At 35.3% G+C, this 576,716-nt stretch overlaps 2 protein-coding genes and 2 pseudogenes across 4 annotated transcripts; 1 reads left to right on the top strand and 3 right to left on the bottom strand.

Moving 5' to 3' along the window:
* Positions 1–140,879: 140,879 nt before the first annotated feature.
* Positions 140,880–399,528, bottom strand: FER1L6 (fer-1 like family member 6). Its single transcript, XM_051971065.1, has 41 exons — positions 399,463–399,528; positions 351,804–351,886; positions 343,721–343,841; positions 339,764–339,818; positions 339,546–339,677; positions 334,331–334,393; positions 311,716–311,794; positions 309,124–309,280; positions 307,894–308,080; positions 305,730–305,922; positions 301,914–302,251; positions 289,223–289,331; positions 288,580–288,763; positions 283,063–283,183; positions 280,323–280,423; positions 272,861–272,951; positions 270,884–271,003; positions 267,636–267,788; positions 259,500–259,677; positions 256,871–256,995; positions 248,475–248,609; positions 233,703–233,852; positions 217,018–217,128; positions 213,627–213,788; positions 209,558–209,738; positions 207,871–208,103; positions 206,897–207,019; positions 205,740–205,764; positions 202,361–202,476; positions 200,628–200,759; positions 199,299–199,424; positions 195,362–195,489; positions 188,570–188,740; positions 181,595–181,755; positions 176,935–177,077; positions 175,020–175,108; positions 172,025–172,123; positions 168,288–168,529; positions 158,787–158,950; positions 142,195–142,295; positions 140,880–141,136 (listed from the first exon to the last, which is right to left on the bottom strand). The coding sequence occupies exons 1-41, from the start codon at positions 399,525–399,527 to the stop codon at positions 140,953–140,955; spliced, it is 5,631 nt and encodes a 1,876-aa protein (XP_051827025.1). The 5' UTR covers position 399,528; the 3' UTR covers positions 140,880–140,952.
* LOC127544431 (THO complex subunit 4-like) lies at positions 320,773–322,741 on the bottom strand (annotated as a pseudogene).
* Positions 399,529–436,073: 36,545 nt separating the features above from the next.
* On the top strand, positions 436,074–449,040 carry LOC127547691 (uncharacterized protein CLBA1-like; annotated as a pseudogene).
* A 48,522-nt stretch (positions 449,041–497,562) lies between these two features.
* Positions 497,563–551,309, bottom strand: FAM91A1 (family with sequence similarity 91 member A1). Of its 3 annotated transcripts, XM_051971062.1 has the most exons (24): positions 550,963–551,309; positions 541,794–541,878; positions 540,274–540,425; positions 539,133–539,190; positions 531,104–531,171; positions 529,305–529,418; positions 528,438–528,528; positions 526,495–526,557; positions 521,873–521,979; positions 520,126–520,164; positions 519,605–519,717; positions 519,078–519,193; positions 518,272–518,384; positions 517,517–517,603; positions 515,119–515,251; positions 514,590–514,738; positions 513,298–513,432; positions 513,023–513,136; positions 511,541–511,613; positions 506,759–506,911; positions 504,279–504,383; positions 503,221–503,344; positions 502,185–502,254; positions 497,563–500,630 (listed from the first exon to the last, which is right to left on the bottom strand). In XM_051971062.1, the coding sequence occupies exons 1-24, from the start codon at positions 551,032–551,034 to the stop codon at positions 500,445–500,447; spliced, it is 2,520 nt and encodes an 839-aa protein (XP_051827022.1). In that variant the 5' UTR covers positions 551,035–551,309; the 3' UTR covers positions 497,563–500,444. The 3 variants fall into 3 exon arrangements, with proteins under 3 accessions (XP_051827022.1, XP_051827023.1, XP_051827024.1); XM_051971063.1 differs by lacking the exon at positions 541,794–541,878 and having other exon boundaries at positions 550,963–551,033; XM_051971064.1 differs by lacking the exons at positions 541,794–541,878; positions 550,963–551,309 and adding an exon at positions 541,387–541,688.
* Positions 551,310–576,716: the final 25,407 nt, after the last annotated feature.

Here is a 576,716-nt window from a genome sequence, read left to right as displayed (position 1 = left end):
ACACTTAATACTTTCTAGCTGTATGACCCTGGGCAAATTACTTAACCCCAATTGCTTCAGCCAAAAAAAATACTTATTCCATTCATCCACTAAATATCTTTGAGAATGATATTTTAAACTTATGTTTCATAAAGGGTGTTTCAATGGACAGATTGGAGGAAGGAGAGAAAAGAAGGAAGTTCTTGTAAAGGGTCAAATGAATAGGTGATTATTGCTTAAATTAGGGTGATGTTCTATGAGTAGAGAGTGGTCCTAGAAAGTGATGAGTGCAAGAGATATTGTAGAGGCAGAATTGATAAGACTTAATAATTTTTGGATGTTTGGAGTGAGAGAGAGGAAGGAGTCAAGGACAACTTTGAGGCTGGAAATCTGATAAGAATAGTGGCAAGAATAGAGCAGTTTGGAAGAGGAGCAAGTTTGGTGGTGTGGAAACTACTACTAAGGTTGGACAAAAGAAACAATATTAGTACAGGTACAAAAAGGAATATGAACGTGATGTTTGTGAACCCAAGCTATCATATTCTGACTTATAAACACTAGGAGAAAAAACACAATTATATTTTTCTCAGTTGCCTGGGAAAGGGGATCACAGATTGCCTTGGGAGAAGGGGAATCAGAATGAGTGGGAGAGATTTTATGTTCACACTCTTAGAAATCTAAGCAATAAGTTGACAAAATAACCCTCTATTAAAATGCATTTAACACCGTTTGTCATTTGTAATAGGAACATTGTCAAACTGCACATTTGTTTCTTCTAAGCAGAAATAAGAATTTTTTGTGTGTGTGTTTACTGCAAGGGATTGTATTTTTTCATTTATTCTTGTTCTATCACTTTGAGGAAAATATTTTTGTATTTGTTTGAGAGATGTGGCACAGGAAGAAGAATGATGTGATGGAAAGAACTTTGGACCTGCATTCAAAAGACCTAGAACAATATAATGCTGCCTTTTTTTATTTTGGCCTTTTCTTAGTCAAACTAAAAGTCATAAAATGACTTTATCTCCAGTTTTCCTGGTCTATTATCTTGCCACTGGACCCAAATGGCTTTAAAGAAGAAAGAAAGGCTGGTGACCTTGCACAGTCCTCCTTCACTTAAATCCAATTCATTTGCATATCATGGAATTACCTCCTGAGATTTTGGTCTTCTTTGAGAATGAAGGACTAAAAACAGCTTTTTTTTTTTTTTTTTTTACTGATTCCCTTCCAACTCTAAATCATACGCTCTTATGACACATACAGGCTTTACACTTTTCAGTGGATCACCTTTTCTCTGCAGATTCAGCTTATGCTGAACTATGGGTCTATGTTAGATTCCACCTACCAGGATTTAGTTATTTGTATTGGGGTGAAACAGACTGTGTCATGACAGCAATGATAGCAGGGAGCCTTGTAACTTATGTTTCTTACCTTACTGAGAGTTAAAAAGTCCTAAATGAAATGTAGTGCTTTTTATGTTAAAATCTCTTAAAAGCTTAAAAGTAGAAAGTCTCTTCTTTAACAATTTCTAAAAAACTCTACCAAAACCAAAAGCTTGCATTATTTACAATGTACAATTAGAAACTTTCTAAATACAAAAAAGCAAAGCAAAGATGTATTCTTTCTCCAGGATTATTGGAAATATTTCTAGAGGTGCCAGCTATAGCAATATGTTAAGAAAGAAAAAGAAAATATATAGATGTCAGAAAAAGCAGACAGAATTATATCTATTTGCAGATAACATGATGGTATACTTATAAAATCTTTGAAAGTCAGAAAAGAAATTGAAATAATAATTTCAATAAAGTAATAACTGACATTTTATATAGTGCTATTTTTCCAGTGTGTTAATTACTTCACAAGTATTACCTAGTTTGATGTTCACAACAACCTTTGAAAGTCAGTGCTGTAATTATTCCCATATTATAGACAAAGAAATTAAAATAAATAGAAGTTATGTGACTTGCCCAAGGTCACACAACTAGGAAATGTCTACAATAAGATTTGAACTCAGGTCTTCCTGATTCCAGATCCCGAGTCAGCTGCTTTATCCATAGTATACCTAGATTCTTACTTCCTAACAGCAAGATGTAAGAAAAAATATGTAAAAATCATCAGTATTTCTAAGTGATATTAATAAAACCCAAGAGGAAATGAGAAGCTAATTTCCATTTAAAATAAGCTTAGTAAGTTAAAATGTCCTGAAGTTAATCTAGCAAGACATACTCTGGAGTTGTATAATTAAGACTATCAGAGAACAGTAAAATTTCTGAGTTAGAAGAACCCAAAGTGCATATTGTCTTATCCAAACTCAAACTACAAAACACTTTTTTAAAAATAAAAATAAAGGTAGACAAATAATCAAAGAAATATTTAGTACTCATGGTTGTGCCATGTGCAACCAATTGAGCATATAGAATAGATTTTTTTCCTCTCAATAGAAAAATGGAAAAACATGAAAGCATAATGTTGGATTTTTTTGTTAGATGTGGGCACTTAATTAATTTTTTGCTTAACTATTCTTCTTATTATAAGGATTATTAGAGCACTGAGTATATCCATTAATGGTGGATATAAAACCAAAAGATATCAATAAAACTAATTTTAATTAAGCAGTATAAAGTTTCTCTGGATGTCAGCAAAGTAATCTATGATGTCATTCTCTGGGATTGAGTAAGAATGATGGTAGAGCTAGCAGGGATAGACAGCAATGGTGATAAAGCCTTATTCAGTGATAGTTGAGCAGCTATGTAAAAAGCACCAACAGCTTTTGTTTTTTTGTAGTTTTGCTGCTGTTTTTCCAGCAACAATTCATAGTTGCTTTCTCTTTGTTCTCCCCAAAATTATGAAATATGATACAGGGAACTAACACTTGGAGAATTATACCAGCATCAACTCAAGCCAGCCCTCTTTTGAGCATCTTTGGAGTATGAGTTTTAGCTTTCCTTCTCATAAGGATTCTCTTCTCCTTTCTCTATTGACCTAGGAACCTGTGTAGGTAATTGTTTTCCAATTCATTTGTGAAGGGCAAAGAATGATGGTTTTGCATATCACTGCATATTTTTATGCCATCCATTTTTGGTATTATCAAATACTTTGGCACATTTGATTTTTGGTCCTTTTTTTATATTGTAAACAGAGTCCACACCCAATGGGAGCTTAAACCAAAAAACAGTTGTCCTTTCCCACATTGAATCAGATAAATAGCTGAGGAGCTCCAGGGTGGAGAAGCACACTCCTTTTGCAATTTTGTAGAGGCTCATCTAGGATTTTTACCTTTTTTTATTGTGTTTTAAAGTATAGGCTGTCAATATTAGCAGACCCCCATTACACTTGAATGCTCAAAGGGTCTTGTTATAAATTCCACTCATTGTAAGACAATATCAGAGTCCCAAACCTTGAGAACAGAGAAACTCTAGTATTACCAACTTTTGGCTATAACAAGCCTATGAAACACTTCAGTGAAGAGTTTTCCTGCCTCATTCCTTTCCCTAGCCTCATAACTTGTCTCTGAGAGTCCCTCCTACTGGGGGATTGCAAAGCAATGCAGTGTATTACATTAACATCCCATTGTCCAGAGAGGAATTAGTAGAAAGATTTAATAACAATTGAGTCTGTATTTCCTCACTTCACTAGGTCTCAGCAGCAGACAAAACAAGAATGCTTTGTCTCAAGCTGTGCAGAATGAGGGAAGAGTTTGGGCAGAGTGAGATTAATTTTATGGAAAATTAATTCCTCTCCCCCGACTCCCCTATACACTTTCTTTGCTTTTCAATGCATTTGAAATTCATCATATTAGACTCTTTCCTGTACTAATCCTTGCACATAGCTGATATGTTTCATGTGGCCTTATTTTTACTAGCATTGTGCAATCTTGCCTTAAATCTAGGGCAACCTTTGCAATCAGGAAGTCCCAGAAATGAGAAGGCAAAGAGGCTTAGAAACATCTTTTCTTTTGCTTTCTTTAATTATGTGCCACTGAAAACTGCATTTTTTTCCCCAGATTCCTCTTACAATGCAGGTGTTTGTTGAGATATTTTCAACCCTTTGGAACTGGCTATTTAGGCCTGGGATTTGCAGATATGCACGCTCTGACCCTGCTCTCCTGTTCTAGTTTTTTGGTGGGATAATTCCTTGCAAATATGAATAAGTGTAACCTTCATTAGCTCTTTCCTTGTCCTCCCCTTAGTTTTATTCCTCTCAAACAACATTCTGTAAGTTCATTTTGGTGCAGGATGCTTTGGCAAAGTTCTTAAGTTTTCTTTTCCAACTTGTACTTATTGAATACTTATCTCACAAAACCTTGTTTGTTGTTTCCTTTATTAGGTGCTGAGCCTGGAGTCAAGAAGACTCATCTTTGTAAGTACAAATCTGGTTCCAGATACTGTGAGACCCTGTACAAGTCACTTAACATTATTTGCCTTAATTTCTGCATCTGAAAAAAGAAATGGCAAATTATTCCATATCTTTGCCAAGAAAATTCCAAATGGAGATATACAAAGTCATACACAACTGAAATAACTAAACAACCACAACAATTCTTCTATATTCCTGCAGTGCAGTGTGCTTTCTAGAGCCCCAAAGTTGGGGTGCCAAAACATATCATCTGGATTAGCTCTCTGGAGGACCTCAGGGCCAGCCCGAGTCCTTGGTCTTAGTGGAGGAGTAAAGGAGGCAAGAGATCCATGAGGATGGATGGTCAAAGATGGAGTCCATTTATTTTAAGTGTCCTCAGACCTTAAATGCCTTAGTAGGATTATATCACTACAGCACACTGAGCATGTGCCAGTTGTAGAACCATTATATCACCACAGCACACTTCGCATGTGTTAACTATAAGCATCCTGCTATTGATATGTAAATTCCTCTTACTGTAAGTATCCTTTACTTCAAGTAGAACACAGGTGCTCACACCTTCCCTGACTTCTCAGGAAGGCAAGAGCCCTTAAGAGAGATGGGGAGCCAAACCAGACATTGTCAGTAGATTCCCTCTGGGCTGAAGGGTCTTATACCTTACCCAAATCTGTGGTCCTCTATATCTCCTACTTTCTTTTGTTTCAGTTGAAACAGGTATACATAAATCCATTAGCATAGGAGGTATTATACAAGCAAGTAGTAATATAACATAGGCTAGTAGTGATGTAACAAACAATATGAATCAACATGGTATTATAAAAGATTTACATAAGTCCTAGAAGTAAGGTGTAGAAAATGACTATCAATTCACAACCACACATACACTTCTTTCAACAGCCAAGAGAGAGTCCAAAATCAATCTACTGTCCGTCACAATGTCAGGAAATTCAATTATTCCTGCAGATTTTAAAGTCCTGCAACAATCTCATGAACAATTTTTGATGTTCATGAGTCAATTGCCATACACATTGGATTAACAACCATGCTCTTTCAGTGGCACACATTGTCAGAGATGGAACCACTTGATGTTTCTTGGGTCTTCTCCTTCGTTTCAAGGCTCTTCTCTATCTTCCTTTGATTGACAAGGCAATAACTGCTTGTTGGCACCCAGCTGATTCCTTCTCCATCTGTAGAGATACAAGCAAACCCTCTCCCCCAAGCAGTTAACCTATCTGGTCCCTTCCATTCACCACTTTCTGGATCTCTCCACATCATCTGACTACTATCTAAAGATAGTAGAGCTGCTCGCACTGGATACTGCTCTTCTGGTGGGTTATAAAACCTGTCTGCTGGAGCCAGTGCATGTTTGTCAAAAATTAAGAAGTTAATTGTATAAAGAGCTAAATTTAGAAGTTCTCTAAGGTTACTTGTGGCTCCCTCTTTCTTTTGTTTTTGGAGAAGTGTCTTGATGTCTCTGTTTCTCCTCTCTACTCTTGCCTGTCCTTGAAGATTAAAAGGTATGCCAATGGTGGGTGTAAAATCTTATATTGTGCACAAAAGTGTGCAAAATGTTTAGAAGTATTTGCAGGTCCATTATCTATTTTTATTGCTTGTGGCACACCCATAATTTCAAATGCTTGTGTGAGGAATTCAATGACCACTTGGGCTGTCTCTTTTGCTGCTGGTATTGCAAAAGTGAATCCTGAAAAGGTGTCTGCTACAACGTGGATTTACTACAACAAAGACCAAAAGATTTATAATGGGTCACATCCATTTGCCAAATTTCACTGGGTCTCAAACTATGAGGGTTCTTCCCTGGAGGCAGTGTAGGAGCGTGGAAAGGAAAGCAAACTGTACAGGCTTTTACTATGCTCCTAGCTTCCTCTCTTGTTATCTCAAATTGTAAACATAAAGCTCGAGCAGCCTGATGATATTTAGAATGAGATTCTTGGGCTTCCTGAAATAAAGGCGTATTGGCCAACGTGGTTAGAAGGTGATCTGCCTTTGAATTTCCATCAAAAATAGAACCTAGAAGTACACTATGAGAGTGGACATGAAAGATATAAATCTTACCTGGATGCTTTCTCACTTACTCTTGAAGTTCCTTAAAGAGCTGATATATATTGGAAGCTACAAATTTTATTTGGGCTGTGGCAATTCTTTGTACCACACCTACCGAATAGGCTGAATCAGATATTATATTTACATCTCCTGGATAATAAGTAAGAGCTAGCATGATTGCATACAACTCATTCTACTGAGTGGACTGAAAAGGAGTTCTGACTACTTTCTTTATAGTTGTCATGAGAGTATACAGCACAAATGTTATGTTTGGATGCATCTGTAAAGATAGTTGGTCCTTTAAGAGGAACCTTAGAAACCTTTTCTTCAAAAATCCATTGCCAATTGTGTAATAGCCAGGTTATCTTTAATAGAGACCCATGTGTAAAATTTGGAGTTGTGGTCAATAAAATTTGCCACTCTGGGGTGGTTTCACAGCACACGTTAATTTGTGCATTGGTATAAAAGATGTATATCTTGTCAGGTCTTATCCCAGATAATTGTACAACTTGCTTAATGGCCGTTAATAAAATTCTAGCACAAGCACATGTGGGTACCTCTTTGTAGCAAAAACTGATATTTCCAAGGGTTTTTGAGTGACTCAATCACATTGGATAAAGCCAGTTCAACATCTCTCAAAGCCTCTTAAGCTTCTTTTGTAAGTTGGCGTGGTGAGTTTAAAGCACTTCTCTCCCCTTAAAATGTCATATAATGGTTGAGATTGATAGGTAGTCAAGACTAACACTGGACACATCTATTGAATATCTCCTATCAATTTTTGAAAGTCATTTAAAGTGTTCAACTTCTCTGTTCTTAAAGTTTTTATACTATAAGCACCTTAGAATATACTTCATATCCTAAATATTAAAAAGGAGCATGCCTTTGAATTTTTTTTCTAGGACTATGTGCAATTTGTAGTTCCTTAGTGTTTCTATGGTCTTTTGTAGACATGCTTCTAACATTTCCTCCTCAGGTGCACACCCACAATATCATCCATGTAATGTACAACATTACTTTTGGAAATGTTTTTTTTTTTTTTTTCTGGAGTAAGAGCAGCAGCCACATACATTTGACACATAGTAGGGCTATTTTTCATGTCCCTGTAGCAAAACTGTACATTCATATCTCTTAAAAGACTAAGCTAAATTAACCCTGGGCATTGAAAAGGCAAATCTTTTCATATCCTCCTTATCCAGAGGAATAGAATAGAAACAATCCTTAATATCTATAACCCAAACAGGCCATTTTCTAGGCAATTGAGTAGGAGATGAAAGTTCAGACTGAAGAGTTCCCATAGTTTCCATCTGTTCATTTACTTTTCTTAAATCAGTGAGCATCTTCCATTTTCCAGATTTCTTTCTTACAACAAATACAGAGGAATTCCAAGGACTTAGAGAAGGTTGTAAGTGTCCTTGGTCAAGTTGCTCCTGTACTATATCTAATAAGGCCTGAATTTTATCACTTGATAAGGGCCATTGTTCTATCCACAATGATGTACCAGTTTTCCATTGAATAGGAACCGGTGAGAGTGCTGGCAGGCCTTCAACAGTAGCCCTGCCTAAAAAACCGAAGTACTCATTTGTAATCCTAATTATTGTAAGATGTCTCTTCCCCTCAGATTGATGGGGATCTTTTCAACTACAAAAGGAGAAAAAACTCCTGTTTTACATTCAAATGTTCATCTCAAAGGGGGTAGCACTAACTTCAGTTACTATTGATCCTCCTATGCCAGACATGGTGTCTGCCTTAATCTTTGGCCAGTGACTAGGCCAATTGGCACCTCTAATGACTGTACAAACTGCACCTGTGTCTACCAGTCCTTCTAATGGTATGCCAATTATATAGATAGTGAGCATAGGTCAGTCAGCTGTCACAGCTGCTGTCTAGTATATTCCTGGATTCTGTTGCTTGGAGTCAGAACCTGGGTGACTATCACCAGATTGCTTATTAGGAGTCTGTATTAGTAAACCTGATGCTACTACTTCTTCTAGGTGATAAGTCACACATTGTCTTCCTGTGCTTCTGGGCTGACTGATCATGTTGGAGTACTGAACTTTTAAAGACTATGGGTGTAATAGCAGCTGCCATCAAGCCCCAAGTGTTTTTTGCCTGGGGCCTTAGAGGTGGGCCCCCCCTCTTGTAATGAGGACATGGGAGGGTGGGGAAAACTGTTTCATGGGTGGTGCTGATGGCATCATTGCCCCTCCTACTCCTCCTCCTCCCCCTGCCCACAAAGGTGGAGTTGAGGGAGGAGGGTCAGGAGATTGGGAATACTCTAAGGGCTCATGATGAGCTGTAGGCAGAATTGAAACTGAGATTTCAATGTGAAAAGCACCACACCCCTTCTCATCAGCAAGGTACTTAATTCCTTTTCTGGCTAACTTACCATGGTACTTCAGATACTTAACTCTTTTCTCCACCAAATGACTGTGCTCTGCAGATCTCCTAGAGCAGTAACAAGTAAAACAAATCAGTAAAATGCTAAAAAAGACTTTCTTAGCTCTGTCCCAAAGTGTAGAGCACCTGTGCTGTACTCTCTGGGGCTTCCAGCACCAACTTTCTGCTTGCTTTTCTCCTCATATTTTCTTGTCTGGCTGCCCAAGTTAAAATGTTTCCTAGTTTTCAAACTTGTGGGATTCCTTAAAACAAATTTTAACCCATTGTATTCAGTTAGCTCTCCCAATAACTTCCAACTCTCTGGTTCTAATTTCGCTCCCTTAAAGAGCCAAGAAACATGCCCTTCTGAGCACCTGAGAACTCATTGATCTGCTTCTGAGTTACTAACAAACCTTGGTTCTCTATTAACCTAACTATGCATGCTTTATACTCCCCTAGGAAGGGATGCTTATTTCTTACTATCTGCATCATTTCGACTGAAAAACAAAAATGACTAATTTAGCCCTTACTGAATCTTCCCGCTTGCCTATTTTTATATTCACCCTATTTCCGGGTCACAAGAACTTCTCCACTGAACTTGGCCTATCACTTCAGTCGAGCTGATTTGTGCCCTGCTTTGCAAGGCCCTCCATTTCTAGGGCCCCACGTTTAAGTGCCAAAATGAAATGTGTTTTCTAGAGCTCCCAGGTTGGGGTGACAAAATGTATCATTGCTTTCTTGAGCCCCCATACCGGGTTGATTAAAATATCCTGATTTCTAGGAGTCTAGAGCCCCCAAGTTAGGGTGCCAATATATACTGCCAAGATTAGCTCTCTGGAGGACCTCTGGACCAGCACAAATCATTGGTCTTAGTAGAGGAGTAAAGGAGGCAGGAGACCCATGAGGATGGTCAAAAGTAGAATATGTCTATTTCCAGTCCTCTCAGCCCTTAAATACCTCTTATATCACTACAGACACTGAGCATGTGTCAACTGTAAAACCATTACATCACCATGCACACTGCACAAGTGCTAACTATAAGCACCCTACTATTGACATGTAAATGCCTCTCTTTACTGTGAGTATCCCTTGCTTCAAATAGAACACAGGTGATCACATACTCCCTGACTTCTCAGGAAGGGGAGAGCACCAAAGGGAGATGGGGAGCTGAATCAGACATTGTCAGCAGGTTCCCTCTGGGCTGAAGGTCTTATACCTTACCCAGAGTTCCCCTACTGTCCTGTACACTGCAGTGCTTCTGGGGAAGATTTGATTAGTGTTAATATTATTGATTGAGAAATAGCTGAGTGAATACATACAAGAAGACTTATCTGTGACCTTAGGCAAGATAAATTAGAGAGGCAAGAAAGAAATTTACTTCTTCACTTCCCCTCATTTTTTTTTGCTCTCCATATACAGGATCAACTTGAGCCTAATCTCCATTAGTAACAGGTCCTGAGGACAGCTGTGGACCCTTTGAACCTTTGGTTCAGGTTCAAGGCAATCTAAATGGAGTATACCAAAGACATAGGAAGGATTGATCCCATGAACAAAAATTCTATAGGGAGATTGTTGTTGTTGCTGCTGTTGCTGGTTCTTTGTTTTCAAAGAAGACCAATGACAATGAGTGATGTCTTGAGTTGTACATGTATTGGACTTAAGTGAGGCAGAGTTTCACAAATTATCAGCCTTACTCTCTCTTCCAGAGTCATTGAAATTCAGTTATTCACTAGGGGAAGAGAAGTTCTCTAGAAGGATAACATACACCAATCACATCTTATTTTACTTTCAAATTCAATTTAATTTCAAATTACTTTTCAAATTAAATTCAACAAACATTTATTAAGAGCTTGTCATGTGATAGGGACTTTCGCCAAGTGCTGGGATGCAAATAGGAAAAAAGACAGTACCTGACCTCTAGAAGCTTACAATGTAATGTAGACAATACACAAAATGAAACTGGAAAGAGGTATGGCACCGGGGAGTACCTGGTGCAGAGGCGTCATGTTTCCTGGAGTCTAAATTTAGCAGAGCTGCTCATGGAAAGTGGAGAATTACCTGGAAGATAAAGAAAATTGTTTCCATAATAAAGAAGACAGAACAGCTATGACTGTTAGGGTCCTGAAACCAAAGAAAAGGAGAAAAAAGTGGGGGGGGAGGGAGGGAAAAAGGAGTGGAAGGGGGAGAAAGAAAGAGAGAGGAAAAAAGAAAGGGACGAAGAGAGAAAGAGTCAGAGACAGAGAGAGAGAGAGAGAGAGAGAGAGAGAGAGAGAGAGAGAGAGAGAGAGAGAGAAGGATAGAGAGAAAAAGAGAGACAAAGAGAAACAATGCATTTGAGCTACTTGGTCCAGATGGTACCACCTGGTACCAGCCTATTTGTAAATGTTTGTACTGAGGCATTAGAAGTGAGGATTTTGAAGGATTTTTCTAGAGAACAGGAAAAAATTCTAGCTATGGAAAAGGTAAATGTCTCAGTCTTCAAAAAAGAGGGGTATCAGAAAACTGTAGGCTAGTGAACTGGCTTTTGATTCCAAGAAAAATTCTAATACATATTATTAAAGATATGGTTCTTGGATTTCTAATAGGTTTTGAGTAAATGCTTGTTGACTAACAAAAAAAGAATGTGGATCATTGAGAGTTAGGTTTCCTTTATTAAAGACAAGTCATACCAGACTTATTTCCTTTTTTTGATAGCCTTCATAAATCAGAGAATACTAAATCATATATAACTAAATCATATATATATAATTATGTTATAATACCAAACTGTCATATTAATATAAAAACACATTATTAAAGTAATATACAATTCTATTTTATCCCTCTGATTTAGTAAATAATTACATGTAATTCCCTTAATATATTATAATTTTTCTCCATAAGCTTATATATGTTTACATATATTATAGATATACATATACACTATAGTTTCATATATAGATATACATATATACTACAATACAAATACATATATATACATACACACATACATATATTACTTAGATTTTGACAAAGCACTTGATAAAGTCTTATGCATCCTCTAGGTTGAAAAAAGAGTTATAGACTAATGATTGAGTAGCTAAACATTATTCAGCACTGTTTTTTTTTTTTTTTTAATAGACACCAAGAGTTGTTAAGGTTAATGTAGATGTCCCAGGTCTCTGTACTTGATTTGTGCCACTTTATCTTATCAGTGACTACAACTGAAGCATAGATGGCATACTTATTAAATTGCTGACAAGACAAGTCTGGAAGGCACAGTTAACTATCTGAATGACAGAATCAGGATCCAAAAAGGTTGTGACAGACTAAAACAATGAGCTAAATCATAGCAGATAAAAAAAATACAGATGACTGTAAAAGACTATCCTTAATTTCAAAAAATCAAGACAAGGTTGTAGGTGACTTGGCTATTTGAAAAAGAACTTTGGGTTTTAATAGACTGCAATTTCAGTATGATCCATTCATTGACTACATGATATAATGGATATCCTACTGGACATGGGGATGAGGAAGACAAATTCTGCCAGTCATCGACTCTGGGCAAGAAACCTCATCTCTGAGTCTTAGCTTTCTTACCCATAAAATAGGTTTAGTCAGGACACATAACTCTCAAGGTGATTGTAAGATAATATATGTAAAGTACTTTGCAAGCCTTAAAGCATTCTAAAAAAAGCAAAACTATTATTGCTAATAATTTTATTAGAATGGTAGCCAAAAAATACTAATGTGATTTTCTTCTCTATTAAGTATCCATGATCAGAGACACGATAACTTTCTGTACAATGACCTAGTCAGATCACATAAAAGAATTTGTTTACTTCTCTGTGTTACATTTTAGGAAGGACATTGCTAAGCTTAAAAGTGTCGAAACTAGGTGACCAGAATAGCAAAGGATCTTTAGATCATGCCATATGAGACTCAGGTAAGGAACTAGACAGGAGAAGACTTAAGGGAGAAGACTTCCATTCAAGTATGTGAAATGAAAGGATCAGTGGACATATTCTTGGCTCTGGAGGGCAGAGCAAGAAGCAATAGGTAGAAGTTAGAGCAAGTATATTTCTTAAAGCTTAGAGCTAACAAAAGGGAATGGCTTGCATTAGAATATGATGTTCTTGTTCAGTGGAGATTTTCAGTTTTATGGCTACATGACCACTGTTGGGAAATGTTGTAGAAAGGACTTATGATCAGATAAAGAATGGATTTTGGTGCCTCAGGTACAGAGCCTGGATGATCTTGTGTTGGATATGTTGTAGTTGTGATGTTTCTGAGGTATGTTTGGGAATAAATGGCCTCTAATATCCCTTCCAATTCTAGTTTGGAAGATAGGCACAATTGCTTTCCTTAAGAATATTTTGTTATGTCATATGTATGTATACATATGCATACAATATAAATATACACATGTATATATATATATATATTTATGTGTAGGTATATATGTATATTATGTGGGTACATGTTTCCTATTATAGAATGTAAGTTCCTTGAGGGCAGGAATCATTTCTTTTTTTTTTTTTTTTTGTCTTTGTTTTTCCAGCACATGCTGCTGTGCCAAGGATATGTCATTGTTATTATATCCAATTGTTCATGTATCCAATTCTTCATGACCTCATTTGGGTTTTCTTGGCAAAGATACTGGATTAGTTTACCATTTCCTTCTCCAAGCTAGGGACATAGTAGGAACTTAATAAATGCTTTTTGTTTGATTGATTTATATCTGCCAAGAATATTTCACTTCCCCCAAAGTTTTCACGTCAATGATTTTCACAGCAGCTCTCTAAATTTGCCAGGAAGAATGCTTATTCACATCTTTCAGATGAAGAAAAACTAGGTCCCTGGCTCAAGGACATCCAAACATGTTAGACTAAAACCATAATCCCATGAATCCTGTCGTCTAGATGGTAATTCCTGCAATCTATTCAGACCAGCAGAAACCCATCTCTGTGGGATAATGCATCCCTTATTTTCTTAGCACTGAACACTGCCTTGGCTTAGCAGTGATTGCAATTAAAGGTATAGCAGCAACATCATCCCCAAACTGGGCAAAGCTTGATGATTCTGACTTCTGGTCATTATTCTATAGCAGGACCCTTCCTGGTTCCCTTGTGATTTGATGTCAAGATGTTCACAGGCACTTCTTTGCCTGCCAGTTTCCTTCTTTCACAGTTGATAAGTAAAGCAAACAAAATCTATGATAATTGCTTTATCACCTTTATCCTTTAGGATTTCAGAATCTTTGTAGAGAATTAGCTCCCTGTATGATAATTTTTTTGGAAACTAATGACTAGAGAGAGGGAAGTTTTGATCTTTCAAAAAACTCTTAAGTAGGTTCAGCCAGCTGAGAGGGAAACAAGATTGGACATTTATTTATCTGTGAGGGGAAAAGGCATTAGGTGCCCTGGATAGAGCACTGGTCCTGGAATCAGGAATTCTCATTTTCTTGAATTTAAATCTGGCCTTAGATATTTACTAGCAGTATAACTCTGTCATTTAATCTTGTTTGCCTCAGTTTCCTCATCTGTAAAATGAGCTGGAGAAGGAAAAGGCAAACCATTTATATATCTCTGCCAAGAAAATCCCAAATGGAGACATGAAGAGTCAGACATTACTATTCCCATTTGACAGATAAGGAAACTGAGGCAAACAGTTAAGTGACTTGTCCAGGCTCACATAGCAAGATTAAATTTGAATTCAGGTCCTCCTGACTCCAGGCCTAGAGTTTCAGTCACTGGATCACTCAGCTGCTGCTGAACCTTCATTTTATTCATCAGTAAAATGAATTTTGGATTACATAATCATTGAGATCCTTCTAGTACTTAAATTTATGATTCCATGAGTTTTTAAAAACTGTAACAAGAAATCTAATACAGGTATAGCACACGATTCTGAACTAAAAAATAGTCATTTGGACTAGGCTCATTCTTGCAGACACTTCAGATTTTTTTTTTTTTACTTGTACCAGTTAAGATTGAAATTTGACCTCATTTTTAGCAGAAAATGCAAAGGGCCCTCAGTTCCCATGCAAACATTCAGGCTGACAAAAAAACTGAATTTTAATGACAGGCTTTTATTTAAATCAATGAAAAACACAAAGGACTCACACATATGTTCCTAAATGTTCAAGAGAATTATTCTTTGGTGAGTCCCACTTCCCCAAAGATCTCTATAGTCCTCTTGGTATACTCTAGTACGTGGTACTATAGGTAGGTTCTGTCCCACCACTTGGATGATAGAGAGGAAAGAGGAAAGAAGGGAAGAAAAAGGAAAAGGAGGGAAAGAGAAATAAATAAATAAATAAAGAAAGAAAGAAAGAAAGAAAGAAAGAGAAAGAAAAAAAGGCAGGAAGGAAGGAAAGAGAAGGAAGGAAGGAAAGAAAGAAAGAAAGAAAGAAAGAAAGAAAGAAAGAAAGAAAGAAAGAAAGAAAGAAAGAAAGAAAAGAAAGAAAGAAAGAAAGAAAGAAAGAAAGAAAGGGAGAGACAGACAAAGAAACAGAGATAGAAAGACAGAGAAACAGGGACAGAAAGATGCACAGAGAGAGAGAGACAGATAAACAGAGACAGAGAGAGACACAGAGACAGACAAATGGACAGACAGAGAGACACAGAGACTGAGAGAGAGAGAGAGAGAGAGAGAGAGAGAGAGAGAGAGAGAGAGAGGTTTTCCTTTTTTGATCAACATAGGTCACATAATTCACACTACCAGTCTACATGAATATCTAATATACCTCTCTCCCAGGATTGTTGTGACTTATTTACTGTTATGAACTTACAACAGTACCTGACACAGAGCAGGCTCATCTATGCTTTTTCCCTTGTCCTCTTCCTTCTTCATCAAGGAGTTAAACTTGCTAAGAGAATTTCACACTCTCTTAAGAAGGCATTATCAGTGCTGGAACAAAGGCCTTCTTAGTGGAGGCAAGAAGAACTTTTATACCTTGTACATGGTGACATCATCAATGCTAGAACAAATAATTTATAAGCAGGACCAAGGAGGACTCAGCATAACATCTTGGAGTACCCACTATATAAATAATAGGGCTTTTTAAAAGCTATATTTTTCAAAACTCCATTTTAAAATTCTTTTAAAAAATCCTTTTTCTTATAACAATGCTTTCGAGTTAGCTTGTATAAATATGATCTATATTTGATAGATGGAGAAATTGAGGCATCAAGTGATTGCCCTATCATTCCATGGCTAGTAAATAGCAAATGGAATTTTGACATAAAGATTATTGCTCTTTGAACTATAACACCAGACACTGTACAGAATAGATTTGTGGCAGAATCATTACTCCCAAGAAAAAGCATTAGTGGGAAACATAATTTTATTATTTCAAAATTTCAGACTTAAGTGGCTTGGAAAGTTCTTTATTTGATGCATATCCCAATCCCTCTCTATTTCTTACACATCTTCACAAGTTTCTGTATAAAATAATCCTATATGCTTTTTTCCGGCAATAAGCCTCTAAATTAAGGTACACTTTATAGTAATAAGACTCTGAATTAAGATACATCGGGACTTGAATGGCAGGCAACTTTGTCAACTTGGTGTGGGACTTGTCTGAATTTGAACTCTTCTAGTATTGCCCTCAAGAGCCCAAGGTAATTTTCAAATGATGAAAGAGAACAGATCATAAAATTTTAAAACCATGTCCTAGATTCTTCCCTTATCCCAGTTGAACCCTTTAGAGAGCTGCCACTTAAAGGTCATCTATTTTAACAGTAAGTGATTTTATTATCCTATTATCTAACTCAGAGTAGTAGAATTTTAATGAAAAAGATGTAAATTGATTTCAAAAAGATGATGGCTATGAAGACGAGCGATGACCTTTAAAATTTAAATCAGGAAAGACAAATATCCTCCCATGGTGTGCCAATGGGACTTCTGATGTCAAAAAAAGACTGGGATTTCCCAGGAGTCTTGTTTTAGGGACCCACTGTTAAGCATTAAGTAATCCACTTTCCTTAGCTTAACTGAACACAGATAGACAGAGAAAGAAAGAGACACAGATCCATCAGTTCAATCCTCAAACATTCATGAATCAAATATTTAATAAAATGGGGGTAATAACAGCACCCAAATCCTAAGGTTGTGAGGATGAAATGAGATTATAAAGCATTTCATACAGTGTCTATCCCATAGTTGGCTCTTTAAAATGTTTGCTTCCTTCCCTTCCTCTGTGGTCAAGTTCCTTAATCTCTTTGAGCCAACTCCACTAATAAAACTTATTTACTAAGTTAGGGGACAGTTACCTGAGTTACAATTGCCAGTGATGCTAAGGGCAATGGAGAGACATATAATGAATGTAGGGTTAGATGCAGTAAATTACTAATGACGAAATTGAGTATGAATAGGAAATGGTAGAAAAATCTCATCTATGACATATATAATCAGAAAATTAAAATTAATTTAATTCAACCAGCATGAATTGAATGTCCTAGATTCAGGCACTATAGTATCTGTTCTAGGGAGTTAGGTGACACAATAGATAGAGCATTCGGCTAGAGGTAGGAAGACCTAAGTTCAAATTTGGCTTCAGACATTTAATAGCTTTGTGACCCTGGCCAAGTAACTTAACCAAGTACTTCTCTCATCTGTAAAGTGAACTGGAGAAGGAAATGACAAAACACTCTAGTATTTTTGCCAAGAAAACCCCAAATAGGGTCATAGAGTCAGACACAATTGAAATGATTAAACAACAACACCACACCATTTCCTGAGTATTCAAAGATAAAAGCAAAGTATTCCTTGTCCTCAAAGAGATTACATTTTACCAGAGATGCATGTAGTTAGGAGTCAGCTATAAAAATGAACAAATAGATATATAGAAAATATATGCAAAGTGAATAAAAGTAACTTTGGTATAATGAGGAAATTAACAATGAGAAACCTAACAACAAAAGATTTATGAGGGGAAGTGAAGAGGAAAGGAGAAATGAAGGGGGGGGGGAGAGAGAGACAGATAGATAGGTACATAAATACAGAAAGACAGAGACAGGGAGAGAAAAGGAGGAAGGGAGGAAGGGAAAAAGAGAAAGACAGAAACTTGGTTTCCTGGCAAGGCCAGTGTTCTTTCATTCTTTCTATAGAACCATCCTGCCTGACAGCTCAGAACTAAAGACTGAAGGGATGAGGAAAGGTCTTCTTTAGAAGGTGAAAATGGCGCTGTGCTTCATAGAAAATGAGGGAGAAAATTCTTGGCATGGGGGATAGACTGTGCAAAGGCCCTCTTTATTTAGTGTCTACATTTATTCTGACTCTTCTTCCTTTGCATCGCCCTGCATCTTTCCTCCTTTCCACCTAGCCAATTAAATTTGTCCCCATTGTTTAAGTTGATGATGTATATCAGGCTGCTTTTTCCTGGTGCCAAAATTCCAAGTTATGGTTCTGTGTTTCATTATCTATGAAATACTAAAAGAACTAGAAGAAAGCCTACCAAACAATGGGTAGATTTTCTTTGGAAGATCTGTGGAAGAACCACACAATATTAGGAGGCATTGTTGGGTTAAGAACTGCCCTGGTAAAAAGGAGCATTCAAAACAATAGGATCCTTGCCATAGAAGTGTCAAAATAGCAGATGCTAAGTGCTAAGTGAATTCTGAGAAAAAGACCACAGCCTGTCAGGAGGAAGACTCATTCTGAAATAGATTTTGTAGAACTATGAAGTTTGCCACAGGCAATAGTGACTTAAAAAGGAGAAAGAAAAGAATTCAAATATTGGTAATAGTGTAGACCAGGGGTCCTCAAACTTTTTAAATAGGGGGCCAGTTCACTGTCCCTCAGACTGTTGGAGGGCCGGACTATAGTAAAAACAAAAACTTCGTTTTGTGGGCCTTTAAATAAAGAAACTTCATAGCCCTGGGTGAGGGGGATAAACGTCCTCAGCTGCTGCATCTGGCCTGCGGGGCATAGTTTGAGGACCCCTGGAGCTTAGACAAAGGTGTGGAGGAGGAAAAATAGTGGTTGTATATAGAAGAAAACAAGTAGTCTAATTTGCCTGGAAGATAGAACTCAAGAAAAATAAGATTAAACCAGAAAAGTTGGATGTTCCATACAAAAGAGAAATTGAAAAGCTAAGCCAAGAAAGTTTAATTTCAACTGGGAGGCACAACAGAGTAAGGAGGGAACAAAAGCATTTATTGTCCTTACTGTGTATTAGCCTCTGTGCTGTTGTGCCACAATTTCCTTTTATTGTCCTGCCTCAGTTTCCCTAATTGTCCTGTCTCAATTTCCCTAATTGTCCTGCCTAGTTTTCCCTAAATTGTTCTGCTCAGTTTCCCCAATTGTTCTGCCTCAGTTTCCCTGAATTATTCTGCCTTAATCCCCTGGTTTACAACCCTCCTCCTGACCATTAGAACTGATATAATTTAGGGCTGGTTACTCTAAGGTTATAAATTGTAAATGTGTAAACTCAAGATAAAGGGAGAGTTCAGACTTCCTGGCTCCTAACTCCTCCTAAGTCTTCAAGAATTTATGATCCTACCCCCCAGCCTGTCAGAACTGGAAGCCGGGAGACATTTCCATATTTATCCTGTTGTACAGGAAAAATCAGGTCAAAAAGGAAAAAAACAACAAGCAAAACAAATAAAAAGGTGAAAATACTAAGCTTCAATCCAAATTCAGAAGAGTTTTGTCTCTGCATGTGGTGGCATTTTCCATCCCAAGTATATTGGAATTGCCTTGAATCAAGACATTGTTGTTTATCTTACATTCTAAAGGGAAACAAGTCATTTAAAAGGGAGCTAAAAAGCAGGGGAAAGTAAGGGGCACAAGAAGAAGGGAGATATACCCAACATCAGGGCAGAGTTTTGAAGTCCAGAAAGTAAGAAATAGTGCCAAAAAAGGAATTAAATTACTCCTACCTGGGACTCTGCACAAAATGGAGGCTTCAAGAAGTACTTCCAGTGGGAGGAGAGCAAATGTTAAGAAGGTTTTACCACAATGAGCAGATCACAGCGACAATAGTATGCTCCTGAGCAAGGAGGTTCTATGGGCTGACAAAGAGTCAACCATGGTATTTTGAAATCCAGAAAGTCAGGAACAGGACCCAGAGGGGAATGAATGTTGGTCATCAGAAGAGTGACATGATCATATCTTCAAGAGAGATTATCTTGGCAGTGGTACAGGGGATGGATTAGAGATTTGAGAACATTGTCAGTCAATCCATAAGCATTTACTAAAACTTTACTATATACTAAGCATTTAATAAGCAATGGGGATATAAATGCAAATAGAAAAGAAAGTTCTTGTCCTCAAGGAAGCTGTTTAATGAGAAAAGACAATACCTAAAAGGAAGTTAAAGAGAGCCAGTGTAGAGGGTCACAGTCAGTGGGGAAACTCTGAGTGAGGTAAAAGATCCTTCAGTCCAGAGGGAACCTGCTGAGGCTCCCCATCTCCTCTAAGGGTTTTCGGCCTTCCTGAGAAGTCAGGGGGCAGTGACAACCTGTGTTGAGGTTGAAGCAGAGTGATACCAGGTGGCAAAGATTCATGTACATACAGTAGTAAGTTGTTTATGTGGTTCCACATGCACAGTGTTATTTTTGTTGCATCATATAAAGGGGAAAGTCCTTGAAAAAAATGGACTCTGTTTTTCCACCATCCTCAAGAATCCTACTTCATCACTTCTCCACTTAGAAGCTATATCTTAATCCCCACTGTGTGTGGGCTTTAGGAAGCATGGTTCATTTTGTCACCCCAACTTGGGGGCTCTTAAAAGCAAGACCTGATATTTTAATCACCCCAGCATGAGGACTCTAGAAAGTAACCCTACGTTTTGTTACCCCAACTTGGAGGCTCTAGGAAGCAGGACACAACATTTGGCACCTAATGGGGGGCTCTAGGTGAGTCCTATACAAATCAGCTCTACTGAAGTGATTGGTTGAGTTTAGTGGAGAAATCCCCGTGACCTGGAAAGGTAAGTATAGAAATAGACAGGCGGGGAGAATCAGTAAAGGCTAGTCTAGTCACTTTTGTTTTTCAACTGAAGCGAGGCAAATACTAAATGAGCCTCCCTACTGAGGAAAGTAAGAACAGACTTAGTGATCTGCTTCCAAGTTATCAAGAAACCTTGCTTCTAACCTGAGTTCTCAGATGTGCACATCTCCGTGGCTTTGTAAGAAGGAGAATTTGGAGCTAGAGATGTAGAAGTTAGTGGGAGAACAACTAACTTAAAACAATCGAGTAAAATTGGTTTTAAGGAATCTTACAAGTTTTAAAACAAGGAAAGATTTTAATTTGGATGATCAAACTAGGAAATATGAGGAGAAAAACAAGCAGAGGGTTGGTTCCTATAGCCACGGAGGGTACAAAGTGTTGGACGAAGCTAAGGAAGGTTTTTTTTTTTTTTTTTTTTTTTTTTTTTTTTTTTTACTGATTTATATTGCTTTTTACTGCTCTAGGAGGTTTGCAGGGCATTACCAGTTGGGTGAGTCAGGGCCCCAGGCAAAAAAAGCACTCAGGGCTTGATGATAACTATTACACCCAGAGAGTCTTTAAGAAACCTGATGGGGAAAGGGGGTTGCAATTAGGGAGAATAAAGCTGTATGCCACTGGGATTACTGAACTATTACTTGGAGAGTTAAAACCTAGCCCTGTCCAGCCTATAGATCCCTTATCTTCACACACAATTGGCTTAATCATTTCACCTCCTGAGATTGCTTACAAAATGGTATCTATCCATACACTGATCTGGGAAACTGGAGATCCCAGTCACTGGCCAAAGACTACGGCATATACCTATATGTCTGGCATAGGAGGCTCAATAGCAATTGAACTTGGTGCTGCCCCTTTGGGATGGAGGTTTGGGAATGGAGCAGGGGATTTTACTCCTTTTTTAGTGAAAAAAAAGATCCCCATCAATCTATGGGGAAGAGGCATCTTACAACGGTTAGGGAACAATTAAGTACTTTGGCTTTTTAGGCAGGGCTGTTGTAGAAGGCCTGCCAGCACTTTCCCCTGTTCCCATTTAATGGAAAATAAATATACTGGTGTGGGTGGAACAATGTTCCTTAATCAGTGAAAAAATTCAGGCCTACTGATACACACTCCTGAAATGCAATTTGGTGATATTTATCCAGATTTTGATTCCCAACAATAGAATCCAGGATCAAGATGCTCCTCCAAAAATAAAAGAGAGGGGGAGCCACAGATAACCCTAGAGAACTTCTAAATTTAACTTTATGTATTAATATTTTTTAAATTGTTGATGGAGATTCACTGGCTCCAGCAGATGGGTTTTATAATCCCCTGGAAGGGCAGTGTTCAGAGTAAGCAGCTCCACTATTTTTAGATAATCACTGGTGATGTGGAGAGATTCAGAAAGTGGAATGGAAGGGACCAGATAGGTTAACTGCTTGGGGGAGAGGGTTTGCATGTATCTCTACAGATGGAGAAGGAACCCAATGGGTATCAATGAGTCATGTCCATCTTGTCCATTGGAGAGGGACAAGGTGGGGGGGAAGACCCTTGGCAAAGGGGAAGAACCAGGAGCCATTGGGTGGTTCCATCATTGCCTTTTGTGTATGGCAATTGATTTATGAACATCAAAAATAATTGTCAATGAAACTGATGCAGGACTTCACAACCTGCAGGAATCATTGGATTCCCTGAGACATAAGATTGATGCAGGACTTCAAAACCTGCAGGATTCATTAGATTCCCTGACACATGAAGTTATGGACAATAGATTGCTTTTAGACTATCTCTTGGTTGCTGAAGGAGGTGTATGTGTGTTGTAAATTGAGTTATTTTTTACACCTTCCTTCTGGGACTCATGGAAATCTTTATAGTAATTTTTTAATATTGTTTATTATGTTACTACTTGCTTGTATGATATTACAACTTGCCTGTGTGATTCCTCCCATGGTAACAGATTTAACCACTGGTATATACCTGTTTCAATTGAAACAAAAGAAAGGGTGAGATGTAGAGGGTCATAGTCAGTGGGGAAACTTTGGATAAGGTATAAGACCCTTCAGTCCAGAGAGAGCCTGCTAACAATGTCTGGTTTGGCTCCCCATCTCCCCTAAGGGCTCTTGGCCTTCCTGAGAAGTCAGAGAGCAAGGAGAGTTGTGATTGAAGCAGAATGATACCAGGTGAGAAACTACATGTAGTAGCAAGTTTTTTGTGGTCCCACGTGCACAGTGTTGTTTTTGTTACATTATATAAAGAGGAAAGTCCTTGAAATAAATGAACTCCATTTTTCCACCATCCTCAGGAGTTCCGCCTCATCACTTCTCCACTAGGAAGGTATATTTTAATCACCCTGGCATGGGGACTCTAGAAAACAATGGTATGTTTTGTCACCCTAACTTGGGGGCTCTAGAAAGCAGGACACAACAGCCAGGATGGTAGCAGATGAGGAAATAAGAAATCTGGGAATATTGGTTGAAAACAATGAGAGATGGCTGGCTAAGCTCCACAAAGAAAACTTTTAAAGAAACTATTATAAATAATCTAAGTGTGAGTGGTAGCATGGGTTGGCATCAGGGTACATCAGTTATCAAGAAGCTTTTATTAAGTGCTAGCTATGTGCCAGTCTAGGTGCCTAGGATAAAAACAAAGGCAAAAACAAAAGTTCCTGATAGTGCTAACAATGAAAATAGAGAGGAAAGGATGGAGGGTAGAAATATTACTCAGATTTTGAAGTCACAGAAACAGCATTATAGAAATAGAAAGCAAGAAAGTTCCTTAGAAATCATTTAGTTTAGTACTAACAGGTATGTGTGTGTATGGTGGGGAAGCTGCCTTCCTCTCAATTTTTTCCTTAGAGGCATAAGACATAAGAAAAGTCAATAGCTTTTGTCAGAGGATTTGCATCTGATATTTATTTCCTATGTGACCTTAAACAAGACATTTATGTTCCTGGGAGCTTTATTTCTTCACCTTTAACATAAAAGTGTCAATTGAGGTCTATTCTAGTCTATATCTTGGATCTTCAATTGTAATAATCTCTTGATCCACTTTACAGACAAAAAGGACCATAGTCTTCAGGAAGGATCTTAAATAAGTTATTGGAATACCAGCACAGAGCAGTGACCCTGAGCAATCCCAGGGTCTTACCTTGAGATAGGAAGGTACTCAAGATCAATGTCTTGCTAACTTATTCCACATTACCTATGGAATTTGTTGACCTACTCATGGAGGGCATTCAACCTTGTTAAGATACTATTGCTCATTTTTTAATCCCTTGGGATAAGTTTTCAAGGTCACAGTGAATGACTGACTGGGAGCCTTGGCATTTGTTTTTCCTTACTGCAGGGGAAAAGTTTTACTATTTACCTAATGTCATATTCTGAACAATTACCTCATAACATGTCAGTTAATTTTTATAGGGCAATACTTAGATATCATTCCCTCACTAATAACAATTGGTTTCTATCTACATGCACAATATTGAGATTCATTTTGATCTAGATTGAAACTTATTTTGGATATAAACCTTCTTTCCCCTTCCTCTCTTTTTCAGAATTGCTCTTGCTTTTAACCAGAAGCCAATAAATGATGCCCATAAAGTGGGAACTCTCAGTGATTGGAAAGACTATTGCCAGAAAATTATTTACCAGACAACTTTTCTAATTTTTATTTTCACAGATTAATTAGTTTTTCTTTTTTAATCAGTTATCTATAAATGAGGAGAATAATTACTTTTTTGCAAAATTATACATAGCCATTGGGTGACACAGCCAAGTCAGAAATCACTTGGTTGCTTGTCTAGTTTGAGAATTCAGGGGAATCTAATTTAGGAGACAAAGATGAACAGCCAAGTAAAATAGTGGTTAGAAAGAGGGATGTTTTGCTATATTTTTTATTTGACATAAAGTCACTGCATGAATACAGAGCTATTCTGTAGCAGAAAGGGTTGGAAAAAGATTGAATTTTGAACCTTAAATACATGTAGCTTTGCTGGCTACAAATTGTGTGACCTTGGGTAGGTGAATTAGTTTTTCTGGGACTTATTTACCTTTTTTTTTTTTTTTTTTTGGTAAAATGAGAGGACTGGACTAAATCAAAGATTTTTAACCTGGAATCTGAGATCTTGTTTAAAAAATTGATAACTACATTTTGATATAACTAATTGTCTTTGTAGTCCTTTGTTTTTCATTTTGTGCATTTAAACATATTTTTCTGAAAAGGGGTCCAAAAGCTTCATTAGTCTTTCCAAGAAAATCCAAGATAAAAAAAGACTTAGAACCTTTGTATTCAATAAGGATCCACACAGTTATGATACCTATAAGTCTACATTGCAAAGTAGAAAGATCAATTTTACTTTCATCACAATCAAAAGATGTGGATTCCAGATGTTTTGAGGTAAATTGAGAAGGAATTTATATAGAGTACTAGACTTAACCTTGTTTGCTTCAGTTTTTTCATCTGTAAAATGAGCTGGAGGAAAATGGCAAATCACTTTAGTATCTTTGCAAAGAAAACCTGAAAAGGGTTCTTGAAGAGTTGGAAGTAGCTGAAAATGATTAAATAACAACAAGGGAATCTAAGAAAACTATGTTAAAAGAAATCCATTCCAGGAATGGGGCCAGCCAGCCAGTATAAAGGCTCAGAGAATGTTGTGTTTTAGGAACAGTAGGGAGACGAGTTTGGTTAGATTTGTAGTATAGGAGAAAGAAGAATAAAGATGGAAAAGTCAACTAGGTTGTAAGGGACGTGTATTTAATTTTCGAGGCAACAAGGCCCCTTCAACAAGGGACAATTAGAGTTTATTGAATAGGGCAGTGACATAATATCACTTGCACTACAGAAAAACTGCTTTGATAGTTATACATAAGATGCATTGGAGAAGGGAGAGACCTTAGACAGGAAGATCAATTAGAAAACCATAGAAGTAATCTGGTAAGAGATGATAAGGGACTGAATTGGGGTAGTGACTGTGTGACTGATGAGAAGTGGAACAATACAAGAGATGCTATGCAAGTGAAAATGATAAGATTTGGCAACTCATTGGATATGAGGAGTGTAGAAGAGGGAGGAAATAAGCAAAGTATCAATGTTGAGAGCCTGGGTGACTATTAGAAGGTGGTTCTCTGGAAAGAAATAAGAAATTCAGAGAATTGTGGATGAGGGAAAAGATAATGAGTTCTGTTTTGGTTCTACTGAATCTGAAATACCTATATAGTATATTAGTATTTTTGAAAATGTCAGTATGTGACTAGATATCCAAATCTGGCAATCTTCTCTGAAAGAACAATAAATCCATAGACCTGATTAGGTCACCAAATGAGAAAATTATATAAAAAGAGTAAAACAGGATGGAATTTAGAATCTTGGAGAATATTCACAGTTAAAAGGCATGAGATGAGATTCATGATGACTCAGTAAAACTATGAGTGTCCATCTACCCTAAATCCTAGTACAGTGTTCTGCACATTACAGGTATTTGAAAAAAAAGTTTGCTCATTTGAAATGAGCTATGGATTTATAGAATTTTCAGAGCTCATCACAAGCTTAAAATTATAGAATCTAAGAATTGCAAGAGTGTTTAGAAATAATTTAATCTAATCCCTAAGGGAAGCATGGATATTATCTATAACATCCTTGTTTTATGGTTCCCTAGACTCTGCTTAAAGAACATTTTTCAACAGCTTCAATAATTAGGCTGGTACTTAACTAAAATACTGCTGCTGCTTCTATTACTACTACTACTAAAAGACTTGCCTAAAAGAATATTTTATGAAAAACTCATATAAGGCATATGTTCACATTATGACCAGAAGTAACACAAAGACACTTTCAGGGTCTCTCTAAAGAAGTCTGAAATTGATTGCATGATGGGAGATACTGGCATAAGATCACCCAGTATGTCATGTCCCCAGGTACTGTATTTTATGAGCAAAGCAGAATTGAAATAGCTTAAAAGAAATATGAGATGTGAAAATTATGAAATTTACTCTAAATGTTCATATGGACTATTTGTGCTAAATCTGTGATAGAGCCTTTCAATGGTCTGAACAGTCACAATAGGGCACAGTGTAACTTGATTAACATAGTAGTACCATTTTGGTCCTTTTCCAGAGCAAAGGAAGATAACTACTACTCTACTACTGCTTCTGCTACTACTAGCAAGCTAGCATTGTTGTAGCACTTTAAGGTTTACAAATACATATGAGTGTGTATATATGTGTCTGTGTGTGTATGTATATATGTATGTATGTATGTATAGGTACACATAAGTACAATTTGATCTTCACAACAATTCTTTGAAGCAGGTGCCAATTTATACTCATTTTTGTAAATGGAGAAACTGAAGATTGGAGGAGTGACTTTGTCAGTTACATAGTTATTAAGTATCTGAAAAAGGATTCACTTTCAGTTCGTCTAAATTTAAAATTGAGGACTCAAGATCCTATTTCTGCCCTCTGAGGCCAACCAGGATAATGTCTGATCTTTTTTCTGTATGATAACTCAATCATATTTTTTTGATTTGGGGGTAATCTTAGAGATTATTTGGATTAGTTCCCTTATCTTATTCTTCTCCATAGTTTGGTATTCAATAAAAATTTATTTTATTGAGTTGAAGTAAATATCCATTTACAGGGTTGATTTCGTCTCCTGTCTCTTTCTTCTCATGATAAATGAAACCGCATTCAATTTTTAAGAGATTTAATGATGTGGTTTTTTTTCAGCATTATATATATGCTAGGTATTGATAGTGCAGTGAAAGCCTGTATGTATTTCCTTGTTTATAACATTCCTCCATATGGAACACTGCAGCAGCCCCAGGACTCCTTTAGACACTATTTCATTCCCCTCCTGGTACAGAGATTCTGCAACAAAGACCTAGTTTTCTTTTGAAATTATCCTTCTTGAAGATTATAACTTAGGTCACCAGAAAATTAATTTGCTTTAGGTTGGTAATAAAAGATTTGGGGACTGACTTTTCTTTGCTCTGAGTTTAATTTCCTCCCAATTGCTTTCATTTTATATATATTTCATTTGAGGAAAAACTTCATATGAATTAGAATTGTCCAAAAAGGAATAGGCTACCTTAGGAGGTTCCCCTTCAATGGAGGTCCTTAAGCTTTTTCTCAGTGGCCACTTACTGAATGGATAATAGAGACTTCTTCATATATCACATTTTTTCCAGATATGAGATTTAGCAGATAGAGATAAGTAAAGAAAGAGACACAGAGAGAGGGATAGATGGGTGGATAAATGGATGGAGATCAAAGATAAAGAGATATGAAGATATAGGTAAAATGACATATATAGATATATCTCCTACATTTTTCTCATAGGAAGCAACTTCAAAGAAATCATGAATCATAAAATTGGAAGTCAATTTAGAAATCATCCAATAAACATTTCTTATAAGTCAGACACTGTGATAAGCATTTATTAAGTACCTACTATGTGACAGACATTGTACTTATAATACAGGAGTGGTTTGCCTCACAGGACTGATATAAGAAAAGTGCTTTCTAAATTATATAAATAGGTTATTATTATTGTTAATTATATATCTTATATATACCATGCTATCCTATTTATAGCTAAATTGTCAGGGATGAACAAGCATCAGGGATGAAGGAGTAAGATGGATTTATGTTCATCATAGAAATTAGTGAATGGTTGCTGAGTTCTAGTAGACAGCAGTTGTTTGTTGGACCTGAGAAGAGGAAGAAGACTAGGGTTTGTTAGGCTGAAGGTGAAAAGAATAGTTGGAAGTTCCACCAAATTTGATGGAAAGCACAGGAGGAAACCAGAGCGTTGAATATAAGGAGAAAGACCAAAAACCATAGCTAAGTCTGGATTGATAAAATTAGGAGTGCAAAGAGGTTAAAAATATTGTAGTGCTTGAGAGATGAAGATCAAAAGCCAAAGGGTCCTTGAATCTTTTTGAATTTGCCAAGGTGAACTAGAACACAGCTGAAATAACTGCACACACATACGCACACACACAAATGTACACATACAACATAGATACACATACACATGCATACCTACACATTCTTAAGAATTCAAGAATATTCAAGAATAGAGAAAATTTGGGAAGAAGTATGATAATAAATTTCCTTATCTAGGGAAGTGGAGGTACTTAATGGAGGCTAGATGACCATTTATAAGGGATAGACAGGATTCCTGTTTTAAGTGGGAAGTGTTGGAGTAAGTGTCCTCTGAGGTTCATAGATTCATAGGGAGAGGGATTGAATCTATGCTTTCTTTAGTATAGGGAACTCCCTAGAGAGAAAACTCCCTCTACTGAAACAGGTCAGAACCACCTTTGCAACTTAGAATCTTAAAAAGTTACCTAGAACACTTAGAAGTTGTGACCAGGGTCATACAGCTAGTAAGTTTCTGAGATAGAATTTGAATTCAAATTTTCCTGTCTACAAATCTTGTACCTTTTCCATTGCTTCATTCATGCTCTCTGAGAGTTTATGATCTTAGTGACTTTATAAAAATCATTTGTGGAGCATTAGTGATTATTACTTCTCTCATATAATTTACATTTTAATAACACCCTAGACCCTTTTTCATGAACTTTATTTCCTTTCCCAGTTTCATCTTGATTTTAATTACTCAGCAACAGCTCTATAAATAATACTCAAGTAGAGAATATTTGGTTCAGTTAGGGGGTAAATCTGTGGTGAGATTTGCATATTCTGCACCTGCCACATACCACAGGGAATCTACTTAGGAACTACATGAGAAATATGAGCTTTATGAGGTTTTTAAGCTTTTCTGACTATAATGACAAGAATTATATTATAAATGATTAGAAATCGTTTCCCTTAAAAACTAAATATTTATGTAGGATGATTGAATACAGGGATGATCACAAGGAATGTTTTCTACTTTCCCTTTGCTCAAAAGGATGCATGCTACTTTCCAGGATAAAATGTCCCATAGGATTCCTCCAGAGCACACCCCACTCCATCTGTGCTCCCACATCCACTCCTTCACACAGTACACTGCAGAGTATATGTTCAGTACAATGGATAGAGGAGCTTGGTGGTTATTGAGTTTAGAATTCAGACATCACAGGAAACATGTAATTCAACAACTTCATTTACTAGATGAATAAGCTAGAATTGAGAGATATTGAATTTCTTGCTGAAGACCATACACATAATACTTATTGTGTATCTAATTTATACTTTCATATATTTAACATCTACTGGTCATCCTGCCATCTCGGGGAGAGGTGGGGGGAAGGAGGGGAAAAATTGGAACAAGAGGTTTGGCAATTATCAGTGCTATAAAGTTACCCATACATATAACCCATAAATAAAAGACTATTAAAATAAAAAAAAGAAGACCACACACACATATTAATGACAAAAATGGGACCAAAAATTAAATTCCCTGATTTTAAACCTGTATTTTCCTGCCATTATTTCTTATTTTTCATGCTTCTTAAAATGTTGGTTACCCAACAATTCAGCATCATTGTTTGCTATGTTTGTGACCTTTCATCTTTCAGGATGGATTCTCAAGGGTTGATGTAAGGTTTCCCTGTCTTCCCAATCCATTTATCCAAATCATTTATTGTTATAAAATACAGGGATCAAAGGATCATAGATTTAGAATAGAAAAAAAAACATTAGCTCTAGTCTAATCTCTTTATTCATAGTGAGAAGAAGTCTTAGTTACAGAGAGATTTAGAGACAACTATAGTCACACAGGTAGCTGCAGTGGAGTCAGGATTTGAAAATTTAAGAAGTCTGTTCTGAGAGGCTAGACAATAGGACAATAGAGAGAGGAAAGTAAAAATATTGCAAACTTTCTTTCACGTTTGAATACTACAAGACTTCCTAATATCTGGAATTTATAATGTTAAGGGAGCAAGCTTCTCCCTTCTGATCAAGCCCTTTCTAAGTGGTAGGATCATTACCATAAAAAGTCTGAGCTTTATGGGGATTTAATATAATTAAAAAATAAAGTCACAAATAAATAATAAACAAGTTAATAAACAAATAGAAATGGTAATATATGATAAGGACAGAAATATCAGATATGATGTTACCTGCTAGTTTGTAAATGATTCTAGCAACATTAGAATGTCTGTAGCATTCCCAGCAACATAGTGTCAATTAGGATGAGCTGAGTTAAAACCTTAAATCCCATCCTGAAATCTTGCTTTGTGGGGAAACCCAAGTCAAACTATATCTAGGCCTTTGATGTTCTTACGCCCTTTAGTTGAAATTGATTGGAGAAAGGGCAAAATAACCAGAATGCAGTGATTCTTCTTTCTTGGATTGCCAGAAGCCTTGAAACTGTGCTGTCTCTTTCCTCTTCCCTCTTAAGAGTAAAAACTTTTCTACAGGCTTCTAGTTTGGGAAATCCACTAGACATCCTCCAGGATGTCAATTATCTTTATCTCAATTAACTTTAATTTAATTAACTATATCCTCAATGTACGGCTTTGATTTAAATTAGGATTTGACACAGATGAAGAAAACTGAGGCTCAGAGAGATGGAATAACTTGTTCAAAATCATCGTTGGTAAATATGTATATTTATTAGCTGTATTTCAAACTCTGGTCTCCTGTCTGAGTCACCACTCTATTTCATTATTTCCATTATATTGTCCAGCTCAGAAATAAAATGATCGAATGTTCTAATCAGTTGAACCTACATTTTTCACTCCCTTTTTGCTAAGCTTCCCCCCTCAGTTTTCAATGTAAAAATTATTGGTCATTACACTAAATAAATATAAGACCTTGGGCTAAGTCACATTGTTGAGCTTCTGTTTCTTCAACAGGTAAACTTAACCACTTCCTATTCTGATACTTCTACTAGAAATAGATTGGGGTGAGGTTTCCACCAACTGTCAAATTGTAAGAACCACCATTTAAAGCGATCTAAGGCAGGATCCCTGAGTAGAACTCATCTTTATGTAATATTTCTTTTTTTAAAATAGCTTTTTATTTACAAGTTATATGCATGAGTAATTTTACAGCATTGACAGTTGCCAAACCTTTTGTTCCAATTTTCTCCCTCCTTCCTCCCACCCGCTCCTCTAGATGGCAGGATGACCAATACATGTTAAATATGTTAAAGTATAAATTAAATACAAAATAAATAGACATGTTCAAACCATTATTTTGCTGTACAATATGTAATATTTCATATTACCTAAAGATTAATAAAACTTTCCTCTTGCCAACTCTGTGAGACAAGTAGTGTGCAATTATTATCTTTATTTTACACTTAAGGAAATGGAATTTTGGAGAAGTTAAATGACCAGCCAGGATCTAGTAAATAGAAAAGTTGGAAATTGAAGGTAGGTCTTCTTACTCCAGCCTCACAGTTCTTTTTATAACACTACACCCCATGCTCCAGGACTGCATTAATCTCAAAGCTATTCACAAAAGTTTTTAGGATTAGGAAGGCATATAATCATTGCTCCTATAGCTGGATTAATAATTTCCCAGTGAATCCAGTTTATAATGAAGATTAATAAAAAATCTGAGGGAGTCAATTATTTCTAAGATGGGCACTATGCAATTTGAGGGAATTTTAAATGGAGGAGGGACAGAACCCTTCTTTGCCTTGATGGTAATATTTATGGATCAATTATGTGTTTAAAGAAACTTCCAATTAAAGAAATCTCTGCCATTTCCCCTATGATTGCCTTTCTCAATCTTTTTCATTTTCCTAAAAGATGGAGTGAAATGAAGGGATAAAAGTGTTAGACCCAACTATCCCATACCTCAAAGGTGGTTCTGCTTTGCTCAATCATATATGGATGAATAGCCATCCTCAGAAAAGTCTCAATTAGCCATAATATGATTCTGATGTCTAGAAAAGACCTTCCCAGGAAGTAGGGCCATATTCACATGCAGGAGAACATGGAACAGGAGATCCCAGAATGAGGCAAAGAAACTGAAAGTTTCAATTCATAAAGGGCTTGGCAAACAATAAAGCTATTCTGGCTGAAAGCCAACGCTTTGTTCTCTGCAAGAGAGTAATTGTGGGTCTTAATTGTTTATAACACTGTTCCAATTGGCCATTTGTTCTTCCCTTGTTCTCCTAAAATTGCAGATCATCCTGGTCAATTCCCATGGTACACAGAGCAGACCTTGACATGAAATCTGACTTTTGATTGATGTTAAGTTTAATGGATTATAAGAGAGAAAAATGCTGATTTTTCTCTTTTAAAATGAATTTCAAAAAAATAACTTTTCCCAAAAGGAATCAGTCCAGGAGCCATCACAAAAGGATTTTAAGAATTATTCATTTATTCAGTAACATGACTTTGCTTTTGTTCCACACTCTGAGAACTAGGTCTGTTGCATTTAAACCTTATTTCTTCCTCCCCACTTGTATCTTGAAAGAATTGCCATTGGCTAGAAGCCCCCTAATTGTGTTGCCTCATTTTTCATTTTAAATAAATTAAATAAATTTTTTAAATTTTATTTTTTTCAATTATATATAAAAACAATTTCTAGCATTTGTTTTTCTAAAAAAATTGAGTCCTAAATTCTTTCCCTTCTTTTCCTTTCCCTTCCTTGAGAAGGTAAGAAATCTGATATAGAGTATACATGTACAATTATGAGCAACAAATAACAATAACATGAAAAATAAAATTTAAAAAAAGGTGGATATGATGAGGTCTTGAGTATTGATGGAATCACTCCCTCTCACAGGCAAGAGGGCTACTTATGGGGATCAGTTTAGCCTTGTGGTCTTATCCTCTGTGGAGATTGTGGATAACCCTACCTTGCTATGTCTGGTTAGAAATTTGAGTTCTGTTAAACCCTTGAGGTTAAATTTCCCCTATAAATCTTTCCATGGCTCATATCATCATTGCTGAATCCCTCTTGGGGTTACAGCCCATCACAACACTCTGCTTCATGGTATCTTTTCCCTCTTCCTTCCCCCATGCCATGTGGTATCTTTCCTCTCGTCCCCTACTATATCTCAGAGTATTTTTCTTCCCCTCCTCCCATCATGTCATATTAATGACATTAATTCCTGGTGGCAATGAAGTTAGTGGCAATAAGAGAATTGATAAAATCTCCTTTTAATCAGCTGCAGGTTTAAAAGTAAAAGAATTCACTTATTCCCGAATTATTAATTGCAAAATGAAAGTTTATTGTTGTATAGAAATCAGTTTGCTAAGAAACTGACTTCTATAGTAGCAAAGTTCTATTGAGGAAATGGAGTTTTACACTGAGACAATCAGTGGGCAGAGTCCTAGCAGCAGAGCAAGCTACTTTAGGCCTTCTGTAAGGAGCTAAGTCACAGGAAGCTGTTATATTGAGTATCTTGGTGGGGGGCTGGGACAGCCTGAGCTGATCAGATGAGGATTTCTCAATTGAATGAGAATTTAGAATTTCTATGGGACTTGATTTGTCTCTGAATAATATTGCTTTTTTTTATCCTGAGAGTATGGGCTCTGTCTCCTTGGAGACTGGGAGATCCTGATCTCTGAAATCAGAAAAGGGGACACAGTCTCAGAGTGATAATCTTAAAGGGAGCACAGCTTTAGTAAAGGGAACAGTTTCCCTCCTGCTTCAATATGATGTTTTTCTCCTTCTTATAGCTAAAAAATTCTTTTAGAATGCTAAATCTTTTTTCCTATTTAGCCTTCCAGTTAAGGGCATTCTCCAACATCATGGAGTGTTCCCCTTTTTCTGCTTAGTTGTGGATTATACTAAGAAACTTGTCTTTTCCATCTTTAATTGTTAAAAACTCCTTTCTTTGCCAACTTCCAACTCTACTTCATATTTACCATTTCTGATATCCGTGTATTTATTTATTTTGTTTATAATCTTGATGGGGTGCAGCTTTTGGGGAAATATAGCAGTAAACTTAAAGCTATCTAGACTTGGGAATAATGTAGTTATATATTTCTTCCCCTAGCTTTAGGGAAGATATAGCCATAATCCTGAAGCCCTTTGACTTTAGGAGTACTATAGTCCTACAAACATTGCTGACTGTCAGATAAACAATTTGTTGGTCAGTGATAAGAGTTCCTGAGACAATAGTAAATAGACCATCCCTCATACCTTCCCATATTCATGAGCTAATGAGTAACATGAAGCTCCTGGTCTCTCTTGACTTTTTCCTATAAATTTATCTTGTTCCAAAATTCTTTTGGAACTTAGCCTGCTTCAATTGACATTACAATTATATTAAACTTTGCTCCTTGACTTGGAGATGGGTTTTGTAAATTCTTTTGAAACATCTCATGACACCAGTCTGAAACCCCAACCTTTTGGAATCTTCTTCAAACCTTAACTCTTTTCCTAAATAAATATACCTTTTCCCAAAGAGAATGACCATTGTTGATTTCTTCACAAGACCAAACTCCAACATTTGTTGCCTACAACAATCTCATCATTTTGTCACCAGGAATTGTTCTCCTAGATTATATCATTTGGTTCTCATCACATCAGCTCAGATAGTATACTTTATTAGTCCTTTGGGATTGTCTTGAATCATTGTATGGTTGAGAACAGCTGTAATTCATAGTTTATCATCATATAATATTGCTTTTACTGTGTTCTATTTCCAGTCACTTCACTTTGTATAAGTTCATAAAAATCTTCCTAATTTTTAAAAACCATCCTATTCATCATTTCTTATAGCACAATTGTATTCTATCACAATCATATTACCACAACTTGTTCAGCTATTCCCCAGTTAATGGGCATCTCTGCAATTTCCAATTCTTTGTCACCACAAAAAGAGCTTCTAAAATATTTTTGTACATATAGATTCTTTTCCTCTTTTGTAAAAGAAATCCTTTTAAGATACAAACTTAGTAGTGGTATGGTTAAGTAAAAATAGTACCAGATAAAAAGGAAATAAGATAGGGAAAGCACTAGAATAAGAGGGGTTAGAAAAGACTTCCTGTAGAAGATTAAGATATTAGTTAGGGCTTGAAGAAAGTCAGGAACCAAGTAGACATATGAGGAGACAAGCATAAAGGATAGCCAGAGTAAATGCCCAGAGCCAAGAGAGATGAGTATCACCAGATTGAGTATTTATCAGAGAGTAAATCCTAAGAATACAGAATAGATAGGAGGAGATTAAATTGGGAAAGGCTTTGAATTCCAAACAGGCTTTTTTTTTTTTTTTATTTGATACTGGAGGTAATAGGGAACCACTAGGGTTTATTGAGTAGGGAAGTGATGGAGTGAGACTTGTGCTTAAGGAAAATCACTTTGGTGGCTGAACTAAGAATGAATTGGAGTGTGAAGATACCTGAGGCAGGCCAAGCTAACAGTAAGCTATTGAAAGTATGTGAGTTGATAAGGACCTGCACCATGGTAACGACAATGTCAGAGGAGAGAAGAAGGAATATTTCTATTTGTGTTTGGATGGGGCTAAATACCATTAGTTGGTTTTTGTGATAATGTAGTTGAGTTTAAACTTTGGATTCACCATAGACTAACTGTGATCTTAGGAATGCTATTTAACCTTTCTAAGCCTCAATTTTCTCATTTATATAAAGATTGTACTATCTATTTAAATGGATATAAGAATTAAAACAAGTTGACATGTTAAAAATAACATAACCATATATGGGGTATTGCTTCTAGCTCAACTCCCATGATATGGAAAAGTGGTTTCTATGGAAAAGGAACCAGCCATCCCTACCAACTGTGAAGCCATTGCCATTCATTGGGCAAGCAAGCCAGTCTGGCAAGCAGCAAGGGACCCTAAGAGAGAGACAGGAGGCAGCATGTACCAGGCAAATTAAACTACTACACTACATTATCCTGATGGAGGTAGCCCTGAGCTTTGAATCCAGGAGCCTTTGGAATAGCAAGGTTTCCAGTCCAAAGACTGCAGCTACCATACTGGAATGATGAAGTAAGTCCTGTGGAGTTGCAGCATCCTGCATTTCTTCCTGTTAACCTCTTTCCCTCTTCTGACCCTCCTTGTAACTGTTTCTATGGATGCTACATCCATATCTAGTGAAAATACAGTAAAGTTTGTTTTTGTCATTGAAGTCCTTGATCACAAGTCAAACAGTTCAACATCAGAGAGTGATAGGATTTTACCAGTGGAAATGACTTTAAAAAAGAGGAATAATCATCTGCTTTGCTGATATATCTTACAGACCATAAAAGCTTTCCACCTGACTTGAAGCTGAATTCTTCCATTTGTGTCATCTCTCCTTTTAGAATATGACTTCCTTAAGAACTCAGTATGATTTTACTTCTCTATTTGTAATCCCAGAGTTTAGCCAAGTGCTTTGCACATAATAAATGTTTAATACATGGTTTATTTGGCCATGAATCCATTAATTTATTCATGTGAGCTTTAGTAATTCTTCAATGGCTTAATGATATTATAGAGATTATATAATAATAATTTACAGAGATTTAAATAATAATATTAATTACATATTATAATAATTTAAAGATATTTAAAGTAATTTTTGCTATCCCAAAAGTTTTGTTTAGCTTTGTATTTCTGCATTTAGATAGGTTATTAAAGGTAAAAGTGAAATTTAGAATATGAATTTCATGACTTAGGAACAAGAAGGCTGAGTCACATCCCCAAGATCTAATGGTCAAGAATGGAGAAAGACAGGATTTAAGAGAAATGAGAATCAGAAAGAGTAATAATTTGATCCAGTTCAGAGGGTTTTATGGGGAAATCAGAGAAGAGTAGGTAGTTAATTGGAGATAGGTCAATTGGAAAAGACTGGAGAGCAAGTTAGGCAATTATTAGAGGAAACTTCTCCAAGTAAACAAAAAATGTCCAGCAAATGTGAAAGAAGCTGAGTAGATTCCAGAAGCTGGATTGAGGTCCGAGAGGTAGATAGGAGAGATTATCTAGGATTTGAAATTGAGGGATTTGCCTGAAACCCAGCAGGAATGGTCAAAGGTCCCAATGTATATTAGAGTTGAAATGGAGAGTGAAGAGATCAGCCTGTTTGGTGAAACAGAGAGGCCACTGTAAAAACCCGATCAGTGTATTAAATTAGGTAAGGCAGACTTAATGAATAATTGCTGTGAAGGTAAGTTACCCACTTGTATCATTTTTGCCCTGAGCTCTCTTCACACAGTATTTATGTAATCTTATAGCCACTGCAACAGTATATCTAATCTTGGAATCTCCCAGAAATGATGCTGATGATGATGATATTAGAAATAGTGATGATGATGGTAACAACATTATTTTTAATTTTAAATTATTTAAAATTTTTTTTTGGCTGAGGCAATTGGGATTAAGTGACTTACTCAGGGTCATACAGCTAGGACGTATTAAGTGTCTGAGACCAGATTTAAACTCAGGTCCTCTTGACTTTAGGGCTGGTGCTCTATCCACTGTGCCACCTATCTGCTCCTGACAACAATATAATTCAAGCACAAGTTTTTTTAACTTCCTGGGTCTCAGTTTCTTTATCTGTTAAGCCAAAGTACTGCTTAAGATTATTTTTGAGCTTTCAGCTCTAAATATATAACCCTATGAACTCATGGGAATACATTGATGATCTACTCTGATAAACTGTGAACTCCTTAAGGCAGGAGTTTTGTTGCTTTTCATTTTTTGTGTCAAAGAAAAGCTGGTTTGGTATTTAGTGATAGGTAAATTAAATAGAGTAGATATAATACTAGTAGGTTTTTAATATTAGATAATAGACACATAGTAGGCATATATATAGTAGGTATTCAATAATGTTGTATGGAAGTGACGAGAGAATAAATCTGGAGGCCAGCACATAAGTTAAAATTTCAAGAGGAAAGTCAGTCTCTGGCTGGCTAAGAAACAAATTTCTAACCTTTAGCTGTGTTCAGCTGGTGCTGGAAGTGTTCCCAGAATTCCAATGGGGGAGCAGGGAGAAAGGGGAGAGAAATGGCATTCTTTCCTCTGTGAGAGAGCACGAACTGGAATAAAGGGCACTTAAGACTTGGAATCAGAAGGCCTGTGTTCCAGGCCCAGCTCTGACACTGACTTACTGTGTATAACCTTGGGCAGCTTCCTCAACAGTTCTGCTCTTGGGTTTCTCTACCAGAAGAGAAGAAGATAATATCTGAAATGATCAAGAAATTTATAAGGATAAAAGTGAAAGAGATCTCAGAGGTCACCTAGTCCAAGTCTTTATCTGTGGCACGAATCCCCTCATAGACAATTATCTGCAAAGTCAAAGTGTTGGATAAGATTGTCTTTGAGCTTCCTGCTCTAAATACGTCACCCTATGAACTTATGGGAACACACTGAGGATCTACTCTGTAAATTGGAAACTCCTTTAAGGTGGGAGTTTTGTTGCTTTTCCTTTTTATGTTTCAAAAAGGACAGTTAGGCATTTAGTGGTAGGCAAATTAAGTATAATAGGTATAGCATTAGTAGGTTTTAAATATTATGTAGTATGCACATCTACCTAATGATTTTCGTGCCAAGGAACTCATTACCTCCCCAAATAGCTCATTCCACTTTTAGAAATCCCTAGGAGAAAGTTTTTCCTTTTATGGAGTTCAAGTTTACTTCCCTATAACTTCTTTCTGTCCTGTACAGCTGAGAAAAAGGTGTACTCTTTTTTTTTTTATTTCCACGTAATTTTCTTCAGTGATCTGCCATAAAGAACTTTTCTAAGAATCTTTTCATTTCCTTAACTTCTTTTAAAATTTATTTTATAAAGAGATTTATCTAACTCCAAGAGGGAAAAGTCGATATCCCTCACTAGTAAAAAATTTCTATTTCCTCTTGTAATTCATTTAACTTTTCCTTCAAGAGTTTGAATGCTATACCACATGGTTCATATATGTTTAGTACTGATATAATTTCATTGTCTACAATACCTTTGAACAAGATGTAGTTTCCTTGTTTATCCTTTTTAATTAGATCTATTTTTGCTTCTGTTTAAGATCAAGATTGCTACTTCAACCTTTTTTTTTACTGTAATTCCTTATTTTAACTCTGTTTGTCTCTGTTTCAGTTGTGTTTCTTATAAACAACATATTAGTAGTTTCTAATTCAATCTGTTATGCTTTATGGGTGAACTAGTTCAACCTATTCAGTTGTGATTATTAACCATGCATTGTTCTCCATTATCTTATTTTCTTCTGTTTCTTCCCCCCCTCTTTGTTTCCCTCCCCACCTCACCTCATCCCTCTCTCCCCCTCTCTCCTCTTTTTCCTTCATCTAAAGTCTGTTTTGCTTCTGAAAACTGCCTTCTTTTATTTGCCTTCCTTTTATCACCTCCTTTTTTATCCCCTTCTCCTCCTATTTCTCTGTTGGGTAGGATGAATTTGTATGCCTAATTAAATATACATACATATATACATATATGCACACAAATATAGTTTCCTTTTTTGAACAATTTTAGATGAGAATGAGGTTCAAGCATCTTCCCATCATTTTCCCCTTTCCTATAAAATCTCTTCTTCGTGTACCACTTTTAGATGAAACAACTTTGCCCATTCTTCTCTCTCTTTTTTTTTTTCTACCAGGACATCCCTCTTTCTTGCCTATCCTTTTTTTTTTTTTTAACATCATTCCAACATAACAACTCACTCCTACTTTGAGTGTCTATATAGTATCCATCTAACCTGCTCTTATAATGGTAAAGCTCTTAAAAGTTACATGTATTTTTTCCCATATAGAAATTTAACCTTATCGAATCCTTTCATGATTTCTATTTCATGCTTAACTCTCACATATGAGAGTCAAATTTGCTATATAGTTTTTTATCATTTTACCAGGAATGCTTGAAAGTCCTCTAATTAAGTATCCATATATATATATATATATATATATATATATATATATATATATATATATATACACACACACATATACATACATACATATATATATATATATTATATATATATATATATATATATATATATATATATATATATATTTAACCTGAAGGGATTATATCCAATTTTGGATATATTTGGTAGGTTTTGGATATTTGGTAGGTTAGTTATAAGTAATTTGTAATTCCAGCTCTTTTGCCTTCTAGAATATTATATTCCAAGCCTTCTGTTTCTTTAAGGAGTTGCTTTAAGGAGTCTTGTGTGATTCTGACCATAGTTCCATAATATTTGAATGCCTTCTTTCTGGTTCCTTAAAGCATTTCCCCTTTAACCTGGAAGCTTTGAATTTTGGGCTATAATATTCCCAAGAGTTCCTATATACTCAGCAAATGGGTCATTCTTTTTTGTAAATTTAAAATCTCCCTCAAATATTTGCATCCATTGCTCCTATTTCTTCCCATTGTAGCCAAGAAGAATGCATTTAATTCATTTTCCACTATGACAGCATTTCTAATACTTAAATATGTCTCTCCATAGTCTCATTTTTCCAGTCTAGAAATCCCCTTCCTTCTGTTGCTTTTTTTTTTGGCTAAGGCAATTGGGGTTAAGTCATTTGCCTAGGGTCACATTGCTGGGAAGTGTTAAGTGTCTGAGACTAGATTTGAACTTAGGTCGTCCTGATTTCAGGACTAGTGTTCTATCCACTGCACTATCTAGCTGCCCCTCTTCTGTTGCTTTTCATATGGAAGGTTTTTGTTTATTCTGTTCTTTTTTTAAATTGTGATAGGATCATTGATTTAGGTCTAGAAGGAACTATAAAGACTCTCTAATTCAACACTCCTTTTATAGATGAGGGAACTGGGACTTAGAGAAATTAAGGGACTTGGCTAATATCACATATCTAGTGTATCAAAAGCTGGCTAAGTCTTCCTGGCTCCAAAGTCAGCACTCTATTCTCTGTGTCACAGTGTCTCATTATCCTAGATAACTTCCTCTACACCTGCTCCAACTTCTCAGTGTTCTCAAATATGTGTTGACTAGAATCAAACACCATCTCCTAGGTATAATTTGACCAACAAAATGCAATGAAATAGTCACTTATATTCTAGAAATCATATTCCTATTAATGTAGCCTATATTCACTTTAACTATGTGTCTACCCTATGTGTTGACTCATATTAAATTTGTGTATGTTAAAAGCCCCAGATCTTTTCCAGACAAGCTGCTATCTTAATCATGTATCCCTCATCCTGAACTTGTGTAATTTTATGTTTGAGACTAAAGAAAGGACATTATTTTAAATACTAAATTTTAACTTATTAGATATGGCCCATTATTTCAATTCCTAGGAATCTTTAGGGATATTAGTTCTATCATCCAAAGTACCACTATCCTTCCAAGCCTAATGATAAAAGTTGATAAGCAAATTGGATTCTGTCTTCATTTAATTCATTGACTAAAGTATTGAACAGATAGATACCTAGGACATTTCACTAGAGATTTGTCTCAAGATTGACACTGATCTGTTAATTAACTCTATTTGTCTATAGTCATTAAAAAATTCTAGATCTATCTATGTATTATCATCCAGCTTTCATTCTCTACCTTGTCTATAGGGATAGCATGAAAGACTGTCGGTAATATTGTTTATACTTGAATATATTTTCTACTACCTTTTCCCCTGATTTACCATCCTCTTAACCTTATCAGTCAGGCTGATTAATTCTATAGGGGGATAATTAACAGAGAAAAAAAGCAGTGAAACCAGTTTGTTGTAAGATTTAATGCTAACATGGACTTTAAATATAATGTTGACTAATTCCCTAATTTTATAAAAGAAAATTAGATCCAAAGAGGGATAATGTTTGTCCAGAGAGAAGGAACAATCCAACACAATTCAATAAACATTTATGAAGCACCTGCTATGTGCCAAGCACTGTGTAAAACACTGGGGATACAATTATTTTTAGTAATTTTAAAAATTTTTAGTAATTTTTTTATTTTAAATTTTTTTAAATTTAAAATAATATTAAAAAAAATCTATCCTTGAAGAGCTTACAACCTAATGGTAGGAGACAAAAAATAAAAGCAATAAGGAAAGGTAAGGGAAAACTAAGGGCTGCTCAGGACTGTGACATCTAGTCCATGAGTTGAAACTAAGCAGAGAAGCAGATACAGAGTGCAATGAAGTGGAATAAGCATTTATTAAGCACCTACTATGTGTCAGGCATTATCCCAAGTATATTACAAATATTAGTTCACACAATTCAAAATTAACAGACTCAGGATTTGAACTCTCAAGTTCTCTGGCTCTGAATCTGAATTTGGCCTTTGACCAAACACATAACATGTCTTGGTAACGCATAAAATAACAGTAATATCAAAACATATAATTGTTTGACTAATGTCCCCTTTCATCCAGCTGCACTGGTGTCAAAATAAGAGTATTAATTATGATTATTTTCTATTTGGTATCTTGCTTCTTTTCCCTTTAATCAGTTTGCCTTCTTAGAGTTAAGATAATAGTATTTACGTACTTTAGGATTTACAAAGTATGATGCAGATGTAAATAAATAACGACTAGCATTTATATATCATTTAAGGTATGCAGAATATTTTACAAATGTTATCTCATTTGATCCTCACAATCCTGAGATGTAAGTGCTATAATTATCATTCTCACTTTACATGTGAGGAAACTGAAATAGATGGAAATTAAATGACTTGCTCAGAATCATACAACTATCAAGTAGTGGAGGCCAAATTTGAACTCAGGGCTTTCTGAACTAAGGTAGCTAGGTGGTACAGTGGCTAGAGTACCAGTTCTGGAGTTGGGAATTCATCTTCCTGAGTTCAAATTTGGTTTCAGACCCTTACTAGTGACATGACTCTGGGCAAGTCATTTAACTCGATCTCAATTTCTTTATTTGTAAAATGAGTTGGAGAGGGAAATGGCAAACCACTCTAATATCTTTGCCAAGAAAATCTCAAAAGGGGTCAAAAAGAATAAAGCATGACTGTAATGTTTGAACAACAGCAATTTCTTGATTTTAAATCCAGCACTGTTCACTGAACCACCTATCTAAAATCACTGGAGTCTACACACACACACACATACACACACACACACACACACACACACACACACACACAAAACGTACACACAACTAGAACCAATAGTCCCCACATTCAAGTAGAATCGTGACTGCAGTCACATGCCTTGTGATTGCCACTGATTTTTTTTTTTAATTTAAATTTTATTTTATTTAATAATAACTTTGTATTGACAGAATCCATGCCAGGGTAATTTTTTACAACATTATCCCTTGCACTCGCTTATGTTTGGATTTTTTTCCTCTCCCTCCCTCCAACCCCCACCCCCCCAAGATGGCAAGCAGTCCTATAAATGTTAAATATGTTGCAGTATATCCTAGATACAATACATATTTGGATTGCCACTGATTGACAAGTGGCAAGGGAAGAGAGTTTGCTGACTGACCAACTATGAAGAATTTCTCAACCTAGTAGAGATCAGAGAAAGCACTGTTCCAATCTGTATGTACACACATGTATTTTGTATGTACATATTTGTATTTACATATATGTATATAAGCATATGTGTGTGTATATGTTGCATGTGTGTACATATTTTGCTTCTGATACATGCCATCTGTGAGACCCTGGGCCAGTTTTTTAACCTCTAAAAAAAGGTTTTGTGGTCTAAGTAACTCTCTAGAACTATAGTTTGCAGAGAAAGTACCAGCCTGCATTGTTAGAATAAATTCTTCATCTAAGAATTTGCTATTACAGTGAAATCAGAGATCTGGTTCCTATCCCTTCATATGAATAGATGGAGGTAGTGTGGCAATTTAAGAGGAATATTTGGCTCCCTGGTTACATCTATGTAATAATTCCCTGAAGCTTTCCCTAGGAAGTTCACTCTTCTCTCATTAGTTATATTTATCTCCTCTAATGGTCTCTGTAGGACTTCTGTGTTTGTTTTTCCTTTGCTGCTCACCTCTTACTTATCTCCATTTCTATTTATAACTCTCATATTAGCCAGCTTTTTAGATCACCTTCTTACCTCATGGCTTTCCTTTCCCTCCACCTTCTTGCTCCTAAATCAGAATTCTAATTCAACAACTGATTATTAATCTATGAGAAATTTCTCTCAGAGATTAAATTAACAAGCAGTTGTTAAATTAGAAACAAGATTTCTTCAGAAGCCTGTAGACTGTTTACTTTTTTAAAGGGCTTTGCTGATGGATGTGATTATCCAAATCCCCAGTACATATCTTCCAATCCTGGATGGGAAACTCTACTCAACTAGAGAACTTACAAAGAATTGAAGCTAAGATAAATTCCTGATCATTGTGTTCCATTCAGCCAGGTATGAGCAGAGGTAGATAATTTTGTCTAGATTGCTCTAAATTGAATAGTCTGATGAAGAGGTAAGTCTCCTTTTCTTTTCTTTTTCTTATTTTTCTTTTTGCTGAGGCAATTGGGGTTAAGTGACTTGTCCAGGGTCACACAGCTAGGAAGCGTTAAGTGTCTGACCCCAGTTTTGAATTCAGGTCCTCCTGGTAAGTCTCTTTTTCTAAGATTGCCTGATCATTCATGTCCCCATCCCATCCCCTCATTAGAATCTCTTTTTATAAGTGTCATTCTTTCATTACTTGTTAACCCACCAGGATTAATTGCCATCCTCACAAATACTCACTTTTCCTAGGGCATATAAATATTGAGCAGGTTCCATGAGAGGTCTTTAGCATTTGAGCATATCACTAATCACTTATATTAGTCATTGCTAGCATGATTAACAAAATTATTAATTACTCAGAATCTATATCTCTTGAACTTTTTGGCACACCATTAAGAGGAGGCTCAGGTCTCTGTCCCCAAATATCAGGGTTTCACATAGCTCTCAGCCAATAAGAAAACAACTCACATATAGGAATGTGAATTATTTTCTCCTTGGCTCAGTGCTATAGGATATCCTGATGCCTTAATTTTCTCATGATTATCCTGTGAGGCATGTAGTATGAGTTATTTTAACCCCATTTTATGGATGAAGAAACTGAGAGGTAAAATGATTTGCTAGTAATCATTTGTGTTTGATAAAGACACATCTGCAGGATCTGAGACAGAATTCTAACTTAGGTATCCTGGATGCTTTCTATTCTGCATTACTGCCCCAATAATCTTTCAATATTTATATAATACTTTCAGGTTTGGAAACTTGTACTAGCAAGAGGGGATAAGAATATATCTGAACCTATGATTTCATTAGTATAGGGAAAGCCTAGGAGAGACAACTCCTCTATCAAGACAGGTTTAGTACCTTTTCTACAAGTTATGGTCTTAGAATCTTAGTTCTTTTAAAAAGTGTTTTCAATGTTTTTTAAATTTTTTGAAACAATTTATTTGTTTTTTTTTAATTATTTTTTAAATTTATGGAATAAAACAAGCATTTCCATAAGAGTATAATTTTTTAAAAAATGATTGCATATGAAACTGCAAACCTATTTTGTGCAATTTGTTAGTCTTTTCAAATATATAATAAAGTTATCATGCACATTTTTCCTTTTTTTTTCCTTCCCTCTGCCCTCCCCACCATGATAGACAACTATCATTAGACACAAATAGATGTGTGTGTGTGTAAAATTATTCTATATATACTTCTATTTGTCAGTTCTTTCTCTGGATACAGTCAGCATCTTTATTCATATGTCCTATATAATTAGAGTCTTACTTTTTAGAGAATTGTCCAGCACACTGAGAACTGAAGGGAATCAACTGGGGTCACATAGCTTACATGTGTCAGAAGTCAGACAAACTCACATCTGCTTGGCTTCTCTAGTATTCTCTAACTCCTACAAAATGCTGCCTATCATATCCCTGTTTTAACACAAAGACATGGCAGAGAAACCAACTAGCCTGTTTTTTTTTTTTATTTAATAATTACTTTATATTGACACTCGTTTCTGTTCCGACCAACTAGCCTGTTTTATATATGCCAGGGATACTCTGATGCAGTGTTAGGAAATCAGGGAGGTGTATTCTAAAAGTAATTATTGGTTTTGTAGTTATAGGATGAGTTCACGTCTTACTTGCCAATTATGAGATCTTGGACTTTCTGAGCCAAAGTTTTCCCATTTGAAAAATGATGAAAATACATAATTATCCTAATTGTCTCACAAGTTGGTTGCAAGTAACTTCCAGAGAGTGATACTCACCAATACCTGACACTATCCAGTAGTAAGAGCAATGCTGTCAATCAAATGTTTATCCTCAGTTGCTTTTGACACTGAACACTAGGAGGGTCTCTGGACTATAAGCCAAAACTTCTTGAACCTCTCTAAGGAATTGTGGCAGCTGCTGTAACTTACCCCTTTGGCTCAATCTCTTGTGGATGGTGGCCAAGATTCTTTTGGTAGGCTAGGGATTTGATTAGGATTTATGCAAGCAGTTTCCTGGTTCATAATACCTCTACCTACAAAGAAAAAATCCCATGTCCACTCATTGTTGAATTTTAATGGAAGTCATTCACCAAGGCACATCAGTGTGGAAATATGGCTCTAATAGGTTTACATTGGACCTTGTTATTTTTAACATCTTTATCAATGATGTGTATCAAGGCATAGGTGCTATGCTCATCGAACCTGCAGATGATAAAAAAGATAGGACAAGTGGAATGCTAATTGAGAAGATCTTGATAAGCCATATCATTGGGTCAGATCAGAAATCAGTATAATTTGAATAGAGATCAAACAAAGTTTTACTCTTGGGTTCAAAAAATCAGCTGCACAACTACAAGATGGGTTGGAGAGCAGTTCAAATTATAGTGGACTACATGCTCAGTATGAGCAGCAATGTTTTTCAGCAGCCAAAATTTTTTTTAAATGAATTTAATTTTGGACTGTCTGAAGAGAAGCAGATCATCAAGGATTGGGAATCAAGAGACCCATTATAGGATAGTCTGGGATTCCAGTTTTCCAAAAGGATATTTTCTCAATTTTATTTTTAAAATCAGTTATCACTGCAGAGTATACACTATGAAAAAGCCAGGAATGCAAATTCCTGCATATTGTTGACCTATAATTTGCAGGCCACATCACCTTCCCTTAAAAAGATAAATGGTTTCTCTGAATTTCTCCATAGTCTTTCAGATATTGCTCACAGTTGCTTAATAATTCTTTCCATGAAGTTATTGAGGGCAGCTAGGTTCTTTATTATCTCTAATTTCATCTTTACTTTAAACTTTCTGTTAAATATTTTTGTTTTATCTTTCTCAGAAAAAAACAAGTTATCATCTCTGGCAAAGAAAATGGAAAGAAAATAAGCCTTCTGTCTTCCTGCCATCCTCCATTACCATTATCCTACCCATTAGAGCAGTGCTTTTGCATTTTTTTTAATCCTCCTTTAACTTCTAAGATGACAAAGAAAAAAATTAACTGATCAAGAATAACTTTTTTTGTACTTTGCTACCTCCCTGAGATTATATAGGACTATTCTTCTCTTTTATGTTTGTCCAAAGGTACAAGATTTTTTCTTTAGTTTGATATTTACTGTGACAACAATAAAGCCTTCTGGATAATAAAATACCTCTCATTAGAGTAGCTGAATACCAATGAATGAGCTGAAAGTATTTACAGAAGAAGCCTCACCTACATGTTCTAATTGGCTGTGTCCTTGAGGATGGGGGAGAGAGGGAAGAAGAGGTCTAGGAACGAGTCAGCATCATCAGCATCATCCCCCTCTTTGTCTCCTGGATATCATCCATCTTCTTAGCTTAATTCTTCTCCCAGATTCTGTACCCAGTTCTCTTTCATTTCCACCAATCAATAAGAATTCATTCAGCTCCTGTTTTGTATTGACCGCCCTGCTAGGTGTTGGTGATTAAATCCTCTGCCCTCAAGAAGCACCCATTCATTCTATAAGACCACAGGCACACATATAAACATATGGAGAGTAATGTCCTTGGTATAATTAACTCCCAGATGAACCTTCTGTGAGCCATGATTGTCACTAGGACAAAATACAAACCTCTTATAATACAGTTCCTCTCTACTCTGTATTCCAGCCAGACTGTCCCATTAGCTAGATGTTCTGGATCTAAACATTCCATCTCCTGCTTCTATGGACTCATACAGGCTCTCCCAAGTACTTAAATAAACTTCTTTCAACTCTACCACTCAGAAAACATCTTATTTTCAGGCTCAGCTCAGGTGACACCTTCCTCCAGAAACCCCCTTTATCTCTCCATTATTAAGAGATATTTCTTTCAATTGACCTTGTATTATTTATGTACACATTGTACATAAGAAAAAGAGCTCAGACACCATTGTTTTCATCATTGTGTCCCCAAAGTCCAGGCAAGTGCCTTTGGCACATAGAATTCTTTGATAAGTACTGGGTAAATTGTGAACCTTTGTTTATGTTGTGGATCATGTTGAAATCTATAGATTCCTTCTCCGAATAATATTTTTAAACAAATAAAATTAACTACACAGGATTACAAAAGAAAAAAATTATGTTGAAGTATAGTTATCAAACCCTTGTTAAAAAAAGAATTCATGGACCTCAGGTTAAGTACCCCTGTTCCACGGAGTATTTCAGAGAATACCAAGCTCTGAGGAAGTTATAGATTTTTCAAGAAAGCAAAGGTCAGAGGTGAAGGCATTTGGGCAAAACAATCTTAAATTTAGACAAGTGGACAGACAAAAAATGGTCAGTTGCAGGTCCCAGTTTGATGTACTTGCATGGAAATGAAGCCTGGAGTCTACGAGCTGGAGAAATGAAGCTGTATATTGGAGTTTTCAGCAAGCCAAATCAAATCATGTCGTCAGCATATTCTTGTTTTGTGCCGGGCAGTTGCTCAGGGCCTGTCACGTAGAAGGCAGTCACTGCATTCCTGACAACAACCATCACAAGGGAGGAAAAAAACATCCAGCCCATTCTTCCAGATATCTATTTAGAGACCTTTCTCAAGTTACTCTGAATTGTCAGAGAGCTGAAGGAGCCCTCTCTTTGCTCCTAGAAAATTAAATTACCCCTCCCCTGAAATGAACTAACAATGTTTATATTAACACCATTGGCTTTCATTTATATATTTTCCCAGTAATATGTAGCTGGATGTCCCAGGAAGGCAGGGGAAGTTCTGAAGCCCAATCAGCAGGGATATATAATTAAGATCTGGGAGGAGCCTTAGAAATTGTGGCCCATAGATTTAAATATTTAGGCAGTTAAATTGTACATACAGATTGTGAAATAAGAGCTCTGGATTTAGGAATAACTGAATTCAAATGCTCTCTTAGACACTTATTATCTCTGATCCTGAAAAAGTTATTTAACTTCTGCCAGCCTCAGTTTCCTAATATGAAAAATGGAAATAATAATAACACCCATGTCACAGGGTTGCTGTAAGAATCATTAGAATTGATTTTTGCAAAGCCCTTTGAAAGCATGAAAGTGATAGAGGTCAACTGCTACAGATCTCTCACTTTACAGATGAGAAACTTGAGACCTAAAGAGATTAAGATATTTGCCAGAGGTCAATAGCTACTATATAGCACCACTGGAATGGATCCCAAGACTTGCTACAGTTCCTCACCCTAGACTCTGTTGAACCATTTCTATTCCATTGCTATCAAGGATTCCATCCTTATCTTCCCTTACCTCCAATAAGCGAACCTTGTACATTAGAAGAGAATTGGGCCATCATTCTAATTCTTGCAGTCTTCTCACCATGTCCCTGTATAGATACCCTTTCCCCTCTCCCAACACCCCTTTATTTATTGTGCTTTTCCATTGAAATATAAGCTCCCTGAGGGTATAGAATTGTCTTGTTTACTTTTATGTGCAGCCCCTGCCCTTACCCCAATACTTAACATTTAAAAAATGCTTAACTACCTTTTAGTTCCAACTGTATATCTATAGGACTCATAAGTCACACTTTTATCAGGTTTTAAGCTTGAAAAAATGCCCTTCCCCACCATATACACAACAATCCAAAGAATTATTTATTATTAAGTCTATTATTTGTAAATAAAGGAATTTAGGATCAGAAACGGTGCTTGTCCAAAGACAAGATCACATGGCTAGTACCAGGATTCCAACTTGAGTTGAGTCCTAATTTGAGGACTTCTGGCAAGAACCAGCACACTTTCTTCACTACCCTTCTCACCACTCTCCCAATCTAGTATTATTTGTAGATAGACAGCAGAAACCTGTGCTTTTGCTGTCTTTCTTCCCTGCCCAGTCTCCACTGCCTACCTTTGACCTAGCTACAGACAAGTTTAAAACACTGTTGTATTTTAGGGCACTAACGAATCCCTTCCTTCAAATCTAAACAACCTGCCTCAAGATCCTTCCACAATTGTGAATTCTGCAGATTTACCATCTGGAATAGGGGAAAAATTCTTTTCTGGAGGGTACACAATTGTCCAGAAGGGACAAAAGTCTTTCAATCTCAAAAACAAACAAACAAACAAAAACCAACCAAACAACAACAAAAATAAATCCTTTGAAAGAGAGAGTGTCTCCTGTTCACTGAAATTTTGTTTTGCGTTACAAAGCTGTCTGGTCATCTCAGAGTTGGAAAATACCTTAGAATCCATTCAGAGTTACCTAAACATGCATCTCTGGGTCTGCAACATCCCTTATGAGTGGTCATCCCAGCTGTAACACTCATGGCAAGTCACTTAACCCCAACTGCACCCAAAAAAGTAGTTATCCTTTCCTTGAAGATCACTGGTGATAGTGAATCACTGGTAATATAATAATAGCTAGTATTTACTTGGAGCAGCTAAGATGTTGCAGTGGATAGAGTTCTGGACTTAGAATCAGAAAGACTCAGACACTTATTAGTTGTATGACACCCTGGTCACTTACCCCCACTTTGCCTCAGTTTTCTCATCTGTAAAAGCAGCTGGAGAAGAAACTAGCACACCATTCCAGTATCTTTGTCAAGAAAACCCAAATAGCGTCATGAAGTATTAGATTTGATTGAAATGACTGAACAATAACAACAGCATTTGTATAGCACTTTTAATTTTACAAATTGCTTTATAGATACCAGCTCATTTGATCCTCACAACCAGGTGAAAAACATCATTTTTCAGATAAAACTACAGGCAGAGAAAGGTAAAGTAATTTACCCAAGGTCACACAGCTAATAGGTAAATGAGGCTAGATTTAAATCCAGGTGTTCCTGACACCAGGAGCAGCATTCTATCCACTTCACCACCAGTAACTTTGGTAGCCCATATCTTTGATGGCTTGAATTCAATTGAGTGATACCATGGATAGCATTCCTTCGTGAAAAGCTCCTTGATGCCTCTTCATGCCTTGTACATGAGCCTGGGTTCTCAAAGTCTGAGTCAGCAGAGCCTCTAAATGAAAGATTTTGCTTAGGAATCTGATAATTTGGTGTGTCTGCCCATGGAGAATCAACTTAGCTTGGTTTGACTGTGAGGGGACAGAAGCTTTTGAATGACATCAACTCACAATAAGTGTGTACTAAGAAAGGAATAAGGACTTACCATCTGTGGCAGTCAAAGGAGGTCTGCATCAATGAAACAACTTCTTGAAATAATAATGTGTATAATGAAAATGAAAGTAGTAATAGCAGTAGTAGTAGTGGTTATGAGGGTGGTAGTAGTACTAGTAGTGCAAGTGATACACTAGATATATAAATAGCATGTTAAGTTTTATAAAGCTCTGTATATGTTCTCACAACATAACGTTATGATCTTCATTATAACTCTATGAAGTAGGTTTTATTAATATATCCATTTTACAGATGAGGAAACTGAGACTAATAGAAGGTAAGTGACCTGCTCAGATTCAAACAGCTAATAAGATTTGAGCTCAAGCATTTTCTTACTTCAATTCCAATGCTCTAGCCATTGTGCTACCTTGTACTTTTCTTGCATCAATCAAGTAGGTATATAGTAGTATTAACTTACAGGTCCTTGATGAAGGACATTGATCCTTTCAATGTGGATGGAAAGATGATAGAGAAGGACTTAATAGCTATCTTCAAATATCTGTAGGTTTATTACATGCAAAAGAAATTAGGTTTGTTCTCTTTGGACCCAGAGATAGAACTTTTCTATTGAAAAGAGACAGATTTTATTTCAACATAAAAAAATTCCTCAATAATTGGGGCTGCTCAGAAGTAGAAGAAGCTGCCTTAGGCTGCTGGGTGACATGGTGCATTTAGAGTCAGTGCAAATTCGTCCTCAGACTCTTAACATTTTACCTTTCTAGGCCTATAGTTTCATCTGAAAAGTAAGGGTGACTCCTAGCTAATCTGGTTGTTATGAGGATCAAATGAGCTCAGATCTGGAAAGTACTTTGCAAATCTTAAAGTTCTAGATGAATGCTGTTATGGGGATAATAATAATAATAATAATAATAATAATATAATAATAATAATAAATGGGGATAACAATAATGCCTACTTTATAGGGTTGTTGTGAGCATATAGTAAGTGCTATATAAATTCTTATTCCCTTCCCCTCCTTTGTGTCAGACACTAAGAGTTACTGGGGGAATATGAAGATAAAAATGAAGAACACAGGGTCCATATTTACAAGGTAATTTCAGAATAACTTATTAAATATCTTCACTTTATAAAAACCCCTAAAAGCTAAGTTACTTGCCCAAAGTCCATGGAGTAAAATCAGAATTCAAATCTTTTGGTATTAGCACATTATCTTTCCACTGTTTATGCTAAGGTTCTAAGTTGTGAACAAACTAATACTGATCTTTTGTTGCCTTAGCAATTAAACTCCATTTAGATGCAGTCCAAGATGATCTTGCCTACCTAAATCGAATGATTTTCCTTATTGAATAGTATTATAGTAAGATTACAACATAGTGACAGGGTGATACATTGATTTTTTTGCTACAAAAGCACCCCCATATCTGTTATGTTCTGGGAAAATCATTAAATTCATCTCACTCTGGCACAAAGAGAAAAACTAGAACCCAAAACCTTCACAAAAAGTGACCTTGTATTAAGATACAAAACCTCACAAACAAATGCACAAAAGGAGAAAATTAAATGCACCCTTTCCATAAGGGATAATGCAATAAAATAAATTTAATAAAGGACTATGAAAGCATAGAATAATAGTTAATTGGGAACTATATAACCTAATCCTATAGAAGAGTGGATGGACAAGCACTATGTAGCAACTTAAAAAAAACTAGAAGAACAAATTTTAAAACCCCCAATGAAGAACTAAATTGGAAATTCAGAAAAAATGAAAGATTAATAATATTGAATGTAAAAAGCAACAATGACAGCAACAATAGAGAGCTAATAAATAAAATCTAGAACTGGTTTTATTTTAAAACAGTTAACAACAATATCAGCAATAAAAATAGAGAAATTGTGAATGAAAGTATCAAAAATGAAAGGAGTGAATTCACCACTGGTGAAAAGAAAATTAAAGCAATTATTGGAGTTAATTTACCCAATTATTTGCTAGTCAAACTGATAACCTAAGTGAAATGGATGAATATTTGCAAAAATATAAATTCCCCAGATTTAATCCTTAAATAACTCTTATCTCAGAAGAAAAATTGAACAAGATATCAACAAGCTCTCTAATAAAAAATCCCCATGATAAGATAGGCTTACAAATGAATTCTACCAATCATTGAAAGAATAATTAATCCCAATACTACATAAACTATTTAAAAATTGGTAAAGAAGTTTTTATCAAATTCTTTTTATGACACAAATGTGGTTTTGATGCCTAATCCAGGAAGAATAAAAACAGAGAAAAAAATTATAGACAAATTTCCACAAAATAATAGGAAGATTACAGCAATATCAAAGTGATCATATACTACAACTATAGGTGGGATTCATAGCCAGAACATGTGGCTACTTCAATATTGGGGGAAATATCTGCATAATGGTCTATCAAAAGCAATCATATTATTATTATATCAATAGATAAAAAAGTTTTTGTCAAAATACAATACTTATTCTTATTAAAAACACTAGAAAACATAGATTCAAAGGAGCCTTTCTTAAAATTATAAGTAACCTCTAAATAAAAGTGTTAACTGTGATGGGGATAGACTTAAATGATAAGGGGTGAAACAAGGATGTCCATGATTCAATTATTCAATATTGTTATTGAATCATTATTCTATTTTATTATTATTATTCAATATGATATTTATTAGAAATGCTAGCAATAGTAGTAAGATAAGATAAAGAAATTAGAGAAATAAAAATGGACAACTAGGAAAGCTATCACTGTTTGCAGATAATGTAACATTATACTTAGAGAATCACAATCAACTGGAAAACTAGTTGGAACAATGAGAAACTTTAGTAAAGTAGAGAATATAAAACAAACGCACATAAGTCATCAGCATTTTTATGTACTACTGTCAAAACCCAGCAGGCTAGAAAAAAATTCCATTAAAAAATAACTTCAGACAATATAAAATATTTTTGAGTCTACCTACCAAGACAAACTTAGGGATATGAACACAATTACAAAGTACTTTTACACAAATAAAGACATAAATAATTGGAGAAACATTAATTTTTCATGGGTAGGCCAAGTCAATATAATAAAAATTACAATTCTACCTAATTTACTTATTTAGTACCATGTTAACAAAACTACCAAATAAATTATTTTATAGAGTTAGGAAAAATAATAACAAAATATATCTGGAAGAAAAAAAAGGTCAAGAATATCAAGGGAATCAATGAAAAAAATATGTGAAGAAAGCCTAAAACTGGCCTAAAACTATCAGATAGCAAGCTATATTAGAAAGTAGTAATCACAGAAACAATCTTGCACTAGTATTAGTTATAATGGATCAATGGAACAGGTAAGGATTTCTCTTATTTTTTCCACTTGTCACTCTTTTGTGCCTGAGAAATTTTTACATGACCCAGGTACATTGGCATATAAAAGAGGTATACAAATCAAACATTTACTGTTAATAATCATAATCTCATGATCCCCACATTCAGTTATGAGATCCCATATGGGGCTGTAAACTACAGCTTAAGAAACTGTGGGAATAGATTAGATATATAACATATAGTAATAAAAGACCATAATAACCTACTCTGTGACAAACCTAAAGATCAAAGCTTTTGGGGTAAGAACTTGACTTTTGACAAAAATTGGGAAAACTAGAAAGCAGTTATCATGCTCAATGATATCATGAATATTCTAGGAGAGCATGGAAAAATGTACTGTCAGATCTATGATTAGGGGAATTACGACCAAACTGAAGAAAGAGAGGATCATGGGAAATAAAATGGATAATATTGATTACATGAAATTAAAAGTTCACACAAACAAAACTAATACCGTCAAAATTAGAAGAAAAACAAGAAATGGGGAAAAATTTTTATAGCAATTTTCTCTGGTAAAGGCCTCATTTCTCACATATATGTGGAGAATGGAATCAGATTTATAAAAATGTCATTCTTTAATTCATAAACGGTCAAACAATAGGAACAAGTAATTTTCAGAAGAAGAAACCAAAGATATCAATAGTCACATGAAAAATGCTGTAAATGTCTACTGATTAGAGAAAATACATATTAAAATGACTCTGAGATACCAAATCATGTTAGATTGTCTAACATGACAGAAAAGGAATATGACAAATGTTGGAGTGGATGTGGAAAAATTGGGACATTAATAGTTCCATATTGGTAGAGTTGTTAACTGATCCAATCATTCTGGAGAACTATCTGGAACCATATCCAAAGTGTTATAAAACTTTTCATACTCTTTGATCCAGCAATACAACTACTAGGTCTATATACCAAAAAGATAAAAGAAAAAGATAAGGAACCTATGCATATATGCACAAAAATATTTGTAGCAGCTTTTTTTGTGGTGCAAACTGAAAATCAAGGGGATGACTATCAATTGGGAAATGGCTGAAAATATTGTGGTACATGATTGTGATGGATACTGCTGTGCTATAAAAATGATGAGTAAAATAGTCTCAGATAAACCTGAGAAGATTTACATGAACTTACACAAAATGATTTGATCAGAACCAGGATAATAATCTATACAGTAACAGCAGTTTTGAAATGATAATTAACTGTTAAAAACTTAGCTAGCTTAATCAAAATAATAATCCAAGACAATTCCAGATAACCCATGATAAAAATACTAGCTATCTCTGGAGAAAGAAACTGGTGAACTCTTGAGTAAGATTAAAGCAATTAAACTTTTTTCTTGGTTGTATGTGTGTATATATGTGTGTGTATATTTTCTTTTGCAACATGGCTATTATGAAAGTATGTTTTACGTGACTTCATATATATGTAATAGATAATGTATTGTTTGCTTTTTCAAGGGATAGGGGAGGGGTAGTAGAGAGGGAAAGAATTTGGGATTCAAAATGTTAAAAAAATGAGTGTTTAAATTTTTTTATAAGTAACTGGGAAGTATTTAATGAAATAAATGGAAATATTAAAAAAAATAAGTAAAAGGAAACCATTGGAGGTTCTTGAGTAAGGAGAGTAATATATTATACTTGTGTTTTAGGAAGATAATGCTAGAAGCCATTTGGAGGCATTATTGGAGAGGAGAGAGCCTGTATCCTGACCTATAAAACAAGGAAAAGGTTGAACTAAATGATCTCTGACATCTAATTTTTTTCTAGTCATTATGATTGTCCCAATGGAACCTGATTTGACCATTGGATTGTCAGTTTCCTTTCTTGGAGCCAGCATTAACTAACTAAGGGTTTGACAGTCTCTGAAACTTTCTTTTTGTTACAGTCTATTGAAGCTCACAAATTGGAAGACATCTCCATTATACCTTTATCCAAGAGCAGGAAAAAAGCAAACACAGAGAAAAACAAAGGCAGCTAATTGGTGCAGTGGATAAAGATGTAAGCCTTAAATCAGGAAACCTGAGTTTAAATCTGGTCTTAGATATCAACTATATGATCTGCCATATTGGTAAGTGAAACTTGGTAGGAGCAAATGATTTATAGCAACTGCTTAAGTTGGAGCCCATTTTTTTGCAGGAACCTCTGAAATATAGAGGAGAATATATGCTCAACATCAATATTCTATACTGTCTCTCAGCCATCCCTGGAATATTGGCCTGGACCACCTAATATGAAACTACAAGGATACTAGGAAGAATCTTTTCTCTCAAAAGAAAAATGTCATCCTTATTTGATCATAACAAAGACTGGAGAGGAACTTCTGTTAGGTTAAAGTTCTGACCTTGGTGACAATGAAGGCATTTTGGATTTGAACTATTACATGAAACAGATAGGAAGCTTAGTGCTTAAGATCAAGAAGACCAGAGTTCAACTAGGAAACGAATGTGAACTATTTGCATTTTTGTTTTTCTTCCCGGGTTATTTTTACCTTCTGAATCCAATTCTCCTTGTGCAACAAGAGAACTGTTCGGTTCTGCTAACATATATTGTATTTAGGATATACTGCAACATATCTAACATATATAGGACTGCTTGCCATCTAGGGGAGGGGGTGGAGGGAGGGAGGGGAAAAATCGGAACAGAAACGAATGCAAGGGATAATGTTGTAAAAAAATTACCCTGGCATGGATTCTGTCAATATAAAATTATTATTAAATAAAATAAAATAAAATATTACAAAAAAAAAAGACCAGAGTTCAAATCCAGCCTCCTACACTTTCTAGCCATATGTTTGAACTAGTTATTTAAGTGCCATTTGCCTTGGTTTCCTCAACTGTAAAATTGAGTTAATAATCTCACCTATCTCCTAAGGTTGTTGTAAAGATCACATAAAATAATATTTGTCAAATCTTTGTTAGCATGGTGCCTAACACCCAATAGATGCTTAATAAATGCCTATTTTCTGTCCCCTTCACTATCAGTCATTTATACCTTAGTGTCAATTAACTAGAATTTAGTTGTTTGAAGGAACCATACACCTTGTCCAGTCCTGCGCCCTGTCAAATGTTAGAATATAATGATAATAATGGTGATAGCTAATATTTATATAATACTATGCGCCAGGCACTGTGAGCTTAACAATTAGCATATCAAGTGATCCTCACAATAATTCTGGTAGGTCAGTGTCATTATTATTCCCATTTTACAAATGAGAAACCTGAAGCCAAAAAAATTAAGTGACTTGTCCAGAGACCCACAGCTACTAAGTGTCTGCGGCTGAATCTGAACTCAGACCCAGGTCTCTATTCATTGTGCCATCTAGATCCTGATAAGTGCTCATTATTATTAGAGTTCTTGTCATTACTTACAGCTTGTTCTGGGCAATTTAGCACATATTATACATTATAGAGACAACGTAGTATGATGAATATGGAGCACTTCCCATTGTGCCACAGTGCCTTATAATTGCTTCTCACTTAACTTCTTCAGTCCACAGTTTTCTCAGAGCAGTCTAGTATTTGAGGTCATGCCCAAAGTCCACATAAACAGATTGCTTACACCTGTTCTCAAACCCTTTTTATTCCCTGCTTTAGGAAGGGAATGCTAAGGCATATGAGCCCTGAGTGTTTAGAATAAAACTCAAAGTTATTGACACTTGTCCCAGTGACCTACCAGTTCACAGAGTGTTATCCAACTGCCCATTCCTCTAAGGTGATCTCAGAGTCATATTATCCCTGAGTGCTGGAAGGGCTTAGCTCTTCTGTCCCCTCCTCTACTTAGGTCATTGGCTTTTTGATTTCTCTCAGTCCTTACTTGAACTTTTATCTGCTTCTGATTCCCCAATTCTTGGTAATTATCCCTAAATCCAAGGAGGTGTGCCTTTGGTGAAGGTTAGTAAAAAAAAAGATACATTCATAAATTCTAATAATCTGATTGAATTTAATAAGTATTTTTAAGAGCCTCCTATGGGCACTGAATGCACTGTGCTAAGGCATTGGGGATAGAAAGATAGAAATAAAATGATAATTTCCTTGATGTAGCTTTCTACTGGGGAAAGCACTGTTTAAATAAATACAAAGCAATTTCATAGTAGGGAGTGAGCACTGGCAGCTGAGGGCATCAGTCAGGAGGCTTATACTGTGTCTGCAAGGGAGTTAGAGGTTCCAAGAGACAGAGGCAAAGAGATAAAATATTCCAGGGACAGAGGGCAGCCCATACGAAGGCCAGAGATGCTGTGTACAGGGAAAATCTAACAGACCAATTTGGTTGGAAGGTAGAGGAAGAGGGGGAATAATATCAAATCAATCTAAAAAATGAAGTTGAAGCCAAATTGTGAAGAACTATAAATGCCAAACAGAGAAATTGATTTTAATCCTAGAGGCAATGGGGAATTACTGAAGCATGTTAAGTAGGGGAGTTACAGACTTTTTGAGTCTGAGAAATTCAGTGAGAAGGAACAGAAAGACCCCATTTAAAATAGCATTATTATACTCAATTGTTGCTCTAAGTTTTTAAAATTAGTACAAAACATTTGGGGACAGTAGATCAAAAACAAATTTAAAAACTGACATAATAGGAAAATTACTTACATTCAGCAGATTTAGATTTTAATCCTGGCAGTATCATTTAATATATGTGTGATTTTACACAAGTCATTTCTAATCTCTGAGCTTAAAGTTTTTCCATCAATGGAAAGGGGGAAAAATGTACCTAGAATACACTTTTGAGTTTGAATTGCATTATGAACATTTCCCCTTACCTTTTAATTATGGACAATCAAAATAATAATGCAACTGAAATAGAAACAGGAGCCATGCATAAGGATCTCTTTGGACCACATTACCTTAGAAAATCATATTTGTTTATATATTTCTTCTTTCTTTCCTTTCTTTCTTCTTTCCTACTTTCCTTCCTTCCTTCTTATTTTCCTTCCTTCTTTCTTTTTTCCTTCTTCCCTCCCTCCTTCCTTCCTACTTTTTTCTTCCCTCCCTCTTTTCTCCCCATTCCTCCCTCTTTTCTCCCCCTCCCTCCCTTTTTCCTTCCCCCTCTCTTTTCTTCCTTCCTTCCTTCCTTCCTTCCTTCCTTCCTTCCTTCCTTCCTTCCTTCCTTTCTTCTTTCCTTTCTTCCTTCCTTCTTCCTTCCTTCCTTCCTTCCTTCCTTCCTTCTTCCTTCCTTCTTTCTTCTTTCTTTCTTCCTTCCTTTCTTCTTCCTTCCTTCCTTCCTTCCTTCCTTCCTTCCTTCCTTCCTTCCTTCCTTCCTTCCTTCCTTCCTTCCTTCCTTCCTTCTTCCTTCCTTCCTTCCTTCCTTCCTTCCTTCCTTCCTTCCTTCCTTCCTTCCTTCTTCCTTCTTTCTTTCTTTTCTTTCTTTCTTTCTTTCTTTCTTTCTTTCTTTCTTCTTTCTTCTTTCTTTCTTCTTTCTTTCTTTCTTTCTTTCTTTCTACAAAACATATAAACCAGATAGGAACTGCATTTTAATCTGGTTCAGGACTCACTCATAAATGTTGTGGGCTATATGGGCCTATATTTAACATCTTTGATCTCAAATATTCCTTCTAGCACTAATATGTAGTATCTCTTGAAATATCTTTGGCATGACAATTATGATAGTATAGTACCACAGTAAAATTATCTTGGGAATCATGATGGCAGTCAGTAACTCAGGAAACCATAGAGATGGATTAATTCAGGGCAAGAAAATGGTGTTGATCCAGGATTCCATGATTTTAGAGTTGAAAGAGATGCTGGAGTTCATATAGTTCAGTTGAAGTCAGCTGAAATTGGAGCCAATTATTGACTTTTCATTTACATCTTGGAATTCAACAATCATTACAAATCAAGACTTGCATTATTATTTTGTTGATTGTTTATAATTAAAAAGTAAGGAAAATGTTCATAATGCAATTTAAACTCAAAAATGCATTCTCTTTTCTTCCTCCTTACCCCTCCTACACTGAGAACTGGTTGTTAAACATTTACCAGCACACCTCTGAGATGATTTAGCCCAAATGCCTCATTTCACAGATAAGAAAATTGAAGCCTAAATAGTGGAAGTGAGATAATCAGAGTCAGATTGGTGGAGTTGGGATTCCAACCTATGATTTCTGATCCTAAACCTATCTTTGCACTATACTTGAACTATTCCCTAAATTAACCCTCTTATCTTATAAAGGCTTATTTTATCCAATGCTTTCATTATTCTCTTTATCCTCCTCTCAAGCTAGAATACTTTGTTATGCCATTTTCCATCAAGGCTATCCTCTGTTTCTGATGATGATATCACTTTGAGCGACCACAATGCATATTTATTCAAGTTATTCAAATTTCTTTTTAACTTAAATATGTGTTATGGTCACTTAAAGCAATATCATCATCATCATTATCATCATCATCATCATCATAGCTTTTACAAAAGAATATTTACTGAAAATATGCTACACTAACTGAAATACAAAAGTCTCCCAAACTGAGAATTCTCCCTCTTTTATACTGCCATTTGGTGCCTAGGGAGGTGGTTACAAAAATGCTCCCTACCCAACCAAATTCAGTTCTAGGTATGGCAGAACCACAATCCCTCGCTTGTAAGACACAGTTTCAGTTGTTGGGTCAGTTACTCCTGAATTGAATCAAGTAGGTTGTTCCTTAGTTTGAGCTCCTTACCAAGCTCAGGAGCTATAGCTAGTAACAGGCTATGACTGGGTCCAGTTGTTGATTCTCTGTTGGTTCTTCCAATCCATCAAAGCTCACAAAGTTTTGACATGTGCATTCTATCTGCAGTACTCATTTATTTGATCAGGGCAGAAGAAACACTCTGGAGAAAAGAGAAATGGCAGCTCCATGTGTTCATGACCACATGGCACTTGAGAGGCTGCCCCCACCCAACAACTCACAGCATTTCTTACCTTGCTAGTCATTAGAAAAAAGCCACACATAGTTAACTTCTTTGAGATCTAAGTCCCCCAGCCTTCAAAATATCTTAATCGTTGGGAGGATATTTATTCAGGAGAGTCACCTCTATTTTAATATTTTTTCTATTTCTTCCTTATCCCAGAGCTGGGGGTTAAGTTTAAGGTTCATTATATAATGACCAGAAAAACTTTCATTGTTCATTTCAAGATTTGGGACTTGAACATAATGGTTACAAAGGAATAGTTTGTGCATTGGAGTCAGGAAAATGAGTTCAAACCTTATCTCAGATGTCTTATTGAGTGTGTGGCTCTGGGAAAATTACGTCTTCTCTCTTTTCCCAAGTAACTATAACTGTAAAACAATGAGGTTAGACTCTATGGTTTCTAAAAACCATTTTTAGCTTAAAGCAATAATTTTATGATCCTTCATGTTTTCTGATTGTGAGAAGCCCACAAATCAACTTCTCACTTTACCCAACATGAAGCAATTTTATAAAGATGAAAGAAAAGGTCTCTGGTTAATGAGTTCCCTTTAGAGCTACAAGTTTTGCTTAAGATTGGATATATGTTACAAATGAGTTGGAACTTATAGGAATATTTTATTATATCAACACTAAAGGCCCTGCCTCACTGACTCAATGATTCTGGGAACTGAGTAAAGAGGCCAAGATGATCAGGTGAAATTAGTCATTCTGAATTGGATAAGGGAGGGATTGGCATAAGGGTCAAGGTTCAAAATCAATAAATTTAGTTCCTTTCAGTTGTTGGAGAAATTTGACCAAAAGTCTTGGAATGAGGAGGTCAAAGAAAAGGACTATGTTGTATGGTATCCATGGAAAGTGTGGTACAGTATATACATGATAAAAATAGATAAAGCATTGAGCCTGAAATCAATAATATCAAAATTCAAATCTAACCTGAGACATTTACTAGCTATGTGATCTTTAGTCACTTAACTTTTGTCTGCTTTGGTTTCTTCAACTGTAAAATGTGTATAATAACAGCACCTACCTCTCAGGGTTGTGATGAGGAATGAATGAGACAATATTTCTCCAGTGACTACCACAGTACCTTGGACATGATAGGTATTTAATAAAAACTTATTTTCTCCCTCAAAGGGCCTGGTAATAACATAGCTAACATTTTCTGAAAGTACTGGACTGCTAGGGAGAAGCTCTGGATTCTAATTCTGTCTCTGCTGCTAACCACAGGAGTTGGTCACGTCATTTCCCCTTTTTTCCTCGAGCTTCATCTTTGTAAAAATGGGATCAATTATGCTTGAACACTTGCCAGCCAGGTTTGGAAAACTGCTTAGTAAGTTGGAAAAACCAATGGATTTGGAGGCAGAGGGCTCCATTTATGTGGGAGCTCAATTTCCCCATCTGTAAAATGAGGGGTTTGGATCTGATGGCTTCATTGGTCCCTTAGGGATTTAAATATATGATCTCATTATTGTTATGAGAATCAACTGAGATAATGGATAGGAAAACATTTTGTAAACCTTATGTGGAAAGACTATGATTACTTCTAAGGCATTATGTTTATAAAAAGAAAAGGGCCTGATATAGTTCTATATTTATCAGTGAAAGAGAAGAAATACTTGTACATATATATATATACATACATATATATATATATGTATATGTATGTATATGTATGTATGCTTTTCCCCCAATCTCCTGTTATATAATAAATCCTTATTGGCTTATTGATTACAGGAATAACTCAAGTCAATAACAGCTCTTGGAATGAAGCTGATATACCCTGGGATTTTGTGGGAAGAGGAGGTTGAGGGTGGGAAGATGACATAAATCATTCAAAGTATTGTTGAGATTTGCATGAAAGCCAAACTCCTGATAAGCTGGGCACAAATACAGTTGTAATGGACAAAAATAACTCCTTGCCCAGCATTAGCTGGTAAACAGATAGTCAAGGGAAAAGGGCCAAGCCTTGGCAAAATTGTGGACTGGAGTATGTTTATCTTTTCATTCTCCTTTGGGTGTCCTTTCCCTTCTACTGTGAAGTAAACCCACATCTCTAGCAGGTAGTAGAAAACCTACAGAACTTGGAGTCAGAAGGTTTGGATTAAAGTTCCAAATATATCATATGTTAAGTGTGTGAAATGGGGCTTGTCAAACTAACCTTAGCTTGCCTTTCTGTAAAATGGGGATTAGTGATACTTAGACTTACTATCTTACAGATTTGTTGTATAGAAAATACTTTTTAAATTTTGAATTTTTATACACATGTGAATTCTTTTACTGGAATGCAGAACCCTCCTGCTTTCTAATATTATGTCTACTTTATATATGAGGAACTAAGCAAGCACATTAAGTATTTAGGCCAGGGTAATAAAACATTTGAGATTGAATTGGAACTGAAATTTTCCTGCCTGTAGGCCCAGCATTCTATGCACTGCATCACCTAACTGCCCCTAGAATAAGGAATATTGGATCTGGCTTCAGAAACCTTGGTTCTGACTTTGGTGATCTTGAGATACTCAACTCAATTTAGCAGATATTTATTAGGTGACTACTGTTTGTAAAACACTGAATAGAAAAACAAAATAGGATGCTGTCCTGGCCCTCAATGAGTTTATATTTAATTAGGAGTGAAAATGAAAGGGTATAATACATAAATAAATAATTATTTAGATTATAAATAACAATAAAAAGCAATTTCATGAGGAAATTTACTATATGATCTTCGGCAAGACATTTTCTTGCCTAACAAAGGGGCGGAATGGGATGTGAAAAAAGATCTCATGAAGGAGTTGACCCACTAGCTCTATTTTATTTTGTTTACATTAATTTTTTTATTTTGCTACTGAAAATGGTTTAAGCGAAAAATTTTTGTAGCATTTTTTTGTGTGCTACACAGGATTCAGAGTAGTGGACAATTAGAAGAAATTGAGAAAAGGGAGAAAAGTATCATAGATTTTGATGTGGGGAAAATGAATGGGAGTATGTAATAAAATACTGTTTGTCCTTTATTCTTGAAGTAGATCATGATATCAGGGAGGTGATGCCATGACATGCAAGGGAACTGGATTTAAGTGAAAATGGGTTGTACAAAGTCATCAGCTTCACTTTTTCCTCCAGATCCATCTGGGTCTACAGTCAGTAAAATACAGCTAGTATTTTAAAGGAAGACGAAAATTCCATGAGGGAAAGTTTAAGAGGAAAGGCATTCCAGAAATGGGAGGGGATAGTAGAACTATGTAAAAATGAGAAAAATGGAGAAATGCTAGCAGGGCAGTTTGATGGGAAGAGAGGAAGGGAAGAAATATGAAATAAAATTAGAGAGGTAGGTTGGAGCCAGATTGTTAATAAGCTTAAATGTCAAACAGAAGAGATTGTAATACTGGTGGGAGTCAGTTAAAGTCAATAAGCATTTATTAAGCTTCTACTATATACCAGGCATTGTGCTAAGCACATCAGATATGAAGAAAGGTTAAAGACACTTTCTACTCTCAAGAAGGTTACAATTTAATGGGAGAATATGAAAAGAAAAAAAATAAAATTTTGTATGAAAAAATAATTTTTGATACATACACATATACAATACGCACATATGATATATACAGGATGGAGATAATAAGCAGAGGGAAATAACTATAATTAAGGGCGACCAAAAAAGCCTAACACAATATTTTTTAAGGGTCAATGTTGAAAAAATTATCCTTGCATATGTTTTGAAAATAACAAAACTTTAATAAAAAGAAACAAAACAAAACAGAAACAAAAAGTAAGCTATTAATAACCATATAAAAGATTCTTTTAAATCACTAATAAAAGAAATGTAAATTAAAATTTTTTTTAAAGCCTTCTTACACAAAATAGGATTTTAGGTGGATCTGAGAGGAACCCAGGGAAGTCAAAAGGCAGAGAAGAGGAGGGAAAGAGTCCAGGAATGAGGGGGTTAGGGAAGGGATAGACAGAGAAAATTCATGGAGTTGGAGTATCCTCTCTGAGAAACAGCAAGCTAGTGCCAATGTATCAAAGTACATAGGGTGAGGGAAGAGGAATAAGGAATAGGAAGACTGCAAAAGTTGAAGGGGGCAGGTTGTGAAGAGTTATCCATGTCAAACAGGAGATTTTATATTCATTGGATAAGGGAATGGGGAGGAAGAATGACATGGTTAAAGCCAGGTTTCAGGAAGATGACTAATTGCTGATTAGAGGAAAGAACAGAGTGAAGAGGCAGGAAGACCAAAATGTAATCTATTATAAAAAGTAATAATAACAATGAGATGATATTATAATAGTAATAATAATGGTAGATTAATAGATAATAGTCAATATTATATAACACATTATAATAATATAATATATAACAATATCTATAATAATACAATATATTAAAATCTGGTAATATATAATTATAATATAATAATTGTATATATGGTATAATAATAATGGGATATAATAATAATAGATTAGTATAGAATAATAGATATAATATAATTATGTGACATATAATAAGATATATAACAACACAATATATTACAATATAATATATAATAGTAGGTATGATATAATAATGACAATGTATAATAGTAAATATGATATAACATATAATATATAATAAGATATGTAACAACATAATGTATTGCAATATGATAATATATAATTATAATAGTAGATATGATATTATAATAGTAATAATAATAATGAAATGATAAAGGCCTGTTCCAGCATGGTCTTAACAACACTTTGGATAATGGGAGTAAGAAAGAGCAAGTTGAGGAGGACACTTGGTTGAGAATCTGGGTTACTGGGAGAATAGTGGTGTTATCCTTGACAATAACAGGGAATTTAGGAATATGGTAAAAGTTTTAGAGGAAGGATGAGTTCAGTTTTAGATATGTTCAGTTTAGAAATTATAAGGGACATTCAGGTTTTTGATATATGAAAGGCAGTTGAAGACTTAAGTCTGGAGGTAAGGAGGGGAATTAGAAGTAGATATGATATTCTTCATCGTAGGGATAATTGAATCTATGGTGGCTGATGAGATCACTAAGTGAAACATTATACAAGGAAAAGAGGAGGACTTAGGATAAACCCTTTGGAACAATAATGGCTGCAGGCATAACCTGAAAAAAGATGCAAAAAGGAAGACTGAGAAGGAGAAGTAATATTGCTAGAGAGAGAACCAAGATATAACACCACAGAAACTTGAAGAGGAAGATATCAGGAGATAAGGATATTTGGTGGTGTCAGAGGCTGCAGTCATGTTGAGAAGCATGATAATTTTTTTTTAATCATTAGGTATAGCAATTGAAATGTCATTGACAACTTTGAAGAGAGTAGTTTTCTTTAAATAATGAGGTTGGAAGTCAGACTTTAGAGAACTAAGAAGAGAGTGAAAGGAAAGGAAGTGGAAATACTTATTTTAGATGATCTCAAGTAGTTTAGACACAAAAAGAAGAGATATAGAATAATAACCAGTTTACATGGAAAGATAAAGTGAGAATTTTTTAAGGATGGGAGAGGTTGGGCACATTTGTAGGCCATAGAGAAGCTGTCAGTAAATAATGAGAGTTTGATAATAATTAAAAGATCTGGGATAATGAGGGGAACAATCTGCTGGAAAAGAGGTGATAGAATGGCATTACTTATTCAGATAAGGAGAAAGACCATCTTTTTGCATGAAACAGGGGTGAAGAATGAAATAATAGTAGAAGACATCTGGCTGATCTAAGATGAAAGAAAGGGGAGAAAAGGAAGTTCTTTGCCAATGGCTGTTTGTATGTTTCTTGTTAGTGAAAAATGAGTCTAGGTTCTCAGGTGAGACTACTGAGCAGAGAGCAATGGGAAGTAGGAGGTTATTATTGGAGGATCCTCTATGATATATGGGAAAATAAAAGGATTGCCTGACCATAGTTGAAATTGAGTTGACATAAATTTATAGTCGATCCAATTAGCATGGTTTCATAATTTTCTCTAATTTCATTCAGTCATAAGTAAGTAGGAGCAAAGGCATTGGATTATGGAAATAATGAAAGTATATGATTTGGCAGAGCAAGATCAGTGATACCAAAATGGGAGTAAGGGACTCAAGAGAAGAGGAAAGAGTAGAGTTGAACTGATTCACCAAAGTGTCAAGATGTGGAAAAGGGAAACTCTAGCTAGTACATAGATGATGGCTAGGAAAAATCTAAGAGATCAAGGCCCTGGAATTCGTGGTGCAAAGCATAGGGGAGAGATGGAATCACAGCACATTATGATCAGATACAGGACTTTCAGAGTTTATAAACATGGAAATGGGACAATTGTGGTTGAAGGGAAGATCAAGGGTATGAGTATCTCTGTGTGTCCCTGGGATGGGAGGAAAAGTACACTATGGGAAATGAGCAAGTTGAGGAAATATGGGGTTAGGGTGCTTTAAAGAGTATCAATAAGCTTATTGAAATCCACTATAAAGGTAGGAGTTGGAGAAAAGAAAAACACCATGAGCTAGGCACTGAATTTGTTGAGGAAAGAATGATAAAATTCTTAAGGTCAGTAAATAACAGCTATCAAAATTTTAACAATGTGGTCTTAATGAATTGAAGGAAAATCAAAGGAAAAAAGATTGTTGTGGTTGTTATTCAGTCAATCAGTCATATTCAAAACTGTATTTTGCTCCTGACTGTGGAGTTTTCTTGGCAAAGATACTAGAGTGATTTGCCATTCCCTTCTCCAGTGTGTACCCATTTTACGGATGAAGAACACAGGCAAATAGAGTTTAGTGATTTATCAGGATCACAGTTAGTATTTGAGGTCAAATCTGAACTCAGATCTTCCTGATTTCAGGAATGGTGATATAATTAGTATACTACCTAGATTTCTATCCCATTGAATGATGATTATATAAGGAAAAACTGGAAGTGTCAATGGCTATAAGGAATATTCCAACACTCTCTCCTTGACTTGTGTGATGAGGAAGGAGATGAGTGAAAGTTTAAGTAGTGTTAGGAAGTATTTAGGAAGGCTATTTCCTCAGGTAGAAGTCAGGTCATAGTAAGAGTCAGAAGATGGAAAAAATGGGAAAGGAAAAAAAAATTTAAGGTCAAAGAGAATTTGCTATTTATCAAGCAGGCTTTCCAGGGAGCAGAATGAAAGGTGGTGAGGAATTTTAGCATAGAACATGGTATAGATAAGAGAGGGATGGAAGGGAAGTTCAGAAGAATGAGAATAAAAGATAGGGATGAAGAATAGAGTGTGAAAGGAGACATCCAAGAATTCAGAATAACCAGATAGGGGATGATGTGACCACATGGAAGTTTATTAATCATTGTGGAATTAATTCAGGAATCATTAAAAAATTATGTCTATGTCTATGGGATACTATGAATATTAGAAATATAATTTGGTAGAAGCATGGAGAGAGGCTAGAAGGGTTCTTCACAAAGGTCTATGAATAGATTTCAGAGGGTTTGTGAAACTGTATAGGGAAAAAATTACATTCTTATTTTCACTAACTTATAGCTGAAATATAACATTTCTTTCAATTATATAAAGAGATTATTCTGAGAAGGAGTCCATAGACTGCCCTGCATTGTCAAAGAGGCCATTGATACAGAAAAGATGAAGAACTCCTGGGGTTAGAATAAAAGACAGCTAGTTGGCACAGCTGATAGATTGCTGGGCATGGAGTCAGGAGAACCTGACTTCAAATCCTACCTTAGACATGTCCTAGTTGTGTGACCCCGAGCAAGTCACTTATTTGTTTACCTCAGTTTCCTCACCTGTAAAATAAACTAGAATAGGAAATGGAAAACCATTCCAATTTCTCTAACCAGAAAATCCCAAAAGGGATCACAAAAAGACAGACACAAATGAATAATTACCATATTGATCTGAGAGCACTTCTTTTTCTTCCCCTTGAGTGATAGGAATAGTGGTGACAATAGCCTTAGCAATAAATTAGTTAACATTCGTTAAGCATCTACTATGTCCATAGTTGTTAAGATTACAGATATAAGCCTAAAAGGAGCTTCATAATCCATGCAGTCCAACCCCTTCATTTTATAGATAAGGAAACTGAGGCCCAGGGATTTTAAGTGATTTGCCCAAGGTCACACAAATAGTAAGCATAAGAGGCAGTATTTGAAAGTGAATACAGAATCCAGGGCTGATATGCTAGAAATACACTGAAAGACCTAAAAAATTTAAACTTTAAAAAATTAAAATTTTACCTCAAGCATTTAAAACTACAGGGCCCCAGGAAAGTTGCTCCTTCCCTCTGATCCCCTATTTTACAGTCTATAAAGTAGAGGGAACTGATGAGGTCCAAGGTTACAGGATTAGCATAAGTCTGAGATCAGATTTGAACTGCACCATGCAGAGACCAGTTCTACTCTTAAAGGAGACAGGGCAACTGGAGTTTTTGCACCTATTTCACAAGATTGTTATGAGAATCAAATTAAACAATGTGTTTAATTTTAAAATTTGATATAAAGTTGAATTTTAAAAAGTTATTAATGTTTTATTTAATTAGCATCACTGCTGTTGAGCATATTCCATAGTGCCTTCTCCCACCTCTAGCTGTCATCACCTGTCTCAGGGACAGGCATTTCTAGTTCAGATTCTTAAGGGAATGACCTCAGCTGAGAGTGCTGGATATGGGAGGGCACATCAGTCAATTTTATAATGAAAAGGTTTTTCGTTGTTTGTTTGGATTTCTTTATTTTTCACAGAATGAAGACATTCAACCAGTCAAGAATAAATGGCCTGATGACCCCTGGGCTTTACTTTGATGGGTACAGCTTGAGGAGAATTCTTTTCAGGAGCAGAAATTTCCCTAGGGAAGGAGCTGAGGATGAGCAATGACTTCTTCCATTACTTCCTTCATGGTTTCCCCCTCTCTGGTCCCATTTAGCTATCTATTATATTACTATATGAATTAAAACTTAGAATCATCAATGCTTAGAGTTGTAAAGGATGTGTCCTATCCAACTTGCAATGCACAAATTCCTTTCTGAGCTTTAGCTTCCTCATCTATAAAACTAGGAGATTGTAATTGATGATTTTTCCTCTTTTCCTTTAAAATCTTGTCCTATTTTATTGATATTTTTTCATCACATTTATTACTGAGCATATCCCTCTCAGAGAACTTATGATGCAAGAAAGGTTTTAAAAAACAATTCAGCAGGAAGGACCTATTAGCATATCATCCAAGTTTGAGAGGATGTGCAATAGTCCAATATTCCATACCCATATCCCCTCATTTCAGCAATGAAGAAAGAGAGGTATTCACTCTCTCAAAGGCTAAACTTACTTAATTTCTTAATGGCAGGCAGCTCACTAAGCTTCTAAGTTCAGGGGCCAACTTGCACTGTTGGAATGAGATTCCTCACCTGCCAGTTCTATGAAATCCCTAAACCAATCCTTATCCCTTATCCTTCCTGCTCTGACTTGCAGTCATTCAGTACTTCCCTTTTCTGTTTCCTGAAAGTCCACCTTTAGAAACTCATTCTTTTATATTCATGAAACATCATCTTCACTTTCAAAGAGTATCACCTCTTTGAAAATGTAAATAATTTTAGGAAGCCTAATCCACTGAGTCATTATTACTTAGTTGTGAATTAGCTTTATGAGATGACTTTCCTCCTCTCTGACAGGAAATGATTTTATGTAAAAATCTTACTGAAAAACTGAAGGAATGCCCATCAATGGAGAAATAACTAAACAAATTATGGTGTATGATGAGATGGAATATTCTTGTGCTGTAAAAATGAGGAAATAGATGGTTTCAAAAAGATATGGAAAATTGTATGAGCTGATACCAAGTGAAATGAGCAGAATCGCATGATAATTTATGCTGTCACATCAATGTCATAGAAATTTGAAGACTTACAAACTTATAAAGAATGAAATAAGAAAAATGAGAAAAGCAATTTAGACAAGAACACCATAAAAACTTTGAAAATTATAAAATTTATGACCACAAGAAAGAAATAAAATTTTAAAATGGAGCAGGTAGGTGATGATATTTACTAGTTGTGACCCTGGGAAAGTCACTTAACCCAATTGCCACACAAAAAATTAAAAAGAATTATGACCAATGCAATGACTGTTTATGATTTCAAAGAACAGATAATAAAACATTCTACTATTGACAGAAAGGTGATGGATATAGACTGTAGAATGAAGCAAACATATTTTGTATGTAGTCAAAGAGGGAATTTTCTTTGCTTGGATGCACATATCTGCTACAAGGCTTTTTTACTTCTTCTTTTTTTTTTTTTAATGATATAGGAGTGGAAGAGAGAGAAGATAAACTTCCCTTAATTTAGAAAAAAACCCTTTAAAATAATTTTTAAAATAGAAATGCTGGGAGATTGCATATAGATGTGGATTGCTGCTTTCACTTTCAGATGAGGTGACTATCATTAGTTAGGCTTAATTGTTTTGCTTTGTTTACAAAAGATCTCTCATAGAGTGAAGGCAATCTGGGAATATTTGTCATAGATTAAAAATAAAGTACATCAATAAAACTTCCAAAAATAAAAAAAATGTCTCTTCTCCAAACAAATATTTTCAGTTCCTTCTGCCACATTTTGAACAAAAGTTGAATATAGCTTGATGCCTTATACAAACCGTCAAAACCTAGACCAGAAGTAGAGAAGATGAGTAAGAATTAACAGCTCAACCTGCAGGAGTACATCACAAGAAAGATATAAAGAAAAGAGAGAAAAGTCAGTTTTATTATAGATATGTTGAGTTTATGAGGACTACTCGGCAGCTTGTTTGAGATCCAAAAGGCAAATAGAAGATAAAAAGAGAGTGGCCATAGAGATATAGGAATCCTCAGCATAATGATCATAATTGAACCCAACATTGCTTATGAGTTCATCTCTTGGGATAATATAGGTCAATGATTCTTTACTGTTGGAGTTCAAATGTTGGAGTTCTTGTTCTTCTCAAAACACAGTCGGTTTAGCTTAGAGCCCTCCGAATGTATTCAAAACCAAAGGTTCTGTCCTTTAGCCTCTGCCTCTGCTTTCTTCAGCCTCCAACCAGCACAGAGATGGAATGAATCTCTTGTATCCTTCACTTGGGGCTCGGCTAGCTTTCTGGTGAGTCTTTCAGACCAGCTTGGTCTCAGTGGGGGAAGTGCAGGAGCCCAGCCACCAACTACAGTGGTGTGAGATGAAGATGAATCTGGTTGTCCACTGAACTCTCGACTCGTAGCTTTTTCCTCTGAAAACTCTTCTTCTGCCACCAGCCAGCCAAATGGAAAATATTCTCGAATAGATCTCTCTTCACTGGCCTTATATCTGACTCTTCTGAGAGAATGGGATTATGGGTTTTCTCCCATAGTGCTCTCTGGCCCTAAGAGCTTTAAGGGAGGTGTGAATTCACAAAGTTACAAAGTTTACTTTGTGAACCTGGCAAACTTGTGAACTCCGACAAGTAAAGGTGTAAACACAAGCATTGTACTAATTAGTTCTACTTAGTACCTTTTTTCAGGTTCTGGCCCAAAACATCTTCTTGGAAGATCAGATCAACTCTAATTAGTTAGCAGTTTGTAAAGATTCCAATACTTTACCTTTTTTTTTTTTTTCAAGAGAGAACCCTTTAGCAATCTGATGAAGCCTATGGATCTCCTGTTGGAGTAACATTTTTAAATGCATAAAAGAAAATACATAGGAGTACAAATAGAAAACCAATTATATTGGAATTTAGTTATCAGTATGATAAAAAATTCACAGATCCTCTGAAATTTATTCATGAAATCAAGATGGACTCATTTGGTCCTAACTTAGATGGAAATGATAGCTTTCTTCATGTATTTAAAGGCTGTCTTGTTGAAAAGAGATTATAAATTCATAAATATTTATTAGGTACTCACTCTGTGTCAGTCATTGTGCTAAACTCCAGGAATGCAAAGCAAGGCAAAAACAATACTTGACTCAAAGATTATATTTCTTTTTCTTAACTCCATAGGGCAGAACTAGGAGGTATGGAGAGAAAGCTGACAAGAGGAAGATTTTTTTTGTTCTCAGTGTCAAAAGCAATTAAAAAAAAAAACAATTAGACACCATGCAAGGTGAAGTGGGCCACCTTGGAAGCCAGTGAAGTTTCCTAACTAAAGGTTTTCAAGTAGATATGCAATGGCAGGTAGGTGGTGCCATAATGTCTGGAGAACTGGGCTTGGAGCCAGGAAGACCCAAATTCAAATTCAGTCTTCAGCATTTACTAGCTGTATAACATGAGGCAAATCACTTAACTTCTGTTTACTTCAATTTTCTCATCTGTAAAATGGATTAATAATATAACACATACCTCCCAGGATTGTTGTGAGAATTAAATAAAATAATTATTGAAAACCCTTTAGCACAGTGTCTTGACACATAGTAAATGTTATGTAAATGTTATCTATTACTATTATATTTACAACCATTTGTGGTATGATACTGAGAAGATTGTTATTTAAGTATAGTCTGGGTTAATTATAAGTATGGGCTCATAGAGAGTCAATGAGGTCCCTTCCAACTTGGAGACTTGGAAATTTTGTCTGCCCAGATCAATATAATTGTTTGTCTCTTACAACACTGCCTAAAATTCTATTTGTGTTCATAGAAGTGTCATTGATTTCAAATGACAATGGCTTTTATTTAAGAGATAGATGCATGCATGTCCTGCAGCTTCCATCTGTAGGAGGATGTGGGAGTATGTGCAAACCATACTAATTTTCTCTCAATCTGTAAGAGTCTAATAATGTCCTATAATCCTCAACTGTGATCTTGGATAAGCATTTTTATGAATCTGAGTCTCAGGTTCCTTATTTTTAAAATCAGTCAAATAATAGTTTGTACTTCCTTTCCTGGAGGCCTTTTTGGTTGTTGTTGAAAGATGCTTTGTAGACTTCAAAATCTGACAGAATTGTGAGCTATTTTATTAGAATGGCTGCTATATAATCACTAAGGCAGAGAAAGAGATGTGAGATGAAGGTCTTATCTCCTAGAGAAAAGATAGGCTGGACTATGGTAAGGGTCTTTAAAAGCATTGATTCACATACAAACGCAGACAACAACAATAAGTCTGAGTGACAACTATTCCACTTTCAAAAAAAAAAACACTTGAGAATTTTAATAAATTCAGATGGAAGTCAAGTGACTTGCCACAAATCTTTCAAATGCTCTAAACACTAGACTATTCTAGTAGTAGCCCTAGTAAAATAGCAGCAACAGCAATAGTAGTAATAGCAATTAATAGCAGCAACATCAGTAGCAATGGTAGTAATAGCAATAAAAGTACTATTAGTAGAAAAAAAGGAGTAGCAACAACAATAGTAATAATAATAGCAATAGCAATAAATAGCAGTAGTAGTAATAGGGAGCAGCAGGAGCAGCAGCAGCAGCAGTGGCAATGAATAAAGTAGCAGTGGCTGTAGTAAAAATCATAGCAGCACCAACAGTAGCAGCAACAACAGCATTAGTGAAAGTAGTAGCAGCAGCAGTGTCAATATAAGCAACAGTAACAATAACAGTAGTAATAGTAATAATAGCAACAGCAGCAGTGGAAATAGTAATAGTAACAACAATAATAGTAGCAATAAAAATAACAGTGGCAGCAGCACTAGTAAAAGTTGTAGCAATAGCAATAATAGTAAAAGCATCAGTAGCAGCAGCAGTAATAGCAGTAGTAAAGGAGCAGTAGCTTCAACAGTAGCAGTTACAGTAGCTAGCAGCAGCAGCAATAGTAAAACTAGTAGCAGTAGCAATAGTAACAGTAATAGTAATAGTAACATCAGTAGCAGTAGTAATACTGCATCAATAGTAGTAGCAGCAACAACAGTAATAGTAGTAGCAGCAGCAACAGTAAGTAGTAGCAGCAGCAACAGTAATAGTAGTAGCAGCAATAGTAGTAACAGTAGTATTTGTGGTAGTAATAGTAGCTTCAATAGCAGCAACCCCAGCAGTAACAGAAATACTAATAGCAGTAGCAGCATCAATAACAGCAATACCATTAGCAGTAGTTATAGCAGCAGCAGCAACTGTAGTAGTAATGATAGCTAAAAGTCATGTAACACTTTAAAGTCTGCAAAGTGTTTTATAAAGGTTTCATTTGATTCTTACAACAATCCTATAAAGAAGAGTTATTATTACCATGTTTATAGATAAGGAGGCAAAAACAGACTTGTCCAAGGTCACACAACTGATGTTTAGGATGACATCCAAACCCAATGGTTCCAGATTCCACATCCAGTGCTCTTCCACTATAATCTATACATGTATGTGAGAAGACAACAAAGTATATGCAAATACCTTTATTCCTTTTGTGTTCTTTAGTGCTTTGGTCCTTTGAGGTCCCATAAAATAATAGCTTTCCCTGGTTAAATGCATTTGTGCTATCAGTCCATAGGAGAGAAGGAGCCAAACAAAAGCTGCTCTTTCATCAGAAAGAAGATTGGCTTTGGTTTCAGAAGATGTCAGAAGAGTATGTATCTTAATTAGCTCTTGACCTAAAGTTAATTATTTAGCTCTCTGGACCTCAGAATTTTTAGCTCTAAGCTGGGAATAATAATAAAACTGGCTGGCAGTTATACAGCACTTTAAGTAAGGTTTCCAAAAGAGCTTTACATGTTAACTTATTGATTCTTAAAACAATCCCGGAAGTTGATGGTATTATCATTTCTATTTTACAGATAAGGAAACTAAGGCACAGAAAGGTTATATGACTTACCTAAGGTTATAAAATCAGTAAGTTGTTTGAAGGAATATTTGAACTCAGATCTTCTTGACTTTAAGTGATGCACTCATCTATTATGCCCCCTAGTCTCCTCACAATATTTTATTAATCTCATATGGCGCTTTGAAGAAAAAACTATAATATGGTTCTGGTGGTCAAAGAGTTAACCTTAATAGACTGCTGGAATGATGGAGGTAGATCTGCCCAGGAACCAACCTCCACTCTTTTCTGACAGGGTCACTAGACTGATAGATTCAGGATTGACATAGATATAGTGTACTTAGATTTAATTAAGGTTTTTGATAAAGTCTCCTGGTTTTATTAGATAAGATGGAGAGATATGAGCCAGGTGGATTTGAAACTAGTTGAATGACTGGCCCAAAGAACAGTTATTAAGAGGTCAATGTCAACTTGGAGGCCTGTCTCTATTGAAGAATCTGTCCTCATTCTTGTACTGTTTAGCATTTTTATTAACGTTCTGGTTGAAGACATCAATGACTTTCTTGTCAGATCTTCAAGTGAATAACAAATTTTAGAGTGAATGCTAGCATATTGGTTAATAGAGACCCAAGTCAAAGGGGAAAAAAAAAGCCAGCAGGCAATTCTGGGTGGAATTGGATAAGATCAAATTTAATAAGGATTAATTATTTTTAGTCTTATAATCCACATTTGGGCTCCAAAATTCAACTTCACAAATGTCTAGGATGTGGGAGTGAATTAGGGTCATTCATAATGGTTATTTGATTGAAGACTCATTCTGAGAATCCTAAGAGTTTAAAATGAGGAAATTGGATCAGTTTCTCCTATTCATTCTAATTCCTATATTTGGTGGCTAAGACCTCTAACTAGTTGGTTAACCAGCAATTGCACCAGGAAATCAAATAGTAAAAGACTCAGCAGTTGACCAGGACCAGAAGAAGCTCTGTTATAAGAAGGTATAGATTTTCTTGTGAAAAGGACAAAAATCTGGTGATTTTTGAGATATAAGCTTAGTATTTGTCATCTATATGACATAGTAGCTCCAAAACGTCTCCTCGAGGAGACGTTATATATAGATATAGATATGTAGATATAGATATAATACATATAGATAAGCTGTCTTAGACAAACAAAAAGGGAAGTATAGTACTAACTAGGTTCTATAAAGAATAGAGCTTTGGTCTTGGAGTCAGAAAGACCTGAGTTCAAATATGTTCTCAGACATTAGCTGTGTGACTCTGGACAAGTCAGTTCACTTCTGTGTGCCTTAGTTTCCCCAATATAAAACAAGAGATAATAATAATATCTATCTTTCAGGGTTGTGAAGATATTGATAAATTGTTATATCAGAGGGCCTGACACATAGGTTGCTTAATAAGTGCTTATTCTCCTCCTTTAACAAGTCATGTTGTGAAAGTCTGCCTGAGTCACTTCCGGGTTTGAGGGGTTACAGCCAGATCTCGTTAGGTTCTGGCGTTTGTAGCCTCTGTTTTAAGCTTTAATTTCTCTGACAATTTACTGCTTTGTAGTCAAGGCAGAGCAGTTGGCCTATAGCAGAGTCGTCTCTATAACTTCTCTAGCCACAGAGATCACCCCCACCCCTGGTCTGCTCAGGACGCTAGCCTCTTGCTGCCTATGCTGGTCTGTTCCTGGCCCCTCAGGACAAACCTTTCCTGATGATCTTCTGGATTGACTTCGGCTGCCAGGGCAAAGACTCACTTCCTGACCTTGTCCTGCACACTTACATGGAGAGAAAGGACTTCAGTTCAATTTCCTGGGAATGTAGCATTGAAAGAGATCTTCAAGTAAATGATATCTGGACATTTGTCAGGGACCTGAAGAGAATCCAGACCACTTTTCTTCTCTCACAAAAAAAAAAATAAGCCATCTTCTCAACAGTGAGGTAATTTAAGCCAGTTTCAATGGTCTTGTGATGGAGAAAGCCATCTGCACTCAAAGAGAGCCATCTGCACCCAGAGAGAAATTGTGAGAATTGAGTGTGGATCACAACTTTTAATTTTCATTTTTTATTTCTTTGCTTACATTTTGTTTCCTTTATCATTTTTTCTTTTTGATCTAATTTTCCTGTGTGCCATGATAATTGCTGAAATATATACATATAGAAAAATTGCACATGTTTAATATATATTGGTGTACTTGCCACCTAGGGTAAAGGATGGAGAGAAGAAAGGGAGAAAAAAGTTGGAACACAAGGTTTTTCAAAAGTGAATGTTGAAAACTAGCTATGCACATGTTTTGAAAATAAAAAAGCTTTTAAAAAAAAAACAAAAAAAAACAATGTTGTTTGAGGAAAATAATACTATTTGAGGAAGACATATTGTACAGCTAGGAAGACCTGAATTCAAATCCAGTATTAAATACTTACTAGTTATGTAATCCTGAGCAAATCACTTAAGTTCTGCCTCAGATTTTCTATCTGCAAGATGGGAATAATGATAATATTTTCCTCATAGAGTTGTTATGAGGTTAAAATGAGATTACATTTGTAAAATGCTATGTATACTTGAAAGCTCTATATAAATACTAGTTATCATTCTTGTCATTATCATCAATATCATCACTATCAGCATCATCAACATCAGCATCACTCATTATTATTGACTCTTCTTTATTCTGCTTAGGTCAGACCACATTGGGAGTACTATGGTCACTTTTAGGCAGAACATTTTAGGAAAAAAATCAGACAAGGCAGAGTGTGTGTGTCCAAAAGAAAGATTTATTAAAAAACCTGGGGACCTTTATCATGGAGATGGAAATTCCTAGGAAGGAAATCATAGCTGTTTGTAAGTGTTTTAAATGCTATTAATGAGATCTTGGGTTGCATTAAGTGTAATGTCAAGGGCAAGGGAATGATAATCCTGCTGTACTTGGCAGTAATCAAATGGCCTCTAGAAGAGTATGTTATGTTCTGAGAGCCATATTTTAGGAAGAATATTAATAAGCAAGAGAGTCACGAGAATAGAACAACAAGGATTTTAAGGGGCCTCGGGTTCATACTCTATAAGAATATCAGTTAAGGGAATTGGCATTGGTGAGCCTGGAGGAAACTTGGAGGAAATGATAATTGTTTTTAAATATAAGAAAGCAATCTCAGGGACAAGTGGAAAAAATAATTTAGTTTGGTCATAAGGGTGGGAGTAAAAAAGGAGCAATGGATAAGAGCTGTAGAGAGCAGATTTATGTTTGATATAAGGAAGATCTTCCTAACAATCAAAGTTATTTCAAAGGAAATGGAGCTTTTACATTAGGCAACAACAACAATAAAAACAGCAGCTTGTATTTATATACTTCTTAGAAGTTGGCAAATATAATAATATAACAACCCTTCAAGGCGATTATTAACTCCATTTTACAGAGGAGGAAAAGGAAGGTAAGAATAGATAATTTACTTACCCAAAATCATAGAGTTAGTAAACATCAGAGGCAAGATTTGAATTCATATCTCCTTGAACCCACTTTAGCCACTATGTCACCTTGCTATAGTGATGGTGGGTCCTATCTCATTAGAAGGCTTCAGAGACTGGATGATGTATCTAATATATTACCAGGGATTTTTACTCATTTTTGGGTAAACTGACCCCTACAATCCTTTCTAACTTTGAAATTCTGTACTTCTGTGATTCCATGATTAACTTTTATGATAATTACTAGTCTATGATCATAACTATATAAGCATAAGTTGTCAGCCCACATCATTACAATGAATGGGATGCTGCAGTGTATACTAGTTTCTGCAGTAATATAACATAGTTGTGATGTGTTTAAGACCTGCTGATATTTTGCCCATTTAATGGCACTTGACAAAGCACTTCTTTTCCTGGCAGAATTCTCTTCTCCTACTTATTTATCTTAGGAAAAAGTAAAGTTCACATTGATTCATATAGAAATCAAGAATTGGCCCTAAATATCAATTCATCATTTTATATACATAGAAACTGAGATCCAAAGGGGAAATAACTTTGTGCAAGATTCTAGACAGAGGCAGAATCAGCATTGAGGTCTTATGACTTCCCCGAGTCAGATCCCTCTTAACCACATTTCTTCCATTATTGCCAGTGAGACCTCTAGGGAGTTCCAAAAGCAATTGCCAAGTAGACAAAATTTATCTTTCCCATTCTTTCCATCTTCCTTTCCATAAAAATAGTGCGATGCTTCTTTCAAGTATCTGCTAAAATTCTACCTACTGTAGGAAGTCTTTCCCTTGTTGTTCAGTCATGTCCAACTCTTGGTGGCCTCTCTTTGGGTTTTCTTGGCAAAATTCTGGTTTGCCATTCCTTTCTCCAGCTCAGTTTACCCCTGAGGCAAACAGGGGTAAGTCATTTGCCCAGGGTTACACAACTAGTAAGTGTCTGAGGCCAGTTTTGACCTCAGGAAGATGTGTCTTCCTGACTGCCAACCCAACACTCTTTTTACTGTCCTCTGGCTGCCCAGAGCCACCACTTTCAAGTCCACTCCAGTTTGTGCTACAACAGTCTCTTTCTACCCCTCCTCTTCCCATTTTTCTCCCTGTCAAGTTTTCTTTTCCAGTACCTGATTCTCTAAGGGTCCTCTCTAAGTAGGCGATGGCTAATCCAATAAAAGAGAACCTCTTATCTATTCCACTTTTGGATGGTTCTGACATTTAGGAGTTGTGTCCATGTACCCCCAAACTGACTCTCTTCAACTTCTATCCATTATATCCATTTTCTGCTTTCCAGGGCCAAGTCAGAACCATTCACATTATGGTTCACAGCTTTAAGTCAGATAAAACTATAAAAATTTGACCCACAGAGGCAAGTTTGATTGATTAAAAATGGAGCAGTGTTATAAAACAATTTAAAAATAATTAGGTGCCTTTAATATCTTGTTCTAAGACTTAGTTATAGGTGTGCAATGGGAAAGACATGAATATTAGCAAAAGTATTTTAGAGACTTAGTTAATCTTAAAATGAATGGAGGCATTTTCTGTGTCACATCAACTGCTCTATTGTCTCTTGGGCATATTGAGTTGTTGAGTTTCTTTAATTCTTCATGTTTTTTTCTAAACTGTTTTTGAATATATCTTGTTCTCTTAATTTCCTTTAGTCTCTTCAGGTCCTACAGATACTTCCTTTTTCATCTAATTTTATTTTCCCTTCACCAATTACATGTTAAAACAATTTAAAACATTTTTTTTGAAGTTTTGAGTTTTAAATTCTATCCCTCACACCTTCTCTGAAATGGTAAGCAAATGAAAATTGATTATACATATGCAATCATGGAAAATACTTCCATATTGGTCATTTGTTCAAAAAAGCTTGAACAAACAAAAAGAAAAGAGAATTGAAAAAAATATTTTGTTTTAGTCTATATTCATTTGTTTTGAATATTTCTGACTTCCATGTTTTTGGCTTCTAGTCTCTAGTGAGAAGATGGATGATGCCTTCAGATTCCTGAAGGAAGAATAAGATTCTGGGAAGAAGACAACATGAAAGGAGCTAGCAGTTTTCAGCTTGGTCCTAACTCTCTGCTTGTTCCTCTAGAGATTTTGAGGAGTTTATCTTTGAAAGGCTTGGGACTCTTGGTTGAGCTGAATTACCCAGCTCCCAGTGGAAGATCTCCTTCCTTCTGTATAGTCTGGTAAATATTCTTCTTGATATACTTCCTCTGGCTTGTGTTTTGTCACAATTTGGATAAATGGGTTTCTTTGCAACTTCATATGTGTATTGATTGTGGACCTGGTATTTGATGGGCATAGAGTCAAGTCTTGTCATCTTGATTCCCCTATTAATGAAAAGGAATCATAAATTTAGCCTGACAATTTTAGACTAACAAGATTTAGGGAAATAGATAGATATAATTCTAGCCCAGTAGTACTCTCTTTGAAGAAGACAGAGTTGCCATGAGTTTCTTCCCTGAAAATTTCTAACAGCAGAGAACAGAATGAGATTTCAGGTCTGGAGTGTCATATTCCAGTTACAATTCTAGGATCCAGAAAGATCATGGTCACACCATTTCAGAGTTTCCTCCTCTACATCTTGCTCCCCATTTCTGCTCACTACACAATTCCAATCACTAATCCTGTGCAATGTTTTAAACTTCCCATCTTGTAGAACACTCATCATCAATCCTACTCCATTGCCTAGACTCTTACACCACCAAGAAGATTCACTTTTTCTTCCCTCTCCCTCCCTCCCTCCTTTCCTCCCTCCCTCCCTCCCTCCCTTCCTTCCTTCCTTCCAAATTAAAGAGGCTTTATCTTAGGGCACAAATTAATCCAGTTCTATTTATTTCAATTCAGTTTGGTTTTCTGAGAAAAGTCACTCTCTGAAAGAATGAAGGTCTTTAGGCCCCAAGCACCGTCGGAAAAAAAGTTCTAGGAAAACAACTACTGCATATTTCTATAATGTTTTAAAAGCTCCTCAAAACAACCCTGTGAAGTAGATAGAGCAAATATTTCTGTCCCCATTTTATAGATTAAAAACCTGAAGTACCATGTCATAAGGGTCAACAGTGCTATTTAAAAAGGGATCTCCTAAACATCACACTGAATTTCATAGCAAGATTTTTTTCGATTGCATAGCCATCTTTTTATAGTTTTTAACTTTATTTGTGATTTCATTAATATAAGGAGCTTTCAGTGAGGAAATTCCTTCTACTAAAGCAGATGGCTACTTTCTGTGAGCTTCACAAATTTTAGAGAGTTGTCTAGGATATTGAAAGATAGGGAAACACTCTCTCTCTCTCTCTCTCTCTCTCTCTCTCTCTCTCTCTCTCTCTCTCTCTCTCTCTCTCCCTCTCTCTCTCTTTTGGTGAGGAGATTTCTCAAAGAAAATCATTCAATGTAACTTACATTCTAATAAGAGAGATAAGGCATTAGATCATAAGAAAGGACCAGAGAAGTCAATGATATTGAATCTCATTTTACATATAATGGAGGACTGGCCAATAACAATCAATTTTTTTCAATCAGGCAGATTTATTTATGAATAATTTATTCATATTATAATATGAATAATTTATGAATAATTTTCATGAAAATTAGGGACCAGCTCATTTCCACCAAAAATTACATTTAAAAATTATTTAAAATTTTTTATAATAATAGTTTTTTTATTTTCAAAATATATGCAAAGATAATTCTCAACATTGACTCTTGCAAAACTTTGTGTTCCAAATTTTTCTCCATCTTCCCCCTCCCCCTTCCTCTAGACAACAAATAATACAATATAGATTAAACATTTGCAGTTTTTCTAAACATATTTCCACATTTATTATGCTGCACAAGAAAAATAAGATGAGAAAGAAAAAAAAGCAAGCAAACAACAACAAAAAGGTGAAAATACTATGTTGTGATTCACATTTAGTCCCCATAGTCTTCTTTCTGGTTGTAGATGGCATCTTTCCATCCAATCTATTGGAATTGAAGAGCCAAATCTTAAGAGCATATATGTGAGACCTAGGTGCCAATTTGCTGAATTAGTTTCTTGAAGTGCACAATGATGTGGAATGGAGAAGGGGACCAGTATGAGAAGGAGTATATCAGAGGCAAGATTTGAATTCACATTTTCCTGACTCCAAAGACAGTTCTCTCCTTTATACCATACTTCATTTTTATACTATTATATATCTATACTCTATTTAGTGGGGCATAGGGTGTTCAAAGACTGGTCGATCCTTTTTTAGGGCTGTTCATCTACCTGTGGTGGCCTCTTGTTACTCACCTCTCATTTGTGGCTCCAAGAAGGTATAGCATGAGCAGTGACCATACCCTGGTAAACTATCCCAACAGATGGGCTAACCCAGGTTGCAAATAACCAACAAGCTTCAAATCTATTGGTGAGTTAGTTGGGTGTTTACCTCAAGCATATAAAGGCTATCCTGGTGGACTGAATGGATGAGAACATTTTGTTTCAAAGGCCATGAAGTCAGCTGAAGCAGACACTATGGAGTGCTTAGAGCTTGAGTAGACATTGAAGATGTCAAGGGAACCCACTCCATTTTGACTGGTGGTACAGTGGATAGGATGCTGAAACTGAGTAATATAAAAGGCTCCAGTGGGAAAATCCATTCTCTTCCCTTCCTCTCTCTGAGCTTCAGAAGCCTAGTGGAGGGGACTCCTTTTCCTCCTAATTGTCAGCTGATATGGACATATCTTCTAATCTGAAGTGGGGCTCTTGCCTCCTGCTTATATCTTTATTTCTTTGGTACATGGGTCCTATAAGACTTCAAAAAGGAGAATCACCAATGGGTCAGGCATGGGAGTCCATGACAGAGACTGCTGTAGCTTCCTAAGCCAAGTTGGATGAGGTGCTAACTTGATCATGATAATTGATCAGCTCAATTCATTTCAGCAGTGACTTGTTCATGTAATATGGTGCATTTGGAAGTGAACTTGGGAAGAAGAAATGTCAAGTTCTCTCTAAAATGTAATGTTCTCTGTTGAGGGTTTTCTTGGGGTCTCTCGGAGCAGCCTTTGTTTCAATTTAGTAATCACCACAAGTGCAGCCAGGTGTTAAAGTCCAAATCCTTTATTATCTCTTTCAAAGTCCTATCTCCTTCACTTGGGGCTCAGCTATTTTTCTGGAGGCCTTCCAGAGTCTTGGTTTCAGTGGAGAAGCAAAGGAGGAGAGCTTGCCACCGAGGTGATGTGAGATGGGATGAATCTGAGTCCAAGGGCTTGTGCTCCAGCCTTCAGCCTCCAGCCTTCTGTCTGCTTGTCTCTGAATCTCTCAATCTGCCTGGCTGAGGACAAGTCATATCACCTAAAGCAAAGAGGGTTAAGTGACTTGCCTAAGGTCATACAGCTAGTGTCTGAGGTATTCCATCTACTTCACCACCTAGTTGCCCCAATCATTGTTTAATGTTAGCTATTATTATTATATTGTTGTTACTGTTGTTAATATTTCACCTCTCAGAATCTCATATTAAATATTTGTGCTGTCTCTTAGGGTTTTGGTGAGGAAAATACTTTGTGTACCTTGAAGGGCTATTGAAATGTGAACTGTTCACTTCATACATACTTCACTGGATCTGAGATTGAGCACAATCAGCTGAAAGGGACTGCATTGCAGTCTAGTGGCAGCTCTCCTCTCCTGTCAGCATTTTCTGGCATTTATGAAAATAAATGGTCTTATGGTAGTTGTATTTGAAGTTTATTAAATTGTGTATTGAGCTAATTGCAGCCAGAAATAAGGATCTGTTTTGTTCTTGTTCAGTCTCTTCATGATCCCATTTGGGATTTTCTTGGAAAATATAATGGAGTGCCATTTCCTTCACTAGTTCATTTTATATATGAGGAAACTGAGGCAAGCAGGGATAAGTGATTTGACCAAGATCACCCAACTAGTAAATATCTGAAGTCAGATTTGACTGTGCACTCTACCTCAAGTACCACTTGGACTTAGCCTCAAATTTAGAAGACAAAACACAAATAAATGTTCCACCATTGAAGTTTAGTTTATGGACACTTAGTGATTAGCTCTTCAGAGTGTGTTTATCCAGAGCTTTTACTCTTGAGCTTTAGAATTTCAGGTGTTTGAGGGTTTGGTTACTTCAAAATTAAGACATCATCTAAAACAACTTAAAACCTACAGACTCTAAAACATATATTATTTGGATTGAGGAGAGCTTTGTTTGAATCCTGATTCTTCTTTTTACTAGCTGTGTAACCCTGACCAAGTGTCTTAATCTCTCTGACTGTCATCAACTATAAAATGGGAGAATGAACTAAATGATCCCTAAGATATTTTCTATTCAATTAAATTCAGCTTTTAAAAACAATTGATCATATTATACAAAATACTACAGTAGTTGCTGGAGAAAAAACAAAAATAGAAGTTGTTGCCTTCAAGGGTTTTACATTCTAAGGTGGAGAGGGAAGGACATTGATAAGCATGAGATAGAAAGGGATGAGTATAAATCAGGGCTTATGAGTTCTCTTGAGGGCTACCCTGTTCTTGCAAGACTGGAACCAGAAACTGGACCTCTGACTTCCATTATTATTGTTTAGTCATGTCATAAGGAAGTTAGGGCAAATGAACCAAATTGGAATAGTTTTGTATCCACATGCCCTATGTGAAATATTGGACAGTGTGGGTGGCCATTTATATTAGGAAGGACACTGGCTAATTAGAAAATGTTTAGGGAAGGGCAACCAAAAATGAAGGTCAGTTGATGAGACTTAGTGTTTGAATACACGGGAGAGCTGTTGGATACACAGGAGCCACCTGACAGTGGCTGCTGGAGATCCAACCCAGAATGGGTCTCCTCTTGTGAGAGGATGATGCAAAGAGATTGAGAGGCAGTTACTGTTCTCTGACCTCTCTACTCTTTTCTCTGCCTCCAATTTATCTCATTCCCAGTCCGCAACACCTGTATCAGCAAAGGCTGCCCTGCAGCTGCTTTAGTTGTTATGATCCACAGCTGTGGAGGCTATTGGAGAATTGACTTGTCCCTTAACAACTTAGGATGCTTATTGATTGATTGCTTTACTCAGTTTCAGAAGGAAGAATTAAAAACAATGGATTTCAGAAGCTACAAATAATGTTTTTAACATAAACATTTATATTCTCCTCACCATGTGACAAGCATTATCTTAAAAAAAAATTCAATTATTACCTCCTTAGGTCCCTGCAACACTCCTGGGAGATAGGTGTTATCATCAACCACATTTTATAGATGAATAAGCCAAAGATTAAGTGAATTGCCCAGGATCACATTACTACTAAGTATTTGAGTCAGGGTTTGCAATCAACTCTTCCTTATTATAGGGTCAGCACACTGTCCATTCTACCACCCAGATGCCTGGCAAATTTAGAGCTGCTGTAAGGAAAAATAGCCCAATAAAAATTGAAAGCTATCTGAAAGTGGAATGGATTGCTTTGAAAGGTAGTGGCTGGATGGTCATTTGTCAGAATGATGTAGAAATGATTCTGTTTACATTAAGAATTGGACTGATGAGCTCCCTTCTAGCTCTGAGATGACCTGTTTATGTGGTCCTTATCTCTGTAGTCTCTGTGTTTACTGAATCATCAGTAGTCTTTAGTGGTAGCAAACAAGCTATTTTTAAACCAGAATTTTATATTTTCCCTTTCCTACCTTCTCTCCTCACTATTTCCAGTTACTACTTATCTCCTGAATTTTTTTTTCAATTAGCAGATTCTTGTCAACACCCTCTGAACAAATCCAACTTCCAGCTACTTATGCTTGCTCTTTTCTCTTCTCTACTTTCACCACTGATCACTCCACAGGCGCCTCTGAGGTGTCTTGCCTCTTTGTTTATGTCACCTGATAGTTAATTATCTTTTCTTTTTGCTTCTGTGGCTGACACAGAAACTGGATCCCATGGTTTGGCATCCATTCTGCCTTCCCTGCAATACCCTTGTCTGCCATGCACTCCAGACCACAAGAATGGTTTTAACATGGCTTAATTACAAGGTAAAAGTTACTGGAGTCACAGGATTTTTAGACCCAGACGGAACTTTAAAGCATGTAATTCAGCTCCCTTCATTTTTACAGATGAGAAAACTTGAGTCCCAGAACAGTGCTTTGCTCAAGGTCATACAACACATTAGTTGCAAAATGACTAAACCTACTATACTGTAAAATGTGCAGATTTATAAATAATATACAAGGGCAGAAGTTCTTAGCTTTTTTTGTACCATTTTTGAATTCTACAGACCCTTTCTCAAAATAATGTTATTAAACACACAAGATAAAATACATAGAAATAGAAAGAAATCGAGCATATTGAAATGCAATATAATTGAAATACAAATACAATTTATCAAATGTATTTTTAAAATACACAGTTCACAGACTCCCCTAAGTTAATAACTCTGGAACTTTAAGAATTCTAGAAGTAGGGAAAAATGGTTAGTAATGTTAACAAAAAGAAACTACCTAATTCCAGACAAGGTGGCACTTAATTTCTAAGATATTCCTAACCAGAAAATCTTAGTTTGACTTATGATCTATGGCCCAAGTTCATTGATCCAGTTTACAATAACCTGACTTCCATTGTTATTGTTTAATCATGTCAATTATATCTAACTCTTGGTGACCCCATTTGATATTTTCTTGGCAAGATACTAGAATAGTTTGCCATTTTCTTCTCTGGCTCATTTTATAGATGAGGAAATTGAGGCTGTTGTTGCTGCTGCTGTTATTGGCCCTTCATTCTCAAAAGGACTAATAACATCAGAATGCTTGACTTGCAAGTGAACTGAACTTCTGTAACTTCTTTCCTCCTTTGGAGATGATCTTAGGACTTGTTTAATCTTATTTAACTGGGGTGGGGGGGGACACTGCAAGGCTGGTTGAGATGGGTGAATTGATATAGGTCAAAGGATATAGTGGAAATGTTTAACAATCAACTCTTTGGGGGTAGTAAATGTATGCAGAATACACTTTTATGTTTAATCTACATGATTAACATTTTCTTCATCACTTTTTAAAGTCTCAACTAAAGCCACAATTTGTAGCATTTGCTGATTTCAAAAATGCAAATGCTCACTGAAAATTTAACAATGTGCTGGTAAGAGCAGGCTCCAGCACATCCTTGACTGATTGTCCCACCCCTATCGTGGAACTAATCATCCTTGAATGTTTCTGATAAGCTTAGAATCTTTTATAGATTGTGTAAAAGCAAGTTTAGATATTTAGAAAAACTGTCACAGAACTTTTAGCAAGGAGTAAACCTTAAGTGATCCTTAAATACCTTCCTTTGCCTCAGTAACTGATTGGTCTTCCCTTGCTTCAGAAACAGCAGAATATTCCATTATCTCAATTCCAGAAATCCAATTGTTTGACTGATGTATAAAAAAACCCCCACAGTTCTGAAGCCCTTGGAAGTATTCTTATAGAATCTATTTTCTAGATTACTTGCTGGTTTAATAAAGACTGAACAATCCAATCTGTCAACTAGAGAATGGTCTTTTTTCATAACATTCATGAGCTTTTTGAGGACTGTTATCAGGTCACTCATTTTTGTATATTCCCCAAGGTTATATGATGCATTGCAATGGGTACTATGTAAAATATTTGCTGAATGAATATATGGAACCTTTTGGATTGGAAAGGAAAGACAATCACTAATTCACCTTAGTGAATTGAAGACATGCTATGTGAGTCTAATTGCCCTATTCTATCACCTTAGTAATATGATAGTGAACAGAAATGTGATAATTTGACATGATTTGGTCTGAGTGAATCCATGAAGTTTCTTTTATCAGTGTACACAGAAATAAATGTGTATAGAATATTTTGTTTTTCCTGGTTACACGTAAAACTTTTTTTTTTACATTTGTTTTTAAAAGTTTGAGTACCAGATTCTCTCCCTTTCTCCCTCCCTAACTGCTCTCCCAAGCCCACTGAGAAGGCACATGTGAAGTTATGCTAATCATTTCTTTAAAAGTTATTTTTTGAAAGAAAACACAGATACCCCTCCTTCAAAAAAAAAACAAGAAAAATAAGGTTGAAAAAAAGATTATGCGTCAATCTGTATTCAAATGCAATCAGTTCTTTCTCTGGGTATGACAGTATTTTTCACCATAAGTCCTTCAGAATAGTCTTGCATCATTGTATTGCTGAGAATAGCAAAGTCATTCACACTGATCATCTCACAGCATTGCCATTACTTTGTACATGGTACATTTCGTTCATGGAGGACTTTCCAGGTTTTTCAGAGAGCATCCTGTTTATCAAGAAACAATGTGTTTAATAATATGTTTTAGGATATTGCTGGATAGTAACATCAAGTTCATAATTTATCCCTTTTATCCAGTCTCTATCTTGTTTGAACATAGTTGTCTGCATGTTATCTCCTCCATTAGACTGTAACCTTTGAAATGGACAAATCCCTCCTTTCCTTTTCCCTTCAAAAACCTGTAAGATTCACACTATAGTGAATAAAAACCACGCATGTCCAGCAGAGCTGGATTTAAAGTATAACTTATGTTAACAAATAACTCAATATATTTCAGAAGGTAACAAACTGAATCAAACTAATACAGCTGTTTTAAAAAGTTTTTCTTCTACCACATTTCTTCTAACAGCTATTAGCATCTTATCTCCAGAGCTTTTTATTGCCCAGGCCAGGGTAAGCTTGAATTTTATTGCTCTTTACTCTAGTGGGCTTTTCCTTAAAAAAAAAATTTTAAATCACAAGCAAATTTTCCTTAATCATTGTTCTTAAAACTTAACAAAGCTCTTAAATCAGCAAACAGACTAGGGGCTATTTCCAAGACCTCCACCCCCAGAAAGAAGTTTGTTGAATTCCCTTTTCCCATTTCAGAATCCAAAGGGGTTTCTGTGAACTTTCAAACCCATTTAGTGCTTTTCTCTGCCTTCACAGAGAATGCCTAGATATTCCATTCAAACGTCTTTCCTTTAAAATGTTAGCACACTGCTCTTCTCTCTCTATATCTATATTAACTTTCCGAACTTTCAAATCCCTTTCAATCTATTTTTTTTTATTCATTTCCTTTTTTATTTCTTCCTTTCTCCCCCTTTTCTCCCTTTATCTCACAGGCTGCTGTAGTCAGCCAGAGACAGAGAGAGGGAGAAAGAAAGATTTTTTCAAACTTCTTGATATTTTCTAAGTCTGCAACACAGAGACTGAATTCTTATCTCTTACAAGCTTGCTAACTTCTAACACAGACACACGTGGAGCTCCAATTTACTAAGCACAATTGCACCGTTGTTTTTCCAACCAACAACATAATAGACAAACAAATCACACAGAACATAGAACACACATCACACAGACTACACAGTTATACCAAGAGGATATTTTCCAGCATAATCAGAACCAGAACCAGAACCAGATGGTACCCCAAAAGGTACTCAGACAGACTTACTCTTCTAAATGCTGAAACTAACAAAGCTTTTAGACAGAAAAATCATACAGAACACACAGAACACCAGATAAATCACACACAGAACATACAGAACATACAGACTAGTCTTCCAGAACCAGGTCAGGACTCTTAATGATGGCGTCCCATGAAGAGCCATCAGGGGGTGCTGTAAACACTGCGTCCAGCTGAGCCCCACCCGCACCGAATCAAGAGTACTCAACAGACAGGCGGCTGCAGGTTATGCAGCTGCAGGGGCCCCTCAGAATAACCAGAATTGGCTTTTAGAATGCTTTATGGCAATTTTGGACCGAATTCAAAATTTGGGTCTCACTCTCCTGGTTCGCAGAAGAGAGATTACTGGACACCAGGGGCCGAGGAAGATCTCTCGGTGGCCACCCCCTAGAATCCGTAATCCCCTTCGCCCTCCAGGGAGAGGGACTGGCCATCAGACTGAGCCAAAGGCTTATCTCAGGGGACCTCCAAATGAAATAGCCCAGGCAATAAATTCAAGACAGCCACAATGAGGAAAATTTAGAATTTATTTAGTACCGAGCTCAGGAGTTCTAATCGAATTCCGTGCTTTACAGAACTAAAAACAGCCTTATAAGCATTTCTGTTCGGCTTGTTACATTTTAATCTGTGATTCGCATTTTACAACAGGAAGATAGGAGCAGATATTTTAACATAGATAGGATCAGTTTTGAGTACCGCCAGAGTACCACCCATCTGGAACAGATATCCTTAAGGGCATTGTTGAGCTGGCCTTTTGAAATACAAAAGAAATCCCCAATCTAGCTGAGCAAACTTTCTTCTGCTGGCCCGAGGCGGAAAGGAGGGATTTGTCCATTTCACCTTCTTGAGAGTAGAAATTGTTTCTTTTTTGTTTCTTTTTATTTTTTTTTAAAATTTTTTGCATCCCCAGGGCTTATCACAGTGCCTTGTACATAGCAAGTTCTTAATAAGTGTTTTTTGCCGTGGTAAATTTTTTGTCACTTTAACAGCTATTCCTTGTTGATTTAAATGAGTATGGGAGTATTTGCAAGTAGAGATACACCTCATTTTACTCCATGACATTCAGGTTGATTTCCCTGGGACTTTTGATTTAGTGAATCTAAAAGTTTTTTAGGGAATGCTTTTATAGTAAGTATGGCTATTCTCACCTGACAATGTATGATATGATACTAGTTCATCTTAATTTTGGACTAGGTGGAGTGAATCCTATTTGCTGGGCATGCTCAGCCATTTCAAGGTTCAATGTTCACCTTATTCAGGAATGTTGAACATTGGGAAAACTATTTTTCCTCCCTTATATCTACCTGGGTAGGCATTGTTACATGTTAGAGTATCATCAGGTGGGTCGCACAGTGTTAAGAAGATTCATCTTCATGAATTTAAATCTGGCTTTGGACACTTACTAGCTGGACAAATCACTTACTCCTATTTGCTTCAGTTTCCTCATATGTAAAATGAGCAGAAGAATGAAATGGCATATCACCCTGGTAGCTTTGTCAAGAAAACTCCAAATGAGCTCACCAAGAATCAGACATGATTAAAATAACTGAATAACAACAGAGTATCTGTTCGGCCAAATCTCCTGAACATCATGAACAGAAAGTTCTTATCACCAAACTCCTTGGCACTGTTAAATGATTTTACGGAAATTCATATGTTTTTATCATAGGTACTGACATTAAAGAAGAGGCAGTATCATCTATTTTGTCACAGTACTCTTATAACCTTGTGACCTTTCTATCTGATTTGTAGCTGATCATCCCCACACTAGAATATGAGCTCCTTGAGAGCAGGATCTATCTTGCTTTTTGGTTTGAATCTCCAGCACTTAAAATAATGCCTGATGCATAGTAAGAACTTAAAGAACTTTATTTATTTGATTGATACAATCTGAAAGCCTGGAATCTTGGGAAAGGGACTTGGAAAATTCCAAGTTATGAGTTAAGGCAAGGTGAAATAATCATGAATTTTCCATCTTCAAAGGACCCAGAAATAGTGATGATTTAGTATTGGACTCTAATGATGCTAGCATTGATCCTGACTCTCTTATGCACACCAAAATTACTACAGTTCTTAGACTCTGTAAGATCAATTTGTTTATCCATGATATAAATAATCTTTGGACTAGGAGATCTCTAAAAATTTTTTCTTGCTCTATTATTCTATGATTCTGAAGATCACTCTGATAAATCCTTCTGAAGTTCATCAGAGTGAAAAGAAATACAGAAAACTCTCCTAAAAAGAGTTGGAAAACATAGGGTTGTTAGGGGTTCTGGTACACAATTAAATTCATCTTTTTGTCATTGACTCCCCCATCTTCCTTTAGCATAATTCAGAAATTCAATACAAGGGGGTTTAACCATCAGATAATACACAGCTTGGGAGACTAGACACCCTGTGGTTTAACATGTTGAAAGAATAGGAGTAGGAAGGGAGCTGTGGATGTTCTTGGAGATGCCTTAGCTTTAGTCTATTTGGGGACAACTACACACCCACTTTGTTAACTGGGTCATTGGGGCCCAAAAAGAGAGGAGTGAAAAAGGTGTGCTTCACTGTGGATCCTTCCAGAGTTAACTTCTGTCCTGCTTTCTCTGTGGGTGTTATGTACTGCTGAAATTCTCCAAGGCAGAGAAAACTACCATTAAAGGAGAGTTTAAGACAGTTGTTTTATTTCATTTTCCACACTGTCTAGATTGCAACTCACTGAAACAAGTAGTAGTGATGGGGAGGGGGAAGAACTTACTTAGTCAAGACTCCATGTTGAGACAATAGATGACACCTTTCCTATTGCTAGAGAAGCAGATAGCTGAGAAGAGCCCAAAGACTCATCTAGCACTGAGTTTTCAAACTATAGTTGTCCATGACAGAAATAATCATAGCAACTCAACTGGAAGGGATCAAGGTGAAACCCTCTTATTTTATAACATGAGACACAGAGAAGTGAGATTATTTGCTGACATTAGAGCCCAGTTCTCCTGATTCCTAAGCCTTCTCTCTGTAAGAAATACACTTTTTAAAAAATAATTATTTTTATATTAAAGCTTTTTAATTTTCAAAAGATATGCATGGATAATTTTTCAATATTAACCTTGTAAAGCGCTATGTTCCAATTTCCCCCCTTCTTCCCACTCTCTCCCCTAGATAGCAAGTAATCCAGTACACATTAAACATGGTAAAAATGTTAAGTCCAATATGTGCATTCATATTTATATAATTATCTTGATGCACAAGAAAAATCAAATCAAAAAGGAAAAAATGAGAAAGAAAATAAAATGCAAGCAAACAATGCTATGCTGTGATCCACACTCAGTTTCCACAGTTCTCTCCTCTGGGTGTAGATGGCTTTTTTTATCACAAGGTCATTAGAACTGATTTGAATCCTCTCTTTGTTGAAGAGAGCCATGTTCATCACAACTGATCATCATATAATCTTGCTGTTGTCCATGTATAATGATCTCCTGATTCTGCTTATTTCTCTTAGCATCAGTTTATGTCTCTCCAAGACTCTCTAAAATGATCTTACTGATCGTTTCTTATAGAACAATAATATTCCATAGCAGTTATACACCATAACTTATTCAGCTATTCTCTAGCTGAAGGGCATATATATTCAGTTTCTGGTTTCTTGCCACTACAAAAAGGGCTGCCACAAATAATTTTGCACATGTAGGTCCCTTCCCCTCATTTAAGATCTTTTTGGGATATAAGCCCAGTAGAAATAAGCTGGATCAAAGGGGTATGCACAGTTTGATAGTCCTTTGGGCATAGTTCCAAATTGGTCCCCAGAATGGTTGGATCAGTTCACAACACTACCAACAATGTATTAGTGCTTAAAAGACACTACTCATTCTGTTCCCTAGCCCTTGTACCACCAGGTCCCCAAGTTAAGGGATTAAGTAACTTATCCAGAATCACACAGTTAGAAAGAGTCTAAGGCAGTAAATGTACTTAAAACTTCTTGACTTTAACCTATTGTGCCATCTAGATTTCTAATGTTTTTATTTGTTCTGTTGTTTTTTTAAACTTTGGGGTGACCAGTGACACAGAGCTCTCGTTTCATCTTTGTTCCAAAGACATACACAATTCACATCCCTTTAGTAAGGTAACCAAAGTATAGTTCTTAGGGCATCTTTTTTCCCCTCCTGTTTTTCCTCTAAATGGGTCAGCATTTTCCTGTCCTTTTTCCACATTCCAAATAGAGACAGCCACCTTCAAGTACCAGAAATTTAGATTTTTATCTTAGCTTTATTCCATTTCCCTTTCTGCAGGGGATTAATCTGCATATTTTAATGCAGACAGGAAACCATCTTTCAGCTTAAAAGCTTTTGCCAAGATGTGTTCTCTGCCCTCTGGTACCTTTTTCTATCTAAACTGTCATCCATTTTAGAGCATTTATTTCATTTAAATATTGGTGAGCAGAGGATTACAGTCCAGGACAGTGGTTGAATGTGAGAGAGGTACAGGAAGTTATAGTTTATACATATTTGCTATAAGAGAGAGTTTCTCTTTCAGAGACAGGAGATTTTGTGGGTGGTAGTAGAAATGCAAAGAAAAATAAGAGCATCAATAAAACTCAAAAAATATAGAGAAGTAAATTAAAAAAAACAGAGTAGTACACAAACAAAAAAGAAACAATTTTGTTATTACCTTGTTAAGTTGAATATATTATGTCTATATAATAGTTTTTTTTTCCTTATATAGGATAACTCCCTGGATGTGAGAGGAGAACAAATACAGGGAAAAATTTAGACTATATAAAAACAAAATATATCAATGGAGTTAAATTTTTTTAGAGTGAGAGGATAGATAAATGGTTCTGGAGTTAGAAGAGCTTTAGAAATCTTAATAATTATTTATAAAGAGGCCAAGATATATAATTATACAATATTTTATGTGTGAATTTTTTGGGCAGGGATGGAGAGGGTATGGAGAGACAGGAGCAGCAGATTTCTTGTGGTTCCTTTCTGGGTAGCTTGATTTTTTATCTTGGACCTGTCATTTGACATAGTTTAGCTTGAGTTGCACTAGTAATGATAAAAGAAAATGTAACTGTCAAAGAAAGCCTGCCTGAGAGGGATGCTATGGAGATTCATGAAGAGGAAGAGGAGGGGAAGAAGAATTAGAGTAGGTAGGGGAAAGTAAAGAGGAAGGATTTCTACAGCTTCATTGAGTGATCTACTCTGTAATCCAAGTGTTATGTCTCAATTTCCCTGAATTGTTCTACCTTAATTTCCCTAAATTGTTTTGTCTCAGTTTCCCTGGTGATAACCCCCCTTCCTGGCCATTAGGGCTGAGATAATTAGGGCTGGGAGCCCTAGCTACTCTGGCATTCCAAAAAGTCATAAAACTCCAGATGGCATATCTTAAATACCTAGAGGGCACCCCCATCTCCTGGTCTATATAGCCTGTCTCTAGCTTCTTCACTTATTAGAATTTATGATCCTTCCTTCTTTACCACCAACTTGTCAGAACTGAATTTATGCTCTTTTCCTGGAAGTTCCTGCTCACCAGGACAATCCTTCTCCTCCTTCTCCCCCCACCCCCTGCCTTTTCTTCCCTAATTGCTGGAGCCCTATAGGAGCCTCTGGAATTCCTTGCTCCGCTGAATGCTTTGAGACTAGAGTCCGATTCAGCCAGCTGGCTAAGATGGCTTGGCCAGTCCTACTCTCCACAAATGAAATATTAAAAACCCTCTCTAATCTCTATCTTGCCTCAGTTTCTCTGGCATTACACAAACTGGTAATTAAAAGTGTAAAGGAAGAAAATGATTGTTATTTAGCAATGGTGTTAGTGGCCTTTACATATTGGTAAGATTAAATCTATATCATTCCAGCATTTGCCTATGCCCTGTTAGGTTTTACCTGCCTTTCTATCATTAGGCATCATTTATGTTTTATTGCAATTTTCATCAGAGCTGATATTCTTCCAAGCTAGTGGTGACATTTCCAAGGTGAGATTTTAAATAGCATCTGCCTCCCAGTCACATGAATTTGTCAAATCTGTGCTGTTATTTTGGGCATAGCTAAAGAGAGTGACCTATGGATTAATTAGGGCAACTGATTTATTTGTGTCCTTTTGGTGTTGTATATGTTTGGTCTAGAAACAGTGACATTTGAAATATCAAAGCAATGACAGTCTCAGGTCCAAATGTCAAAGTTGAAATTTTCTGTGTGTCTTCCCTCACTCACACACTTGTAATTGAATTACCAAAAAAAATCTTAAACAATGAGAGAGCTTTTAATTAGAAGAAAAAGATGAGATTAAAGGAAAATTATTTGGAAAGGCTTGTGTGGTAAGAGCAAGGAATTTAAAATAATTATGAAATTAATGTTGAAATTATTTTTACATATTGGGGATAAAAATAAAATATTAGTAAAATAAGCATGGTGGAGTGGAAAGAGTACTGAAAATCATATTCAATCAACAGGAATTGATGAAATTCCTACTAATTATCAACTCTGTGCTAAGAGTTAGAGATACAAAGAATAGGAAAAACAGGTTTTTCCCTCAAGGAATATTCTAATGGGATAGACAATATGCAAAAATTGTATATACAAGATATTGATACTGCAAATAGAAAGGAATCTCAGAGGGAAGTCACCAGAAATGGAGGAGAGATTGCATAGAATTTAAAACTTAAACAAACCTTAGCAATCATCTAACCTCACAGCTAGTGTGCTGCAAAGACAGGATTCAAATCCAGGTTCTTTGACTTTCCAGTGTTCTAAGCTAGGAAACCTGTCTTTATACATTATGGAATCATAGAATATTAGACCTAGAAAGAAATATAAAGACATTTTATAGAAGAGGAAACTTCAATCCACTGATTTATAAAGGATGTGACTTACTTCTTTACATGTGTCTTAAATTATATGGAGCTTATATTTGCCATGACATAAGCCTGCACATGAATTGAGAGAACCTCTGAATTCTTTCCTCTGAGGGTTCATTTGCTGTTATTGTTATTCTATCATTTCAGTCATGTCTAACTCTTCATTCATGTCTCTCTAGTTGGGGATCTTTTGTTAAAGATATTGGAGTGGTTTACCATTTCCTTCTCCAGCTCATTTTACAGATGAGTAATTGAGGCAGACAAAGTTACGTGACTTACCTAGGTCACATAGCTAGTCGATGGCTGAAGATAAATTTGAAGTCAGAAAGAAGACTTGGTGCTGTATCTGTATTACCACCAATGCCTAGCTGCCCCTCCATTAATTACTATTTTATGAACAAAAGAAATCTGTGAACAATTGCTCTAATGCTGATGGACCATTTTCTCTCTTTAGTGTAGTTTTTTTCTATCAAATGAAACTGTTGGACAAGATGGACAAGGCCCATTCCAAATATGACATCTAAGAGCTTAATGGACCTTCTATTTCATTATCCTGAAGGAATAAACAGTGGTAAATTCTTCCTCTGATTACATATTTGTACTGACTGTGAAAGTAAATGTAGTTAACAAAAACACATAACAATCCCTATAAATGGCCCTTCTTGATGATAACTCCCATTTCTATAGTGTGTACAAGTTTTCAAAGTACAGCCACCCACAACTATGTATGGTGTTATTGAAGATCATAGATCATCCCAATCTCCAAAGACTCAGAATTGCAGATGACCTGAGAGACCTGAGTGGAAATTTATGTGGTATGCACAAACAGAGGGAATATAAAATCAAAGATGAATTATATGCAAGAAAAGGGTAAAAAGAAATTGTCCAACTAATGCATCGTTGGTTGAGTTGTGAAGCTGACTTAACTATTCTGGAGAACAATTTGGAACTATGCCAAAGGGCTAAGAAACTGTGCATATCTTTTGATCAAGAAGTGTCTCTACTGGGTTTATATCCCCGATGAGATCATAAAAGAGTGGAAAGGAACCATATGTACAAAAATGTTCATAACAGCCCTTTCTGTAACAGCAAGGAACTGGAAATTGAGTGGATGCCCAACAATTGGAGAATGGTTGAATAAGTTATAGAGTATGTAATGCAATATTATTATTCTATAAGAAACAATCAGCAGGATGATGTCAGAAAGTCCTGGAGAGATTTATATGAACTGATGTTAAGTGGAATAGAACCAAGAGAACATTGTACACAGCAACAAGAAGATTATGTAATGATCAACTGTGATGGACTTGACTCTTTTCAACAATGAGGTGATTCAAAGCAATTCCAATAGACTTGTGATGGAAAATGCCATCCACATCCGGAAAGAAAATATGGAAATGGAATGTGGATTAAAGCACAATATTTTCACTTGTTGTTGTTGTTGTTGTTTGTTTGTTTGCTTATTTTTTTCTTTTCTTTTTCATGTTTTTTCTCCTCTTGATCTGATTCTTTTGTGCATCATGATGAATGTGGAAATATGTTTAGAAGAATTGCATATCTTTAACCTGTATTGGATTGCTTGGTGTCTTGGGGAGGGGCAGAGAGGAAGAAAAATTTAGAACTCAAGGTCTTGCAAAGGTGAATGTTGAAAACTATCTTTGCATGTATTTGAAAAAAATAAAATCTATTAAAAATTAAAAAAAAAAAAACAGGACAAACAAAAAGATATTGTCCCAGAAATGTGAAATGGAAAAAAATGAATTGGTCTTAGAACAGTCACAAATAACAGAGAAAGAATCCAAGTTCTAGACCAGTATAGAAGCAGTTTCCAACCTGTGACCTTATGTAATTATATAAGGTGTCATGACATTTTTGCAATAGGGCTGAGAAACTATTGATTTATGCAGGCCCCACTGGGCTTCCAAACTCTGAAAGCTGCATAAAAACACCAGCTGTCTCATTAAATAACTGAGTATAATAAATAAGCAAATATACCTTGTGTAGACTGAATTAATAATGTCTCACCCATGGATGAGTGATTACTTTTTGAATGCATACAGATATTTTTTGAATAATATATTATAAATTCATTTGAAAGCATTATATGGGAGTTGAGGTTCTTGTTTGTTGTGATTTTGGTGATGTATTTGAAACGGTGCTACATTTAGAGTTAGAGACATTGAGTTTCAAGCTAAGCTTTGCCATGTATGATGTCTGGAAAATCTTTTCTCTTCTGAGCCCAGAATCTTTTTTGGTAAAGATAGGAAGGAGTTGTACTGGGTGATATAAAAACCCTTCTAACTCTAGTGATCCTAAAATTATATCTCTAGTAAAACAATTATCAACACAATGCAAATGCTCAATTTTTTTTAATGTTAAAAAAGATGCTCATCCTTGTAAAGGTTAGAACTACAGATTTAGAGCTTCAAGTTTCCTAGAGGTCATGTAGTACAATATTTTCCTTTTATCGATGGGAAATTTGAAGACCAAGAAGGTCAAGGGAATTAATTGTTTAATGTTACACAAGTACTACTGAGTGGCAAACCCAAGATTTCAACCCATCTCTTCTTACTTCAAATTCAATATTCTTCCTTATGGAAACTCCTGATGAAGGACAAGGTCTTCGATGTATTGTGTAGATAATATGAAAGATTATTGGGAGAACATGGACAAAAGTTTCATAGCATAGAAAGGCAAAGGTAGGTTGTTGTTTGCATTATTGGACAGACTTTTCACAATCTTGAGATCACAGATCTATTCTGATGTATTTACTCACAACAACTATATAAAGAAGGTAGTGAAAGTATTAACATCCCCATTTTACAGATGAATACATTGAGGAATAAAGAATTTATTTATAACAATGGTTATAAAACTAGTAAATATTGAATCCAAGAGTCAAAGCTAGATCTCCTTACTCCAAATTCAACCCTCCATCTCCAAATTTCCCCTAAACATTTTAGAATTGCCCCTAAGGTACCATGATCAAATTGTTTTTTTCCCCATTTCCCATTATTTTTCTTGATATACTCTGTGTGTGTGTGTGTGTGTGTGTGTGTGTGTGTGTGTGTATGTGTACACTTGTGGTGGCAGCACAAAAGGAATTTGCAGCCATTGTAAATATATCATCATCCCCTTCCCAAGACAAAATACTCTTTTGTTGGCAATTTCTCACTTTCAAGGCCTTTGCTGGTAGTCTTTACAACCTGATGCTATCTGTACGATGGGGTTTGATAAAACAGATATTCACGTGGTTGTGCATCCCACCCAGAAGATGATTTGCCTCAATTAAAAATGGTCTGGTTTTTAGTTGTCCTTCACCTCACATTTCTAAATAAGCACAAGAGAAGAGATATATATCAACTAATGCAGTCAGCTTGTATCCTGATGCACTTCTGTCATATAGAGATAAGACAAGGAGGACAAGAACTGGGACAGTGTGGATTTGTTAACAGGGCTTCAAAATGGGTTTCACAAATCAATCCACAGTCACTTCTGAGTTCCTCCAATCCCAGTTTTCTGGAGGTAGCTCCTTGGTGTAAGTATGAATAAACAAACCAAGCTGCTCCCTTGTTTCTCAGTCTTCTAGTTTATGCCTTATTTTTTCCCTCTGAAGAGGAGCTTTAAAAACGATAATTAGCACAGCAATTATTTCTTCCTCTTTCCTTCCTTCCTCCTTTCCACCGTCCTCTTTCTCCCTCTCTCCTCCCCCTCCCTTCCCTCCCTTCCTCCCTTTACCCCTTCCTTCCATCCTTCATTTCCTCCCTCCTTCCCTCCCTCCTTCCTTCTCTCCCTTCCATTTCTCCCTCCCTCCCTTCCTTCTTTCCTTCCTTCCTTCCTTCCTTCCTTCCTTCCTTCCTTCCTTCCCTCCTTCTCCCCCTCCTTCTCTCCCTCCCTCCTTCATTGATATGAATTTTAAAAAAAACATGAAAAAAGTTACATGAAGTGATGAATAACAAGGAAAACAATTTATACAATATAAATGGGAAAAAAATAAAATTAATCTGTTCACTAATCATAATGATTAAGCATGTCTTCACCAATAAAAAGAATCGAGAAAATATATCTCCTTCTTTTCATTTCAGATGTAGGTGACTTTGGTTTTGAAACATTCATTATAAGGTCAGATATGGTTAATGCATTGTTAAATTTTACTGAATTTTTTTCTTTTATTTCTTAATTTTTGTTACAAAGAATGACTTTCTAGATAGGCAAGGATAGAGGGCTATATTCAGGAATGATCATGTAATAAAAATATTCATATAAATGAACTATGTATTTTTTGGTTTTGTTTTGTTTTGTTGTGGGGTTTGTGTGTGTGTGTGTGTGTGTGTGTGTGTGTGTGTGTGTGTATTTTTAAGAAAAAGACCTAGGGATTTTAGTGGAATTGCTTCAATGTAAACCAGCATGTGTTATGTTGAACAATGAAAGTAATTTGTGATTTTGGGCTTTAGTAAGAGAGGCATTCTTTCCAGAAATAAGGAAGCGATAGTCTCTCTGAGCTCTGTCCTTATCAAGCCACATTTGGACTATAATGCTTTTTTGGGCACCTTTTAGGTAAGGCCTTGTTTATCTGTAGATTCTACAGAATAAGGTAATGATGAAAGGATGATGAAAGGACTTACATACAAGCTCCTATAAGATCAATTGAAAGAACAAGACTTTTAGCTTAGCAAAGAAAAGAGAAACTTTAGAGGTGACATGATAATTGTCTTCAAGCATTTGAAAGCTGTCATGTGAGGGAAAAAGATTAATTTTTTTTTCTATTTGGTTCTAGTACCGGGAAAAAAAAACTATAAAGAGACAAATTTAAGCTTTATATGTGAAAAAAAAAAGTTCACAACAATCAGAACTTTCTCCAAGTGGAATAGGTTACCTAAGGAGGGAGCAGATTTCACCTCAGTAAAAGTTTCCAAGCAAAGACTGGTCTGATACGTTGTTTAGGAATCCTTTTCCTAGTATAAACTGGATTAGCTAGCCACTGATGTAACTTGCACCTGTGAAATTTTGTGATTCTTAATCTTTTCTTATTAAAATGGTTCTCTAGAATAGTGGAAGGATGATGAAAATGGAAGATCATTTCAATGGTGTGTCATTCTTCATGACCCCATTTGGGGTTTTCTTGGCAGATAATGGAGTGGTTTGCTCCTCCCTTCTCCAGCTCATTTAACAGATGAGGAAATTGAGGCAAACAGGATAAAGTGACTTGCTCAAGTAACTATCTGAAGTCAGATTTGAATTCAGGAAAATGAGTTTTCCTGACTCCAGGCTTGGTACTCTATGCATTGTTCCACATAGCTGCCTAATGGAAGGATGCTGGATTTAGAGTTAGAAGTTCTGGGTTCTAGTCCTAGCTCTGATGTTCACCAGTTGTATGCCATCTGTCTAGTTCCCTCTGTTCTCCCCTGTAAAATGAGGGGGCCATCACTAGCTGATCTCCAAGGCTATTCCATAGTCTTTCCTCTCATTTAACAAATGGCCTTCTTACTCTTTAGTGGTTTTCAGCAGGGAAGGAGGAAAAGAGAATTTTTTACCTTGGCAAAAAGGAAAAGTTGAGTTATATCCAAATAGCTACTCTGCTCCACTGAGCCCTGAGTTATGCCTACATGCTGCTAAAAGCCATCATTACAGGATGGAAGTCTTATTGCTTTGAAAAATTAAAAACCAAAACACCTGGAATAATAGGAAAATGAGCAATATGACTAGCACAAAAATATGCACAGAAAAATGTTAGGGTTAATGTCCACTTTATAGATCATTTGGTCAAATTCCTCTAATTTTCTCCCTCTGAGGTTCAGAGAGGGGTCATGTGATTTGTATAAATTTAACCGCACAACCTGGCATTGAATCCATACCCTTGGGCCAGTACTCTCTCTATTTGAACATGCAGGGGCTAAAGATCCAATATTTAGTTAATACTTAGTTATCACGAAGGGTCTAATGAACACATTTTTTAGAGAAGCTAATCATTTTTCTTCATATGTAAATGATTTGATGTGGCTAAAGAATCTGATACCTATGAAGAAATGTTAATGTATTTTAATTTCCTGTAATTGTAGGCCCATAGATAAAAAGATGAAAGAAAATAATGAGTCCAAATGTATCATTTTACAGATGAGAAAACTGGAACTGAAGAACTTAATTGACTTGCTATTGTTACATAATACTGCAGTTGTTTCCTAAAATAATTGAACAAAGTCTGATTTAAACTTCTAAATGATGGCAAACAATACTCTTATTTAGGGAATTACTTTTTGTTCTTCCTTGTTCTTACTGTTGTTGTTTGTCCTTCCTTCTCCAAAGGATCAGGATGTCAGAGAGGTGATGTCATGAGTAAAAGTGAATTGGATTTAAGTGAGGGAGGGAGGTGCAAGGTCTCCTGCCTCTCTTTCTCCTCTGGAGTCAACTAGTGGTCTAATGGTCAGATCTAGAACAAGATGACTAGAGATGGCCCTGGATACAATGGAGACCTTGATCTTTTTAAAATAAAGTCTTCCTCAGATCTCAGTATGACTAAGGCAACATCCATTAAGTGATGTAGGCTAGGTAATATATGCCAGAGTAGAAACATTGAAATGTCTAAGAATTGACTTCATGTGTTCTTTAAAGAAATAGGTCTTTTAAACTCTCAATGAATCTTGAGACAGATAGATGGTTCAGTGGATGATCTATCCTGAAGTCAGGAGGACCTGAGTTAAATTTGACTTCAGATATTTATTAGTTGTGTGACCCTGGACTAGTCACTTAACTCTGCTTTGATCCACCAGAGAAGGATATGGCAGACCACTCCAGTATCCTTGCCAAGAAAACCTCATGGACAGTGGTTCATGAAGAATTAGACACAACTGAACAATAACAATAAATCTTAGGACATAACTATTAGTGGCTCACTAGAATAATTTTGTTCAATTGTACATGATTTACCTATCTCATTAATTACCAATAGTTTATAAGTTGGGGCCTTTACTAAATGAATTTCTTGAAGAACGATAACTTTGAAGAATTAATTTTAGCAGTCTCTCCCTTCATTTTGTATCCTTGCTTTTCCTAAATCCACTTTGTGATGCAATAAGGCTGTGAAGCTGGAGAATTAATATTTAGAGGCAGCTACTTGGCACAATGGGTAATATTGGCTCTATTGTCAGGAAGATGAGTCCAGTTTTTGACTCAGATACTTATTATTTGTGTGATTCTGAACAAGTCACTTAATCTTTCTTAGATTCAATTTCTTCAGCTGTAAAACAAAAATAACAGTGGTAATCATAGTATCTATTTCATGTTATTATGATAATTCAGTGAGATAACACATGTGAAGCACTTTGAATTATCTTTAACCACTATTTAAATGCAACATATGAATCTCTATTATTATTAATCCTGATTCTGCTATTCATTAGCTATAAGAATGGGCAAACCATTTACTTTATCTGATTTTCTTTATCTACAAATTCCTTGTTTCCCTTCTATGTAAAAAGATAATACTTTTTTTTAACCTCTGTATATCTAGCATCTAGTGTAAGACTGTGAAGACAGAAGGTACTAAATAAATGACTGTTGAATCAAATTGAATAAATGACAGGTATTCTTACAGTATCAGGTTTTTAGGTCTTTGCAGAACTATGATTATAATGGTACAATAAGACTTTTATATAAGGTACTGTATGTGTATTTGGAGTCGGGGGAGATTCCTTATATGGAGAGGTATACTTCCACAGAGAGGTTCAAAAGCCACATAAGGTTACCATCAAGGACTTGCTACTCTTTTCCTTGGGACTCATTTTTCCATCCATGTTCAATGGAAGCAAAGTCTGAATTTTGAGAGGACAACATATTAGTTATTGTTTACCAAGATTTGGATTATCTTCTCACCCACAGCCATGCCCATCCCCAACTGTCTCTCTTAAAAAATCAATTTTATTGATATCTTGTATTTTTATTTCACCATAATTTCCCCCTGTATTTTGTCCTTTCCCCTTTTTAGAGAACCATTCCATACAACAAATAAAATTTTATTTTAAGAAAAAGAGGAAGAACAAAACTGCAGTAAAACCAATCAGAATATCAAAGTATATGATTATATGCATAGCATGCCACACCCATGAACCAAGGATTTGATTGGGGATGCTATTTTAATGGTTGTTTGGAGGTGAATTTGGGAGAGTTATGGTGATTTACTGCTTATTTCACCATCTTGGCTTTGGTAATTCAAATCTACTCTAAAGTTACCTTGTATAATATCTACTTTATATATATCTTGTGTACAACTATTCACACACACATTGTCTGCTCTTCTAGATTGAAAGCTCCTTTAGGGTAGAAGTCTCTTCTTCTTTTTTTGTTTTTGTACTCTCAATGCTTAGCAGCCTGCCTGGTTCTTGAAAGTAAACAGTAAATGCTTCTTGATTGATTTGAAAGTCAATCCCTGCAAGTTTGCAGACAAGACAGGGAGTAGGGAGGGAGAGACCAGTATAAGCCATTGTGTTCAAGAAGGGTTCTGGGAGAGGTGGACCTCAAGCTGGAGCCCTGGATGATGGTTCAGAGGTGAGTCAGGAGGAAAGAGATGAGTGCTTATGATGTCAAGGCTCCTGGGTTGACGGGTACCAATCATACTGTATTTTGAACTGCCTAGGCAAGTCTTTTGTCCTAGTGTTTGTATCAGTGCTTCATTGCCATAGGTACCACCACAGAAATGCTTGAATGGCTGGACTCAGAAAGTCATTTTTTTTTTTTTATGATTTGGTGTGAAAATCACAGAAGGATGTCAGTGGGGTTCCTCAGGGTACCTATTCAACCTTCCCCCTCCCCAATGAATTAGAAAAGACATATCTTCCAGGAAGAGGGAGCTGAAAACCCTATTGCCTTCTTTCTTCTTTATAAGACTGATCTTGAAGATTATGTTCCATTTTGGGAACTTCAGTTTAAGAAGAACATTGACAAGCTGTCCAGAGGATAGCAACCAGGACGGGGGAAACCTTGAAGTTGATGACATATGTGAATCAATAGAAGCAACTGGGAATATTTAGCTGGAAAAGAAAAGACTCAAAGGAAAATGTTAGCTATGTTCGAGTATTAGAAGGATTATCTTTTGGAAGAAGGATTAGACTTGTTCTATTTGGTTCCAGAGGCCAGAACCAAAAATAATTGGTGGATATTGCAAAGAAACTAAATCATCCCCCCCCATTCAAAATTTTACTATACTATTTAATGTAAAATACTCATTTAAAACCAATTTCTTTCAGACTTTTAATTTTTCTTCCAGTGGTTTTTGCCAAATAAGTATTATATTATTTATCAAATAATATATTACCATGCTACAGTCTATTATATTATATCTTTTTACTTTTTAAAATCAGCATAAAATTTTTTTGATGAATACTTTTTTGTAGTATTATCTGAGATGTACTATTGCCAGAAATTTATTCTTATCACGTTTGTCTGCATTATTTTCCTTGAAATTCTTTACATTGCATCCTTTCAGATAAATTTTGTTATTATTTTGTCTAGTTTATAAATAGTCCCCTTACAATCTGTTATAGCAATTGAATCAGTTTAAATAAGCTTAGATAGTATTGTACTGTTTAAATGTTTTAAATCTATTATCTACATGTAAAATATATACTACATATGATATACATGTTATAGTATATATATTATATTTTTATTATATTAGAGCAACCCAGAAATAATTACCTTTGACTATATCCTGATAGTTTTGGTTATATTTCCTTGGAATTTTTTTGGATAATATTATCTATTGTTTCTATGACATGTTCTCTGGACCACATATTCTTTAGTATTATGTTATTTAGTCTAGTGATACCAGATTTTAAACTATATTACAAAGTGGTGATCATGAAAACAATCTGGTAATGGTTAAAAAATTGTGTGATCTATTGGCATAATAGATTATAGTTCACATGACCATAGTAATCTAGTGTTTGATAAACTCAAAGATCCAAATTTTTGGGGAAAGAACTCATTCCTTGACAAAAATTTCTGGGAAAACTGGACAGCAGTTGGCAGAAACTAGGCCAAGATCAATAATTCACACCATATATCAAAACAAAATCAAAATTGGTACATGATTTAAACATAAAACGTGATATACGTTAATTAAATGAACATGGAAAATCATCCTTATCAGATCTATGGATAAAGAAAAAAAAATTGGTGATGAAACAAGAGATAAAGGATCATGGGAAATAAAATGGACAATTATGCTTACATTAAATTAAAAAGGTTTGCACAAAGAAAACCAATGCAGCCAAAATTAGAAGGAAAGTAAGAAATTGGGAAAATAATTTTTACAGCAAGTTTATCTGATAAAAAGCCCCCTTTGTGAAATATGTAGGGAAGTGAATAAAATTTATAAAAAAACATGAAATGTTTCCAAATTGGTAGATAGTTAAGGGATTTTAACAGGCAGTTTTCAGTAAAAGAAATCAAAGTTATGTATAATCATATAAAATGCTTTAAATGACTATTATTACAGAAATGTAAATTAAAACAATTTGGAGATGCCACCTTAAATATATCAGATTGATTAAAATGACAAAAACAGAAAATGACAAATGTTGGAGGGGATATGACAAAATTGGGACACTAATGCATTTTTGGTGGAGTTATGAACTATTTCAGTCATTCTGGAGAACAATTTGGAATTAAGACCAAAGGGCTATCAAACTATGCATAATATTTGACTTGGTAATATCACTGCTAGATCTGTATCCCAAAGTGATTTTTCTAAAAATGAAAAGGATTTTAATATACAGGAATATTTATACCAGCTATTTTTATGGTGGCAAAGACTGGAAATTGAGGGAATGCCCATCAATTGGGGAATGGATGAACAAGGTGTTGTATATGGTGGAATACTATTGTACTGTAAGAATAGTTTCAGAAAAAAAAAATTTCTACACATAAAAAGACACACTCAAGAACTTGGTATCATAGTACAATAAAATCTCTTATTTTAACAATATATGAAGATTTATATTTCAAGTGTCTTTCTGTTCATTGTTGAATACTGTTTTCTAGTACATTCTGTTAGATTTCTTATGGGTGGGCTAATCTCATTTGCTTTAATTGTGGTTATTAATTGTGTCTCCCTTCCCCCTCCCCTTTTTTTTGGGATTTACCTCTTGAAATTTCTAAATCCATAGTATTTTTCCATTGAATTCAGTGCTTTCTTCTGTTTATTTATATCTCTAACCTTATTTCCCAATTTTGGATTTTGTACCAGATCAGAGGAAATGTCCTCCTTGCTCCATTCCCTTGGGTGAGAGAGGCAGAAGTGGGGAAGAGGCAGGACCTGCTTGGTCCATTGCCTCTATGGTCTTGATGTCACTACCACTATGGTTCTAGATAGGATGGCTGGAATCAAGCCTTGCTCCACCTTAACCCTTGATTTCTACCTCTATCTTCTGATGGTTCAAAGTAGGTGCTATCCTTAGTTCTATCTGTTTTTTCCTAGCATAATATTCATCCATCAGGGAAGTTGTCTGTCTAATTGCTGTAGTCCTGACAGACCTGACAGACCATCATGTGTGATGGACATAACAATGGTCTCAGTCCCCCTAGAAGATTAGGTTCCACCTGGTCTTGTCACTCTACATAATGATCTATTTGGAGCTGGCTCTGTGCTATCTACTACTTTGGAAAGGCCAAGAATGAGAACCTGTCTGGATTTTAATCCCATTTACTAGAGTTCAGTCCCCTTCTCCATTTATGTCCTCACCCTGTGTATCTGCAAGCTTTCTGGTCATCTTGTGAAATCATGAATTGGATTTAGGAGTTCGTTCACATTTATCTTTTATCATTTTTTTCATTTTTTCCCCATCTAGTATCCTTATATATTTTTGCAGGAGGTTTTGTTAGTAACACTAGCCTTTCCTAGGTGGCTTTCATGTCACTAGCTTAACCAGAACTTCTCTCTATACCTTCAGAAACACTCCTTTAAACATTATCTCACTTGTCCTAACACTGTGTGGGAGATATTCCAAAAGTAATCGCTAACCTAGGCTCAACATTTTGAAAGAAATGAGTCAGTGGATGGGAAAAAAAGGAGAGGGAATTCTGAAATATTCAATTAGGCTGTCTTGGCAGGTCTCAGCAAAGGGATACAGGAAGGAACTGACCTTCTCTCCTTGTGATCATTAGGCATATAGTCTTAGAATGCTGACCAGAGATGGGGATGCAGTCTGTGGCTTCGCACAGCTACCTGGACTGCACAATTTCAAACTTTGTTAATATTTTGTTTTATCCAACTGAGCTCTGATAGGGATGTAAAGGTTTTTTTTTTTTTTTTTTTTTGCCTTTATATCCCCCAGGACCTTCAAGCAGTATGGATAAAGAAGGCTCTTTGCTTTCATTTTCTAAGATCATTAGGATCATGGTTCCTTCAAGTCATCAGGTACAGAAAAGACATCAACATGTAATACAGAAACTAGCTTAGATTGGGAATACAGAGGTTGCCTGCTCCCCTCATTCAGTAAGCTTAAGGAGACATAGATTTTGTTCTCAACACAACTCCAGGTCTATAGAGAAAGGCTGCATACAGCAGGAATGCTAGAGGTGTGAAAGCTTTCTTGTTGAGCATGTTTTGAATTGATAGTGGGGTCCTAAGGAGGGAGGAGAAAGTTTGAAAAGATGCTAATAACTGCATGCTAGATGAGGTTGATTAAAATACAAATATAAAGAATATGGAGACTTCAGAAGAATAATTTATAAAAAGATGGAAGGAAAGGAATGCAATGAGCAGAGAGCCAGAATACTGGGTGAGTTGAGGTCAGAAATATATGGGTTTTCTGAATTATATCTGGATAGTTCCAGCTTACACAGAGTTCAGTTTCATAAAATGAATCACTCAGTCCAGCCTCTGCCTCTACAAAGAGCTACATAGAATGCATTCGTAGGATATTCACATCATAAGGTATTGGAGATGGAAATTCATCAAATCTTTCAAAAATTTATTTTGGTGCTCAATAAGTTTCCCACAACCCTCCTATAGTTAAATTGGTGATGATGATTGATTATGGTGATAGCTAGCATTTATATAGTACTTTCTAGGTGCTACATACTATATTAACCACTTTATAAACATTTCATTTGATCTTCAAAACAAACCTGGGGGGGAGTAAATGTTATTATTATACCTATTTTATAGATGAGGAAACTGAGGCAAGCAGAGGTTATGTGAATTGCCCAATGCAATATAGCCAATAAATGTCTGAGGTTGGATTTGAATTCATTTATTCCTAATTCTGGGACCAGTGTTCTATCCACTGTGTACTCCAATCCAGAGATTTATCCTGGATTGAAACGTTGAATAGTTTGAAAACTATTGAAAAAATTGAAACATTATGAGATCCTCTACTCTTGATTATCTGTATAATGATATAAGTAACTTCAAAATTAGATAATTTCAGGAGTTCTGATCTTGAATAGATTTGGCTATACTCTCTTCCCAATTAGTGTGAACAATAAATCCCATCTGAAGTAGTAGGTTATATGAATTCTCATGGTATATTTTCTTTGGACTGGACCCAATTACCGTGTTTTATGAAATTATAACTTTGAATAAAGTGAATTCAAATACATGTGACTACTTCAAAAGATTCATTATTTTCACTAATTAACACTAGCTGCTATTGATTAGAATATTAACCAGACCCTGCTTTCTGGCCACCATCTTGTGAATTCCTGAATTAGATAAAGGAGCTCAATTGTGTTTCTTTTGGGTCTTCCTTTTCCTTTTAAACTACTTATATTTTTCAAGAGAAGAGTGTAAGCACTATATGCCCCATGTTATCCTCTATTACTTGGAGAGAGAAAAATAAAATCTGGCTCCTACATTTAAGGAGCCCTTAGAATTAGAAAGCTAAATTTACATAAATAATATAAAGGAAAAATCAAGGGATTTATCTCAGAGAACTTGGTTTCAAATGCTGGTCCTGCTGCTTATTATCTGTGTAACATTGAACAAATGTATTAATCTTATTTTCCCAATTATAAAAAACAAAGGACTCAACTAGAATCTATAAAGTATCTTTTAGCAATTAATCAATCAATCAAGAAGCATTTTTTGGCATCAACTAAATATCAGGCACTGTGCTGAGTACTGGAAAAAACAAAGGCAAAAATGAAAGCGCTCAAGTCATCAAGGAGTTTGTATGTTATCTATCCAAAGACACAATATGTTCATATAAAATGAGAGTAAAAAGAGAAGTCTCCTTGATCTGCATGACCCTGAGCCCCCTTCCAGTGGATCTCATGCACTTTGGCTCAGTGTTTAAACATTTGACTCATTGAGATAATAAAGCAAATAAAATCCCTTACTGAAAGTATCAAGGAAGAACTTGTTTCTAAACCATCTTTGAAAGAAGATACAACTTTTATTCTCACTTTCTTCTGTCTCCGGAACATGTGATATTTGCTTTTCTGAAATTTCCTCTGGGGAAGGAGTTTAGAGTGGATAAAAGCACACTTTTTACCCCACTATTCATACATTGTGATACTACTATTTGGCCTAGAAGAACGAATTTGTATCTTAGGCCTTTTGATACTCTTTTGCTCATATTTCTATCATTGAGTATAGGTGACCGAATAGCAATTCTTAGATAGAAGTTTCCAGCCTTTGAATCAACTCTGTGTTCAAGAAGTCAGGTGTGCTTGAGTCCCTCAGTTAGTTCTAAGCATCAATCACTTTTTTAAAGAGAAGATGGCAATGAAGGGATGATTAATCTAAGCCCATATCTCACTGACTGCAATTCATGAACTGAATGCATTGCATGGACTGAACAGAAAAATCAAAGTAAAGGCAAAATGCCTATTCAGTAGTGCTACATTTTAATGCTTTCATTAGGTGTTCCTATGGGTTTTTTTTTTAATGGGTTTTTATTGTTTTTTTAATGGGTTAATTATTAACCTATTGAGAGATTATAATAATAGTGGATTATTATTTATTTAATTATTACTTAAGTCTTTGTCAATGAGTATTTATGTAAGTTCTTTGGCAAATATTTTTCTTTTTTCTTTTTTTTTTTTTTAATAACTTTTTATTGATAGAACACATGCCAGGGTAATTTTTTACAGCATTATCCCTTGCATTCACTTCTGTTCCGATTTTTCCCCTCTCTCCCTCCACCCCTTCCCCCAGATGGCAAGAGTCCTTTACATGTTGAATGGGTTGCAGTATATCCTAGATACAATATATGTGTGTAGAACCAAACAGTTTTCTTGTTGCACAGGGAAAATTGAATTCAGAAGGTATAAATAACCTGGGAAGAAAAACAAAAATGCAAGCAGTTTATATTCATTTCCCAGTGTTCTTTCTTTGGGTGTAGCTGCTTCTGTCCATCTTTGATCAATTAAGGCTCTCTTTATCAAAGAGGTCCACTTCCATCAGAATACATCCTCAAACAGTATCGTTGTTGAGGTATATAATGATCTCCTGGTTCTGCTCATTTCACTCAGCATCAGTTCATGTAAGTCTCACCAGTCCTCTCTGTATTCATCCTGCTGGTCATTCCTTACAGAACAATAATATTCCATAACGTTCATATATCACAATTTACTCAACCATTCTCCAATTGATGGACATCCTTTCATTTTCCAGCTTCTAGCCACTACAAACAGGGCTGCCACAAACATTTTGTCACATACAGGTCCCTTTCCTTTCTTTAGTATCTCTTTGGGGTATAAGCCCAGTAGAAACACTGTTGGATCAAAGGGTATGCACAGTTTGATAACTTTTTGAGCATAGTTCCAAATTGCTCTCCAGAATGGCTGGATGTGTTCACAATTCCACCAACAATGTATCAGTGTCCCTGTTTTCCCACATTCCCTCCAACATTCCACATTATCTTTCCCTGTCATTCTAGCCAATCTGACAGGTGTGTAGTGGTATCTCAGAGTTGTCTTAATTTGCATTTCTCTGATTAATAATGATTTGGAGCATATTTTCATATGTCTATAAATAGTTTCAATTTCTTCGTCTGAGAATTGTCTGTTCATATCCTTTGACCATTTATCAATTGGAGAATGGTTTGAGCAAATATTTTTCTTATGAGGAAGTAATGAATAGTTGGCTTTTTTCACGATGACAACCTTTTTAATTATCTGCTGATGCTGAGCATGGTACATCTGTATATTTATACATCTGACCATCTGTACATCTGTAGTTGTTGCTACTGGGAAGGTTGAGTCTGATGGATTGCCTGAATTTAGGAGTTTTGAGTTGTAGTAGGGCTAAAGTGAATTTGATGTTCCCATTAAGTCCTATACCAATACAATGAGCCTGTAGGTTGGGTAAGAAGTGGCGAACTGGTCCTAGTTGAAAAAAGAGAACAAGTTAAACTTTCATGCTTTTAGTATTGGGACTGGACCTGTGAGTGACTGCTCCATTTTCAATTTGGGTGAGATAGGGAGACTTGGTTTCAAAAAAGTAGTCTGCTAGGCTAGAACTGAACGTATATATGCATGTATGTGTGTGTGTGTGTGAGAGAGAGAGAAAAAAACAAAGAGATGTATATATAATATGTATGTGTGTAATATAAAATACATGTAAATGTAAAATATATTCATGTGCATATATTATCATGTATTGTGTGCATGTGTGTGTGTGTGTGTGTGTGTGTGTGTGTGTGTGTGTACTGTTAACAGAATTTTAAATGTAGTCCAGACAGGAACATTGCCTAACCTGGAAAAAGCAGGAGATAAAAACAGCAGGCTAGAAATAGGAATCAAGTAGTGGTTTAATTAATTCATTTCAGAGTGAGTAAACAATCTGCAAATCTTTTCAGTTCTGAGTAGCAGACCTCATATTGGAATGAAGGTACAATTTATATACATAAATCACATCTGAGAAGGGAGGGGGAAAATAGATTACAACACAATTGTGTGCAGCTTGAGTAGTTCACCAAGACAAGACCATAAGTGCAGGACAATACAGGCATTCTGGAATTTTGTGGTAATCGTTCATAGGAGATTGGGGGTTGCTACTTGGTGGGCCAAAAGACCAGAGTTCAGTGATGGAAACAGATTTTGCAGTTTTTGATTTGCTTCACTTAATATATACAGATATAGCCATGTAATGATTGTGAAAGCAATGTCAAGAATCAATTAATAACTTCAAACTGCATTATAAGGTTTTGACTCCCAAGTCAGAATCTGTTAGGAAAATGCTCTGAAAAAAAATCTAAATTATTAGAGTATTCTAAATTATTAGTATATTTATTACACATACATCAATTGATATGAAAATAATTTATATATTTTATATACACATATTTAAATATATATGTATCTGTTTATGTATAAGAAAGGCACCAAACAAAGTTTCAAGGGAGGTATGAACTCATTGAACTCCAATGAGTAAAGGTTTGAACACAAGCCTTGTATTGATTAGTTCTACTTAGTACCTAGTTTCAGGTTCTGGCCAAAACATCTTCTTGTAAGATTAGATCAACTCTAATTAGTTAGCAGTTAGTAAGGATTCCAACATCTCCCCCTTTCTTTTGTTTTAAAACATAGGGGGTTTCTGAGGGGGTACACATAAATCCATCAATATGGGCCAGAACTTTGTAACAGATATACATGGTATACATAAATCCATCAATATGGGAGGCATTATACATAATTTACATGAGCACATAGCAATATAACACAGGCTAGTAGTAATGTAACAAATAACAAGAATCAATCTGAAAATTTACACATGTCCATAAGTCCTAGAAACAGTCCAATAGGATTCCATTGTCCATTAGTTCATGTGCCAGGAATCTAATAATTCTTATGAGCACAATCAGCAACAGAACCACCCGATATTTCTTGGGTCTTCTCCTTTGTTTCAAGGGTCTGCTCCATCTTTCTGCGATGGACAAGGCGAATGCGGCTCGTAGGCACCCATCTGATTCCTTCTCCACCTGTAGAGATGCAAGCAAATCCTCTCCCCCAAGCAGTTAGCCTATCTGGTCCCTTCCATTCACCACTTTCTGGGTCTCTCCACATCACCTGGCGATTATCTAAAGATAGTGGAGCTGCTCGCACTGGACACTGCTCTTCTGGTGGGTTATAAAACCTGTCTGCTGGAGCCAGTGCATCTTTATCAAAGATTAAAAAATTAATGGTATAGAGAACTAAATTTAGAAGTTCTCTAGGGTTACCCGTGGCTCCCCCTTTCTTTTGTTGGAGGAGTGTCTTAATGTCTCTGTTTAGTGTTGGCAGGCCTTCAACAGCAGCCCTGCTTAAAAAACTGAAGTACTCATTTTTAACCCCAATTGTTGTAAAACGTCTCTTCCCCACAGATTGATGGGGATTTTTTCAACTATAAAAGGAGTAAAAACTCCTGTTTTGCCTTCAAAAGTCCATCTCATAGGGCAGCACTAACTTCAGCTGCTATTGATCCTCCTACTCCAGACATATAGGTATCTGCTTTAATCTTTGGCCAGTGACTGGGCCAACTGGCACCTCTAATAACTGTACGATCCGCACCTGTGTCTACCAATCCTTCCAATGGTAGGCCATTTATATAGATAGTGAGCATAGGTCGGTCAGCCGTTACTGCTGCTGTCCAGTATATTCCTGGTTTTTGTGGTCTGGAGTCAGAACCTGGGTGACTATCACGAGGCTGCTTATTAGGATTCTGTATGAGTAACCCTGATGCTACTACGTCTCCTGGGTGATAAGTCACACATTGACTACCTGTATTAGTGACTGGGATATTATCTACACATTCCCCAGTTTCCCATATCAGTGTGTGGATGGACACTGTTTTGTACATACAAGAAGGTGAAATGGTCAAGCCTACTGTGCCTGGAGGTAAGGGATCCATAGCTGGAGAGGAACAGATTTCACCTCTCCAGGGGGTATCTCAGTTGTCCCAGCTGCATACAGCTCTATTCTCCCCAATTGTAATTCCCTTCTGCCATCAGGTTGCTTCCTGGCTGGTTGACTGTGTAATCCCCTTCTCCCATCATATGGCTTTCTGGTTGATTGGTCATGTCTGGGTACTGGACTTCTAGGCACTCTCTGGGTGCACCATTGGCTGCCATCATGCCCCAAGTGTTTTTTGCCTTGGGCCCTGGGGCTGGGCCCCTCATCCCGTTTCCCTGAATCTGTCTGCATTCTGAGGCCCAATGGAAGCCTCTGTTGCATTTTGGACATGGGGTTTGGGGTCTTGTTCTCCCACCTTGTCTTCCCATTCTATCTCTATACCAACATTGAGCTTTCAGATGTCCTACTTTTCCACACTGAAAGCATCTACGAGTCTCTCTGGAAGAGCACTATGGGAGAAAACCCATAATCCCTCTCTCTGGAAGGAGCATAAATAGGCCAATGGGCCAGTTGAAGAGGTTCGGGAGAGTGAAGATGCTACAAGTTGAGATTTCAGCGGAATGACATGAAGAGTTGGAGCTGGCTGGAGGCTGAAGAAAACTGAGGCAGAGGCTGAAGGACCAGACCTTTGGATTTGGTGACATTCGGAGAGAGCTCTTGGAACCAAGCAGAGAGATAGGCCTCTAAGCTAACCGGGCTATATTGGAAATAATAAAAGATCTGAACTTTTATCACCTGGCTGCTTTTTGAGAAGAAAAAGCTCACCACATTTTGGCGCCCGAACAGGGACCGATTCAGATCCATCTGAACTAGATCACCGATTCAGATCCATCTGAACTAGATCACAACATTTTGGCGCCCTGAACGTGGGACAAACAGACTCCTCAGTGGATTTCAGTGGAAAAGCTCCGATCCTGATTCAAGTGGAAAAGCTCCGATCCTGATTCAAGTGGAAAAGCCTCTGATCCTGATCCAGTGGAAAAGACTCATCAACCCAGAAATTAGGGTGAGTGCAACAAAGAAATTTTGTTAGAAGAGTTAAAGTAGAATTTCAGCTAAGATGGGACAGATATTTAGAAAACAGCCTGTTTCTGTTCAAGGAAAATGTTTAGAGAGCATTGTCAAAGTTATGGAAAGCCAAGGTTTAATTATAAGTTTACAGCAAATCACTGAATTTTTACAAACTGTAAAGGACATATGTCCTTGTTTCTCTCTTGATAAGGAATTAGATCTAAATGAATGGAAATTGGTTGGAGAGGATCTTTGTCAATTCTATGATAAAAATGGGCCTAACTCAATAATTAATACATATAATGTAATACAATTGGCTATAAGAAGTTATTTAAGTGATAGAATGATGAAAAGGAAAGTACAGGAGGAAGAAAAGCCAACTTTACTAGGTGAAAAGGAGGACGAATCAGATGAGAATGGAATTAATTACAATTCTGAGTATGATACTTCACAGCAGGAGGAATTAGGTGATTCCACATCTCATGACCCTCCCCCCGCAATTAACCCTTCATGGGTGGAACAAGGGGGAGGGAGAGAGACAGAAACACAGTCAGCTTCTCCTGTAAAGCAGAATTTGACAAGATTAGAAAAAGCATTAATTAAAGCAAAAAATGAAGGAGATCCTGTGATTGAAGAGCTCAACTCCTCAGGTCAAAAAGAGAGAAAATACACTCCTTTTAATTTGGGAAAAATTAAAGATTTGAAAAAGGGTTGCACTCTTATGGGGCTACATCATCTTATGTGAAGATGTTACTGGATAATTTGTCTTATGAAATCCTAACCCCAAATGACTGGAAATCCATAGTGGAAACTTGTCTAGAACCGGGACAAAATTTATTGTGGCTTTCGGAGTTTCATGAATTATGTAGGATTCAAGCCCAACACAATAGGCAAACAGGAGCTATTGTACAAGTTGCTTTGACCAACTAGCTGGTGAAGGTCAGTATGCAGAGAGCTCAGAACAGATTTATTATCCCATAACAGTATATGAGCAAATTTCTAAGGCTGCAATAAAAGCTTGGAATTCTCTCCCTGGACAGAAAGATGGAAATAATGCTTTCACAAAAATAGAGCAAGGTCCCAATGAACCTTTTGCAGATTTTGTGGGACGTTTACAAACAGCTGTAATAAGAACCATTGGAGACAATGCAGCAACAGAAATAATGACTAGACATTTGGCTAAGGAAAATGCCAATGAGATTTGCAAGAGAATTATATGGGGGCTAGACAAAAATGCTTCTTTAGAGGAGATCATTAGACGCTGTGCCACAGTGGGCACAAATGCTTATTATGCCCAGACTATGATGAACATGGAAAGACAAGGTCCTTCTTGGCAGAGGAATTCTAGAGAAACTCGTCGATGTTTTCATTGTGGAAAAGTTGGACATTTGAGAGCTCATTGTAGATATGGAGATAGAGTGAGAAGACAGGGTGAGAGAAAACCCAAAACCCCATGTCCAAAATGTAACCGAGGCTTTCATTGGGCCTCTAAATGTATATTGACCCAGAGGAATGAGAGGCAGGGCCCAGCTCTAAAGTATCAATCAAAGGACAGGTGGGGCATGATAGCAGCTGAGGTTACACCCAGAGAGACTTTAGAAATTCAGAACTCTGATGTCATCAACCAACAGAAAAGCAATCAGGATTACAGTTGGGAAGAATACAGGCCTTTTAAGACAACAAGACAATATCCAATGCAAACAGCTCCAATGTAATTACCAGATGATGAGGAGAAATCCCAAAAGTGGTAAACAGAAGAGAATTAGATAGGTTAACTGCTTGGGGAAGAGGATCTGCTTATATTTCCACAGGTGAAAAAGGAATCAGATGGCTAACAATGAGACTGTCAAAAGAACTTTAAAATCTTCAGCTTTCAGTTCCTGAAAAACCAGCAAGAATCACTGGATTCCCTGAGATGAAAAATTGTTGATGAGACTTTTTGCAGTACTTCAGAGCTTACAGGAATTATTAGATTCCTGGTGCATGAACTAATGGACAATGGATTCCTTATCGACTATTTCTAGGACTTATGGACATTTGTAAATTTTCAGGTCGATTTATGTTGTTACATTACTACTAGCCTGTGTTATATTACTATGGGCTTATGTATTTTAAGCAGTTGCAAGAATCACTGGATTTCTTGAGATGAAAGATTGTTGATGAGACTTTTGCAGTAGTTAAATTTTCATGTTGATTCATGTTATTTGTTACATTACCACTAGCCTGTGTTATATTGCTGTGTGCTTTTGTAAATTATGTATAATGCCTCCCATATTGATGGATTTATGTATACCATGTATATCTGTTACAAAGTTCTGGCCCATATTGCTTCAAGGGAGGTATGAACTCATTGAACTCCAATGAGTAAAGGTTTGAACACAAGCCTTGTATTGATTAGTTCTACTTAGTACCTAGTTTCAGGTTCTGGCCAAAACATCTTCTTGTAAGATTAGATCTGTAATGGGCTGAGGCTTGAGTTGATGCACTGAGGTCCCAAGCACATGAGGCTAAATAGTAATTGGACCATACTCTATTAATAGATAAGCTTGGAGAAAGAATGGCCCCCACCCACTCTTTGTGCAAGTCCTGATGTGTTGTATAGGAAATGACGATTTTGGTGGGTGGAGGCAGGGGAGTGGAATAGGAAGGGGAGGAGAGACTTTTGGGACGGCCATTGCCACGGCTGACTCCACTGTTGGCTCCACTGTTGGCTCGGCTCTCAGCTGGCTTCCTGTCGCAACTGCCTATATTTGCTATCGCAATCTTTCTTGCCTATATTTGCTATAGCAATCTTTATTCACCTCTTCACTTCAATAAATATTGAAGATTTTCCTCTTAACCTGAATTCCTGACTCCGGCTGACTTTAAATACGCGGTCATTACATTTGGCGCCCAAGCGTGGGAACCAAGGACCCTACTTTCATTGAAGAAGTCTCCAGTGACCAGGAACTTAGGTGAGTATAAGACAAACAGGGAACTTATTTTCTTAAAGACGAAAGCAGTAACTTTTTGGCTGAAATGGGACAGATCCTAGGTAAAGATTCTCCATCCCCCACCCCAAACCCCCCAACCCCTGCCCCACCCAGGAGTGGTGTTATAAAAAGCCTGCGTGACCTGATAGAAGAGGAAGGGCTAGTTGTATCTTGGGAACACGCAGCTAAACTTCTGGGTACATTAAAACGCACCTCCCCTGGGTTCTTAGAGGAAGAGCAAATCTCTCTGGGTAACTGGGCATTGGTTGGTCAACAGATCTCTGATTATAACATTGACAACCCTCAGTCGGTTCCCTTCGAGGCATTCTATTTATACAATACGATACAGATGGCCTTAAAATACCGTACTAGTTTTAGGAGAAAAGGAAAAAACTCTAAGAATGGCCAAATGCGGAAGCCTGAGGTAAAGGAGGAAGACAAAGAACAGATTAATGGCCATATCCCCACAGGGCATGAAGACTTAAGTGAGGCTCAAGGGCGGGGTGAATCTGAGGCAGCTTTAGCCCCACCTGAGGAGCAGGTAATTGACTCTCCTCCATCAACTCCACCCTCTGAGATGGAGGGAGGAGGGGTAGTGGGGGGGGCAGTGACAGCACCAGCACCTCCCCCCCAGCATCCAGCCCCTCCCCCACAGCATCCAGCCCCTCCCCCACAGCGTCCAGCTGCTCCTATGAGTAGATTGCAAAAGGGACTAATTAAGGCCAAAGAAGAAGGGAGAAATGTATTGGAAATCCAACACCACATTTTTCCAGTTATTCAACAGTTTGATTCTTCAGGTCAAGAAAGTAGAAGATACTCTCCTTTTGATATAGATATCCTCAAAGACCTGAAAAAAGCTTGCACTCTTTATGGGGCTACATCAGCTTATGTTAAGATGCTATTACAAAATTTGTCTTTTGAAGTCTTGACCCCTGATGACTGGAAATCTATAGCAAAGATATGCCTAGAACCTGGACAGAACTACTTGTGGCTTTCTGAATATAGTGAGCTCTGTAGGATACAAGCCCAACAAAATAGTCAAAGTGGAGTTCATGCTGCAATCACCTATGACCTACTTACAGGTACAGGTCCTTATGCAAATGTCGCAGCACAAATTAATTATTCTGTAGCAGCATATGAGCAAATTGCTGTTAATGCTATCAAAGCGTGGGCTTCCCTCCACAATAAAGACGACAAGAGGGGGGCCTTCACAAAAATAACACAAGGGCCAAATGAACCCTTCGCTGACTTTGTGGGACGCTTGCAGACAGCTATCACAAGAACAAATGGAGAAAATCCAATAACAGACGTTTTGATAAGGCAACTTGCTAAGGAAAATGCTAATGAGGTTTGCAGAAGAATTATACTAGGACTGCGCAGGAATGCTCCTTTAGAGGAGATCATAAGACGCTGTGCCACAGTGGGCACAGGTGCCTTTTATACCCAGGCTATGGTGCAGACTTCCCAAAATCCAAACATGGGAAGACAGAGTCCCTCTTGGCAAGGGACTTCCAGAGAGACTCGTAGATGCTTTCAGTGTGGAAAAGTAGGACATCTGAAAGCTCAATGTTGGTATAGAGATAGAATGGGAAAACAAGGTGGGAGAACAAGACCCCAAACCCCATGTCCAAAATGCAACAGAGGCTTCCATTGGGCCTCAGAATGCAGACAGATTCAGGGAAACGGGATGAGGGGCCCAGCCCCAGGGCCCAAGGCAAAAAACACTTGGGGCATGATGGCAGCCAATGGTGCACCCAGGGAGGGCCTAGAAGTCCAGTATCCAGACATGACCAATCAGCCAGAAAGCCATATGATGGGAGACGGGGATTACACAGTCAACCAGCCAGGAAGCAACCTGATGGCAGAAGGGAATTACAATTGGGGAGAATAGAGCTGTATGCAGCTGGGACAACTGAGATACCCCCTGGAGAGGTGAAATCTGTTCCTCTCCAGCCTATGGATCCCTTACCTCCAGGCACAGTAGGCTTGACCATCTCACCTCCTTTTTGTACGTACAAAACAGTGTCCATCCACACACTGATGTGGGAAACTGGGGAATGTGTAGATAATATCCCAGTCACTAATACAGGTAGTCAATGTGTGACTTATCACCCAGGAGAAGTAGTAACATCAGGTTTACTCATACAGAATCCTAATAAGCAACTTGGTGATAGTCACCCAGGTTCTGACTCCAGACCACAAAATCCAGGAATTTACTGGACAGCAGCTGTAACAGCTGACCGACCTATGCTCACGATCTATATAAATGGCCTACCATTGGAAGGATTGGTAGACACAGGTGCAGATCGTACAGTTATTAGAGGTGCCAATTGGCCCAGTCACTGGCCAAAGATTAAAGCAGACACCTATATGTCTGGAGTAGGAGGATCAATAGCAGCTGAAGTTAGTGCTGCCCCTATGAGATGGACTTTTGAAGGCAAAACAGGAGTTTTTACTCCTTTTATAGTTGAAAAACTCCCCATCAATCTGTGGGGAAGAGATGTTTTACAACAATTAGGGTTAAAAATGAGTACTTCGGTTTTTTAAGCAGGGCTGCTGTTGAAGGCCTGCCAACACTTTCACCTGTTCCTATCCAATGGAAAACTGATACACCAGTGTGGATAGAACAGTGGCCCTTGGGTAGCGATAAAATTCAGGCCTTATTAGATATAGTACAGGAACAGCTTGAACAAGGACATTTACAACCTTCTCTAAGTCCTTGGAATTCCCCAGTGTTCGTTGTAAAAAAGAAATCAGGAAAATGGAGGATGCTCACTGATTTAAGAAAAGTAAATGAACAGATGGAAACTATGGGAACTCTTCAGCCTGGACTTCCATCTCCTACTCAATTGCCTAGAGAGTGGCCTCTTTGGGTCATCGATATTAAGGATTGTTTCTATTCTATCCCTCTGGATAAGGAGGATATGAAAAGATTTGCCTTTTCAGTGCCCAGCGTTAACTTAGCTGAGCCTTATAAAAGATATGAATGGACAGTTTTGCCACAGGGAATGAAAAACAGCCCCACTATGTGTCAAATGTATGTTGCTGCTGCTCTTGCTCCAATAAGAAAAGCATTTCCAAAAGTTATGCTATTACATTATATGGATGATATATTGGGATGTGCACCTGAGGAACAAATGTTAGAAGCATGTCTACAAAAGACCATAGAAACACTAAGATACTACAAATTATACATAGCTGAAGAGAAAATTCAAAGACATGCTCCTTTTCAATATTTAGGATATGAAGTATACCCTAAGGTGCTTACAGTACAAAAACTGTCCTTAAGAACAGAGAAGCTAAACACCTTAAATGATTTTCAGAAATTGATAGGAGACATCCAATGGATGCGACCAGTGTTAGGCTTGACTACCTATCAGTTACAACCATTATATGATATTTTAAGGGGAGACAGTGCTTTAAATTCACCACGCCAGCTTACAAAAGAAGCTCAAGAGGCTTTGAGAGAAGTTGAACTGGCTTTATCCAATGTGGTTGAGAGAGTCACTCAAAAACCCTTGGAAATAACAGTTTTTGCCACACAAGAGGCACCCACAGCAGTCCTTCATCAAGGAGACAGTGTGATAGAGTGGGTGAACCTCCCCACAACCAGAACAAAGCCTTACTCCTTACCCAGTGCTTGTGGCTAGAATTTTGTTAAAGGCCATTAAGCGAGCAGTACAATTATCTGGGGCAAGACCTGATAAGATATACACCTTTTACACCAATACACAAATTAATGTGTGTTGTGAGACCATCCCAGAGTGGCAAATTTTATTAGCCATGGCTCCTAATTTTATACATGGGTCTCCATTAAAGATAACCAGACTTTTACATAATTGGCGATGGATTCTTGAAGAAAAAGTTTCTAAAGTTCCTCTTAAAGGACCAACTATCTTTACAGATGCATCCAAACACAATATTTGTGCTGTATACTCTCATGATTTAACCATAAAGAGAGTAGTCAGAACTCCTTTTCAGTCCACTCAGCAGAACGAATTGTATGCAATCATGTTAGCTCTCACTTATTACCCAGGAGACATAAATATAATATCTGATTCAGCCTATTCAGTAGGTGTGGTACAAAGAATTGCCACAGCCCAAATAAAATTTGCAGCTTCTAATATATATCAGCTCTTTAAGGAACTTCTGGAGCAAGTGAGAAAACATCCAGGTAAGATTTATATCTTGCATGTCCACTCACATAGTGGACTCCCAGGCCCTATTTTTGATGGGAATTCAAAGGCAGATAGCCTTTTAACTATGTTAGCCAGTACACCTTTATTTCAGGAGGCCCAGGAATCCCATTCTAAGTACCATCAGGCTGCTCGAGCTTTGCGTTTACAATTTGGGATTACAAAAGAGGAAGCTAGGAGCACAGTAAAAAGCTGTACAGCTTGCCTTCCTTTCCATGCTCCTACACTGCCTCCAGGGAAGAACCCTCGTGGTTTGAGACCCAATGAAATCTGGCAAATGGATGTGACCCATTATAAATCTTTCGGTCGTCTGTCTTTTATCCATGTTGTGGTAGACACCTTTTCAGGATTCACTTTTGCCATACCAGCAGCAAAAGAGACAGCCCGAGTGGTCACTGAATTCCTCATGCAAGCATTTGCCATTATGGGTGTGCCACAAGCAATAAAAACAGACAATGGTCCTGCATACACCTCCAAACATTTTGCACACTTTTGTGCACAGTATAAGATTTTACACACCACTGGCATACCCTTTAATCCTCAAGGACAGGCAATAGTAGAGAGGAGAAACAGAGATATTAAGACGCTGCTCCAAAAACAAAAGAAAGGGGGAGCCACAGGTAACCCTAGAGAGCTTCTAAATCTAGCACTTTATACTATTAACTTCTTGATTTTTGACAAAGATGCACTGGCTCCGGCAGACAGGTTTTATAACCCACCGGAAGGGCAATGTCCAGTGCGAGCAGCTCCACTATCTTTAGATAATCGCCAGGTGATGTGGAGAGACCCAGAAAGTGGTGAATGGAAGGGACCAGATAGGCTAACTGCTTGGGGGAGAGGGTTTGCTTGTATCTCTACAGGTGGAGAAGGAATCAGATGGGTGCCAACGAGCCGTATTCGCCTTGTCCACCGCAGAGAGACGGAGCAGACCCTTGAAACAAAGGAGAAGACCCAAGAAACATCGGGTGGTTCTGTTGCTGATTGTGCTCACCATTGAAAGAGTGTGGCAGTTATGGCGTTTGACTCATGGACATAGAAAATCATTGGACTTCAAAACCCTCAGAAATCATTGGATTCTCTGAGACATAAGATTGTTGTAGGACTTTAAAGCCCTCAGGAATCATTGGATTTTCTGAGAAATGATAAGACTGTTACAGGACTTCAAAATCTGCTGGAATCATTGGATTCCCTAAGACATAAAAAGACTTTTGCTGGACTTCAAAAACTTGGGGGGATCATTGGATTCCCTGATATGTGAAGCAATGGACAATAGACTGGTTTTGGACTATCTCTTGGCTGCTGAAGAGGTGTATGTGTGACTGCTGTTTACATACTCTCCTTCTAGGACTTCTGGCAATCTTTTACATCATACTGTTGATTTATATTGTTTGTTATACCGTTACTTGGGTGTATAATTCATGTTTGTTACACCACATCAAGCCTGCACTGACTGTGGGGAGAGTCATCACTAATAGTCTCTGCGTTGTTGCTATGTGCTATGTGTTCCCATGCTGATGGGTTTGTGCATAATAAGACCCTTGAGCCCAGAAACCTGCTAGCAACCCCCACTTCCCTTTGGTGCTTTTCACCTCCCTTCCTGAGAAGTCAGGGGGGTCGTGATCACTTCCTTTTCGGTGCTTTCACCTCCTTTCCTGAGAAATCAGGGAGGGTGTGATCACCTCCCCTTGGGGGCTCTGACCTCCCTGAGGAGTCAGGGATGGCATGATCATCTGTGTTCTAAAACAAAAGAAAGCGGGAGATGTAATGGGCTGAGGCTTGAGTTGATGCACTGAGGTCCCAAGCACATGAGGCTAAATAGTAATTGGACCATACTCTATTAATAGATAAGCTTGGAGAAAGAATGGCCCCCACCCACTCTTTGTGCAAGTCCTGATGTGTTGTATAGGAAATGACGATTTTGGTGGGTGGAGGCAGGGGAGTGGAATAGGAAGGGGAGGAGAGACTTTTGGGACGGCCATTGCCACGGCTGACTCCACTGTTGGCTCCACTGTTGGCTCGGCTCTCAGCTGGCTTCCTGTCGCAACTGCCTATATTTGCTATCGCAATCTTTCTTGCCTATATTTGCTATAGCAATCTTTATTCACCTCTTCACTTCAATAAATATTGAAGATTTTCCTCTTAACCTGAATTCCTGACTCCGGCTGACTTTAAATACGCGGTCATTACATAGATCAACTCTAATTAGTTAGCAGTTAGTAAGGATTCCAACAAAAGTTGATTTTTTTTTAGGAACTGGAGAATTGTTTCCTTCTCCTCCTCCTCTTTTTTCCTTTTCTTCTTCACTTGCACATGTTTTTTTTTTTTTTAATTTTCATTTGTTTTATTCTGAACTTAAGAAATAAAACAAACATTTCTATAATATAGCAGAATAGAAAAAAAGATGATTGTACATGAAACTGCAATTATTACGCATAACTCGTCATCCACTTTAAATATATGATAAATTTATGATGCAACTTTATTTCTCCCTCTTTTTTCTTCCCTTCCCCACGCTGAAAATGGCTACCATTACATACACCGCCCTCCCCCCCCAGCATACATGTGTGCTAATCACTTAAAGTTGTTCTTAAAACAATGTTGTTGCTGTATACAATGTTCTCTTAGTTCTGCTCGTTTTACTTTCATTATTTCATGCATGTCTTTTTATTTTCTGAAATGATTGAGCTCATCATTTCTGTAGAATAATAGTTTTCCATTACAATTATATACCACAACTTGTTCAATCATTCCCCAATTGATGGGAATCCCTGCAACTTCCAGTTCTTCAATGCCACAAAAAGAGCTGTTATAAATATTTTAGAACACATAGGTTCTTTTCCTTTCCCCTTAATTATCTTTGGAAATAGACCTACTAGTAGAATTGCTGGATGAAAGGAAATAGGCAATTAAAAAACTCTTTGGGCATAATTCCAGATTACTTTTCAAAATAATTAGGTAAGTTTACAATTCCACCAAAAATGTGCAATGATCAACTATGAAAGACTTGGATCTTCTAAATGGTTCATCTATCCAAGGCAATCCTGATAGACTTTAGATAGAAAATGTCATCTGTATCCAGAAAAAGGACTATGGAAATTGAATGCAAATCAACACATGCCACACTTCTTTTTTCTGTTTTTTTCCTCTTTTGTGCTTTTCCCTTTTGTTCTAATTTTTCTCTCCCAACATGATTCATAAGGCAAAGTATATTAAAAATAAATTACTATAAAAATGATTGCCTTAAGATCTATGAACTTTTTAAAATTGATAACTAGATTTCAGTATAATTAGTTTCTTTTGTATTCTTATATATTTTAATGTATTTAAAAATATTGTGCTGAGAAGGAATCTATATGTTTGAAGACGATGACAAAGGGATCCAGGAATCAAAAGAATATGAAAAATATTGCTCTAACTAGAAAGCTCACTCACTGTTATAAAAATGCAATTTACTTTTTGGAGACAAGAACATTGACTTTGGAGTCAAAGGACCTGGATTCAACTCCTGACTCTGATGGTTATTACTTGCATAATATTGGGTGAGTTACTAACTTCTCATAGCCTCAGTTTTTCTTTCTGTACAATAAAAGAATTGCATTATCTGGCTTCTAAAGTCTCTTCCAGATTTAGATCTGTGATCTTAGTGTTATGTAGAATTTATGTGCACCATATGTAGCAATATGTATGTTATGTAGCAGTTAAAATATGGTAAACTGAAGAACAAAGTCCCAGACATGTATCTCTCAGCATTCTCAGCAAAGCTAAGACCCAGAATGAGGAGGGAAAGCTCTCTTTTATAGTTTTGGGGAACAGAGAATAAAAAACAGCACTTAGGCAGGAAAACAAGTCATAATTTATTAAAAGAGCTCAGCATCGTCAATGGCAAAATCACCATAATTGATTCCTGCGCTGAGGGGGGGGGCAATGTGATTGATTGAACACTAGTAATGAGAAGCTAGCAACAGCCCTCTACCTCCCTTATGTGACTAAAAAATACTCATTGTTTGAGTGCACCTGCAAGGTCAGATATAATGGACCAGATTTCTTTGGATAGCAAATCATATATCCTTGAAGGATATGATTGGGCTCTTTCTTTACATTGAGGTTTAGGGTTCATGGCCTCACCTTCCCATCTAAAGAACAGAGGATGATAAATATGGAGAATATTAAGGCTGATGAGACCTTATAGGATGATGAGGTGATCATAGGAACATATAATTAAAAAAATCTCTTGGAGACTGTCTAGATCAACTTCTTCATTTTATACATAAGGAAACTGAGGTTCAGGGGAGTTAAGTGACTTTAGGGTCTCACAAGGTAGAATGTGGCAGAGATGGATTTGAACCCATGTTCTTTGATTCCACAATCAGTAGTCTTTCCAATGATGTTGCGAAGATTATTTTATTCTTTGTTCCTTAGGAGTTTTTTTACCCACTTAATAGTATTTTGTTTTCCCCACTTACATATAAATGTAGTTTTCAACATTCATTTTTGTAAGATTTTGAATTCCAAATTTTTCTCCCTTCTGCTCTTTGCTCCCTCTCCCCAAAACAGTAAGCAATCTGATATACATTATTCATATATAATCATGTTAAACATATTTTCATAGTCATGTTGTGAAAGAAGAATCAGAATAAAAGTGAAAATTCACAAGAGACAAAAAACAAAAAAATTGAAAATAGTATGCTTCAATTTGCATTCAGATTTCATAGTTCTTTTTCTGGATGTGGATAGCATTTTTCATCATGAGTCTTTTGAAATTGTCTTAGATCAGTGTATTGTTAAGAACAAAGTCTATCAAAGCTGATCATCACACAATGTTAGCTTTTACAAAGCACAATGTTCTCCTAGTTCTGCTCATTTCACTAAACATCAGTTCATGTAAGTGTTTTCAGGTTTTTCTGAAATATGCTTATCAGTAGGAGCTTGTTTTTTAAACCTTTTATATATGTCAATCATTGATAAACTTTTATTAGGAAGTTAATATTAATTAAGTACAAGGCATTATTCTAAGTTATGGAGATAGAAATAGTAATAATTTAAAAAAGACAGTTCCTACCTTCAAGAAGCTTATAGTCCAAAGAGGATATACAATACATAGAAGGAAGCTGAAAAGGAAGAAACACCATAGTGTATCTGTGTGTGTTTTTGGAGGGGAAGGAGGGTCATGAAGCATGATGTTCACAGAGTTTAAGCCAAGGAAAGTAGTTTATGGTAAATGAAATTAACTGGAAAAGTCAGATCCCTCTATGATGGAGTCTTTGGGAGGAGCTGTATTTGTTTGTTTGTTTGTTTTTTAACTCTGCCATCTACTTCCCTAATCAGAGAGGAGAGTGTTGAGAATTGAATATCAAAGCAAAATCAGTCTCCTGATGATGAGATTTCAGGTGCTGAGTTTATCCTAGGAGAGACAAGAGCAGCTGATGGAAAATGAAATTTAAATACAAAGAGATTACAAAGAAACGAGTTAAGCTGAAATAAAGTTGTTATTTTCCCCCCATCCAAGTTTGGGAAGAAGTCCATGGTGTCTATTAAAACCCAGGTTAAGAAATCATTAATTGTTAGTGGTGGCCCTTTGTGTAGTGTCAAGAAATTGTACATTGAGTGGATGTCCATCAATTGGAGAATGGCTAAATAAGTTATGGTATATGAGTGTTATGGAATATTATTATTCAATAAGAAATGATCAGCAGGATGATTTCAGAGATGCCTGGAGAGACTTACATGAACTGATGCTAAGTGAAATGAGCAGAACCAGAAGATCATTGTACACAGCAACAACAAGACCATACAATGATCAGTTCTGATGGACACGGCTCTTCTCAAGAATGAAATAATGCAGGCCACTTCCAATGATTTCGTGATGATGTAAGCTATTTATACCCAGATAAAGGACTGTGGGAACTGAGTATGGATCACAACATAACATTTTCACCTCGTTTGTTGCTGTTTGCTTGAATTTTATTTTCTTTCTCATTTTTTCCATTTTTATCTGATTTTTCTTGTGCAGCAAGATAGCAGTATAAATATCTATGCCTACATTGGATTTACATATATATATATATTTACCATGTTTAACATATATTGGATTACTTGCCATCTAAGGGAGGGGTTGACAAGAAGGGGGGGATTGGAGCACAAGGTTTTGCAAGAGTGAGTGGTGAAAAATTATCCTTGCATGTATTTTGAAAACAAAAAGCTTCAATGAAAAAAGAAAAAAAAACTTTTAAGGAAAACAAAAAAAATTAAAATAAAATGCCAGCTCTTTGCCTAAAAAAGAAATTATTAACTATAGGTCCATAGACCATAATAAAATCATAGATTTAGACTTAGAATGTACTTTGGAGGACATTTAGCTTAATATCCTCATTTTTACAGATGAGGAAACTGAGGCCCAGAAAGGCTAAATATTTTGACCCACCACTATTAAATACAAGAATTCAAAGTAGGTTCCTATGACAATAAATTGAATAGCCTTCACAGTGTGTCATATCGCCAGTGTCTTTTCTCTCTCTAAATCCTCTGAACTCTGAATTACTTCTATGACAAATGATTCATGGCAAATCTATGATTCTGATTTGATTAAATTCATCAAAAATTTATCACATGCTTATTATATGAAAAGCACTATGTTAGATTCTAGGGTTGCCTTTAGAAATACAAAATCAAAGGGTAATTTTGCATTCTGAATATAATCAAATATACTGATCTTTGTTTGACATCAAACCATATATGTGCAGCAAGAATTAAAAGCCCTAGATTTGAAAGAAGTTCAGGAAAAAAATGAAACTGTTAGATTTGATATAGTACAAGATAATACAGTACTCATCATGTGAGCTAATCCCTAGGGATTAATTCCAACCTATGGTCAATACCATTTAGCAAGTACACTATGTAAGTGCCTGGAGATATATAAAATTCACCTGGTGTTCCAAGGCAATAAAGCCTTCTATTCAAAAAAATTTCTTTGTAGAAACACTTTAATATTCGAAGAATAATAAAAAATGATTTGTATGTGAAACTGCAAATCTCGTTTATGTAAGGATATTATTTTAAAAGTGCATAATAAATCCAATATAGTAAAACTATCCTACTTGTCTGTTTCCCTCTAAACTTCCTTTTGTTGTCTTCTGTAAATTTTTTGAAAATTGAAGTTCTTTCTTTCTTTTTCTTTTCCTCTCCTCTTCTCTCTCCTCCTGCCTTCCCTGTCCTCTCCTTTCTCCTTTCCTCTCCTCTTCCCTCTCTTCTGCTTCTCTAACCTTTTCTTTTCCTTTTCCTTTTCTTTTTCTCTTTCCATTCCTTTCCCTTTCTGAAGAAGGTATATGTAAGATTGTTATTTATATATCCTCTTTCACCAAAATGCAATATTCAGGCTAGCTTTCTGGAGGTCCTTGGGATCAGCCTGAGTCCTTGGTCTTAGTAGAAGAGTGCAGGAGGCAGGAGAGCTGCCAGGAGGATGATCAAAAATGGAGTGTCTCATTTCCAGTCCTTCTTAGCCCTTATATGCCTTATGACAATTACATTATTACATTATAATGATTATGTATGAACTAGAGAATCATTACATCACCATGCTAAGTACTTAGTATATGTATACTAAAGAACCATCATCTCATCAATTCCACTGAGTTAACACTTTGTAAGTATCCTTGTTTCAAGTATACTTCTTCAAAGTGCCTGTCCTCTACACATCTTTCCTTTTAAATCTCTTTCTTTCCTTTTTTTCCCCACATCATTGTCACTAACCCCCCAAGAACCTCCAATTTTCCCATCCTGCTTCTCTGGAAAAAATATTCCTCCAATATAACTAACAAAAATAGTTTAGCTAAGCAAATGCATTCATTGCCCATCTCTGCAGTTGTGTGAGTGCACCTATAGGGCCATCACATTTCTGCCAAAAAATGGGTTACATGCTTCATCAACAATCTTTTGGAAGCTGGTTGGTCTTTGCAATTGTGAAAGCTCTGCAATCTTACAAAATTGTTTTGTTCTTTATTTTGTAGTCATTGTACAAATTATTCTCCTGGTTCTTCTAACTTCATGTTGTACTATTTAATATGGTTCTTGTTGGGGTTTTCTAAATTCATGCTTTTCATCATTTCTTCCAGCACAAAATTCCATTACATTTATGCATATAATAATTGTCCAGGCGTTCTTAAAGAAAAATAAATCTGGAAATGGATGCATAGAAAGAAATGCAGGATATTTTTTCATACCCAGAAATGTAAACACATCACTTCCAGCTTTAGTGAATGTTTTCATTCTTTGGTGCAGAGTGAAATGAGAATTTTCTTGAATTAACAATATCTTACTTTAAAAAAAAACTGGATCCATGATTTTATTGGTTTAAGAGAGTACCTGAAGGAAACCCCCTTTTATCAATGTAGATAAGTAATTGCTTTATAATTTCTAGCCTTGGAGATTTGCTTGGGGCATTATGAATTTGTGTCACTTATTCCATGGTCATACTATAAGTGTGTAATCAGTCAGAACTTGAATCTAAGTCTTCCTGACTTTAGTACTTTACCTATGCATGCAAGCTCTCAATATCTTTCAAATGTATGTGTATATATATATACATACATATATATACACACACACACATATATATATATATATATATACACATATATACATACATACATATACACAATATATATATACATACTCACACATATATGTATATTTAGGGGCAGCCAAATGATGCAGTGATAGAGTACCAGCCCTGAAGTCAGTAGGACCTGAGTTCAAATCCAGCCTTAGATATTTAATACTTACTAGTTGTATGACCCAGAGCAAATCATTTAGCCCCAATTGCTTTGCAAAATAAATAATGCACATATCTTTAAGCTCCTTGACTCCTTGTCATCATTTCAGTGGTGTTTAGCATGGTACCTAGAGCATAATAAATACTTAATAAAAGGTTATTGAATAATTGACTTTATATACATACACAAACACACATCTAGTTCCTTTAGGATGATAGAATTTAGAGTTGAAGGTGACTTTAGAGACCATTTAGGCTAACCGTCTCAATTTTATACCTGAGCAAATTGAGACTTGGAGAGAGGAAGTGACTTCCTCAAAAATCACACAGATAGTAACAGAAATGGGATATGATACCAGGCCCTCTGACTCCATATCCTATTGTCTTCCCCTCCAGTTAAGGGATACAGTGGAGAGAACATTGGGTGTGGAGGCAGGAAAACTAGAGTTCAAAACCATGCCCTACACATTGTGTGAGCCTGGTTATATCACTTAAATTGTGTCTGCCTCAGTTTCTGAACTGTAAAATACATATGCCATCACATTTTATAATTGCAATGGGCCTCTGAGATAGAGTTGTCATTGTAAGGACTTATTCATAACATCATAAAATTAAGATCTAGGTAAGAAGGTAGAAATCATCCTCTCCAGCAATCTTATTTCAACAGAGAAGGGGGTACTTCATACCCAGAAAGTTTAAATATCATTTTCAAAATCTCTCAAAGTAATAGGTGGCTGAGCCAGGATTGAAACTTGCTTCTGACTCCCAGGCCAATGCTTTTCCTAATCTCTCAAACTGAAAGTAATTAACATTAAGGATGAAGAGAAAATTACTTTAATAAAGAAAGTCATCAAGTGAAAATCCAGTGCTCTTTATTGTGGTTTCAGATTTACAACAGGAAAATTTCTTGCTTCAAAGCAAAGAAGATATGCAGAGTTTCGGCTCAGACTTCTTTATCCTATGTACCCCATCAACTCCCATCATTCTAGAGAAAAGAATGGGCTAGGTAATTGTACTGCCTCCATTATTCCTTGGAAGTGAAAGATGAAAAACTAAAAGGCTTCTGCAAATTATAGACCATTCTACTAAAACCATTTTGGGATTATCATTGACAATATTGAAGCAGTAATTAACACAGAATGTTGGAGCTAGAAAAATCCAGAGAGGTTGTAGAAACAAACTTAAACACCTACCTTCTTCTCTCTACTACTTCTTTTAGAATATTAAGAAAACATTTTAAAATTTATCCTGGTCTGAAACTTTTGGTCTATTCTACAAGAGAAAAGCTTGTCAGTCATTCTATTAAGTCTGAAAAAATTCTCTCTCTCTCGCTCGTGCACCTTCCTCTCTCCCTTACTTCTTTCCTTCCTTCCTCCCTCCCTCATTCAACAATACTTGCTCAGTCTCCCTCCTTCCACTCCCTACAGAAATAAAAAACAGAACTCTTCTAATAAGCAAAAAGCCAAGCACAACAAATGCATATATCGATCACACCCAAAAATACATATCTCATTTTGCACCTTGGTCCATCACCTCTCTATATTTCTGTTGTCCCCCAGAAACTTTTTTCTTTTTTCTTTTTTAAATTATCTTTGGCAATCTATTGATATAAGAAAAAAATCTCAGAGTTGTTTGAACTTAAAATTTCTCTTGTTATTAGTGATTTAGAGTATTTTAATGACTATTGATAACTTGCATTTTTTTAAGACATGCATATTTGCATCTTTCGATGAACAATTTATCAGGCAATAGATCTTATTATTATATATTAAAATTTATTCTTTATATATCTTTGAAAACAGATTTTTGTCGGAGAAACTTGTAGCAATGATTTTCACAGTTGTTTCCCTTCTCATTTTAATTGCACTGATTATATGTAGATCATATATCCATTTGGAGCTTACCCTGACATATGGTGTGAGATGCTGATCTAACTTGGCTGCATTTTTATGTATTTCTCCATTATGCCCCAGGCACCTCTGCATTCTAGAATCATTTCATCTCTGGTACTTCATCATCTAGAACCCCCTCTAAGACTAAGAAGGTGGAGAGCATCTCTCAGAACTTCTATTTAAAGAAAATGCCAAGGTCAGCATCTCCACATCCCACCAGGAAAACATACATCTTTCCACTGCACAATTCTGGACTCCTCCATTACACTCCTTAGCCAGGTACCTTCCCTCTTTTTCCCATCCTTTTTTTTAAACTTCCAATTTATATGCTGTCTCTCCCCTCCTTCCTTTTCTCCAATACTCTTAAAATGTAAACTCCCTTAAATTGCAAAATTCAAGGATTTTCTTTTATCTTTCTTTGTATTTCTAGAATTTAGCACAATACCTGTACATGAATGTTTTTTGATTGGCTAAAAGACTGCAACTTTATTTCTTCCAAGATATTTTTGTTTTCCAACAGTTTTTGTTGAATAGTAACTCTCTGCTTTTTCTGATAAGGAAACTGAGGTCAATAGTTTATTATTGTATTGCCATAGTCAGAATTTATATGCTAGTGACAAAACTTCTGGTAATAGGTATGAGCCTATGCACATACTTCTAGATCTCAGGGGTAATAGTGATAATTTTTCCAGCTTGGTAATGTAATGTCCAGGCTATATTTCTGGAGGTCCTCCAGAAGGGCCTTGGTCTCATCAGGATAGACACTACGAGAATGGACAAGAATAGAGTCCAAAGTCTTTATTGTCTCTTTCACAGTCTGTGTCTGTCATAGTCTGACCCAGTCTCAGTCTGACCCAGTCTCATCCAGCAGTGTGACAGTCTGCCAGTCTGCCAGTCTCAACCAGTCTCTCTCTTAGTTTGAGTATGACTTTGTCCTCAGTTCTTAAATACTCTATTACAATTACATCATTACAGCATACTGAATATGTGTGAACTGGAGAACTACTACATTACCATGATAAGTACTAAGTATATATGTGAACTAGAGAACCATTATCTCATCAATCACACAGAGTTAACATCTTGTTTCAAGTATAGTTCTCCAGAGTTCTGGCCCTCTACATGATAAATTCTATAAAAGCTTATATTCTTCTGGCTTGGTTTTCACGAACTTGGGGTCAGCTTCATACTAAGATCAAAAAAGCATCTTTATGTGTAAGAAATCATTAAACTCTCAGGATGTGAACTTTTCTATTTTTAGATCAAGCTTCTTTGATGCTACAGCAAAAGTGATCTCATCAATGTAGCCATTCACTCCATTGGGAGAGATTACCATCCATCTATGTCATCTCATCTTTTGAGATTTCTGTCAATGTCATCCCATAAATATATAAAAGTTATTTGATATGCTGAATAATAATAAAGGCATTTATGTTACATGTACTACATATAAAAGACTGTGCTAAGCACTTCATAAAAAGCTGAAAGTCTTCCCAAAGAACTCTTGACATTGTGTGGGTACCAGTGGAGCACCCAGATTATCCACTGCTTACGCTTCTCCTCATGTTTTGAGTAGCATGTAACTTTAATTTTTTGGAAGCTATGATATTTCATGCTTTGTAGTCATATAAAATAACTGGAACGGTTTCAATTATTAAAAAATTAGCTTTTGTTTCAAATATGAATTTGGAGGAGAAGTCATTAAAAATACTAGACAATATGTGGCTTTCATTCAGCCTATTCTTCTATTCAATTCTGAGCACAATTCATTGCACATCTTCAGTGTATGTTCAAGCCATATAAGTGTACATGTGCATATACTATATGTGTGTATTAAGTATGTATATCTATATATGTATATGTATACACACATACATGTGTATATAACAAGGTATATAATAATGGGTTAGTTCTACAGATTACTCATTCAACTTGATTTTTCCATGGGGATAGACTGAGTTCTTTCGAATGATTATAAACAATTTATGAAATAAAGTTTGGGCTATACTTAGATAAAGTAATACGCAAAAAAAGTTTAACTGGTTTTATTTATTTAATTTTTTGCATATGCTGAATAATGAAATCTATGTCTTCCTACATCAGGCATCAGGAGACACATATGATCATACAACTATACCAGTTTCTACTTTCTTTCCTTTCTCTTTATAACATAAAAATCTTAAAAACTTCCCGTTTAGGCCTTGCTGACATTTTCTTGATTTTTTTAATACCCAGTGAAGTTTGTTGTATATGCTCTCTCGCTTGTGGGAGAGCTTGACATTCTTGCTTGACTACCATTATGGATTTAAATAAAACACAATACATGTAATATTGTAAAGACATGAAATGTTATTTGCTCCTGCAGGGGCTAATAGAAAATAAAGTTAATTCACAATTCACCCTTAAGTTACATTTTTTTTCCCCTTAGAAGGTATATCCATAGTCATTATATTCTTAAAGTCCTTCATGGAATTCAGCATCATTTCAGGGTTTGTAGCTAAGTTAAAAAGTTCTTCCCTTCCCTCTTTGGTACTCTAACCAGTAAATAGCATCTCTTGATAATAATAGGAAAGAAACAATAAATGTTCTGCTCTCTGTCAGGGAATCTATATCATTGTTCTGAAGAATAGTCTTCAGTAGCTCCCTCTTGACTATGACAAGTACACTAATCTGACATTTAAAACTCTTCACAGTCTGGAACAATTTGATTCCACATCATGATATTCCTTTTTATGGATTCCACACTTCAGTCAAATATGACTTGTTCTCTGATCTAGTCACATCCTCCCTGCATCTCTCTCTGCATAGACTAAACACAGGCTCATTCCATGCCTGTAGGAGATTCCACTTCCTACCTATTTCCTTCCCTTTCTTCAAAGACCTTTGTAAACTTTAAAACTGCTTTTTCAATGTTTGTTATCATGGTACCCAAGGAAAAATGGCATCCTTAGGAGTCAGCTCATTCAGAATTTCGGATAACATAGACCAATGAAGGTTGCGGATTGAATCCTACAAATATTGACTTTTATGAGAAGTCAGTAACTTCATAGTATGTAGATGGATCTCAACAGAAGATATTTCCTAGGTCTTCTCCATGTATAAAGTACCAGGGGACCTCACAGTATATACCAGGGAAGTCTATGGAGGACCATACTCTCTGACTTAGAGGGATGAGGTATAAACTCCAAAACCTCCACTTAAGGAGAGGTCCCAGCACAGTCTTCTAACAGTTTCTCCCCATTTGCACTCTTTTTGGAGTTCTTTGGAATTTTCTATCATTCTGTCTCACTAGCTACCTTCTCTCTCCACCCTGCTTTTCATCTTTGGTTTATGTCTTATCTTTCTCCATTAAATTGTAAGCTCCTTGAGGGCAGAGATTGCCTTCATTTTTATTTACTTATATCCCAATCATTTAGCATACTTCCTGAGACTGATCAAGCAACTTTGTGAACATAGTTTCAGTTTTCTACTGTTCGAAGTTGTTGTATTGTTTTTTGAAGCTTTTTTGTGCCTTAACCCAATAATGGAAAGCCCCAATGGAAAGTGTGATAGATTTAGGATTCAAGGTTAAAATCCAACTGTGCTACAGTTACTCATTGTGCTTGTCATAAAAAATGCTTACGTTGGCGATCACTCTTGGGGCTACTGTACATCAAGGATGATGGTATTCAAGGACATTCAGGTATTTTCTAAGGGTTCTAAGCTTCAAAACTGGCAATGTGCTAACCACATTTCAGGAGTGATTTAATTCAATTCTAAGCATAACTGCATTCATGGAAAATAGCACACTTTGCCTTTGCCCAACAGAACAACAGATCTGAAGCATTAACAAGTGAGTATAACCTGCTTGTGAGAGCCCTGGTTCAACCTCTGGGATGTGACATAGCCCACTGACTTATCATATACTGGATCATGCAGTTAGAGTGTAAGCCTACATGATTAGACCACTACAACATGACTCAAAATTATTATTCAAATGTGAAAAAAGAGGCAGCAAGATATAAGAATTGGGAAGAAGGTTAAATTAGAAATCAGAAGACCTGGCCCTTCACTTACCAGATGTCCGATCTTGGCTAAGAAACTTTTTATGTACAAGTCTCAAATTTCCTCACTTGAAAAATGGTAATAATAATACCAACTGCCTTAAGTATTATAAACAATAATGAAAGCTTTTGGAAATCATTAAAAGGCTATAAAATGTACCCACAAGGTACAGAATAGGCACTAAGTTATTCACTTAGAAGTAACTCAGTTCTGTTATAATTCTAAATAGAACCAGAAAATATATTTGCATTTAAATCTTAGATGTTAACTTAAACCTCCCAAATTTGGGTAAAACAGACATTTAGTCCAAATGAAAGAAAGTCTCTACAGAGTATAATGAGAATAGTAGTCATCATTTAATCTCAACAATGGGCAAAATTTTGGAAGATAATTCATTTTGGGAAGGAGGGGTCCATGTGGCAATAGAGAACAGGAAAGGCTCTTTAGCCTTTACTAACTTTTGCTTAGTTTCCCATTAGATCATAACTTTTTCATCTCTGTATATTCTCTCCCTCAGAACAAGTGCAGGCAATAGCAAGTTTTAATAAACATTTATTGATGGTGCCGAAGTTAATGAATGAAAAAAAAAGGAAGAAATATTCGAGTTCTCTATGAGCCTACAACGATCTTGCGGCTGATGGCTCCAGGCAACGTGTAGATGAAGAGCACCAGGAAGACAATAAGGATGATCAGAATGAAACCAATGATGATGTACTTTTTGTAATTCTTCCAGATGAGGTGGTACAGGCACTTGAAGGGACTCACGAACCAGGAGAAAGAGGTATCTGGGCGGCTGGGAGGAAAGCAGCAAGGATTGTAATGAGTCAAAGAATCCCTTGATTTTGCCACTATTTCAAGTGGCACTTGATCACTAGATTAAGGCCATTTCTTAATAAGATCTTTTGGGGCCCTCACATCCAAAAGTTGTTGTTACATGAAAGAAATCCTTAAGAGTTGGGAGACTATTTTAAATGATGACCTTTGTTCCTACTGTAATGATTAGAATCTTACCTCCACAGAAGCATTTTGCTGCTGATTTTCTCCAAACACTGGAACTCAAAGTTTATAAGTTTTCCTCTAATTTAACTGATAAAGTTTTATGTAATAATATTGATAATAATAATAGTATTAAGTATAATTACCATTATAATCAGTTTAAAGATGAGCAAACAGACTGAGAGGTTAAGTAACTTTCCTAGTTAGAGAGTGTTTGAAGTAGGATTCAAATTCAGATCCTCCTAACTTCATAAATTGTGTCATGTTGCATCATAAATGAATTCATAGGTGACAGGTATACAAGAATGAATGGGAATAAACAAATACTTAGCATGTGTGTGCATCATTCTGCTAGTCTGATGACACATGCATAGTAGAATGACATAGTCTGATATAGAGATTACATAGTTCCCGATCTCAAGAAGTTTACAACCTAGCTAGAGAGATTCAATAAGTAAATGTAAAACAACAAGAAGTAAAACAAAAGGAAATATTAGACCCCAAGGTCCATGGAATAGTCCTTAGTCTTGAAAAGTTTTCCTGTTGAGGCATTCCACTAAGCCACAGTTGGAGAATAAGGCCCCAAAGGCCTTATAAATCTGGCAAAATAATTTGTTAAGATAACCACAAGCAATGAAGAGCTGAAAGCTAGGTATAGCAGTTTCTCATAGCTTGACTCGTATAAGCTGATGATTTTGTATGGTTCATGAATGATGATATAAATGTCCAAATGGTCTTTGGCAGAAAAAAAATTCTCTACTCCTGCACTAGACAAGCATGTCTGTACCTCTCTGGGAAGGGGAATAAACCTTCAGTGCACTTCCAGCTCTGATAGGAAGATGATTTTCTACTCACTTGGGCTTGTCCAGGGGTTCTGGTTCTTTCCGAGCTTTGCCAACAGGGTTTTTTTCAGCTTCATCAGCAGTAACTAAATGGAACTCAGCTTCTACTTTACCCTTTATCAGGAAGAAAATATTTTAATTCATCTTTGTTACTAAAATCTCCTAGAAGAAAACCAGCAGCATAGTGAATATCCCATAATCATGATACTTTCAAGTCTGGACATTTGCCTCCCAACATAGGGACTGCAAGTATCATTTTTCCCACTTTATTAAAAAAAACTGAGGTGGTGCAATATTTCTCTTTAAAGTCATAGAGATAATTAGGGAAATGTTTGTTTTTCCTTTAGGAATCCTGAAGATATTTTAACTTTCCTAAAGATTTACTCTACATCAATGAACATCTGGCTCTGTCTTTCCAGAAAGATGACAAGGAACAACAATGAGTCAAATCAACAAGCATTTGTTAAGCACCCACTATGCCAGGTATTGTGCTAAGTGGTAGGGATACAAAAATAAGCAAATGACAGTTCCTATTTTCAAAGGGCTCATATTCTAATGGAGGAGACATGAAAACACCTATCTACAAAAAACTACCCACAGGATACATTGGAAATAATAAGCAAAGGAAAGACACTAGTATTAAAGAATTCTAGGAAAGGCTTTATGTAGAGAATAGAATTTTACCTAGGACTTGAAGGAAATAAAGAAGTAACGAAGGAGAGTGTCTTAAAGCATAGCCAATAGCCAGTGAAAACACTTGGATTTGGGAGGTGGAGTGTCTTGTGGAAGACTAGAATAGAGGGGATGTGAGGAGTAAGGTATAAGAAGGTTAGAAAGGTAAGAAGGGACCAATTTGTGGGGGGTTTTGAACACCAAACACCAAATGGAATTTTATATTTGAACCTACAGATAAGAAAAGTTATTGAAGTTTATTGGATAAAATATTCAGACTTCTGCCTTGGAAAGATAATTTGACAACTGAGAGGATAACAGACTGGAATGGGGGCAGACTTGAGGTATGTTGATCAGCTGAAAGGCTACTTAATTCTCATAAGCATGAGGAGAGGGGGGCAGTGTTAGAGAAGGTAGTATGTTAAAAAAATAAAATCAAGACCTAGCAACAGCTTGGATATAGGAGGTGAGAGAGTGAGGAATTAAGGATGACAACTAGGGTTTAAGTCAAGGTAATTAAGAGAATGGAGTTATGCTAAGTTGTGCTAAGATGATCTTGGTGACTTGTGTGAGAGTACATATACACACACACAATTTTTAAAATTTAAAATTTAATTTTAATTCCAATGATAATGAACTTCTCAAAGGACCACATGCAGTTTAAAATTAACCAGTTTAAAAGTGGTTAAAAAGTAATGAACTATATACCCTGATATGGGCTAGGTAGGTGAAGGGAATAAACATTTATACAACCTTCCTCTGTGCCAGGCATCGTGCTTACTCCTTACAACAAGTAAGTTATGTTTTTGGCAGTACTCTGGGCATATTTGTTTCTAGCAAGTGATTGTTGTGGGGTTAGTGCTATTATTATATCTCTTTTAAATTTGAGGAAACTGAGGCAAATAGAGGATAAGTGATTTGCCCAAAGTAATATCAGAGTAATATCTGAAGCTAGATTTGAACTAGTATCTTTCTGACTCCAGGACTGGCAATCTATCAACTGATACATCTAGCTGCCTTTTAGAAATGCAAGGAAGGGAGGAAGAAAGAGAAAGAGGGAGAGGGAGAGAGGAAGGGAGAAAGAGAGGAAGAAAAAAAGAAGGAAGGAAGAAAGGATAAAAGAAAGAGAGAAAAGGAAAGAAGGAAGGAGGGAGAGATGAAAAAAGGAAAGGAAGCAGGGAGGAAAGAAAGGAAGGAAGGATGGAGAGAGGAGTAAAGGAAAGAAAGAAAGGAAAAAAGAAGGGAAGGAAGGAAAGAAAGAAGAAAAGGAAGGGAAAAGAGAAATAGGAAACAATGATTGAAGGAAGGGAGGGAGGAAGGAAAGAAGGAAAAGAAAGGAGAGATTTTAAAAAAGGAAGCATTTATTGAACAATTACTATGTGCCAGACACCAAACTAAGCCGTTTATAAATAGTATCTCATTTAATCTTCAAAATAATTCTTGGAGGCAAGTATTATTATTTCCCTATTTTATAAATAAAGAAACTGAAATTGACAGAGCTTAACTGACTTGCCCAGACTCTCTGGTCTAGAGCATCAATTACCTGCCCTTCCAAGAGTTACAAGGTGCTCTTAGCTCCCCACTATTCCTGTTGATGTCATAGTTACAAATGTACATCCTCTGGTTGTATAGGTAAGACAGCATAGAAGAACCTGTTTCTTGTCCATTTAGCACTTGCCTATACAAAAATATTCTCCAAATGAGCCATCAAGTATTTTTCTTTTTGTCAAATAGGGTAGATTGTCTCAATATACCTTGGTGTTCAATCAGTCATTGTGATTGGATTTGGGGATTTCTTTACTGTCAGAGCCTGAAACAGTAGGGTAGCATTCTTGGGAATTGACCTTTGAAGCACAGACTTGAGACCTGTCACTCAATTAGGAGTGTGTTGCACTGGCAGAAGGAGGAAAAGATTCAGGACAGAGGTATTCTGTTGCTATAGTTTCTTTTCTGTCTCTTTCCCAGGGATGAACAACAAAAGTAGTTATCTTTTAACACTTGTCTGTTCCTCGTTTTTTCCTGTTTGTTGGCAGAACTCCAATCTTTCCTAATGGTACAGGGATTGGGAGAATGATAGCTTTCCTTAGTTAGCCTCATCTTTTCCTGCCCTCTCAGCTACTTCAGGGTTTCTTAAATTTTTTCCATTCATGATCCCTTTTTGCCCAAGAAATTTTTATGCAATCCTGCTTTAGGTATATATAATGGGTAAACAAATTAAACACCTACTGATAAAGCATAATTGTGTGAGCTTCACCTTCAGTTCACCATCCCATATGAAATTGGGACCCACAATTTAAGAAGCTTTGAGCTAGTTGATCTCTCTATAGTTACAAATCTGGATCTGCTCTGATCTGGAGTTAATCAAATACCATGATCTCTTTATCTATTTCTCTCTCTGTTTCTTTGTCTCTGTCTCTCCTCCCACCTCACCACCACTACAGAAATTGGGCAGAGCCAATCCAAATAAGCTTAGGAAGGGAATTCATTGTAATCCTCTTGATAGGAAAAGAAATCAATATATTTAGAATTATTGTTAAAGTTTCTCTTCTCATTATGTAAGAATCTTTTTTTGATAGCTTTATAAACTATTTATTGAGTTAATAGTTTCTTTAATAGTCCATTTACTTGGGAGAGTGCTCATTATAGATTTAGTTTCCCTTAATTGTCTATGTGCTGCTATTATATTTCTTTCTGGAGGAAAATTGTGTAATTGGTTTTGCAGATGCTCTCTGACCAAGGTCTAAATATGCCAAAAGTTCTGTTCCCCATCAGATTTTGTGGTACTGCAGCTATAAGTGGGGAGTTTGGCCTCTTTTGTCAATCAGATTTCTATAAGGTAAAGATTATGATTCTTTTACTATCTAATTATGAGCATATCTTGTGTACCTGGCAAAGCTTGACATTTGAGAATTCAGTGAATTTAACCTCCTCTTACTCTTTGTGAGATGAGGACATAATCACTTGCTAGAAACAAATATGCCCAGAATATTGCCAAAAACAGATCCCAATGGGAATCAAATAAAAAATCCATGGAAAAGGATTGTAGATCCAAAATTGGAAAAAACTTCAGAGACCATTTAGTTTAATTCCCTCATTTTTATATGGGAAAACTGAGGCTGGGGAGGTAAAGCGCTTGCCCAAGATCACAAAGGTAATAAATTGCTGAAGCAGGATTTAAATCCAAAACCTCTGACTCCAGAGATACTGCTTTTTCCCTTGTACTTTCATGGTGGGAGGCAATCATTGCTAAATACCTCACCAGTCTTAGAGTCTAATTCTCTTCAAGCCTATCCTATATGAATGACTTATTGATTTTCTTAATGAAGTAAGTTATTTCAGCAAATTCATGTAAAGAATCAAGGAAGCAATCATAGGGATCTTTATTATAATGTCTGTTGTAAAGTTCCAGGATTTTTACTTAATATTTCGGCTAAATTCCAATTTTACATTTAGAAAGCATAGTAGGTAAAGTTCTTATTAAGAATTCAGGGTTCAAATCTTGCCTCAGACATTTATGAGTCCTGTGAGCCTAGGTAAACTGCTTAATCTCAGAGTCTCAGGGCCCCCATCAACAAAACACAGATACTTCAATAACTGATGAATAGCAGTATATACAGAATAACTATATATATGGATATGTATATATACATATAAACAGACATATACACACCTATTTGTGTCTAATGGTGGTGATTTCTAGGATAGGGGAGATAAAGAGAGGAAAAAGGGACAGGAAAAAAGGGGGAAAAGAAATTTATGATAACTTTGTTGTATATTTTAAAAAATAGCAATTTGTACATAGATTTTTTTGTTTCATGTGCAGTCATCTTTTTTATTATACTATTTTAGAAAATGCTTATTTTATTCCACAAATTAAAGACAAAATAAATTTAAAAATATTTGCCTCAGGGTATTGCTATAAGCAAAGTAATTTGTAAATTTTTGAGGTATGACATAAATGTGAGTTATTAATACTATTCATCATTTCTCTATAGAAGACTCCATGTCCTATATAGATTCAAGCTTGATTTTTAGGTTAATAGCTTTCCAAATGGAATTTAAAACACAATTATAGAATAAACAGCTTAAGTTGTTAAGGTCATCTGTTAAGCTAAGTATAAGTGAAGGAAAAATTGGGAAGAACTGGACACAGCTAGGTTTTAGATTTGTTATCTATGAAATAATAGACATTGCTATTTAAGGGCCTATTAGCATAATCCATTCACTGATAGTAGCTTCTAGGAAGCTTGAATTTCCTCTTGGAGCAAAACTAATTTCTCATTAAGACCCATCCTTTATGTTATTATTGTAACACTTTTAATATGAAATGTTCATTCATTTTCCAGTTATGCCCAAGTCTTCTTGAACCCATTTGGAGTTTTCTAGGCAAAGATATTGGAATAGTTTGCTAAGTCTTTCTAAGGAAACTGAAGCAAGCAGGGTTAAATAACTTGCCCAGGTCATGCAGCTAATAAGTATTTGAGGCCAGATTTGAACTCAGGTTTTCCTGACTCCAGGCTTAGTGCTCTATCTACATGAAAAATCATGGGATGACTCCTTTAATGAAGTAAAAAAATCACTTCATAAAGCAAATATTTACTCTCTTATTTGTTTTATAAATAGCACATTTCTTAAACTGTGTGTGTTTAGAACAAGATGCGATCATATTTGAACCAAATTTCTGAGAAAAGTAATAAGTAATAATAAAAAATAATAATATTTTCAAAGAGACAATCATAATAGCTATAACAAGAATATAGTCTATAATCGGGGAAATTTACATTCAGATACTCAGTGTGCTTGAATACAAGTAACCCTAAGGGCTATAGAAAACTGCATAGTAATATGAGCAAGCTGTAGCTTCCTGCTAAGTGTTTCATTGCACAAAAAGTGAAGAAAAATGCACCATTGGGAATGTGTATAACCAGAAGAAGAGATGGGCTGGTCATGAAAGCCTGGGTAATGAGAGAAATATTGGGAGTTAAGGGTTCTGAGATCTTTCATTCCATACTAGATATTATTATTATTATAACTAGAATAAATGTTAGGCAGTTAAATGACAGTGGATAGAACACTTGGGCTGAAGTCAAGAAAATCCCTGTTCAAATCCAGCTTCAGATGCTTAATAACTGTGTGATCTTAGGTAAATAACTTAACTTATTAGCCTTAATTCAAAGAAATGGCAAACTACTCCAGTATCTTTGCCAAGGTAATCTCATAGACATCATCAGGATGCTAGCATACCTGGCATTATTAAAGAGAGCAATAAGACTGAACAATAAAATAGAATGTTACAGCTAGAAAAGTTTTATAGATTTAATCCAAACTACTCTTTCTAGAGAAGAGGAAAATGGAGGCTTAGATTAAATGCCTCATTTACATGATGTGGTCCTTTTTTAACTCATAGGTATAATCAGTAATTTATATTATTCCTAAAAGGAGATGAGGTCATTAAAATTTGATTCAAATGAATTTTCTTCATTATTTTGATAATTCTTCCTTCCAGTGGACAAACAAAACAACTAAAAAGCCCCTATTTATGGGCACTGACACTTGCTGTGTGATGTTTTAATGTCCAGCCTGATTGGGTAGCCATACCGAGAAATTGCTTCCTCTAACAGACAAAATCTCAATAGCTGAGGCACATCAATGTCAGAGGCAGAACAATCTAAACCTATTCTTATGGAGGAAACTAGCTTGGCTTCTTCAAAACTCCAGAGTCTTGAAGAGTTTCATTAATTCTAGTACTTAAATTGATATTTATTGCATTAATTTTGTAAAATCTTATTTTATAGAATAACATCTTTCCTTGTAGCAATAGCTAGTGGCAGCTAGCAGCAGTAGTAGACCACTAGTAAAACAATGGAGAAAACTCATTTGAACAAGCTTTAATGACCTCCTCTCCTTTACTTTAGGGGTAATTGAAATTATTGAGTATACCTAGAAGGAGAAAAGGAGTCATCATACAAATAAATGAGCCACTTAACCTAAGACTCAATTTTCCTCATTTGAAAGAAGAGGAGGTTGAATTAGATTTCTGAAAGTTTTTTATTCTAGCATTTGTATAAGGTTTTGTTTGCAAAGCACATAAGTTGTCTAATTTGAACTCTGTGAGACTGATATTATTGTTCCCATTTTACACATGAGGAAATGAGGCTGAGAGATTCAATTACTTGCTCATTTACTTCTCATATGACTACTACTTTGGGACTTCTCTCCACACTCCAGGAAATTTATTAAAATAACCTCATCATTTTATAATAATATCTCATAAGCCTTGGGATTGAACTTCATCACTTCCCTTTGCCTTGCTGATTGGAGGGCAGGAGCCAAGCCTCTAATAAAAAGAGATATCTCTGTTCAGGCATTTCTTCATTTCTCAGCTGGTTGCATTTTCTTTGGGACTTCTCTGAATGACTTCTACTCCATCTCTCCCAGAATAGTACCTTCTTTCTCTACCACTACTTCCCATTTACCTTTTGCATTTTACTTTCCTCTATTAGACTGTAAGTAAGCTCCTTGAGGCTTTATCCCCAGTACTTAGCATAGTTCCTGACACATAGAAGAAGCTTAATAAATATTAATTGATTGTCAAGGGCCACACAGTTAATAAGTGTGTTAAGTTATGAATTAAGGTCTTTCTGTCTTCTAGTCCAAAAGTCTTCAAAGCACACTAGTTATAATTATAATCTCTTGTTTTGCATGATGAAATGGAAATCACATACTAATTGATGAGGGGAGCCCTGAAACATTCTCTCTCTCTCTCTCTCTCTCTCTCTCTCTCTCTCTCTCCTGACTTTTTTTTGGGGGGGGGCAGAAACTTAGGAAACTCCCTCAGAGAAGTTCTCCCCTGAGAGACCCACCCCAGGGAATCAAGATAAAAGTGGTTATATTCTGTTATCTGGGTGGGATTAGTTGAGTTCAGGACCACTCCTACTTACCCCTAGCTGGAGCTAGAGATTTCTATCCAACTCTATTGAGTTGGAGATTAGTCCAGGGACACTCATTCAAATGGAAAATTTCTTTTCAATTCTGAAAATCTTTATCTGATTCCAACTCAAACTGCCCCCCCAGCCTCCAGTCAAAGTTTCAATTATAAAAAGAGGCGACTTGGGACTCGTTGTTAGAATCCTTACAAAGTGATAAGTCAGTTGCCTAATTTAACATGGTACTTAGCAAATTCTCTAGCTCACTAATGTATTTAAGTACTCACTGGAGTTCACACTTTTGGGAGATTCACAAGTCAGTATTCAGTATGAGATTCACAAGTCAGAAACCCACAATCCCATTCTCTCAGAGGAGGAGTCAACCTTTGAGTTCACACCTCTAAAAGAGTATAAAAAGGAGCTGAGTTAGTGAAATGAGTCAGTTCAGAAGAAGCCCACTCTCGGAGGCGGAACCAGATTCATTCATCCCATCTCACACCACCGTGGTGGCAGGCTCTCCTCCTTCACTTCTCCACTGAAAGAAAAGCCTCTAAAAAAGTAACCGGGCCCAAGGAAAGAGACGGCACTTGGAAGGAGAAAATAAACATTTGGATTTTATCAGCTGGCTGCATTTGAGGTGATTATTACTCTGATCTGAAACTAAGGCTGCCTCTAGAAAACCTCCACAAGAAACCTGCTCCCAGAGAACCATTATATTTTAAAAAAGAAGAAGAACACACAGCTCATTCCTTGGAGAGGACCTAATCATGCCAAGGAATCTTTCTCTTCCCTTGGAGACCTTCTGCCCACTGAAAAGACATTCTCTTTAAGCATTACTCCCTCTATCTCTCTCACCTATTTCCCTAACAGGATCCTATTACCTCTCTGTAGGGATTTCATTGCTAGAGGATTTTTCTGCTACTCTGCCACTAAGGAAGTCAGCCTACAAAAGCTGACTTCTCAGTTCTAATAATAAACTTCTTTTTGCCAGTTTAACTATTCAGATTTGTAAATTCATTTACGAAGGACCTGTGCTGACCAAAATGGGGTTCCCACAACTTCCTGCACTGTACCGAACCTCATCATTTTTGGCTCCCTGACCAGGAATTGAGGGGAGCCAAACTTCATTAGTAATGACATTGTGTCTGTTGTCCATGGACCAGCCTACCTACATCCAGAGAAACTCATGTTTGATTGATGATTAGGAATAGAGAAACATATAAGCTCATAACTATATATGGCAAAGAGGATTCTTGATCAGCAGGATAAATATATAGCCATAATAAACATAAATCTTTGTCTTCTATGTTGTCTGAGCAAGCCCTTAGGGGGCCCCTAAAGAGGGGCTATCCTTGAATTATTGGAACAATTGAGAACCCAGCTGGAAGTCAGAAGACTCCTGTTTAAAGATCATGTTTTCCTATCATCAATTATAGGTCCTTGAATAAGACACTTAACCAACTTCTTTAGGCTTCAGTTTCCTCACCTAGAAAATGCTAGAAGTGAGCAGCTTAGCCTCTGAGATCCCTTTGAGCACTGAATCTATGATCTCAAGATTTACAAAATGGAGATAATGGTACTGATGTCACCAAATCCACTGGGGTCTTATGAAGGACAATACCCTATAGACTCTAAGGCACATTAGAGATATCGATAACTGTCATCACATTGTTCTTTTTACTACCACCAGTCATCTTCATTGTTGCCTTGATACCATATCATAGAGTAATCCTCTTTCTTAAACATTATACTAGTGAAGGACAAGCTCTGGCAGATGCTTGAATCTAGATTTCTTCAGTAGTTAGCACAGGGCCTGTCACATAGTAGGCACCTGAAAAATGCTTATAAATCAATTAAATTAGATGTTTGTAAAATTAAATTGAACAAATTTGGATAATTTCTAGTATTTAAACAATTTTTTTTCTGGTTACTCATGTACATTAAATTTTCAAATACACATTTCTTTATGAATCATATTGGGAGAAATCACCTTCTAGTATTGAAATCTTGTGCATCACACAGGAGCATAGATTCAGAGCTGGGTGCGACCTGAGAGATCATGTAGTACCATGTTCTCATTTTTCAAATGTGGATACTGAGGTCAGAGCTAATAACATCTTTCTCAAGGTCACATAGATGGTTTTTGGTGGCACAGGGATAAGAAGCCAACTCATGGGATTCTCAATTCAATCCTCTTATCTCTTCCAAAGTAAACCATATTGGCACAAATTAACTATACAAATAGAAATACTAGTAATTCTTACCCTACATTTATGTGATACTTTAGGAAATTGTCAGGGATGAAAACTAGAACCCTAAGAGGTTAAGTACTAGACCATGGTACTATAGCTAGTATGTGTCAGAGGTAAGGCTGAACTCTGGGTCTTCTTGACTCAGAGGTCAACTCTTTTACCACTACATTATACTACCTTTTATTTCTACTTTAAGGATAAGTAAACTGAAGTCAAGTGAGCTGAAGTAACTTGCTTAAGCTCTCATGGTTTACAAGTGTCAAAGCTGGGATTAAGTCTGACTTCAGGAGTGTTCGAATGTCAACCTTTCTGCAATTTGTCTAGTGCCAACATTCTGAATTCCTGAGGGCATCCTTGAGGAGCCAATAGTGGGATCCACTAACAGTCATACTGAGTGAGCTGTCCCTGAAAGTCTACCTGTCCCTGAAAATGTTATTTTGGGGAGGTGAGTGATGTGACAGGTGGAAAACCAGGCTTCCTTCCATCATTTACTTGTTATAGAAAGAGGTCACCCTGACCTTTCATTTTCCTTCCTCTCTCCCTATACTCTATCCTGGCCAGAGAAGCCCTACCACCTGACTGTACATTTGTTCCACATGAGCAGCCCTCAGTACTAATCACAGGCAAGGCAAGTCAATAGCTATTTATGAAGTGCTTACTATTTGCTGGGCAGTGTGCAAAGTGTGTATGCTTATAATGGATTCTATCCTGGATGAAGCAAGGAAAAGATTAAGTGAATATTGGCAGTCTGGAGTTAACTGTGAGGTGAGATCCAACCTACACGAGCTTTTTGTGTAAGTCAATGACCAGGGTTAGAATAATACGTTTAGATTCCTGGGTTAGGTTCAAAAGTTACATTTCATCTTTTACCCTCCCCTTCGACCTCATCACACTCCTTTCCCCCTGCCATACAAATGAATAAAATTATGTATTAGAAGGGACTTTCAAAACCTCCTGTTTCAAGCAAAAATAGAAGACCCCTTTGTAGCATCATCATCCAGCCTCCCATTTGAAGATTTTCAGTGATTGGAACTCATTATATCTCTTGAGCCAGAACATTATAGTTTAAAAAAGATAAAATGTTAGCATGTTTATGCTGACATAAAAATTGAAATCTGCTTCTCTCAAACTTACAACATTTTGTCTGTTTCTGCCTGGTGGGACCAAGCAGAACAACCCCTTTTTCACATGATAGCTCTTCTAATATGGATGCCATGCCTTTTCCCTAAGTTTTCTATCTTTTTCTAGATTAAATATCCCATTTTCTTTATCCATTGATCATCTGACATACAGCAAAGCCTTCACTCCCTTTGCGACTGTGATTACTTCTTTTGAGGGATATTCATTTGCTTCTCAATGTCCTTCCTAAAACATTGAACTTGGAAATCTCCAATGGCCTAGATATGATTTGACTAGGACAAAGAATAATATTTCTTTCATTTTGAAAAATACGAGTCTCTTATTTCCCAAATTTATATTAAATTTTAGGCTACAGTGTTCAACAATATTTGTTGAGTGTGTAGTAACTAAAGCCTATCACTCTATCTGGTACCTGACATAAGGGGATGCCCAATACCCTGCTGACCTGAGTGGCAAAGGTCACAATCTTTTAAAAGTAATACAATGGATATTTTTCTTCAATGTACTTGGAACTGAACCAAAGTATGGAGCTATTTTGGATGGTAACCAAAGTCTATTTGTGTGTGTGTGTGTGTGTGTGTGATTTGAATTTGAGATAAGTGAAAATTTCTGAGAGATGAAGTTCCTAGGTAAATTATAATAAGTTTTTATTAATTACAGCTACCAACAAATCATCAAAATTAGCTAATTTATTCTCCTCAATGAGCAGAGAGACCTAATCTGTGGAACCTTCAATACTTATAAAATCTGTGGAAAAGGGGAGTTCCCCTCTTCCCCAGGGAGGAAATCAACTCTGATTGCTTAACAAGTAATAATGAGAGGTGGGCTTATTCCAATGAGAGTCTGGGAGACATGGCTTTGATCATTCAATCTTGGTCAAAAAGACTTATTTATACCCTATCACCCCATCTAGAGTAATCTAGAAAAAAGAGTGAATCACTTCCACACAGATCTGACTTACTAAAACACAATGAGCTAGAATCAATACATTCATCTAAACTAAAATTTCTTCATCTTTTGATTAAATCTAAGTTTTCCCAACTGGATGTGTTTTACTCAATATTTCATCCCAACATTAGCCCTGTTCTTCAAAAGCTATATGAATGACTCACAGAAATAGATTTCTAAATGATAAAAAAATGATTAAAAAAAGAGGGAAATACCTTGTCCTAATCTAATAACTGGCTGTTGATATAGGAAAAAAATCATTTTTCTAAAATTGTTTTTGGGTGAGGTCAATGACCTGACCCTATAAGTACTAGTTATCATGTTCTAGACTAAGATTTTAACCAAGCTCCCATTCAGGGATAAAACAGAGATAAGGGGCAGCTGGGTGGTGCAGTGAATAGAGCACCAGCCCTGAAATCAGGAGGACCTGAGTTCAAATTTGGCTCAGACACTTAAGACTTCCTACTGTGTAATCCTGGGCAAGTCAGTTGACCTCAATTGCCTCAGCAAAAAACAACAACAAAAAAAGAATAAAACCATGAGAACATAAATAACCCAAGGAAATTTTAGCAGTATTTTATATGTTTATATTACATTTTCTTCTACTGACTGGAAATTCTATGAAAGCTTGACTCTAACATGCTCCCACAATGTCTGGTACAAGGTTTTTGCCCAGTAGTTACTTGATACATATTTGTTAAATTTTTAATTTTTAAATTTAAAATTTATGAATTAATTTTTATAGTACCAGGTTCAGAACTGGAAGGACCTTCAAAGTTATCTAGACCAAATTCCCTTATGAAAGAAATTGCATCCAAGGAGCAACCCAGGACTTCTGAACATAAATACAGTGCTTTCTATTGAAGTCCTCATATAATTTTGTTTGTTTATTCAGTAATCATTTGTGAAGCATTTACTATGGTCAGGCATGTCTTAGATGCTGGGGATACAAAGACAGAAAATGATGGCACTCTCTAAAAAACTATCCAGGACCATGTTTCTCAGGTATGAGCATCACTCTATAACAATTTTCCCAAGCTCATTTTGTTAGAGGTCAGACTTGAACTTAGGCATTCTGATTCCTTATTAAGCATTCTTTCCATTTGACTATATTATTACAAATAACATCTATTTTCTAGTTCCAGAGAGAACCAATTTATCCCCTGCAGCTAGGAAATCTTCCTGGATTAAATCCAGTCTCAGATACTTTCTAGCTACATGATCCTGAGCAACTCACTTAACCCTGTTTGCCTCAGTTTCTTCATCTGTAAAAATGATCTGGAGAAGAAAATGTTGAATGATTCCAGTGTCTTTGCCAGGAAAACCCCAAATGAGCTCATGAAGCATTAGACATAAATGAAAATAAGTTACACAATTCACACCCACATTGTTCCTTATACATCTGAAAATAATCCTTCCAATGGATTTTGGATCTCATCAATATATTTCTTCTGATGTAATAGGATTCTGAGTCCCCCTGATCTTTGGAAGGCGGAGTGGGCCTGGATTAGAAAAACAATGAATCTCAATTCCTCTGGACCTGTGGGAAAATTCTTAAATGATCCTCACCCTCCTACTTGGTTCCCATGGGAAACTCCCACCTCCAATTGATCTGGGAATCACTCTGGCCTGGGGAATAATCACCACCTTCATTGATTTGGAAATTAGCCCTTCAAATCGCTCCCTAGAAAGCTAAATAAAATCAAAACTCTGCATTCTAATCTTTGCTATCTTCCTAATCAGGAAGATGCCCACTGAGAGAAAGAGCTTCTCAGTGAAAACCCATTTTACCAAATCTTCTTTGGAGATTAGGACTGAAAATTCTTTTACAAAACCCATGACACTGGCTTGGGGACCCCCACTGCTGTTAGGGTATCTCACCCCTGAACATTTCCATCAATGGAATCACAAACTATCCATGCAGGTCATTCCTGTGGTATTCTTGCTTATGTGCTTTCATGAGTCTAACATGGGGAATCTACTCAATATTAAAGAGCAACACTTCTCAAAGTGTGGTCTCTGGGCCCACACAGGGATACTCTCAGTCAAAGCTATTGTAATAATAAAGATATGATGCAATTTGCTTATTAAAATGCTTCTCCCTTTTCCAGCAACATATCTGTGTGAGACCAGAATTTTTCATATATTTCAGCCAAAACAACAAACTGTAACAGATTGAATATAGAAGCAGATATGAGAATCCACCTGTCTTCTACTAAGTGTGACATTAAAGAAAATTTCAAAAATATATAAAAATGTCACTCTTCTCATTAAATTCACTGAAAATGTTTTTTGGAAAATATTTTTTCATTAACATGTGTTATTTTTATTAACATGTAATGTGTTTATTTTTGTTACTTTAAATTAATTAGTAGATATTTTTTAAAATTATCCAATTTTTAAATATGGTAAATTTAGATAGAAATATTATATGAACAAAAACTCTTTGGAGTCCCTCAATAATTTTTTAGGTGTACAAATGGATATAAAGCAAAAAACTTTAAGAACTACTATTTTAAGATATTTTGTTAAGTTTCAATGTTGTAAGGATACCATGGAAAACATAAGTGGGTTATCCCTTGCTTTTATTGCATGTTCTATCCATTTTATTTTTTTTAAATCATTAATTTCTTGGATGATATTTCAAATATAATTTATCTTCTAAAATTTCTTGTCTTAAATGCGTTACAGTTGACATAAATTCCCTAGAACATTGGGCTAATTACATCAAATCCTAGAACTTTGTAGAACTTCCTCAATGAGATCTATAATCATTCAAAGGACTTTAGCTCAATTATTTACACAGCAAAAAACAAAGTAAATGAAGACTGCCTATTGTCTAGATTCAAAATGAGAGCAGTACTAGTAGTAGTAATAGTAATAATTATAACTAATAATAATAGAATATTTCACCTAGTAAAATTACAAAAGAGACCTCCAAAGTCATCTAGCCCAAACTGTACTTAAATATCCTTTCTAAAACATCTTTAATGGATCATCAATCCAAATTTCACTTAAAGATCCAGTAATTATAAGCTCACTACCTTCTGGGGCAACCCAGGAGATGTATAAAGCCTTTTACATGCATTATATATTGTGAGAACTTCAAAATAGCCCTATGAAGTTGAAAGGGGAAGAATTACCACTCCTATTTTACAAGTATTGAAGCTGAAGTATATACTAATAAGTAACTTGTTCCAAGGACACAAACCTTAAGAAATGACAAAGCTGAGAGTTAAAAGCAGACCTTTAAAATTCAAAGCCAAAATTCCTTTCACTAAACCAAACTTCTACCATCCCAATAATGGATAAAGATTTTCCTGTTATAAATTACAAGTTATTACCAGCCTGGGAAATTTCTTTAAAATTGAAACTTTTTATTTTTCAAAACAGTGGACAATTCTTCAACATTAGCCCTTGCAAAACTCTGTGTTCCTATTCCACCCCTCCCCTTTCCCATGCTCTCCTCTAGATGGCAAGTAGTCCAATATATGTTAAATATGGTAGAAATACATGTTAAATCTAATATATGTGTACATATTTATATTATTATCATGCCTCAATAAAAAAAAAAAAAGAGAAGCAAAGTAAAATACAAGCAAACAACAACAAAAAGAGTGAAAAGGCTATATTTGAACCACTATTCAGTTCTCACAGTCTTCTCTCTGGGTGTCTGGGGAAAATTTTTAAAAGACATTTTTTTTTTCGTATTTTATTTTTACCCTTCCCTTAGCCCTTGTGGATAATATGATAAGCTAATTGTAGTACAATTGTACATTCAATTATTTATTCAAGGGTAAATTCAAGTATTGCCCAATAATTTTTCATTGGGTTTAAAACTAGGGGTCTTAAGGTAAACTTACACAGAGTAAAAATGGATTCAGACTGTCTCCAAGATAACTAATTGTTATGCCACAGTTCTCTTTAACTGTCCTGACTCAGTTTCCCTGTATGAGTTTCCCTTGTCTCAGTTTCCTTAACTGTTCTGTCTCAATCTCTTTAGTTGTAAATCCCCCTCTGAGCCAGTAAGACTGAGAACTATTTGTTCAAAGATTATAAATTAGCAAGATAAACAAGAGAGTAGGCCTCCTGACTCTTTTCTGTCCTCAAGGATTTACAATTTCCCTCTAAAATATTTCAAGATATCTCATTGATATCTTTACTTCTTTGTATTCAGACATCCTGTCTCTGGGTTTTCTAGGATTTATGGCCTCCCTACCCTGATAGAGGTTTTCCCTCACTTCTTACCCCTTTCTTTGTTTAGAGAACAGGTATTTAAGAAGTTAGGGTTCCTCCATTCATTGCTGGAGTCTGGCGGCTGGCAGCTGTATGCTGGACACTGGATTCTTTGGGATGATAGTCTCCTCCAGCCCTGGGACCAACATGGATTCCTTGGTCTCAGTATATCTTTATCTCTGTCTGACTGGATAATTTGAGACAAGAGTCCTGTCCAGTCAATCTTACTCTCCCATTAATAAGATATTAAAAACTCTCTAATCTCTCTCCTGCCTCAGTTTCTCCAGCATTATATAATTAACTAAAATACATTGAATTGTCAAAAAAAAAATTCTTGTCCAGACCTCTAATTTAAATAGCATGGGAATTCCCAGTATGAATGTTTCCCTCAGGGACTAAGATTTATGTAAAATTCTCCTTCATTTACTTACAGTGAGCTCTCCTGCTTTGACAAAAGGCCACCAGCCCCTCACCCGCTTCTGTTGGAATATTGATATTTTGTCTTCCTCACTCCACTTGCCAGATTTGGGAAGATCACAGGCCTTGGCAGATTTGGCTGCTCGAGGGAAGCCATTAAGGTTCATTTCTAGAGAGCCTAGAAAGGAAAAACCATATCATTTAGTCACAACAATAATAAAAATTAATGCATATAACACTTGACATGTGTGTGTTTATATATGTATGTATGCATACACACATATGTATGTATATTCATATTTTTAAAATCTCATTTGATCATTGCAAAAATTTTGGAAGATTGATGCTATGTTTCTTATTCTAATTTTACAGACGAGCAAACTGAGACTGATCATTAATGAACTGGCCAGATATATAATAGTAGCCAGACCGTGAAATGTGACCTATGACTCCACAGAAAAGTGTAAAAGTACCTTAAGTAAATGTAAAAAGCAAAAGAAGTTCCAATTTCCTTATGAGAATACTTGCATACAACCTTGGGCTATCTCTGGCACCATGCCTTCTCTGTTTTGTTTCTAATACCTAGGATGCTCTGATGTTGGTGTGGTGTGGTGATCTGCCATTCTGTTCTCCTGCTGCTAGGAGTTGCATTCATGAGCAGACAGATTCTCCTAATCAATCCAATTAATACTAATAAAACCCATTAATAACCAAGTTGGCATAGGTTTCTCTTCACTTCAATATTTTAGTATTCTTTCAGAGTCTCTGTGTCACTACAATTGGCCTATCAGGATAGAATAGACCAGGCTCCTTACATTTACCTTTATAATTAGAATAGTTGGCAAGTCAGTCTTCCCCTCTTATGAATTTTGTGTCCTATATCAAGAGAATATAGCTAATAAATATTTGATGAATGATTCAGACTCAGGTTCTACTCACTCCAAGTTCAGAATTCTAACCACCACATCACTTAGCTTAAAACAGAGGTCTTCAAATGATTTCATTCATTCAAAAAGCTCTATGTTAGGTATTGGCTTTAAGTCAGTGCTGTAAGGATAAATGTGATTGCCACCTCTACAAAACTTTGAGGAACATGATTTTCAAGTATGAATACCACTCCACAACTTCTGTAAAGTATTTCAGCTGCTTCAATTTTCTTTTCTCCTTCTAAAGAACATAAAAAATTACTCTACAGGTTCTTTAAAGAGTACAACATGGTCTAAAGGTTGTACAGGTTAAAGGAAAGTAGCCAACTTTCCCCAGTAAGATATCCCATAGTTCTATACTGTGGATCCTATTCTGGTGATCCTTCAAGATTCACTATAAATGTGTGAAAAATAATATCTTCTATTTGTATAGCCCTTTAGGTGTTAGAGGGTAGCTTACATCTGATTTGTGAGAAGTTCAAAAGAAAAGATGTTGAGCACTATAAGCCACAATAAGCTTAAGAACAAATCATTCCAGATTTGCTTCATTTCCTTTTTTGACAGAGTTACTAGACTAACAGATCATGGGAATATCATGTGGCTTTCTTCAAGGCAGTCAGCAAAGTATCTATGGTGCTCTTGTATCATGTTTGACATTCCATGGTTTTATGGAATTGGCTGACTGATAAAATAAAATGATCTTTGGATCAGTGGCAACCTGAAAGGAAGTCTCTAGTGCGGTCTCTAAGGCCTTTGTCTTTGGTCCTATTCTGCTCAATATTTCAATTTATGACTTGGAAGATTAGTAAATTTGTAACCGATGAAAAGTTTGGAGAGACAGCTAGCACACTAGATTACAGAATCCTGATCCAAAGAGACATTGGCATAAGGGATAGGAGAGCAATGAATAGGTCGAAATCGGGCAGTCAGGCAGTGTTAAACTTAGATTCACAAAATCAACTCCATTGATACAGAAGGAAATATGATTAGCAAAGTGACTACATGAAAAGAGCTAGGATTTTGGTTAAATGCAAGCTCACTGGGGCAACTAGGTAATATAATCAATAGAATTTTGGTCTTAAAGTCAGTAATAAATAAATTCACATCTTACCTCAGATAGTAGTTGTATGAGCTTGGACAAGTCACATAACTTGTTTGCCTCAATTTCCTCACTTGAAAAATTGGAATAAGAATAAGAATAGTACCTACCTCCCAGGATTATTTTGAGGAGCAAATGAGGCAACAAAATACTTTACACAGTGCCTTGCACATAGTAAGCATTAAATAAATGTTAGCTATTATTACCAGAAGTCAACAGTGTCCTGTGACTTCCTAAAACGCTACTGCAGTTTTAGGCATTACTGAAGGACATTTAGTATCTTGAGCAAGGGAGGTAATAATCCTATTTCACTGCACACTGTTCAGATCAATTTTAAGTACTAGATGTAGTTCTGGACACTGAATTTTAAAAGACACATGTTTCCAGCTGGACTGCATCCAGATAAGGGAGAACAGCCACAATTATAAAGTTGATGGCTTAAGGTTGATGCCATCTGGTGGTCAAATTACCCACAGCTGGCTAATTAATTATCTAAATATATGACAGCCCACTGCATCCTGCAGATTGGGGAATGACAGGTAAGGAGCCAGGTGCAGGTAGATCCAACAATATCAATCTTTGCCCCTCCTTCCCATACCATACCATCTGTCACATTCTGATTATCTCATTTGATCCTCATAATAACTTTGTGAAGTAGTAATGTTATTGTGTGCTTTTTACAAATAAGGAAACTGAGGGTCCCAAAGAGATATTTTTGCACAATAAGGCACAATCTGCTTAATAAATGGCAGACTCAGGTATTCTGGCTATCAGTCAGAATTGGCTTGTAAAAAGATTGTTCAATTTTATAACTATAAATACTACAAATCAGGCCTTGATTTCTTATTTTACTGATTGTCTAGAATTTTAAAAGTGATAGAGAAAATATCAAACATGCACATTAAACTTAAAAGTTTGCCCCTCATGCATTTCCCCCTAGCTGGTTATTAAACATTTACACCATGGCTCCTAGGCTAGTGGTCTTTTTTACTGCACTGCCTACCTTTTCTGAAATCCTTTCCTGTCTCTATGTTTGAAAAAATACTAATTCAGAGTAGAGGTCAAACATGAATTCACAATCACAAGTCAGCTAGGGTGGTGCAGATTTCCCTTCCTCCAAACCATTCTCTCACAGCTGTCAAAATAATGTTTCCTAAAGTACAGGTAAAACATGTCAGTCCCCTACTCAATAAACTCCATTGATTCCTCAGTATTTCTGGGAACAAATATAATCTCTGTTTGACATATACCATGTAGGAGAAGCTAAGGCACATAGTTCTGCACTTCCTATTTGGTTTTGTTTAGGTTTGGTGCAGAAGAAGGTAGTGCTTAAGAGGGAAGATAAAGGGCTTATCTGAAATGCCTATAGGACATATAAGTGAATATGTCCCATAAGAAGTTAGAAATATAGTTATTCCTTCCTTGTCACGACTTTCCATATTGTGGTTTCAATATATTATAGGTTGGCATATGACAGTAAATAGAAATTTTGGGGGAGTTTTTCAGAACCTACGTGACACAGAGCCTATGACCAAATGCTTAACACAAATTTTACAATAGGGTACTGTACACATCCCATAAATGAAAAAGAAAAATTTCAGACCTTCTCTGATAAGAAGGGAGGCCAAAATTTTTTACCTAGATTTTCCAGGTCACAAGGGTGCTATGTCTCTAACCCCCACAATATTGAAGGAATAATAATACAAGTTTAGAAGTAAAAAGAGAAATCAGGATTAGATCAATTTCAGAGAAGTGATAGTTGAGGGGAGTGAGTAAAAAAAGATGAAAGACTGTAGAGAGAGGAGAAAAGGAAGAGAAGAGGAAAGAAGGGGAATTGATGAAAAAGAAGAAAAGGAGGAATGAGAAGGGAAGAAAGAAAGAGATGATAGAGGTGGAAAAAGAAGGAGAAGGAACAAAGGAGAGGAGAGAAGAGGGCCCAAAGACAAATACCTTCCCAATGGTTTTCAGAATAACCAAAATAAGGAGAATAATAACAACAAAAGGAGTTGTTAAAAAGGTAGGAAGACCGAGGTGATCATGGTGTGTCTAAAACCAAGAGAGGAAAGAATATCCAAGAGGAAGGGGGGTAGTCAACAGTTTCAAAAGTTGTAGAGAGGTAAAGAAGATGAGGACTGAAAAAATGAAAGCCTTGGTTTGGAGTTAAGGGGTCATTGTGACTATTGAGAGAATAATTTCATTTGAAAGGTGGAGACAGAAGCCAGATCACAAGGAGTTGAGCAATGTTTGGGAAAGTACACTAGGTGTAATAGCATTTTTAAGAAGTTTAGCAATAGAAGGGACAAGAGTGAGAAGGTAGAAGCTAGATTCTATAGTATAGTCAAGGGAAGGCTTCTTTTCAAATTGTGAAGAAATGGATATTGAAATGTTTGAAATATAGGTTAAGTACCTGGGGAAAATGGTAAGTACCAGATCATATTTTGATTTAATACTAGGCTTGTAGATGATGGTAATAAAATAGTTATAATGTAATTATACATTACATAGGGACTCTCAGGTGTTAAAAGTTAAATGAAAAATTAATTCCAAGGAGTTCAGGGACAAACCACTTGAACTTCAATCTGCCTTAGAGACCATGAGGAATTATCTGGAACACATGGCATATGTTAAGATGTAGGAAAGTTCAGCACACAGTCTTGTGGCAGGATTAGGTCTCATTTTAATTAAGCAATTTTGTTAATGATTCTTAAAAAAAATTAAGACCCCTTTAATTAAGTGTGCGAGTCACAGTCAACTGAAAGATTCTGTACATTTCAGGAAAGGCAAGTAAATGCTCAGATGAGACTTGATAAAATAGTAACATTGACAGGATATTGAAACAGAAAAATGAACAGAGATGACATTGAGGAAATTATCCAGAGCAAGTGGACTGATGAGTAATGCAATGATGAATAAAGAATAGCATGAGCATCTGACATGTTGGAGGTCACAGCAGCAGCAAACAGAGGCGGATTGAAGATACCCAACAATAAGAAGGAAAATTCATAGCAAGCCTGTGGCATGTCCATGAGAAACAATTTACCCTTAACTTCCAGCCCCTGAAGGTGGTGAGGTAGCCCTAAGGAGAATTGGGCTTAGAATCCTGAGTTCAAATCTAGCCCCAAACATTAATTGGCTGTATGATTTTGGGCAAATCATTTAACTCTGTTTGCCTTAGTTCCTCATGTGTAAAATAAGATAGAGAAGGAAATAGCAAACTACTCCAATATCTTTGCCAAAAAGAAACCTAAATGGGGACACAAAGAGTTGGACATAAGTAAAAAACAATGCAGCAACAACTGGGCTCTTTGGTCTTTGGGAAATGTTGGTCAAATGGAAACATTTTGGAAAAGAGCTGCAACATTAATTAAAATTTGGAAAAATCACTTTTTAAAATCATCTTGCCACAGTTGGGAAGGCAGGGCTATTAATAAAAATAAAAATAGGAAGACAGCAGGTACTGGTAAACACCCTAATGAGGCACTAGATCCCTTTTCTTCTCAGACCAACAACTTAGAAAAGTAGCTGTGAACCAAAATTTTGCCAGCAGTTTTAAACAAATTTTTATTCTATGGAGCTATCTATGTAGTTAGAAAGAAGGGTAATAGGACAGATGAATGGGGTAATTAGGTTATACAGTGGTCAAAGCACCAACCCTTTGGTTAGTTGGAACTCAAGTCAGGAGGACGTGAGTTCAAATACAACCTTAGACATTACCATCTGTATGACACTGGGCAAGTCACTTAACCCCAATTATCTTGCACCAAAAAACAAACAAACAAACAAACAAACAACAAAAAAAAAAAACCAGATAGATTTTGACAAGACTATCAAGCAGTGGGTACTTTTTCAGTGTTGGTGTTCCCTTGTGTCATGTATACCTGGGATGAGACTTGCACAATAGACTGTAATAAAAACTGCTGGAAGACCTAAGACATAGAATACATCAGAAAACTGGGGAGTAGTGAATCTGTCACAAGATCAGTGGGTCATATGTAGTTTATCTAGGATTGGTGACCTAAACTATAGCTAAGTGCTTTCTTATGGTGTGCCTCCCAGCTTCTTGTAGGTTTTATCTCATTAGTCATTTTAGTTTAAAGGAGCATTCTCCTTGGCAGAGAGAATAGAAGCAAACTAAGAATTAGTTTTTTTTTTTTTTCTGTTGTGTAGCACCCTGTCTATCCTTTCTGCCATCACTCTCTTCTAACTTTAAAACAACAACCAACCCATCTTTCATTTTCCTTAGCTTGTTTCTTCAGTTTTAGCACTGTGGACACTAGGATACCACTGCAGAAATGTCAAAACTATAATTAGTTACCAATGAGTTTGAGTGTAAGTTTAATTTCATGATTCTTTTTTTTTAAAGAGGTCTTTGGAACAATTCTTTCAATAAAAAAAATTCAACTAATTCCTCAAATAATAATTCACAATTATATGATCCTTTAAGATGTGCAAAGTTAATTGAGATAGGTAATTCAAGTATTATTTTCTTTATTTGCTATTTTACTATTGTTAAAGTGACTTGCTCATGATTATTATTTAGTGTATGTAGCAGAATTTGAATCTGGACCATTGCCTAGGCTTTTTTCTACAATCTCATTTTACCTGTAGGGGGATTTTAGAAATAGGATCTTATGAAATGTTTGGGACAGTCTCATTTTAAAATTTTGTTTTGGATATTTTCTAGGAAAAGTCTAAATTGCTATTGATCACAAAGTTCAGCACAATTTCTCAGATCTTCCAGGGCCTTATAAATCATTTTTCCAACCTGCTAATAAGCTCTTATGCTCTTGTTTTGGAAAACCACAGTCAATGCTTCTACTCCAACCAGTTGTGGCTCATGGTTATATATGTTTGGACTAGGGTAATTGGCATTTAACCTTGGCTACCTTGGAACAGATCTGTAGATGGAAGTTGCCATATAGATCAGCTTATTCCTCCCTTCCTCTCAATTTAAAGAAGTTTTCTCTAACCACATAATCTCTTTTCCAATAGTGCTTTGCTAAGACTTCTTTATTTTTCATGAATATACATACATATATCTTTGTATACAGATATATGTATCTATGTGTATATATATTCACATACATACATATATATACACATATATATATATATACACATATATACGTATATATATGTATGTATATATATGTGTGTATATATATACATATATGTGTGTATATATATACATATATGTGTATATATATGTATGTATGTGAATATATATACACATAGATACATATATACAGATATACACACATATATACGTATATATATATACACATATATACGTATATATGTGTGTATATGTATATATGCATATATACGTATATATGTGTGTATATGTATATATGTACATATATACATATATATGTGTGTATATCTGTATATACACATATATATTTTCTTTCTTTTAGATTATTAGCTCTTAGAAATCAGGGTCAATGTCACAACAATTACTGAATCCTCAGTCCCTAGTACGGATCTTGCATGTGGAGCAAGATAAACATTGAACTAAATTAAACTTCCTTCAAAATTGCCCTCTCCCAGCAGGCAGAAAGCTCTTCAATTTTTAAAACTTTCCAAAAACGAGTACATTTAATATCTTCCATTATATATTTAGTAATTATCATTTCCATGGACTCAGGTTTCTACTAACTGATTAAATGTTCCTTAATTTCTCTGAGGCATCCTTACTAAAATGAAGGCATTGTCTTAGATGATTTCATAGTTCACCTTTTGGCTCCAACATTACATATTTTATACTTCAAAGCCCAATTTGGAGTGCAGCTGTCCCAGGGTCTGATTGTTTATTTTTTCAGACTAATTGCTTCCTCTTATGCACTCAATATTCAAGAAAAACTGGCCTATCTGCTATTCTTTATACTTGGCCTTCCATTTTTTAATCTTTTTTTTAAAGCTTTTGATTTCCCTTTAGAGTATTTTATTAAAAATCTAACTTTGATTATATATACAGACAAACTTGCTTAGGAATTATTTACATTTAAATTAATCACAACACAACTGACATAACAGAAATTCAATCCCATGTGTCCCCATTAGGATTTTTTGGTCCCGTCCTTTACTTTTTGTTTTTAAAAATAATAATAACTTTATATTTTATATACAAAGATAGTTTTCAACATTCACCCTTGCAAAACCTTGTGTTTCACTGAGTGAAGTGAGCAGAACCAGGAGAAATTTGTATATAGTAACAGCAATGTTACTATATGAAGATCAACTATCTTATTAGACTTAGCTCTTCTTAGCAATACAGTGATCCAAGACAATTGCAATAGACATATGAAAGAAAATGTCATCCATATGCAGAGAAAGACCTATGAAGACTGAGTATGGATTGAACCAAACTATTTTCATTTTTTTCCTTATGTTTTTTTCCAATTTTCTTATGATTTTTATTTCACAACATAATTAATATGTGTTTAACATGATTGTATGTGTAAAATCTACATCAGATTGCTTGCTGTTTCAGAGAGGAAAGGGAAGGAAGGAAAAAAATTGGAACTCAAAATCTTACAAAAAGCATAGTTCAATTTTTAAACTTTGCATCTCCAGCACCTGGCACAGCATTCATCACATAGTAGCTACTTAGGAAATGCTTATGAGTTGATTGATTAAAAAATCTTTGTAAACTATAATATATAAATGTGATATTTAATAAGAACATTAAATAAGAACAGCAAGATGGAAACAGTAAAATAATACATAACTAGTCAAGATAAAGGTATGATGATGAGAGAGCATTAAGCTTTGAGTCAGGAAGATTTGGATTCAAATTTTACTTCTGATAACTTCTCAGCCATATGATCTTATATAAGTGTCTTTAGCTCTATGTGCCTCAGATAACTCCTTTGGACTTTATTTAAAAAGGGTAAAAGCAAGCTGACTTCTGTCTAGGTGGAGATATCACCACTAATGAAGTTTATCATGCTGAAGAAATCAGAGATCTATATTCCATCTGCCCATATGACTAGACGTATGATATTCTAGTCAATCTGTCTTTTTTAATTTGTACTTTTTTGGTCCAAACCTGTGATTGCAAGGTACTTAGTATCTGTGTCTATCTAAGCAAGTGACAACCTTTCCAGGCCTTATTTTTCTTAATTGTAAAATGAGGGGACTGGATTTTAAAGTACTTTCTTTTCCTGTCTGTGATTCTATGATCCCTCTGCTAATACAAATAAACAATCATTCAATCGTATATAGTTTTAAGAGAGTTGCTTGGATCACTAAGGTTTAGTGACTTATTCAGAATCACAAAGTACAAATCGAAAGGTACTTGAACACAGGCTTAACACTAAAAACAGTTCTATTTTCATTATGCCATAATGATTTCCTATATATATGTCTATTACTACTACTAATTGTAAACTCTTAGAAGAGCAGGTTGAATCTTTGGAAGACAAGGGATAGCCACACTGTCTAATGACTCAGTCTGCTTCTGTGCATCAGTGAGTCTGTCAGCTTACCCAGGAAATCATCAGAGGAGAGCCTTTCAAAATCCCACACTTGGAGAACAAGCTCAGCTGGAATTTTCCGCTCTGTCTTTTCTAAGGAAAAGATGTTTTCCCTTTTGGAAATGACCAGTTGCTTCTCAGCAGGAAGATACTGAAATGGAAACAGGAACCGCCAGTTGAAGTTACCCTCTCCAGTCAGAGAGTTATAATGCACATCAGTCTCCTGCTTATCATCTTCCATACCTTTTAACCATCTGCATAAAGAGAACAAGTGACAGTAAGGGGAATACACATTTATTAAATGTTTATGAGCCAAGTACTGTGCTAAGTTCCATAAAAATATTATCTCATTTGGTCCTAAAATCAACCCTGTGAGGTAGGTGCCTCTTTTTTATGGTTGAAGAAACTGAGGCATACAGAGATTGAGTGATTTATTCAGGATCACATGGAATGAATCACAAGGATTTTGAACTCAAATTTTCCTGACTCCAGGCCCAGAATCTGCTCATTATTCTACCAAGCTGACCTCTGAACATGATCATCTCAAACCATTCTATAAAATATATAACTGAATTTTCCTTTGAAAAAAAAACATTTTATCTCCCTTACTCCAACCAAAATAAAATGGGAATTTCTACAGCCTTGACTATCCAAAGGCGCAGTGACAATTATGTCCTGTTCATATATTCAACTGAAGAGCATATTTTCTAGGGTAGGCTGGGGCTCTGGATATTTCTGTCTGCTCTTCTCTAAACCTTTTCTCTCTTTTAGGACCTGAGTTGTGATATTTATGCTGCAAAAGTTGGATGCTCATTCTGACTCTCAATGGCTTTAAGGCTTTGAGTTTTCCTTATTTTTATACTCTCTGGGCCTCAGTTTTCTCATCCACAAAAATGAGATAATAATACCTTGGCTGCTTGTGATGACCCGTATTTAAAATATGCCGGAGTCAGGAATTTAGGTTAAGGGAAAAATCTTCAATCTTTATTGAAGTGAAGAAGTGGAAAAAGGATTGCGAAAGCAATATGGGCAAGGAAGATTGCCATAGCAATATGGGCAGCTGCGACTGGAAGCCAGCTAGCAGAGAGAGACCTGAGCTGAAGGGCTGTCGCAATGCCAATACTAGCAGCTATGTCAAGACGCCAGCCAGCAGTCTCCCCTTCTGCTTCCCTTTCCACTCCCTTGCCTCCGCCCACCAAAAACATCATTTCCTATACAACACATCAGGACTTGCACAAAGAGTGGGTGGGGGGGTCATTCTTTCTCCAAGCATATATATTAATAGAGTATGGTCCAATTACTATTTAGCCTCATGGGCTTGGGACCTCGGTGCATCAACTCAAGCCTCAGCCCATTACAGCTGATGACCTTCCCGAGATGCTATGCTGATCTTAAGATCTAGAGCACTGACTCATTTACAAATGAAGAAACTGAAGTACAAAGAGGTCATTTGAGTTATCATAGAACAGACAGTTAGATATAGAGATAGGATTAGAAGCTGTTTCTAACTCCAAATGCAATGAGGAAATTTAGTTTGAAGAAGATTTGGGTTTGAATCTCTGTTGTGACATGATGAGAGACCCTGGGCAGGTCAATTAAACTTTTCAAGTATCAGTTTCCTCACCAGTAAAAGGGAAATGATATTACCTGTAGCATCCACCTCGTGTGGTTATTGTAAAGCGAAGATAATATATATAAAGGATTTTTTGCAAATTTTAGACCACTTTATACTCTTAAGATTCAAACTAAATAAAGGTCTTTTAGAACTAGAAAGTGATTGTAAATAATACCACCATCATCATCATCATTACTGCTGTCATGTTGCTTTTGTGATAAACAAATCTCATATTCTTCCAGATGCTAATGTCTTTCCTAGTAGCTATGCAACTAGATAGCAGAGTGGATAGAATGCTAGACCTGGAATGAGAAAGACCTGAGTTCAGACTTGGGCTTCAGATACTTTATGAATTCTATCACTCTGGGCAAATCACTTAATGACTCCGTTTTCTCACTTAGAAAATGAAGATAATAATAGTCCTTATTTTCCAGGGTTATTGTGATGATCACATAAGATAATTTAAAAATTTTTTTATAAAACACTTTGGTCCAAATGATAGCTATTTTTAAGGTTAGAGCAGCAATGTGGCACAGTGAATAAAATGCTGGGACTGTAATCAGGAAGATTCAACTCTTCCTGAATTCAAATCTGGCCAGACACTTATTTGCTGTATGATCCTGAGCAAGTCACTTAACCTTGTTTATCTAAGTTTCCTCATCTGTGAAATGAACCGGAGAAAGAAATGGTGAATTATTCCAGTATTTTTGCCAAGAAAACCACAAATGGAGTAGGAAGAATTGGACATAAATGAAATGATTGAAAAACAAAATTATCGTCTTTGTATGGACATATTGTATCTATATATTGTATATATTTCTGTTTCATCTGTGTATCCTCAACACCTTTTATGGAGCTTGTTACTTTAATTGATGCATAAATTGCATATTGTTGTTTGTTAATTAATGAGCTGATTTGCTGCTTCAAGTTATATCTAATTTTGGAAGTAATTTCATATTTCCATTCTGATTCTATCAGAATCTTGAAACAATGACTTACTCATAAGGTAGAATCAATCAATGTAGAAACATTTATTTTAAACATACTATATGTCAAGCAGTGTGCTAAGCACTGGGAATTCAAAGGAGGCAAAAGGTAGTCCTTGCCCTCAAGGAGCTTACAATCAACCTTTCTTTTGCCTCCTTTGATGGAAATATGAAATTACTTCCAAAATACTAATTCATTTCTTTGTAAAGGAAAGAAGCTGCTCATCTCAGTGTAGCTTGAGATAAAGATTATTTGTCTCCTTTGAACTTCCTCCCAAAGTATCAGGGAAAGTTCTATAAGCTTTCAGCTGCTACACTAAAGTGTAAAAGAATGATGAAAAAGTCTTTATTCATAAAAATGCACACAAAAGGAGACACAAAACTCAGAAAAAGACACAAACAGGTCAATTTTGTTACTATTATGTTAATAATATACACATATAAAAACAAGGTCTATGTAATAGAAATTCCTGGTTTTTTATATAATCTTCTTTATCTTTCTATGTATAATGGAATGTTTGTGTTTGTTGATGACTGCCAAGGTCAAAATTTAAAAAAAAAGAATATTACAAAACCATCTGGCTCCAATTTGAACATTATTACCTATTATAAGATACAATATTTCTTTATCAGCCATGGGACTATCTTCCTAATTTCAACAGGGTTAGGAATCTGGGGAAATTTGAATAGGGATATCTTGTTGCTGTTCAATCATTTTCAGTCATGTGTAATTCTTTGTGACCCTATTTGGGGCTTCTTCATAAAGATAATGGAGTACTTTTTCAATTCCTCCTCTAGCTCATTTTGCAGATGACAAAACAAAAACAAACATGTTTAAGTGACTTGCTCAGAGTTATATTGCTAGTAAGAATTGGAGGCAGGATTTGAACTCTTCTTCTTCACTCCAGACTTGTGCCACTTAACTGCCCTCAAACACAGCTATGCGTCTTTGTATTATCATAACTTGGAAGGATTTTCATTAGATATTTTTACCAAGTTGAAAAAATAAACATCTCACTTAGGCTTTTCAAGAAATAGGATATAGTCAGGTCTTCAAAGAGGATATTTCCTATGAGGTTCCTAGTAACTGTTTTAGCACAAAACAAAACTAAAAAAGGAAGAATAGTCATTTATTTAAATGAACTTACCCTTTAACATAAATATCACTTGATTTTTGTCCTGTGAAAATATTTTCATCCTCCAAAATGACATCTTCTGTATTCCAGATTATTACTCTCAATTCATAACTGAAATAAGGACAAGTCAGCATTAACTTATAGACAAGAGACTTTATGGTATAGGATGGAAAATGCTAGATCTGAAATTAGAAGACCTAGCTTCTTATAGGAACTCTTCCACATAGTTGAGAGAACTCAAAATGACTCAGTATTCCCACCTGTAATAATAGCTAGCAGTTATATAATGCTTCAATGGTTGCAAAATGCTTTAGATTGGTTAGCTCATTTTATCCTCACAACTCTGTCCCAGATTAATTCCCTGAAACTATAAATTGCGGGTGAATTGTCAATGTTTCAGGAGTTTTCAAACCAAAGTTTCTTGCATTGATAAACAATAATCCTGGACCCCTAAATTGCTAGTCTTTATTGATATTCTTCTTAATAAACCATTTATTATTAATAAGTGAATCACAAATATAATCATAAACCTAACAAAAATATTATCAACAAATCCTATTTTTTTTAACTATAATTTTTGTTGTTGTTTAATCATTTTGTCATGTCTGGCTCTTTATGACCCTTTTTGGAGTTTTCTTGGCAAAGATACTGGGCTAGTTTGCCATTTCCTTCTTCAGATTATTTTACAGATTAAGAAACTGAAGTAAACAAGGTGCAATGACTTGCCTAGGTCACCTAGTAAGTGTCTAAAACCAGATTTTAACTCAGGTCTTCTGGTTTTTGGGCCTAGTGCTCTATCTAATGTAATATTAATAAATGATATCATATGCAATTATGATTAGTATAGTATGTTTTAGTTAATTACTTTAATTAATAGCACAATATTTTATTACTAAAACATATTACTTCTAGCAAACCAAATTATAATTATTAATAAGCCACATTAGTTAGACTGATTAGGAATTATAGGACTTAGGATAGAAGCATGTTAGACATCATCTATTATCATGTCATTTTTTTTTAGGTGAGTAGGAGAGAAAGGTAATGTGTTTTGTCTAACATTCCATAGGAATAAAAATACAGAGCCAGAACTTTCAATCCTTATCTTTCAAATCCAAATGCAGTTCACTTGATTATTGCTTTTTAAAATTATTGGTATTTTAAAATATTCATGGAGGAGAAGTGGTTACCATATCCTTACCAATTCCCTTGCACAGTTATTGGTTGATTTTTTTCAATACATGGCCTCTGCACCTGAAATACTTGTCTTAATTTGGTTCAGGGAGTCACAGCATTCCACTATTCCTATCCCATCTATTACCACTATGAGAAGTAAGCAGATTCTGAATGAGGATTTGGCTACTATTTACTACTCTTCTGGCCACCGTGTTGCCGTCATTACAAAATATTAGTATGGTCTAATGGAAAGGATGGTGAATTTTAAGTCCAAACATGTGCATTTTAATCCTAGCTTTGCTAATTAATATCTGTAGAACTCTGGGCTTATGATATAACTTCTCAGCTTTTCTCCTCATATGTGAAAGAAGGAAATTGGAGCAGGTCATCTCTCAGTTCTTTTTAAGCTCCAAACTCTAGAATACTGCCCACTTTATGATCTAAATTCATAGCAACCTCCCTATGATTGCCATAGACCATCTGTATTACTTGAAATAAGCCACTTAATTTTTTCTGTTATGATTTTTCTTCTGAAAATGGGGAGGTTAGAAAAAGAATCAGGAATTATTAATCTTCTGGGGAGGTCATTAACTCCTTTGGCAGTTTGATGTTGCCCAACTCCTCAGAATAATGTTATTTTTAAATTCATAGACTAAAATATACAGGACTAAAAAGAAAACCATAAAATAGTGAAAATGAATAATTTTTTTCTAACTCAAATTCATGGTTCTTTTGAAATCTACCCATGGATTCTCTATCTTAAGGACCTCTGAACAAAATGGTTGCTAAGATTTCTCTTAGTCTTAATACTCTATTAGTTACAATTTGTTTTTCCAATCATTTTTCAGTCCTATCCAACTTGTCATGACACAGGGAATTTTTTGAGGACTAATTTCAGTGATGTCCAATGACCCCATTTGGGGTTTTCTTGGCAAAGATACTGGAGTAGTTTGCCATTTCCTTCTCCAGCTCATTTTATATTTGAGGAAACTGAGGCAAACAGGGTTATGTGGTTTGCCCAGGATTATACAGCCAGTATCTGAGAACAGATTTGAAATCATGAAGGTAAGTCTTCCTGATTCCAGGTGTAGTGCTCTATTCACTGTCCCAGCTAGCTACTTCTGCTAGGAATTTAGAATCCATCAGTGGAATAACATCTCACAGTGAATCAAATGGTAGAGCCTGCCTTTTTTCATGGTACTAGAAATAACAAAGCAAATCTTTCTATGCTGATACTCTTCAATAGTAGTAATAAAAATCAAGTAGGGTTATGCCAAGGGTAAGTAAAATTTCTTTAAGAATATGAGGTTAAAGGAGGGGGAAGTTAAATCATTGGCAGTTTTAATCCTATTTATCATTGCTATTCTAAAACTATAGATCCTTAAAGCGGGAATGGAATTTGGAAGCATGGAATAATTGGAAGGGACCTTAGAGACAATCTAGTCTTAAAATCATAGTGCTGGAAGAGATCTTGGAGTCTGACTCTCTCATTTTACAGTTGAACAAATTGAAATAGATAAGTTGCTTACCCAAGACATGTAGTTACTGAGCATTATGGGTAAAATTTGAAGTGAACTCCTCTTTCTCCATATCCAGGGCCTTTCCCACTATATCATACTGCATTTTACAAGTCCCTAATTTTATGGTTGAGAACTTAAAATCCAAAATCTTATTGCTACATATTGGCTGATAATCTCATTTTTCTTGGTCAATAGCTTTTAACAGTTTAATTAGCAATTCATAGAAACCCATCTGATCTACCAATCCATCCACAATGTTTGTAGCATGATATTATGATTTCTTCCTAGTGGTAGGATCTATGTTTCTTTACCCTTTTGGCTTCCTTGGGGAGATGTCAACAGGTGGTCCAGGCTGAGGCATATCTTTGGGAAACATGTCTACCCACATCTGCAGGCGACCCTTTCAGAAGAAAGAACAGAGACCATTTACATTCTATTAAGTTTAATACTTCTCAGGCACTTACAAATCAGCATTTTCCAAATGATTATATTAAACTCCAAATGTTCAATGAGAATTAGAGAGTAAATGGAAAGAGCCATTGTCTTGTATTATTTTAGTTTTCTGTGAAATTTCTTTATAAAAGCATTGTTAGGGGACAATATGAATCTCTCCCCTTGTATTTTTATATTAGACTTTTGCTCTAGAGAGAGATTTTGGGAAGACAAAGTATTAACCACAAAATAGCTGAATCCCATAGAGTAAAAGTCATACGAGAAAGGGAATATACTACATTGTAGTAGGCATACTTCCCCTAATATCTAATTTTTTCCCTAGAGGTAATTTAATCAGGAAAATAAGAAGTTTCAGGAACACATTCACATTCTTATAGCATGAGAAGACTCTTCAATATGGTGCTACACTACATTTATCCATCAAATTGGATCTCTACCCACAATTTTGACAGGTATCAATCGATAAATAAGTTAAGTTTTTAATCAGTTAATAATTCTCCAGACACCATGCGAGGCATTGAGATACAAAGATAAAAAATTAAACAGTCTCTTTACTTAAGGAGATACAAAAATAAAAATTAAAGAGTCTCTTCTTTTAAGGAGAAAAAGGTGCTGCAAAGAATAAAAGCACAAAACAATATATCCTACCCTCAAGAAGTTTATCATCTCTATGGGGAAATGAAAGTAATACACATGAAACCTAAATGAAAAATACAGACCAGAAAATAAAGAAGTGCTATTAGTGTGTAATGGGTGACTAAGAATTCATACAAGATGGAACTCAATAAGGGCCAGGATAATCAGGGAAAGCTTCATGGAAGAAGTAGGATTGATGTAAGCTTTGACAGATGCATAGGATTTGGGAGATGAGAAGGAGCACTGTTCAATGCCAGAATACTGATGGAACTTGGGAGACATGAGTTACTCCACTCTCCTTCATCTCTTTTCTTCAGGATTATCATGATCAGGAAAGTTATGGCACAGACCTGGGACAGTTTGATATTAACTTTGCTCCCAAGTTGATTGAATTGGTTCCGAGTTGGGACCCAGGTGCAAGCCCTTTGTGCAAGAACAGATAAAAATCAGGGTTTGGAATTTTAGCAGAGAGTTCTCGAGACCCCAGTAAATATTCTTGAGAACTATTTTTAACCTTATTGCTAGTGGTTTTTTAGCTGTTTTAATATTTCTGAACTACTTTTAACTGCTTTGAGACTACTTTTACTTGGCAGTTATTGCATTTAGTTTTAAAAGAAGACTATTTGAACCCTTAAGTGATCTTAAGGGATCTATTTCTGTAGAATTCAGATTGACAAGTTGGCTAAATACTAAATCCTGGTTTGATATAGTCTATAAGCTAAGAAAAATTTTGCATTAACAACAACCTTTTATATAACTTATACAACTCTTAAATAAAATTGTACTTTGAAATATAAAAACTATTGTTAACTAGTGAGTTCTCAGATAGTAGCTATATGATTCTAGACAAGTCACTTAACCTCCACACACACAAAAAGAATATTCTGGAGCAACTCTAGGTAAAGCCTCTGGGTCATCTTACTGAATATTTTGAGACTGGATTCATTAACAAATAAGTCCATCAGTTAAATTTATGCAGAGACAAACTTGTTCCCAAAGAGTGTAAACGTTCATAACACAAAAGAGAATAATACATGCAGCTTAAAGGTGACTGAAGGGAAAACAATGACAAGCTTTAAAGGAAAATTTCAACTAAGAAACTCAGTTTCACTGGCCTACTCGGGGTCATTTTCCTACCTGTTCCATTCCTGGCTTATCCTTGTGATACAGAGGTCGGGTTTCTATGTGCTCTGGAACAAGTTTACATCCCACCTCTGGGATTTCATCCCAGGAAAGTAAAACTTTAAGTGCCAAGTGCTCATAAGATTCAACTGCCTCCTCTAGATGAAAACAGAGAAAAGACCTTGAGTTCAGTGCATTCTTACATGAGGACACTGAAAGAACTATTCTGGATATTTAAAGATAATTTAAATTAATAGTTTAACGATTGATTTTAATACAATGAGGTTGGCCTAGCAAGAGGAGGGAAAGTGAAAGGAATGGAGAAAGAAAAAGAAAGCAGGGGAGGAGTGACTCTCCCCAAAGCCAAAGGTACAGAACTATTTTTCCTCTACAAGATAAATTTCTCAATACTACAAGGAGTTCTAGGGTAATAATTAGACCTCGCTAATAATTAGAGAGAAGCCATATATAATCTGTCTGACTCTGGGAATTCTATTAATCCCTGCTTTAATCATCAGATAAAACAAGAATTTGTCATTTGCCCTTCTGCAGTATATAAAGTTCTTTCTTTTGTTCAGGGAAAGAATCAAACTGATGCAACCACTGCTACTTTGAAAGATATGATAACCTACTATCCCTATAGCTATTCCAAACTCCTTTGCCTAGTATCCATTCTTTACTTTGTCCATCCATGTCATATCTATCCTTCCCGGGAACCTCTCTAACCTTGTTCTACCCTTGTACTGTGCCCTCTGTAACCTCATTCCACTGTTAATAAGTTCTCCTTATATAAAAACTATGCCATCAGCCTTTAAATTATGTTGTATATATTTTGTATTTAATTTTTAAAATATAACATGCAATTTCCATTGAAAACAATGCAAGCTCCTTGGGAGTAGGGATTATTTTGTTTTTGTCTTCTGGTCCCAACACCAAGCAAAGTAGCTGGCCTATAGATTTTGCTTAGGTAATGCCTATTGAATTGAAAATAGAAAAGAAGAAGAAAAGAAAGAATAGGGGAAAAAGAAAAGAAGATGAAGTGGAGAAAGGAAAAGAAAACAGGTAAAAAGGAGCTTAGCTTAGTTTGGCAAATGATGTAGTACTAAAGGCATTCATGAGTAATAATGACCAAAAATATAAAACGTGATCTTTATCTTAAGCAGGAGGGCTGGTGGGGATTATTGAAAACCTCGAGTAGCTTTTAATAAGACCATCCAGATGTTTGAGAACTAACTGAGGAAAAATTAGGGATCTCTATAGGATCTCAAATAAATGAGGAGTGATGTTCAGTGTTGAAAACACCAATCTCAAGTGGCAGAGAGGAAAGGGACATCTAGATCTGTGCATAGCCTATCTGAATCTGGATCTTAATATGGAAATTCAAGTGAAAATAGAACCTAAAAGCACAAGAAATCCAGCTTTTCAGCTAATCAGTGCTGTGTTTTAGAAAGCTGATGTTAAAAATGTCTTCCCCAACTCTCTATTTTCATGGTGCCCTCTCTTCTTTCACCATTAAAATTCTCAGGGCCTTCTCCTGCCTAAATCTGATCTCAGGAAAAGGATCCAGTATTTAACATTTCCAAGATTTATGATTTCATGTTGGGATTACTGTCTCAACAGATGCAGATCACAACCCATACTCCTGCCTCCCCTTAAATTTAGCAATCTTTTAAGAGTTGCAATGACCATAATTTTAACTAGGATAGGGCAACTGGGGCTTTGTCCAAAATACATTAATATTAAGAGTGTGCTAAAAACACTTAGGAGCAAATGAGTTGGTACTTACTGATCATAAATGATTAGTTAAAAATAGAAATACTTGTAGCTCTATTATTATCCTATTTCAGGTGAATTCTTGTCTTGTCTGTCCCCATAGCTTTTTTCCTTCTTAAACAGACCCCAAAGCAGCTGCCTCATGGTATGCCAGAGATTGCTTCCTCTCTTGGAAAATGATATCTTAGGTGAATTAATCTCCACTCCACACTTGTGCCATACATAAAATGTCTAATTATGATTCTGATTGTGGCCAAAAAATTCATTTCATTGTGTCTAACCTATTAATGAATCTCTCTACATTTAGCTAGGCTAATCCTCAGATAATAGATATATGGCCCACCTCTGATTTTGTACTCAAGTCTTTTTAGCCTAATAGGATCTACCTATCAGTTGTGTAGAACTATGTCCCCTCTATCTCAGTCTCTAATCCCCAAGGGCATTTCAATAGAAGTTGATTCATAGAAGGGGATTTTTAGTGGAAGGTCCTAATAATCATCATCTGTACTTTGGTATGAGTTAAAGTCACTGTGAACTTAGGGGTTGGGGATATTTATATCTTAAGACTTATCTTGAATTGAGTAATTACAGGCTTTTTCTCTAGTGAAAGTAAAAAGAATTCCAAATGTCAATAAGTACATGGGGAAGACATATTTTAGGCAGACACTCTTCTTGGTATGATCACCTATCATGTAGTAATTGCTAGCATTTATATATGTCTTTAAGGCAGCAAGGAGATAAATTGGATAGAGTATTAACCTTAGAGACAGGAGGTCATAAGTTCAAATCTGATTCTGGATATTTATTAGCCTGGGCAAGTTTGCCTCAGTTTCCTCATCTATAAAATGAGCTGAAGCTAAGAAAACCCAAATGGAGTCATAGAGAATTGAACATAGCTGAAACAACTCAACAGCAAAGAATTAATCCTTTTTTGTTTAAATCTGTCCTTTAAAAAAATTAAAGCTTTTCATTCTCAAAACATGAATAGATAAACCTTGCAAAATCTTGTGTTCCAAATATTTTTCTTTCTCCCTTCCTCCCCACTCCCTCCTCTACATGGCAAGTGATCCAATATAAGTTAAATGTGCATTCTTCTACATGCATTTCCACAATTATCATGCCACATAAAAAAAATCAGATCAAAAAAAAAAAAAAGAAAAAGAAAAAGAAAACAAAATGTAAGTAAACAACAACAAAAAAATGAAAATACTATGTTGTGATCCACACTTAATCCCCACATCCTCTCTCTGGGTGCAGATGGCTTCATCATCATAGGACCATTGGAACTGGCCTGAATCACCTCACTGTTGAAAAGAGCCATGTCCATCAGAATTGATTATTGTATAATCTTGCTATTTCTGTATACAATTTTTTCCTGGTTTTACTCACATCATGCAGCATTAGTTCATATAAGTTTCTCCAGGCCTCTCTGAACTCAACCTGATAATTGTTTCATATAGAACAATAGTATTACATAACATTCATATACCATAACTTAATCAGCCATTCTGCAACTGATGGGCATCCACTCAGTTTCCAGTTCCTTGAGACTACAACTACAAACATTTTTGCACATGTGGGTCCTTTTCCATTTTTTAATGATCTTTTTGGGATACAGGCTCCAGTAGTGACACTGCTGAAGTCAAAGAGTATGCAGCTTGCTAGTCCTTTGGGAATAGTTCCATATTGCACTCCAGAATGGTTGTTTCAGTTCACAACTCCACGAACAATGTATTAGTCAGTTTTCCCACCTCTCCTCCAACATTCATCTTTTCCTGTCATCTTAGACAATCTAAGAAGTGTGTAGTGGCATCTCAGAATTGTCTTAATTTGCAATTCTCTGATCAATAGTGATTTAGAACATTTTTCATGTGACTAGAAATGTTTTAATTTCTTCATCTGAAAATTGTCTATTCATATCAATTAACCATTTATCAGCTGGAGAATTGCTTGTATTCTTATAAATTTAGGTCAATTCTCAATATTTTAGAAATGAGGTCTTTATGGATTTAAAATTCCCCCCTCCCCCCACTTACTGCTTCTCTTCTAATCTTGTCTGCATTGCTTTTGTTTGTATAAAAACTTTTAAACTTAATATAATCAAAATTATCCATTTTACATTCCATAATGTTCTATAGTTCTTCTTTGGCCATAAATTCCTTCTTTCTCCACACATCTGAGGGGTAGACTATCTTTTTTTTCTTCTAGTTTGCTTATAGTATCACTCTTTATGTCTAAATCATGAACCCATTTCAATCTTATCTTGGTCCTGGGTGTTAGATGTGAGGCAATGCCTAGTTTCTGTCACATTAATTTCCAATTTTTCCCCTCAAAATCTGTCAAATAGTGAGTTCTTATCCCATAAACTGGGGTCTTTGGGTTTATAAAACACTACATCAGTATAGTCATTGACTATTATGTCTTGCAAAGTATTTATCCTTAAGGTTTGCAAAGTACCTTATATATGTTATTTCATTTGGTCTTTTCAACAAACCCTTTGGCTGCTATTATTCTCATTTTAGAATAATTCTCATTATTCTTATTTATGAGAAAACTGAGGCTGAGAGAAATTATATGATTTGCCTAGGAACCCAAAAGACACAAGTCAGACCCAGGCCTTTCTACGTCCAAGTTCAACACTCTATTTTCTCACTTAAAAACCTTAATATCCCTAACTTAGCACTTTATTGACATGTAAGGCAAATCCAAAAAATGTTGATAAAGCATGCTATAAGCCAGGCATTACACAAAACACTGTACTCATGGATATTTCTGACAATATTCTACCTCATGGTCCCATTCGTGATATTAAAATGGCAGCTTTTCCCCCAATCTCGAATTTTCCTGAGTGATTCAAAGGAAAAGTAAATAACACAAGCAGAAGATACTGTAAAATATTTACCAGTGCCTTCCTCGATGAAGACTGTTTTCCCAGAGAAGACTTGGTTTCCAACCTGGATCTCTCCAGGTCGAAAGTAAGGCCCAATCAGCTTGTTGTCTTTGCAGAGCTTGCTAAGTATTTCAGTGGGTTTGGATGTGTCCCTCCAGGCATTGTAACCTTCTCTGCAAGTGGGTGGAAAAGAGACATAAAGAGTGAGATCAGGCATCTTAGTTGATTATGACCGCTTGGAATTATTAGTTACTCCTAGAGTCTGTGCTATCTGCCATCTTTATAGATTTCAGTTATGTTTTTCCTTGTTAGTATGATATAAAATACCTTTGGGTTGTGTGTATGCATGATTCTCTCATCACTCTAGTATTGGATCAACTTTAGGATCAAAGTCAATACAGATTTCTTGCTATGACTTTTTTTTTTCCCTTTCCAGGACAGTAATTTATGCTTGCTGGAAAACTCTTCACTTGTCCTTCTCATTTTACTTTTTCTTCTTTCTCCTAATCTAATAGAGTGGCAAAATGTTGCCAATGGTTTGAATAAAAAACTCTTATCAGTATATTTTAAAGTAGTGGTTTCTCTAGCAGCTAAGTTTTAAGTCTCACAATTCTTTCCCAGCCTTGCTGGACATTTATGGATTAGTTGACATCTAATAGCCAACTATCAATTAGATTTCTTTAATAGACAATGGTGTTCAGTGCAGTTATCAGATACTTTTGTTTCATCATAACACTTTCTAGTAAAGATATTTAAAATTTTAAAATATGTCACATTACATCAGAACTTAAGTTGAAGGGGGAATAATTACATAGAATATAAAATAGTTTTAAGAGGAGCACAGTAATTTTTCTACTCAGGGACAAAGAGAGAAGGCTTCTTGAGAGATCTTTCTTTTTTAAATTTTTTAAAAAATTTGTTTACTTTAAAAAAAGAAAAACAAAAAACAAAAACAAAATAGAACAGAACTGAATATTCCCATATGTCCAGAAGAACATCAGGGAGGATTCAAAATATATGACAATAAATTATCAGTTCAAGAAAGGTTATATAATAGTAGAAGAAATTATATTCATGAGCATCCATCATTTCTTTGCTTACTTGTAAGTTGTTCTTTTGTTTTTTTACTGTGTACTTTTAAAAAATTTTTTAATTTTTTCCCCTTTTCATTCTCTCCCACTTTCTCCAGACTATATTTAAGCACAAATGTATTTATAAGTACTATATAGATATATACATACATATATGTACACATACCTACTATCCCTGCCCCTCCCCACATAGACATTCACACCCTTCCACTGACCAACACACATACACACACACACACACACACACACACACACACAGAACTAAACAAAAAATTAGATCTCCAAATATAGGACTCAAGAGAAACATAAAAAGTAAAAAGAAATCTTGGGAACTATATTTCTGTTATGAATTTACATAAAGAACACATGTATAATTTGGTTTTACAGTTACAATATAAAAAAGAAACTAGAGATAGAAAGGAAATTGTACCAGAAAAAGGGTAAAGTGGGGGTACTACATCTCACGAAAAGGCAAAGGAAATGTATTATGTCTGAGGAAAAGAAGGGAGGGGGATGAACATAGTGTATATCTTACTCTCATCAGAATTGGCTTAAAGAGAAAAATATTAGACATATTCAATGTACAGAGAAACTTTTCCCACCTCATTGAAAAGTAGGAGGGGAAAAGTGAAAAGGGAAGGAATAAGTTAAGCAGAAGGGATTACAGAAATTGTGAGGAAAAGGGGTAAGAAAGGGGAGGAACTTTAAGGTGGGGGGAGAGATCCTAAAAAGGAAGGGCTGTGTGAGACAAGTGGTACTCACTTGTTTAATACTGGGGAGGGGGGAAAGGAAGGAGAAAAGCATAAGCAGGGGTTAACAAAATAGCAAGAAATAAAGAATTAGTAATTTAACCAAAATGTGAATGGAGTAAACTCCCCCATAAAGCAGAAGAGGATAATAGACTGGATTAAAAGCCAGAATCTTACAATATGTTTTTACAGGAAACACACTTGAAGCAGGGTGATACATACAGAGTAAAGGTAAAAGGCTAGAGTAGAATCTACTATGTTTCAGGTGAAGTAAAAAAAAAAAACAAACAGGGGTAGCCATCCTGATCTCAGATCAAGCAAATGCAAAAAATGATCTAATTAAAAGATATAAGGAAGGGCACTCTATCTTGCTAAAAGATAGCATAGATAATGAAACAATATCAATATTAAACATATATACACCAAGTGGGGTAGCATCTAAATTCTTAAAAGAGAAATTAAAAGAGCTACAAGAAGAAATAGATAGCAAAACTATAATAGTGGGAGATCTCAACCTTGCACTCTCAGAATTAGATAAATCAAACACAAAATAAGTAAGAAAGAAGTCAAAGTGGTAAATAGAATAATAGAAAAGTTAGGTATGATAGATCTTTGGAAAAAACTAAATGGAGATAGAAAGGAGTACACTTTCTTCTCAGCAGTTCATGGAACCTATACAAAAATTGACCACATATTAGGACATAAAACCTTCAAATTCAAACACAGAAAGGCAGACATAGTAAATGTATTCTTTTCAGATCACAATGCAATGAAAATCACATTCAATAAAAAACCAGGGGAAAATAGACCAAAAAATATTAGAAACTAAATAATTTCATCCTAAAGAATGATTGGGTAAAACAGCAAATCATAGACATAATAATTTCACCTAAGAAAATGACAATAATGAGATGTCATACCAAAATGTGTGGGATGCAGCCAAGGTGGTAATAAGGAGAAATTGTATATCTTTAGAGGCTTACTTCCATAAAATACAGAAAGAGAAGGTCAATGAATTGGACTTGCAACTAAAAAAGCTAGAAAAGGAACAAATTAAAAACCCCCAGTCAAACACTAAACTTGAAATTCTAAAAATAAAGGAGAGAATAATAAAAATGAAAGTTTAAAAAAAAACTATTGAATTAATAAATAAAACTGAGTTGGTTTTTTAAAAAAACCAACAAAATAGATAAACCCTTAGTAAATTTGATTTAAAAAAGGAAAGAGGAAAATAAAATTGTTAGTCAAAAATGAAAAGGGAGAACTTTCCATCAATGAAGAGGTGGAGCAATAATTAGGAGTTATTTTGCCCAACGTTATGCCAATAAATTTGATAACTTAAATGAAATGGGTGAACACCTTGAAAAATATAGCTTGCCCACATTGACAGTGGAAGTAAATTGGTTAAACAGTCCCATTTTGGAAAAAGAAATAGAACAAACTATTAATTAACTCCCTAAGAAAAAATTCCCAGGACCAGATGGATTTATATGTGAATTCTACCAACCATTTAAAAAACAATGAACTCCAATGCTATAAAAACTATTTGAAAAAATAGGGAATGAAGGAGTCCTGCCAAATTTCTTTTATGACACAGACATGGTACTGATACCTAAATCAGGTAGGTTGAAAACAGAGAAAGAAAATTATAGATCAATCTCCCTAATGCTAAAATCTTAAATAAAATATTAGCAAAAAGATTACAGAAAATCATCCCCAGGATAATACACCATGAAGAAATAGGAGTTATACCAGGAATGCAGGGCTGGTTCAATATTAGGAAAACTATTAGCATAATTGACTATATCAATAACCAAAGTAACAAAAACCATATGATCATCTCAATAGATGCAGAAAAAGCATCTGATAAAATCCAACATCCATTCCTAATAAAAAACACTTGAGAGTATAGGAATAAACAGACTTTTCCTTAAAATAATCAGGAGCATCTATTTAAAACTGTCAGTAAACATCATATGCAATGGGGAAAAACTGGAACCATTCCCAGTAAGATCAGGAATGAAACAAGGTTGCCCACTATCACCATTACTATTTAATATTGTATTAGAAACACTAGTTTTGACAATAAGAGTTGAGAAAGAGATTAAAGGACGTAATGAGGAAACCAAATTATCACTCTTTGCAGATGATATGATGTTATACTTAGAGAACCCCAGAGATTCTACTAAAAAGCTATTAAAAATAATCCACAACTTTAGCAAAGTTGTAGGATACAAAATAAATCCGCAAAAATCCTCAGCATTTTCATACATCACCAACAAAATCCAACAGCAAGAGATACAAAGAGAAATTCCATTCAAAATAACTGTTGATAGCATAAAATATTTGGGAATCTATCTGCCAAAGGAAAGTCAGGAATTATATGAGCAAAACTACAAAACACTTTCCACACAAATAAAGTCAGATTTAAACAACTGGAAAAATATTAAGTTCTCTTGGATAGGCCGAGCAAATATAATAAAGATGACAATACTACCTAAACTGATCTGTTTCTTCAATGCTATACCAATCAGACTCCCAAGAAACTATTTTAATGACCTAGAAAAAAATAACAACAAAATTGATATGGAAGAACAAAAGGTCAAGACTTTCAAGAAAACTAATGAAAAAAAAAATCAAATGAAGAAGGCCTAACTGTACTCAATCTAAAACTATATTATAAAACAGCAGTCACCAAAACCATTTGGTATTAGCTAAGAAATAGACTAGCTGATCAGTGGAATAGGTTAGGTTCACAGGACAAAATAGTCAATAACTATAGCAATCTAGTGATTGGCAAACCCAAAGATCCCAACATTTGGGATAAGAACGCACTATTTGACAAGAACTGCTGGGAAAACTGGAAATTAATATGGTAGAAACTAGGCATGGACTCACACTTCACAGATAAGCTCAAAATGGGTTCATGATTTAGGCATAAAAAACAAGATTGTAAATAAATTACAGAAATATAGGATAGTTTATCTCTCAGAATTGTGGAGGAGGAAGGAATTTATGACTAAAGAAGAACAAGAGATCATTATTGATCACAAAAGAGAAAATTTTTATTATATCAAATTAAAAAGATTTTGTACAAACAAAACTAATGCAAACAAGATTAGAAGAAAAACGATAAACTAGGAAAACATTTTTACAGTTAAAGGTTCTGATAAAGGCCTCATTTCCAAAATATAGAGAGAATTAATTCTAATTTATAAGAAATCAAGCCCCATTCTCCAACTGATAAATGGTCAAAGGATATGAACAGACAATTTTCAGATAATGAAATTGAAACTATTTCTACTCAAATGAAAGGGTGTTCCAACTCACGACTGATCAGAGAAATGCAAATTAAGACAACTCTGAGATACCACTACATACCTCTTAGATTGGCTAAGATGACAAGAAAAGATAGTGATGAATGTTGGAGGGGATGCAGGAAAACTGGGACACTAATGCATTGTTGGTGGAGTTGTGAATGGATTCAGCCATTCTGGAGAGCAATTTAGAATTATGCTCAAAAAGTTATCAAACTGTGCATATCCTTTGATCCAGCAGTGTTACTACTGGGCTTATATCCCAAAGAGATATTAAAGAAGGAAAAGTGAACAAAATGTTTTTGGCAACCCTTTTCATAGTGGCTAGAAACTGGAAATTGAAAGGATACCCATCAAGTGGAGAATGGTTGGGTAAATTGTGGTATATGAATGTTATGGAATATTATTGTTCTGTAAGAAATGACAAGCAGGATGAATACAGAAAAGCTTGGTGAAACTTACATGAACTGATGTTAAGTGAAATGAGCAGAACCAGGAGATCATTATACACTTCAACAACAATATTGTATGAGGATCTATTCTGATGGAAGTGGATTTCTTTGACAAAGAGAAAATCCAATTCAGTTCCAATTGATCAATCATGGACAGAATCAGATACACCCAGAGAAGGAACACTGGGAAATGAATGTGGACTGCTTGCATTTTTGTTTTTCTTCCAAGATTATTTTTAACTTCTTAATTCAATTTTTCTTGTGCAACAAGAAACCTGTTTGGATCTGTACATATATATTGTATCTAAGAAATACTTTAACATGTTTAACATGTATGAGACTGCCTGCCATCTAGGGGAGGAGGAGAAGGAAGGGAAGGGAAAAGTTGGAACACAAGTGAGTGCAAGGGACAATGTCGCAAAAATTACCCATGCATATATTCTGTCAATAAAAAGCTATAATAAAAAATAAATAATATAAAATAAAATAACTGTAGACAAAATAAAATATGTGGGTGTCTAACTGCCTAGACAAACCCATGAACTATATGAACACAATTACAAAATACTTTTCACACCAATAAAGTCAGATCTAAACAATTGAAAAAATCAATTAATTATAGGCTGAGCCAAAATAATAAAAATAATAATTTTACCTAAAAAATATATCAATCACACAGAGTTCCTGCACTTTACAAGGATATAAAATTCTTTCTCCATGGTCACCTAAGCAAACAATCATCTGAATAAGTAGACATTCTCCACAGAAGTAGCCATAACTAAGGTAAAGTTTCAACCTGAACCCCAAGCTAAGCCTCTTTCTACCTCAGGAAGGTGAAACCTCCTGCTTTTAGAAGGAGCTAACCTGGTTCACTTGCTGCTAGAACAATTGCATAGTATTTGAAGTTCTGGATAGAATGGCAGAGTAGAAAGAAAAGACAAGTGAAGGTATACAGATAGTTGTTCCTCTTCAACAAGAACTCTTTCATATTTCAACCATCATCATTATTGTTGCTGAGTGCCAGCATTAGTTTATTAAAGCAAAGCTTACCTTAAAGAGACACAAGTATATTGTTTGCAGATTGGTTCACAGGCTCTGTCCATGGTGCTGAAACAAAGCTGCCAATTTCCACACCTAACTAAAAAACCTTCATTCAACTTCAAACGACCAGAATTCATTGATTCAACATCACTAATTCAAGATTTGTTAGAGAAGTCAATATCATGGGTCTTCAATTTGTTGGACTTTCCCCAAAACTGAATCATTTCATGAGCAAAACCCAAGACAACAAAAGCTATGTCATGTAAAAGCAAAAGACCTAAGATATATATGTTGGATGGGAATGGGGATATGGAATGGGAGAGGGGAAAATACTTACATCTCATACTGGCTCTGCAAGCCACAGATTGCCCGATGCTTACTGTAGAAACGGTTCTCTAGATCAATTTTGGTCTCTCCAATGAGGTCATCTGACCCAATCATGTCATGGTCATATATGGAAACTGTGAGCAAAGTCTCTTTAGGAAATGTAGCCTGAATCTCAAATGATCTACGGCCCAAGCAGAGAAAAATTCATGATCCAAATGAAATTGATGTTTGGTTAACATTTATGTAGATTCAAAAAGCACCATTAAAAAATAGCATTGTCAGGTATATATATATATATATATATATATATATATATATATATATATATATATTATATATATATATATATATATATATATATATTTACAGACAAAGAAACAGGTTTAGAGAATTTAAGTGACTTGGCTAAGATCACACAACCACCAAATGTCAGAACTGTGATTGAATCTAGGTTTCCTACATATTAGTTACAGTATTCATTCTAGTGGACCTTATCAAAACCACTTCTTAAATTAACTATTTATATCAATGGGGCAACTAGGTGGTAGGTACAATGAATAGAGGCCTGGGCCTAGAGTGAGTTCAAATCTGGCTCAAACACTTACAAGTTATTCATAAAGCTCTGAGCAAGTCACTTAACATTTTACTTCCTTAGTTTTCTCATCTGCAAAATGGATTTAATAATAGTACTTACCTTTTAGGGTTGTTTTGGGGATAAATTGAGATAACTATAAAGTATTGGCACTGAGTAAGAATTTTATAAATGTTAGTTATTATTATTTGATGATTCCTATGAATTGGACCATATAAGAGGCAATGTGGAATAATGAACAGAAAGTAGGCCTTAGAATCAAAAATATTTAGATTTCAGTCCTGACTTTGACACATATTGAGTGTGGGACTCTTAGCAAGTTAGTGCCCAAGGCAATTCTCAAAGAAAAGGGACAGGATAGTCACCAATCTTCATCGGTAAAGGGAGTTGCCTCTCCAGGAATTTCCTACCCTAATACAATCACAAACCAAGGGAAAAGGGTAAAAGGAAGGAAGGAAGGAAAGAAGAAAGAAAGAAAGAGAAGAAAGAGAAGGAAGGAAGGAAAATTGGAATGAATGAATGAAAGAAGAAAGGGAGGGAAAAGGGAAGGAAAGTTGGAGGGAAGGAGGGAAGAAGAAAGGAATGAAGGAAGAAAGAAAGGAAGGGAAGAAGAAAGAAAGAGAAGGAAGAAAGAACAAAGGAATGAATTAAAGAAAGAAGGGATGAAGGTAGGGAAGGAGGGAGAAAGAAAGAGAAAATGGGAGGAAGGGAGGGAGGAAGGAAAGAAGGGAGGGAAGAAAGGATGGAGATAAGGAGGAAGGAGGAAGAAGGAAGGAAGAAAGTAAGGAAGGAAGGGAAAAAGAATATAGAGAAGGAAGGAGGGAGGGAGAGAGGGAAGGAGGAAGAAGGAAGGAAAGAAGGAAGGGAGGGAAGGAGGGAGAAAGGAAAGGAAATGGAAGAGAAGAAAGAGAGGGAATGAAGGAACAACAGAATGAATGAATGAATGAAGAAAGGGAGGGAGGGAAAAGGGAAGGAGGGAGGAAAAAAAGAAGGAAGGAAAAAAGGAAGGAAGGAAGGGAAAGGAAGGAATGGGAGAAAAAAAGAAAAGAAGAAAAGGAGAGAAGAAAGAGAAGGAACAAAGGAATGAATCAATGACTGAAAGAAAGAAGTGATGCAGGTAGGGAAGGAGAGATAAAGAAAAGGAAAGTGTAAGGAAGGGAGGGAGAAAGGAAAGAAGGAAGAAGGGAAGAATGGAGGGAGGAAGAGAGGGAGGGAAGAGGAAGGAAGGAAGGAAGGAAAGAAAATACACAGACAATATTTTGAAAAGCATTCTGAAATTTATTTTTATAAAATCAAATAAATTTTTCCATTTTTAAAAGGAATTATCCAATGATAATTTTAAATACATGCATAGTTTTCCTTGCCATTGGGATATCTTATTAACCTTCAATGTTGTGTGCTCAGAAAATGTAAATTAATATTGCTATTTAACAAAATTGAAAATAATGAGGAAAAATAAAAACAATAAAGTCAAATAGCTTTAATACTATTTTAAGCGGACCTCTGAGATAATTTAATTCAAGCTATTTCCTTTATAAGTTTGACAGTTGAAGTAGTTTACCCAGAGTTCCACATTTGGTGTAGAGCCTAATCTATAAGATATAAGCCAAGTCACTTAAATTCTCTAAACCTGTTTCTTTGTCTATAATCTATAAGAGATATAATCTATCTAGATTTTTATTCTAAAGTTCTTTCCACAGTCAGACTGCATGCATATAATACTTTCTAATATAATGGAAATGTTTCAGGATAATCTGACTGCTTTTTCAGTATGCTGTGAGACTTGACCAGGCTGCCACATACACTTCCAGACCTGCTTAGTTCTGACATAACAATATCCACTTGGAAAGGGATTTAGAATCATAACATTCCCAAGAGGACATTACTCTTCCATTATAAATGATGAAGCAGAAAGATGGGACAGTTTCAGTGATTATATTTGACTTGAGGTGACTCTAGCAGGTCAGGGTATTGCTGAAGGAAAAACAATTTTTTCTATCCCTCCAATCTTCCTGCTATTGTCTCCCTTTGGGAATTAGGATTTAGAACTCCCCAAATAGAGAAGTTAGAATTAATATTCTATACCCAACCCTCAGAAAAATTCCTCCAGAATTTAGAGCTTACCATCATTACTTCCATCATATCATTACTATCATTATCATCACTGTAAGTGTCTTAAACTATCCAGTAGGGACTTTTATGACAGTGGGAATAATAAGGAAATTAGGGAAAGACTCAGAAGATATTGTTAAGGATGCAGTTGTAGCTGACCTTATGATACAGAATTATTGCTACTTGAACCTTTAGCTTATTCTGTAATTGAAAATCTAAGGAACGTATATTACCTGCATTATATGCATGAGCTCTCCAACAGATGTACAAATAAAGACACAAAGAAAGCTTTTCAGGTAGCCAGACTTCCTATATGTAGGTATTCCACAAGGTCCATAGCAATAGAATCCTTTAGGACTGGACTCTTTCTCCTTTAAAATACTGCTTTTAGGTATTCTCAGAGTGGAAGAAAGATTGATGTTCTCCTTAAACCTACTGGTAGTAGCTTCTGTCTTCCTTCTCTCATACTCAATTTCTTTGGATATAGATAATATTGTATTTGTAATATAATAATAATTCATGTCAACATCTGGTCTCCACACTGTCTAGATCTTTCTGAAATCCTAAGAAATATTTACAAGGGGCTTTCAACTACCCAGACTAAGTACAATTAATATAGGATTATGTGGGTAAATGATGCACCTTAGAGTTCATCTCCAGATAGATAGTAGTTTTAGGAATTATGATGTTACATTAAAAAGCAACAACAATGGTTCAGAGAGGGAAATTATAGGCAGCGAGACATAAAAAAAGACTTTATGTCAATTGAATCTTTTTTTTAATGGCATGAACTACTTTGGAAGATAATGAATTCTCCATCATTGGAGTTTGTCAGACAGAGCCCAGAAGAGTATTTATTGGGATTATTTTAGAGAAAATTCAGTTTTCAAGGTATAGTCAGATTAGATGACCTTTGAGGTCTTTTCTAAATCATGATTCTATGAATCTCTAGTTTCATTGACAATATAATAGCAAAAGGGGTACCAAAAAGTACTATAAGGCTTAGGATGAATCCCAGCCCTGCTCCCTATTACCGTTGTGACTTTGGTCAAGTTATTTCCATTCTTTGTTTCTTGCTTTCTTTATTTGTAAAGAAGAAGGATTTGGGAGTAGAATATTCTTTAAAGTCCTTTCCAATTCTATAGTTTTACAAATGCGAGTTCTAAGACTCTATAGTTCTATAGATGCAATATCAAGGACCTCCAATTTCTTGTGTAACATCCTAGAATGACCCACCAGTGATAATTTTGTGACACAGAAATCAATTTCCTGGAGCAGTAAAGGGTAAATTTGAAAACAATGAAGGGATTTCATCCCCCGCTCCTTTCCCATAAGTGGCAGGAATATGATGCTATTTACTACAATAGGACTAAAAAAATTACTGCCATTAAAACTAGTTAGAATCTACAAAACAATATTACTAAAATTGTTTGAAGGATTTGATAAGCCTGTAGATATTACCTATTATTTGTAGGTAAGCCTGAATAATATTATCTAATGAATCATAGAATTTGAAAGTTGAAAAGAGAATCTAAGTGGCCATCTAATTCAAAAGGTACAGCCAAGCAAGAAGTTTTCTGCTTGAAAACCTCCAACGAATACTATTGTAGAATATACTGCTATAAGAAGTGATGAACTCAATGATTTTAGAAAATCATGGAAAGACTTGCATGAAATAATGGAGAGTAAAATGAGAAGAAACAAAAGAACATTGCATATAATGACAATATTGTTTTAAAAATAACCTTGAGTAGTTGTTATTTTGTCTATTATAAATATTCAAATTAATTGTAAATGACATATGAAGAAAAATGCTATCTGTATCCAGAGAGTCAAAAATAGAAATATGTATAAAATAATTTTACATATGTATATATACGTATGTATGTATTTATACATATATATGTATGTCTAATGGTAGCCATCTCTAGAGTAAGAGAAAGGTAAGGGGAAAAAAAGAGAAATTTGCATGATGATTTTTGTTGTATATTTGAAAAGAATAGCAAGTTGTACATAGTAGATTTGAAGTTTTCTGTACAATCATCTTTTTTTTTAATGGAAAGGTTTATTTTATTCCATAAATTAAAAATAAAATATAAGAACAAAAAACCCTCTGAAGTAAGGGAACTTAGCATCTCTCTCTAGGCAAGCAATCATACATTTGGACAACTCTCATTATCAGGAAATTTTCCTTTCTATCAAGTTTCTATTAGCCTTTGTAACAATCTCTCCTCCGAGGTCAAATGAACTCATCAACATGAAGTCCTTCAAATATTTTAAGACAACTATTAAGTATTTAAAGGGCTATCATGTGGAGGAAAGACTGAGCTTTTTCTATTTAGAATGAGATGGCTTTGACATTCCTATAAAGAGAGAGGCATCAATGGTGAAACATGTGCTGATGTTGGCTTGCTCATTCTTACCAAGTAAGATCAATGGCAGAATCCATGACAGGATGTTTGCTATAAGGAGACTATATATACTTAAGTATTAATAAAGATGGCTCCCAAAATTACATTCCATCTTTATTGCTGAGGTACTCTGTGATATAGAAAAGTCTATTTTATTTGTTTGCTTTGTTTCCATACTGTAAAATGGAAAAAATAAAGCTGACCTAATTCATGGGACTGTGGTAGGAAAAAAGCTAACAAAAAGACTGCAGAGTACTTGTAAAATATTAAGTGCTCATTATATCAATATTAAGTAATGATAAAGGTCATTCCTTGAGGCAAAGAAACCTGACATAGTGCCCATTGTATTTTTAATCATTCTCATTAATCTGAACGGGCCAAATCATTTATTGCTTTATTTTCTCTGGAATTATGTAATATGAGGACCTGATAGGAGATCAAATGTCAGAAGGCCCAAGGCTCTAAACAACAAGGAAAGGAATTTTAATAAGAGCTGAAAATAAAAAGGAGTGTGGTCAGCGTTTTTAGTTATAAAAGAAAAAGCACTCAATGTGTCTAAAGTACATCTCTATTTACTTTTTCAATGACCCACAATTTCACTGATGAGGATATATTCTTTCCATTGTTGTACAACAAAGCCTTCTAATGGAGCCACTTCTAAATGCAACCAATTTAGTGTTAAAGCTTTCCAAACTTAATTAAGTTTATCCTTGGATGTGGGCAACATTAGGACTTGGGCAACATTAGTACAATGGAAAAAATCCTGGCTTTGGCATCTATAGGCCTGGGTTTAAATCTCATCTCTATCACTCACTGTTTGTATGATCCTGAGGACTTCAACATAAAATAAGAACAGGTTAGACTAGGGGATCTTTGATTTGAGTGCCCTTCTAGACCCAAATCTCTATTGCATTTAACATGCAACCTGTAATAAGCAAAGTGTAGAGAACTTAGAGAGAGAGAAGGGAGAGGGACAGATTTTATATATATATATATATATATATATATATAATATATATATATATATATATATATATATATATATATATACACATACACATACACACATATTTATTTTATATGTTGTGTATCTATATGTACATGCACATATATGTGTGTGTACACACACACATACATATATACACACATATGAATTTATTATATAAAAGGAGCTTAGGAAATCTTGGGAAATATTTGGTCTATAATGATGAGAGATAAAGCTTATTAAAGATCAATAAATAATCTGTCAGATTGTTTGAATATAAATTCAGTCTTTTCTAATATATATGTATACATATATGTGTATGCACACACAGAGATAAATATATATCTATTTAAAATTAATAGTTGAGTTGTGGATGACATACTTTTAACATGTTCACAAACAAATCCTAATCACTTCAAGCTCTCCAATTAAAAAAATGGAGTTAGAAGACCTATATTCTAATAGTGAGTAGTCAACAAACAAATAAACAAAAATCTAGTGTGATCTTGGGCAAATCACTTTCCTGTTCTGGACATTAGTTTTTTCTGTCAAATAAAGGAGTTACTCTAGACCTGAAAGAATATTTCTTTCAGCTCTGTTATTCCCAAGTTCCATACATACAAGTATGTCACATACTAGCAATCTGAAACCTAACAAAAACAAATTCACAATACATAGAGAAGTCAAAACAGAGTCACTGACCTTCCAAATACTGGATTAAGTTGTTTGGGAATATATTTGTCCCGATCCTTAATTTCAGTTTTGCCAAGAGTTAATACAATATAGGGATCAGATTTACCATCTGGATCAGCTGGACTGAGATTAAATGCCTGGAGAAGAAAAACATCCTTTTATTTATTTACTAATTTTCTATTAGAGTGTTTGTAGCTCCCATGTCTTTTTTATTTCTCTGGAGTCCATTTTCATCTGGATTAGTAGAAACTCCCACTCAACCATCCATCTAGTCAGACTAAAGTTTCAATTGGGAGATTCAGTAATCTTTTGTCTGTAGTTACCAAGGTAAGAGTCTAAGAGATACTGGGGAAAGCCCTGGCTGGCATGTGAGAGGCTACAAGGACTAAAACTTAGTTTGAGTGGTGGGGAATCAAATTAAAATATCAACAAGAGCATTACAAAATATTTCAATTAGTACCTGGCATTTTACCATCCTGTTTTTCATATCTGGAACCCTTTCCCCATCATCTTCCTCTTATCCAAACACCGTGCTTCAAGACTTTTCAAGAAATAGCTCTTCCTTTCAGGCTTCCCCATGCAACTATTCACAAAAATCCCTCCTGGGCCAAAGAAATGGGTAACTTTCAAAATCCCAGAATGTCAGCACCGGGAGGGGATCCATAAAGGTTATTTGTTCAACTTAAAATTGAGAAGAAATATTCTCCACAGTATATCCAACAATTTTCCCTTGAAACTGTTAGGTGGCACAGTGGAGAGTTAGACATGGAATTAAGATCGGTGTCCAAATCATGGCATATAGTAGATATTTAAATTTTTATCAACTGATACTATGTTACGTTGGACAAGCCACTAATCTCTTTTATCCTCATTTTCCTCACCTGTAAAATAGTAACAGAATATATCTTACAGATTTGTAAAGATCAAGTGAGGTTATATACAAATTACTCTAAACACTTTAAAGAGATTTATAAATGCTAGTCATTATGATAATCAGGCAATAGGATGCCCTACTGAAGAACTTGAAACCATAAACAGTTGAGTTCAGATCCTGCTTCAAATACTTATTATCTGGGAATCATGGGCAAGTCACTTAACTACAGTCTGCTTCCATTTTTCCATCTATAAAACAGGAATATTAACCAAATCTGCCTCACAGGGTTGTTGTGAGGATCAAATAAGATAATATATGTAAAATCCTTTGCAAGTCATGAATTGCTCTATAAATGTTAGCTGTAAAATAATTGTTACTGTTATCGTTAGACCTTAATTGAAGGCTCACTGTTGTATAAGGCAGTCCATCATATTTCTGGATAGCTCTAATTGTCAATTGTCTAATTCTTAATTTAAGACTAAATCTGCTCTGAAATTTTTACAATAATAGCTAACATGGTGTTTTAAGGTCTGAAAAGTGTTTTATAAATATTATCTCAGTTTATCCTCACAAAAATTCTTTGAGGTAGGTGTGATTAATATTCTATTTTACAGATGGCAAACTATAGCAAACAGTGATTAAGCAACTTGCCCAGATTTCTCAACTAGTAATTATTTGAGGCAGAACTTGAACTGAGGTTTTCATAAGTCAGGAGTCCAGTAGTCTGTTCACAGTACCACCTAACTGTATTAGGCATCTATTGCTCCCAATTTTTGCCTCTGAGGCCCAGCATAACAAGTCTAATCCCTCTTCCATTTAGGAGCCCTTTAAAAACTTGGCAATTGAAAATTGCCTTTAAATCTTCTCTTCCCCAGAATAAACATACCTAGTTTTTAAAAATAAGTCTGACAGGCAGCCTAGCCCCCAGGGGCCTCTAACTCCTCAGAATTCCTGCAGTGTCTATTATTGGAATCATTCATTTGTCATTTATAATTTGCAATTGAAGTGTTTTTGGTTATTTTTTTCTAGGTTGCTTGGCTGTTCTACTCTATTATCAGTTTAGAGGCAAGGACAGCATAGCTCTGAACATTCACATAAACAGCCATTAAGAAACAGTGATAATGATCCTAAGGTCAAAGATGCAGAAGTGGGAGGGACCTTAGGGGTCATCTATTGCAACCCCTTCCTTTTACAGATGAGGAAACTGCTGTCCTGAAGAAGATTTTGTCAAAGATACATAATAAGTAACTGTGAGAATACCTACTATCAGGCTAGCAAATGGCAGAGCTGGACCTATCTCTAATTCAGGCCCTGGGACATCCAGACACTGTTCTGCACTATATTTTATTCCACAAAACATCTACATATGTGTAATTATTCCCATTAGTGAAGAAAAATTGAGTCATATAGCAGTTTTTTTTAAAAATTACATGGACATTTTTTTTCTTTTGGAAGAAAATCCAATAAGGAACAAATCACAGCAATAATAATTTCATGAAAATAAATGACAACAAAGAGACAGCATACTAAAACTTTTAAGATGCAATCAAAAAATCCAGTCAGGATACACACAAACACACACACATATGCACACACACACAAACGTGTGTGCAAACACACACACATATGACTATTTTTAAAATCCCAGAATTTCTAAGTCGAAAGGACTATCAGAAACTATCTCATCCAACTTGTACCTGTTTAAAAACAATAGCTAAAATTTACATAGTACTTTAATGTTTGCAAAGGACCTTCCATGTATAATCTACAACCTTATAAGATAGGTGGTAATATCTTCATTTTATAGATGAGGACAGGGACTATATCTAGTACATAATATTTCCCATATCAGAGCTCAATTGCTATTTTCTATTAATTATCTGCTCAGCATATTTCCCAAAATGTGATAGTGGATGTAGGGGATAGAGAGTATTTTTTATTCTGTAAAATACTTGTTACTTCAGGTTGTTTTACAAGGACTTTTAGAGAAACTGAAAGGTAAGTGACTAGGATCATATAGCTTGTAACTACATGAGACAAGATTTGAACAAAAGTTTCCCAATTCTGGGTTCAGTCTCTATTCAATCTAGCATCAATCTCCATCATCTCTGTAAAACTGCCTATTAATAGTCACAATGGTTAAAAAAAAAAGAAATGGGATCAGTTCAATAGCAAGTTGATTTCTAATACAACAACAACAAAAGAAGAAGTGTGTCCCTAGTAGGAGTATTTTCCTGCAGAGACGGAACGTATCAAGACATGGGTCATGGTAATCATGGGGGTTGTGGTCACCATTGTATTGTGGAGGTCAGAAATGTCTGTATAAACAGACATAGTGCCTAAGATTGGACCCCTTTTTTACAGTCAGGTAGACCAAAGCTCTTGATAAAGAAATGTGTAGTAATGTGTTTTGGTTTTTTTTTTTGTTGTTGTTGTTGTTTGTTTGTTTGTTTTAGTAATGTTTTACAGGATGAAAAATACTCTCCATCCCAGACCTTCCAGATCACATTTTAGGGAATATGATGATCAGATAATTAATGGGAAAACAGCTATTGAGCTCTGCTATGGGAAATACTATGGATTAAATATAATTCCTGATCTCAGTTTCAGCAAGAAAGAACTTATAGAAGGATATTTAACACTAATAAATACAAAATGAGAGATCCTGTAAAGTGATATAAGAGGTCAGGTGAAAAAATGGAATGGGTTGGGTTGGAGTTGACAAAGGAAGCTTCCTGGAGGACATTCTTCAGCTTAGGCAGACACAGAGATTTTTCATTTTTACTCATCATCTCCTGTTCCCAGTTTCCATTCCTTCAACTCCGCATCATGTCTTCCTGCCTCTCATTCAACAATACATACTATAAAAGCCCTAGACATTTCATTGTCTTTCTCTGTTAACCAGACAGGGCACCTCAGTGGGTAGAATGCGAAGGCCAGAGAATACACTAGTGTTTCAGAATCATCCTTTGACCCTACTTTCAAAGTCAATTTTTATGGAAAGCCAGTGAGATACCAATCTTTGAAGACCCAACTCCACCATTTCAGTGGTAGTAAAGAGGATTGACTTACAGCAACAATATATACCCTGATCAGGACTTTGATAGAGTGATTGGGTGGAATACCCTGTTGGATTCGAAGCTGTCCTCCATCTTCTAGATTGAGATCTTCTGGACTTTTGTAAATACAGAAGGAACCCTATAAACAAACAATGATAGTTTAGTGAATAAATAATATTAAGTAGCATTAATAACAATATTAATAGGTAGGCATTTAGAGTTTGCAAAGTACTATCATCTCATTTGATCATCATAACAACCCTGATTTGGGTGTCATTAGTAACTCCATTTTTCAAAAAAACTAAGGCACAAGTAGAAACTATATAATTTGCCAGGAATCACATAGTAGTGCCTGAGACAAGATTTAAATTCATGTCTCCCAGACCCCAAAATGGACACTCTTTCTTACATGTCACTTTGCCCCCTAAGAAATATCTTTATACATTAAGATATTTCATATTTAAATGTTGCTTTAAGCCCTTTTCTTAACAATGACCTTGGGAGATAGGCAGTGCAAGTATTTTCAATTTCATTTTGCAGCTGAGGAAGATGAAATTATAAGTTGAGTGACTTGCTTATAACTGCCCAGCTAATCAACATCTGTGACAAGATTCAAGCCCAGGATCTCTTCTTTCCATGTCTAGTGTTCTAACTTCTATGCTACAATGGCTCCCAAATATAATAGACAACAAATATGATTAAGTGTGATAGATTGGCATACCTGACTTATTAAGAGAACTTAAGGAAGTCCTTCCAGTATTTTGAATAGATTCCTTATGGAAAATTTATGGATAAATCATAGACAAGAATTAAGATGGGACAAAACAGGATAGAAAGCTGTGGAATGATATTTGCATGAATAGAAAGAATAGCCATACTAATGAGACCATAGTTTAATAAAAGAATACTTTATATTAAAAAAAACAACAACAACAAGAGAGGCAGCTGGCCAAATTGCATAGAGCACTAGTCTTAGAAGACCTGAATTTAAACATGGCTTCAAAAACTTCCTAATTTTGCGACACTGGGCAAGTCATCTAAATATTTTGTGTCTCAGTTTCCTGAACTGAAAAATTTGGGGCTGGAGTTGATGTCATCTAAGGCCTCCTGAGCTCTAGAGCAATAAGTCTAGGAGTATATCCTACAGAACATGCTGTGGGCAAAAGTAATATTTCTAACTCATCAATCCATTGTGCTAAAATTTTTTTAAGGAAGATTGGTCCATATGGAACAATTTCGTGTCCTAGTTCTAGTGTGTTCTTTGAAAGCCGAGGGGTAAGAATAATCTGGGAAATATGTGGTTTGGAAATTGTATCCCAACAAATATAGAATTTGAACTCACCTTAAATTTTCCTATTACTCTGTCTCCATCAATATTGTGATCATCTTCCATGGACTTGCCTCTGAAAAGCTCAAATGTTTTCACCCAATCTTCAAAATTGTTAAATTCACTCTCCAGATCTCCATCGTATATCTTTAAGAAGAAAGATGAACATTCTGGTTAAGAAGAGAAGATTTAAGAACTATTCCTGTTGAACCAAGGTCATTCTCAAAGACAATATTATTCATAGTTTTTGCTAGTATAGGAAAAAGTGTAATAGTTAGCATCAATATATCTGTGTAAAATTAACAAAGTACTTTATATATATTATCTCATTTAATCCACAAAATAACCATTGAGGTAGATGCTATTAGATCCCCACTTTACAGATGAGGAAACTAAGGCTGAATGAGATTAAAAACCTGGCCCAGAACTAAACAGCTAGTAGTATATGAGCCAAGATTCTAATCCAGGTATTCCTGACTCCAAATCTAATACTATCCATGGAACCACTTGGCCAACTCTAGGATAGGTTATGGAAGAACAGAACCACATGACCAAATAGGGCATTTGGAAACACTAACCGATTTGGGTATTTCTGGGTCTCAGCTGAATCTTTTTATGATTAGCTCCACCTCAGCTTCACACACCCAGTAACTTCTAAATTGGCAAAAATCAGTACAAATCTGAACATTCAGTCATGGCCACTAAATTATTCTGTTGAGATAAAATATGGACTCTATGTTTTCAGGGTACCCTGAGCCATTTTCTTGTGTTGAATCAATAGAGGGAGAAGAAGAAAGAAAGTAGGTCCATAATTCTTTGGAATTCCTTTGCTCTGTATAAATGCCTCGCCAAGCTGTCAACAAGCAGAAGTCAGGTTGTATGTTATTGTAACCCACTAACCAGTGGCATTGGGGAGAAAGTGGCCAAGGGATTGACTTTCTCTCCTTGTGGAACCAGAACTTCTGGTTCTTCATTACTAGCAAATTTTTAGTCTAGGATTGGATATTTTAAAACAATAAAACAGTTTTAGATTTGAAGCTAATTGTTGGTTACGTTTTTTTTTTGTTGTTGTTGTTGTTTGTTTGTTTTTGGTATGGTGATATATTCTATTTTTTTCAAGATTAGACCCTCGGGGGCAGAACTATTTCATTTTTGTTTTCATATGACTTATGGTCATTGATACACGGTGATTGCTTAGTATTGCTTCAGTTGAATTGTTGACAACAGACATAAAGCTAATCTGCTGATTACTGAGGGGATTTTATGGACTATTATTCATTAGCAGCAATATTTAAGTCCAATTTAAACAAGAGATTATTCATTGAGTAACTTATAAGTGCCTAACCAGAAATATGTGGCTTTTCCTTGAATATTTCTGTTACATACAAGTTGCTCCTCAAAATCAGTACAGTTTTAATCATTTATAGTTTAAATACTTTAATATTTAATATGCCTTAGAAAAGAGAGAAATCAGCAATGTTTCAGATTGAGAATTCCTTCTATTTATGCAAATCCCAGCCAATTCCCAACTTCTCATCAGGTATTGTTCCAATACAACTCTTGCCTATTATTTTTCCATAAATTCTTCATGAAGGATCTATTTAACATATTGGAATGACTTCCTTAGATTTTTAGATTTAAGATAGATATGCAAATAGGATGTTAGTCAATGATTCTTCTCATTGGTCTCCACTATTTAACTGAAGAATATATAGATGATTATAAATGCAAATATCATACGAACATACCTTCAGAGTGGCTAGATTTGATATGTTTTCTTCCTTTGGTTTCTTCTTGAATATTTTGTCTTTCTTCTTCTTTGGCATGTCTTCTATAGTCACTACCACTTGGTCTGTTTTGGTATCTGTGAAAATTCAGTCATAACACTTAAGTCTCTATTTCCTCTGGATAAGAAAGAAGGAACCTTCATCCTCATCTATATGTTTCAGAATTCTTTTTCTTCAGGATCAATTCAGGTACTCCCTCTTATGGGAAGTGTTCTCTAATTCCTGCCAGTTGCAAATTCTCTCCCCCTCCTCAAATTATTTTTTTTAGGCTGATGGGTGAATGTTTTGTCCTCAAGAAGAATGTAAGCTTCTTGAGGACAGGAACTATTTTCAGTTTTTGGCTTTATACTTACAGCACTATCAAAAGTACTGGGAAATATGAGATGATTAAACAATGGTTGTTTAATTAAAGAATTCCTCCATTTCTCTTTTAATTTCCTCTATCTTCCATGTCCTTGAAGCTCACTTCCATATGTAATTAATCATGACCCACTTTTCCTACATGCCTTTAAAATAACAACATGGACATTTCCTATACCTCTAATTCTTAGTCCAATGCCTGGAAAATAATAAGCAATTGGTAAATGTTTTGATGATTGTTTCTGTGGTTGTTGTAGGAATGCATGAAACTGTCTTCCACAAGAATAAACTAATATAGATCCACAGAGGCTTGTATCCAGGAGAGACCTGAGACACCATTTTACCTGATACCCTCTTCATGCTCATCAGAGAGGTGAAGTAATTTTAAGGTCACATAGCTTATTACATAGCAAAGCTGAAACTAGAGCCCAGATCTTCTAATTCCCAATGCAGCATTCTTTCCACACCCCCATGATGCTGAAAGACAAGAATGACTCAGGCCACTCTACATGATGTGCCAGGCTCACTGGGTTATTCCAACTGCTGACGACCTTGATGACAGCTAGCTAATCTTAATTGTTTATTACCCATCCCTCATCCTCTCTTACCCATTTTCATTGAGATACTAGATTTAATACCTTGCTTGTTTACTTTTAGGCAACCTTGTAAATGATTGTGGAAATTTCCTAACTCACAAAAAGTCACAGGTTTGCTATTCCTTAGGGAATATACAAAAGGTAAAAATAACTTCCTGATGCCACACTCAATGCAATAATTTACTTCTAAGTTAAATGACTATTTGCAAAGAGGATTTGATATTTGATAGGAAATGGGAATGATTTCTGCCAACATCTATTGAATTTTCTTAAGGATTTGGAGAAACCAGGAAATCATAGGCACCTCTCTTCAAAATAATTATTTTGATATTTCATGATTGAATGTCATTTCTAAACCATATGAAAGTAGACACTGTCCCAGATAACATCAAGCACTAGCAAAACTGTCATTTGTACTAAGGTGAAAAAAAAAAACAAAAACAAAAGACAGAGAATTATATAATTATAAAGGTGGATGGAAACTTAAAGGTCATCAAGTTTGACTTCTTAATTTTAAAGAAGAGGAAACTGAGGCCCAAAGAGATGAACTGATTTTCCCAAAGTCAGTTCATAATTGTATAAACAACATGAGTATATAATTAACTGTATTTTTTAAAATTTCCTTTTTTATAGTGAACTTAAAAAAATTATCCACAAACAAAAACATTTCAACCTACCAGTAACAATCTTTTGACGCAAGTAGGATTGCTTCAATAATCCTGAGATCAGATCAACCACAATCTTTCAAAATACCTTTTGATGACAGAGACCTCACACTACTGATTCAGGCAATCCATTCCATTGCTGTTAAGCAATGATAATAAAAAATTCTACATAATGGCTTAAAATTTTAATTTTCTATAATTTTTTGCCTTCTGGAATCCAAAAGAACTTTTTCTACATTATAGTACTTCAAATCTTTAAGATAGCTATCATGCTGTATCCCGAACTCTAAACCTCTTCTTCAGTTCTTCAGATCTATGTCTGACTTGGTTTCCAAGATTTTCACTGCCCTTGGATTCTATGGATGCTTTTTAGTCTGTTAATGATCTATGTCAAATGTGATACCTTCTATAAGACATAAGATTACAGATGTTGACCGATTAACATAGAATATGATTGGATTATGATTTTTCATTATTTATTCATATTATTCATAATTTACATTAACATTATGTATAGTTATTTCATTTCATATGAACATAGTTTCATTGTATTAATAGGCAGACATGAATAGTGGAAAGAGAATTGGCCTACATATATTGTAGATATATATCTACATATATTGGTTGTTTGATCCTAAGTATGTCAATTTACTTCTCAATACTCTAGATAACTATCTAGGATTATAAATTGTTGAGAAATTGGTAACTTGCACTTGTGGACAGTTTCAATAATTCTCTGTAACAATGAAGAGATTCAATATCTATCCTTACGATTTTATTTTTTTTTAACAGTTGAATGTTATTGCTGCTTCACTCTAACCTCAGGTGAAATTTCCAGATCTGTATCATGAGAATGATAAATGTGCTATAAAATGCCTAGAGAACCAAATGGATTTAAGATTCCTTCTCCTAATACAGATTACAATGTATCTATATATAACTCCACTCCATGTTCTCCCAAAAGTTTGCCACAAAAGATCCATATCTGACTTGCTGGAAGCCTTCCTCAGTTTTTTTCTGACACTTTGAAGGACCAGTAGAGCTCTCTGACTCTCTTGTCCCTTGTTCTCTTCACATAATCATCCTAGTTTCTTTTCCTGTCCTACAATTCCTTAATGATGCCTTTCGTTCCTACCCTTTACCAAAATTCATCAATGGTTCTAAGCAGATTGCAACCTGATCACACACAATGTGCATTTCTCTCTTGCTCTCTGTGATATTCATCATTAGTTTATCAGAAGTAATGCCCTGAGAAATTCAGATTTACTCCACCCTACATTTGTGAAATTGAATTACTAATACTAAGATTTTTATTAAAAAAAAAAAAACACTGTGGCCAGAACTATCTAAACCTATGGCCTTAATATATTTGTTCTTTTGCATTTTGAATTTCATTTCATTATCATTTTCCTGTTCCACACTTTTTCTGATGCACAGAACAGAACACAAAGGTAGTCTTGGACATAGTCCAGTGTAAAAAGAACTGGATTTGGAATCAGGAAATTCCATTCTTCCCTTATCTTTGCCATCAGCTAGATGTGTGACTTTGGGCAGTCATTTTCTATCTCTAAGCATCAGTCTTCACTCCTTACTCTTTGGCAAATTTTTGGGGAAAATTCCTGAGATTCTTTTTGATATAACACATCATGATCCCTCCCTTTGAGGATGGTCTTATTATGTGAACAAACTGTCACAAAACATCCCATCAAGTTGCCTTACCTTTGTTGTCTTTTCTTTCTTTTTCCTAAGATGGAATGAGGGAGGAAGAGAGAGACAGAGTGAAATGAAGAGCAAAAAAAGAAGAGGGGAGAAAAGGAGAAAAGAAAGCACAAGGGGAGAGGAGAGAAAATGAGAAGGAGAATGCATTATTATCCTGATTACTCATTATCATCATCACTTGATATTTACTAATTTTTTTATTAAATAAAAGGTATACACAAAATACACTACTGACAACTAAGGGGTACAAGTCTAATGTTTTTGGCATTTATCTTCTAGGAGTTTTTGTTTAAAAAGAATGTATCCAAAAAGAAATTTGAAGTTCAAGTAAGCCAAATGAACAATACCACTACAAAGAGGTAAGAGTTAGCCACACCAAAATGGTCAAAAAAGGAGTTTTGTCACTTGTCACCAAGAAATCTTATTCACTTACTTAAAGAACCACTTAGATATACTTTTTTCCCCCTCTGGTTGGAAACCATCTTCACAGACATTGTCAAAAGAGCATAATCTCAAAGGTTTCATTTCCCAGGAGCCTTTTCCCAACCAATGTATCAGAACACCTTGATACATAATGAAGTATGTTGTAATATCTTTGGTTTCTTCACTGCTATCTGTCCATTTCAGGCCAGAATAGTAGAGAAAAGAGTTGATGATAATAACTGACATTAGTAATTCACATAGTGATAACAAATGGAGAAAGTAAAAATGATGGCTGTCTTTTGAATGTTTCTGTCTGTATATGTGGATATGGTTGTCTAATATATGGTTGAATGAGAAAGAGGGTCACATCTTTTCCTACTCTGCCCTTTTTCCATATGCCAGTTTGTCATGATCTGGAAAATCACAGAATCAAAAAATCTCAAAAATTAGAAAGATCTTGGAGGCAATTTGGTCCAACTTTACATGAAGAAGAACTTTACTTTGGTCCAGAATTTACATTTATTACATGTATAATATACCTGCACAGTTTCCATCAAATCTTTGTTTAAAAACTTCTGGTAGGGAAAAACTCAATATCGGCTGATCTAGTCTATTCTATTTTTGGGTGACTCTAGAGTTAGCAGTGAAAGAGAATATGTCTGAGTTTCATGCATATGGCAAAAGTAAAGGTCTTTCACTAAGTCAAAATATTTTTTTCATCTGAGGGCTTGTACCTTTGATACTTTATTTAGGGAGGCATAATACTTGGACCACCAATCAATAACATTTTCTGCAGACTCATCTGCTATTGTTCTCTTTCTTCTTTTGGTGGATCTCCTGGAAGGTTTCCTGGCATCCTGGAAAAGGATAAAGGGAATGTCAGTCAAGATAAGAGCAGTGACATAAATCATGGCTTCAAATCTATTTTGCATGACTTTGGGTGAGTCTGGGACAGTTATGAATGGGTACACAGCTAGACATAGCTGTAATCTAATGGGGGCTTTTAGGATGAGATGAATGACTTAGATAATTCTTGTGACTCTTACTACCAATGTGATCTGGTCAAGTCTAGTCTGACCATTTTACTCCCTTGCTCAAAGAACTTTCTTTAATGGCTCCCATTTGCCTTAGGAAAAAAAAATACATATTTCTCTTTATGACATTTAAAGCTTTTCCCAGTCATCTGGCTCCATTCTTCTTTAAACATTACTCTCCCTCATGCACTCTACTTCAGACAAATCTTTCTATTTTCTGTTTCCTGGATATGATGTTCCATTTTCCATTTCTTTGCTTTTATATAGACTGAGTTTCATGCTCAGAAGGCACTTCTTCTTCAACTCCTGCTCTTGGAAACTTTTATTCCCTTCAAAGTTCAGTCAAGTGCCACCTTTAAAAAAGATCTTTGCTTATTCTTTCTGCTAATAGTGCCCTTTCCCTCCAATCACTATGCATTTATTTTGTATATATCCTGTATTGACTCATCTGTGGAAATGCTGGACTCCCTTCCTCTTTCCCAGAAATTCCCTGAGGATAGGGGCTATCTCATTTTTTTATTTATACATAGTAAGCAGTTAATAAATGCATCTTAAATGGTTGACTGAAGTTCCTTTTCCTCTCCAGATTCCAGATTCTTTAACTATAAAGTAAAGGAATTAGAGCATATGACTCCTGATGTCTCTTCTAGATTTAGATTCTATGAAACTCTGACCTTTACTTTTTCCTCTTTTGGTAGCTCAAGAGTTGCAGATTTCATTTCTGGCCCCAGCATCGGTGAGGAGTCAGGGATATCATAGAGAGCCATGCTAGCTGTCTGAACTTGCACAGTGTCTGGTACAATAGTAGGTGGCTGCTCAACCTGAACATAGATATGATCTGGTGGAGGGTCCTGAGATGAGATAAGTAACCCAGATGATACTGGCTCTAATGCTGAATCTGGTACAGCTGAAACCCAAAACACAAGAAAGGGAGAACAAAATCAGAACTACTATCATTTACAAAACAGTTGTATATAACTACAATAATCTGGATCATTCAAGCCAAACAAATAGCTCTTGCTTAACTGATCTAGATTATTCCAGGAATCAATCAATCAACAAGCATTCATTAAACACCTACTGTGTACCAGGAATTGTTCTTGGTGCTAGGACACAGCTAAAAATGAATCAATTCTTCTCTTAAAGGAGCTTTCATTCTACTGAGAAATATGTATACAGATAAACATATATAAAATATGCCTAAAATATATTCTAGATCATTTAGATTGGAGAGGTATCAGAAGTTGGGACAGACACAGGAAAGACCTTCTATGTGAAGGACTATTTGAATTATCCTTTGTAGGAGACTAGTATTCTAAGATAGGAAAGTGAGATGGAAGATTCAGAAGGCCAGCTTAGCTAAGCAATAGAGTACATGAAAAAAAAAGTAATAAGGTCAGTGAAGAAGCAGGCTAGAATAATTCCAGAGGCCTGAAGACAAAGCTTATCCACCTCATGCAAGAGAAGTGAGGAATAAAATATAGAATGAGACATGGCCAATGTGGGAAATTTGTTTTGCTGGAATATCAATATTTATTGGAAGAGTTTATATTTTATTTTTACTGTTCAATTGGAAAGGAGAAAGTGGAAAGAAGAAAAAATAAACAAACAAATAAATGAATAAGTAAATAAATATAAGAACAGATGAATGTATAAGCAAATAGATATATGAATAGATAAATAAGTAAATATATGGTTTAAAAAAAGAAAACCCATGGGCTATGATCAAGGTAATATTTATGTTTCAAAGATGTGATTAATATCTAGTACCATTAAAATGGGGTTTTGTGATGATGAATTAAGAAGAATGTGTTTAAATATTGCAAACTCAATGCCAATTACATATAATAAAGGATCATAGCAAAATGAGGCTATATTGAATACTAAAATATTTTAATGATGCAAAATTTTTATCATATAAGTTAATAAACCTAATTTGTTTTCTTGTTTTATTTCTAAAGAAATGTCAGACTGGCGCGAGGTTGAGAAAGGCTTTAAATATAAAAAAAAAAGAACTTTTCAGTCATAGAGGTAATAGAAACACATGAAAACAAAAACCAAAGTTCTTTTTATACACTGCCTGGTTCTTTGAATAATTTTGAGGGATTTCTTTTTCCCCACTTCATGCTATGGAAACCAAAAAAGGAAAAACATAATCCATGAGTATTTCACAACATTGTACAACCCAGACCCTCAAGATGCATCCATTCTGATTACAGTGTCGTTCTTCTCTAATACTTGGGCAAATAAATGATCAGCAGAAGTAGATCTGACAGTTACTCCTCATGGAACCACTGAAGGAGGCTGACATAAAAGCAGTTCTGATGGCCTCAAGGGGTCAATACCCAGTGAAGTTCTTACCTTGAACTTGTTGGGCTGCATCTACCTCAGAGATCAGGGCTGGGGGCTCCACGGATTTGCACAGAAATTGCTTGAGGCAGTTGATGGTGTACGTGCCTACTAGGGTGCTCCTCCCAAAAGCTCTCCAGTCAACCACACAGATACTCAGAGGTGGGTGGAGAAGCTCATTCTCAGGAAGTTCCTGGTAGAAGACAAGATTGTGTGGCCATTAAGTTTGTAAGAAATACATTAAAAGAAAGCAATTGTTAGAAAATATTTATTTCGAGATCACTGAGTATGAGATATGCTCAGAATGTATTAATAGTAAAAGACAGACCCTCAGAAGGATGTGGGGTTAACATTTTTAAAAAATCAAATGTATATGATATTTCAGAGTGGCTAAGTGGCACACTGAACAGAACACTGGCCTGAGAATCAGGAAGTCATCCTTGTGAGTTCAAATCTAGCTTCAGAGATGTAATAGCTATGTGATCCTGTGCAAGTCACTTAACTCTGACTCAGTTTTCTCATCTGTAAAGTGAGCTGAAGAAGGAAATGGCAAACTGCTCAATTACTTTTACCAAGAAAACTTCAAACAAAGAGCTGGACACAACTGAAATGAACAATAACAATAATATTTTAAGTATCTGCTATTTTATCCCTTGACTGTTGTAGTTAACATCACGATTATGAGATGAATAGAGCACTGAATGTATAGTCAAGAATCAAAATCCTACTTCAAATATCTACTAGCTGTGTGAGCCTGGGCAAGGCTCCTAACTTCTGTGATACTTAATTCCTCTATTTGTAAAAAGCGAGAGTTGTGCTCACTGATCTCTAAGGTCCTTCTCAACCTTAGATTTGTGCTTCTGATTCCCTCTATGACTTAATGGAAATTTTTTTTGAGAATTTCTGCCACCTAAACATTAGTTACAAGGCCAACCTGTATTCAAAGACTTTTCTGCTGGATAAAACCTACCAGGGCTTATATTTCATTGACATAGCAATTCAATGCCATCTCCATGCCATGAAGTACTGGAAAGAGGATGTGGCATAGCATTATAGCATATCAGGAGTCAGATACAGACAGACAGACAGACAGACAGAGATACAGAGAGACACAGAGACAGAGAGACAGAGACACACACACACAAAGAGTCAGAGACAGAGAGATGGAGAAATTGAGACAGACAGGGGAGAGGGAAGAGAGAGGGAGAGAGAGAGAGAGAGAAAGAGACAAAGACAGAGAAACAGATACAAAGACACAGAGAAACAAATACAGAAACACAGAGACAGAGAAAGCGACAGAGAAACAGAGACAGAGATAGACAGATACACACACACACATACAAACAGAAAGAGAGAGAGAGACAGATAGACAGACAAGAAAGAGACAGAAACAGAGAAAGACAGAGTGAGACATAGAGAGAAGAAGGAGGAGGAGGAAGAGGAGGAAGAGAAAGAGGAGTAGGAGAAAGAGGAGGAAGAGGAGGAGGAGAAAGAGGATGAGGAGGAGGAGAAGGAGACAGAAAGACAGAGATACAGTGAGACACAGAGACAGAGTGAGAAAAAGACAGAGAGACAGAGACAGAGAGAGACACATACAGTCAGACACACAAAGAGAAAGATCTTGCTTGTACCTAATTGTACATTGTTTCTCCCATCAGACAGTGAGCTTGAGAACTTTTGCCTTTATTTGTATCTCCAGAGCTTAACACAGTATCTGGTATTGGCTGATTGACTTTGAGCTTTAAAATGCTATGACGGTATAAAACAATGTGACAAAATATATGGAAGATCAAACCTGTAATTAAGAACATTTGGGTTTAGATCTTGTCTCTGACACATACCAGCTGTGTGACTACAGGCAATGTCAGTCCAGAGGTAAGTTGGTAGACAACAATGAATAGAGTACCAGCTCTGTGGGCAAATGACTTGGATTCATAACTCCCTTCTGACTTTTACTGTCTTTGTGACTTTGGGTTTCAGCTGTCTCATTTGTACAAAGAGAGAAATGGATTCCAAAGCCTTTGAAGTCCTTTCTAGCTTTAAACCCTATGACTTCAGTGTCCCAGGAAATTTTCTCATAATGATAGTCATTTATAATTATACTGAATGACTGATATGTATTATTTGAAAAATTCTGGGTAATATATTTGCCATGTAGGCCCAATATGTCTTACTACTTTTTACTATCACCATTATTAATTATAATATTTGTATAGCATTTTACAATTTATAAAAAATGCCTATTTCAATCAAGGACCATTTATCAAGTGCTTTATTATTCACATAGCAAATCCTGTATTAAGTGTTGGGGACCTAAAAAGTGATAAAAGACAATTTCTGCCCTCAAAGAACTGGCAATCTAATTTGGGAGACAACACGCAAACAAATATATAGAAAGCATAGATATTGTTCTATATATAGGATAAGGACATGATTAACAGAGGGAAAGCATTAGAATTAAAAGGGTTTGGGAAAGGCTTCCCCTTGCTGAATCCTATTAAGTAGTAAGTATTATTATTCCTTTTTTTAAGAAAGGAAGTTAAGGGTCATAAAGGTAAAAGAACTTGATGAAGGTCATAAAACATTGACCAGTGGGATTATATTTAGAATCCACAGTTCCTTGCTCATCTAAGATGTTAGGTCAATATTTTTATCATTAATTGTGAATTAATGATAGGGATATTATATTCCCTAGAGAGTTTACCAATTTCTTGAAAACTCAAATTTTAAATTTATGATTATTGGGATGTTTGGGAGGCAAAAGAGAACAGTGGCATTCTTCAATGACAGTGCATATATTTTGTAGAGAACAAAACTGGGAGAGAAATATTTTAACCACCTGGCAAGAAAACTGCTTTCCAATACCATCAAGCCCTTGAGCCAAATTGAATGTTAGCTACAAAAATTTTCATTACAAATAGTTAATCTATTCACTAGGTAAGTTCTATAGTCTTGGCAATATTTTGTAAGTTCAATTAGTTATAATACATATGTTCTTCCTATACTATTCCACTGAGAAGCATAGAATACCACAGTCTTCAAAAGAATGAAAATTTCAGGTAATCTAAGGGACAGATGTTTAGAGGGTAGGAATAAATTGGAGAATTTTGCAAGTAAAGAATTATGCAGTAAACATGTTATATACATGTCATATAAATGTAATCAGGGAATTTGACTAGAAAAGGGTATAGTCAATCCTGTAATAGGAACAAAGGATAACCCAAATGCCATCCATGCACTCTAGTGGAAGTGTTGCTGTTCAATCATTTCAGTTATATACCAACTTGTCATGACCCCATTTGAGGTTTTCTTGGCTAAAATACTGTAGTTTTCCATTTTCTTCTCCAGCTCATTTTGCAGATGAGGAAACTGAGGCAAATAGGGTTAAGTGACTTGCCCCAAGTCATGTACTTGTTAGGTGTCTGACATCAGATTTGAATTCAGTAGGATGATCTTCTTAACTTTAGATAATGCTCTGTGCACTATGGCACCAACTACCTGCTCTTGCAGTCTAGTGGGAGGCACATACTAACAAGAGATTAAGAGAACCCAAGCATGCTTGTTGGGTGTACTGCATGTGAAGGATTTAACAATAGATGTAGACAAGAGTCTCATGGGATGAGAAGGACTGGATGCATTGTGATCTGTACCATTGGGAGAAGTACCTACACTTCTAATACTACAGATTCATTGAAGTATCAAAGTACTTTAAATTTTAAAAAAAGAAACAGAAACAATGACTTTATGGTGTAGCTTGGATTCTTCATCTCTTTAGGCTGGCCTTTCTTCTAATTAGTATGATTTATAATCAGAGATTAGTGAACTGGAAGTTAAAGGACCATCTAGTCCAATCTTCTTATTCTGCATTTGAGAAAATTGAGGCCCAGAAAAGTAAAGTGTTTTGTTCAAGGTGATAAAAGTAGTGTTATTGGTAGGATGTGGACCCAAATCCTCTGACATCAGAGCCAGTATTCTTTCCATTACAACACAAAACATACTTACATTCACTGAAAACCAAACTAAAAGTAAAAAATTCCCACACATAGGAAATAGCAATAGATGAACCATGGGAGAGACCCACCACTTCAAACCAATCCACTTGGATATTGAAATTAGGATTGTTCTTGTAACTTTGGATCACACAGGATTTAACTCCTTTGCCAGCACATTCTATGAGCACCTGAGGGCGATCCACTGAGAGGAGCTGGACTTTCTTCATTTCACGAACACCCCAGAAGAGAACCTAGAGATAAAACCAATAGAATAGGGTCTGAAAAATCCATCAATCCAAGCTTTCATTAAGCATCCATTCTGTGTAAGGCACTGTGTGAGGCATTTTGGATATAAAGATAAAATCACAAAAGAGTACCTGTCTTCAAATAGCTTATTTTTGGGGAGGAGAGGAGATATAACATATAAACATATATATATAAATAGGGTATTTGAGAAGAGAGAAGACAAGTAGGAGAATCAGGAAAAGACTTCCCTTAAGAGGTAACCCCCTTAACTAAGCCACAGGGATGTGTAGAGGCAAAGGTAAGAAATATAGATTTAGAGCCAGAAAGAGTCTTGGAGATCTTTGAGTCCAACCTCTATTCTCCTCTAAATGTAATATTCTCCTCTAAAACATATAGTTCTTCGGGAGCAGGTTTCTTCGGGGGCTTCTGGAGGCAGTCTTTCTTTCAGTTCAGTGTAATGACCCCAAATGCAGCCAGGAGTTAAAGTCCAAATTTTTTTATTGTCTCCTTCGAAGTCTTATCTCCTTCACCTGGTGCCAGTTAGCTTTCTTAGAGGCATTCTGTAGTCTTGTTTCTGAGAACTTGAGCTCTGGCTTCTGAATCTCCTGGACTCCAAAGGTTTCTGCTTCAGTCTCCAGCCAGCACAAAGGTGGAATATGGAATGAATCTGTCTCCTCCTCTGAGACCTTCTAGTGGGCTTCTGTTCTTTGGCCCTGAGAGCTCCTCCTTATATATGCTCTCTTAACGATATGAATCTTGTGGAATTATAGTAAGTACTAAGTACATGTAAATTAGAGAACCATTATCTCATCAATTCCACTGACTTGGCATCTTGTAAGAATCCTAACACCAATGTATTTTACAAATGAAGAAACTGAACTCAGCCCAAGGAGCTTAGGTCATTTGTCCAGGATCATGCAATTAGTTAGTGGATTTGAACACAGATCTTTATGACTGCAACTGCAATGCCCTACCTACTATACTCACCAGAGATAAGCAAACTCTGGCTCATGGGCCAAATTTCACATCATAGTCTGCTTTTATATGACCCAGGAATTCATGATTCTTAGCTTACAGTACATATAAAGAGGTGGCAGATCAGCTTTGACCCATAGACTATAATGGCCTTTAGACTTTCAGGCATGGAGGGACAGGCTGTCCAAAGAATGACAAAATCACAATTCTAATGTTGAAAGAAACCCTCAGAAGTTATCACTGTCTAATCTTCTCATTTTTCAGCTGAAGAAACTGATATCAATAGAGGTAAAAACCTTGTTATCTAGGTCATATATAGCAGAAGGATTTCAACTGTTGAGAAGAAAAAGAAATGCTCCCAAAAATGTTGTTGTTCAATCATTTCCATCCCCTTGTGATATACTATGCCTTCATCAGACCACATTTGGAATAATATTATGTTTAATTTTGGACACTATGATAATGTCACTGGAGGGAATTCATTAAGGCAAAGGCTGTCAGTTTTTGTCAAATGAGTACCACTTAAAGCTCCCGTGCATGTGTTAATAGTTTTGTTGTAATAGTAAGTCTTTTCATCTTAACTAGGTTAGAAGGGAAAGCTCTAGATATGAGCCCAGTCTTCTTACTGTTTAGCACAATGTCTTTGATCAATGAGTTTGGTCTTCAACTTAGGTTAGCTCGCCCCTTCTTAGGCAATCTGGGTCTGCTTCCCAGGTCATGGAAGCTTACTATATTAATACCAAATTTAGTGTGGATATCTGACAGGAATAGTCCTCTGCATCTCAGAACTTTGGAGCTCAAGCGGTCTGCCAGTCTCAGCCTTCCTAGTAACAGGGATTGCAGATATCCAACAATACAGCTTGCAGAATTGGTGTATATATGTATATATATATATATATACATATTATCATATGGAGCAAAAGATCAGACTTATTATATTTGGTTCCAGAGGTTAGAACCAGAAGCACTGGGTAGAATTGAAAAGAGGCAAATTTAGACTTGATAATATAACACAAAAAACAAAAACAAAATTCCTTCATAATAATGAGAGCTGTTCCATAATGCAAGGGACTGCCTAGAGAGGTGGTACATTCCCATCCTTAGAGGTCTTTCTTTCCCCCCAATGATATTTTATTTTTCCATATACATGTAAAGATAGTTTTCAACATTCATTTCTGTAAAATTTTGTGTTCTAAATTGTTCTCCCTCTCTTCTTTACTTCCCCCTTCCCAAAACAGCAAATAACCCCATAGAGGTTAAATATATGCAATCATTTTAAACTTATTTCCATATTTGTCATGCTGTATGAGAAAAATCAGACCAATTGGGAAAAAATCATGACAAAGAAAAAACAAACAAAAAGGGTAAACATATTAAGCTTCAATCCACATTTAGTATCCATAGTTCTCTCTCTGGATGTGATTGGCATTTTCCAACCTAAGTCTATGGAATTGCCTTGAATTACCACACTGCTGAGAAGAGCCAAGTCCATCACAGTTGATCATTGCATGATCTTGTTATTTTGTACAATATTCTATTGGTTCTACTCACTTCACTCAACATCAATTCATGTAGGTCTTTTTGGAAGTCTTTAAGCACTTGTTGAATGGCCATTGTTGAGTCCGTTATAGTGGAGATTCCTTTGATAGATGGATTAGACTAGATGGGTTGGACACTAAGATCCTTTCCAGCTCTCAGATATTTTGATTCTGTGGTCTGCTATTCAGAATCACTTGTAAAAGCTTGAGTATTTTCTATTAATTAACCTTATCTAAGATACTCTGGATACTTGGGTAGAAAGTTCTTATAAAACTTTTATATAAATGAGGAAGATAATTATAAGGAACAGTAGTCACATTGCTTTGGTGTTTTGTTTGGTTGGTTTTGGGCAATGACAAAGTATTTAATTTTTTTTTCTTTAGAGTACTTTGAGAAATAATCATATCTCATTAGCTTCATAATTGTATGTCCTCAAGCACAGGGAAAATGATGTCAACCACAATGATTCTGTGTTCCTGGGTAAGTCATTTAAATCCTCAGTGTGTCAAGAAATTGAAAGACTTTTATTTTCAGGGCAGGTGCTGATATATATTAACTGAAGGACTATCCTCATAGAGAGTTCTCTGAATCAATGAAATCACCCAAATTTCAAATTTATGGTTAATATTCAAGTGATGCCTGTCTACTTCAAAAAATTAAGGAAGATCTTAGTGCCTTTGAGTCTGTTGGAAAATTCCAGAAGCTTTTTTAAAGTCTTACCTCTATTCTATATGTACTCAGCACAGGACGAATATTGGCAGGGACTGGGTAAATCTGGGCTACATCTGATGGGTCAATGGGTGGAAGATCCCGTGGGCCTGTGGAAGGAACCTGACAAACAAAGCAAAAGCTCATTAGAAAGGGATAAGAAAACTAAGAGGATTTTGGAGAACAGGGACTTACTTCTCAATGGCATTGAACATTTATTTCCTTTGAACTTTATGTAAAATGCCTTGCAAACTTTAAAGTACTACATAAATATGAAAGACTAGTTGCAAACATTTATATAGTACTTACTATGTGTCAGGTACTAAACACTTTACAATTTTTATCTCATTTGATCTTCATAACAACTCTGGGAAGTAGAAGCAATTACAATTCTCATTTTAAGATGGAAAACTGAGAAAATGGAGATTAATGACTTGTCCTGAGTAACATAGCTAACTAATATTTGAGATGGACTTCAAACACAGGTCTTTCTGACTCCAAGCCTTGCATAGTCATATTTTAGGAAAAGTTAATTTTATCTTTATATTAATTTTTCTGATGAGAATTTGGTGTCCAAGATATAGGAACAATTAACAAATATTATATCTATATCCACTTGACCACAATACATTTTCTAACAGATAAGTGGTCAAAAAAAGACGAACAGTTCTCAAAATAAGAATTGCAAACTAGTAACTATATGAAAGAATACTCCAAATCAAAAATAATAAAAGGTATACAAATAAAAACAAACCTGAGATTTCATCTCACACCCTATATATATTGGCAAAGATGACAAAAGATAAGAATAGTCAATACTCCGTGGTTGTGGAAAGATAAAACATACTGCTTGCGTGAATTAAACATACCAATAGTTTTTGTGATAACAAGAATAGTAAAGAGAAACAAAGCAGAAGTGTATCAGTTGGGGAATGGCTAAACAAACTATGATACATAAATGTGATATTACTGTAAAAATAATGTAATGAATAGAGCATGACAATATCTATATGAATTGAAATAATATGAATAATATGATAATAATATAATGGTCATAATAATAATAGGAATTAAAATGAAGAGACTATTAGTAAGGAAAATCATATCCACAGTAACTATAATGTAAATGGAATAAACAACTATACACACACACACATACAAATCAGAAATGAATGTTGCTAATTAACAAAGAAACATAACTCAAAAGAAAAACATGAGAAGGCTCTCCCATAATACCACTTTACAGATGTGGGAAGTCCTCAAGTGGTATACTTTTCATATATTTTTAGTTATTTAAATATATTAATTGTTTATGCTGATTTGTTTTTTCTTTATTAATTAAAATATTATCTGTTATATGAGATGATTCTCTTGAAAGAGAAGGGGAATGAATAGTAAAAAAAAAAAAACTATGGTAAGATAAAAATAAAAGCTTATCTTAAAAATACCTATTTTTGCAATTTGGATTCATGCTAAAAAAAAAACCATGGCTAAATATCCATGTCTTTTGACTCAGATATTCTGCTCCTAAGGTTATAGCCAAAAGATGTCAAAGGTAGAAAGAAAAATAAAAGATAAAACAAAAATTCCTATCTGCACTTGTTGTAATTTCTAGAAACAAAGTTGAAACCAAGTACTGATTTCAGTATATCTGACTCTGGGGAATGGCTAAACAAAATGTGGTACAAGAAAGTAATGGAATATCACTGACTTATAAGAATCAATTAATATGAACAACACAGAGAAACATAGGAAGACATTTTAAATCAATGTGCATAATATACACAAGATACATAATTACTACAATAATATAAATGTGAAGAACAGCAAAAGAAGAAACAGATCTAAAATTATAGTATAATTATAACAAACAGTTCTATCCTCAAAGAAGACATGAGAAAATGTACCTTCTTCCTTCCTTTAAAGAAAAAGAACTTAATGAGCATGGAACATTGTATATCTTGTCAGGCTCAGTTAATGTGTTGGCTATTTTTAGTGAACTGCTTTTTCCTATTTCATGTTATTGTGACAAAAGGCTTTCTGGGTAGGACTGGGTGAGGGAAAGGTATAGTTAGAAATGAAGATGGTATAAAATCTAAAGATTTCAATTTAAAAATGCCTATTTCTCTCCCTTACTTTTTACATATAAAAATATTCAATATGTCTGTGACAGATGCTCAAGGAAATATTTGATTTATTTTAGAATACATAATGATGGTCAAACAATAATAATGTTTCTATAGCATTTTATTGTTTACCAAGTACCTTCCATGCATTATTTTGTTCACAATTACTCTGTAAGAGAATTACTACAGGCATGGTTATTCTCATTTTCCATAAAAAACTAACCAACATTCTAGCTATTGTGACACCACACTTTTTTCTCCTAGAGAAATAAAAATGAAATGTTTTAGACATAAATCTTTGGAACATACAAAGCTCATCTTCACAGTTTTTTGCACACATTGTATTCTACCCAAGTTTCTTGGAAAGGTCCAGTACAGTGCCCCCATCTTTTTCCATTAACCTAACAGTCCATCTCCTTTCAGATCTTCAAAACTTATTTACTTCAAAAGGGCTTCCTTAATTAAATTTATTCTCAATCTGATCACTTCTCTATCTTCTATGCAACCTTTAGTGGCCTTTATTTATTAGCCTCCTCTTGGTTCAAGATATAATTGATGTATAAATTATTACCTGTGGAAATGAAACTAAGAAATGGATCAAACCAGTATTATTGTTGTCATGATGACAAAGATGATAATGATGACAATGAGGATCACTTCTTTTTCTAAGTGCAGCTCCCATTTGTGAGAAATGATTATTTCTCTCTTGTATCAATAAGTAATTATTGAATCTGAATCAAGATTTTTCTCCTTCTCTGCTTCCTCACCCAGAAATCAAAGTGTGGGAAATCTTTCCAAAACATTTATCCAGACAGGTTGGCTGACATCTAATCACAGACAGTAAAAGAAATTTTAAGTTTAGATTAATGGATGCAATCCTATTCATTGTGTTTACTTATATCTGAAAAAAATGTTGATTGTTCCTTAAGGTAAGATAAGTGATATTGAAAATGATGCATCTCTTTGCTCAAGATTGGGGTGATCCAAGTCATATATCTCAAGCCCCTTATTGTAATATAGCCTAGTCTTCCATTATAATATTCATTTTTTCATTGTTAATCAATCAGAGTTGATTGCCATCCTCAAGAACACCTATTCTTTCAAGAGTATAACACCTTTGAGCCCTCCACCATGAGGAATCCTTGGTCTGAGAGATAAGGCTAAATGGTTATCCTTTCCTTAATAAACATGCTGGCATTATAAAAAATGATTGTTATGTCTCACCATGTCTCTTGAATTTTTTTACACACTAAATATTTTAAGATATGTTTTTACTAACTAAAAGAAGCATTTGTAAAAGGTAAGGTTGGTTGGCTTTGTGCCTGGGAGGAATTTGATTTGTGGAAGTAATTAGTCAATGAATAAACATTTATTAAGCACTTACCATGTGCCAGGCATTGTGCTAAGAGCTTGGAATACAAAGAAAGGTAAAAGATCGCCCCTACTCACAAAAGATCAAGAGGGTAATAGGGAAGATAATATACATGCAACTATATACAAATATAACATAAACAAGTTAAATTGGAAACAATCTAGTACAGGCTTTGAACGAATTTTTTATAGAATATTCAGCTATATTCTTTAATGGTTGCTTTGTGTGCCTAGATCCCAAACTCTCAAGACAGTGACTATTATATTTAAATACTTTCTCTCACTTCACCCCTTGACTCACTGCTCTGCACTCAGAAACTGCCTGATAAATATTTCTGATTGAATGACATGAGTCAGAAAAATAAAACAAAAAAGAAAAACAAACAACAAAAAAAACACATGGTAGAAAGAGTTTCTTTGAGCCAAAAGCCAGGAAAACTGGATTTCCTGTCATTCCTGACTCCCACACAACTGGTGTTTTGGCAGAAGCAGGTGCGGGTGAGCTTATTATCAGAAAGAGCCACAGGAATTTTTCTGAGTGGGTCAGACACCAGGAATGCAAAACAAGCTCAGGGTAATTAAGATTCCAAATGGATGGGGCTGTATACAGGACCTCAGGAATACTGATGATGAATCTCTGACACTGTAGTGAAGAATTAAGCAATTCAATGTCCAAAATTGTATATAATCTAGCATGCCAATAATCAATTCTCCCTGCAGAGAGTAAAGCTACAGCACAGATGCAACCCTGCTACAGTTTCTAGTTTTATCTTGAAAACAGAGCACCATATGTTTCCTCTTCCTGAGTCTGGCTGATGAGTTTGGCCAATGAAATGCTCTGGATAGGAAAACGCCCCAGTTGAATTCCTGAGAAGAGCCCTGCCAGTCAGTCCCATCAGTTATTTCTAGGATAATTCAAACCAGAGGGATCCCAAAGCACTTTACAGATTGTGCTAATTAACAGATTTGTTCCAGGCTAACATGCAGCTATTTCTTCAATGGGATAATAATGGCATCAAATAGGATGGTTTACTAAATACATCAAAACAACTGCTGCACTGAGAAATTTAGATAAGCAGATAGGGCTGGTTTAAGTGCCAGATTGGATCAAATAGCACCAGTGTAGGCCAACTCTCAAAAGATCAGCACTACGTTTTCCCTATTTAGTTCATGAAACTTAGTGACAACACACAGGAGAAAATCCAGATCTATTCCTCATGCTATCTGAATTCCATTTAAATCTCTAACCTGGCTTGACTTCTTCCTGATTCTAGAATATCTTTCTACTTTCACTCCAGCAATTTTCCTCAATGGAAATACCTCCAATCTTGTAGCCTCTCCCTTCAACTGGCAAGTTCCATTTCAGGAAGTACTCTCATCTAGCTATACTCACCTCTAGTTTGGCTCACCTCCTGATTGTTCTGACCTAGCCCTTACTTAGGCATATTTCCCCAACCTACTTTAGCCCATTTTTAATTTATTATTCCCTTATTAGAATGTGAAGGGCAGCTAGGTAGTGCAGTGGAGAGACAACTGCCATCAGGAAGACTCGTTTTCATGAGTTCAAATCTGGCCTCAGATACTAACTGTGTGATCCTAGGCAAGTCACTTTTAGCCTGTTTGCCTAATTTTCCTCATCTATTTAATGAGCTGCACAAGGAAATGGCAAGTCAGTCCCTTATCATTGCCAAGAAATTTCAAATGGGTTCATCAAGAATCAGACATGACTGAAAAAAGACTAAACAACAAAAATTAGAATATAAATTCCTGCCTTTCTCCTGTGTTTGTATATATTATCAGGGCTGGACACATTACCTTTTATATAATAATATGTAATTTAATAAATGCTTTACCTAATCTTATCTCATTTATTCCCCGTGGTAAGACATCCACAATGCAGCATGCATTTTGAAATGTTACAGTACTGAAATTTTAAAAATAGAAATGAGGTCAGTAAGATGAGACTTAGATAAATAAGATGCACAGATAATCCAACAACTTCTTTGTAGTCAGAGCAAATTTCAAGAGGAATGATTTTATTTGAAAATTTAATGAGGAATAATGTGGGCTGATGCATAGATCCTAGAATCACAACATTTTATGATGATAATATTGGAAGAAACCTTAGCCAGGGAATCCAGTAACTACATTGCCCCTTGAAAACCCTACAATTTTGAGAAATTTAATACCTCTTTATTTATTTTTATTCTATTAAAGCTATTTTATTTACAAAACATATGCATGAGTAATTTTTCAACATTGACCCTTGTAAAACCTCGTAGTCCAAATTTTTCCCTCCTCCCCCACCCTTTCCCTAGATGGCAGATAGTTTCCATTTTATGTATCTAAAATAGAAGTTATCTTCCATAAATCCCTGCACCTGTAAGTCACAACCCCAATTTCTATATTTCTGTTGAAAGCCCTACCATTCTCCTACTCACCAGGATTCACAATCTCAGTCTTCCCTGACCCTTACTGCATCTCTCTTCCATTCATTCAGATGCTAAGTTTAAGCAATTCTAAATCCCCAACATCTCTTGCTTTGGCCTTCTTTTTTCTAACTCAAATACCAGTCTAATTATATGATCCTTATCATTTCTCACTAGGACTATTGCCACAGTTTCCTAATTTATCTTGGCATTTCTACTATTTCCCACTATCTAATCCATCTTAACTGTACTTTTCAAAATACAGGATGTCTCAAAAATTTTGATACAGTTTTAAAACAATTAAAACTTTAAAATGTCTGATGGCTTTTGGGATATCCTGTATTTTTCCTAAAGTAAGAGTCTGGCTAAAAAGTAAAATAAAACAAAATCCTAAATAGATGTTTATCACTTTTAGAAAAAAATGCAAATGCTTCAGTCTGAACTGACTTGACCCGCTCTTCTCAATCTTTTTAGCTGAAGTCCCTCTGACTGGCTCACTGAAGCTCTTTTTATGCTTCTTCTCCGAGAGTGGGATTGTGGGATCCGAGAGTGGGATTATGGGTTTCCTCCCAGAGTGCTCTCTGGCCCTAAGAGTTTCTTGCTTATATGAGCTCTCTAAAGGTGTGAACAGAAGCATTGTTTCTCAGTTCCACTTAGTACCTTATTTCTTCTGGCCTATAACATCTTCTTAAAAGATCAGATCAATCATACTGAATCATGCTAAATTACATAAATATTGTCTCTATCAACTCTAATGACTTAACAGTTTGTAAGGATTCCAACATCTCCTGCTTTCTTTTGTTTTAGAACATAAGGTGGTCATGACCTCCCTGACTTCTCAAGGAAGTGAGAACCCCTAAAAGAAGGTGATCACACCTTCCCTGACTACTCAAAAAAGAAGTGAAAACACTATAAAAAGAAGGTGGTCACACCCTCCCTGACATCTCAGTAAAGGAGATGAAAACACCAAAGGAAATAGAAAATCAAACCAGATTAGCGGGTTTCTAAAAGGGCTCACTTGAAACAGGTATACATAAATCCATCAATATGGGAGGTATTACACATAGTTACATAAATTACATAGGTACATAGCAATATAACACAGGCTAATAGTAATGTAACAAATAACATGAATCAACATGAGAATTTATATATGTCCATAAGTCCTAGAAATAGTCCAAAAGAAATCCATTGTCCATTCGTTCATGTGCCAGGAATCTAATAATCCCTGTAAGCTCTGAAGTACTGCAATAGTCTCATCAACAATTTTTCATCTCAGGGAATCCAATGATCCCTGCTGGTTTTCAAGAAGTTGAAACAGTCTCATCTTGTGTTAGGGAATCCAATGATTCCTGAAGATTTCAAAGCTCCTTCAACAGTCTCTCTGTCAACCATGCTCTTTCAGTGTCAGATGTTTCTTTAATCTTCTCCTTTGTTTCCAGATTTTTCTCTTTTTCTGTTTCTCTCTGATGGACAGGGTGAACATGGCTCATTGGCACCCATCTGATTCCTTCTCCATCTATAGAAATACAAGCAAATTCTCTTCCCCAAGCAATTAACCTATCTAATTCCCTTCTATTGACCACTTTTGGGATTTCTCTTCATCATCTGACAATTACATTGAAGCTGTTTGCACTGGACACTGCCGTGTTGGGTTAAAAGGCCTGTATTCTCCCCAACTGTAATCTCTTTGTGCCATGTGATTATTTTTAGACTAATTAATCACATCAGAGTCCTGACCTTCTAAGGACTCTCGTTGTAACTTCAGCTGCTATCATGTCCCATGTGTCTTTTGATTGATACCTTGGAGCTGGGCCCTGCCTCTCATTTCTCTGGGTCACTCTACATTCAGAGGCCCAGGGAAAGCCTTGGTTACATTTTGGACATGGGGTTTTGGGTTTTATTCTCTCACCCTGTCCTCTCACTCTATCTCCATATCTACACTGAGCTCTAAGATGTCCAACTTTTCCATACTGAAAACATCTACAACTCTCTCTAGAAGTCCCTTGCCAAGAGGGATCCTATCTTCCCATGTTCATCATAGTTTGGGCATAATAATCATTTGTGCCCACTGTGGCACAGCATTTTATGATCTCCTCTAAAGGACCATCTTTGTCTAGTCCCCATATAATTCTTTTGCAAATCTCATTGGTATTTTCCTTAGCCAGATGTCTAGTCATTATTTCTGTGGCAACATTATCTCTAATGGTTCTTATTACAGCTGTTTGCAAACGTCCCACAAAATCAGCAAAAAATTCATTGGGACCTTGCTCTATTTTTGTAAAAGCTTTACATCCATCTTTCTGTCCAGGGAGATAATTCCAAGCTTTTATTGCAGCCTTAGAAATTTGCTCATTCACTGATATAGGATAATAAATCTGTTCTGAATGCTCTCCATACTGAACTTCACCAGCTAGTTGGTCAAAAGTGATTTGTCCAATAGCTCCTGTTTGCCTATTGCGTTGGGCTTGAATCCTACATAATTCATGAAACCCCGAAAGCCACAACAAATTTTGTCCAGGTTCCAAACATGACCTTGCTATGGATTTCCAATCATTCGGGGTTAAGATTTTATAAGACAAATTATCTAGTAAGAGCTTAACATAAGAGGATGTAGCCCCATAAAGAGTGCAACCCTTTTTCATATCTTTAATTTTTTCCAAATTAAAAGGAGTGTATTTTCTCTCTTTTTGACCTGAAGAATCAAGCTTTTCAATCACAGGATATGCATTTATAAAATCAGATATATCTTCTCCTACATTTTTTTGCCTTAATTAATGACTTTTATAATCTTGTCATATTCTGCTTCATAAGAGATGCCTTAATAGGTGGTTCTGATTGCATTACTTCCTATCCCTCTCTTACTTCTTCCTCCACCCATGAAGGGTTAATTGAGGAGGGAGGGTTATAAGATGTGTTATGATCTAATTTCTCCTGCTGTGAAGTATTACACTCAAAATTGTACTTAATTCCATTCTTATCTGATTCTTCCTACTTTTCACCTAGTTTAGTTGGCACCTCTCCTTCCTGCACTTTCTTCTTTTTCTTCATTCTAACACTTAAATAATTTCTTATCGCTAGTTGTATTAAATTGTATGTATAAAATATATTTTTGGAAATTGAGTTTGGATGAGAATTGTAATATTCACCTAGTTGCTCTCCTACTAATTTCCACTCCTTTGGATCCAATTCTTTTTCTGTAGAGAACCAAAGGAGATGTGTACTGTACAGTTTTTAAAAGATCAATGACAAACTCCCAGGTTATAATTAAACCTTGATTTTTTTATAAGTCTGGCAATGGTCTCTGAACATTTTCCTTGAATGCTCTCTAAACATTTTCGTTGAACAGAAACAGAAGGCTGTTTTCTAAACATCTGTTCCATCTTAGATGAAAACCTACTTTAACTATTTTAACAAAATTTCTTTGTTGTACTCACCCTAATTTCTGGGTTGAGGAGACTTTTCCACTGGATTCAGAATCAGAGGCTTTTCTACTGGATCAGGAATGGAACTTTTCCACTGGAATCAGGATTTTGCCCTATGTTCAGACGCCAAATTATGGTGTTTTTCTTCTTTAAAATATAATGGTTCTCTCTGGGAGCAGATTTCTTGGGGAGGTTTTCTGGAGGCAGCCCGTGTTTTGGTTGCTCTGCTCCATAACTTTTCCCCAAATAATCCTGAAATCCTTTACAATCTCCTTCATATTCCTGTTTTCTGTCTTCTAAATGTGTATTTTCATAATGCTGTCCAACCAAGTGCCTCGAGGTTCAGGTGTCTGGCTTTTACTATCATAATAAAGCAATAATTCACCATTTAGGTAGCCAAGGACTGAAGATAAGAGAGGTTCTCCATCCAAATTGACCATGGCAAATACAGCGTATTGAAGAACATGAGATTGGGCATTAGCCAAAGGCCGCAGTAGGAAGAGAAATAGAAGGCTGTACGTGGGTTTTTGTTTTGTTTTTCTAGTGACATTTTTTTCTTGGCCTCAAAAATCACAGACTTGCTGTGAAATTATCTGATTTGCTTTGAAGAGAATGCAGGAACTCATTGACACTTCAGCTTGAAATTTATGACTCCCTACCATTTGGATACTACCTGCCTTTCCAGACATTTCAAATTATTCCCCATTCATGCAGTCTATATTCTGTACAAACTATGATACAATTTGTTTCTTTAACTGACCATTACATAGTAAGTCAGTCAACAAGCATTTATTAAGCCCTAAGTATGTGCCAGGCATTGTGCTAAGTGCTGGTAATAAAATATAGAGCTTTTGAGAAGCTTTCATTCTAGTGTGAGGGGACACATAAAAAAAAAAAAAAAAAGAGCTAACAAGTGGGAGAGAGTTAGGGTAGAGATGATGAAGTCTGAAGAATGAAGGATAAAATGAGCTAGACTCTTCCTGAAAATAGAGCTTTTGGGAAGAACTCAGTGGGAGAAGGGCAGATATCTGATGATCTGGAATTCATTTTTTCTTCTTCTCTATCTCTTAGAACAGTGGACTTTGTTCAAAGGATAGCTAGGATTCTCCTTCCTACTCAAAGCTTTCTTGATCTTCATAGTTGCTAGCACCCTCTTTCTTCAAATTATCTTTTATTCATTTGGATGTGTGTGTGTGTGTGTGTGTGTGTGTATTCTCATCTATAAAATAGGAAGCATGATACTTAACATTTCTGCTGCACTGGTTTATTGAGATAAATGAGATAATTCAGATAAAGTATTTTATCAACTTTAAAACATCAGGTAAACATCAGCTTGGCAGATAGTGGACAGAGTGCCAGGCCTAGAGTCAGGAAGATATCTTGATGATTTCAAATATGGCCTCAGATCTTTATTGGCTTTGTGACCCTTGGCAATTGTTTGCCTCAGTTTCCTAGTCTGTAAAATGAGCTGGACCATGACATTAGAAAAGTGATGCCATGACTTGCAAGTGAATTGAAGAAAATGACAAATCACTCCAGTACTTTGATAAGAAAATCCCAAATGTAGCATAAAGAATCAGATAAGACTGAACAACAACCAGCATCAGCTACAATAATGATGGTGATTATGGTATGTACCCTCTTCTCTTTTTAATAGAACATAAACTCCCTGAGGGCTTCATTTGTGTGTTTGTAGCCCTGGAGCCTCTGATTTAATATGTGTTTCTTGAATTGTAATAAAAATAAATAGATGGTACAAATGAGAAAACAAAGGTTAAGCTATTTAACCCTGCTTGCACAGTTAAGAATGGTAGAGCCAAAAGAAACAGCACCCATGAAGGACATTGTCTCTAAAAATCATTCTTTTCCCTCCCTTTTACTGTAGTAGCTATGATTCCTACTTTACTCAAGCTATACTCACACTCCCTCAAAGAAGAAATTATTTTTACTTCCTCTAATCATACACTACATTTTGTATATACAAATCATATACTTATTTAGTTTAATTGGTATTTTAGGTTTTTAAAAATCAATTAACATTTATTAGTCATCTACTATGTGACAAGTCCTGTGCTATGTGGTAGGGATATAAGAAGAGACAAAGTATAATCACTGCGCTAAAGAAGTTTACAACCTAATGGGAGAAAACAACAAGCAAACAAATAAATACAAAACAAATTATACATAGGATAAGTAGAAAATAATTAACAGAGGGAAAGGCACTAGAATTAAGAAGGGTTTAGGGAAGTTTTCTAGTAAAATTACTTCTAGTTGGATTTAAAGGAAGCTAGGAAGATCAGTAAATGCAGCAAAGATTGACAGCATTCCAAGCATAGGGGCAGCCAGAAAATACCCAGAGCCTATAAATGGAGTGTCTTGGTCATGGAATGTCCAAGAAGCCAGTATCACTAGATCAAAGAGTATGTGGCAGATAGTAAAATATAAGTTGACTGACAAAGCAAGAGGCAGTTAAAAGATAAAAGTCTTTGAATGATATACAAAGCATTTTGTTTTTGATCGTGGGGGCAATAGAGAGGCACTGGAGTTTGCTGAGTAGGAGAGTGACATGGTCATACCTGAGCTTTAAGAAAATCTAGATGAACAGAAGATAGATGAGAGTAAGGAAAGACTTGAGGCAGGTCGATCCATCAGCAGAATATTGCCACAATACAGGTGTGAAGTGATGGGAGCCTGCAGTAAAGTGATGGTAATGTGGTAGTTGAGAAATGCTACAAATGTACTATCAACAGACCTTGGCAGCAGCTTGACTATAAGGATCAGAGATAGTGAGGAATCCAGGATAATTTCTAATTTGTAAGCCTGAGAAAGTGGGAGGATGGTGTTACTCTCTACAGCAATAAGGAAGGTAGGAGGGGTAGAAGGATTTAAGCGGGGAAAATAATGAATTATCATCTGGACTTGATGAGTTTAAGATGTCTGCTGTTCCATTCAAGAGGTCTAAAAAGCAATTGGAGAGGCAAGACTGGAAATCAGCAGACATAGTAGGGAGGATAGGTGGGTTTCAGAACTAATAGCATAGCAATGGTAATTAAATCCATGAGAACTGATATCGCCAAATAGTATAGAGAAGATAATCTGGAGGTTGTGATCTGGAAGGAAATACAGTAAAGGAGATAGAGAAGGAGTGGAGTGGTTAAATAGTTAGGAGGAAAACCAGGAGAAAGTGGCATCCTGAAAACCTAGAAACAAGAGGGTACCAAGGAAGAAAGAAGGATGAACAATGACAAAAGAAGCACTGTCTTGGAGGATGTTGCATGCTTTATTTCAAGAAGAAGAGAAGGAGAATTCCGATGTACTTTCAGATCTATGTCTTTAAGACATAGGGCAACTGGGTAGTACTGTGGATAGAGTAGCAGGCCTGAAGTCAAGAAGACCTGAATTCATATCTGGCCTTGGACACTAGTTGGAGGATCCTGGGCAAGTCACCTTAATTCTGTTTGCCTCAGTTTCCTCATCTGTAAGCTGGAGAAGGCAATGGCAAAATACTCTATTATCTTTGCCAAGAAAACAGCATATGGAGTCACAAAGAATAGGATGCAACTGAAATGACTGAATAGCAACAATATATTCAAGGAAGTAGCAAAATGAATCTTGCTACTGAGTCCATAAAAAGCAATGTGAATTATGACTTTAGACTTTAGAATACCCACAAATCAAAACAAAAGACAATAGCTATCCTGAGGGACATTTTTAATGAAAGGTGTAACCTGAATGAAATTAATTTTCAAGTATATTGATGGAATGATGGCTTGAATTAAAACACATCATTGTAACAGTGTTTTCAGAAACAGAAATGACACCATAACCAAAAGTGAATTTCTTTGTGTTTTAAAGAAAGTAATGTTTGTAGGGTAATAATGTTAAGGGGAATGTTGTTACTTAATATATTCATCTAATGACAAGTCTCCCTATGGCAACTTTGGAGAGTTGCCATACATAGAGGAAATTTCTTGCATTTCATTTCCCTCATTGTTGTTGAGTTGTACCTAACTCTTCATGTCCTCATTTGAGATTTTCTTGGCAGAGACACTAGAGTGGTCTGCCATTTCCTTCTCTAGCTCATTTTATAGATGAAGAAACTGAAGTGAAATGATTGCTGCCATATAGCTTGTAAGTATTTGAGACTGGATTTGAACTAACTCCAGGACCAGTACTTTATCCACTACCTAGGTCCCCAAAACCAAGATAGTAAAGAGATTCATCATCAAGAGGTGATGGGGTATTTTGGTCACAGTTGAATGAAGACTGACTGGAAATGCTGGGACCTATGTTGGTGAAGGGCATGGTGGTATACATTTTGTCAAACCACAGATCCTTGAATCATTATCATATATCCAGCAAAAGTTAAAAGGAACAAGGGCTATAAAATCATGAAAGATAATGGTAAGAAAGCATAAGTTATTTCACCAAACCTCAGCATAGTATTTGAAAGAGGGATGAAAAGAGACCATTATTACTTTACATAACAAATGAAAGGGTCTTTGCCTCAGAAGGAGTGCCTGAGTTAGCAGAAAGCAGATCAACCTGCCTAGAACCATATAGGGCACCTTTGGCAATCTAATATATACCTCTAAAGTAAAAAGTTTACTCTAAAGTAAAAGGTTTTGGGAAGTAGCTTGAGTTAAGATTAGCTATTCAAACTTCCTAGCTACTAGCCAGTTAAATAGTAAAAGGAACTCTGCACCTGAAGTCAGGAAGATTTGAGTTGAAATCTGGCTTCATATTTTACTAAATAAGTGACTCTAGGCAAGTCATTTAGTTCAAGTCTGCTTCAGTTTCCTCCTCTGTAAAATGGAAATAATAACCCCTAACTGCCCAGATTGTTGGAAGAATAAAATGTGTTATTTGTAAAATGTTCTGCAAATCATATTATTATTGTTGTTGTCTTGACAGCCTGGTCTTTATTGCTTTCCCAAGAATTTGCCTATAATAGTAATTGATTTGCCTATTTATCTCAGTCCACTGGATCTCAGCCCTTAAGTCTTAGTGTAAAATTTGGATTCTCCAATCCATCTATGGAAATAGTATGGTTTACCCCAACCCTTCTTTCTAACCATAGATTTTCTCTAAATACTGGCATATGCTAGTTTTACCTTTCCTCATGTACATATGTTCAGTAAATGTTAAATACATGAAAGAGAAGTTCACAATGAGTCACTAAAGAAAGCCAGGACTCTTTGCAAAGCTAAATTCCTAATCTTTTGATACTGACTTCATGGAGAGCAGCTTTTGATGCCACTGGAAAGAATCTTTGGCCAGATGGAATATGGATCTGACCCATATACATATGCTAATTATACTACACCCAATAATCCATGTTGCAATTTGTAGTGACAGTGGATAAAGTGCTAGGCTTGGAGTCAAAAGGACCTGAGTTCATATCCAGCCTCAGATACTTATTAGCTGTGTGACTCCAGGCAAGTCATTTTACATCTACCTTCCTCAATTTCCTGAATTATAAAATAGAAAAAAAAAAAAAGAGCATTTACAACTCAAGGTTGTTGTGATGATCAAATGAGATAATATTTGTGAAGAGCTTAGCACAGTGCTTGGTACACGTTGTTATTATTGCTACTATTCAATCCTTCAGTTGTGTCCAACTCTTAAACCCTCATGGAGGCCAAGTCCTTCTGTCTTCCACTATCTCTAGAAGTCTGTCCAAGTTTTATGTTTATTGTTTCCATGACACTTTCTATCCATCTCATCTTGTACCATCCCCTCTTCATTTTGCCTTTGAGCTTTCCTGTCTGTATATATATATTTATATGACTTCATGTTGAATATTCTAGCCACCATACCAGGAAAAATAAACTCAAATAGAAACAGGATCACTAAACCTTGTTTAGTAATATATTATCTTAGAAAAACATATATTGACATCATTTATGTTCTACTGCATTTTAATTTTTTAAAATTTTGTTAAATTTCCCCCCAATTGCCATTTCATCTGATTCTGTCACTCAGGAGTATTTGGACTACATGGGCTAGGTTTTTGACACTTCTATACCACCGCATGTAGCCTCTCTTTAGGAAGCTACCCAGTGCTTTTATCAATTTCAAGAGACTCCTTAGTACAAAATCCATATTTCCAACATAAAATGTTCTGGAGTTGCTATATAATTGCAAATTTTGTTTCCTTACATTCTCTTACAAACCTCTAAAGGATTCAAGTTGGAGAAATCTCAAATAGCATTGAAGAAACTCAAAGTGGGTGTCAGCAAGTGACAACCTCTACCTCCCACAATGACTTATGCTGAAAAAGAAGTATGTGATAACACCAAGGAAATGTATTGTTAGGAAAGGATGTGAACTAGTTTTGCAGTGAGACTGAGGGCTATCAAATAGACAGCTTGAGGGTTATTCTGCTACCCACAGGATGTGAAAAGAGCCAGAGGAAGCTTCCCCATCCCTTACACATACAATCTCACACATTTCAGATGGGTCCTTTGTGACTAATCCATGGAAGATGAGAATAACACAGGAGAAGGAGGCATGGCTGGTTAACTTGCTCCAATGGAGAAAATGCCTACAACATTAAGATCCTGGTTCCACTGAAATATTGGAAATAATTATTGTCATCTGAGAAGTACTATCAAACAAAGACAGCATGCCATAGTGGAAAAAAGCCAGTCTCAGAGTCAAGAAGGCTTGCATTTAGCTCCAAATCCTGATGCATATCGGGCATTTAACTTTAGACAAGTCACTTAAACTTTGAATTGGTATAAGAAACTGATAGTTCTTTAGAGCAATGAAATTAGAGATCTGTTCTCTGTTTCATTTTTATGGAATGTTATGAATTTATTATCATATATTATTAACTCTCAGGAAAGTTCCTTTTAGTCACTAATGCACTAAATAAATATGTACATGTTATAAATACATAATAAATGTTAATAATGAATGCATTGGGATATTAATACATAAAGTATATAATATATTGCTATTTACAAAATACTTTTCAGCTGAAGTATATTACATTATACATACATATTTATATAAAGATGACTGTTTATATTACTATTCTTACAACAACCCTATGAATTATAGTGTGAAAGTGCTAATGTCCTCATTTTATAGATGAGGAATTCGAAGGTCAGAAAAGATACAGTGATTTGCATATCATCATGTATCCAATAAGTTTAGGAATCAGGATTTGAACTCAAATCTCCTGACTCTATGTTTAATGTTCTTTCCATTACCACTATAGTGAGTCACTGAGACTATCTGTCTGACATTGTCCTCAGTGTTCTGTGACATTGAGAGACTGGTTGTATCATGATATCTGATGTCATCTGAAGAATAGTTACCTATATTTGACCACTTACTTGCAAAAGTTCAAACACTGCAAGGAGGTCCCCTCCATCAAGATGGCCACAAAAAATTGGATGATAGGAAAGTCTGGGCGGTTCATATTCATGGTCCACAAGCTTTACAATGGGAGCAGCCACAGTAGAGCCTAAATATTCTGGCTTCCCCTAAGGAAAAAAAAAACCAAACAAATAATATTTCCTTGACATCAGTGACATCTGCTTGGTTACCAACCTGAGCTTTAAAATTTCTTCTAAACTTGACCTTCAACATAGAAAATAATCTTTAAGATCCATGACATTTATGTTTTTATTAGCCATGTATTCCAGGGCTCTCTTCTTTTTCTGTCAGCTTTTCTTCTACTTTCCCTCCATACCCCCCAGACTCAGGAAACAGGAATTTTTTCAATGATTTCTCATAAACACAAAATGTCCAAAGAAAACTCAAAAGAATGGCCATAAAAAGGTTCAGGAACATTTTAAAGAAATTATACTCAATAAGTATATACACACACTGTGTCACAGGAAACTTTCCTAAATGATAAATTGTAGAACAATTAGCTATCTGCATAGAGAGAATTTTTTTTTTTAGTTGAAAGTTCCCTAGAGGGATAAAATCACTCCATACACCCACACTTATACCCCCACTTTAATCCAGAAAAAAGTATCCGGTCCATGCAAAGCCCTGGGGATATAGAGACAAAAATTAAACAAAAACTAAAAAGTCCTAAAAGAACTTACATTGTACTAGGGATGGCAATTAAGATGTATGATCAGATTGTGACCCTTAATTGAGTGCCTGGGGGTTATGGTCACAAAGCATAAACAGAACTATTAGTTGGGACACAAATTTAACCAAATATGTCCAATGTTTTTATACAGGATTCATTTTAGACACAAAGATAAATGCACACACAGAAATCTGCCTCCAGCACAGAATCTGTCCTACAAACACAGAACCAAAGGGAAGCAGAACTATGTATTCCTCTTTTCTCTCAAAGTGGGCTCAGCCCCAAAGATAGAATGAGGCCTTGGAAAACTAGTTAGCTCACACTGAGCAAGGTGTATTCACACTTGTACCCAACCATCGGCAATGAAGTATAGCATGAGATTCTTTCCACTACCACCCCAAAACACCACCCCCGCAGCCCCATGGAATCCTGTCCTTCTCACTTAGACAAATCCAATCCTTAATTTTATGGAGGAAAAAGCTGAAAACTCTCCAGAAATTTAAATGCAGGAGGAAAGGGGTGAGAGTAGAAGGGGACAGGGAAAAGCCACCAATATTGTCCTATAGAAAATGAATAATGCTATGGGCTAATTAATAAAATTAATTATAGCTGAATAAATATATATAATTATTTATAGCAGCTATTCAGATAATTGTATTTATGTAGTGTTTTATAAAAATTATCTCACTCTATTCTCACAAAATTTCTTGGGAGGTGGATGCCATTATTATCCCCATTTTACAGAAGAGCAAACTAAGGCAGACCAAGATTAAGTGATTTTCTCAGTGTCACACAGAGACCAGATCTGAACTCAGGATTTCCTGATTCCTATTCTAGATCTCTATCCACTTCAACCTAGCTGCCCCAAGACAATTTCTTATACTTTCTTCTAATGGCAAATTTAATTTCTTTCTAATATCTATATAAGACATAATAGATAGGAGGCTAGTCTTGAAGACAAAATAACTTGGATTCAAGTCCAACCTTTGATATATAGTGGGTATATTATCTTGGGTGAATCCTTTATTATTTTAATGCTCTAGGCAACTTTCTGACTTTAAGTTGGAGAAAATGTTGGGACTTGTCCTTGTAGAAGAAATTTCCTTCTTGAGGGTTTCCCTATATTAGTTAAGTTTCAGACCCAGTCTCTATTATAGAGTCATGGACTCTGAGTTGGAAAGCACCTCAGAGGTCATCTGTTTAGTTTAACCTTTTCTTTAACAGAAATCTTCTCCAATTATGTCACTGGAGATATGCAGGTGTGTATAGGTTATATAATGTTGCAAAGGAGATTTCTGTCTTTATTAAGGTTGGATTCTATCATTCATTAAGCTTCTGCTTAGAAACTTCAAATGTGGTCTCCAACAATTCACTTGACCTCCTGAGGCAGCCATTAAATTTTTAGATCCTTCCAATTTGTGGGTGCTTTTCAATCAATCAAGTGTGTATTAAGCACCTACCATATGCCAAACCTTCTTAAACTATGGTGAGTGACCCTATATGGGTGATATAATTGAATGTGGGGGTCACAAAATTATGATTTGTTATCAGTCAATGTTTGATTTGTATACCTACTTTATATACCTATATCCCTAGGTTGCACAAAGATTTCTCAGGCAAAAAAAGATTGTAAGTAAAAAAAATTTAAGAACTATTGTTATGTACTATGTGCCAGGATACTATATACACATAGACACACATACACCCATACATACAAAGAAAATAATTAAATGCAGGGCAGTTTCTGAAAAAGGGAACTATTGTTTGGGGGAACTAATAAAAGGTTCATGCAGAAAACAACTTGATCTTTATTTTAAAAGGAAATGTGCCTATGAGACAAGGAAGGAATACATTAAAGGCATGGGACATGGACCAATGCAAAGGTTTAGAGGTGGGAATTGAAGTGCCATGTATAAGGAAGAGAGAAAGTTTGGCTGCTTTACTGAGTATGGGAAGAAGGAGTAATGTCCCAATTTTGTTGAGAAGACACTTTAGAGATGAATTGTATGAGACCTTCAAGAGAGAAATGTATAGTTTATTCTACAAACAATAGGAAGCCAGTGGAATTTATTGAGTAAGAGAGTAAGTAAGTTCTGAACTTAAGGAAAATTACTTCAGCAGCAGTGTACTGCGTAGGAGGGAGGAAACTTGAGTCAGAGAATCCAATTAGGAGGCTGCTGCAATAATCTTTGTGAGTACTGTTGAAGGCCCCAACTAAAATGGTAGTAGTGTGAATAGACAGAAGGAGTTAGATACAAGAGAGTTTGTGAAGATAGAAATGACATTGACAACTGATTGTATATCTGACATGGTGGAAAATGGGGAGTCTAGTCTAGGAAAAGTCCTCACTATCATTTTTAACTAACTAATCAACAAATTAATTTTAAAAAATGTACTGGGAAGCTACTATGTTTTAGGAAGGAGACACAAAAGGAAAAGTCTCTATGTTCAAGGCATTCTATGAGAGGGATAGAACATATTATAGATGGGGAATATCAAATCAGTACAAATCAGTTTGTAATGAGAGTTGTACAGAAGGATGTAAAAGCAATATGCATTACTGGAAAGGAGATAGCCCTCATTTGGAGAATGGCCGAAAAAGTTGTGGGAAATTATTATAATGGAATACTATTCTGCTATAAAAATGATGAGAAACACTTACCCAGAAACATATATACTGACGTAGAGTGAACTAAGCAAAAGCAGGAGAACATTAGACTCACTAACATAAAATTGTACAATGATCAACTATAAATGACAGCTATTCTCAGCAGTATTATGATTCAAATCAATTTCAAAGTATTCATGACGAAAAATGCTATCCACATCCACTGAAAGAATTGATGGAGTCTTACTGCAGATTGAAGCATATTGTTTTTCACTTTATTTTTTTCATTGTTTTTTCTTTTATTCTATTTCTTCTTTCACAGCATGACTGATAACTGAAATAAGTATGTCTATGCTTATAACCTGCATTTTATCTTCCAGCCAACCTGTTCTGTGTACAAAACATTTTATTAGATTTTATTAGATTGTGAGTTTCTCTGGGTCCTCTTTTTATGTCTCTCATATATATAACCTAGATCAAATTGCTTACTGTCTTAGGGAGAGGAGATGAAGAAGAGAAGAAGAAAATTTGAAGAAAAGAATGTTATATAACTGCATTAAAAGATAGATTTGATAAAATAGGAAAAGAAAGCAACTCCCAGAAAAACAAAATTTGTGAAACAGAAAAAGAAAATAACCCCTTAAAAACAGAATTTATGAAAGCAGAAAAAGAAAATAGCTCCCAAAAAACAGAATTTGTGAAATGGAAAAAAAATTCCATAGAACAAAACAACTCATTTAAAAATTCAATTTGGACAAATACAAAAAGAAATTTTTAAAAAGTAAATGAAGAAAATAATTCACTAAAATTCAGAATTGAACAAATAGAAATGAATAATTCAATGAGACAACAAGAATCAGTCAAGCAAAACCAAAAAAAAAAAAAAATGAAAAAATAGAAAAAAATGTAAAATGCTTAATTGGGAAAACAACTGACCTGGAAAATAGATGTAGGAGAGGCAATCTAAGGATTATTGGATTCCCTGAAATACATGATGGAAAAAAAAAAGGCTTAGACACTATTATTAAGGAAATCATAAAAAGACAACTGCCTGGATATCATAGAATCAGAAGATAAAATGACTATTGAAAGAATTCACTGAACACTTCCTGAAAGAGACACCAAAATTAAAATCCTAAGGAATGTTGTGGCTAAATTTCAGAAAAAATATTACATGCAGCCAGAAAGAAACAATTCAAATACAAAGGAGCCACAATAAGGATTACTCAGGACCTAAAAGCTTCTACTTTAAAGAATCGAAAAGGAACTTGGAATGAAGCCAAGAACGAAATATGATAGTATACTTAGAGAATTCTAGAGAATCAACTAAAAAAACTATTAGAAATAATCCACAACTTTAGCGAAGTTGCAGGATACAAAATAAATTCACATAAATCATCAGCATTCTTATACATCACTAACAAAATCCAACAGCAAGAGATACAAAGAGAAATTCCAATTAAAATAACTGTTGATAGCATAAAATATTTGAAAATCTATCTACCAAGGGAAAGTCAGGAACTATATAAATAAAACTGCAAAACACTTTCCACACAAAGTCAGATCTAAGCAATTGGAAAAATATCAAGTGCTCTTGGATAGGTCGAGTGAATATAATAAAGATGACAATACTACCTAAACTAATTTATTTACTAAGTGCTATACCAATCAAACTCCTAAGAAACTATTTTACTGACTTAGAAAAAATAACAACAAAATTCATCTGGAAAAATAAAAGATCAAGAATTTCAAAGGAAATAATAAAGAGAAAAGCAAATGAAGATGGCCTAGCTGTACCAGAAATAAAACTATAATTGTACAGCAGTGGTCATCAAAAGCATTTGGTACTGGCTAAGAAATAGAGAAGTTGATCAGTGGAACAGGTTAGGTTCACAGAAAAAATTAGTCAATGACTATAGCAATCTATTCAACAAACCCAAAGACCCCAGCTTTGGGGATAAGAATTCACTATTTCACAAAAATTCTGGGAAAATTGGAAACTAGTATGGCAGAAAGTAGGCATAAAGAAACCCACACCTAATACCATATACCAAGATCAGGTCAAAATGGGTTTGTGACCTAGACATAAAGAATGATATTATAAACAAATTAGAAGAACATAGGATAGTTTACTTCTCACATTTGTGGAAGAGGAAGGAATGTGTGACTGAAGAAGAATTAGAGATCATTACTGATCACAAAATAGATAATTTCAATTATATTAAGTTAAAAAGTTTTTGTACAAACAAAACTAATGCAGACAACATTAGAAGGGAAGCAACAAACTGGGAAAACATTTTTACATCCAAAGGATCTGACAAAGGCCTTATTTCTAAATTATATAGAGAATTGACTCAAATTTTAATAGTTCAAACCATTCTCCAATTGATAAATGATCAAAAGATATGGACAAACAATTTTCAGATGAAGAAATTGAAACTATGTGTAGCCACATAAAAAGGTGCTCCAAATCACTATTGATCAGAGAAATGCAAATTAAGACAACTCTGAGATACCGCTACACACCTCTCAGATTGGCTAAGATGACAGGAAGCAATAATAACCAATGTTGGAGAGGATGTAGAAAAACAGGAACAGATACATTGTTTGTGGACCCATGAACAGATACAGCCATTCTGGAGAGCAGTTTGGAACTATGCTCAAAAAGTTACCAAACTATGCATACCCCTTGATCTAGCAGTGTTTCTACTGGGATTATATCCCAAAGAGATCTTAAAAGAGGTAAAGGAACCCACATGTGCAAAAATGTTTATGGTAGCCTTTTTATAGTGGCAAGAAATTGGAAATTGAGTGGATGCCCATCAATTAGAGAATGGCTAAATAAATTATGGTATATGAATGCTATGGAATATTATTGTTCTGTAAGAAATGACCAACAGGATGATTTCAGAGAGATTTGGAGAGACCTCCATGAACTGAGTGAAGTTAAGTGAAATGAGCAGAGCCCATAGATCATTATACATGGCAATAAGACTATACAATGATTAATTCTGATGGACATGGCTCTCTTCAACAATAAGATGATCCAAACCTGTTCCACTTTTTCAGTGATAAAGAGAGACATCTACACCCAGAGAGTGAACCATGGGAACAGAGTATGGAATACAACATAGCATTCTCTCTCTCTGTTTATCACTCTCTCTATTCTTATTTGCTTGCATTTTGGTTTTTTTTCTCAGTTTTTCTTTTTCTTCCTTCTTGATTTGATTTTTCTTGTGCAGCAAGATAACTGTATAAATATCTATACATATAATGGATTTAACATGTATTTTAACATATTTAACATGTATTGGACTACCTGCCAGCTAGGAGAGGGCATGGGGAGGAAGGGGGGGGGAAATTTGGAACAAAAGGTTTTTCAAGGATCAATGTTGGAAAAATTAACCATGCATATGTTTTGTAAATAAAAAGGCTTTAATAAAAAAACCAAAATATCAAATTTTTAAAAAGTAATATCCTAAGCATGAATGTGACTCTGCAGTTCTCACAATTTAAAAAGGTCCCTGTTGTCTCTAGAATAAAATACAATCGCTTCTATTTGCCATTTAAATTCCTTTATAATGTGACCCCAGCCTACTTTTCCAGCTTTATTACTCATTGGATCTCTCTACACATTCTATCTTTCAGGCAACCTATTATGTATACAAAATATTCCATTAGATTGGGAGCTCCTTCTGACTCTCTTTTTTTTGTGTCCCACATTCTTAGCATAATGTCTGGCATATAACAGGTACTTAATAAATGTTTGTTGACAACATATCATCTCCTTTCTCAGAATGTCTCTCATGCCTCCTTGTTCATTCTTCACACCCTTCACTTAGAATCCCTATTTTGGTTCAGCTAATTCCTGATACTCCAGTTGCCAGCATTTTCCCATAAAATTACCTTTGATTTATTTTGTATCTCATATATATTTGTTTTGCAGATGTGCACCTAGGTAGGTTACCTCCCAGCTTGAAGGACACTTTCATTATTGTCTCTGTATCCCTAGAATCTAGCTCAGTGCCTATTATTACAAGTAATAATAAATGCTTATTGAGTGATTAAGTGTATGAGTGTGTATGATTGAAATATTTAGCCATTCACTCCAGAAGTATTTGTGCCTATGAGCAACAGAGTTGTACTCCTTCATTTTGTAAAATCTAGTTCAAATTCTTTGTGACATCTTAGATACACGTGAAAACAAAAATCCAGCGCCCTATCCTTAAGTGGGCAGTATTTAATCACAGGTGGAGCTTCAAAAACCATCTCTTTGGATTTTTTAATTCCAATTAGAGTGATAAATTTCAGGATATAGCTTAATATAGATTATTCTTAAATCTCCACAGATGTGGGGTATTCTAGGTTCTCTGCAAAGCACTCTAATAAGGTTAATCATACACAGGACAGTTTTTATTTCACCCCACAGAAAGAAAACAATCAAAAACCACAAAGTAGTTCATATATAATTAATGTAATTCTCCTTCTCTGATGAATCCCATTTTTCTTCTGGGATTCTATACAATCTCTCAGACTCCCTTTGGAATGGGGACTTAATCCTTATATTTAAGACTTTCTTTGAAAGGCAAATTAACTTGTTGTTAGAAAGGCAAGCCCCTCCCCTTAACATTCAGATGAACCTTACCTTTTTTTTAAATAGTAGCTTTTTTTTTTTTATATACATACATACATATATATGTATATATCTTTTCATGCAACATTCACTCTTGCAAAACTTTGTGTTCCATATTTTTTTCCCTATCTCTCCCAACCTCCCCCCTTCCTCTAGACTGCAAGTAATCCAATATAGGTTAAACATATGCAATTCTTTTAAACATATTTCTACATTTGTCAGGCTGCACAAGAAAAACCAAATCAAAAAGGAAAACAAAACAAAACAAAACAAAAAACCAAGCAAGCAAACAACATCAAAAAAGAGGTGAAAACACTATGTTATAATCCACTGAACCTTATCTTTAATACAGAGCTGCATACAAGCCTACAATCTTATGGTACTACCATGTGATCCAGGAATTCCCCCAGAAGGAAATGCAATCCACTATTGTCCTAGAAAGAATTCTCTTCCATCAGACTTACTACAGCTCTGAATAATAATGGAAAGAAAATTCCAGGATTTTTGTTTCTATCATGACTCAATCCCTTATTGCTTTCCAAATGTAGGGACAGATGGAAAACTCTTTTAGCAGTCTGGTTCTGATTAGGCCCTCCTGAGGAACTTAACACTTTACCAAAGCAATGGGATTCAGGAGCTCTCAACTTTCCTCCAGAAGTCTGAGCTTCAACAACTTCATTTTTTCAGCCAGGTCGTTCCTCTCTCCAGACTTGTAGTTCTCAGTTCAAGAAGTTCTACCACTACTTCTCTGACCCTGGGGGGATAGAACTGAAGTTCCTGGAAATCATGAATCTAGGAAATCTATTCATAGAATTAGTGTCTGAAAGTATGTACAATTACAATATTTTCTTCATCACTACTGACTTTTCAAAGGATGTTGTATTTATATTCAGTCTTTTTACAGCTGTAAATCATGGATTCATAGTAATATGCCTGCTCTTTATTCTATTACTCTCTTTTCTGTTCATCTTTCTTAGGATTTCACCAAAATACAGCAAAAAAAGACTTTTTTGAAAATGATTGCTTTTTTATATGCTCAGCGAAAATAGAGAAGTTTATACTATAATAGCCAAGTCAATTAACTCATCACCAATGCCCAGCAAATGGTCTTAATGCCTCAATAAAATTATCAAGGGACATGACCAAATATTCCTTAGAGGAATGTAGTCAAAGTTCCAAATAGAAATTTATATTACCATGACCTCATTAAGTTGATGGGGAACTCCTTGGATTAACCCCCTAACATTCATTGGAAAGACAATTATTGTTATATTCAGATCCACAAACAGCTGTCTAAATACATTTCAACAGATAATCTCAAACAACTATAACCAAGTTCTTCCTCTGTCAGGATGGCACATGACACCATCTTTTATATTTTTCTCTACTTCTTTGCTTCACTAACATTTTCAATTCCAGCTATCTTTCCACTTTCCTCTGGTGAAACATAAACTAGTTGCTGGAAAGAGAGCTCTCCTTAGTTATAACCCCACTACATTTGGGAGCACATCTGTTCCCACAAACTCTGAGCTCTTGTCTCTCTCCAAGGAGGGATAATTGTTGGCTATACAGGTATCTCAAAGGAAATATCATTTAATGACAGAGGAATTCCTTGGATTAACCCATTAACGTTCATTGGGAAGATAATTATTATTTTTCCTCTATAACCATTGTTTCTTCCATTTGAATAAAAGTTTCTTGAGAACACGAACTGTCTTTACTTATGTTTTAGTATCACCAACGCCTAACATATAGTGCTTGTCATATAGTAATTGCTTATAAATTTTTTCATTTATTTATTTATCTTCAAAACATCCATCTCCTGTCTCTTTGAAAAGAAACTTACATCTCAGTCAATCAGCAATCATTTATTAAGTACCTACTAAGTACTATCCTCTGAGTGTTGCAATGGATAGAGTTTTGGGCCAAAATCAGGAAGATTTATATTCCTGAATTCAAATCTGGCCTCAGACTCTTACTAGCTGTGAGACCCCGGGCTGGTTTGCCTTTCTTTCCTCATCTTTAAATGAGTTGGATAAAGAAATGGCAATCCATTCCAGTGTCTTTGCCAAGAAAACCCCAAATGGGGTCATGAAAAGTCTGACAGGATTGAAAATCAACTCAACAATAACTTAGCAACAATATCAAGTACTATGTTAAGGAACTGGAAATAGGATACTTAAAAAGGCAAAAGACATTCAAAAGACTTTCAAAGAGATCAGAAACTAAAGGGTGAGATTTAGATTCAAGGATTGACTAAGCCTTCTATATCTTCTTCTTTCTTGGTGTTGTTTATGACATCTTTCCACTCCCCAGCTACTGGATACAGGTTGAGATTCCTTTTCTATTTCTTTTAAAAAATTATCTTTCCATTTCACCTTGAAGTGTTTCTTCCTTTTTTTTTTTTTTTTTTTGAATATTTTCTTTTCTTTTATGAACTAGAGCATGGAAATATTTTCCTTTAGCCCTTTTACCTTCTCTTCTAGAAGGGACACCGGAATTTGGCCATAGCAGAAGTACAAACATTACAAGTTTGATTAAGTCTATGTCAAATTTTCTGCTCTCCATATTTTCTGGAAGTGAGATATTTCTAGAAGCTCCCCTGGAGAAGTGCTCTAGTAAATTGTTTGCTGCTTCTTATTAGTACATCAACACCTTAACACCCAACTTCCCTTCTCTTATTTTACTATGCCAAGTTCTTTGCTCTCCATATTTGCTGGAAGTAAGATTTTTCTAGAAGTTCCTCTGGAAAACTACTCTGTTAAATTGCTTGTTGCTTCTTGTTAGTATGTTAACACCTTAACACTCAACTTCTCATCCCTTCTTCTCCTAACTTTTTTCCTTGTATTACCAACCTATTTTTCTTACAGAAATTACCTTTTTGAGTGCTTTTCCACAAATTCTTCTGTTCTCTCAGAGCAAATCACTCACTCTACATATCCAATAAGTTGTAAAGTCAACAAATCTTGAATTAAGTTAAATTGAAATTTTGTCATTTCTATCTCTGCAGTATCTTTTACAACCATTAGACCATTTCTTCCCAATGCATCTTTCTTTCACTGGATCATTTCTTCCCAATGTTACAATAGCCATTATAGCCCAAGTCCTCATTGCTTCCATGAAAAAATGCTGTTAACTCCTTTTCTTGACTTCCATTCTATCTCTACCAACTGCACAGCCTGTATTTCAGCTTTAATATATATTTTTATTTTTTAATATATTTTACTTTTATATATATTACTTTGATCATGTCATCCTACTCAGTAGCCTTCTGTAGCCCTTCAGTACTACTCCTTTGTAGCTCTGATGGTCTGTGAAGTTTATTGAATAATGCTTAAATTCATGACTCTGACACAATTTGGTTCCTATCTGCCTGTCTACATTTACATTACTAGGTTGTATTCTAGGGTCTCATTGAGTATTCTGAATTAATACAAAAGAGACTACAAATAATTCTCTATTCTCTTCTATCTTTGCATCTTTATTTATACTGCCATGTGTTTAAAATAGTCTCTCCAGGTATTGAGGACCCTCCCTTCCTTTCTCCCATATTCCTTTCCTTCCTTTTAACTTCCCTCCTTACTTACATTCATTTCCCCTTCTCTTTATTCATCTCTATTTCCTTCCTTTCATCTCTTTTTTCTTCTTCCCTTCTTCCCTCCTTTTGTCTTGTCTTTCATCATTTTTCTCTTTTTCTTCCTTTCATCCTCTTCCTCCTTCCCCACCCCCACCCCCAATTCTTTTTTTTTCCTTCCTAACCAGATTTAGATGCATTTTTCTACATAGAACCATCTCTAATATCCCTTAGGTTAAAGTGATATCTCTTCTTTAAATTTCTCATATCCTTATCCCTGGTCCTTCTTTTACCCCTCTCACATTTTGCTTTTGATCACACTTATTTATCTAGATGTTTTATCTACCTTGTATAAGATCCTTGAGGTCAGAGTATTGCTCTTTCTTCTAGGCTTTATATCTTATTTCAACAACGATAAACAATAAAAACAGCTTCTAGCTTAGTAATAAAAATCATCTCTCAGAAAGATACTGAGCTATCCCAAAAAGTCAGGCCTCAAACATCTCTCAGGATGGTGTGTTTGGTTTCATATTGAGAACAGAGAAAATCTATTTTCTAAGATTGGAGATAAGACATTAATGTGCTGTTTATAGGCTTGGCGAGATAAAATAGAGCAGATTGTAAAGGTAGATTAATGATGAGGCTTCTCTAGTGATCCAAGAACATTTAAAACCTTTGCCGTATATTTGTTCATTTTAGTGCTTGCCATAACTAAAAAGTTTTTCCTTTTTTTCACAATTCAATCTGTGCAGAAGAAGGCTAAACACAAATTGTGGACAAAATAGAAAAATATCCAATTATGTAAAAATATTGGTGTTATAAAATTTTTGTTAAAAATGTTTTTATTTAGAACTTAACAAATACCAAATAAAACAGTCATTAGATTATACTCATGGAAATGCTCATCTCTGTTGTATATAGCTTTGATTTTTTAAAGCAATAATAATTTCAAACAGCAGTTTAAAAGATAAAAAGCAATCTTAGGCACAATGAAAAAATACTGAATTTGAAGTCAAAAAACCTGCTTACTCACTTCCTGGGCAACCTTAGGCAAACTGTTTAACTTCTCTGGGGTCTGAGGTACTTTATCTCTAAAATTAGGCCATTTGCAAGTGACTTTTAAGATCTTGTCTTGCTCTAAGTCTTTGGTCTAGTCATTTTTTAATTCTTTATTTCTTTAATTTAATTTAATTCTTTAATTCTCTAGCATTAGAGAACACCTAGATAATTTAGGAGGTAATGCATCTCCTACTCCCCTTTTTGGTTTTTATTTTTGTTCAGTCGTTTAAGTCATGTTTGACTCTCCATGTACTCATTTGGAGTTTTCTTGACAAAGATATTTGGTCACACAGGGTCACACAGCTAATTAAGTGTCTGAAGTTCTTCAAGATTTGCAAAGTTCCTTACATATGTAATCTCATTTGATCCTCCAAAGCTCCCTGTGAGGTAAGTGCTATTATTCCCATTTTATAAATGAAAAAACTGAGGTTAAAGAGTTAAGTGATTTGATTTCAGTCACCCAACTATTAAGCATCTAAATAAGATTTGAATATAGAGCTTAACTTCAAGATTAGTACTCAAGCTATTGTGTCACCCAAATGGGATGAATAATAAATGTGTACATTAAAGTCCTCCTCTCATGCCTTTTCATGGATTATAGGTGACAGTATTTCATAGAAAGCTATGAACACAAAGTTCTGATTAAGCTGGGACAGCTTTAAATTCAAGGCAGGCAGTGGGTCTGCTTGAGGGCCAATAGTTTGGGAATCAGCCAAGCTATTGTCTGAGATAGTTGCCCATCACTAAAATGGCCTTTACCAAGAGATATTTCCCACTCTAATCCAAGAAGACTGATTGTTAGGGAGTAAAAGGATTGCAATTTATGTCAATAAAGAGAACTTAGATTAAAGGATCTCTGGAATAAAGACATATATGCCAGAGAAGTTTTTTGCCTTCAGATTGATTAGTATTTAGGTGAGTTCTTTTGTAAACTAAGAAAACAATCTTGCAAATGGGGAATAGCAACAACAATAATAATGAGCATATGTATATTTTAAATATATCTATATTTACATATATACATACATATACATGGATGGATGCATACATGCATGTATATATTGAATATATATATATCATCTATATATACATGTGGAGATGGGAGGAAGGGAAAGAGGAAGAGGGACAGGGAGAGAGATGATAAAGATAAGAATAGATGAGAGGAGAGAAACAGAGACAAAGAAATGGAGACACAGAGAAGCAGAGAAAAAGAAGGACGGGAGAAAGAGAGAGAAGGGAGGGAGAGGGAAAGGGAAAGAAAGAGAGAGAGAGAAAGATAGCTAGAGACAGAGACAGATGATAAAGATAAGAACAGATGATGGAGAGAGATGAGAGACAGAGAGCATGCCTTAAATTTTGCCAATCACTTTTTATATGATCTTATTGGATACTCCCAATAACCATAGGAAGTATGTATTATTATTACCCCCATTTTTATAGATGAATAAACAGTGGTTGAATGGGAGGTAAGTGATTTGCTCAGAATTATATAACTAATATGTGTGGAGATGGGATTAAAACTCAAGGCATCCTGACTCGTAGTTCAATACTCTAATCCATTGCACCAAGTACCTTCTCCTTCCTAATCAGGTTTTGTAATTTTAGATTTTCATATAATGGACTTGCTTAAAGTAGAAAGATACCTATGGTGTCTCTGAGCTGTTGGACAGTTAGAAAAAAAATACAAAGACAATTTAGCTAGTGATGTTACTATATCTATAAACTACCTTGGTACTATTATCACAACTTGGTGAAGTTGAAAGTGTGTAGGATCTTCATTTAGGAAAACTTGAGTTCAAATCCTGCCTCATACATTTATTAGCTCTGTGTGACGTTGGGCAAGCCATTTAACTTCTCTTAGCTTCACTTTTTCCATCCATAAAATGGCAATAATAATAGCATCTACCTCATAGGGTGGTTATGAGGATCAAATTAGATAATAATCAAACACTTAGTACAGTGTTTGGCATATAATAAGTATTATATAAATGTTAGCTACTATTATTATTATTATCATTATTATTATTATTATCATCATTATTTTTACTAATCTTGTTTATCTAAAATGAAAAGGTTGGGCCAGATGGCCTCTAAGGCCTCTTCTAATTCTAAAATCAAGAATGTATGTTCCTCCAATCCTGTTCCACCCTCTCTAAGGAAGGGGAGGAGCTCACACTGCTCTTACCACAGCATCACTGTCATAGAGCTCCACCACAACCAGAGGTGGGGATTCAGCCACTTCCCTCTGGTCTCCATAAAGTATAATATTGTTGAATAGCAGCATCTGGTTCCAGGTGGGGGACAGAGTCTGGGAAATAACCTAAAGGGAAAAGGAAGTGATTAGGTTCCAGTTCAACCACAAAAAGCACAATCACAACTCCATAACATCATCCACCCATTCATCCCAAACAAGCAAAATGCAGACTTGGAGTCACGAGAGGAACTGAAGTTCAAGTGTCAATTTTCTGGGATGTTGAGAAATTTTAAGTTCCATTTCTGTGGGACTTTGAACATCAGTAAGCTCATCTGTAAAATGGGAATTGGAATCACAAATGTTCGTGACTAGAGGTCGCTTCCCATAGGAATCCCTTTATGGATGCAGTTCTGTCTTATAGAATTGTTGTGTAGATCTTATTTTTAAGTACTCATAAATTTTTTTGAAGATTTTAACTGATGCAAAATGAAGCGAACAGAACCAGGGGAACATTGTACTCAGTAACAGCAAAATTATGTGATGAAGAATTGGGAATGAAATATATTGCAATTTAGTAATCCAACAAAATCTCAAAGGACTAATAATGAAGCATACTATATCCCTCCAGAATTGATATTTTTAAAATACAGAAAATAAAAATATTTTCATTTTCTTTCTTTTATTAGATACTTCTTATACAAAATGACTAATATGGAAATGTTTTACATGATTCCACATATATTACCTATATATGATTGCCTATCATCTCAGAAAGGAGACTGTGGAGAGGGAAGGATAATTAGAATTTGGAACTCAAAATATATATTTTTTAAAAGCAGTGAGTTCTAATCCCTGGAGATCTTCATCTTATTTCTTATTGGATATTTTTAGTGATGAAAAAACTATTTCCTGGGGTAGCCCATTCCATTTTCAAATTATTTAATATTTATTAGTATTTATATTAATAGTATTATTTTATAGAGAGTCAGATTCTTCATATTGCCCTTGGAAGAAGGTTTGTCTGAAGAATGCTAATTATTGAAGACTAAGTACTTTCTTAAAGAACTTGATCTTTGATGTAGTATAATTTCTTTGATTGAAAAATGGAATCAGGTCTCTTGACTCCCAGATCAGAGCATGTTCTCTCTTATAAGGTAGATATCAAATTGACCTTGAATAGTGATTGATGACAGAGTTAGTGATAACTAACTAAAACCCCTCAACAGGGCCTCTTTCCAACTTTGGGGTACTCCTCTCCAATCTCCTGATTTCTTCATTCTGACTGATTCTTGCCTATTCTCTCCCACTTTCCATCATGTTCTTCTCAATAAATGTTTCCTCAAGATATTTTTAAGCCAAAACAATGGCTAAGAATTTCAGGAACCATTTGAGCTAGACATGGGAGTGGTAGTAAGGAGCATATACGGTGGGGAGAGAGATGGGATGTACCTACAAAATAATACACCAGATGTAGTCTGACTAGATCAGAGTAGAGTGCAACTATCACCTTATTCCTGGAAACTATGTTCCTCCTAATGACATTAATTTGGAGTTTGTTTGTTTTGACTGATATCTCATACAGCTGACCAATATTGAGCTTATAATCAGTTTTGCAAAGGCCCAAATCTCTTTCAGATTAAATATTGTCATGTATTCCTTTCCTTGCTGCTTCTCTTAGAAATGAAGGGAGGAAGGAAGGAAGGAAGGGGAGGAAGGAAGGAGGGAGGAAGGAAGGAAGGAAAGAAGGTAGGAAAGAAGGAAGGAAGGAAGATAGGAAAGAAGATAGGAAGGAAGGAAGGAAGGAAGGAAGGAAGGAAGGAAGATAGGAAAGAAGATAGGAAGGAAGGAAGGAAGGAAGGAAGGAAGGAAGATAGGAAAGAAGATAGGAAGGAAGGAAGGAAGGAAGAAATAAAGGAAGGAAGGAAAACAGGAAGGAAGGAAGGAAGGAAGGAAGATAGGAAGGAAGGAAGGAAGGAAGGAAGGAAGGAGGGAGGGAAAGAGAGAGGGAGGAAGGAAGGAAGGAAGGAAGGAGAGAGGGAGGGAGGGAGGGAGGAGAAGGGAATAAAAGGAGGGAGGGAAACAAGCATTGTTCCAGACACTGTGCTAAGCACTTTATAGATATTATGTAATTTGATCCTCAGAACAACCTTAGAAGGTAAGTACTATTATAATTTTACAGTTAAGGGAAACTGAGGCAGAAGGTAAGTCACTTGCTCAAGATCAAACAACTAGTGTCCGAGACTGGATTTGACCTTGGCTCTTCTTGGCTTCATGCTCAGCATTCTATCCACTGGACTACCTATCTAATATTCTAGTTTGTCAAGAGTTAGAAACTAAGGTTTTTTTTTTAAAAAATTATTCCAATGAGACAAAGGCGGTCTCATTGGCATGCTATGCCTTCTCTGAGGGAGGAGGAGAGTAGCCTTTTAGCCTGATAGGCTCAAATCACTTCCCATCAGTTTTCATTACACAGTCCCCTTGTTCTCTGTTTGTGCTCCCAGTGGAGAGCTTCAAAAGACAAATTCAGGATGCGGAAGCTAAATTTGGGAATCATTGTTTCTATACTCAAACTTCCTTATGCCCCAGGCCCTCAGTGCTACTAAAAATTCAGCCTTTCAGATCTTGACTATCCTACTTCTGAATCTCCAGAGACCCAAACAGGAGCATCCCCAATTTGAAGTTTTCAGTCCAGATATTTCTCCAGTTGAGATCTTAAATCATTTATACTATGGTCATGAGATGGCATTTTTATAGTTTTTCTTTATGTGAGTCATAAAAATATTGTACTTAGCACATTTTTTCTCTGGTTTCAGTCTATTTTATGCTTTAGACACAATGAGGTTTATAATAATATTTCAAAAAGATCCTGATCTTTTGACAGATATTGGAATCAGTGCAGCTAACTTTAATCATTTGCTTTCAAATATTATCAGAAATGCAAAATTACTTGCTCTCAGCACACACTGCCCCACCAGACTTCAAAATCAGTGAGTCACACTATCATAAATGTCACACTTTTAAATAAAGTTTCCTTTCCCTGGTCACTAGACAGATACTATTCTAACATAATTTATATTCTCTGCAGTGTTTTCAGTCACTGAAATTATTATACCAGCCTCTGGGGCACTGTTGGCTGTGAAGCTCCATTCAGCTCAATTTAAACCAATATTTATTGAATATGTACTATAAATAAGGCCCTGGGATTGGGATATAGAGATAAATCAGACAGGTTATTCAGGCTACAAATTTCTTGTATAGAATTCTTATTGCTGATAGAGAAAAACTTTTATTTCCAAAAAATAGCAAAGTCTCGCATTATCCTTCAGCCCCCAAGAACTAAACAGCTCAAATGGTTAGTTGATTCTGCTTATGACCTTGGTTTTCAGGTATGTTTTAGAGAATGCTGGGGACAGCTATGACAATACCAAGATCTGAGTGGTAGAAAGAATATTGTATTTAGCATCAGAGGACCTAAATTCAAACCCCAGCTCTGGATGAGCTCAAATTACTTAAACTCTTTGGCCACAGTATCTTCAATGTTGCTAAAATGAGGAGTTTGAACCAGATGAAGTCACAAAGTCTCATCCAGTTCAAAATCCTATGAACCAGCGAATCTCATAATACCTATGGGGAAGTCTGTCCTGTTCAGCATTATTTTTTGAACTTGAGACTATGTTGGATTGCCAAGAAGGATAACCAAGCATTTGTCTGGTGCTCTAAAGATGAGATGCACCTTTGTGTGAATTGGGATTCAGATGGCCCACTAGGTGCATAATGGTGACTACATATATTTGCATAGTTGGCCATATCTCAGTTATGACTATATGGTCTCCGTTCAGGGAAAAAGGCTAATCTATCACCTCTATAAATTCTGACTAATGAATTGAATCATGGAAATATTCCAGAATCAAATAATCTTACACTTGAAGAGGACCATAGAGGTTGTCTAGTTCAATTTCAATTTGATGGAAGAATTATTCTTCCTAACAAAATCTGCTCAATAAAATGTTGATTTCTTTGAACATAAAGACTGAATTTTTAATCTCTGCAACCCCAGTACCTAACACATTGTAGGAGATTAATAAAATGCTTATTGGTTGATTTACTGATTGATTCATTCTCTACATGTACATCTCTAATGATAAGAAACGCCCTAACCCCTAAGATGGCCCGTTTCATTTTCAGACAGTTTTAATTCCTTATACAGAGTCAAAATCAGTCTGTTCTCAGCATTGCCCCTATGTGTAGGGAGAGCAGTATTTTTCAGAGTACTGAACAGCCTGCTGGACCAAAATATTTCCTCTGTTTTCCAAGGTGCCTAAAACACTCAGCATTAAGATTGTTCTTAAAGAGACCTTATTAAGGAAACATTTTAATCAGTTTCATATTTTATGTTATCTTGGGGAGATGGGTAGGTGGGGAAGAATGAGAGAGGAAAAGAAAAAAATATAGATTGTACTAATTAGGAAATTGAAGTACTATTTCCCCTCTCTACTCCAATCTGTGGATATCTACATATTTATCTATCATATACATATATATATATGAATATGTCTATCATATTCATATAGTACTTTAAGGTTTGGAAAATTTTTTTATAAATCTTATCTCCTTTCATAAGAACCCTGAGAAGTAGGTACTACATTATTCCAATTAAATAGGGCTTAAAAATGTTTCTTGGTTAGAAATTGAGGGAAAGCCTATCAGTTGAAAAATGGCTAAACATCTTTTGATATAGGAATGTCATGGAATACTATTGTGCCATAAGAAATGATGAAGGGGAGGTTTTCAGAAAAAAAAAACATGAGATGACTTATGAGATGCAAAGTGAAGTGAGCAAAATTAGGAAAACAGTTTACATACTGACAGCAATATTTAATGATGATCAACATGAAAAACTTAGATACTTTGACCAATACAATGATGCACAACAATTCCAAAGGACTCATGATAAAATAAAACATTATCCAAAGCAAAAGAGAGAGCTGCTGAACACCAAGAGCTGCTTGAAGCTTATTTTTTCTCTTTATTTTTTCTTATATCCCCTACTTCCCTCTTCTCTCCACCCACTCTCCATCCTGCCTTCCTGCTACACCATAGCTAATATGGAAATGTTGCATGACATCACAGGTAAAATGTATTTCTTGCCTTCTCAGTGAATAAGGGAGGGGATGAAGGCAAAAAAAGAATTTGGAACTAAGAATAAAAATTGGGAAAAAATATTTCTTGACTGACTGTTGACTATTTCCCTAGATAAAATTAATAAGCCGTTTGAGGGAAAGGGCTGCTGCATTTTTGCTTTTGTATCTATAGTGCCTGGCACATGGTAGATGTTTGAGGAATCAATTTGTTGAGTTTTTTTTTTATTATACTCCATAGTGCCTGCACGCGCACGTGCACACACACACACACACACACACACACAACCCTTAGAGGAATATTGATAATTTTAAGAAAATCTGAAAATAATTCACATCATTGCTAAAGACTGCCCTTTCTAAATTACCACGCAATTGGAGTCAGTTGCACTGGCTACTCCCAAACTTCGGAAAGGAAATGTTAATTTTTCTGTATTCCATGGAAAAATGATTTGCACTAATTATAAAAGCTTTTGTGCTTCATACCTACTAAAGAGTTTGAGATCATAAAATTCAAGAATGAAAAGGGATCCTAAATAATGTCATTCTACAGATGAGAGCCCAAGAATCAGATACCCAGGTGATAAGTGGCAATGCCAGAATATGAACCCAGATCCTCCAATCCTAAATCCAGAGCATTTCTCAGTGTGACAGGGCAAAGACAGCTGTCAGGTTGTAAACTCTATGATGGCAGAGACTTTAGCCTCCTATTAATCTTGTTTTTTTTTTCTCCTCTATTAAAAAATGTTTACTTAGGAAGGTGGATCCAAGATGTTGGAGTAAAGGTAGGAACTTATCCAAACTCTCTCCCAAACCACTCAAAATTCCTTTAAATAATGATTTTGAACAAATTTTAGAGCTTTATAACACCCTAAAAGATGGACTAGAACATTTTCCAGCCAAAAGCAATTTAGAAGGTCAGTAGGAAAGGTCTACAATACCTCAGTGGGAGTCCACATGCAATTTTGGTGCAGGCCATGCCTGCACAGCCCTGGCCCCAGCCCCAGCCCTAGCTCTGGCCCTGGCCCCAGCTCAATCTCAGCAGCTTCTAGACCACTCAGTTCTGAATCACCAAAGAGGACTTGGAAGGTCAGTGGAGAGGATCTATGGCAACAGAGTGGGATTCTGGTTTGGTGTGCAATCGCAATGTAGGTCATGCTAGCATAGCCCAAGCCCCAATTTTAGGATCCCAGCATCAGCAAAGCAGAGCTCTATTGTTTCAGCACATGAAATCTTATTGCTACAGCTGGACACTCCTAACAGCTCCAGAGCAGAAAAGGATCTCTGAAAACTACTGCACAAAATCTCTGAAGTCTGGGACAATGCATCCTCCACTCTGGAAACATAATCCTACTTTAACAAAGAGTTAAAAAGCCAAGTATTAGGTGAGGAAATTAAGCAGATAACAAAAAAGTTTCTGACCATTGAAAGTTATTATTGTGACAAGGAAGATCAAAAAACATATTCAGAGAATGATAAAAAGTCAATGCTTCTATATCCAAAACCTCCAAGAAAAACAAGAATTGGGCTCAGGGAAATAATTGAGAGAGGTGCAAAAGGAAATACAAAAAAGCTAATGAGGAAAAGAATGCTTTAAAAAGCAAAGTTGGTCAATTGGGAAAGCAGGTTCAAAAATTCACTGAGGAAAACAATTCCCTAAAAATTAAAAATGAGCAAATAGAAGCTAATGACTTTATCAGAAATCAAAATACAAAAAACAAAATAAATAAAAATAGAAAAAATGTGAAATATCTCAATGAAAAAAAAACAATTGACCTGAAAAAGAGATACAGGAGAGATAATTTAAAAATTATTGGTCTATCTGAAAGTCATACCAAAAAAAGACCCTGAACATCATTTTTCAAGAAATTATCAAACTATTCTGATATTCTAGAATCAGAGGGTAAAATAGGAATAAAAAGTCTACTGAAAAAAGTCAGTAGATCACCTCCTGAAAGAGATCCCCAAATGAAAATTCCCAGGAATATTATAGCCAAATTCCAGGATTCCCAGGTCAAGGAAAAAATATTGAAAGTATCCAGAAAGAAACAATTTAGTATAGTCAAGCCACAATCAGGATAATACAAGATTTATTAGCTTCTACATTAAAGGACCAGAGGACTTGGAATATGATCTTCCAGAGAGCAATGGTGCTAGGATTGCAATTAACAATCATCTACCTAGCAAAACTGAGTAAATTCTTTCAGAGGAAAAAGTAGTAATTCAATGAAATCTAGGATTTTCAAACATTTTTGATAAAAAGACCAGAGATGAATGGAAAATTTGATTTTCAAATACAGGATTCTAGAGAAACATAAGGAAATAATCAGAAAAGTGATATAATCAACTTAAAGTTTATCTGTCTACATTCCTACAGGTGAGAATGCTACTTGTAACTCATTAGAATTTCATCTGTTTACATTCTCTACTTGGGAGGATGATACTTTTAACTCATTAGAATTTTCCTAGCAGTTAGAAGGAGTATATATAGACAGAGGGTAAAGATCTAAGTTGAATATAAAAGGATAATCTTTCTTAAAAATGATGAAATTAAGGAATAAAAGAGGAATGTACTGGAGAAAGGGAAAGAAAGTGAAATGGTATAAATTATCTGCCATAAAAAGACACAAGAAAAAATTTTTACAGCAGAAGGGATGAGAGGGAGGAAAGGGTGAGAATATGAACTTTACTCTTATCAGAATTGACTCAAAGAGGAGGTAACACACATAATCAATGGAAATATGGAGGGCTATCCTACCCTGTAGAAAAATGGGAGGGAGATGGGCTATAGAATGTATATATTGTTGTATATATATATACACACACATATATATATATACACATATATATATAGTTCCCCAATAGAGAATTTTTATTCTAACAAGGAAAAACAAGTAAAACAAACTGATAAAGACACCATTTTTGACTATGTATATGATAGTATTTTTATCCATCTTTGTGTACCCTATAGCACCTAGCACAGATTTGTATGTGGTAGTTGTAAATGCATAGTAAATTATGAATGAAAAGAAATAATAATAATAACAATATAGTTATTGTTATATTATTCATATAGTTATATATTATATAGTTAATATAGTATAATCAGGTATTTATTATCTTCCCAGGTTGTTGCTAAGGTCAAATGATCATATTTGTAAAATGCTTTGCTAACCTTAAAACACTATATAAATTCAACTATGTAAGCATTTTTCCTGTGGGGAAAGAGGCCAGGTCCTTTTTACTTACCTTTGTGGTCTGACAGTGTGAAAGAAAGGTGACTTTGGCAAAGGGATCAGAAAGTCCAGTGCTATCTGCAGCTATGAGTCCTCTGGCCTGGTACATGTGTGCTCTTAACTGGAAGATGTGTTGGGCTGTAAGCAAATCAGAAAAAGTAAATAGTTAATATGCCTTTATTGTGTGAAAAAGATAGAGAATATATGCAACCACCAAACATCTTTGCTATTCACTGTGAGATCCCAAAGAGCAGATATTGTCTTTTACTTTTCTTTGGTTAGTGCCTGACACATAGCAAGCATTTAATACTTACTGATTCTCTCACATTTTCATTGATCTTTGGGTAGGGTTTTCTATGTTCACAAAGGATTTTAACAGAAGAAAACTAGTTTTCCATTAAAGCAGGCCATGGGTCCTGTTATACTACATTGAGATTGGAACACAGTCTCCACATCAATATCTACTCCATTCAGTCTTATAAGTATTGTCAATATTTGAAGCATTGCAAAAAGTCATAAGGATAGGGAAAATAAAATTTTATGTGTTTTATTACCACTAGTGGATTGAAAACTACTTAAGGGCAATGATCACATCTACCTCTTAGGCCCACCTTTCCCCCCCTCTACATTCTCACTTTATTCCCATAAATTCAAGAGTTATTGTTATTCATCCTTCATTTTTGAAGAGGATCAATGATATCAAGGAGTGCTGTCTTGACTTGCATGTCAATTGGATTTAAGTAACAAAGTTGCACAAAGTTGTCAGCTTCACTCTCTCTTCCTGTCATTGAATTCTGATGGCAAGACAAATGTCAAGATGACTGGTGATGGTCTGAGATGCACTGATGACTTTGGTATCTTTGATGTCTTCCCAAGCTCTAAGCATTCCATAGTACTGCTTCAGCTATTAGAACGGATTATTATTATCTGTCCATTCTTCTGGAGAAAATCTTCACATACTTGGAGTAGACACTTCCTTAACTCACAATGGGTTTGAAATATGGCAGTTATCCTCAACTTGGTTTACCTTGTCTGTTGAGATAATGTAACGGGCTATGGCCTCTGCATAGTTAAAGTTTCCTGAAGTTGCAAGTGAGCATTGTGTGCCAGATAGTGTCAAAGGTATATGAGCATCCCTGAAAAAGACTCATCAAGTCCTCACCCCAGAGGTGCTCATCCCTCCTTGAACATTCCATAAACAGATGGATTCAATTATCTCTTAAATGAATGTGATTCTCAGATGTAAATATCCAGTCCTAGGCTTTCTTCTAAGATCCAAGTCTAAGATCCACAAACTATTATATATTTTGAACTAGATGTTCTTAGACATCTAAAACTCAACATGGCCAATGTAGAAATTATTGTATTTTCCCCAAACTCACTTCCTCTTTTATACCTGTCTATTTCTATTAAAGGGTTATCATTCTGGTCTTCAAGTTTCAAAATCTTGACATTAATATCAATTTCTCATCTCATTCATTTCATATGACCAAACAGTTGTCAAATCTTGTCATTTCACCTTTGTAATACCTTTACTGCATGGCTAATTCCTCCATTCAATGTAGTGAAGTTCAGGATCTCATTACCTCTCCCCTAAAATGATGAGAAGGGGAGAGGAGGGAAGAAAGAAGAGGGAAAGTAAGGGAAGGAGAGGAGAGGAAAAGGGAGGGGAGGGAGAAAGAGAGAAAGAGAGCAGAACAGGAGGGAAAGAGAAGGAAAGAGAGGAGAGGAAGACTAAGAATGATGATCTAATTGTAAATGCCTCCATTAGCTGCCTTCCCTAAATGATAAACTATTCCTATTTTCCTCTGAAACCAAAGACCAACCAAAAAAAGAACAGGGACACTGAACAACACAGGAAGCCTATTTTTTTTTTCTTTTCCTTCATTAGCCATAAAACCTCTTCAATAGCTAACTTTACAAAAAAGCAACATAACCTTTAGTGGAACAGAAGACAAAACAGCAGCCTGTGGTTGGCAGGCTTACATTGTGACAGCATCTGGCGGGTCATTCAGATTGTTAAAAGAATTGATTCAAATATGTTGTCAATCTCTGGAAATAACTCATAACTGAGAAAAGACATGTGAAACATTCCAGCAGTTGGGGCTTATAGTAGAAGCCAATCTAGGAACTGGACAAGGAGTGTGTGTGTGTGGGCCTCTAAGGTTGACTATTTTAGTCAGATCATTACAGAGAAATATAAACTATTTCTATATATAACTCACAGTGTGGGAGATGTATTATTAGAGGATTTGCTTTATTTTCCATTCAATATGCTCTGATCAGGAAACATTTTACTTTTTATTACAAATCATCCTTTCCTTAAAATGGAAATTCAAGCTGTGTGCTGTTCTAGGAAAGAAAATCATGTTGATTTTCCTCCTATTAATATATAAGTATGAATTTTTATTCAGTGTGTGTTTAAAAATAAATTATTCCAGCAAGCTCTTTTCAGGTACATTATTGTTGAGGATGGGGAATTTGAATGGGAAAGATGTAAACAACAATATTAAGAAAGTAAAAACAAATGCCCCAGCCAGATGTGTTTGGATTACTATCCCCATATTAATCCCCATAGTTAGAAGGGCATCAGAAGTCCATTTAAGAGGGTTTAAAATCTTTTTGCCCAGTGATTTTCTTACCCTGGTATGTCAGGCTGGCAGGTGGGTGATTGGTACCATTGACTTTGGTTGATGTCTCAACTTCATATCCTATGGGCAAGTTGTCCAAAATAGCATTGGAGTACTTGACAGACCCCAGCCAGAGGTATACATCCACTTTTCCTTGTACAGTCCAACCTGCCAGGCGTCGTCCTGGAAGCTGTGGAAATATCATCAACAGCACTGTTGAAAACTTGCTCTTAGCACAGTTCTTTGGAAATGGTATCTGTCTAGGGGAAAATTCCATCCACTGAATGGAGAAACCCTCTTCCTTATAAATTATAGAGCAGAAAGAACACTAAAAATGGAATAAAGGAAGTGGACTCAAAGATGGGTTATGATATTTGATTGCAAACTCCTTAAGGGCATTTAATAAATGCTTATTGACTGAACTTCCCTGAGCCTCTGTTGCCTCATCTGTAAAATGATCTCTAAGTAATCTCTAAGTAACTATAAAGTCATTCCCACTGTGACTAACCAACTGCTTCAGAAAACAAACCAGCTCAATGAAGCAAAAAGAAATCCTTATAGTGGACAGAATGTGCCAGTTAAGTCAAAGTACTGCCATTATCTTGACCACCTTTCCCCCTCACACACAATAGAGATGATCCAGGACACTGAAACCAAGTGCTTTGAGAAGAGCAGCCATCATATTGGGAAGCAAGTCATAGGAAATGCAGCCTAGCAACTGCTTCTGTAGGCATCATAGCCACAGCTACTGAAGACCCAGAAAAAGAAAGTTCTCAACACCAAAATCCTTGAAGGCATTGTCAAATGGTTTGCCATCAGAAACTGATGATTTTATTAGTAAAAATGTCACTAGAGAAGAGTCTATTATCTACTTTGCCATTACACATTATAGACCATGGGGTCCTCTTTCTTATAAATTTATTGCTAAAATCTTCCCCTTTTTGTCTCCTGTGAGCTCTGTGAACTCCTTAAAAAGAAGGGGCATCTATCTTTTTTTTTTTCTGTTTGTATCCTTAGCACTCAGGGCAACGCACAGGCACACAGTGTTTAATAAGTACTTCACTCATTAATTCATTCTATGATGTCTTTCAGCTCTAAAGCTCTAAGACCTTTCTGAGTCTCTCTTGATTATCCATTAGATTAATGATCTCAACTGTTAATAGATTTCATTTTTCCCTGGCAATAATGATACAGATGATTGAAACCAAGCTACTTGATGTGAACATTTCACAATGCAATTCAGCATAATTCAGTGCTAATGAAGCAACTACTTTGTGCCAAGCACTGAGCTAGGCATTGAGAACACAGGAACCAATAGGAGATGGTTTTTGCTCTCAATCTGGAGAGTGCAACAAGACAAATGCTATCTGCAAATATCCTCAGCTGAGCTTTGAAAGTTTTTAATCCATAGATATGTAAAAGAATCAAGGGAATGGTGTGAGAAAAATTATAGAAGCATGTTTTGGAGGACCAGTGAGTTAAATCCCACCTGAGTACTAGTAAAAATGAGATAAGGCTGAAATATTCATTGAATTGACTTGGTTAACTCAAAATATAGGTTCGAATGAGCTTATAAAGGGCTTTGAATACTACACTAAGGAATTTAGACTTTATTCAGGTTTGGAAACATGAATTTATTAAGTGCATTGCATATACCAACCACTGTTGTAAGTGTTTTATAAGTATAATACTTGTAATATGGCATTTTGGGAAAAAGATATTTGTCTTAGAGCCAGATGACCTATCCTACCTCTGATCCATATTACCTGTGTGACCTTGGGTCAGTATTTTTCCATCCTAGGGCTCAGTTTCCTCATCTTTACTGTCCTCAGCTGAAGGATTTAAGGTAAACAATCCTGGAGTCCCCTTCCAGCTCCAGGATCATTCTGTGATCTTATAATCACATTGTCAAACTAGATAAATCCTATTAGTGGAAAATGCAACTGATTCAGGTATATATTTGTTTTGCCATTTAATTAAGCCCTGAATGATACATGTACAAATATAATACAAACCCCTCCACACATATACACATACAAACTTGGAAAGCACATGAACACACTCACATTTCCCCTGTTCAGTTATGGATCCTTTTGAGTAAGCATCTCATTACAAAATGCTGTTTAAAATCATTCACAATAGGAAGGCAATAAAACTCCCTGAGTCCTTCCTTGCTCATTAGGTTAGAATGTCATTTTTAAGCTTGGTTTTCCATCTGAATGATTTTTTATTCTAATTGACTTGATCTTTAATTTTCCTTCATAAGTTCCAAACTGAGAATTAAAGGAGTCGTTTGTCTGTAATATCTCTATCTTTGCAATTCTCTCTTATAACCCATAGATGTTCTGCCCACAGTGTCCTCTTAGCTCCAAGTATATGTATACGTGTGTGTGGGCGCACATACACACACACATACACACACACACAATGACTGATTCATCTTCTCTTTTGTTTGAACAATTAAGCTTTGGAGCTAACTTAGCTATCCTGGTCAAATGTGTTTTTTATATGTTTCTTTTGGACTCTTATAATCATTGCAAATGTTTAGCACAGTATATAGCTGAATGGTCTCAAACTGAGACCTGTTGAAGGTCTTAGCTTAAAAAGGCCAAGGTCTCCCATTTCATCCAGGGCCATCTCCAGTCCTCCTGATCTGTATCTGGCCACTGGACCCAGTTGGCTCTAGGGGGGAAAGTGAGACAGGTGATCTTGCTCAGCCCTCCTTCCCTCAAATCCAATTCACCTGCATGTTATGGCATCACCTCTCTGTTGTCATGGTCTTCTTTGAGAATGAAGGACAAATAAAAATCTCTGTAAGTAGAGCTGGCACACAGTAGGCACTAATAATAAATACTAAATAATAAAACTAAATAAATGTTTATTGACTAACTCATTGAGTAAGGGAAAAATATGGGAGAGAGATGTTCTTGGACTCTGGAAGACCTGAATTCAAATCTTGTATGCAATATATAGCAACAGCTGTATAATCCTGGGCAAATCACTTGCATTTTCAGTACCCCAGGCAGCTCTCTAAAAATCTAAGTTATACTGCTGTCTAGCTGAATGACTAAGCTCTTCTGAATAATAAGATTATTTATATAAACTTTGAAGAACTTGTGAAGGAAAATGCTATCCACCTTCAAAGAAATAACTGATATATGGAAGTTTACATTATAGAATTCCATATATGTGTGTACATATATGTGTGCATACATGTATACATACTTACATATGGACATGTATGTATGTCTAAATACCCATATATGCATATATATGTGAGTATTCATATATAATGTTAGTTTTTTTTAAATGTGAGGTTGGAAGGGAAACAAATTAGAACTCAAAATGTAACAAAAATATGTAAATGAATAAAAAAAAGAATGGAATACAAGTTACAGAGGAATTGCTGATCTGTATCAGTGGAGGAAGTTTCCACATAAAGGAATTTCTTATACCAAAGAAATCAAAAGTCCAGTATCATCTTTCTCCCCTTCTACTCAAAAACAAAAGAAAAGAAACAGAAATAGTGTCTTATCATGCTGCATGTTAGCTTCTTGCATGTTATGTGATTTACTTATTCCTTAGAACAATACATTAGAATTAATTATGGGACTTCAAGTGTCCACATCATAGTGACTTCCAGGTTTTGTTTCCCTTAAGAATGAGGATAAGTTGAGGAAATTTGATTAATGAAAATGCTAGAAACTTTTGAACCTATCCAGATTCTATGAAAGTTTGTAAAGTTTTTGTCCAACTCTTGGATTTGCATATAATTGGAAGCAATAAGTGGTAAAAAAAAAAAAAAATGGTCTTGACACAGAGGGGAGCCAAACTGATTTCCATGGCTGATGTGGATCAGTGAGTGGAAGCCACAGAGAGCCAGTTTAGACTTGTTATGGAGAAAAACTTCCTAACAATTGGAGCTGTACAAAAGTGGAAGCCACTGCCTTGGGATTTTCTCAACAAAGGTCTATAAATGAAGACTAGATATTGGGTATGATATAGGGAGATGAGTTCAAATTATGTCTTAGTCCCTTACTAGTTCAGGGATCCTAGACAAGTCGCTGCCTCAGTTTCCTCATCTGTAAAATGGGGGTGATAATAATAGCACATAATCCCCAAGATTATTTAAAAAAATTGTAAAAAAAAATTAACATGTAAAAGTACTTTGCAAAGCTTAAAGTATTATGTTAGTAATAACAATTATGTTTTCATTTATTCATTTATTTTGAGATGTTTGCCATTAGGTAAAGGAGATTCTGATTCAAGTAAAGTATAGATTAAATACCTTCGAGGTTCCTTCGAATTCTCCTTTCTCTAGTCTAACCTATCCCTGAAGGAACAGCTTCTCCACATACAATTCAAATAATCTCATTTATATTTTATGAGATATTGTATCAGAATCCTTGTTCAGATAGATTGTACTTGATGACTTCTTTGAGATCCCTTCAACTCAGAGATTCCATGATTTTGATTCTGCCTCAGAGGATAGACTATTCATTTGGTACATTGGTTAGAAGAGAAGTAACTCCACCAATCCTTTAAGCTGACTCATTTGTACCAATGAGTCAGCCACCAATATTGGAGGTTAGTACTACTTGATAGTGAGCCCTCTCAAGATGTTCAGTTCTTTTCACGCAATTGTGACACTGAATGCTTTGACTCAGGATGTTCTCGGTCCACCAAGACAGCACAAACATTGTACAGCATCACACAAGTACTGTTAACAAGTCTGTTTTTTTTTTTCATATTCCTTCATCCTAATGTCATTTTATTCTTTTCTTTAATTCCTTCTGCCTTCCTGCCTCCCTCTCTCTCTTCCTTCCCTCCTTTTCCCTTCATCCCTCTCTTTTTTATTTCTTCTTCATTACTTTCTTTCTTCATACTTTCTTCCCTCTCTCCCCCCTCTCTCCCTCTCTCATTTTCTTTTTTTCTTTCTTTTTTTCTTTTTCTTGCTTTCTTTCTTTCTTCCCTCCCTCCTTCCCTCTCTCCCTTCCTTCCTTCCTTCCTTCCTTCCTTCCTTCCTTCCTTCCTTCCTTCCTTCCTTCCTTCCTTCCTTCCTTCCTTCCTTCTTTTTTTCCTTCTTCCTTCCTCTCTCTCTCTCTCTCTCTCTCTCTCTCTCCTCTCTCTCTCTCTCTCTCTCTCTTTCTCTCTCTCTTTCTGTCTTTCTTCTTTTGTACCACATATCAGAACTCCATTCTTCCATGCCAATTTGTCCCACAAAAACAGTTGCAAGATTTCCAATGTTTAAAATTACAACCTGAACTTATTCTATTTTTTTATTGGGGATTTAACTCAAAGTTTTTCTCTGAAACTGGCAAGGATAATAGCTTCTTCTCACTACATTTTATCATTAATAGTTATATTATTAATCATTCTGGAGTTGGTTTATCCACACAAGAAATAAAAGAGATGATGAATGCCTATTGTCCAGAAAATGATCATGCAGTCAGATGCACAGCTCACTGAGCTGGTTCACAGATACCTTATATTTGGGAAAGAGACCAGAAGTCTACAATAGACTAAATTTAAAATTGTATAGAAGAAAAAGTGAGCTGGCTAGAATGGAAGATCACACAGTGTTTTTAATAATGACTCTAAGATGTTTTCCAGAAACAAAGAACTCTACTTTTATTGCTTCTGTTCTTCTGGTGATGTTATAATTCTAAAGCTTGGGATACTATAGACTCTGAACAAGGCTCTCACAGAACTTCTTTTCCATCCCCAAGTTTGTTCAAACATGTCTCTAGCATTGCCTTATAATACATGAAGTCTCTTCTGTTCTTATCAACTGCTGGTGCCCTCCCTCTAAAACTACTTTGTATTTATTTATACTTATTCTCTTTTCACCTAGATATCAGTTAGTACAAATAAATAATAATGAATCTCAAAAAGTGGTCACATTATTCAAATTTGCACTGCATTTTTTTCCATTGGGCTGGAACCAGTGATTGCATTTTATACAACTACAACTTCAAGTAGTTTGAATACATAAACATCTGACCACTTCACAGGATTCATTATTCATACTAATTGAGACTTGGCTGCATATTTTTTCTGTGTATCTGTCCTTACTATGCATGCCCTACACCCCAAGAATATTAGTTCCTTATCAGTATAGATTATTTGATTTCTTATATTTGTATACTTAAAATCTAGCACTGAACCTTGAATACAGTAGGTACTTAAGAAAAATGTTGCTTGATCATTAAACTTGTAGTAATTGAAAGGACACTGAAGATGAAGGAGAACTGTGAGCAATTTATAGTAAGTTACCTCTAAAGAATTGCACAGTGGAAAAAGTCTCAACCCGTATAAGGAGGACCAGAAAAAGAGTAAGCTTGGCCATGTCTTGAAAATGAGGAATAATTAAGAATCCACTGATATTCATACAATATCAAGAAGCTTAGAGGAAAGAAGACCTTCAAGGCATTGGATGGGTTTCCTGAAAAGGGTTCATAGGAGGATATGGAAAATAGTCCCCCAGGAAGAGAAGAGAAAGCACAGATGGATTACCATCTGTATCCAAAGAGACAATGCCTGCACCAATGAAATCACAGATCCATCAAAATAAAGATTTTAAGGCCACACCCTAGGTTTTATCACTGTGAAGGAAAATAAGACCCAAAGTTAACATCAAATGTAGTTCACTACCCACTGGATGTGTAACCCCATTACCGTGCATCCTCCTTTTGGTAGAGATAACAACTCATCCATGCCTTCTCATCCTCAATAGTTCTTGACTATGTTCTTCCCTGAATTCTTCTCAGAGAATCCACCCAATATACTGGACATCTCCCACTAACTTTTTAAAATCCCAGCTTTCACATTTACTACCTATGTAACTTTGGACAAGTTACTTTCCATCTCAGAGTCTCAATTTCCTTATCTGTAAAATTAGGATTAGGGTTGAATATCATACCTAAGTATTTATTAAATTTTGACCATATGTCTGATACTCTGATGGGCAGTGAGGATTCAAAGACAAAAAATGAAAACAATAATTTCTGTGGTTTCTTTCATCTCTAAAAATTCTGATAAATGCTTTTACAAAATGGAAATAATAATAGCACTTACTTTCCAGAGTTTTGTGAGAATGAGATATTTGTAATGCATTGTGTTAACTTCAGAATACTAGATAAATGCTATTGTTGCTGTTATTATAATCATTGTCGTCATCATTATTATTATTTTTTGAATTAACACATTTGAGTTAAACCATAAAAAGATCCACAAATTTAGAGATGGAAGAAGGGTCTTAAAGGTCATTGAAGCCAAACCTGTTATTTTATAGATGAGAAAACTGAAGATCACTATCATTAAGTGGCTTGCCAGAATCATGCAGCTAGCAAGTATCTGAGGCAGAATTTAAATCTACGTTTTTCTGACATCAAGTCCAGGGCCATATTCATTATATCATGCCATCCACAGATTTTTTTCACTGTTTCACATCCTGTCAGCACGGCTCTAAATATTTATCAAATTTTCCCTTAATTCCACTCAGTAAGTTGGCCCAACAACAAAAGGAAAATGAAAAATAAAAGACCCCTATGTTCCAAAGTAGTGATATGTGTTTCTGTATGTGTGTCTATTTGCTTGTGTATGTATATGTATGCATATATTGTATGTGTATGTGTATTGTGTTTATGTACCTATGTATTTATGTGTGTATTGCATGTATATGTGTATGCATATATGTATATTGTTTGTGCATCATGAGTGTGTGTGTGTGTGTGTGTGTGTGTGTGTGTGTGTGTATAGAAGTATCTGAACTCTTCTAGGGCTGGGAATTTCTGCATGTGCAGCTGTGCCCACATTGTACTTTATTTGACAGGCTTTCTACAATCTAATTTTAAACAATACTAAGAAGCATCAAAATATTTGGGGGGAGTAGTAGCATACCAATTTAGTTTTATTTTTAGCAAAGCTTCTTCTGAAATGGTGGTTTATTTTTAAAGCAAGTAACTCTGCTCTACCCATGTTCTCTCATTGGGTATGTTTGGAATAGTTCCTAGAACATAGCAAGGATTTAATAAAAGCTTATTGATAGACTGACCACAAGAACAAAGAGATAGACAAGAATGTGAGATAGATAGTGATGAAATGCTGAATTGGAAGAGGTTAAAACAGAACAAATGTGGTACTTACTTTCAGAAAATGAGTTTGAAGTTTCCCACAGTGCTTTCCTCTCTGTTCATTGATAGGGGAATAGAGCAGGTCTTTGGATGAAATCCGCACATAGGCTACTCGTTTGTTGTTGCTGAGCATCCAAATGAAGACATCAGGGATTGTATGTTGTGGCTGTTGGGATGACAAAAACAGAGCATTTACCACTGGGAAAGGAACTGGATGAATCAAATGGTATAGTGCTTTCTGAGTCCTGCAACTAATTAGCTGGGCAATCTTAAGTAATTTATTTTACCTCTCTGAACCTCATTTTCCCTTTCTGTGAAATGTGGAGGTTGGACTAGCTAAAAATCCCTTCTCTATGAGAAACTGTTTCTTGTACTTTTTGATGAAACAATTTGAAATACTTAAGTATTTGAAATACATAATTCATTAAACAGACAAGACAAGCCTCTGAAGCATTTTCTCTGAATGCTTCTCTGAAGCATTCTCTCTGAAATAAGTGAACTTTGGGGCATGGACTGTGACTACTTTTAAATTCCAATATGTCAGTCTGATCATTCAGGATATAAGGATAAGCACTTTGGACAAGTTAATTGGCTTTTTCATATCCCAGGGTTTTGCATCTGTAGAATATGGTCATTGTCTACTCATTTTCCAAATGTCTTACTAAATACTTGAATAGAATTGACAACCATTTATTGATAAACAAGTTAATAATGAATATGGGGAAAGGGCATTCTGAAGCTGTGGAATATTTAAACCAAAATATAGACAACAAAAGCAAGGAAACATCAACATTTACTCTTTCAAGAGGAATTCAGGTGACTTTCCAAGTGATACTGTGCTAAGTATTCTTCACAAATTGCCTTTTGTTGCATTGAAGAATGACTTTCCAAGTAAGAGACCTGATGATTGCTGAGTATTTTAGTTCCGTTTTAGCTCATTATTCAGAAGTTTGACTTGATTGCACAGACAATTAGACTCAGAAATTTATTTAATTTAAGCAGTGATAGAAAGAACCTCTACCAAGTGGACTGTTAAATGGAGCTTTGCTTGAAGTACTCAGCTCTTTACCAGTGCATTCATTAAGTGAAAACATACAAGATGCCATAATTTATTCTGTTCATCTTCAGAGCTCAGTGAAGATTTTGTATTTTATGAATCCTAGAATATGCCTGAGAGGTTGGTTTGTCACCATTTACTCAGCATTCTTCTTGGAGGTATCAGTGGAGGTACTGAAAGGGCAGGAAATTCTAAAAGGATATAGGAGCAATGAATCACAAAACCATCATCAGAATTCAGAGTTCCAAACTTCTGAAGCCATAACAAAATTCCAAAGGCCAAGGGTCTATCTCACTGCTCATTATATATATATATATATATATATATATATATATAATATATATATATATATATAAAAAATATTATACACACATACATACACACATACACACACACACATATATTTGAAGGAGGTATGTGTGCAAAATAGTCAAGACTCAGTCTCATCATCCTACTCAGAAAAGAAAAATAAAAGTCGGTTGTATTATATCAATTGTTCGTTATTGTATATTATATGTATATATGAATTATATAATACATGTATTATGTCACTTATTCAAGAGTATTAGGAGATTCATCAGATATGAGGTTGAAATGGAAACTTTCCCAAACAATACTGAACATCCTTGTGAAGTGAGGAAAACTCTTTCCTAAATATTTCACAGGAAGCTAGATGACTGCTGGTTTGTAATTCTATAAGGAGGTAATTCCATTTCAAGTATTGGTTAGATATGATGGCTTTTAACAGTTTTTTCAATTCTGTGATGATATAATTCCATGTAGCACTGTTTTGACTATCTGCATGTGTGTATATCCCATGCAATCCTTAATTTAGAAAATATCTACAAATTAGCAAGCTTTATGAAATATCTAAAATCTAAAAAAAATTTAAAAAAATCTAAAATAAAGTCTTATTTGCATTACACAAAATCTTCTGAGACATATTGGGCTTATATTTTATATGAACATATATACAATACATATCTATATATACATTTGTGTGTATACATATATACACATATAAATAGATTTTGTATGTGCATGCATATTTGTATATATAGAGATATAGATATATGTATAAAGAAATTCCCCTTGCATATGTGAACATTTTATTTACTAAAAGGAATATATGAAAGATATTTGTTTGAGAAACCCAGGTAGGAGTAGGTTTAGTAGAAATACAATTTTGAAAAAAATCCCTCAAAGGCTAAAGTACTAAATAATAATAAATATGACTGCAGTACATTATTTTCTAGCAGGTGATTTTCATATCTTAAAATTTGTGTGTTAATAGCTGGAAAACTGAATCAAAAACTATTTGGGGACTATAAGATATGTATATATTGACTGTTATATATACCAGAAATGTGGATTTGAGGTTTTTTAAACTAAGAGACAAATCGCTACATATGAGAAGTGCTGATTTGAGACAAGGGAGAAATGAGGAGTATGAGAAGTTGGAATATAAAAATGTTCTGTATGCAGAAACCACATGCAGAAACAGAGATAAGAAGTTGACAAAATCAAAGTAGAGTAAAGATGGATAATAGTAGCTGTTTAGAGCTGGACCACATTAAGATAAACTGATTTAAGATATATAGACTCTGCAGTTGTTGCAAAGAGCTGATTTGACTAAAGGAAAATTGTGAAAGTGGAAGCTGACTTTAGAGGGTAATGGAAACTATTTTAAGTCTGAGCCCATGCTCTCTAGACACTAAGATGATATAGGAGAGAGTGTGGCCCTAAGGTGATAAGGGGAAGAGTGCTTATACTTCTATTTTTGATATGTTATTCAAACAAATATCCCTGTATACTAGTTAACTGTATACAGTTAAATAGTGGAGTAGAAAATACGGTATGCTCACTATAGGTGAATAATGGAGATGATGGAGAAGAAACCCTAAGAAAATACTCAATATATTTGATTATGATTGTTTGCCTTCTTTTAATAAATATTTCATGATTAAATATTAATGGTGTTATCTTGACTTTTAACTAGAAAAGGGCTAAGAAGTTAGTTATAAGTAGTAGATATAGTACTCCAGGACCATTAGAATTCATTATAGATATGAGACTGCTTCTTTAAGAAACAATCACAACCTACCTATGGGTACATATTGTGAAAGAACAAACTCCTATTTACAAGTAATATAAGTCAATTTTGTAAAATAACAATGAAAATGTTTTCTGCAATGGTAGCTTACCTCATCAACTAAGAACCGGATTTTGTCCACAAAATTCTGAGCTTCATTAATTAATTCATCTATAGACATCTTCTTCTTTTGCTGCTGGACAAGTCCTTTTGCATCAGTGGCCATTATTTCCTAAAATTGAAAGAGACTTTGTAAATGTTTTTGCTATGCTTTACAAAATAACTACAGACTAAGCATCCCTTTTCTGTAACTTTGATTCTTGCCATTCCTTCTCTCTAGAGATATAAAACACATGGTCAGCATCCCAACCCTGAGTTGGGATAGAACTAGATTAAATTATAATTTGAAAATAAATAAAATTATAATAGAACATGGATAATATATGTAAATGTTACTATGCGAAAAAAAATAAAGGGACAAAATGTTGCTATGTGCCTTTCTAAGTCAATTTGTGGCCACAGGGATCCTTTTATATGGCTTGATTTTTTATTTGTTTCTATTTAAGTTTGATAGCACTGATTTAAGGGGTAACTATACAGTGTAGTGGATAGAGTACCAGAAAGTCCTGAGTTCAAATTTGGCCAGGAGTCAGGAAGACTCATCTTTCTGAATTCAAATCTGGTCTCAAACACTACTAGCTGTGTAACCCTAAGCAAGTCATTTTACTCTGTTTGCCTCATCTGTAAAATGAGCTAGAGAAGGAAATGGCAAAACAATCTAGTATCTTTACTTAGAACATTCCAGATGGGGTCACAAAAAATCATACAGGACTAATCAACTAAACAACAATTAAAATGATGGCACCAGAATCTTTTCCTTACATCTTTATCAACAGACATCCTACCCATTTTTCCAGACTCAGATCAAATGATGCCTCCTTCTATAGCCTTTGCTAATACCTTCAACTAAATGTGAACCCTCTCATAAAAGATAGAGTATTAGTATTACTACCCTCGTTTTACAAATGTGGTGAAGTAAATTGCCTGGGATCATACAACTATTCAATGAAAAAAAAATCAGAATTCAAACCCAGGTATTTTAACTTAAAGATTTTAGTTTCAGAGTTTATTTTTAACAAAGATGGTGCTACTAAGGTTGTAGATCCTTTTTGGCTTTGTTAATCATTTTTCTTGTCAAGAGCATATTTTGTATTAGTTCCTGGGCTTATGGAATTGCAAATCTATGCAAATTTTCATTGTTGACTAAAATCATAACTCATATTCAAATAGTTTACAATCTCCAAGGTGTTTTCCTTGCAACAGTCCAATGAGGTAGCTGTTTTTCATTTTCCTGATGAGAAAACTGGTACTAAGAAAAGGTTAAATTCTGTGCTCTTCATCACACAACTAGATAAATGGTAGATATGAGATTCATTATCTTGGACTTGTTACTCCAGCATTCAGCACTGCTTTCTACTGTATTAAACCTGCTCTTCAAATGACAAAAAAAATATTTAAATAGTGTTTCAAGTTATATAAAACACTTTACATATATTGAACAACTCCAAAAGAGGTGTTTGTCATTCTCATTTTACAGATGAGGAAATTGAGGCTGAGAAATATTAAGTGAGTTGCCCAGGGTCATATAGCTAATAGGTTTCCAAGGAAGGATTCTAAGTAGTTAAATTAGGATCAAAGAATTAGGTTAAAATCAAAATTATATGAGCTTAAATCCTGTGTGCTACATACAGTAGGATCTCAATAAATATTTATCAAATTGATTCACATCTGGAACCCATGCAAAAAGTGCTTTCTTAAAGGTATTATGGACATTATTTTCACTTTACAGATAAGGCTTAGAGAATTTAAGTCATCTGTCCAGAGTTATACAGTATTTCAATCTATGTCTTTCCTGATTTCCAAGTTTTTTAATCTTTCTACTTCACTAGCCTGCCTATAAAATGAGACAATTGGATAAGATAATTTCTAAACTTTCTTCCACTTCTAGATATATGAACCCATGAGATAAATGAGGCTAATGTAAAAGTCCACGCTTTAACTTTATAACATAGGTGAGATTTTCACAGACCAGCTCTTGCCAACAAAGCTTGAGTCGTTTCTTATCCAAAGTTGTCTGGTTCAACATCTTGGGTTTCTTTTCTGCTTGAGAGATGAAGGCACTGTAAATAAGAAATAATGACATAGAAATATAGTTAATGATACTCATTTCATATTATTGCCAAAGTTTGTGAATAGATCTTCTGCCATATGATGGAGACATTGATAATGGGATAGAAGAGAGATTTTCAATTTGATTTTAAACAATGATGAATCAACTTTCTTAAGGAAGAAAATAGGAATTTGAAATACTGGTCAAGCATTAAATTAGATTTTAATAATGACTTTTTATTTTCTTTTTTCCCCAAAGTCCCATGGATACCATCATAACCACAATTAATAAAAATGGTAATGATAGTATTGATACAATTTTCCCTCCTTTTTAAATTATAAGGTCGCATTCATCTGGGCATCATCTCCATTGAGTCAGATCACAATCCTATTCCTTGAGTTGCTGAGCCAAAGGAATCATCCTATAATGACCAGAATACTGAAACAGATTTATAATCTCATTAATTTGGCTGTTTCCTTCAACTATGCAGATTATATCATCCAAGCCAGTCCATCATGTGGAACCCTTCCCCATTTGTCTGACATCTCAAGGCTATTATTAGTGAAGCGCACACTATCTATTCAATAGTTATATCTAGCTCTTGCAACATAAGCAACCCATTTTCTTTTTTAATCACACATTTACCTGATGAAATTTTTCACTGTTTCTTCAAACTTCCTGATTTTTTATATGTTGCAATCTCTTCGTATCTATCATTTGCTTTTCCATTACCCTCTGAGTCAAGCTTATTTTTAATCTGTCAAAGACTATAATGTTTCATGACTCATTGCTATATGACAGCACCAGTAAAATATTGGTATTTAAAAACTATACCTTTGGTTTTTTTTTTTTTTTAATATTTGGATCATTAAAGGAGCTTTGCAAATTTCCAAAGTTTAATAAGTCTTCGCTTTGATCTTTGGCTCAATTTATTGACCATTTACACTATCTGCCCAGGACAAATAGATACACACGTACATTTATACATCTATGTATTTTATATGTACACATACATATTTGTGAATATTTCATGTATATATAATCTATACACAAATATATGCATAAGTACATATAAATTTATTGTACATACATATACAAAAATATGTGTGTATGTGTGTACATTTATTGTACATAAATGTGTGAACATTTGTATACATATGTATATTTGAGGCAGATATGTACAGAAATATAGCTTATATATATTTATATATATGCACACAAATACACACATACACACCCACATATATATCTAACATGCCATTATCTGAATAACAGACCTTCATTCATTTGGTTTTTCTCTTGTAAATGATTAAATGAACCATTTTGAGTGGTCATAGATCTCTTCCCAGAGATTCTTCAGTATCCCATGACTGGTTATAAACAACATATTACAATCAGAAGCATCACTAGCTAAATAGAATTCTTCCTCAAATTGACCTTTATCTAAATCTTCAAAATAATGATGTATACCTTTTGAGAACATATATTGTGCTTTAAGCCTCATTTGGTATTTATGAGCAAAGAATTATTAGATGAAGTTGTCTTTGTTGTTGAATCTTCCAAGGAATCTTGAATAAATTTGATGGAAGAATGGAAGTTATCTTATTTGAGGATAGCCTTTAACTGAGGTTTCTGCTCAGCGAGATAAAATTATTGGTTTTTTTTTACATAGTTAACAAACAATAAAAATAGTAGAATTTAATATTTTACATATCTTTCAATCATTTGTGTGATGATAAAGATATGGTTTCCTATGGCATATTGCTTGCCAAAAACCTGACTACTTTTATTAATCTCCTAATCAAAGATGATTTTAACGTGCATATAGATGATTCCCACAAAAATTGTATATAGATAAAAGTAACCAACACTTAATAACATTTTAAGCTTTGAAAAATGCATATATAATGTCATTCAATATTCACAACTCTGTGCTTTTATTCTCTCCATTTTATAGATGAGGAAAACAAGGCTAACAGATGTGCAATAATTTGCCCAGTTAGGAAAGATTTGAATAAGACTTTAGTCCAGCACTCTACTGAACTATCTAGTTGCCTCTAGGAAAGTTTATAGATGGGAAAGTAGCTATAAAGGCATGTAGAATACGCAATTACAAACATCACAAATGTATAATTGTAGCAAGTAGGCAAGTTTTTAAGGGTTATGGCCACAGAGGACAAGCTCCAACAAGGTCTGAAAAGGATTTGAATACAGGTATTCAATTATCATTATCTGTAAATTATCATTCTAAGGACAAATCTGGTTAAACATAGAGAGAGTTATTATCAGTAAGCTGGCTACTTGGAAATAAGTTATTTAGCCATACATGAAACAAAACAAAATTGTAATAAAAATAAATAAATAAGATATGATCCTAAAATCATATGCAAAACAAAGTTTCATACACTAAATCTTTTGTTCCATTCATTTATAAAAATAAAAATTAATAATGTATTCTAAGTTTTAAAAGATTGCATTGGACATTACAGAAAATAGACTGGGAGAAAACAGAATCTTTAAATTCCTCATACTTCATCAGACATACACATACTATGATGTGCCCTTAGATGTTCACTTTGAGGCATTAAAGAATGTTGCATCTTTTTAAAACAGAAAAGGAAAATAATGATGAAAGAAAATGGAGGAGGAAAAAGGAAGACTTTTGGGGAGCTCTAAATAAGAGCTATGAAAGTCTTTCAGGCTGCTATTTTTAGTCATGTGGGACTCACTATAGCCCTTGAAAAGTCAGATTACCAACAGAGGGATAATAAGACAGTATAGCTTCTAGGAAAAAATTCTAATTGTAAGGGGTATGCAGGCAATGCATAAAAAAAGAGACACTCTCTATATTTTTCTTTTTTCCCTTTCTCCCCACTTCAACCCTGCCACCAAAGGATGTACCAATCCCATAATTACAAATATTCATATATAAGGTAACTATGTATGGCTTGATTGTACATATTTGTTAACTTGTTAAGAAATTGTTAGATTATTAGTTATTATATTATATTAGTTAATATGTATATTTCTGGAGGGCAGGGGTTACTTTTTGTTTCTCTTTGTATCCCCAGTACTTAGAACAATGTTTGACACATAGTAGGTGATTGATAAATACTTATTGACTGACTATTTTTAGAATGTAATTTTCAGTAGTGCTCCTGGGATGTGTTGAGAATAGGGCATATTTAGATCCTTAAGTGCATCTATTTTTCTCATCAGTATAGGTCTTTCCCATCTGGTGCATACTCTATCATCTACACATTTCAATGCTGTACAGTTCTCATCTATATCCTTCCATATATGCTAGAAATGCTCTCATGGTCTTAGTATTTTAAAAATATCTCTCTCGTGCTCTTTATGACCCAATTTGTGCTTTTCTTGGCAAAAATACTGGAATGATTTATTATTTCCTTCTCCAGCTCATTTTCCAAGTAAGGAAACTGAGGCAAACAGGGTTAAGTGACTTGCCCAGAATCACAAAATTAATAAGTGTCTGAGGCAAGAGTCAGAAAGATTCATCTTTCTGACTTCTGGACTGACATTTGGTCTGACACTTTATGACCCCACTATGCTACCTAGCTGCCAAAGGAATACCTTAATATCAGATTCAGATGCCATGGATAGCCACAAGGGGTACAATAGTCTCAGGGGGGTCATCTCTACTTCATACTATGAAGTATAAACAACAGTTCTGAAGTTCTGTTAGTTTATATATGGGATGTCCTACTATCTAGGGCCAGCTGGTATTCGAAGGCTTCTGCATCCTAATCTGGTTAACACTCATAATAGTGGTACTTTTATAATCAGTAAGTTCAATAGTCTTAACTTATAAAATGTAATATCTAGAATTGTAAAGTATTGCAGACTCCATCTAGTCTACTACCATCATTTTACAGATGAAGAAACAGAGACCCAGAGAAGTCAAATGATTTCTGCATAGTCACACAGACAGTAAGAATCAGAAGTAAGATTTGAACCAACAACATCTGAGTCCAGAAGCAGCACTGTTTCCATCATAGCAGAAGCAGGATTGTGGATAGATAAGGGAAGCAGCTTAGGGTACATTATAAAAGGTGATACCACAAAGGATCCTTCTTAAATGGTGATAGAGCAGAAGACCAGTAATCAGGAAGGCCTCTTCTTCAATCAGATCTAGCCTCTGACATTTACTATGTGACCCTAAGCATGTCACTTAACCCTATTTGCCTCAGTTTTCTTATCTGAAAAATGAGCTGGAGAGAGCCAGAGAAGGAAATGACAAATCACTCTAATATCTTTGCCAACTCAAATGGAGTTACAAAATGTTGGACATGACTGAGACTGACTACTGAACAACAATAACAAATAAATGCATGCATTTTTATGATATAAAATTTCATTCCTTCATTCATTCATATGTAAGAGAGGGATTTTCAAAGTTACCGATGAAAAGTCATATGTAGCTTATTCTCTCTGCCCTTCCTAACTCCTGTTTTTTTTTTCCTGTTACTCTCTAATGTACTTAATAATATTGCATATTATGATTCTTTATGTGTGTACCCTATCCTCTACTAGGCTGTGAGCCCCATAAAGACAAGGGTCTGTAACTACCTCAGCACTAAGCACACTGTTCTACATACTATATAAATGTTTATTGCATGAATGAATATAAATAGGAATGAGTGTCCACTTCATATCTTATCTTGATGCTGAATATCGGTGGCTTGTGGACTGAAGGAAAGAAACAGGTTATTTTATTTGATAAAGTGGTTAGCTTTCCAAGGTGCTATTTCAACTTTGTGTTTGGTGAAAACCATTAAAGTCCTACTTCTCTTTGCAGCTTCATCATGAATTCCTAAAGCCTGGAATGAATTCCTAGATTCCTAAAAGCTATGCTAGTGGAGTAGAAGCTCTAACAGGTCTGCCAAGCTGGAAAAGCTTCCAGTAGAAGTTGAATTACACATTGTCTCTGGGGGACTAGCTTAGCTTAACTGCTTAGAAAATTTCATGAACAGAAGGCTTGTACCAAGTAGTGAATTATTCATCAACAGAAGGGCACCAGGTAGTGAAACTATTTGTTGATTGTAACAAGTCATTTAACTACCCACTAAGGCCTGGAGGATTTTCAGTATACCCCAGAGGATAATAATAACAATAGGAAGAATAAATTATTATAGATCATCATCATCACCATCACCATCATCATATTCTAATAGCTAGCATGTATTTAGTGTCTTAAAGTTTGTAAAGCCCTTTACATTGGTTATCCAATTAGAACTTCATAACAACTCTGTCAGGAAGGTACTACTTATTATTCCCATTTTTATGGATAAAGAAATTGAGGCTGAGAAATGTTAAGTTATTTGATGAGGATCACACAGATAGAAAGTTTTTGAGACAGTAGGTTGTTTTCCTAGTGACACTCTATTCACCTAACTCTGTAGTGGAATACATAGAAAGGGGAATGGCCAAACAAGTTGTGCTATATAGATATAATAGGATATTATTGTAGAATAATAAGTAAATAGAAGCCCAATTTGGAGGAAGGAAATGAAGAAGGGATAGAGGAAGGAAGGGTAGAATGGAAGGGGGGAGGGAAGGAAGGAAAGAGGTAGGGAAGAAAAGAGGGACAGAGAGAAGAAAGGAAGAAAGGAGGGAAGGAATAAAGAAAGGGAAGGAGGGAGGAAGAAAGGAGGGAAAGGAAGAAAGAAAGAAGGATGGAAGGAAGGAAGTAGAGAAGGAAGGAAGAAAGGAAGGAAGGAAGGGAAGGAAGGAGAGAGGGAGAGAGGGAAGGAGGGAAGGAGGGAAGGAAAGAGGAAAAGAGGGAGAGATGGAGGAAGATTTAAACTGGGATGAAAAGGTTTCGACGAGCAAATGTGGAAAGTGATAAGATAAGTTTAGTAGGATTGTTTGGTGGCAGTGAAGACCCATTTGAGATCATATAACATAAATTTTTGGTAAACCTATGATTTTCTCTATCTTCATTCAACAACATATGTATAATAACAAAGGCAGTTGATAGTGAGAATGATCCAAGGCTGACAGATGGCATGGCATAATTGGCAATATGATAAGAGTTTTTTCTTTTGTTTTGAGGATGTGGGAGACTTAAGAGAAGAGGACACTGTAAAATTAAACTGGTTCACCATATGAATACGAAGCGGGAAAGACACAAAAGTATTTGGTACAGGAGTGATGGCCTGTGAGAAAACTGAGGGATAAAGAAGGAAGCTTAGTTTGGAAAGGTAGATAAAGTGGTGGAAAACCAATAAATTATGTTCAGATAAGAAGATTTCAGCATTCTCAAATATTTAGATGGTATGTTTGTTGGTGACAGCAAGATCAAGGTAGGATTATCTGTGCTTGAGATGGAGTAAAAGAATAGTTCAGGTTGATGAGCTGAGTGTTTTATAGAACTTATACCATAAGATGAGTATACTTTACAGGCTATTTGGGAGCTCAAATGAGATCATTTATGTAGAGTGCTTCACAAATCTTGAAGTGTCATATATATGTTAACTATTAAATACTAATAATTAATAATAGTACTAATAATTAATCTTAGTCCCGGAAAAGAGATAAGGTATCACACTTCTCCCTTTTCTTGGAGAGGCAGGGAACTTTAGGTTCAGAATGTTGCAAATGCTATCAGACTTAGCTCTCCTATTGTTTGTTTAATTTTTTTTTTAGTGGCTAAAAGAAGCTGCTTTGACAGGTGTGGGGGGAAGGGGAGGATGGAGAGGAGAAGAAGAAAGGGAAGTATGAGAAATAAATACGCTGTTTTGTTCAAATAAAAGGCATCAAGAAAAAGAGAGAGAGGTTTAAAAAAAAAAGCTTATGTATCAATGGAAGGAAACACTCCCATGGATAAAAATCATTGAATTATTTGAATTTGTTTGAGAAAAGTCTATGAAGTTTAACTTTTGCTACAATTGTCTAAAAATAGAGAAGTAATTGATGACTCAGAATGCAAGTTGAAGTATTTTTTTCTCTTTCTTTGAACAAAATTATGGAAATTTGCTTTGTATGATTATAATATTTGTAATAGATTTTATTGTTCTTGCCTTTTCAATGGATCTGAGAAGAAGGGAGGGAGGGGAAACTTGGATTTAAAAAAAGAACTTTTAACATCTCTGAAAAAATAATAAAAGAAAACATGGAGAAGAAATAACAAAAAGTGAAGAAGACATTGAAAAAAATTTTTGTTACTATCTTGCACTATTTAAAAATCTATAAGTAATTAGGAATTTTAAATTGTCACGTTGTGGCTTTGACTGCATAGTTAGTCAGTTTTTTCAAGTAGTTAAAAACATTTCTCAGAAGTTTTGTTTTGTTTCATTTTGCCCCCAGAATCTGTTCTATAACTTCCAACTAATTAAATAGGGACATCCCTCTTGAGTACCTGCTTTGACTAATAAAGTTGTTGAGAGCAGCCTTTATTTTTCTTTCTGACTCCTCTTCTGAAGCTTTGATCAGTTCTTTTACTTCTTCTATATTTTCTTCCTGAAAACAAAAAGCAGAGGAGAAACTCATGAGTTACTTCGGACAGGTCTTACTTGTCATCTGCTGTGATTATTTATATGCATTTGTCTAATTTTATGTGATTCCACGGGGAGGATTGTTTCCCAGATTTTGTTATACCCAGGGCTGAATATTACAATAGATATTACTAATTAAACAATTATTCAGCATATAGTTATTAAGTACTCTAAGGGCTAGACCCTTGCTAGGCCCTGGGGATACAAATAGAAACCCAATTTCATCTAATACTCTTCTGTTTCTTCCAGGCACTAGCCACATCTTTCAATGCTTCTCTCTCATTTTCAAGCCCTTCTGACCTACTGGATCCTTCTACAAACATACTGAAGCCTTCCTCAATCTTAAATAGCCTACAGCTAACCCTAATAAACCTTCAAGCTATCTTCCTATCTCTCTCCTCCCTTTAATTACTAGTCTCTTAGAAAGTCATCAATACTCATAATTGCCATTTTACATTTTAACTACATGCTATGCAGCCTCCTACCATAATACTCAACTGAAACTGCATTCTCCAAAATTGGTAAAGATTGCTTTATTTCAAAATTCATCTCCCTTTTAAAGTCCTTGTTTTTTCTTTATTTCTGAAGCTGTTGAAATTAACTACCACTTTCTCCTAGTATTTTCTTTCCCCTGCTTCTATGACTCTTTTCAATAAGTGCTTAATGTATGTTTATCAATTGGTTGATTAGTTCTCTACCTACCTGATCACTTTTTCTTAATCTTCTATCTACCACCACCCTCCTTATACCCAACCACCAACACTGGCTTTCTCTGAGATTCTATTCTAGAAGTGCTTTTCTCTTCACATTTTTCCCCTTCTGAAATTCTTGTAGTATCATATTTTCAGTTATCACTTATGATTTAAGAAAAAAACACTAGGAGGAATCACAAATTTTAAGTTAGAAGAAACTTTGGCTATTATCTAGTTCAAATTTCTAATTTTTTAAAAAGGAAACTGAAGATCAGAGAATTTCAATGACTTATCCAAAACAAGTAGTAACTAGTAGTGTTGGGAGGTAAACCCAGATTCTCTTTGTAATATATCATTCTACTTCCTTCTATTTTAATACATATGATTTGGTGTTATAGTTATATGTGTATGTGCATATATATGTATGTATATATATATATATATATAGTTTATATATTAATAATAATATATATTTAACAGAGCCTTAAGGTTTACAGAGCATTTTGTTTGTGTTAATTCATTTGATTTCAAAATAACCCTTTACAATAGTTGCTATTATAAATCCCTATCTCCTAGATGAAGAAACTGAAGCAAAAAGACATCAAGTATCGTGCTTGGAGTTACACAACTAATTAGTGTTTGAGACAGGATTTGTACTCAAGTTTTCCTGACTCTGATCCCTTTTTTCTACCTACTGTACCACCTGGCTGCTCCTACTAGCAGCTGGGTATATTTTCTTTCAAGAGTGTAAGCTCCATGAGAGTAGGAATCTTATCCTGTTTAAATTCCAAGCTAGCACCATCTTGAATATACAACTTATAATAAGTATAAATAGAGCAGCTAGGTTGCTCAACGGAAAGAGTACCAGGCTTGGAAAATAATAAGAAGCTCTAGGTTATTGCTGAAGACAACCAGATGGCACAATATATAACATGATGCACTTGGAATCAGGAAGTTTCATCTTCCTGAGTTCAAATCTAGCCTCAGTCACTTACTGAGCGATCCTAGTTAAGTCACTTTACCTTGTTTACCTCAGTTTCTTCATCTGGAAAATGAGTTGGAGAAGGAAATTGAAAACTCCAATATCTTTGCCAAAAAAACCTCAAATGAGGTCACAAAGAGTCAGACATGACTGAAAATGACAGAACGCCACCAACAACAATAAATATTTAAATGTAATTGAGTCAGTAATCTTAGAAATATATTTGCCCAAAATAGAAGAACCAGTATGGATAAAACCATCTGCCAAATAGCTAGGCATAATTTAACAGAAGGAAAAGGCCCTTCTACCCCATCTGTTTACTGATGTCTAAAATTCTATTTAAAAGAGGCAAAGCTTCTCATTAAAAAATAAGAGATGAAAGTTCAAGTATGAACAGAGGGAGAATATTGATAAAAAGACCCATGATAGTGTAAGGAGTTGGGCTAAGTAACAAAGTAGAGGTTGTAGGTGTCAAATAAAGGCTCCATATTACAAAGTTACCTTGGAATTGGCTTTGTATCAACAGAACTCGCTTTTTAAAGAAATCTAGCTCACAGCTCTCCAGCCCTCTGTCTTTGAGGAAAGTTTACATTGTACAAAAGAAATTTTTTGTTACCTCTGAATTGGCTTTGTATCAATAGAGCTCTGTTTTTTTTTTTTTTTTAAATCTAGCTTACACCTCTGGAGCCTTCTATCTTTGAAGAAAGTTTACATTTAACAAAAGAAATTTCTTGTTCCTAGATTGAGTTAAAGGATGGAAAAGGGAAAGGGGGGAGAGGAATGAACAGAAATTCTTATATATTGCGCAACCTCAGTAAATTTTTAGTGAAACTCAAGCCAAGGCTCTCTCCTAGACAGCTGAAAAATGTTTTTTGTCCCTCTTGTTCTTCATGCATTTCAAAGACTTTCACCCCATTAGACAACACTTACGAGGCTGTCAGCCATTTTGTCCAGCATATTGGACCAGTGGAGCCTGAAGGTCTGATCTCCCCATGAGCTCATGAAGTAGACACATGGTTTCTTAGCCTCAAATGGCAAGTAGTGATAATTCCTGTGAAAGATATTGGACACTGTAGCTGGTTAAGAATAAACAGATATTAGAAATGCAGAAAGAATGCTCAACCTATAGTCAGAGGAAACTTGGGTTCAAAGACTGACTCTGATACTTAATAATTATTATGAGACTGGGAAAATAGTTTTATATTTTTGAGCCTCAGTGTTCTCATCCATAAAATGGGAATAATAATAACAATTGTGTTATGGGCCAGAACTCTGAAACAAGGATTCTTACAAGGTGCTAATTCAGTGGAATTGATGAGATAATGGTTATCTAGTTTATCATGGTGCTTAATAGTTCTCTAAGTTCAGTATGATTGATTTAATTTTACAACAAACAATGGTTTCCTAGTGATATAATGACTGGTTTATACTCAGTGTAGAGCATATAAACTGGGAGCCCAGGAGAGAGAGATTCAATTCCATCTTCAATCAGGCTCCTGGTGGCTGGCCTGGCCTTCTTCACTTCCCCCACTGAGACCAACGCTACTATAAAGGCCACAAGAAAGCTAGCTGAGCACCAGGCAAAGGAGACAATAAAGACTTTTGGACTTTAACACCTGGCTATTCTTGTGGGAATTACTCCACTGAAATGAAGGTTGACCCCAACACCTCCAGAAAACCAGAACAAGAACATTACATTTACCACCAAGAACACTACATTTTGGCACTAGAACATTACCCTATTGACTAACGAAACTCAAGATAACCAATGTACATTGGTTTACAAATCTTAAAAGTATTTATAAAATCCTGGATTTTGATTCAGTAAGCATTAAATGCCTCCTTTATCTAGGAACAAAAACAAAATATACAAAAAGATTTGATGAGTTGTTATTGTTGAAATAACTGGGCTACATATCATGGGCAGTGAAGTGGCATCATAAGTAGGGGATCCGGTCTCGAGTCAGAAACACCTGTGTTCAAACCTGGTCTCAGACACTTAATAGCTGTGTGGCCCTGAGTAAATCACTTATCTCTATTGGCTTCAATTTCCTCATCTGTAAAATGAGGTGGAGAAGGAGATGGCAAAACATTCAATATCTTTATCAAGAAAAACCCAAATGGAGTCGTAGAGAGTTGGATGTGACTGAAATGACTGGGGGGAAAATACAAAAAGCTACATGCTTTATACTTTCAGGGATTTGTCCAAGAACAATAGACTGAGCATTCATTCTTTGGACATTGAATGGGAACAGAGGAGTGTGAAATTAATAAATAACATTTAGGAGGCCACAAGAATAAAAACTCTAATAATAATGGATGACTTTTTAATAATGCATTAAGGGTCACAAAGACTTTAGTGGTATTATCACATTTAATCCTGTTAATCCTTAAGCCAACTTTGCCAGTTAGGCAAGACAGATTTTAAGATTCCCCATTTCAAAGAAGCAGAAACAGGCTCAAAGAGATAAAAATAACTTATCCAAGGTCATCTAGGTGGTAAATGCTGTCTAGGATTTGAATCTAAGTCGTTACAAACATTTTTTGGGGGGAGGGGCTAAGGTCTGAATTTGGAAAAAAAATAAAAAAATTAAGTATTCTCAATTTAATGTTTTTTTAAAAACAAATTCATTCCAGGTGACCGATGGATACCTGGAACACAATAAAACTACTCCACTGCCAAAGGTGGAGAGGGAAAGAGTTCTCACCATCTGGTAAGTTCCTTTTAAAATTAATCATTCTTGGGGCTTAGCTATTGGTGGCATAATGGATAGAATATTGAGACTAGAGTAGGGAGGATTTCTGTTCAAAAATCCTGCCACCAATACTTAGTAACTATGGGAGCCTGTCCAAGTCACTCCATCCAATTTGGCTCCCCAAGTAAATAATTTTTTGCTATTTTAATAGCTTTTTATTTTTCCAAACACATACAAAGAAAGTTCTCAACATTCACCTCTGCAAAACCCCATCTTCCAAATTTTTCTCTTTCCCTCCTCCCTCCCTCCCATGGACAGCAAGCAATCTATTACAAGCCAATCATATGCAATTCTTCCAAATATACTAAATAAATAAAATTAATTATTCTTAAGGCAACTAGATGGCATAGCAAATAGAGTACGAGGCCTAAAATCAGACAGACCTGAGTTCAAATCCAGCCTTAGATGATTACTAGTTTGTGATCCTGGACAAGTTATTTAATCCTGATTGCCTCCTCAAATAAATAAATAAAATTAACTATTCTTGCTGAGTTCTAAACTCAATTGTTTATCCATTGCTGAAGCTTAAGCATTGTCAATATCCTCTGCATTTTTGCATCTTGGGACAAAAATCACATTTCTTTACCCTTTTACATCTTCATCCCTGATTCTAAATCCAGTGATCTTTTTTTAAAATTGTACTACTTTTTATCAAACATGGCACAAATTGTCAGCAGGAATGCTGGAAGAACATATGATCCAGATGGAGTAGCATTAGTCAGAAAAACTTTTTTTTTCCTCTGAAAGGTAAATAATTATATGATCCCTAAAGGAAATGACTAAAGGGACACTACAAATGTCATAGCTTCTAAAAGCTGTGGATTCTAGTCCAAATTCTACTGGGCAAATCATTTTTCTTCTCTCCTCAGTAAAATGTGAGCACTGACTTGAATGATCTCTGTCTGTTCCACCCTTCTAGGACAAGTAGAGAAAGTAGGAGAAGCTATTCTTATTGGCATGAACCCAGATACATACAAATAAGAGTCTAGTGAAGAAAAGAAAGCAGTATGGTTGACCAGAAAAACAATTAGACCTAGAGTCAAAGGGTGTGAATTAGTAGAAGGATGGTAGGAATGGGAAATGGGAACTGATAAATGTGAATGGTACATTCACTAAGAGACTCATACTTTTTCCCTCTGTTCTATACAGCTGAAGCATGAATTTCATTTTGAAAGGGTCTTAAGGTTTGCTGTAGCTAAAATTCCTTTTAAAGGAAATGATAAAATTAGCAAAGAAGCCCCTGCAGTCTGTTCTGCAGGATAATAACCAAACAGATGTCTGATCTATTGTAAGAGGAGCCAAATAGATTCTTGGCAGAAATTGATGTTTGTTATTGCATCAGGAAGAGAAAAGGTCAGGAACCAAACTGCTATCTTTATTCCATCTCAGGTAAAATGATTACCCTGAGGCTTCTATGATTAAATAAATTCCAGCATGATATTTCAGTTGGCTCTAATATGGATTATTCAACACCCAGTGCTGCAACAGTTTTCCCTTTTCCATTTTCAATAACTGGGAAGGATAGAATTTCTGTCTCAAGATATGTGTCAATATATGGAGAAGGAAAGTAGGGAAAACTGAAGAAGAAAAAAGATCTTACAGATCTCTATCTGTAAGAGCATTGTGGGGCAAAGGAGGAAGGAAGATTCTGGAAGTTGGCTTTCATTTAGTAGGAAAGAAATGAATTTGAAAATAATAGAACTTGAAAAATTCACTTTTAACTACTCTAAGAAATTAGTGAGTTTGTTGTTGGTGCATACATGAGTCTATAATGAATGGCAGAAATTGAGAATCCAACACCTTCTTGCTTCTTCTGTTCCCCTTGGATAGCAAGAAACAGTAGATCAAAGAAGGATTTGATGAAAAAACTACCATGAGAGTTCTCTTTTTTCCAAATTAGAAATGAGCCTCCTTAATTCTAGTGACTTTCTTCTGTTGATTATCTCTAATTATCTCCAATTTATCCAGTACATATCTTTATTCATACATATGTTTACATATTTTCTCCATTATCATTTATCTTTCTTTGTCTTAGCACGGTGTCTGACATATAGTAGGAGCTTAATAAATGCTTATTTTCTGGGAATTCATGATCATTCATTGTAGGAGTTCTGTTTTATTTTTCTTTTTTAAAATACAACATCTTCAGTGCAAATTACATGTACATTTAAAAATAGAAACTCAATCTCATAATACTGGAGGTCACTATCCCTAAATTTCTGGGTAAAGACTATGAGTCAAGAGAATGAGAAAATCCCTCACAGACTATGTGGGTCCTTTGTACTATGAGACCTATTTTAGATTGCAATCCTTCTTCTCTTTTGCTTTTTAGAATCTGTTGTTTACTTCAAAATTCTATTCAAACTCTTATCTTCTTTGTGAAACCTTCTTGACTATCTGAGCTCTTAGCACTCTTCCCCTCAAAAATATAGTATTCCAAAAATCTTCATTCAGTTTTAAGCTTTAATTGATTAAGAAAAGCTTCACATAGATTTTGATCAATTAAAGTTTAAAATCACAGTAAGACTTTTGGGACCTCTTGTATTTTCCAACTACTTATGTGAATGTACATGTTCTATACCAGATAAAATGTAAGCTTCTTGAAAGAAGGGTATATTCCAGTTTGCCTTTGAATCTCCAAAACTTATCACATTATTGGACATATAGTAGGAAAAAGATAAGGATAGACACTGGACCTGTGTCATTGGTGAAAACGTGAAGTTCTGTATCTGAAATAATTAAGAAATAAATGTTTTTCCAATCTAAAGTCTTTTCCAGATTTATCAGAATGAAGAAAACCTTATGCATATTTAATCAAACTTTTCAAATTAATCAAATCTTCCTCCTCAAAATTCTTTTTATTCTTTTTCTCTCAAACCATTTTATGAATCCCTAGTTTCCTTGAAAAATCAATTCAGGGGATACTTATTTTTAAAATTTTTCCTGATCCCCCAGTTCCTAGTGTCTTTTCCTTCCCCAAAACATCATATATATATTTATATATATATACATATATACATATATATATATACACATCTCTAATTATATGTTGTCATATTCTGATTTTTTTCTTTGTATCTCCAGTGCTTTGAAAATATTAAACACTCAAAAATGTTTATTGAATTGTATTAGATTGTATTAGATTTCTTGGAGTCTCATTTTTTTCTCTATGAATTGAAAAATTCTGACATGATAATAATAATAATAACTGGCACGAATATAATACTTTAAGATATATATATATGTATGTATGTATGTATATCCCTCCCCTCCTCTCCTCATTAGGTGATCTCTAAGGTCCATTTTAGCTTAAAAGTTTAAAATCACAGAATCACAGAATCTTGGAGTTGAAAGAAGCCCTAAAGATTTACTAGTTTGGTGCTCCCCTGAATCTACTTAGTCCCTTATTAACTTTTGAAATGCCTAAATGAAAAGGCTCTATAAGTGAATGGTATCATTCCATTAGTCATTATGATTACACCTTTAAATGTGCTGCTTGTCTGTTTCTACTCAATGAGCTTTTGCTCGGCTATTAAAGTGGAGAATGATACTTATATAGATTAACTAGTTCTAGGAACAGTGGGGTATCTGTGTTTGGTGACATGAAAGAGCTGTCAAACCATACCCTGAAAACGAAGGCCCAGAGCCTGTCCTAGAAACTAAACTAATCATCAAGGCTGACATTCCCTACCTGTTCCCTTCTGTCACCAGGGGCTTCTCAGGGTGTGTGGTAGACATGGAAGGGATAGTAATGTCATGGGCAGAGTCTGTGTGTCCTTCCTGAAGCAAGGGTGCATTTTCCTCTTCTGATGGTTCTGGAGATTTCTTCTTACTCCCATGGTAAGAGCCGCCATCAATCAGATTTCCAAAATTACCTTTAAAGAGGAAATTAAGAATGAGAAGAAGTAAGATCAATGTTATTTCTTTCCAATAAAATGTAAGCACCCTGAGGATAGGCACTATACCCACAATGCCTAGCCTCCAATTCTTGTTGAATTGACTTAAGGCTCAAAACTCCAGCATGACTAAACCAAATTACACTAAATCTATGTTTTCTTCACAAAGATTTAGTAGAATTTTTCTTAGTCCTGTCTTTGGTCTAACCTACCTTTAGTCTAACATACTGTCTCAGAAATGATAGATCAAAATAAAGGAGGTTACTCTGGAAATGAGTTCACTAAAAGGTGTTTTGTTTTGTTTTCCTGTTAGAGTAGAGTTAAAGCTTTCTCCTATCTAATTACAATATTCTAAACAAGAGTTGTTTGTTACAGTAATATATATAGCTATCTATATTGAATTAATCTCTGCCATAAAAAGAGCTAGGTCAGGCTTACCTACAGAAACCTCAAAGCTAATAGGTTTGTCTCCAATTTTCCGATCAATCATGGTAGCTTCAAAAAATGCTCCAAAGAGTAGAAAATCTTCATATTTTTCTGATACAATCTATAGAAAAGATAACATATATTCAATAACATCAACTTGGGGCTTTTTGTTTGTTCATTTGATGAATTTGTTATTCTTTCAGGAAGCTGAATCATCAGTGTTTACCTGACTCCAATATTCAAAGTGTCGATCCTGTATCAACTTCGATGAATTATTACATTAGCTCAAAATGACATTTGATTGTCCCTGTGTTTAGTGAGAGCAGACAAATGAAGCTGTTGGTATGAACTGTTTCAGATCTAATTTGAATTCTGAAGATCCATCCAAATCACCTAACTGAACCTTACACAGAGTAGGCTCTCAATACATTTTTTGTTGAATTAATAAATGACTCTATCTGTTTTGCATTATGATAAGAACCCATTAGTGTACTTTTGTTGTAGTCAGTATTATAAAGAATCATGGGAAGAACCTTGTTGATCAATAATCTAATCCCCTCATTTTCATTGGAGGAAATTAGAACTCAGAGAATTTAAGCAAATGTGTGTGTGTGTGTGTGTGTGTGTGTGTGTGTGTGTGTGTGTGTGTGTGATTTGAAGTCAGGAAAGTTAAAAATAAAGGTGGGTTTAGAAAGAAAGAGCATTCTGATCTAAACATGTTATGGTAGATAGAAGAACTAGATATAACCTAAGTTTGCCCTTAAAATATCTTATTTACTTTATTTTAAAATAAAAAAACTTATTTAAAATAAAAAATTTACTTTATTTTAAAAAAAATATTTTAAAATAATCTGAATTAAATCAGTTAAAGCAAATATGCATGTGTTTATATAGATATAGATATATAATACACACACACATACACACACACACACACACACATACACACATACACACATATATGTTATGGGCCAGAATTCTGTACTTAAAACAAGGATTCTTACAAGGTGCTAACTCAGTGGAATTGATAAATACAATGGCTGTCTAGCTTAACATGGTAATTAATAGTTCTCTAAGTTCAGTATGATTGATTTAATCTTACAACAAATAATGGTTTCCTAGTGATATAATGGTTGGTTTATATTCAGTGTGGAGCATATAAGCTGGGACAAACTCAGACAGGGACTGAGAGACAGATTTATTCACTCCATCTCACACCATCCTGGTGGCAGGCTCTCCTCTTTAGTTTCTCCACTGAAATCAAGACTCTGGAAGATCTCTAAGAAAGCTAGCCCAGACCCCAGGCAAGGAAACTAGATTGTGAAAGAGATAATAAAGGATTTGGACTTTAACCTCTGGCTATTCTTGTGGTGATTACTCTACTGAAACTAAGGCTGGCCCAGAGACCTCCAGAAAACCAACCAAGGAAATTTTATTTATATATATATATGTATATATGTGTGCATACATATTTAATATTTAGTTTTGAACCATTCATTTTCTATGGTTTCTTTTTAAACTATTTTTCAATTACTGAACATTTTTTTCCTCTCTTTCACCTTCCTAAATATGGGGAAGGACAGAATGAGGAATAGAAAGAAAGGGGAAAAAAGGGTAAAGGAAAAGGAAAAGGGGAGGGAAATGAAAGGAGAAAAGGGAAAGAGAAAAGAAGGAAGGACGGGAAAAGACTGCTTAGATTCTCTTGGAGGATACAATATATATGCAGCAAAGTTTAATACAAGCTAAAGTATGATGGTTCTGTGAGCTATAACCAGGCAAAATGATCTAGGAAACCTTGTGGGGGAAAAAGATAATTTTTAGTTGGGGTGATCAAATGGCTCTTATATACAGTGTACACACGGTAGCGAGATGGTGCCTGACTAATAATGTCATGATTCATGGCATGATCAGGTCTTCCTCCTAAATTGAAATCCCTTTCCTCTAAATTATTCTGCCTTTCCTGGTATGGAATGGAGATGCTTGATCTATTGAAAAGAAAAACAGTCTCAGGAGATAGCAGCTCAAAGAAAGGCCCTTCAATCCATGAAATCTGTAGCTGAATCCCAAGGAATATTAGGATTCATTTTCAGATGAACCTGTCAGCATAGTATTTATCAGCAATCACAATGACTATAGTCCTGGGGGACTTCCGGTTAAGATGGCGGAGAGGAGGCTCACAGTTGCATAAGCTCCGCGCTTTCTCTCACTATCCACTTCATTACAAGCCTCTGAATCAATGCTTGACTGACAAAAACCCACAAATAGTTACCAAGAGAAGCCATCCTTGAGATCCGCCAAGAAAGGTCTGTCTTTACTGGAGGGCTGGGGCGGTTTTAGATCGGGCGCAGGCTGAGGGCAGCGGCAGTGAGAGCACGGGAGCAGAGCTGAGAGGGGGTGGGGAGTGATCGTAGCCGTCTCTGCGGGGAGAGCTTCGCTACAGGTTTGGAACCTGCAGCAAGTCAACAGCCCAGCAGAGAAGCTAAAAACACCGGGGCTGAAGAACACAACCCCAAACAGCTGGAGTCTCTCAGGACCTGGCCCCCCCCCCTTCCCCCCCCTCAGTGACTCAGCACGCTTTGGGATCTCAGAGCGCAGGCGCAGCACAGTCCTGCTAGTGCCTCACTACTGCCACCTGCAGTCTGTAGAGGAAGCTCGATAACACACCCAGCCCCCCCCCAAAGAAAGACTCCAGTTTTTTCTGTTTTTCTTTGGTAGTTTATCTCTGATTAATAGACAGAATGAGCAAGAAGCTGAAGAGGACTTTAACCCTTGACAGCTTCTATACAGATAGAGAGCAGACTCTAAATCCTGAGGAGACTAAAAACAGGCAGTCCCCAGGTGATTCCCCAAAGGAGGAAATCATCTGTTCCTCAGCACAGATGAACCTCATAGAAGTGATTAAAAAGGCTCTCACAAGGGAGCTAGAAGAAAAATGGGAAAAGAGTCTGGAGAAAGTTAAAGAGAGAGTGGATAAAGAAGTAAAATCCTTGAAAAATAGGATTAGTGAACTGGAAACAGAAAACAGCTCTCTAAAAAACAAAATTGGCGAAATGGAAAAAAATTCCACAGAACAAAAGAACTCAATTGGACAATTAGAGAAAGATTTTAAAAAAGTGAGTGAAGAGAATACTTCACTGAAAATCAGAATTGAACAAGTGGAATTGAATGACTCGAGGAGACAAGAAGAATCAGTCAAGCAAATCCAAAAAAATCAAACAATGGAGAAAAATGTGAAATACCTTCTGGGGAAGACAACAGACCTGGAAAACAGATCCAGGAGAGACAATCTGAGAATCATTGGACTCCCAGAAAAACATGATGAAAAAAAAAGCCTGGACACTGTCTTCCAGGAAATCATCAAAGAGAACTGCCCAGAAGTCATAGGAACAGAGGAAAAAATAAACATTGAAAGGATTCATCGATCACCCACCGAAAGGGATCCTAAAATCAAAACACCAAGGAATATAGTGGCCAAATGCCAGAACCCTCAGGTGAAAGAAAAAATATTGCAAGCGGCTAGAAAAACCCAATTCAAGTATCAAGGAGCCACAATAAGGATCACCCAGGATCTGGCAGCATCCACATTAAAAGATCGAAGGGCCTGGAATATGATATTCCGAAAGGCTAAGGAACTTGGTATGCAACCAAAAATAACTTACCCAGCGAGAATGAGCATCTTTTTCCAGGGAAGAAGATGGACATTCAACGAAGTAAGCGAATTTCATCTATTTCTGATGAAAAAACCAGAACTTAACAAAAAGTTTGATCTACAAATATAGAACTCAAGAGAAATCTAAAAAGGTAAAGATTAATCTTGGGAACTATATTTTGACTATATAGATGTATAAAGAATACATGTATACCTTGTTCTAGAAATTGATGTGGAAAGGACATTGTACCAGAAAAAGGGTAAAGTGGGGGTAGTACATCTCATGAAGAGGCATAGGAAACCTATTATATCTGAGAGAAAGAATGGAGGGGGATGAATATAGTGGGTATCTTACTGCCTTCAGAATTGGCTTTAAGTGAAAAATCTTAAGACATATTCAATCTATGGTGAAACTTCTCCCATCTCATTGAAAAGTGAGAAGGGAAAAGTGGAAAGGGAAGGAATAAGCTAAGCGGAAGGGAATACGGGAACTGGGAGGGAAAGGGGTAAGATAGGGGGAGGAATTCTAAGGCGGGGGAGGGACACTAAAAAGGGAGGGCTGTGAGAAGCAAGGGGTGCTCACAAGCTTAATACTTGGAAGGGGGGGAAAGGGGAAAGAAGGGAGGAAAGCATAAACCGGGGTTAACAAGATGGCAAGTAATACAGAATTGGTCATTCTAACCATAAACGTGAACGGGGTAAACTCCCCCATAAAGAGGAAGCGGTTAGCAGAATGGATTAAAAGCCAGAATCCTACAATATGTTGTTTACAGGAAACACACCTGAAGCGGGGAGATACATGCAGGTTAAAGGTAAAAGGTTGGAGCAAAATCTACTATGCTTCAGGTGAAGTCAAAAAAGCAGGGGTAGCCATCCTGATCTCAGATCAAGCTAAAGCAAAAATTGACCTAATTAAAAGAGATAAGGAAGGACACTATATCTTGCTAAAGGGTAGCATGGATAATGAAGCACTATCTATATTAAACATATATGCACCAAGTGGGGTAGCATCTAAATTCTTAAAAGAGAAACTAAGAGAGCTGCAAGAAGAAATAGACAGTAAAACTATAATAGTGGGAGATCTTAACCTTGCACTCTCAGAATTAGATAAATCAAACCAGAAAATAAATAAGAAAGAAGTCAAAGAGGTAAACAGAATACTAGAAAAGCTAGATATGATAGATCTCTGGAGAAAATGTAATGGAGACAGAAAGGAATACACTTTCTTTTCAGCAGTTCATGGAACCTATACAAAAATTGACCATATATTAGGACATAAAAACCTCAAACTCAAATGTAGTAAGGCAGAAATAGTAAATGCATCCTTTTCAGACCACGATGCAATGAAAATTACATTCAACAAAAAAGCAGGGGAAGTAGACCAAAAAATAATTGGAAACTAAATAATCTCATACTAAAGAATGATTGGGTAAAACAGCAAATCATAGACATAATTAATAACTTCACCCAAGAAAACGATAATAATGAGACATCATACCAAAATGTATGGGATGCAGCCAAAGCGGTAATAAGGGGAAATTTCATATCTCTAGAGGCCTATTTGTATAAAATAGAGAAAGAGAAGGTCAATGAATTGGGTTTGCAATTAAAAATGCTAGAAAAGGAACAAATTAAAAACCCCCAGTCAAACACTAAACTTGAAATTCTAAAAGTAAAAGGTGAGATCAATAAAATTGAAAGTAAAAAAACTATTGAATTGATTAATAAAACTAAGAGTTGGTTCTATGAAAAAACCAACAAAATAGACAAACCCTTAGTAAATCTGATTAAAAAAAGGAAAGAGGAAAATCAAATTGTTAGTCTTAAAAATGAAAAGGGAGAACTCACTACTAACGAAGAGGAAATTAGAGCAATAATTAGGAGTTACTTTGCCCAACTTTATGCCAATAAATTCGACAACTTAAATGAAATAGAAAAATACCTCCAAAAATACAGCTTGCCCAAACTAACAGAGGAAGAAGTAAATATCCTAAACAGTCCCATCTCAGAAAAAGAAATAGAACAAACTATCAATCAACTCCCTAAGAAAAAATCCCCAGGACCAGATGGATTTACATGTGAATTCTACCAAACATTTAAAGAACAATTAACTCCAATGTTATATAAACTATTTGAAAAAATAGGGATTGAAGGAGTCCTACCAAACTCCTTTTATGACACAGATATGGTACTGATACCTAAACCAGGTAGGCTGAAAACAGAGAAAGAAAATTATAGACCAATCTCCCTAATGAATATTGATGCTAAAATCTTAAATAAAATATTAGCAAAAAGATTACAGAAAATTGTCACCAGGATAATACACTATGACCAAGTAGGATTTATACCAGGAATGCAGGGCTGGTTCAATATTAGGAAAACTATTAACATAATTGACTATATCAATAACTAAACAAACAAAAACCACATGATCATCTCAATAGATGCAGAAAAAGCATTTGATAAAATCCAACATCCATTCCTAATAAAAACACTTGAGAGCATAGGAATAAATGGACTTTTCCTTAAAATAGTCAGGAGCATATATTTAAAACCATCAGTAAGCATCATATGCAATGGGGAAAAACTGGAACCTTTCCCAGTAAGATCTGGAGTGAAGCAAGGTTGCCCACTATCACCATTATTATTTAATATCGTATTAGAAACACTAGCCTCGGCAATAAGAGTCGAGAAAGATATAAAAGGAATTAGAGTAGGCAATGAGGAAACCAAACTATCACTCTTTGCAGATGATATGATGGTATACCTAGAGAACCCCAGAGATTCTACCAAAAAGCTATTGGAAATAATTCATAATTTTAGCAAAGTAGCTGGCTACAAAATAAATCCCCATAAATCCTCAGCATTTTTATACATCACCAACAAAACCCAACAGCAAGAGATACAAAGAGAAATTCCATTCAGAATAACTGTTGATACCATAAAATATTTGGGAATCTATCTACCAAAGGAAAGTCAGGAATTATATGAGCAAAATTATAAAAAAGTCTCCACACAAATAAAGTCAGACTTAAATAATTGGAAAAATATTAAGTGCTCTTGGATCGGCCGAGCGAACATAATAAAGATGACAATACTCCCTAAACTAATCTATTTATTTAGTGCTATACCAATCAGACTTCCAAGAAAATATTTTATTGATCTAGAAAAAATAACAACAAAATTCATATGGAACAATAAAAAGTCGAGAATCTCAAGGGAATTAATGAAAAAAAAATCAAATGAAGGTGGCCTAGCTGTACCTGATCTAAAATTATATTATAAAGCAGCAGTCACCAAAACCATTTGGTATTGGCTAAGAAATAGATTAGTGGATCAGTGGAAAAGGCTAGGCTCACAAGACAGAATAGTCAACTATAGCAATCTAGTGTTTGACAAACCCAAAGCCCCTAACTTCTGGGAAAAGAATTCAATATTTGATAAAAACTGCTGGGATAATTGGAAATTAGTATGGCAGAAATTAGGCATGGACCCACACTTAACACCATATACCAAGATAAGATCAAAATGGGTCTATGACCTAGGCATAAAGAACGAGACTATAAATAAATTAGAGGAACATAGAATAGTTTATCTCTCAGACTTGTGGAGGAGAAAGAAATTTGTGACCAAAGATGAACTAGAGACCATTACTGACCACAGAATAGAAAATTTCGATTACATCAAATTAAAAAGCCTTTGTACAAATAAAACTAATGCAAACAAGATTAGAAGGGAAGCAACAAACTGGGAAAACATTTTCACAGTTAAAGGTTCTGATAAAGGCCTCATTTCCAAAATATATAGAGAACTGACTCAAATTTATAAGAAATCAAGCCATTCTCCAATTGATAAATGGTCAAAGGATATGAACAGACAATTTTCAGAGGATGAGATTGAAACTATTACCACTCATATGAAAGAGTGTTCCAAATCATTATTGATCAGAGAAATGCAAATTAAGACAACTCTGAGATACCACTACACACCTGTCAGATTGGCTAAGATGACAGGAAAAAATAATGATGAATGTTGGAGGGGATGCGGGAAAACTGGGACACTAATGCATTGTTGGTGGAGTTGTGAACGAATCCAACCATTCTGGAGAGCAATCTGGAATTATGCCCAAAAAATTATCAAAATGTGCATATCCTTTGATCCAGCAGTGTTTCTATTGGGATTATATCCCAAAGAAATACTAAAGAAGGGAAAGGGACCTGTATGTGCCAAAATGTTTGTAGCAGCCCTGTTTGTAGTGGCTAGAAACTGGAAAATGAATGGATGCCCATCAATTGGAGAATGGCTGGGTAAATTGTGGTATATGAATGTTATGGAATATTATTGTTCTGTAAGAAATGACCAGCAGGATGAATACAGAGAGGCTTGGAGAGACCTACATGAACTGATGCTAAGTGAAATGAGCAGAACCAGGAGATCATTATACACTTCGACAACGATATTGTATGAGGACATATTTTGATGGAAGTGGATTTCTTTGACAAAGAGACCTGAGTTTCAATTGATAAATGACGGACAAAAGCAGCTACACCCAAAGAAAGAACACTGGGAAACGAATGTGAACTATCTGCATTTTTGTTTCTCTTCCCGGATTATTTATACCTTCTGAATCCAATTCTCCCTACGCAACAAGAGAACTGTTCGGTTCTGCAAACATATATTGTATCTAGGATATACTGCAACATATCCAACATATAAAGGACTGCTTGCCATCTAGGGGAGGGGGTGGAGGGAGGGAGGGGAAAAAAAAAAATCGGAACAGAAATGAGTGTAAATATAATGTAATTATTAAATAAAAAAATTAATAAAAAAAAAAAAAAAAAAAAAAATGACTATAGTCCTGTACTAAGTGCCAGATTAGATGTGAGCTAATTCTGGCCATCTGTAGGTACAGGCAGAGTATTCTTATTTCTGGCTCTGATAGTAGAAGCTCTTAATAGATGTCCAGCTGCCCTAGACATTTCTGGAAAATCCTAAAACCTTAGTAGATATTTCAGTCAAGTAGGTCACTTGAATCCCATCCCAAAAGATATTTTTTAGTCCTAATTAAAATAATTTGTATGACATGACATTCTTGAAACAACAACAAATTTGCAGGTGACTAAAAGTGTTTAATATTGCCTTGGTCAAAGTAAATTGTTGTTCAGTCATTTCAATTATGTCTGACCCTCTGTGACCCCATTCTTGGTAAAAAATACTTGATTGGTTTATATTTTCTTCTCTAGCACATCTTTACAGATAAGGAACCTGAAGCAAACAAAGTTCAGTTACTTGATGAGGTTCACACAACTAGAAAATGTCTGATGCTAGATTTGAACTCGGGTTTTCCCAGGGTCAGCACCAGGGTCATTGTATCACCTATTGCCAGAGCTATATCTAGTCCTAGTCCCTTACATGCCTCCAGTGGCTCATCCCCAGCTGCCCGTTGTATATTTCAAACAACCTGGCATCTTAAACCTATCTCAAATACAACTTTCCTCTATCAGGGGTCCTCAAACTTTTTAAATAGGGGGCCAGTTCACTGTCCCTCAGACTATTGGAGGGCCGGACTATAGTAAAAACAAAAACTTTGTTTTGTGGGCCTTTAAATAAAGAAACTTCATAGCCCTAAGTGAGGGGGATAATCGTCCTCAGGTGCAGCATCTGGCCCACGGGCTATAGTTTGAGGACCCCTGCATCTATCACTTTTTCCAACTTGCCTATTTTTACAGTACCATCATTTCTCCTAGTTGCCCAGGGTTACAATATTGGTGTCATCTTCATTTTATTCTCCATCATATCACTTATCAAATATTAATAATTCTACCTCTATATCTTTTTCATCTATCTTCTTTCCACTCATGGCCACCTCCTGAGTTCAGGCTGAGCAAACTTCACTGAAGTCTGTGAAGGGTAAGAGGGAAGAAGGAAGGAAGGAAGGAAGGAAGGAAGGAAGGAAGGAAGGAAGGAAGGAAGGAAGGAAGGAAGGAAGGAAGGAAGGAAGGAAGGTGTTGTAATCTTTACAAACTGTTAAGTCATTAGAGTTGATAGAGACAATAATTATCTAATTTAGCATGGTTCAGTATCACTGATCTGATCTTACAAAGAGATGTTTTGGGCCAGAACCTGAAACAAGGTACTAAGTAGAACTAATTGATACAACGCTTGTGTTCACACCTTTACTCATTGGAGTTCACACATTTGAGAGGTTTCAGGGTTTAGTATGAGATATCCAAATTCACACCTCCTTTAATCCTTCCCTCAGAGGGGAGGGGTAAACCTTTGGGAGAAGTGGACTCAGTCAGGAGTTCAGCTGGAATTAGATTGAGAGAGGAGCATTCTGGGAGGAAGCCCACAAGCCCACTCTCAGAGGCAAGTCAGATTCATTCCACCTTTATGCTGGCTGGAGGCTGAAGAAAGCAGAGGCAGAAGCAAAGGACAAAGCTGCAAGAGCTCTTAGAACCAAGCAAAAAGATAGGCCACTAAGAAAAAGTAACTGGACTATTTTGGAAGGAGAAAATAAACATTTGCATTTTTACCAGCTGGCTGCATTTGGGTAATTATTACTTTCAACTGAAACTAAGGCTGCCTCTAGAAAACCTCCCCAAGAAACTCGCTCCCAGAAAGAACCATTATATTATTTTAAAAGAAGAAAATCACCACAGAAGGAAGGAAGGAAGGAAGGAAGGAAGGAAGGAAGGAAGGAAGGAAGGAAGGAAGGAAGGAAGGAAGGAAGGAAGGAAGGAAGGAGGGAAAGAGGGAAGGAGGGAAAGAGGGAAGGAAGGAAGGAGGGAGGGAGAGAAGGAAGAAAGGAGGAAGGAAGGAAAGAGGGAGGGAGAGAAATAGGAGGGGAGGGAGGGAGGAGGGGAGGAAGGGAAAAAGGAGGGGATGAAGAAGGCAGAAATAACTTAAATGAATTATCCAGGGTCACTCAGCAAGGAAGTTGCTAAGGCCAGATTTGAACTTATGACTTCCTGACATGAGTCTGAGTGCTCCATACAGCTGCCTCTTGAACAGAAAAGTAAAAGGTGGATAGAATAGTCCTTTTTGGATACAGCATAGAGTACAGAGAAGGGAATAATAAGGAATTAAGGTCGAAAAGTAGACTAGTACAAGATCCTAGAAATTCTTGTGTTCCGGGCAAGGAAGTTTTTTTCCTGCCACTGAAGATTTTTTTGAGCATATGAGTAATATAATTATTGCGTGAGCCTTAGGAGCAAATGAGATTGCTCTTAGAAGGGAAAAAAAAATGGATGCAGGAAAACCTATCAGAAGGTGACTGAAATCGGAAATAATGAGTCCAGCACAAGATTACGGTGGGAACAGAGAAAGGACAGATATGAAAGATATTTCATGGGACAATTAGCAGAACTTAGTAATCTTATATGGGAGAAAGGGCCAAGGAGAAGGGCCAAAGAAACAATATAAAAGTTTCAGACTTGGGAAATTAAATAAATAGTGATAACAACAGTCAGAAATGGTGAATTCAAAATCTTTCACTAATACTAAAAGTTGCAATATTTACATGGTGCTTTAAGGTTTACAAAGTACTTCATATGTCATCTCATTGGTTCTCACAATGACCTATACAATAAGTGTTACTATTATTTCCATTGTACAGATAAGTGACTTGCTCAGAGCCACACAAGTTAGTATCTGAGGCAGGAGTCACAATCGGGTCTTTCTAAACTTTAAGTCCAAGCATGGTGCTACTTACTGCACCACCTACCTGCTATTGTAGATATAGAGAAAGATATTTTGTAGTCTGCAAACATAATATTTAGTAGAGGAGCAGATTAAATCAAAACCAAAGGAAAGAGGCAAAAGTTTGGAATTTTCTCCTGAACTACTATAAAGCAAAGCTTTTTCTGTGTTATGTGATCCTATATGGGACCAAATAACTGAATGAAGATCACAAAATTACAATTTATTATCTGTAAATGTTTGACTTTAATACCTATTTAATATGCTCATATACTTGGTTTGCATAAAAACTTCTCGGATGAAAAGAGGTCTTAAGTGGGAAAATTCCAAAAATCCTATATAGAGAGACTATGAAGTGTGATTTGTTTTATGATTCACTGTACCTGAGCTAAAATGATAACCAGAAATTTACAAAACTATTCATCACTTAACTTTTGATCTTTTTCTGAACCAGTTGACTTGGGAAAAGGCAATTTTCAGATATTATAATAGGATTATAGAAATATAATCTTGTCTCATATTTTCATTTTAAAGATATGGAAACTGAAATTTAGAGAAGTTATATGGCTATTAAGGGTCAGGAGAGATTTAAACCCAGTCCTTTCTGACTTGAAGTACAGCATTCTATTTTCTGTGCTATACTGCTTCAGTGGAAAATAGGAAAGTGTACAATGATCATCTCCCTCCTTACCCCACCTCTAATCGGGATTTACTTATCTTACAGCTTCAAGGAATAAAAGAAATAAATTGGTTTCTCACATCCTGCAGCTTGCCCTTGGTCTATCCCTCATCATGAGGATAAGTCTCAATGCTCACCCTGTGTTGGATGGTCAAAAAATATCTCTTTTATTTATTTCTAAAATAATAGAAATCAGGAAAAGTCTAAAAGTAACCATGCAATAAATCTATTAAAATACTATATTTACACACACACACACACACACACACACACACACACACACACACACACACACCCCTTTTACTATTTTCTTTTAGTTTAATTTTTGTGGGAATCTATTGGCTATGAAAAGTCTGAAAGAACTTGATCAGGGCAGATAATATGTGAAAGAGAATTTGGAGGCTGACATTGAAGAATAGATACTAGACCATTGTCAATATTATTAGTTTAATATAATTTAATCCATCAATATTCATTAAGCATATTCATTATATGTAAGGCATTGTACTGGACATATAAAATCAAGGAAAATAATTCTTGCCTCCAGAGAGCTTATTTATATTCTATGGAGAAAATAAAATGTGTAAACACCTGATTTTGGAAAAGCCTTTGCAGGACTAGTATTCACTGTGCTTAGTATCATATGCTATATTTATAAACTTATTCTTACTAACCTCTGGTGGGACATCAAATGGTTCTACTTCAGCCTCCATTGAATTGGTCTTATCTGAAGGAGGGTGTGCTCTTCCATCCTCAGCTTTGTCCTTATCCTTCCCCAAGGCTTTGGAAGCCTTGTCTTTAGACAGCTTGAGGTCCTTCAGAGCCTTTGAAAACTTAGACTCCTGTGCCCCACCTGACAGGATTTCCACAGCAATTTCTATCAGGATGCGGCCCCTAAATGAGACCCCTTCTCCAAAGCCTTCATTCAGTTCCTGGTAATCATCCATCAAGCTATGGTTCCTGGGAGAGCCATACAGATTGATCCAAGCAGGTCCAAAGGTGGGCAGAAAACCTAGGGAGATCCATAAATGATGATGATAATAACATAATAGGTAATATTTATATGACACCTAATATGTGCCAGGCACTGTACTAAATACTTTACAAGTTTCATCCTCACAACAACCCAGAAAAATAGATGCTATGGTTATTCTCATTTTATGTATGAGGAAACTGAGGCAAAAACAAAACAAAACAAAACAAAAACAACCTGTTCCAGAGTCTTGCTGTTGAGCCATTTTAATCATGTTTAACTTCCATGATCCCATTTAGGGTTTTCTTGGAAAAGACACTGGGAGCAGTTAGATATTTCCTTGTTCAGTTTATTTACACTTGAGGAAACTGAGGCAAACAGGATTACAGGACTTGCCCAGAGTCGCACAATTAGTAAATATATGAGGCTAGATTTGAACTCAGGAAGATGAGTCTTCCTGATTTTCAGCCCAATGTTCTACATACTGTATCACCTAGCTGCCCCTTTTCAGGGTCACATAGCTAATAAGTGCCTCCGGCCAGATTTAAAGTCAGGTCTTTTTGATTCCAGGCCCAGCACTCTGTCCATAGCACCACCTAGCTGCCCTTATTATTCACATGGCAAATCTGAATGTGCAGAATAACCTTGCTTTGAAAATAAAGAATTTGCTGCTAAAAAGTTGCATGGTTGGCTTGTTTTGAGTCATGATTTCATTAGCATAGGGAAGCCCCAGTATGGAAATCACTTCCCTTATTACAGATTAGTCACTTATTTGCAACTTTGAGAACTTGAGTTCTCTGGGTAACTGAAGTGACTTGTCAAACAGCTAGAAACAAGCCTTGGACCCAAGTCCTTTTTAACTCTAAGACTGGCCTGCCATTCAATATACCATGCTGCCTTTCACATCTAAATTCTAGACATAGAATGTTAAAACTGGAAAGGGTCTTTGAGATTATTGAATTCATTTTGTAGAAAAAGAAGCCTTGCCTCCAAAACTTGAAGTGATCTATAAGACCTAGTATCCTAAATAACACAGTGGAAGTTCTTATTATACCACATGAGTCAAATTTATATAAAGCAAATCCTGTTTCAGATTTAGTAAGAAGCTTGGTATTTAAAGCAACTCTATGCTGAATCCTTTTTAAAATAATCGACATAGAATATTTTGTTGCCATGAATTCATTTCTTGAGTGCTTTCATAACTTGTTTTCTTAAAGAAAAATATACTTCTATTTCTGACAATATCTAATTATCTTGGATATATAGCCAGTCATTATCATTTAGCATTATTCTTCAGGTTATATCTCCTTTTCTAGAAAACATATGAGTAAAATAAAGGATTGAATAAATGATGCATGGAAATGAAGTGGTGGGCGGTGGGGAGAACAGGTTGATCTTAAGGAATCCCATCAGTAAAGGAACCTCATATTTTCACTTCTCAACCTGACAGGACTAATTCCAAATGAGCTGGGATAGGAGGCAATATTTTTTCCTTCCTCATTTCTTCCCTTTTTGATGGTTCATAAGGGACTAATGTACTTATGGCAAGGCCAGTCATCACACAAGGAACTAAGAAATCAAAAGAACTTAGATTCTCTACTAAACATGTTTCTGCCCTGAGCAAAGTTTGAAAATTGATCCCTAGAGTGTTGTTGTCATTCAGAGGCACTGAGCCTTCACTGCAAAGTATATGATTTGACTGTTCACAAAATGCCTGTGTGCTTTAAAGAATAGCATTCAAATATATGCCTTTATTTTTTAAATATTATTCAAAGCATTCCTTATTATTCCTATACATATCCCTAATCTCAACTCTTTTTATGCCTCACTATATTAGAAAGTGCTTTTTCCAGTTTGAAATGTGATTGATTATTGTGTTTTGTTGGATTTTTAAAAAACAAGGCCTCAAAACCAATGTGATGTTTACCTGGAAATATTTAAGCTACAGAAAGAAGTTTTGATTCTCTCTAGGACCAATGTAAATATTATAGCAAGGATTGAAACATTGCTATTGACACCACAATATTTTAAAACCAAAATAGAAAATAGTCCCTGCCTCCAACAATAATAAATGCAAAAAACATAAAAAGCCCAACATTGGCTAGGCAAAGATTCACACAATGTCAGAAGATAAAAGGTAGTTTGGAATTATAGCACACCGAGGTATGGGATATGGAAGGAGAATACAGCAGTTTCAACAAGAAATTGAGTTCAAAGAGGGAAAAAGGAAAGATCTCAGAAAGAAAAAGAAAATCTGTGATCAGAGTATAGGTCAAAGTTCAAATAATAAATTGGAAAACATGTTATAACATGTCAATAAAGATGGTGCAAATAAAAGATGGGAGATGCTAAATGAGTTTGATATGAGTTAAAGACCAGACAGTAAGGATGAAAATGAAGGATTACAATAATCCAAAACTGGGAAAGTCAAGAAAGAAAGTTATGGTAATATGTTTGAACAAGTAATTAAGTAACAGTTTGCTATGCTCAACACTTGCTTTAACAACATGGTTTTTAAGTGAATCAGAATGATATGCTAGCTATCCTCTATTTTTTTACTTTCATTTATTTTATTTCATTCTTATAATGGCTTTTTAATTTTCAAAATACATGCAAAGACAGGTTTTTAACATTCACCATTGTAAAATCTTGTGTTCCAAATTTTTCTCCCTCCCTCCCAATTTTTTCCCTCTCCCAGACAGCAAGTAATCCAATGTAGGTTAAATATGTACAATTCTTCTAAACATATTTTTACATTTATCAGGCTGCACAAGAAAAATCAGATAAAAAAAGGAAAAAATGAGAAAGAAAAAACAAGTAAGCAAACAACAACAATAAAGGTGAAAATACTATGTTCTGATTCACATTCAGTCCCCATATTCCTCTCTCTAAATGCAGATAAATGTCTCCATCATAAATAAGTCTTTTGAAATTGGCCTAGAATTGAAATTCATTGTTGAAAAGAGCCATATCCATCACAGTTGATCATCACATAATCTTATTGTTGTTGTGTATAATGTTCTCTTGGTTCTACTCCATTTAGCATCAGTTCATGTAAATCTCTCCAGGTCTTTATGAAATCATCTGACTAATCATTTTTATAGAACAATAATATTCCATTACATGAATATATCATAACTTATTCAGCTATTCCCCAACTAATGGGTATTTATTCAGTTTCCAATTCCTTGCTACTATAAAAAAGATCTATATATATATTTTTTTAAGGAATCAAGCTGTTAAATGCTTGTGTACATATCATCCCTTTTATGCTATCCAAAACCCTTTCAAATCCAAAATCTCATTTTTATCCTTATAATAACTTACAGTGTCAGTGATCAACATATATTTTTCTCCTGTTCTTACCCACTTTCCTACTTTTTAGAGAGAAATAGAATATTGGAGTAAGAAGGAATCTTGTCATGATTGAGAGCAACCTTACATTTTACAAATGAGGAAAAAAAATCTAAATTATTGATGTTTTGAGGACCATTTTGTTTGGCAAACTTCAAATTACCTTTATCTCCATCTTGTTCATTAGAGATTTTCTTCAAATCAATGAAGTGTGTTGCCAAGGCCACGTCATTCATGCTGCCTTCATCCCACACCTGGATTTTAACTCTTCGACATAAGGGAGGGAACATTTCTTTGAAGATGACCTGTTCATGCCACACAGGATCTGCGCAATTTTTCTTTACTGTAGTCCTCCCCTAAAAACAAAAAACAGGTTGGTGAATTGTTGATGGATGCTGTAATGATGTTCTTAACAAATTCAGAAATAATTTTTGAAGCAACTAGAAAGAACAGAAGACCAACTCCAACAACAGAAGACCATACTCCTGAATGGTTTGCCATTTTCTTCTCCAGTTCATTTTGCAGATGAGTAAACTGAGGCAAATAGGGTTACATAACTTGCTCAGGGTCACATAGCAAATAAAAATCTGAAACCAGATTTGAACTCATGAAGATGAATCTTCCTGACTCCAGACCCAGTACTCCATGTATCATGAAAATTTTGAAAATAATAACTGCTTGAATTTAGCTGAATTAGATTAAGCAAGACCTTGAAAGATGAGGAGGATTTGGGCAGGTAGGAATGACACTTCCACCTGGAAGTACTGTTACTATTTCAAATTCAATATATTCCAAACCAATCTTGTTACTTTCCTTCTAAACTCTCCTAGTCTTTTTTCCCTTTCATATTCAGTTGTTATCTCAAAACCATCCTTAATTTTTAATCCATATCTTCATCACCCACATCCAACCCATTGCCAAATCCATAGCTATAGTATCTCTCAAATTTCCTCCCTTTTCTTAACTTACAAGACTGTCTTCCTAATTCAAACCCTCATTCCTATTACTATTGGAGTAGACTCCTACTATGAGTAGTTAGGGAGAATATTGTACCTGGAATCATGAAGACCTTAGTTCAAATTCAGCTTCAGATACTTATGGCTGTGTGACCCTAGGCAAGTCAATTAACCTTTCCTTCAGTTTTCTCCTTTGTAAAATAAGGATAATAATAGCATCTCCCCCCAACATTATTATGAGGACCAAAAGAGATAATATTTGTAAAGCACTGAGCATTGTCAAGCACATAGTAGAAATTTAATTAATGCTTGTTTTCTGTCTTCCTAATTGACTTCCTGGTTTTCCTCTCTACAGCTCATTCAAGGTAACTATAGAAAGAACCACCATTAGGCAAGGAGATATGATGTCATTCTCTGCTCTTAAAAATCTTTAATGGCTCCCTATTACCTTAAAGCCAAAATTAAAACTCAAAGATTTTATGTTCCCTAGACTCAGCATCCCTTCTTCCTTTTGATTCCTTTTACATGAAATATATTCTCCTCCTCACTTCTTTCTGAATGAATCCTTCTCCTCCTTTAAAATTCAGTTCAATGATGCCTTTCTTTTGAAGCCTTCTCTGCTTCCACTGTTGATTAGGTCTTTAGATTTAAATCAGTTATATTCTATTGTTTTTTGATTATGATCTATTCCTTCGGTAGACTATAAGCTCTTTGAAGACAGAGATTTTTATATTATTTTTTTCATTCTTAGAGCCAACGTAGTGATTAACACATAGTGAATGCTTAATGAATGTTTGTTGGTTGATACCATACAATAATTATTGGACTAAGGGTCAGAAAACCTAGGTTCAACTTTTAATTTTGACTCATAAGCTGCATTACCAAGGACAAATTCCATTAGTTCTTTGAAAACAGACATTTTTGCCAAATGAGTTTGATATATTTTACATTTGTATTTATTCATAAATCATGCACTTTGAGAGGCTAAGCATTGACTTGGACACATATGAAAGGAAAGATGGCATTTATTTGGCAATAAAAGGAAGCTGAAATTATATTTATACATTCAGCCTGCTACCACCCCTTCCAACACCAAAGCAATATTGTCTAGTTATCCACATACTCTCTTCATTCTGCTCTTTCATATTTCAGCCAAACTTTTCTCTGTCAAAAATATTTATTTTAATTTTTAATTAAATTATTAATTTAAATTAATTCACATTTAATTATTTAAAATGTTTGATTTTACTGGGTAATAATAAAATTGTATTTTAATAGTGTGCCAAGGTTTACAAAGAACTGAAGGGAAACATTTGTTCATAGGAGAACGGTCACATACTAAGATTTGGCCTCTTTAGGGATGTTTCTTACCACTTGGCCTGCAAATGTGACCTCCACAAAGGGATCCACCAGGTCCTTACTGTCCCCCACGAATGCTTTGGTGACATTAGCCATGATGCTAGAGTTCATTTTGGGCAGACCCTCTGCTCGATAGAGTCTCACATAGAATCTGGCCCAAGGTCTCTCAGAAGGGAATCCTTGGGGGACCAAAAGGTTCCTTGAAAACAGAAAAATACAAACAAACTGATCTTTCTCAGGAAAACAAACAGAGAAGGGAGAAAGAAGGGAGTTGTTATATAGGGAATGAATTTTAAGATTAATATCTTTCAGCCTGTAAAGAGAGTGGGTTTGAAAGAAATTATAACCATGTCTCAAAAATCATAAAGGATATGGATAAGATGGTACAATGGAAAGAATGCTAAGTCTGGAGCCAAGAAGACTTGAGTTCAAATCCAGTCTCAGACACTTACTAGCTATATGACCCTGGACAACTCATTTAATCCTGCTTGCTTCAAATCTCTCTCTGTAAAATGAGCTGGAGTAGGTAACGACAAATCACTCTAATATCTTTGCCAAAGAAAACTCCAAAAAGGGTCATGAAAAGTTGGACACGACTAATCAACTAAACATCAACAAGATGAATATAGATTTTAATCTGGGAATGATGGGGGACCCTTACTCACCATCTTATTAAAGAGACAGTACTATACATAGCAAACAGTAAACTCAAGGGATTCATGATTCTCCTCAACCCAACTCCCCCCAAGATTGAGATATACTGAAATTATAAGTTGCTTCAGTAAAAGGTTCACTTAAGTTCTTGGTTGACTGAGCTTTGATGGGTTATCCAAGGAAGCAAGGATACTGAGGATGGCACTTAACCTTGGATATTGTTCTCATAAACAAAATCATGACCTTTTGCAACAGGTATCTTAGTAAACTCATTACAGAAAGAATCCTGTATTGGCTGGAACTTTGCAACATAGTGCGACAATTATTATGATCATGGAATCATAGTTGGAAGGGACTTGCAGAGTCGAGCTCCCTCATTTTACAGATGAACAAATGGAGGTAAAGACAATTTAAGAGACTTCACATAGGTAGTAAGTAGCAGAACTACAATTTTATCTAAGGTCCTGAAGGTCCAACTCGACATTTCACCAGACAAGAAAGGGGAGAGGAGGAGAGGGAGATATTAAGGATGACAGAACAGCCCCACATTTTTTTTTCTTTTTACAAACCCAGGTCAATCAGTCTCACTTTTCTATCTGTTCTTCAGCATCAGATGTTTTGGGATTGGCCTGCACAATGTCTCCTTTCCCAGCCACGCTGATATCACATTTCAGATATCCCTTGGTGCCAGTCCTGATGTCATTCGGATCTGTGAGAAGGGCCCATTTATCACAAAACTGGTGACCTGTAGGAATACAGATGAAAGCTTAGACGTCTGTATAATCAAATGAGGAAGCTTTCCCCAGCCCCTCTTAATTCAAGTCTTTGCCTCTTTTAATTATTCCCTATTTATGTGTCTATAGCTTGCTTTGTATATATTTGTTTTCATTTTTGTTTCTCCCATTAGATTGTAAGCCTATTGAAGGAAGTAATGGCCAATGCCAGTACTTGGCTTACTAAATATTTATTGATTTATTGGTGGAGCTGTGTGACATATTGCAAATTACTTTATCTTTCTGGGCCTCAGCTTCCTCATCTGTAAAATGAAAATGTTAAAGTAAATTACCTTTTAATGTCACTCCCAGTTCTAATGTTTTTTGCCTCTATCCAATGCCTAAACAATATTCTGCTGACATACTGGAGACTTCTGCTCCAAGTGTGTCTTTTCTGTTTATGCAAAACAATCCCTAGTATATAGCAGATGTTTAAAAAATACTTATTAATTTAACTCATACCATCCTAATTTAGGACTTCCTAAGCTTTCAACTGGTCTCCTAGCCATCAGGTTTTGTATCCTCCAATGTATCTTTCACCTAGCTGCCAAATGTTTCTAAGAATTAGGTCCAACAATATTACTCCCCATTGAATGATTTTTAGTAGCTTCCTAATGATTTTAGCATAAAATATATAATTGGCAACCTGACATTTAAGGATCCTCATGATCTGATTCCAAATCAGCAATATAGCTTTACTTCACATTGTTACCTATTCTTTACTCATTCTATGTTCCTGCCAAACTGGACTATTATCTGTCCTTAATCATGTCTTACCCTTTCCAGATCTTGTGTATTTACATAGGGGCATCTTCAATATTTGGAGAATACAACCTCAGCATCTCTATTTATTGAAAACCTCTTCTTTTTTTTTCAGGCCCAGCTCAAGCTGTAGCCTTCCTGGATCTCCTAAATGAAAGTGATCTTTTTTGCTTTATCATATTTCTCTAGATCAGTTTATCTCACTCTCTCCTTTTCCTTTCTTCTATTCTACTTTGTATTACTTCTTTACATATGCTCAACAACCCCCTTTTAGATACTAAATTCCTTGTATCATTTTTCCTCTCTGTTTATTCAGTGCCATGAGCACAGACTTTTGAAAGTTTGTTGATTAATTTTTCTCCTTGCTTACTGTAAGCTTTGAGTAGTCATGCATATGGTCCTGAAGCATCCCTGCTCTATATCCTGTGGTCCTTGTAAAGGGCTGTCATTTCTCATCATGGCAGTAGAGTACTCTGGAGTAATAAGAATTGAAAATTACAGTGGTTTTAAGAAGAGTAGGGCAACTTTTTCCTCCAAAAATGAACACAACTCCATCTAGGCCTCTTGGGAGTACCTCTACCATAATGGATAATACCCAATGACAGAAATTAATGAATCATAAGACCATTCATCAGATATGTAACATTGGGCAGGTGATTTTTTAACCCTTAGAACCTCAGTTTCCTTAATTGAAAAAGAAAGCAGAGTAGGGAAAATGCTAATGTTTCTGTTTTACTTATTTCACAGAAGTGATAAGGGATAGACCTGTAATTTAAAAAAGACATAAACACCAGAAAAAGGAAACTCTCTTTACCAAAGCAAGTTGGTACTTTTTTTGCAATTTACATTCTTAAAGAGTTGTTGGTGAATGAATGGAGAGAGTGAGTGATTTGTCCAGTGTCACACAGTCAGTATTTGCCAGACACAAGACTTGAATCTAGATCTTCCTGCCTCAGTCAATGTCTCCATCTACTATGACACACAGCCTCACAGGATTGTGAGCATCAAATAAACTCATAGAAAACTAACATCTAGAATTGTTGTAATATACAAAATATTAGGGAACCCAGAGATCATCTAGTTCAAATCTCTCAAAAGCATATATAGTATATAAGATTATCCTGTACCATGACATCTCTTCATTTCCCCTTTCTAGATCTCAAGGTTCTTCATCTCTAAAATATGGGAGTTGGACTAGAAGACCCCAAAGGTTTGTGGGTCAATAGCTATAAGAAGTAGAAGATGGGAGAACTAGAAGTGTTATAGGTTTGGGAAGCTTTATGATGATGATGATGATACTGAGAAAGAAGGGAGGAAGAAAGACAAGGGAGAAAGGAGGGAAGAAGAGAAGGGGAAAAAAGGGGGAGGAAGAAAAATGGGGAAGGAGAAAAGATGAGAGGGGAAGAAGGTATGAGGGAGAGAAGATAGAAGGGGAGAAGAGAGAGGGAAAGGAAGTAAGAGTGGAAAAAGGTTGGAGTGGAAGAAGGGGATAAGAGGAAAGGGTGGGATGGGGAGAGAAAATGGGGAAGAGAAAAAAAGAAGGGGAAGGGAAAGAAGGAGAGGGGGAGAAGGTGGGGGAGGAAAAAAGGAAAAGAGAAAGGGAGAAAGAGAAATAGAAAGAAGGAGGGAGAAAATTCTACTCTACCTGGCTGGTTGTAAACTGTGCCCAGATCCACTTTAAAGGATCCAATCAGCAGACTTCCTATGAGTTTATTGTGCATGACCTGTGGAGAAAAGAAATGAAAATTAGTGAGCAGTCAATAATCCCAGATTTATCTTCCATGATAATCTAGGGCACAATAATCCATGTATGCCAAATCACAGGCTAGAAAAGATTTTTAAATAGGGGAAAGCCTAAGTATGTGGAATACCACATATATCATAAACACAATGTGACTGGTTTTATTGAATCATTATTATTATTCTTTGTTACAAAGAATGGCTCAGTAGGTAAGGAAAAGAGAGAGGGAAACATTTAGAAATGTTCTTTCAAGGAACGGACCAAATGCCAACTTCTTAAATATTACCTTTTCCATGAAAAGACAGTAGAGATCCAAAGTTTAAAAAAAAGATAACAGCCTCACTATAAATATAGAAAAAGTGTAAGGACTTGATACAAAGCTACAAGGCAGGGAGCAATATGGCAATGTTAAGGTAAAATAGGGATTTCCTTGTGCCCTCCTCAAAAAATACTTTAGAAAAATATGCAATGGAGAATACTATTAACATTGTAGTTCATGGGGAAGAGGTATTGAGTGTAGATTTCAGTAAAATGTAAGCTCTTTACTATTAACAGGAACTTGATATGTACAGAGCCAAGACTACAAGGTAGGGAGTAATGGAACAAAAAACAGTCAAGGTAGAAATCCCCATCCTCCTTCCCCCTCCTCCCCCACCCCCACAAAAGTGCTAGAGGTCACTATGTAGAAGAAACATTAATACTAATAGAGAAGAGAGGAACAGCTAATTAGCAAAGGTTTCTATCAAATAGACCCTTAAAAGCAGGATCTTTTTATATTTTTCATTTGCTAAGAGGTCTGACAACATTTCTGTTCTTTTCAAGAATCATCAGTATCTCTTTACTGCCTCCAAGTGAAAACAAAATCTTTGGTTTGACATATAAAGCCCTCCCCAACTTTATTCCAGCCTATTTTTCCATTCATAATTGCGGATTATTCTTCCTTAAATACTCTGTACTTCAAGCAGAGGTCTTTAAGCTGGGGTCAGTGAATTTATTTTTTAAATATTTTGAGAACCATTTAAATATAATTGGTTTCCTGAAGTAAGTCTATGTATTTTATATATCAAAAAGCATTATTCCAACATGGAGGCCATAGGCTGTCAAAGGGATCCATGACAAGAATAAAAACGATAATAATATAAGATGAAACTCCTACCTATAAATTTACTTATCCAGTTCTGTACCAGCCAAATTCCTTCAAAAATACTATATAACATTTACTAGCTATGTGACCCTGGACAAGTCACTTAACTCTGTTTGCCTCAGTTCTTCATCTATGAAATAAGCTGAAGAAAGAAATGGCAAACTAGTCCAATATCTTTGCAAAGAAAACTCCAAAGAGGTCACAGTCAGAAATAATGGAAAAATTACTAAACAACAACAAATCATATAAATGTATTATAAAATACAACAAATTAATATAGGAGAACAAAAAGTAAAAAAAAAAATCTTGAGTAATAATTAGAAAAAGTAGGAAGGACAGGGATCTATCAGTATGAGATGTCAAACTGTACTTCAAAGCAGTAAACTTTAAAGTAACTTGGTACTGGTTTAAAAAAGAAGAAATATATTGAGGCAAGAAACAGATTTGCTATATAATACAGAGAAGCAATTAAATAGAGTACTGTAGCATTTGACACACCTAATGATCCTAATTACTGGAGAAAGACTCATTATTTTATAAAAACTGGTAGAAAGACTGAACAGCTGTCTGGTATAAAATAGGTTTAGACCAACACCTTATAATTTACACCAAGATTGTAGAGGGCTGAAACTATTGGGATGCACTGAGGTCAGGACTGTTGAGCACTTGAGGCTAACTACCGATTAGACAATACTCTATGGGCATATGCTTGGGAAATGGTCCTTCCCACTATCCTGTGCTGCCTCAATGATTGGTGTATATAGAGGATTGTAGGAGGGACTAGGGGGTGGAATAAGACTAACCAGGGCCACTCTTGGCAGTAGATGAGGGAGAAGGCAGTCACAGAAATTCTGCTTCCATCCTGTTCAATCCTGCATCTAAGGACCAAGATTAAAGACTAAGGATTTTTGCTTATCCTGACTCCAATTGATTCTGGGGTGTCCTGGGTGCTAGCACGGTCATCACACAAGATAAACTTCAAAAACATACATGATCTAGATATAAAAGTTTCCATCATAAACAAATTAGAGTAGCAAGGATTAATTTTTTAAATACTTGTTAATTAAAAAAAGAAAATTAATAAATTATTTTTAAATTATATGATATTACTCTAAAAAAGGAGTATGGGCTTTGTCAGACTACCAAAGGAATCCATAATATGGTTCCAAAACCTCTCTTCAAACTGGCATTCTTTCCTCTTGCTCAGAATGTCCTAGGATGCCTACCATGCCTTCCTTTCACTGCAAGTTCCACATCCCCTCCATGCTCTGCTCAATCTTACCTCCTTCAAGAGGCTTTAAAAAAACTCCTATTATATGAGTCCTCCTTTCTTCCAGAAATCATTAAGAATTTATTTTGTAAGTAACTTCCTTCCTTCTCTCCCTTTCTGGCCCCAGACTGCCCAGGACCCATCTGAACTGGCACGGTGGGAAAAAAGACTCATTATCATAGGAAGTAGGGTTACCCTTCCCACTTGTTTGCCCTTCACCACTCCGCAGCTCTAGGGTTCTTAAAACCCATCTGATCTCTTTGATTCCTCATGGAATTCCCAATTGGAGTACTCCCATTGAGATGGAAGATCCCCAGGTCTTAATATCTGTCCTGATTCTGCATCCTAAGATCCTCCAACCTTCACCACAGTCCAGCTTCTACATCCTCTAGACATTTGGACCCTGTCATATGATCTATAATGCAATCTAAGGACAGTGGGATTTCTTTTACCTGCCTTAAAGTTGCAATTTCATTTATATGCTGATTTCACCATTTAGAAGATGAGCTCTTTTAGTACAGAGACTGTCTTGCTTTTTCTATTTGAATGTCTAGAACATAGCACAGGGTTCAGCACAGAGTAAATGTTATATTTGTTCTTGGAACATTACCATCATATTTTTTCTTTATTATAGCTTTTTATTCATAAGATATATGTATGGGTAATTTTTCAGCACTGACAATTGCAAAAGTTTTTGTTCCAAATTTCCCCCTCCTTCCCTTCCCCCTCTCCCCCAGATGGCAGGTGAATCAATACATGTTTAATACGTTAAAGTATATGTTAAATATAATATATGTATACATATCCATACAGTTATTTTGCTGCACAAGAAAAATCGGACTTTGAAATAAGGTACAATTAACCTGGGAAGGAAATAAAAAATTCAGGCGGACAAAAATAGAGGGATTAGGAATGCTATGTAGCATTCTGTAATGACAAAGTTCTTTTGCTGGGTGTAGCTGGTTCTATTCATTACTGAACAAATGGAACTGATTTGGTTCATCTCATTGTTGAAGAAAGCCATGTCCATCAGAATTGATCATCATATAGTATTGTTGTTGAAGTACATAATGATCTCCTGGGCCTGCTCATTTCAAGCAGCATCAGTTCATGTAAGTCTCTCTAGGCTTTTCTGAAAACATCCTGCTGGTCATTTCTTACAGAACAATAATATTCCATAACATTCATATACTACAATTTATTCAGCCATTCTCCAATTGATGGGCCTTCACTCAATTTCTAGTTTCTAGCCACTACAAAAAGGGCTGCCACAAACATTTTTGCATATATGGGTCCCTTTCCTTCTTTAAGATCCCTTTGGGATATAAGCCCAGTAGTAGCACTGTGGAACAAAGGGTATGCATAGCTTGATAATTTTTTAGGCCTAATTCCAAATTGCACTCCAGAATGGATGGATTTGTTCACAACTCCACCAACAATGCATCAGTGACCCAGTTTTCCCACATCCCCTCCAATATTCATCATTAATATCTTTTCCTGTCATCTTAGCCAATATGACAGGTATATACTGATATCTCAGAGCTGTCTTAATTTGCATTTCTCTGATCAATAGTGATTTGGAACATTCTTTCATATGAGTAGAAATAGTTTCAATTTCATCATCTGAAAATTCTCTGTTCATATCCTTTGACCATTTATCAATTGGAGAATGGCTTGATTTCTTATAAATTAGAGTCAATTCTCTATATATTTTGGAAATGAGGCCTTTATCAGAACCTTTGACTGTAAAAATGTTTTCCCAGTTTATTGCTTCCTTTTTAATCTTATCTGCATTAGTTTTGTTTGTACAAAAGTTTTTCAATTTGATATAATCAAAATTTTCTATTTTGTGATCTATAATGATCTCTAGTTCTTCTTTGGTCACAAATTCCTTCCTCCTCCACAGGTCTGAGAGGTAAACTATCCTATGTTCTTCTGATTTATTTATAATCTCATTCTTTATGCCTAGATCATGAACCTATTTTTACCTTATCTTGGTGTACAGTGTTAAGTGTAGGTCAATGCCTAGTTTCTGTTATACTAATTTCCAATTTCCCCAGTAGTTTTTGTCAAACAGTGAATTCTTACTCCCAAAGCTGGGGTCTTTGGGTTTGTCAAACACTAGATTATTAAAGTTATTCACTATTTTGTCCTTTGAACCTAACCTATTCCACTGATCAACTGATCTATTCCTTAGCCAATACTAAATGATTTCATAAAACCATCTCTTAATTTTATTTATTAATCCAATAGTTTTTTTTTACTTTCAATTTTATCAATTTCTCCTTTTAATTTTTGAATGAAATCAATTTTTTTTATCTTCTATAACTTCCTCTTTCCCTTTTTTTGGTTAACAAAATATCTCCAACCCATAGCTTTAAAATATATATATTGTTTTCTTTTCTAGTTTTTTATGTTAATGGTAAAATATCTTTATTTTTGATATGGCCTTTAATACTCAGGGCACACATATATTTTGAATTTAACATAGAAAATTATGTAAGAAATTGATTTAAATATAATTTCTACAAGATTTTTTTCTAATTTTCTTAGCAGTTATTATCAAAAATGTCTTTCCAAAATGATATATGGAGACTTAGTGAAAACTAGGTTACTGAGTTTCATTATTTTTGATTCTCCTTCCTCTAGGATGTTCCATGGATCTACTTAGCTATTTTTTAAAACCAATATCAAATGGTTTTGACAACTGTTGCTATATAATAACATAATTTGAAATCTAAAGATGCTAATCCTCTTTCATTTTTGCCACTTTTCATTATTTCTCTTAATATTCTATATGTATTCCAATAAATAAATTTTGTTATTATTTGATCAAGTTCTATAACACAGGCCTTTGAATATATATTAAAATTGCAAAGTAACTATGACAGTGTTGCCATTTTATTGTCTTAGCACGGCTTACCTATAAATACTGAATATTTCTCCATTATTTACATGGTTACTTAATATCTCCTCCTCCTACCATTTTTATTATCTAAATTTTGAAAATTCTATCTTATTTTATTTTCAGGTCCTTTAATTCTTTTTTTCCCTGAAGCAATTAGGGCTAAGTGATTTGCCCACGGTCACACAGCTAGGATGTGTTAAGTGGCTAAAGCCAAATTTGAACTCAGATTCTCCTGATTTCAGGGCTGGTGCTTTATCTACTGCATCATCTAGTTAACTCCAAATTAAAAAAAAATACACATTACTTTATGAATCATGTTGAGAGAGAAAAATCAGAACAAAAGGAAAAAACCATGGGAGAGAAAAAAATCAGAAAAAAGAAGTGAACATAGTATGAGTTGAATCTCCATAATTCTTTTTCTGGATGCAGATGACATTTTATATACAAACTTTATTGGAATTGCCTTGGAGAGGTTCTTTAATTAAGGATCCCTTTGCATAACAAAATTACTAATCACAAATATTTTGTGAATTTTGTAGTGATTTTTAATGGGAGTTTCTCTTCTCCCTTAGATTATGTTATTATTATCAGTTAGAAATGTTGTTTGTAAGTTTATTTGAAAGCCTGAAACATTGCTGAAGCTATTAATTACCTCATCTAGTTTCCTTCATAATTTCCCAAGATGTTTTAAGTAAACTCTAATAACTTCAGCAAACAGAAGTAGTTTTAGCTTCTTTTGTCCATATTTGCACTTTAATTTCTTTCTTTAATCTTTTACTATTACTAGCTATTACTAGCATTTCTAGGATTATACCAGATAATATTGGGGAGAGTGGACTTCCTTACTCTACACTTTATTTGGAAAACTTCTTGTATATTTATTTCCATGGCATGTTATTTTTAAGTTTTACACAGTTTTTAGGATATTAAAAATAGGGTTTTTTACCTGTACTTTGTAGAGTTTTTTTAAAGTCATAAATTAGTGTTATATTTTGTCAAAGGCTTTTTCTAATGTATCAAGTTAATCATGTCATGCTATATGGTTGTATCGTTAATGTGACTAAATATACTGATTGTTTTCCTAATGTTGAAATATATTTTGGATCTTACTAGGATAAATCTAACTTGGTCATAATGACCAAGGTATTGTTGACAAGATTTTATTTATATTTTATATTTTTCTTCCTTTCATAGTTACTTTACATTTAACTTTTTTTTTCTTTTCTGAGATGGGATTATCTATCCATTCATTTAGTGTAGAACTTTTTTTGAAGAAAATCTTCTATGTTTTATGTTAATTGGTTTTTTGCATAATATTATGCATAAGTACTGATCATTTTTTCTGATTTGTTTTTCTAGCTTTGTTCTGATTCACCTAGTTCACTTGCTATTTTATTGGCTATTTTTCTGCCTTCTTTTTAATCCATTGTTAATAGTTTCATTTTTTTTCATAGAACAAGCTTTTAGTTTTGTTTATCATTTCTGTAGTCTTTTTTGTTTGCTTGTTTTTATTTTTATCTGTTTCTCCTCTAATTTCAATCTTTTCTCTTTTGTGATGACTTGGAATGCATTTATTTTGTAAGTTCTTATTTTTAAAATGTATGTTCAATTCACTTTTTCTTTTTAATGACTATAAGTTTTTAAGATGTCATTTTCTTCAGAAAGAGTGCTTTGGATGTATCACAAATTTTGTATGTTGTTTTTTCAATATCATTGTCTTTTACATGATTATTAAGTGTTTCAATGACTTGTTCTTCAGTACACCCATTATTTAAGATTTCACCATTAAGCTTTATATTTGGATTTTTTTGACTGTGTTCTCTGAATTAATTGATATTTTTGGTTCCTTTTACTTTTAATAAAGAACTTTGTATGTGTGACTAGTTTTGCTTAATGTACTTTAAATCAACCTATTCCTAGGTCTCACTTTTCCTCAAATATTTCTCTCCCCTTCATTTGTCTAGGTTTTCCTTAGTTTTAGAGTTTTACTAAGTTTATTTCTTCTTTTTTATTTTTATTTAGTTATCTAATCCTTCATCTATTTTTTCTTTCTTTTCCCCCTCCTACTCGCTAAGTGGTTAATTCAAATCCCAACCTTCCTGACCTACCCTACCATTTTTTTGCTTATTTTTTCTTTTACTAAAAAGGATTTCTTTTATTTTGTTCTCTTAAATAATTCTCAGTTTTCTATCTATATTTATATGCCTTAATAATGGTCTGTATACTTATTTACTCCTTCTTTAGCTATTTTATATTTCTCATGGAATTAATGAGCAAGCAGATAAATAATATATTAAGTTTGAGTTTCCTCTTTTACCAAGTTTCTTTATTACCTTATAAATCTTGCCTTCATTGCTTTTGTTATCTTTCCCTCTTACACATATCACTTGATGACAAAGATAATGAAGGTAGAAATGTTGCCCTATGGCACATAATCTTCCAAAAGCATAGGTCCAACCATGTAAACTTGCCTCTCCTCTCCAATGTCACTCTTCACCTCCCATTAATAAATACCCTGTCACCTTCAGGACCAAATGTCAAATCCTTTATTGGCATTCAAATCCCTGCATAACCTAACTTTCTCCTTTAGTCTTATATCTTACACCTAGCCATATATTCTTTGATCCAGTGATACTGGGTGTCTTGCTGTCCCACAAATAAGATATTCTATTTCTTGACTCTGGGCATTTTACCTGCTTGCCCATGTGTCCATTGCTCTCCTTCCTCACCTCTGGTTTCCTTTAAGTACCAACTAATATATCATTTTCTACATGAAACTTTCCCTAATTTCTTTTAATTTTTCTATCTTCCCTCTGTTGATAATTTCCTATTTATCAAGTATAAAACTTATTTGTAAATATTTGTTTCCTTACTGTCTTCCCCCATTAGATTGTGAGCACCTTTAAATTCAGGTATTATCTTTTCAAATCCTTTTGTTTGTATCCTTAGTTTTTAGCACAGGGCCCAAATATAATAGTCTTATTAAATGTTAATTGATAGATTAGAATTTTTTTCTATGTCTCAAATTATTTTAATTCTTGTCTCTACCCTCCTTATGATCATTTTCATTAAGCATGTTATGTTATTTTATTTTGCATTTTTTTAAGGCATGGGTCTTCTTATCTTACTTAGACTGCAAATACAGGTACTACTGGGCTTGATCTCACCACTCATCAGTATAAGAGTTTTGATGGACTTTGTTTCTGATCTGGATCATTTTGCCTATCCTTAGGCAACATAGTGTTTTCCTCCTTCTGGCAGCTCAACACATTAATATTAAACTTAGTGAGGAAATCTCATTTAGCTTAATCCCCACTATAATTAAGAACTGCTGAACTAAAGAGATCCCTGGCTCTCCATTTCCCAGAAAATTAGGATTATAGGCATACACTACCATGCCCAGTGGGCATTATTTTTTTAATTTAATTTTTATTTTCTTAAATTTATGGAACAAGCATTTCTATAACATAGTATAATAAGAAAGATGATTGAACATGAAACTTCAACTATTTACAACTAGCTATTTTTAAAGTAAATTCTAAGATTTGTTTTAGAACATGAAGAAAAAGCAATGAAATATCAAACTACTTTTCACAGTTCCAAATGTTGATGGGAAACCTCTTTTATCCCCTACATAAAAGTATATTCAATACTATCTTTTGTTGAATAAATGTACAATGATTTTTTCATAACCAATCCATCCTTTTGAACCTTACTTCTAAACACATGAGAACCCACTGTGCACATGTGGGCCAGGATTTGGATTCTCAAAATAAGATTCCATTTTTAAATGACATGGTAACCAAATAACAACCTCAATGGTGGTTATTCATCCAGTCTATTCAGCAATCAACTCGGACATGAAAGTTCTGCTCCACTTACACAGCCCACTAGCAGTGGGATAAAGCAAACAGTTTCACTTCTACCCACATTTCTGTTTTATTATGGCAAAGGTGAAAATGCCACTTTCTCCACCACAGCAACCAGTAAAATTTATCCCCAAAGTAACTTGGTACAAAACAGGTCTGTTTCAGAATTAAAAAAACAAAAACAAAAAAACCCTTTGCATGTTCGAAACATGAAAGAAACAAATCCATCATTGATAGCAGAGCCACAGTCCTCTACTCTGCATTCCAGCAAAAAAGGTAAAGAATGAGAATCCTGGATCCTGTTCCATGCAGGGAATATGTTGGCTAGTTTAACTGGTATTCAACGTGGCATTATAAGCATCCAATTGTGCATCTAGTTCTTCTATGGAAAGCTGTTGTTTCGAATTTCTTACAGTCCCTCTGCCTCATCCTCAAATGACTCCACGACCACCTCTTCGGGTGCCACCTCATCCACTGAAACCTCCAGAGCCAAGGTTTCTAGTCATTCCACCTCTGCAGGTCTTCATTGTATAGCAATCTGTGATATAACAAGCTGAATGTTCATAGGGTTAACATCAAAAGGGACACCATCATAGTGTTTCATGGCCTTGAGAGCATCTGTTTTTCACTCAAAGTGAACATCTGCTGTTTCTAACCTTCAGCCAGACCGATCATAACAATCAGCTGCCTTCTTCAGAGTTCCTATGGTGTTCTCTTCTTTTTTAAAAAATATAAGGTGGTTCTCTCTGGGAGCAGGTTTCTTGGGGAGGTTTCTGGAGGCAGCCTTAGTTTCAGTTCAGATCAATAATCACTTCAAATGCAACCAGCTGATAAAATCCAAATGTTTATTTTCTCCTTCCAAGTCTTACCTCTTTCCTTGGGCCCAGTTAGCTTTCTTAGAGGCCTATATCTCTGCTTGGTTCCAAGAGCTCTTGCAGCTTGTCTTTTAGCTCTTTCAGCTTCTGCCTCTAGCTCAACTCTGACTTGTGGCTTCTCAATCTCCAACTCTCAATCTTTTCAACTGAACTCTCCTAACTGAGCTCAGCTGTTTTTATGCTCTTTTAGAGATATAAACTCAAAGGTCGACTCCTCCTCTAAGAGTGGGATTATGAGAGGTGTGAATTTGGATATTTCATACTGAACCCTGAAATCTCCCAAACGTGTGAACTAATGTGTGAGCTAATGTGTGAACTCTCAAAGGTGTTAACTTAGCATTGTTTCTATCAATATTAGTGGCTTAACATCTTGTAAGGATTTGCTCTAATGTGTGAACCAATAAGCATTGTATCGATTCCATTGAGTTAACACTAGGATTCTAACAGTTCCAAATTCAGCAAATAGTTCCTGAATATCCACATCTGAGACCCCACAATCCAGCTTGGAGATCAGCAGTTTGTCACTGGTCTCAACTCCGGCCCTGCCTCCAAAGCCATTGTCAAACACATTGGGCTGCCACTTCTCTGGAAGCTATTTTGGTCTTCTGTAGGGTGCAGATTGGTTCCTGCTGCTGCCCTGGGTGCCTCTGTGGGCCATGGATGGCCTGTTCCAGATGGTGCCCCTGCCTCAGCTTACGCGGGCTGCCACCTGCACCCCCCTCCTCCGCTTCCATGGCCACCCTGGGCCCTGGCCTGGCCTCGGCCTCAGTCCTGGCCCCCACCTCATCTGCCTCGCTGGCTCTGGTTGAGTTTAATGATATCGTCCAGGGACATGTCCATCTTGTCAGCCATGGTTGGGGCAGAATTGGGGCCTCAGCATGAACCCCCACAACTAGATATTTTTTAAAAAATATAAAAAATATAATTTTAAAAAATATATAATAGTTATTTAATTTTTTTCTTTCCTTTCCCACTCCATTCTAGAGATGCCTACCATTAGACACAAAATATATATTTACATATATAAATATATACATATGTGAAACGTTCAATTTTTTCTCTCATCTCAGTAAAGAAGTGAAGGAGCCAGTACAGCCACCACGAGGGTGTTTATCTTCGAGTCTGTCTTCCTCCCAGATTTCTTAACTCATATACTCTAAGTACATCATTTTAGGTATGAATCTTGTAGGATAGGTGTCAAATTGTAGAATTATATTAAGTACTAAGTAGGTATAAACTAAATGACCATTGTCTTATCACTTCCACTGAATTAACACTTTGTTGTAAGGTTAAATCAATCATACTGAACCTTAGGTATATTTCTCCAGGGTTCCTGCCCTTTACACACATATATGTAAATTTATTTTCTACATACTTCTATTTACCATTTCTTTCTTTGGATGCAGATAATAACTTTCTTCATAGATCTTTTATATTTGATTTGAATATTTATAATAGTCAAAATGACATTTTCTCAAAGTCATTCTTAAAACAATATTGCTGCTATTGTATACAATGTTTTCTTGGTTTTCCTCATTTCCCTTTTTTGAATGGGTACATTATTCTTAAAGAATGCTATTTGACTTTCTTTTTCATAAGATCATAGGATAATAGTATTTTAAAATAGAGTTTCTCAATTTGATTATTTAGGTGTTTCTCTAATCCCAAAGATTTCTTGTGAATTTTTTTTGTTCATTTACCCTTTTGCCAACTTAATGGGACATTTCTTTCTAGGTTTGCTAAGCTATATACACACAAATGTATACAAACACACATGTGTTTATATATATATAAACACATATATACATACACATATGTTTATACATGTGTGAATGATTTGTGACTTTATTATCAGTAGGGATCTAGAGTGTAGGAACTTCTTTCACCAGTGGAAAATCTACCTACTTTAATACTACTTGAGTGACTTTTAATAAGTCACATATTCCTTTCCCATCTATCAAACAAGACAATTGCATTACATAGCCCCTAACTCTAGATGATTCTAGCTCCAAATCTATAACCATAGCAGATAAATTCTAAAGAATTGCCTGAGGCATTAAAGATTAAATTATTAGAAGTGTCAAAGATAAGATTTGACCCTCAATCTTTCTGATTCAATCCCAGTATTCTATCCCACTAAGCCATGCTAACTTTTCCAAACCCTTTAATAGAATTCTGTGATTTTTTTTCAAGATGATGGGCTCTATTTTATTCCTTATTTATTATACTGGTTTCGTTTTTTCTCTTATCCAAAATGTGTATTATATTCATTGCTTTGAGTTATAAAGGAGAGAACAAATCATCACTTTAAAAAGTCAAATTAATTCATCTTCCATGCAGAAAAAAGTGTGATAGGGAAGCAGATTGCAATTCTCAATTAGAATAGGATTTTAAAATATTGATGAGTGTTTACTTTTAACAGGCTATATAAGATACAGAGCTCTTGATCTGGAGCAAGGAAGACTTATCTTCAGGAGTTCAAATCTGGCCTCAGCAAGTAACTGTATGACTGTGAGCAAGTCACTTAATTTTGTTTGCCTCAGTTTCCTCAACTACAAAATGAGCTGGAAAAGGAAATGTCAAACCACTCTAATATTTTTGCCAAGAAATTCCCACGTGGAGTCAACTGAGCAACAACAATAATGGGAATATTCTTTTGATATATTTGTTCTCAGAATGGCACAGAAGCAAAAGTATTAGATTTGGAGTCAAAGGATTTAGCTTCAGCTTTGTTATTAAATCAGAGCAGGTAAAAGGTCAAGTTGCTTAAGGTCATTCAATGGTAGAACTGAAACTCAAACCTAGGATCTCTGACAAGGACTCTTGCTATTACAACATGCCAGAACAAAAATTCTTCTTAAAAGAATACTGGAGAGAAATGGCAAGGTAAAAATCTCCCAACCAGTGGCTATTAGGAAATGACTGGTGGATCCAAGTGATGAAATCAAATAGGACTTTGGGTTTCAGAGAAAGGATGTATGTGGTAGGGAGAGGGAATCCAACACTTGGTGGGAACTGAATAATGGAGGTTGGGATAGGGTAGAGAAAGGAAAGAAAGAAGAAAGGAGGAGAAATACATTGTGAAAATATGGGCTCTTAGAGTGAAATCTTTAACAAAGAAACCCAAGCTTGGTTACCTGTACACTCCTGAATATAAAACCTTTAACTTGAGCTGCTGTGCCAGAACTCTAAAACAAGGATTCTTATGGGCCAGTGTTATGGGCCAGAACTCTAAAACAAGGATTCTTATAAGGTGTTAAGTTAGTGAAGTTGATAAAGACAATGGTTATCTAGTTTAGCATGGTGCTTAATAGTTCTCTAGTTCAGTACATGTACTTAGTACTTAATATAACTCTACAAGATTCACACCTATGATTATGGAGTATATAACAGCCAACAAGGACTAGACAAGATTCATTCCACTTTCAGTCAGGCTCCTGGTGGCTGTCCTGGGGGACTGAGATATGGTCAATTTTTGTGTAGGTTTCATGAACTGCCAAGAAGAAAGTATACTCCTTTCTGTCTCCATTCAGTTTTCTCCAAAGATCTATCATACCTAACTTTTCTAATATTCTATTTACCTCTTTAACTTCTTTCTTATTTGTTTTATGGTTTGAGTTATCTAATTCTGAGAGTGCAAGGTTGAGATCTCCCATTATTATAGTTTTTCTATTTCTTTTTGCAACTCTCTTAACTTCTCCTTTAGGAAGTCAGATGCTATACCACTTGCTGCATATATATTTTGTATTGATATTGCTTCATTGTCTATGCTACCCTTTAACAAGATATAGTTTCCTTCCTTATCTCTTTTAATTAGATCAATTTTTGCTTTTGCTTGATCTGAGATAAGGATGGCTCCCCTGCTTTTTTGACTTCAACCGAAACATAATAGGTTCTGCTCCAGCCTTTTACCTTTACTCCATATGTATCTCCCTACTTTAAATGTGTTTACTGTAAACAACATATTGTAGGGTTCTAGCTTTTGATCTAGTCTGCTATCCACTTACATTTTATGGGAGAGTTCATCCCATTCACATTTATGGTTAAAATTACTAATTCTATATTTCCTGCCATCTTATTATCCCCAGATTATGCTTTTCTTTTTTTTTATCCCTCTTATCCTACTCCTCAGTATTAAACTTATGGGCACCACTTGCCTCACGCAGCTCTCCCTCTTTAGAATCCCTTCCACCCCCTTTAAGTCCCTTCCCCTTTCTTATATCTTTCCCTTATTACTCTTTTCCATTTCCCTTTTCTTCTCCTATTTTTTAATGCAGTGAGAGAAATTTCTCTGTAAACCAAATATGTCAATTATATTCTCTTTGAGCCAAATCTGATGAGAGTAAGATTCACACAGTGTCCCCCACCCCACTTCTAAATTTTCTCAGATATGATAGGTTTCCTTTGTCTCTTTGTGAGATATAGTTTCCCTCTTTTTATCTCCCCTTTTCAATTTTTCTGATATTATCCCCTTTCCACTTCTACTTCCCTTTTTTATATCAGTAAAATCAAATTATACATGCATTCTTTATGTATGTCCATAATAGAAATACAGTTCTCAAGAGTTCTTTTTACCTTTTTCTGCTTGTCTTGAGTCCTATAGTTAGAAGTCAAATTTTTTTGTTTAGCTCTGGTTTTTTCTTTAGAAACAAATAGAATTCACCTGTTTCATTAAATGTCCATCTTCTTCCCTGGAAAAAAATGCTCAGCTTAGCTGGGTAGTTTATTCTTGGCTGCATTCCAAGTTGTTTTGCCTTTTGGAATATCAGATTCCAGAGCCCTTCCATTCTTTAAAGTGGAAGCAGTTAGTATTTGGATTGTTTTTTTTTTTTTCTGGCTGCTTGTGACATTTTTTCCTTAGTCTGATAATTCTGAAATTTAGCCACAATATTCCTTGGAGTTTTTATTTTTGAGTCTCTTTCAGAAGGTGTTTGATGAATTCTTTCAGTGCCTATTTTACCTTCTGATTCTATTACATCTGGGCAGTTATTTTTGATGATTTCCTGTAAAATAGTGTCTAGCATCTTTTTTTCATCATAATTTTCAGGAAGTCCAATAATCCTCAGATTATCTCTGCTAGATCTATTTTCCATGTCTGTTGTTTTTCCAAGTAGATATTTAACATTTTTTCTATGTTTTCATTTTTTTGGTTTTGCTTGACTGATTCTTGATGTCTCAACAAATCATTCATTTCTGTTTGTTCAGTTCTGATTTTTAATGAGTTATTTTCTTCATTAGCTTTTTTGACTTCTTTTTGTATATGTCCAATTGCGGTTTTAAATGAGTTGTTTTGCTCTATGGAATTTTTTCCCATTTCACTAATTTTTTTTTTTTACTGAGTTATTTTCTTTTACCAATTCACAAATTCTACTTTCCTGGGAGTTCTTTACCTTTTCCAATTCACATTTCAGGAACTTGTTTTCTTTTTCCACTTTATCAATTTTTTCTTTAAGTGAGCTACATGCCTTTTCCATACTCTCTTGCAGAGCTTCTCTTTCCTTTCCCCATTTTTCTTCTAGCTCTCTTTTAAGATCTTTTATAATTTCTTCTAGGAGAGCCTTGTGTGATGGGGACTAGGTGACATCCCCCTTTGGGGTTTGATCTGGAGACTGTCTACTATTAGTCTCCTCTGGATTGAAAACCTGTTCTCTTTCTGTATGGAAGCTAAAGATGGTTAGCATATGCTTGGCTTTTTACCCATTTTTTTAAAAAGCCCTTAGGGTCTGCCTTCAGGGCAAGGAGGTTATCAGTTTCCTTTGCAGAGCAGTAGATGTCCTGCAAATGGGCTGCTAAGAGTAGGGAGCTGCAGAAGTGTCCTGGAAAGAGCCCTGCTGCACAGATTAGTGGCTGCCCTGGGACTAGCAGCTGAGCAGTGAAAATGTCACTGCCCCAGGCAGAACCCCACTGTGCAATCAGTAGCTGCCCCTGGCAGAGCCCTCCCCCCACCCCCTGCAGATTTGTGACTGTTCCAGACAAAAGCCCCATGCTGCAGAATGTGGTTGCACAGCTGTGCTGTAGTCTGTGCTGAGTCACTTCCATTGCTGGGTGGTGTAGCCAGATCTTGTTAGATTCTGGCATTTTTTGGAGTACTCTCTACCTTTGGCTTTTTTGTAACTTCTCTGCTGATATATTGCTTTGCAACCAAAGCAGAGCAGCCAGCCTGTGGTAAAGTCCTGCAAAATCTCCACCCACAGAGACAGTCCCACCCTGGTACGCTCAGTGTGCTAGCCTCTGGTTCTGCCTCCCTGCCTATGCTGGCCTGCTCTCACCAATCAGGACAAACCTTTTCTGGAGATCTTCCAGATTATCTTCAGCTGGTAATTTGTAGTACTCTCAGTATTTGCAGATTTTACCAGTCAAGCACTATTTCTGAGGCTGAATTTGGTAAATAATAGTGAAAGCAGGAGAGGAGATTAGAATGACGTGTGTGTCTTCCCTGCCATCTTGGCTCTGCTCCTCAGAGTAAATGGTTTTAAAAGGCCTTTTCTTTCATTGATTTGTCTAATCACACATTTATTTGCTTAGTTATGAATGTGTTTCTCTTCTCTCCCATTGCTCATTTAAGGATAGAGAATTATTCAAATAGCTAAGTGGCTCAGTAGATAGAGTACTGAATCTGGAATCAGGAAGGTCTAAATTCAAATTTAGCCTTAGACACTTAATAGCTTTGTGACCCTGGGCAATCCATTTAAGCACTGTATATTTTAGTTTCCTCAACTGCAAAATGGAAATAATAATGGCACTTGCAGAAATTTTTCAAGGATGGAATGAGGTAATATTTATAAAGCACTTAGCATAGTATTTGGCACACAACATGTGCTATGTGAATGTTTAGTTATTATCTTCATTCCTTTATACTGAGATCAATTACTGCCCCACTTGTTAATTTGAATCTCCAAAGTTTACCATAGTGCTTAGCATTTGACCTGCAACTATATTATATTTTTATATATTGAATGTATTAAATTTGTATATATATTCAATAATCTGCCTCACCCAACTTGTTAATGACAGAAACAAAATTCAAACTCAGGACATCTGCCTCCAAGTTCAGCCCTATTTCTATGGTAGCACACTGATTAAATCACATTTCCTTCTTCCTGCCCCCTCCAAATTTCCAGTACCTTGCACATAGCAATTAACAAATCACTCAATTAAATAAATAAATTCAATGAATGATTGAAGTAGTGAATCTAGAAATTTAGCAAAGACCATGTGCCATATTACTATTATACTAACTGTTGAGTGGGGGAAATGAGTGGAGGTAGGTTTTTCCTTTAGAATAAGTTCAACAAAATTCAAAAGAAGAAAAAAAAACTGCCTTAGCATTATTATGAAGATGATACTCCAAAGCCTCTTAGCTCACAGTCACTACTATTTCTCCCCTAAAGCTTAAGAAAGAAGAGAAGTATATTTCATTTACTCTTATCAGCCCTGGGACAGCTGGTGCCAAAATGAAATGCAAGAAATTCAAATGATTTTTTTTCAGTATTAAATGAGACTTCTGAACTGTGATGAATGGATGAAAAGGAGTGGAAACTAAAGTTGAATCTCTTTGGAACAGAATGGATGCAGGTATTTCTGCAGGGTGGAATTATTTTCCATCTTTCATACAAACTTGGAACCCTAACAGCATCTACCCCACCATTTCTTCTCCTTGATATCTCCCATATAAATTTTTATTCTGGGCTCTCTGCAGGAGCAGGGCATTAGAAACATAACTGATCCTGCAGACAAGAGACCAGGTTTAAATCCTGGTTCCCACCAATAGTTACTAGCTGTGGTTCTGTGGATGTCATTTTAACCTCCCAGAACCTCAGTTTTCTCAGCTGTAAAACATGACACTTGCAGAGTGGTGCTTTGGAACATCAAATGCTATAATATAATACAGCTAACATCTATATAACATTTACTAGAGTAATTCACCATTTCCTTCTTCAGTTCATTTTACAGATGAGGAAACTGAGGCAAACAGTTAAGTGATTTGATCAGGGTCACACAGCTAGTAAGTATCTAAGGGCATATTTGAACTGAGATGTTCCTGTTTAGGCCAAACACTATCTGCTATGCCACGTAGCTGCCATGTGAGCTAGGTAAGGCAGATGTTATTGACATTCCAATTTTACAAATAAAGAAACTTAGATTAAAATAGATGAAGTGCCCCAAGGTCACATAAACGATGCAGACTTCCCATCTTTGCACGTTTGTTCTGTTTGATAATATTATTTTCTCAATGTCTAATTGTAATTCATTCTGCCTTTTTAATTTCATAAATGGGAGGATCATTGCTAACAATAGTTTACAACTTATAAGCATTTTGATTTATTATAATAATCTGTACTTTTATTTGTATAGGCAGTTAATGTCATATTGAATGAAATTTTTAATAGTATTCAACTAAGGCCATTTAGAATAGTAAGAAGTTACATATCATAGGCCTTCCATAATGATAGTCCAGTAATAGGGATGGTGATCATCAGCACTTAATATTGTGCCTGGAACATAGCAGGTGCTTAATAAAAGCTAGTTAACTGACTGGGTATATTGATCTCCTAATTTTATGAAGTACTTAGAGATCTCAGAGCTCCCTTCTTCAGATGAGTTTCCCCACTGCTTCTAATGAGACCTAAAATTCTACCATTAAAGTTTCATTTTTTTTTCAGCCTCTTCAGTCCTTTGGAATCCCCCATTAAAAAACAAATACCTTCTGTTTTATGTTCTGGTTTTTTCCTCATGTGCTGCATAGTTAGTACACACTCCATTTTTCTGACCCTCTTTATAAATTTTGCATTATTTCATTAAGGTCTTTCCATATTTCTTTGTATTCCTCATGTTTGTTCAGTTGAATTGTGTTATGGTATTCTGTTACATGAATATACCATAATTTATTTAACTACTCCCTTATTATTCATCAATTATAGTTTCTTTTGATATAAGAATGAATTTCCAAACAACTAGAACTTTCCAAAATTGAAATAATTACCTCATTAGGAAATCAGTTTTCTAATGCCAAAGACAAGTTATCAAGGATATTATAGAGGGGATTCCTATTCACACATAATGAAAAGAACAATGGATTTGAAGTCAAAACACCTGGCTTTCAATCTTGCCTCTCTTATCACCTATATAATCCTGATCAAGGTATAATAACTTTTAGTGCATGGTGTCACTCACTAGCCACCCACAAAATGTTGAGTGCAAATACAATACAATATAGATAGTATATGTGGCTTTGCATGTTAATATGGCAGAGGCAGGTAGGTAATTTAATAGATAGTGTGGGGCATGAAGTCAGAAGACCTCAATTCAAATCTAGCCTCAGACACACAATAGATATGTGAACCTGAGAAAGTCACTTAACCATGTTTACCTCAGTTTCTTCATCTATAAAATGAACAAAAGAAGGAAATGGGAAATCATTCTAGCCTCTTTGCCCAGAAAACCCCAAATGCAATCACAAACAATCAGACCTGGTTGAAAAAGACTAAACTCAACCCCAGAAATCTATCTTGAGATAGATTTGCAATTCCTTTGCAAAGATTCAATGACATTATAGATTTGAATCATTGTTTACCTTATTTTTATTTTAAATTATTTAATTTGCAAACTTTGCAAAGAGTCATATACAAATGACACAAATGAATTTCAAATATCAAAATGGGGTCTCCTAGGACATATTTCTATTTGAATTTGACCCCACTGCTTGTGGGTTCAGATTCTTAACTGTAAAAAGAGGGGGTTGAACTAGATGTCTCCAAGGACTCTTCAAGTCTATATAGACTCCAAATCTATAATCCACAATCTATAAAGAAGGTTAGTCAGGAGTGCTTAACCCCTACCATCAAAAAAAAAATCTGAAGAGCTTCCCTCTTGACCTATAGAATATAAATGTGCCCATTGTCACCTTTTTAAGAAGATAGAGACAACTTCTGAGTAGAAAACAATTACTTGCCACAGTAAATTAGCTAGTTTGAAGCTAGCCTTTTTCCCCTCCTTTTCATTAAGCAGAATGTTGTGTTAGATACTGGGAAATATACAAAGTTTAAATTTAAGGTGGCCCTTGTCCTCAATAAATAACAATAATTGATTTCTATATAGTAATTTATTTGTATTTTTCCATTTGTTGTTTTTCTTTCAGTGTGGGGAAACAGGCACTTAGTAAATATTAAATTGAAGCTGTAATTAAATCACCTTAGTGGTGGATCCATTATATTGAATCATAAAATATTTTGCATAGAAAATAATTTAGACATCACCTAGTCTAACTTCTTTGAATTCTTTCTGTTGCTGTTTGGTTGTGATCAACTCTTCATGACCTCATTTAGGGTTCTCTTGGCAGAGATACTGGAGTGATTTGCCATTTTCTTCTCCACTTCATTTTACAAATGAGGAAACCAAGATAATCAAGATTAAGTGACTTGCCAATTAATAAATGTCTGAGGTCAGATTTGATCTCAAGATGAGTGTTCTTGGCTCCAGGCCCAGAATTCTATTCCACTGTGTCATATAGTTGCACCTTTGAATGCCTTCTAAAATATATTCAATTAGTACTCATCTACATTTCTCCTGAAGACCTCCAGAGATGAAGAATTCATTAATCAAGGGATTACATACACACACGTGTGTGTGTGTGTGTGTGTGTGTGTGTGTGTGTGTGTGTGTGTGTAAACATTGGAACAATGATAAATTTAAAACTCATATATTTGTAACAAGTTGAGATTTTTCTCATTGTATTTTATTTTCAATTCTAAATTCTTCCTCTACCTTGTCCCCTGGGGCCTTCATAGGGATTGGTTTCTAGTAATTAGGACTAGTCCCAAGATGATCACATTGACTAAAACTCTTATTAGACCAGACCTTTGTTAGAGGAGCTGCTTCTCTGTATATAAAAGAGATCTAAAAGACCACTCTTGTCCCCTTTTCCTTTTTTTCTATTTTTTCCTTACCAAAAAAAAATTCTGGCAAGCTTCAAGTTGCATGTGATGAATTGTATATGATTGTCTAGGGAACCTGAGAGGAGAATTTTTAGAAAATGAGATATGAAAAAAGAAGTAAAATGACTCTTGGCCTGAAAGTACTCATATTCTCTCAGGGCACACAATAAGTATATACACAGGTATATGCAAAATGAAGGACAGGTGAGTTGGAGGGGAAGTTCTAACTGCTTAGAGTGGGGAGAGAAGAAAGGAAGGAAGGAAGGAAGGAAGGAAGGAAGGAAGGAAGGAAGGAAGGAAGGAAGGAAGGAAGGAAGGAAGGAAGAGAAGGAAGAGAAGGAAGAGAAGGAAGGGAGTGAACGAAGGAAGGGAAGGAAGGAAGGAAGGAAGGAAGTGAAGGAAGGAAGGGAAGAAAAGAAGGAAGGAAGGGAAGGAAGGAAAGAGTGAAGTAAAGTAAGGATATCCTTCTTTCCCTTCCTTCCTTCCTTTCCTCCCTTCCCTTCCTTCCTTCACTTCCTTCCTTTCTTGCTTCCTTCCTTCCTTCTTTCCTTCCTTCACTTCCTTCCTTCACTTCCTTTCTTCCTTCCTTCCTTCCTTTCCTTCCTTCACTTCCTTCCTTCCTTCACTTCCTTCCTTCACTTCCTTCTTTCCTTCCTTCTCTTCCTTCCTTCCTTCCTTCCTTCCTTCCTTCCTTCCTTCCTTCCTTCCTTCCTTCCTTCCCTCCCTTCCTTCCTTCTTTCACTTGAAGGAAAGAAGGAAAGAGAAAGGGAGGGAGGAAAAAAACAATGAAAGAAACAAAGAAGAAAGAAAGAATCTTGCATATGAGTTGAATTTAAGTAGGCGAGATTTGCACAGTCATCAGCTTCACTCTTCCAGAGCTGGTGGAGTCCAGTGGCAAGACTCAAGTCAAGATGACTGGTGATGGCCCTGGATTCAGTGAGTGACTCTGACCTTTTCAAACTCTTTCCTAGGTCTTCATTTGTCTGAGGATAGCCCTTTGAGAACTAAGCTTGTTAGAAAGAGAATCAGAAACCGTAAGAAACATGAAAGTGGTATAGTAGAAAAAAAGAAGTTGAGAGAAATATTAAAGGGGAAGGTGGGAGAGTATCCAAAACAAATTAGGTTACCTATCTCAATTTTGTTTATATTCCAAATAAAATTAAGAGAAAATGAATCTTGTTTTCAACTCTGAGAAACAAAAACTATACCCCACAAGGAGATAGTTTGCAGCCTGAGTTTAATATCCATGCTTTCTTAATATGCCTGCTTCAATTAAATTGTTCTATTTGCTAGTTATAATGTGCTTTTAATAACCACAGGTACTTTCTTCTCAATAGAATTTTTTTCTCTCATTTCCAAAGTGCACTTTTTAAGCAATTTTAAGCTAAAGACGCTAGTCTCTCAATGCCCATTCTATGACCAACTCAATATTACACTTTAGCCTTTAGAGAACATACACACTTTTATGACCTAGTCTCCCTTTATGAGACAGAGCTGACACAATGAATGGCACACTTACCGAGATTTTGATGATTTTGTCAAAAAGATGTACTTGGGGTCCAATGAAGTCAAACACAAAATACTGTTTAAAAAAAAAAGATATATACATTGATGACTGGAAGCAGGCCACCTTCTTTAATTTTTTTATCCCTATCTTACTCACCAGGACATTCAAAAGAGAAAAGTGGCATCTCATTTACAATTAAAAGAGCATCAAAATTGGAACAGAAAATCTAAGTTTGATTCTCAGCTCTGTTATTTACTGATTACTCACTTTGGGTAAGGGGCTAGATTTTCTCATCTATAAAATGAAGATTCTGCTGACTATATTATCTACCTTACAAAGATCTGAGAAAGCAACAAGAAATAATCTATTTGAAGTAATCTGTAAACCATAAAAATCCTATATGTCTAGTCAATATTACTATTCCAAAAATTATACATTCCCAAAAGTTACACAGAAAGCATCATGGCACCTGTTGTTGAGATCACCTGTGTTTTAGGCACATAAAAGTTAGTTTTGCACCATTTAATGTGCAATCAGGCTTCTGTCTCCTCAGGCAAGCAATCCCAGACTTATTCATTTCCATAAACTCTTTCCAAAAGATTTTTGCAGCTTTTGGTTTTTAAGCTGCAAACTAAGATTTGGATTAGCGTTCTGCTGATAGAAAGCAACACAACAAAGAATCAGGTCCTGTGGATGAAAGGGCTGGGGATTTCAGGGCCTACCTGTAGTACTTCTGTGAACCATAAAATTCTGGAAAGCTCTGGCTGAGAAATCCGTAGCTCATTTGATAGCACCCAAATTTCCTTAACAACTCATGCTATTTAATATACTTGACAGAGATAATTATGATTCCCCATTATCTAGTTCTCAAAATTAAATAAATACCTGAATTACTTCAAGTGACTGCCTCTAGATGTTTTTTTTAATTATTAAATATTTTTAATTGCTATTAAGATTTAGAAAAGGCTACAATCAAATGGGTTGAATGTTTAATAAATATTCTATAATGCTCATGTTATGTAAAGAAATACCATCTTTCTGGGGAAGGATGTTGGAGTACAATAGCTAGGAATCTGGACCTGTGTAAATGAATCTCAGTTGTGCCATTAATTTAGGCTTCAAGCCCTTTAAATGTAAGATTTGGTGTTCAATTTGCTAATCTATAAAATTGAAAGCTGGAAGCATAATCTAATCTCAATTACATTTCTCAATCTAATAATCCATGATTCAATATTATAGCATAAAATTTTATTCTTTTCCTGGAATATTAATCAGCAACTGCATCTTTAATAAATGCCTTCACCTACCACAATCCCCAATTCTACCAGCAGCAAACTGTTGTTGAATAAACCTATGCGAGCCCAATGGCTCATACGCAAGTATTTAAACATAATACTAAGCCAATAGTTAACATAGAAATAATTTAGGTCTCAGAATACTTCTCTGTAAAATAAAGGTGTTGAATTAAATGGTCTCTAAAGTCCCTCTAATCCCCAGCAAAACATGAATCCAACTCTCGGTTTGCAGTCTGAAACCCAAGGTTGTAAAAATCTTTTGGAAAAAGTGGAAGTGAACAAGGAAGATGTGATATGTTTGCTATATCATTCAAAGCTCATATAGGAGAGTTAATTCTACATCAACTTGCACATAAGGGGAGATTTTTATAATTTACTTATATTATCTTACATTTTTAAAAGAAATTTTGTCTATTATAGAATTTATTAGTTTATATTTATATTTATTTATGTCAAATTATATTTATTGATGATTTGTTAATGTATTAATAATTTAACTTTATATGTAATAATACAAAATTAATTCCAAATATACAGGATTATTTGTAAACCTCACTTATACCTTCAATATCTTTTCAAAAGTTTCTCTATATTAACTAACTCTGGAAATATTCTAACTTCTACTATCTTTCAGATCCATAAGTAAAACATACCTTTATACAACTACTGATTAGGATTCTGGTAATGTCAACTCTTGGAAATCCACCTTTGAACTCAGAGATAAGTGAAAAAAAAAAAAAAAGACCTCTGATTTCCTCAAACATCAATTACAAAGCCCATACACTAGAGCTAATCACTTTAATCCTTGGGCCCTCTCTCTTAATTTTTATTGAACATATAATTTTTAATGGACTTATTTTCTTAGCCTGAAAGAGACTAGAAACAGTTAACCCCAAATAGGGAGAGAGAGTTATAACTAGGCAAACTGATAAGAGCCTAATTTTGGGGAAGAGACCAAAATTACCATATTATTGCTTAAAATAATATCTTTATTCTTTTTGGTTCAGATTTCAATCCTTTGATTCAAATAGCTCTGTTTTCTGTCCAATGTTGTATCATAATTTTAATAACATGATAGAATATCATAATGATATATAATTATTTAATACATAATATTATATAGTGCTTTGAGATTTGCAAAGTATTTTACAAATATTGTTATCATTTTATCCCTTAAAGTAACTTATTCCCATTTTACAAATGAAGAAATTGAAATTAATTGTAATTTGCTAAGACCACATAGCAAGTAAGTATCTAAAATGAGATTTGAACTCAGTTCTCCATGAATTTAGGTCTAGCACTCTATCTACTGAATCGTCTAGCTATCCACTTACTCTGCCTTTCATAAATTTGTTTTTGTTCATGTGTGTCTGATTGTGTCTGATTCTTATTGAACCCATTTGGGTTTTCTTGGCAGATAGGAAATGATTTGCCCTTTCCTTCTCCAGTTCATTTTACAGATGAGGAAACTGAGGTAAACAGGGTGAAGCAATTTGTCCAGTGTCCCACAGCTAGTAAATATCTGAGGTCATTTTGAACTCATTAAGATGAGTCTGACTCCAATCCTGGGGTCCTATGCACTGGGCCACCTATCTTTCATTAATAGCAACTCACATTTATGTAGTGTTTTAAAGTTTACCAAGTTGTTTCCTCATATAAACTCTGTGAGGTAGCTGTTACAATTATTATTAGTTTTATGTAAAAGATGAAAAAACTGAAAGGCTCTTTTGAAGTCAGGCTCAAAGGGATATCAGTAATTATCTAATCAAAGAATCAGAAACCATCTATCCCACATCCTCATTTTACAAGAAAAGTAAGACTCGCAGAGACTGTGACTTCTCTAAGATTACATGAGCATTGTCAGCGACAAGATATGACCCCAGATTTTCTGACTCCAAAGGCAATCCTCTTTCCATCCTATCACAATGCTTCCTTTTGTAGACAAATCAATAGGGTGGAAGTGATTTTCTCAGAGGCACATGGTTTATAAACTGACAAAGCATATTTTAAGATCAAATCTTCCAAAACCAAATCCAATGCTCCTGACTCTATACTACACTCTCTTTTTCTTGGGATTTATTTCTAGTTAACTTCTAGCCACTGTGCTTTAAAATCAGGCTCAGAATAAATCCTCAGCCAACCCAAAGAGATTTAGCTGTTTTAATCTTCCCCCATCACTCAGAGGCTCTGCTCTCTGCTTGATCTTCTTGTGTCTGGCTACTGCCTCAGGCATATGTAGGCAGGAGCTACCTAGAGCTCTAAGCACAGATGGAAAATTACCATTGGCATTATACAGCAGTTACTTGAAAGGACTCCACTGCTCACAAGAGCTTTCAGTTTTACATTCAGAAGGCTAAGGCTGCACAACATAAAACAAATGACCCTTCCTCTCAGCCTTTTCAGAGGGGTCAGTTTTCAAGAGTGTAGGGATAGGCAACTACCCTCATTGCAAATGGATTATTCTTGAGAGAAAGAGGCTAAAATAGCTAATTTAAAGTCCATTATCTGGATAATACAAAAAGCCTTTCTATCATAACTCAGAGTTATTTTTTGCCATATCCACTGGAGCAAGGTGGCAGAGTGGATGGAGCACTGAATCAAGAATCAAGAAAATCTTGGCTTACATCCAGACTTAGACTCTGAGATTTAATCTAAAGGCATTTCAGAAGCTGTCTCATCAAGCCATCCTCAGCTGAGGATATAGGTCTAGAGGGATTAAGCCTCAAAAGCAGATTTTGAACCTAGGCCCCTTTAGGATACTCCTTCTGCCATTGTAGATTGCAACTCTTCTATAATTTAGTGGTAGGTCTTGAAAAGACAAAATTCATCCCTTTGTGACCAATCTGATGGTATCTTTTAACATATCTAGGCTGCTTCTTTTACAGCAGATCTGTAGTTCATCACCTGAATCCTATATAAAATCTTTGTCTTAACTCAGAATTATCCTTTGCCTTACTTACTGCAGTGTGATGTAATCATGGACAGACCACTAGATCTAAACTCAGGAAAATCTGGGTTCAAAACCATCCTTAAATACTTACTAGTTGTGTGATCCTAGGTAAGCCACTTATCCACTATCTGCTCTAATTTCTTCACCCATTAAATGGTAATAATAATACTATTTATATCCTAGGATTGTTGAGAGGATCAAATGAAATAACATTTGTAAAACACTTCTCAAGTCTTAACACACTATATTAATTCTAGCTATCATTATTTATTTGGCTGGTTGTTCAGTCATTTGTTTATTTATTGTCAACTTAATCCAGAAGAGAACCATTGAGGTCATGTTGTGGAAAAAGTCCAAATCAGAGTATTAAAGTTTCAGCCTCAAGTCCATCATTTACTCCTATGTACCTTTGATCAAAGCATCTCAACTACTGGGGCCTAAATTTTTTATTTATATAATGAGAGAATTGAAGCAGATAATCTTTGCAATCTTGATCTGCTTTTACATACTGATTCTATATCTTGGATTCTCTTCCTTTTTCCTCTTGCTTACATTTCACTGTAAAATGTATCCTAGGAGGAAGCAGAACATGGAGAAGGAGAGAAATCACCAATCAGTTCTTTATTCTCCACTTTTGGAAGATGTGAGAACAGCAATTAAGAAATTGAAATTATCAGCTGAAATGGAATTTATGGGTTGGACTATATTTTTCCATATTTTTCTAGTTAGTGATTTTCAGACTGTTAAAAATGGAATGAACCTCAGTCCATCTAAAAACATCCAATCTAACACCTTCAATTTTCAGATAAGAAAACCAAGATTACTAAAATTAAATTTTGACTAAAACAGTCACGCTGAAGGACAGCACCATAATTAAAAATCCAAGTGGTCTAAGCTAAGACCAGGACAATAGAGCAGAGAGGGAGAAAGAGAATTAACGATTATTTAACAATGACTTAAAAAAAAAAAAAGAACAACTTACTTCATTGTAAAAGGGGCTGTTTGTCCCTTCTTTAACTGATGTTTGCTTCTTCTCATCCCCAATTTCAATGATAACAACTGGATCAATGTTTTCTCCTACCAATTGCCGGGCTTCAATGATGATTATGGCAATCTGCAATACAAAGGCATGATCCATGTCATTCCAGAAGTCACTGTCCATTTCAATGAACTGAAAGATTACAAATGCTATATGCTCACTTGGTAACTTTGGGATTTGGCTTCACCATCATGGATCTTTGTCACCAATTTTGATCTGTTAAAAGGAGAGAAGAAAAGATTGACTCCTTAATAAGAATAGTAGTGGTGATGGTAGCTATTATTATTGTATTTTTATTGTATTAATATTAATATTATTATAACACTTTAGGGCTGGTAAAATTCTTTATATTACATATATATGTATATGTATATGTAAATCTCTCAATCTTAAAATGGAGCTTCTACTCAGTTGCAAGGATTAAGTCAAATCGACAAACTCTCACTCTTTTGCTTTCTCTCTCTCTATCTCTGTTTCTTTCTTTCTCTGTCTCTCTCCCCACCCTCTTCCCCACCCTCTCTCTCTCTCTCTCTCTCTCTCTCTCTCTCTCTCTCTCTGTCACTCTCTCTCTCTCTGTCTCTCTCCCCCTCTCTCTGTCACTTTCTCTCTCTCTCTCTTTCTCTCTCTCTCTCTTTCTCTCTCTCTCTCTCTCTCTCTCTCTCTCTGTCTCTCTCTCTCCCCCCCCATCTCTGTCACTTTCTCTGTCTCTGTCACTTTCTCTGTCTCTCTTTCTGTCTCTATCTCTCTCTGTCTTTCTTTCTCTGTGTACAAGCACAAGTATTTATTTTGTTATTGTTCAGTCATTTCAGTCATGTCCAATTTTCCATGATCCCATTTGGGATTTTCTTGGCAGAGATTCTGAGCCACTTAAGTCCAATTCATGCACAAATCAAGACATCATTCCATCAGTTCACTGATCCTCTTCCAAAATGAAGAAGAACAACAACAAAAATCAGCGTGATGTGCCATTTCATTCTCCAGATTATTTTACAGATGAGGAAAAAGGCAAACAGGGCTAATTGACTTGCCCAAGGTCACACATCTAGTAAGTATCTGAGACGAGATTTAAACTCAGGAAGTTGAGTTCTGACTTCAGACCTGAAATTTATCAGCTGCGCTACCTAGTTGTCCCTTATGTATTTATATTACATATGTGTGTATATTTATAGGTGTACATATATGCATATATGTGTAAACATATATACAGATACACACAGATCTCATTTGATATTGGAATTATTCTCTTTAAAATTACTATTGATCTTTGAATCTAATGGCCTTTTCTCATTCCTCATCCTTCTCAACCTCTTTTCAGCTTTTGACATGGTTGCTCCCACTTTTTAATATTTTTTGTCTGTAGATTTTCACAACACTGCTCTCTCCTGGTTCTCCTTTTTTCCTGACTACTTCTTTTCACTCTCCTTATCCATGCTGTCCTCAACCACAGGTGTCTCCTAAGGCCTTTAGACTTAGGAGACCCTCCTGGGTCTTCTCCCTTTATACTATCATTTGATGTTCCCATCAGCTTCCATGAATTTAATTATCATGTTAATGCAGATTATTAGATCTATTTCTATCTATTGAACCATTAACTTTTTTTCTTGACCTCCAGGTTCATATTTTCTACTGTTTTTAGACATCTTGAACTGGAAAATCCACAAACTCAATAAGACCAAACCTGACCTTAATATCTTTTCCTCAAAATGTTTGCCCCATCTTCCCTTACTGCTGAGAGCACAGCCATCTTCCCAGTCATCTAAGCTCAAAACTCTGATGTCATTTTCAACTCCCCACTTATCCTCCCATAACGGTCAGTTGACAAGATCTATCATTTCTACCATTATAATATCTGTCACATATGTCTTCCTCTCTCCTCTGACACTAAAACTATCACTCAAGTATAGACTATTATCATCTCAAACCTGTATTATTGGAACAGCCTACTTCTGGGTCTGCCCATTTCAGTCCATCCTTCACTCAGCTACCAAAGTGATCTTCCTAAATCACAGGTAGGACCACTCCCTCTCAATAAACTGATGAATTCCTATTACCTCCAGGATCCCATATAAAATCCTTTAGGTTTGAAAACAACTTGTTCCTTTCTGTATTTCATCTCTTCTTACACTTTATTTCCCCCCACACATATATTCTATAGTTTAAAGACACTGGCCCCCTGTCTATTGTTCTTTGCACAAGAGATTACATCTCCAAAATCTGTACATTTTCACTGGCTACCACCCATGTCTGGAATCTCTCCCTGCTCATTTCTGCCTTTTGGCTTTTCTGGCTTCCTCCAGATCACAGCTGAAATCTCACCTTCTGCAAGGAGCTTTTCCTTAATGCGAGTAGCTTCCCTCTATCATACCTCCAATTTACCCTGGGTATCTCTTAAATGCACATAGTTGTCTTTCCCACAAGGATGGAAAGTGTTCTTTTTTTTTTTCTTTCTTTGCATTCTCAGCATTTAGTGTAGTAACTACCTAGCTATCTATAGAGGCAATCCTTACAATTCCATTTTATAGATGTGGAAACTAAGGTTTAAGTGAGATGTTTAGGATCATCTAACCTCTAAGATAGAATTGGAATTTATGTCTTATAATAGAATTGTAAATAAATGTGTAAGCATTTACTAGATAAATAGGAAAATTCTAAAAAGACAACTTTAAATGAAGAAAAAAATACATTAAAGAGGACTCCCCTGACTTTATTTAGATTGTCAGTATAAGTCCTTATTTCCCAAATTAATGAATCAATTTAATGCAATACCAATCAGTTAAAGAATTAAGTAATCAAAATAAAAATTAATAAGGAAACAAATAAATAAGAATATGAAATAATTCAAATTGTGCTATAAAGCATTAATTACAAAAGTTGATTTCTCTATGAAATGGAAAAGACTAGAATAGAAAAGACAATCTAGTATATATAAGAGATTCGTTTTTGATAAATCTAAAACAAAACTATTGAGAAAAGTAATTAAAATTTAATAAAAATAGACAGTAAAAGTTAGGTAAAATTAAGCTGGAAAAATGAATTTACAACTACATTTAAAATTATATACTGCAATGAATTCCAATGGGATCATTTATCTCAATATGCTATAAAGTCATAAAAAAATTTTGGAAGAAAAGAGAATAACATTTATTTCAATTATAGAGAAGAGAAAACTGAAAGGATTTACTAGAGACTATTATTTTTATTATAAATAATATTTCAAAAATTAAAATAAAATACACAGATTAAGGGAGAAAATAATTTGAATAAGTAAATAATTTTTCTATACTGTGACTTGTCTGACTCAGTTTCTTCAACTACAAAATGAGAATAATAAAAGCATCTAACTGGTAGGGCTGTTGTGAGAATCAAATAACATATAAAATGTTTAGAAGTGTATCTGACACATAGTAAGGTACTGAATATATGATTGTTTTTCTCTTTCATATATGAAGTTGATACACTTATAAGCATAATGCCCCTTTCTCAAATAGACAAGTGATCAAAGGATAGAAACAATTTTGTATAAATCATCAACTTGAGAAATTATTTAAAAATGTCTAATACTAATTAAAATATCTTTAATAGAATAGAATTTAATAGAAAATAGAATTAATAGAATATAACAACAAAATTAATAAAATATATTAATATAATTAATTAACTATGATAATATAACCAGTACACCTACATTTACTAGTCTAGATCTGCAAGGCCTAGATCTATTAACTAGAAATTTTTAGATCTACTAACTGGAAATTTCTAGAGAGTACCTCAAACCTGGTTTTGGTATGTAACAATATCTTCTAAGTAAAACATCTTTCCTTCGTGGAACAAAAGCAAGGCAAGGACCTTTAGTCCCATCACTGAAGCTCTTTCAGTAGCATCTGAGACCTTGTCTCTTCAATAGGTCCTTAGTTTGCCTCCTAACATTACATATGATGCTACTCCTGCTGTATGATTAACACTTTGGTACTCCTTGCAAATCCTATCACTACTAAGGATGGGGGCTAAGAAGCTAGCCCAGCCAATTCTATGAGATTATGAAGGATAAATGATATCATTAGGCAAATCTCTGCCGGGCAACAGATGTGGTAGGCTTTTGGAAGAGGACAATATTATACCTTCTCTTCAGAGGGACTGAGGATGTTGGAAAAGTGAGTGTACTATCTTGCACCAAGTCAGCATCTTGTCCTGCTTGTGTAGAAGATCTCTCCTGAGACGCTGCAATTTCTCCATGCCCTTCTGCAGAAACAAAGACAAAAGTATCCAACCTGTAATACATGGAACTTAAAGTAAATCAGGGAGATTAGTAGTTGAAGTGGGGGAGAGAACTGAATACGCTTCTTACTAAGTGGTTAATGGTATCTTTACAAAGATTGATCACAAAATTTTACAGTTAAAAGTAGAATCCCTCCTAAGGGATTACAAGTTCTCCACGTTTCTCTGAAGAAACAAAGACAAAAGTATCTAATCTGTAAAACACAGAATTTAAAGTAAGACAGGGGTTAGTAGAGAGCAGAGGAGAGAACTGAATGGAAATAAAAAGAAATACACTTTTTTCTAAGGGGTCAATTGTGTCTTTACAAAGATTGACCATATATTAGTACATAAAAATTTTATAGGTAAAAACAGAAAAGCAGAAATATTAAAAGTATCCTTTTCAGGTCATAATGCAATAAAAATTATATTCTATATGGAGCAGAAGAGAGGGAGAGTATTCCAAGCAAAATGGATAGCCCGAAAGAATACTTGGAGCTGAAAGATAGATATATTAATCAAAGAACAGCCAGTGGGACTGTTACTAGATCAAAGACTACATGTCATGAAGTAAAGTGCAAGAAAATTGAAAAGATATGAAGGGGCTAGTCTACATAATGACAAGCAGAGCATTTTGTATCTGATCCTATTATCAATAGGAAGATGCTGAAGTTTAGAACGGTGGAAATAATGTGTGTGATATTCATGACACTCACCAATACTTTATGAAAATCACTTCAGTCATTGAATGGCAGATGAATTAGATTTGGAAGAAATCTGAAGCAGGCAAACCAACATATAAGCTATTAGAATAAACCAGGCATTAGGTGATAAGGATCTGAACTAGAGAGATGGCAACATTAGAAAAAAGAATAAGGCATCTCCATTCATATTCATAAAGGATGTCATTTAGGTCACAACTACATGGTCTGATTGTTTCCCCTACTTTATTCAATTTAAGTCTGAATTTTGCAGGAAGAAACTCATAATCTAAGCCACAATCAGCTCCAGGTCTTGTTTTAACTGACTGTATGGAGCTTCTCCACCTTTGACTGCAAAGTATATAGTCATTTAGATTACCTTTTTTAGTCTGACTACTTCTAGATTCTCTGAGAATCCCTGAGGAATGAGTAAGTCTCCTATCAATAACTTCTGGTTTATGAATTCAAGTAAAAAACAACACATTTTTTCTTCCCTCCCTTTCCTTTTCCATTTAAAGCTTTCATAATTAAATTTGAAAGATAGCAAAAACATCTTTAGCAACCATGTTAAGTTGTGTTTCATCCCTGGACAAGAGCCTATCATTCCTATTTTAAGTAGTAGTCCAGAAATCTGAACATTACATACAGTTTTCTTAAGCAGCCGTTCACTTCTCAATTCTGCCTTTCTATTCTGAATCTCTTGCCATTGATCTTCAGCAGTGATGCAAGTACCACTTGTGTCCTTAAGATCCTTAATTGTCTTTTGCATATTCCAAAATTATCTCTTCCTCTTCTTCAGTCTGCTATAACTTCCATTCCCTCAGTTTCGTGCTCAGCTCTCTTTGATTAAACTAATTCATTCAAGTATTAATGAATTTTTAAAATCCCCAAATGGTCAATTCGGTAGAAAATTAAATTAAACCAATTAATTGGGTGGCAAATTTTTTGAGCTCTCTACTACACTTTAAGAAGGAGAACCTTACTTTGAATACTGTTGAAATTTCAGAGGTACAAAAGAAAAGGCCCTCTGTAGTTGGTGTAGTGGGATAGAGCTGAATCTGGAGTCATAAAAACCTGAATTTAAATCTTTCACTTACTAGCTATGTGACTTTTGGCAATTTACTTAACCTCTGCTTGCCTCAATCAATCAAGACTCCTTTTAGGTCTGCTATGGAGATAAAATGAGATAATATTTGTAAAATATTTTGCAAACCTTAAAGTACTATACTTTGTTCTAGCTATTGTTTCTTATCATTGCCTGAAAAAAGTAATTCTGCTTCTTAGAGCTTTAGACTTACTATCTTTAGATTATTTATTCTACTCATTAGAGCTTAATTTATGTATCCTAAAATGCATATACCTAATAAAAAGGCAAATAATCTTATGGACAAATAACACTAAGTTTTATTAGACAATTCCTCTACATAAGAAGTGAATTTCATCTCCTTTTCTGATAGTTCCTGATAAAAGAGAGCATATTCAAACTATGTGCACATAAACTGAGCTAAGAAGGAAATATTACCAATAGGGACAGAGAAAATCATAAGATCATGAGATTGAAAGAGAGCTTAGAATTCATCTAATCAAAATCTTTTATTTTATAAACAAGGAAGCTGAGATACAGAAAAGTGAAGAAAGTTGTTCAAAGTCACATAGATTTTCATAAGCAACAAAGTAGAAATTCAACCTACTTCAGAATTTCCCCCCAAATCAATTATGTATATGAAGAGATCATGAAAGCAAAACACTGCTATAACTTTTCTAGACTGGTCACTGTCAGAAAAATAAATAGTTATAATAACATTTTCCTTTCCAGATTATATCAAGAATATTGTGTTCTCTTCTTGCCACCATATTTTAAAATAGATGTTGATAAATTGGAGACCATCCAAAAAAGGTCAGCCAAGATGGTGAAGGACCTTGAGGTCATGTCATACAAAAACAGTTGAAGGAATTGGGAATTTGAATCTGATGATGAGAAGATGGGTGGGGGTGGGGGCAGATAAGAAGAAAGGACTGTGATCACTGTCATTAAGTATTTGAAGAGTTAACAAGTGGAAGAAAGATTAGACTGTTTATGTATAGCCTCAAAAAGCAGAACCAGGAACAACAATAAGTAGAAGATATAGAAAAGAAACTTCATATTAGGAAAAACTTAACATTTAGTTGCTCCAAAATGAAAGACAACAAAAGATCATTCTCTCCCATTACTTCAGATTATATTTTTAAAATTAATAATAGTACTTTATTTTTGTCAGGAACTATATGAACACTACTGTTAAGGGACAGGTTAATTCTCTGAGAGCCGCTGTGGATCATAGCATCTGAAGGATTTGCAGGGCAGCCTTTGCTGACACAGGTGTTATGGACTGGGAATGAGACAAACTGGAGGCAGAGGGAAGAGGAGGAAGGTCAGACAATGCAATGGCCTCTTAGTCAGAGAAGTCAGAGAACAACAACTGCCTCTCAATTTCCTTGTATCATCCTGTCATAAGAGGAGATCCATTCTGGGTTGGATCTCCAGCAGCCACTGTCAGGTGGCTCCCGGGTATTCCAATAGCTCTCCTGTGTATTCCAACCAACTACAAAACACTTTTCACACAAATAAAGTCACATTTAATCAATTGGAAAAATATCAAATGCTCTTGGGTAGGCTGAGCGAATATAATAAAAATGACAATATGATCAAAAGAGTCTACTCATTTAGTGCCATTCCAATCAAACTTCCAAAAATTATTTTACAGATCTAGAAAAAATAATAACAAAGTTTATCTGGAAAAACAAAAGATCAAGAATTTCAAGGGAATTAATAAAAAAATGCCAACGAAGGTGACCAAGCTGTGCCAAACTTAAAATTATATTACAAAGCAGCGGTCATCAAAACCATTTGGTACTGGCTAAGAAATAGAGTAGTTGTTCAGTGGAATAGGTTAGGTTCACAGGACAAAATAATCAATGAATATAGCAATCTAGTGTTTGACAAACTCAATAACACCGGCTTTGGGGATAAGAACTCACTATTTGACAAAAATTGCTGGGAAAATTGAAAATTAGTATGGCAGAAACTAGGCATTGACCCACACCTAACACCATATACGAAGATAAGGTCTAAATGGGTTGATGCTTTCGATACAAAGAATGATATGATAAACAAATTAGAAGAACATAGGATAGTTTACCTTTCATATCTGTGAAGGAGGAAGGAATTTATGTTCAAAGAAGAAGTACAGCTTATTATTGAACACCAAATAGAAAATTTTGATTATATTAAGTTAGAAGTTTTTTGCACAAACAAAACTAATGCAGACAAAATTAGAAAGGAAACAATAAACTGGGGAAACATTTTTACATTCAAGGGTTCTAATAAAGGCCTCATTTCTAAAATATATAGAGAATTGACTCAAATTTATATGAATTCAAACCATTCTTCAATTGATAAATGGTCAAAGGATATGAACAAATAATTTATAAAGAAAATGAAATTATTTGTAGTTATATGAAAAGATGCTCTAAATCACTATTGATCAGAGAAATGCAAATTAAGACAATTCTAAAATATCTCTATACACCTGTCAGATTGACTAAGATGACAGGAAACAGTAATGACCAATGTTGGAGGGGATGTGAGAAAACATTGACACTGATATATTATTGGTGGAATTGTGACTGGATCCAACCATTCTGGACAGCAATTTGGAATTGTACTCAAAAGATTATCAAACTGGGCGTACTCTTTGATCCAGTAGTCTACTGGGCCTATGTCCCAAGAGATTTTAAAGGAGGGAAAAGGACCCACATGTGCAAAAATGTTTGTGGCAGCCCTCTTTGTAGCAGCCAGAAACTGGAAACTGCATGGATGCCCATCAATTGGAGAATGGTTGGGTAAATTGTGGTACATGAATGTTATAGAATATTATTGTTCGGTAAGAAATGACCAGCAGGATGATTTCAGAGAGGCTTGGAGAGACCTACATGAACTGATGCTAAATGAAGTGAGAAGAACCAGGAGATCATTGCACTCGGCAACAACAAGATGATACAATGATCGATTCTGATGGACGTGGCTCTTCTCCACAATCAGATAATTTAGGCCAGTTCCAATGATCTTATGATTATGAGAGCCATCTGTACCCAGAGAGAGGACTGTAGGAAGTGAGTGGGGATCACAACATAGCATTTTCACTTCTTTTGTTATTGTTTGCTTGAATGTTATTTTCTTTCTTTTTTATCTGATTTTTCTTGTCAGCAAGATAATTATATAAATATGTATGCCTATATTGTGTGTACATATATTTGTACCATATTTAACATATATTGGATTACTTGCCATCTAGAAGGGGAAGGAGGAAGGAAGGGGAAATTGGAACACAAGGTTTTGCAAGGATCAATGGTAAAAATATTATCCTTGTCTATGTTTTGAAAATAAAAAGCTTCAATAAAATTTTTTTAAATAGTACTTTATTTTTTTCTAATTAGATGTAAATATAGCTTTCAACATTTTTCTTAAGATTATGAGTTTCAATTTTTTTTCTGTCTTCTTCCCTTTCCTTCCCAAAGAAAGCAAGTGATCTCATATAAACTACGTATGTGTAATAATATTAGACATATTTCCATATTAGTCATGTTATGAAAGAAAAATAAGAATAAAAGGGTAAAACCAAGGGAAAGAAAGAAAAAACAACAAAAAACTGAGAATAGTATGCTTTGATCTGCATTCAAACACTATATTTCTCTGGATGGAGACAGTATTTTTCATCATGTGTCTTTTGGAATTGTTTTGGATTATTATATTGCTAAGAAAAGTTAAGTCAATCATACTGTTGATCATCAAACAATGTTGCTATTACTATATACAATGTTCTGGTTCAGCTTATTTCAGTTATCATTATTTCATGCAAATCTTTTCAAAAATTTCTGAAACTATACTGTTCATCATTTCTTATAGCACACTAAATAGTATTCCATCACAATCATATAGCACAATTTGTTCAGCCTTTCCCCAACTAATGGGCATTCCCTCAATTTCCAATTCTTTGTCACTACAAAAAGAGCTAATTAAATATTTTTGTACATGTAGTGCCTTTTCCCTTTTTTGAAATCTCTTTAGGATAAAGACCTATTTATACCTCAGATTTTCAAACAAAAGCTGTGTTCTCTAAACTTTTGCCATTACTATGGACGAATGAATGTGTTAAAGCAGTTAATACCATTTTGTAAAGCATGCCTACTGGCAACCCTGAGGGAATTTATTATTAGGAAAATACCATAATAATAAGTCTATTATAAATGAAATTGTAAAATATGACATCAAATCTATGTGAAGGTTATTCCCCTCCCCCTTTACATCAAAATGGGGAGATGACTGGAATCCTTGAATTTCCCAGCATGATACAAGAGGAGTTAGACACTTTGAAACTGAGACATCAATCAGAAGTTTCTTTTAATCTATTTTAATGGATTTTTCTTAAGCTTTTGCAGGCGCAGTAGGCCATTATTTAATGCCAAATATCTCTCTCCCCCACCCCAGGATTACTGAAAGATTAATTACTAAGCAAAGGTAAGGAAAAGATATAGAAGTACAGATTAGAAAATGATGTATCTAATAATCTTATTGACCTTACTTGTAGAGAACTCCCAGGAAGCTAGAAATTTCAGTAACTGGGATGTTCTGCTCTTATTAAGATTAATCAAGGGTGCATTTAAGCTTGAAATCATAAGAAAATATAAGATTTTGGCAAATTTACTGGGGCATTGTGAACTTTACACAAGATTGAGTCCCTAGAAACTAACAACATGTTTCATAGAGTTAGATCATAGAAAACAGAAACCAGGGTTGGTCACAAAACAATGCCTTCATAATAATATATGGTTTTAAGACATATAAGCAGCATGATTTCTCTTAATAAAAAGCTTTGTTGAATTATCAGCAACTTCTTATTTTCAACTGCCACTAGCCCATTTGTGTTGTGCTGTTCACAATACTTACTGTCATAGACTTTTAAGAGCATTGTTTTAGAATCAGAGACTTTGAAGGTCATATATTTACTATGTAACTATGAGCAAATCATAATCCTTCAGTTAAGTTAATACTAGCAATATTATCTACCTCACAGGATTGTTGTGTAATTCAGAGGCAACAAATTAAAATGATACTGTAAACATGAAAATGTTATAACTTTGTTAGTCATTCTATTCAAATGGGAATAATGACAATGGGTTGATATTTCAATTTGAAGCTTCGAAAAGCATTTTACATTCATTATCATACTTGAGTCTTATAACAATCTGATAAAATAAGTATAATAGATTTCATCATTCACATGATATAGATGATAAAACTGAGGTTCGAGGAAGTAACTTGCTCATAATAATTTCACTTTTAATTACTGGTAGTAGCATTGAATCCAGATCTTATTTATTCCAAGATCAATTCAGAGAGACAGACTGTGATAGGTCACAGACAAAGATACATCCTAAGACCTGGGGAGGAAATCAATAAACCGACATTCTCTCCAGAGAGAAAATCCCACTGCCAGACAGAGGCAGAAAGAGGAAGGATGAGTACAGAAGGATGCATTCTAGAAGAGCTACTCAGATCCCTTTTCTGGTACTATGTGTCATGTGTAAATCTCAAGGGAAGGTGAGACCTAACATAGGAGAGTGTTATTTAACTTTCCAGCAGTTCAAAGTTCTTTCCCCTTATTGGGAGGTAAGATAACAAACACCAACATCTCACACCCTCTCCTTTAGTTCTCATGTTGCTCTCTCCTGATTTTAGCCCTTTTTCTTCACACCATCCTCAAATACTAGAACAGACTTCTCCTCCATTTTTACTTATGGATTTTTTTTTTGCTTCATTAAAGGTCCAGCTAGCTCAGGCACTCCCTTTTCATCCTCTAAACTGAAGATTCTCTCTCTTTAAATTTCTCTTAATATTCTGCCTGGTGCTTTCTTTTGTATTTACACTTTGACTTATATGTTGTTTAAGTGTTTTATTCCCCTCAGTGGGTTCTAAACTCTTTGAAGATAGGAACTGACATTTTATATCCTTAGTTCCTACTAGATTATAAGCCCTCAATAAATGTTTGCTGAATTAAGTTAAATTAACATGATAGGAAATGTGCCAGGTATTCCTGTAACATATGTGGATTGATATTGGATGTAAACATCCCTGAGCAAACATAAGATTATGGCTTTCTATGCTGCAGAACCAAGCCACACATTCCATTCATCCACTCTATCCTACCTTGTGCACCTTTGTTTGCTAGAATCAATCCCTTCTCCTCTTTCTTCTTTTTCTTCTTCAATTTCAGTCCAAACATTCCTTTTCTGAAAAGACAATAGAACAAACACACACTGACATTTTAGGAACATAGGATTATAGATTCTGAGTTCAAAGATTTAGGAGAATTCAGTGGTATTTGCAAGCAGCTAGTTTCTTCAGTCAGTTTCAAAACCAATCAATAGAGGGGAAAATATGCTTTCTTTCTGTTTATGAAAGGAAAAAATGGGGTTAGATACTCATACAACAGATCAGAAACCTAGGGTCGAAAAGGGGACTTAGAAGTCCCTTCATTTTATAGGTGAAAACCCTTCAATTCCAATAATCTATGGACCTTGTGAATCTATAATTAATTAAAACATGACCCCCACATGGCAACCCATAGCGTTGGAATCAAGTAGCTAGGCTTGAGTACTGTCTTTCACAAATAGTAGCTGTGTGACATGGGCTGATTAGATTTCTCTTTTTGCCTCTGATTCCTAATTCACAACATATGTGTGAGATGGGCCTATCTCACCAGCTTACTGTAGTCAATAAGATTATCTAATGTGAAATTGTATGTTGAGCACTTCTAAGACTTCTAAAGCTCTGCAAACATAAAATACTGGCAATTCCATGAAAAAAAAAATCCTGACTAACAAATGGAAACAATTTCTGTTTGTTCTATCTGAGATGTCACTGGCTTGTCTACAATTATCTCTCATTCTTGGCTTTTGGGGATAGTAGACTCCTCAATACCAGAGAGAGCATCATGAAAACTGGAAAGTGGGAACTGGGGGAGAAAGGAGATTATTGATACTTTACTTTCCAGGAGATTTTTAAAATACTTTAACATATTCACAATTTCAGTCCTTAGGAAAATGCCTTCAAAAATATAGATGATAGCCCATCAAGGTCTACCATGAAAACTAAGAAACAACATTTAGGTAGTATGTTTTTTTTTCTTTAAACCATATGGTTCAATCCCCAAAATGGACTGAAATTACCCTCACAGTGGTTGAAATTCTATTAATTAAATATTCATTTGTATTAATGAGAATATCTTTAAAATGCAAACAATAAAATCCTAAGAGTTTGGGATTATCAGCCACTTTTTTTTTTTTAGTGATGTCAAAAATTTTGAAGATACTCTGTTTCCCAGAGCTAAGGCCCAGCAAGCAGGCTGTGCCTTGGGTTTAGCATAATAATAATCATTTGTACTCTGGATTTCACCCTCTTGGCAAAGTATATTGCTTGGAACATCACCAAGTGTTCACTGAGGGATTTACCACTTCTTATTTCATAGAGGGGTCAACCCCTTTCCTATATATACATGGCCCTAACATCAGCATTAAGTCCTCCTCCTTAGGAGGTGGGCTTCCACCTACATATGTCATTTTTCTCACTCTGAAATCAATTAAACTTTTGTTTGTGGCCTGACTCTCCTGTTTCTAGCCTGTTTTGTGAGGCTTTGACCATTTTAGAGTCCAGTCTGGTTGACTATATGAAGTTACATGGATTGTTTTCTTCTTGACATCTAGATGATCTTTGCTGCCAATTTGATTAGGAGAATAAAGGTAATTTGGGAATAAGAAGAAATGGCAAAATCTGTTCCTTTCAGAGCTAATAGGTGCCACCTTCTCCATAAATCCTTCTGTAAGGTCTATAGCTTTAAATAATCTTTCCCATCTCAAATGTGCAGATATTTACAAGGAAGGGAACAAGAGTCCAGTAACCTGAGTGACCTTGGGTATTGGAGACAGGGTACCAAAAAAAGAGAGAAAAATAAAAAGTGAGACAAGAAACTGAAGGCAATTACAGTACAGAATGTTGTTAAGAAATATTGTTTTTCCTTGTCAACAAAAAGTGGAGAAATACTAGGGAAATGTGTTATAAAGTATCATTTGGCTTCTTTTTTTCCTCCTTTCTGTTCTAATTGCCAACTCCTGCTGATTCATCTGAGAATGAAGATGCTTTTTTGCAATTGCAATTTTTTCTTACTTTTCTAAACCCATTTAACTTGTTTTAATTAAGCACAAAAGTTGCTTATTTAACATAGGTTTTTAATAGTAAAGAAGAGAAAATAGGAACTGTGTTCACTTCACTAGTGGTAAAGGACTTGAAGGAATGGTGCTGGATTTGAAAACCAGAAATTCCTAGTCTGAATCCTAATTCAAGCACTTACTAGCTATGTGACTTCTCTCATACCCTCAGTTTCATCTGTAAAACTGGCTAATAATATTACCTGCCTCCAAGATGATTGGGAGGATAAAATGAAATAACATGAAAAATGCTTTATAAACTTAAAACACTTTATAAAATGCTAACTACCTGCATCATTTTTATTAAAGTACATTGAATACCAGAATATTCATCATCAACTAGGTCTACCATGACAGCATTGTGCTGTGCCATTAGACTGAATTTCCAAGGTTAAGAGGCCATTCCTCATCTTCCTTTTACCCTAATAAAGGTCTTGTAGTTCATCTCTCATCAGACAAAAACATAGACCACAGATGGAGTATTTATGAACAACCATTTGGGATTTCTAAGATAAAAGTCACATCTAGAAGATAGGAAACATTTCCCATGAATTAGGTAAGTCAGAAGGAAAAATTGTCACATTAACTATGACTTAAAGGTAGTCAATTGAATCAAGCTGATTGATAGATTTCAGAGGGTTTAAATCAGATGAGTCCATTCGAGTGGAATCTATCACACAAAAAAAAAAAAAAAGATAGAAAAAATGTTCTTACTTTGAGAAATATGAGGTTGGTTAAGTGGAAAGGTATAAGAAAGGGATTTTTTCCCTTTTATAGTCTTTTTATCATTCATAAAAGCTCCATCAATATCTCACTCCAAAACACAGTAATTTCCTCATTCACCAGTGGAGATAAAAGTCTATGTGTATTTGGAGAGAATACTGCAGGTAGAAAAATTTGCAGTAATTAGGAGACTACTGAAATAATCCAGATGAGATATAAAGAGAATCTACGATGGCCTTGAGAGTGAAGATGTATACATGGTGGAGGATTTAATAGATTTCTTTGTCCAAGGTTTGTTTTGTTTTTTGTTTTTGTTTTATTTAGCTAGTAGCTACCTTTCTGTGACCAGCCCCTTAAAATGTACATGGCTAGACTTTAAATAAGGTTGAGCTGAGAGATGGAGAAAGAAAAGGTGATCTACACAGATTTTAACTTAATTGAATTGAATTTTATGTATTTAATTTAATTTATAAATTAATTAATTTAAATTAATTTAATTTAAATTAATTAATTTAACTCCCCTGAAAGGGGAAGCTGTGAATCTGAAAATACCTTATAAGGTGACCCAAGTGATGACAGCCAACCAAGACAACAATGAGCACCACAAAATCCATGCAGAGTAAGGGAGGAATTACTGGCTACTGTTGAGTTTCTACACCAAGTCTGGGGAACAGAGAGGATACATTCCTAGATGTTCCTGGGCTGAAGAGCATCAAGAGAAAAAGCTTTAGGATCATAGAGATAAAGCTAAATCATCTTATCCAATCATTTCATTTTACATATGAATAAACTGAGCTCAAGAGAGATTAAATACCTTGACTGAGATCACATAGATAATAACTATCAAAGTTGGGGGTTTGAATTCAGATCTTCTATCTCCAAACCCATGTCTCTTTCTACAGTACAACAGTATCTCTTAATGATGGGAAGGGGGCAAACTTGGACTTTCTTCCTTTATGGTAGTATTAACAATCTGACAGCCCGGGATCCCGAGGAAAAACCAATTATAGGAAAGGCTCTAGAGAGCCCCAGAATCACAGGGAAAGCTATTAACTTGGTCCACATGAATATCATGAAAAAAAAGTTCAGGAATCAATCAATATAAATTAAAAGTGAAAATAAAAGTACCTATCACTGCTAATGTTGTTTGTTATTGTTGTTTCATTAGCAAGAGAAACAGAGGCACCATGACAGCTCTTGGAGCAAACATGGATAGGAAGATTCCAAAGTCTAAAAGGAGGATGTTATTGCTGAAGAGGACAAGAATTTATTTCTTCTGAAAGTACTAAAAGTGCTTCCTGCCCAACCATTGTCTTACCCCTAAATCTAGCCTTCCTCCAGCCTTCCCCACATCTTCATTCTATTCTCCAATTTAATCATCTACATTTAGAATCTCATTCTCATTCTCCATTTTTTTCACTGTCACTACCCTCTTTATTTAATCAATTGCCAAATCTCTCCACTAAATCTTATATCTATGTACTTCTTCCAACTCACAAGGTTACCACCTTGTTTAAGGTTCTCATTGTCTCTCACCTGGATTATTTCAATAGTCTCTTAATTACTTCCAATTTTTCCATCTGCAATATACCCTCCAAATAGCTACCAAAATAATCTTCCTAAAACACAGAACTAACCCATGGCTTTCATACACACACACACACACACACACACACACACACACACACACACACACACTTGTTCTTGCTCTCAAGAAACACACATTTGAATTAGGGTGGGAATGGGGCTGGCATGGAGCTAAATGGCATAGTGGAGAAAGGTGGATAGAGCACCTGATATGAAGTTCAGAAGGTTCATCTTATTGAGTTCAAATTCAGCCTCAGACAATTAATTAGTTGTGTGACATTGAGCAAGTCACTTAACATTATTTGCCTTAGTTTCCTCATCTGAAAATAAAATGGAAAAGGAAATGGGAAACCACTCCAATGTCTTTGCAAAGAAAATGCCAAATGGTATCACCAAAAATTTTGCATGACTGAAACAACTGAACAATAACCACAATGGGTGTGGTGCACAACATGAATGGTACATATGAAAAATACAATAAAATGAAAGGGAAGGCTTGGGACAGAGGAAGAAGAAGTGAAAAGACAAAAAAGATAACTAGCTGAAGATGGAATCTCAGCTACTTTATGTCCAATTGCAACATCCAAATCATCACATTATTAAAATATTGCACACATTTTCAATGTTTCAGAAAATCTACTTATACTGGACCTAATCTTTTAATGAGTCATTTAATATTAACTACTTAGGTCTGTTAGGCAAAGGAACTCAGTGATATAGAAGGATGTATAACATTCTGAGAGTTAGGAGGCTTAGGTTCTATTCCCAAGATCTGCCATTAATTTATTGGGCAAATCATCAATTTAATTTAACAAATATTTATCAAACAATGACAATGACCAGGACACTTAGCTAGGTTCTGGAAGTAAAAGATTGTCTTTTAATACAACTTGTTCCATGCCCTCATAGAACTTTCTGAAATGGATTATGAGTTACACATTAAGAGCTATATTTTGCTATTTACTGACTGAATGATCTTGAAAAAGTCACTTTTTATTTCTAATATGATGATTTTGGATGAGATGATTTCTAAAGTCTAAACCTATGACTTGTTTTGATTCCACCATAGTCAGACAAGCATTATCCTAAAATGATCTGATGCTCTGGCTCTTCCAGCTCCCAAAGTCCATGAAATGATTGAAAAGCAAATAGATGCTGATCCTGGTGGTCACTTGAATTTCTCCTTCCAGCCCTTATTTCCATTTCTGTCAACCATGGCCTTTCTTACCTTTTCTTTCCTTATTCCTCATGATGGCTATTAAAATAAAATAACTCTTCTCCATGCTTAGGAATATGCCCCTTTTGGATATTTGGAGAGGAGAAGGGAGAGAGAAGAGACTGAAAGACAGAGGAATTGTTCTTAGCTCTCTTTAGTTAGCTCTTATCAAACTTCTGTCATCTGCTATATCTCTATTAGTATTTCCCGTCATGAGCAAGCAGATATCCTCAGGCTCTGTATTATGACAGCTATCCAATAAATACCAGCTGAAGTTCAATCATACCATTTTATAAGCAATTTATATGTTCCTCACACCCCTCTATTATCCAGAGAGCCAACTATCTCCCATGCTGTCCTCCCTGAGGGCTCTTTTCCAAGATTATAGAATCAACAGAGCTCATGAGAACAAATCAAAAGGAAGATTTGAAAGAATGTTCCCTGCAGAGTAAAATGCCATCAGCCCATCTTGAGCGGCTACTTTAATCACAGCTGTCTGGTTCTTCTATTGTTAGATAACAGCATTAAAGAAACAAGCAGTACCATAAGGGTTCCTTCCTCTCCTGCCTGAACTTCCAAGGGAGACAAAATGTTTCAATCTTTGTGTCAAAATTTACCAGATATGTATCTGGTATCAGAATGTTCTCCATCCTCACCTGTACCTCCAAGGCCACCTAAATAGCTTTCAAGCTATGCAGTGCTGCCTACTATGGATGAGAAATCTTTCCTGCCTCTCCTAACTGTGAATGTATTCTTCCCCTTCCTCAACTGAGTGATTCTATATTTCTCTGATATATATGTAGAGGGCATCTATCTGTCAAATGGATAAAATGTTGGACTGGGGAATCAGGAAAATCTGAGTTTGAATCCTACCTCAGACATTCACTATATGACCAGAAGTGAGTCAGTGTACTTAACATTTAATTAATTACATACATTTAACTAACATCTATTATCCTCAGTTTACTCAAAATGGAAAAATCAGTATGTATTGCTAGAATGATTTGCAAATATTAAAGCACTATATTTAGCTATTTTGAACTCTTAGGGTGGATGTAAATTTCTCTAAAGCAAGGAATGTTTTTCTTTTTGTCTCTGTAACTGCTGATTGTGTGTGTGTGTGTGTGTGTGTGTGTGTGTGTGTGTGTGTGTGTGTTTTCAGAAGAGAGTCTTTTTCAGGAAATTTTTAGATCCAAACCTGTGAATTCATCAGTGTGGAGAACTTCCTGGTATGAAAACTCCCTCTATCTATGCAGCTCAGCCAACATTGAAAGGTTAAACACCTTGCCTGTGGTTACACAGCTGGTATAAGTGGAAGAGGAAGGATTTGAACCCAACTTTTCCTGACTTCAAAGTCCTAATGCTAGTTATATATTACAGATGGGGACAAAATGACCTAAGATATACCAATTTATTCTTAGCAGCATTTTTTGTAATAGCAAAGAATTGGAAACAAAATAAGTGCCTATTCATTGGGAAATCTGGTAGATGAAAATAATGGAAGGTGATTGTAAGCAAGAAACAATAAACATGAAAAGCTGATAAACAGCACAGTCAACAGGACCAGAAAAATAATACAATGACTATAGCAATGTTAAAGGAAAGACGTACAATAAAAATTGAAATTGAAAGCTGTATAGTTAGAATGACCAACCAGAGCCCCTGAGGAGAAATGAGAAAATGTACTTCTCCTGCCTTATTTGCAGAGGGGGATTTCCAGTGTGGAACATTGCATTTCTGAGTAGCTAGGTGGGCACAGTAGACTGTAAGTGAGGCAGGCTTTGCTTATTCAAATTTTTATTTTCTCAATAAAGAACATTTGCCTTTGGAATTTACTCCATAAAGAACAATTGCCTTTGGATATTAATGTTCATCCTATAAAACATTACCAAGGGACAAAGAAAGACTACCATCTGATAAATTTCATTGTGCATGAAAATTAAAGAGAAACAAGCCTGTTGAAAATCAAAGGTTGTTTGGCATTTAACTCTGAGTGTGGATTTCTGAAGTAGATTGAAGAGGTTCTTTTATTGTTGTTGAGTTGTTTTTCAGTTGTGTCCAATTCTTCATGATCTCATTTGGGGTTTTCTTGGCAGAGATCGTGTCATTTTGGCACTCATTTGACAGATGAAGAAATTGAGGCAAATGGAATTAAATGATTTGCCCAGGGTCACACAGCTAAGAAGTATCTGAAGGCAGATTTGAACTCAAGAAGATAAGTCTTTCAGACTCCAGGCTAGGTACTCACTCCACTGTGTCATTTAGCTGACCCCAATGAGTCTTCTCTCCTTTAAATGTCAAATTTCCTTTATAGCCTGAACAACAATGGGGAAGGGGAGAAGAAATATTGGCTTAATCCAAAGTAATTATTTCCAAGACAAAATATTTTCATTAGCATAGTCCAATAAAGTTCCATAATCATTTGGAAAGTAAAATATAATGACGTGCAGCTCTAATTGATTCTTTATAAACAACTCAAGGGTATCAGTAGCACAAGCTTTAGACAAAAGCTGCCAGTACAATTGTCTAACCAGAAATCTAAGAGATGGTTTCTCCAGGGTCTGCAATAAGGACATCAAACTGAAGCCTCATCTATCAGAGCTGTTTAATCCATCATTAGACTGGAGGCATTTACATGGCTGCTTTATTAGAACAGCTCATCTCCAGTGAGTCTTTTCTTATAGACTCAGAGGTTCCAGACAGTGATAGCCCATAAAGTTCTTGTCTCATCATCTAGCCAGTTCATTTTTTTTTTTGGAGATTTCATTCAATTTATTTCTAAATAACTCCAACAATCACTGGCAGTTTCAATCCTTCTACAAGGAAAGTAGATTACTGACATCTAGTTGATCACCCCAAGCAATTTTAAAGGAATTCCTCTTGCTCTGCCTGGCCCTATAAGTGATGGGCAACAAGGAGCTGGTTTTCAGCTGAAAGCTTCTTTTTAAAATAAGTCTTAATTTCTTTAAGGCAAGTCAACTTGATAGATGGAAAAGATTTCTTTTATAAGAAGTTCTAAGTCCTTTAGGGACAGCTAGGTGATACAGTGGATAGAATACCCAGTATGAAGTCAGGAACATTTATCTTTCTGTGCTTGAATCTAGTCTCTGATGCTTACTATGTGTCACTGGGCCAATCATCTTACTCTCTATGCCTCAGGATCTAATCACTCCCTCCCTAGATAGAATAGTTTAGAAATCACATATTCTAAGGCAACTAGGTGGCACAGTGAATAGAGTATCAGGCTTAGAATCAGGAAGATTCATCTTCCTGAGTTCAAATTTAGCCTCAGATAGTTCCTAACTGTGTGAACCTGAGCAAGTTATTTAACTCTATTTGCCTTAGTTTCCTTATTTGTAAAATGAGCTGGAGAAAGAAAGGGAAAACCACTGCAGTATTTTTGCCAAAAAATATCCCAAATAGGGTCATGATGTTATGCCTCAGTTTCCCTGAATTGTTCTGCCTCAGTTTCCCTGGTGGCTACCTCCCCTTTCTGGCCAATAAGACTGAGATAATTAGGGTTGTGGAGCTCTGACTACTCTAGCATTCCAAATGTCATAAAACTCCAGATTGCTTATCTCAAATGTTTGGGCATCTTCTGCTTCAGATTTCCTGGCTCCTAGCTTCTTCACTCCCAACTTATAAGAATTTATGATCCTTCTTTCTTTACCCATAACTTGTTAGAACTGAAAAGTTATGGTCCTTCCTCGAGTTCCCCCTCACCAGTGCTCTGTGTGCCCCACCCCCAACCCTGCACCTTTGTTTCCCTGATCATTGGAGCCCTATAAAAGTCTCTGGAAACCCTTGCTCATTGCTGAATGTTTTGAGGCAAGAATCTGATTCAGCTGCTGGTGATCAACATGGATCCTGTTTGGCTGCCAGTCCAAACTCTCCACTATTAAGACATTAAAAACCCTCTAATCTCTGTCTTGCCTCAGTTCCTACAGCTTTATATTTCAGAGTTGGACATGAGATGAACAAAAAGTTCTTTAGATAAAATATACCTAAATCCAATAGAATAGTCCATGAGTTCTTTCGAAAGGAAGAGAGTTTTCCATCACTAGAGGTCTTCCAACAAAGACAGGCTAACCATTTCTCAGGGACTATATCCTGCTTTATACTTTAGATATGGATTTTAAGAGTAGAAGACCTCTGATCAGAGTTGGTTTTATTGATTTTTGCTAAACTTAAAATGACTAAGAAAATATTGAAATATAGATTAATATTAAAAGTGTGTCTTTTACCATTTTTTGGGAAAGTCAGTTGTTAAATATTGAACAGCATTGCTCTACAGTATCCCAAATGAACAAAGAACTTTATTATGTCTCAATTCACATAATTAGAGAAAGAATAGATATTGTATCTACAATATCATAATGCCCCTTTAACTATATCCTGAGAATCCTTGATTCTGAAATTTCAGACTTAGTTCAGTCATTATTCAATGTAAATCCTGCTAGACTTGCAGTCAAGTACTTGCTAAAGTAAAGTACTTACTTTTAACTCTCCTATTTCTTGCTAAGAAAGTCACCTAATATTTCTGGGTTTTAGTCTCTGAAAGATGAAAGGGTTGAGCCAGATTCTCCCCAAGGTCCTTTAGAATTCTAAAGCTTTGTTCTTAGAATACCTATATATGGAGATCCTCTATTGTATTGTATTTGTCCAAACCCAGCATTCAGCTCTGGTCATTATCCATAGGAGAAACATTTTTAAAAAACTGATCATGATGAAATCACAAATACTAAAGTTAAAAGAGATCTTAGAATGTGTCTAGTACAATACCCTCATTCTGCAGAGCTGAAAAACCAAGGATCATAGGAAACAGGATGTATGTCATCATAAAGCTAGTAAGTGACGAAGTCTTAGACTAGAATCAATGTCTCCTGGTTTCTAGTCTTGTGATTTGAACATTTTATCAATGTCAATAATAGTGATACATATCCTGGGAGCCAGCTCCTACCAACTCACTAGATCAAATGTTAAATTGCCAGTGTCGGTCTCAGTTGAATTGTCAGAAATCAGCAAATGTTATAAATCAGAGTTGGTTTTATTGATTTTTGCTAAATTTAAAATGACAAAGAAAATATTGAAATATAGATTAATCTTAAAAGTGTGTCTTTTACCATTTTTTGGGAAAGTTAGTTGTTAAATATTGATCAGCATAGCTCTACAGTATCCCAAATGAACAAAGAAATTTATTATGTCTCAATTCACATAATTAGAGAAAGAATAGATATTGTACCTACAATATCATAATGCCCCTTTAACTATATTTTAAACCATAAATCTATAAAGTGGCAAGGATTGTTACATAAAATAAAGCATGTGTAAATATTCCCAAAGAAGCAACTTAGAATTCCTTACATTCATACAGTATTTCTGATGTCCCAAAGAGCTTTTCTAATACTTTGGATCTTCTAAGAAACCTTGTGAGGGGATACAGTAAATTTAGGAATGTTGCTGTTCTTATTTGTCCTCTATTTTGGAAGAGGACCAGTATATCAAGGAGGTGCCAGTGAATTGGATTTCAGTGAGGGAGGGCTGGACGAGATCATCTGCCTCACTTTCCCCTCCAGTGCCATCTGTGCCCAGTGGTAACATATAGATCAGGATGACTGGAGATGGCCCTCAATGGAAATGCAAAGATTTAAATGAAACAGTGCCTGCCTTCAAGGAACTTACATTCTAGAAGGAGAGACTATATACATAGAACAGCATATGAAAGTACATATATAACAAATGTTTACATAAATACACGGTCATTTTTAGGGAGAGGTTCTAGAAGTTTGGCGAGGAGGAAACTATTTCCATTTGACCAATGAAGATGGGGAAAAGACAAAAGTTGAATGGTTTGCTCAATGCATATAAGTGATAAAGGCAAGACAAGTCTCCTGAATTCTGATCATGTGTCCTTTATGACCAAGACATTAGTAGAATTGCATAGTAGATATTGTACAAGACTTGAAGCAATGCAGCTCTGGGTACAAATCTTTACTCAGATAATTGCTATCTTTAAGATCCTGAGCAAGTGATTTAAGCTTTCTAAACCTTGGTTTTCTCATCTGTAAAATGGAGATAACAATAGCATCCACCTTATGAGGGGAAGAGGCAGTTAGGTGGCTCAATGGATAGAGTGTTGAGTCAGGAGTCAGGAAGACTGGTGTTCAAATTCAGTCTTAGACACTATCTATGTGACTCTAGACAAGTCTTCTTGCCTTCTTCTACTGGAGAAGAAAATGGCAAATCACTCCAGTATCTTTTCCCAATAAACCCCAAATGGGCTCATATAGAATCAGACATATTTAAAACAACTAAGTAACAAAAATTCTAACCATGCCTTCCACTTTGTTCTAAAACTAAATCCCAGAAAAGCTACATGACTTACCCAAAGTCTCACACATAGAAAGTAATAGATTTGAGAGCTTAAACCAGTTTCTAACTTCCAAATCAATTCTTTTACCTTTACATGTCTCTACCCAACTTGATGGTTAATCTAAACTTAGACATTTTTAAAACTAGCTCAAAAACAGTACTAGTCTAGCTCTAGTATAATTAAAGGCAGGGGTAGGGAATTTCTTTGATTAGGATAACAATGATGATTTATTATTGTCGGTTTTGTTATATTTATGAATATTATATTTATTATTGTCTGTTCAGAACATATCTCCCAGGCACCCCAAGCTCCTCACCAATTTAAAAATTTTTCTTACTTACCACCTCTGTGGACAATAGCTAGGCAGGGGGAAAAGCACAGCTCCTGATATTTGCAAGAATAATGGAAGAAATTGGACTGGCCTGAAACCTCCAGTGTCTGCAATACTATAGGAAGGCACGTTCTGCTCTGTCTCTCCCACACTGTGGTGTTTCTCTCCCAGGTAATGACCTTTGTCTACATTCTCTCGCCCTTCTCCATATCAGTGTTTGAAAAGTAGCTCCCTTTTTCTACTTGGCTTCTGGAGTCCACAGATGCTTATTCATGGCAGGGAACAGAATCCCATATCAAATGCCCCAGATTGGAAAGTGAATAGAAATGTGCCTTTTTTTCAGGGCAATCCAATTGTCACTAGTTTTTAAAATATTTTTCTATCAGGAAATTTTTTAAAAGCCATGGGCATCAGGATACAATGAAGGAAAGAGAAATCTTTTAATCCTGGGTTCACTTCTAGCTGGCTAAGCAAATCATTTAATATCTCTGTTTCTGTAACCATAAGATTTACTGCTAGAAGGGATCTTGCCCAAACATGTCATTTTAAAAATGAAGAAACTGAGGCCATAGAAATGAAGTCACTTGACTGCAATTTCCATACCTGTAAAATGAGGTAGATGAAATCATCCCTAGGATTCTTTTCTGCTTTAATATGAATAAATTAGAATGAAAAGAATATTATACATAATAACAGAGAAATTGTGTGATGATCAATTATGATATATTTAGCAGTAACCCAAGATGATTCCAATAGCCTTGGTTGGAAAATTCCATAAGCATACAGAGAGAGAAGTATGGAGACTAAATGCAGATCAATGTATATTGTTTTCTTTTTGTTGTTATTGGGTTTTTTCCTTTCTCCTGGGTTTTCTCTTTTATTTTGGTTTTTCTTGCACAACATGCCTAATGTGGAAATATGTTTAAAATTATTGTATATGTATATGTATAACTTAAATCAGATTACTTGCTGTTTGGGGAAGGGAGAAGTAAGGAATGAAGAGGAAAAATGGAACTCAAAATCTTAAAAATGCTGAACATCTTTACATGTAATTAGAAAAATAAAATACTATTAAGTGGAATTTTTAAAAATATTAATAGGTTATAAGCTAATGAGGGCCCAAACTTACCTTTGTAACTCCCCAGTATACTTAAGGTAAAATTTTTACCTAAGAAAGTTTTTTTTTTGTTTTGTTTTCAGGAGAAAACTCATACCAATCTGATTCCTAGACTGAGTGCATCTACCACTGCTAATTAATGGATACACATTCCAGTTTATCAGTGATTTGTGGAGCTTAGTTAGCATGAATGCTAAGCCTAATCAACCTTTGAGTAAACTGATAAAAGCAAGTTCTTGAAACTGAGAATCCAAGAATTTTAATAATTGTACAAAGATTGAGACATGATACATCCCAAGAGACTCTATCTGCACAGCATGTCCATCTGCCTTTCTTTCTTCTATTAACTATAATATAATCATGGTGATCTTGACTCCTATTGCCATACTACTTCCATATAGTAACTTTAACTATATTTTAAACCCTAAATCTATAAAGTGGCAAGGATTGTTACATAAAATAAAGTATGTGTAAATATTACATTCCAATAGCCTTGGTTGGAAAATTCCATAAGCCTACAGAGAGAGAACTATGGAGACTAAATGCAGATCAATGTATATTGTTTTCTTTTTGTTGTTATTGGGTTTTTTCCTTTCTCTTGGTTTTTCTCTTTTATTTTGATTTTCTTGCACAACATGCCTATGTGGAAATATGTTTAAAATTATTGTATATGTATAACTTAAGAATGTAAAGAAAAAGGATTTACCACTCAGTATTCAAAATTCCCATTGCAATGGCATCATGTAAGATTAACTATAAATAAAACTATATTCAAAATATGAACTAATACAAATCACTTCTCTTTGAGCATAACCTCAATTGTCAAATAATTAATAACTTCCTTGCTTTCATAAACCTGTGTGGCTATAAAGACTACCTGAAATGATGGGTCTGAGATTCCATATTCCTGTAATTCTATCTTCCCCTTCTCTATTTTGCTATTGCAGAGTGATAGGGACTCGACTAGGAAGTGATAATATGAAGTAAAGAGAGACATGACTTCAAAATTGGGATGGGGTAGTTGTTATTGTTACGCTTTGCTTTCAAAGATGCCCAAAGACATTGCAGGGTGATATCTTGACTTGTGTGAAAATTGAATTTAAATGAGGCAGAACTGCAAAAAAATATCAGTTTTACCCTCCTTTACAGAGCCATTGAAGTTCATTGGCAAAACAAAAGTCAAAAAGACTGGCAATGGACCAAGATGCAGTGGATAGCCTTGGTGCCTTCAATCTCTAAGCTCTGAGCACTCTACAACAACTGCTTCAGCAGCCTTCATGGCCATTGGAACAAAGTGTTCTCATTGACTCATTCTGCCAGGGAAAATCTTCATATTCTTGGGGTAGACACCCCCCATTCCCTAATGGATCTAAGCTTTTTGACCTCATTTATCCCATCGACAAAGGTTTACTAGGGGATGGATGGAGTCACAAGTGAGAGAGAGGTACATAGACAAGAAAGAAGGATACCAGAGTGCATGATAGCTAGTTTCTAGCTGCCTTCAGTAGTCATTAGATCCACCTGACTTGTTCTATGAGTAGTCATCTCATGATTTAGATGTAGTCAAAAAAAACCTGAAGAATCTAGCTGGGAACAGAATATACAAGACTGAGAAAAATTTTCTTCTCTTAAGTCTACCTATATCCCATCTCTCTTCCCTATACTATGAATATCATGGAAAATGTTTATTTTGATTGTCTTCCCTAGTATCTAATGCTGGATGATGAAGTTTAAAATCAAATATCAAACTGTGTTGTGTTATTTATGCTTCTATGCTCACTCAAAAGAAGACTATACCCTGCATCTCTGCATTTCCTAGAAAGTCTAGATTTGATACAATCCTTGCATTTGGGCCTTCTGAGATCTTGTGAAGAGTGGACCAACAGTATGTTTTATTTGTTGTTTTCTTGTGATTATATACTTTTTTCTGCTTATCAGTTCTGTGTTGAAATACTTTTATGATATATCTAGATATATTTGTCAGTTTTTGCATGGGGGAAAAGTAGGAACTAGGTGGTAAAAGGTATAGAGGACTGAGCTTGAAGTTGGGGAACTTATATTCAAACCCAGATGCATTTACCAGCTATATGACACTAGTCAAGTCTATTTGCCACAATTTCTTAATCTATAAAATGTAGTTAATAATAGTACCTACCTTACAGGACTATTATGAAGGTCAAATAACTTATTAATTATAAAATAGTTTGCATATAATAAGCATTATGTAAATATTATCTATTGTTATTTTGTTGTTGTTTTATACAAACACACACATTCTGCCATGATTTCATGGTCAGAGTTGACTGAAATATGGTAAGTTCAAAGGAATAAGAAGGATGTGATCAGGAGGTGGGGGCTCAGAGCTAATATATGATACAGGTAAATTCACAAATTCCCTTACCTCAAGTTAACAAGTTGGATTGATAACAACTTGGTAATAAGTTGGATTGTTGGCCTCTAGCAAGATGAGAAATAGAAGGCTACTTATTATACCCTGAGAATAAGTGAACATGGGAGTTCTCAGGACCTACTTCTTTTTTGCTGAATAAGATGGAGTGTCTATGAATGTCATTTTTATTATTTCATTTTAGAAAAGGTATTGATACACATGAAAAGATCTAGAAGAATAAAATTAGAATGGTTAAAGCCTTTAATTTAATTGGATTGGTTGAAGAAAACTAAATATTTAGCCTAAAGAAATAGGAGAATTGAGGCAGAAATTAACATGATAACAATGTTCAAATTAGAGAAATCAGACTTATTCTGTTTAAATTCTTTTTTTGAAGTCAGATAAATGACACAGTAGATAGAACAGCAGGCCTGTAATTAGGAGGACTTAATGCAGTCTCAGACATTTTCTAGCTGTGTGACAGGACAATTCACTTATCATCTGTTTTCCTCAGTTTCCTCAATTATAAAGTGGAGATGATAATAGTGCCTGTCTTCTATAGTTATTGTGAGAATAAAATGAGATATTGTAAAGTACTTAGCATGGTGCCAAGCACATGTAAATGTTTGTTGTTGTTATTTGACCTTTGAAAGCAGAACCAGAAATAATAGAAAGTACAACAAGGAATATTTGGACTTAATGTAAAGAAAAGCTTCCTAACAATTAATGCTCTTCAGAAGTATATTCTCTTTAATTGGGAGTCAGCAAAAAAAAAAAAAAAAGGAACATAAGGCATGTAAGAATTTATTGAGTGCCTGCTTCATCTCAAATACTATATGTAAATATATCTAAAAATATGTGCAATGTAATTTCAGTGAACTATTTGGGACTTCATTTTCCAATTGTCTAATTTTGTTTTTTAAGTCATTCTTCTCATCATTAGCTTTTTTGTATTTCCTTTTGTACTATTCTCAATTCTTTTCCTAATTTTTCTTCTATTTCTCTTACTTTATTCCCAAAATCCCTTTTGAGCTCTTCCATGACCTGAGCCCAACTCTTCTTTTTCTTGGAGGCTTTGGATATAGGAACTTTGATTTTGTTATCTTCTTCTGAGTGTGTGTTTTGATCCCCCTTGTCACCATAATAATTTTCTATAGTCAGAAACTTTTTCTGTTGTCTACTCGTTTTCCTAACCTATTACTCAGCTTTTAACTATTTGTAAAAGTAGGACTCAGTTTCCAGAGTGGAGGATGCACTGTGGCAAGTTTCAGGGGGTTTGTGTAGTTGTTTCCAGAGATCTTTTCAATGACCTGACCATAAGTATTCTTTTCTGCCCTGGGAGTGTTAGGACTGTCTTGGCCCCCCTATAGCTCTACTGTGCTAAAGCAATAAAGTCCTGATTTGCTGGCCCTAAGGTTGGGGCTGGGGCTGGGGCTGGGGCTCAGGCTGTGCTGGTTGGGATTGAGCACTGGACTTCCACCCTGTTGCCACAAATTTTTTCTGTTGGTCTTCCAAATCCTCTTTGGTGTTTCTGGGCTAAGAAGTCTGAAAGTCACTAGTACTGTGATTCAAAGATACCGCTTTGTTGACACAGGGGCTGGGATTGCACTAGCATGGCTTTAATGTAATTTTTAGAGAAAAATGATGCTTGAATGAGTTTTGAAAGAATCCAAGGATTTTATGAGGGAAAAAAGAAGAAATATTATAATCCAATATCTTAGACAAGTTATACAAAGGAACAGTGACAGAAGATATGTTACATATGGTTCGCTATATAGCAAAAAGCCTAATTTATGTGGATTGTGAAGTATATAAGGAGAATAATATGCAATAAGTCCAGAAAAGCTTTTGTTTTGTGATTGGGAAAGCTTTAAAAACCAAAGAGAAGACAATGTTCCTCCAACGGAAGAGGAAGCCCCTGGAGTTAACTGAGCCATCTAACTGTTAATTCTACCTACATTAGGTGGTGTTCATTGGCACCTCCTTATGTATATGTGAAGAAACTGTACATACTGAAACTCAAACCAACCAAATTTTTATGAACCCTGGTTAAAAGTTTTGATCAAAAAGAAGATATTATATATCTCAAATAGTTTGTTTTGTAATTCAATTATTTCTCTCATTACAAAAGATAATAATTAGAGCACAGCAGTTGATTGGTTGAATGATCACAAGAGCATATTATATTGAAAGGTCATGAAGCAGTCCTTCAAGTTCAGATCAAGTCATACCCATCCATTTATATTTCTTGCTGAATTTCCTATTTTAATATAGATATTGTCACTCAACAAATATTTATCAAGAGCCTACAATGTCCCAGGTACCATGCTAAGTGCAGGGGATACAAAAAGAGGCAAAAGACAGCCCTTGTCTTCAAGAAACTTATACTCTAATGAGGAGACAGCATAAAAATATATACAAGGCAAACTATATACAGGATAAATAGGAAATAATTAACAGAGGAAAGAAACTAGAATTAAGAGGAGTTAAAAAAGGTTTCCAATTTTTTAAAAAGTAAGATTTTGGTTAGAATTTAAAGGAAGCCAGGGAAATCAGTGTTAAGAGAAAAGGAAGAGTGTTTTATGCTTGGGGAAATATAATATAGAGACACAGAGAGACAGACAAAGACACAGAGAGAGAGAGGAAGAGAAAGAAAGAGACAGAAACAGCAAGAGACAGAGACAGAGAGAGAATGAGAGACAGACAGACAGACAGAGACAGAGACTGGGGGGGGGGAGGGAAGGCGGGGTTCTCCTGGATAATTTAAAAATAAAAATACACTCAAAAAGGGGGTTCTTTACTCTGAACTTGACTTCTAAAGTATTTTTGAAAACTCTATAAGTTGAAAATTATACTCAATGATGAGCTAAATTGGAATAAACCTCTTATAAGCAAAGAAAGGTATCATATGTTTCCATATTTTAATTACACACTTAATCACTAGTGCCTAGTCACTTATTTAATTCAACAGGCTTCATTCAATATACAAATTTAATAGCTAGCTATACTTCCTATGGTGCTCCCCTGCCATTGTCTGAGAGCAAAAGAATCTTTCAGGGAAGCAAAATGTTTTTCAGTATTGCAGTGAAACTTCTGAAAATTTAATTGCTTCTGACTTAATGGGAAATTCATTTCTATTTGCCAAAGAAGTGTTTCTTTCACAGTGTGATTACATTCGGAGTGTGTTAACTCAGATGACTGCCAGGACCTTTTTAAGGCTCAGATTAACTTAAAAAAAAAACAACCCAATGCAAGCAACATTTATTAGGTACCTATTGTGTCCTAGGCTCTGTGTAATCTGCAGAGCATACAAATCAACAAAAATAATAATAGCAGTTACCATTTATATAGGCAGGCATCATGATTAGCAGTTTATAAATATTATCTCATTTTATCTTCACAGCCACCATGGGAAATAGGTGCAATTATTATACCCATTTTAGAAACAAGGTAAAGTTTTTGTCCAAAGTCACTTAGCTAAAATGAAGTCACTTCAGCTAAATCTGAAGCTGGATTTGAATGCAGATTATAAAAATAAACCATTCTCTGCTATCAAAAAGGTACATGGTGCTGTGGACAGAGCACCAGCCCTGAAGTCAGAAGGACCTGAGTTCACAAGTGTCCTTAAACACTTAACCTTACTAGCTGTGTGACCGCAGGCAAGTCACTTAACCCCAATTGCCTCATAAAAATAAAAATTAAAAGCAATAAAGAATGTATGTTCTGACTGATACTATCTTTCTAAAGATGAGTGCTATTATTTTGTTCTTTAAAACACTACATTAATTAAGAGGGGGAATATTTAATAGGGTAGAAGGATAGCAGTTCCTAAATTTTGTCCTTGGCTCAGCTACCAACTTTTTACATATTTTATTTTTCCAATTACATGTTAAAATAATCTAACTTTTTTTTTGTTTTGAGTTCCAAATTCTATCCCTCCCTTCCATTTCCCTTCCCTGAGACAGTAAGCAATCAGATATAGGTTATCCATGTGCAATAATGTAAAACATTTCCATATTAGTCATTTTGTATAAGAAGTCTCTAAAAAAAGAGACAGAATGAAAGAAAAAATGGACAATAGCATGCTTCAGTCTATATTCAGTGTCAGTTTTTTCTCTGGAGGTGGATAGTATGCTTCATCATTAGTCCTTGGAATTGTTTTGGATCACTTATTGCTGAGAATAGTTAAATCATTCAGAAATGATCATCATACCGCATTGCTATTCCTATGTACATGTTCTCCTGGTTCTACTCACTTCATTTTATATCAATTTGTGTAAGTCTTTCAAGGTTTTTTTTTAATCATTCTGCTTGTCATTTCTTACAGCATAATAATATTCCATTGCAATCATATATCACTGATATCACATATATCACAGCCATTCACCAATTAATGGGCATTCCTTTGATTTCCAATTCTTAGCCACCACAAAAAGATTAGCCAGCAATTTAAGATTCCTCCCTAGCCTGAGACTGGATTATCTGTGAAATGGATAATGATGAAAAATAAACTGGGGAAGGAAATGGCAAACCACTCCAGTACTCTCTGACAAGAAAATTCCAAATGGGGTCACAAAGGGTCAGATACAACTGAATCAGAACACTCCTTTGAAGCTGTAGAGCATCTATAGAAATGAAATATTGCAAATCACGTCAGATTTTTCTGTTTTGATTGTTTTTACTGAATTTTTTCATTTTTCTACTTTTTTTTTCTTTTTAAATGTTTGTCATAAAGGGTAGCTTTTTGAGAGAGGAAAAAATACAGGGGGAAATTCAGTCCATGTAAAATCAAAAGCTAATAATAAAATCCACTAAAATACTATTAGAAAAAAATTTTCATTCATTAGACAAATTTGTGATAGTTACCTATTACATGTAGATTCCCTACACATAAGAGTTAAAAAGATAAAAACACTGTATTTGCTTTGAAGAAAAAGATAAAAACACTGTATTTGCTTTGAAGGAATATACAGTAACAACTGACATTTATGTAATGCTTTGAGTTTTGCACATTAGTTTATATACATGATGTCATTTGATGTCATAGCAGCTCTGTGTTGTAAATGTTACAAGCAACATCATTACCTTTTTATGGATGAAGAAACTGAGACCAAGAGAAATTAGTTGATTGGCTAGAATCACTGGTAAGTGACTGAGATGGCATTTGAAACTAGGTTTTGCTGATTACAAATCCTGTGCTCAACTAATTACTAAAGACTCAATGTTATTTGTCCTTCGTTTCTTAAGGAAGACAATGACATCAAGGAGATGTTGCCATGAAAAGCAAGTGAATGTGAAATGGGTTGTGCAGGCACCAGTTTCTCTTCCAGAACCATCAGGATCCCCTGGAAAGATGTAGATCAGAAAGCTGGAGATAGCTCTGGATGAACTAGGAGACTGTGGCCTTTTTAAGCTAAAGTTTTTAAGATCTCAGTTTAACTGAGGCCACACCCATTCAGTGATTAAAGCTAGGTAGAGAGAATGCTCTCTTTTACCTAGTCAAAAAAAAAAAAAAAAAAACCAAAGAAATCTGGAAAGGGAAGATTCTCAGGATATCTGGCCAAAACAGAAACTGTTTTGTAAAAGTACTTGGTATAGTGTCTGAAACATAGAAGATAATATATAAATGTTTATTGTCTTTCCTTATCAACTTTTTGACTTTAATAGGGATCATAAGACATGTTCAGAAGTAAACAAATGTGATATAAAATAAAATATCAGATAATACAAATATGTGATATAATATGAAGAAAGCACTTAGCAAACCTTTAAGTTTAGTATAAGATCAGTTTTCAGCATTCTACTGGGCCCTTTGGTTTCCTCGAGGAGATTATAATCTAGCTGAGTCATGGGAAATATACACATACAAATTTTGAAAATAATTCACTAAGCAGCATATTCTTTAATGTAATAACATATCATTTCTATAGCAATTAAAAGGACAAAGCTCCACAAAATGCTTCTTCACAACAAACCTATGAAGCAGATAGCCCAAGTATAATTTCCTCCACTTTACAGAAAGGAAAATGGAGGCCCAGTAGTTTTAGATCACATAAAAATTAAGGAAGGATTCAAATCCTGAATTCTCCATTCCATCATCTGACTCCCAAGTTCAAGGTCCTTTCTGTTTTACTATTCCACTTTTATGAAACTTAATTTGCTTTTAAACATTTCAACTTTTCCCATGTTAGATAACAAAAACATTGGAGGATGTTGTCAATATCCAAGACATGAAGACACAGAACTCCCATTCTCCTGTACATTACCTCCTGTTCTGTACAGTTCTATATAAATATGAGTTAATATCATCATTGCTGCTATTATCTCCTGGCTTAGTACCAATAAATCATTCCCAGTACTTGCTCTGTAAACCATGATTTTATTCCATAGAATAAAACACAAATGTGCTGGTAAATGTTAGCCACATTTGGGAAAAATGGAATAGACACATGACACACTTTTGACTTGAATCTGCATCAATAACATTTTCTCAGCACTTTCTTAAGCCTAGACAATCAGTGAAACACTAAATCAAGTCCTAATTTGTGGCATTTGTCTATTTCTAAGATGCAAATGCCTATGCTAAAAATTGAACAATTCCAGTTAGAGCTAACTCCAGTACATCACTGATTAATAGCATATAAAAGGAAGGGGAAATGACTAATCAAAATATCAGCAAATTTTATGTAAGCCAGGGTTTATAATGACATTCTTTCCTTCACCCAACAAGCATCAGACAATTAAATTGAGTCAAATTGTGTGTGTGTGTGTGTGTGTGTGTGTGTGTGCACATGTGCTCGTATGTGTACATAAATGTGGGAAAGAAGAGGTATTAGACTGACTACTAAAGGTCTACAGAGATGTGCTGATCTCACTGCCCTATGCTTCTAAAACCTGGACAGTTGTACTAGGTTATTCCAGGAAACTTAATTATTTCCATTTGAACTGTCTCAGGAATATTTTGAAGATCACCTGGTTGTAGAAGATAGGTGCCTTCTCAAACTAAACTGCTAAGCATTCAAACTCTATTGCAGAGAGCACAACTCCAAGGAAAAAAGGAAGGAAAGAAAGAAGGAAGACAGGAAGGAAGGAAAGCAGGAAAGAAGGAAGGAAGGAAGGAAGGAAGGAAGGAAGGAAGGCAGGAAGGAAGGAAGGAAGGCAGGAAGGCAAGAAAGAAGGAAGGAAGGAAGGAAGGAAGGAAGGAAGGAAGGAAGAGAGGGAGGGAGGGAGGAAGGGAAAAAGGGAGAAAAAGATGGAGGGAGGGAGGGAGGAAGGGAGGAAGAAAAAAAATGGAGGGAAGGAGGAAGGAAGAAAGAAGGAAGAGACAGAGAAAGATGGAAAGGGGGAAGGAGGGAAGAAGGGAGGAAGGAAGGAAAGGGAGGGAGGGAGGGAGGAAGAAACAAAGAAGAATGGATGAATTAATGGATAGATGGAAATGTGTGTGTACATATATATGTATGTATGTGTGTGTGTGTATATATATATGTGTGTGTGTATGTATGTATGTATAGATAAAATTAGAGGCAGTTAGTTTGCTTAGTGAATAGAAGACCAGACCTGTAGTCAGGAAGCCCTGAGTTTAAATCTGGCCTCAGACACTCACTCAGACACTTCGTACCTAGCTTTAATCACTGAATGGGTGTGGCCTCAGTTAAACTGAGATCTTAACTTTAGCTTAAAAAGGCCACAGTTTCCTAGTTCATCCAGAGCTATCTCCAGCTTTCTGATCTACATCTTTCCAGGGGATCCTGATGGTTCTGGAAGAGAAACTGTTGACTGCACAGCCCATTTCACATTCACTTGCTTTTCATGGCAACATCTCCTTGATATCATTGCCTTCCTTATTCCTTTTTTCCTTCCTTCCTTCCTTCCTGTGATTCTGGGCAAGACATTTAATTTCTGAGAAAAGAAATGGCAAACCACTCTAGTACCTTTGAGAAAAAAAAAAAACTCCAAAAGAGTCTTGAAGACCCTTGAACAACATATACATGCATGCATGCGTATGTGTATGTGTACATATAATGTGCTCAAGCATCTTGCTCTCACAGTTTCCAGTCTAGGAGGAAAGCTGATACAAATATAAAATATGATAGTATAAACGTGCAAAAATGACACAAAGAAAATGCTAAGATCACCAAGTAAGTGAGAATACATCCAGTTGAAGAATTGGAGTTTATATCAGGGAGATGATACCTGAGCTTGACCTTGGAGGATGGAAAGGCTCAGAGAAGCTCTTATTATCACCCACTCAAATACTGCAATAATTCCTTAACAAGTCTCCCCTTCCCCGACTCTTGTCTACTGCTTCCGATGCAAACTGTATAACCTAGTCAGACTTAATCTTCTTTGTGTATACCTCTGGTCATATCACTTCTCCACTCCAAAATCTTCAGTGGTTTTCTTCCAAATAAAGCCAGAGCCCTTTGCCTGGCTCAACAATCCAGAGCCGTCCTAGCTTTTCAACCTTATATGATTCAACCTTTCCTATGCTCCGGCCAATCAGGGATGCTCTTTCCCATTGCATCAGTTTTCACTCCCACCTTCTTGCCTTTACCCACACGGCTCCTATGCTTAGAATGCTCTCCCTTGAACTGTTTTCCTCCTGAATTCCTATCTAGCCTTTGGCACAACTTCAAAGCTACCTTTTCTGTACTCCATCCCTGAATTTCATCTACATCCCTATCATTATCCTTGCTAAACAATAGAGGAAAATGCTGAAAGATGTAAACAGTCTTTTCTCTCAAATCTAATAAAGCACTTTTTTTTAGGAGGATGAGAAGGAGGGTACTTCTCATGCCTTATTATGGACATTTTGGTATATTATAGTAACCTGTCCATGTCTTCCTGACATGAGTGTGAATCCTGCCTTCCACTTATAGTTCTTTAAATTCTTTAAATTTCTAGGCAAGTTCTTTAAATTGCTCCCATCTCAAGTCTCTTTATCTCTAAACCTGGAATAATAATAAATATCTCCTGGATTGTTGTGAGGATGAAATGAGATAACATATGTAAAATGGTTTGTGAAAACCTTAAAGAACTGTAAAAATGTCAGCTATTTAAATGTCAGCTATTATTATCTCTGCTTTAATATTCCCCAAGGGCTTTAACATTATATAAAAAACACAATAAACTCTCCCTGAATTTCAATTCATGTTTAAATGCATAATGTTTTCTGAAAGAATGAATGGATAAATAACTGTTTCTATCAAGTGCCATAACGTCACATAGTATTTTAGTAAGTCCTTTCCTATCAGCTCCTGGAAGTAAGTTCTAAAGGGGATCTGATGCTACAATGGATGAAGCACTAGACCTGAAAGGAAAAGCTAAATTCAAGTTCAACCAAAGTCAGTTACTAACTGTATGATCCTGACTAAATCATTTAATTTTCCTGCCTCAGTTTACTACTATAAATGGAATAATAACAGTACCATTGTTGTGAGGATCAGTTGAGATAATGCTTATTAAAAGCAATTGATATAGTACCTGTAGTAAATGTATATATACTGTAGTAAATATACTGTAGTAAATATATATATGTATATATATATATATAAATGTTTTTCTCTTTCCTTACTCATTTATTCTTTTCAAATATAGACCATTCAATAATGCCGAAGACAACCACTACTTTCCTATGCCTTTTCATGTATATTGTCTTTCCATATTAGAATGTAAATTCCTTGAGGGCAGAAACTTTTTTCTTGCATATGCATACCCATTTCTCAGCAGTGCTGAACACTTAGTAAATGTTTAATCTATCTTTATCTCTCTTAATACCTATTTTTTTATTTTTTATCTTTAAAAATGTATTTATTTATTTAAAAATTAAATGCAAAATAAGAAAATAGAAAAAGACAAAAAAAAGTTTTCATGTACCTATTAGAACATGGAAAACATTCAAAATATGTAACAATAAATTTCCTTTTAAGGAAAGCATATATAATAGCAGACATTATTTTCATAACTGTCCATCTTTGCTTCCTTGTAGGTTTTCTTTTGTTCTCTGCAGTGTACTTTTTACTTTATTTTTTTTTATTCCTTTCTTCCTACTACCTTTCCCAAGCAGGCTTCAGTGAAGAATTGATATATTTATACACACGCACCTTTACATACATATATACACACAAAACACACACTATATTTATATATATATGCATACAACCATACATACACATATATCTAAGACAATATTAATATAGTTGATATGTAGGTTTATCTCTTGATTAAATTTTTTAAAGTTTGTCTTTATCTAAGATGATTACTATCCTTATTTTTTCTAATAAATTCTACTTCTGATCAGTTATTATGTTTGTGCATATTTCTGATTTCCTATCCCTGCTCTACTTCTACCTGTTAACTTACCTTACTATTACTTAAACTCCCTACCATGCCTCTGCAAGGATCCCTCACCCAATCTTTTCCCTCCCTCTTTATCCATTTCCCATTAATCTACATGCCTTATCTCACTTCCATTGATTTACATACTCTTCTATACCCTACTTTATCCTATTCCCTCCTTTCATTTCTTTACAATATATAATTTTAATGTATTTATTTAAAACTTAAATAAAAAATAGGAAGAAAAAGAAGAAAACATTGTTGTGTGAACAGTAGAGCATAAGAGGGGATTCAATATGTGTAACAATAATTTCCATTTCAAGAAAGCATATATAACAATAGAACACATTGTATTCAGAACTGTTCATCTTTGTTTCCTTGTAGGTTGTCTTTTGTTCTTGGCTGTGCATGTTTTCCTATATTCTTTTTTCTCCCTTTCCTTTCCCCCATCTCCCTCAAGTAAGCTATAGTTAAGCACAGATATATTTATGTGTGTGTGTGTGTGTGTGTGTGTGTGTGTGTGTGTGTGTGTGTAGGCAAATATATATAGGCAAACAAGCATACACATACATATACATAATATACATATATATATAATATACCTATATATATACATACATATACATAATATACCTATATATAAGTATTATGTATATATATACATAATACTTATAATCATACACAAATATACACATAAACATTCATATACATCTATGTAAGGTTGTCCAATGCTTGATTAGGATCAAAAGAAAATCAGAATAAATATTCTAGAAAAAATTGAAGAAGGCAGATCTCAAGGGTATGGGGGTGTGGATCAGAGAACCATGCATGGAGGAAGTGGTCCCTATACTAAGTACTAACAAAAGGCAGACACAAATAGGGAAGGATATTCCAGGTACTGGGCATGAATGTATGGGAAGTCCTGGAAAATATGGTAAATGGGAGTAATCCAATTTGCCTGAGCATCACATTCAAAAAGGAGAGTGGTACAAAATAAGACTAGAAAGCTAGGTTAGAATCTAATTTGTGGCCCTATCTCCTTTCTATTCCTTCCCATTCTACTGGCTGAGATCTTACATCTTTATAGAAAATTTGTTTTAGCTGAAGACTTTAGCCTGGAAGGGGAAATTAACCGTTAAGCAATTACCGGTAATTTGTACTACAGTATTAATGAGGAATCTGGGAGAAAATCTTGCTAAGATGATGAGAATATGAAACAGAGGAGAGAATAGGAAGGCCCCAGACAGAGTGAACATAGGGGATCTGAGAGGATAAGAAGCAATGGGCAAAAATAGAAATGAGCAGAAAGACAAATTGTTTTTCAACACAATTATGGCTCAGGCCAATGGTCACAATATCCTTGTTGAAGTTGGCAGAATTTTATAAACTTTTTATTTCATAAAATAGGATTATAGAATCATAGATTTAGAGCTGAAATAGACCTCAAAAGTCATAGTATTTAATTCTTTCATTTTACAGATGAGAAAATGAAAAAACAGAGATATCAGGTTACTTGTTTAGATTTCCACAGAGAGCAAGTGGCAGAGGCAGGAGTCAATCCCAGGATCTACCAGGTTAGAAGTCCCTTTCTCCATTCACTCTATGCTGCCTCCCCAGTAAAGGAGCAGTGCCAAACAAATTACCCATTTTGGTGAGAGACCCTGCAACAGATTTTGAATTTATTCCTTGTTACTAGTATGGATGTCTCTTCTATATAGTATAATCTGGAAAGATCCTGAGTATAATTCCCATTTCCAGCTACCTCAGAACAACTCCCAAGCTCATAACACATTCTCTCCATGGCCCAAGTTTAAACTCCAGAGAGACCCACCTTGCCAAAGGACACTTAAAAAATCCCTAGAATCATAACCTGCATAAGATCTCAAGGACAATCTCACGTGCATTAAGGTACTTGTGTCACTTCAGACCTCACTGGGAAACACCCAATTCTGCATGGGTGAGGCTGTTCTCAGGAGCATGAATCAGTCTAAGTAAATGACTACTGTGAGCAAAGCTTAGTCATCAAGGTGCTCCCCTGCTATTTATCAAGAACTGAAGGGAGGTCTGGATAAAACTGTCTTACTTCCTTGAGTCCTGCTCACAGCCCTAGCAAATAACTAGATATATTATTTTAGCATTTCTGAATTGTTTTGGTAACTATCAGAACTGTTTTGTTTTGTTTATTTAAGGAGGAAAGTAGTCTAAATCTTGATGTTTTTATATGAGAGTGTATGTGTGTTTACACACATATATAAATATACATATACACATGTAGTATGTATAAAGGCATACAATATATACATATATCTGTGAATATATATTTATTTGTGTGTATATTTTATATATATATAATCAAGTTCTATTATTTAGTACTAGATTCCCTGGGTTTTCAAAAATAGCCCATATACAGATAGATAGAAAGATAGATAGATAGATATACACATATACATATGCATATATGTGGATATACTGACATATGCATACATATAGATACACTTATATAAATAGCCATTTTCTTAAGCTATCTTTGACAATATAAGGTCACCAGAAGTCGGCATGAAACAACAAAGTTGGACATTAATGAAAAGAAATATAACTGACAAGAAAAAAATGTGTATGTGTGCATGTGTGTGTGTGTGTAAACACACACACATATATATGTTTGTGCATATAATGAGTCAAACTGTGTATATATATATATATATATATATATATATATGTATATACACATATACATATATTTATATATTATTTGGGGGAAGCGAAGGTAGGTGACTTAGTAGATAGAGTGTTGGGCCTAGAGTCAGAAAGACCCAAGTTCAAATCCATACTCATAAAATTACTAACTATATGACTGTGGGCAAGTCACTTAATCCTGTTTGCCTTGATTTCCCCATCTGTAAAATTAATTGGCTTAGAAAATGGCAAACCACTTCAGTATTTCTGCCAAGAAAACCCCAAATGGGGTCAAGAAAAGTCAGACACAACTGACAAAATATATTATTTTATAATTTCTAAAATTATACATTTATATATGTATATATAATATGTATATATAATGTATAATTATACATACATATATACAAACAGATATATGTATATAGTGTGTATATATAGAAAGAGGAAATGAGACTACTAGGCAGCAACATGATATTGTGGATATTGAGCTAAGAGCCAGGAAGACTCTGATCCAAATGTATTGAATAGGCTGTGAGCCCCTGAGCAAGTCATGTAACCTCTAATTGCCTCAGTCAACACTGAGACCATTAGTTGCTGCATTTCTAATTTTCATTGGTAGAAAAGATTTCCTTAAAAGTTGCCTGCTTTCATGAAATAACAAACTTAGACTAAAAATGCATCCATGTTTTTGTTGGATAAATTTGTGCATGTGTGTATACACATATATACACATGTATACAGATGCTTTTGGAGAGAGAGACAGAGAGATCTATGAATAGGAATGCATGTATGTATAAGCAGAAGTATATACACAAGCGTGTATATGTTCCTTAGAGACACTATAGCAAATGAAGTTCCAATTTTCAAAAAATTAAAGAGCATAGAACCTGCTAATTATGGCCAATGAGTTTGAATTGGGTTCCTAAGGAAATTCTCAAATGTATTTTTAAAGAGATGGTTAATTAATATAAAAAAATAATAGTGATCTCAAAGCATCAGCATGGCTTCATCAAGAATAATCATGGCAGATTAATTTTATTTCCAAATTTTTTAAACATGGTTAATAAGTTGGTATATCAGCAGAATTTTGTCTCTACAGTCTATCTGCAGTTTAGCAAAGCATTTCATAAAAAATCTCTCTATTCTTATGGAAAAGATGCATCAATGTGGGATAACCAGTAAGACAAGCAGTTGAATTTGGAATTGGTCAAATGACTAGATTCAAAGAATTGTCAAGTTACAGTATCAACTGGGCAGGAGTTTTCCAATGGGGTTCTCAGAGTGCTTGGCCCCATTATCAATGACATGAATAAAGGCATGGATGTAATGCTTATCAAATGTGCAGATGATGCAAAGCTAAAATATAAGCTTCTTGAGAGTAGAGATAGCTTCATTCTTTGTATTTGTCTCTGTGTCTAATATAATGCCCACCACATAGTTAGAACTTAATAAATGCTTATTAATAGTCTAACTAATAGCTAACATCAGATGACAAGGTCAAAGTCCAAAAGAGAAATCTTGATAAATTACAACCATTAGACTGAATATAATAAGATGAAATACAATCAGTATAATTGAAAATAATCTTACACTTGGAAAATCATTTTAATAAGTACAAAATATAGAAAACTATTTAGATTCCTGATCTTGTCTGAAAAGGATCTGGCTATCCTAATGGACTATAAGCTCATTCTAAGTCAATGGTATTATCTGGCAGCCAAAAAAGAACAAGCTTCCAGATACACAGATATTGCATTTCTACTTTATTTTTCTCTGGTCAGAGCATATGCAGAGAATTGCATTCAGTTCTGGACATCATAGTTTTGGAAAGACATAAGTAAGCTAGAGAGCCGAAAATGGTAAAGGACTCTGAGTCCATGAAATATGGAAATTGATTAAATTAACTACATCCCAGAAGACAAAACCAAAAATAAAGAGTGGAAGGTATGGAAGCAAATTGGGTTTCATGTTAGTAAAAAGCTTTATGATGGAATTTTCCTAAAGAATACTAGACTGTCTCTGAAAGTAATGGGTCTCCCCCTCATCAGAGGTCTTCAAGCAGAAGCTGGACTGCCACTTTTCACCTATGGTGAAGTAAGTATTTGGGGGCAGGGGATGAGTTGGACCAGCTGAGATTCCCTTCCAATACAAAAATGTATAGTTTTAGAGAGTTAGAGAGGAAAAAGTACAAGCGAGGGAGGGGGAGAAGCAAGAGATAAAAGGAAAGAGATAGAAGAAAGATTTAGGGAATGGGGGAAAAGAAAGAAAGAGTAGAGGGAAAGATAGAAGAAAGGGAGAGTAAAAGGGAGAAGAGAGAAGAAAAAAGGGAAAGAGAAGAGGGAAAGATAAAGGGGATGGGGAAGAAGAAGGGACAGAAAGATAGAAGAGGAAAGGGAGAGAGGAAGGAGAGAGGAAGGAGGGAAGTGAAAGAAAGAAGGAGAGGGATAGGACAAAAAGGGAGACAGAGGTAGAAAGGAAGAAGGGAAAGGAGAAAAAATGAGAAAGAGGAAAAAGAAAGAAAGAGTACTTATTAGAATTACAATTTTTTTACACTTTGCCTCAGAGGTCAAAACTAGAAACAATGGAAAGATATTCTAGAAAAGCAAATTTAGTCACAATGTAAGGGGAAAGTATTTATTAATAATTTAATTTATTCAAAAGTAGAATATGCTATTTTGAGAGGTAATGGATTCTCCCTCACTAAAAGTTTTCAAGCCTGAATTACCACTTGAAGAAAGTACAGGACTTAAAGAAGGGTAGGAGATTGTTACAGCTCAGGCAGTGAAATGAGATTGTAAGAGTGAGAAGTGCTATACATACATACACATATATATATATGTGTGTGTGTGTGTGTGTGTGTGTGTATACACATATATATGTCATATTAGTAGATACATTCAAGTCCATTAAAGTTTTTTTTTTTATCAAATCAAGACAAACAAGTGTTTATTTAGCATCTAATGTGTGCCAAGGACTGTATTGAGTCCTAGAGAAATAAAGATAACATGCAAATAATCATTTATAAACAAAATATATACAACATAAATTGGAGATAAGCACAAAGAAAAGACACAATTCTTATAGAAAGTAGGATTTGGGGTGGGACTTAAGAGGGAATGAAAGAATTTCAGACATGAGGGACCACCAATAAAACTCCCAAAGTCAGGAGATGGAGTGTTATATGTGAAGAACAGCAAAAATGTAAATGTCACTAGATCACACAATAGGGCAATAGGATCTGATCAGGGAATAAGGTATAAGACTGGAAAGGCAGGAAAAAAAGGAAGCTTTTTTAGACTTTAAAATTAACAGGGTTCTCAAAAGCTAGTTCTGGCAGATCCTACTAATCTGGAAAAAATATCAAATACTGATTATGAATAAGTTGTCCAAACCCAGATAAGTTCACCAAAGGCCTATGTCACAGTGTTGACACTAGTTAGTGACACTAACTCCATAAATCAGATTGCTTCTTTGAAGAGAGTGAAAACATGCTCACAGGAATGACACAAACACAAATTTTCTTTATTTATGTTGAAAGGTAAAATATTGAAGGGCAGCTAATGTGGCACAGTAGATAGAGCACCAGACCTGAAGTCAGAAAGATTTATCTTCATGAGTCTAAATCTGACCTCAGAGACTTACTAGTTGGGCAAGTCACTTAACTCTATTTGTCTCAGTTCCTCATCTATAAAATGAGACAGAGAAGGAAATAACAAACCACTACCATATCTTTGCCAAGAAAATCCCAAACAGGGTCACAAAAAGACAAAAATACTGAACAGCAACAGAACATAATGAAGATATTTATTGTATAAAATATAATGTAATAGGTAAATTATTTTTTATTAAATTTGAAAAAGTAATATAACAGCTATGAAACGCAAATAAAATGAAAGCTTTTATATCCATAATTCATAGACAAATTCCAGGAGGGAAATTCACATATTTTGTGTAGCTCACATAATAATTTGCAATAGTTATATAAATCAAATGATATATTTTAAAAGTTCCTATGACATCCATATCAGAAAAGTCCAAAGGTAAAAAGTACCAGAAAAGGGAAACATCTTGTATATTACACATCTTGTCAAACTTTTTATATCCTTCTCTGGTAATTACAAGTATAGACTAGAATGCTGAGAGAAATAATTATTTATTATATTTATAAATATTTTATAATAAATATATTATTATATATACTAATAATTATTAGATTAAAACTAGGATTTTAACCCTTCCTTTTTCCTCATTCAGAAATCAGCCCCTATAGTTTACCCAGCCAATTTTTGAAGGACAGGGCTAATAAGAAGATGAAAAATTGGACCAGACACACACAATTGGGAAATCTCAAATCTGATTAAAAAGGTAAGGAAATTCTAGTCTAAAGTAATTCACAGCTAATAACTAGGTGAATTGGTAAATTCCAATCCATTGTCATATAGTAAGACAGGTCTGAGTGGATTTCCCCTTTTCCTTAGACAGAGGGTAACCTGGTATAAATGAGTTTCTTTGTCCAAGACTGAGTGATCAGATTCATATCCCCAGAGCCTCAATAGATTATTCCCATTTCTCATTTTAATATTATATGTTATATAATATAATATATTATATGTAATATTCATATTATGACATATAATATGAATATTATAATATATAATAATCTCTCATTACTTGTCAACCAATCAGTTATTTTCCACCCTCTCAGGAACAGCCACTCTTCTAAGAGCAAACAAGTATCGAGTTTCATGATCATTGTTTTAGAGAAACAGTCAAATGACCATCCTTTTGTTAATTACTCACTAATCATAATTAATAAAATAATTTAATTACCAAAAATTGTTTCTCTTGAACTTCTTATATGTCGCAATTATATTCACTATCTGTATGATATTGAGAAGGCAAATAATAATGGAATAGGGCTGGACTTAAAAACGAAAGGGTTCAGGTTTGAATCTTGCCTCAGACATTTACTATCTGTATGATACCATCCACTTCCCTACTCTCCCTGGCAACAAGTCGCTTAAATGGGGATAATAAAAGCACTAGGCTAACAATTTGTTAAGCATTTAGCACAGTGCTTAGCATAAGTAGACACTATATAAGCATACAGTAGACACTATATAAATGCTTATTCCCTTTCCAATAAAATATTTAATATAACTCAATAAGATAAATAAGCCAATATGTTGTCTACAGACTAATAAATATTATTCTTTGCAAAGCTGTGAAACAGGGCTATTAAATTGAACAGAATACAGATTTCTTTCAAAGATTTTCTAAATTAACTTTTTTATAACTGACTGTGTATGTTGTCAATCAGTGGGTATTGCCACCAATCTTAAAAGTTCAAAAAAGACCTTCATTTTAAGAACTCCTGGAAACTGTTAACCAGAAATCCAGCAGCCTGAATAGCTTAGCTTCAAGCTAAGCTGTAGTTGTTAGCAGGCAGCAGAAGGAAGCAGGAACCCTTTCTGAAGAGACTCTGAAAACTCAACTAGATCAATGTTAAATCATAATGTAATTGAGTAAATCCTAAAGAGTTGGTTTAAACTAGAGTCCTGGGGAGACTAATTATTCAATTCAAATTATTCTAAAAGATTTGAAATGCTACATTTAAGAACTAATTATAAAAATATTAACAATGAACAATTTAACTAAGAAAATAATACTATATTTTACATTTTTTTTCTTGCAAGCCACTTCAACAGAGCATGTATGATCACCATCTAGGGATAAAACAGAATAAGCACAAGCATATGATTGTCCAGTTAGCAGTGTAATAGCTGGTGTTTAACAAGGTTTGCACAGCACTTTCCATATTGCTATTAATTTTATTCTTACAACAATCATGGAAAATAGGTGCTATTGTTATCCCATTTTACAGTTGAAAAAAGTAAGGCAAATAAGTGGTTATATGACTGGGTCACACAGGTATTAAGTCTGAGGCTGAATTTGAAGTCAGAACTTCCTAACTCTAGGCTAAATGCTCTGTGCATTAAGGTGTCATCTAGTCGTTTTGATCAATGATATGCAAAAATATCCAAGAATAGGGTCAGAAGAGATCTTTAGTCTTACCTCTGCATTTTACAGGTGAGGAATCAGTGCAGGTCACACAGATATGAAGCAGCAGGGCCAATATTTAAGCCCAAATCTTCTGACTCCAAAGCTCCTCTTTATTTAACACAGAGAATTTAATAAAGTCACATTTTAGCCAGATTATCAATTTTTTTTATTTTCTACTGTCAATATCATTTTGGAAATTACAATAGAGAGCTGATCTCAGAGTCAGGGAAACATGAGTTTAAATCACTCCCTTGACATATAGTGACAGTGTGACAATGAATAAATCATTTAAACCCTTAGTTCCATTGAGGCAACTCTTTTAAGTTGCAAGGTTGTTGGCTGAATTCATTGATAAAGAAAGTCTTCTCATTCCCCACCCCCAGTTCCTTTTATCAATGAAATCATAGGTCCATATAGTCACCCCCACCAAAAAAAAAATCTCAAAATGACTAATATACCCATCCATTGTGACTCAGGTCCTGGATTAGTCTACATGCTTGTTCCTGAATTACTTAATTGGCAAAGAAAAGGGTTTTTTTAATCTTTTCATTTTTTCTTCTGCCTTTTTTCCTTCTTCCTCTCTCTACCCCTCAATTCATTTTCTGCTTTGAAACAGCACCTAAGATAGTAGTAAAAGCTTCTTTAAAGAGAGTATATTATACATGCCCTATTGTTTTTAAGTCATTTCCAATTCTTTGTGATCCTATTTGGAGTTTTCTTGGCAGAGATACTGGAGTGATTTGCCATTTCCTTCTCCAGCTCAATTTATAGATAAGGAAACAGGCAAACAAAGTTAAATAACTTGCTCACGGTCTCACAGTCTAAAGTCAGATTTGAACTCAGTTCTTCCCGACTCCAGGTTCAGAGCTGTATTTACTATACCACCTAGCTGCTCTGTCACCTGGGCATAAATTAAAGGCCACTTGCCATTGATTGAAGTTGGAATACTTTGGCCTTGCAGTATCTCTCCAACATTCTGTCTTTTTGCCTTTCCTACCCATCTCAGATTACTTCCATACTATGGTAAGACCTTATAAGCTAGGGCTTACATGACAAATGGATCTTCTCACCCTAGACAAAATGCTCTTGAGAACATATATGTGTATATATATATATAATAAAAATAAGTAATATTTATATATTTCTTTAAAATTCAGGCAGTTAGGTGGTGCAATGAATAGAGTTTCAAGCCTAGAAGTTAGAAAGTGTACTTTGTGAAGCTAGCATACTTGTGGACTCCAATGAGTAAAGGTGTGAACACAAGCCTTGTATTAATTAGTTCTACTTAGTACCTTGTTTCAGGTTCTGGCCAAAATCTTCTTGTAAGATTAGATCAACTCTAATTAGTTAGCAGTTAGTAAGGATTCCAACAATTTCCCAGTGTTTTATGTTTTATGAAACATAGGGCTCATATTTTTCCAGCATTCTTCCATTAAAATATGATAAAGGAATTTATATTCTTAAATGCCATTGTCTCTAACTACCATATCTCTTGAGTTGGCAAGTTTTGTATTTGACTTCTTGACTTGATTTTTAATATCTTTTGGTCTCTATATCATAACTGAACAAACAAATGCACAGTGCTTTCCTTACAACCATTTGTAGGATTAACCTAAACTAGGTATTAAAATTATTAGCAATTTCATTTTATGAAGGATACTGAAGCACAGAGAAGAATAATATTTGTCTACACCAAGATATTAATCCCAATCTCTAAAATTCAGGTTCATTGTCTGAATGGACTAAACTTGGATTCAGATGCCATTTCTGATACTAGCTGTGCAATCATGAACAAATCATTATGAGCCTCAATTTCCCCATTTTACAAATGGGGATAATGATACCTGTAACATCAGTCTCAGAGTTGCTGTGAGCTCAAATGAATTGGTATAAGTAAGCATTCTGAAAATTTAAAAGCATTTTACAGAAAATTTTGATGATATCAAATTGAAAAGTTTTTGTACAAACAAAACAAATGCAAACAAGATTAGAAGGGAAACAATAAACTGGGAAAACATTTTTACAATCAAAGGTTCTGATAAAGGCCTCATTTCCAAAATATATAGAGAATTGACCCTAATCTATAAGAAATCAAACCATTCTTCAATTGATAAATGGTCAAAGGATATGAACAGACAATTCTCAGACGAAGAAATTGAAACTATTTATAGACATATGAAAATATGCTCCAAATCATTATTAATCAGAGAAATGCAAATTAAGACAACTCTGAGATACCACTACACACCTGTCAGATTGGCTAGAATGACAGGGAAAGATAATGGGGAATGTTGGAGGGGATGTGGGAAAACAGGGACACTGATACATTGTTGGTGGAATTGTGAACACATCCAGCCATTCTGGAGAGCAATTTGGAATTATGCTCAAAAAGTTATCAAGCTGTGCATACTCTTTGATCCAGCAGTGTTTATTTCAGGAGGCCCAGGAATCCCATTCTAAATACCATCAGGCTGCTCGAGCTTTGCGTTTACAGTTTGGGATTACAAAAGAAGAAGCTAGGAGCATAGTGAAAAGCTGTACAGCTTGCCTTCCCTTCCACACTCCTACACTGCCTCTAGGGAAGAATCCTCGTGGTTTGAGACCCAATGAAATCTGGCAAATGGATGTGACTCATTATAAATCTTTTGGTCGTCTGTCTTTTATCCACGTTGTGGTAGACACCTTTTCAGGATTCACTTTTGCCATACCAGCAGCAAAAGAGACAGCTCGAGTGGTCACTGAATTCCTCATTCAAGCATTTGCAATTATGGGTGTGCCACAAGAAATAAAAACAGATAATGGACCGGCATATACCTCCAAACATTTTGAACACTTTTGTGCACAGTATAAGATTTTACTGGCATACCCTTTAATCCTCAAGGTCAAGCAATAGTAGAAAGAAGAAACAGAGACATTAAGACAGTCTTCCAAAAACAAAAGAAAGGGGGAGCCACGGGTAACCCTAGAGAACTTCTAAATTTAGTTCTCTATACCATTAATTTTTTAATCTTTGATAAAGATGCACTGGCTCCAGCAGACAGGTTTTATAACCCACCAGAAGAGCAGTGTCCAGTGTGAGCAGCTCCACTATCTTTAGATAATCACCAGGTGATGTGGAGAGATCCAGAAAGTGGTGAATGGAAGGGACCAGATAGGCTAACTGCTTGGGGGAGAGGATTTGCTTGCATCTCTACATGTGGAGAAGGAATCAGATGGGTGCCTACGAGCCGCATTCGCCTTGTCCATCGCAGAGAGATGGAGCAGACCCTTGAAACAAAGGAGAAGACCCAAGAAATATCGGGTGGTTCTGTTGCTGATGGTGCTCACCATTGAAAGAGCATAGCTGACAAGGAGACTGTTAAAAAGACTTTTAAAATCTTCAGGAATCATTGGATTTCCTAAAACAAGATGAAACTGCTTTAGTTCTTGAAAAACCAGCAAGAATCATTGGGTTCCCTGAGATGAAAAATTGTTGATGAGACTTTTTGCAGTACTTCAGAGCTTACAGGAATTATTAGATTCCTGGCACATGAACTAATGGACAATGGATTGCTTATGGACTATTTCTAGGACTTATGGACATGTGTAAATTTTCAGATTGATTCTCGTTATTTGTTACATTACTACTAGCCTGTGTTATATTGCTATGTGCTTATGTAAATTATGTGTAATGCTTCCCATATTGGTGGATTTATGTATACCATGTATATCTGTTACAAAGTTCTGGCCCATATTGATGGATTTATGTGTACCCCTTCAGAAACCCACTAATCTGATTAGATTTCCTATTTCCTTTGGTGTTTTCATCTAACAAAAGAAAGGGGGAGATGTTGGAATCCTTACTAACTGCTAACTAATTAGAGTTGATCTAATCTTACAAGAAGATTTTGGCCAGAACCTGAAACAAGGTACTAAGTAGAACTAATTAATACAAGGCTTGTGTTCACACCTTTACTCATTGGAGTCCACAAGTATGCTAGCTTCACAAAGTACACTTTCTAACTTCAAGGGAGTCCACACCTCCCTTAAAGCTCTTTGGGCCAGAGAGCACTATGGGAGAAAACCCATAATTCCATTCTCTCAGAAGGTTCACATATAAGGCGAGACAGCCATTCCAGAATACATTTTTTCCTCTTGGCTGGCTGGTGGCAGACAAAGAGTTTACAGAGGAAGAAGCTACGAGTGGAGAGTTCAGTGGACAACCAGATTCATCTTCATCTCACACCACTGTAGTTGGTGCCTGGGCTCCCCAGAAGGATACAAGAGAGACATTCCATCTCTGTGTTGGTTGGAGGCTGAAGAAAGCAGAGGCAGAGGCTAAAGGACAGAACCTTTGGATTTGGAGATATTCGGAGGGCTCTAAGCCTCTACGCCCTGTGTTCTGAGAAGAACAAGAACTCCAACATTTGAACTCATAACAGGAAATGAAGCAAATTCAGAGAAATTTTGATAAGATACCCAAGTAAGAAAATAATTGGCAGGAGGCCAACAAAGAAGAAAGAAAAGATTTGCAAGATTTTGCAAGATTTATGTAGGATAGTAGAGTTACTACATGAATTTAACATCACAGTCCCAGATGTCCTTTTAGGAGAGTTAGAAATGACACTAAAGAGATTAAACAAGGAAAAATAGCTACAATAGACCAATTAAAAATTGAAATCAGAACTGGAGATTAATAGTTATTTTTTGTTTGGAGAGAGCTTAGCTGTCAATTTAAATAATGGGTTTTTTTAAAGTTCAAAGATCTAGAAATATTTAAATGTTCTTTTTTAAGACTATAAATTTTATTTTGTTTATTTATTTCTATTGGTCTTTTGATGGATAATAACTAGGAGACATTTCATTTTTACATTTGTACCATCAGTATCTAGCATAGTACCTGATACATAGCAGGCACTTTAATTGATTGATTATACATTAATTGATTCACATTGGAAGATATAAACGCCTTCTGATATGAATAGAGTTATGTTTTATGTTGTAAAAACTTCATTCTTATTAAAATGTTTTATACTTTTTGTTAATTTAGTTAGAGTAATAATTCTCAATGATATCTTCACAGTGTGATTCTATTGGTCTTAGATCCATCAACACCTGTCCATCCTTATGATTCTCAATCTAAATTCTCCCACAAATTTGTCATGAGGAATCTACCCAATGTGCTGGGTGCTTTCTTTGCTTTCTTTTAACAATATATATATAGCAATAGAGCATTTGGTGCATCTTTCAGTTAGCTCTTACCATAGTTATGTGATCAACTATCTTTTTTTTCTATTATACATTTCTTTGATGACATCCTTTGCTCCATTTCTTCCTTATATGTTATGCATTTCTGGAGATGCTGTATAAATTCAGGTGACCTACAACTCAAGATTGTTAGTGAGAGGTAAGGGCTGGGCTGGCTATCTTCCTCATCAACCAGTTAGTACAGGGCAATTCAATTAAGTGAGGTTGCACTTGGTCCTTTGATTGTCTTTTCTCTGTTTCCATTTGTTCTTTCCTGATTTTAGGAAAAAATGTAGAGTCAGGAGCAACCTTCTAAATTTAAAAATTCTGGATATTTGGACCTCAATGAATGGAACTGGCTATCAGTATAAAGAACATGGTCACTAACAAGAGGATTAACCCAAGCTTGTTCTTTTAACTAGTGGATATCTACCATGAGCTATTTGAATAGTTTACAGGTGAGATGACAAATAGAATGTCCAGTCATCAAAACTACAACCTTCTTTGTGTTCTGGTAAGGTTTAAGTATCAGTTTCTTAAACTGTTACAAAACATAAATTAAGTTACGGAATCCCATTTTAAGTTTCTTTTTCTCATATTCATGTTTGTGCATGGTCTGTTTGACATTTTATTCATATGTAAGAATAAAATCATTCATATTGTATATTGTTTAACCTTTCTCTTTCTCATGGGGGAAACCCTGTGAGTTTTATTTTATGTTTAAAATATATCATATTGTTTATGTTATTATTGTATTTTAAAATTTCTTATATTTAAGAATTTAAGAAATCATTGTAACACATACTGTTAGAAAAAACAACCTCTTTTTAATCTGGATGCTGTTACATATGAATTGAACTATTAAACAGATTTTTAAATAAATATTTGAAATCTGTCAAAGATTTAATGAAATATATTTTGTTATGAAACAGATACTAATAATAAGTTAAGCCAGTCCAAACCACATGCCTACATCTAGAACTAAAGTGCCCCTTTGTGGAAAAAAAAGGCTATCTAATACCACAGTTTCTGTGCGCAGTGGTTCATTAATATTAGAGAGGGAACATCCTTATAAAAGAAATCAGAAGTCCATTTCAGTTTTTGAGCACAAAAAATATCCTTTAATTTTATTCCGATATAAGTTTTTTTAAACCCCTCTTCTTCCCTAACCCCTCTTTCTAAGAGGGAGTAAGATTCAAAAGCTTAGTAGCTATTCTTGAAAGGTTGGAGATCAATTTGAATAATGTTATAATTTTAATTTCAAAGACCTAGAAAGATTTATGTTCTTTTTTTCAATGAACTATAGTTTTTATTTTGTCTATTTATTTTAATTGGGTTTTTATTGTTACTAAATATAGAATGTAGAGGACTGTGGTCCTCTACAGTAGAATTTTATAAATTAAATTTCAAAATTAGAAAAAAGGATTCATATCAACCTGCTACAATACAAAAGAAATGGGACAAATCTATTTGAAAATTATATAAGACTTGAAGAAAGACAGATCATTTTATTCTTTTTTCCTGCCCAACTTTGTCTCCTTATCCCACAATCATTTTAAATTTTAATTAAGATGTTCTATTACTTGTATGTGTCATTTTCAGATGGAGGTGAGAGAAGTCAATAGAGAAAGAACATCCACCTGCTTGTACAGCAAATTCCCAAACAATTAAGAAGTAATTAATTGAATATTCTGTTTCAGTGAGTTCTTGTATGCACCATACATGGGCTATCCATCGTGAAACCATCAGAATTCAATTGATGCTCAAACTAGATTGATTTCAGTGCTCCAGGAAAGGGGTAGTAGGCCTTGAGACTTTTTAAAGTGTCTTCCAAATAAGTACTCCATGACCTTTTGATAATGCAGAAGGTCTTTGGGGATCTTGCAGTCATCACCACAAAACATTAGTAACAAAAGTGCTGAACATTTTTGTCTAACTTCCCTTAGCTGACTGGGACATTTAGCTCAGGTCATCTCCCTATATGATAATATAGGTCTAATCATCCTAATTAATATCCCCATTTCCCTCAAAGCAGAGGTTGGATACAGGGAGAATTGAAGAAGGACAGCATAGGAAAAAAATTGATTGGCAGAGCCAAAAATTAAAATTCTTTTATCTAGTACAAAAGTACCTAGGAGGAAAAGGAGTATCAGAGACAAAACACAGAAAAGTTCAGTTTGGGCAATGGCACAATGAAAGGGGCAGACCTATCCTCCCAGACTCTGATTCCCGTTCCCTTTTAGTTAAAGAAGAAAGGAGATACTGGAATCAGGTGTTTGAGGCTATGCTGAAGAGACTCCAAGTCAACCAAACTTTACTTTGGGGCCTTCTGCATTGCATCAGGAAATCTATATCCATACCTTAATATTTATATTTCATGTGAAAACTGGTTAAAATTTAAGGAGACAGTGTAAAGAGGAAAGTCACGTCTACTCTGCAGACCTCAGCTTTCTTATCAGGAAAATGAAAGTAATGAACTAGAACTGGTAGACCTTCTTAAACTTTTTCTGCTTAGGACCTTTTTTAACCCAACAAATTTTTACACTTTGGGTATATATGCATATAAAATATGTATACAAATCAAACATTTATTGATAACAAATTATAATTTCATGACCCCAAATCAGGTTTGTGACCCACAGTTTAAGAAACTTTGGATTAGATGAAGTCCTTTCCAGTTTGACATCCAAAGTCCTTTCTAGTTTCTAGTCTATAATTCTATTCTTGGGGGTGGGGGAGAGTGCATAAAAGAGGTCTAGGAAGTTCTGTGGGAAGGAAGGGCAGTCCCATCCCACACCTGTCATCCCGTGGTTTGATGAGTTTACAGGTGGATTTTGTATGTGTGCACTAGAGCTCTATGGGAGGTAACCCTTTTCTTCTTGAATTAATGCCAACAGAACAGTGCTCAACCTAGTAGGGGGCCCAGGGATGCCAGAGAATTCCAGCCTCTTTTACGTCATTGCTAAATCCAACCAAGCAACACATCTTACAGATGGGAGAAATCTGAGACTTTGGGTTTTTGTTGTTTTTAATTAGCTATTTTTTGCCCTTTACTTCCTCCTTAGACAGCCTGGGTCTCTCAGGGCCAGAGGAGGCTCACCCATCTGTGACTCAAACAGAAAACATACCACATGTTTCTTATCATGAATGTTAATTTACACCAGGAAGAACAAAAGGATGAAATCTTCAATTGGCAACCTGTCCAAGAGCCAAGAACCCAATTGTTCCCATGCTTGAGGACAAAGTATTGAGAGTCACATCACATTATACAAACATAATACCTTTTAAACAAAGGATATAAGGCAACACATGTATGTCGTAGGTTTCTAATTGGTGGGGGATGGAAAGAAGATGAAGAAGAAAGCAATGAGAAGAAAAAGGAAACAGGCTCTTGTCTCAAAACAGCAGAAAAAATACAACTCAGGTGATATGGAATGGAACATGATTGCTCTGGTCTCATTCTCTCAGCTAGTTCAGTTACATTTTTTTTTTCTCTTCATGGTTCTCAGAGGTGCTCTGATGGGCTGGGAAGTCTCTCTTCTCTGTCATCAGCTTAAGGGTCCATCAGTCCAACTTTTCCATTTGGGATTACCCAGTGGATAACAGCCCAGTTCCACTTTACCATTTAATATAGGTTTAGCTTTTTTGAAAAGATTATTTACTTCAAAGATATAGCAAGAATATACAAACATTATCTTTAATATCTTAGGGGCCTACCTTGATCTTAAGAGGTAGTGTTGAAGATAAAAAAGTTAAATTAGACTCACAACTTAGTTCCTTCTTATTATTAATCTCAAAAAAAATTGATGTTGCAAGTCATAATCACTACTGGCTTCTGCTGGATTGGAGAGTCAGAAATCTTACTCCTTAGATTATGTCCTCTGGGATGGACGCAATATTCCTTCAACAAGCCTCTCTCTACTCTAATTCAAAATTATTTTCCTAGAGTGAACAACACTGTTATTTAAAGTTCTGGCCCAATCCTATCTTTCCAGCTTTTTTGCCATGGTTCTCTACATATTACAATCCAACAAAACACGCCTTCCAGTTGTTCCTCGTACACAGCACTCCATTCACCATCTGCATGTCTTTGCACAAGGTCTCCCTCATTCCTAGAAGACACACCCTCTTGTCCAATAATTCCAGTTTCCTTCTTAGCTCAAGAGTCCTTCTGGTTTAAGACCTTTTTTGATCCCTCCAAGCACTATTGCCTTCCCTACGAAGATTACTTTGCATCTGCTTTGTCATTGGGTGAGTAGGAATTACTTCATCTGTCATTGACAGTATACCCAAGGGAAAAAAAAAATCTCTACATCCAAGACTTCTGATAAAGGCCTCATTTCTAAAATACAAAGAGATTTGACTCAAATTTATAAAAATATAAGCCATTCTCCAATTGATAAATGGTCAAAGGATATAAATAGGCAATTTTCAGATGGAGAAATTAAAACCATATCTACAGATATGAAAATATGCTCTAAATCACTGTTGATCAGAGAAATGCAAATTAAGACAATTCTAAAGGTACCACTACACACCTCTCAGATTGGCTAAGATAACAGGAAAAGAGAATGATAAATGCTGGAGAGGATGTGGGAAAACTGGGACACTAATATATTGTTGGTAGAGTTGTGAAGTGATCCAACCATTCTGGAGAGCAATTTGGAATTATGCCCAAAAGGCTATCCAGTAGTGTCTCTACTGGGCTTATATCCCAAAAAGATCATAAAAGAGGAAAAATAACCCCCATGTGCAAAAATGTTTGTGACAGTCCTTTTTGTAGTGGCAAGAAACTGGAAACTGAATGGATGTCCATTCAGTTGGAGAATGGCTGAATAAATTATGGTATATGAATGTTATGGAATATTATTGTTCTATAAGAAACAATCAATAGAGTGTTTTCAGAAAACTCTAGAGAGACTTACATGGATTAATGCTAAGTCAAGTGAGTGGAACTAAGGACATTGTATAGAGTAAGAACAAGATTATGTGATGATCAATTTTTATGGACATGGTTCTTTTCAACAGTGAGATGATTCAGGTCAATTCCAATAGACTTGTGATGGAGAGAGTTATCTCTACCCAGAGAGAGGACTATGGGGACTGAATGTAGATCATTCATAATTTTTTCACCTTTTTGTTGTTATTTGCTTGCTTTTTGTTTCCTTTCTCATTTCTTTTCCTTTTTTATCTGATTTTTTTGTGTAATATGATAAATGTGGAAATATGTATAGAAGAATTATATATATTTACCATATATTGGATTGCTTGCTATCTAAGAGAGGGAGTTGGAGGAAAAAAGGGAGAAAAAAATTGAAAACAAGGTTTTGCAAAGGTGAATGTTGAAAAATATCTGCATATATTTTGAAAATTAAAAAGCTATTATTTAAAAATAAATAAAAATTAAAAGCAAAAAACAGTATACCCAAGGGGGCAACATCTTACCTGACTTGGGATATATCTATGTATGTATGTGAATGTCTCCCTCTGATAGAATGTAAGCTCCAAGAGGGCAGAAAAAGCTTCATTTTGCCTTTTAATCTCCAACACCAAGTATAGTATCTGGCCCATGGTACACGCTTAATAAATGTTGGATTTATTATATGTATTATTTTTTTGTTCAGTCACTTCCATCATGTTCAATTTTTCATGACCCCATTTGAGGTTTCCCTGGCAAAGATGATGGAATGGTTTTTCAGTGTATCCCAAGAATAAGCCTTTTATATTATATCACCCAAGGAATGTTTCAATAAGAATTTCTATAAGAAATTAATAAAATTCTGCCCTCAAATTAATAAAGCTCTACTCCCCGGAAGTAAAAATAGCTTGCATCTACCTAAAGCTTTTGAGTTTACAAAGTTCTTTAACTCAGCTAATAATAGCTAGCCTGGAAGATAGGGCTATTATTATCCCCATTTTACAGATGAAGAAACTGATGCTGAAAAAGGTTAACTGACTTGCTAAGGATCATGAAGAAACTAGTAAGCATCTAAAGTGGAATTTGAAATCAGGTCTTCCTGGCACCAAATCCAATATTCTTTCTACAATGCTATAGAGAGAACATCTGTCTCAGTGCTTACAACCATCCTGTGAGACAGGTATTATAAATAATATTATCCTAATTTTATATGTAATAGGAGGAAATTCCTGATTTACTGGCCTTGGATTGAGGCACTTCCTCTGACACCACACATTTAGTCTGGTCCTTTTCTGAATGATGTACTCCTTGTTGAGGTTGCACCAAAGATGATTAAGTAAATGATGGATTCTTGTGAATAAACTCCTCCCTCATGCCTTTTATCATCTGTGTCTCAGGTTCCTATTATAAAATTATAGGGAAATCTTGCAGGAATATTAAATTCTCCTAAGGAAAAAAATGTGACCAACAGGATAAAGTTACACATTTATCACTTAAATAAAATTAACTCGGTTTCAAGAAGAGCATATGCAAACATTCCTCAATAGAACCAGAATATTGTAGACAGTAACCAAGACTGTGTGATGATCAGCTATGATAGACTTGGCTCCTGTCAACAATACAGTGAAGACAATTCCAGTACACTTGGGTTGGAAATAACTATGGAGACTGAAGGCAGATTGAAGCTTACTATTTTCATTCTTTTTTATTTGCTTGCTTTTTCTTTCTTATTTTTTCTTTTTGTTTTTTTATTTTTCTTTCACAACATGATTAATATGGAAATATATTTTAAGTGATTGTACACATATAACCTGTATTAAATGCTTGCTGTTTTGGGGAAGAAAGAGGTAAGGGAAGGAGAGAGAAAAAATGGAATTCAAAATATTACAAAAATTAATGTTGAGAACTATATATGCAATTGGAAAAATAAAATATTAAGAAAAAAGTAATCATTTCTCAAGAAGAAAAAATATCACTAACTAATAGATTTTAATCATAGATTCAAAGCTGGAAAAGATTTCAGAATTCATCCAATACAGTTTCATTTTACAGATAAAGAAACAGAACTAGAAAGACCAAATTATTTGCCCAGACTAACAAAAGTAGCAAACTCAGGATTTCAACCCTGATCTTCTGACTCCACAAAGAACTCTACTCTATTCCATAGTCCTAATTTATTTGGAAGGAATTGCTCCCAGCATGCATTTCTTTCCCAGTTTCCCCACAACTGGGATTGGAGTCAGCAAGGCTTGGTTTTAAATTTGACTTCAGAAATTTACTAACCCTGTAACTCTAGGCAAGTCATTTAACCTGTTTGTTTCCTCATCTGTAAAATGGGGACAACATTTTAGGGTTGTTATGAGGATCAAATGAGATAATTGCAGAGCATTTAGTACAGTGCATTACATATAGAAAACACTACAGAAATATCAGCTATTATAATATTTTACCGTCATTTGACTCAATTTCTTCAACTGCAAACTAAGGACAATAACCACAACCATAGATTGTGATGAACATCAAATAAGAAAAAATTGAAAAGCCCTTGGCACAGTGCAATAAATGCTTTATAAATACTTCCTTTTAACCCCTTTCCTTCCCAAATCCTATTAGTAATGACAAAAATCAAGAAGACATATTACTTGGCTTTGGATGGTTTCTCCATCTCCTTCTCCTCCTTCTCCATCTCCTTCTCCTCCTTCTCCATCTCCTTCTCCTCCCTCTTTTCCTTCTTCTTCTCCTTCTCCATCTCCTCCTCCTTCTTTTCCTTCTTCTTCTCCTTCTCCTTCTCCTTCTTCTTCTCCTTCTCCTCCTTCTCCTTCTCCTCCTCCTTTTCCTTCTCCTTCCCTTCCATTCAGAATCAGGAGTTTGGCAGAATACAAGATTACAGGAAACTATCAGAGAATAATCCTGAGCTTCAAACCTTTGGTTTTCCCAGTTTCACAGTATCAACCAAGAGATATTATTTGGGGGAGTGGCTGTTTAAACATTCATTTGTATTCATAGCTTTTGAATTGCCCAGCATCCTGGAAGAAGATGTGAGTATATGAGTTTAGGAGAACTGAGAGGTCATGTGTCTTTTATGGATAAGGAAGCTGAGACTCAGATGGTAAACTCAGAGTATGAATCCAGGATCTCCAATTCTAATGTTCCTTCCATTAATGAGTATAATAGCCCCCCTGGGCTTATAAGTGATAAATGCTTATTAAGACCTATGGAATCACAAGCATAGACAGTCTGTTGAGATATCATTCATTCTCATCTGTTTATCCTTCTGGTCTCCACTGACCAAAAAGGAATGCTGCAGCTAGAATGGCTATGAAAAAGACAGCCCTTGCTAATGTCAACTAACATTTACATCATTCTTTAAGGTTTATATAATATTTCCCCACACACACAATAAACCTGTCAGGTAGGTCTTATTATCCACATTTTATAGAGAAGGAAACTAGCCCAAAAAATGAGTTTATGCTAGTTATACAGCTAATAATTCTCTAAGCCAGATTTTGAATTTGGCTCTCTGAGCATGAGTTTGGTGTACTTTCTACTATACCAGATTTTCTTCCTTAAGGCAAGTCTAGTTCTAAGAAAAATTGTAAAGTAGGAAGAATTCATCCCACTCATTCTTAGCTCACATTCCCAACCCCAAGTATTGGCTCTGCTCCATAGCTTCTAACAGGTTGCTTAAACTACAGTCTCTCCCTAAGAGGGGTTGATTTTTTGCAAAGATTCAAAACTTCAAGATAATGATTTATGCATGAATCGGACTTAAATGAGGCATTGTTGTCCTGAAACTTCAAGTCAAGGAGATAAAGTTCTAACTGGGTACTTTCAGCTATCAATCAGTGGACTAAGGAGAATTTAGGGTAGGGATGCCCTTAGAATCACACCAGCTCTAGAAATATGATCAGTAAACTAGTCTGTTGGTTTTGCTTCAAAAATCTCTCTTATATTACTTCCTTGCTCTGTTTCCCAGTTGACTTCTCCACCTCCAGTTTCTTACCTATCAAGTCCATTCACACAACACATTTTCCAAGGAATTATACTAATGCTTAAGTCTGACCTTTTTATATCCCCACTTAAAAAAAAATAAAAAACTAAAGTACCTCCCAATTGTCATTAGGAAAACTAATGTCTTATAACAAGACAGATTACTTATCCTGGCATTCAAGCCCTCCACAATTTAGTTTCAACCTATCTTTCCAGTCTTAAGTTTACTCTATTCCTCTTCACTCATGCTATATCTCAAGCAAGATGTGATGGTAACTATTTTCCATCTTCTGCCTTCTACTCTCTCCCTTCATTAATTCAGCTTATCCCTTAGTGAAGAACTTCCTTTCTCCATATTCCAACTGTCAGAATCATTTTCTTCCTTCAAATTTCAACTCAAGTATCATCTCCTAATATTTTCCACAAATTCTCTCAGCTAAATTTGATTTGGGGGACAGCAAGATAGCACAGTGGATAGAGGGCTAGCTCTGGAGTCTGGAAGATTCAAATAGAATTCAAACCTTTATGACCCTACACAAGTCATTTAGCCCTATTAGCCCCAGTTCCACGTTTGTAAAATATGGACACAACAGAAAATGCAATAGCAAGCCATTCTTGTATCTTTGCCAAGAAAATCCTAAATGGGATTATGAAGAGTTGGACCCAACTGAAATAACTAAATAACAAAATTGATCTCTGCCTCCTCAAGTTTTCTTTAATATTTTATTTGATTGTCCTTTGCTCCTACTCCAGTCTGCTTTTTGTCATCTGTATGTGATCTTATCCATACTTGATTGTATATCCCTTCAAGGTAGAACTGAGTTAAGTTTTTGTTTTTTCCTTCAAAATAGAGAACTAAGGGGTTGTTTAGCCTGCAGGGGAAAAAAGCTTACAGAGACTGTAAAAACAACTACAACAAATATCTTGTAATATTTAAAGAGCTGTCATGTGAAAGAAGGTTTAAACTTGTTATGGGTCCTAGATGGCAGAACAAGATAGCAAAGATGGAAAGGCAGATTTTGACTCCACATTAGTAAAACTTTCCCCACACTCACAAGTGTTAGGGCTGCTAGTTGACATAGGGCAGAGAGACCTGAAATCAGGAATACCTGAATTCAAATCCAGCCTCAGATATTTATTATATGACCCTGGGTAAGCTATTTAACCCTGATTACCTTAAAGAAAAACCATATAAGCATTCCAAAGTAGGGTGGACCAGCTAGAGGTAGGGACCTCTTTCTGGAAGTCTTTAAGCAAAAAATTTAGTGAATATGTTGGGAAGGATTTGGGTTTTGTTTTGTTTTATTTTTTCAGTTATGGATTGAACTAGACGGTTACTGAGAGATTCATTGATCTGTATACATTGTCCTATGGCTCCCTAAGAAATGGTAAACTTGAGTTGAGGAAAGGAATGAATAAATAGTATTTAATAAGCAGTTAATATGTAGCAGGCACTGTTCTAAATGTTGGGGATACGAATGCAAAAGTGAAACAGTTCCTGCCCTCTAGAAACTTTCTTGCCTATTGGAAAATAGTGATGACACTTCTTATAGCCAAAGAAGGGAGGATTTGGGGATTCATAGTAATGGTGAGTAGATTCACAGGATACTCAAGTGACATGTCTTTTCTAGGAGCAATGGTAGGATAGATAGTATTGATTTGTAATACTATCCCAAAGTGGAAAGAGGATGCATGAGTTTAAACAACCCAGACTTGGGTTATTATACTATATGTGAAACATGACCTTGTCTGGTAGACTAGAAATGACTAACATGCTAGTTGAGTTTAGACTCATTCATTTACCAATCCTAGGGGTAACATGAGCACAGTAAAACATTTTTCATCTTTTTATCTGTAAATCCTGGCATAGTGCTCTTGAACATAGTAATTTAATTTTAATTTTAAAAAATGAAATGAGTGAACCTTGCTTGCTTGACTTTATTAGGTTTTTAAAACTATGGTGGAAAGATATGACATTAAATTAATAGAAATGATGTTTAGATTCATACCTGAGGGGAATATATAAGCTTCATATGCAAATATTAAAAAATAAAGGTTGCCCTCAGCAAGAATCTATAGCTGAATTTTAAATAACTCACTTTTTTATATTCAATATATCAAGCTAATTTCATTCTGCTGACAAAATGCAGTGGCTGGCTAGTTGTAAATTGTGGGTGTGAGCCACATACACCAGTATGGCATATGCCAGCTATTTAGAGAAAGAGAGAGAGTAAATATACAGTAGAATGCTCTGGAATGAAGTCAGCAGGAGGTTTTGAGCAGCCCATGTCCTTATTCATAAAATGGCCGGAAAAAATAAAGTTGTTTCTCACTAGACTGGAAAGGACTGCATAATATAGTGTGGAGTCTGAGGGCTTCTAGAAGGACATGATAATTTTCCTCAAAAATTTGAAAGGCTGTCATATAGGAAAGGGCTTATTCTTCTTGGCTCTGAGGAGTAGAAGTGACAAAGAGACAATGGGGCATTTAGATTTGATGTCAGGAAAAACTTCCCCTGCAAATAGTTCTTTTGAAGTGGAATGGACTTGACTGGGAATAATAAAACAAATCAAGATACATGAATATAATGGAATATTACTCTGCTCCAATAAACCATAAACATGATAACTGCAGAAAAAAGACTTACATGAATCTATGCAAAATAAAGAGTACAAAACCAGGGAAACAATATGCACAATGATTAACTACTACAATGCAAACGGAAAAAATGCCAACAACCACATCCAAACTTATAGCTGTAAAATTTATAAGGCCAAATTTGACTACAAAGAACAGATAGGTAGATAACATTCCCCACCTTCCCATTTCCCATCTTCTTTGCACAGGTGGGACACCATAAGAGTAAAACATTGCACATAAATTACATTTTTTTTTGATATGTTGATAGTCTTTTTGGTCTATTTTTACTTCCTCTTTTTTAAATTCTTTGTTACAAGTTATAGCCTTCTGAGGAGTGAGAGGAGAAAGATAGTAGAAAACCTTAGATTTTTTTTTGTTCATTTAAAAAAATAGCTACAAAAGAAATCAAGTGTTTTGAAGATGCACAATATGTATAAATTCTATAAATATAACTAGGAAACTATCATTATAAAAATAAAGGATGTTGTATTTTTGTTTTTTTGTTTTTTTAATGAAATGATTTGTCTCAGGAGAAAGTAGGTTACCCATCACTGTAGGGTATTAAACAAAAGTTTAGTGACCATTTATCATTTTGGAGGGAAATTATTTTTTCAGATACTAATTTAGGTTCCCTTCTAACTCTAAGATTTTGAAATGGTATGATATGGTTCATTTTCCAACATTTCCCTTACTATCTACTATTTTAGGACCTCGGCTTCATTTAAATCCAATTCACACACAAGTCAAAACATTACTGGTGATGTTGTTGGTCCTCTTCAAAAAGAAAGGATGAACAACCTCTGGTCCTTACTGCGAGCTTCCTCACTCCCTAAATTTCAGTTTTTTCCTTGGTAAAATGAAGAGGTTAGATTAAATGATTTTTAAATCCCCTAAGTCCAAATATATACTAAGTACAAATTTCTATGCTAGACACTGGTGGGAAGAATTTTATGAAATTTATCATTTACTAAGGGAATAAAACACAAACACAAATAATTATAATATATAATATTACATAATAGGTACATTTAAATACTCTCACTACCATAGCCACCTAAAAATGATCCTACTTTGGAAAAATAATATTTACAAAAATAACTTTCTTTTTTAAATATATTTTTATTCAGAGTAAATAGAGTACTAAGCCTGGATTCCGGAAGACTTGAGTCACCTATCCCTGTTTACTTCAGTTTATGTGGCTTATCTTTATTTGCAATTTTGCTAAAGTTGTTAATTGTTTCAATTAGTTTTTTCAGTTGATTCTCTAGGATTCTCTAAATATACCACCATATCATCTCCAGAGAATGATAACTTTTGTTTTTTCATCACTTATTTTGATTCTTCTCTGGTGAGTTTCTGCATCTCTTTTTCCATTTGGCCAATCTATTTTTAAAGTGTTATTTTCCTTAGCATTTTTGTGACTCTTTTACCTAGATGATTGTCTTTTCATAATTTTCTTCCTCTGAACCATTTCCTTATTTATTTTTTCCTCAAAAATACTAATTTGATTTTTTAAATCATTTTTAGTTCTCCAGAAATTCTTATTGGGAATGTCCAATTCATTTTTTTTCCTTTGAGGTTTTGTTTTGACTTCATTATCTTTTTCTGGAGTTTTTATCTTGATCTTCCTTGTTATCATAGTAGATTTTTTTTTTAGATTTTTTAGATTCTTTTTTTTGTTGTTTGCTCATTTTCCCACCCTATTTCATCATTAGCAAGGAATACTGCCCCAAGTTTTAGACTTTCTTCTGCACTGCTATTTTCAGAGCTAGTTCTGGGAGGTTGGATGTTTTCAGTGCTTCCAAGGTGTTATGATCTGGCAAAAGGTGTGGTCACTGCTTTCCTGGTCTACACACTGATCCTTACCAAGGAAGGGTCCCTGATTCCCTAAGACTGGAAGCAATGGTATTTCTTAGGGTCTCTACTCCCTCATGACCAAAAGTGCTCCTGTACATTCTTAAATTGTGGCTCTATAGACAATGAAAACACCAAACACCATTTGGCCCCGCTTACAATGGAGTGACCAGGAGTGCCCTCAGGTGAAAACTCAGATCACACAAATTGAAATCTGAGGAACCAAATAATTTCTTTTTTTTCACTCCTGATCCAGAATACTTCTTGTATAACTAAGTTTCATTGGTATTGACTTTTCTCTTGCATGATTCAAATACATTGTTATCTGCTAAACAGTCATACACTCCAAGTACCATTGCCATGTTTGGAGATAATCTGCTTTTCATCATGATGACAAAGAGCTACCTATCAAATACTCTAACAAAGAAATAAATTGTTTCCCAAAGTTGTATTTAATTAAAAGATAAAGCTCTTAAATAAATCATCCACAAAGAAAAAGTGGGGAAGCAAGTTTATCCTGGGCATGAGTCAACAATACTCTCCCAAGATCTGTTCCTTTAGTTTGAAGATTTTTCTTATAGGGGCCTCTTCTATTCAAGTAAAGGAGAAACTCCTTTACTTAAGACTTGAAGGAAGCCAAGAGGCAGAAATGAGGGAGAACAAAATGGGGAACAAAAGCATTTCAGGCATCTCTTATGCAGATGCAGTCCGCTTTTTCTATTGGCAACATGAAGTCAAGGAAAAATTTACTTTTATGTTGTTCTTTAAGCTAGAATTTAGGACAGCTAACCTAGAATAGGGGATAGAAAGCAGACATTGAAATCAGGAGGACTTGGGTTTGAGTCAATTTGTGACATATACCTAATTGTGTGGCCCTGGACAAGTCAAATTGCTTTCTTGTACTCCAGACAACTCTCTAAGATTATAAATGACAAAGAAGGTACTGATTTGATTAGTAGAGGGGATGTTGTCACCCAGAAATTCCCTATGCCAAAAAAAAAATCACATGTCCAATCTCTAATCTTATCTAAATTTTACAAAGCACGTTCTTCTCATATCCAATAGACAAGATGAACGTTATTATCTATTTCAAAAATAAATAAATGATGCCCTTAAAGATTAAGTAACTTTCCAAAGATTGAACATCAAAGTTGGGTCAGAGATTTTCAAGCCCTAGTCACTCTTGATGGCTTCTTTCCACTACATAGCACAATTTCATTAAATTTAGTGAACGTTTGTTGAGCTCCTAATGTTACAGAACAACTTTGTGAACAAATGATGCATTCCAATGAGTCTCAGTTTACTCACCTTTAAAATAGTAAAATAGTACCTGTGGCACATGTTGTTATTCCATCATTTTTCAGTCATGTTCGACTTTTTGTGACCCCATTTGAAGTATTCTTGGCAAAGAGACTGCAGTGGTTTGCCATTTCTTTCTGTAGCTTATTATGCAGATGAAAAAAAAAATGCAGACAAACAGGCTTCAGTGATTTATCCAGGGTTACACAGCTCATATGTGTCTAAGGCCAGATTTGAACTCAGGAAGATGAGTTTTCCTGACACTTTATTCACTATTATACTTAGCAGCCCATGTTTAGTACCTATTCCTCAAATTGAAAGCCTCAAATGTGATTATATTGAAGTTCTTTGTGAAACCTTAAAACATTATATAAATGTCAGATGTTATTTTTATCAGAAAATTTCAGAAGCATGCTATCCATTTAGCCCTTCATTCAAGTTATTAATAACAATGATTGGTTATTTGGGAAAAGTACTGACTCTGAGGTCAAAATGACTCCATTCAAATCCCTCTTCTAACGTGTACTGCTTATGGGATTTCATATAAGTCACTTAGTCTCACTGGGTCACAGTTTTTTCATTTGGGAAATGAGAGGATTTGACAAGATGGTTCCTGAATCCCTTCTGATTCTAAGTGTATGATGCCATGATGTTGAACAGTGTAGAACCAAAGACAATTCACTAGGTACTTCCCTAGAGATCGCTCTACAAGTTCATGTCAATCCATTACCACCATGCTTTGGATCAATTTCAATGAGGAGTCCAGATGAAAGGGAAAGTCATGTCTAGTTATGAAATTCACAGATAACTCCATTGAAACTGCCACTTGGGCTAAATCTTGATATTATTTAGCAAATGATTTAAGTCTAATAGAAATAGGATGGAGAATATGTTCCAGGTTAAGGGAATGGCATGAGCAGCCACAAATGTGGGAAAAGATAAATCATGTGTGGGGAAAAGAACAGCATGGCAAGAGCATAGGATGTTTCTAGGGGAAAATCACTACACTATCCAAGACATAATAGTAACCCAATAGGCAAGAGACTTGAGAGTTTAACCCCAGCTTTACCATTAAATAGTCAACATGCAATAGGTACAATGAATAGAAATGACCTTGTAATCAGGAAGATCTGAATGCATATCTTGTGACACATATGATTGCATGAACTTCAGCCTCTCAGTATTCTAAGTCACTTTCTAAGACTATAAGTGGCAAAGAAAATGATAAATTCCATTTCTGGAGGAAGCTTCTCAAGCAGAGTGTTCTCTATATTAGTGAAATCACAAGTCTAGTCACGATCCTTATATTTTTATGTCTGATATTTTATCAATCCAGGGAGACTTGGTAGAGGTTATATCTCTTAAGTCTAGAAAGATAAATTGAAAACTATCATGGGAAAGATAGGCTAAATAGTCTGCACTTATTCCAATAAGAAATGACAAGTAAATTAAAGTTTTTGATCAAAAGAATAATATATTTTATTAGTTACTACCTCAATATTTAATTATTTCAACTCTTTATATAACAACTTGATCCTTTTAAAATCACACAGATGCAAATGCAGGGGTAACTTTGTTGAATAATTCGCTAAGTATTAGTATTAAGTATGAAACAGGAGGACATTTAACTATGCCAAAGGAGCTAGATGATACAGTGGATAGAGAAATGGGCTTGGAATCAGGAAGACCTGAGTATAAATCCAGTTTCAGACACTTTCTTGACTATGTTACCTAGAACACTGTTTCCTCAACTGGAAAATGGGAATAAAAACAGCACCTACCTGCAAGGATTATAGGGAGGATCAGGTGAGATGACACATGTAAGTGCTATATAAATGCTAAATGATGATGATGATGATGATGATGATGATGATGTTTACCAATGTCATGAAAGATGTCATATATGGGGACAAGCAAAAGAATAATTCCCTAAACACAACAAAACTATCCAAATGTTCCCTTTAGAAAATTGTATTATATTAATTACTTAAAGGCTCTCGAATACCTGTAATTGAAGCTCTGCCTCTAATATATATTGGTTGTATTATCTCAGGAAAGTCCTTTAATTCTTATTATCCCAAGCAACTCTAAGATTTGAAGTTGCAAAACTATCAACAATCTGAATTGATTGAGACAATTATACTGGAGGACTCAAATACTCACCTAAGAAGCCCCTGCCCCCAGCACTGTAGCCAAAAGAAGATTAAAATATAATTAGTTACTTCAAGGGACAAAATCAAGATGGCAGAATAGAGGAAGAAGCCAGTCCAACTCTCCCAACATCTGTTCCAAACAACTTCAAAATAACACCTCAAATTGAATTTTGGCATGGCAGAGCCAACAAAATCAGGATGAGACATTCTTTCCACTTAAGACAAGTTAGGATATAAGGAGAGATCTGTAACAGGATAGAGGCTGGTCTAGAACTCATATGCATGAAACCAGTAATGGGTCTAGGTGGTGGCAACAGAATTAGGAGCAACTCTGGGAACTCTCAAGCTTGAGATGGTGATAGGATCTAGCAACTGGTCAGAAAGATATTATAGGAGATCTTTGTGTTGGCACTAGTCACAGGACTGGATGCTGTTTTTCAATTCCATTACCTATACCCATTTCTGGATCACAATTCAAAGATGGAGAGGGAACTTTGACTTTCAGTAAAGAGGGAACAAAGATGCTGAGGAGCAGTAACATTTCCTGTCCCAATGGATCAGAGACCTTGAAGAACAGTACTGATTGCAATACAAAGGATCAGTGGCCCTTCTTGGGTAAGGACCATCTGAGAAGAATAGTGAGCACATCTCTCCCTAGATCACACCACCTTGAAAGTACTGAAGTCTCTCCGCTGTCATTCTATTGTTATTGCTGTCCTTCACTGTTGCATTCAATCCCCATTTCTGTAATCTGGAGTGTAAAAGAAGAGAACAGTTTTTGCAGGACTGCTTTTCTTTCACAGAATGTCTCAAATGCCTCTCTTATTATTGAACATCTATCTTTTTTCATTTATAATTAAGATTAGATTTGCAGATAGGTTATTGTGGGCTGCATCCTGAGCTCCATTACTCTACAGAACTCATTATTCCATTCCCTCTGGAGTTTTTTGGTGAGTACAGAATAGTCTGGAGTTATTTAAATTTTCTTTTATTTGTATTTGAAGGCTTTTCTACTGGTAGTTCAGAGAACCTGTTGTTTCTGAATTTAATTGTTAAATTTAACCTCTTCATGTCTTAGAGTTTTCAGACTTAGGTGTTTTTTTTCTGAAGATAATTTATGAAATCTTTCAATTAGTATTTTATTTTTTGTGTTCAGGTGGCCTGTAAAGCAAGGGGCTTTGGGAGAAATTGTACAACTCCAAGTACAGTCATAGAGAGAGAAAGGCTGACCCATTCCCTCAGCCTCCTTTGACCTCATTCCCTTAGTAACCTTGCTCCTTCTCACCACTCCCTTCTTCAACCTTAGTAAAGGCTTTGAACTTTTTCTATAACACACAGAGAAGGATGACTCTCTTCCTCCACTTAGACCTCTATGTCCAATGATCCTGTTCCCTCATCTCCTCTAGGACCTGGCTTCTTCCTCAAAGTTCATGGTATCATTCGCCAGCAAAAAAAACAAAAAGGCAAAGAACTGGGAAGGTAGTCTCTAGAGCACAAAGGAGACAAAATGGCCCCATGTAGGGAAACTTTCCCTAAGAGGATATCAGCACTTGGAGCTTCAATAGTTGTACCCTAATTGCAGATCTTCTGAGCGTCCACACAATCCCAATATATTCCATTTCTCTCATGTACAGTTCCACCAATTGTACAGATGTCTATCAAGACAGAGAAATGTGGGAACCTAGAGCACAGCTGAAAATCATGTCAGAGGGCACAAGAGAAGCCCAAGCTACATTTTCTGGCAGTGAATAGCAGATGGGAAGCCAGAAGAGGAATTGTGTGAAAAGATATGGGTAAGTGTGCATTTGTTCCCAACTATAAATCTATTTTGCTCAGAAACCTCTATTTCTATGTGCAAGAGTGGGAGCCACTCTTCAAACTTTGTATGAAGGCATTGCCATTGCAACTTTGTTCTCCTCTGTAGCCACAGGCTTGATTAGTGTCTCTAGAATGGTACTAAACTCAGGGTTTCTCATCATAGCAATGACTGGTGGTACATTGTCATTAAACAAAAAACATTACAGTGCCTGAAATTTTGAAGGCCATGGGTTCTAGTCTTTGAACCATTCTTAATTAGACATGAGACTTAGACAAGTCACCGGTATTATTTTGGTCCCACTTTAGTCATCTATAAAAAAGAGGAACTGAACTCAATGATCTCTAAGGACTCTCAAGCACCAAATTATATAATTTCATTTGTTTTACTCCACACCTGAAAAATATAATGAATGTTGAATAAATGTATCATGATCATAAGAACAGGCCAAATACAAATGACTCACTGAGACATTAGGAAACAAATCTCTTTAGTGGACACTTGAATAACCAAACAAGGCAGTTTTCATATTTTTAGTTTTTCCTCTGGGTCTCCCTTCCCCTTATCCTAATTGATGATGGTCTTCCCTGGCCCATTATTTTAGGAATACTCCAGCAATGCTTTACCTTTTGCACTTTATTCCCTACTCCTTCATCATCCTCTTGATAGCTTCAACATAAACCATTCCACCCACTCTTGTACCACTCAACTATTCAACACTATGATCAAATGAACTCTACAGTGTGGGGAAAGATGATGTTAATCTGCTCACCTATGCTTCTACTCACCATCCCTACAGATATGTGGACCAAAATGCTCTTCTCTAGCCAGCACTTCCTTAGGGAAGGATACTGTGTCCCCCTCTATTAGAATATAAACTCCAGAGTCAGGTGCTCTCTTTGCCTTTGTAATTGTCAATACTTAGAATATAATAATATTTAATACTTTTTTCCAAATTAATTTTTTTATTTAATATCTTTCCCAAGTTTACATCACATATGAATTCTATCAGGAAAAGAAATAAATCTCTTATATCTCTTATTATTCAATTGAGTGTGAAAAGGAAGTATAGAGATCACCTGTTCTTTGTATTTTCCCCAGTATATATATATATATATATATATATATATATATATATATTCAGTTCAATGTAATAATTCTATAAACCTTTATGAAACATCAGTGCAAAAGGCACTCACAACACAGAATGAGGTTGATTGTGAAAGAGCTATATCTATATTTCAGATGAGAAAAATCACCTTAACCAGTTAAATCACTTGTCCAAGGAGACATAGCCAAAGTGACCAGATAGTGTAGTGGATAGAGTTCTGGGCCTGGAATCAGGAAGATTTTAGTTTAAATCCAGCTTTAGACAATTACTACCTGTGTGATCTCAAACAAATCACTTATTCTCTGTTTGCTTTAGTTTCCTAATCTGTACTGTGTTTCCCCAATAATAAGACCTATCCCGAAAATAAGCCCTCCCCTTACTGTGTAAGATTCCTCTAAAATAAGCCCTCTCCCGAAAATAAGCCCTATTGAGATTGCTACTGTAGTGAAGGTGATCCCCTGCGCTACACGCTACATTACAGTACCCTCTGTATGCACCGTCCTCGCCCCCCTCTTCCCCCCCCCCCCCCGCTCCCACTCCCCTCCCCGGTGAAACGCGCTCTGAGCTGCATCCAATCAGAGCTGCAGCAGTGAGCACTTCATCCTGTTCTTCCCCAGTGATTTGCTTGCTGGTGCCATTGAGAGCAGTGCCGCAGAGGAGAGCTGAGGCAGGACAACATAAAAACCCGGTATGTAAGCGGGAGTGAGGGAGCATGATGGAGGATAAAAGAAGAACTCAGGGGGCATGATGGAGGATAAAAGAAGAATTCAGCCAGCACTCACCATGCTAAAGAAATGAAGAACTTCCTTGCAGAGAGAAGAATAAATCAAGTAATGATTCCTGCAGGAATGACTGCCTATCTCCAGACCCTTGATATTGCAATAAACAAGCCATTCAAGGACCATGTGCGCATGGAAGTCAATGACTACATTGAAAATAGAATGGAAAGAAATCAGCATGGAAACTTTGTGAAGCCCTGTCTGCAAGAAGTCGTGACTTGGGTGAAGAAGTCATGGGATAGAATGGGACTTCCGGTTAAGATGGCGGAGAGGAGGCTCACAGTTGCATAAGCTCCGCGCTTTCTCTCACTATCCACTTCATTACAAGCCTCTGAATCAATGCTTGACTGAAAAAAACCCACAAATAGTTACCAAGAGAAGCCATCCTTGAAATCCGCCAAGAAAGGTCTGTCTTTACTGGAGGGCTGGGGCGGTTTTAGATCGGGCGCAGGCTGAGGGCAGCGGCAGTGAGAGCACGGGAGCAGACTGGAGAGGGGGTGGGGAGTGATCGCAGCTGTCTCTGCGGGGAGAGCTTCGCTACAGGTTTGGAACCTGCAGCAAGTCAACAGCCCAGCAGAGAAGCTAAAAACACCGGGGCTGAAGAACACAACCGCAAACAGCTGGAGTCTCTCAGGACCTGGCCGCCCCCCCCTTCCCCCCCCTCAGTGACTCAGCACGCTTTGGGATCTCAGAGCGCAGGCGCAGCACAGTCCTGCTAGTGCCTCACTGCTGCCACCTGCAGTCTGTAGAGGAAGCTCGATAACACACGCAGCCCCCCCCCCCAAAGAAAGACTCCAGTTTTTTCTGTTTTTCTTTGGTAGTTTGTCTCTGATTAATAGACAGAATGAGCAAGAAGCTGAAGAGGACTTTAACCCTTGACAGCTTCTACACAGATAGAGAGCAGACTCTAAATCCTGAGGAGACTAAAAACAGGCAGTCCCCAGGTGATTCCCCAAAGGAGGAGATCGTCTGTTCCTCAGCACAGATGAACCTCATAGAAGTGATTAAAAAGGCTCTCACAAGGGAGCTAGAAGAAAAATGGGGAAAGCAGAGTGAGGCTTGGCAAAAGGAGAAGGAAGCTTGGGAAAAGGAGAGGGAGGCTTGGCAAAAGAGCCTGGAGAAGTCAGTTAAAGAGAGAGTGGATAAAGAAGTAAAATCCTTGAAAAATAGGATTAGTGAACTGGAAACAGAAAACAGCTCTCTAAAAAACAAAATTGGCGAAATGGAAAAAAATTCCACAGAACAAAAGAACTCAATTGGACAATTAGAGAAAGATTTTAAAAAAGTGAGTGAAGAGAATACTTCACTGAAAATCAGAATTGAACAAGTGGAATTGAATGACTCGAGGAGACAAGAAGAATCAGTCAAGCAAATCCAAAAAAATCAAACAATGGAGAAAAATGTGAAATACCTTCTGGGAAAGACAACAGACCTGGAAAACAGATCCAGGAGAGACAATCTGAGAATCATTGGACTCCCAGAAAAACATGATGAAAAAAAGAGCCTGGACACTGTCTTCCAGGAAATTATCAAAGAGAACTGCCCAGAAGTCATAGGAACAGAGGAAAAAATAAACATTGAAAGGATTCATCGATCACCCACTGAAAGGGATCCTAAAATCAAAACACCAAGGAATATAGTGGCCAAATGCCAGAACCCTCAGATGAAAGAAAAAATATTGCAAGCGGCTAGAAAAACCCAATTCAAGTATCAAGGAGCCACAATAAGGATCACCCAGGATCTGGCAGCATCCACATTAAAAGATCGAAGGGCCTGGAATATGATATTCCGAAAGGCTAAGGAACTTGGTATGCAACCAAAAATAACTTACCCAGCGAGAATGAGCATCTTTTTCCAGGGAAGAAGATGGACATTCAACGAAGTAAGCGAATTTCATCTATTTCTGATGAAAAAACCAGAACTTAACAAAAAGTTTGATCTACAAATATAGAACTCAAGAGAAATCTAAAAAGGTAAAGATTAATCTTGGGAACTATATTTTGACTATATAGATGCATAAAGAATACATGTATACCTTGTTCTAGAAATTGATGTGGAAAGGACATTGTACCAGAAAAAGGGTAAAGTGGGGGTAGTACATCTCATGAAGAGGCATAGGAAACCTATTATATCTGAGAGAAAGAATGGAGGGGGATGAATATAGTGGGTATCTTACTGCCTTCAGAATTGGCTTTAAGTGAAAAATCTTAAGACATATTCAATCTATGGTGAAACTTCTCCCATCTCATTGAAAAGTGAGAAGGGAAAAGTGGAAAGGGAAGGAATAAGCTAAGCGGAAGGGAATACGGGAACTGGGAGGGAAAGGGGTAAGATAGGGGGAGGAACTCTAAGGTGGGGGGAGGGACACTAAAAAGGGAGGGCTGTGAGAAGCAAGGGGTGCTCACAAGCTTAATACTTGGAAGGGGGGGAAAGGGGAAAGAAGGGAGGAAAGCATAAACCGGGGTTAACAAGATGGCAAGTAATACAGAATTGGTCATTCTAACCATAAATGTGAACGGGGTAAACTCCCCCATAAAGAGGAAGCGGTTAGCAGAATGGATTAAAAGCCAGAATCCTACAATATGTTGTTTACAGGAAACACACCTGAAGCGGGGAGATACATGCAGGTTAAAGGTAAAAGGTTGGAGCAAAATCTACTATGCTTCAGGTGAAGTCAAAAAAGCAGGGGTAGCCATCCTGATCTCAGATCAAGCTAAAGCAAAAATTGACCTAATTAAAAGAGATAAGGAAGGACACTATATCTTGCTAAAGGGTAGCATGGATAATGAAGCACTATCTATATTAAACATATATGCACCAAGTGGGGTAGCATCTAAATTCTTAAAAGAGAAACTAAGAGAGCTGCAAGAAGAAATAGACAGTAAAACTATAATAGTGGGAGATCTTAACCTTGCACTCTCAGAATTAGATAAATCAAACCAGAAAATAAATAAGAAAGAAGTCAAAGAGGTAAACAGAATACTAGAAAAGCTAGATATGATAGATCTCTGGAGAAAATGTAATGGAGACAGAAAGGAATACACTTTCTTTTCAGCAGTTCATGGAACCTATACAAAAATTGACCATATATTAGGACATAAAAACCTCAAACTCAAATGTAGTAAGGCAGAAATAGTAAATGCATCCTTTTCAGACCACGATGCAATGAAAATTACATTCAACAAAAAAGCAGGGGGAAGTAGACCAAAAAATAATTGGAAACTAAATAATCTCATACTAAAGAATGATTGGGTAAAACAGCAAATCATAGACATAATTAATAACTTCACCCAAGAAAACGATAATAATGAGACATCATACCAAAATGTATGGGATGCAGCCAAAGCGGTAATAAGGGGAAATTTCATATCTCTAGAGGCCTATTTGTATAAAATAGAGAAAGAGAAGGTCAATGAATTGGGTTTGCAATTAAAAATGCTAGAAAAGGAACAAATTAAAAACCCCCAGTCAAACACTAAACTTGAAATTCTAAAAGTAAAAGGTGAGATCAATAAAATTGAAAGTAAAAAAACTATTGAATTGATTAATAAAACTAAGAGTTGGTTCTATGAAAAAACCAACAAAATAGACAAACCCTTAGTAAATCTGATTAAAAAAAGGAAAGAGGAAAATCAAATTGTTAGTCTTAAAAATGAAAAGGGAGAACTCACCACTAACGAAGAGGAAATTAGAGCAATAATTAGGAGTTACTTTGCCCAACTTTATGCCAATAAATTCGACAACTTAAATGAAATAGAAAAATACCTCCAAAAATACAGCTTGCCCAAACTAACAGAGGAAGAAGTAAATATCCTAAACAGTCCCATCTCAGAAAAAGAAATAGAACAAACTATCAATCAACTCCCTAAGAAAAAATCCCCAGGACCAGATGGATTTACATGTGAATTCTACCAAACATTTAAAGAACAATTAACTCCAATGTTATATAAACTATTTGAAAAAATAGGGATTGAAGGAGTCCTACCAAACTCCTTTTATGACACAGATATGGTACTGATACCTAAACCAGGTAGGCTGAAAACAGAGAAAGAAAATTATAGACCAATCTCCCTAATGAATATTGATGCTAAAATCTTAAATAAAATATTAGCAAAAAGATTACAGAAAATTGTCACCAGGATAATACACTATGACCAAGTAGGATTTATACCAGGAATGCAGGGCTGGTTCAATATTAGGAAAACTATTAGCATAATTGACTATATCAATAACCAAACAAACAAAAACCACATGATCATCTCAATAGATGCAGAAAAAGCATTTGATAAAATCCAACATCCATTCCTAATAAAAACACTTGAGAGCATAGGAATAAATGGACTTTTCCTTAAAATAGTCAGGAGCATATTTTAAAACCATCAGTAAGCATCATATGCAATGGGGAAAAACTGGAACCTTTCCCAGTAAGATCTGGAGTGAAGCAAGGTTGCCCACTATCACCATTATTATTTAATATCGTATTAGAAACACTAGCCTCGGCAATAAGAGTCGAGAAAGATATAAAAGGAATTAGAGTAGGCAATGAGGAAACCAAACTATCACTCTTTGCAGATGATATGATGGTATACCTAGAGAACCCCAGAGATTCTACCAAAAAGCTATTGGAAATAATTCATAATTTTAGCAAAGTAGCTGGCTACAAAATAAATCCCCATAAATCCTCAGCATTTTTATACATCACCAACAAAACCCAACAGCAAGAGATACAAAGAGAAATTCCATTCAGAATAACTGTTGATACCATAAAATATTTGGGAATCTATCTACCAAAGGAAAGTCAGGAATTATATGAGCAAAATTATAAAAAAGTCTCCACACAAATAAAGTCAGACTTAAATAATTGGAAAAATATTAAGTGCTCTTGGATTGGCCGAGCGAACATAATAAAGATGACAATACTCCCTAAACTAATCTATTTATTTAGCGCTATACCAATCAGACTTCCAAGAAAATATTTTATTGATCTAGAAAAAATAACAACAAAATTCATATGGAACAATAAAAAGTCGAGAATCTCAAGGGAACTAATGAAAAAAAAATCAAATGAAGGTGGCCTAGCTGTACCTGATCTAAAATTATATTATAAAGCAGCAGTCACCAAAACCATTTGGTATTGGCTAAGAAATAGATTAGTGGATCAGTGGAAAAGGCTAGGCTCACAAGACAGAATAGTCAATTATAGCAATCTAGTGTTTGACAAACCCAAAGCCCCTAACTTCTGGGAAAAGAATTCAATATTTGATAAAAACTGCTGGGATAATTGGAAATTAGTATGGCAGAAATTAGGCATGGACCCACACTTAACACCATATACCAAGATAAGATCAAAATGGGTCTATGACCTAGGCATAAAGAACGAGACTATAAATAAATTAGAGGAACATAGAATAGTTTATCTCTCAGACTTGTGGAGGAGAAAGAAATTTGTGACCAAAGATGAACTAGAGACCATTACTGATCACAGAATAGAAAATTTCGATTACATCAAATTAAAAAGCCTTTGTACAAATAAAACTAATGCAAACAAGATTAGAAGGGAAGCAACAAACTGGGAAAACATTTTCACAGTTAAAGGTTCTGATAAAGGCCTCATTTCCAAAATATATAGAGAACTGACTCAAATTTATAAGAAATCAAGCCATTCTCCAATTGATAAATGGTCAAAGGATATGAACAGACAATTTTCAGAGGATGAGATTGAAACTATTACCACTCATATGAAAGAGTGTTCCAAATCATTATTGATCAGAGAAATGCAAATTAAGACAACTCTGAGATACCACTACACACCTGTCAGATTGGCTAAGATGACAGGAAAAAATAATGATGAATGTTGGAGGGGATGCGGGAAAACTGGGACACTAATGCATTGTTGGTGGAGTTGTGAACGAATCCAACCATTCTGGAGAGCAATCTGGAATTATGCCCAAAAATTATCAAAATGTGCATATCCTTTGATCCAGCAGTGTTTCTATTGGGCTTATATCCCAAAGAAATACTAAAGAAGGGAAAGGGACCTATATGTGCCAAAATGTTTGTAGCACCCCTGTTTGTAGTGGCTAGAAACTGGAAAATGAATGGATGCCCATCAATTGGAGAATGGCTGGGTAAATTGTGGTATATGAATGTTATGGAATATTATTGTTCTGTAAGAAATGACCAGCAGGATGAATACAGAGAGGCTTGGAGAGACCTTCATGAACTGATGCTAAGTGAAATGAGCAGAACCAGGAGATCATTATACACTTCGACAACGATATTGTATGAGGACATATTTTGATGGAAGTGGATTTCTTTGACAAAGAGACCTGAGTTTCAATTGATAAATGACGGACAAAAGCAGCTACACCCAAAGAAAGAACACTGGGAAACGAATGTGAACTATCTGCATTTTTGTTTTTCTTCCCGATTATTTATACCTTCTGAATCCAATTCTCCCTACGCAACAAGAGAACTGTTCGGTTCTGCAAACATATATTGTATCTAGGATATACTGCAACATATCCAACATATAAAGGACTGCTTGCCATCTAGGGGAGGGGGTGGAGGGAGGGAGGGGAAAAAAATCGGAACAGAAATGAGTGTCAATATAATGTAATTATTAAATAAAAAATTTTAAAAAAAAATAAAATTAAAAAAAAAAAAAAAGAAGTCATGGGATAAAATTACTGACAGCTGTGTCGCCAAGGCACTAAGAACAGGTTACCTGGACAAGACATGTTTATTTAAAGAGAGCTATATTGCTGGACATAACAGATTGGGTGCGCTTCTTCTGAAGTAAATAGAGGCTCAAGACATCCAGGACGGAATTCAGGGTATGGACACTTATGACGATGTTGTTGAAGAAGATGACATGATCATTATTGAATAAAGGTACTTTTTTTGTTCACATTTGCCTGTTTATTAAAATTGCTGTCAATGTTCATTAAAATAAGCCCTCCCCTGAAAATAAGCCCTCTGGGGTTTTTCTGTCCAAAAAAAATTTAATAAGACAGTGTCTTATTATCGGGGAGACATGGTAGAATGGGGATAATAATAGTATTTACTTCCAAGATTTGTGAGAATCAAATGAAATTATATTTGTATAGTTCCTGGCACATAGCAATGTTTAACAAATGCTTATTTCCTTCTTTCCTTCTTTATTTCCTAAGTAGTAGTCATAAGTGACCTTGAGGTGCTATAAGATCCAGTAATACCAGAAAGGCAAACAGTGCAATGAATTTGGTGGCCTGGCTATTTGCTGTCCAATCTCATCCCAGTATGCAGCTGTATGACTTTGGGTGTCTAATTTTATCTCTCTGGGCATGATTTAATAATCAGTAAAATGAAAGAGGGTTAGACCAGAGGTATGCTTAAGGACTAGTTTTGTTAATCATCTCTGATATTTCTAAGTTGTATAGTCTTCGGAAAGCTAAGTCCTCTGAGTCTGTTTTCTTCTTGGCCACTGATGGGGTTGTACACTTCATGGTCTCTTGAGCCCTTTAGGTCTAGCCTTCTAAGTCTCAGCCCCTGCATCTCTAGGCACATTTAACTTCAACAGTGTAATACAGATATTAATGATGCCATTCAAAGAACTCAAAGTGCTCTGTCCCATTGTAATAATATACCCGGAGGACTGGTGACAGCAGGGGCTCAGGCGACACTCTTAAACTATGTGAGGGGAAAGTGGAAGGGAATAAGTATTTATTAAATGCCTGCTATGTAGCCCTGTGCTAAGTGCTTTATAAATATTAACTCATTTGATCTCACAACAATTCTGTAAGGTATATGCTATTATTATATCCATTTTATAGCAAAGAAAACTGAGGCAGGAACCCACAATGTCTTTCCTTTTAAGATCCTGCCTAATTTTTACTGATGCTATTTATCCTCTACATTACTTATTATTTGGTAAGGGAAGAAAAATCCAAGAATTAGATTATGTCCCTTCCCTACTACTCAAATCACAACTTCCTTGGCTGATGGAAGCTGGAGGAGGGATGGAGGTGCTGAAAAGAGATCAGGCTAGGATGTCAGGAAAGCTATTATGGTTCTAGGGAACAAGAAAGCAAAATGAGAAGTGACCAAATGTCATCAATCATCACAATATGTTACCCTTATGCAGAATACAGCATCTTGGGAGAGTCAGGCTGAAAAAGAATGAGTCATCTTGGCCCAACCAGGCCAGAAACAAAGACCAAAATCAGCCCCTCTGAAATAAGCAAGAGGAAGAGAGGGTTAAGCTGGCAAGCTGCTCGGATTCAGAACAGAATCAGCAGACAGTCTTATAATGCTGTGAGATCACTTGACCGACATAGGCTTGCTTCAGTTGCATCAACTATAAAATGAGTGAATTGAACTAGGTAGTCTCTAAGGTGCATCCAGCCTGAGGGCTAGGATCCCATGGGTACTCCATCACCAACCAACCCAATTTATGCACAGGCAGATGAAGAAATAGCCTACGTATGGGGTTTGAAAAGTTCACCATCCCATACTCCTACCCCTTCTCCTGCCAGTTCAGATATTTCTCTTGCACAAACTATTGGATGAACCAAAAATCACAATCGTATAAACATTCTTATCAGACTAGCTGGCTTCAGAAAATATAGCTGAAAGTCACTAGATAATAAGACAAAAATATATTAATGAAAACAAAGGGAAGTTTCAATGTATGAAGAACTATCCAATACGATAGCTCTCTGTCAATTAATGAGTGGGAATCAAAAGGAATGCATGTATCTTTAACTGTGGAAGGCACTTTTACAAAAGTTGACTATGTGACAGAACATTAAAAATCTCAAAAATAAGTACATATAAAGCATAAATATTAAAATTATAACTGACCACAACACAATAAAAATTGTTATCAACTGAAGATTGTTGATAAAAGGATTCCAACTCAATATAAAGAAATCACAAAAACAACAGATAATTTTGTCTAAAAAAAGTTATTATTATAAATACCTTTGTGATGCAGTCAAAAGGGAAATGCATATTTCTAAATACTTTCATTAAAAAAGGTGGGGGGCAAGGGGATGATGAACAGAATTAGGCAGGCAATGAAAATAATTAGAAAAAAGTAGACTAAAAAAACTAACTAAACATAAAAATAGACATTTTTTTAAAAAAATGAATAAAGAAAAGTTAAAAACAAAAATATTCAGCTGATAAACAAAAGGGGATTGTTTTAAAAAAAGTAAACTTAATAAAATAGGCAAATTGTTAACTAATTTGATTTCTTAAAGTAATATAAAAATCAAATTGCTAGAATCAAAAAAAGCAAAAAAGGAAATTCATAGCAGATGAAGAAATAAAATAAATTAAATAAAATAACAACTATTTGGCTGAATTATATTTCAACAAAACTGACACATTAAATAAAGTAGATAGGTATATCTACAAAAATGAAAATATTTAAATTGATATATCTATATTATCTATATATATTATATATCTATATATCAGATTAATATAATCTATATACATAGATATATATATATAAAGATAGAACATTTAAATAATAAAAAAATAAATTGAACAAACCATAAAGGAACTTCCAAACAAGACAACTATAGAACCAGATAAGCTTACAAGTGAATTTGATTATTCAAAGAACAAATAATTCTAGTATTGTATGATTTATTTGTAAAAATAGGGGCAAAAGTTAGCCCCTTTCCTCAAATTTATACTTGATATTTTCGATCATTAGAAGGATGCTGTTTCCCCAGGTACTGGAATTAAGTCTGTTATCACTACAACTATTTGATTTAGCTCTAGAAATGTTTACCAAAAGAATAAATTTAAGGAATACATATTGGCAAAGAAGAAATAAAATTACTGCGCTATAAAAATGATAAAAGATATGATTCAAAGAAACTAGGAAAAATTTGTATCAACTAATGCAAAGTGAAATGGGTATAGTCAAGAGAACATCTTATATACTTAATACAAAAATGTAAAGGAAAACAACAATGAAAGATTAAAATTTTTGATTAATAAAAGGATCAGCCATGATTCCAAAAGAAAAAGAAAAAGTCATGCTTCTCACCTCTTGTCAGAGAAGTGATGACTAGAGATGAAGCATAAGACATATATTTATAGACATAGCCAATAGATGAATTTATTTTACCTCAAAATGCTTTTTTGTTACAATAAATGACTTTTATTTTGGTGGAGGAGAGACATGTGTAGAAAGGGTTAAAAAGGGGGGGGGAGTTTAAATTAATTCTTAAACACTTAAAAATACACACACAAGAGAATAGGAAGTTTAGAAATGGACACAGACAAATAAAGTATGATTCACATTATCATTTTAAATTAATTTATACTTAAAAATAAGCTGTGATGTTAACAATTAATATATAATTTCATATACAGTCTTCTATGCGTTCATATTTGTAAGTTTATTATTTTAAAAAATTTATTTGTGTAATTGGAAAAAGGGATATGTTCAGTGAAGGTTCAGTTTTTTGAGTATGTTCAGATTTGCCCTTCAGAGTGGATTAGAAAAGGCCTGTGTAATGTTCACTTCCTGGATATAATCCAACACATGGGATCTCAGTGAATCTATTTCTGGGCATGAATGACTAGGCAGAAAATTCTATGTTGTGACACAGAGTTTTCAGATGGGCTGAGTAGCTGTTGGACTCTAGAGACATAGAGTCAGAATTGAGTTTTCATGCAGAAAAATCAATGGCCCTCCCATGGCACCTTTGGGCCCTTCCTCAGCAATCTTCAAGTAAGGGAATCCTATTAGCTACTTTGTTGGAAAGAGACAATAAATGTGTCTCTCCCCACCTGGCTGTCATGTTTCCATGAATGTATGGCACTCTTTAGGGTTTATTCTTTCTTGATCTCAGGTGAATACATATCAAAAGAAGGAATTGACCAGGTTATGTATGAATTTATGATTGGAAGAATTATCAGAAGTCTTCTCATCCAGAACTACAAGCAGAAAGCATTGGAGAGAAAGGGAGACACAAAGGAAGACACAAAGGGAGAGGGAGAGGGAAAGGGAGAGGAAGGGGAGGAGGGAAGAAGGGAATGAGAGGGAGAGGAAGAGGGAGAGGGAGAGGGAGAGGGAAAATCATAATCCTTGGCTTTGGGAATTCTCTCTTTTCGCATAATTTCTGCTGGTTTCACTTCTGAGCACATAATAGGGGATGAATAAATCACTCCCTTGCTCATCTGTGCTAATCCCTTCCACTCTCTACTCACCACCCCCTCAGGTATTGCTAATACAACTTCAATGCTTTCTGCTACTAGTTGTGGATGAGAAGACCTCCAATAATTCTTCCAGTCATAAAGTCCCAGTATGTCAAGGAAGCTAGGAGCTGGAAATGTGTCTCAAAGAAGACAAATAAATGCCTAGAGTAAAGCCTGGTAATAACACTAAAATCCCATCGATTCCCAAATATTCAGCTCTAAAGTTCAAGGTGACAAAAAGACTTAATGACACAATTGGGATTAAGATTACTGTTTTTTAAGTCTCGGTTTAGTTCTCTCTCTTTCCCTTTATTTGGCTCATTTCATACCCTTTAAGCTGATTTTCGAAACAAATATCCAAGGATTTTCTGAGATAATTTACCAGATGTTTTCCTATATCAACTACCACAAACTTTTCCTAACAAAACCCTGAAATAAATAGTATGAGTTTTATTAACCCCTAATTTTACAGATGAGGAAACTGAGGCTCAGAACTGAGGTCTTATTCAAGGTCACATAGATCTCCTGTCTCCAAGTAACCTTAGGAAAATAAAAGAAAATGGGAGAGGAGAAGAGCTGAGATGGGGTGAGAGGGGAAAGGTGGGGAGTGAACAAAACCAAAGGACTGGAATTTGAATCCTAGCTCTGCTATTTACTGCTTGTGTACAAAGCTTGATGAAATTACCTCATCTCTGTTCTCTGTTCCTCATCTATAGATTAAAAGGGGTTGAACTAAATAATCTCTAAGATTTCTTTTAATTCTGACATCCTGGTATCCTATAAGTTAAATAAGTGACTAAAGCAGGTGGGGTGATGTGTGCAGAGGGAGTCATGGAAATTGTATGTTTAGGCAAGGTGTTGTCAAGGAGATATAGTCAACCCCAAGTGATCAGGGAGAACTTCATGGAGGAAAGAGTCTTTCTAAAACAGCTTTATGTTTTAAAAATATGCTTTATTGATTTTTTTGGCTTTTACATTATTTGCAAAGATTTAAATAAAACAGTCAATAAAGAATAAAAATGGGAGGATAAAAACAATTCAGAAAAGCTAACAACATATGAAAAAAAGAAAGAATAAATCTGGAATTATCTGTAATTCCCCACACCCATAATAAATTCTAGCAAAGAAGAGAGAGAGAGAGGTTCCTTCTCATATCTCATCTTTGAGGTTAACCTTGGTCAGTATAATAACACATTGTTTAGTTTCAATTATTGTTCTCTCCATTGATTTTGTTGTAGTCATTGTGCATAATCATTTCCTGGTTCTCTTTTGCATCAGTTGATACATCTTCCCATGATTCTCTGAATCAGTTATGTTTGTCATTTCTTATAGCACAATAATATTTAAATAGAGGCAGTAAAGTAGCTCAGAGGATGGAGAACTGGACCTAGACTTAGGAAGACCTGAATTCAAATTTGACTTGGACATTTATGAGTTGTGTGACTTTTAGGCAAGTTACTTCATCTCTCTCTGCCTCAGTATCCTCAACTGTAAAACTATAATGATATCACCTATCACCCAGAATCATTGTGAAGATCAAATGAGATAATATTTACAAAATGAACCATGAGTAGTAATATTCAGCCAACCTCTAAGGACCCAAACTGTCAATGACAGTAGAAAAAAGGGAAGTATCCCCAAAGGAGGTGCTACATTTGTATTCCCAGCTGCTTTAGCATAGTATCTGGTATATAGAAGTGCTTAATAAGTAAGTGTTTATTGATTGATTATGGAAGAGACTCAGTCCATACAAAAGTCCTCAAATATGACCTATTATACTCAAATCGATGAAAAAGATGTGCAATACTTCTGCGTCAAAAGTCATTGGAAATAATTCAAGGCTAAGAAATAGGCCATTTCATTGTTAGTGGAGTAGTGAACTAATTCAGCCATTCTAGCTTTTTGGAACTATGTCCAAAAGGCTATAAAATCATGCATACCTTTTGAACCAGCAGTGTCACTACTGAATCAGTATCCCAAAGAAATCACAAAAGAGGGAAAAGGAACCACAGATTGCTTGCTGTCTTTGGGGAAGTAAAAGAGGAATGGAGAAAAATTTTGAAACTCAAAATCTTTCAAAAATGAATGTTGAACACTATTTTAATATGTAATTGGAAAAATAAAATACTGAGAATATTAAAAAGAAAGAAATAAGCCATTTGTTGTTTTTTTGCAGCTTGAATTTGGGGACTTTTTAAATCTTGGTTCTATAAATTGACCTGGTAAACAAATACTTCCCTCTCTCAGCCAACAAAGAAATCAGGCTCCAATCCAAATAAAACTTGGTTTTATCTAGGTTCCCAGCTTCTTCCACTGGTTTTAGGGAGAAATGCTAATTTTCTAAGCCTCATAGGAGGATTAAACCAATCTGAAACAGAGGTGAACATCTTCTGTTTAGATTTTGAAATTATCTTGAGTTAGTTTCTTTTTCTGTCACAGTCACCTCTCCCTTTTTATATTGCTCAAGAAAATAAAAATTTCTTTGACAAGGCCTCTTGGTTAACAATATAATTAATCCCCTCTATTGATGCTTGAATTCATTTCTAGAGATTTGAGGAGGAAAAAAAATCCTAAAAAAGGCATCCTGAGATCAGAGCTGCAGTATATCCTTATAAAACAGAAAGGGGAGTCAGGGAAGAAGATCCAGAAAAAAGTACATACCTGAACTGGCCAAACTAACTTCCCAGTTAGTTTGCCTGTTCTATAGCTCATTCTCAACCATGGCATCACTGAATCCTTCTCCAGTCACATTGCCATATAACTTCACATCAATTCTAGTATATTTGCTAAAGACTCATTCTCACACTTACGGGGCTAGCAGACAGCACATTATTCTGGTCATCAGGAGACCCAAATTATAATTCTGGCTCTGAACTAAAGTTGCTATGTGATCTCAAGCAAGTCATTCTCCTTTCTGGGCCTCCAATTATCTTATTCATAAAATGAGGGAAATAAATGAAGTGGTCTCTACATTTCTTTACCTTCCTAAATTTTATAATCCCATTTTAGGATACTAGGCCTTTTGACTTCTGTGGCATGTTATCTTTTTAATGACTTTAAAAAGAAAAAGTCTTTTCAATAACTTTCACGTGACTTACCAAAAAAGGGAAGGAAGTTAAAAAGATTTCTGCACCAGCAGTCAGAAGCTGAACCATAAAAAGAATGGGGCAACTAGGGCTTTTCCTAGGCACCTAAATGGAAGGGAAGAGATATACTTTGTTCTGAAAAGGCATATTGCCCTTTCCTTAGTGATGCAGAAACCACCACTATCCCTATGCCTATTATACAAGGACTTCTAGAGAAATTTTGCTGTGCCTGAATATGGTAATACTAAGAGATTTTGTCTCAACTCCCACTTCATTGTTCCTATGTACTGAGAGAATCAGAGAAGAATTGTCATAGAGGACAGATTAGGTTCTCACCTGAGATTAAGGGGATGACCTCAGGTCTTTAATCCCCATGGAGAAAACAGGGAAGAAAAGAGGAAAGACAAATCTCTCCTGTAATAAGTATGCTCATATAAATTAAAAACAGTCTCTTTATTAATGCTATTAAATAGTATCTTTTTTGAGCAATTACTATCATAATAACTCATATCTCATTACATCTCCAAAATTCCCATGGAAAAAGGAATGCATTGGAAGTGGAAAGGCATACTCATGTCTTTATTATCCATAAAGTGCAATGTAGCTGCTGAGCACCCACTAGTGGTAAAAAGTCAAGAGGAGCACCTAAATGATGGAATAATTTGATTTCTTTTTATATTTATAGAGAAAATTTAGTTAATTGCTTAATGTTTTCAATAATTTCAAACTGTTCGCTTCAGTTGACAAATCAGTACATCTGGAAAAACCTGGGTTCAAACCAGTTACATTATATACATTTTATATGATTACATGATTGTAATATAATTATAATTGCTAGCATCGATATAGGACCTAGTTTGCCAGGAACTGTGCTAAGAGCTTTACAAATATTATATCATTTGATCTTCACAACATCCCTGAAAGGGAGATGCTATTTTTACCCCAAATTATGGCAAACAGATATTAAGAAATTTAATCAAGGTCACACAGCAGTGTGTCTGAAGCTGAATTTGGTATTCTTTTAGAGATACTATATAATTAAAAATCATAGAACCTCAAATCTTGGAGGAATCTAACTTACTCTTGGAACACCAGTGGGAGTTTTGTGAAGAAAAATTGGCTCTATTCAAAAATCAAGACCAGAGCATGCACTATCAATCAGCTCAGTAGCCATCTGTCAAGCACACCACTCAGTACAAGAGGACACTGGAGAGTAACGGCTAAGCTCCCATGACCTCTTTCTGACTTTTGAGCAATTGGCTATATCCTTTCCTCCTTATCACCGCTTTTCTTATGAGTGCTATTGATGTTCTCTTCTATCTAACATCTGGGTTGGCGGGTCCAACCACTTGGATTCTGACTTCTAGGCCCTATTTATTTAACATAATTTCTTCTGGATCTTTCAGTCCTTGCTACATGATCCTGAACTGGATAATTTCTTAAGATCGTTTGGGTTCTGACTCCAACTAAACAAACAAACAAACAAACAAACAAACAAACAAAAACTAGTCCAGTGCTAGATGTTCTGACAAATTAAGGGAAAAAGTAAAAGACAAAAACTCTGCCTTGAAGTTATTTATAACCTAATGAATGAAATAAGATTAACACAAAAATGTGACAATACAAGAATAGTCAAGACAAAATCATAAAGGATCAACAACTAAATTGCATGGTACTAACCATATACATAGTAACAGTGCTTCTAGTAAGCATTTAATAAATATTCTATCCAGACATTTTTCTACCCATCCATCCATTTATCAATCTATTTACCTATTCATGTCTCTATTCATCTATCTAGAGAGCCATAAATGCCAAAAACAAGAGTTTGTATAATATAGAAATACATAATAGGGAGCCATTGTACATTTCTCAATAGTGACATAATCAAGGCTATATTAGCTGCATCAAAAAATAAAAGTACAGAAAAATAGACACAAAAATGACTACCTTCCATTATAATTAATTCTCTAGTCTATCAGTTCTCCTCTCAAGAAATTCCTGCTTCATTATCTACTATATTTTCTAGTCTTAAGATCCCTTGAATATTGAAGAATTCTACTTTCAAAGAGTCACCCAAAAGTGAAAAAATTTTTGAGCTAATGAGTTTTCTTTCATTAGATACAGTCATTGAGAAGCTGAATGGCAACCTTTCTAGGTTGGCAAAGGAAAAATTTCCCTGATAAGATAGGGGCAGAACTAAATGACCTCTATGCTCTCTTCTGATTGAGCCTATGATTATATGATTTGGAGCTCATCGCTTTAAATTCTTCCATCAGTAGACATGGACATTATTCTCTGTTCAATTTCAGCCTGGAGAATTTGTGCTTTCATTTTTATAAACATACTCTAAATCAAATTCCAAGTTCTCTACAATGCTGCAGCCAAAAAATCCCCACCATTCTCCCACTCTTCCTGAGTCTTTGTAAACAATTGATGCTCAGATAACATACAGTATGTTGCTAGTTCTATATGTGAAAGTTTTCTATTGTGGTAAGACCAGTTGACATATGTTTTTTGCTAACATAGATCTTGGAAGAACCCAGGGACACTTCCATACCACCATGAGGCTCCTGGGGAGGATTCTTATTCTTCTCTCTAAAATAACCCTTTCAAATAGCATTTTTGATCCTTAATCAAATTAGAAGGCTAGTTCTTCCCCAGCATTCTCTTCTTTTGCTTTAGCAATTCCATTTCCTTTTATTTTCCTTCATGGGCTTTATTCTTCAATAATTTAATTGTTTTACAATAACATATTAATCATGTTTGGTAATGAACTAGAAAATATTATGGTAATTATGATCAGGTTTTTTTAATGTCTAAGGTATATTTTAGAATTCCAGACAGAAACAAGGCTTTTGAGTTAGCTGTCAGTTTCAAATTCAGATCTGATATTTATCTTCATAGAACTGAAAAAGAAAAAAAACTATAATATAGCATTTTCCAGAAGTAGTTCACACAAAACTATATATGCTTTGCTAATAACTACAGTTGTGATATCTTGACTCTAGAAGTTTACATGTATCAGATTACTGCATCCTAAGTATTAATACTTTTTGAGTCATGTGTTTGAGTCATGATTCTTATAATTCTCTTGGGAGCAAGAAATTTTTTAAAAGAAAACTCTTTGCTAAACAATAATTCTATCCTAATTCAGTAAAAAAAAAAAAATAAGTAAATAAATATGCAGCAATGGTAGATTTCCCATAATACCTAGAATGAGAATTCAGTATAATAATTGATATGGCTGAAGATCACCAACACATAATACTTAACCCTTAAGAGCAAATACTATGGATAAGAACAATGTATTAGATTTCTTTGCATTTTCTACAGAGTAAAGCACACATTATGTTTTTTTGCCTTCTTACTAAACTATTTATACATAATTGAGCTTGTGGTCCCCTAAAATGTCCAGATCATATTCAAATAAATTGCTCTTTAATGATGTTTGTCCCACCTTATAATTTAAAAGGTCTCTATAAAACTGTATATGATTAGATTCAGACTAATGTTCTGGACCATCAAGATTTTTTAAAATTCCAGTACTCTCATCCTGCCTAGCTTTATGTTATTTGCCAATTTCATAAGCATACCATCAATATTATTTTTAAATAATGTCAAAAAGCTCAGAAAGCTCAGAACCAAGGGCAGATCCCTGAGACACTCTATTAGAGACCTTCCAAGTTGATACTGAACATTTAACATGCTTCTTTGGAACAGATCATTCAACCAGTTTGTAATCCAACTAATTATACTTTAGTAGTATACTACATCTCTCCATCTTCTTCATAAAAACAAGATGAGACATTTTCTCAAATACTTTATTAAAACTAAGTAAAATTTTTATAGCATTTCCTTGTTCTACCATCTAGGAACCTCCCCAAAAAGGGAAATAAGTTTAATGTGTCATAATTTTTTTGTGAAGAAGACATGTAGCATTCCTTTGGAATCCTAGTTTGTTTTTCTAGATGTTCATTAAATCTTCTTAATAATACTTTTGACAATTTTGTAAGGAATTTCAAAGCCAAGTTCACTGAACTGCAATTTTCAATCTCCCCACTCTTTCTTTTCTTAAAATATTTTCCATTCTCTAGCCCTGTAATTGGATTGTACAAGATTTTCTAAAGATCACTGATACCAATAACTAACAGATATCCCATCAGGAAGCTCTTTCAGTGGGATGCAGTTCAACTGGTCTGGATGACAAATTCATTGAGGAGAAAGTCACGTGCTCCTTTTAATCTACATATTTATCTTAGGTTCCAATGGCTAATAACCACTTCCTTCCAACCTAAAGCTCATTCTCCTTAGCAGAGAAGACAGAAGGAACAAAACAGTTGAGTATTTTTGCCATCTCTCTCCATCACCTTATTAGATAAACATGAAAAACCAGAAAAACTTAGATTTGAATTCCTATTCTTCCCACTAACTATTTGAGCCTAGAAAAGTCACTTGTCTTAGAAAATCAAGACAATACCCTGCAGATGCCATTGGTCCTCTTCAAGATCTAAGTACAAACAACAAATAGTTTCAAATTCAAGAGTAGGTTGGGGCCAGCCCTAATCAGATTATGAAATTTGATTGTTAAATTTTCAATGGGAGCATTTACACTTTGGAAATCAGAAAATTCTACAAATTACGGCTTGATCTATTGTTTGTTAACAATCTATATTTAAGAAAGTGATGTGAGAAATGTTAATAGTGCATATTAAACTTAAAAATATGTCATGTGTATTAAGTTGTATTTTGGGTTTTGGAGAATCAGTTATTAAACATTTACTAAAATATCACATTACAGCATAAAATTCCCCATCTGCACAATGAAGACAATTATTACTGTAGTGCTTAACTGACAGAGTGATGATGAGATTCAAAAGAGAGATGTAAGTTGCATGGCACACTTTTAAAGTGTGATATAAGTATTCATTGTTGTTATTCTTATCATGGCCTGATTTACCTATTGAGAAGTCTTAATCCTTATTTTAGTCTTCCATTTTTGCTAACAGGTTAAAAATCCTTTTGTTTGTCCTTAGTTCTTCCAGTCTTACAAAAATGAATGTTGAAAACTATTTTTATATGTATTTGAAAAAATACTACTGAATTTTTTTTTAATGGTTTGCTTGCATTCACTTTTATCTCTTTAGACAATTGTATTTTCCCCTGCTTGTTGGAATTGTTTTTCTTTGTGCCATCTGAATTTTATTTGAGAATTTTTTTCATTTTCCATGGTCTTTCTCTCTCTTTAATATTTTCCATAGGATCCTAAATTTCCTTTCTCTGAATCCTTTGAAATAATGATCTTCCCAATCTAGAATGACTATCAGACTCTGCCCACCTTTCTTCTCCTTTTCTATCACAAATTCTGAGAACATTTTCCTCTGCCCAATCTTCTAACATCTTCACCCAAGCAATCAATTCTTTCTTCTGTTCCTGTCAGGATAAAAATTGTCCATGTTTCTTCTTCCATTCTATATAGATCGAAATTATCATTAAAGAAGTCATTAGTTAGCTATTCTGCTTCTGGCAGAGAGAGCTCCAACAGATGTTCCAGCAATCAAATTCTCCTATCAATCAATTGACCTATTGTGCCAAGCTCACTGTCTTTTTGCCAAACTGTTCATAGATTTCTTTCTGCCTGGATGGTTTGTGACATACTCTGATGAAACATAACTTCTGTTACTACCTCTACTGATCATTGCCCAAATTCTCTATATCATACTTGTATCCCCATTTGGTTCCTGGTTTTTCTGATGAGTATATTCTGTTACTCTACAATGCTTTTCCACAATTCATCCCATACCCCTTTCACTTATTTAGTTTCTTTTAAATAAGGTAGTTTTCAGGGTTAAATTCCAAGAATGGGTCTCATATGTGCAATATTGTTTCCTCTCGTATTTTTGGGTATTTGTATTAAGATCATCAGTTTATCCTTCTTCTTGACCATACTTTGTTTTAATTTGCCTCCTTTCTTAGATTTTTATCTTCGTTGTACTCTTTGTTTTCTCTATAGTGTAGCTATTCTCTATGGCACCGGTTTTCAAACTTTTTTTTCCCTCAAGATTCCTCTACATTCTTTAAAAAATAGAGGATTCTTCTGTCATGAGCTTTTGTTTATGTGAAATACTACTGATATTTACTATTTGAAATTGTATTATCAGTACTATCTTAGTATTATAAAAATAGTTGTGACCTTGCAATACCTTTGAAAGCAGGTATTCCAAGAGACCCTGGACCACATTCTATGTGCAGACCTCAGCAAAGTACTTGGCACCTAGTAGATACTTAATAAAATACTTATTGAATGAATAGATTTTCATTCATTTTTTCTTTCAAGCGAATGGAATTTCTGGGAGTTTGAGGATTTCTTCTGGGGGACAGATGTAGATTATTTCAATACCGATGAGTTGGAGTTGGAATAAACAGAAAATATTGATGATGGTTAGGCAGACAACATGAAATCAAGCTGATGTTTCTAATTAAAGTATACGTTTTGAGGAGATGTTAAGCTCCGCTAATATTTAGCACCTAGTTTGGTAGCTGTACAGAGGGTTTCTCAATCCTACTTTCTTTTCCAGTTAGGAATAAAGTTAAATAGAAACAGGAAGATAGAGTCAGAAAAGAATATAGAAATCTTCCAATTGAGCTGGCTCACTAGAAATGGAACACTACAGGAGTAATGTTAGAGATCTCCCCAGAGAATTAGCAGCTATTAAAGTTATTTGAACTAGCAAGACTATCTACGTCTGAGCAGAAGCTGAAAATGCCATTTCTGATGGTTTGGTGAATAAATTCAGTGGCAATAAACTTTTTCTCTTGGGGTAAGTTTCTAGTTTATGAAGAAGAACCTTTTATTTGCTTATATTCTTTTGTGACTTAATTGTAACCCAAGTTCCAGTACTGATGCTGGCTTCATAAGTAATGGAGCACAGAGAAGGTTTGATGGCCTCCTGGGATACTATCAGGAATCCATCTCAAATACTAATATGGTATTTTTAGAAGATTCAAGTTTGGGGCTTAGGGACATGAAATCAAAAAATGTTATAATCCTTCCTTTTCTAACAAACTGATCTTTCTCCTTTCCCATCTCTTTCTCCTACTTCATGGAATCATAGAATGAAGAGGATTGAATAATACACCTTTATTAATTGCAAGTGACAACCCCATTCAATTCTACCTAGAAAGTTGCCAGTGAATAATTGATATGAAGGATTATTTGAACTCTGTGCTACATTAAAATTAATTGAGTAATTACTTTTTCTCTTTCTTTAAGTAGTAAAAATGTGACATTGACAAAAATAGATTGTAGAAAGATCTCACAAGAGTGGGTGAGTGGGAGGAAAGTGGCAAAAGAGTTTTGAGGTATAAGGTAATTAAAACATTTAGAATAATCCAAATGATGTATCATTACTATAAAGGTAAAAATAGACTATATACATGCATAGAGCAGAAGTTAGAGGGAGATCAACTTTGGCTCATTTTAACAACCAGAACTATGAAAAAAATAGAATGGGGCTGCCTCAAGAGACAAGTGAGTTACTGACTCTGGTCATGCAGAAGCTGAATAATCAGTTATCAGATAGAATTCATAATTTGGGTAGAAGAACTAGATGATCTTAGAGGTCCTCTTTGATTCTAAGAAGCTATGAAGCTCTGGATACAAAAACGTTCCTTTGAAGCATAATATTGCATACAGAATCATAGATCTATAGTATGACTAAGTCACTAAGATCAGTCACACATCTAACCCAGATGAGAAAAATAGGTTCTGTGAAGGTTGTGACCTGCCCAAAATTATACAGCTTATACAGATCAAGAGACAGGTTTTGAACTCAGCTCTGTTAACTTTGGAAAAGAATCAAATCAACACTAAACTTAGAATTTCAAGAATCCATAAGGGATTGTCACTTTCTATTTTTGGAATGTTTTTATCTGTTGAAGATTTCATATTAAAAATTAAATGAAAAGAATAAACTCAAAGGATTATAATGTAGCAAGATACAGGTAAATGATATTCACTTGTAACCCTTTAATTTGCTACTGAACTTATCACCATATTAAATCTTAACATCCCAACCTCCAGTATAACAAATAATTATATTTGTATATTGTCTTTCTATTAAAAAATGCCAACCTTTTTCTTATTAGTCTTATTAGTCATCAATTCCTGCCTCAGTTCATTAAATTATTTATTCTCCTTTATTTACTTCCTTTTCTCTTTATTTGCCCCCTTTTCTAATAGTGATTACTCACATGCTGTATCCTCTAATATATATTCAACCCCATAAAATTTTAAAAAGTTTTATGATTAATAAAATATAACTTAACAACATTCACTTTCTGAAACACCACTTCATCATTCAGTTCTCTCCAGATACTAATTAATGTTATGTTATCTCCTTCTTCTTTTCTTTCTCTTCCTTTTTTTCCTTCCCTTTCTTCTTTCTTCCATTCCCTTCCCTTTTCCTTTTTTCCTTTTTCCTTTACAGAGGAGGCCAGAGGCACAGTAAACAGATCTCTGAGCATAAAATCAGGAAGACCTAAGTTTAAATCCATCCTCAGATATTTTCTAGCTTACACTGGGTAAGTTACTTAATCTATGTTTGCCTTAGTTTCTCTGACTATAAAGTATGAATAATACCTCCCAGGATTATGAATATCAAATTATATAATATTTGTAAAAAGTGCTTGGCACAGCACCTAGCACACACTAGACTCATTTAATGTCTATTTCCTACTCCATCCTTTTTTTTCCCCTCCCCTTCAATATTTCAAATACTGAAAACTCCTCATTAGCAAACTTGCTAGGTTAGTCAGTAGGCTTGATAAGCTGAACATTTTACTATATGCTGCTTGAAAAGTCTGTGAAAGGGTTGTCAGTTGGACTCTCTCACCCCGCTGCCCTTTCTAAAGCAGTACTTTTTTTTTAGTATAAGTGCTGCCGAAGCCAGCAACAAATCTGGTAGGGAACATGGTCAAAGATTATCTTGCCCTGCCCAAAACCAAAGCCAGTCAGAGAGGTTGAACATCTTCCAAAAGCCAAAAGAGCAATGAATAGCAGAGCTGGAAATCAAATTCAGGCTCTTCAATCAAATCCAAGACTTGAACTATTTCACTATAACTGCCCCTCCTGAGAGAGGTCAGCAAGTCTGTTTATTTTTAGAGGTTTATTTCCTCCTCTATAAAAGAAGAGAATTAGACTGAATTATTTCTAAAGACTCTTGGGGCTCTAATATTCTGTGAATTTCCATCTAAATTGAGGAAATGTTCTCTTCTACTTGCAAGAAAACAGATTTAATATAGTCAAGCTCTATAAAATAATGCAATTTATAGATGACGTGAATAAGAACTTACCCACTGGCTCCTTTGAAGCTTGTAAGGGTAAGTTTTAGGACAAATAAAAAAGTAATACTCTATCTAGCAGATAATAAACTTAAAATAGCCTGCATTTATGTAATAACTAGCATTTATATATCACCTTATATATAAAGTTGCAAAACACTTTGTAATTATTTCCTTTCATCTCATGACAACCCTGAGAGGTGCTATTGTGATTCAATTATTTCAGTTGTGTCCAACTCCTTCTTGGTAGAAATACTAGAATGGTTTGCTATTTCCTTCTCCAGTTCATTTTACAGATGAGGAAATTGAAATAAGCTGTGTTGCCAAAGCCCAGGATCATACAGTTAGTAAGTGTCTGAGGACATATTTGGAGTGAGCTAATCCAACTTGGCCCAGAGATGTTAAATAAACTTGCTCAAGATAATAAGTGGTACAACCAAGATTTCAAATCAGGGCTGGTGATTCTAATGATCTAAGTCATTCCTCCATCACTGTACCACCACAAGTGCAGCTTCCTTCTCTTTGGGGAGAACTATTCCAATAAGAAAACACAGAATGATTAAACTATATGATATTTCACAAGCAACATTTCTATTTGTAAAGAAGGTTAGAAAATAGATAATAATAATAATAGGTAACTATATTTATATGTATATTTATATGTAGTATTTTAAGCTTTTTAAAGTATTTTAGACATATTATCTCATTTAATAGTCACAATAACCTTGGAAGGTAGATGCTATTATTATTCCTATTTTACAGAGGAGGAATTTGTTTGCTTTTCAGTCACAAAATGCTAAGTCATCATAATTGTCAATTAGGAGATAGAGACTTCCTGGTTTAGGGGCTACAGGAGAAAACCAAGTTAGGAGGCAACAGTTCAGGTAGTGAGTATAGACACAGCTACTTAATTCACTGTACAATAATAATAATAATACTTTTTGATAGTTATTAGTTTTCTACTGTCATCCCAGTTATCTCATGAAAATACTGATACAAAATCTGGGAGGTTTAGTATGAAAAGGAGGCTCAGCTGCTGGGGAAAGTCTTTTGCAGCCCTAGGTTAGAGAATAGATTACCTAATTTAGGAAGGAGCAAGTAACTTTATCAAAAGCCAAAAGAAACTCCCTTATGCCACTGGGATTGTCAAGTGCTTTATAAGAGATGTAGTAACAACTATAGGAAATAGAAACTAAAGCAGAGACCAAATAGTGCAGTGGATAGAGCAGAAAAGCTTGAGTTCAAATCCAATTTTAGCTATTTTACAGCTGTATGATTCCTAACAAGTTACTTTCATCTCTGCTGCCTTGCTTTTTTCAAATGTAAAATGGAAATGATAATAATACCTACCTTGAAAGGTTGTTGTGGGGATCAAATGAGATAATGTACATAAAGTTCTTTGCAAAGTGCCTGACATACAGTAGGCACTATATAAATGTTTATTGCCTTCCCTACCCTAGGCCTCCAATTCACTGATACTATAGTCAAAAGATTTGGGTTCAGATCCTACCTCTGATATTCTGAGATATATGTGTAGAATACTCATAACTGTTATTAGTTTATGGCCTGAAAATATTTTTTTTTGAATACAGAGAGTACATACTTCTCTGGTACAAAGTATCATATTCTTTTAAACTATTTCCTCTCTCAGAGGTAAAAGAATATGGTACAAAGTATCAAAGAATATGATACTTTGTACCTCTCTCAGAGGAACTATAATTTTGTATGTTTGTATGTCTTCCATGTATCCACCTTGTCTACATGACCAAATACAAATTTCCTTCATTCAGAGGTAAACTAATCTAGGGTGAGAATTATTTTTGCCTTTCTTTGTATCCCCAGCATCTATGCAGAGGCAAGTACCCAGAAAAAGTTTAATAAGTGCTTCTCAACTGATGGCTTTATTGATTGATATCCCTATCTTGGAGTTGCAAGTACATGCATTATTAAAACTATCTTCCCTTCAGTTTCAACCAAGAAAAAAAATAAAACATTACTTTTTGCTATGTAAAGGTGAAAGGGGAAGTTCTCATTTTGTCATCTGAAAGGCTTAGTTTCATCAGACATATCTTCATTTTTTGGCTTTTCCAAGATGTTGCCACTAATAATGATTTTCATTGTGTTACACTCCTGCAATCATAGACATAAACAGTCAACCTCCAGTGAAATAGAATCTCCATTGTCTCTGAAAATTAATTAACTAAGATCCAACTCTTATTTTGATTGACTCTTCATAATTTCTGTCATTATAGATAATAGTCAAGCATATGTTAAATATCAGTTATAATCTATGCTCTCTGTGCTAACTTATAGGGAGGGGAAGGAAGGTTAAGGATGTAGTGTAATGAAGCTTTGGCCTAGGAGGCAAGAAGAAATCAATGTCTTTTTTCCTTATTGTAGATCTAGATCTACATCTTTCTGTGAGTTTTCCTGCATTGCTTAAGTTCAGCAGAACATCTATTTTCTACCAACTGTTATCTCCTAAATCACAACAGGAAACATTTCCAACCTATCTATGGGCCATGATGAGTTTCAGCTACCACATTTCATCCACATTCTTGTAAGTCATAAGATTGGTGGGTCCACACAATTCCTTTGGTTTCCAAGTCTGAAGTGTGTGCTAAATTTTATTTATGGATTTTTTTCCTGTCAGTTTGTGTTACTTATTTTCCTTCTATGTTGTTTTCTTTTCTTCAAATGTCCATACTGCTGTGTTGCTGTTTTCTTTGAGTGAATTATTTCACTCAGCCCAGAGTCATGTTCCAATGAATAAAGGAAGAACAATTTTACTCCTGTGTTCTGCAATTGTGTGACAGATGGGTCCTTATGGAGGAAGAAAAAAGAAGAAAAAAATGAAAAATGAAAATTGTTTCCAATACAAATATGCCATTTAATCTACAGAGAGGTGTTCTTGGGGAAAATAATGACAAAGTAAATTTTGGAAGCAGTTCACAAAGAGTTTATATTCATTCAACATTTTCTGAGAATGGAAATTAGTTTAAAACTTTAGAATGAAGATTTATCAGAGAAAAGAGGTTCATTTCAGGTAAATTAAAAAGATCAGAACAAATGATAGGGAATGATATGGAGCTTTGTTAAAGTAGAATCTCATCTAACTGCAAACTAATTTTTTAAGTTGCTGCTACCCATAAAATATGTTATTGGACCTTTTGCTTATAACTGAATATATTTTTATAACTGTTTTCCTTTTCAAATTTTTTATTTTTTTTAAATTATCAGACATGTGTTTTATTTCCCACTTACATTCAATCATATGAGGAGTATATAAGGGAAGGAGAAAGAGAAGAAAGGAAAGAAATCTGCATATTCACTCATTAGTCTATGTTGAGCGAGAAAGCAGACAGCATTTTTCTTTATCAGTCTTCTGAAATTATGATTGGTCATTAAGTTGATCAGAGTCACTAAGTCCTTCAGAATTGTTCATTTTTGCAATGGTGATATTATAGCTTAAGTTATTCTGAATCTATTTACTTCTTTTTAGTCTTTTCCAGTTTTAAAGTATACACATGTGTATGTATGTGTGTATGTATGTACACATACATACATACATATTCAAAATATATGTATATGTCTTTGCATGTGTATATATTTCACTCTGCATCAATTCATGTGAATCTTCCCAATTTTTCTAAAAGCATTCAGTTAATTTTTTATTACACAGTAGTATTCCATCACTTACACATACCATAATTTGCTTGGTCATTTGCCAATTGATGGGTATCCCTTCAGTTTTCAATTCTTTGCTACCACAAAATGAGTTGTTATAAATGTTTGCATTTATGGGCTTCATTCTTATTTCTTTGATCTCTTTGGGGTATCAAACTAATAGTGGCATCATTGAGTCAAAAGATATACACAATTTAGTAATTTTGGAGGGTATGGTTCCAAATTGCTCTGCAGAATGGCTGAACCCCTTCATAACACCATAGATACTAATGAAATATTTACTCACAACCTCTCCAATATTTCTCATTTTCCAGTTTTTTGTCATCTTTGCTAATCTGATCACTGTGAAATAGAATCTCTTGTTTTAGTTTGTCATTCTTAATGGCAATTGTTATTAATTATTTGGATCTACTTTTTTTATTACAGCAATTGATAGACTGATTTTTTCCTCAGAAAATTGCCTATTCATTTTCTTTCTCTTTAAAAATTGTGAATGGCTTTTATTATATTTTATATAATTGTACCTATATAACCTGTATCTGATTATTTACCACTTCAGGGAAGGCAGAGGGAAAGGAAGAAAGAAGGAAAAGAATTCAGAACTTGAAACTTTGAATAAAAATGTTTTTAAAAATTTTTAAAGAGAATGGCTTTTATTCTTCTTATAAATTTGAATCATTTCCCAAGCATCTTGAATGAGATCTTTATCAGAAAAATTTGCTACAAAGTACTTTCCCAATAACCTATGTCTCATAATTTTAACTTCATTGATTTGGTTTGTGCAAAAATGTTTTATTTTATATAATTAGAAGTATCCATTTTATTTGCTATGATTCCCCTCTATTCTTTTCCTCAATCATGAATTTTTCTCCAATCAATTTAACTGAAAAATAATTTCTTCCTTGTTCCTCTAATTTGTTTATATAACCCTTTGTGTATAGGTCATATATCCATTTAGAACATATCTTGATATATAATGTGAGATGTTGACTTGTATTTAGTTTCTGCCTGACTGTTGTGGAGATTTTTTCAGTTTTCCTAAGAGTTTTTGTAGAATAGTTCTTGCCTCATAGCTGAGGGTTAACCACACTAGAATAGGATTAAGCCTATTTGGATTAACTAAACACTAGACTACAATGCTCTTTTACTTCTGTATTTCATATAACTAATCTGTTCCATGATCAGTATCTCCATTTCTTAACCAGGATCAAATCCCATCAAAAAGAGCTATTATGGAGATAGGGATACCCAAGATATAAACCCATCTAGCAAATCCTTTTCTGCTCCTGAAATATTCATAATCTAGTGACAATCACTTGAGGGTCTAACAAGCATCATTCTCTCTCACTCACTCTTTTTCAGCTTTTTTCTCCCTTTCTCTGAATAAGCAATGAGATTCTGACAATTCACTCTCAATCTGTTTTCTTCTGAGACATAGGGACGAGTTTTTTGTTTTTTGTTTTTTGTTTACTCAGATGTTATGTGAAGGAAAAAAAGAACTAATAGAAGAAAGTTTCTCTTTCTTTTTTCCCCCAAAATGATCTTGTACAATTAATGCTGCTCTCTTTTTTCCCATTAAAATCAATAGTCCCCTATCACAACTAAATAAATCATTTTATAAGGTTGAGGACATTGGAAATTTCCAATCAGAATATAAATGCCCATTTGTTTGAGGATTTTATGGAAGGAATTCACGTTTCAAGCAAGCTAAATTGTCTCATTGCTTTTCTGTTTTGAAATTCCATGATCCCAAAATACTCTCTACAATATTCTATAATGTTATGATATTTCAAGTGATAGGAATTTATTGCCCAACAAAGCAGTCTATTTCATTTTTGGATTCTAATTGTTTGAAAACTTTTCCTTCTACTGGGCCAAAATCTACTTTCATTTCCACATATATCAACTGGAGCATTTAAGCTGGAAAGCACCTCAAAAATGTTCAAGTTTTTGACTCTTTTCAATTATGTGATTCAAGATAATTCCAATAGATATATGATGGAATCCATCCACATCCAGAGAAAGAACTATGGAGACTGAATAGGGATCAAAGCATAGTATTTTCACTTTTCTGTTATTGTTGTTTGCTTGTTTTTTCCTCATTTTTTTCTTTCACCTTGGGTCTGATTTTTCTTGTGCAGCATGGTAAGTGTGGAAATAGATTTAGAAGAATTGCACAAATTAAACCTATATTGGATGACTTGCTGTCTATGGGAGAAAGTCGGGAGAGGGAGGGAAAAAATTTGGAACATGAGGTTTTATAAAGGTAAATGTTGAAAATTATCTTTGCATGTATTTGGAAAAATAAAAAGCTACTAAAATCTGTTTAAATAATTTTAAAAATAAAATAAATTGTTCTGATGAGGAAACAAAGACCCAGAGGGGAAGTAGCTTATATAAGGTCAACAGGTACTAAATTGTAAGGCTAAGATTCAAGAGCAAGCGTTCCGAGACAAAAGAAGGCATTCTTCATAATCTTCTTTCTGCATTGTCTTGTTCTTTCTCTTGGAGCCAACATGAATCCATCTTCCAAATGACAGTATTGTCAAGAGAAGAGGTGTTATTTAGTATGGGAGCTAGGAGTAAGAACAGCTAAGTTCCAAGGTCAGTTCCAAAAAGGGTTAACAGCCTTGAACTTTTTACAGTGTAACATGAGATTGGTCATAGAAGATCTCCCTTCCTTATAGAGTTGCTATGAATACCCAATGAAATATCTTGGACTAACTAGAGGCTCTAGAGGCTGGCAAATCTGCTGGCTCATCTGACCTCTTAAAGCCCACAAGTTCATCATCTAGTGCACTTGAGCTCTTAACATTCATCCACCTAAAAGCAGGAAAGAATGAAATGAGACAGAAAAACGATCTTGCCAAAAACTTATGATTTCATGTTGGCCTGGGTGGGGAAAGCAAATTAAAGATTCTCTCTGTCTCTCTCTGTCTCTCTGTCTCTGTCTCTCTGTGTCTCTCTCTCTGTGTCTCTCTGTCTCTCTGTCTCTCTCTCTCTATGTCTCTGTGTGTGTGTGTCTCTCTCTGTGTGTCTCTTTCTGTCTCTCTCTCTGTCTCTGTCTGTCTCTATCTCTGTCTCTGTCTCTGTCTCTCTCTCTCTCTCTCTCTCTGATTCTTTTTTCTTCTTTTTTCTCTCTTTCTTCCTCTTTTCTGTTTCTCTCTGTCTTTCTCTCTGTGTCTGTCTGTCTCTCTCTATTTCTCTCTATGACTATCTCTCTCTCTTTCTCTTCCTTCTCCTCCCTCTTCTTCCCATCCTCCCCTCCCTGCACCTTTTTCCTTCTAATGGAAAGCTTAAAACAATCTTTGCCTTGATCAATATCACTGTTCCACCTCAGAACAGCCAATCAGAAAGGTTTGTCCACCACAGAGTAAACAGTCAGCAGTCTGTTTCCCCATACCTACTTTGACTCATCCCATGTCATCCATACTTTCAGAAGCAGACTCATCATCTTGTATTCATTCTTAGAATCAGTTTTCACACCCTTCTAGTTTATTTGATGTTTCTCATTAAATGTGACTAGACAGAATTAAACAGAAGGCTGCAGATGTTGTCTACCCAATACTTTCTGTAATCTGAATATTTTATTTCTATCAGGGAAACAAACCTAAGGCACCCTGACCATTTTGAACAGGCTCATTACATTTATTTCCTATTGAATTGGCTATAAAAACCTCAGGTCATCAGATTAGTGTCATAGATTTAGAAACATGAGAACTTGGTGCTCATCTCCTCCAACCAGAGGGACATATGCAAGAAGTTTTTGGTCATTTTTGTATAGGTTGCTATAGAATTAGGAACTTAAGCATCTTTAAAAATTGAGCCCAGATCTTCCATTTATCTTTATCATATTTCTTCTTGTTGGTTTTGTCCTCACATTTTGGGAGGAGGGGTATGTTAGGAAAAGAGGACAGGTTAGCATATAAGAAGCAGGTGTTCTGTGAAAATTAATCTAATTGAGATTTTATTAATTCTGCCAGAAAATTTCAGAAAGATTCACTCCATTCACTATAAACTAGTTAGGACATTCTAGACTGTAGTTTAAACAGAAAATGTCTTTTTTCTTCTCTCTCTTCTGCCAGACTGTCAGAGAAATGCTGCAGCAACAAATCAGAGGCAGAATGTTTCTTGTACTTTGTGCCTTCATTTGACAGCTAATATTGTGTGGCACAGTACAGGACTGGCTGAGCCATTTGTTCTTATTGACACGTTAGCTTTTCTGGAGTAACAATAAACAGTAAAGGCTTTAATTTTAGATTAAAATGTGTGGCCAGCATCTATTTGTGAAAACTATAATTAACATGCCACATTTCATCAGAGGAGAAAAAGATAGAAGTGACAACATAGGTGTGCTTGTGTTAGGCAGAGTGACTATTACAATAAATAAGAAAACACCTGAAAACATTCTTTACAAGTCATTCCTTACCATGGATCAATTCAATAGGAAGTTCTTTCCTTTCCATTATGGGCCATAATTACCAATGTTATAGGTTGTGGAAGCTGGAAGGGGGTGGGGAGAAAAAGGACTAAATAATTTAAATGTAAAAAAGACAAAAAAAAACTTTTTGCAGAAAATTATTCCATATAACATGGGAATTTTCACTTCTGCGTAATCTTCCCCCAATGCCCAATTCTGATACTGAGTATTAAGGAATCATAGAATGTTGATATAAAATGAGACTATAAAAAAATCACCTTGTCCAACAACATTATTTTTTAAGGCAACAGCAAGAAATGATGAAATTACCTAGTCAATTCAGTAAATATTTAAGAACCTACTATTGTACTAAATACTTTTATTTTTGTTATTCAATCTTTTTCAATCTAGTCCAACTCTTTGTGATTCTATTTGGGGTTTGCCTGGCAGAGATAATGGAGTAGTTTTGCCATTGCCTTCTCCAGCTCATTTAAGTAATGAAGAAATTGAGAAAAACAGGATTAAATGAATTGCTCAGGGTATAAGCACTGGGAATACACAGAAAAGCAAAAGATAGTACCAGTCCTTAAGAAGTTACAATCTAATCTACCCAAGGTCACATAGCTTATTAGTGACAGAGCTGAGATCAAAACCTAGATTTCTAACACAATGATTTTTCTATTATTACTTGGCTGGCTCCCTTGGGGAAACAGTTACTTTCCGTGACAGCAATCTCAAGATGTAAGGGTATGTCGGGAGGGGAGTGTGTGTGCTTGTGTGAACCCCATGTGCACTTTTTAAGCAGAATGTAAGCTTCTTGAAGGCTGAAATTGCATCTTGTTGATTGCTATCTCCTTCCAACTCATAGCATGATGCTTTGCCCATCATGTACCTAAAAATATACACCAATCCCAAAAATTTCTTAATTTTTTGTGAAACAATTGAGGCTGAGTGACTTGCCCATTGTCACACAACTAGTTAGCATCAAGTTCTGAGATCAGGTTTGAACTCACATTCTCCTGATTCCAGAGCTGGTCCTCTAGCTACTGCTCCATTTCTAGCTTTTAAAATTATAACTTATTATAGCTCAGAATTAAACCACTTAATTTGATAAAATTTAAATTAAATTTGAAGATTTAAAATTTAAGCCATTAAATTTGAGAAAATTAGAAATGTTTAGGATCAATCAGCATGTATTGTTATAGAAAAAAAATAGCTTATATAAGTGAAAAGGAGAGTGAGTCATGAAGTTAAATGACAGATAGCCTGAGTGTTTACTATGTGGTTATTTAAAAAGCAGAGACAATAAGGAACTTGGTTTATTGATTTGAGCATTTGTGAAAGATTTAAGGAAAAAATATAGGATAAGTATTTGATAGAATAAGTAAAAGTACATTGTGAAAGGAGTTTCCATACCAATAAAAATCATGGCTCTATCAGAATGCTGAAGTAATCTTCAGTTCAATAAGCCATGGATATCTTTATGCCCTTAGTAGACATTTGAAGGGCTCTCTCATCTGTAGCCTCTCCTACTGTGTAAAGCAGCTCTTCCTTTTGTGTGTACTATAATCTCTACAAACTTCAAGATAGTCCCCTAATACAAATATTATGGAATTGGATAATTTTCAGTTCACATAATTCACATTCTTCATGATTTCATAAAATAAAATTTTATATCAGCTTGCCTTTTCAGATAAAAATAAGGATTGTTTTTTAGTAGAATTATAGAATCATAGAAAGATGGAACTATTTAAAAGCCTAATCCAAGACATTCATTTTTACAAAGAAACTGACCTTTAAAAAAATAATAAATAAATCACATTTGAAAGGTTGCTCTCAAGAAGAGCCACATGGTACAGTGAAATGAGAGTTGAATTTGGAATCAGAAAACTTGAGCTTTATCTCCTATGCCACTGTGATCTTGAGCTTAACTTCCCTATAGTCTTTTTCCTCATCTATAAAATAGAAGGTTGTACTAGACGACCATTCATGGTCTGAATTTTTTGACTCTGTGATTGCCCTTAAGAAAAATTACTAGAATGGAGAGTTAACACATGGGATTTGGTGTTAAGCCTTGCTGTTGACTCTTTGTGATCTCAGAAAGATACTGAGCCTCTTGGGGCCCTCCTTTTTTGTTAAGAACACTTCAATCTTTTTTCCCTATTTGTATTAATATTTTTTGTTTTTATGTTGCCTTTATTTACAAATGTATTTTTACTTTATACCTTGCCCATAAATTCATCCCTTGTAACAAAAATTAGAAAAGAAATGGGGAAAGAGGAAGCAGGTCAGCAAAATTAAGCCATATAGCAGTTGAGGGCTACTTTGCGAACTTCTATGAAAGTGAAACGCCACCTCTGCAAAAAAGAAAGGAAAGTTCATTTTCTCATTTTTTCTGGTTATTAAATTTATACAGAGTTTTGGTATGAATTATTTTGTTCTTTTTATCTATGTTGTGGTAATCATGTATTTGTCCTAATTTCTCCATTTCTAACAGCTATATCCTTTGTGTATTATCTTCTCCCACTAGATTATAAGTTCCTTGAAGGCAGGGACCATTTGTTTTTAGTTGTATTCGCATCCCCAACAATTTATACAGTGCTTATTTTCACTAAATTAAATAGAAATGGTTTCGCACAAGAAGATAATGATTTTCAGACTCGAGAGGTAGCCTTATGGTGAAGAAAAACGGTGCAGACTTTGAAGTGATTACACATGAGATTGTATCCCTGGTCTGATTCTTACTACCTGTGTGACATTGGACAAGTCACCACTGCCTTCTCATGGGCCTATTTTTATATCAGTCTATGTGGCTTCCAGCATTGATCATGTAGGAAAGAGATCAAGGTAGAGGAGTATGTATGTGAGTTGAGGAATAGAGCATGAAAGACAGAAGTTAGGGGGAAAGGTGAGGCAAGAATTGGGGGGGAGGGTCCTATACTGCTACTTGGTTCTGCCTATCATAGAGAAAGACAATTTTCCATCAATTTCTACTGGAAAAGAAGATGGACAGATCTTCTCCCTGCCTTTCTACCCCCAGAGAAGTCAGGATGGGAGAGAAGGCTAAAAAGCTGAATAAAAAGGTTCATACACTTTTTGAGTCCTTTCCACTACTTAAAACCTAACTAATTCACATCATCTAACTTTCCTGGGTCTCAGTTTCCTCATATGTGAAATTAAAGCTAGATGATTTCAGGGGTTCTTCTAAATCTAAATTTATGATCAGAATAGACAAATAATTATTTATGTCCTTACTGGGAGTCTATTTCTCAGCACCTCCCAAAGGCTTAAGGGCATCATTGCACCTTCTAAGTTCTGAGTTAGTTTCAAATCAAGGAACATTAACAATAGAAATCTGCTTCCTCTTTTTTTGTCATTTGATTCATCCCTCTCTACCCATTTTCAAGGTTTATTTATTCTGTCTGAAGCTAAATGGGAGAAGAGTGAGTTATTATCAGTTTTGACAAGTTACATGCCAATTTATGCTCTCTGCATTACAAATACTAGGAAATAAGGTGATATTAAGAAAAAATATATTGCCACAGACAAATAAGAAAATGGCTGCCTACTTTTCTTCCTCCTCCCCCTCTCCCCACAGAAGGTTACCTTCTTCTTAGCCCGGCACCCCCAGAGTCCCATCTCCCCCTCTCATGTGCCTCAGTGTTGCTGACTCTCCTGAACTAACTCCAAATGGTATAACTCTTTAGCAGACTGGCTGTGTGCCATTCCCTAAAAGAAAAAGCTGGGCTCCCTGAAGTGGGTTTTTGTCCCCTCCTTCCTTCTAGCAAACGAAGAAGTAAATGACCCCTCAGGATGAACATCACTGATTCCTCTTTGGTACCAGAGTGGTTGGTTTGTTTGTTTCTTAATTTCCCCCAAAGATTTCCTTGCTAAAAAGCAGGACAGATTGTCAGTGGGATCTCTCTTAGAAACCTGGTGGAAGTGGTAGAAAGGGGTTCTGTTAGCAAGCCCCACAAAGGGAACTATAGAAATTATGTGCTTCTGAACAAAAGCTGGGTCGTTTCACTCTGCCATGACTGAAAAGCAAGGTAAGAAATGCAGCTGTCCTCTCTTCTGAATGGGAACCTGGTATTTCTGACAAGAGCTACTTGGTTTCCATAAAATGCAACAGTTCCTGGGGTGACTTTGAAGGCTTCAGGGAGGCTTCTGACAAGACTTACACAAGTCAGAAGCAAATCGGCAGCCCAAGGGATAGATGTGAAAGTGATCTATTTTTCAATAGCTATGTCTCAATCCTTAGATAGTCTGCAGTCTGACAGTATAAGGGAACACTGCTGCTGTTTCACCTACTAAAGCTAACCTCAGCTTTGAGAATGTTTTAAAACTTGTCTTTCAAGAAGTACAAATCCAACAAATAACTGAGGATATTTACACCTTACACCATTTTCTAGAAAAGCAAAATGAAGAAAGCACTAGCTGCAAACCTGTTAAAAAAAAAAAAAACACTTTTGTTCTGCATTCCCAAAATTCTGGAGGATCCTTTAAGATGAAGATAGCATATCTAATCCAAGATACCTCTGGAGTAAATCTCATTTCCAAAAGCAATTTCTTATTTATTCTTGGAATAGATGCTGCTCAAGAAGATCTTCCCAGAGGTAAGAATCACATTCTGAAAGATTCTGACCTGAAAGAGACTGAAGAGTTAGTAGAAATAAATGGTTTTAATCTCAATAATTGCAAGGCACTAATTCAGACTAAGCTCTCTGGCTCCTCAGTTCTCACACATGAGCTTGTTTATGTACAACTTGTTTTTGAAGAAGATTCCTTCCAGTAGAAATATGCTATATATAACAGTTCCAAGAAACAAAATCTTTTGACTGCCTAGAATCTAAAAATGCATTTTTAATAATGATGTGTGCTAAAGAAAAAAATAACTTACCCCTTTTGTTACATTTTGCTACTGATTTGGTACTGGAAATTGGAAACCATAGAGAACAGATAGACCAGAAATTCTTAGCTGTATTTTCTTGTGACTATTCATTTGCATTAGAATTAGTCATGGGTTAAAAAAAAAATCACTACTCCTTTGAAGAGCTCTTTCCATTTTTAAATGCAATATCTTCTTTGTTGTTGTTCAATTGTTTCAGTCATGTCTGGCTCTTAACAACCCCAATAATTTGCCATTTCCTTCTCCAGTTCATTTTACAGATGAGGAGACTGAGATAAATAGGGTTAAGTGATCTACCCAGGCTCGGACAATTAGTAAATGTCTGAGACTAGATTTGAACTCACTTTCCTAACTCTAGGCCTGGTCCTCTATCATCATGATGTGATTTATGAGAGTGATTGTTAGTTTCAAAACATGTATTTAGTGTTCACTACCAAATGGAGTTTGGTCATGTGAAGGATTCACAATGGCCATTCTCTTTGGCAAAAGGTAGGTTTACTTAGGGGAAAAGCTTACAGACAAAATGAAGAACTACAATAAACAACTAGAATGGTAAATATGAAATAGAGCTGGAAAAACATATAGTTAGCAAAGAAAAGTGTTTCACAATTAATAATGGAAAACACAAGTAGCCTAGTGGAGTTGGAGTCTGCTCTTAGTTGACAGGCTAAATCCATAGAGGATTTAAGCACTCTAAGAGTTAGCTCTAAGATGGAGAAAGACACTATGAGGCAGAACGCAGTAGTGGGCTTAACCAAAAGGGCTCAACAAAGACAGTGTGAGCTGTGGACATATATATTCAGGAAATTTAACCTCAGGGCTTTAACATAACTTAGATTTTTGGCTGGACACAGCAAGGTAGGCTGCCCATAACTTCCACAGAGGGTAAGATGAGAAGGTTAAACTGATCCTTCATCAATGCCCTTCCCTGCTTTCCTCAAGGAGTAATTTTGTCAATATTTCAAGCTCTCTCTGCTAACCCCACTAGCAAAGACTTCTAGAAAATTTGCTTTAATTTTCAACTTTAATTAATCAACAATTGCCCAGGCAAAGTCTTGAAAAAGGAATACACTGATGATTTAAAATTTAGGAATTTTTGATAAAATTGCTGGACTTCCTAAGGTAACTATTGGAGATATAGGTTTTGGTAGCCTGCCTCTGGAGTTCATTCTGTGACAAATGAGTATTTCTCTCTTGTATTTAATAACTAATTATTGTATTAGGGCCAAGGTTTTTCCCTTTTCTTATTTCCTCATTCAGAAAAACCAATTTTGGGGGGAAATCTTAAGTAGAGATTTATCCAGACTAAGATCTAATTAGATAGTAAAAGAAATTCTCAGTTTGAGCTAATGTGCATTCCTGTTCATTATGTTTGCTCAGACAAGTCTAGGAAAATGTTGATTCTCCTTTTTGTCAGATAGGTAATATCTTTGAGCAAGATTTAGGTGATTTAAATCTAGTACTCCCAAACCCTTACTCTCATTGCAATATTTATTTTCTCATCAATTGTTAACCAATCAGAGTCAATTTCCACCCTTGAGGAATATCTACTCTTTGAAGGGCATATAAACTGTGAATCCATTACCATGAGAGGTCTTTAGTTTAAGAGAAACAGCCAAAGGACCATCCTTTTATTAGTAAACATTCTAGTTTTATTAATAAAAAGATTAAATTACACAGTCTCTCAGAACTTTTTTAACAATTACATTTCCATGATAAAGACACAACTTGAGAAATTGAAAATGGCTGAAAGAAAAAAACCCAGCTCTTCAAATGGTTCCCCAATATCTTAACTCATTTGTTTACCTTTTGTTGATAACTAATAGAAGCAACATTTTTAGGAAGGGTTCCAGCTGTGACTAGATATGCCAAAATGTGAATATTTTCAGGGTCAGCCTGTTCTGCATAATGATTTTCTTTATTTTCGGGTGATACTCTATCACTAAGCCAGGATAATGTTGTTGTAGAGATGACTGTTTAAATACTATCAATCTTTTTTGGACTATATTAAGTTATTGTTCATAATAGGTTTAAAATATTCAAGAGGAAGACAAAAGATACTTCCTCAAAGTATTTTACTCATAACTTAAGCTGTTTTTCCCTAAAATATTTTGGGTTTTTAGGGGTCTTTCCGGAGACACCTCAATTTTTGGCTTGAACATAAAAAACAATGCTATATGTTCTGCACTAAATCTTGGACAACTTGACATTTTCCTAAGTAACTGCTGATCTTGACAAAGCTGCAATCACAGACAGTTTTATTCCATTTTAAACTTTGTTTTATGGAACATTCAAATGAAAACTTTCTTCATGTCTCCAGTGAAGAAATCATTCCTTTTTAAAATGGAAGAAGCCAACAAATCCACATTGATTTTTGTAGCATTTTATCAAATAAAGTTCACTGAATATAAACTTGAGGAAAAAAAAAAAAGACAGTTTCCTAACTCCTCCATTATAAAAGAAAATGGTTGAACTACAGGGATTCATAAAGATCTCTGCCAACTCTGAATGTTCTTAATTCTCAAATTTTCCACATTTTAGACTTATGAGACTATTGCTTTCTACCCACCCAAGATGGGTTTTATAACATGTGTCTCACCTAATATCATTAATTCCTTCCATGAAAAATGCAACAACATTAGGTGAAATATCACTACACAATTCATTTAGTCCCATTGGAATAACTATACTTCTAAATTCATAGGGTCTTAGAGCATAAAATAACCTCACAGGTTATCTGGTCCAGTCCCTACTGAAACCACACATTCTGCAGAAATCTGGGACAAATATGCATAGTCACTGAAAACCTTCAGTGTCAGATAATTTACTTGTGCCCTGGGGGCAGCCCAGTCCATTTAGAGACAACTCTAGTTATTAGAAAGTGATTAGATTATACCAAAATCTGTAGCTTCTATTTTAACTAGGCACGTGTTTTTATCTATGTATAGATTAGGTATAATTTATATTATTTAAAATGCATCAATAGCCATATATTTGCTTACTTCTAAGCTTAGCTATTCTCTTCTGCCCACTTACATTGATGTATGTGGTCCTCCTACCATTTATCTCTGCCAATTTAGCATTTTATTACTTAAGAAAATAGAAAGTATAATTATTGCTTTTTAATTCAACAAAGAGCTCACATAATCTTTTGTATCATTTACCCACTGATTGGGACTATTATTTGCAATTAACCAAGACATATTATTCAATTAATTATGTGTGTACATGAATGTTGTGGAAAGGGGAAAGATGGGAGAGAAGATATGATCTGTTAAATAAGAAAAGATTATTATATTCCCTAATTTCCAAATTGGAACTTTCTGGAAACATTTTGGATTTCCCCATTTGTCTTCAAGATGAGATCCCAAAGGAGTTTCTAGAGATTGCCAAGCCTTTTACTTGTACCATTACTAATACAAGCCCAAAAGGCCTTACCAAGTCTGAAACTTTGATTACTATTCAGTCACTCAAGATGACTTATCATGGGAAGGAACTAAAAAAACTGAAATTTTTCATGAATCTCTATGCGGTGATTATTTTCTAGCCCATTATTCTAAAGTCTGGTGTCTATGTCTCTTCCTTAAAGTGCTAGGGTAACCTGAGAGATTTGTAAATGTCTCTTTTGTAATGCCAAGAGCTTGAGCCTCCACTAGTTATCAGTTCCATTTAATAACTTAACATCTATTCTATTTTACAAAAAAGACATTTGCTTTAGAGATGTAGTAAGAACAAAAGAGCAAACTGTTTCCCCCAATAACTCAAGAGAACATTCTCTTCTATCCTATATCAGTCTCTGGGGAGAGTGGGGTCAAACTGTGTAAGTAAGTTTAATGAACACCTGTTGAGTGTTATAGATTCCTTAGTGTGAAATATTTCTTTTAAATCCAAATCAGGAAAATCCCAGATTGTGTGACTGTGTTTAGCTTGAGTACACATCTTGGTTGACCATTTTTGTCATCTCTTTTCTTGATAATCCTAAATGTTAGTATTCTTATCAGTGGATGAGAACTTTAAATTATCACACATAAAAATCCATTGCCATGTTCTACCCATTCCCAGAAGAATCCAACTTCTCTAAGGATAAGGATAAGGACTTTTTTTTTTTTTTTTTTTTTTTGGTGTCTTACCTTCAGTATCCAGAGAAGTTTTGTTTTGTTTTGTTTTGTTTTAGGAAATCTGTCTTTGATGAGTAATTAGTAAAAACTAATTGCTGATAACCTTGATTTCTTCACAGTGGGCACTACCTCCTTCCACCATACCTGAGGTGATGAACACTTAGTCTGATAATAATTAACATGTAAATAATTCTTAGAGATGACTCCAATCAAATCCTACCATAAATGGAAAATATGTGGAACTCCCAATAAGCATGGATATAGTAGTGAGCATGGATCTGGAAGTCAAGACACCTCCCCTATTATGATTTGAATCAAAACATAATGACTTAAAATTGATGCATTGTAGATTTAGAGTTGTAAGGGCTTTAGAGGTCTTTTAACCCAACTCTTTCATTTTAGAAATGATATACTTAATAAATTTTTTTTATTTGACTTGGATTGGATCAAAAGGAGTCTTATATGATATTTTATTATTGTTGTTGAGTCACATTTAATATTAATTATTGACAGGCCATAACATTTACTTTATTTGAGGAAAGTTTCACAACCCTGTGAGAATTTAGTATAAGTATTATCCCCATTTTATAAATGGGAAAAATGAGGCTAGGAGAATGTTAATGATTTGTCTAATGTCATTAAGCTAAGAAGTGGCACAACTGGGACTTGAGCCCAAGACTTCTGATCTCAAGTTCAAGCTTATCTCTACTTAGAAATATGTGACTAAACAGAAATATATATATATATATATATATGTTGAAATTTTCCAGTTATATTTTGCTGTCTAAACTCTTCTATCTGCTCATATGTGTGTGACAATAGAGAGAATAAAAACTTTATAATTTAGATACAATATTATTTCTTCCTTTTGCCAAATAAATAATCCAATTTCTATCTAGAGAAAAGATAAATGATATAAAGAAAGAACATTCTGAGACAGTTCCTGACACAGAAAAGAATAAATATGAGACAATTCTGAGAGCTTGGGATGACTTTGATCTAAGGGTTAACTAAAATAATTCAGGCTCTGATTGCACAGTTGTTGTTCTTATCTGATTCGAAATTGTCTCAATTGTTCTACTTTCCTTCTGAGAGCAGAAGCCTCAAGTGATAATAAATAATATTTGAATAGGTCTTATTCACAGCCCTAATCAAATTCCACAAGTAGAAAATATTCTTCCTGGTAAATGTTTGCTTTAAATCTAAACGAAATACATTCCAACAAGCATGGATATGGTAGAAAGAGCATGAGTCTCAAAATCAAAAGACTAGCCTGGTTACTAATCCTTGCAGTATCATTTTAAGTGTGTTAAAATCTAGCTGGGCTTCAGTTTCCTGACCTGTAAAATGGAGTGGGCAGAAAAGGAATTGAATGAGATTATTTCTACATCTATTCTAGCTCTGAAGTGATGTGATTCAATAAATTTGAAGAAAAGTAAAAATAAAGATGGCAATGACTTGACTGCAAGGTCAGGAATGCAAAGCAAAGTCAACAACTCCATTCTTTGCTCCTAGTGGTGGTAAGTATAGCTTTAGGATCATTGCAAGCTTCTGGTGCTATCTTCCAAAGGTATAATGGGACTTAAAGGGATTTACCCTCTCCAATTTAAGTCAAATGAGCCTGAGCAATTGCACATAAAGGAAGTATAGAATCTGTCAAAACACAAACAAACAAAATCAGTTTGACTCAAGGGATTCCGATATAATTGAAGAGTGCTGGTACTCAAGTCAAAGAGTTGGTTTAAATTGCTCACACTGTGTGACCTTGAACAAGCTACTAAACTAACTCATGACGTAAAATAAAGGTTGAGGCTAATATAGATTGATGTTCTTTCCCCGTTCTGAATCTATGGGCCTGTGATTCTTTTTTATGCTGGCTGAATGCAGCTGTGGACCTAACTTTCTCACACACAAAAAGCTAAAATAGCCCCAGGTGATGACCATCTTCCAAAAAAACTATGAGCAGTCCCTGTGGTTGACAGAAAAAGTGACCTAGCATCAAAAATTATGCAGAGAAGCAACAGAAGACAGCAAGCAGATCAGTGGAGACAAAATCTAACAGTTAAGTAAAGAAAGTAACCTAAAAGTAAATGTCAACGGAAGCTCTGTGGAGAAGCCCCCAAATGACAGATTCAAGAAAGGGAGATGATTAATCTGGAACACAACCCCAAGAAGTGTCCCTCTTTCACCAACAGTTCGTAATAGTTTGGTATATTGTCGCCCTGAACAAAGGTCAGAGATTTTCTTTTCTTTTCTTTTCTTTTTTTAATTAAGGTATTATATTTAATCAATGTAAAATTTGGCTTGGTTTTATAAAATAGAGTATGGATGGGGGCTTGTGAGGTATGGATTTGAAAAGATGTTAACTCAAAGAATTGTATCCTTTCTGGTTTCATAGCCAGGACATAGTATATATAAAAGAGGGAATTGTGAGTAGTGAATATGTATCAATCATCTGTAACCAAGCTCATTCTCCTAGCCCCAAAAAAGGGTTGTTCAGCAGCAAATATCATACATGACAGGCAGGTGTTGAATGCACATAAGATTTGGTTAAAGGGGAAAGAAGAAGGTATCAGAGGATGTGAGGTAGAAGGATAAGGAGAAGGTTCAAAGGTAATAAACAGAGTGCTTTCAAAGAACAGCTTTTTCACTGTCTTCTAGGGCTGAGATTGAAAAGTGTTTAAAGGAGCAATAGGAAATAGGGTATATCAACCTTCCTTTAGTTTTTCCATCAACAAAAACAGGCTCACACTCAATTATTGCATCTGACAGGGCAGAATAATGAATTTACTCATGACATGGCAATAAGACTGGGTCATAGCCTAGACAAGATGAAGTACTTTATTGTTCAGAAGGAACAAAGTAGAGAGAGCCAGTCACAGAACTTCAAAATGCCACTGTCAGGATCAATATTACTCTAGCCTTCTGTTTAACTAACTATATAGAATCATGGGATAATAGATTTAGACCTGTAAGGGACCTCAGATATTAGTTAGTTCAACCCCTTTATTTTATATAAATAAATTTCAAGACTTATTCTCCAAAGTTATACAATGTTGGAATCTGATCCCAGGTTTTCTAACTATAAATCCAGCTTACATTCCACTTCACTTTTAGCCTTTTAGTTACTTGGTAGAGCAGGAATGCTATTATCACATATTCTTATCTCTAAGAGGCTGAAGTACCTGAAAGCTAAGATACTAAATAGAAGCCTCTGCTTACAGCTTTCTGCTGTTTCTGGCTACAGCCTTCCACCACTTATTCCCTTGATTCCAATTCACAGTCAAATATATTGTAAAGGAGATTCTTGGTCAGACGCGAGTTAGACTCAAAAATCACTAAACTCTCTTTCCACTATGGGATTCTGAAATTCTATGATTTATTGGAGTCCTGGTATTTCTTGGAGTTAATTTTTTTTATTTTTATGTACACAATACAGTCATGTATTTATAATATTTCCAAGAAGACACAAGTGTTTTGTGGAGACTGAGAGAGAAGGTTGAGAAGTTCTTGTTCAGTTTTCAGTTGTGTTCAATTCTTTGTGAGACCTGCGGCCCAATTGTCTGTGGGGTTTTCTTGGCAAAGTACTGGGGTGGTTTGCCATTCCTTCTCCAATTTTAGGTAGGTGGGAGTTAAGTGACTTGCCCAGGCTCACATAGCTAGTAAGTATCTGAGATCAAATTTGAACTCTTATCTTTCAAACTCCAGTCCCTGTGTTCTACTCATTGTACCACTTAACTGCCCCAAAGGTGGAACACTTAGGTGGATTTTGATAAGCAGAAAGCGTTTGACCTAATAAAATCGGGTACATCGGCAAAATAAACTCCCAATTAACACCCACCTTTGACAATGCTTTCTTCTCATGGGATAAGCTGTTGGAACTAGGCTATTATTTGCTTTGAACTGATTCTCAAGTTTTCTCATCCAGGTTAATAGGAGTCTGACTTGTATTTGTCACAAATAACTCAACCATAGGAATGTTACTCTGACCTTCACAAACTTAGCTAAGGGAAGGATATTGTGGCAAGCAGGACAAACCGCTGACTACTCCAAATCTCATTATTATGGCACGTACCTTCCATTATAAACTCACATCCGGGGCTGCCAGAGGCATGGAGTGAAAGTACCCACATTAAAAATGCAAAAAGCACAGAGCATCCCTCAGGCCACCTTCTCAAACTGCCCTGAGAGCCCCTGACTCTACCCCACAGACTTTTAGACTTAGTTATGATCCAAATTTCTGATCAATAAGTACATAGTGGGAACAATATTATATGATGATCCATTCTGATGGATGTGACTCTTTCCAACAATGAGATGATTCAGGCCAGTTCCAATGATCTTGTGATGAAGAGAGCCATCTGCACCCAGAGAGATAGAACTGTGAGGACTGAGTGTGGATCACAACACAGCATTTTTACTCTTTTTGGTGTTGTTTGCTTGCATTTCATTTTCTTTCTCGTTTTTTTCCCTTTTTGATCTGATTTTTCTTGTGCAGCAAGATTATTGTATAAATATGTATACATATATTACATTTAACATATATTGGATTACTTGCCATCTAGGGGAGATGGTAAGGGGAAGGAGGGGGAAATTTGGAACACAAGGTTTTGTCAAGGGTCAATGTTGAAAAATTATCCATGTTCATGTTTTGAAAATAAAAAGCTTTAACCAAAAAAAAATTTGAAAAATAAAGTACATAATTGGGATACTAACTGTTCCATGCCAAGGTTTAACATACCAGGTTTCTTCCATAGCTAGAACATAACCTCAATGAGCTTTCCTCATATCACAGGATTCATAGGATCACAGATTTAAAATTGCTAAAAAGCAAATAAAGGAATAAACATTTATTAAGTGCCTATCATGTACCAGGCAAGGACAGATAGGTGGCACAGTGGATAGAGTGCCAGGCCTGGAATCAGGAAGATTATGTTGTGATTCATGTCACAACCATGAACATGACTAACATCAATAAACAACAACAAAAAAATGTTCCAGGCATTTGTGCTGAGCACTTTACAAATCTTTTATTTTATTTGATCCTCACAACAACCCTGGAATATTGATGCTATTATCTATATTTTATAATTAAGGAAACTGAGGAAAATAGAAGTTAAGTGATTTATAGAGAGTGATACAGCTAGAAAGTGTCTGAGACTGGATTTGAACTCAGGTCTTCTTGATCCAGGACCATTACTTTTTTACACCAAAGCTTCTTAAACTTGGGCCGTATGAGATTGCTTAATTGAATGTGGGGGTCACAAATATTTGGCAATAGCAAAAGGATTCTGCATGCAATGACCAAAAATTAATTCAAATTCAAGTACACAATGACTCCAAGGTGTTTCTGGCAGTACTTGCCCATATTGTATTGCACAACTTCATGACATCTTTGATCTGAACACACAACATACACCCTTTGCACTGCATATGCATAAACATTGCTAAGCTGAGATCCACAATGGGGTCACATAAAAATTTCTCAAGCAAAAATGGTCATGGATGGAAAAACTTTAAGAAGTCCTATTTTACACCACAAAGATATCTCCTCTTGTTGCAAATCTTCCATTCCTTCCATGTTCTAAAGTGCCTCCTACTCCTGAAAAATTAGAATTCAATGAGTCCAACACCCTCATTTTATAGATGAGGAAACTAAGATTGTTGAATGACTTGTACACTGTCACACTGAACAAATTTGAGGGTGCCTAGATTTTTTCCAAAAATGCTTAATAAAGAAGCAACAGAAAAATAGGACAAATCATCACCTCTACCTTAGTTTCCCCATCTACAAAAAGTATTATATTTAGTGTTTCAAGAAGGATTTGAACTCAGGGCTTCCTGGCTTTAAGCTCAATATTCTTATCTTCTACACTACCAAAATCCATGACTTCCTGCAGAATTCTGAAAAAGGCATTTTCTCTCAAAATTGGCTTTATTTTCTTAACTGTCTCTCTTAAAAAAAAAAAAAAAAAACTTCCAGAGATGACTCTTTGATGAACAGATTCTTCCTATCTTGACTGAAGCCAAAACTATCTGACTTGCTTTTGAAAGTAGGATCATGACTGATTCTTCAGTCAGACAATGACTGAATGGGATGCTTTGAGTCCATCATTTCTGAATCTTCGTTGTGCATCCTAAATTAATAAAGAAAGATTAACTTTTTTTCATTTCCTTTCTACCACATACATATTTCCTTCACCAAGTTAAATATTTTCTGTCCCTAGCAAATCAGCTGAGGTACCTTTAGCAAATCTGTACAGATTCCCAATTGTGGACATCATTTTCCTTTTGAGTTCTTTCCCAGTTTCTTCTATTTAAGAATCTCAGCATAGTTCTTAAAACATAATGCTTGGTAAATTCTAGCATTAATATTAATTAATAATTGTGAGACTTCAAAAAAAGGATTATGCGATTGGTCCTAATTATTTGGAATTTCTAGATTATGAAAAAACCATGTCCTGTAGACTTGAAGTTGGGCTAGACCCTTTCTAAGGTGCCTTCTAGAACTGCAACTATGATTCTATGATAAATTAAGAGAAAATAGATTCCTTCAGCCCTCCAACTGTCCTCTCTCATTCAGTTTGACACAATAAAGGATCATGATGGGTTGAAAAAAATTAGTTTTAAAATCTTTAATCCTCCTGAAAAACATCCATTCATCCATCCAAAACATCCACCTACGTGACAGAAAAATAATTTGGAGACTAAAAAGAGGGGGAATAATAATTGGAGCAGAAAAGAAACACAGAAAAATAGGGACTTTTCCTAGTCTCGTTGGAAATCTCAGCTCTGATATCCAGTCACTTGTTATACATTGAAAGGAAGACATAAGGTTTGAAAGTAGCAGCTTATAGTTAGTTCTAAGAGTACTTATTGGGAGATTCTTGAGGGCAGTGATCAGGTCCATTTTGCCATAGTTATATGACATGGTGAATAGAGTACTAGAATAGGAAATCCTAAATTCAAACTTAGTATCAAATATTTATTAGATGTGTAGTCCTGGATTAAGTCCTTTAATAGCTTTTTGCCTCAGTTTCCTTATCTGAAAAAATGAGAGTATCTGTCTTCCAGGGTTATCATGAGGATAAAATGAGATTCTATTTGTAAAGCATTTTGCCAACCTTAAAGCCCTACACAAATGCTAGCTACTGTTATTATTATTATTATCTACCACATAGTAGGCTGTTAATGTTTGTTGAATTTAAATGAACCACTCCTCCTGATTTGAGAGATATCACTGCACAAAAAAGACAGGCAAGTTACAATTCAATGCATTATGTAACACTGACATACTGCCAAAAACATCCATATCAATTTGCATCTAGGTCTGATAACCCAACCCACTGACCAAGTCACTAACAGTGATCTAATGAACACATGGCCCAGTAACAGAGATTTATCTTCCACTAACTGAAAAAAGACCTATGAAAAAACTCAATGTCAATGCTAGGAATAATCACAAATCAGTGAGATTTGAAGGGAAAAATTCTTTTCAAATCATTTAAATTTAAATTTAAAAGCACCCAACAGTTCCATGAATAGACATGGAGCATTGGCCAACATCCAATGCCACAGAGATGGTTCACCAGACTCACCTGCACAGCACAACTGAGAGATAAGCTATAAACTACAGGCTCATCCACATCCATAGGGACTACTTTAGTGGATTGTACATTCTACATGGGCCAAAATTATGCCTTATCTAACCTTTGCATTTCTTCAAGCCCCTAGAAGATAACAGACACCTTATGTGTTTGGTTTTTTTAACTTTTATTCAGCACAAATGAATGTGAGAGAAGAGTCTTTATTTCTATAGGGCTTAAGGTTCATAAAATGTATTCCTTACAAAAAAAATAAGTTATTGAGACAGGTAAGTACAATACCAGGAGAATAGGGCTTGGGGAAGGAAAGGATTATCTACTCAATTCCCCCCTCCCATCTTACAGATGAGGAAAATGATATCTAAAGATATCCATCCTCTGAATACAGAGAGGACTGGCGAGACTTACATGAACTGATGGTAAGTGAAATGAGCAGAACCAGGAGATCATTATATACTTCAACAACGATACTGTTTGAGGATGTATTCTGATAGAAGTGGATCTCTTCAATTAAGAGAGCTAATTCAGTTGCAATTGATCAAGGATGGACAGAAGCAGCTACACCCAAAGAAAGAACACTGGGAAATGAATATAAACTGCTTGCATTTTTGTTTTTCTTCCCGGGTTATTTATACCTTCTGAATCCAATTCTCCCTGTGCAACAAGAGAACTGTTCGGTTCTGCACACATATATTGTATCTAGGATATACTGTAACCTATTTAACATGTAAATGACTGCTTGCCATCTGGGGGAGGAGGTGGAGGGAGGGAGGGGAAAAATCGGAACAGAAGTGAGTGCAAGGGATAATGCTGTAAAAACTTACCCTGGCATGGGTTCTGTCAATAAAAAGTTATTTTAAAAAAAAAAGATATCCATCCTCCTGCTCAGGATTTTATAAGTAGTAGAATCAGATCACAAACTCAAATCTCCTGGGTAAGTAAGTTCAGTTCACCCCATCAGAGCTGCCTCTGAATCAGTCCTTTTGCTGTAGAAAGGAGGGCTAATATTTGGGACTGAGAGCAGCAAGATTAATAAGCCAACAGATAGTTTGGTTAGGAAGCAGAATGGAAGGATATGGTAGAGACAGGAAAGAAAGATAATTCCAGTGATGAAATGAGATAACATAAAATAAGATGAGTCATCAAAGAAGAAGAGCTAGGTTTTCCCAAGGGGCTGGAGGTAGAGAAAAGTTGATATCTCCATGGCTACTGTAACCTCAGCTGCTTTGTAGTGTTGTAAACAGTGTAGCCAGGAAAGATCTTAAACAGAATAAGGACTCAAAATTTCTTGGTCTAAACCAAGGATCCCCTCTTATACAATGGCAGACATTTTATGCTCGTGTTCCCAAGGATTAGTAAATGACATTTCCAAGTCTTTTCCAAATTTTTCTCATCCAAGTTAAAATAAATAAAAAAGTGAGGAATATATGCAAGCCAAAAAAAATCTCAAGGAAAGGTTTTTCTCTTAGTACCTTTCAGTAAATTTTCAAAGCTAACCAATGTAGGGGAAGAAGCTGTATTGTTTTGCCTATGTAGGTTAGTTGTGTGTGTCCATATGAGCCTGGATCTTCTAGATATGATTCACAAGGGCAGGAATAGATGTCTCTAGAGTCTATTCCCCCGTTCTTTTTTTAAAAATTTATTTTATTTTTAATTTATAGAATCAAAAAATTTATAGAATTATTTCCATAACATAGTCCAATAAAAAAGATTTTTACATGAAACAAATGTATTGTGTTCAACTTGCTATTCCTTTCAAATGTACAACAAAATTATCATGCAAATTTCCTTTTTTCTTCCCTTCATACTCTACCCATGAGATGGCTACCATTAGAGACAAAAAGGTATATGTGCATATGTGTGTGTGTATAAATACATATAATTATTCTATATATCTATTTATTGTCGGAATGCAGATAGTGTCTTTCTTCATGTGCCTATTATAGTTTAATTTGGATATTTATAATAGTGAAAATAACTTATTCCTTCAAATTCCACTTAAAATAATATTGCTGTTTATGTATATACAATGCTCTCTTGGTTCTTTTTTTTCTTCTTCATTATTTTTCTCTGCATTATTTCATGCAAGTCTTTCCAAGTTTTTCTAAGATCATTGAACTCATGATTTCTTATAGGACAGTAGTATTCTATCACAATTATATACTACAACTTGTTTAGTCATTCCCCAGTTGATGGGCATTCCTGCAATTTGCAGTTCTTTGTTATCACAAAAACAAAATGCAATAAATACCTTAAAACAAATTAAGTTCTTTTCATTTTTCTTTAATCATCTCTGGAAATAGAGATGGTAATATTGATATTGGTGTTTCCAGGTCAAAGGATACAGATACTTTAATAACTTTGGGGATATAATTCTAGATTGCTCTCCAGAATGGTTAGATCACTTCACAATTCCACCAACAATGAATGTGCCCTAATTTTTCCACATCCCCTACAATATTTGTTGCTTTACCCTTCAATAATTTTAGCCAATGTGATAGGTGTAAAATTATATCTCAAGGTTCTTTTATTTTGCATTTCTATAATCAATAATGATTTATAATATTTTATATGACTACAAATTATTTCATTCAAAAACTTCCTTTTTATATTCTTTAATCATTTATCAATTGGGGAATGTCATATTCTCATAGATTTGATGAAGTTCCTTATTTTTGACATGAAACTTTTACCTGATAGACTGTCTTTAAATTTTTTTCCCTTTCTGATCTTGGCTTTCCTTCTGATCTTGGCTACATTTGTTTTATTTGTATAATTTTAAAAATTTTTATATAATCAAAATTATCCATTTTATGCCTAACTTTACCTTCTATCTCTTATTTACTTAGAAATTTGTTCACCTGTCCATAGTCTGATAAGTAATATATTCCAAGTTCTACTTTTCTTGTAATAACTCTTTTTTATTTCTAGATCATGTATCCATTTTTAACTTATCTTAATAAATAAGGAAAGATATTGGTCTATGCCCAGTTTCTGTCATATTGCTTCCCAGGTTTCCCAAAAATTTTTGCCAAATAATGAATTATTATCCCCAAATCTCAAGTCTTCACACTTCCCAAATACATAGTTAGTATGTTTATTTGTTGTTGTAAATTTTATGTCTATTCCATTACATTGATCTACTTTTCTATTTCTTAGTCGAGATCACATTGTTTTGATAATTACTGCCTTATAATATAGTTTAAGATATGGTACTGCTAAACCTCCTGTCCTTTACTTTTTTTTTTTTCATTATTTCCTTTGATGTACTTGACTTTTTGTTCTTCCAAACAAATTTTATTATTATATTTTCTAATTCAGTAAAATAAAATTTTGGCAATTTATTTGGGATGACATTGAGTATATAATTTTTTTAGGCAAAATTGTCATTTTTATTATTGAATACCCATGAATTGAATACCCTGAATACCCATGAACAATCAATATTTTTTTTTCTATCATTTCCCTCCCATTCTCTTTTAAGGGAGATTATGATTTCTCTCAGGAGGGAAACCAAGAGATTAAGGCCACTCCATTCTCTTCAGAGAGAGGAAACAGCATTAGAATAATATCTATCTATTTCCCTAAGTATTGTTGGTCTAGGAAAAGTAATTTGTAGGTTCAAATTGCACTCCTTATTGCTATTCCTTAATGAGAAAGGAAGCCTCAAAGGTATATGTCCACAGATTGACCACTAGATGCCATTGGAGTTCCACAATGAGCACATGTAGCAAACAGCAAATAAACTCATTCATCCAAGTCACTACCAAAACAGAAATCAGAGAAAAGTACACATAGGAGATCTATCAGATGATATAAAGGCTATATTACCTTTCCCATTGGAAGGAAAGTGAGAAACAGAGACAGAAAAACAGAGAGACTGAAAGAAAGTCTTAGATCTCAATTTAAGTTCCCCAAATTCTTTAGTTAGTGTGCTGATAATAGGGACATGATAAAGAAACTTGTCTTGTCTACATGTTGGCTGCCTTCTAGAATCTTTCTCTTTCTTCAAGGACCTGAAGAGAATCTGGAACCAAATGACTTCTCTCTGGAAGCTGGAATCTGGAAGCCAAAAGACTATGATCTCTCTTCCTTTAAGCTCTCACCTATTTCTTCTCTTCATGCAGGCAAGGAATGTTAAGCAATGAATCACCAGTAATGAGAGCATTGGCCTTGGGAAGATTTGAGGAAATAGAAACATTGATTGAAAGGGATCAAGTTATCTTTTTAGTATTACTCTATCACAATAGATGTTCTCTTTCCTGTTATAACTTTATACTTTAACTTTCAATGTTTAACTTTCTAGGCCTTTTAATTAAAATGAAATTTACTCTCTTGTTGATAAAACAACAGCTCCCACACACTGACCTACAAAAATCTTTTTTAAAAAACATGCAAAACAAATATCGATGCTATTTTAGGATGCAGAAATTAGAAAATCTCTGAAACAGAGACTCTATATCTTGAGCTTACATCTTCCCATTTGAGTTGCTGAATCATTCAAATCTGCTGATTATTAGAGTGAGGGAGTCTCAAATTTAGATTGCTGAATCATTTAGGTCCAATGGAAAGAGAGAATCTAGGATACTAACTGGCATGGGATCATATAGCGGCTGAGTACTAAGTGTGAGTCATCAGGACTGGGTTAGAACACTAGTTTTAATACAAGGTTGTCTTGTTGAATCATTCATTTAGAGATGGAAAAGACTTTCAGGTTGTATAGTCCATGGTTCACCTTTAGCAGATAAGGAAACCAAGAGTAGGAGAAATGACCTGCTCAAAGTCATAATGGTTATAAATGGCAGAATTTGAATTCAACTTCAAATATTAACACTCAAAACTAGCACTATTTCCATAGTACAATACTGAGAGAGGCAGAAAAATGTGAGACGATATAAATAAACTGAAACCGAATGAAATAAGGAGAAACAGAAGAAAGAGATATAATACACATGGCACACATATTATGGCTAAAATAACTGCATTAGTAGCTTCATCATCATCATCATCATTGCTGCCATCATCATGCTAGAAAATATAGAGACCTTTAAGGTCTGCAAAGCACTTAACAAATCTTATCTCACTTGATCCTCCCAACAACCTTGGGATAAAGGTGGTATCCTTATTCCCATTTTACAGATGATAAAACTGAATTAGTTTAAGTGACTTGCCCAAGATCACTTAGTGATCTTGAACCCAGAACATCCTCATTCCAAGTCTGGCATTCTTTTTTACCATGTTATCTAGGTAGTGATGATGATGATGATTATGATGATGATGATGATGATGATGATAGCTAGCATTTATTCAACTCTTTGGATTTATGAAGTTTTTTACATATATTATTTCATTTGGTCCTCACAGAAACCCTTATAGAGATGATACTACTATTATCCCTGGTTGACATTTGAGGAAATTGAGGTTGAGAGGGGTTAAGTGACCGATAGATATATATTATGTATATCATATATTTTGTAAGTATTTAATACCAGATTTATTGAGCCATGAGAAATCATTAAAACCAATGGAGAACAGATGATGAAAAATATTTCCATCTTCTTAGCAGACAGAATATAACAGTTAGATATATACAGTTAGAAAAAAATCAGAAAAAAATCCTCTTATGCAGTTGGGGTGACAACAAGAATTCTCCATTTCAGTGAGTTCTACCTTCCCATGGAACCTCTTCAGTCCATGTGGTTTAACAAAGAAATGTCTTACTTATCCCTTCATTTACATGTTCCCTTCCTGCACCAATTTCTCTTATACTGAATTCTCAAGTTTACTCCTTCCTATCCTAGGTCTCTTGCTATGGAAGTAAAAAACACAAAAACAAAACCATCTAAAAACAGCTCCATTGTGAAGAGCCTTAACTCTCTTACAGCAGATTCTCTCCACTCTAGACTACCTATATGACTTTTGCTAACAAATCTTTCTTCCTGCTTTTATCTGGAAACTTCTGTCTGGTCCCATGCCTTGTGCTTATATAAGCAGAATATGTTTTACTAATCAATCTTTGGCAACTCCCAGGCTGCCACGTCAAAGTCATCTAAGTGACACAAGAGACTGAAGGTAGTGGCCCTGGATCAAGAAGAGCTGAGTTCCAATTCACTTCAGACACTCATATCTACAAAGGCAGCTACGTAACAGTGGAAAAATTAGGGTGCTTGGAGTCATGAATAGCCAACTTCAAATTCTGTGTTAGATACTTACCAGCTGGGTGATTCTGGGCAAATCAATTAATTTCTGTTTGCCTCATTTTCCTTAAATGAAAATGGGGATAATAATAGCATCTAATTCCCAGGATCAAATGAGACAGATAATTTTTGAAGAACATTTAGGCACATAATAGGCATTATAGAAATGCTAGCTATCATTATTATCATCATGATCATTATTACCTACAATAGGAGATCAATCAAGTGAGCCTGAAATAACTGCCCTCCCTTTGCTCCCATAAAACCAATAGCCCATTGTCTCCTCTTTGATCTTCCCTGGTATAGCGGGAACAAAGAACCCACGAGCAGTGATGAGAGCTTTGTAGAGCCCAGATTGCGCACTCCAAGGAGTACCTTGAAGGACCATTTTTGACTGCTGCCTCCTTGTGTCATGGTCTGAAGACCATCAGACCTTGGGTATTCTCATTGGCTGTATCCTTGATCGTTCCTGTGTGTATACCTTATTTTTAGCTTAAACCTTCCCTAGTATAAGTTAAAGGCTACAAGAACGCTATAAGAAAGGCCTAGGGCCATAAGTTTTATTAGCTCTAACTCTTGCAAAGAGTGCCCAAATCATTATCAGTGACTGGCACAGGAGACATTTCAGCATCTCTGTCTGGCACTAGCTCCTCGGGGCATGAGGTGCTCTGTAAGCACTAGGTGAATGCCTTTTTAGGTTTGGGTGTAAGATATAACTTAATACACCAAGACAGACTGAAGAGACTCTGTTTCTTCTCATAGTCCCTGTGTTTCTTCTTATCCAAAAATATGTCCCTTCTTATCCATGTTCTAGTTTTGCCTAGTAGAGATAAGCGGGTTAAGTCTAAGCTTGACACATGACAGCATTACAAAATAGTTGAATATATCTATCATGAAGCTCCCTAAGATTTCTCTTATCCAGGTTAAACATCCCAATTCTTTTAACTTATCATTAAATGACATGAACTAGAGACTCTTCTTAATCATACTTTGGTGGATAACTCTCCAGCTTGTCAACATTCTTCCAAAAATCTTAATAGCAGTGTGGAGCAAAGAAAACAGCAACTTCTCCTCCCTCCAAGCTATAAAAATCTGGGATTCTAAAATTCTAAGTAGAGGACCACTACAGAAACTAAACACTTTCATATATAAAAGTATTTTTTGTTGTTACTCAATCCTTTCAATGGTGTCCAACTCAATTGTGACCCCATGGCTTCTTGGCAAAGACAATGGAGTGGTTTGCCTTTTCCTTTTCCAGCTCATTTTACTGGAGGAAATTTCTCCTCCATTTACTGGAGGAGTTTCATTTTGAGGAAACTGAGGCAAAAAGGGCTAAATGACTTGTCCAGATTACAGAATGAGTTAGTATCTGAGATCAGCTTTGAACTTAAAAAGATGAGTCTTCCTGACTCCAGACCTGGTATTCTATCTGCTGCCTCATATAAGAGTATATTTTTATATAAATAATATATAACATATTTAGATAGATAGATAGACAGACATATAGATAGATAAGATAAATAGATGGTTTGTAAATAGACAAGTAAATAGATAATGATGATGATAGATAAATAGATAGACAAATAAGATAAATAAGTGGTATGTAAATAGATGGGTAAATAGATAAAATGATGATGATAGATAGATAGATAATAGATATCCATTGAATTCTTGAGTGATGTCAGGAAAAGAGAAAAGCAGATTTTGCTCCTTGAATATTTCATCTTGTTTTCCAGAGTACATATAACCTGTCATAATTAAATGACATGTAGACTTATCTTTGGGCTGATGTGGCAAATCAATAAAATATTTCCCAAAATATCTTTATGTCAATCATAATATTTCAGCCCATTATAATTACAGCTTCTTCAACATCACTCCACCCTACCCCAAGCCAATTTGACAGCACTGTGTATGTAAAGTACAAGATTGCGCTAAAAACAATCATGTGTCCTAATTTGGGGAAAAGTTTTATTATTAAGGTATCAATTAATTTGACTTCCCATTTGGGATAAAAAATGCAAGGGCTCCTCAGTAGAGATGTGTGACATGCTTATTCCAAAATTAAATGTAATCCATCTAAAGTCCTAGACAATAATTATTTTGGAAATATTTAATTTTAGCAGCAAAAACTTTCAAGAGATAATCACATGCAAAAACTCTCTCTCCTAAAACTTCTTTAAGCATTTTCTCTGGATTTCCTTAGTTACTCCTATCCCATCTTGCCCCATATCATACTTTGTGTGCTGATCATAGTCCCATCATTCGATTGTAAGCCCAGTGAAGGCAGGATTTGTGTTATTTTTCATCTGATACAAATTAAGCACTTAATGTTTGCTGCATTAAAATAATGTCTATGGAAAAAAAACAAATATACATACATTTTTTTTTCTTGACAGCAATATGGAATGATAGTGCCTGGGAACAGGCACCATTTCCTGGAAAACCAAATAATGAAAACGAGAGGAAAACAAAGACAGAGGCAGTCAATAGACCACTCTCATTCTTCCCTTCCTTTTCTCGGTTCATTTAAGTTCATTTGTATGGGCTTTAATCAGAATGGAAATAACTCAAAGAAGTTAATGTCACTATGCCTACTATTTACATTCCATTCTCTACATCAACCTCCCAAACAACAGGACAAATACTCAGAAGGTCAATGCCCCTTCACAGATCATGGTTTCCATCCACTGACTCTACTGTTTTAGGAACACTTCAGGTGGCTATTCTGCTAATTAGCAAAAGTCAACAGAGCAGATGCAAGCATTGTCTTTTTTCCCCAGATATTTCTATTTTCCAATCTCCAGCTATTCTCTTTATCTTGCTACCAGGTATATGAATTTAATCCTTGTTCTGTCCCTTTAATTCTTGACTAGCCTGAGAGAGAATAAAAGATTTATTAATTCTGTCAGGAAGATGAAGATACTCTGACCACTGCAAGCCCAAGCCATTATTTTTTGCAATTCCTTCCATCACATTCAAACTCAGTTTAAAAAAAAAAAAAAAAAAAAAAACTCGTCAACCCAAATTTCTCTATTACTCACAAGGCTACATTTGGAAGTGGCGTTCAGGTCTGATGGATATTTAAGGCACACAAGTGACACATATAAAATCCTTCAGTTGAAAGAGACTTTGGGTCAGCAGTCTCACTGCTCAGGACATTGCCAGCAGGACCACATAATTCAAGGAGAGCATATCTGCACTCTGAGCTTGCTCCCCCAGAACACTCTGACAAACATTTCCACTGTCAGGACTACTATCTGGGCATATTTTGTCTTGGGCTTGGCTAAAATACTGCTGGGGATTAAACCAGCCATCAGATCTCTATCTATGAGCTTGGAGGTACTTAGAGCATAATTAACAAGTCATTCTTTCTTTTAGGACTTGGAAAGAAATCTGGATAAGTATGTTTCTTATCTTCCTGAAGGGCTAGACTTCAGACTCAGGGAAAAATATCTGTGTCTTTGTTTATTTAAGCATTCCCATTTTCAGAATGCTACAGCACAAAATACTCCCTCTCTTGTGACCAACACCACACACACACACACACACACACACACACACACACATACCCTTTAGAAATCAACCCCTTTAATCAACCCCCATGCAATATAGAAATTCTCTTAAAAGTCAACCATTGTCATTCCTTATACTTCCCATTGACAGAGAAATTTTCCTTTTATGGCTCAAATCTTTTATCATTTTTATGCTGTGATCCTAGCTTCCATCTCTGGGATCAATCAGAATAAGTGTAATCTCTATTTCTATGTGATAGCCCATCAAATAGTTCTCTTCCCATTTCTTTCCATCTACCTTCAAATGCTATTATTCCTATTTCCCTTACCAAGAAGTTGCTCTTCCATTAAAGTGATCCAGTTTGTCAATATCCTAAAAATGGGGCTTCCAATGTGTTTTGCATGATGTCATATATATTATGGATATTGTTTTTCTTGCCTTCTCAAAGAATACAGAAAGGTCTAGTGAAAGAAGAGAATTTGGAACTAGAAATAAAAAATTTTAAAAGCCCAAACAGGGCTTTCAGAAGTAAAATACTCCACATTTGGTCTGATCCAGTCCAATTGCAATGAAATTATCACTCTACCCATCTATATGCTCATTAATGTGACCTAAAACCACATTAGGTTTTTTGTCTGCTACATCATATTGCTGACTCATATTGAATTTATAATATACTAAAATACCCAGATTTTTTCATACAATTGTTTTTATAGCATTATCTCTCCCAACCTACATTTGAATTGTTGCCTTTTTTAAGCTTACTTGTAGCAGTTTATTCTTATTTCTTTTTTAATTCATATCCAATTTTATCATGTTAGATTATGCCCACTGACACAGCTGGTGGAAAACTTGTTGGAATCTAATAATAATAATGTGACTTTGACAAGGTCACAAATAACTATTCCAGACTTTGATTTCCTCCTTGGTAAAATGGAAATAATCCTAATTGGCCCTATCTACTTTACAGAGTTACTGTAAGAATATTCATAAAATACTCTGCAAATTATAATGTAAGGGAGCTGTGCATATATTCATTTTAACCATGACAGTTGACAGTAGTGATTAAGAATTGTAGAAGGGATAGGTAGTGATTGTCATAACAGATGGAAACCCTGCAATGTATTGTAGAAAGCAAAATCTTATACAACTGCAAAATATTTTTGTAGAATGAGGTACTACTCCTTTAAAGTCTTTTTCATATGGAGTTTTATTACTGTTCAGTCATTTCAGTCATATCGGACTTTTCATGACCCTATTTTGGGTTTTATTGCCAAAGAAAGTACTATAATAGTTTCCTTTGCTAGCTCTTTTTACAGATGAAAAAAATGAGGCAAATAGAGTGACTTGTCCAAGTCAGACAGCTAGTAAGTGTCTGAGATCAGATTTGAACTCAGGAAAGTGAGTCCTCCTGAGTCCAGACCCTTTATTTACAATATTCAATGTGCCACCTCATTGCCCCTATGAAGCTTATATGGAACAGTTTAGTGCTAAAACGAGCAGAAAAATTACTTTTGTGTGAAGACAAAAGATTTAATTAATTAATTAATGGTATTACCTATTAAATATTTTAGCGTTTAAAAAGAGTACGAAAAAGAATTTTGGCTTAATAAAAAAAAATTGCTAGTAATTTTATATAGAAATAGTTTTTTATAAAACAGTTGTGGAAAGAAAATAAACTGTGGCATAAATATAAAGACTTGGGTGCAAAGGGCATGCATCCTTTGCATGTGAACAGTTTAATCAGCAGAAAAAGAACATTTTTTTTTAACTTAAAAAAATATGGGAATGAAGAAAAATAGTTTCAAGGACATAAATTGCGATGTAGAACTATGTTGAAAACTTCAGAGTTGCTGGACATTATAATAGCTCAGCAGATTTACGTATAATTATTTTATGATTTAAGAAAATAAAATCTTTATTAAAATGAAAAATAATAAGCTATTTAGATACAGTAAGATTAAATAACAGTCTGCTGATCTGGTAAGTTATTACCTTTTAATTGAAATGCTCTCACGTGAAATTTGATATCTATGAGGCTATAACAAGATATAGATGGATGGATGAAGGTTGAATCTAAAAAAACAAAAAAACAAAAACAGAACAGAAAGAAATAATAGAGAGTTAAAAGCAGTTTTGTTTGAGGTATTTAAAATGACCAGGGATAGGGAAGGTCATCTGGTAAACAGATTTTAACTGCTAGTTCCTCATCAGCTGAATAAAAATTGTGGGCCCACCAATCCATGGCTAGTACTACCTGAAGTTAAAGAGAAAGGAAATACCTCAGCCTGATATTCCTTTCTTCCTTTTTCTGAGAGGAAAAAGCATAAAGAAGGAAGATAAGTATTACTGCTAATGTCCTGAACAAGTAGCTAAGTTTAGAGTTCACAGGCTTAAAGAGAACTGCTATTCGAATTCAAATTAAGAGACAACACTTTCTAAATGACTTTTTAATCAGAGATTGTAAATTGAAAAAGCTTATAAATGCTACTTTTTAGTAGAAAAGATAGAGGATTTGCCCAGCTAGAAGTTGGAAAGGGCCAGCAAAAAACCTGTAAAGACTGATTTTGTACAATGCAGATCTTCCTGAATAGACAAATGACCAAAAAGACTACAGTTGAGCGTGATTAGTTAATAAGCACATAGGTTTTCTTTCTCATGTGCTTCCCAGATATATACTTACGTGTACAAAATCTCCTCTAAAGTTATTAAATGAATTGGCTGGAGAATGTGACTCAGGTTTAAGTGTGGATTGTGATATATATATATATAATATTCCCATATTGGTTTTAATATATAAATTCACTTCTGATAGTATTTATTTTGGTTTATTGTTAAGTAAATGATTATGTTTGAGAAATGAAATTGCTTTTATTATTAGTGACTGGTTTGTACAAATAAAAGGACATTGCTGAGGGCTTAAGAGTTAAAATGGGGGGGATTGTTGGGACTGAGTGTGAATCACAACATAGTACTTTCACTTTTTTATAGTTGTTTGCTTGCATTGTTTTCTTTCTCGTTTATTCCTTTTTTGATTTTTTTTTTGTGCAGCACAATAATTGTGGATATATATATATATATATATATATATATATGAATTGCACATATTTAACATAATGGATTACTTGCCATCTAAGGAAAAGAGTGGGGGAAGGAAGAGAAAATTTGGAACACAGGATTTTGCAAGGGTGAATGTTGAAAATTATCTGTGCATATGTTTTGGAAATAAAAGGCTTTAATAAAATATTTTTTAAAAATACATTTAAATTGGGAAATGGGAAATCTCTCTCAATACAGTTTCCCTCTAAGAATTCTGAGACTTTTGAGTATAATTGTGTGAAGGTGCTACACAGTAGACACTGAATAAATAAATATTCGGTGACTTCACTTAACTTGATATTCTCTCTAGGAAACTAGACCTGACATTATGAAGGCAAATTAGAGTGCATTAAGTCAATGCAAACTGTAACTAGATATCTACAGAAACACATAAAAAGTTTGATGCCTACAGAATATGGATGACCACATCACCTATGTTACACTGTTATGAAGAGCAGTCTGGCATAATGAATACAATGTTAGGCTCAGAGACAGGAAAACCTATGATTAAATCCAATCCCTGATGTTTAATAACCATATGCTCTGAGCAAGTCATTTCAACTCCATTTCCTCAGGAGACTAACTCCCTAGAACTGTTGTCCTAAATAGTAGATGCATTGTGATTCATATCAGTAGAAGTAACATGCTACTCTCATCAAATTTTGTATCTCTTGTATTCTGTGTTGATGTAATCATTACATAATAAATGATAAAGCCCTCCTCATCTCTGTCTCTGTCTCTGTTTCTATGTCTCTGCCTCTGTCTTTCATCTTTCTCTCTCACACTCTGTCTCGGTCTCTCTCTCTCTCTTTCTCTCTCTCTCTCTCTCTCTCTCTCTCTCTCTCTCTCTCTCTCTCTCTCTCTCTCTCTCTCTCATACACACACACACACACACACACACACACACACACACACACACCAGACTTGTTCTAAAGCATCAAAAGTTGTTCACAGATATAAACAAAAGACCTGTTCAAACAACAATTCCCAGTGCTGGAATCCAGAAAAGATTGTATTCTACATCATCGCACCCAAATTGACTTTTCTCTAAGATAGAACCTATCTTTCTAATTTCATTTTGGATATTTATTTGTTTTAACCCAGTCTAGATTTCCAGACACCCCATCTCATCTCAGTCTTGGGATAATTTGCTTGACTACACTAACTGCTGAAAATAACCAACCTGGCAAAAGAGCATCATTTACCAAAAAAATAAAATAAAAAAGAACTCATTCTTTCTGTCTTCAGTGTCTGATAAATTTCCAAAAATAATGATAAATAAACACCATTCTGCAATAACAGAGAACTCCTTTTCCCATGAAGAGCTGAGTGCATTGCAGCAAGCTTTTTCATCTATCTTTCCCACAACTGGAAAATGTCTTAAAGAGATATGAAAGATTTGAAAGACCTGTCAAATACATGAATTTCATTTTCTTTCTAACAAAACCTAAAGATGATTTATTTTTCTCCAGTCCCTTTCAGAAGAATCCCTGCCAGAGCTATTCTTAAGTGAGGAGCAAGGAATGAGGTAAATCATGGATTTTCTCTCCCTTTTCTCTCCCCCTACCAAAAATCACTTTAACCAAGTAAAATCAGGATAAACTGGGCATTCAGGGAAGATTTGAAAAAGAAAAGGACAATCCAGCTTTGAGAAGTGAATGGAAAAAAGATCTCATGTTGGTCATCAGTGTTTTATAGGGTCAGAAAAAGATCCAGAAACAACCTTAGAGGTCATCTAGTCCAATACTCTTATTTGAAAAATGAAGAAATTATGGTCCCAGCATAATGGAGAGATTTATGCAAGGTCACTCATATAGGTAATAAGTAGTAAAACAAGGATTTGAACTCAAATCTTCTGTCTCCAAAAGACAGTTAGGTAGCATAGTGGATAGAGCACTTTGGATTCAGAAATACTCATTTTCCTAATTTCAAATCTGGGTTCAGACACTTACTAGTTGTGTAACTCTGGGCAAGTCACTTAACCTGGTTTGCCTTAATTTCCTTATTTATCAAATGAGCTGGAGAAGGAAAGGACAAACCATTCCCAGTGTCTTTGTCAAGAAAATCTTAAATAGGGTCACAAAAAATCAAATAGAACAACAGCAACCTCAGTCTCCAAATCCACAGCTTGTTTCATATTAACAAATTGATGATTTGATTCTGGGCCCTGGACCACATTTGGGTAGTTGTTTTAATGAACCCCATACGCCTTCTTCACCAGTCTGTTTATATTCCCCCAAGTCAAAAGTCTCTTTTACCACATATAGTTGGGCACTTAATTTGGCATGTAAAGTCAGACCAAAAGGCATCATAAGTCCACCAAATATTATTTCTCCGAGGGATGGCTTTTGCTAAGTTAATGTGCCCCGTGAGCTCTCCATCCAGGTATTCTGCAGCCTTCTGCCATGACATTGGCCAACCTCCCAGACATCCACAGAAAGAGACAACATATAAGAAGATTAAAAATAAAACACAGTTTTATGCCGGGAAAGGGGGGCGGTGTCGCTGGGGGTCTGGGCAATTCTTATATTCTACTCTGGGTCTCCTTCTAATTCCTGGTTCTACCCATCCTCTGTTTTAGATCTGATCATCTTCTCCCCAAAGGTCTCATATTAGTCATCGGTGTTTTATAGGGTCAGACAAGGTGGAAAAAAGCAATACTGCCAAACAAGATTTTCTAGACAGTAATTCAATTTCACAGAAATTAAACAGCTCATCTTCAATTAAAAAAAATAATAATAAATTTCTAACTGGAGATTTTAGAGATCATCTATTCTAACTTCCTGGTTTTATAAATGATGAGACAGGTTCAGAAACATCACATTCCCGCTATTCAAAGGATGTTTCACAGTTACACAGAATTTAGAATTAGGGAGTAGAGGAAAATACACTGAACTTTGAGTTTTAAGACCTGATTTAAGCTCTATCTCTTTTATTTATCAGCTACAAGACCTTGGACAAGGTAAGTAACTTCCCTGGAGTTTCAGTTTCTAAATCCACAAAATAGGTATAATACCTTCCCTACCAATCAATAGCTTGAATTTATTTTATTTGTTTGTTTTATTGAGGCAATTGGGATTAAGTGACTTGCCCAGAGTCACACAGCTAGGAAGTGAGACCAGATTTGAACTCAGGTCCTCCTGATTTCAGGGCTGGTACTCTATTTATTGCATCACCTAGTTGCCCCAATAGCTTGAATTTATATAATTTTTTTTAAGGTTTGTAAAGTGCTTGACATCATGTAAGGGTCCCCAATGAGATGATGTTTATAAAATATTTTATACTGTAAGATGCCATATGAGGATGCATTATTAAAATTTGTAATCATACACTGAGAAACAATCTTAAAAAATCATTTCTAAAGTCAGGTCATAGGTGGTGACCTTAAGGACCATTAATAGCCCCCTGTGGCTACCTCCAATGATTCCCCAACCAACATGGCACAATGCCTAGAATTTCACCATTGGAGTCATGCTGCATATGTAAAAATATATATTATAAAAATGCCTTTTATATAATGATGGTTGAATTCAGCTGGCATTTTCCCCTGGAATCCCTTTTAAAAATGCAGATTTAGGGGCAGCTAGGTGACCCAATGGATAGAGCACCAGCCCTGAAGTCAGGAAGAGCTGAGTTCAAACCTGATCTCAGACACTTAACACTTCCTAGCTGTGTGACCCTGGGCAAGTCACTTAACCCGAATTGCCTCAGCAAAAAAAAAAAAAAAAAAAAAAAGCAGATTTTTATCTGGGAGGGGTAATACATTAACCTCACACAGTTACAGAATGATAGAGATGGAAAGGACCTGAGTCCCTTGATTTCATCAAGTCCTACCCCCTCATTTTACCAATGAGAAAACTGAGACAAGAAGCAGGAAGTAGTTTGTCCAATGGCACAGACTTGATCCAAATCTTCTGCTTCTAAATCTGATACTCTTTCTTATCACCGACTTACCATGCAACCTCCTCCTGGACTCTCACCAGATTAAATTTATCAAATCAACAACAGGAGAGGCAAGTTTTTCATGCTCTCAAGAGAGAGCAAGAGGGTACTATTAAGGAATCCATACTTTAGCTGTAGACTGTTCAGGGAATGCTAAGTAGCCAAGGGATTTGGGCTTGAGGGCACTAAGCCTGTGAGATTCTGGCCTGACAGTCCCAGCAATTGAGATTTTATGGCCATCTTAGCCCCTGATCACTGATACAATGAGAATTATTATTATTATAACTAATATTTATATATTATCTACAATGTGCCATGCACTGAGCTAAGAGCTTTATAGTTATTATCTCATTTGATCTGCACAACATCCATAGGAAGTAGGTATTATTATTATTATTATTACACTAAAGAAACTAAGGCAGACAGAAGCGAATTGACTTGCCCAGGCTCACACAGCTAGTAAATATTTATGACTGGACTTGAATTCAGATATTTCCTGACTCCAACTTTGACATTTTAACCACTGCACCATCTGGCTACCACAATCCATTTCTGCCTTTGCTACCACAATTTTTCAGGATCTGCCCCAGATCCATCTTCTCTTGCAAGATCTTGGAGGCAATGCTAGAGCCCACTGGCCACCTGCCTTCCTGAGAGCTCCCAGTTCCTGCTTCTCTGGTCTCTGTCAGGTAATAACAACAACAATAACACTATAGCCTTTCAAGATTTGCATAGACCTGCACATGTTATTTCATTCGATCTTCATTATAATCCTATGATCACTTTTATCACTATTTTATAGATGACCAAACTGAGACTCATAGAGTTATGATTTGCCCACAGTTAGTGTCTGAAATGAGATTTGAACTCATCTTCCTAATTCCAAGTACATTGCTCTATCCACCATGCATCCTAACTGCCAACTTGGAAGGTTTGTTGTTATTCATCCTTCCTTCTGGAAGGGACCAGTGATGTTAGGAGGAGGATGTCTTGATTTGCAAGTGAATTGGATTTAATTGAGGCAAGGCTGTGCAAAGTCATCAGCCTCCATTTCCCCTCCAGGACCATCCAGTCCAAATGACAAGACAAGTCCAAAAGACAATGGCTCAACAAGACAATGGATGACATGGAAGACCCTGATCTTTTTAAGCCAAGCTCTTTCCCAGGTCTCAATTTGTCTGAGGCAATACCCATTCAATATTAAAGACTAGCTAAGAATTGAGATAAAAGATGCTCTTGTTTGCCCTCAAAAAGAGTCATTCTGGAAGATGAAAATCCTCAAAGTTTCTGGCCAAAACAGGAACAATTCATACTCATTCTGAGTTATCAAAATCCAAACATTGAGCAAGTGACCTTGGGCTGGGACCTATTATTGGCCAATCAGTGAAGTTCCATTTGAATCATAATGGGCTTTATCAAAGTCTGGCTTTCTAGAGCTATACTTCAAGAATTCATAAATAAAAACTACATGAGACAAAAGAACTGATTGTCTCATATCCTCCCCAAAAATTTTAATAAATAAAATATATCAAATAAAATGTAAATGCAATATAAGTAATATAAATTAAAAATAAATAAAATAAAAATGAAAGGCATACAAAGGAATTAGTGGGTTGACTTACAAAACAAGAAAATGATAGATCTAAAGTCCTTTCCAAGGACAAAGCCTGGTGAAGAGCTCTTATTGCCTATCGATCCCTATGTTCATCCCTACTTGGAATCCTTATTCAAACAGTTCCCACTTTCAAAATCTTGCTGATTCAATTTCTCTTATAGTGTCCTCAGAGTTTCTTGATCTCCTATAGAAATGGAATACATTATTGAGTACTATATAATAATAAATATATAGAACTATTTTCAAAACACCTTTCCCCCACCAAAAATAGATCCAAACAACACAAATATTTGTCTTCCCCATTTTACAAGAGAGGAAACTGACTCCATAAGTTGATTTACTTAAGGTCACATGATTATGTCAGGAGGATGGATCCTAAAGACACACTGATATATTGTTTTTCTAGTTTTGAGAAATGATGCGAATTCACCTGTTCAAAATTCCCTTTTTTCTTTATTCTGCTTTCTAACTCTTGAAAAAGCATCCCATCTGGCAGAGCTTTTAATATATTTGATGTCACATTGTCCATAAAATTCTGAGGCAATTTTCTCTAGTCTCTCTACTTTTCCCCAGAGGGAAATTTCTATCCATTTTCAACATCTAACTATATCTTTCTATAGCACGCTGGGGAGAAAAGAAACTTCATTCTCTTCTCTTGGTTCTTTCTCTGTGTACTGTAAACACATCTTAACCATATGGGATAATGGAAACAGCAGACTTAGAAGTTGAGTCCTTGAGTTTGAGTCTCCTATTTAATATTTGAGTGGTTTGGGGGCTGAATAAGAGGAATTCTAAGGTCTCTTCCATTTATGCAATACTTATTTGCCAATTTTGTTCCTGTCTTTTTTTTTTCTTTTTCATTTCATCCTTACTCACTTTTCTATTTTCTCATTCTTGCTCTCAGTATCCAAAGTCTGTAAGATTTTGCTGAGGGATCTGCTGAGGGAATGAATCTCTCTCCTCTGCCAGAATCACCTGGACTTAACCCCCAGAAGAGGCAGTGGGAAGATCACCTTGGGGTGAGTGCTGGCTCTATCACTTTTTACCTGTGTAAAATATTCCTTTCCAGTATTTTGATACAAACTCCATAGGACTATTTCACATGGTGAAATAAGTGTTTGTAAAGCATTTTATTGATATAAATAAAGCACTATGCAAATGTAAGTTGTAATTTTATTTCTTCTTCCTATTCCATGACATCTCTTGTCTGTAATGTGGGATGGAATCTGGCTCTCCAGTTTTCACAACCAGCTTGTGTTGTGAGGATCAAAGGGACTGATTCCTATGCAAATGGTGATAATTGTTGTTATTGATGATGATGATAATGATAATGATGATGAATAAGATAAGTCATTTCAGTCATGTCTGACTCTTCATAACTCCATTCAGGATTCTCTTGGCAGCGATACTAAAGTGATTTGCCATTTCCTTCTCTAGCTCATTTTACAGATGAGGAGATTGAGAAAATCAGGCTTAAGTGACTTTGCTCAGGGTCATTCAGCTAAGTGTCAGAGGCTGACTCTATAAATAGAAGGTACTCTTATTGCTATCATCATTTTCTTCAAGAAATAAAGATTGTTTGATTGAGTTGCCATGGAGAAACATCTCAGATCTCCTCATTTCTCAGATTCCTCATGCTTAAAGCTTACATAAAAACGTAGTCTCAAAGTCCTGAATTGGGAATCAAAAAACTGGGTTCAAGCAAAATAATATGGGACAATAGAAAAAAATAGTGCTAAGTTTGTAGTCAAATGACTCAGTTCTATAAGAAGTATCCCATATGATCCTAGGCATGACACTTCTAGATCTCAGTATTTTCATCTCTAAAATAAAAGGATTGGATTAAATGATCTTTGAAGTTTTTTCTAATTCCAAATCTATGTCTTTTGGTACCTGTTCCTCCATTAACTTAATATCTATTCTTCATTTGTTACAAAAATGTTAGTGAGTGCTAAGTGACAACTAAAATTTTATTTATTTACATAGCACATTAAGATTTGCAGAATGCTTTATAAATACAATCTTATTTTATTCTTCACAACCACCCTAGGAGATAGGTGCTATAATTATTCTTATTTTATTGATGAAACTGAGGCAAACAGCAGCTAAAGTACTTTCCAATGCCCAAACAGCTAATAAGGGTCTCATGGTGGATTTAAACTTGAGTTTTCCTCACTCCAAGCTCAGCACTCTATCCATTATACAACCCGGCTGCCTTATCTTATGTACTCCACATAATAGTGTTAGGATAATAATGTAATATTTATATAGCACTTCAAAATTTATAAAGCAGTTTACATATGTTATCTCAATTAAGTTTCTCATTAATCCTATTGAGTAAATATTGCTACTATCTCTGATGAGGAAACAGAAATTTAGAGACCATAGCAAAATGTCAGAGTCAGAATTTGAATCTGTGTCTTCCTGACTAAAAATTTTAGTAGTTCAAAGATTTCATAGAAAAATCACTTTCTTCATTACAAGTCACAACTCCTTGACACTTCAGTATAATTTCATGAGTCATTGTGACTGACAGAATTTACCATCTGGTATCTAATTTCCTGGAGATGAAAAAAATTATTTTTTTAAAAAAGAGATTGTTGAAACAGTCAATAAATATTTATTAAGCACCTAGCAACCATATATAAGCCCTCATTCTCAGGGTCAGCCTAGTTAAATATGGAGAGATTGAGAGAAAGAATGTTTATTAAGTCCTTGTTAATGTGAATAGAGGGACAGAGGAAGAAGAAAAAGAGAAAAGTATGCTTCAGTCTGTATTCAGATACTATCAGTTCTTTTTCTGGAGCTGGATAGCATTTTTCATTATGCATGTTTTGGGATTGTCTTGGATTATTGTGTTGCTGAGAATAGCTAAGTCATTCACAGTTGTTCATCATGCAATATTGCTTTTACTAGGTACAATTTTCTCCTGGTTCTGCTCACTCCTTTTTTTTTAAATACCAGTTCATGTAAATCTTTCCAGATGTTTCTGACAGCCTCCTGCTCATCATTTCTTATGGCACAATAGTATTCCATTACAATTGTATGCCACAACTTCTTTATCCATTCCCCAACTGATGGACATCCCTCAATTTCTGAGCCACAAGAAAAAATCTACTATAAATATTTTTGTACAAATAACTTCTTTTCCCTTTTAAAAATATTTTGGGATACATAGTACTGATGTGGTACAGCTTCTAGGGGAGATGAACCAATAACCCTAAGAACCTGGCTTTGGGAATGATGTAGTTGAAAATGATATATTTCTGCCTCTAGCTTTTAAAGAAGATGTAGCAATAATCCTAAGGTCCCCTGGTCTTGGGAGTGATGTAATTGGATATGATATATATCTTCCCATAGGTTATTCTGCCCCAGTTTACTCTATATGGCCAAGATACTATAGCCTGTTGCTCAGTGATAACAATTTCTGAGACTAATGAGCAACAATAATCAGGTGCTTAAATTTGAGGCAAATGCAGAAAAAAATTGGAGTCTGCCCCTTAACCTAGTGACATTTGAGATTTAAAAACATACCTACAAAAAATTCTCCTCTTGAGCTCTGCCCAGAATTATGGATGTTGTACTTGTATACAAAGTCAGAACTAAATCATTCCTCAACGTCACCTCTAAGCCATAAAATTAGCATATCAGTGAAATGAAGTACTTGTTTTTTCTAAATTCTTCCTATAAATTTTTCTTCTTTCCCCTGGTTCTTTGCTAACTTCTTTTGGAACTTAGTCCCCTTTAATTAGCATTACAATTATAATAAACTTTGCCCCATGATTTGGAGATAGGTCCTAACCTGCAAATTCTTTTAAGACGTCTTATGATCCTGATCTGGAACCCCAACTTTTTGGGGGTTTTTCTTGAACCTCAAAAGTACTTGTACAAATATTTTTGAACATGTATGTATTTAATTTCTTTAGTGTATAGATCATCGAGTATCACTGGGTCAAAAGACCTGTACTCTTTAGTAACTTTTTGGGCATAGTACGAAATTACTTTAGAGTGGCTAGGCATTCAACTGACAACTCCATCAATAATATATTAATGTGGCTATTTTCCTACAGTCTCTCTAGCCTTTTAATCATTTTTTATCAGTTTTGCAAATCTCATAAATGTGAGGTAGAATCTTAAAGCTGCTTTAATTTATGCTTCTTAAATTAGAGAATTTTTCATGTCTTTTGATAAGTATGGATTTCTTTTGTGAAAACTGCCCATGCATCTCTCTTGACTATCAATTAGGGAATTGCTTTTATAATTATACATTTGAATCAATTACCTATATATAATAGTAATGAGACTTTTATCAAAGAAATAAAAGTTATTGGCAAAAAAATATTGCCAAGATTGTTTTTCCCACTTATCTGCTGGTCTTCTCATTTTAGCTGCATTGTTTTATTTGAACAAAAAGTCTCAAAGTATTTCTATTTTGGAGGAATCTTTGTGTTCCTTTGTGTTCCTGCTGATTTGTCTGGGAGAACCAACAGCTACTTCCAACTGAATTTAAAAGGTGTGTGTGTGTGTATGTGTGTGTGTTTGCCCATGCATCCATTTTAGGCTAAAGTTTTTAATAGGTCTCAGTTTGACTGGAGCTGCACCCATTCAGTGATGAAAGCTAAGTAACAACTGAAACAAAGAATGGCCTCTTTCATCTTGTCCAAAAATATAAATAAATAAATGAAACCTTCAGGGTTTCAGGCCAAAGCAGGAAAGATTGCTGTTATGTTCAATCTGAGTCTATCAGGACCCAAAGAGCTATCAAATGGGCCTTGGTCTAGTACCTATTGGTGGCTAGTTAGAATCAGATTGGTTTGGATTTAAGGCCTGGTCCTTAAAAAAGAAATCTAGCCAGTAAACCCCAAGATATTTTGATGCAAAAGAGAAAAAAATAATGCTTTTAAGAGCATCTGGAATACAAGATGTATGAGGGAATAATACGAAATAATCCTGGAGAGATAGTTGAGAGCCACCTTGTGGCAGAGAGCTATACCTAGGGCTAGCCTATTTAATACTGTTATCAATATCTTGAATAAAAACATAGATGACATGTTTGTTAATATGCAAATGACACAAAGTCAAGACACAAGATGACTGAGTCAGAATATAAAGCGATTTTTGAAAGCCTAGAGTCATAGTGTCAAACTCAAGTAGAAACTAAAGCCACTAAGTCCTATATAAAGATCCCTGCAAGGCATATTAATTTAGAAACCTATACATCATAATTATCTCTATTATATTTTTGTTATATTATATTAAAACAAATATTAAATATTTCCCCGTTAAATATTAATTAACTTTGGCTTTAATGGAAAGCATTGTGAGCTACATAGAGCCTAGTGAGGCTATATGAATTTCTTAAAAACAGATAAAAAGTCTTGCACTTGGATAAAAAAAAAAAATGAGCAAGTCATAGATGGGAAAACAATGGTTAGACAAAAGTTGTTCTAAAAAAGATCTGAAGGTTTTAGTGGGCTGCAGGGTCAGTTTTAGTGAACAGCCAAAGAAGCTAACATTCCAGGGAAGGAAGATGACAGTTCTCATAAATGCAGTATTGTCTTCATTTCTGGGAGCCATCATTTAAGAACATTGATAGACTTAGAGAATATCCAAAGAAGAAAATGTTAAAAAAAGACTTTGAGTCTCTGACTTAAGGTTGAAAGAAGTAGTCATGTTTGACTTGAAGAAAAGAAGACTCAGGGAGAACTTGATAGCGTTTGAAAAGCTCTCATATGGCAGCTAGATTAGACTTTTGCTTGACCCTAAATGGCAAAACAAAAACCAATGGGTAGGGTCATTTGCTTGACCCTAAATGGCAAAACAAAAACCAATGGGTAGAAACTACAAAGAGGCAAATTGAGTCTGGATATCAAGGATAACTACCAAATAGAGCTATGTAAAAATGGAATGGGCTCCTAAAATGACTGCTTACCCCCTTCTCAGAAGAGTTCAAGCAGAAGCTATCCAACTTCTCCTGGATGTCATAGAGAGGAATGCCTTCTAACTCTCAGATTCAGAGGTTCTGTTTAATGTCAGGTTAAGAAGTTTTTATTTTGTTCTAGAAGTGATCAGGAACCACTAACGGTTTTGAAGAAGGGATTGATATGGTCAGACCTATAGCATAGAAATGCCACGAGGAAGAGTCAGGGGAAAAATTTTCGTGACAGATCAATGATAATAGTTCATATTTATAGATTGCTTTCATAATAAGTTTGAAAAGTATATATTATTCTTCCCATTTTATAAATAAAACAATTGGGGTTCAGAGGAGGTCAAGACATTTAATGCTATTCATTCATTAACTTAATGAGCATTTATTAAGTACTTTCTATACATAAAACTTACACAAACAAGATAATCCCTAACTTCAAGGAATTTGTATTCTCTTGTTGTGGGGAAGGGCAGCTGACAAGGCAATACAATTTATGTGATTTATGTGAGACTAAAGTCTATTTCAGTTGATCATATCTGGTATTTCTGCTACACATATGAAAATGCATTGAAAAATACACAGCCCCACACAGATGTACAGTACTGAATCAGATTTTCTGCTAAAGAAAAACTTTTTTCAGACAGATGTAATCTGTTGCTTTTCCCATTTGAGATAATGAAGAAGTATGTTATTGTCAGTGGTTGATTATTTATTGATTTCATATTTGTTTATGTAGTATCTTTCATCCATAGAAATTGGATAGATGACTTTTAAGCCAGAAAATGGTAATGCAAGTAGTGATAGCATGACATTTACATAGGGATCCATGATCACATTGTCATTTACAAAACCACAATTGTTCTTTTTAACTTCCTTTGTTGTGAGAGTATCATTATTATGCTCCAAAATAAAAGGTGGAAAATTGAGACTAAAAGCAACTTTCCTGAGACTAGGACTTGAATTCAGGACTTCTTACTCTAAAGCTCTTCCAATTCTACCATGGAACAATGCTAGCACACAGTAGTTGCTTAAGAGATTTTCTTTTTAGAATCTCAAGTGCATTTTACAATTCTATTAATAATATATGAAGTAAGATTTAATTAGACTATTTATCCCATTTCGTTATTTTTAATCATTTCTTTTTTTCCTCAATTGTATTTTATTTTCCCAAATACATGTAAAGGTAGTTCAACATTAATTTTTGGTTTTGGGGGATTTTTTGATTATTTTATTTTATTAAGGCTTTTATTTTTCAAAACATATGCATGGATAATTCTTTAACATTAATTCTTGCAAAATTTTATGTTCCAATTTTCTTTTCCCCACACGCTTCCCTAAATGGCAAGCAGTCCAAAATATGTTAAACATGGTGGAAATGTATGTTAAATCCAATATATGCATACATATTTATACAATTATCTTGCTACACAAAAAAATCAAATCAAACTGGAAAAATGAGAAAGAGAATAAAATATAAGCAAACAACAACAAAAAGAGTGAAAATGCTATGTTGTGAACCACACTCAGTTCCCACGGGCCTCTCTCTGGGTATAGATGATTCTCGTCATTACTGAACAATTGGAACTGGTTTGAATCATCTCATTGTTGAAGAAAGCCTCGTCCATCAAAATTGATTATCATATAATCTTGTTGCCATGTACAATAACATTTATTTTTATCAGACTTTCTATTCCAAGTTTTTCTCCCCCTCTTTACCTTTTCCCTCTTCAAGACTACAAGCAATCTGAGATATGTTAATCCTTTTAAACATATTTCCATATTTGTTATATTGTACAAGAAAAATCAGACCAAAAGAGAAAAAGCATGAGAAAGAAAAAACAGCCAAACAAACAAAAAGGTGAAAATACAATCCTTCAATCCATATTCAGTTCCCACAATCTTCTCTCTGGGTGCAGATGGCTCTCTCCAGCCCAAGTCTATTGGAACTGGCCTGAAACACCTCATTGTTGAAAAGAGTCAAGTCCATAATCTTGTTGCCATGTATAATGATCTCCTGGTCCTGCTCATTTCACTCAGCATCAGTTCATCTAAGTCTCTCCAGGCCTCTCTGAAATCATCCTCCTGATCGTTTCTTACAGAACAATAATATTTCATAACATTCATATTCCACAATTATTCAGCCATTCTCCAATTGATGAGCATCACTCAGTTTCCAGTTTCTATCCACTACAAATAGGACTGCCACAAACAATCATGCACATACAGGTCCCTCTCCCTTCTTTAAAATCTCTTTGGGATATAAGCCCAATAGAAACACTGCTGGATCAAAGGGTATGCAAAGTTTGATAGCCCTTTGGGCATAGTTCCAAATTGCTCTTCAAAATGGTTGGATAAGCTCACAACTACACCAACAATATATCAGTGTCCAAGTTTTCTCACATCCCCTCCAACATTTATCATTATCTTTTCCTGTCATCTTAGCCAATCTGAGAGGTGTGAGATGGTACCTCAGAGTTGTCTTAATTTGCATTTGCATTTCTCTAATGAATAGTGATTTAGAGCATTTTTTAAAATAATTTTTTATTGATAGAATGCATGCCAGGGTAATTTTTTACAGCATTATCCCTTGCATTCATTTCTGTTCCGATTTTTCCCCTCCCTCCCTCCACCCCTTCCCCCCAGATGGCAAGAGTCCTTTACATGTTGAATAGGTTGCAGTATATCCTAGATACAATATATGTGTGCAGAACCGAACAGTTTTCTTGTTGCACAGGGAGAATTGAATTCAGGAGGAAAAACATAAATGCAAGCAGTTTATATTCATTTCCAGTGTTCTTTCTCTGGGTATAGCTGCTTCTGTCCATCTTTGATCAATTAAGGCTCTCTTTATCAAAGAGATCCACTTCCATCAGAATACACCTCAAACACTATCATTGTTGAGGTATATAATGATCTCCTGGTTCTGCTCATTTCACTCAGCATCAGTTCATGTAAGTCTCTCCAAGCCTCTCTGTATTCATCCTGCTGGTCGTTCCTTACAGAACAATAATATTCCATAACGTTCATATACCACAATTTACTCAACCATTCTCCAATTGATGGACATCCTTTCATTTTCCAGCTTCTAGCCACTACAAACAGGGCTGCCACAAACATTTTGGCACATACAGGTCCCTTTCCCTTCTTTAGTATCTCTTTGGGGTATAAGCCCAGTAGAAACACTGCTGGATAACTTTTTGAGCATAGTTCCAAATTGTAGAGCATTTTTTTCATATGACTAGAAATGACTTTAATTTCTTCATCTGAAAATTAAAACCACAGTTCCTGCCACTTTGCAGCAGTACCTTGGGTGATCCATTCCAAGCAGATTCCACTGGGAAGCCAGCTTCCCAGGTCTTCTTCTGGGATAAGAGCCAAGGCTATCTTTAAAACAAACAGCCACAATAATGTCACCAGTTTTGGATCCCAAAGTATCTTCTAATTCTATTAATAACTCACAGAAAAGGAAAGGGAAAAATTTTACTCGGAATGACTAAATCCAGAAGCAGGCAATCAGCCCCTGCACAAGACTACCTTAACAAGCAACTATGGTGGGTCCCCTAAGGACTCTCTACTGCCCACTCCATGTATCTTCCATCTACCCCAGATGCTTGACATCCCAACTCCCCACTTGAAGCTGATCCTATTCCCTTTAAGCTGGAGGCAGCTTCTCTTCCCCTCTTCCTTCCCCTTTTAATTTTATTGCATTTATACTTTGTCTTCTTTTGGATGTGGGTATCTTGGTTTCTGAATGGGGCAGAAAAAGAATATTTGCATGAGGAAATTTGACAAAAATCAGTTTGAAAAGTCACACAACCTCTCAGATGAAAAGCTGAAGAGAGCCTCAGACTGATTTCCTGAATAAAATCTTCAGGAACTGCCCTTTCAATAGATCTATGGAGAGAACTGATTGAAAGATAAGAGAACCAGTCCCAGGTCCATTGGCTCATTTGCATATGACTTTTCAGAATTTTTTTTGGAGCGAAATCCATAGAATGCATTGTTAAATTTTTCACTTAAACCCCTAGAAAACTGCAAATGCTACAAATCATTGTTTGAACTGTCTAAAGTGACAGTAAAAATGATAGAGAAAATAAAGATTAAAATTAAAAATGTGTTGTAAGTACAGTTTTTCCTTCCAGAAACTCAGTTGTGAAATATTTACTAACTGGTCATAATTGACAAAATTATACTCAAAGAACTATAGTGATCATACCTGCCAGAAGGATTGTTGAGTCAATAATAATAATAATAATAATTGCATTTATAAAGTGCTTACTTTATACCTGGCATTATGCTAAATGCTTTGTCTTATCTAATTTTAATCCTCACTACAATCCTATTATTATGATCCCCATTTTGGGGAAACTGCAGGAGACATAACTTAAGTAACTTAGCAAATATCTAAGGCTTGAACTTTGTGACTCCAGGCACAGCTCTCAATCCACTGCACTATCTAACTGCCTGTTGCACATAAATTAGAGATGGATCACTGCTTGGCATTGTGTTAAAAAGACATCATCTTTGTTTTTCAGTGAAAATTAATCTTCTCTGAAGCATGAGTTTGAGGCAGCTAGATAAGAGAGCCAAACCTAGAGCCAGGAAGCCTTCTCTTTCTGAGTTAAATCTGGTCTCAGACATTTACCAGCTGTGTGACTCTGCGAAAGTCATTTCACCCTCACTTTCTCATTTATAAAATGAGTTGGAGAAGGAAATGGCAAGTTATTCCAGTATTATTGCCAAGAAAACCCCAAAATAGATTCATGAAGAGTCGGACATGACTAAATAACAAAAAGCATGAACTAAATCAGCCCAATGAATCCATTCACCATACATAGACAATTTTTACTAGCAGTGAGCAAAAGTCTTTAAATAGAATCTGTAAATACTGAACTAATTGGACTCATACTGATATGAAATTTAATTTTGCTGGGGCAGCTAGATGGCCCAATGGATAGAGCACCAGGTCTGAAGTTAGGAAGACCCAAGTTCAAATCTGACCTCAGACACTTAACATGTCCTGGCTGTGTGACTCTGGGCAAGTCACTTAACCCCAATTGCCACAGCAATAATAATAATAATAATTTTGCTCATCTGCTCCTTCTCTATTCAGTTCCACACACCTGTCACTACATTGCCCAGATCTGGTTCACTTGTAAATCTTCTTCAGGATCTGAATTGCCTTTTTGGACCTTTTGAAACAATGCCTTGAAATGAAGGCAAATGTTTGTACCCAAGTAGCACAATCTGACAGTCAAATCTAGCATCCTCAGAATTAGGCAAAGGCAAGTCTCTTCTCCCTCTCTCACCTTCAAATTCTGTACCATCACCAACCCAACAACATTACATGGATGAGCTCTCATGGATTTCTATAGGCACACTCCCTAGTCATTGTTCACATGCACAGTGGAAGGAAAGGCACAAATGTTACATATATAAAACTAATAAATTTAAACTATCATCACTTCATACTCCCTCACTGTGGAGTGGAGGTAACCCAAGGTCTTTTAAGGCTAACTCAGTATAATGCAAGGCTTTCAGGCTTCCAGGACCCAGATACCCCAATTATGACTGTTGTATAATGAGGGGAGAAGAAATAAATTATCTATATTGCACCTATTAGGTGCCAGGCACTGTTAAATACTTTTATATATTATCTCATGTTGCTGAGTCATGTCTGACTCTTTGGGACCCCTTTCTTGGCTAAGATACTAGAATGTCTTGCTCTTTTCTTTTCCAGATTATTTTGACAGATGAGTTAACTGAAGCAAATGGGATTAAGTGACTTGTCCAAATCACATGGCTAGTTAAATGTCTGAGCTGGATTTGAATTCAGGAAGATGAATTTTTCTGACTCAAAGTTGGGCACACTATCCTCTGTGTCACCCTTTGAGGTGGATGCTATGACTAACTCCATCTGAGGAAGCAGGCAAACAGAAATAACAGGATCAACTGCTGCTAAGCGTCTGAAGTCAAATATGAACCTGTCCCTCTTATTTCAGGCCTAGATCTCTATCTCTGAGCCACAAGTGTCTCTGAGGCTATGGTGGAATATATGCCTGTTCTCTCTAAGGAATACTTAGCCTAGAGAAGGCTTAGTTGTGAACCTCATCACCGAGTTCATATATCTACAGGACTGTTGTGTGGGAGGGGGATTGGACTTATTTTACATGTCTCTAGAGCATATAATTAGTAGCAATGGTTGAAAAGTGCAGAAAAGAAGCTTTATGCTGGAATTAAAAACTTCCTAAACTATTAGAGCTAGTCAGAATTGGACAAGATATCTTCCGAAGGTAGTGGGTTCCCCTTCTCTGGAAGTTTTCAAATGAATCCATGATATCTTCTTTGGGATATTATAGAAGGGCTGTGTGTTCAGACACAAGAATGGCACACTGGAACATAGGCTGGCTTTGGATCCAGAAGACTCAAGTTCAAATCCTGAGTCACTTATTTACCTGTACAACCATTAACCACTCAAAGCCTCAGGGTCCTCATTTATAAAATTAAAGTATTACATTAGATGGCCTTTCAGGTCCTTTCCAGCTCTAAATCTATAAAATGATTGTATTTAGAGGCTCATCAGCAAAGGATTGGTCATCAGGTAATGATTCTTCTTGGCTACATCTCATGAAGTACCTTCTGTCATAGCACTGCCTTTCTGAAAGAGCACCAACACCAATGGATTTGCTGTGAAGTAATGAAGAATGAATGAACAAATGAATAAAATATCATGATCATTCCAAAAAAGCATCTCAGCACCTGCCTAGAAGCATTGCTGTGTCATATATTAGATAGAGAGCTCTTTTCTATAATAATTATATTCCATAACCATATATATTATACAAATATAATATATAATTCATTAACATTTCATCATCAAAGAAGTTCTCCAAGTAAATGATATGAATCACGCAAGGAGTAAACTCATTCTTAGGAATTATAACAACAAAGAAAAAAAAAATTTATCCAAGGTAGGGTTTTTTTTTTTTTTTTTTTTTTTTTTTGAGCTGTTTTGAAGGAAATTCCTTTTTCCTGACTGCAGATTAGTTTTGGAAACTTGAACCTTGAATTTGAAAGTGAAACACTGCCACCTGTAGGAAAAGAAAAAAATCTACAAGTGAAGTTTTCCAATGTCCTTCAGAGATTGACTTTCTACGTAGTCCTGAACTGAGGGAATAAAGGAGAAAATCTTGGATATCAAATTAACAATTGGCTAATATAATAGCAAAATACTGATTTTTCACACAGAGAATAACCAGGTTTCAAAATGCTTATCTCAAGTCAATGATAGGTAGATATAGTTTTTGTATAGCATTCTAATTGCTATAGCCTAAGAGTAAGATGAGATTTTTAGGTCTATGCTTGTCATTGCATTGAGCCAAATATTAGACGTTAGGATCCCTGGAAATGAGAAAAATGCAATAACATGTATATGTTATATACATAGGAGACAGGCCAATGAGTGTGTGCATGTAAGCCGTGTCATGGACATTCCAAGTTTTCACACACACACACACACACACACACACACACACACACACACACATACACACACACACCCATATTTGGTGCTGCAATCTCCACGAGCCCTCCTCCCACCCTGACTGCTCTCAGACTCTTACTGCTGCCCAGGTGCCGAAGGCGTACTCTCTAACCCACCACAGTGCTGCCATCTTGCCGCACCCACCCCCCAAGTGGATCTGGGATTGCAGGCCCAGTAACTGGCAGCTTCCTTTGAGTCCCATGGAAATGACAATGTTCACATGTCATTTACAGTCTTCTTGAGACCTCTTCTGGCTGCAAGAGTATCTTCCAACAAACCTCGTTGGGACTTGTGAACTCTATATTAATAACCTACGTGCTTCTCGCCTTCTGGGGAATGGTGGTTATCAGTTGTTTGGCTGTTCTCCTTTGTTCTTGAAGAGGACCACAACGGCATCACTGTTCGAGTTAATTTGATGTATCCCACTGAGGCGGATCAGAGCAGCACGAGCTCAGAATGCTCTGCCTCTGCCCAGACTCATAGTCTCTAGGAACGTTGGGGTGGATTCTCTCAACTTTGCCCATCTTGTGTTCCTCCTGAGCTAATTCAATTCTGCTTTGCTCATAGAGCACAACACCTTCTGCGATGAGGGCACAACGTGCTGCGCAGTCCTGGGCCAGTGCCTTCCATATCATGCAACCAATTCTGAGAGACTTTGGGAGCGTCTTCGTATCACTTTCTCTGATCATCTTGTTATTGCCCTGTATGAGTTCTCCATAAAATAGCCTTTTTGACAAGCACCCATTGGGCATTAGAACAATGTGGACAGCCCAACAGAGTTGCATTCTTTGCACCAGAGTCTAAATGCTTGGCAGTTTTGTTTCAGAAGGGACCTCAATCTGATAACTTATCTTGCTCGGTGATCTTCAAAATTTTCCTAATTCAAATGGAAGTAATTCAGTTTCCTGGCATGGCACTAATACACCATCTGGGTCTCACACAATGAAGTCAGCACAATGGATCTGTAGACCTTCAATTTGGTAGTCAATCTAATGAGCACTGAGGTTGGAATCAGAAAAACTCAACTTTATGAGTTAGTCAGGCCTCAGGTATTTACTAGCTGAGTGATCTTGACCAAGTCATTTTTTAATAGTGATTATCACAAGTTATTTAAATGTAGAAAGGATTGTGGAGAGGAGGATCTGATTAATCCCACTTTTAAATGATTTCCACTGAACCCAGAAATGCATTTTATTCCTTCAAGTACCAACTAAAATTCCATCTTTTACTGGAACTCTTCCTAACCTCACTTAATTTTAGTGCCTTTCCTTATTTTCTATTCATCCCATGTAGCGTGTGAGTATATGTGTGTTTGTATTTATCTTTTGACTTGTCTCCATTAGATTATAAACTCCTTGGGGACAAGGATCATCTTTGGCTGCTTTTTGTATCCCTAGCCCTTTGCACAGTGCATGGCACACAGAAAGTACTTTATGTTGATTGACTTATTGACTAAAAGTAACACTAAATTATTTGGCAAAAGGAATAGGGCAATGAATTAAGTCAGGACAAAAATGTGAGATACAAAAGGGCAGAGAAGAGTGAGGCAGCATTTGCCTAGGAGGTACCTGGTCTTTTAATTAAATATTGAATTCATGCAAATCTATTATAATCATTCAGTCTGCATCTTCCCGTTGTGTCTAAAACTATGTATTACAAGATACTGATGAATGCTTGAGCATATAGGCTACCATTTCAAAAACATAATTGAGTTCTGTGAGCAAAGACTTGTTCATTCATTTTGACATTTCCAGAATATTCCTGTTAAAATATTAGTGTTACTCAAGTAATATATAACCATTAACCCAATTCGTTTTCAAGGAGCCATGCGAAGAATCAGTCACAGGACGAGCAGATGGTGTTAAGATCTGGAGAAAAAGCAGGCACTTTTTAAATTCACTTTACATTTATCTCTATTAAATTTCTATTATATTGGTGCTTGTGCTGGCTATCTAAGTTGCTATAAATCCAATCATTCAACAAGTTGGGCGTCCCTCCCAACTTCATTCCATTGACATAAATTGGTAAGCATCTAGCATCCATCCATGTCTTCAACTAAGTCACAGCTGGTCAACATGCAAAATGAGGTTAGTCTGATACAATCTGTTCTTGACTTTAGGCCTGGCTCTTAGTGATTGCTACTTCCCTTTCTAAATGCTCATAAATCACCTTTTAATACTAACATTCTTGAATTTTGCTAAGAATCAGTCAAGCTCACTGTTTTATAGTTAGGAAAATCCCATTTTCTTTCTTTTCTACAAAAATCAAGACATTTCCCACTTTTTTAATTTTGTCATTTTTCAGTCACATCCAGCTCTTTGTGACCTCATCTGAAGTTTTCTTAGCAGAGATATTTTTCATTTGCCATTTCCTTTTCCATGAGGAAACTGAGGCAAAGAGGAAGAAGTGATTTGTCCATGGTCATACAGCAAATGTCTGAGGCAGATTTGAACCAGGATGAGGAGCATACACAGCTTTATCACAGTATCAGTCAAACTCCTTTTGTTTCACAAAGTTGAGCTTTGAGAATATATGTCTAAACAAGGATGTGTATATAGAAATAAGATCTAAGACCTGCAATATAGTGTTAGATCACTATATCCATCTATACTAAATCCATTGTACCATCTAGCTGCCAAATATGCACTATCCCTCCCGTTATGAATATACAGTGGTCAGAGCTCTCCTTATCAACTGGGCCCCAGAAAGCTAGCCCAAAGTTTAGGTACTTTGTGGGTCAGAACCCTCTCCAAGCCACGCTCACAAATTCCCAGTGTTTATTTTGTCAGCCAGGTGAAACATTCAGTTCCCAAGATAATTTAATAAAAAAGAATAAAACATTCACCCTATAAACTGTAAATTCAATCTTCTACAAACATATTTAACAGAAGTGTACCTTGCAGAGACAGGAATCATTAGTGTAACACGAGAGGGACTTTACTCCACATCAGGCATCAATTTCACCAGCCACTAATTGGACATGACACTTCTTTCCAGTGGGCTTTCTGCTATCCAGTTAACTTTAGATTCACATACTAATCTGTCCAGCCTGCATTAGAAACTCTGTGATTAGTGGTGGAGCCTGGATGACAGAGCATAGACAGGACTTTGCCTGAGCTCTTCCTGGCTTCCCTTAGAATCCACACCAGATCAAGCTTCTGAATGGATTTTGGCATGACAGGACTCACAAATATTTGGAGTATAACCAATTCCCAGCATAAGGTATCATGTAAGGACTTCAGAAAAGTCTGTCTCAATCAGGCAGGGAGGGATGCGGCCTAGGGCAGGCACAGTGCAAAGAGGCCCAGGCTAGAGATGACCCATGCAGAGAATCTAGTGGGAGACTCTTAGACAAACTACCCCAGTGTTGGCTACTCTGTCCTGGTTCAGAAGCCAGTAGATCGGCAGACTAGCTGTGAGACCTCCAACACAACTACAGAAGGCAAAGTGAGCCCTGAACTCCAACATAACAAGCAGGACTTGGCCAGGCTCACCCAACTCAGGGAGGAAGCCAACAGCACTGGCCCCAGGTAAAACCCTGTAGCCCCATAGAGGAAAACAATCTCTCTTTTTCCCTAGGAGCAGACCTCAACCTTTAAAAATAAGCAAAAAAGAGCTCTGATCATAGATACCTACTGTTGGGACAGGGAAGAAGATTTCAAACCCCTCCATATTAAACTTCAAAGGGAGATATGTACTAGTCTTCAACTTAACAGGTTCTTTTGGAAGAATTCAAAAAGGATCTTAAAAAGATGCTTGGAAGAAAAATAGGGAAAGGAAATGAGCACTTTGCAGGAGCTTTGGGAAAGGAAACAGAAATTGAAGAAAACAATTCCTTAAAAAATACAATTGGTAAAATGGAAAAAGAGAACAATTCCTTAAAAATTAGGATTGGTGAAATGGAAAAAAAAATCCAATGAACAAAATAAGTCATTTAAAAGTTCAACTGGCCAAATGCAAAAGGAAGTACAAAAGCTAATTGAAGAAAATAATTCACTAAAAATTAGAATTAAATAAATGAAAGTGAATAATTCAATGAGAAATCAAGAATAAGTCAATACTAATATATATATGAAAATGTAAAATACTTCACTGGAAAAACTACTGACCTGGAAAATGGACTCAGGAGAGACAATCTAAGAACTATTGGATACTGAAAGCTACAATGAAAAAAAAAAGGGGGACAGGACATCTTTCAAGAAATTATCAAACAAAACTGACCTGATATCCTATAACTAGAAAGTAAAGTATCTGCCACTGAAAGAAATGTTGTGATTAGTTGATTTCTCCTCTATAGGGAACAATACAAGTCTACTAACCAATTCTTTTAGATAACCATCAACTAGGAAATGTTATTTTTAGAAAGCTACTTCCCTACAAGAATGGCAATCCATTTTCTAACCTTCCTTATAATTCTTGGCAGTTGGGAATCTCTGAAAGCTTTTGCTAAAAGTTTCTGGATATAAACAGAATAATACCATTAAGTGATCAACACTATGTTAAGAAGCTTAATAATTTCAAGCATCATAAAAGTCAAAAAGTCTGACAAAAAAGTCAGAATAAAGTTTTGACTACTACAGAATAAGTCCAAAAGAACAAATGATTTGAGATACTTTATAACTCAGACTTGCAGCTATATATAACAGAATTTATATATTTTGTATATTATTTTATAATTAAGTGTTCCTCACTTACAGAAATCTGTATTAGAGAAAAAATGTCCTTACTGGCATCTTATTCAGATAGTAAACATTTAAGTAGTATGTACATGTCTAAATTTTTTATTTTTTTAATTTCCCAATTGTTTTAATTATTAAAATTTCACTGTACTACATAATTTCTGTACTTATAGCATACATTTAAAATTGAAAATCATCCCACTATCTTGATCAGTAATAGTTTATTGTAAACATTTATGTTACATGTGCCAATCATCAAATTGAACACAAGGTTTTATACATTTCATTGTATACTATTAACAACATCATACCAGAAAACAATCCATGGTACTCAATTACAATTTTGGTACTTTAAAACCTTTTAAATACAAACTGTTTTTGAAAAACTAAACAAGGAGGGAATGGGGAAGGAGACTGAAGCCCTCAGGGAATATAGCAGTATGAAAAATGGCAAAACTCAATTCTAAATGCTTAAAATAATTCCAACTAAAAGTATTGAGCAGGTCAGCTATACTATTCCTGAAGGAAAATAAACATAAAATTATGTGAACACATTAAAAGGAGCAGGAACTACTGCATACTTTAAATGGCTCTACTTACTATAATATCAATATGCCATTTTAAAAAGGTTCTCTCCCTCTCCCCCACCTTTTTTGGTTTTCAAAGTCTTACCTCTGCTTAAGTCATACTTAAAAGACAATTATAAAAAGCAACAAAGCCAAATGGAATCATATCAAACAGCAACAAAATTGAGTTAAAAATCTTTAATGATCCTTCTCTTTGGTAGTCACCCATTAATTAGGTAACAGTGTATTTTTTAAAAGTTTCATTGAATTGCCAGCTTTAAATGAAGAGATGTATCTTTACATAAGATAATGTATGGTTTTTTTTATGATCATATATACAATTATAATGAAATAAAACTAAGTTTGTAAAACACAATCTGAAAACAGCAGCATTTTACATTTTTTTGTTTACAACACTGAATATGCTTACAGTATGGAAGCTCTGCCAAACTGTACATCAATGGATTCCTTTTTTCCTTTTAAAGGCAGAAACCAAAAATCAGAGTTGAACACAAGTTTTTTTCAATCATTTTTCCTAAAATGCATGATCACTATTTTATTCCATTTTCCCCTCCATTCTCTTGGAAAGGAAATAAGGCAGAAAATCATTCCCATATTTTGTTACAAATTTATGAAAAACTGGATTTACTGCCAACAAAAAAAAAATTCAATCCTTTATTAATGCAGATATCATAGTAGGCCTAAAGTACTAATATCTGCAGAATAAATAACTACTACAGTTAGTAAAAAAACAAACCAGATAAGAAAAATGTTAGAATAAAAAGCAGCACTGATCAAATTAAGTACTTGGACTCAGTTGAGAAACTGCAAGTTATACATTTACAGAAAAAGGAATGTACATTAACAGTTATGTGAGAAATTAGTGTGATTCACAGTTTAACAAATCATTTCACTATTATTATGCATTATTTTTTCCTTTTTTTATACATATGTTTAACACACACTTGGTTCCTACTACAGTAGAAAACAAAATGTTATCACATTTACCATAAACACTTTCCAGCAACTCACTGCACCAGGTTCTTGGTCCAAGTTTTTCAATAATATTGTGAGCACACAGTACTGAAGGTATGGTTATGATTACAGTTTTAGGAAAGACATATATTACCAGATTAAACACACAAGTAACTGTTCCTTATAGAATGAGAAAAAAAAAGTATCAGCAGAAATCTTTACATTACAACTGTCCCCCAAATTTAAATGTTTTCCATATATGCAGTTTTACCAGGACATTTGTTAAACTGGCAAAGCAATCATCCTACAGATAAGTCTAAATTAAACAATAACACTGCCCAAAATTCTTTAAGGAAGGTACTTGATAAATGTAAAAGTGAATTATTGAAGTACTCCAATTAAATGAGTTAATATTTGTCATATTACAAGAACTGATAACTCAAGAAAAACTTTAAAACAACATTCTGTTTCCCTTTATCTTTTTTACCCCAGGCCCACTTACAGGAAACTAGATTACATAAGATGAAGGCCATGTCTAAATGGGACAACTGTTAATTCAGTTGAATAATTTATCATACTTTTTTCCCTAAAAGCCAACACTTACAGTTCCCTGATGTTTATTCCCTGATGTTTATTTGAACATAAAGCACCCAATCTTTGGTTTGTAAATAAGAAATCTGTTTCCATATAAATCAGTCTTGTGATTATAAATGAAGGTTACTCAATTAAACTCAATTAAAAAGTTAAAATGGGCAGTAATAGTAACAACCAAACAAGGTCACTTTTTATAGAAACATCTGATAAAAATAAAGATAGGGATAATGAAGCTTTCATATGTAAAACCACATTGCTTATATGTAGAATGTTTTTCAAAGTTTCTCATGAGGTATCAATGAATCTTGATGTTTCAAGAGTTAAGACCTTGTAAAAAGCAAGATCAAATTATTTTTGACTATGCATTTATATACTTTTAACACCATCCAACTGATATACATAATTAAAAGACAACTTTTACAGTTTATAACACCGCCCTCATATCATGACACATCACTGGATTTTACTAGGTTTTTGGTTGTTTTTTGCATTTTACTATTTTAAGGGCCAGGAAACTTCTTGATTGGAAAAATTAAATTTCTTTCCATTACCCCCAAAAAGTATAGATAATCAAATATAAAATTAAACAGGATTCATGTTTGAGTAACTAACATATAAAATTACTATTGCAATTATCTGTGGTGACCACTTATAAATTTAACAATCATCATAAAGGGTATCCTTAGGTTTATAAAAGAAATGCAGATTGTCTCTAGGTAAAAATACAGTGCTGACTGCTAAAAAGCTCTCTGTTGCAGCAGGATATGCAGTAATGAGTAAGACTCCAGACAGTGCAAATATTTCCCCACAAACTGCAACACAAACACTTTTAATACCACTTTAGCATACATTGTTCTGCAGCAGCAGTATACTTCTTAGTGGTTGGCACTAGAAATTAACTGTAAGAAAGAAAAAAAGGCAGTAAATGTGAACAAAAATGGTATGTGTATGAACTATTGCAAATTAACATTTGCAATAAGTACTGAGGAAGGTGACCGTCCATTCCATTCAGATAAAATGCCATCTTTAAATATTAAGTTCTTCGCAGGAAGTGGAACACCCAATTCAGCACAAGGAGGCTGTGAAAACATACTTGAAAAACTGGCCTCAGTGTGTAAGTCCAAGGTTGAAATCCCTTCCTAAAAAAAAAAAAAAAAAAAAAAAAAAAAAAAAATCAAAAAAAGAGAAAATAATACTATACTATTTGCAAACAATACTATATGCAGAACATTTTTAACCAAGTGTAAAAATATTGCTATTCCTTCTGGCTCAAAGAACTTGAACTTCACAGAATTTCAACATTAGAAGTTAATCAACCAATAAGCAATCATACTTTGAGGTTTGCTAAGTGGCAGGCATTGCATGAGATACCGAGTTTACAAAGACAAAAAAAGAAACAATCCCTACCCTCAAGAAGATTTCATTCTTTTGAAAAGACAACATATGCAGAAAAAATGCAAATCAAATCCAACATCATTAGGGAGAAAGGGGCAGATGTGGTGGGGTTAAGAAAAGGCTCATGGAAAAGACTGTGGGGAAGGCATTCCAGGTATGAGGGGCTTACAGAGCAAAGGTCATCTAGTTTTACCCGTAGTGGAATAAGAACACCTTCCACAACATCCCTGACATGTGGTCAACTGTTTTGACAAATTTAACTGTCTCAAATAACTTCTGCTTGAAGGTTTCAAAGGAAAATGACTAGATCATATACAACCATTCCACTTATGGAAATTTTTCTTTACACTAAGTTGAAATCTGCTCACCCTTTTAATTCCACCCCTCAATCCTATTTAATATGAATAAGTGCATCTTTATAAGGATTTATAGGTTCATAAAACATTTTCCTCACAATAACCCTGAAAATAAATACTGCAAATTTTACAGAATAGGAAATTTGGCATCAGAGAAGCTAAGTGTGACTTGCCCATAATCACAAAGATAAAATATGATGGGGCTAAGACTCAAGCTATTCAAAAAACAGATTTAGATTACCTCCATCTAGGTATTACCTAGTTGTTCATATGCTGTCAAACCAGAGGTGTCAAACTGAAGGAACCAGATTAAAATGTAATTGGGAGATGTTTAACAAATAAAAATATAATATGGAAAATGCTAATTAGTGGCTTTTCCAAGTCAGTATGCATTTCTGTTTGAATCTGATACCAAGGTGCTACAAAAGTATTTTACTTCCAAAGTTAAAATATCAGAAAGTCTAATGACCACTGCTCTACATGTTAGATTTCATTCACCTCACAGTATCATTTGTGAAGAAGTACTACAAAAAGAAAGTATATTATCAAAGTTAAACAAAAGTCAATAATATAGCACTATTAAAATAGGAAAGATTATACTCCACAAGAAATTGTCACAAATAAAAATAGCTACAAAACTACAAAATGAAAATGTCATTATATTCTAGAAAAGTATTCTAGGTTAGTGCAGTTTAGGTATTTTTAGAAGGTACATGAATTCTTTTTAGGACACTGCAGAGATTCCTTCTGAAATTTGTAGTTACTCTCCATGGTATAAATTATTTAGTAATGTTAGACACAGACATTTTAAAAGCATTCCTATTTAAAATTATCTTCTTATACAAATTACACCAACACAAATTTAATGGCTTAAATGCCAGACTTTTTTTTTTTTTTAATTCTACTTTTTTGTGAGCTTTTTGTTTTGTTTTGTTTTTTTACCTGGAATGAATGAACAAAATTAAGGACGTGGAGAGAGAGTTTTCTACTGGAATGTAAGAGTTTTTGAAGGCTGAAAAAGAAAAAAAAAAAGGCAAAAATATAATTTTTTTAAAAAGCATTAATATTTTCTATTACAAATTGCCATTTTGATTGGTGCTTCCACTAGATGGTACCCCAAAGTATTACTTGATGAAAATGTTACATAACTCAATAAATATAAAAGGGATCAAAAGTCTAGAAAGTTATATTTTATAAAAAGAGTCAATATTAAATTGTTTAAAATAAGTAAAACAAAAAAACCTGGGCTCAAAAATAAGTTTGGCAAAACATTTATATCCTCTACTATGCTAATATAAATAAAATTGAATTTTTTTTTTTAAATAACAAGTATTTTGAGAGTCAGACAATTAGCCACATTTAAAATATTCCCCAAAATTCAAAACAATAATTCTGAAGAGCTGGAAGAATTAGCCTACACCTGAATACTTGTTATTTTCCCAAATATACAGTTTGTTATTATCAATATAAGTAAATGCTAATTATAATGACAATCTGTAATTTTCTTCTGCATAACATTTTTTTCCTTTTAAAAACACTCATGTACATTATTTTACTTTATGGAATGTTAATCAGTATTGTTTGTTCTCTCAGAATTTTAATTTGCTCTGATAGCTATATCCAGTAAACATCTTAAAGAAAATAAGAAAGTAAATAAAAAGGAATACCAATCTTTAAAAAATTTGTTTTTCCCAAATGTAATTTTTGCCTTATAATTCTAGTTCAACTTAGGAAAAAATGAAGTAAAGAAGTTAGAAAAGATTTATGTCCTAAAAATAGAATAGGATATCACACCAAATCAATATGTACTGAACACTGACTATTATAATAGTGCTACAGAAAATTGGTGGGGGTGCAGTAAGGAGATGGAGGTAGGAAAAATAGAGAAAAAGATATCTTAGACACTGTTAAATCTCTGTCTTCAAGAAAGTAGGAATCCAGGATTGAGGAAATACAAATCAATACCACAAACCCTCACCTTTCTTTCCTACAAAGTCCATGTGTAGCAATTTTCCTACAGACTTTGCGATTCAATTCAGAACTAAATAGTGGAATTCCAAAGCATAACTCAAGAGGAACCCATTCAACTTCTGTTGTAGCTACTACAAAAGAAAATACACATTATTTTAAAACCTTCAAAATCATTAAAATGAAACTCAAATTAAATAAAATGTTTGCCAATTTAAAATCCCTCTAGAGTTTTTAATTTGACAAATATTTTACAAAGCACCCAGGCATTAGGGACAGACAGATACAAATATCGTAACACTGGCTTCAAGAAATTTACATTCTATTGGGGAAAATAAAATGAATATAGCTAAGGAAATACAACTGGGGCAGGGGACAATCAGGAAAGGCTAAAAGAATGCTGAGAAACAAAGGTAAGGATAAAGCAGGTTCCAAGCACTGAAGATGCCTTTTACAAAGAAGTCAAAAAAGAAGTCAAAAGCTAGAAGACTAAGTCTAGAAAATTGCAAGTACACTGTCATGGCCAGAATGAAAATTCATGAAAAGGAGTAACATGCAATAAGGCTGAATGAGAGTCAAATTGTGGAGATCTAAAGATTTGCAAATTTGAGCGGGAGAGTGATATAAACTACCAATTTATTCCTGAATATTAATTTAGCAGGTATATAGAGGATAGACTGGAGAGAGAGAATAGCAATTAGGAGTCTATTGTAAAAGCCAGATGAAGAGTGATGACAGCAGCAGTTAGGTGGGAGAAGAGAAAAGAATGGACGAGAGAGTTATAGAAATACAAAAGAATGTATTACAGAAAGAAGTCTTTTTTAAAAAAATGAAATGAAAAAATTGAAAGAAGAACTTGGGGCTACATTTTTATAATCCTTTAATTATGCAACTGACAGGATAAGATATAAATAGGATTTTGAAGAGGTTTTTTTTTTTTTTTGTTTTGTTTTGTTTTGTTTTCCAAAAGTCCATGATGGACACATCTCAATGAATAAGGCTTAATGGGGAAATTAAAAATAGTAACTTACAACATTTAATAGTGTCTCAAAATTCTAACAATTTTACCATCAATATTTTGCTTTGTCGTCGAATCTACAGTCTCCTCAATGACCATTTCAAACGATTCTGTACTTCCATTTACATCAGATCCTGAAGCCAAATCAGGTTCACCTAATAAAGATAATTAAAGATATTTATATGACATTCACTCCATCCAAGTGCTCCAAAAATAAGTCTTTATACTTCATAAAAAAAAATGACTTTAAGCAACAGATTTTTTGGCATTGTTTTTTAATGTACACAAAATAACACTTAAAAAGGACACACTGTAGCTGGGCTAGCACTCCAGAAATTCTAGGAGTAAGAAAGTGAAATGAGCTGATGGTCTCAAGTAGTGTTTCTCAGTCTCTTGAATATGAAGACCTCTTTTTTTTAATATCAAAAAAAATTGTGTGGACTTCCATATGAAATTAGTTAAGTCAAATCAACAAGTATTTATTAAACTCCTATTATGTATCAAGCATTGTAATAGTGCTGTGATAGTGCTGTGATTAGAGAGACAAGACAATGCCTTCCCTCAAGAAGCTCACAGTCTTAAAGGGAAGATAACAAGAAAAAAGTAGGTAGAAATAAAATAAGCACAAGATAAATTAGAGATCATCAACTTTAGCCAGTACTTAAAAGAAGCAAGGGGAGCCAGGAAGCAGAACAGGGAGAATATATCAGATATAGAGTCCAGCCAGTGAAAATGCGTAGAATTGGGAAACAGGGTGTCTGGCACATGGAGGCCACTGTCACTGGATCACAAAGTATGTGGTAGGGAAGAAGATTAAGAAAACTGAAAAGATAGAAAGTGAATAATCTGTGAAGAGCTTTGAAAGCCAAAACAATATTTAAATTTAATCTTAAGATAACTACTACAGTAGACACAATAGGTCAGACCTGCATTTTAAAAGATCAATTTAACATCTGAGTGAAGGGAGACTTCAGCAGGAAGGATGCACTAGCAGGCTATTATAATAGTCTAGGCATGAGTTAATCACAGCCTGCCCCAGGGTGCTGTAAGTGTCAAAGGAGAGGGGAGGGCATATATGAGAGATGGCACAGGACTAAAACAGGATTAAAACAACAGAACTTGGCAATAGGTTGCATATGGGATTGAGAAAACACGTGATAATAAAAATTAGCCAAGAAGTCAATAATGCTTTTAAAATTTTTATTTTGGAATTGCAGTAACATCTGCATATTAGTGTGTGTGTGTGTGAGAGAGAAAGAGAAAGAAAGAAAGAGAGAGAGAGAGAGAGAGAGAGAGAGAGAGAGAGAGAGAGAGAGAGACAGACAGACAGACAGACACAACTGTTATTCAGTCTGGAGTTATGTACTGTTAGAGCTAAAGATCAAAATGGCAATGCTTGGTACATGGATGGATTAACAGTCCCCTGACAATAACTGTCTCAATGGCTCAGAGGTGCTACTGTAAGGCTGGGAACAACTATTCTAGAATTTTAGGAACACTTGAGATGAAGGCAAACTGTAAAGAAAAAGATGAATAGAGGAGAAAAAAGAAAGAAACCATTGTTAAGATGCAGAACACACAATGGACAAACCAGATGGAGAGTCTCCATTTGCAATCTCTTCCAATGTACAGTTTTCTATATGGTTTAATTCAAAAGAATAACCTACAGTCAACAAAAGAGCAACTTAAATTTACAAAGATTAAGTTTTAACATACAATTGGTAACTGCTTTTTAAAATCTCAGAAGTATTTTTTTATAATAGGGTTACTTTATAAAGAAGAAAAGTAAAAACTATTTTTTACTCTCACTAATTCTTTTAATAAACAATTCTAACTGCCAAGAGGAAAAAGCAGACTTAGTTCAGGAACAAAGTATGTATCATTTATCAATTTTCTTAGGCTTTCTGTTCTCTTACATAAACCTGCTAGTGAGACATCTGCTAATATTCCACACTAGAAGTCTTTCTTTTAGTGACAGGTACTAAAACTCAAAATCAAGGACATACAGAGATAGTCATGTACTCAATCTTTTTTTCTGTGACGGTTTCTGGCACAAAAGCAAAAGCAAAAAGCAGAACTCAGAATATTCAAGAATATTTAAAGCTAGGAGACCACTTAAAAGGTAAACTCTATTTAGTTGACTTTTTTTTTTTTACACTTTGCTATTGTGAAAATAATTACTATTAATATACAAATGGATTATGATCAAGGAATACAAATCTATATTTAAGAAACTGAAACAATTCTTATTTTCTTTTGAAATAATTAATCAACTTGGCCTCTAGATTTGTAAGTCATATCAAGTATGGCAGCAACACAATAATATTCAAGGACTAGAACTTAATAATTTTAACTTTTAACCCTAGCTTTAATGCTTAGTTAGCTATACAACCTTAGGTAATGTTGCCTCATTTGGAGAATAAAGAAAAACATTTATTCAAATAAGCAATTATTTTATCCCCTAAGTAAAAAGGGTACTAAATTAAAAATAAGAGCTTCCAACTCAAAAATAAATTGATAAATAGCTAACCTTTTTCATCAGACGCATCACTAAGTTTTCTGCTGGCAGCATGGCGACTAGAAGCATTCAACATGGTGACATAGCCACAAAGGTGCTCTAAATCCACTTTCTCCCGTAATGTTTGCAGTGCTTTATGAACACCCAGATTGGCTCGAGTCAACTCTAAGAACAGAAAGTAAAATAAGAATAGCTAACATTTATACAACAGCTTACAAAAAACTTTGTAGATCTTATCACAAGTATACATATCCCAGACTAGAGAGTACTTTCCTCCTATTCAAGTTATTAGCAATGTAATCTTTTGGATTTTTTATATACATCAGTCAGATTCATCACAACAATTTCACACTTATTTGCTGCTATTCCAAAAGATAAATGCTCTCTCTTAGTGAACAAGTATTTATCTGGCATTTAAGAGAAGCTGCAATCATCTGTACCAACTTTGCTGACTTTCAGGTCAGGGCCAAATGTTTACCTAATGCTAATCTCACTCAAGACGGACAGCACATCCTTATTTAGATCTTCTTTCTAGTTCTCAATCTATTACAATGCTTTAATGGGTGAAAACACTGTCTAGAAGAAGAGGAAGAAGAATCACAGGACATAAGATTTTAGAACTTCAAGCTTATAGAATCCAAAGTACTCATTTTACAGGTGAGAACACTAAAGCCAAGAATGACTTGCCCAATGTTACACAGCAGAATGGAAACTAGAACCAAAGTTCCTAATTCTTATTACCCATACTTTTTCAACTGTATTCTATGCTACTAACCACTGAAACATGATTGGAAACCTGTCATCCAACATATTTATTACCAATCCTCCTTAGCATTTTGGTATCAGCTGTAGATTTAGCAAACACATCTTGAAAACAGCTCAAGTATCACAACTTACAAGAGACTTTTCCTGATCTCTACTCCTACTGCACCTCCAACTTAATGCTCCTGAAATTTAGTTCTCTTTTTAATTATCTTTATGCAAGAATTTATACATGTATACATACACACACTTGAAGTTTAATGGGGGGGAAAGCCTCTTTCATTTTTGTCTTAGTATTCTCACAGCTAGGCCAGAGCCTTGCACATAGAAGGCACTTAATAATGTTTTTTAAAATACATTTTTGATTTCTTCTTCCAATTCATTATTTTAAAAACTATATAGTTTAGGACCCCTTATGATGGGTTCCTTGATGTCTTCAATGAAAAGGTGAAGATTAGGAAAAATATATGTGGAAAATATAGTTTATGAGAAATGATAGGGGTGAGTGAAACATGCAGGGAAAAATATATACATTTTCTTCAAAAAGAGTTGCCAGGCACTGCACAAAGCAAGCACCAAAAGAAGAAATGGATCACCAGCCCTTAACAAGTTAAGAAAATATTTATTGCTGAGTCAGGAATTACTTGATTCAGCACTCTTGTGTGCATAAAGCAGGTCATCTACTCATCAGAGAAAAGATAAGCATGGATACTCAACAAGAAGAAAGAATATCAATGAGACAAGAGTATGGTACACAAGAAAATCAGTATGGAATTACTGAAGCAAATTACTAAAAATCAAAAATGAAGAATGGAAATTAGAATAACATCAACAACTGTAATAACTTCATCCAAAAGGTAAACCAATGTAAATTAATTATTACAACAATGAGACCAGCAAACACTGACTTATCTGTAAAAAAAGAGATAGCTATCAATGGTGATGTATTAGAATAAAAACTCATTTATAAATATTAAAAGGAATGGGTGATTACGAATAATATCAGCTGAAAACAGAAGAGAAGCAAGAGAAGATAAAAGCAATAGAAAACAAATTTGGAAAGATATCCAAGTAAGCAAAGTCATCCTAAATGCATTGAAGGATGAAAACGAGGACAGGATGACAAATGGAAGAAAAACGGAAAAGATCTACAAAAGCAATTACAAAAAAAATTGCTTTTTCCACCAAGGATAATGGGACCATCACACTCACATCTTCACCCCACAGTACCTGGGATGCTTACAGAACAAGTAGGAATGACATTAATTAGAATCAAGGTCAAAAGTAGTTGACTGAATCAAATATATGTAAAGAACAATACTAGAAAGAATTCACTTGTGAGGGCATTTTAGGAGATAAAAAAAGAGGTGGATACCAAGGTAGATAGCCAACATTTCAGGCCCTTGATTATTTAATTTAAAAAAAAAAAGTTCCAGAGAAAAACAACTATCAACCTTTATACTTCTCCGATCTATACAAAGACTTCACAAGGAACATCTATTCACAAATTGAAGATGTTCCTGGGGACCAAGAAGACTACTGCAAATGATGTTCAACAATGGACCTCATCTTTTACCATCTCAGATCCACAAGGTTCTATTGTGCTTATCCATTGTATTTATTGCTTGTTGATTTAAAAAAAGCTCCCATCCACAGATTAAAATGACTCAAGATTCAAAAATAACACAGCCTAATCACGTTCTAATTAAAAAACAAAACAAACAACAACAAAAACCAAAAAAAAAAAAAAAAAAAAAGGAAGATGTTTACTAGCCCAAAAGCATTTACCACTGTACTGGAAAAGATCCAGTGCTGACTCAAGGTTGAAAAGGGCTCTCTTGTGCATACTCCAGTTTGTGGATAGAAGTACGTTAATAGTGTCAAGCCTTACAATACAGCAGAACCTCCTGGAAAACATCTGCATTTACTCAAAGTAATTTACCCTATAAAGAGCAAATGGATGAAGAATGTCTATTGCTCAAATTTCAACATGTGCCTAAATGGATATCCTAAAAAAGTGTCAAAAGAAGGAGAAAGAGGGAGAGAGGGTAGAGAAAGAGAGTATGACTGATTATCTGGGACAGACAAGACAGATGGACAATAAGTAGGACCCAAAGTTGAAAAGGAAGAGAACATGGTGAATTTCTTTTAGAAAACCTTAATGACTGAGTATCCACACAGCAAAGGCCTATACACTTTTAAGGCGTATTTGTAAGAAGCCCAATTTCTCCAAGTTTCTACAATTTATTACTATCATTTTTACATCTAGGCAAAAAAAAGATATCCATATATTCAAATTAATTTCTTCTATCTCATTATCTATTTGTGAGGTCAGAATTAGGGGACAGGAAAAGGGAAAGAGATCAACTTCTAATTTAGAAAAGTGTGAATTCACAACAATTACTGCCCTAAAATAAGTCATGATATAGAAATGATTTCTATGATATAATAAAAGTAGAAAAAGGCAAGTCTTAGACAAAGAGTGAAAAAACAACAAAAACAAAACCCACCAAGAATTCTTTTACATTATTCTAAATCCTAACATTATCTGAAAGGGAATACTGCAGTGTCCAACATATACAAATAAACCAATTATGCCAAGTTTCCAAATGTGGTTAATAAGAAAGGTTTATTTTCTAACTAAAGGTAAAGAATTACTGCAGCATACCAGTGGTAATGTTTATTTTTCCCCCCCAGTGGTAATGTTTAAAGTGAGCTAGCTGAAATCTAGTTTTTACTAAAAGTTAATATTTTGAACATAAATGCTTTATCAAAAAAGTAATGTTTCTGAATGATTTTTAGAGTTATTTTCCCTACATAGACACACACACACACACACATATGTATATTTGCACATAAATTTGCACATATATATCTACATATATGTGTCTACACATTTGCATCTAACAAACTCTACAAATGTCTACACATTTGCATCTGACAAAGCTTCTGATGATATACTTATAGCCAAGATAGCGTGATATGAGCTGGATAATTACAGTTTCATTAATTCATAGTTGATCATTGACAACTGACTCCACAGTATTCAAAGTGTATTGATTACTGATCAGTACCAACCTGCAAGTCTGTAGTAGTGTGCCCCAGAGCTCTGTTTCAACACTGAATGACTTAACATTTTCCTTAATGACTTGGATGAAGACATAGAAAGAACATTTATCAACTCTCCATAAAACACAAAGTTAGGATGATAGTAATTAATATGTTGGATGACAGAATCAAGATTTTGGAATGACTTCAAAGGTTCTACAATGGTCTAGTCTAAAACATGTCAAACCAGTAACCTACAAAATTCTAATGCAACAGAATCAGAAAAAACTATAATTGTGTAATGTTCAACAAAACAAAAACTCAATGCAACAGAGATATTACTAATTTGTGGCTTACTAAGTCAATAAGCTGCCCACTCAGATCCAATTCTATTTTGAGTTCAACATCAATACAAAATGATGTCTGATAAGGATAACTAAAAAGTTGTTGTTTTATTATGTATACAAATAAAGGAGGGTAGAGATCTGACTTGATTCATATGCAAAGAAGCTTAAAGATTTTAGTCAAATACTGGAATAATATGAATCAAAAGATAATAAAATATTAAGGGCAGTATCTGGAGCAAATTATTTAAAATTTCTTCCCCAATCTACATTGGAGTGCTGTGTCAAATTCTAAGTACTTTAAGAAGCATACTAACAAACTATAGTATTCAGAAGAGGGGAACAGAATGGTATACAGACTTAGCCATAACACAATAAGGCATGGTAGAAAGAACTAGAGACATATATTTGTTATTTAAATACATAATTAGGGTGTCACTATACCTTCTCTTTTCTAAAAGCAGCAAGATAAGAATCTAAAATTGAGAACTCATTTTTCCTAATAGAAAAAATGTTTTGCTCCATTTTTTACAGTGAATGTTATGTAATGATTGAACAATTCAAGACTAAAAAATTACCCAGTCCCTAGCTCAATGCCTTGCAAACAGAAGCTTAATAAATATTTGCTGAGTTGAATTACCTCCTTGCAGTTCCAATTCATCAAATGGGAAAGGTATATGCATGATTTCACCCATTCCATGCATGCCATGACCCTAAATACCAACAAATAAAAAACGTCAAAGGTACATATTAAAAATCTATCCCTGGTCATGTTGATGTCTAGAGCTGAAGATCAGACAGCTCCAAAACCATATGTAGCTCACCTCACCCTTTTGCCCACTATAAAGATGAAGTAACTGATGCTCCCACAGGCGAACTGACTTGTTCACAGTCACATAAGTAGGATCAGAGGCAGGATGTGAATCCAGGATCTCTGACTCCAGGTTTTTCTATTGCTACCTTCTTTCCCTTTTTACATATTCAAAGAATACCTCAGATCTTTTTTTCCCCCTTAATCACAAATGGTATCTCATTCACCTATTTGGTTTCTTAGGAAAAAAGATTGCATCTTTTTTTTATCTTGACATTTCCAGCAGCAGAATGCCTTGTATTCCATTTGAATTGAATCAAATTATAAAATTCTAAACATTTACAAAATATTATACATAAATGATCTTAATTTGATCTTCACAGCAATCCAGTGAGGAAAGTATTCTAGATATCATTCTCATTCTAATTTACAGATAAAGACACTGAGGCTCAGGGAAGTTAAGGTACCTCGATCATATGGCCAACATTCTTTCCATGGTACCACAACTGCCACAATATGATACTAGGCACATTAATATCAAAACTGCATCCTGACATTCTCCTTTAAATAATTTCCCATCCTGTTCCTCTCTTTTTTGAAAAGTTTTAGCAACAAATAAATCTTGCTAATATAATCTTTCTGATATAAATATAAGGCTCCTAAATAAAAGAACTTTACTTCAGGGGAAAATTAAGTAAACTGAAACATTCTACTTTAAAAGAAATTGAACTTTCAAAAATGTTTTGCTCTCAAAGTATGATGATTACTAGACTTGTTTTTCCACAGTTATCCTATCTCACAGGCAAAAACAACAGATTAAAAATATAAACACACATAAAAGTATAAAAAGAAATAAATGTATGACATTTTCTTCAAAATTATTCAAAATATAATTTAGCACATTAAAAAATATTAGTTCTATTAATTTTATCTTTTCTTAAACAATGTAAAACAATGTCGCTTTAATGTTTAGGTAAAAAGTTTATCCTCCATTACATATAACAGAACTTTACTAGTTGGCTTTAGAGTAACAATCCAAAAACTAGGTATCATCTATTGCACCTAACTAACGAGGGAACAAGACAAAGAGGTCAAGCAACTTGCTAAAGGCCACACAACAAACCAGTGGCCTGACCAGAATCAGGATCTAGACTTTCTGAAGCCACTCACGTGATTCTCACAATTCTAAATTAATTAAGCCCAAATTGAAATTCAGTCTCCTTCTATGAGAGAGAGAGAGAGAGAGAGATGAGATAGAGAACTATCTAAAAAAAGTCAAATTTGAATATTTCAAATAAAGTTGTTTAATACCTGAATTAAAACTGCAGAATGTGTTAAAGCATCATTCAACATTGTGAGCACATTCGAAGTAGGAACTACTCCAGGATCATGACCCCAAGAAGTTATTAATAAGCGATCATAACCCTAAAGAATACAAATGGACAACAGATAAGCAGTCACTCCTAAACATGATTTTAAAAACATTTTAAATAATTAATTTTATGGTCAATAACAGCTTCCACTCCCTCAGCACAATTTCCTCCCACTAAAAAATAAAAAATAAAAATCAAATGCACTCAATGTACCTGGAATATATCTGGAAGTTTTCGCAGCCTTGTACCTTTGGAAAGTAAGAGAGAAGGTGGTCCTTGCCCAGTAATATGGTAAATGTATAATTTAAACCAGACTGAACTGACTTCTGGAATTGCTGGTCCAATGTGCTACAACAACAATAAAGTAGATCTTGATACCAAATTAAAGGGGAAGTTGCAATAATTAACTTCATGTGTTTACTAAGCACAGAAGACAACCAAATATTTTTCCCACAATTGCTACGTATTTCATTTCTGGATTGCTATGCTTATGAAAATATATTTCAAATGCCCTAAAGATATAATGTCTAAAAATATGTTCCAACAATTGAAAAAAAAGGTGACATAAACTAGCTGAAAAGACTTTCGTTGTGCCTCAGGAGTTACGATGCAAATGCAACTTGTCACAAGTGAGACCATTCCCTCAAATACTGAGTACATCATGCTCTGTTCAAAGTTCTATGTTTTGTGCTGTGGAAGATAGAAAAATGTAGAGAACAAAGAGCACAAGTTAACTAAATACAAGTGGATCATAAGTACCTTTATATAGGATGGAAAATAATTTTTGTGCTTGCAAAAGCACCCCTAGAACAACAACAATCTGACAATATTGCACTAGAATTCAAGTCTAAGTTAATTACAAACCCCACTTGATGTATAGGACGTTTGTATTTCAAGAATTTTACCTAGGGCTTCCCAATGGGATATACATTTTACTTTGATAGGCAAAGAACAAGAAATAAGCATCAGGCCTGATGCAGTAGCCATTCCCTCACCAAACCACCTGGGAAAAAGAGGCCTGAAAATAGTATTGAGGATTTTTTTTGTCATGTGTATAAAGTAGATGAAACAAAGTAACAACATTAATACTTGTTAGACTTTGGATAACCATAGGAACATTTGCTGTATGATTTTCAAATTATATAACATCTTCACTATCATTTGCAAAAGATTTAATTTGTTCTTATCATATTCTCAAGAATGTGAAATAAAATTTCATAGCTTTCAGGAATATGTACTTAAAAATGTTTTATTAATGAATGTTTAGTGTAATTCTAATTTTGGAATGAAACTCCTTATTGCCACTCACGACTTCTCCAAACAAAGATAATAATGCTACTCCCTAAGACAGAGATATTTACTGTCTAAGATTGGTAACTGGGAGGCCCCTAAGAACAACTTAAGGTCAAAAAGGATTATGATGGCCACTCTCTGTTGTCTTCTGGGGAGAAGTAAACATTATTATCCCTTTGAGCAGATATTTATTCTTTTTACAGTGTCATTACCTGGGGAGTACAGCTGCTGATGGGTCGGATTTCATTGGTGAGGGGAGCCATGGAAACAAGCAAAGAATAATTTTTGTTTAAGACTCTACTGCAGGTGGCAGGATCCAAACCAAGGAGGCTTTCACATCGTAAAAGATCCAAAGGAAAACCTGAATTATGAATAAGCATACACAATAAGAATAAACAAAAATCTGAACGATAATAGGAAAGAAAAAAAGTTTAAGTCTATTATCTTGAATTTTCTTAATGAAAACAGTTTAAGTTCTAATCTTCAAGGAAAAATCACTATGCCTATTGACTAATTCCTGATATACTAACTAGAAAAATGGAAAATTAAAGCTAATGCCCATTCACATCCTGACTTATAAAGTATAGCTGGCAGAGAACTATCATAAAACTATGACCCTATTTAAAAACTCAATATTTTATCTATACCTCAAGATAAAATATGTAAATATGACCTATTTAATTTTATTGTTAATAATTCTCATGGAATCATGGCTTTAGAAATTATATGCAGTTATCATACCATAATTAGGTTGTTCTGGCTGTGCCGTTTGTGCAACTAAATCTTTATTGTGTCGTAAGAACAATATTGTGTTTCTCAGAGTAAGTGCATGATCAAAATATCTTTGTGCTTCTCCTTCCCCGGTACTCTGAACCTAAATCAAGAGAATAAATCCAACAAATAACATATTCATTTTAATAAGATCGTTCATTTTAATAGATCATCACATAACAAGGTACAGGTAAGTTTATATTTAAAAATAAGTAAATTTGTGCAAGCAGTATGAAACCATGCCCTGCCACTTCATTTGTGGTTCCAATTAACCCTTTACAGGTACAGCAATGAGAAATAAAGCCATCAGTACTCATATGTATGAAGTGATACTACTACAATTTGAAGAGTAGTTTCTCTCTTTCTTCATGATATAATAAAACAACTGAGTTAGAGGATAGCACAAAATTAACAAAATAGCATCCACTGCTGGACTATCAAAATCAGACATATAACTTATTGCTAACAATGACAAAAGCAAAACCAAGAGTGATTTATTAGAAAAATAACACCTCAATAAATCCCCTAAGGAATAAAAACTAGCTCTTTCAGAAGACACAGTCAAGAGGTGAACTCTTCTCTATTTGAATATGGTGCTAATGAAGGCAATGTCATAGATTATATCTCCAGATAGATCAATTACTCTCACAAAAGGGGAAAAATATAGGTTAGGGCTACAGATAGTACCTCTCTTTTTGTCTAGTCCTGTCACAAACCCTGTTTTGCTCATCACATATTGAAGTGAACATAAAATACAAAGCACATGTTCTACTGACACCGGGTTAGTAATATCATCTTTGTATATGAAGGATAGCATATACATTCTAAGAATATGGAAAACTAGAGGACAAGTCCACAGCATATTTATATATATGTTTACACCCCATACATACATATATACATACACGCACGCACACACACACATATTTACACCCCACATTAAAAAAAAACTTAAACCTGTGGAGTGGACAAGACCAACCACATAAACTAAATCAAAATTAGAAATTTTGAAAACTGGGAGCAAATTACTATTAAAAAAACTAAACCTCAGAATACAGAATTCTTTACCCAGGATTCACTATAACACATAAAGGGGAATTATGGGGGGAGGGAATATGAGAGAGAAAGCTTTTCTAACCTGGTAATTACTATATTAATGAAAGATAAGATAAAGTTTTTAAAAAATAGCCTGAAAGTCAAATTTGTTGTGTTAGCACACAAGAAAAATTCAAAAGAAAAGAAGAGGCACAATAAATTGATGTAATTTTTTAAATATTGGAAGAACAGCAAAAATCCAATGTAAGACATATAAAAGAAAAGTAATGAAGATCATTTTAGAAATTCGTTTCCTGCCCTAACAACAGGAACAAGTCTTACAAAAAAGGAGTAAAAAGAAAGTATTAGATTTTTTTTCAAAAAATATGAACAAATTAGAATTACTGCAAATTCAACGAATAACACATTAATATATAGGGCTGATAAACGAAGACCAGAAGGCACTATACCATTAGTCAAGGATCAAATTAGGCCTACAAACTCTTGCCAGACAAAGAACACAACAGACAGGAAAATATCAAGGATATAGAAAACACCAATAAAGGGGCAATCAAGATTTATAGCTAGGAAAACTAGGACTGTACTCACTGGGAAAAAGTTGGTTAAGGGCAAATATGGCTGAAGTCTTCAAGATGCTAAAAGGGATAGTGAGAGTGGATATGAATAACTGTGATACCATGGGATATTGTTCCATATTTAAAAGTGGAACAAAAGTTCAGGTAAATCTCACCAAATGGTGAACTTAACACCGGCACAGTAAAGATATAATTTAAGAAAACAATCATAAGATTGTATATTCTGAGCTGTAAAGGATACTAACAACTATTTAACCCATCCTTTTTATTTTACACATAAGGAAACTAAGGGCCCAGATAAAAGGAGCTTGCCTAAGCTCACAGAGGTCATAAAGTAACAGAGGCAGGACCCAAAATCAAAACCAAATCTTCTGACTCTAAATACAATGCTCTTTCCACAACTCCAAAGCTATTTCAGAATCAATTTACTTCTAGACTCAGATTTCTAACTTCCCTTCTATATAATTAAATTAATTATCTCTGTACAGTTAAGATTGATGATCATGTCATGCTTTCCAGCAATCAGTGGACTCATCCATTCAATATGTTAGGGCATCAAAATGGACAAGAATAAATGTACTTAACACATTTAAAGAAGAAAAATAAATATATGAAAAGATGGTAATGTAATATTATCTATTCTTAGATTCTTAATTGCAGTCAGTGCCCATTAGTTCCTTCTGCACAGAAGTATATTTAACTATGCTAAAAGTTTCACAATGAAAGTTTAAAATTACCTTTTCAAGTTCTACAAGAAAGCTGTCCAGAGATTCATCTGATAGTTTTCCAACTTCAAACATAGTGACTGCATGGCTTTTCAAGTTCTAAATAAGAAGTCCAAGAAAGAAAAAGCAAGTTTAATTTTAAAACATTTTCTAAATTTTTTTTCATTTTTTTATATAATTAAAATGTGGTTCAATTTTTTAAAACATTCCAGTCTTTCCTTCCCATTCCATCCCCCACAAAAAACCTTTTAAAAAATAGGTGGCACAGTGGATAGAGCACCAGCCCTTAAGTCAGGAGGATCTGAGTTCAAATATGATCTCAGACAACTGGGCAGGTCACTTAACCCCAATTGCCTCAGCAAAAAAAAAAAAAAAAAAAGGGGGGGGGGGAGAGTTACAAGAAAAATAATTACAAACTTTTAAAAAATTATACTTTTTTATATACTACTTACATTTCCCAGTGTTTCCCCACATATCTCCCCTTCAAAGAAAGCCATTATTTATAAAAAAGAATAAAATGGGGGAAAATACAGTTCAGCAAAATTAATGAATCAAAAAAAAATCTAATGTTATATGCAATATTTCAGATTTATAGTTCCCATTCTATACAAGGAAAAAAGTACCCTTTCTTTTCTTTGGGAACATATATTTACATACTCATTTCCAAGAAATAATCATATGAAGCAATGTATATATGCATTATAGTTCATATTTAATCTATTTTATACTTTTAGAAGTTTTCAACTTTTAAGAAGAAATTTACATACTGGTGAAAGATTTCCCATCATTAAAAAGGCAGTGAGAGTCGAATCAAATAGAAAAGCAATACGCTTCGTGTATCCTGTAGACATACTCAAGCTGCTTATGCTGGCTGTATCGGCTAAATTTTAAAAAAAAAATTGCAATCCTTATTTACAATCAGTGAAATCAAAGGCTTGTTTTATCAGTGCAGTCACTAAAAACAGTTCATTAATCTAAAAATAATGCAATCTCATAACTTTCATTTCAACTTTATTTCTACTGATGATGAGAAAGGATATAATTATTCAATTAATAGAATACTGAAGACATAAAAAGGATACCCAATCATACAAATATGAAACTAAGCTTAAAAAACACATCACTGTTTGTAAAACTACAATGTATATGAAAGATTTCATGAGAATAATTTTAACTTCATTTTTATTTAAATTAAAAAGCTCAACAAATTCTACAGCTCATTTTCTCTTCCTCTTCAAGACTTTTGCTTTTTTTGTACTTCACAATTTTAACCAATATATTGGTTGATTGTTTCAACCATCAAATTCTAACCATGCATTTCTTCAAAAAATTTGATATAATGGACATATTTTGAACCTTTATATAATTATGAGAATTAGAAAACAAATTAGTAGTCATCCTCATATTTCTATGTTCATTTCCCACCAAAAATATCAATTTTTTCCTCAATTCTTAAACAAAAGCAACAGTCCTGAAGATATGACAAAGTTAATAGTACTTTGATACAATGTAGAAATATTTCATGTTTTCTATATTCTACATTTTCTATATTCACAGATAGAACAATGTTCACCTGGATCTTCTTGACTATTTGTGTCTGTATCAGTTGCTGAAGAAGCTTCTTGCACAGGACTCCTACTTTCCCCACCATCCCATGAAAGGAGCATCTTTTGTGGATCTAAAGTACTCCTATTGATGAACGAGTAAATTTAAATTGAATATACATCTATACATGACCTTGTAAAAAATCTACTACTGTCAGCATTATTATTACAAACAATTTTACACGCATATTACATACAATTTAAAATGGATGACATGTTCTAACCAAGAACAACTGTCTTTATCATACAACTAAGATTTAATATATATGAATGAAAAGTTAGCTGAAAAATAGCACAGTAAGATAAGAGGAGAACCCGGATGGAAATGAAGAGAAATAAATTCTCATGGCAGGTCTACCACTAATTAGCCATCACTACCACTAATTAGCCATTACCTTGGCTGAGTTAATTCATAGTCATATTTTTCTATCTAGAGTTTTGAATTGCCAAAGCCTTTTGCATCCTAAAAATTCCATGAATCTATAAAAGTATTTACTTTAATCGGTTTACAGAAGGAACATTCCGCCATGATGAATGAAGCTGATCCATATTAATTACTTGTCCTTTCTTATGAGCAAAACCTAATCGACAGTACATGGAAACCGCATTCTGAAAATTAAAAAAAAAAAAAATGCATTAATACTTAAATGAAAACAAAGTACCTAGGGAATGTATGAATGAAAATATTAAAATTTATATTGGAGTTCTTAAATACTTTCATACATCACAACTACCCAAGCAGTTTTTTTTAGATAGCTGTATCTCTCCCTAGGTATCTTTACATATCAGAGAAGAAAAATACAGGAGGACCCAGAAAGTCCTCATATAGGTCAGTTTTCTAAAAGTTCTAACAATTCTAATCTGTTACTCTCTTAGAATACCCCTGAAAATCTCAACCAAGCTTCTGATCCACCTAGCCTTACTGACTCATAAAGAAGAAAAAATTGACAAAAAAAATCATCAAACTTTCACTTCAAACAATGAAATAAAATCAAATTTCTAAATAAAATTACATACCTTCACTAGGGATAAGTCTATCTCAAGGACATTTGCAAGCTAGGAGAAAAAAGTTAAAAATAATTACTTTAAAAATTAAGTTTATAAAAGTGGATGCATATTAATGAAAAATATCATTCTAAAATTTAAAAATTAGAAAAATGATTAGAGAACCAACCAATTTTTTTTAAAGGCATAATACTCTTTATATCTGCTTCTATAGGGCTTTGCAGGTGACTTCTCATAGCCACTTAGCTCAGATGGGGGAGTCCCTAATCAGTCCCAGATACACTAGGCAGCTCCTAACTCCAAAATGCTGACATAACTCCTCTCCTTTTTCAACATAACGACTTCCCTTCCAGGTTCAGATCCTCTGCTTCCTCTGGGAGGCCCACCAATTCCTTCCCCTATGCCTCTGTTATTCTTACTACTCTCATTCTTTCCACACTTACCTTGTACTTCCTTATCTGGCTACTTGTTCCCTCAGCCCATCCCCATGAAATTTTAAGTTCTTCAATAAGAAAAGACCTCCTTTTTCTCAGTGAATATTCAGCAGGCAACAGCTTAGTGGATAAAGAGTCAAGAAAACCAAATTTCAAGTACTGCCTCTAATACATACTTGGTTGGGAGACCCTGGGCAATTCAGTTCACCCTTCAGAAATATGGAAACTCTCTAAAATTATAAGCTACAAACACGTCACATTGGAGAAATCTCTATATTCGTGAAATTATAGGTCTAATACCTACCTCTACTTTGAACACAGTGGATGCCTAAAAAATGTTCCCTGAATTGAACTGATATCATTAGAAGCAAACAGACTGAGAGCATCGCATAAAGTAAAAAACCCAGACAATAAAGGAAGAAAAAAGGAAGGATCCCAAAAAGAGGACTCAGGAGAATATGGTGCAAGTCAAGGTAAAACAGAAAAGATAAGTCCTAGCCATCATAATTCACCATCTCTTCCATACTCTTACCTATACCAGACACCATATCCTGGAGGAATCTCCACTCTAGGTTCTTTTGTCCTAATTGATGACTGCTACCTCTCTGTCTCCAAGCTTCATTTCATTTCCTTCTCTCAGGTTATTTCTTCTATAACCCTGTCACTTTCCTGCCCAGTTCCCCCCCTTCAACTCCCATCCTCCTCCTATTCTTATACTGCTCTGACATTATAAATATAAATAGGGTATGTAAATCTCTTTCCTTCATAGTCCCACTTTATGGTCCCCGTAAGAAAAATACTCCTCCCTACCTATTACTCCCGAGTTATTTCCCCCAAAAGAACATAAGTTCCTCAAGCACAGAGATTATCTTTGCTTCTGTATTTGTATCCCCAGCATTTAGCACACACAGTATTTGGGATGCAGCACATGCAAAATAAATTAATAAATGCGTTCATTTGTTCACTTAATTTACAAAGGGAAGAAAGAATTACTTTAAAAAAAAAATTTATTTCATTTATTCCTTGACTTAGTTATGATTTTAATAAGGTCCTTTGATAAACAAATATAATTCATATTTTAATAGTATGATTATGGAAAGTCATTTGATAAAATAACTGAGACCTTTTTTTTTTAATTTCCAAAATGAATAAAAAGAAAATAATTTGAAAAAATGACTCTTATGAAAGTCCTAAAACACAGTAGATTTTAATACTGTTTAAAATACCCAATTTCTTCAAATCATCAAATCAAATTTTGTCTGCTTTATTACAAATACATTTTATGTTTCTAAGATTTTGTTTGTCATAAGAACTGTCACACTTACCTCTGCAACATTAGTGTGCTCATCTATTGAAACAAATATTTTGTAGAGTAGAGTTTCAAAATAATCACCTTGGACCCGATTCATTACAAAACCTTCAAGTGGTGGTACTTAAAAGAAATATACATTTCCTTAGGAATTTAATTTTAATAAATACAAAGCAAACATTTAAATATCTTACCAAGAAAAAAAAAGTCAGTCATTTCAATCTAACCTTTGACCTAATTTAAGTGATGCGGAGAAAATGTCCAAAAACTATCAATTAGACTGTTTTCATTATAGCCAAAACCAAATAAAAACCCAAGATTATCAGGGAAGCTAAAACAAACTGTCCATTTATCACATCTGGAAAAGTGATCATATAATTTCTACCTGAGAACCTCTGCTGAAGGAGACTACACTGAATGAATATAAAGTTCTTGAACTGAGGACCATAGCCTCAAAAATTTAAAAACAAATGGAAAAGATGAAGGACAAAATCAAAGCTGTTGCAGTGAAATTTGGATTTATTCTCTGGTCAACAACTGCATAAGGTCCAAGGCAGGGAGGAGATGACTTAAGAAAATGAGGTCAGTGTCATGCAGAATTGTGACTAAGGTGGAAGAAATTGTCATTTTCTCTATGATTCTACTCTTTTCATCTAATACTCAATCCCTTCTCCTTTTCTGCTTCTCCCCTAATATATCTCCACATCTATCTTTCAATTTTCTTAACTCTTTCTTTCCCCTGGTCTTTTAAGTGGCCGCCATTTAGAATTAAAGCAGCCATAATTTAGAAAGTTTTTGGATTCATTTAATGAGCTTTTATGCTATCTATTTTTAATTTTAAAAGCAGAATTCAAAATTTTTCTCATGGAAAAAATCCTAAAGCTGATCATAAATTTATTTTACTTAAATGTGTACTTAAGTTTTTTTCTGTAAAGCAGTAAGGTTTCCCCATTTCTATCTTATATTTTAAATGCTTATGTTCTAACTAAAGTGAATTTTAACTTAAAAGTACAAACTGACAAAAATATGTAGATGTAAAAATGTTTTAGGATGTATTTATTCATGAACCAAAAAGCAATTAGTATGCTATAGCACTACTCACAGGCATACAACAAGAACAATGCCTGCTAAAGTTTTGAAGTAATTGTCAAATAAATTGTAGTGAAGAAAAAACAACTGCTACCAGTATTCAGAGAGGGGAAAGAAAACTTCAGAATGTAAATGCCTTTTGAATGCTATATGATTTAGTATGGATCTCAAAGGAATGCCAGGGAGGAAAGAAAAGGATATATACCAAGTGGGTGAGCAAGTAGAAATGAAAGCAAGTAGAAAAGAAAGTGGGAAATTACAAAATATTTTCAAGAGATAGTGAACAACAATTAATGTATATATAAAGTTTACAAAATGCTTTCCTCACAACAATTCTACTTGGTAAAACTGGAGTTGAGGAAGTTGAGGAGATGGAGATAAGACCTGAAGTGAAAACTAAACTATGAAGAAACCTGTAGAACAAGCAAGAGTTTGAATTGCTTCATGTATACAAAATCACTTAAAGTTTTTGATTGAGAAATACATTATGATCAAAATTGTACTTTTGGAAGGTTTATGATATGAAAATATGCAAAATAAATAAGGAAGAATGAGACTGGAAACAAGGGGAAACCATGTCATTAGTTTCACCATGAAATGAAAGACTAAATTAGGCTTTTCCTACTTAATTGTTCTCAGTAGGCTTAATCAATAGCAGCAGAAACAGAAAAGAAATTATAACAATTTTAGGTTTTATCTCGAAAATCTCAGACTGGCAAATATGACAAAATGCAAAAGTGACAAATTTTGGGAGGTTATACTAAATTAGTCCCTAATATATTGTTGGTACAACTGTGAACTAGTCCCCTTTATGAAAAGTAACTTGGAATATAGAAAAAAATCAGTCAACTAAAAAGCCTTTGGCCCAATGATACTAATTCTGGGGATATGCCCCAAGGAGATCAAAAACAAAAGGAAAATTCCCATATATATAAAATATTTAGGAAGATAATTATGGTGGTTTCAAAAAAATTGAACACAAAGTAGGTGTCCATTAACTGAGGGGTAGTTAAGTAAATTAGGATATATTAATGAAATGGAATGTTAATTGTGCCATAAGACACAGTGAATTTTACAAACAATTCAGAGAAATTCAATTGCAAAACAGGCACAAGTTAACAAGTTACACATTAATGAAAAGGAAAACAATAATGAGAAACCTCAATGTAATGTCTAATTTTTCTTTCAGAGGACTAAATAATAAAATGCACTTCCTTCATCTTAGCTAAAAAGTGGTGGACAGTAACAGCTTGTAGTTGTATAATTGTTTCAGTGATGTCCAACTCACCGTGATGTCATTTGAGGTTTTCTTGGTAAAGATAATAAAGTTGTTTGCCCTTTCCTGCTCCAGCTCATTTTAAAGATGAATAACTAGAACAAACAGGGTTAAGTGACTTGTCCACAATCATGCAACTAAGTAAATGTCTGAGACCAGATTTGGCATCAGGATGATGAGTCAGGCCTAACACTATCCAGTGCTGCCAATATAACAGCAGAGTATTGTATACATTGGCAGGAATTACTGAAGTATTGGCTTATTTTACTTAAATAAGAATTGTTGTGGGAAAGGAGATAAAGGAGAATCACTGAAAAAGGACAATGATATTTTTAAAAATTAACCTTTTTTGAACAAAGGAATAGCAGACATTAAGAGTACAAATAATCAAATTGCTGTGCTAAGATCTGGAGATACAAATTTAAGGGGAAAAAAGAAGACTTCAAATTTCCTACTCTCAGAAACCAGAAAGAAAAATATTTACATTTATTAGAGTGCTCTAAGTTTAGCAAAATACTTTTCTCACAACTATCATGTAAAGTATGTATTACAAATATTATTATCTCCATTTTACATGAGAGAACAGTGGTATCATTAACTGAAACGTAGAAATCAGAAGGAGTTTCAGGGGGAAAATGAGAAGCATTTCTATGTACTTATATAGGACTTAAAAAGTTTTATGAGGAAATCAAAGGCTATTTTATTTACTCTTCACAACACTGTGAATTAGAAATTATTCTCATTATATAAACAAGGAAACTGAAGGTTAAAAAAGGTGAAGTGATTTTTGTTTACAGTCACATAACTATTATATATTCTCTCTATCACCTAGCTACCATAAGTTCGGCTTTAGATTTGTTTAACTTGAATGCTGGTGGGGTAAACCACATGAAATTGTCCAAACATTAAGAAGTATAAGATTGGAACTTGGGAGAGAAATCAAGTTAGAAATGGATTTTAAAATGTTCTACATAGATGTGAAAGTTCAAATCATTAAAGTCAAGATATTTTCTAAGGGAAAGAACAGAGAGCCAGAAGAACAGACTGAAGCTGCCCAGCTGTAATAGGCAAGAAAACCTGACAAAGAAGTAGCAGTATGAACAGCAGGATAGCGAAGTATAAAGTAGGATTACAGAGTTTCAAGGAGGAGCTGCAACCACATCAGAAGCTACAAAGTCCTAGTGAATGAAGACACAGAAAACTAACTGGATATATAGCAACTGTAGCATTCTTAGTGACTTTCAACATCAGAGACAGAAGCCAGACAACCCAGAGAGTTCGAGAGTAGGTACTGAGGGCATAGAAGCTATTATCAGAGCTTATTTGTTTAACAATAATAATTTGGCAGTGAAAGGAAAGTATCCAAAAATACTTGTGTATTTTTATAATTTTTGTAGTCCAAAAATACTAATGTATATACTTTAATATCTAAGTTAGGAGTAAGTGTTTTCAAGTTTTTCAAGTTTAATGCTATCTATGTTTCAAGTTTTGAAAGTATATTCAGTGATATCAATTAACCTCTCTTTAGAATATTAATAAGACTAAGTAGATTCTAATATAAATGTTATCTAAATATATTTTATGAGGTTAAATCTGTTTTATCATTTAAATACCACCCAAAACTACAAGTCACATAAAAAAAGTTAACAAAGCTTTCACACTGTCTTAAAATGAGCAAAGTAAGTTCTTTCACTATCAGGATCAAATCATGTCAGAACAGGACAATTAAACCATCTTCACCATTCACGTTCTCTAGAGCATATGACAGCAGGAGATTCAAAACTATTCTAAAATTGTATGTGTTAGCCGTAACTAGTATAAAGCTTAAACAACATTAAAATATTCCAAGGAAAAATAAAGATGACCAAGTATAAAAGTTATTTAAGAAATCAGGAAAATAAAATATTAAGAAACTTAGTTATCAGAATCATTTTTCTTAACTAACGTACTTGTATCCACGAAAGCAGAACTCAAAGGCTACCTACTCCATAGACTTCCAGACCTCATACATCAATAACAATATTCCTCCTCAAGCTTCTTCATACAGCATTCTGTAACTCTGCAAAAGTTCTTCTTATGAAATACTAAATTACTGTATAAAACTATATGAGTTGGCATCTTATCCATCTACTAGATTATAACTTCTTAAAAGCAAGGATCATCTCTTAACATAAATATTATCTCCCTTAGTGCCTAACACATTTTTCTGCATATAGCATCTATTATAGATACTTAATAAACGTTGATTTATTGTACTATTAGTACATACATACCTGCAATACAACTGTCATCAGATATGGGTACATCAAGATAAATAAATCCTTTGTTATATAAACCTACAGAAATAAGCATATATTGTTTTAGATTTGCGAATAAACTAATAATAACTATTTTCTGTTCCTCTCCTCTGTTACTCTTTCCAACCCCCATCTTTTGCAAGATAGTATGTGCTTTCCTTCCCTCCCCCCATTTCTCTATGTGATTTTTAAAATTCTACTCCTTTTCACTTTCTCTTCCTAACCTCTACCACAAACAGACAATTATAAATTATGCAAATTTTTAAATGTCTACTTTTTATGTATTAAAGTTTATATTTAATTATCACTACACTCCTTTCATATTAAATTTAAATCAGAATTTTCCTGGATTTGTAAGACCCAGAAGAACTACAGGTTCAGAAAACCATAAATTTAGAACTAGAAGGGACCATTGAAGCCACTAAGTCTAGTATCTCATTTTACAGATGAAATGAACATAATTTGAAGAAATCAAGAAAGAGAAAAACTAAGTGAACTGCCTGGGAATGCTAATAAATGTCTGTCTGAGCAAGATTTGAGTTCAATTCTTCTTGACTGTAAGCCCAGATGTTCTACCTCCTTTGAAAATATGTTACAAATCAGTTCCATTTGTTCAATAATGAATAGAATCAGCTACACCCAGCGAAAGAACTATGGAAAATGAGTGTGAAGCACTACATAGCATTTCCAATCCGTCTGTTTTTGTCCACCTGAAATTTTGATTTCCTTCACAGGTTAACTGTACATTATTTCAAAGTCCGATTCCTCTTGTGCAGCAAAATAACTGTATGGATATGTATACATGTATTGTATTTAATATATACTTTAATATATTTAATATGTATTGGTCTACCTGTCATCTGGAGGAGGGGGAAGGGGAGAGAGGAAGGAGGGGAAAAGCTGGAACAAAAGGTTTTGCAATTGTCAATGCTGAAGAATTACCCATTCATATATCTTGTAAACAAAAAGCCATAAAAAAACAAACAAACAAACAAATAAATAAATAATTAAATGAATAAAGGAATGAATAAATAAATGAATAAAGAGTAGCTAGGCCAGAGTTCAAATCTGGCTTCAAACATTAAAAAAAAAAGAAAGAAAGAAAGAAAAGAAAATATGTTGCAAAATGTTCTTAGTATTTAATACATATTTCTTCATTTTGACAAACTACAAATAAAAATGTATTACTATCTCCCCAATACTGCATCTCAAAATTAAGAAGCTACAGGGGGAAAAAAAACCTTTTTATTCCTTTAAATGAAGCTTTCTTTCATTGTTTGTTTTCAATATCAGGCTCGTTCCTCTTAACAATTTATAACAGCAAGCAGAATAACTTAAAACTCAGTTCTAACTATTATTTCCCCAAATCCTCTAAACATTGTTCCTTTCCTAATTTCTGAGGTTATCTGTAGTCAATGCTATATTTTATATTACTAATTCTAACCAATTCAGAGTGCCGTTAATTGTTCTCTATTTGTTTCATACATGTTTCCTTCATCTTCCCAACTAAACTCTTTGAAAGCAGGGATTATTTTATATTTAAAATCACAGATTTATAGATTTAAAATTACATGGGATCTTAAAAGTCATCTAATCCAATTCCTTTTTTACAGATAAGATACAAGCACAGAGACATTAAGTAATTTGCCCAAAGTTATTAAGTTACAGTTACTAAGATTTCTCTTAGTATTCGTCATGGCATTGGGCCATTTTTTCAATATACTCAAAATTAGACAAATTTTTCCCATGATGTTTTACTAGGAAACAATGACACTTGATATGTTTGAGAGCATATTTCCATAGAAAATATGTCTTAAGAAATAGGAGTTTCATCTATATCAATCAGGGAATATAAACCTTTTAATGGCTTAAATATAAGTTCATATGTTGCCTAAAGGAATGTTTTAATAACCACTTACTATGTACCACATTGTAGTCTAAAGATCCAGACAACTGAGGACCTGAATCGATGATCTTATCAATAGCGCATTTCTCAGACAAAGTGCATATCTGGGGAAAATAATAAATTCTTTATTAAGTTTTATCCAAATTGAATCCATTAATCTTTAAAACACTATTGTTAAAATGTTAAACTAAAGCTAGAGTTATAAAATTATGAGTTCATTAGTTTTTAAAGATAATTCACACCATCTACTCAGTATCTTAGGACACACAAAATTGTGTTCATTATTATCTATTTGGTTGCCAGAACTAGAACCCATAACAACAAACATTTCAAGTAAGCTTGCTGTACAGACCTACAAAGATGCTTAACTATCTTCTGTTTGTTTAATGACTGTCCAGTACTTACTCTGAGACTTTTAGTTTTATTTTCTTGGATAAAAATAGTACGTTATTAGAAAGCCACATCTAAAGAGTTTTATTACAATGCCTTATTGTAACATAAAAATGATCCAGGTTCTCAAAGGCTATGACAGAAGCATTCAGTCTCTGGTTATGCTTCCAAGCTGGAAAGGCATTGATACCAAATGACAGACTATGCTATCAAACATGGTGGCAGCCTAGCTAGTTCAGGTGCATAAGACTGATGAATTTTGATATCCCAGGATATACTGAAGATTACCTATATAAAAAAGACATTTAATTTAATAAGTAATTAGTGTTTGTAATTTGCCTAAATAGTAAGAATATCAGTGAAATCATAGATTTTTTTTTTAAGGATTAAAATTGAAACAAAATATGGAAATATATCTTTTTGTACTAGTTCAAAACAAATATGATTAAAAATTCTATAGTGAACTTAAAATAAAATTTTTTTTAATTACCTTTATGTCATCTTCTGTGATGTAACCAGCCTGAACCACCCACCATGCCTCTATAGTAATTTCCACAGGTTTCACTGGCAGGAGATCACGAGCAGTTTTCCTTCTGAAAAATTTCTGCAGTGGCACAGTCCATTTGAGATAACAATTATCTTGCACAGTCATCCAAAAAATTATGACTTCCCCTTATGCCAAAAGAAAATATCTTATGCTTCCTTTAAGAGAACACGCTAATCATAAAAAAGAAAAAAGAACCTATGTGTGCAATAATGTTTGTAGCAGGCCTTTCAGTGGTGGCAAGGAACTAGAAACTAAGTGAATTAACATCAGGTGGGAAATGACTGAATAAGTTATGGTATATGAATGCATGGGAATATTATTATTATATATAAAATGATGAGCAGCCTGGAAAGGCTTACATGAACTGATGCTCAATGAAGTGAGTAGAACCAAAAGAACAATGTACACAGCAACAAGTTTATATGATGATCAACTGTGATAAATTTGGCTCTTTTTAACAGTGAGATGACTCTAAGGCAATTCCAAAAAATTGTGGTGGATACTTGCATTTTCCTATTTCTTAATTGACTTCTTAATGTGATGGTAAGAGCCATCTGTATCCAGAAAGAAACTGTGGGGACTGAATGTGAATCAAAGCATAGTATTTTCACCTTTTTTGTTGCTGTTACTATTGTTTGTTTGCTTGGTTTTTTTTCCTCATTTTTCTCACGCACCATGACAAATGTAGAAATGTCTAGAAGAATTACACATGTTTAAACTATATTAGATTACTTGCTGTGTAAGGGAGGAGGGAGGGAAAGAAGGAGGGAGAAAAATTAAGAAGGGAGAAAAACTTGGAACAAGATTTTGCAAGGGTGAATGTTGAAAACTATCTTTGCATGTATTTTGAAAAATAAAAAGCTATTATTATTATAAAAAAAATTTTAATTTATCATTCCCCTCCTCCAAAAAAAAAAGAATACAATGATTTCAAAATATGTCTTAAAGGATATAGTGAGTATTTTGGATAAACAACATGAAGTGGATAGAGGGCCAAACATAGTAGCCAGAAACTCTAGTTCCAGTCCTACCCCCTGACACATAACAGTTATCTGGCCATGGGCCAACTGTACAGCCTCTCAGCATCCAAGGACAAACACATTAAGAAAAGACACTCATTCCCAAGTAGTTTGAGAAGAAACAATTTCTAAATCAGAATTACCCCATTTGGATAAAATCATAAGTCTAGGACAGAGGCAGGAAAGTATTCAGAATTATTAGTGTATTCACACATGTACAAAGGTGTGTGTACACACACACACACACACACACACACACACACATACACACACACATATGCAGGCATGGTTGGGTATGTGTATATCACAAGAATTTTGAAGGGAAAAATATTTTCCTCTCCTAGGGCTCTAACTTCTAGTGACCTATCCCAATTTTTAAAATTTAGGCAAAGAGATACAAATTTAAGTGAAAACTGTTTGAAATGGTGTAGCCACTTCTTCAATGTAGTTAATATTAAGAAGTCAATTAAGAAATAGAAAAATGCAAATATCCAAACTTATTTTTTTTAATTTAAACATATATATTTAAAATCTTGTTTTCAGTACACTAACATGTAAGAAATTAACTACAGGGGATAATTAAATTTTTTGCATAAATGTGTTTTGAAAGTTTAATTTAATAAAAGGAACTGCAATTTATGATCCTACTACTACAAAAAATAGACACATTAAACAGGATTGTTTGATAAGAGAACAGAAAAAGGGGGGAAAAAAAAAACTTACTTTTGATGACCTACATTGATTCATGAGGTCAATATACTGATTTCTTCCTATGCCAAGAAGCCTTAGACCTGTAACAAAGAACTTCTGAGTTACAAATTCCTTATGTATATTTAATATTAATATATTTCAAATAATTTCTAAATAACTTATTCTCAGCTTTTATTCTTCCTTGAATATTTAATTGAAAATTAAATCCTAAAATCAAGAATTAGCAAGAAATACCTTGAAGCAGGAGAATAAAAGGTCTTTCATAACAAGAAGCATTATTGTAATTATTGAATTTTTTTTTCTGAATTAAATCAATTGTTAAAAAGTTGAAAATCTCTTCATTTCAAGAGAAGCAGGAGAAAAATCCCAAACTTTTATATGGGGTTTTAATTTATGCCACTTGTTTAGAACTTGGAATTCATTTGCTTATAAAAACAGATGTTAGGTTCTCAGGTCAGTCTATGAAAGCCTACGTACCTGAAATATAGTACTGTCCTAATACTAATTGTACTTCATGGTGCAGATGAAATAGTTGTGTGACTTTGGACAAGTCACTTAACCTCTCTGAGCCTCAGTTTCCTCATCTGTAAAATAGGGATAACAACACTCACACTACCTACCTCAAAAGATATTGTGAGGATCATGCAAGACAAAGGGTTTGGTAAACCCTAAAATGTCATATAAATATAAGTTATCATTTATAATTATCATCATTATGATTCATCTTTTTCTCATCTTTTACAATAAAATGCAGGAAAAAATTGGAGAAGTTACTGGTCTGCTATTATTCTTTTAGTTTTTTTCTTCCAAGCCCTATTACACAAGTGGACCATCTTTTGTAACTAAATAAAACTATTGGGATACATATTCATCTTTGGGATCACTGAAAACATTTTTAGAAAAACTCTTACAGACACAGGAGAATGGGGGATAACATGTACCTCTTCTCATTCCTGTATCATCTTGACTCCTTCCACTAATTCTCTATATTTTGAAAATTTTCCATACTTCATAGCTTGGAGATTAGAAATATCTGGTATGGTGACATCTATTAAAAATGTTGTTCATAAATTTTTGTTGGATCAGCTAATGGTGGAGAATAGTTTTTTTATATGATAATCCCAATCATCTTCATTATTTTTATTAGGTTGGGAATAAGGGAACGTGGGTTCTAAGTGACCTGGGTTCTGCTTTTGGGTCTATCATTACTTGTTAGATCTTAGTCAAAGCTCATCTTTTAGAGAGCTTATCCTGGCAAAATAAGGGCAATAGACTAGATGACATTAAAATCTTTTCAGATGCTAGAAAAAGTATTAACAGGGTGTTAAGAATTATTTCTATGGGAAATGCCTGATTCTTGGATCCTACTCCTCTTCCCCTCTCCCCCAATGACCTTGTTGCATCAAATATCCCCTATTCTTCCCCAAAGAGCAAGCCTGTAGTAGCTGGAATGGTCTCAGATTGGATGTCTCCACCCATAAGTATCTAGTCCCCTGAGTATTCAGACCCTATTCTTCTCACCTATAGTCTCTACTATTTCTCTCCTGACTCCTTCCCCACTGACTAAAATATACTCCTCTCCCTATCCTGAACACAAAACAAAATTCTTTCCCTGGATTGGCAGGGAAATTATCATCCTATGTTTATTTCTCCCTTCACTGCCAAATTTTTAAAAGAGCAATCCTCCCTTGTTGCCTCTATCTCCTCACTATTGAACATTTATGTCCATCTAAAGCAGGAGTTCTTAACTTGGGCCCCATTGAACACCAAAGGAGTCTGTGGATAGATTTTTAAGGGAGGGGGAAGGGTGTCTGTAAACTTGGATTGGAAAGTTATACCTTTATTTCACTATAACTAGTTTCCTTTGAAGTCTTATGCATTTAAAAACATTATTCCGAGGAGTACACAGATTTGACCAATCCCATTACATAAAAAAATTTTGAACGTAACGAGTTTATCTTCCACAAAACTTGCCACTTTTCCCAATTTTACTCTTTCTGTTACTGGCATCTTGTCACTCATGTTCAAAATCTCAAAGTTATCTATGACTTCCCTCTCTCTGTCATTTCTTACATCTAAGTATTTACCAAGTACTATCAGTTCTATTTCCTCATTCTCTTGCACCATTTCCTCCTCTCTGCAATACTGCAACCCACATCCTAATCTTTTCTCCATATAGTATTTTAAAAGTCTCCTGAACTGGTTTCTCTCACTTTCCACCTCTCCATACACTGGACCTGAGTTTGAATCTTGACTTTGTCCTCACATGAGAGCTCAAGTATGTCACTAGCCTTCTATGGGCCTCAACTAATACAATGAAGTATACTAGATTACTCAGTCTCTTCCACCCCAGCTACTGATATTGTTCCCTTCTCAAGGGTATTCTTATGCTACACTAACCTACTAACTCAGTGTTGCCCCTCCTACAACAACACCAAAAGAACAGCAGCAGATGGGCTAATGGACTAAGCAAGGGAAGAATCTGGTGCAACACTACCTACTTCATACTCCTGACTCCCATCCCTAGATATGCAAGAAAGAGTCACTGGCTTTATACACCTGGCCCTTGGCTAGCAACAATAAATTTTGAAATTATCAGCTTTATTTTTTACTTATCACCCACAACAATTCTTTTCAAAAGCTAACAATTTCACACCAAAGGTTTCTCCGGCCCTTTTTCTTGATGAATCAATATCTGGCTACCTAGGAGCAAACTACTCCCAACTCTCACTTCCTATTCTTTGATCCCCCATATTCTTCAAACTTAAGCCCACAATCATGTCTAATCTCTTCCACTGTGCCAACTTTCCTTTTTTCTCATACCTCTTTTTCTCACACTTCTTCCAATTATAGCAATCACTGAACCCTGGCTCTGCAACACCCCAGTTACAGTAAATGCCTGACTCTCTTCTCTGTCACTGACTGTACTGCATTTTCATCCATAGCCCTTGCACTTTAATACTAGAAGAGTAGCTAAAAAACAGTATAACTGATTGCCACTTACAGAAACACTCAGGAACTTCTCCTTTCAGATCACTTCATAGAATATACATCATTATCAATATCATTATTCTGTGAGATAAAGTCTCTCTCTCTCTCTCTCTTCTCTCTCTCTTCTCCCCTTCCCCCTTCCCCTTTCCTTCTCCCTCTCCCTCCCCTCTTTCTCTCTCTCTTCCTCCCTTCCTTCCTTTCTTCCTTCCTCCCTTCCTCTCTCTCCCTCCCCACTGTTTATCACCTTTTTTCCTAAATAATCTCTTGCTAGTTTTAGGGAGAAGAAAAGTATTGTTTCCTGATTTTCCTGTCTATTTTTTCTCAGAATTCTTAGCTGGCACACCATTCAAATCATGTCCCCTAAATGAGAATGTTCTCTCTAAGATTCTGTTTTAGGCCTTTTTCCTCTAATTTTTTTTTCCTGGTGACCTCATTGTATCCCATGGGTTTATCACCTCCAAGATGATGACTCACAAAGTTAAAAATCTAGCCCTAGTTTCCCTTTGAGATAAGCATCATAAGTTCCTTTAAACAGTGCTCACAGGAGAGAAATTCCAATCCATTCACCACCTCAACAGTCCTCCTCTGGACATAGTCTAGCTTATCAATGTTCTATTTATAATGTGAAATAGTAGTATGATCAAGAATAAGAATACCACAGAGCTATAACTTCAAGACACTTAATATTGCCTAAAATCAAATTAGCTTTTTTGGTTGCCATTATTATATTGCTGACGCATCTTGAAACTGCAAACTAGTAAATTCCCCATATCTTTTCCAAATTAAGTATTGTCCCATTTTGTATTTGTAAAGTTGATTTTAGCCCCACATAATGACTTTATATTTACTGCTATCAATTTCATTTTTTAAAGTTCAATCTATCACTATAAATAATTTGGTCTATTCACCTGTTGAGATTATATTGGATCCTAAAGCTATACTATGCTATACTATAATACTATAATAATGCTATATACTATAATATGCTAACTATCCAGTCCAACTTTATATAATCTGCAATATAAGCATCTTACCTTTAGCCCAAGTCACCATTAAAAATGATGAACATTATAGAATTAAGAAACAGATTTATGACATGTTCCATCAGAGAGTTCTCTCTAGGTTGAAATCAACTCATTAATACGTATTAGTCTTTTGAGTCTAGTCATTCAATCATTTAAAAATCTAATTAAGTTAAATTAAATTGATATCCTTCATCCTTCATCTCTCCATCTCTTCTACAATGATAGCATGAGACTATTAAATGCTTTTCTGGAATCTTTATATAATCTTTCCATAGTATTCTCTCAATCTATCAATTTAATAAGTTCCCTAGACAACACCTTTCTTTTCTTCTGGTAGTCATATTTGTTTCATTGCTTCCTTTCTATTGCCAAGAATAAAAGTTTTCCTCATTTGTAAATGACTAGTTCCTTTTTTGCATTAATAGCCCAGAAAATTGGGCTTATACCCCAAAGAGATACTAAAAAAAGGAAAGGGACCTATATGTGCCAAAATGTTTGTAGCAGCCCTGTTTGTAGTGGCTAGAAACTGGAAAATGAATGGATGCCCATCAATTGGAGAATGGCTGGGTAAATTGTGGTATATGAATGTTATGGAATATTATTGTTCTGTAAGAAATGACCAACAGGATGAATACAGAGAGGCTTGGAGAGACCTACATGGACTGATGCTAAGTGAGATGAGCAGAACCAGAAGATCATTATACACTTCGACAACGATATTGTATGAGGATGTATTCTGATGGAAGTGGATTTCTATGACAAAGAGACCTAACTGAGTTTCAATGGATAAATGATGGACAGAAACAGCTACACGCAAAGAAGGAAAACTGGGAAACGAATGTGAACTATTTGCATTTTTGATTTTCTTCCCGAGTTATTTTTACCTTCTGAATCCAATTCTCCCTCTGCAACAGGAGAACTGTTTGGTTCAGCGAATATGTATTATATCTAGGATATACTGCAACATATTTAACATATATAGGACTGCTTGCCATCTTGGGGGGGGGGGGGATGGAGGGAGGGAGGGGAAAAAAACGAAACATAAGCGAGTGCAAGGGATAATGTTGTAAAAAATTACCCTGGCATGGATTCTGTCAATACAAAGTTATTATTAAATAAAATAAAATTTAAAAAAAAAAAGATTTAAAAAAAAATAGCCCAGAAAATAGGTACAAAAATAAGAAGATTCATTTACATTTTAGATGAAAAGTTGATTTACGCTAGCTTCAACATTTTAACATGAGAATTTGATGGCAGTAACTAAGTGGAATAAAGAGGGGAGGGAGAGAAACATACAGCTATTGCCAAGATAAGGAAGAGGAATGACCCTATTCCTAGTCCTAGTGAGGGGGTAGAATTCCAGAGAAAGAGAAACATTTCCAATTATTGTGTTCCATTTCTCACCATGAAAAGATAGCACATCTAGCTACATTGCAGACATGAACATTTTCCCAAGACACCACAGCCATCCAGAGCAAAAATTCCAAAGCAGACCACATATTCCCTTATTGCCATATACTAGGAAAATTAACAAAGCTGCCTTTGAAATATTTCTTAAACTGTCACAATCCATTCTCACAACATATCACATTTTCCCATTAAAATATTTTAAATGTTAACATGCTTAAATTAATGCAATGAAATTATACCAATATTTATATTACTAGTGTTCCCTTAGTCTAAATTCCTATTTGTATTCAGGGCATCACCAGTTTTCTAGTCAACCAAGCTCACCAAATCTTAGCATCATCTTTGAGTATTTAAATCTTCACTTGAGCCTCCTTATATCAAACCAGTTGCCAAACCTTGTCAAGTCAAACTTCACATCTCCTTCTCTCAAGTTATAGAACTTCCACACTATTTCAAATACTTATCACCCTTTCACTTCAACAATTGCAATAGTAGCTTAATTGATTTGCTTCCTATTTCTCCTTTTCACAATCCATTTTCCAGGTTGATGTTTTAAAAACACAGGTTTGACCATGACAAAGAAGTCTCAGTAGCTCTCTCTCTAGATTGAATTCATATGACTCCCCAACATGGACTCAATATTCCTATGAAATTGACCTACTTACTATATATCCCATCTCTGATATTCCAGTTCCCATCTCTAGGCCCTTGAAGAGGCAGTCCCCCTGTCCAATGCCTATAATTTTCTCCTCATTTGTCTCTTAGAATAATTACTTCCTTTCATGACTCAGCTCAAATGCCACCTCTTAGATATGGCTTTTCTTGATTGCCCCAGTTGTTAACATTCCACTTCCTCCCAAAAAAAAAAAAAAACTACTTGATTTATTTTGTATCTGCTTTGCATTTACTCTCTTCAGGCTTCCTCCCAGAAGAATAAAACTCTTTGAAGGTGGGAATGGTTTTATTTTTGCCTAATTTCTTAGTACTGCCTACCATATAATAGGCACTTACTTGTTAAATTGGATTTTATCATTATTAGTAATGCTACAATATATCATTAGTGCAGTTGCTCAGCTACAATATAAATTCCATTCAGTAATCATATATTAAGTATCTACTGTATATAGTAAATTGTGCTAAGCACAAAAAATTCAGATAAAAAAGGCCCTGTTCTCTCATGGCACTTAAGGTTTTGTAGATAAATATGGCATCTGGACAAATAAACATTTATTTATAATATAACATAACCAAGAATCTTGTATTTATTTATACGTATAAACAGATATAGAAATATTTACTTATACAAGTATAATTTGTATATATTGCACTTGATACAGAGCCTGGGACATAGTAGGTACTTAATAAATGTTTACTGATTGATTGATAGGTAAGCCTCTAATATAATGTAAATTCTTTGTGGGCAGGATCTATTTCATGTCTATCTGAATTCCTAATAACTAGGAATTACATACATAATTCTTTACATAATAGGAGATTAATAATGTTTGTTCAATTAGAGAATTAAACATAACATCTAATGGGAAACTAGATTTGACAAAATATATGACAAAGATTAAATCTTCCAGAGAAAGGTTACTAGGATAAAGAATTTATGTTCTATGAATCAACTAAGGGAATGGTGGACATTTACCTCAGAAAACACATATATGGGGCATAATTTTTTCTTAAAATATTTGAAAGGTCTGATCCCCAGACTACAGAACAAGTTACAAGTGAAGAAGCAGAATCACAGAATCTAAAAGTTAAAAGGAACATCAGTGACCCCAGAGTCCAAACCATACATGAATGATTAAATAAAGAGTCCCTCTAAAACTTTAAATGTTAAAGAATTTCTTGTGTCCCTTCATAGCACTAGAAATTCAACAATTTTAACAATGACTGCCACATCATAAAGACACGAAAAGGTTTCTTGGATTAAATGAACAATGCTTAAATAAGAAATGCTAATCCCAAAAAAGACTTTTTGCCTATACTGAAGATCATTCTTTTGGTTGGTTCTCAAACTTCTCTAAGTTCATTATATAATAAAAGAGACATTAAGCTCAAATAAAATGGTTCTTAGAAGATTACTCTATTTGTAAAAGAAAAAAAAAATTAGCATGTTATACACTTATAGAACTCCCAAGAACAAAATATATTCTATGTAATTTGACAGCCATCACACCCTTAGAAAAAAAAATTAGACGGATTCCATTTTTAAAAAACACATAAACAAACTAACCTAATCTTCCTAATCTTCTACTAATGATTTCACTAACGCCATTCAAACTTCCAGGATTCCCTCTAAAAATATATATTTATTTCTCTTTCACCTAGTCTAATTTTTCTCTTTGGGAGATGGGGGTGGTGATTAGATGAAGTACTAAACCATCTAACACAATTACATGAATCTTGTTATATTGATTGTTATAAAGAATCAATACTGCCCAATTTCTGTACAGCATTTTTCAGATAAAACAAAATCAATCAATACAATATCATAAAAGATATAGATATAAAGATAGGTAGATCTCTATATATACATATATACATGCATATATAGAGAGATATTAATGCATTACTTTACTCAATATAATTGAATGAATAATACTCACAGTCAGCAGCTGTAAAATTGGGCAATGAATCATAGCTTTTTTCACTGTTCATTATGTCCTTTTAAAAAGAAAATAATATTACCCATAAAGATTTTAAGGTAATCCTGCTTTTAGGCAAATGATATGATTTTTAAAGTATATGGGTTATAATACGAAAAAACCTCACTCACTATACAAGTGTATAAGATTATAAGTTAGCATTCAATAGCATATATGATACCTTATTAAGAAAATCTGACTCTCTCCCTTTATAAGTACCAAATATATTTCCTCTGCTCTGTAAGGATAACATGAAATAACTAGCAAGAAATTAAGTAAAAGAGTCCAATGCCTTCAATTTTCATATACTCAACTTGAGTTCTTCTAGAAGAGAAAATTAAATAGTGGACTCTTTAATGAAAAAAGCCCAGTCAGCAATAGACTAATATATAGGAGCTAACAGGTGTCAGCCAAATACTATCAATGAGTCACTCAATGTTCTCTGCTCTTTTACGTCTAATTCAAAAGGATTTTGATTTCAATATCCTAAATCAGCCAACTATATAGCAGATAAACATGGAAGTAAAAGCAATTTCATATATAATGGCTAAAAACCAAAAATGCCAATAGTTTAGTGAACATTCTACAATAGAAAAAAATAGAATTAGGCTGCTTTGGGATAACTGATCCCAAGTTTCTGTCGAACAAAGATACCAACTAATAGCAATTAGTGAGGCAGAGATAAAGTAAGAGCCAAGACTCCAAAAAAGCATTTTTTAAAATTCTTTCATTGATTTACTACAGTATCTTGGGCACAGAATTGTAACATGCCATATGCATAGTTGGTAATTGGATAGTTATCTACTTTACTGTTAGCCTTAACATTTAAAAATTACTAAGAACCTCAAATAACTTTAAAAGCAAAAAAGCCTTACAACAAATTTTAATGAACAAAAATGAACATTTAATGAAAAAAATAAACATTTTAATGAACAAAAAAGTATAATGGCACAAAAGAGGCTTAAGAGTGCATATATACATCATACAAAGTACAGAGATTAACATCATTTACAATTTTGTCTTTGACATGTAGTTAAGAAATTTTTCTGCTATAATAATTTAGTCATTCTTAATTATAACTACAATACTGAATGAAACTCACCTCCATAATTCCAGTATAATAAGAAAATGGTGTTATCCTCAAGCCCTTTACCATAATATCTGATAAATGGTAGGGGTACAACATGAGATGTTCTCGACTGTATTTTAATAGTTCCTCATAGTATTTGCGTTCATCCTTCTTGACATGCTTAACTGGTTAAAAGAAACAAAACAAATCAATAATTCTTCACTGTTGGTGCATCTTATTATTTCAATTTGCACATCAATAATAGATAATAAAATTCAAACAATAAAAGAATGAAACAAAAAACTAGGAAAAATAGAAGGAACCAAATGAGAATAAAATCTGAGGGATGGAATCTTGGAAATGTTTTACATTTCTATCTTTAAAAAAAAAAAATTCTCATGATACTACAAAAAAATTTTTCTTTGGAAAACAGAGTTTTTTCCATACCTGAAGTGACTGAACTTTAGAATAAGACCTTATTAGAGCTAAACTTATAAGATTAATTTGATAGGACAGGATCACAAAAAGCTAAGTAAGGCAAGACTGCATTAAATGTGTTGTCTAATATTAACTAATGCCAGTTTTTTTTTTTTCCTTACAAAATCTGGTAAATCTACACTAGCAGAAAATTGAAAGACAGCTTAACTAAATGCCAATTTAAGAGTAGAATCAAGTAAGTACCAGTTAGTGTTTTTTAAATCTATGCAGCCTTTAGCCTCTGACAGGATACTTTTAAAAGCAAATTAACTATGAAATTCTTGTCTAAAACATTACAAATTTAAGGAGAAAATAGTCAACAATGAAACAGAATGATAAATTTATTATTTTTCAGGACTTAAAGGTAAATACAAGAAATTTGCCAAAAGAAACTATGAATGCTATGGAATACAATATCTAAATATTATTTCTTTTTATTATAAAAAGTCTTTTTCATTGAAGTTACATATCTGAAACAGTTACCAGAGTAATAACTATCATCTGAGAGGTAAATAAAATTAATGTATTTCTGATCAAAGAGGGCAAGGTTTGAATTGAGAGATTAAGTAATTGCTGTAAACTAAAAACAAAATACAGTGTTATACTGTAACTTTCTGTAAAATCACAAAGAAAATATGGTAGCCATTAATGTACTATATAGTGAGTTACCTTTTTAAAATAAGCTAACATGGAATAATGCAAATGTACATATTTGTTTTTTAATTTCCATGCTACCAAGTTTTGAGTAGGGTTTTGGTTTGGTTTTTTTAATCCAGACCTATGATTTCAGTGATTTAGTAACTCCTGGAAAGGAAATTCCCTCTACCAATGTAGATCAGCAGAGCAACTAGATGTTCTGAAAGAGTTGCTTGAAGCACAGAAAGTGACTTGTCCAGGATCACACAGTAATTGTCAGAGACAGTCTTGACAGGTCTTCCCAGTTGTTAGACTGGCTCTCTATCAACTACTTCATGCTGTCTGTAACATAAAGTACACGCTGAAAAACTGTGGAAAATTTATTGAAATTAAAATTCTTTGTCAGTACTATATATTTGAATAACAAAATATCTACTTACCTAAGTTATTTCTATATCGTAATTGATTTCTGATACTATAGAGCACAACTTGCTTTTCATATTCTCTTTGTGAATTTCCAAGACCCTAGAAAATAATGTTATAAATTTAAAATATTTTCAAAAATATGAATATGTAAATTTTAAATTTCCCCTCGAAATTTATATCCAACTTTATCTCATTTAATCTCTAACAGTAGCTCATTTTATGGGTGAGGAAATTTAAGTAAACAATGTTATGTGATTTGCCCAAGATTACACAAATAGTGTGTGTGTGTGTGTGTGTGTGTGTGTGTGTGTGTGTGTGTGTGTATGTGTATGTGTGTGTATTTATACTACTTTGCTAGAACACTATCTTCTAAAACATACAATTCAATATTAAGGCAATTCTGGTCTAGTATCTCAAAGAGGTTTATTCACTAGAAATATTCAAATATTTTATTTTAATAGTCACCTAAAATGTAGTGGCTTAGAATAAACAAGATAATAGTCTGATGGTGAGAGTCGTATATTTAATAGAGAATTTTCTTTTATTTTAAAAAACTTTTCCCACTAAGTGTACTTATTATGGATTTTATATAGATGATACAAAGTATAATTGAATATTACTTTTAATTCTATTTTAGATCAATTAAGGTAATCAAAAATATGCACCTATAAAAAGAATCAACAAATTTGTTTTGATCTAAGAAATAGTAATACACAGTCTTGGGGAGGGGGAGAGAGAAAGGGGAAGGATGAATATTGCCAAAGAACAAACAATAACTTTGGTTCATGAAGCTTTACTTTACTACTGACTTACACATTCTGGTGGTCAATCTTACCCTTCAATTTGACCGAGGCATCAACTGTTCTGCACTCCTTCAAATCTCTTGCATCCATATTTCAATAGTCCTATATCTTCACCCAAATTCTCCTCCTTTCCTTCTGCCCAGTTTCAAAAGAAAACTCTCCTCTTGCCAAAGCAAATCTGTCTCCTGGATTCCATTCTTTCCACTCTCTGACTCTGTATCTCTCTCCTCTTCTCTTTTCTTGCAGTAAAAGCTGAGCCTTGAAGGAAGCCAGGAAGTCAGAAGGCAGAGATGAGGAGGGAGAGCATTTCAGCCATGAGGGAAAGCCAGTGAAAATACTCAGAGTTGGCAAAGGGAGTGTCTTGTGTGAGGAACATCAAGGAGGCCAGTGTCACTAAATTACAGAGTACAGTGCAAGTGTAAGGTATAAAAAAGCAGGAGGAGGTTGTTTAAAAAAAAAAAAAAAGACTGCATGCTAAACAAAAGACTTTATATTTGACTCTGAAGGCAAATAGGTGCCAATAACATTTATTAAGTGGAGAAGACAGGAGAAGGGCTGACATGGTCACACTGGCTTTAGGAAAGATCACTTTGACATAGAAAATGGGCTGAAATAGAGAGATTCATGGCAGGGAGAAAAAGCAGCAAGCTACCATAACAGTCTAAGTATGAGGGTGATGAAGGTCTGTTTCTCTAACTTTCCCTTCAGTAACTCCTGCTCCAGCCTTTTTATATTGTCATTTTCCAAAACTTTAGAACTCTTTTTTTTCCCCCTTATATTATATCCTTTGGCTTAAAATGTCACTTTGTCTCAGCCTTAATTTCTCTACTGTGAAGTTGCATTCCCATTCCTCAGGAAATATCTCCAAAAGATGTCAAATCACCGATACCTAAAATTTAACATTCAAAACAAGCTTCACTCTTTCACCACAAATCTGTTCTTCCTGAATACATACATGATTGTCTCTCCAGGTTGCACTTATATTTTCTGCACTTCCTCTACCGTGCCACAAAAACTTTTCTACCCCTGAACTTCTTATACTTGAAGTATACGCCACCCCCTTAATTGAATAGTTTCTCACAGAATTTCTATTTTAAGGAAAGCATTGAGGTCAGCCATGTCTTCATAACACTCCACACTAGAATTTCTCTATCTTATCCTTCCTCATTAGAATATAAGCTTCTTGAGGGCAAGAACTATTTTTCTGCTTATATTTGCATGCCCAGTTATTAGCACAGTGCTTAAACATATAAATAATATAATGTTTATTGACTTGATTGCTAGCCACATCTCTGTCATTTATAAACTTAATATGTGTGAAACTACTAATCTGAGAGTCTTCAGAGCTGAATTTTGTTCTACTGCATCAAATGCTTTAAAAAAAAAAAAAAAAAAACAGGGCAGCTAGGTGGCACAGTGAATAGTGGCACCAGTCCTGAAATCAGGAGGACCCGAGTTCAAATCTGTCTCAGACACTTAACATTTCCAGCTGTGTGACCCTGGGCAAGTCACTTAACCCCAATTGCCTCAGTGAAAAACATACATAAAGTGGTAACAGAAAATTCAGAACTAATGTTTTAAGATAAATGTTAAAAATTTTCTTTATGTATAACTGGAGAAAAAATATTATTTTAAAAAAAGATAAAAGGAACTTCACCTTTGTGCTCACAATATTCTTCAGAGGGAAAAATTTAAGAACAGTTTAAACAATTTTTTTAAGACTGTGAGACAGTAATAACTTGTTTTTTCAATCTTTAGGCCCCAGCTTAGGCTTCATTTATGACTGCGGCCATAATGTGGAAATAACAAAATTTCCATTGACGAGCCTCAACTTGATCCCTAACAAACCATTAAACTTCTCAAAACCTGTACCCATGACAACTTCATTAAGTGATGAATGTTGCTAAACTAAAATATTGTCATTCTCCTTTATTTATATTTTTAATTAAAGAACTGAGTTCTTAGTGCTGCCACCTTCTCCTAAATAGTCTCTTCTCATCAATTTTTCTATTTCTGTCAATGGCATTATTCTCTGAGCTCCTACACTCACAAACTGTAACTACAGTTTTTGTCACTGTTTTTCCTCTCCTTCATTCTTTATTACATCATACTTAATCAGTTACCTAGTTGATTATCCTGCCTAGTCTTGCTAGTAAACCTTAATCTTGCTCTTTATACGCATTATCCAATTTCAGGCCCTCAACTTCAACACTTCACGACCAGATTACTTTAACAGCCTCCATTTGGTTTCAATTTTTCCTAGGGTCTCTCCTTTTAATCTTTCATCCTATACAGTTGCCAGATAAATCTTCTTTAAAAATTACTTTGAACATTAATTCATCTTGATAAAGATACCACCTCTCTTGCTTTTGTTTCCTAATCTGCGTAATAAAGGAAAGAGATATATCATCTCTTAGGTTCTTTTCCACTTCTAAACTTTATGATCCAAGCGTCCAGACTAGAAACCTTAATATCATTCGATTCCCTTTTCTTCAACTCCGCATCCAATAAATTGCAAAATCTGGACTATGTTCAGGCATTTTCACTGGCTCCCTCTACTTCATTCCTACCCTCAATGCCTGAATGTGCTCCTTCCTTATCTCTGCCTCCTGGCTTCTTCCAAATCCCAGTAAAAAAAAAAAAAAAACTCAACTTATATAGGAAATTTTATTTGATCTCTTTTAATTCTAGGCTTTTCCTCTATTAATTTATTTTCAATTTTTTCTGTGTATATTTTTATCTATACATACTTGTTTAAATGTTATATTACATCTTTTGCCTTTGTTTGTATCCCTAGTGTTTAGTGTAGTGCTTATCACACAGTAGGTCCTTAATAAATGTTTCCTCACCTCCTACTACTCCAATCTACTCAACATCTTTCCCAAGTAATTTTCCTTTACTTCCTTTCCTTCATATTACTGAAAAGTACAATGTAAACATGTACAAGTGGATAAAATGGAGTATCCTAATATAGTTTGGAAGACAACTAAAATAGGTGAAATGGCCACAATTAAATTATTTCCAAAGCAATCTAGTGCTCACTGTTTATTAAAACCTGGCCAACATAATAATGTTAGCCTCATAGTATACAGGCCTTGTCTAACATCTGGATTGTTTATATTAGTGATGTATCTTCTCAACCAGTGTATTTGTTTTTGTAGCCTTCCAAGGCATTATTTATCTCTTAAGTCTTCATTCAAGAGAATCAAAGACATATAGTAGAAGACCCATATTTCTCTCCAGTTCTTGAGTTAAACCTATATGTAATCAATACTTCCACTTCCTTTCCTTTCACTCTTTTCTGAATGCTCTGCATTGTGGCATTCAACTGAAACTACATTTCCAAAGCTACCAATTACCTACCTCTTAATTGCCAAATCTAATCATTTTCTCAGTCATTATCTTTCTTAACCTCTCAGCATCCTGTAACACTATCCAAGTCTCTTCTCCTTGATACTTTCTTCTCTCTAGATCTTTATGACTCTGTTTTTTTCCTGGTTTTTTATCTGACTATTCCTTCTTAATACCTGCATCTACTAGTTATAGTGCCTGCTAATAGTAAATAGTTCCCAAAGCTCTGTTCTGGGTTCTCTTCTCTATTCCCTCAATACCATTTTTCTTGGTGATCTCTTCAGCTCCCACATATTTAAAGTATCATATCTATGGAGATAATTTAGATTTCTTCATCTGGTCCTAACCTCTCACAGGACATCTCCAACTGGATGGCTCATAAACCTCTTAAAACACATCATGTCTAAAACTGAACTCATTATCTTTTCCCTAAAACCACTTCCTTGTTCCAATTTCTCAATTACTATTGAGAGTATGATCGTCCTAGTCATCTAGGTTCAAAATCTAGATGCCATCTGCCACTTCTCATTCTTACTCTCCATATCCAATCATTTCTACTTTCAGACAGGTCCTCATCACCTCATGCCTGGGTTATTGTAATAGTGTGCTGGTTGATTTCCCTGCCTCAAGTCTCTCCCCATTATAATCCATACTTCATTCACTTGTCAAAGTGATCTTTTTAAATTCTAAGTCTAATCATGTCCCTCTCTATTTAAACTCCAAGGGTTCCCTATCACCTCCAGAACCAAATATAAAATCCTCTGGTTTTTAAAGCCCTTCATAATCTGATTCCTTCCTATCTTTCCAGACTTTTTATACTTTATACCCTCCTACACATTAGTCAATTCAATGACACTGGTTTCTTAGATATTTCTTGAATATAATTCTCTATCTCCCAAATCCACATATTATCACTGGCTGGCTGTTCATGATACTTAAAATTCTCTCCTTCTTCATCTCTACCTCCAAGTTTTCCTAGCTTCCTTCAAGTTTCAGGTAAAGTCCCATCTTCTACAAGCAGATTTCCCAGTCCTTCTAAAATTTAGTGCTTTTCCTCTGAGATTATCTCCAGTTTAACCAGTATACAGTCTGACTGTACTTAATTGTTTCCATGTTATCTATTTCGTTTGCTTGTAGCTCCTTGACAGCTAGAACTATTTTTTTACCCTTCTTTGTATTTCCCAGTGCTTATAAGGCACAATATTTGACTCACAGTAGACACAATAACTGCTGACTAGTGAAAATATGATGTAAACTTAAAACACAAAATTTTGAGATAAATCATACTTTTCTTTTTTATAAGAGCTATTTCTTTGAAAGATACAAAGAAAAATAAGATTTTCTTCTCCATCCACATGGAGATAATTGAGAGGATGAGATATATAAATAAGTCATTATTACACAAGGGCATGGTATCCCAAATGCTGGAATACTTCCGGAACACAGGCAGAGTCAAAAACATATTTGTTTTAAATGAGCCAAAAACTGTAATAAGTTTTTGAAGTAGAAATTACAAACTATTTTACCTCAAATCTAGAAAACTAGCAAAAATGTCAAAAGACAAAATAGTGTGAGAAATACTAATACACTGTTGTTAGAGTTATGAATTGGTTCAACCAATTTAAAATTATGCTTGGTATGTGGTAAAAATGTCTATACCATTTAATCCATTGACCCTACTGATGGACATATACTCAAAGAAAAATCAATGATTAAAAAAAAAAGTTCCAGCTACACCAAAATATTTGTATGTAGCAGCACTTTTTATAGCAGCAAAGAATCAGAGAGTAAATGGCCCACAAAGTTGATTATTAATTAAATTATTATTATTATTATTATTTATTTTATAAGTAATTTATAAATAATAAACAATAATTGTTATTTAAATTATTAAAATGATAATTAAATAAATTGTTGTATGTAAATTTAACAAAAATCACTGCACTATAAGAAATGACAATTACCAAAAAGCAAGGACTTAAAATGTTATATGTGATAAATAGAAAGAACAAAAACAAGATAACAATTGAAAGCAGTGAAATGATAATGGCCCAGATTGATCTCCCTTCCTTTCTTGCAAATACTGAAGCTAAAGTTCATATACACCAAAATATTTTTGGTAGCAAAGAACAAAATAGTAGAGATGGACAGTGTGAAATACAACATATGTCACACTTAGATGATATGTGCTTTAGCTTTGGCATAGCTATCTTTTTCCTTTTATATCCTTTTATATCAATGATATAAAAGATAGCTCTCTGGAAGAGGAGATGGGATATATTAAGAAGTATAAGTACTATTTTAAAAAAAAGCAACAAAAAAACTTAAGAGGAAATATAAAGCATATTTTTCATAATAAACATGAGACATTTTTATTGCTTATATTATAATGTTTAAGTGTGCATTAAATTGAGCTGATTATAAAGTGATCAAAGACCCTGATCAGCTAGTAAGTTCAAAATTACATTAACAATTAGTTAAATGTGTGTGGGGAGGGGTAGTAATAGTGATTTTTAAAAAAAGAAAAAGGAAATGTGTATCAATGAAACATTTTTAAAATAGAGAAAAGGAAATTCAAAAAGAACATAAATAAGCAGGGCAATGCTGTACTACCATATCATATATAAAAGTGTGTGTGTGCGTGCGCACGTGCATGTAACACTTTCAAGTAAAATCTGTGCACTTTTTACATGGAAATGTTCATATTTATCAAAGATTTTCCAGGCAGACTTCCTTCTAAACCTATGTAAAAAGCTATAATGATACTGGGGATGGGATAAAGTAGTTTCAGAGACAGAGTGAAGAAGGTAATATCACTTTAGTGGAGAATTAATTCTGGTTGGCAACACTAAGGGACAAGCTAAGGAGGACAAAATACTTAAAGGAAATGGGATAACAGAAAAGATTTGGGGGGCTTCAGAATGTGGTGCTTAGGCTCAGATAAGACTTGAAACTACACTTAGAATTATAACTCTAGAGATGAAAGAGATCTTAGACAACATCTACTCCAAACACCTCATTTTATTGACAGAAAACTGAGAGCCAAAGAAGTTGAATGAAATTGAAACCCAAGGTCACAGAGTTCAGAGGTGAGATCAAAATCACTGAAGCAAGGGTTTCCACAAACATGCCACCAGTACTTAAGAGATTATGATCAATAATGTCACTTTTGTAGACCTCGTGGTTAAAACCTTAAAAACAGAATAAAGTTAATCTACCTACACATACAGCATTTTATCCTGAATTTCCCCCAATTCCATGTGTTTTAAATAACATGTAAATGAAATAACTGAAATAAGAGTCCTGTAATGATCTCTTCCCCCTCCTTTAACTATATAGTTTTTAAAGTCTTATAAAATGAACCAAATCACATTAAAATTGGCTTTAAAACTAATTTTAATAGCTTCTCTCAGAATTGGTGAAGATTAGTGATTTTCTGTCATAATTAAACCCTTCAAAGTACATAATAATATATGAAAAATCAGTCCCTTTCATATAAGCAATGCCTATGCCCAGTAATTTAAATTACTGACAGTTCTACTAAATTGGCAAAAGCTTAAAGATGCTACCATGAAGTTCCACAATTTCATCTAAGAAATTTATGCTGGGATATTTTGCACCATTTTCTATAAGTGGCCAAATTTAGATCTAGATCAATCTTACCAATTACTTTAAAGGGTTTCTTAGAAAAAGCCTAGGCAATTTTACCTTTTTTGTCCAATCTAAATGAAGCCCTCACCATTTCCCCTACCATTATTCATATTCACAATAACACACATTCAACATTCATCTTCCCTCAATCACAGGGAAGAGAAACAGGAAGAAAATAACTCGCATTTCTTCCAGTGGTTGGTAGGGAAGAAAAAGCACTAGTTACAGTACCAAAAGACCTGGGTTTAAGTCGACTTCTGGTATTTACTATCTATGAATCTTTGAGCAAGATACTTAATATCTTTCTCTTTCTCTCTCTCTTTTTTGGTTGACAATTAATCTCTCTTGTCCTCAGTTTGTTGTAAAATCAAAGCCATGGACTGGATTGACCCTGAAATCCATTCAGAGCTCTATAATAATAGATATGTGTATATATTTATATGCATGCGCATATATATACACGTTATCTCCCGAAACAGATAATTACATATCCTCTACTATATTTAGTGACAAATATTTAAAAGGAGGATCAGCCTAAGGGGTAAAAAGGTTATTTTACAGACAACCAATGAGACCAGACATCAGATTTCCATACTTTTTCGTCTATACACACACACACACACACACACACACACACTCCCTTGAATTCCAGATTACACGAAGTGGCCGACAAGAGAAAACCTATGACTTTTTAAGAACAGGCAAGCACAATCTCTCCCGAGTTGGAAAGCCAAGTCTTAGATCTCCGGCGATTACATGTCATGCATGTAATCATTCCTAATCAGAAGCATCTCTTTTCAGCGCAGAGACTCACATGACACACCTGCTGACCTTTCCGGCACAACTCCCTCCCCCTTTTTAACTCTAAGGTTTTCCTTCTGGGATCGCCCCCCCACACACACATTTACCCCTTACGCGTACATTAAAACTATTTGCGTGTTTTCTCTCCCATTATTAAACCGTGAGCTCTTCGAGAAGAAGGACCGTTTTCGGCTGCCGCCGGACGCAGTCGGACACACAGTAAGCATTGAATGGATGCTGTAGGGAGGTATTATGCAAACCAGATGCTACTTGAATAGCACTGAAAGGCTAGCCTCGGACAGGTAGGGCCGGGCACTTAGAGCCAAGAGAACAAGGCAGGATGGCTGGCAACCTCCTCCAAGCTAAACCTAATTCTCCAGGCGAGCCTCCCCGACGTTTTCTTTTCGGGAAACGGGACCTGGGAGGAGAGGAGAGTCCCTCCCACGAGGGGCGGGAAGTGGACCTGCCGGAGGAGCCCGCAGGGCTACGCACAGTTCGAACCCCGACGCTCGGTAGCGCTCTCCCCAAGTGCTCCCCTTCTCCGGTCGCCCCGCAAGCTCGGCCCCGCGGCCCGTACCTGTCGGACGTTGGCCGGCAGCTTGTTCCAGGGGTAGTTGTGGCGGATGTGGAACTCCACGTCGATGTTCATGGTGCGAGGGCAGGACGGGCAGGCGGCGCCTCCCTCCTCCTCACGGCCTGGCCTGAGTTGCCAGAAGGAGGCACAGCGGCTCACAGCGCCGCTAGGCAGGGCCGCTCCATGCCTCGGGCTCTCAGGGCACAGCGGACCGAACCCTCGGCTACCCTGTAGGGTAGGAGAAGGGTGAAGGGGGCGGAGGGGCGCGTACGTCGCGACGGGTCCAAGTTTCTTCCTAGTTTCGATCTGCCGGAAGCGGCCTCCGATCTTACGTCACTTCCGCCTGCGGCAGAGAGGGGGAGGGGGGAAAAGGGGCGAAACGGGAAAGTTGTAGAGGGCCGCAAGCTCTTCTCCTACATCTCATTAACTTCGCTCTCTTGCCCCTCAACTTCCTCCTTACCTGTGAGGCCGGGACGCGGGTGAGACGAGCTAGGGACGCGAGCGTGGGCGCGGCCTCGCCGGCTTTAAGGAAGGCGGGGCCGGTTAGATGCCAAAAAGCTTGTAGCATCTGTCAATCAATGGATCCAGCTGCCTAGGTTTTTCTAGCTTTAAAGGGCAGCAATCAAGTCAAAAGGATTCGAGTTCAAATGTGGTCTCAGAACCTTAATACCTGCTTAGTCCTGTAATTTCAGCCCTAATTTCCTTATCTATAAAATGGGGATAAGAGTAGCCCAAACAGTAGCAGTGTGATCTCGGACAGCTCCATTAATCAATTAACATTTATTAAGCACCTACTAAGTGCCGGGCTCCAAGCTACGCGCTGGGATCATAAAAGAGCCAAAAAAACAACCCCCTGCCTTCAAGAAATGACAACACGCAAACATGTTTGCAAAGCAAGCCATATTCAGGATAAGTAGGAAATAATTAACAGAGGGACAGCGCTGGTGTTAAGAGGAAGTAGTGTAAGAGGTGGGATTTTAGATAGAGCTTAAAGGAAGCCCTGTGCAAGACACTTTTAACCTCTCTCAGCCTGTTTCTTTTGTAAACTAGGATTAATCATAGCGTCTGCCTGCGGGTTGAAGGTTACTGTGAGAGTTAAATGAGATAGGATATGCAAAAGGCTTTGAAAGACTTAAAATCAACTATATAAATGCTAGCTATTATTACATAGTAAGTGCCTTCTGTGTGCCCAGCAGTGTGTTAAGGCTCTGAGGATTCCAAAAGGGAAAGCCAAACAGAAGGCTCTAGATATGAATAACATCCGAGTGGAGGAAAAGAAGGCTAAATTTGGAGCCAGAAGACCTAACTCAGTTCTCCTTTCTACCAAATGAGAGGGATAAGCTAAATGACCTCCAAGAACTTTTCTAGTTTTAAATCTAGGATCTTGTGATCCTTGTACTTTTTAACATTTTTATACAAGGCATAGATGATTTGCTCATTGCAATGGCGTTGTTGTTTGTTGTTGTTTAGTCATTTCAATCCATCCAACTCTTCATGTCTCTCTTTGGGGTTTTCTTTTCAAAATCTGGGGGTGATTTCCTTTTCCAACTCATTTGAAAAATGAGGAAAAAGGATTAAGTAACTTGCAAGGGGTCACACCACTAATAAGTGTCTGAGGCCAGATTTGAACTCAGGAAGATGAGTTTTCCTGACTTCAGGCCCTGAACACTGTCCAATGTACCACCTAGTTGTCTCATATAGCTTAGGGATAAAATTTGCATAAAATAGATAGCATCCTCTACTCCTCAAAAAAAGACTTCACAAATACAAAACAGGAGAGGTGTGGATAGTACTTATAGCTAGCTTTTATATGGCTCTTTAAAGCTTGCAAAGCACTTCACATATATTCTCTCAACAACCTGACATAAGCACTACTATGCCCATTTGACCTTTGAGAAAGCTAATGTTAAATGATTTTTCCTAAGATCACACAGCTACTAAGTGATTGAAGCAGGATATGAACTCAAGTCTTCTTTAATTACAAGTCTAAATCTCTACCCATTCTCCCACATGATTGCCTTAAGTATGTCAGCAATTCCTTTTTAAAAGAGTTAGGACTTTTAATGGGCTTGTAAGTGCAATATGAATTAACCAAGCAACCAAGAAAGTTTGAATCTTAAGCTTTATTTAGAGAAACAAAGTGTTCAGTTCTAGGATTATATTTTAGGAAGGACATTGGCTAATTGGATGATATCTGGAAGACTACGACCAACATGATAAATTTGAAGATCATTTAAAGAATTAAGAATATTGGTCCTGGAGAAGACAATGCAGCACATGACAACTAATATTTGGAGAGCTCTTCTTTGGAAAAATGGAATAGACTTGTTCTATTTGACCCCAAAATGCAGAACAAGATGCAATGCATTGAAGTTGTAAAGAGGCAAATTTAGTCTTGATGTAAGGAAAAACTGTCTAATTATGATTAAAACTATTAAAAATGGAAATGAATTACCTTATGAATTAGTGGGTGAAATTCCCCTTACTTGAGAGCTTTAAACAGTGGTTAAATAACAAATTGTTAGGAAACTTGGGTCTGGTGCATGTACTAGATAGCTTCAGAGGTCGTGTTCAACTGAGATTCTGAGATACTATAAAGAATTTAGAAGGCTTCATATAGTAAAGGGATTATGTCTGATTCTGGATATCTCCAGCAATATGTGAAATGCTAAACAATCAGTGGGAAATCATAGCAAGTCAGATTTCTGCTCCATATGCTTACAATTTGAACTGTCCAACAGTGAGCCAGGCTGATTGGTGAGAAGTATGTCCCTGTTATTGTTGTTATTGTTGTTATTGTTGATCTTTCCTTTTTAAAGAGGACCAATGACATCATAAGGTAATGTCATGATTTACTCATGATTTGGATTTAAGTGAGGCAAAGTTGCACAAAGTCATCTGCCTTTCTTTTCTAAAATCATCAAAATTCAGTGACAAGACAAAAAATAGAGTGACTGGCAATGGCCTGAGATGTAGTGTGATGGCCTTGGCATTTTCATGTCTGACCACACTCTAAGAACTCCACTGTGCCTGTTTCAGCCACTTTAATGGCCATTGGAACAAATTGCTCTCATCCTCCCATTCAAACAGGAAAGTCTTCACATGTTTTGGGTAGACATCCCCCTAATTCATCTATGAGTTTGAGGCCTGAAAGTTATCCTGTTTATCCTGACTGCCAAAGTGGCTTCTGCATATGTTACACCTTTGTGGGACCATAGGTGAGAATTGGGTGAAAGTTGGATACCAAAAGTACATGAGCAGCCCTGAAAAGCACTCAGTAAGCTTTCATACTAGGGCTTCTAATGCTCCTTGAACACTTTAAACATCCCAAATATCTGAGCAAAGATTAGATGCCCACCTTGTCAGGAACATTGCTTTGAGAATGTTATGAAAGATTCCCTACAAGGAATAGGATCTTGCTATAGTCACTGTTGCTCTCCTTTGATCACTAGCCTAAAATTTAGTTATAATTAAATTTTTGCCACTGAGAAAAACTTTTGTTCCCAAAGCTCTTCTTTGGTTCTCTATCATGTGGGAAGATAGTACAAGGAAGAGGAATAATACACTTAGAAAAAGAAAAGAATGACCTTTTACTTTCCAAGAGGGGAAAATGCTTTCAACCACTATGATCATTCATTCAATAAGCCTCTCTTCTTCTTGGAAAAAAGGGAAAAGAGATAGGAGCCCCATTAAGTACCCTCTTACATCTCAATCAGAGAATCTAATCACATAACTTTAGATTTGCTCTGACTAGAAACTGAAATTGAAAAGTTAGTAGTAATAATAATAATAATAATAATAACAGATGAAACTATATATATAAAATACATATAATAAATGCTTTGAATAAATAATAAATGCAAATATATAACATATAATAAATGCTTTGAATAAATAACAAACGCAAACTTCTAAATCAGGTATTTTCTCAATCTTCAACCTTCTTGACCTTACTGAAGCATTTGACATTGTTGATTTATTTTCTCCACATGAATGTGTTCATTATAAGAGCTAACATTTATTCATTTACACTTTAAAGTGTGCAAAGTGCTCTACATTTGATTCCATTTGATCCCATTTTGGTCCCATTTGATCATCACTACAAAACTGAGAAGCAAGTGCTATTATTATTCAGATGTTTTACAGGTGAGGAATCTGAACTGAATTGGAATCACACCACTACTAATTGCTGAAGGCAGGTTTTAAACTCAGGTTTGTATCATGTCATCACTCAGCTGACAAGGATATTCTCTCTTTGAGTTTTCCTAATATCATTTTCTGGGATTGCCACCCTTTCTAATTCTCCATTGTTGGTTTGTCACCCATATCTCACTTGAGTCCCCCAAGGGTCTGTGCTGTGTCCCCTTTTTTTCTTTTCCCCATTCTATATTTAAGAGATGACCTCCTCAGGGTAGCTAGGTGGTGCAGTGGATAGAACACCAGCCCTGAAGTCAGGAGGACCTTAGTTCAAATCTGGTCTCAGACACTTAAAATTTCCTAGCTGTGTGACCTGGGAAAGTCACTTAACCCCAATTGCCTTAGCAAAAAAAAAAAAAAAAAACCTAAGAGGTGACCTCCTCAATATGGGTTTAATTACTATCTCTATGCAGATGGTAACCAGATCTGGATGTACTGTCTTAGTTTCTTTCTTGAACTCCAGGCCTACATCCACTGTTTGCTAATTAGACATTTCAAACTTTATATCCTGCAGACATCTTAGATTTTTTATGTCCAAAATAGAATTCATTATCTTTTGCTCTAACCACACCCTTCTTTCAAGCATCTCTGTTTCTATGAATGGTATAATCATCCTTCCAGTCACCCATGTTTGCAGCATCAGTATCATTCTCAACTTCTACTCTCACCCAAAATAAACAATCAGTTGACAAATCTTGGTATTTCTACCTCTATAATATCTGTCACATGCATGCCTCTTTCTTCTCATATATCACCTAGGTTCAGGTCCTGATCACCTTTCAAGTAGACTCTTGAGATAGATCCTTTATTGGCTCCTAGCTCCAAATCTCCCTCTATTCCAATCCATTCTCCAAATAGCCGCCAAAGTATTTTTCAGAAGTCATGTCCAACCATATTACTCTTGTACTAAATAAACTCTAATTTTCTCTATTATCTATATGACCAAATATAAATCCCTATGTGGCATTTAAATCTCTTCAAACATGGACACCTTCCTATTTTCTAGATTTATTACATATTACTCCCTTGTGTACTCCCTAGAGCCTAGACAAATTGGCCTTCTTAACTATTCCTCATCATACACCACACACATATACACTGTTTTTCCCAGTAGAATATAAGTCCTCTAATATTAGAGGGCAAATATTTTCACTTCCACCTTTGTATCCTCAGTGTCTAACATGAAAGAGGTATTTAATAAATGCTTGCTGACTGACTTATCCTCACAACCACTCCATTAGGAAGGTGCTTTTAGCATTATCAGTGCTCTTATCAGTGAGAAAACTGCAACTTGGAAAGGTTAAGTAGCTTATCCATGATCACACTATAGTATCTGAGGTCAGATCTAAACACAAGACTCTGTACTCAAAGTCCAGCTCTTTCTCCACTATACCTCCCGAGGAGGCAGATCTCCAATGAATCTCACCTCACCCTCAATGATGACAGTCTGGTTGACACTATCCAAGGATAAAATCTAATTCGTCCTATTTGGGCTCTAAAAAGGAAAAGGTCTTTAAGAATCATTTCTCCCAGACTTGTTATTATGATTACTTGTGTGTGTGTGTATGTGTGTGTGTATGTGTGATATGTAATTGTTCTTCAGGCATTTCATTCATGTCCAACTTTTGTGATCCTTTTTAGGATTTTCTTGGCAAAGATACTGTAATAGTTTACCATTTGCTTTTGCAGGCTATTTTATAGATGAGGAAACTGAGGCAAATAGGGTTAAATGACTTGCGCAGGTTCACACAGCTAGTAAGTTTCTGAGGCCAGATTTGAATTCATGAAGATGAGGCTTCCTAATTCCAAGCCCAGTGCTCTATCCACTGTGCCATCTAGCTGATAAAAAGGTGTATATACATGTATGTATGTATATTACATGTGTCATTGGTACACCGATCTTAAAACTTGTGCAGGCTTTATAATCTGTAACTTGATTCTTTCAATTCTATGTTGTCAAAACCATTCATTTCTAACTAGAGAAACTTTTATTCAAAACTAATGAGACTTTTATTATCTTTTTTAAATTCTCCTAGATGTGAAAGAAACACTTAGGAGAAAAGAAAAACCTTTTTACCCAGTCGACCATATTTTTCTCTCCTCAATTTTGTATTAGCAAAACAAATTTCATTATTTGAACAGTGAAAATTTCATTTTAAATATTATAATAGTCTCCTATAAACTAAGACTTATACAAGATGTAACATAACATATACAAGATGTAACATATATCATAACCCCCACATTCAGTTATGAGATAATCCAGTATCTCCAGGATTGAAGATTTATTTCCCAGATTTTGTTTATCAATTTAATTAGTATTTGTCTTATTTCTACTATCACTTCTACATTAGAACAAGAATGGATGAAGCCAATTTTATTATACATTGATAAAGATGGAGGTTAGAGAAAATAGACCTTTGGGTAGAGAGGAAGTGATTCTGATAAAGAAAAGAGGAAAATTCTAATTCAACACAGTAGAGAAATTAAAGAAGTCAAAGAAAGAAGTAGAGCAAGAGAAAGATATAACAATAAGCAATATTGACAGCATTCTTGCAGAATAAAATCTAGTCAGAGCAAAAACTAAGAGCAGCATATGAAAATATATTGGTGTCCCAATCCAACAGTTGAGAAGCACTGAGTTTTTGAAGAAGTCCCTAAGATAAAGGACAGTGTGCTATGTATAAGAACTTTGATTCATTTTTAGGACTTATATGTGACAACTTGACACTGGATCCCTACTTACTTCCCCTTGAATGATTCCTACTATAAAACAAAAGGGGAGGATAAGAGATAAGAGACTAGGAAAGCTGGTGGGTTTTCCCAAAAGCACTGGAAAGAATGGGAAAACTACTTTCATCAAACAACTCATCTAGGGATTAGATTGAAAGGACAGCAGCTAAGGGAGAGGTGGGAAGTGGATTTGTCAAAAGTTAAACTTCAGGCAACAGGTTTCCCAGGCACTACTTCCCCTCCTAACTCACCAGTTCAAATTGGAAGCCCTCCCAGCAGTCCTTCTTTGTCTTTACTACTTGCTTGGTTTATTATTTATAACCCCAGCTGGGCTGTGATTGCTGGCTCTGCTTTAACTTTGAACCCCCTTATTCTGTTGGAACTGCCCTGACAGATTCAGTTTCTGGGACCATTTTCTGTTACCTGTTCTTGGTTCTGTTACCAGAAATCATCCTTGGGAATCTCTACGGTACAGTCACCTGTCTTGTGACTAATAGTTCCTTAATCGGTATATCAGCATCCTCGAAGGATGTTGCAGTTTGGAATTAGGCCTCTGAAAGTTCATGATTTGCCTACCTGGATAGTTTGACTAAGTGTGCGTACTCCCACACTCTGCTCAGTAATCTGGATCCTTTCTATATCTTAGTAACAGTGTTTCCTAACCTGCCTGTTCTTCTGGGCAGGGACAGATAGAGTCATTTCAGATCCCATCTTTCCCCTTTGGAATCCTGTGGACAGCTGTTCAGTGCCCCTCCTAGAGAGGCTAGCACAACTGCTTGAGAACCACTACTCCTACAAGGAGATGCTGAGTTAAATGCACAAATGACTACGGACCTAACTCACATTGAATTGTCCATCTCAAACTGGATCCACTGGTTGAGATAGTGCTCCAGAATTGCAGAGGACCTGACATTCTATTCTTGCAACAGGGCCTCTGTGCTACCCTAAACAAGGAATGCTTTTAATAGCTCTGGAGTTGTCAGGGAGAGATTTGCCCTCGTCATAGGTCCTTGCATCTTTTCTAATTTTATTTTGGTTTATCTGTTCCAGGTAGGATTGATCAAAATCATGGTGCTGAGACCCTCCAAGAAAATTTAATGATTTGAATATCCACTAGAGAGAGTGTGAAATGTAATGCCTCAGTTTCCCTAAATTATTATGCCCTGAGTGGAATTGTTGTGGCCATCCCACCCCTATTTTGCCCCATTGGGACTGAGAGAATTGGGGCCTCGAAGCTCTGCCCACTCTCACATTCCAGTAAATCATAAAACTCCAGATGGCTTATCTCAAATGCCTGCTGGGATTTGCCCCTTAGACTCCTGTCTCCTGCTCCCAACCTTGATCCCCATCCTGTCAGATCTGGAATTATGACTTGTCCACTCACCCAGTGTTCTGCTCTCTCCCCCTCCCCCCTACCTTGATTTTGTTTCCCATTCAGCCAGCTAGGGGGACGGACATCTTTTGGATATCATGTCCAACCAGCTAGCCCAAATTCTCCACTATTAAAATGATTAAAAACCTAATCTCTGTCTTGCCTCAGTTTCTCTGACATTACAGAGAAGCACTGAGTTTTTGAAGAAGTCCCTAAAATAAAGGACAATCAGGCAAAAGAGCTAGTAGTAGGATTTCAGGTTGCTCAAAAAACCTTTTTAGCAAAAATACTTCCTTTACCCAATTGATTTCTAACTAAATTCCCAAATTAGATGTTTAGTCCTATCCCTATATAAAGTCCTATATATACATATAATTACCTCTTAACTTCCTTCATTATCATTAAAGCTAAACAGAGGGTACTAACTTATTTCCTTTTTCACCCCTCCAGCTACTCTCCATATTTACTTTAGCCTGCTTTTTTTCTTGTGTGAAATTGTTGAAGGATGGGGTTACCTATGAGAAGAAATTCTCATTTCTTGTATATGTATCTCCAGGTTTGTGCTGAATATAGCTTTTACACCTTTTCAAAATTAATTAATTCTTAGGGAAGGGACATTATAAGTCATTTAATTAACTCCAAATCAAGCTAAGTCTAACTTATCTGAGGTTTGAATTCCCTAACAATAAATTCAATACCTTAGGAGGCAGCCTATTTAGAATATAAATCTTTGGACTCATTAAACCTTATAGGCCTTTTGTATCTTAATTTGAATTAGTTTATAAATTCCTCTCTAGAGAGAAGATTGTTAGAGGATTTAAGATGGGGGGAAGAACTAAAGACATTTGTCAATAGATATGGAGAAGACCTCACAAAGCTGGAGAAAGGGTCCAGCTAGGGAAGGCTAATGGCCTGAAGAGAAATTTCACTTGCTTGATTATTTTGCTTAATCTAATACCAGTAATGATTTCAAACACTGCAGAAGCATTTATTTTGCTGTATGTATGAGCATAGGAACTCCACATCCTGTAATTAGGTGATTCTATGATGCATTCTCCCCTCATTCCTTCCTCCCCAGTCTTCCTCTTATAACAAGAAAACAAATAATTGACTGGCAAGTGAGGCAGAGAGGTGGCTAATGAAATGGAGGGACAAGAAGGAATACCAAGAACAAGGTAGATTAGCTGATGATTTAAAAAAAAAAAAGGTCATAGACATATAATTACCTCATAACTTCCTTCATTATTATTAAGGCTAAACAGAGGGTACTAGCCTATTTCCTTTTTCACCCCTCCAGCTGCCCTCCATATTTACTTTAGCCTGCTTTTTTCTTATGTGAAATTGTTGAAGGATGGGGTTACCTATAAGAAGAAATTCTCATTTCTTGTATATATACCTCCAGGTTTGTGTTGAATGTAGCTTTTGTACCTTCTCAAAATTAATTAATTCTTAGGGAAGGGACATTATAAGTCATTTAATTAACTCCAAGTCAAACTAAGTCTAATTTATCTGAGGTTTGAATTCCCTAACAATAAATTCAATACCTTAGGAGGCAGCCATTTTGAAGAGTTCAAATTGTTCATTATAATAATTGAAATTTGTCACCCTATAAACATGGCCAGTTAGGTGGTTTTAGAATATAAAACACCAGACCTGTTTGAATATTGACTTCAAATATATCCTCATATTTCCTGGCTGTGTGACCCTGAGCAAATCATTTAATCCTGTTTGCCTCAGTTTCCTTATCTGTAAAATGAGCTGGAGAATGTAATGGCAAACCAGTTTGTTTGCCAAGAAAACTTAAAATGGGGTCACAAAGAGTCAAGTATGATTGAAAAAGGACAATGAACTCCTAAACAATACAATTCTAAAATAGCTATTATATCCTCACCATGGCCTCATTTATCCCTGCTAAATACATCCAGTTCCTTCAAACATTTCTCATATGACATGATTTCAAATTCCCCTACTTTCCTGATTTCCCTCCTCTGGATGCATTTCACTTTATCATTGTCCTTTGTAAAATATGATTCGTATAACATAGCTATGTAGTCTCACTTATTCTGTACACAATCTTCTTTCAATCAAATCTAAAATAGATTTTTTCCTGATAATCCTATCACACTTTTGATATATTAAATCTTGCCTTTAAAAAAAATATATCCCTTGGCTTTCCCACCCCACTTATGTTATCATCCTATTACTCTCTTCCTTTCTGAGTAAAACTCCCAGAAAATATATCATGTCTATGCTCATCTCCTCCACTTTCTCTCTTCTCATTTGGGCTTCTGATCCCATTAATCAGCGGGACCTGTTTTCTCCAAAGTTACTGATGATCTCTTTATTTCTTAGCCCAGTGGTCTTAGTCCCTTTCCTCCTACCTCCTCTCAGCAGTATTTGACACCTGACTACCTCTCCTGCTTAAGTTTTTGTAATATTATTCTTTCTTAATTCACCTTCTAATTGTTCTTGATTTCTTTCTCTGGATTGTCATCAGCTACTATCCCTGAACAGATGGCTGCCAGAGCCATATCTAGTCTTAAATCATGGCTTCCAGTGCCCCATCACCAAATAAATGTCTACCTTTCTAGTCTTCTTACTCCTTACCACCACCCTCTTTATGTACTCTGGGAGCCAGTAACACTGGCCTCCTTGCTGTTCTCCAACTTTGGGCATTTTCACTAGCTTTCCCCCATTCCTGGAACGCTCCATCCTCTGGCTTCCCTGCTTCCTTCAGGTCCTAGCTAAAAATCTCTTTTTCTACAGGAAGTCTTTCCGCATCCTCTTTAGTTCTAATAACATCCTTCAGCTTACTATCCCCAGATTATCCTATACATACCTTGTTTTACAAAATTATTCTCCATTAGACTAAGCTCCTTGAGAACAGGGACTACCTTTTGCCATTTTAATATAGCTCCAATACTTGGCACATAGAAGGCATTTAAAAAATGTTTATTAACTCACTGTCTAAGAGACCTGAGTTTCAATTGATAAATGACGGACAAAAGCAGCTACACCCAAAGAAAGAACACTGGGAAACGAATGTGAACTATCTGCATTTTTGTTTTTCTTCCCGGGTTATTTATGCCTTCTGAATCCAATTCTCCCTATGCAACAAGAGAACTGTTCAGTTCTGCAAACATATATTGTATCTAGGATATACTGCAACATATCCAACATATAAAGGACTGCTTGCCATCTAGGGGAGGGGGCGGAGGGAGGGAGGGAGGGAAAAAAAATTCGGAACAGAAACGAGTGTCAATATAAAGTAATTATTAAATAAAAATTAAATTAAAAAAAAAACTCACTGTCTGACATTACTCCTTTCACACTCTAAACACATCAAAACCAATATACTATGCTGTTCATCACACCTCATTACATTTAAGGCCACTAAATTATGCACAGAGCATGTACTTCAATTCAGGTCTAGCCTCAAATACTCATCAGCTGTGTGACACTGGGCAAGTCACTTGATTTCTGTTTGCCTCAATTTCATCATCTGTAAAATGGGTATAGTAATAGCACCTACCTCCCAGCATTGCTGTGAGGATCAAGTGAGATAATCATTATAAAGTGTTTAGCATAGTTCCAAGAACAGAGTAAGCATTATATAAATTTTAGCCATTATTATTGTTGCTATTATATAATCATCATCATCATCATTGTAGTCATTCTTCTTGTTATCTTCCTTCCCTTTTCTTTTGCATGGACTATCTCCTTGCATGGACCTGGAATGCACTCCCTCCTTATCTTCAACCTTCATTAAACTACTGTAGCATGGATGCCCTGGCTCTTTCTCCTAGTGCCAGTATAGCCCCTCAGAACTCTGAGAATGAGTGTTTCTCTTTTTACTGTTTTCATCTGTTTAAGTCCCAGAGACTTGCCCTTGCCAGTGACTAACATCCCAGTTCTATTTAATCACTTGCCATCAGGTAGCTTTTACATAGGGATATTTAATTTGAAGACATACCAAAAGCAAAGTACAAGTATCTCTTTGCCCGGATGCTTGGGGAGATGGGAGGAAAGGAGTATGGATGGCAAACTCTCCTCTATAACATGGCTTCTAAACTTTTTCTACTCATGACCCCTTTTTGTCCAAGAAATTTTTACATGACCCCGGGTATGTAAAAAAAAAATTCTTTTCTAATAATAAATCATAATTTTTTCATAACCCCCACATTCAGTTATGAGACTCCACATATAGAGGTCACAAATCATAGTTTAAAAAGTTAGGCTCTATACTATCTTGATCTCCGAGAGGATAAACTCAAAGCTTAGTTTAGTTTCAACATGGCATCAGTCCCACCAAGTTCATATAGAGAGGTAGCTGATCTGGTGAGTGAATCCTTGTCTCAGCTACCCCTGGGCTAGGTTCCCAAAGATCACTTCCAAAGAACAATCCTTGCTCCCCAGACCACCAATGCTGTGTTGCTGCAAAATTTAACCAGGATTCCAAATCCCAAATAACTATAGCTTGTTTTCCTGATAATTCAAAACTTCCAATGATAGAAAAAGCAATTCTTTTCACCTACAATAGAAAAGCATAAATGGTAAAGCTTAGAGATATCCTTGGGACTATATGACCTCACAGAAGTAAAAGCCCCATGCTCTTCCCCTTAGGACAGAATCTCTCATCCATTTTCCAAAGTTTCCAAAGCAAATGAGGCAAAAGAATCTGAAGCTAATGTGCCTTTCTGAATTTCTCTAACGCATATAATAGCCACTCAATAATTGCATTTTATTTGAGTGAATGAATAATTCATCTTTCTTGCCCTTTTTGAAAAATGGAACACTTGCTTTCTCCTTATTTTCAGGAACAATACCTATTTTCAAATTTTCCTAAATCATCTAAACAGAATATTAGAACTGGAAGGTATCCCTAAGATCATATAGGTTATTTCCCTCATTTTATAGATGCAGAAACTGAAGGCCAGAGAGATCAAGTACTTTTCCAGTGTCACACAGATTCTCATGGCAGGCTGGTGGGACAATATTAGAATTTATTTTTAGTGCTCTGAGGTTTAATTTGTTTTGAACAAGAGAGGTAAATTCATTTAGAGATGCTAGGTGCTCTCCTATTAATACATTCACCAATTTTTAACTTAACTTCTCTCTTAGCAAGATCCAACAGCTTTTCCTCTCCTAAAATATTCTTACCTCCATATCTTTGCATAGTTGTCTTTCAGTATGAAATAGTCCTTCCTCATTTGGTTCATTCAAAATCCCTAACTTCCTTCAAAGCTTAGCTCAGATGCCACCTTACAGTTGGCTTTTTCTGATCCCCTGTCCCTCTAGTTGTTAATTCCTTCTTTTTTTTAGAATTTTTCTTTATGTTGAATTTCCTTGTATTTATGGATCTGTGTGTCAGTTTTATCTTCTCCCATTCCACCATTAGAATAAAAGCTTCTTAAGGACAGGGATTTGTTTTTCTCTTTGTGTTTCCAAAACATACAGAAGAGTGCTAACTTGTACACAATAAGTGCTTAATAAATGCTTGTTGAATTAAACTGAACTTTGATCTCCCTTCTCCAGTATGAAGATCAGATTGAAGAAACAGAGAAAACAGAATCAAAATAGCAATTAAGAGCGTTTGCTGATCTTTGTTAATGTCATGCTACCTGTTCAAAGATTAGGGACTATCCCTCATTCCCTTTATTGACAGGAAGGCAGCTTGAAAGGTCTTTTTTTCCCTAATAGTTCCTTTATTTTACAGATAAGAAAACTAAAGCCCAGATAAGATGAAAGATTTGTCTAAGATTGCACAGAAACTGACGAAGATCATCTATCATAAATTTTGAAAGGTTCATTTTATAAAGTTTAATAATAATTGAAGAAGTAAAATATTTCTCTCATTTAAATTTATATTTTTAATCTTATTTACCCTGATGTGAAAATGTATATTATTATAAAACTTAATGAATACAGAAGCAGCAGAATTGTAATAGTTGAAACAGCCACTAGAGGCTGATATCATACAATATTTCTATTGTCCTTAAAATGCAATTGAACCTGCCTTTTGAAATTAGCAAATGATCTTTTAACAAAGGATTTTAGAAGACTAAAGAACTGTTGGAATACTTGGTTCCTTTTTTTCCCACTATAAACACCCATATAGTTTCTTTATCTTATTTTGTATTATAATTACCAGTATATTTGTCATTATTAGAGTTATTAGACTTCATGATGTTCCATGAAGTCAACTATTACGTATTACATAAGCTTTCAATTTTTTCTAGCCCCTAACATAGTATATACAGTAAGTACCTAATAAATACATTCTGAATTAAATTCAAAATAGATTTTTTTCCTGGCACCAATTCAACTATTAGTCTATTATTTGTTTTTCTATCACAGCCAAACCCCTTGTACACCAGAGACCTTGTAGTCTCTGGTCAGTGACTTCATTTTATTATCACTTATCTCCAGCCATATCCAGGAAATCTCCCAGATACTTCTCATTTGGCCTTCTACTCCTGGCCACTTAGAATGATGCCTGGTATACAGTGAGAACTCAGTAAATGCTTGTTCCCTTCCCTTCCCCTTCAAGCACCTAGACACATGCCTCTTGCTATCTGTTCTCCTTTCCCTACCCTTACTATAAGGCTGCTTAGCCACTAGGGCAGGGGCTCAGACAGATACCTCTTTCTGTCACTGTCCCATGTCATCCATATCCATTTTCTACCTTTTGCACAGAGGATGATAATCAATTTTGGCTTAAAACCTGGGATATAGTTTACCCTTGCTATTGGAGTGAGTGTGACAAGCTACAACTGTTTTATGGCTAGTACAGTCTCTCCTCCACTCAGTATCTCTGACTCAATGTTGTAAGACTGTTTTAGCAATAACAATGACAAATTCTCTTCTCTGATAGTATTTCCCTGTCCTTCATACCTGTTCTTGCCAGACTAATCCTTCCCTTATCTCTTTACCACTCTCCCTGCCTTCCATTTACCCTACAGAATCTCCATTTTATTATTTAGAAACAGTCCTTTATATTAAGCCTCCTCTTCTCAAGTTCCTTCTTTTTGCAATCACAGAAAATTGGCTCTTCTCTGTAGCCCTAGCCACCTTCTCTAGTACTAGATTCATTTTAAGATATACAACATATCTTCCTCTCCTTGAAATACATATCCACACAAATGGAGAATAACAACAATGCTTCCAGATTTTCACCTCAGCAAACTCTTCTTCTTTGAAGTTCACTCCAATTCAGATATGTCATTTTATCCAGTTCAGAGTAGGGAGCAGTTGTCTCCCCCTCTCCCTCTCCAGGTCAATCAATCAATAAGCATTTTAGTAAGTGGCTACTATAATCAGAAATTGTGATAGTCACTGGCAGTATGAAGACAAAAACAAAACTGTCTCATTCCTCAAGATGTTTATAATCTATTAATTGAAAGAATATGTATACATATGCATATATGTAAAATATACACATCCTCCCCCAAAACCCCAGTAACTTTGGTGGGGAAGACACTAGCATTTGAGGGAATCAAGAAAAAACTCATGGATGGTAGCAATTGAACTGAAATTTGAAGAAAGCTAGCAATTAAAAGAGATGGAAGTGAGGAGGGAGTGTATTCCAGGCATCCTGTACAAAGGCAGAGATAGGAGAGAGATTGTTAGGTGTAAGGATCTACATGTAGATCAGTTGGGCTAGCCCACAGAATATATGAGAATGACAGTGCATAAAATCTTGGTGAAGAAACAAAATTGTGTAGCACTGGTTATATTTTCCTCACTGTTGCCCACTGAAGGCAAGAAATTCAGAAGAGAAAAATGAGCTTGAGAATTGATGACTAAGAAGGTGGGTCTGAGAATGGGATTTAGGTCTTCAGAAAAGGGCTTTTATATAGGGAGGATAGATTCCTGACTGAAGATGGAGTAGTACACCTAGTAACAGCTGCTAAGAATATATTTGTCATATCATTGAGTGGAGGAGGAAATGGAAGGAGAAAGAAAATTTATAACTGAAAATAAAATAAATTTTAAAAAAGACTCTGAAAGAACTTACAGTAGCACCACCATATTATTGACCTCATCTTATCTGTCCAAAAATTTATTCTACTATTCTACTTTAGACATAATAGTCTCTTCATTGTTCATCTCTAGCCCCTTCCAAGCCCCAACATATTTAATATCTTCATTCTTATCTCAGTTAATTTGCTCCTAAACTACAATCTAAACTCTGAATACACTATACTTCTTTTAACATCAACCTCAAACCTCTTTACCCTTTTTCCAAAGATAAATTATTAACCAATTATAACTTTGGAGTGCACAGTTTGTCAGTCATTCAAAAAAAAGCATTTGTTGCACCTACTATGTGCACTAAATATTGGGATATTAAAAAAAAACCAGTTCATATTCTCAAGGAGGTCATATTCTAATGGAAAAGACAACATCCAAATAACTATATACATACAGGATATCAAGATTATAAATGGAAGATACTAAGAAAGAAAGCATTCTAGGCATGGGGTACAGCCAGTAAAATGATCACGGAATAAAAAGGGATCTAGAAGAACAATAAGTAAACTAATATCATTGGACCCTAGAGCTTGTAGAGGGGAGTAAAATATAAGAAGATTGGAAAGATAGGGTTTAGTTGTGAAGGGATTTAAATGCCAGAGGATTTTATATTTATTCTTGGAGGTAATAGGAAACTATTAGTTTGTTGTATATGCAAATACCATGGTCAGATCTAGACTTCAGGAAAAAGCATTTTAGCAATGCAGTGGAACATACACTGGACTTGTTCATCCTTTGTTTTTGAAGGGTAATGTCTTGACTTGCTCATGAATTGGATTTAAGTGAGCAGAGATATGCAAAGTTATCCAGTGTCACAGAAGTTCACTGGCAAGACAAAAATGGCAGTGATGGATGACTGGCAGTGACCCAGGATGCAGAAGATGACCTGGGTATCTTTGATTTCTGAGTAAGCTTTAAGTGCTCCACCATGATTGCTTCAATCTCCTTCATGGCTATTAGAACAAATTGTTCTCATTTGCCCATTACTCTGTGGGAAGTCTTCATGAGCTGGGGCAGACTCTTCCTAACTCACTGACAAGTTTGAAGTCTGTTAGTTACCCTCAATCTATGTTAGCTCATCTGCTGAGATAGTGTTACTGCACACACTACAGTTTCTTGGAGCCAAAGATGAGAGCTGAGGGATAGGGAGATACCAATGTTGTATTAACAGGCATGAAAACTGCTTGGCAAGCCCTCATACGAAGGTGTTAGTTCAACCTGTACCCCTCATGCATTCCTGAGTGGAAAGAGACTTGAGCCAGGAAGACCAATTAGAAAACTATTGCAGTATTCCAGGAAAGAGATAATATGGCCCTATACTTGGGTGGTGGCTATTTGAGTTCAGAGAAGAAAACTTATATGGAATTATTGTGGAGATAGAAACAACAATAATTGATAATAGATTGGATATGGGAGATGGGGGCTTGTGAGGATTAGAAGATGGCATCAAGGTTGGGAAAGGATGGTGGTTTAATGTAATGACAGCAAAGTTGTAATGGATTTAACATAGGTATAGGAAAGTTGAAAAAATGGGAGGGCTTGGGAGGAAAAATATGATTTCCATTTTAGACATGTAGAGTTTGAAAAGCCTACAGAACATTTAAATCAAGATGTGAAAATGGCAATTGGTCTTGTGAGAATGGAGCTCAGGGGAGAGGTTAGGGCTGTATATACAGCTGAAAATCATCTGCATGAATATAATATTTGAACCCATAGCAATTTAAATAACCCAGGAAGACCGTATTGAGAAAGAAATTAAGAGACCCTAGATAGGACAGGGATGGTTGTTCAGTGAATAGAAGAATACTGACCCTGGAGTCATGAAATATGAGTTCAAAAACTCACTAACTGTGTGAACCTGGATAAGTAACTTAACCTTGGTTTGCCTTTATCAACTAGAGAAGAAAGTGGTAAATCATTCTAGTATCTTTGCAAAGAAAATCCTGTCGGGGATCACAAAGAATCAGATACAACTAAACAACTCAACAACAACAAAAATACTTGTGAGATAACTATGAAGAATGAGCATCACCTGAATAAAGATGGATCAAAAGAGACTGAGAAGAAACAGTCAAACAGGTAGAAGAGAGCAGCAACATGAAAACTACAGTGTCTGGGAGAAGAGTTTAATCAATAATCTTACAGGTTGCAGAAAGGGTAAGAAGGATAGGGAATGAGGGGGAAATGTCATTAGATTTCACAATTAAGAGATCATATAAGGTTAGGGTTTGGCGAGATTTGATCGATAATAAGAAAGAGGGCAAGGAATTCATATGAAAAGGAGAGTATAGAGTTGGTTCTCCAGGGGGTTAAGGAAAGGGAAGGAGTAAGTCCAGGAGTAAGAGAGCCTGGAAAAGAATTAAGATTATTGAGGGTAGGAGTATGCTAACCACTGATGAATGAGACCAAGCAGCTTGGTTAAGGAGAGGATTATACACCAAAGACAATTTCTCAACTTCCCGATTTTGTATAAAGTCTGTCCTATCCAATAGTCTAACATCCAATTGAAAATCAGGAGACATCATTCCTACTCACAGATTTCAAATTATGTCTGTGACCTTGGCCCAAACACTTAAACTGTCTTGGTCTTTGTTCCTTTACTAATGAAATGTGGGTGTGGGACAACATTATTTTCAAACATGTTGTCTAACTTTAAATATTAGAAACAACTAGAGAACAAATTCCCTTTCTATCAAAGGTAATCTTCTCTAATCCCCCCAAGCACACCCTTGGTCCTATTGTTAATGCTTTGTCATGATCAAATAAACAGGTACTCAATCAAAAGATTTTCTACAAGATATATGATCCCTCCCAACCCCATCTATTGCTAACAATTGGCAGAGATAATTATAGAGCTATGTATTGCTGAACTAATATGGGCATTTTCAGAGTTTATGTAACAGATATGGCATAGGTTTGGTTTTGCTATCTTTAGCTTATTTGGTTATCTCATCAGAATGGCAGAAAAACTGGCTGGGTATGAAACATTTTTGTTTCCCTCTACGTTATATGCCAATCAGACTTTATACCCATAGCAGCACACAACCTCTTAACTGTCCAATGAAAAATACAAGTTTCATCTACTAGTCTAAACTGTGATCAGTGATAAAAAGCAAGTACAAGTAAGTCAGTTTCATGGCCCCTATAAATGAGATTTGAATGAGAGATAGAGTATGTTCTTGGCTATGGCTTCAACCATCCACGGATATAAATTTACTATTCTTGGCCCATGTCCACACACATTTGCTCTCTTTCTTTTCAGAAGTTCTGGATATCTGTGTGTTCTGCTTTCACAAACATTTCTTCAATTTTAATAATCTATATCTTTCTGGAAATTGTCAATAGAGCCCTAATGCTTATTAAGCCTTTTTAAAATAAAATAATTCAGACATAACACAAGCAACCAACTTGTTCATCTGGAAGAATAAAATAATTTCTGATGCTAGAATCAACTGATAATAAAGACAGATAAAATAAAGGGCCAATCTCAAGAAACATTATTAGACTCCTACAGTGTCCAAACACATTGCCAAATGTTATAGAGAATATAGCAACAGATAAGAGAACATCCTAACTCTTAAAAAATGTAGAGTCTCCTTAAATGGGAAGATAAGACATGTACAGAAAAGACTGTAAAATACATCTGGATACTGTAAGTGCCATATGGAATATGAATCAAGTGCCATAGCAATTTGCTTCAGATTGGGAGCAAAGAGGAAACAAAGAGAATTTTCATAGAGGAATTCTCAATTGATCTGGGCCTTAAAAACTAAATAGATTTTCAAGAGTCGGAAATAGAAGGGAATGTCAGAGATCAGGAGTGCTTCAAACAGACAATAAAGTTAGTTTCTTACATTTGCCTCTGACACCAATGGTATAATAAAGTAAAATTATACCTTTGGGTGACTATTTGTCCTTTTTAGGGAGCTTTTCAAATTTTTGATATGTATTACTATAGCATGGTTAAACTTTTGACTTTTATGTTGCAGAATCCAGTCAAAATGTCAAAAAGACATGCAGAGAAATAATGCTGCAATTTACCCCATGTTTAAGAAGAACAACGACAAAAAAAAATCTTTATATGACCAAATGGAAAATATAGCATTTGGATTTAGATACTCAAATACATTGCATTTTAATAGTTTGCTGCCATGCATAGCCACAGAAACAGAAATTACTGAAACTGGAGTTTCTGAATGCGTCACTCCAGTTTATAAGTAAGCTATAAAGGTCACAATTCATCATATGCTTCATTACAAGCTATCAGATGGTACAAGCTGTGAGTTGATACTGGTTGTTTATCTTTGATATGAGCAGCTAGACACACTTGTTATTAATGAATAATGACATTCTGTCATGAGTGAATTGGCAGAAAGAAGCTAGAACATAAAGCAATCCTATTGATAGCCAATATCCAACTTTAACTAGGCTTCTCAGTAAATTTTTGTTAAAATATTCAGTGGATTTCTATTTACTACAAAACTACATGGTTTGAAAAATCATTCCTTTTACCTGGTACCCTGACCACAAGCCCAAGTTACGCTGAATAGCATTTTTCAATTCAATTTATTAAAAAGTATCTATTGCAAGACTATATGTTCTTGGTGCTGGGGAGTCAAAGATGAAATAAAACAGATTTTAAAAGGCAGAAATAAGAACAATCCCCGCAAGAGGATTATAATCTAAAATGAAATTAGATATACCTAAAACTTACTAAAATATGGGTTAAATGCAAAAGGAAAGTTCAAATTAAATGTAGTTGGAAGTATAAGAAGAAAACATTCACTTCTATCTGGGGAAAATTAACATTTGCCAAGCCACTATGTATTAACAAAAAAAAAAAATGAGAAAAGAAAGGAAGAATAGAGATAAGGAGAGGAAGAGGAAAAAGAGGAAAAGATGGATGAGAAAGAGAAGAGAAGGAGAAGAGAAAAGAAAAAGAAGAGGTAAAAAAGGAAAAAAGATGCTGAGGAGAGGAAAAGGAGAAAGAGATGGAGGAGGATATGGAGATAAAAGAGAAGATGGATATAAAGGAAAAGGAAGAGGAAAAAGAAGAAGAAGTAGAAATTTTGACCTTTATACTTTATAACTAGAGTATAACACTTTCTTCTAGTCTCCTTTTTCTTCTTTATTTCCTGTTATTTTCTCCATCTCCTTTAAGTATATAAATTCACTTTATATAAACTACAAAAAGGAATAATATGTGATCCCTGTCTTCAAAGAATATATAGTTTATTGATGATGTGCTTCAAGAGTTTATTTGCCATATCTATGTTAAAGGCTTCATTTCTCCAATATAGAGAATTAAGTCAAATTTATAAGAATATAAGTCATTCCCTAATTGATAAATGGACAGGCAGTTTTCAAACAAAGAAATCAGTTATCTATAGTAATATAAAAATGCTCTAAATTACTGATTAGAGAAATACAAATTAAAACAACTCTGAAGTATCACCTCACATCTTTCAGACTGGCTAATATTACAAAAAAAGGAAAATGATAAATGTTGGAGGAGAATATGGGAAAACTAAGTCAATGATGCATTGTTGATAGAATTGTGAACAGATTCAACTATTCTGGAGGGCAATATGAAACTGTGCCCAAAGGGCAGCCAAACCGTGCATACTCTGATCCAACAATACCACTGCTGGGTCTATGTCCCAAAGAGATTATTAGATAGGGAGAAGAATCTATTTGCACAAAAATATTTATTGCAGCATTTTATTGGATAAGATTTGGACATTGAGGGGATAGGTATCAATTAGGGAATGGCTAAACAAGCTGTGGTATATTACTTTAATGGTATATTATTGTGCTATAAGAAATGACAAGCAAGATAATTTCAAAAACATGTAGGAAGACTAACATGACAAAGTAAAGTGAAGTGAAAAGAACCAGGAAAATATACATACTATACACAATAACAGCAATTGTAAGATGGAAAACTGTAAATGACTTGGTTAATCTCAGCAATACAATGATCCAAGCAAGATAATCCCGAAGATTATTTATTTCTTATTTCTATTTATTTATATATACATATATATATTTATAATATGATATATTATGATGAAAAAATGCAATCTACTCTTCAGAGAAAGAACTGATATTATCTGAATACAGATGGAAGTATACTATTTTTATTGTTTTTCTTTTTTCCTTTCCTTTTTTCTTTCTTTCTTTGTTGTTGTTTTAAGTTTTCTTGTACAAAAATGACTAATATGGAAGTGTTTTACTGAATTGCACATGTATAAGCTATATCAGATTGCTTACCATCTCAAGGAAGGGAAAAAGACAGAATTTGGAACTCAGAATTTAAAAATATTTAAAATTGTTCTTACATATAATTTTGGGGGAAATTTAAAAAAAGAGTTTACTTGCTTACATTCAAAAGTTTCTTGCTATGGTGGCTATCTCCTCACAATATATGCTTGATCAAAATCATTTAGTCTCTTTTCATAGGACATCCCATGGCCAAAACCAGAAAGCTAGAATCTAAACTAGGAAAATTATTGGCACCTTTTAGCATGAAGATAGTGATGATAAAAGGGAAAAATAATTTTATGCCATGAAACTTAGCCAAAGAACAAACTTTGTTTTCTTTCTCTGCCAAACAACTTTACACTGGACCACAAGAGTAAAGAAGCATGTTTTTTTTTTTTTTTTTTCCTTCAAGATGCTACTACTGTGAGGAATATTTGAAAATACTTTGAAATTCAAATTTGAAAATTTGAAAATGTGTTTCTCGTGCAGAAGAATTCATTTTTATAGGAACCAGGCCCTCCATAATTTCTATTCTGCTTTGTTGTTGTTAAATTCTTTCAGTTGTGTCTGACTTTATGACCCCATTTGGAATTTTCCTGACAAATGCATTGGAGTACTTTGCCATTTCCTTCTCCAATTCATATGACAGATAAGTAAACTGAGGAAAACATGGGTAAGTGATTTGCCCAGGGTCATCCAGCTAGTAAATGCTGAGACTAGATTTGAATTCAGGAAAATGATTCTGACTCCAGATCTGGCACTCTATGCATTAGTTGTTACCTAATTGTCTCATTCTGCTCTAACCACCTAATTGCCCCTTCTTGTGCTTAGCAACTTTTTTCTACTAAATTCACCCTCATGCCACCAAATTTCAGGTAGTATCCTAGGCTTTGGAGTCAGAGATATAAAGAATGAAGCAATCCTTACCTCAAGAAGTTTACATTCTTTTTTTTTAAACTCTTTTTTTGGGGGTGTTTTTTTGACTTGTTTTAGAGATAGTGAAAAAAAGGAAAACAGAAAAGGAATACAAAACAAAATGAAACTAAATGTTGTGCCCAGCAGAAAATATAAAGGAGGATTCAAAATATATAACAAGTTACCAGTTCAAGAAAGTATAAATATATATAGATATAGATATAGATATATTACTAGAAGAAATTATATTCATGAATATCCATTTTTTCTTTGCTTCTTTATAAATTGTACTTTTGTTCTCTGCTGTGTACTTTATTTACTTTATTCTTTCTCCCCCTTTCATCCCTGCCACTACTCCCAAACAAGCTATAGTTAAGAAAAGATATATTTACATTTATATATATACATATATGAATACACACACACACACACACACACACACACACACACACCCCACACACACACACAAAATCTTTCTTATCTCTGCTGACACTTTGCTTTAATTCTACTCCTTATCTTGCCTTGCTTTTACTTCATTTCCTCCCACCCAAAGATTCCACCCTGGTCTTCTTCCCTCACTCTTTGAATAAGCTTGCATTCTAAAGGAGACACATGTACACATGTAAGTGTAACCCCCCATCTGAATTACCCCATCCCCACAATTTGCACTGACAGATGGGGTGTCCAGGCTAGGGCAAGTATTATCTCAAGTTCTAGGAATACTTCTGTAGATGGCTAGCTCACAAACTCCCTCTAGTATGTTTTCCATTAATAATAACCAGAAGATTCCATTGCTTTTGAAGGGGATTGGGGGAGGAAAATAACTCAAAGAGTATGGCAAGATCAGCAGTTACAAAGCATTTTCTCCAGAATACAAAAATCCAAAAACCCCTGTAGTTTATTTCTGTAGTATTTATTTCTAACCATGGGAAAAGAGAGTAGACATAAACTTTAAAGTATCATGGTACTGAGACACATGGATAAATAACATATCTGGCCAATACAACTCCCATCTCTGGGACAGAGGAATCTCCATGTTTTTTCTTCCTTTCACAAAGTTCATGGATAGTTAGGTGGCACAGTGAATAGAACGTCAAATATGGACTTGGGAAGACTCATCTTCCTAAGTTCAAATCCAGCCTCAGACACTTACAAGCTATGTGACCCTGGGTAAGTCATTAAACACTGTTTGCCTCAGTTTTCTTCTCTGTCAAATGCGCTGGAGAAGGAAATGGCAAACTATTCCAGTGGCTTTGCCAAGAAAACCCAAAGATGGGGTCCTGAAGAGTTGGATTCAGTTGAAACGACCCAACAACAGCAACACCAAATTCACTGTGCAATGAGACATTAGTGTCAATGATGGACACATCATTATTACTCCTGGGCTGGGCTGATACCTCACAGATCACCACATACTAAGTAAGTTTGTTCTTTAAAAGGCACAATATCTTTGTTCTTTGGGTTTATCTTTTGCTAAGTGGAGCCTGGCTCACCAGCTGGGCTAGCCCCTCCCAGGAAATGACGGCTATTGGATTGAATTCACCTATACAGGTTTGGTCTCTGCTGGACATGGCAGCTGTGCTGAAGTCTGTTAGACTTTCTGGCCTTATATCTCTATGTGCAATTTTAATCTCCACTACTTCTTAGTCTTAGGATCAGATAGTTACTAAGTGTTTGTTTGTTTTTCCTTCTGTGAGAACTCTTTGACAAGAGACCCTTAGATTGGAGTTGACAAAAATATTTCTGCTAATTTTCACTCAGGAATTCACTGAGTTTTATTATCTGTCAAGTATAGGATGGAAATCTCATGGTCTTTTCTGTTCAGTGCAGAGCTTCTTTCTTTGAAAGTCCTCACCCTAACTTAAAATGACAATCCCAGTGTACTTTCCAGAATCCTATTGGAGTTTATGAAAATTAGTAGCAGTATTAGTTTATGCCCTGGGACTGGTTAATTGTTTCTGTCTCCTATTTGATTGAGCCATTTAAAGCCTTAGACCCTCTAAAAGATAGGGGAGGCTTTATTTACCTTTGAAAGGGTTTTCCCTTATGTTTTATAAGGAATCAAAAAAAAATTTTTTTTGACCTTTGCCTTTTGCTGAAGTTTAGAAGGGGGCACACCCTTACATATAAATACATGCAGAATAAATATAGATAAAAGAGATAAATAAATATAAAGTGGTTACATCCAAGATCATTTGGGAGGGAGAGAATTAGCATTTGGGGGAACAAGAAAGGCTTCATA

The sequence above is a fragment of the Antechinus flavipes genome, chromosome 1 (assembly GCF_016432865.1).
Source record: "Antechinus flavipes isolate AdamAnt ecotype Samford, QLD, Australia chromosome 1, AdamAnt_v2, whole genome shotgun sequence".
NCBI lineage: Eukaryota > Metazoa > Chordata > Mammalia > Dasyuromorphia > Dasyuridae > Antechinus > Antechinus flavipes.
The sequence above is the reverse complement of the archived record's forward strand: the minus strand, read 5'-3'. Positions and strand labels throughout refer to the sequence as shown.

What these genes read in the sequence shown, in the direction of transcription:
- FER1L6 (XM_051971065.1), bottom strand. Translation starts at nt 399,527, where the DNA reads ATGGAGAAGGAGGAGAAGGAGATGGAGAAGGAGGAGAAGGAGATGGAG. An exon ending in CACACTGTCAGACCACAAAG is followed by an intron (nt 248,610 to 256,870) that starts GTAAGTAAAAAG and finishes TTTTCCCTTTAG; the next exon opens with GTTATTTCCCAGACTCTGTC. An exon ending in TCTATGACAGTGATGCTGTG is followed by an intron (nt 233,853 to 248,474) that starts GTAAGAGCAGTG and finishes TTTTTTCCTTAG; the next exon opens with GGGAAGCCAGAATATTTAGG.
- FAM91A1 (XM_051971062.1), bottom strand. Translation starts at nt 551,034, where the DNA reads ATGAACATCGACGTGGAGTTCCACATCCGCCACAACTACCCCTGGAAC. An exon ending in TGAATTGGAACTGCAAGGAG is followed by an intron (nt 506,912 to 511,540) that starts GTAATTCAACTC and finishes TTCTGTTCTTAG; the next exon opens with AGTTGACTCGAGCCAATCTG. An exon ending in ATTTTGTTCATTCATTCCAG is followed by an intron (nt 500,631 to 502,184) that starts GTAAAAAAACAA and finishes TTTTTTTTTTAG; the next exon opens with GAAGGGATTTCAACCTTGGA.